Source organism: Phyllopteryx taeniolatus, chromosome 16 (assembly GCF_024500385.1).
Source record: "Phyllopteryx taeniolatus isolate TA_2022b chromosome 16, UOR_Ptae_1.2, whole genome shotgun sequence".
In the NCBI taxonomy this organism is placed as follows: Eukaryota; Metazoa; Chordata; class Actinopteri; order Syngnathiformes; family Syngnathidae; genus Phyllopteryx; species Phyllopteryx taeniolatus.
Window position 1 is genome coordinate 15,790,768 of NC_084517.1, and position 528,158 is coordinate 16,318,925.

The following is a 528,158-nucleotide window of genomic DNA, read 5'->3' on the forward strand; positions in this document are numbered from 1 at the left end:
CATACACTTAAACACTTGAAAGTGTATAAAGAAAATTATATAAAAATGCAGAATTTTTCTTAAATATTCTGCACTACAAAAACAAGTACTAGAAAATGATAGAATAAAAACGAAAAATGACCAAATGAAAATATTAATATAATGTAAAAATGCATTGTAATAATTAGGTAAAACTTTGAATAATACAAACTAACTGAAAATAATAAAATAAATTAATTAAATAAACTATAAAATAAAATCTTTGAGGTTTTTCAAAAACTAATCAAAATAAAACAATTACAAACAACAACAAAATAATGACAATGGAAGCAATAGAAAACAGGATAACGTATGACTTGCATCACAGTTTTTTCAAAAACAAGATTCATTGTACATTTCTTATGTGGTTTATCAAAAACTGAAATTCCTTAGAATTAGTGGTACATCAAAAAAAAAAAAAGCAATTACAATAAGGTTAAGGAACAGGGGCCTTAAGGGAAATAAGCCAATGAAAAGCATCTCAATGTAAAAGCCAACATATAGCACGATATTACTTTGACACTTTTGATGGATACAGCAGCTTTTAAATGATGTGTACTCCACAATCATTATATGACTTTCATATGCTATCACTGCATCTCTAATGTGCTTGTGTATTACAGCCCGGCTCATTGAACACACATTTAACACCATTAGGAGTCGCTGAAGAAATCACAACTAATTGATCCCATTGGCATCATCAACCATGAAGTGCAAATGATAGAAAACAACATTCTTTTTTTTGATACAGCACACAGGCTGGTGGGGAAAAAAAACAAAAAAACATGATTCCACCACGCCTGACTTGGTGGGGAGGAGGCGGAAACCGGTATGATTGACTGTGATCCGACTCAGCGTCTCTAATCAACGCTGATTATTTCCTTTTGCACATACAGAGCACGCTGATTGCAATTAGACACCTCTGTGTGTTTATGTCTGTGTGTGTGTGTGTGTGTGTGTGTGTGTCTGCGTGCATGCATGCATGTAGGCAGGCAGTGCCAGTCATGCATTCATGTTCATGCATGTATCCAGGAAACCCTGCCCCTGCCCTACCCGACTTCTATAAGTCTAGACGCTATTTTCCCCCTTTGCTAAATAATAAAAATACTGTATAAATAGTCTCTTGATGATTTCCTCAATTGCTAAAACACATTTCTTGAAACCTCCACCCATTTTCTCAACACCTTAAACACAAATCCCAAAAATTCAAGCTACATTTCCTAAAGCCCTGATTTTTCCTGCAAAACTAAACTATTGCCTCAAAACACACCCCGAGTCAATCATAATGAAAAACACCACTGAACAGTCATTACACACAATATACAAAAAAAGGAAAACACAACGAAACTGTGGAAATCATCTTTATTGTTCATAAAACAAAAAACAAATCCTGTTTAGCATTTCAAGTAAAGAATATAGGCATGGATGGAAAAATGATGGATTGAAACAGCTTTTTGTGTACAAGGTATAGTCTTACTGTAAACGTGTACGTCATGAAAAGGCAATTAGGCCTACTTGTTCACGTCTCTGGATCTTGGGACTATGGTGAACTCATTGTATCTGCTTAGGTCATGCCGCATTCCCGCTTTCCTCATTGTCAAACCAAAGACAAGAACACAGTCTATGAAAGTTGCCCGTATTTCATCTAAAATACATACAGTGGGTACGGAAAGTTTTCACTCTTTGTTATATTGCATCCATTTGCTAAAATCATTTAAGTTCATTTTTTCCTCATTAATGTACACACAGCAACCCATATTGACAGAAAAAAAAATTCATTGTTGAAATTTTTGCAGATTTATTAAAAAAGAAAAACTGAAATATCACACTGCCAGAAGTATTCAGACCCTTTGCTGTGACAATTTTGAGTTGCTGTGTTTATGTTGAGATGCGATGCCCGAGCTTTAATTGAGTTTCACTTTTGCTAGCTGCGCATCAGATTGCGAAATGTGTATTAGTGGGTGAAAATATTTGTGTAAGTTGTGTCTTATTAGGCGAAGTGCTTAAGATTCCAGCAAAAGAGTGATCAATTCAAAAAGTGGGTTTAGGGCACTTAGCGTTTGGTTCAGACAATAGGGTTTTGTGTTTTAGCAATTGAGAAATACTGTAACTGTGCAGGCAATGACTCAAGTCGCATTTAAGATTTTTTAATAAATTATTTCTGTCTCACTATTTTGCATAGTGTTATTAGTTTTCAACACTAACACTGTATTATGTTTCATCTCACTATTATGCATCGTGTACGTAGTACTCATTTTCAAGACCAACACTATATGCTGTTCCGTCTCATTATTTTGCATTGCCTGCTTATTCATTTTCAACACTATACTGGTAACTCTTTATTGTGCTCTGTCTCACTATTTCACATCACGGTCTTATTCATTTTTCAAGGACTTCCCTCTGTCCTCTCAAATGGAAACATTTTAAGGTAAAAGCTTAGAAACTGATTTATTATACTGTGTGTGTGTATGTATATATATATGTGTGTGTGTGTATTGTGTGTTTGTATGTTTATTTTGTTCTCAAATGCTTTTGGCACGGCATGCCGTCGTCTGGCACAGTGGCAGGAAATTGAAGGGCAAGCAGAGAGTGCCGTGGCGCGAGGACTTGGCGAGCAGGCGGAAATGAGCGAGGCTGGCGTGACCTTACGTTATATTGACTGAACGCAACCACGTCACAAAAGTTCATGCCGGGAGAAAACACTTTTTCAGGGAAACAAACGTGGAAGACAAATTCAATGCAAACCAAAAATTGCACTTCAATGCTCTCAGCTTTCATTTTTATATATTTTTCATGATAATAACTGAATGATAATTTCTAATGAAAAAAAAACCTTAACGTAATTTAAAAAATTATATAATTTGAAATATTTTTAAAAATAATTTATGATCTGAGAAGCCAGTTGGATTAATTAAGGGCCATTGTGTGTAAGTCAGAAAAGGCATGCTTTGCTGGCTGTGTGCACTCCGCGGTCCACTCAAATCTGCCAGGTACGCACTCTGGGTGGAGCAACGCTAAAATGTAGGCGTTCTCTGCCAAACTGCACAGCATGCGTGGATTCTCCTGTGGATTTAAGGAGGTTTCCTCCCCCGCACTCCAGAGGCTTGTAAATCTAGCGCCCCGTGAAGGCGAAACATCACATTGCACATTTGATTCGGTTAACTGGCCCCGACAGCCCTGTGACGGCTGACCGGTGCTGATGTTGAGGGACACATCTGGCCCACAACGCTCACCTTCGCTGACCTGACTGCCCGACGACCGTAATGTGACCGTACATTACGGCGATGGCTGAATGTCGACATATTATATCATATTAATTGGCGGAAAATATCGACACCAGTGAACTTCTTTTCACCTGCAAGGAGCTTTTCAGCTTCAGGTACACTGCAGGTAGCTTTTCCGTTTCAAATGAACTGCTGGCAGTTTGGAGTTTTTTTCCCCACTAGTTGTATGGTGCAATGGGGAGTTAGATTTTGAATTATTTGTTTTTATTTGATCAATGTTGGTCATAAAATACGTTTAAGTGACTCACCCGCCGTCTGTGCTGCCAGCTGGTTGCAGAGCCTGGCTGATAAAGACCGGCAGGCACAATCGCATTTCTATTGAGTGACCTACAAATGTACATTCAGTCATATGCACAGTATTCTGATTACTTTTATTGGATTTATTTCATACAGAATACAAAAACACATGCTAATACAAGTGTAGTGTGTTAGACAAGTGGTGCGCACGTCTCATTGATGTTGACATATCCACTGCGGAAGTTAATTTCATTTAAGGCATGCTATATTTTCCAAATGGATTTCTATGGCATTTACAAGTCTCAGGAGAACTCGATACTCCATAATTTACAGCCAGCCTCAGACTTCAATGAATTATGCCTCTTTGGTGGGTGAGTACACATTGCTCGATTACGCACAGCGTGTGGGCCAGTAGTCTGGATAGGAGAATACGTGTCGCTGGAACATGCACAAGCAAAAAAGAACGGGATCGGGCATGAACGGACTCGAATTGACTATGTAACTAACTAACTGCGATATTGGTGTTGGTTTGTTCGCTAACAAATGACTTCCGTGTAGCTGGAACATGCACAAGGAAAAAAGAACTGGACAGGCTCTAACTAACTAACTAACTAACGACAAAGCGCTGTCGATTTGTTAGCTAGCATGCAACTTCCTAGTCTGTAAAAGATGACAAGACAATAACGGTAACAAAAAGATGGACAGTCACATATTTAACTAACTAGCTAACTGACTGACTAACTAATTAACTAACCACCTAACTGTACATTAAGTGCCCTGTATGTGTGAGTTTTTGTAAGCTAGCGGGTGCTTACTTGCAAGCCGTGTGATTCAAAGGTACTCAGCCTAATGTTTCCCTTGTGTGTCTTTTCAGTTAAAATCCACACGGAGGATGACGACGGCAGTTCATGACATCACAATGATCACGAGAGAGTGCCATGATGCCCTGCAGGCGGTCGCAATGGTGTAGCGCGCTGAAGTATGCGCGACCTAGCGGCCGGGGTCACAGTAGGGGAAAGTGGGTTTGATCTGGAGGGAAATGTCTATTTACGTGTCTGATAATGAAGCGGGGCCTTTGTGACATTTTCACAGGCCCGAAGACACGAGTAACCTTCAGCCGCCGACAGGAACATTAAAGTATAGTAAAGATGATATGTTAATATAACATAAGAGCAATACAATACGCTTGTGCTAATTTTCTACGGTGTTGGTTGATATTACAAGGAGCCTAGACAGGAAGTGGTGCGCAAAGATGAAAGGAGGCTCTCTGGCTGAGGTAATTATTGGCTCTCACATAATAACTGTCTTATCTTTGATCATGACAAGTCTCATTTCCTCACCAATGAACTTTACGAAACTACCAGCAATATTATTATCATTATTATATCTTTATCTCATTCTATAATAATAATAATAATGTTATTTAATCAAAGACGTCCATTCAAATGCTTTGTGTCACATACATATTCAGACAATTTTGAAGTGAGCCCACGACTGTACTAGTCTTCTTTTATTATTATGATTATTGTGCCTCCAGACATTTCTCTAGGTCTCACAGTTATACAATATATTTATTTTGGATTTTGACGAACTCAATAACTGAAGTTAAAAGCATGAACCCACTTGCACTGTTCCTCACTGCTTTTCTTATACATCACATAAATCTATTTATCAACTACCACATTTGGCTTTTACATAAAACATGATAAACATAACATAAAATTGTGTGCCGGCACGGTGGGGTGCCTCACAGTTCTGAGGACTGGGGTTAGAATCCCGGCCCCGCCTGTGTGGAGTTTGCATGTTCTCCCCGTCCCTGTGTGGGTTTTCTCCGGACACTCCGGTTTCCTCCCACATCCCCAAAATATGCGTGGTAGGTAGATTGAAGACTCTAAATTGTCCGTAGGTGTGAATGTGAGTGCGGATGGTTGTTTGTTTCTATGTGCCCTGCGATTGGCTTGCGACCGGTTCAGGGTGTACACCGCCTGAAGATAGCTGGGATAGGCTCCAGTAGCCTGCGACCCTAGTGAGCATAAGTGCGAAAGAAAATGGATGGATGGATTAAATTGCGTTTTTAAATGGTGATTTTATTTGTTAAGGGAAAAAAAACTCATAAAAGCTACCTAGCCCTGTGTGAAAAGGTCATGTGCCACCCCCCTTGGCTATTCACATTTTTGGGTTCATTTTCACTGACCACACCCAAGCCTGATTACCTCCCGCCCTGTTCAACCAACCAACCAACAAACCAACCAACCAACCAACCAACCAACCAACCAGCATGTTGTCTGCCATTTTGTCTTTCTTCCCACACACCTGCCACCTGTCTGCACTCACACTTTTAAAGTTAATAAACTCCTTCAGTGAGTGGTTGCTCACAGATGGCTTTTTCAGTCTCAGACGCAATATGCTGTGGTGGGCGCTCCGGTTGCCGTGGCGACCAGGTTGATGCAATACAGGTTGTTGAGAGCGGCGCGAGTGGGAGGAGGGCTGAGGACACTTTATGTGCCCGCTAATGCGGGTAACAACACAGTACACAGGTCCCTCAGAAATCTATCCCGCAAAACCAATTGAGTTTTTGCTCAGACCGTGCATAAAGCATCAATTTGCAATCAACTTGCAGTAAAGGAAACATGTTTTACTAAAGATAAATAACCATGTAAAAATGTTTTTTAAATACTGGCTTCACAGTACCAGTATCAGTTACCTCTAGGATCTGGTCCCATTTAAAATGAATAGCGATCTTGCTTTACTGTAGATAACTTCAGTTACATCTACTGTGTTGAAAATCATTGAAAACCCAAAGTGTTCGTGCTTGACTATAGACTCCACGATGCTAGAGGAGAATTGTCTCAAATATATGACAAGTAGGTAAATTGAAATATTGCCTTATTTGATAAGGAAATCCCTCTTAACACACACACCCCACACCGCAAGATAATTAATCAGGATAATCTTGAGAGAAATCCGTTAACTGGACCTTTGCTGACTTTGATTGAAAAAGGGGAAAAATGCTTAACTTATGCCTGAATGTCTGTGTGTGGTTAAAGATTTACAATCATAAATCTTGAACAGGTTTAACGTTTTTTCAATTGTCGGCCCTGATCGTTTTCTGAGTAGATCGGGAAAGGAAAATCATTCTTAACACAACTCACACCAAAGGATGAACAATCCTGATCATCGTTAGAGGTGTCCTATAATCAGGCCTTTGTTGCTTTTCATTGAAAGGGAGGAACAGTTCTCAAATTTGTCCCAATTGTCAGTATGCGTGTACCCTGCTTTAAATATTGAACAGGTTTATCATTTACGAGTGTTGTCACCGACCGTTTTTCGGAGCAGATCGGTGTGGAAAAAAATCACTTTCATACCACAAGATAATCAATCAGGATAATCTGCTTGATCTCGTCATGACGGGTGATGTGCACTGTGTTGTCTTGGCGTCTATAAGCAGAGCTGTCAGCACCCAAAGGGCACCCAGAGAACCCGACAGCAGACAGGTGCACCCGGCCTCAGAAACTGGACCTCCTGCCAGGCTTGAACTTCCTGACCTTTAGTCACGCCACTTGAAACGAGCATGTTAATAAAATAACACATAAATACAAGCTTGTTAGTATGTTAACAACAACACTGATTATTTTAAGATGTTTAAGGCGGTTCGGAAGGTTGGGGGGAAGTGTTATGCTTCAGGACCCCACATTCTATTTTTACGGGGCTTTCTTGTCAGAAGGCCAGTGCATTTTGCACCAAGGAGGATGAGAGCGAGGCCAAAAAGTAGTCATCGCCCTTCGTGGGTGACAATGTCCTCCATGTATACCTCTCGTGGTGGGTGGGGGGGTTAGGGTCACCCCACTCTATATTCAGGTCTGTTTGGCTTTCCTGTTTATCGCAACACATGCTGTGGCCAAACAACAAGACCAGTATCACGGTATCACAGCATCTGTATCACAATTCTACATGATCAGCATTAAATTTGTGTGTGTTTTCTGAAATTCTGGCCAAGGATAAGAGAGAGAGAGAGAAAAAAAACTATAATGGTCCTCGCAGGGCACACCGAGGAACGCCTTAACTCATTTTGGTGCTGACAAAATCCATCCATCCATTTTCTACCGCTCATCCGAGGTCGGGTCGCGGAGGCAGTAGCTTTAGCAGGGATGCCCAGACTTCCCTCTCCCCAGCCACTTCGTGCAGCTCTTCCGGGGGGATCCTGAGGCGTTCCCAGGCCAGCTGAACGACGTAGTCTCTCCAGCATGTCCTGGGTCGTCCCCGGGGTCTCCTCCCGGTGGGACGTGCCCAGAACACCTCACCAGGGAGGCGTCCGGGAGGCATGCCTCAGCCACCTCATCTGGCTCCTCTCGATGTGGAGGAGCAGCGGCTCTGCTCTGTGATCCTCCCGGATGACTGAGCTTCTCACCCTATATCTAAGGGAGGAAACTCATTTCGGCCGCTTGTATCCGGGATCTTGTTCTTTCAGTCATGACCTACAGCTCGTGACCATAGGTGAGGGTAGGAACATAGATCGACCGGTAATTTGAGAGCTTCGCCTTTCGGCTTAGCTCCTTCTTTACCACAACGGACCGATACAAAGTCCGCATCACTGCAGACGCTGCACCGATCCGCCTGTCGATCTCCCGTTCCATTCTTCCCTCACTCGTGAACAAGACCCCAAGATACTTGAACTCCTCCACTTGGGCAGGATCTCATCCCCGACCTGGAGAGGGCATGCCACCCTTTTCCGACTGAGGACCATGGTCTCAGATTTGGAGGTGCTGATTCTCCTCCCAGCTGCTTCACACTTGGCTGCGAACTGCTCCAGTGAGAGTTGGAGATCACGGCTTGATGAAGCCAACAGAACCACATCATCTGCAAAAAGCAGAGATGCAATACTGAGGCCACCAAACCGGATCCCCTCTATGCCTTGGCTGCGCCTTGAAATTCTGTCCATAAAAGTTATGAACAGAATCGGTGACAAAGGGCAGCCTTGGCGGAGTCCAACTCTCACCGGAAATGAGTCCGACTTACTGCCGGATATGCGGACCAAACTCTGACTCCAGTTGTACAGGGACTGAACAGCCCGTATCAGGTGGTTCGGTACCCCGTAGTCCCGAAGCACCCCCCACAGGACCCCCCCGAGGCACACAATCGAACGCCTTCTCCAAGTCCACAAAACACATGTAGACTGGTTGGGCGAACTCCCATGCACCCTCGAGGATCCTGCCGAGGTTGTAGAGCTGGTCCACTGTTCCATGGCCAGGACAAAAACCACACTGCTCCTCCTGGATCTGAGATTCGACTTCCCGACGGACCCTCCAGCACGTCTGAATAGACCTTCCCAGGGAGGCTGAGGAGTGTGATCCCCCTGTAGTTGGAACACATCCTCCGGTCCCCCTTCTTAAAAAGGGGGCCCACCACCCCAGTCTGCCAATCCAGAGGCACTGTCCCTGATGTCAATGCGACGTTGCAGAGCCGTGTCAACCAGGACAGCCCCACAACATCCAGAGCATTTAGGAAGTCCGGGCGAATCTCATCCAACCCCGGGGCCTTGCCACCAAGGAGGTTTTTAACCACCTCGGTGACCTCAACCCCAGAGAAAGGAGAGCCTGCCTCAAAGAACCCAGACCCTGCTTCTTCATGGGAAGGCGTGTCGGTCAGAATGAGGAAGTCTTCGAAGTATTCTCCCTACCGACTCACAACGTCCCGAGTCGAGGTCAGTAGCGCCCCATCCCCACTATACACAGTGTTGGTGGTGCACTGCTTTCCCCTCCTGAGACGCCGGATGGTGGACCAGAATTTCCTCGACCACCTAAGCTGCATTCCGCTTGGCCAGCCGGTACCCATCAGCTGCCTCAGGAGTCCCACAGGGCAAAAAGGCCTGATAGGACGTTCCCAGCAGACCCTCACAATACGTTTGGGCCTGCCACGACGGACCGGCATCTTTCCCCACCGTCAGAGCCAACTCACCACCAGGTGGTGATCAGTTGACACCTCCGCCCCTCTCTTCGTGCTTTGTCTGGTCCCTCACCTCGGACCTGTTTGCCATGGGTGTGAAGCCCAGACAACTTAGCTCCTAGGATCATTGGGACACACAAACCCCTCCACCATGATAAGGTGACGGCTTCCAGGAGGGATGGATATATTATATATGTAATAACCTTTTAAAGTTAAAATGAAGAAAGTGGCCTGTCACTGTGGGTAGTTGAAACATGAAATAAGTAAATAAATACTAATGACAACGTTATCATGAAACCCAAGTAAAAAAAAACCGAACTGGTATGATCGTCATTATCATGATTTAATTTATTTTAAAAGGGATACTAAAGTAAAAAAAAAAAAAAAAAAAAATCTTTTAAACACCAAGAATTTTCTGGAGTTTAAACTGGATGTAATATTTGCAGTATTCAACATATTAATATAACAACCACAAAACATATCTACAAATATACTGACGTAAGAAAAATGACAATAATATTCTAGCATTTAAATTGGATGTAATACATTTTTAATAATATATTTGATATATTAACATACTAATAATTACAGGTATTTTGAAATGTTTAAGAAAACATAAAAAAGGACAATTATTTTTTGTAGTTTAGAACATTGAACATATTTTTTTTACTAATAATTCATTTAATATAGTAATATAAATACAGTACACATTGAGGTTATTAATTGAGTGCCAGACAGTTACTGTACTTGAAAATGTATCCATTTGCCATTCAAAGCCTGGCAACACGCAGATCCGGATAAACGTTTCAAGATAAAACAGTTCATAAGGCAGCTGTATTGGAAACATCTATATCAATGCTGCGTAAACCACACCTTCATGTCAAATCAAATGTTGAAATGATAATACAGGCGAGCAAATACGGAGTATGAAGCACATATCCTTGCCCAAGAACATTTCCAAACGTCTGACTGACGATTAATGCCTACATTTTGAAACACAGTTTCCGGTACAATCTCGCCGGCGTCCATCCTTGTGCAAGCTTGACCACAGTGCACGCGCACACTCTTGGCGGCATCGGATGGTTCAGTTTGCTTCTCTTCGGGCGGTCAGTGGTTCTTGATAAACTTTGACCGCCGCTTGCTTAGCATCACCGACGAGCACCGGACCGGGGAGGAATAACACAGAACCGGGCCCCCGGTTTGACAAGTCGCCCCGTGTCCGTTTTGCCGGTTCGCCTGTTGCTGGGCGAGAGCTTCAGGTGCGGACACCTGGAACGTGTTGGTAAGTTTTAATGGAGTTTGTCGTCCAGGAAGTGAAACTTGGTGCCAAATTGTGAGAGAAAGTGACTAAAAAAGATGTCGGAAAGTATTTGTGAATGAACATTGTGTAAATTTGAGCGAGCGAGGATGCTTCATTTATGTTCAGGGGTTGTAAATGTAGGCGGGTGACGACATATGAAAAAAAAAATATTGGATGGCACTTGCCACAACACAATTCATATTAACCATTATAACGCCATTAAGGTGGACTCAACATTTCCTCCATTTTGTGTCCAACAGAATGAAGTTTCAGTGCTACAGTCTATAAATATTCTCCTAATATATTGTAATTTCACTGCTTATTGTGCATCAACAGCAATTATAGTGGTTATTCATACAAACATAAGGTGAATTAATGTCAATTGTAGTCACTAATATGATTTGAGCCTACTGTTTTCACTATTAATCCGTTTAAAAAAGCCAAATGACTCAGTTTAGGAAGCATTTAAACCCTATTTATTGTTGGATCAGTGTGTAATGTGCTGTATTTGTGCAGTAATTATTGCAGTAGAGAAATATACCTATTAGTATGTTTTGTGACACAGTACATATGTGTGTGATTTTGTATATTGTAATCAGAACTATAGTGAAATGAAATTCGAATGACTTACTTCACAGAAAAAGGGTTTGTGAATTAAGTTTAACAAGTTTGAGGATGCTTTACTGGCGCTCAGGGGTTTCAAATTTAGGCGGTTGATGACAGATTAACGGGATGCTCGATGGCACGAGCCAAAAAAACAACACTTGATAGATGTCAATGGCAACATTGCCTCCATTTACCATCCTAAACATTCAAAGTTCTAATCGCATATTCAATAAATTGCCCTCCAAAATCTTGCTACTGTATTCTGCGCAACAACGGTAATTACTGTGTAGGGGCAGTTGATACGCAAGATGGTATCAATGTCCATTTCAGTCACTAATATGACTTGAGCCAAGTATTTTCACTGATAATCAGTGAAAAACAGACAATTGACTCATTTCCGGATGAATTTAAACACTGTTCATCGTTGGATTACTCTGGAATATGTAAGGATGCGCCAGTATCGGTATGGTATTGGTGCCGAAACTGTACATCAGTTCAGTACTGATTTGTAAAAATGCACCGAAACTACACACCGATACCACTTTACCAGCCTGCCATATACCTTCCGGCGAGGAACCCTGTTAGCTGTATGGAGATACTTTTGTGTGACGAAACTCTTAGCTGCCTGCAAATTATGGTTCACTCGGGCGGTGGCGGAGGAGAGCACTGAAAAGTAAGCAATGGTTTAATAAAGTATCACTTCAGTTGTCCATTCTATAACTTGTGGTATTCTCAAGAAGCGGTCTTGTATTTCTATTTTACTCACTTTATTTTGTTGTTAACACACAGCGGTAACATGGCGTCTTATGTTTATATCCACCAGACTCTACATTCTTCTTCATCTTTTATGTATGTTCACCATTTACATAGCGCGCCCTAGTGTTTGGACTGATTTTTCATAATAGCATAAACGGGCTATTATTTTGACCATGAATGTATTATCATTTAGTTATTAGTTTGGTCTGCGACATGTCAGAGAATAGGCAAAAATGTTGATCATTGTTTCCCAAAGTAAAAGCAGATGTTTCCAAATGCCTTAATGTGCTTAAACACAAAGATAATAAGTCTGCTTTCATGGAAGACTACAGAAATCACAGAATATTTACTGTTGAGAGGCTGAAATCAGAGGATTCGTTAGTTAAACGATGACTCTAAATGATGCATTGATTATCAAAATGGTTATCGATTCATTTGATAATCGATTAATTGTTACACATCTACAAATGTAAGTACGTGTACTCATACTCGGTCAAAAAACAAAGTGTCATCATTGCATCCCTAGTAACATACTCTATTTGTGCAGTAATTATTGCATTAGTGGTCTTAAAGTGGTGATTTTGAAAAGTCAGAAATATAACTGAATGACATTTTACAACAAAATGACTCATTTTTAATTATGTCCAGGGGACGTCACCTTTGCTATCAAGTAGTCATGTAAACATGAGTTTACGATAGCGTCGTGAATACAGACTAATTGTATATTGATCATAGCGTTGTGAATACGGACTAATTGTAGATTGATCATAGATTTTTCTTTTCTGATTTATACATTGATCACTTAATAATTGTATCATCATACTACCAAAATACCACTATTGCATTGTGATTCTCACCCCTATTGCTGTTGTACTGCTTTTTGTGCAGCGACAGCAATTGTAGTGGCAGTTAGTACAAACATGAGGGGAAATAATGTCAATTCAGTTACTAATATGACTTCAGCCTCGCCGATGATCAATGCGAAAAACACAAACAAGTGACTCAATAACTGCTTTCGACCTATTTAAACTGTATTTATTGTTATATTATTGTGCAATATACTGTATTTTGCAGTAAAACTGGTGCAATAGTGGCCTTAAAGTGGTGAAATACACTTGCCATGTGCACTCCTACTATGACACTAATGATGAACGTTGTGTGTGTGTGTGTGTCTGATTGAGCAATGCAGCATTGACATTTTTTCATACAGTGACATTCAAATGATATAATTTACCCCAAATATTCACTTTTAATCAGATCTATTGGGACTGACAGCCAATATCTCGCACGCATGGAAATAATCGTAGCAATTTTTCACTGCTAATGAGAGAAAATAAAGCAGGGAGTGTGCTTCATAATATAAAATATTTGCTGGATGCTCTGTAAGTCTTTTGTGTTGTTATGCCGGACTGTGCATTGTGATATTTAATTTCATTTAGTGTCCGGGTGGTCGTTTGAGTGTTTCTGTGAGGTGTCTTAATGGTGTGCATTGTGTACTGTCGGATGTCACCTTTGCTGCCAAGTATTCACGTAAACATATGGGTGTAATAGCGTGGCGAACACAGGCTAATGCAGGGGTGTCAAACATACGGAACGCGGGCCAAATCCGGCCCGGTAGGGGCTACAATCTGGCCCGAGGAGGAATTTAAAAGTGAAGAAACATATGCTGTGGTGGTGGGGACAAAGGGTAATTTTGAGAATTATTCTTATTATTAGGTAGAAAATGGAATTATAGTCATTCCTAGTCTTCATAAGTGCAATACTATATTTTACCTGTGACTTAAACTTTGGTTGTTTTTTAAAATAATAAAACATGGCATTAAAGTTAAAGATTTTACTAATGTACTTGTTTTGTTTTGCATTAAAACAAAGGGGAAAACCGTGTTGTTATTTAATATTATATGAAGTATCTCCAGCACGCCCGTGACCCTAGTGAGGATAAGCGGTACAGAAAATGGATGGATGGATGGATGAAGTATGGTATAATTTTAGTGGTCTGGCCCCTTTGACATCAAATTAGGCTGTATGTGGCCCCTGAACTTCAATGAGTTTGACAACCCTTGTCTAATGTATTTTCTCTCTTAAATATGGTCTGAACCAAGCTGTAGTGCAATATACATCATGTCATTTGCAGGGTCTAATGTAGTCTAGATATTTAACTCATTCACTGCCAGTCATTTTCCAAGCAGAGGTCTCCATATTGCCGTTTTAGTGCATTTTGACTGATCTTTCAAGACCCACAGAATATTGTGTTCTGTGACATTATAAGCACCGAACTTCCCAAAAGAAAGAGGAGACTCTTCTTCTCCTTCTTTAGTACTCGGCAGTAGAACATGGGTTGGTTTAACCCAAAACGCCGGTGACCCAAAAAGTGGAGAAAACGAGCTTTCTGTTGAAAGAATCGTCAAGCAGAACAGTGACTTTGACGCTAACACTTTTTTGTTTTGTGACACCTCAAAGTATAGTAATATAGTACAGTAAATAGTTATTAACACATAAAACTAAGAAACTCACCAAATCATATTAAATCAGGGGGCTGAAAATGTGCAATTGTCAGTTTTCAAATGTAGTAATTTGTAATCCAGTACGTTTTTTCCCGTTTTTCATATGATATGTGGAAAACCGTGGGAGCTCGTGCATTACATGCATAAATAATGATCGTAAAAAAGAAGCTTATCTCAGCACGCCACATAATATTTTTCCGTGACAGTTTTAAATCAATTTTACTAAAATCTGGTGTGAATAGGCTCGGATGTGTTACTGACTGTATTGGATCACAACGAGCATTCATATAATATTACAAGCTTTCTATGATAGTTGAGATATTAAAACCTGATTTCTTCTTATGTGGTCTTTTTCCTCTTTCATGGTGAAACGATCCTCCAAGCTGCTATCTCACCTCACTATCTCCTGCCGTGCCCGCCACCCATTTTGTTTTGTCCTTCCGTCAGTTTCCATACGGCCGCTGTCTTTGCTCGCGTCACCCGCTGAGCCAGGGTGACCGCCAAACGCCGAAGCTTTAAGCCCGCACACACCGTGACGATCCAAACGTCAGCTGACCTTTCTTGAAAAATCATTAGCAACCTTCGCTTAGATTCCACGAAAAGTTCAAAGCGATGGCCGCAGCTATGACGTCGCTCGCGGCTTGTTGACCTGCCAGTGCAAACACACACTTAATTCCCAATTAACTGGGGGACAACGCGGTGCACCAACTTGTATATTTAGTTTGGAGCTTTAATGAAATGTATTATGGGAACAATAGAAAGTGTGTTAAAGGTTGGACTGAATAAGTCACTGAGCTGTCTAGATTCATTGCTTCATGAGCACACATGACTTCAACAGGCTTAATTAATGACGAACACAATTTCCACTCAAGGTGGGAGAAAATACAGTATTGATATTGTGATGTGCGGCGTTGGTATCACCTGTGGTACGCCAACATCCAATATTGATAGTGTCGCTCTGCAACAAGAAGCCCACAGTGTTTCCCAACCTTTATTGAGGCTAGCCACATATTTTACATACAAAAATCTCTCAGGACACCACCAAATAAAAATGTCATAAAAAGTGAATATACAGGTTAATTCCCATATTTTATAGACATATCTATAGTATATATATCTGTATCATCACGGGCACACCCCCGCAGGCTCACGCTGCCCTGTTACTTTGTTGCCTTTCAAAAGTACCTTATGTGTAATGTTACGGGTCTGAGGTTTTATTTTCTTTGAGGCTGCAGGGGGTGTGCCCGCGAATGTGTGACAAGTGATTGACACCGCATAAATCGAGCCTTCTGTCTCTAATTGGCTGTTTTTCCTTTGGCATTTCTTGTATATCAAATTAGAGGTTCAAGATGGAGCTAGGGACGGCACATTTATTTATTTATTTATTTTTTAACAGATGATATTTATCATGTACTAATATAAAAGTCATACTGACCGTTTTAACAAATATGACAAAAAGTGATTTTGTTTAGAAAATTGCAATCTCCCCTTTAAGAGGCACCGTTTTATCAGTCATTTGGTATTGGTTTGGGTTTGCAGCGTCAGACAATGAGCAACATTGCAGACTTTTTCTTCTTATTCAAGGGGGGGGGGGGAGCGATTAAAATCAGAAATCAAATTTTTTGGGGGGAAAAAAAATCTGTGATTTTAATTGAAGGCCATATCCCCCAACTGGAGCTGGTACTAAGACACATCCAGATTTTTCCATTCCCTCTTCGTGCCCAAGTCCCCTCCACTGGCCTGTGTCGTTGCCTCATGTTAGACTGGATGTAGGAAGATGGGGGTGGAACCAAAAACTGGGGGAAGTGCAAAAACAGAATCTGACAGCTGCACGAAGCCTGCCTCAGGGCCCTCTCTACCACCACGGCAAGCGCCCCCCTGCCTAGTTGACCGGCATGCCCAGAGGGAAGCTCTCCTCCCGGGGAAAGACCCAACAGAAGCTGCCACACTTGTCAGTTGGGAGCTGCATCAGTGATACAGCTTGCCCTGGGGCAGCCCATGCTCAGCTTTAACTTTTTTTCCCTCTTGTAGTTTCAAAAAATGGTACATTTGTACTTAGAATTCTAATATAACGATACATTGACAAACAATAAAAGTTGCCTGCACTTGAACGCATCAAGAAACACTGAGGTTAAATGGCCCAGCATCAAACCTGAAACCTGCTTGCAGTGGCGTTACAGTACCAAACACTAGACCACCTTGCTAATGAATTGGAATTAAAAGAAAGATTTGTCCCTGAAGCCAGTTTCACTTTAACATTTCACGCATAACATTTGAGAAGCTTCTATATCATGAGTAAACTTATAAAAAAGTCTCATGCTTGAAAAAACACACAAAGTCAGCCATTCTGATCTCTGAGAGATCATTTCCAGGGCGCCTTCCAGGACCAACTTGTCCTATTGATTTTGTCGAATAGCTACCAAATTTGAGCGTCATATACCAGACAGATGGATTGCGCACAATGGCAAAACACTGGAGGTTTTGCAGTGGCGTGTGGACATAGCTCAGCGACGAAGTTCGAGGCCTCGCCAGACAAAACAATTGTTTGCATTTTCCAGCCTATAAAACGCTATTGTTGCATAAACAAACCACCCCAAAACACATCACATTCTTCACCTGCCATAGGGGCTCCATCAACGCTCCGTCCCTTGTGTTTGGCTTCAACAAAGTCATTCTCAACGGCGGACCTCGCTACCTGCACATACACAGTGGCCTCAGTGTGTACGCTTAAGCAAACACACTCACAGTGAAGCGTTTATGCTGCCGAGCGTTTAACACAGCTTCAGTGTGCTGCAGCAACGACAACACGCACTAAAAATAAATAGAAGGCTGTTACAAAGTTCACAAATCCACTCTTACACTTGTGAAACCAGATTTATCATTTTAGTCTCGTGAATCGGAGTCACAGTGATCGTTTCCAAGGTGCTTCAAAGTATTAAAAGAAGATTGAGTGATAGGCTGCTTTCATTATTAATCAAGGCTTTGTGGAATAGGGCTACTGTGACCGATTAATTTTTTTATCTCCACGTGGCAAACGTCTCATCCTGCCACCACGGTAATGGATGTGGCTATTAGAGTCAGTACAGGGGGTGGGAGGTAATGTCGAAACGCCTCCAACTGCCCGCCACCCGCCGTCTGCCGCCTCCGTGGCCGCATTGATCGGCCTAGAATGACTTCCAAACCGCGGCGAGGACATGGCGTCGTCTTAGCTGGTTATCGAATGGGCTGCACGACGTGGAGGCTGGGTATTGACGGCAGTGGTAACATCCATCACAGCCTCAGCTAGCCCGCTAGCTCGTATTCCCCCCCGCCCCAGAACAAAAGTGCGTCTTTTGCGCGGTTGCACGCCTTTTATCGCCTTCTTCACACTGAAAGCGCGCAAAGGAAGAATGAGAGCTTTATTAGCTTAGCCTCACAACTCTTTAGCAATCTGTCGACGGCACTTTAAAAGTTTAGCCAAACTATGTTGCTCATATTGACTGGTAAGTAACAAAACAATCTCTGATTCAGTTGCAGTGTTTAATGCTGCTCTCAAAACGGCTGAAATATCCTGCTTGCGCTTACAAGGTCCAATCCATTCAAACAAAATGAAAGAAGACGAGCCTGCGATCAGGTAGTAGGTCTAGCCCATCCGCTAATAATCCATACGGTGATAATCCACACTATAGAGAAACCATATGAAAACCTTTTCTTTGTTTGAGCCTTAAAATACCCCTCCAAAATTTCAAACAGATTTAATAGTATTATAACACACTTTTTAAACACATTGTAAACATATTAGGCAAAAAATTACATTGCGATTTTTTTTAAAACCCTGCAATAAATATTGCGATATGAAAACAATACAGACTTGTGATGTGAAAATTTTCTCTCTTTTTCTCTCTGTATACAGTATTAGTTTCACTGGAAAAGGAAGTAGGCTATGCTCAGTATAGCACAAAGGAATACTGTGGAATTTTTATAAAATAGAGACTATAGTCAAAAAACTGCGAGTAACTGACACCCTTTAAAAATGTTTATACTGTACTGAAATTGTCTCTCGGGAGATGGGTCACTTCAACATAGTTCCTTGGCGGGAAGACAGGTCTTTTGGCACATTTTATGGCATCTTTGTGCCAATAGATAGGGCTTCAGTGCCAATTTATGGCATTTTAGGGCGTAATTAGGAATCCCACTCGCAATTCTGGCCCTACTCCAATATTACTGGCTCTAGGACACGCACCGCTGCACTATGATTGGCTGCTGTATCGCGGTAGAACACGCCTTACTGCTTCCAGACAGGAAAGTTAAGTATGTGACTTAAGTGTGGCGGTGTTAATGTGAGTCCCACTTACTGTAATCGTAACTATAACCCATCCTAAACCGTTTTAGCCCCAACCCTAGCCTTAATCCTAACCATAACAAACTTATTTTGTATTGTATTATTATTTTTTATATATTTGCAGGAGCCAATCATGTTGCAGTCTTGCAAGGATTGCAAGTGGGATTCCTTATAATGTGTTTTAGAGAGCCCATAATCAGTGTTAAGGCGAGTATTTCAGCAAATAAGAGGGTGGATTGGAAAAAAAACAACAACAGAGCAGCGAATCGCGAATTGGTGGGGGAACAACGTATCCTGGTTTTCTTCTTTAGTTATATAAAGGGGTTGAATGATTAGAAAAGTTACAATTATTACCATTTAATCATGATAATAGCAGGTATATGATGTGTAATAGTAGAGAAGAGGAAGTGGATTGGTTTTCAACCTTGCATTCATAAATGGACCTCACCGTTTTGGTGTTGAAGCGACCGCCCTTGGCACAACATTAGTTAGCGTGTTGACTTGATCCCCCCCGAGCTTCAGCGCAGTCATCACAAGCTCATGGCGGCCTGACATGCGGCGTAATTGAACCATAAATTGTTGTCCCCCCAGTAAAGAGACTATCCTTCACTGTTTTTTGTTTGGTTTTTTTGGCTTCCCGTGGCTTTTTCTGCTGACAAAACAGCCGAGGATGAGGTTAACAGCAGTATTAGTGTCGCTTTCACAGTGAGAGCGTGCACAAAAGATGAAACGGATGCAACTGCTGTCCTGAGGAGACACAATTTGTCCACACAAACCTCAGAAAAGTAAAAAAAAAAATCAAGAGGCTTCAGCAAACATCTCTTATTTGAAAATGCAAATACATTGTGGTCCTTGGTAATCATTTCACTTTGTTTGATTTTACAGCATGTTATCTATAAGGGAATTGAACAGGAGTGGGCAAATGTTTGTTCTAAAGGGCCATATTTGATTTGACCAAATCATAGGTAAAAAATGGGATAGCAAAAAATAAGTTAGAATGTGTATGTAAAATAGTGTAATAATAAAAGTCATGCAAATTTTTTTTTTATATTCGTCAACTGGAATCCAACTGTTTACTGCCATCGATGTATGTATATATTCATTTAGTTTGTTTTTCAACTGGTAGGCGTGGAAGAGGGTCTCGCCCAGCTTGTTGTGAAATTCAGGATTTTAGACCACTGTAATGACTAACAGATTCCTGTAGATTGCATTGCATCACTTTTGGTTTGGTTTGGTCAGCACAACTTTTAGTAGAAGGTAAAGATTAGGCGGTGAATCTCGACTTGTCATGTCTGTTATGAGGGTGAGCAATGCCAACACGTTGCAAGTCGGATTCTCTTTTTGCACTTTTGTATTTTATGAAAAATATTTAATTTCAACAATAAAATAATCTGTTATGCTCATGTTAAAAAATTCTTATATATAATTCATTTAATTATAATTAATGAACCAATTAATACAATGAAACTGGTTTATTTTACTAATGTGTACTTAAAATAAATTAAAATAAAATAAATAAAATCAATTATTGAATGAGAGCTGAATAATACATTTTGCTGTAATGTGTAAATGCTCTTTAAGTCGTGCTTTCCTGCACAGTCTGACTGTACCAGCCTTAGCTTGTGTTCCAGGGACTGCTGATGCACCATTGGACGAAATCAATCATTTTAAGTTTTCTAAGTCTGTGTGTTCATGTTAGGCCGGAAATGAATGTAAAATCAATGTTTTTTATTTTTTATTTTTTTAGTTTATCTAGGACCAGTACAGAATTACGATTAGTTTGATAAGATGCATCTTCTGGAAGAATCATATCTGATTTTAGCCACATATAAAATATTGAATTCAGTGCGATCTTTCTCAGCTTTTCTGCTCATATCCAAATTTGGTCACTTAAACCAATGGAGTCACAACATTTTGGCTTCTTCTTCTGTCACATTAGTTCCGCCCTTAAAAATATATCACAAACTTAACTAAACTACAAACATAATTAAATGTTAAACGTTTCAAACTACGGGCTATACTTTCCCACCCCTGGATAGAAAGTTGATCCTTCACCAATTTCAAATATTTTACTTTAATTTCTTTTTCCTTTAACACTGCGCTTACTCAAGGCTCAACAAGCTGACCACTTCACAGGCTGCTCATCCCCAGACCGATGGTCTCTGCGGTCCCTGAACGTTCCGCCCACCTTCCAAAACACACAGAGGGCCGCCCTGTGGCCCCCACGAGGCACAGTACTGCCTTGAAGGCCGTACATTGGAGCTCTGTGTGTTGCTGTTTAACTTCCTCCTCCTCCGCCCCGCATTTACAACGCCCACCCTCCCATATGTGCCCCCTTACATACACACACTCACCTTTGATTCCTCGAGTCGCTGTGTAGAGTCTGATTTAGAATGCCTCCTGTTTTCTTGCCTGTGGAGTGTGATCTCAGAGGACCGGGTCGATCCAGAATCCTCTGAACACGAGAACATTTCAAACCGTCAGATTTAAACAAAATGTTGTTTTGGAGCCCGAAAACACAAAAATGGGGAAAAGGGGTCTCGTTTTTGAAAATGACATCATTCTGTTTTTGATTAATCTTATCTTGAAGAGCAACTGGTTAGAGCGACTGGCTAGAGCATCTGCCTCACAGTTCTGAGGACCGGGGTTCAATCCCCGGCCCCGCCCGCCTTTGTGGAGTTTGCATGTTCTCCCCGGCCTGCGTGGGTTTTCTCCAGGCACTCCGGTTTCCTCCCACATCCTAAAAACATGCATGCGAGGTTAATTGACAACTCTAAATTGCCCGTAGGTGTGAATGTGAATGTGAGTGCGAGTGGTTGTTTGTTTGTGTGTGCCCTGCGATTGGCTGGCAACCAGTTCGGGGTGTACCCCGCCTCCTGCCCGATGATAGCTGGGATCGGCTCCAGCATGCCCACGACCCTAGTGAGGAGAAGCGGCTCAGAAAATGGATGGATGGATGTCTTGAAGAGATGGATGCAAATTGGTGTGCTCTGAGGCGCTGTTGATTTTCTCTTAAATACTATAGTTTACCGTCTAAAGAACGGGATCGCTAAAATGGCCTGCTTAGCGACGGTAATATAAAACAACTTACATGTCACATATACCTGTGCATTGGCATTTTGGGTCGTTCTCTACAAAGTGACATCAGTTAATGGCCTGGCATGCTCTATTACAGCGTTTTCAGTTGTTTTCATCAATAAGCGGACATCAAAAACACACTAGATGCTTGTTTTGTAAATGTACTGCCATAATGGTGTCATTTTTGTTGTTGTTTTTTTGGTTATACTATATTGTAAGAAGTGCGCTGAGGCATTTTACCAGGCTGCGTAATGAGCGCTGAGGGGACGTGCACCCTGCCTCTCCTCCACACCCGGGAGACTTGTTACATAAACGACTACACATCCTTGACGGCCACTTCTTGCCGCGCTTAAAAGCCTCCTCCCAGGTTGGCGTTTATGCTAATGCCCGTGGAGTGCCGGTGCGACGCCAAGCGCCGCCTGCAAATGAAGCGCCGCTTGTGACCTTGGCCCACTTCACCGGAGCGTTCTGGTTTCCCTCTAATAGACATGCGGCATTCTCCCGCCACACGAGCTTGGAATAGCAGTGATGTGGGCCCATTAAGTGACGTTTTTAATTGTTAGCGTGCTCGGCGTGTGTCCTTGGCACACATCAGTGACTTCGTTGACACGTCAATCCCAATTAAAAGGAAAGTGTACAACATTTTTAAAGGGCACTCACGGTACAAGACTTGTTTTACTTTTTGTGACTTTTTTAAAATTATTTTATCTAGCCCATCACCAGGGAAATTCTTCAAATTCAGCATAATAGAATATGTACATGATGAAACAAAGCATAAAAAAATGCCCCAAAACATTCTCCTAATTCCAAAATAATAAAATGTAACAGAAACAGTTAGTTGAACTAATATTTGAAATTATGAATTTTAGATCACCGCAGTATTTTTTCATTGCATTTAATTCAATATACGGTACATTTCTATTTCTATTGTATTGATATGTCTATGTATATGATAAGTATTACTTATGATTTTCCAAAATCAAGGCTTTAAGAAGTCGCATCAATAAATAGCATTGCTGTTTCCTACATTGTAAAGAATTTAATTTTAATTAGTCCAAAAAATACATATCTGGAGGCTATATGCTGCTTTGTGATCCATGTAACTGTAGGTGATCCTCCTAAATGTGACTGTCTCTGTGGTGAAATTGTTTAGTGCATTTGTCATCTTAACTGAAAGGTTGATGGTTTGAGCCCAGCCAAGGGTGGCAAAATTAAGGTGTTTTCCATGTACTTTGGTGGACCACAAATGGGTGTCGTGTGTGTTCCTTACGATAAATAGTTTGCTCACCCTTTACATGACATGTATGTCATATTGTAAACCCACATAAGGGCAACGGTTTTACATTTTAATTGTTAATACTGTATTTAGAGTCTCAGAGAGTAAACCTCTGTATTCTGTGTAGAGTATTCTCAATATGGGGTCTCTGGAGGACATCCATGAGTCTTAGCTTGGCGGGGGGTCCACAAAATAATTTACAATCAATTATTATGTCATATAGTTTAGAAAAGTACACACATACAAAGATACAAAAATAGATGATTAAAAAAAATGCACCAGACGTTTGCATGTATATGTACAAGACTCGCTGTAACTACCACGAGCAACCCCGACTAAATTTAGTTCCTCGCCAACATACAAAGCTTGTCTCTAAGTCGAGATGTATCACTTCAACATACTGTACATCCTTGTCACCAATTTCTATTTAGACAGGGCTTTGGTGGCATCTTTGAATGTTTCCGAAATTAGCTAGAAAAAAGTAATGTGTTTTTTAAGGAATAGCTGGGAACAGGTCCCACAGATAAAAACGCGAAAAAGTGAATTTGTGAATTGTAAATGTGCCTAGCATTACTATATCGTGACACTGGTAACCATGCTAATTCTATTATCGTGATATTGACATATTGACGCTCGCGCGGCCGGCAACGCCCGCATTGAATCACGTGACCGACGCATTGGCCCGCTCGGCCCCTCTCGTCACTTGACGCGCACACGGCAAAAATTGTTGCTGTGCGTAGAATGCCGTGGAGATAATCTCTCGTGATTGGTCCGTTTTAGTCACATGCTGTGATGACGTACTCAGTGTGCCCCTTGGATCTACATACCACCTACGCCGCCGCCTTCTTGATCGATTTTGCAGCATAATTAAATGTATCATCTGGTCATCTAGGTCCATTTGTTCTAACAGACACTGTTCCACGGTCGTCATTGTTGTTGCTTTGTTCCTTGTTACGGAAAGGAAAGTAAAAAAGGCTACCGGAAATGGCCAAAAAATGCAGAGGAAACTCCACCCTGTGGTGTCCTAGCCAATACCAGCCGTAGTGACACCCTCGACTTGGAGGTAAACTGCAGCGCATTTTCAAAACTGCGCGCATGGGTTGCGCTCGACTATCAAGGCAAACTGCGCGCGGGATAGCCGCAGTGACGTCAGCGCAGTCACTGCCTGCGCAAGTATAAAGAAGCCTTAAGAGCCTCAGTTGGTGTGCCTCTATGAACTGACATCGCCTCCTACTGTCCTGGCATGGGTATTACAGTGTTTTCTGTGGTTTTTACAGGTCCATCTCCTGTGACACCAACTTTTTTGTTTTGCCTAGTGTGTGGTGGTCATATGTACAGTATTGTCAGCAAGTGAAAATCTGTCACTGTTGTCATGGCGATGACGTGTGGGCTCTTGATTGCTACCCACCAGTGAAAACGCACACACAAACACACAAGTACAAATGCAGGAGTAGCAAATTGCATGAGTCAAAAGAGGAGGAGGTTGATGTAGCTGCGGTGACTCACAACAGCGCTGCTTCACTTTTAAACAACACACTTTGGACACACAAATAACTCACTTGTGCTAACACGCACCACTTACTATTTTAATGCTAAAGCGTTCCATGTCAAAACACACACACAAACACACACGCTCCATTTGATCACATCCTCCTTACTCATCTTGTCTTCCATTAGAAGAGGAAATAAGGTGAACGAGGGAGTGATGGAGGATGAGGTGCAAGTTGATTGATTAAATGTAAAACATGGTTGCTGCTGGGTTCATTACCATGCGGAAAAAGACATTGGAACCTGCTTGTTTTGTTAAACCTATATACTATCATAAACAATGATAGGGTACCTGTTGATACACATTACGAGCAATTTTTTCACACCTTCGATCGCATCAGCGTTTATCCGGCACAATTGTGATGTGCAGTTAGCTCGCTAGCTCATCCTGCACCTGTAAAATGCATCTTTCCTTTGGATAGTCCGCTGGTGTGCTCGCTTTAGAGCGCCTTGTTGTCAGCTGTGAGTGCGCGCATGTCTTTGAAAGTGGAAGAGCGAGGTAAATAATATGTTTTTTAAGTCAGACGTGACAGCCAGCATGTGGACAGGGGCTTCACGCTGCCCGGACCTGTATCAAGTGCCTCGTTGTTGCAGCAATGAAAAGCCCCACAATGACCTGGTGGGATAGATTCCAGCCACGGGAGGCTATAAGTGGATATATTTTTGTGGCTCAAATATAGTTATGCGAAGACATAAGAAAAACGCTCGATGAAGTAACATCCATTTTTTTCAGGTCATAGAAGTGGTATTTGATTGACAGTTGACACATTCAGTGGACACTGCCAAAGCGTTTGAGAGGGACGGGAATGGCTTGATTTTTCACGATTTTGAAGCCTCATTTTACATAATTTGTTATCTATGATTTTTTTTAAATCTTTCAAATTTGGCAGGGTTGTTAACAACACTTCTGTGATGTCTCAAATTTAAAATATTCATTTTCACTGTACAGGGACTTTAACATTTTGATAAATTTTTTTCCACTTCGCTTACAGAAAAAAACTTTGGAACGTGCATCAATTTTCACAGAAAAAAAATGCAGGTTTTTCCCTATAGATAATGTTAAATTGCATGTGTTATCTTGAAAAAAATGTCCCATTTGCCAAAGCATGTATTGAAACATGATAGTTAATAAATTCATCCATCCATCCATTTTCTGAGCCGCTTCTCCTCACTAGGGTCGCGGGGGTGCTGGAGCCTATCCCAGCTGTCATCGGGCAGGAGGCGGGGTACACCCTGAACTGGTTGCCAGCCAATCGCAGGGCACATAGGAACAAACAACCATTCGCACTCACAGTCATGCCTACGGGCAATTTAGAGTCTCCAATTCATGCATGTTTTTGGGATGTGGGAGGAAACCGGAGTGCCCGGAGAAAACCCACGCAGGCACGGGGAGAACATCCAAACTCCACACAGGCGGGGACGGGGATTGAACCCCGCACCTCAGAACTGTGAGGCTGACGCTCTAACCAGTCGGCCACCGTGCCGCCAGTTAATAAATTCATATTTGAAATATTCAACATGTTAACATCATAAAATGGGCCATCACACTGGACTGCACACTTAGTTGTACAGATCAGGCAAGGGGACCTTGGCCAAATATTTGTGGCTTGGGAGCACATACCTCAGTCAAAAGTTTCCAACAGGGATAAATCACTGCTTTTTCAGTGCACAAATGGCCACCATGTCCTTAGCAGTGTTTAGCACCATTAACTCCGTGACTGCCTTCCCGGGTTCCTTTCTTGTCACTGGGAAAACAATGTGGAAATGGTTGCGCTTGTGTGGTCAGTTACTTAGAGAGTATAAAACTCGCTGGTTGTTTTTTTGAAAAAAAGTCACGACAGGGTTCGGAAAGCTTGTAAAGTTAGTAACATTGACTGTGCTTTTGTAAACTAGCTCCTCTCTGTTCGAAGCCATGCTTTCCGTGTTAGCAGCGCATGTCGGCTTTGAACAAATATATACTACAGACAGTCTCCTAAACCATGATAGGTTGTGAACCGTTGGCTAATTTTTAGCTCAATTGAATTAAAGACAAGCTGCTCCAGGTGAGGCTTGAACTCACAACCTCAGCATCACTCTGCAGTTACTGTCATATAAGTACTGCGCGCTAACCAATTGCGCCACTGGAGCTGTGAATGTCAGCTTAACTTTTATTTTTCATGAGCGTGTCTTTGTCAAATTCGTGCAAATGTGGCAGCTTATTAAACAAGTCAACCTTTAAATTACAGCAGACCGGCCTGGCATGCATGGATGAAGCTAAAAAAAACAAGAGCAAATGGGAGGGGTGGATACTGTCCCTCATGTCCACTCTCGTATATTGACCTCATCTAATGCTAATTTTTCTCTTTTTTTCGTTTTCTTTTTCTTTTTTTTACTTGATGTTAATGACTATTATCATATGTGCATGGGTCTGTGTGATGGCATTAAAAGGAGGGTAATGAAGCTAAATGAGGACATCTGTCGCACAGTTTTTGTTTTTTCCCTCGCTGATTGCATTTGAAGTTGAGCTAATGTTTTTGAGAGGGTTTGTGTGAGGGGAAAGTTGTTATACAAAATTAAACTTAATCTACTACATACTCAGTTGTGACACTGATGCAAAATGTTCAAGCGAATAAGCAGGCTAGCATTTCCTTGGTTTCTACAATGTGGGGTTGACGCCTCCATTTTGTCATAATATGTTTGCGACTCCTTTTTAGTGTGTGTGGATGTCAAATACTGTGGTGCCTTGAGACCCGATTTCCGAGTTTTTCCGAGATATGAGCCGTCTATGGGGCGATTTTTGTGTTTTGACTTGTGAGCACAAACTTGAGATATGAATGCTGTATGGCGGCAGGTGACTCAACTCACTTTACAACAAGCGCCAGTTTGCCAGATATACTTAGTAAATAGTTTAAAAAAAAGAGGCTTCAAGCTGTTTAGTGCCACTCAGCACTCAAACTAAACATAAAAAGAATTACACGTGTATTTAAAACAACCACATAGTCACTCCTACCTTGATGCTTACATACAAATGGGAAACTCAATAGGCACATGGACTAACAATTAGCATTTATGTGGCGGTGTTGTTACCCTTTAAGTAATGGATCTCTGAACACAAACGGTGCTGCAACACATGTAGACAGACAATATAACAATACTTACAGGCATATAGTCGTCATCCTCTGTCAAGAAGGACTAATGTTACAGCTGTACGGAGAAGCAGAAAGAGGTACAGTATATCCGTATGTCAGTCTTCTACTGCCCCGAGGTGTCCAATGCGGGCAACCACAATGAACAGCACAATGTGTATTGCGAATAAAGTCTGACAAAAACTGTTTACTTCTATTTATGTCATTACTGTATGCTTTTTTTTTTTTTTTGATAAAGTATCATATTATAGAGGGCGGCACGGTGGACGACTGGTTATAGCGTCAGCCTCACAGTTCTGAGGACCCGGGTTCAATCCCCGGCCCCGCCTGTGTGGAGTTTGCATGTTCTCCCCGTGCCTGTGTGGGTTTTCTCCGGGCACTCCGGTTTCCTCCCACATCCCAAAAACATGCATGAATTGGAGACTCTAAATTGCCCATAAGTGTGACTGTGAGTGCGACTGGTTGTTTGTTTGTATGTGCCCTGCGATTGGCTGGCAACCAGTTCAGGGTGTACCCCGCCTCCTGGCCGATGACAGCTGGGATAGGCTCCAGCACGCCCGCGACCCTAGTGAGGAGAAGCGGCTCAGAAAATGGATGGATGGATCATATTATAGAGTGCTGTTTTTCTCATTAAAAAATATATATTTTTAATTTTTTGGGGGGAATGAAGGAATAGATTGATAGCATTTCCATTCATTTCAGCAGGGAAAGATGATTTGAGGTACGAGTATTTTGAATTACAGGCGTGGTCAAGGTTGCATACATCGCATACCCTCCAAATCCCAGCCTTATTGCGGCTTATTTGTCTTCTGACCTTTATTATTGTCTCAATCTCAGTTTGTGTGAACGCCTGTTAGCTGTCTGAGGTCTTTTAACCCCCTTTAAACTGCAGCCCTAAGCCTCCGCTGTGAAGATGAAACGCTAGCTTAGCGCACAGGGCTGCTCCATTATGTATAGATAGAGAGTCATTTCGTATAATAGCGTCCTAAAAATACAGTGCCACTCATCGAGGAATGTCTGTTTGTTGATTTTATCTGATTCTGCCACATTGTCAGACGGTAATAATGACGAAAATCGTAGCGGTCTTATTTAATCTCCTGAGTGTGTGTGTGTCTACAATGTAGTGTGCCGGTGTGTCAAAAAATAGTAGAAGACACAAACTTCCCAAGAATAAGGGACCATTCTTTGCAGACTTTCTGGGTATTGAATGATCTGTCATGCCAAAACGATGACATGCACCAGGGGTCCGTGCCCATCCCCCTCCTTTGACTGGCATGTTAATCACTCATGGAAAATGCTTTGAATTACACGCTAAGCCCGTACTTCCCACTAATCCACCGCCCTTCGCTCGGAGAAAGTCATTGACTAGATAAATGTGTATAACCCTTGCAATATATCTGTGTTGATAGACTCTTCATCCTCATCTTTTTTTTTCTTGATTGACAGCACACAGATTTACTCGCAATACATCTCAAGGTTGGTTAACCAATGTTTCTTTTTTACAGTGTGCCCCCAGGTACTCATTGACCCCCTGCTAGCTGGTGGAAGTAACATTATATTGTAAACACATTAACTGATGCTAAATGATCTGCTTAGACACACCGTGTATTCTATTAAATTCTGAACCAAACACAGGTCAATTGAATTAAGTTTGAATCAAGGTCCATCAGGTTTGAGGTTGCTCATTCTGTAATGAATTTACACATTTAACACTATATGGTTATGTATTGGCGGCACGGTGGACGACTGGTTAGATTGTCTGCCTCACAGTTCTGAGGACCAGGTTTCAATCCCCGGCCCAACCTGTGTGGAGTTTGCATGTTCTCCCCGTGCCTGCGTGGGTTTTCTCTGGGCACACCGGTTTCCTTCCACATCCCATAAACACGCGTGGTAGGTTGATTGAAGACTCTAAATTGCCCGTAGGTGTGAATGTGAGTGTGAATGGTTGTTTGTTTAAATGTGCCCTGCGATTGGCTGGCAACCAGTTCAGGGTGTACCCCGCCTCCTGCCCGTTGATAGCTGGGATAGGCTCTAGCACTCTCGCGACCCTAGTGAGGATAAGCGGCTCAGAAAATGGATGGATGGTTATGTATTGATTGTGTACCAGACATAGTTTATTGATGAAGTATGTAGCTGTAGACTAACAGCAGTTCAAGTTATAGTGAGCCACAAAGACTGATTCACTCATCCACTGCCAGCCAGCCCTTTTAGAGCATTTTGACTGATCTTTCAAGACCCCAGAATATTGTTCTGTGACATCATGCATTACTGACCCTACCAAAAGAAAGAGTAGAGTCTCCTTAGCATGATTGCGACCATGTCCAAAGCTGCCGGGATTATTTGCGCCTCTGCTATGATGTGAGGTTTTTTTTGCACCTTGCGATGTGCTGGGCAACTGTATGAGGATAACAGGTCTTTTTTCATTTAATGATGCCACACTAACAAAATGATAGGGTAGTTGGCGATACACAAGTTTAAGATGAAAAAAGTCCAAAAGCTGAGTGACATAACTGGGGTGGGAGTTCTCCAAGTGCCATCTTAATTTGTTTGGTCTTATGCTGTCCGCTACTAGAGTTTTTAGGTTTAAGCACACATAGGTCTTTCCTCATTTCCTACCATATTCATGGTAAACCCAAGGGCTATATAGGCTTCGTTGTATTTCCTGGTCGGTTACCGTCACTAGTACCGTAATTTCTCGTGTATAATGCGCACCCATGTATAATGCGCACCCCCAAAGTTGACCTAAAAATTCTGGAAAACCCTTCTACCTATGTATAATGGATTTTTACAATGCATGATTTTGATCAAAATATAAAGTATTTTTTCAAAGAATTTTTCTGAAGTTAAGCACTTTATTTGAACATGTAATAGTTTTTTTATTTACTTGCTCTTATTTTGAAATTCACAGCCGTACTTTTATTTAGTAAATGAGAAAACCCACAGTTGTCATATGTTTGATTACCCAGGAAGAATTTGTAAGATGGGTACAATTCTTTAAAGAAAACATGAAGGGCTAGGCGAAACACATTTAATTTTATTTTGCATTTCAGAAAAGCATTATCATTAAACAAAACATAACCATAAAGAAATGAATGATGGTTGTTGTTCAGTCATATTTAAAGAAAAACGATATTTCACAAATTCTGCCAGGGTATGTAAACTTATGAGCACAACTGTACATACAGTCTATGCAGTCATACGTACATTCCCCTGTCATATTGGAATGAAAGTGTAGGCTACATCTTTTTTATAGCCTCAAGGTGGCGGCATATTAGAATTAAAGTTTACAGCTTTTTCACAACCTCTAGATGGCGGCATGCATTTATAAAATGTGAAAGTTTTTATTTTATTTTCTCCTATACCTATGTATAATGCACACTATTGACTTTTGACATTTTTTGGGGGGAAAATGCGTGTTATACACAAGAAATTACGGTATTTCTTGCCACAAACATCTCTCTTTTTCTTTTCACTCCTGTCAGAAAACATTTCCATCTCTCCTCCTCCATCACTGTCAGCTCTATAAAATCAGGAACGTTGATTATTTCGAGCACTGTTACCACCTAGTGACTGGAGTCTTGTTTCTCATTTAAGCATGAATAAAGAGACTAATTATCAAAGTTAATTTCTTCTCATTTGAAAAGTAATGGCGAACAGCTGAAAGCAAAATTGCACCAGGTGAGGTTTGAACTCACAACCTCGGCATCACTCTGCTGGTTACTGTCTTATAAGTACCACGCGCTAACCGATTGCGCCACTGGAGCATATTATGCATCTTTACTGTTTGGGCAGTTGTAGATGGCTTCCATCTGTTCTGTGCCAGCCAACCAGAACATGCATCAAAAGAATCATTTCCATCTGTTTTTTTCTGCCGTAGCATCTCCCTGTCACGGATCGGTCAGAGTCACTCCTGAATGTAGATGACACTCCCTTTGACATGCGGGAAACAGAACGCAGCCTACCTCTGCCGTTGTTATCAAGTGTTGTTCAAAATAGGTCGTAATGGCCGTTCCCCTACCCGGGATGATTATTGAGTGAGATGATGGATAATGGGATGATAATGGCGGTTGCTGGCTGAAGGTTTTTGTATTGTATTGTGTTGGAGGGTGAAAACACGTTACATCTTTCTACGCAATTTGCTGTCCTTTTCGGCTGCCATTTTCTTTGCCATCCCATTTGTCATCACTGTTTTAGCGATGACTCTGAACTGCCCTGATCATAATGACTTATCGGGAATAAATGATTCATAATAGGCAATTATTTCACTTATGTTTGGAAGCCACAGGTGTTTGTTTTATATTTTGTCCCATGCAAATTTGACAAGATAAAGTTGTTCCAATAAAGGATCGAAATCACAACATCAGCAATTTACTTTCTTATAAGTACCGCATGGGTAACCAATTGTGTAAATGGAACTGTTGCTATCATTCCTTTATTCCAAATTCCAATTGTCAAATCCATGATTGTCATCTTCAGTATCCACCTTTAGGAATGACACCTGATACACGCTGTACATCTAAGTATAGTCCCGATATGATGCCCGGTGACACTCTCGTTTGTCACCGCTGTCCACTTAGAGTATCCGTGACACTATTTTAGGAGTTGGCCACAACAACTACAACACGAGCCGCTCATTGTGTAACACACTGACCCACTGAAGTGTTCATCTGCTTGACTGCCAGTTCGAAGACACTAAGCTCAAGATAGACTTGCGGCCAACCCTCTAACATGCAGTCATGACTGAAACAACCCCCAATTCAAAAAACTATATATGGCAAAAAATACGACCCTAATGAGCAATATAGAAAATGAATGGATGGATAACAAGAATAAAGTTTTGAATAACAAACGTTTTTCCGATTAGTCTAATTCCGATTTCACTTGTCTTTTTCTCTTTGAGTCGCTCACTGTAATTTGAACAAATCAGTCAGCAACTCACACCCTTCACCTGGCGATTCACATTTGCACACATACTGACTCGCTGCAACGGAAAAGCTGTGACCCCAGGTGTTCTTACCGGGAAAAAGTTTTGAATACTGTACTGTATTTTTTTTTTTATTGAACCACATGCAATAAGGCGCAATTGTCAAGGAAAAAGCAGATTGCCATGGTCGCTCAAGCTATATTATAATGACACAAAGAGAGGAAACTGATGAGAAATAAATGAGAATTCAGTTACAACTTCATTTTGGTGGTTGTAAAGGAAACAAAACACAATGTGCAAAATCCACACACATGCATGTGCACACACACGCACACTCACACACATACACACACACAGCACACGTTGCATGCTCTCTTACCCTTGTGTGTGTTAATAGTGTGCTACATAATTAGCCTAGTTTAACTCTGCTAATAGGTTTATTCTCCATCTCTTCGGGGTGCTGACAGAAAATGGGAAGCTGGGCAAGCGTTTGTGGCAAGCAGTGTGACACACACACACACGGGGACAGGCACACACACACGCACAAACACGTGGAAGTCCAAGTCACACTTGTATCAGTGTTGTGTCTGTGCATGTGAAAGCGAGTGCGGGTTGTGATTTTTTTCTAACAGGTTTCAAACAGGGCGTCAGGTGTGTGAGCGCACAAGCGTGTGTGCATGTGTTCGTGTGTGTGTGTGTAACTACAGTCCATCCATCACTGAGCGACCCACGGTGACTCGCGAGATGCCGCTCGTGACCCAGATAGCGCACATCAGCAAGCGGAGTTATGACATCATGCATGTGTGATTTATGACTATTCATCAAATTTTACCATAAAAAAGTGTAATTTCTTTTTGGACTTATTCATTTCCATCCTCCGCCTCCTCCTTCAGGCTCAGCAGAGTGCAGGTCTGCTCAGATTGCAAAGTCGATGGCATTGAGGGAAGCTCACACACGAGCCTCGACCTGATTTGAATAGTTTTCTCATATTTATGCTGAAAATATGTCAGAAAGATCAGCAATATTTTATTTTTTAAAGTTTTTTTGTTCCTCCTTCCCTGTCTGCGTCATTCTGCTAACTGCTGCTAATATATATATATATATATATATATATATGTACTTGTCTTGGTAAAACATTAAAAACAATATGGAATAATTTAATTAAGATAACATACACTTTTTTTTGTAGCCACTGTGATCGCAGACAATTGTAGTGTAGGACAAACCTAATGTACAGTATGTCTTAATGTAAGAGAGAATCTTCAGCGGTGCCTCCCTGTGCTAATTATTTTTATTGGCTGTAGTTTGTGGAGTATCTTGGCAACATGAAAAACAAGTGTTGGCACTGGGAATGACGGATGCGCTGACAGATTATAGCAAAGGGCAGCTCGTCCAATACGGACACTACTGCTAATCCCGGGATAATAATACTGTGGCTATCTCCCCCCCCCCCCCAACCAACCCCCCACCCCCTCATAGTGGAATTACACCTGTACTGAATGCTGAACCAGCGTTTAGGCATCCCTCTATATCTACTTTTTTTGGGACAGTCGTGCCATTGAGACTCCTCGCTGCCAATAAAATGGAATTTTACTGTGTCAGCACGCACAGAGCAGCTGTGCTAAAGTGGTTGAATGTGTGGTTGGTAACCTAAGGGTCCCAAGTTAGATTTTTAAGACTTGAGCAAGGCACCTACCTCTAAAAAGAAGCTCCCCGGGTATTGGACGTGCCCACTGTTTCACTGCATTTCTCATGCTCATTTCAGATGAGCGTAATGATTGCTCATTAATTTCGCCACGACAGAGTTTTCAATTAACAAATATAACTTTTTTTTAAAAGTTTGGGATATGCTGCAGCACAACCGCGACCCCAGTGAGGATAAGTGGGACAGAGAATGGATGGACTGAACTTTAATAAACCTAACATGTATTTTTCCTAAACATTGAATACCATTTTGAGTCTTTAACATGCCTTTTTGTAAACTTTAGAGACAATTTGGGGACAATTTTATCAGTTCTAAAGCATCTTCTTTTTGCCACTGACTGTCTTCTGATCCTTCGCCTGCTATTGCTTTTTGCGCTTCTCTGTTTTGTCAAACAGTTGAGACGTCGCATTTTGACGTATAGGTCGGATGAGCGCGACCTGATGGTCCATACTGCAGTCGCATCAGATACATATCCGTTTTATATCCGCATACAAAAGAGGCGTAATCCGGATTTGAAAAAAGAATTATACTGTTCACATTGACCTAAAAAAAAAATAAAAATCAGACACGTCACTTTTAGGCAAAAAAATCGGAATTGAACTGCAGTATGACCATAGCCTTAGAGTTGCTGCCATGACGCGTATACAAATTGTGCCTCTCAGGAAGAAAAAATTTGGACGTCCAGTCTCAAGCGAACTCGTGAAGACGATTCTGTCCATGCCATGTTAACAGGTCTCTTTAGACTTCTTGATGTGCGAGAATGCTGACAACAAACACTCTGATGTCTCTGATTCACTCAGGCGTGTTTGAGTTATTGACCTGCAACCATCTCAAAACATCATGTTGTCGGTTCACTGCGTAAAAGGCTAAATGGCTTTGAGTATGTTTAGAGAAACAGGCTGTAAAATAAGAGTTAATGGTAGGCTCGCGCTTGTCACTCCGCATTACCGCGACTGCACCTCAGGCTTCTCCGTGTTGACGCCACCCGTGGCAGATGTCCTTCACGCCGCGTCTGGAAGGGAATACTTCAAGCGTACGCCAAAAAAAACCACTGGCGTGACTTTGAAAACCGCCGGCATTTCGGCTAGCTCTTTGCCAGGGATGAATAATAATTGGATGTTAAGCATCTCTTAGTCACAAGAGTTGTTTGGACAAGATCGGTTGTGCCAGGTGCTTGCACAATCAACCTAAGAATGGGCCCAAAGAATAGAAAATAAACTTCAATGCGTGGTCATCTTGGGGGTTTGCCCCAGTCTAAATATATCCAGTCTTGGACGGAACCCCTCCCTGTATATCTGTGGTTACTCCTCATGGGCAGTTCCCCAGTAAGACTTTGTGGTTCCATGTGAACATGCTCTGTTTTCCTGCTAACTTTAGCTAAAGGCAAGAATGTTTGACGAATGAGAGAACTGGATGGCTTCATTTTTTATTTTTTTGCAAAAATGAATAAGTGGTGAACTGGAAAGTGGTGAACTGGAAAAGGATGGGCGCGGCGGTATGCCAGTTATGAAAGTGAGGTCACTTTACAAGGCACGCTGGAGGGTGGGGTCATAATATCCATCCATCCATCCATCCATTTTCTGAGCCGCTTCTCCTCACTAGGGTCTCGGGCGTGCTGGAGCCTATCCCAGCTGTCATCGGGCAGGAGGCGGGGTACACCCTGAACTGGTTGCCAGCCAATTGCAGGGCACAGAGGAACAAACAACCATTCGCACTCACAGTCATGCCTACGGGTAATTTAGAGTCTCCAATTCATGCATGTTTTTTGAGATGTGGGAGGAAACCGGAGTGCCCGGAGAAAACCCACGCAGGCACGGGGAGAACATGCAAACTCCACACAGGCGGGGCCGGGGATTGAACCCGGGTCCTCAGAACTGTGAGGCTGACGCTCTAACCAGTCGTCCACCGTGCCGCTTATTGGGGGGGGGGGGGTCATAATATTCGCTCTTAATTCATCCATCTTCTGAGCCGCTTCTCACTAGGGTCGCGGGCGTGCTGGAGCCTATCCCAACTATCATCGGGCAGGAGGCGGGGTACACCCTGAACTGGTTGCCAGCCAATCGCAGGGCACACACAAACAAACAACCACTCGCACTCACATTCACATTCACACCTACGGGCAATTTAGAGTTGTCAATTAACCTCGCATGCATGTTTTTAGGATGTGGGAGGAAACCGGAGTGCCTGGAGAAAACCCACGCAGGCACGGGGAGAACATGCAAACTCCACACAGGCGGGGCCGGGGATTGAACCCGGGTCCTCAGAACTGTGAGGCTGACGCTCTAACCAGTCGTCCACCGTGCCGCTTATTGGGGGGGGGGGGGGTCATAATATTCGCTCTTAATTCATCCATCTTCTGAGCCGCTTCTCACTAGGGTCGCGGGCGTGCTGGAGCCTATCCCAACTATCATCGGGCAGGAGGCGGGGTACACCCTGAACTGGTTGCCAGCCAATCACAGGGCACATATAAACAAACAACCATTTGCACTCACATTCACACCTACGGGCAATTTAGAGTTGTCACTTAACCTACCATGCATGTTTTTGGGATGTGGGAGGAAACTGGAGTGCCCGGAGAAAACCCACACAGGCACAGGGAGAACACGGGGATTGAACCCCGGTCCTCAGAACTGTGAGGCAGACGCTCGAACCAGTTGATCACCGTGCCGCCGCTCTAAATTCAGTAGTTTTCAACTATTTGTCAATTGCACATTTCTACATTGAGGCCAACCAATGTTTAACAAGAAAACATTTCAATAACTCAGCACTCTTCACTCATGTAGGACCGTTGTGTTGCATTTTGTGAAATCTTCAAATTAGACTTTAAGAAGAAAAAGTAAACTCAAGTATGTTTTTTCAAATAATACATCTGTAGATCAGGGGTGTCAAACTCATTTTTGTCACGGGCCACATAGCAGTTATGGTTTCCCTCAGAGGGTCGTTTTAACTGTGCAACCATATAAATGTTTAGAGGCCTCATCATATTTTTACATATACACAACAAACTGATGGAGAACTAGTTTTGAAATCAGAAGTCAAGGATGAAAGTTTGTTCAACTGTTGTTGAAGTTACTGTGAAAAGGGGTTTGGTAACAAAATAATGCTTGCAATATCACCAAGTTATTACTAATTCCGTGTGACACTTTAAGATTTTGGTACAGATTTTAGCAAGAATCATGGAAGTTGACGCATGACTTGCTTTCGCGGGCCACATAAAATGATGTGCCGGGCCACATCTGGCCCACAGGCCTTGAGTTTGACCCCTGTGCTCTCCAGGATCAAACTAAATTCATTATTAACTGTATGTATGACAGTGACTACTCTAAATGAGTTTTCCATGTTTACGTTAGATTCCCAGTCATCCGGGTCATGCCAATCCACAAAAGTTGAACCGAGGAAATTGGACTCTTCTTGGTTGATGAACAGCAAGACCAACAAGTGTCTAATTGAAGAGGAACAAGAACGACAAGAGTACAGTTGCTTTGATGACTCTAAATTGACTTTGATGTTTACGAAAACACGCGTTCGGTTCAGTAAAGACTTATTCTTTCCCTATTTACAAAATGCTTACTTTAGGATTGTTGGAGACAATTGAAAACGGTCATTGATGTTTAAAAGAACACATATGTTAGCTTTGTTGAAGACTTTAAGTTGTCTTTGATGTTTACAAGACTAGTTACGTTCAATTATAAGGAACTGAACTAATTTTACACCAAAATGCTTACGTTCGGCTTGTTGAAGACTTAATTGTCTTTGGTGTTTACGAAAGCCTGTGTTAGGTTTTCAAGTAGATTTAAATTTTTTTGTTGATGAGTAAGGCCCGCCACCCACTGCGCGATGCGGTTTCATATTCAAATTACAGCTGAAAGTCTGCAGTTAAAGCACATCTTGTTCATTTCATTTCAAATCTATGGTGGTGGTGATAAGAGCCCAAAAGATGGGAATTGTGCCCACGTCCCAATATTTAAGGATTTGACTGTATATTATACAGTATATTGTATTATCATTTTATATATAGTATTTATATTGTTGTCATACACTTGTATGGCAGTAAATCACGTTAAGATGTGATTTTGAAGGACATAGGCATAGAAATAGGAGTACAGAACATTCTGGCAGATCAAGAATGTTAAATGAGTCATGCTCTTTTATTGTTTTTATGTTTTGCTATTGCTTAACTTGTTTTTACACTTGGATGGCAGTTATGCATGGTAAAATGTGACTTTGAGGGACACAAGGAAGCAGGAGTCAAGAACATTCTGGGAGTTGATCCCATCCAATTAAAAAGTCGTTGATCATGTGTTCAGATTGGAGTGATTTAGGGGGGACCCTTTGTCCGCTGTGCGAAGTGTGGGCGCAGTAGATGGGCGGGGGTGCTGTTCAAGGTGGGCTTGTGGTTACAGCTGCTCGGAGCCGGCGAGGATTGGGTGTAAGTTCGGGTGTATTTTCGGATGTGGTCGCCGCAGACGCTGTATCGCAAATGTTTTTTTTTTATTGCTCGGCTTTGCTGAGTCATTGACGGCTGCCATGTTGGCCATCGTGCAGGCGAGCATCAAAGGATTTAGAGAGAGGGTTAAAAAGACCACAAGAATAATGACAAATACTTATGTACATTATTATCACAAAGGAGTGTAAGGGTCACACTGAAAAGGAAAACAATTACGCTGTCATATGAGAATTAAGTTGTACTTTTCAAGCATCAAGTTCTATTTTTTTGTAGAATAAAACATCTATCCATCCATCCATCCATTTTCTGAGCCACTTATCCTCACAAGGGTTGCGGGAGTGCCGGAGCCTATCCCAGCTATCATCGGGCAGGAGGCGGGGTACACCCTGAACTGGTTGCCAGAAAATCGCAGGGCACATATAAACAAACAACCATTCACACTCACAGTCACACCTACAGGCAATTTAGAGTCCTCAATTAACCTACCATCCATATTTTTGGGATGTGGGAGGAAACCGGAGTGCCCGGAGAAAACTCATGCAGGCACGGGGAGAACATGCAAACTCCACACAGGCGGGCCCGGGGATTGAACCCCAGTCCTCAGAACTGTGAGGCAGACAATCTAACCAGTCGTCCACCGTGCCGCCGAGATTAAAAACGTGTTTTTCAAAATAGATAAAAGTTGCATTTTGTCGGGATAAATTCTTCATAGTCTTTACGCTTAGTATTTTTTCAAGCTAGAAGTTGGATTTTTCAGCATTTTTGTAATATTATGAGAAAAAAGTCATGTTTTGTTTTTAATAAGAAGTTTAAATATTATGACAACAAAATTGTATTTTTAAAAATAAGTTGTAATATTATGTGAATAAAGTGGTAGTTTTTTAAGATAAGGTCATATTTTAATTAGATAAAAAGTTATAAAATTATGAGACAAAAGTCCTATTTTGTAGATTAAAAACTTATATTATGAGAATAAAGGTGTATTTTTTTAAGATAAACAGTTATATATTTCAGTATAAAAAGTATTTTTGTAATATTATGAGGAAAAAGGTCGTATTTTGTTTTAAATAAGAGGTTGAAATATGAGAACAAAATTGTTTTTTCAAATAAGTTGAAATATTATGTGAATAAAATGGTAGTGTTTTTTTAGATAAAGATAAAGTCATATTTTAATTACAGTAGATAAAAAGTATAATATGAGAATAAAGTAATATTTTTTAGATAAAAAAGTTGAAATATTACAAGAATAAAAAAATATATATATTATTTTACCATTTAAAAACATTTCTTTCAGAGAAAAAGTCAGAATTATGAGAATAAACAAATATTTTATTTTATATTAAAACATTTTAAAATAAATGTTCACGAAAAATGTTGTTGGCTAATATGAGAATAAAGTCATTTTTATAAAAAAATATTAAAAGAACAAAGTTGTATTTTCTTTTAATAAATAAATGTAGTACTTGAGAATTAAGTCATATTTTTTTTGATAAAAAGTCATTAAATGAGTTGAGTTTTTTTAAACAATAATAAAAAAATTGATTCAAAAGTTTTATTTTTTCATCATGTCTTTTTGTCTTTTATCATTTGTAATATTTTTTTTTTTACACTTTTATGACTGTTAAGGTACTGTTAGGTTTTATGATGGGAGATTGGAAACATTTTTCAAAATCCGATCACAGTTTGAATCAGCACAAACTTGGACACCTCCTCTCAGTGTTATTATTTTCAGATGAACACAATTATCCTTACAGTCTATTTATATAGAGTAGCTATCAAATGAAATGATAGCCCCCTAGTAGGCATAAAATGCATGCTAGATTGTAGATTTTTATACAGTATGTTAATAGAATGGTTTCAGTATTCCGCTGTATATTATATTCTTTACGTCTATGAAGGCTTTTCCCTCCAACAACCACTGTAATTCCGGGGCATCTGGCCGAGTGGCCGTCGGCGTATGCGTAGGTTTGCGGAATTGAACACCACAGAGATGTTGTTATACGATGCCAGGGTGCAACTTCGCACAAAACATCTGATGGGGCCTCTTGAGTGCTCCCACATTGGCAACATGAATCGTAGCTTTTCATGGACGCCGCCTGCCGTGATGTCTTTTTCAGTGCGCGCGTGTGTTTGTGTGTGTGTGTCTTAGTGTGTGTGAGTGGTTGTGGTATTTACGTAAATAACTCAGAAATGCAGAAGCGGGTTTTATTTCAGGGACTTTTTTTTTCCCCCTTCGCCGGGCCAACCTTTCTCATTTATTTATTTCTAGTGACAGTAGCTGCATATGAAACAAACATCTCTTTTTTTTCCTCCTACCCGGAGAGTCTTCATCTCAGGCCAGACAACCTCCTGCTGGGGTTTACGTTTACATTTTTTCTCCCCACCAAATAAAATGTCCGAATATTACAAGAAATAGGTTATTGTTTTTCAAAACTGAAATTCACATTTTTTCGAGAAAAAGAAGACATCATACTATGAGAATAAAGTCATGTTTTTTTTAGACAAAAAGTAAGAGGTCACAGTATCATGAGTAATTTACCAGTAATTTTACCAGTTTTTCAGATTATTGGAGGAAAAGAGATGCACTATTATGACAATAAAGTCATATTTTATCAAGACAAAAGGCAACATTTTTTCAAGATAAAAAATACTTTTTTTCAGAATGAAAAGCTGTAATATTACAAGAATAAAGTAGGATTTTTTTCAAAATTATTTTTCCCATTTATTTAAAGAAATTATTTTTTTCATGGTTCAAAAAGTCCTATTATTACAACAGTAGTTGTATTTTTTGTTGTAAAAGTAGTATTTTTCGAGAGAAAAAATTCATGCTATTACGTGAATAAAGTCAGATTTTTTTCGAGAGAAAACATCAGAATTTTTTTAAGATAAAGTTGTTATCTACCAGAACAATGTGTTTTTCGAGAAAAGACAATATGAGTAGTCATATTTTTTTGAGACAAAAAGTCGATTTTCTTTAACCTAAAAAGTAGATTTTCTTATGGATGAAAAGCTGTAATATTTCGAGACTAAATCTGTATTTTTCGAGAAAATATATATATTTTTTATTTTATTTATTTTTATTTTTTAGAAAAAGGTCATACCATTTCATGAAATAAGATTTTTCTTTCGAGAAAATATATATTTTTTCCATTAAAGAAATATATTCATATTATTATGAGGATATTTGTATTCATGGTTATAAAAACGCACGGTGTTCCGGGGTTCAAATCCCAGCACCGCCTGTGTGGAGTTTGCATGTTCTCCCCGTGCCTGCGTGGGTTTTCTCCGGGCACTCCGGTTTCCTCCCACATCCCAAAAACATGCGTGGTAGGTTGATTGAAGACTCTAAATTACCCATCGGTGTGAATGTGAGTGCGAATGGTTGTTTGTTTCTATGTGTGCCCTGGGATTGGCTGGCGAGCGGTTCAGGGTGTACCTGCCTCTCGCCCGAAGATAGCTGGGGTAGGCTCCAACAGCCCGCGACGCTAGTGAGGACAAGCGGTAAAGAAGATGGATGTCAATCAACCTACCATGCATGTCTTTGGGATGTGGGAGGAAACCGGAGTGCCCTGAGAAAACCCACGCAGGCACGGGGAGAACATGCAAACTGCACACAGGCGGGGCTGGGGATTGAACCCCGGACCTCAGAACTGTGAGGCAGATGCTCTTAACCAGTCATTCACCGTGCCTCCCAAGCTTCTCATAATTTACCAAAATAAGCTATTTTGTCAAAAAAAAGTCGCAAATAAACTAGTAATTTTATTTATTTTTGTTGTTAGGAAAAATGTAATATTATGAAGATAGTTGTTTTTCATTATGAAAAGTCGTACTTTTAGAGAAAAAAATGTCAGGCTTTTATGTGAACTAAGTTAAATGATTGTTTCAAGATAAAAATGGAGATCTTTTAAGATAAAAAAAATATTTCTTCAATATTAAAGTCATATTATTACGACAACAGATAAAGCATCATATCAATTCAAGATAATCACATTCTTACAAGATAACAAGTCAGAACTATGACAATAAACTTTTTTTTGATAAAAAGTAGTAATATAATGAGAATAAAATTGTATTTTTGGAGAACAATTTTCATAACATTCTGTTTTTAAAGTTGAAAATTAAAAAGGAAAAAAATACAACTTTTATCCTGGAAAAGAATATGACTCTTCTCATAAGATTACGACTTTATTTCTCATTGTTTTTCTTTTCAGTGTGTCCCTAATACACATTTTTGTAAATGATGAACACTTACAGTGTAAACTAAATTCCCCCAGTCGCAATGTCATTTTAATTTTGCCCCACATTTGTCCAGATTCAGAATAATTTTGGGCCTATCTGTCTAAATACAAAAGCATTTACCCTTTAATTAATGTATTAATTAATCAGAGGTTGACCTTTAGCCCTTAGTCCCAATACTCTTGTGTATTGTGTTGTGTTTGGTTCAAGGGACAAAGAGGGATCGGGTCGCACCAGACCAGACCTCACTGAATCACACTGAAGCTCTCTGTCTCCCCCCTGTGGTGCATCCCAAGTGCACTGCCACTACATGTGGTCCATGTTTGTTTTGCTTGTGTGTTTGCTGATGAGCATGCACCATCTTGGGGTATCAGCGCTCTTTCAGCTCAGATATCAGCTTTTCACACAGGGATTCAGTATCATGTTCAGTGTCAAAACATAATATATCCTTGTCTGTTTCCATTTTAAATGAGTCAATCGACTTCAGCCTCAAATATTCATAAGCTATATTAATGATATTTTTTAGTCATTTTAACTATTTATTATTGAATAGGTTTATAATGCAGCGTGGAAGAGAATATGGACATGAAATATATGCAATTTGTGTCACAGAAAACATTTTTTAATTATTGCTGCATGCTTTAAATGAGGAAAAAGTACGCCCATCTGGTGGAAATTTTCTTTAAAGCCCATATAATTCATTATTTTGTGTACCCCTAGAAAAGGTCATAATCTTTTAGATAAAATGGACGTTTTTTTTTGTTTTGTTTTAGAGAGAAATAACGTCATCATATTACGGTGGTAAAGCTGAAATTTAAAGAGGAAAAGATAAAACTTCAATCTCATAAGATTCGGACTTTTCCCTCGAAAAAATACAATTTCATAAGCTCAATAGCAGCACACATTTATCATTTCAGTAGCAAGGCATTATCGCAGAAAACAATTAAATGTGTGACATTCTGCTGCATGCTTTGAATGGGGGAAAGTAGTGCCGTCTGGTGGACAAACATAGAAATAAAGAACTGAAAGCCCTAATCCACACTGAAATTAACTGTAAAATGATTGCATTTTTTTTTGTTTATGTGCTTTGAGGAAAGAGCTATAATCTTATGAGAGTAGTATTATATTTTTTGGGGGGGACAAAATGCTGATATGATGAATTAACATTTTTTCAAGATTTAAGTCATACTTTTAATTTTTAGAGAAATAAAATGGTACTATCACAAAGTTAAAGTGGAAATTCCACATGGAAAAAATACAACTTTATTCTTACAAGATTCTGACATTCACCTCAATTTGCTTCTCATCAAATTACAACTTTTTTCACAAAAATATGACTTTCTTTTTAAATGCACACCTTTATCCTTCAATACCGACACATAATTATCATTTGAAGGCGTGAAATATTGGCGCATGCTTTGAATGGCGGGAAGTAGCTCCTTCTTGTGGATGAACAGTAATACACATTACATAAAGGATTGCATTATTAGTTGGTGCAAATTTAAAAATTCAAGATTTTTAAGATAAAAATTTATTTTGAGAAATAAAGTTGTGTTCACATAAAATACATATACAATACATAGGCAATAGTAATAGTTTTAAAGTTGACGTGATGAGGAAAACGTACAGCGTATAGTCTTGAAAAAAATACAGCAACGCTTGTAAGATTACCACCAGAGCGTCACACGCATATGTATCATTTCAGTAGCAAGGAAGCCTTTCGGAAAACAGTAAACCGTGTCCACACAATACTGTGCATGCTTTGAATGGGGGGGAAAAGTCGAGCCATCTGGTGTTGTAATTGCTGTTTTGTGCCTTTTTTGCTTAGCTATGAAGCGTCCCTGCAACCAATCAGCCCTGCCGAGCTCCGAGGCGGACCGGTCCGACTTGCCCACGGACGGCGGGGACTGCGGCCAGGCGGCAGTGGCGGACAGGCGGCCGCCTTTGGGGGGCGCTCACAGGCCCAAGAGGGAACGCAAACAGCGCAGCTACACTATGTGCGACATTTGCAACATCCAGCTCAACTCGGCGGCGCAGGCTCAGATTCACTACAATGGCAAGTCGCACCAGAAGAGGCTCAAGAAGAACTGTCATGCAGGCAAGGCGGCAAACAACAAAGGTGGGCTGTCCTGGCGGGTGGGTGTCATCCAGCACATGTTTTTTTGCGGGGTGGGCAAAATATAATTTTTAAAGCTGAATGTTGAATAGCTCACTCGCATTGCTCGCCCAACAGAGATGAAATTGGATCATGTTTGCCGTAGGCACATACACTCGTTATACATGAGAGGGTGAGAGAAGCTAATTAAAGTGAAGCCAATCTTCAATGGTTGTGTTCCTGCCAAGTGAACATTTAATGCAGGTGGAAATTTGGTAAGAATCACGGAAATTAGCTTGGTAGCACCCACAAGTGTTTTGACAATTTTACTTCGCAACATGAAATTTGGTAATCATGTTTGTCATGGGATTGGCTGGCAACCAGTTCAGGGTGGTTGCTGGGATGGGCTCCAGTACTCCCCCGACCCTAGTGAGGATAAGCGGCTCAGAAAATGGATGGATGGATGTTTGTGATGGGTAGATCCATTAAAACTCTCAAGATGGCATGCCCGAAAAGACGCAGGAAGTCAGCCATTTTGGTTTGAAATGGCCATTTGAGGCTCATTTTGGCCTTTTTTCTTTTTAATGACAAACTTGATTGAGAGTTTTTTTCTGATGGTTACCAAATTTTAACCACATATACCAGACAGCTGGATGACAGTAAATTGTGAGAAACCTACTTTGTGTGTGGGCGGACTATGCAGGTGACATTTTGGTCACTCGCCATTGGTTCAGAAGTGCACCGCAGACCTTTTGGAAAATTTCGCCTTTGAAGCCTGTTTCACTTAGAAACATGGAATTCGGTATGCAAGTGTAGCATGAGCAAATCCACAAAAAAGTCTCATAAACCCATGCCTGAAGATACACAGGAAGTCTTCCATTTTGGTTTGAAGCAGCCATTTTAGGGTCAATTTGGTCATTTCCAGGGGACTCTCAAAGACAAACTCGACCTTGAGATTCTGTCCAATTGTTTGCAATTTAGAATCACGTATACAAGATGGATGAGCGACTCTAAAATGACAGATATTTTTGAATTTTCGTCATTTGTGTGTGGGCGGACTACGTTAGCCAAGTTTGCCGACTCGCCGTCAAACGCATTCTTTTGTCTTATGGTGTTAAATATTAAAACAGTGGATTGACGCGGAGTTGTCTGGTCCGGGCGTACCGTCGGCGGCAGTAGTGTTTCAGGTGATGTAAATGTGCATGTGGTGCGATGTAGCCGTGCTGAACTGATGCTGTGTGCAGATTCTCTCTGACACGCAGTCACAATCGCAGAGCCTTATCTCCACTCACCTTCTGCTGACTCCCTCAGGCTGCACGCCGCCCTGCTGTGTCCTCAGCTCCTCTGCCCCTCTGCTTATGTGTATGTGTCTCCTTTGGCTATTTTTAGAATGTTAAAGTCCTCTGTGGAAATAGTAAGTAAATAAGTGTTTTTGTCAGCCCACACACTTGCAGATATGTTTATATATTCATAAATTCCGCCCCTCCAAAAAGTTTTTGTCTTTAAAATGTGTGTTTCTTTGAATACGTCGCTGTGTGTTGTCCTCCCGCTCTGCCTCACTGAGCTGACAGTAGGTCTGGGTTCTTTTTAAAAAAAATTTTTTTTTATATAACCTCCCCCTTGTTCCTTCTGGCGTTGATGCTGGACATGTGCGGAAGCCAAATGCACTAAAACACGTGCATGGCGAAACTGTCCGTTGTTTTTTCACATCCACTAATGTTCATCATTGGTTGTGAACGTCAGGTAATACGAACAAAGTAAATAAAATAACCGCAGACCCTTTGAAGCAGAGCTTTTTTTTTTTCATTCTTGTTGCGTGGCGAATCATCAAACACATCTTTCGCTGTGAGCTATAATCCTTTGCAATTTATCACGGCCCAGCCATCGAGTCTCCCCGATTCCGTTTGACGCTCATTTGGCTCTGAGATTTTGTTTTAATTCTGACCCTTTGAATTGGCCAAAAATGGTTAAACTTCACCGCCATCTTTTGATGATGAAAACCCTGTTAAGTGTACGTTTTGGAAATTTGGTAGCAGTCAGACAAAATGTCTAGAAGTTCGTCTATGCAATACCCTTGAAAATGGCCTAAATGGCTGCTTTAAATCAAATGGTTGACTTTATTTTCAGGCAGATCTTGAGACTTAATTACAGGAGTACAACAAATGTTGTGGTGCTAAGTGAAATTGACTTCACTGGCTGATTAAAAAAACACCCCAAAAAAACTACAGTTTCCATTGCCGCTGTGCTCCCCCACACACAATGGCAAAAACTCAAATCCCTCAAAACATAACATCATCCATCTATTTAGTGTATGTTTTTTTAAATTTCGTAGCAGTCGGACAGAATCTCTGAGACGAGTTTGTTTGTGAAGAACACCTGTAAATGACTAAAATCAACCTAAAATGGCCGCTTCAAAGCAAAACTGCTGACTTGCTTTTCATTTTAAGGCAAGGGTCTTGTCATGAGAGAAAATACTATCAAATTGATGAAGCTTGTGGCAGCGGCTGATATATTTCACGGGTCACTACTGAGTAGCTTTGTGTTTTCAAATGAAGTTGCTTAAAGTGTGAATTGGGGGAAGAAAAAGTCTTGCGATGTAATAATGAAGTGATTATATTGCGGGCGGTAGAAGGTCAGAGTTGACCAAAATGTCACATTGTCTGAGTCACTTATTAAAGCTTTTTCTTTCGCCCTGAGAGTCGCCTCTCAGGCAATATGAAGGCAGCTTTTTCCCACTGGATGTTCTGACCTTGAAGATCTCCACTAGCTTTTGGTCACGTGTCGTTTTAGGAGTTACAGAAGTCCTTTTCCACTGCACTACTTGGCTTGATAAGGCTCCACTCGCTACTAATGCTTTTCCATTGGCAAAAGCAGGTACTATTTCTAGCACCTGGTCATTCCGGGCTTCCAAACTTGTTAAACTGATATCCTATGGTTGGCTAAAACCATTGCTTGTGAGTGAACAAGCATTTGAAGGATCATTTGAGGCTTGGAATGACCCAAAACACAAGCTAATGTTATCTTGTCTCATTGCTAATCCACAGTCTCCACTTTGCTGCAGCGCTCTGTTTTCTTGCTGCTCTCAGTCTCCTCTTAGTTAAAATTGCTCAATTTATGGTGTTTAAATGTTAGAAGCAATTACAGGACGAGACCCTCATTCTCCTCAGATATTTTCTAGCATGTCCCTTTTCGACTGATGCATTTAAAGTGACGTGTATTTCGCAGGTTTCCAGGTTACCATTAGTCGTAGTTCTTTGTAACGCTTGGGGATACGTGATTAGAAATGACGCAAAACGTTATCTTACCCTGTTGCAGTGCCTTAGTTTGGAATGCTGCCGTATTATACACCACAGTCGCAAATTGACACTTTGCTGTAGCACACAGTTTTCCAGATGGCCTCAGTCTCCTCTCGGATAGAATTGGTTTCCATACTGTTTACAAATCTGAGAAGTAAATTCGGAGAGTCTTGTTCTCCTTTGTCGCTTGTTGAGCTCAATGCGGCAAGTGTTTTGCAGTTTCCTCACTGTTGGTCATTCATTGTAACGCTTGTGGACATCTGACAACAAATGCCATTGCTGTGACACTGCAGTAATAGACTCCATAGCCTCCACTTGGCTGCAGCGCTGCATTTACTTCTCTGCCCTCTGTGTCATTGTGAAACAAATGTTTTGTCTCTCCTTCGTGCACAACTGGAGACCCTTGTCTTTCAGACATGCAATTATCCTGCTCCTCCTCAGTTACGCTGATAATGTGCTTTGATGTAAATGTTGCACATGTGCAATGTTAAAAAAAGATGACGTGTTTTTGACCAAATGTATTCGCCTGCTTTGACTCCAATAGAAGTAGGTCATGACTCATTGACCATGGCAAAAGCGGGATCCCAAGTCGAGCCCCCTCGAGAGCCCCAGTTCCAACAGTTCTTACCATCCTAGTTGTAAATGTCTGCAGATGAAGTCAAGCCCTTCAGCAGGACACACAGAGGACTTATTTATTTTTGATTAGTGCTGTCAGGAACGTTGCAATAAGACCCCCGTGTGGCGTACAGAATGGGGCCGGCGCACTTGTTCATATCTCGTGTGGACGGAAGCCTCGGCAAGCAGCTGATGACATGATGATGGGAGAGAGGCCTGATTTGACCCAGTAAAGTGAACACACACGCGTTATGTGTGTGTATGTATGTGTGTGTTTAGTGTCGTCGAGATACCGCCAAACCAAAACGAGAGGAGGAGGAGGAGGAGAAGGAATTAGCATTTTTTTCACGCTCCTCCATATCTCATTTTCCTCTGATGTGTGCACTTTTTTTTTGGGCTTTTAAATTTGCCGTGCGTGTTAGGCGAGCGCTCGCCATCATGGCCGCCCGTCTGATGCCATCTCCTCTGCCGCGCCGCTGCTTTAATAAAGCGTGACGGATTGGATTAAAGGCTAGGATTTTCTGCATGAATGCATTTGCGCATCTGTGTTTTATTTTTGCGTCGCCTCATGCCATTTTCCCATTTTTTTCCTCTTCGACAAATGGAAATTACTTCTCTCGAACCCCCCACTCCACCCTGTCCACCCCCCACCCCCATGTCCCTCACCCTGACACCTCTGAAACACCTATGACCACCAGGTGGGTGTGTGAGCTCTAGCATTTTATGTCGCTTCATTGGGAGAAATGTTCATGTAGTTGCTGGTTTGATGTCCTTTGTATTGGATGTATGTATGTATGTATCTATGGATGGATGTATTTATTAATGTATGTGTTTATTTATTTATGTATCCGTCATTTATCCAGGTAAGGCTAGTGGGAACTGATTCTCATTTGCAATGAGAATCTGACACTTTTCTATCCGTGAAATCCGAAGTCCGTTGTTTCCGGGTCCGTTAAATCGAGGTTCCACTGTATTTGGATGTGATCGAAAATTGATATTAGCGAAAGGACAGAAAATGAGGCTTTCTCATGCTCTAGCCACGCTTTTACGCAATAAACAAACGTCATGGCTAGTGATATGCCATTGGTGTTTTTATAGCATAATAATTCAGACCGTCACGCAAACTGTTACTGTTGCACCTTTCGTCCATTTCCTATAAAGAAAACAAAGTGTTGATGTTGCACTTTCCTAAAGAGAAATAATTTAAGCTCTTACTGTATAGCCATCCATTTTCTATAGTGCTGCGCTGGAGCTTAATGCTAATGCTAACACATAATGGGAAATGCATATAAAACCCTTTAAGCAACTGCTATTTAAACAAGAATGGTGCAACAACACATTTGGACAATCAATATAACAGTACTCACAGTCATATGTTCTTTATCCTCTGCAAGGAGCTGAGAGGAGCTTAGGCATCTATACTGTACAGACGTGCATGGACAATACTTTATATCTGTCGAGCTGTCTTATACTGCCTCAAGGTGGCGAAGGTGGGCAGCAGCACAATGGCCATTCAATTGATGCAAAGAGTTACAAAAATGGTTTTATTCTTTTAAATTCTATTTGATTATGTCATTACTGTATCTTTTTTATAAAGTACAATATTATAGAGTTATATTTCCCGTATTAAAAAACCTAATTTTTTTTAGAGTGGCGAGGGGTTCTAGAACAGATTAATGGCATTTACATTCATTTCAAGTCGGAAAGATGATTTGAGATACAAGTGATTTGAGTGTCGAGCACGGTCACAGAAAATTAAACTCGTCTCTCAAGACACCACAGTATTAGAGAATTTACTGCTATCAGTTTTTTTAATGTTTCATTTTAAATGTCATTAAATCTGCTCCTGTTTACACAAAGGAAAAGCACTTCCTGTACCCAATGTGAACCTAACTCTTACCTTTAAACCAACGTACACGACGAACCGTCATTTTTGGAATACCATTACACCCCTATTCAAAACTCAGTAGGACCACATGTAAACAAAAAAATGTTAAAGCCTCTGACATCTCTTCAAATGTGACGTGGCTAGCGAATCCTGCTCTTTGCGCCCGACCCACTCGCTCTCCTTCTCCCCTCGTCTTCTCTGCTCTGACCCGCGGTGTGCCCTCTCCATGACGGCGGGTTCAAACTCTGGGAAAAGGTCAGCGGGCACGCGAGGGCGGCGTACAGGAGATGCGCCGATGCGAGAAACGTGGCGGGAGCAAGCCAAGGTGGGGGAAGGGCTCGTCGCTGCGCATTTTCCCGGGTCCAGCGCATTTGTCTGCAGAGAAGCTCTTGAACGTGTTCAATGAACTGTATGCTTTGCCAGTTTGCTAAATGTCAGAAAATATCAATTCTGGTGAAGCGCTATGCGATCAAATCAGGACCCAGGTGAAAAGATCAGCGTTTTTTGTGTGTCAAAGTCTAATAGAAAAATAAACACCTCCTTCAGATAACAGCCTTCCACCAGGAAAAAACTTAGACATTTTTCAATCATCTCAGTTCACATGGACATTTTCAAGAGACTGCTGAGCCAATTTGAACTACCTGAACCTGTGCCCCAGTTAGTCGCTAGGAGTGCCATCTAGACACCTCTCTCCCATAGCATCCATGATGATACTTATATATTGTACTGTATATATTGTACATAGAAACTACAAAGGAACAACATTGCCTGCTGAGCCTTTCACTCACTCGCTCTCGTCTGGACAATTCCCCCTTCTTGTCCATCCAAGTGGTCGCCATTAAAAGCCACATGAAAGGTTCTCTCATTCAGGGCAGGTGAAATGATAGGACCCCCCCCCCACACTGCCTCCTCCATAACCCCCCATCCCTCACCCTCATCTCGCCTTCACCTCAGCCATCCTCTGAGCACGATGATTGCCCATCTTCAGAGGGGCAAAATTACACCAGAGTGACTTATTACAACCCAGACACAGAGGAGGTTGGCAGGAATAAAAGCATGATGGGGGACCTCGGATGGAGTCTCCAAGACGGGACCAGACCTTTTTTTTTCACCACCATACATTCAAGGTTCAATGACAGACATTGGAATTTATTTTTTTCACAAATCAAAACCTGAGATTATGGATAGAAACACAAAAAGGTGGTGATAAAGTCAAGAAATCCTAAAGACGGTACGGTACATATTTTTTTAGTTTTTCAATTCAAAGGTCTCAAAATATAGGATTCATACCGCGTGAACTATTACTTTTGTGCCTGCTTTTCATAATAATTCCGTAATCAAGCACAATATGTGCTGTACATGGTATCAATTTGGCGTATAGATTTGGACTGTACTGACCAATTGTGACAACACTTGATGATGTTGTCATCCCTGCTTTCCCCGCTGCTCGGGAACTTCCGTGGCAATGCTAGGTGCTACGCTATCTTGCACTGCACCAGCTAGCTACGACCTGTGGCTTGATATTGTAGCTAGCGCGACTAAACTGTCCTTCCACGGGGTATAGCCGCTCCTCTGAGTCACTAATCCTTGCCTCCATGGCGGCAAGCAACAGTTCTGACAAGTATCGTTATCACAGGATGAGGAGTAATTAACAGAAGACGGAGAATTGTCGTCCTCAAACACCAGAATAAGTGCTCCGGCAATAGAGTAAACCTCTCACAGATATCTGACTGGAACTTCCGAGAGAACTGAAGAGAGTAACCAACTATAAACAGCAAGTTAGCAGGTAAATTAATAAGTGTCTAGAAAGAGAAAAAAATATATACATTTTACACGTGATACACATTTTTTTTGTCATTTCTTTTGTGAAGGGTCCCAAAATATCCAACCTTTATTGCCCCACTTTTCCAAATTATTGGACCTTTTACGCAAGATCAAAAGCAATGACGTTCTGACAAACCTTTGTTTCCGCCAAGCAGTACGGTTTGGTTTAGTTCGGTACGGTATGCGTTCTGCCATTTCCATTGTGAAGGGTTTGAAAATTTAGATTTTTTTTCTGCAAGATCATGAAAACAGTTTCGTCCTGTACAGTTCCACTTTTACACACGCTTTTATTGGGGTACGTTACGACACACTAGTGTAGGGTGGCGCGATTCATGTGCTTGTCCCATTGGTTGGTCGAGAATGGCCATGTGTTTGTAAAAAAATTTTTAATAAAATACCATGGACTACCATGGAAATCTGAATTTACACCATTTTGTATCACTCGCTTACAGTTTATTTATTTTTCCCAAATGTGTCACTTTAACCAACTTCCCACCCTGCCTTAAGCTACTGTATGTACTGTAGTATATGTACTCAAAGCCTCTGTGATATGACAAATAAAACAAATATTTATGCACTGTCAGTATGTCACTTCTTTATGCAAATAAACTCCCATGAGTATAACCAGAAGAGACAACACACACACACACACACATATCAACATTTAGAGCGGATGATTTTCATTGTTATTCATGTATTAATTTATTCGCTGGTGGCAGGCGCCAAACGGGGGCTGGAATATGCAGATGCCGGTTTGTTCCTCCATAAGAATTTTCCGGCCCACCGCCTCAAGCCGATAATAAAGACAGGCAAGGAAGGAGGAGGAGGCTTGGAGTCCACTTGGTGTGCTCCAGTTGTGATGGAATGGTGACCTTGACACCAGGTTGAGCGTGTAGCGCTCTCCTCCTTCGCTTGTCGACAACCCGGCTGCCCGAGTACCCGCGAGGTGACTTTTTGCCTTTGTCTCACTCCTCGCCCCACAAAGAATCTTGGACAGAACTAACACACGGAGGACTGGCTGGCGTGTAACCCCCGCTACAACCCCCGTCCCCCTCACGGTGGGTCAAGTCAACCTTAAATGTCAACACTTGACAACACTTGTATTTGCACCATCGGGCTTCAACGTCAAACTCCACAGATGCATTTATGCAAAACTTCTAAGGCTTAAATCAGAGGTCCTCAGATGGAAAATAGATGATTACACATCATTGTGTATACACCCTAAAATACATTTTACATTAGAGATGTATAGATCATTAAATATGTACATAGTACTTGAGAATTGTATAGCATATAGTATTAGATAATAAATATGGCATAATGTAAATGTGTTACATTAGAGTTTTATACAACATAAAATGTAAATACGGTTCATTACTGTTGTATAGAACATTTAATATGGTATAAATATGTTAGCTTATAGGTATATAGACATAATATATGATGTAAATCGTACACTAGCGGTATATAGAACAACAAATATTTAAATATGTTACATTAGAGTTGTATAGAAACTTGAATATGGAAATAGAACATTTAATATGGTGTTGATATGTTCCACTATAATTATATGGGCATTCTATGTATATATAGACATTATAATGAGGTGTATACATGGTACCGTAGAGTTGGAAAACAGATTGAATACAATACACTAGAAGGTGTTTATACATGAACTGTAATGATATACTTGTGGTGCATACATGAAATATGATGTAAATAATGTGCTTTGGACTTGTATAGAATATTAAATATGGGAAGATAGTACATTAGAGTTGTACAGAACATTAGATATAGAGTAAATATGGTCAATTCAAGGTGTATAGTGCTTTAAATATATAAATACAGTACATTCAATTCAACTACAGCAGTAAATATAATGTAAATATGGTACATTAGCAATGCTTACGTTAAATACGGTGTAGATATTGTCAATGGACTCGTATAGTATGTTAAATATGATTTCAATATGCTACATTAAAGGTCCATGCATTAAATATGAGAATTTAGTACACATATGATGTGAATATTGTACATTACAGATGTATAGAAATATGTTACGTTATAGTTGTATAGCGCATTAAATATGTAAATACGTTATAGTCAAGTTAAATAGAGCATTAAATATAATATAAGTATGGCACATATATAGTTCATTAGACTTTTATGTAATGTTAAATATCTCAGGATGCTACATTAAAGGTCAATGCATTAAATATGTGAATATAGTACAAATAGGATGTGAATACTGTACATTATTTGTATCGAGCATTAAATGTTACTTTACTTGTATAGAACAATTATGTAAATATGTTATATTAGAGTTGTGTATGGCGTTGAATGTGATGTAAATATGATGCATTCATAGTGCATACATTTAATATGATATAAATATGGCGCCTTACAGTTGTACCGTACATTAAATTGGATGTAAATATAATACAATCCTGTTGTATAGGACATTAAACATTATGCAAATATGGTACATTTAATGTCCATCTTTCTGTCCTGCACAAGAAAAAAAAGTGAATTATAGAGTATATCCAATCCGTGAGGATGAGTTCTCAGCTCATAAATAAAACCAATGCATCAGCGGTCCGACTCTAACACACACCAACCAGGCTTTATTGAGACGCTTATTGAGAGTAGCGCAATGGCAGCGGCGGTAAAAAAATAAGCAGTTGGGCAAAAATGGCTGTGTCACGCGTGGAGAGACGTAAAAGCAAACAACTGCGAGATGGCCAAAAGGCTGTTGGCTGTTTGTTTTTTGACCCCCGTGTGTTATTGCCAGCTCCCTGCAGGGAGGGTTACGAGCACGCCGAAAGGAAGTCAGGATGTCAACGACAAGAGGCTAACAGGTCAACAAGGAAATGCTTGATTTTTAAGAGAAGTTGAGAATTTACATAAGAATAGACCAAGGTCAGAACTAACATATTATTAGGCTTTATGGATTTAAGTATGTTGGTAACTGAGATCTCTTAAACAAGGGGTTCTCAAACCTTTTACACCTAAAAAACATTTAGCACTCCAAGTAACACCATCGTGACTAATATTAAAATACCGTAACAAAAAAACAAACAGAGGTTTTAGCCCTAAAACATAAATTTAACTTATTTTAAGTCACTGTAACATTATGCAAAGGTATCATACTTAAAAGTTAAGTACAACTGAACTGTGCTTAGGCATGATTTTTTTTTCCACGTACCACTAGAATGGGAGCTGACACCAAATATATATTTTTTTATAAGGTACAGTATTAGTGTAGAGTTGGATTCATTTAAAAAATATTTTTTTTTTTTTGTATGTATTCTAACTGGCACGGTGAAAGATTGGTTAGCACATCCGCCTCATAGTTCTGTGGACCGGGGTTCAAATCCCAGCCCCGCCTGTGTGGAGTTTGCATGTTCTCCCTGTGCCTGGGTGGGTTTTCTCCGGGCACTCCGGTTTCCTCCCACATAACAAAAACATGCGTGGTCGGTTGATTGAAGACTCTAAATTGCCCGTAGGTGTGAATGTGAGTGCGAATGGCTGTTTGTTTCTATGTGCCCTGCGATTGGCTGGCGACCGGTTCAGGGTGTACCCCGACTCCCCCCCGAAGTTTGCTGGGATAGGCTCCAGCAGCCTACGACCCTAGTGAGGATAAGCGGTAAAAGAAAATGGATGGATGGATGTATTCTAATACAAGTTCACAAAATGTGACAACTATACCCCAATTAAAAAACAAGACATAAATACCATAGATAAAACACTAGCTCATGTCATCCATCCATCCATTTTCTGAGCCGCTTATCCTCACAAGGGACACGGGAGTGCTGAAGCCTATCCCAGCTATCTTCGGGCAGGAGGCGGGGTACACCCTGAACTGGTAGCCAGCCAATCGCAGGGCACAGATAAACAAACAACCATTCGCACTCACATTCACACCTACGGGCAATTTAGAGTCTTCAATCACCCTGTCGTGCATTTTTTTGGGATGTGGGAGGAAACCGGAGTGCCCAGAGAAAACCCACGCAGGCACAGGGAGAACATGCAAACTCCACACAGGCGAGGACGGGGATTGAACCTCGGTCCTCAGAACTGTGAGGCGGACGCTCTAACCAGTCGGTCACCGTGCCGCCTGTCTCATGTCAACTAAACTCAAATATCCTCTTTTTCAGTATTAAGGTATTAAAAAATTCTATTTTGCATTTTAAATTGTTTCATTTCTTGATACAAGTTTTAAAAAGATATCTCATCAGTAAAACAGGACAAATGAATTCCAATCTTTCTCTCACTATTAAATTTAACTTCATTATTTTGATTTGTTTATCTCCTATAAGTTTAAAAAAGAAATATAATTAATCAGCTAAACTGGGAGAAAGGTTGAAACTCATATCCTATTTTTCATTTGTATGTGTTTTATAGGTATGAAATTATTAAATGTAAAAAAATGTCTTTTAACTTAACTTAAAACAGTAGGAGAGAGTTTTAAAAGAATTACATTTTTAAATTTCTTTGTATAAACATGATATATATTTTTAATATATAAACGTGTTTTTAATATGAATATATAATAACAACTGCCAGCTGAATTCAACTTATGGAAAAATGTCCATCTTGTAGTGCACCCCATTTAAATTTGGGGCTGCACTATTGCATTGAATGTCTATATTTTACATGATACTAGGTCACAAACGACATATGCGGTGACATGGCTACAAACCTCCTAGCATCCTTGTGTTGTTCCCTTGCGATGTTCCGCAAAGGAGAGAGAGGACACGCATGACGCCCCGCGGGTGCGCGTCCAGTCCAGAGTCAGGGGCCGCGTGTCAAATCAGCAGAGTCTGTGTGCACCCGAGGCCCTATTTGTAGCGTATAATTAGCTTTTAATCAGCACCCTCGTTGGGGCGAGCGGCCAAGATTAAGCCTGGCTCTGCCTAAAATAAGCATTCAGAAATTGCCTTTGTAAGCCTGTGACCCATAGCGTCCAATCACACACACACACACACACACATTTGTACGCACACACGCGCATACCCACACACACATTCATACACACACATTGTGACGTTGCTTGTTTATTCTTTCCTTATTCTTTGTTCTTTTCACAAGAATATGTTATCATTTTCCGCGGATGCTGGGCTATTTTTCATTATTTTGCATACAAGCATGATCATGGTTCACATAATCCGATAGTTTGCGAAGAGGGTCTTTTATCTATTTATATTTATTTATATATAAAAAATATGTGTGCGTGTGTATATATGTATGTATAATATGGCATCGGCTAATCCACGCTGGTCTCTGCCGCGTTTATGCCACCAGATGAAAGGCTTTTTTTTAATGGGATTTGCTTCAGCTGGGATGTAGAGCAAAAACTCATGGAGAGGCGGGAGAAAAGCCAACCCAGCCACATGTAGCCTTCTGCCGCTAACATACTGTGAAGTTGTAGTCATTGACATGTAAGGTGGATTGAATTTTTCACAACAGAATGGACAAAAACACCCAACTGAAATTGAATTTTAACCATGGTGTTCCTCTCTGATCCTGTAGGTGGCAGTAATTTGCATTAAAAACCAACTGCCATACACGGCAAGTTATTTTTTCCCACCATCGCACCACCTGAGGGATCTTGTGGGTTACTGCCCCACTTGGACCCAATGCAAGTGGAAACTGGAAATCATTTCCTTAATCTGCACTTTTGTCCAGATCTTCACCAAAGTCTAACCCTGCAAACTAACGAATCAACCAAGAAATGAAAAACGAGTGATGAAAAATGTATTTCTATCTGGTGGGTCGCTGCCCCACTTGCCCCCTCTTGTCGACCACCCAATTTCCATCTCTGTTCTGAGCCGGGTAGCCAAAATGCTCCCATACTGCTGATCTAAATGAGTTTAGAGCGTCCGTAATTTCAGGGTTGTTCGTAGTACTCAAGTTTCTTCCTCTCCTCCAGTCTGCTCTCCTCACGTAGTTGAACAGAACTAGCATCAGCCACAGTTTTGTTCACTATAGTCAGATGACTGTCACTGGAAAAAGTAGTCACATGACACACATTTGGCAGAGAAATTTACCTTCAATCTAGGCTTATGTTTTTTTTTAGTTTTTTTTTTAATTACCATAAAAGTCATCCATCCATTCTCTGTACCGCTTCTCCTCTCTGGGGGCACGATTGTGCTGGAGCCTATTCCAGCTGACTCTGGACGAGAGGCGGGGTACACTCTGAACTTGTCGCCAGCCAATCGCAGGGTACAAACCACCATTCACGTTCACACCTATAGACGATTTAGAGTTTTCACTTAACCTACCATGCATGTTTTTGGAAAATGGGAGGAAACCAGAGTACCTGCTGAAAACCCACACAGGCAAAGAATATGCAAACTCCACAAAGGAAGGCCAGATTTGATCCCGCGACCTCAGAACTGTGAGTTGGCTGTGCTAACCAATCGGCCACCGTGCCGCTTTAACAGAAAATAATAATATTAATTATACTAAGTTTGAAAGGGGGATGTCCTGCCATTTAAAGCTGAACCAGGTCTGAGGCTTCACGATACTGTATTGTTACAGGTTTAGTTGATGACTGAATGTACAGTACTTTGTACTTTTGCATGGCCACACACAAAGGAAGGTACGGTGGCCTTGATGGAACAAAAAGACAATGTTTGCGTTGTAAAAGCCATCAGTCATCATGAATAAGTCACATAAACTTGGTCCATTTAGTTAGTCATGAGTAACAATGTATTCATATCGACTACTTGAAACAATTTCAATGTATTCCATTGAGTGTCCTATAAAAGGTTTGTGTTTTTTGTTAGTCCTAAAGTGGAAGGAATGTGTCAGGTTAGACAAATATGTCAAAAAGAAAATAAACACTAGCTGTCTGACACCTCTTTTCAAAGTGGTTTATTTTTAGATCTCCTGTTCTCCACAGCCATGATACCCCATTTGGGCGTCCGTAGCATTAATTGTGAATATATTTCTCTATGTCATTGTTCGCAGCGTTTGGTGGAAGGATGCTTGTTTGAAGCTGTGGTGTGTATTTAGTGTGTCTGGACTGTATTATTTTTTAGCATTCCTGAGGTCAGTCCCCCCGCACCGCATCTATACTCCGTTAGCTTTCCCTCTACACACTGTGACTGCGCTCCACGGAGCAGAATGGGATTTGAATAGCGGGAAACAAATGAGTGTGAAGAGTCATCTTTTGGCTCATGACCTCCTCTGTGGGGTGGGGGTGCTGCCGCTTATTGTTCTGTCAACAGCATCTGCTGGGCCTGATAACAGGATTAGAGCCCCCCCCCCCATAGGCCCACCGGGATTAACCAGCGAAGGACCTTTTTTTCCTAACATAAGAGACTATATTTGTATGTGGATGTAATTTGAACTCCAAGTCATTCCCATCTAGCACCGTCAGTATGCACACACAAGCCTAATTTCTATCCCCGTTCTATTTTTTTCCAATTATAAGATGCCACTCTCTCCCAGAGACAATGTGGCCACCGCAAGGACGGACATTTGTAATAGGGCCGCGTGCTCTGAAGTGCATGAGTAAATCAAACGCCATTATCCCCGTCTGATAGATTGGAGGTCAAGTCAAGGTCCGGCGGGGTGTGTGTGTGTCAACGTACTGTAGTGTTTCGAGCTCTACCCAGGGCTCGAGACCGCGACCAAAATGGTCGCCTATGTGACCTTTTTTTCACCGTGTGCGAGTAAGAATTTCATCTGGTTGCGTTCGTGCGAGTGTATACATTTGAATGCTCCCTCCAACACAGGTAATGTATTCAGTGTTTCCCACATTTATTTTGGCTGCCATTCATACCATTTTCATGCTACCAGTCAATATGTATCCAAAGCACTTTCTTGTGTGCGTCTGCTATTCTATACCACATCTTTTGTTTCTGATACAATACTGCAACTAGAGTACCACAAATAACTGAAGTATCAAATCTATCAATATCTATCTATCAATATTTAAATTTCAGAGTTGATTTTCTAGGATCTGGTATCAGAGACATTGACATTTCAGACTGTGTCCATCCACACGGTACTTCAGCAATCTTAATGGCAATGTCGTTACAGCACACTTGGTGCCATTTTTTGTTCTATTTTTGTGTATTTTCGCTTGGAAATACCACTCAATTTTGGGCAAAGGTTATGTACAGTCGTCAGGACCTTCTTAGTTTAGGATAACACTGCGAAAACACTATTACGGAAAGCGAACCAAACCTGGAAGCGGCGTACCTTTTCTACGCCACGCAAATTTTAGAGAGCGTAACTCTGTTAACTCCAGTCCAGAATTACAGTTTTATTGTTGCATGAATTAAATTTTCTTTGTGAAACAAATAAAAATGCATATTGCAACTGAAAAGTCCTATTTCCATCATTAATATAAGCCTATTTTACAACGTCAGCGTCCCACTTCACTTCATATTGCCATGCGGGTTTTAACGGGACTGATAAATTCAGTTCTTCATTAAGATCAATTTGAAAAGGTTCCAACTATAGTATTTAGTTGTAATCTCATGTATTGCATGTTTTGAAAGCAGCTACATTGTTACTAAAAATCAACTTCTACTAGTTTGTTAACAAATAAATGTTTTATATTCAAATCATGCTCCCTGTTGTTATGCTTTGCATGCTTTTGGAAATGTTTTCGTTGTCTTTTAAAATTATACAAAAGAAATGACTTGTTTTGTCAGCCACAAAATATGGTCTCCAAATCAGTAAGTACAGGTATCCATTTTTCTCCCACTTCCTCCCAATCAATAATCCATATCAGTGAATAATTGCACCTCTCTGCAGTGTTGACGGGCTCGGCAATGGCCGAAAAGTTCTTGAATCTGTCCTGTACGTCCGTAACGGAGCTTGTGAGGGTAGACCGATTCGTTCGAGAAGCTCATTTGTCAAAAAAAATCAACACAAAGAAAGAGAGAGCAGCGGCTCCTCTCAGGCTGACAGAAGTGGCCGATCTGTCTATTGCGTCGCCGCTGCATTGACTCCCTGTCACTGCCTCTATCTTTTATTCTATCTCGTGTCTGTCAGCCCCGCGGCGGCGTTAGCTCGCTTCTGTCAAGCTGTTTGTCAGTCCTTGTCTTCACGCCGCTTTCCTTCTCTTCTTTTTAACTGGGTTATTGCATCAATCTATTTTCTACCAAATGTGCTTCCAATTTGGGTCTTTGTGTGTTTTCGTCCCGTCCCGTTAACTCTGTTGTGCCATGAGAATGACTGTTCTCTGTCAACCAATCAACGTACTTTAGTGTTAGTGACTTAGTGACTTTTAGTGTGACTTTGTTTCCTACCACAAGGCTTGGAAACTGGGGTATCGAACCAAATTTGGTTCCAAATTGGGTCTTCTACCCATTCAGTTCCTGGTTTTGTCGCATGGGAATGAGCATTCTCCATTGACCAGTCAACAGACTTCAGTCTTTGTAGCGCTACTCTCTACCTCGTCTGTTCCATCCATCTATTTTCTGTACCGCTTATCCTCACTAGGGTCGCGGGCATGCTGGAGCCTATCCCAGGTATCTTCGGGCGAGAGGTAGACCCTGAACTGGTCACCAGCCAATTGCAGGGCACCTCGTATGTTGTTACCCCAATATATGGTCGCACAAAGTGGTGTGAAGAAATCAAATTTGAATCTAATATGGGTCTTCTTGTGTCTTCTTTTCGTGTCCTACCACTGAGATTGCTACCTTGATGGACTTGGGGCAGAAAGTAAGCTTTACACGATCAGGAATTTTGTGGCCGATCACCGTTCAGCGAGTTGAAAAAAAACAATAACCGATCCGATCACAAGATGGAGGAATGTGTCTAGATGGCAGGAAGTACATACAGTAATTAATGTATCCACTTTCTGTGACATTTTTGTTTGTTGGTGTTCCGTGAGATTTTTTAATTGTAAAATAAGTTCCTTGGCTCCATAAAGGTTGGAAATCATTGCTCTAGTCAGATCGTGTATTCTAATCAGTCAGGTCAAACCGACATTACATGACAGAAATAATGGGTGATAACTTACTGTAATTAAATTACTTTATTTTTAATTAAATTACTTCACCCACACCGAAGCTTTAGAGCATGATTCGACAGAATGGCGGCATGTTTACGTCAGACTGTTCGTGGTACCACTAGCTTGCTAGGCTACAGAACGTTTTGTTGCCTCCATGCGAGCCGTATCGTATTCAAAGTATGTGAACATACCTCAAGCAAGCCTTAAACGAACGTCCTCTCCTGTCCTAAGCACCGGTGACCACCAACACACGTTTTTCCCCATTTTGTCCTTCTAATACAAAGTTGGCGCGTTCCACTCTTGTTGTCGTCGCCACGGTAACGAGTGTATCTGGTCGCATTTGAGTTGACAAGGTAAAGCCCAACGATCGTAAAAAACGGGATGCGGTGGTATCGGAATACAAGATTTTATTGCAGTAGTCTGACATAGTGCAATCGTGAAAGAGCAAATTTGTCTTGTAGTCTGATCCGGGCATTATGTGTTGTCTGTCTCAGACGCGTTGTCTGTTCCACACCGCCAACGTGTTTTTGTTTGTTTGTTTTTTCTAGTAACTTTATTGGCCGTCAGATATTTCCAAGACTACGTCAAAAGACGCGCGAAAAGGCTACAAATAAACTAGCTTTTGGATTCAAATATACTGTGCACAATGGCGACGCAGAGTAAATGTCTTTTGCGGAGCCGATCAATGACGTCATTGATCGGATCGGCGAATTATGACATTAAAGCCGATTAGCCGATCAGCATGAAATGCTAAATATCGGCCAATACCGATCAGGTATAAATCGGTGTAAAGTCTAGCAGAAAGTGCTACAGAGGACCCAAATTTGTTTCAAATTTAGGTCTTCATGTGTCTTCTTTCCATTCCGTTTCCTCTGTGGGCACACCGGAATGACCATTCTCTGTCAACCAGTCAACAGACTTCAATCTTTGGAGCGCCACCCGACCACCGAGGTTGTTATCCGGATGGTAGGGGTTTGGAAAGGAGTGCACTTATTACATAAATGTAACGCGACAACATCAAAGCCTCCTGACTCATGTTTGTGCCGAAGTGACACAGTTGCGCATGCATAACGCTACACACACAAACAATGCGTTGGTGTACACTCGTGGGTTTGTTTATTTGCGCACATGTGTTTGCCCGCACTGGCACATTTGGCTCGCTCGGCTAGACTCCTCCCAGTCAGAGCGCAGGCTGTCGCTGCTCGTCAACGTTAAAGCCAACCCAATGCCCTCATGCGGTCTGACAGGCAGGCGGCCTGCGGGAAGCAATGTGATGCGGGAACAGCCCCACAGCGCTCATGTAACCAGGATAAAAAAAACATTTTGTTTACATAAAAGATGATAAAGCATACGTTTAATCATACCCAGCAATGACATTTGAAATCCTTTATTATTCTTCTTCTTTCATGACCTTTTGAGAATACATTTGTCATCCGTGCTGAGTTTGGTGTTTGGCTGAGGATCCGATGTGGCCTAGTTTTACAGCTAGCGCGTCTTCCAAGACCCAAACCTTATCGCCTTTGATGTCCGTGGACTGTTTTTCACAGATGTTTCAGGGCCTAACGTGAGGCCCCTCATTTTCCCAGAGTTGAGCCACATTTCTGTGTTTCCATTGGACCATCCGTACCTCTCCAGACCTTTATTTTCCCTCCAGTATCTTCCATGATGGTGGCAACGATTGGACTACAAGTACTGAATTACCAGCACCAACTTATGTCAAAACACGTGATTCCCATAAACAGAACTGATATACACTGGTGTCTTGAAATACGAGTTTAATTCGTTCCGTGACCATGCTCGGAACAGACAACACTTCACTTCCCAAATCATCTTTTCTCATTGAAATGAATTGAAATGCCATTAATCTGTTCCAGCATTCCCCCCCTCCCCCCCAAAAAATACAACAAGAATTGTTGTAATGTGTATTTTAATGAGGAAAACTAGCACTCTGTAATATTGTACACATAAACATACAGTAATAACATGATTAAATAGAATTAAAAATAATTAAAGTTTTTTTGTCACACTGCATCAATTGCATCAATGCCATTGTGATGCTCCTTCTGGTGTGCCCGCCTTGGCCACCTGGGGGCAGTATGAGACAGACAAACAAATATACTGTTCATTCTCTCATCCCATCAGTACGGCATTAATATTTGTCGGTCTTCACAATCAAGAAAACATCTGTGAATATTGTCATTGTCTGTCTACATGTATTGCTGCACCCTTTGTGTTCAGTCTGTTGCTTAAAGGGTTAAAGATGCTATTTATCAATAGCACTAAGCTAGTGGACTGAAAAGCTAAGCTTTGTGGATGTTTTAAATACACAAAGTGTAATTGTCTTTGTTTTATCTGTAGTGTAACTGTAAACTTCCACTGGGATGGGCAATAAACAACTTGAAGCCATTTTTTAAAGACTTGTTGCGCTGGCAAGTCAAAGCAAAAAAATTATTCGAACAACAGCTCATATCTTGAAAAACATAACTCGAGTCACTCGTATCGCAAGGCACCATTGTACTGTATTTCTTCAAATTGTGTCTGGTGGCATTTGTTTGATCAAAGCATTTATTTGAATTTCAGTTCTCATGGTTGCTGGGTACATAATTTGTTTGAGAATTGCACTGAAGTTTGCACTTGCTGCACAGCCTTAAAACCATGCAGAATGTAGTTTTCAAAGTTCAATTGCAGGTTTAGAAAAAAATCTCACCTTTGGCTCGCCTCAGTAGTGACTTTTACTCCACCACCTTATTCTCCGCATCCACTCATGAACCCCAGTTGACAAAACTCATTGATGCTTTATTGATGTGAGGGAACCCAGCAGCGCTCTTGCTCTCTCTCTCTCTGTCTCTCTTTCTCTCACACACACAGTCTCATGTATGGCAGTGATACTGAATTTTCTTTACTTTTCACCTCCTGTCCCAATACTGTATACTATGCTAAATGTGGAGGTGCGGATGTGACTAATGTCTGACATATATTTCCATTCACAGAAGAATCTTCCAGGTTTATATTAGGAACAGTTGGCTGCACTCGCCCACCACGTTGGGGCTCTTATGTAAACAGGGCAAGTCTTTCTGCAGCAACACATTATGTCGGAGAAGCCAGCCCGGCTGCCAGCCCCTGAATCATTTCACTTATTTACTTAGGTGCCATCTTCATCCAGCGCTGTCATACATTATCTCCACAACAAAAACAAACTATCGCAGCCAAAATGGCTTCATTAGCAGCTTATCACTGATGGATTACCAGAGCTGGAATTCAATTGCGTTATTAAGTTGCGAATGGATAAACATGTGCAGAACAACATATTAGATGTACATGAAAGAACATTTTTGTATTGTCAGCAAGAAAAGAAAATTGCATGGCATTTATTAATAAAATGGACAATTAATGGACGAAATCATAGCCTTTTGTCCTAGCCTTGCATTGTAGTGAAGTTTGTGGGCCTTACTTCTTAGCCTTGTGTCTTAGCATTATGTCTTAGCATTATGTCTTAGCATTATGTCATAGCGTATGTTTTAGATGAATAGATAGCTAGTGAGATTAGATAGCTAGATAGATAGCTAGCGAGATTAGATAGCTACATAGCTAGCGAGATAGATAGCTAGCGAGATCGATAGATAGATAGATAGATAGATAGATAGATAGATAGATAGATAGATAGATAGATAGATAGATAGATAGATAGATAGATAGATAGATAGATAGATAGATAGATAGATAGATGGATGGATGGATGGATGGATGGATGGATGGATGGATAGATAGATAGATAGATAGATAGATAGATAGATAGATAGATAGATAGATAGATAGATACATACATACATACATACATACATACATACATACTTCATTCATCCATAAGAGAAATTCACAATAGCATAGGTAGCGTTGCTTCATAGCGGCGCATCAATAGTGTATGCAGTGTTGTGTTGTATGATAAGTCGTAGCATCTGTTGTAGATCAATAGCTAGCTAGATAGATGCTTTATTCATCTACAAGGGACAATCACAAGGATGTATGCGTTGCGTTGTTTCACGTTGTAGCATTCCGTCTGTGACTAATGAACTTACTAGACAACACCAGGTGCCCAAGTACCAAACACCCTGAGATACAAATGACATTCATTGCAAACAGAAGTGGAATCCTTCAAGCTAACGTTTACACTGGCTTTTAAAGAGAAAGCAAAAGCTGCTCAAGATTTCAAGCTCAAAGGAAAACAAAGGAGATCTATCCTTCCATGTGGGCAGAGGCCTGAACTACTCATTAACATACATCTTAGATGCCTGGTACTCTCTGCAGTTAAGTAAATAAACGCCCTCCACCCCACCCCCACCCCCCGGCCTCTATATATCCGAGAAAATAACGTATATATCGATTTCATGCACAAGAAATTGTCAGTAATGAAAGGAAAACAATAGTGTGAGTGTTGCGTTCAGGTGCCATCTGTCTCCCATTAGCGTCTGTTACTCTTGGGTTTACTTTGGCCTGCTCTCAGTGCTCATGCAAGCCGTTGTGTCTTGCTGTCACTTATTTAGTTAGTCAGTTCTGATGTGCTGAGGTTCCAATGCTTTTCAATGTAGATGTTTTTTAGGTTGATGGTCCACATTTTGAAAATAAAATGCTGGCTATTTACTCACCTTTTAAGATGCTGTCAATCTTTACCTGGCCGTGTCTCGACGGCAGGTTGGCGGGGCAAAACTGAGGCGGCCAGATAGGAACCGCCAGAACTCCCTAAATGAACCTGTCAATCACAATGTGGTCGGAATCATGACAAATTTTCGAAATTGTCAAGCTTATGGTTGTGTTAACTGTGTGTAAAGGCCCTAAAACATTGGAAGTGTACAGTATGTGCTGTGGATTCACTACTAATGTGCTACCCAGACAGGCTGCAACGATGAGTCCCTAGTTTGGCAACTAAAAGGCATCCAATACGATTCACTCCGGTAACACTCTTTGTCACATCTGTTGCATACTGCAAAGCAAACACCAACGAGACTTCCTGGGGTGTGTGTTGTTTGTTAATGACCAGCAGAGAGGTGCAAGGGGAGTTTGTGACTTTGTAGGGGAGCCAAAGCTTTAAAGATGTCTCTGTATTACACACGGTGCCCTTCAATTCGGATGATCTCGCTACCACAGCCTAAAATAGCTTAAAATTCACCAAAGAAAACTAAACTAAAACACCGCAGCTAATTGATCATAAAAAATAAACAAATAATTCACAGTAGTCAATCAAGGAAATTTTGCCAAATTCCCATCCTTAAGTCAGATACTTTGGGACCCTCTACAAGGAAAACGGTACAAAATGCATATTCATCTTTTGACCAACCCACCAAGCATGCAGTTCAGGCACATTTCCCTCAAGCAGTGCAGTTAATTTCAGTCCACTAAGGAGGACTAGAAGAGAGACCAAGGTCTGCCCATTCCTCACCTTTTATAATGGAAACTGAAAAATGTGTACCATACCAAACTGAAACAGGTAAACAATTAGTATGGTGTTTCTTGTGTTCTTTATCAAAGGGCCAGCAGCAGGAAATTTCCTCAGTCCCACTCAACAAATAAACACAAAAACCTTCAAAATGCGTCTGATGAGGGGTGCGACGCTGACTCATGAAAACAGTAAAGTTATACATGCGCATGGGATGCTTTGTGTGGGGATCAGTTCCAGGAAATAAGTGGCTGTGTCAAGTTATGTCAAACGCTGATAGTGGATTCCCAGAGAAAACAAACGCAACCAAGTCGTATTAACAGTATTTATTTAAACCAAAAGAGCATGACATCAGCAAAAGGTCAATGTGGAAACGCTAGAGTAAACACAGAACAACCAAAAAGAGGTGGACCGAGTACAATGGAAGGAAGACTACAGTTACCAAACAAAACACCAAATCAAAAACCTACACAAGGCAGAAAATGAGAAACAGAAAATCATAGTAGTACTTACGAAGAACTGACTGATAGTAGGGAACTACTGGCAGGATGCGTCAAACAAGAAACAAGCACGAGAGGAACACAATGCTTGCTGCAATGGTGATGAGCAGTGAACAATAACTCTGCATCTTCCTTCCGTTTCTCTTGCATCTAAATACCCCACGAATGAAAACTCCCAGCAGGTGCGACACAGGAGTACAACCACCACCACACTCCATGGAGACTGCAAACAAGTAATGCGGGTAGGCAGATGAGTTGGATACGAACCATTTTCAACTGTGCGAAAAGGGAGCGGATGTACAAAAACTGGGACAAAATTATAACAAAAACAAAACATTTTAAACAGAATAATACGATAATTGGGGCATAGGAAAAATGAGGTTCTCCTCTAACAGAAGATTTACTATAGTGAGGCAGGAATCTCCTGGAACTAATGAACTTGTTGAGGGGGGTGTGACAGCTTGACCTTCTCCACACACCATAGATAGTTGCTCTCGGCAACCCAACCGGCTGAATACTCAGTGTTAACAGCCAAAGACGCCCTTTATTTGCTCTGCTGAGCTGTTGTTTCTCATAGCCGTGAAACAAGATGACGGGCGGACGCTGGGATGATTGGATTTTCTTTGTACTTCAGTTGTGATTCACTCCAGCGATGGCAACATAATGGACGTCAGCGCTTCAGTGCTTTTTACTGAGCCAAAAGGGGGAATACACCGCTGCTCGAGGGAAGATGAGGCCTTGTGGTGAAAGTTAAGGGGGTGAAGGCTGGCTCAGAAGATGGAATCAATCTCATAAACATAATGCATGCTATACGATAGCTTTTGATCACATGTGATGTGCATCTCAGCAAAAAAAGACAACCAGTTGGTGGCTAGACACCAATGTACATCTTTATTCAGTGCTACCTCTTGTCAAACAGCGCCACAGATGCACCACAGCAGTCACAGAAGATCTGCATCCAGGTTGTGTTTTTGCTTGCAAGTACTACCAGGCTGGCTGGATAGCTAGATAGCATGAGGAGATACTTTGTCACTATGTCACTCAGTTCTCCCTGTCGAACAGCACAAACGGATGGTTTCAAATGCACCCCTCTCCTCATAGAAGTTTCCTTGTTTACAGGAATAAGTGAGAAGCTGGCTGTAGATAGCCAACTAACTTGGCTGTCTACATCCTCACTCAGTTCGTCACTCTTTGTTCAATCGTAATAACGGCAAAGACATTCAAATGTTCCGACACTTTCACAAATACGTACAGATGTATTCATATCTCTAAGAAAACACCATTTATTTTACTATCTGCTGTTGTGTAAATGCAAAATGGCTGCCTCATCCTGGTGTGTTTCAACAACATAATGAGGCTCTCTCCAGTGGCATTAACAGTAAAGACAGCTTGAATGACAAACACAAAGACAAAGGACAAAAACATGATGCAAATCATAAAGCTTCATTTGGTACACCTAACAATAAAGACATTTTAGCATTTGAAAAGTATTACTTTGCTTTTTTTCCTCTTAGAAACAATTAGGACCTTTTGATGGATAACAACTGTCAACAATTCAAATAGTCAGATCAGTAAAATTAATAGATTTTCAAGAGGAAACTCAGTGGGGCATGCCTTTACCGTTGAATAAATAAATAATGATAAAACATTTACAAATGACCCATATATTGATGACAACGCCTGGATACGATGGTAATAGGTGACAAATCCAGATTGTTATTTCTGGATGTTGGGAACAGCCCAGACACATTTTTGCCACGGCCGACGGAAAAAGGAAAAAAATAGATACAAGACGAAGAGTGAGATGGATGTACAGCACACTTGGAGCAGACAAAGCTGGAGAGAAGAGGAAGGCAGCGCATTGAGAGGCGGGAGGGAGACATTTAAGGCTGTAATTAAGTTCCTGATAGCACCGGCGCTGTCCTGGCGTGGCTCCATGACAGCTCAGCAATGCACCAAGCCTCTTCAACAATAACGCACACACCCTCATAAACACACATGAACACACAAAGCATAAGAACAAACAGAAATCAAACACTCCTTGAATGTGTGTCATGGAGTGATGCATCTTAAAAGAGGCTCCTCTTTTAAGCTGAAGTTGAGAGGTGATGGCGGCGATGGAGAGGAATTGTCCCTCATATTCGCTCTCCCTGCAGACGCCTTTCACGTGCGCAGATACACACACACACACACACATACACGATGCTGCTGCTTTGATGTTAATAAAGGTCCGAACGCGGTACTTATTCCCGCGTGTTTTACGATCGTCCCTGTTTTTGCTTTCCCGCTAATCACAGTTGGTAAGAAATCTGATTCCGGCGTGAAATCGTAGACAGACATCATAGAGTTATATCGTAGCACAACATCCCGGCAGCGCAACATTGTAGCATGACATCGCAGGGTGACATCGAAGGGCGGCTTTGAAGATATGATGTGACACTGTACCACGGCATCGTTGAATGATGTCGTTGCTAGGGCTGTCACTATCGAATATTTTCAGAATTGACTATTCTTTCGATTATTCCATCGATTAATCAAATAAAAAAATATTTTGGATTAAAGTTTTATATTTCAATATTTATTCATTTATTTGTGTATTTATTTATCTATTTGGCGGCTGGCTCGACTGCTACTTTACGAGTGGAGGCTGGCTTGACCGCAGTCGAAAACTGCACCTAGGAAGAGACACGCTTACGAAACACAGTTTAAACTGCAAGCTATCAGTTACGCGGAGGAACATGGGAATCGAGCAGCCGCGGGGGAATTCAACATCAACGAATCCATGGTTCGCAAGTGGAGGAAGCAGGAAAACGAGCTTAGCCAAGTCAAGAAGACGAAGCCGCGGAAACAAGGCGAGGTGGCCCGAATTGGAAGACCAACTCGAGCAATGGATTAATGAACTCCAACCGCCGGACATCGGTGTAAACAGGGAGTTCAAAGTGAAGTTGCGAGTGGTGTGGTAGCCATGGATAACAGATGGCGAACACATCTTTACTAAGACTAGGAGGCAGCGCCGGGCGAGTTACGCCACAATTTGTGAATGGTTTGTGGATGCTTGGGCTAACGTGTCTGCTTGCATTGTTGTTCGAGCTTTCGTAAAAGCCGGCATCATTTCTGAGGAGCCGCATGGCAACGACACTGACTCCGACAATGACGAGAGGGAACCTGGCGTGATTGATGGAGAACTTGCCCAGCCTGTTCATTTCGGATACAGAAACTGAGGACTTTGATGGATTTGTGGATGAGGATTGATCAAAAAAATAACATGAGTACATTGTTAAATACTTCAATAAAGTACAACCAAACTCAGTTTTGCTCCCGCTGCCTTTTTAAAAACATTGTTTTGCATGCTACCGTATGTTTTACCATGCCTGCGCCCAATAATACGGTGCGCCTTGTGGTCGTGAAAATACGGTACACTTTAAGCTGCTTTCGGTTTAACTACATGTCAATTCCAGGTTATTCTTACTATGGCTGCAAATTATTATTTTTACAATAGATTAAACTGACTATTACTTTTTCCATAAATTGAATATGATTCAGTTACTGGTTTGGTCGGTAACAAGTCAGAAAATAGGGAAATACAGTATGTTGATCGTTATTTTCCAAAGTAAAAGCAGATGTTTGTAAATGTCCTTTTTTGATTAAACAACAAGATAGTCGATCTCCTTTCATGAAGCACTATAGAAATCTGAATATTTACTGTTGAGAGGCTAATTGATAACCGATTAGTTGTAGATGAATGAGTTAATTGTTGCACCTCTAGTCGTAGCATGATGTCGTACCAGACATTGTAGCGTTGTCGTAGCAAGACATTGCAGCGTTACATTGTAGCGTTACATTGTAGCGTTACATTGTAGCGTTACATCGTAGCGTTACATCGTAGCGTTACATCGTAGCGTTACATTTTAGCTCTAACATTGTAGTGTTACATTGTAGCGCTACATCGTCGCCCAACATTTTAGCTTTACACTGTAGTGTTACATCATAGCGTTACATTGTAGCAAAGCAAAGAAAATGTATTTGTATAGCGCATTTCATACACAAGATAACTCAATATGCTTTACATTATTAAAAGTATTTCAAAACAGAAAAAAACAGCGTATAAACATTTAAAACAAAGAGAAAAATAAAAATACAATTAACAGTGTACAGGGCAAGAAAGATTATTTAAAAGTGGAAATGCTGTTTTTCTCGTTTTCTACTTCGACTTAAAAACATTCACACTTGGGGCGTACATCACTTCTGTTGGCAACTTATTTCATTTCTGGGCAACATAAGAGCTAAATGCTGCTTCACCATGTTTGCTTTAAACTCTGTGCTCCACTATTTGACCTGAGTCTAGATCTCAGAGCCCTACTGGGTTTATATTCCGTTAGCATTTCTTTCATGTATTCAGCCATTTAGTGATTTATAGACCATTATCAGAACTTTAAAATCTATTCTAAAGCTCAGTGGGAGCCAGTGTAGAGACTTTAGAATTGGAGTAATATGTTCTGACCTCTTTGTTATGGTCAGAACTCGAGCAGCAGCATTCTGAATGAGCTGCAGCTGTTTTATGCTCTTTTGGGGGAGTCCAGTCAGAAGGCCATTGCAATAGTCAAGCCTCCTTGACATAAAAGCATGGATGAGTTTCTCCTGGTTTACTTGGCTCATGCAAGCCTCCACTCTGGATATGTTCTTCAGCTGGTAGAAGGCTGTTTTAGTAATTGATTTGATATGACAGTTGAAAGTTAGGTCAGAATCTATCAGTACACCAAGGTTCCAGACTTGGTCTTTGGTTTTTAAACAGAGTGACTCCAGGTATTTACTAACATCAATTCTCTTTTCTTTACTGCCAAAAACAGTTATCTCAGTTTTGTTGTGGTTTAAGTGAAAAACGTTGTAGCATTACATCACACATACATCATCATCATCATCGTAGCATTAAATTGCACCGCCAGATCAGTGTTAAATCGTGGCGTTACATTGTAATGTTAATTGGTAGCTCTATATCAAAGTGTTACATGGTAGCGTTACATCATAGCTCAACATTGTGGCGTTACATTGTAACATTACGTAGCTGTTAGACCATAGCTCTAAATTGTAGCTTTACACTGTGGCATTACAAACACTTAACATACACTATGGTAGTGTTACATCGCAGTACTACGTCGTAGCTCTATATTGTAGTGTCACATTGTGGAATTGCATCGTGGTTCTACATTGTAGCGTCACATTAAAGTGTGCAATCTTAATGTGACATCACAGCGTCCTAACACTGCAGTTAGGGTACTGAAAAGTGGTAATCGTAAATGTTTTGGTCCCCTTTCACAACATTTGGCAATAAACAAACTCAAAATAGGTGATCCAACCCCAATCACAGGGCACCAAATGATGGTACAGTACGAATTGGTTATTTTGGTACCGGCACAACATTTTAAAGAATAATGAATAAACTGTACGACTTTGTTAACTACTGCAACTTTTTGTTTCCCATTCCCGATGTCACATGGAAGTGACCACTCGGTACCCTACCCATGTCGTCAGGACTCAAATGGAAGGTTACCAATAAGTCATCTTGGTACTCTTCACCTCTTTTGACTGTGGAACTGGTGGAAATATTATGTCAGGACATAATATTGACATCAGCCATCTGTAGTGCTGTCCAGGTAGAGCGAGAGAGAAAGAGAGAGAGAGAGAGAGAGAGAGAGGCTGGGCTGTTCCGCTCTTTTCGTCTCTTCCACCTCATTCATTCCTCGCCTCCGTCAAGCCGAGACGAGCAGCGAGCGACGGCGGGGGAGATTTTAACTGAGGGTACGGCACGGAATTCCCGGGGATTAGACAGGGGGGACGGGGTGGCGGTTGTCACTGCACGGATACATCAAACCCGGGAGAGGACCTTCTTGAACGCTTCCGTGCTCACCTGTGCTCCCTGTGGAGGCGGTGAAGTACATGCGAGTGACATACGAACACGCTGCCGCCATGCTTGTCGGTGAGTCCTCTGCTCCTAATTATTAAACACCAACAAAAGTCCCCTGAATGTATTTTCATGAATGAACGGTTGTTTAAACTGGGATGTATTCATTGCGATGTTAAAGAGAGCGCACAGCATCCACCTCCTCCTCTTCAGCCACGGCAAGAACTTTATCCTCCATTTCGATAGAAAATAACATATGAAGTATATAAAATATTTAATATGTTACATGCAGTTTATCGTGTTATGTTGTAAAAAATAATAAATAAAAGTCACTTTCCCTTAAAAAAATTACTCACCACTTAGCTCTATTTTTAAAAATAGAAATAAATGCACAACATTATTTTTGAGTTATTATATGGAATGTGCAATCAGTTAATTAACACAAAATATATAATATTTTAATAAAGCTGTATAAGCATTATAATCCACTATCACTTGCCCTTAAAAATATCACCCATGATTTGAACATATTTTTTTTCACATGGAAAAAATTGTACGAAATGTTCTTATGGTAAGGAATGTGCAATCAGTTAATTAATAAAAATATACTATTTACTGGGTATTTTAAAAATATTTTTAGGCTTACTTGAGCATTGAGCAAAAAAAATATTGTGCTTCAAAATTAAAAATACGGTTTTAATTCATTTGTCACTGAATCAAATTAAATCTTATTTGTTTATGTTTTTTTTGAAGATGGAAAATTGCACTGTTTAAAATAAAATTATATGTAAATGGCTCAAAATGTGAAACATGAACCAGACATATTAAGTAGATTTTTCTTATAATTGCAACCCAAGGTAGATTCGCAATATTTCTTTTTCTTTTAATTGACACAAGGTGACCCCTGAGACAACAAAGATGGACATTTGCCACTCTGACTTTTTCTTCTTTATCTGATCCCGCTACAAAAGCAAAAAATCGTGCAATATCCGCAGAAGGACAGTTTTGTTTTGCTCCTCTCAACGTGACAAATTCCTTCGGAAGGCGGCTGTCAATTTTCAGGTCTTCGTCGGGCCTGCGATGCTCTCAAATGGACGCCGCCACAACAGACACGAGCAGTCGAACGAGAGCAGTTGATTTTGCGTTGTTATGTCCTTTTTGGGGGACCCGTCAAGCAAACAATGTTTTTTATTTTTTATTTTGGGGTGGGGCTGGAGGGGTTTCAGCGACGAGCCCCCCTGCCCCCCTTCAGGCAGGCATCAGAGGTCTTGAGCAGGCCTGATTACAGGCCTGTCCCTCAGGGAGTGGGTGCCATTCTCCATCTTTTTGTTGAACGGGGAGGGTAATCTGCACTAAACAGGGGTCCTGGGCTCAATCAGAGCTAATTACTCATCCGGGGTGGGTGGGTTGGTGTTTGGTGAGGGGGGGTTAGCGTTACAAGCAGGCCTGCGAGAGAGCTTAGTAGCAAAAAAGCAGACTTACAGTGTAAGCTGACGTATTCCTTGACTCACTGATCTTTTTTTCACGATTAACACGTCTAGACGCTGATTTAGACCAGTAGAAAAACTCGCACTCCATAGAGCCTATAATGGCCACCATGCTTTTGAAGTGGTTGTCGCTTTGCACGGAACGTGAATGGAAAAGGTTTTTTTTTTTACAGTTTTTATCTTCCCCACCCAGAGTTACAAGCAGCCCCTCGGTCGATTTTTTTGCTTTGTGTTTGCGACGCTTTAGATGCTCAGCCGTTTGAGTGAAGTGAGAACAAAAATGTAGAAAATAAATAAATAATACCCTCGTGTGCGGGCAAGGAGAGCCGCCTTCACCGATGCACTTGAACAGGACAAACAGTCAAACACACAAATACAAAATGAGAACACTCACAAGGAGCTGCTGTAGGCCACACCTCACGCCCAGGTGCTCACACCCAGACTCACTAGGCCACGCCTCTTAAAAGAGACACACCCAACATATGAATACTACAGTACGTACAGTCATTTAACTGTATAAAACCAGTTAATTTTCAGTAATCCCTTGGCACATCATGCTTCACCTTTTGTGCCTTCCCCTGTATTGCAGATTTTTTTTATCGTACATATGCCTTTTTTTAATCACAGATTTTTTGTTATATTGCTGGATTTTGCTGTGATTATTTTTCCACACAGACTGTTACTGCAGAGCAATAAGCATGACGCAGGAGGAAAGAGTACGTTAAAGACAGACAATGTCCAAATTTTGGGATCATCTCACACTTAATAGAAGAAGTTAAAGTGCAATATACCTATTTCAAAGTACAACTGTCTTAAATTACACAACTGCAGGTCTACAGTAAACATCGTTAGCTAATGCAGTATATGTGCAATCTAGTTCCGCATTCACCAAAACAGGTTGAAGCATTTCCTTCCGGCTCGGGTAAATGGTGGAGCCCTATCAAGCAACGCAGCGTGGGGGGAAGAAAAAAAAAAGTCAAATGGACTCGAACTCTGGACAACACCGTCCATATAGCTGGGACAATGAGAAAGTTAGACTAAGCATGTCATTAACAGCATTTATTAAAGTAATTTAATTGCAATAAAGTAATTTAATTGCAGTAAGTTATCACCCATTATTTCTGTCATGTAATGTTGATTTGACCTAAATTTATGTCTGTGGCCAATCCTTGACTGCCCCCTAGAGGTCATTGGTGTTTTAACTTTTGTCTAAAATGCTAGAGAATAATTTGAGCTGGGACAGACGGCTCCAGCACGCCCGCAACCCTTGTGAGGATAAGCTGTATAGAAAATGGATGGATGGATGGATACAGTACACAGTGCAGAAGTATATACAGTAAATGAACAAGTCATATAAATAGACACATTGCTCCCTCTTGTGATCGGATATCGTTTTTTTTACACTTGCTGATCGGTGATCGGTCCCAAAAATCCTGATCGTGTAAAGCCTAATGAGAAGGCAGCGACCTTCCTTCCGCCGCCTTTCAACTCGGCTAAATGCCCGTTTCTCTCTAGTTCACACAGATCAGCTCTGCAGGGAACACCTGTGTGTGAGCGTGTTCCATCTTTACATTCATTACGTACATAAAAGCGTAACGCTTGACATCACAATTCCACTTTGTGTGTGCGTCTTCTTATCTTCCTGTCTGTATGTAGTACATCTCTTTGACAACAATTTCTTAGTGTGTGTAAGTACATGTTCTTGTCTTCATATTTTTGTGGTAAAATCTTTGAAAACCCACTCTTGGTGTGTGTATTCTTTTTTTCTATCTTCATGTGGCACAACCCTTGACATCCATCTGTTATATGTGTAGTATGTGTGTCCTTGTCTTTCTATTTTTGTGTGGCACAACCCACAATTTGTGTATCTATGCATGCGCTTGTCTATCTAACTGTATGTAGCACAACCTTTGACAACCCACTTTTTTAATGGCGGTGTCATTTTTCTTTGTGGGTACATTTTGGCTGGAAATGTGACTGCGTTCGTGTGTGTGTGTGTGAGAGAGAGAGTGTGTAGCAAAAAGCACACACTCACATTCAGATGCGATGCTGGTTGATGGATGAACCTACCGAGCCTCGGCGTTCATCGTCGTCGGGCCTGAGGCGTGAAGGTGGCTGCTCGCGTGCGCACGCACACACACACATACACACACGCACGCAGTTTTATTAGCCCGACAAACAGCTCTGCAGTCAAATTGTGTTAGCTTTCGTTGTGTCATCTCTGCAGTGTTTGCAGCATCTATCAAAACCTAAATATGCAGCATCATAATAAGAAAACGCATGTTTTATTATTTTCACCCAAACTGAAGTGTTGTACGCCAAACACATTCTTTTCTTTTCCTATGTCTTAATGTATTTATTTGAATGCTGGACGTGATGCTATATTGTCACACGGCTTTGTGATGTGGTTTGATGGTTTCGCGCATCCCCTGCAGGTGTTGGCAGTTTTTTTGTGGAAACTCATCAGCAGCCTCTGATCTTTTACCAGCTCTTTGTGGGAGACGTCACTTGCAATGCAAGCCGTTCTAACACCGTATGCTTTTGTTTGGCGCCACTTGATAATTAGTATGTCTTTATGTAGATTAAATCCAACATAGTGGTCACGCGGGGCTGTAAAATGATGGCTCATTTCTGGACAATTTAGCTGAGGAATGGTGTGAATGTTAAAAATGTTACATTCTGCTTACTAATAAATGGAAATGAATGGAATTCACACTCACATTCACACCTACGGGCAATTTAGTCAACCTACCATGCATGTTTTTGTCATGTGGGAGGAAACCGGAGTCCCCGGAGAAAACCCACGCAGGCACGGGGAGAACAACTCCACACAAGACAGGACCCGGGTCCTCAGAACTATGAGCCAGCTGTGCTAACCAGTCTGTCACGGTGCCGCCTATTATTAAAATCATAATTGATCAGAATAAATGTTGACTAAATGATGTTCAACATTTAAAGCAGTTTTCAATTGAGTTTATATTCAAATGAAAATACGTACATTTCTAATGTTTTTTTTAAGTGTTGTTTTAATTGCAATTATTTATAAATTACATGATGATAATAATATCCTGAATGCTGAATAAAATAATTGTTTTAACATGTTATGTTTTAGGCCGGCACGGTGACCGACCGGTTCGCAGATCTGCCTCACAGTTCTGGGGACCGGGGTTCAAATCCCGGCCCCGCCTGTGTGGAGTTTGCATGTTCTCCCCGTGCCTACGTGGGTTTTCTCCAGGCACTCTGGTTTCCTCCCACATCCCAAAAACATGCATGGTAGGTTAATTGGAAACTCTAAATTGTGAATGCGTGCTTGAATGGTTGTTTGTTTATATGTGCCCTGCGATTGGCTGGCGACCAGTTCGGGGTGTACCCCGCCTCTCGCCCGAGGATAGCTGGGATAGGCTCCAGCACGCCTGCGACCCTTGTGAGGATAAAGCGGTACAGAAAATGGATGGATGGATAAACAAACATAAAAATTGAGCTGTGTGTGGAGGCAGAATGCAATGTATGTAATTCCATTAGATTTGCATAAAATTTGGTTATTTTAACCATTACAACCACTATAGAATCTCAGGTTATTCCCATTCACGCCTGTAAATATATTCCTATTCATTCTCCTTTCACAGCGCCAACTACTGACAAATTATTATAGTTGCTATTTTTTTTATGTTAAATGTCCCCATTGCTGTTCTGCTGGGTTGCAGTGCAATATTGTCAATACATACGCTCGCTATTAATATGTTTGCATGCATTCTTCATATGTGACCCTCGGTAGCCTTTTTGGTGTCCCCTCCACCTACCAACCCCCCTTTTTTGGTGAGAAAATGGCGGCTGCGAGTGACAGTTATAGTCATTGGTCTGAAGTGACGTCTTGCCTTTGATTGGCCCGTGTGCTGCTGAAGTGACGGCTTCTGGATGCCACGAGGTGTATGCGCGTATGAGCGATGGCTCTGACAACATGAGTAATGGTCTTGTGTTGTGCCCCCCAACACACACACGCACGCACACACGCACACACATACACACACACACACACACACACACGCACACAGAGTCACTTATCCTCTGGTGCTAAGGCTAAAGACGCAGGCCTTGAAGGCAAATTGGGGCAACATATAACGTTTCCCGATGTTCCCGAACACATTGTGCGTGCGTGCGTGCGTGTGTGTGGGTGCGCGTGCGAGTGTATTTCCCGATCCATGTCTTTGAACTTTAAATGGGCAACGATTCCTTGGCTCAAACCTCCGACCTTGAGTTCAACAAACGAGAGATACTTGAGGGAGAACGAGTGAAAGGATGTGAAAAGATGGAGGAAGCCATCGACGAATAAATAAGGCAAGAAACGCTCCAAACAAATAGGCGCCTCTCTTTTCCCATTTACAAAAAATGGATCAAAATTGTGTAATTATCTCAGTTCGTAAATGTTATTGTAACGACACAGAGATAAAAGAGTTAACTGCGCTGTTGCTGACCAAAACTGCAGCACCTATCAAGGCACATAAACCTGGGGGCCATTACTCTTTACAGTAACACAGACACAAACGAAGAAGAGTCACCACTACACTCAGTGAATTGCAATAATATTGGATGTTTTTTGCAGAGGCTAAAGAATATATGCCTGTGAGTATTGTTACATTGTCTGTCTACATGTGTTGATGCATCGTTTGTCTGTTGCTTAAAGGGTTATAACATCGCAACTGTCGTTGCTAATCCTTAGCCCGTTTATGGCATTTTTCATTATGTGTTAGCATTAAGCTAGCGGGTGCATTCGTAAGACACAGTTGTTTTGTTGTTTTAAATACATGTGTAATTCTCTTTCTTTTATGTTAACTTTGAGAGTAAACTTTAACTGAGATTGGCAATAAACAGCTTGAAGCCTCTTTTTTGAAGAGATGTTCACTATCTGCCAAACTGTCTCAAAAAACTTGTAATTCGTGTCACTCGTATCTCAGGGAACTACTGCAACAGCAAGCCGGAGTGTAACATTCTGGCCCCTTTCTGCATTTCAGTGTCGTTGTTTGTGTGAAAGGTACTGAGATGGAATGAGGGGGGTGAAGATCGATCTGCATTTTTCCCAGCTTCAGATGAAGCATCAGAGGTGAAACGGAGGTGGGACGGTGTATGAGGGCAAAGGAAAACTGGAGAACGTCAAAAGGGGTAGACCTTTTTTCGCCGTGTAATTGTTCCGTATGCAAGGTGCTGGCACAGAATGGTGGTTTGAAGTCGACAGGTGGATTTTACAGCTTCAGACGTCCGATCAAAGCCGTAACAGAGACGAAAGGGTGCCTATGTCAACGTTTCACTTCTTTAACACCTTTATAACCCTGTTCCATTTTTTGTGCGAATCCCTTTCACACACGATATTCTACCTCTATTACGCTTCTGATACTACATTGGACGCTGGAAAATTCACAGGTCAACTTCGAATGGCCTGTCCCTGTTAACTATCTGTACCTTTCACACAGAAGGGCTATCGTTCAGTCAGTCTCCTCTCTCCATTCCCTCGGCATGCCAGCTCCAGTCTGAAGGCTTAGCTTAGCTACCGTCTCTCAGTGGGCTTATCTTCCTCTTTCAACGGAGCCAGCGCCTTCATTCCGTGCAGAAGCTGATAAGGTTGTCTTTTTATCCACGGCTGCACATCCCCCCCCACTCGACTAACGCTGTGCTACTGCGGAGTGTTTATAGGAGAATAGCATCTGATTCCCATGTTGAAAATGTCCTGCATTGATGGCCTACAATGACGCGGGATGACGTTGCAAGTGCTGCTAATAAGGAGCGATTAAGCGGGACGAGCTAATCACGTAGGAGAGGTTGTGTCACTCATGTTAGAATTTGAATCTTTTCAAATCTTGATTGTGATTGCATAGTGCACAACGAAGGCAGTGACATTACTGGAATTCTATTTTGAAAGCCTTTTTTAAATCCCTAATCTTGGTTTGAAAACCTACTTTGAAATCCTAACCCTGGTCAAGAACCCTCATTTCTAAACCTGTCTTGAAACCCTAACCCTATCTTGAAACCTTGCTTTGAACCCAAACTTAATACTTTAACCATGAAACCACACCCTTGGCTTCAAACGCTAATTTGAAACAATAACCTTTGTTTGATTCGCTAACCCAGTCTAAAACCCTACTTTGACATCCTAAACATGTCTACAAACTCAAACTAGAAACTCTAACCTTGACTTCAAAGCATAATTTAAAACCCTAACATTTGTTTGAAATGTGTCTTGAAACCCTAAAAGCAGCCTTGATTTGAATCTCTAACCCTTGTTTGACACCCTGACTTGAAACCTTAACAGTCTTGAAACCCTGCTTTGATACCCCAACTCTCTATTGAAACCCTAACCCACTCTTGAAGCCCTACTTTGATACCTTAACCTCGTCTTAAAAACCCTAACTTGGAACACTATTCAAGTCCTTACACCCTACAATGTCACCCTAACCCTGTCTTGAAACCCTAACCTCGGCTTGAAACCCCTGTTTGAAACACCAACCCAAGTTTCAAACACTAACTTAGCCCCCTAACCCAGTTTTGAAACCCTACTTTGACACCCAAACCCAGGCTTGCAACTCTAATTTAAGAAGAAGATGACGTTATTGATACCACAGTTCGGAAATTCACTTAACCCTAAAACCTTAACCTTGGCTTGAAACACTACATTAAAGATTTTAAGCAAACGGCATAGCACTTTAACACTGCGTAGTGCATTTGTACTGTTGAGTGGTTTCGGAATTTGTCTTCCCGGTGACGGTGGACGCATGCGGCAGGCGGTAAAGGCGGCGTCACGCTGTGCCGCTTTGATCCCGAAGCTTTTCCATCCCCATCATATCCTAGACCAGAGCAGCTCAATTTGTCTCTAGCTGTGCATTTACCCTCTTCTTGCTTTCGGGGGACGTATGAAACAGATTAGTAAAAGCTATGAGAGGTAAGGGCGTTGAAATACTCCCTGATGTTCTGCGACGAGCCCCGACCTAGCCGACGTGTTCGCCTGAGGCAGACGCTGGCGAGCACACTGGGAAGGATGATTTAGCAGCTCTGAGCCCTTTACGACAGCTGATTGCCTTTATTTAGTGGCTCATTGGACATCACTGATCATCACTCAGCATCATTGAGCGACATTTTTGGATTTGCATGTGCAAAGCTGGCCCGGGCAACAAATGACCTGTGAAACTTGAAACCCAAACCATAATTTGAAACACTAACTTCAAACCTAAAACAAAATTCTAGTCTTAATTTGGAACTTCAAGCCTGGCTTGGAACTCAAATTTTTTTTAACAATGCACTTGGCTTCAGACCCTAATTTGAGCCAGGTCCAAGCTTAAACCCTAATAAGAAACCCTATTCTAGGTTTGAAACCCAAATTTAAAACGCCTACCCTGACTCGAAACCCTGATTTGAGACCTGAAACCTTAATTTGAAAGTGTAATGTTGTTTTCAAAAAGCCCTACACTTGTTTTAAAACCCTGACATTAAAAATAGAACTAGGCTTGAAACCCTTACCTGAACCCCTAACCCTGGATTGAAACCCAAACTTGAAACCCGAACCTTTGCTTCAAACCCTTGTTTGAAACCCGAACCCTGTTTTGAAACCTTAATTTGAAGTTGTAACCCTGTCTCAAAACCCTAACTCTGGCTTCAAACCCTTACATTGAAAATCAAACTAGGCTTCAAACCCTAAGCCTCATTTGAAACGGTAACTTGAAACAGTAACCTTAACTTGAAACCTTAAAGTTGAAAACCTAACCTTGTCTTTAAACCTTAATTTGAAACTGTGACTCTTGCTCGAAACACTAATTTGAAACTCTAACCATTGTTTGAAACCTTAACTAAGGCACCTAACCATAATTTCAAACACCCAGTTTCAAGACCTTAGCCCTACTTTAAACCTCTAACTTAAAACTCTAACTCAGTCTCGAAACCCTACTATTTAAACCTTCACCTTGGCTTCAGTCCCTAATTTGAAATCCGAACCCTGGTTTGAAACCCCAACCCTGGCTTGAAATCCTATTTTGAAACTCTCACTTTGGCTTTAAACACTAATTCAAAACCCTACTCTGGCTTGAAACCCTAATTTGAAACCAGTAGCATTTATTAAAAAGTGCAGTTCCCTGATATAAAGTCAGTGAGCAGTTTTTTTGGATGATTTGTTTGTTAGCAAATCTTTTGTTCAAGTGTAATCGAGTATAATGTATCGAGACTTTGGCTGTCCTCCAGTCATCAAAATGGAACTGATCAGAGGTAATTGTCACCGCTGTGGTGCTCTCTGTGTCTTGATTAGTGCTGTTGTCTGGAGTGTTGTGATCCCCCGCTGTAGTTAAAGCCAGATTAACATCCAATCCTCTTTTTCTCAGCGGGCAGGCACACCCAACCATGCTAACGCCGTATTGGCGTATATGTCAGCCCAAGGTCAGCACAGCGTTTTGTTATCTTGCACGTCACAATAGACAAGTCGCTTCATTTTTACATCAGAATCATCTTTATTTGCCAAGTATGTCCAAAACACACAAGGAATTTGTCTACATCATACATACATCAGTCTGGATTTTTTTAATGATAACACTTCTTCCAAGAATGTTCCAAATACATTTTAATGATAATGTACATGTTGATGACCTTCCAAATGGAATTGTTCACATTTACAAAAATCCCTGCCATTTTCTAAAATTTGAAATGTCCAAACAAATGGCTAAGTTTTTTTTAAAGCGGGCATCCAAACTGATGACATCCAAAATAAATCCTCATGGTTTTTTTAAATAGCAAAATAAAATTTAGAAAAAACTACCTTTTTTCAAATGATAAAATGTAAACCAAGAAAGAGTATATTTCATTTAGTTTTATTTTATTGAAAAAAAAGGCAAAATATAAATTGTATTTTTGTATAAGTCCTTAACATTTTTAAAATGTTAGAAAAATAGAAAATAGTTTTAAATATCTACCTTTTTAATGGTGACTTGTTGCAAAATAAAAAAAAACATTTACATAACTCCTACCGTTTTTAAAATGGTGAATCGTAAAAAAAAAAGTTTTCTACAAAACCCTACTGTTTTTTTAATAGGGAAAATAAAAACAATCCTTACATTATTTAAATGTGAGACATAAAATAATAATAATAATAATTTTAAAACAAATATTCTAAAATGTTGAAAGGGTCACAAAAATCCACTCAATTTCTTTTAAAATGATGAACCATTTAAGTCTATTTTTTTTAGAACATCTGGTACTGTTTATTTGTGTTATCCCTACTGTTTTTATAAATACAATATATATTTTTTAAATTACAAATTGTATTGTCAAATTTTTCAAAGTTCTATCCCTGTCAAAGCAATGCTTGCCTTGTAACACATGGATCATCCATTAATCCCATAACAATACTTTATACTTCTAAAATACAGATGAGGGTTCAAACCTTTCCATTCGTCAGCTCCAATGTCACTTTAATATTCCTCAGGCATTAATCGCCATAATGGTGTCTTGCGCTAGTGTACTTCAGAAGCTGGTATTTTCTCATATGGTGGTTTGTTGTGTGTCTTCTACTGCCACATAGTGTCATGTACAGGAAAAGTACGCTTTACTGATTAGCATGGGTGTAACAGATACCCCGACGCTCAAGATTCAATCAAGATTTTAAATAATAACGATTTAATTGAGGGTGCGGCCCCTTTCAAAAAAGATGGCCAGCCTGTGGCTGTTCATCAATCCCACTGCAGTGCATCCTGACTGTCATTATATCGAGGAGCCTTCAGCAACTTCCCATCAGGATTAATCCGTTTTGGGGATCTGCCAAGGTCTCCAGGGGCTTTTTAGGAGGAGTGAGGGCACGCGAAGAGACGTGCCATTTGTCGCCGCCATCCCCAAGACGCACGCTTCAGCCAGAGGCGACAGTTCGCTTTGTCGTCTGTCAGGCTGAAGGGGGGGAGAAGATGTTAGTTTTATTCCTCGCTCGTCGCCCGCATTCTCTCAGCGGAATCACGTTTGAGGAAACCTGTTGAGAATCTGAGATTTGGCTTCCTAATCTCTATTTCCTAACTTCCACTTCCTATCCTCCTCTTCGTAACCTGCACTTTCTAACTTCCATTTCCTATCCTCAATTTGCGTATCTCCACTCCACTCCACTCCTACCTCTGACCCTTCACTTCTGAATCTTTTTTCCATCCATCCATTTTCTCTACCCCTTCCCCTTATCGTGTTTAGGGTTATTGGAGAGCTGAAGCCTATCCCAGCTAACTTACGGCAATGCGAAGGTTGGGAAGTGGAGATAAGGAAATGGATGTTAGGCAAGGTACACACATAAGGATTTTTTTTAAATCTTAAAATATGGTTTATCTGTGAAAGACCCCGCATACAAAATAAGGCATTTCACAGTTTTAATCATACTGTGTGTGGCATGCTCTGATTATCTCAACACAGAACACCACACATATAAAGATTCTGTTCTGCCACCGATCTAGAATCTAGTCCTCCAAGACAGATGTCATGCGTGATCAAATGTGCTCTAATAAAAACGAAGAAGAAACCACGGGGGAAAAAAAGAAAAACATGGAAGAGGACACATGAGAGGAGGCAATGAGGATGGTCTTGGGATACATTTTTATGGAAAAAAAATTTAATTAAAAAAAAAGCCTTCTGAAGTCCGAGCGAGAGGTGCATTCTCAAATGAAGCTAATGGCTGGTGTTATTATCGTCGCTTCTTGATTGGCTACATTCCGTTCCACGTCACAATTTACGGCCCATCGGTCGGCTCAGTGGTAGGTACCTAAAAGGCGGAGCTAGCCACTACTTGCTCTTACACCTTAAACTTCATTGCTGCGCGATGATGTCACTATTTACTATTTGCCCCTGTAGCCGTTGTGGAAGTTGTGAATTCCCCCTCGAAAGCTCTCTAACATGACACGGGAGCGATAATGCAGGTGGAAACAACAACCAAGGTGACTGGTCGACGCGGCAAAACGCGGCCTCCAGTTCCTCAGATATAGACTATTATCAGAGGTCGTGCAGGCGTTTGCTGGAGCTGAGACATAACAGGATCTTTATGAACTGGCGGGATTTCACCTGGCCAGAAGAGAGCGGGAAACGAGTGGCTGGGGGATGAAGGCGTAAAGAAGTCTAGCTCTGTGTTGTGTGTGTATGTGTGTGTGTGGCTCGAGTGTAATAATTGTGAGAAGTACACCTTCTGGTGCGGCGATAAGAAGCTGGGAAAAGCAATCACTTCAGGTACCCTACAGACCCAACTGGCATCTTCCCGCCTCTTCACCTGCAACTTCCCGTATGCCACTGCGGATGTAGCAAGGCGAGTAAGTGTGTGGGTGTTGTCAAAACCTTGCTCCGAACTAGTTGGCCCATATTCTTCAAATGCAAAAGGGTGCGCAAATGGGGTTTTTGGGCGGGTCTGGGTGCAGGCGGATACAGTAACAGGCATCATGGATCGCAATTAATATTAGTAGTAAAATAACAGCAATTAAATTAAGAATAAAAAATGTTTTGTCATTTTGTTTTGGTCATCTTTTTTGGTGCCACGGACCAGCTTTATGTACAGTAAAAAAATCAAATCAAATTACAGGACAGCATAGATCGAGACTAGACTGTTATTACAGTTTTTACTCAATTTATATATATATGTATATATATGTTATACAGTATCTTTTTGTAGAATATTTTTATCATTGCTCTTGCTCTTGTGTTTTGAAAGACCTTTAAAAAATGTAAGTGCTGTAAATGCTATTAAGAATATGCCTAGGGTGTATTTAAATAGGGTATTTTTATATCGCGGATTTCAGTTATTGCGGGGGTGGTCTGGAACCTAACCCCAGAGATGGATGGAGATTACTGTATTAATGATCCAATTTACCATTACACTGAATGTAGCCATTGTAATTAATGTGAGCCCTGTGCTTGTTTTCTTCAGCGAGCCGGTCCCATCTTGGGGTAATGGGAAACAATGACACCCCATTTGTGTTACTTATGTCTAGTCAACGAAATTTTGTTTGGTGGAGGTCATTGCAGAAAATCCCGCTTAACGAAGATAGGCTGTCGATAGCTATCGTCAGAATGAAGTAAGCAGTATGTTGTTCTTTGATCTGTTGTGATTCGAATGCGAAAATTATGATTTGGCGTTTGTTTTTTTTGTTTCATTCGCGAGTGTATTCACCTCAGCAGTGACTCGTTCGCAGCCCTTGGTAATTTTAGTCCTTTCTACATGTGTTGTTCCACTGTTTGTGTTCAAATATCCCTTGAAGGCACCATCTCAGCGAGAGCGCGACTGGTGATTTTTGGAAAACCAGGAAGTTATAGATATCAATATCAAAGCAGCATGGAAAAATAAACCCAGTTTGAAGTTTTCTCATGTCGCTGATGCACGTTGCTTCAAATGCCCATCTGCAAAATCTCAAGGACTTTCAGACTCTCATTAGCTGGCAAGGAAGATTCTCAGGATGCTGAATTATTCATTTCCTGTTTACAGCGGGCGACAGGTAAGCAACCGCTCTGATGAGTGCCCGCGAGTGTGAGAGGCCCTTTCACGCTGCCCGTCAAAGCTAGTCTTTTCCCTGTGTCGCTGTGCTGTGTAAAAAGTACAGATGGAGGCTTGGAAGTTGAGTCAACTTCCTAACCTCCACCTGCTTACCCGTACTTCCTGTCCTCCATTTCCCATCCTCAACTTCCTCGTGTCCACTTCTTATCTTCCATGTCCTAATTTAATGCTCACGGCAAATAACATCTAGGTTGCAGTGGTATAACAGTTTTAGCATTGGATTGAACACAAATAATGTGGCAACACATGTGGTCAGACAACACAGCAGTACTCACAGTCAAATATTCTTAATATAATATTAGTGCCATACTGATGAACTTCGAGGAGTTGTGACGTCTCATTGAACAGTAGATCTGTGTGTCTGTCTTATACTGTCCCCAGGTGGCCAAGGAGTGCACACCAGAAAGAGCAGCACATTTTTTTATAAAGTACAATATTATGGACTGCTATTTTTCCTTATTGTGTCAAATACAAATTACAATAATTTTGTTGTTTTTTGGAGGAAGGCTGGAATGGATACATGATTGGCATTTCCATTCATTTCAATGAGAAAAGAGATGTGTTTTGAGTTACGAGCATGGCCACAGAACAAATTTAACTCGTATCTCAAGGCACCACTGTAATACACTGCTAACATTGTTTATTTTTTTTCCCAAAAATGCTTTCAAATTCCCTCCTAATAAAATCCAACATCACGCGTCTCCCGACATTCGGCCGGCATTATGTCGCCTTTGTCGAGCTGCGTACTCCGCTCGCGATTGAAAAACAAAATAGAACCCGTGAGGCGTGACTCCGGGAGGCGTACACAAAGTCCCGCAGATGTTCTCCTCCAGCTCAATGTACTCTTCTAACCACGGCGAGGAGCCTGATTTGAGACAATTACTGTGGAGGTCGGAATGAATTAGCTCGTCGCTACTCCCGAGACCGCAAGTAATGGAAATGTAGCGGAAAATAAGCAGCCAAGTCCTAATTGTTTTTCAGCATCAAACCAAACTTTATTCCAATTATTTTTGAGTATTTTTGGGGGGTTTCATATTCCTATGTATTGTTTTCTCAAGTCTAATTTATGCATTACACTGTCTAAACTTTTGTTAGCTGAAGGGCTTTTATTGCCAATCATTTAATTTTCATGTAAGTGAATTTCTCCATGCTGTGGAATGTGTGTGTGTGTGTGTGTGTGTATATATATATATATATATATATATATATATATATATATATATATATATATATATATATATATATATATATATATATATAAACTTGTCTGCACGTAGAAAATCAGATCACATGCAAACATAACGGCTTAGATAGCATCTCAATTTGTCACCAAAAATTATTTATGCTTCCTTGGTCAAGCAGCTTATCATGTACTGTCTTGACGAAAGAGCATTTCCATACTCACCTCAATGTGTCTATCCACGCGTTGAACAGCCAGTGTCAGCGTCTTTTACTTTGCGATGCATCACAGCAAGCAGCATATCATGCCCTGTCCTAACTAACAAATCTCGTTTCAATAAGAGCAATATATATTAATCCACATCCACATGTTGAGCATGTAGTGTCAAAGTCTTCTTCTCGAGTTCAGTGAGATGTAGCGGCAAGCAGCATATCATGCACTGTCTTGACTATAGGTTATTTCTATGACAGCGACATGAAAGTATCACTGTAAACACATCAAGGAACCACTGACAACATCTTGCTTAATAAAAAGCAGCATATCATGCAGAGTCCTGACGTGAGAATCATATTTTCATTAGGTCAAAGTACAACGAGCCAAAGATCACGACTGTAGTGTCAATGTTGTCATTTTTCTAATTCCTGAGTTAAGCGAGGCATAACAGCAAGCAGCATATCTGGCACTGTCTTGACGAAAGATGATTTCCGTGATGACACCAAAGTACGACAACCCCCACGTTGATCACGTAGTGTCGGCAAATTCTTCCTGAATTCAATGAGGCATTGAGGTGAGCCGCAGAGCATGCACTGTCTTAAATTAAAAAATCTTGAGTGTAATCTCATCAACAAAGCAGTGTCAGTCTTCTTTCTTTTCGTCTTTCTTAGTTCATTATGTAGCAAGCGGAATATCATGCACTGTCTTGACTAAACATTTCCGTGACGACATCCAAGTCCACTTGTCGAGCATAACGTGTCAATGTTTCTTCTTCCTGAGATCACTGAGGGATAGTCACAAGCAGCATATCATAGCCTATCTTTTGACTAATAATGATTAAGATATCAAAGTACAGCTAGCCACACAATAAATATGTTTCATTAGCGACATCGGGATTTAGCTCCACATCCTTCAGCGACTTCATTTTCATTGCTTGTATTTGTCACGGCCTCGTTAGCCACCTGCATCTTTGACAACCATCTAACCACTTCAAATTAGACCAGCTAGTGCTTTCTCTCGCCACTTCCTGTGTCTAATCAGTCCGCAAATGAGTCGTCACAGTCGATGATCGGTCGGCCGATGCGCGCGGACGACCACGTCGTGCTTAACGCCGCTTCTGTAAATGACTCAATTTCCAGAGGAAATGAGCCTCGTCGGAGCTTCTGTCAATCTTACCAATGAATTATTTTATGTAGTACAATTTGAGATGAGATGAAGATCGTGTGGTGTCGCAACTAATGCTAATGATGATGCCAAGCTTCATTTAAACAGACGCTTTGAACCGTTTGTCACAATTTCCCTCATGTCACACAATTATTTGCGCTTTTCTGGAAAAGATGTCATGCCAGTTTGCTCCGCTATCCCTGTGCATTCGATGTTTTTATCGAATTGGAGGGATACGTTGATTGAAATGTATGTGTAACAGTGCTCGAGACCTCAAAAAAAAATCTTTATATTTTAGTTTTATTTATTTTTTATGTGTAGTAGTATTTCCTTGATTTTTTTTAATGATCCATTACAGCCATGCCTTTTCATGTTCTTGACTAACGTCACTTTATGATCAGTCTATAAATATAATTCCCCTTTTCCACCATTGTGCATTGGTTATTCTAGTGTTGCTTCGTCTTGCCCTTGACAGCCTTTGAATGTGTTTTCTTCCTGTGGACCGAGACTGAGACCTTTTATTTAGAAGTAGATTAGAAGTATCTGTCTGGATGTGGACATCAGGCCTCAGGCTCGAAAGCGAAAGTTCCTTCACTTTCACAATCACTAGCCGCCCATTGTTGTGTTGGAATGTCCTGTCTGGTTTGTCTCCCCGTGTAACATCAGGAGTTTAGCGCCCGCAGCCAAGTCGCCTGGCGGGGCTTCACGGCGGGGAAGCGGAGCAATTTGTTTGCGCATGGCTCAGAGCTTATTGTCTCAGCTTGACAGATGGGCCCCGCACTCGCGCTCAGGTTGGCTTCGGTGGCGAAAGGCGTACTCGCCGCTCGCCTGACAAAACTCATTATTTATATCCACCCCGCACCGTCTGTCACCACGCCAACCACAGCACACCAAAGTAAACATTATCATGCTCTTTGATGGAGGAACACATGCACACTCATGAAATCCTCACCTCGTTTAATCAGTGACACCATGATAACATGATTCATGAGAATATTACATCATGAAAACATAACATTAGGACATGACGTTATGAGAACATGACACCTTGAAAACATGACATGAGAACGTGAGACCAAGAGAACATAACACCATGAGACCATTACATCATGAGAACATGACAACATGAGAGCATGAAAACATAAGTGAGCTCATGAGACCAAGAGAACATGACATCATGAGAACATGACACTATGAAACAAGAGCTCATGAGAAAATGAAGCTTTGAGACCATGACATCATAAGGATGTCACATGAGATCATGAGAAAATTACATCATGTATGGCATCATGAGAACAGTAGATTTTTTCCATGAAAAAGTCCAAAAAAAGATGAAACTCTCCAAGTCAATGTTCTTTTATGTATTCAAGTGTAACTATGACTCTAACCCTTTCAAAATCTCTGACAAACCACCAGGTGGCGCTTCAAGGTCAGATTTGGAAAATTATGTCATGTTTGAGACTACAGCAGAATGGCACATGACCAGACAGAGCCAATCAACAGCATTGGCTTTAGGAGGAAGAGATGTAAAAAAAAACTAAAATTGTAATAATGGAAATTTCCCAAAGCAACTGTAATTAAAATACACGTTCTCCCAGTAATGTAATGGATTACAATTACATACATTTTGTAATTAAATTATGTAATCTCATTACATGTGATTAGTTCGTCCCAGCGGCACGGTGTACGACTGGTTAGAGCGTCTGCCTGGTTAGAGCGTCTGCCTCACAGTTCTGAGGACCAGGGTTCAATCCCCGGCCCCGCCTGTGTGGAGTTTGCATGTTCTCCCCGTGCCTGTGTGGGTTTTCGCCGGGCACTCCGGTTTCCTCCCACATCCCAAAAACATGCATGTTAGGTTAATTGACACCTCTAAATTGCCCGTTGGTGTGAATGTGAGTGCGAATGGTTGTTTGTTTGTTTGTGCCCTGCAATTGGTTGGCAACCAGTTCAGGGTGTACCCCGCCTCCTGCCCGATGATAGCTGGGATAGTTAGTCCCAACACTGAATCCATGGCACCATGAAAACATTAGCCCAAGAAAACATGACACCATGTATTGTCAAGTACAATCAAATGTGTGAGAATTTACTAGTAGAAGAACTCGGGCCCTCTCTAGTTGAATCTCTCAGGCTGAACACAATCCTCACTGTGCTTCAATTTTGTATCCAGTGGTACAGTCTCAGTTTCCCCAGCACAGCATGTACTTAGCACACATACACTTGTAAATGCATCTGGAGAACCAAAGCAGACTTGAAGTGTGCATGCGTGATGAGCACACACACCTGTAGATGTAGCTCACATCGTGCCAGTTATCAGTGTGAGCTTCCTGCCTCGTTATCAGCGCGTTCACATCCAACCTTGAGGTCCGGCGGTTATTATGAGAGCGGAGAGTGGGGCGGAAAGCGTCTGTCTTTAATTAAAAGTGACGGCGTGGCTAATGTCGTCCAACTAAAATGGCTCCCAGGGTGACTCGGCGCCTCCGTGCACCATCGTTTTCCGCTCACCGTCACTTTGTGGCTGTCTCGCAGTCAAATTAAATGTTCCCGTCCTTTTTCACGACTCACTTGGACAGTTTGTCAGATGCACAAAGCGCAGCTCTCACTTTGTTCAAGTCGACGGCTAAAAGAAGCGGAGGCTGTTGGACTTTGGAAGCGCCGATGCTTTTTTTTCCATACTCTTATGATGTAATGTTCTCATGATGCCAGGGTCTCATGGTTTCATTATTTCATGGTCTAAAGATGTCATCTACTCATGATGTCATTTTCTCATGATACCACACGATCGACAAAATTCGTTCCACTAATCAATTAATCGTGTCTATCCCTCATTGGAATCCATGATTGTGTCCCACGCACAGGTATTAACATGACTCACACGCACACACACAGAGACACGCACGTATGCGCACACGCACGCACACACATCCAACAGATGCGGCGTGACACTGGCTGTTGCGTAACCAAACGCAGTGACTCACCATCGCTTATGTCCATGACCAAGAAGAAGAAGAAGAAGTCGGACATTTTGCTTTGGGGCCTGGACTCAGGCGGACTTTGGACAAACACAAACGCAGCGTGGAATGAACAGACAATGTCACGTCGTGATAGAAAGAGGTTGTCCACGGCTGCGGGCTGCAATAAGCCAGCACACACGCACAGAACCACTGCAAACTTACCTTTGGGCAACTATCTCTATTTGCTGTGTGTCACACCCGTCTAGTGGCACGCACACACACACACACACGCAGGTGCTGATTTAATAAGCTGCCTGGGGAGTCGCTGAGCTTTATCGGCTGATAACTGTCTTCCCTGCAAGTCCACAAAAGAGCTGCTGGGTGCTGCGCTCTGTAAAAACCATCGCGCAGATTCTCTGAGAGTTGCCATATTGGTATAGTATCCAAGCATAGCCGTCACGTCCAACGCCGCTGACTGTTCTTACGACTTTGTCTTCACATTCACATCTGCATATATAGTATATCCTATGTACGAGTGATGCACCAAAATGAAAGTTCTTGATCGAAGCTGAAAACCGAAACTCAAAAGCCCGGGCGCTGAAAGCTGAAATGCCGGACGAAATTATTGATCAACCTTTATTTGTATTTCTTTTCAAACAAAAAATGCAACACAGAGCGCTTTACATTAATTAAAATATAAGAATAAATATTTCCCATCAATTATTAATTACAAAAGTATGCCAATTATTAGTAAAATTTTGTAATTATGGTTGTGACTGCCGAGCTGCCAACCTATAGAAATTCACTTTCAGAACAATTTGTCTGAATTTCCATATTTTTAAAATTATGTCAAGAACATTACCGTGAGACAGCTATTGCAGTATATTATGTAATAGGATGAAAAAAAAGTCTGCATATTTTTCAATTTCACAATGTAATCATTACTCAATAATCGTAATTGTTAATAAATTATGGCTTCAATATTTGCTCAAGTATTTCTTGCATCGACCTGGTGAACGCATTTTTAGCCATATGTCTCCTCTTGCATGCTAATTTTGTATTTTCTGTATCCACAATGGCTGCTGGAATGATGCAGATTTCCCCATTGTGGGACTAATAAAGGTTATATTATAAGGATGTATTATATTAATGAACTTTTAAATTATAGGTTCATTTTCTCAAGTGACGTAGCAGCGGTGACGGACTAATTTTTTTCCGGTTTCTGGTCCCTGTGTTTATGTAGCTAGCGTTAGAGTAGTTTCCTCTATAAAGACATACTAATTTGCCTGCTATTTTGCTCTTGAAAGTTGGCCAATCTCCACTATGACACGGTTCCAGCCAGACCAATGTGACAAGTGTACTGTACCACACAATCACTTATTTTGGTGTTTTGCGACTTCATGTGATAGCTTCGCGATTAACATCTCCGTATGTCTCATCTTATCCTCCATACTTCATTATTACAATAGTTGTCTAAAAGTGTAGTTTATTTGCTGTCATGGAGGCGATGATTAGTGACTTATGCTGTGTTGACAACAGACATGAGGCGCACGTTCACCTCCGGGGCTCGGCATCGTATTTGCCCACGTTAGCTCTATCTCGTAGGTAGCTGGGGGCGGCTGCCTTAAAATAGCATGCAGCAAGGATTCCACCCCCGAACAGCGGAAAGCAGCATGGTTGGGTGACAACAGGGACGCTCAGTTTGGGCTAGTAGCCGCTAGCATGATGACGAAAACGCAGTTTCCATAATTCATTGCGACATGCAAATTGTAATTATTACGGTAATAAAGCCATTCATCTTCATTATTAGTTTGTGTTTATGTTCCTAATAGTTTGTTAAATATATGTTAGTTCACATTGATGCGTATTTCACGTTTATGGTTGATTGTTGACACTTATGGTTAATAGTAAAGGATTTTTTTGCTCTGATGTGTACGCACTCGCGCACTGGTCATCAGTGATCAACATGTGACATTATTATATTATATAGACGTTATTTCGGTAGTTTTACTTAGGTGGAAAAAGTATTTCGGTCAGAAACCGAAAATGCACCTTTTGTCTATTTTCGGCCGAAATATTCCGGCGGCCAAAATTTTGGTGTATCACTAGTATATACTGTATAGTGTAGTTTGTGTTTTATAGTTGTCACTCCACATTAACACTGCTGATGTTCTCATGTATTGCTACATACGTACAATGTTGCTGCTGCATTGTTGCTGCCGTTCATATTGACTTCTATATACATACTATTCGTTCACATAGTGTTTGCCATTCACTACGGCATATATATAGTGTTTATTATTCTTATTTATTATTATATTGTTTCATACAATGCTACTGATTGTTCCTGGTGCTCTTTTCGTTCACTTCTGTGTATGTAGTATGTATTTGTCATGTAGTGTTTCCCATTTGCCTCCACTTACTGTACATAGTCCTTAACATTCATTTATTACAATGCTGCTGACTGCCACCACATATTGTATCTATTCATGTGTGCCATTCACACCTGCTTATATGTGTAGTATATATTACTCATGCACAGTTGCCACAGACAATGCTGCTGATTATTCTTGGTGCCCTTTACATTCACTTTCAGGTGCTACATAAACTGCTGCTACTCAGTCTGATTGCCTAATGTGGTGAATACTCTATGTCCATAGTGTGATCAGATAATGTCTATGGCCTAAGACTTGGTGAAGCAGCGTGTGGATCATTGTCCAAGCAAGGTTATTTTTCTCTGTTTCTAGTAAAATTCTTATGGTAGGAATAAAACAAACGGGTGTTTCCCAGCATTTATGACAGCAAAATGTAATATTTTTACTCTGATCTTGGCAGAGAGTTTTGTAGGTTGTCTGCGGGTGTCAGACAGTCTCCAGTAGGGACTTCCATCATATCTGCCAATCCACAAAAACCCCAGAGGAAACTGCTAAGATCCTAAAGCGGTGCTGAAAATACTGACAATATAAAAAGAAGCAGTGGTAAAACAGTTGTGTATTTTGAATTTATTGACTTGTGTAGGCTGGAATATTTTCAGATTTCACCGCACATTTCTCCTAGGATTCCTTCCCCCCGAGGTGTCCTCCATTTATCAAAAAAATAAATAAAAGAGCATTCATGTCAACAGCATGTCGCCGTTTCATTAAGTTATCGGGGCTGTGAACACGTTCACCTCAAATTTAATTCAGGAAACTTTATTGGTCTCCAGAGTAAGTTTAAGACGCACCAGATTCCACAAACTAGTAAAAAAGCACACAATAAAATACAACACGGCGCCCTAAATGTGAGTAAATATGCAATAAGAAAATTCTAATATTAGTATTTTCAGTGAGGAGGTTCTCTAGACTAGGCCGTTTTTTCTTCTTCTTTTTTTTTTTACGAAAGAAAATTTGTAATTGTCTTATGTAAACTGAAATTGTTCTGTTATGTGCTATTCAGGAGATTGGCTTAGCAGCTAAAAAAATAAAATAGCGTGCAAGTGTATTCAAATACAACACAGAGCACTCAATGCGGGTAAATAAATCTTAAAAAATGTATCCATTTAACCAGTTCTCAATTTCTGTCATTTACCTGAGACATTCGAAATCAAAATTGGTCAAAAAAGTACATTTTTGGTTACTGTATTGATTTTGTTGTCTTGCGTTTTCCTTGTATTGTATTCTCCAAAATGTATCTCAAAGTGGACTTTTCTTGAAGCAAACAAAAGGTGTTCCTATTGATTTTTGAGGCTTTCAAATGGTTATGCAGAAGGCCGCATTTATCTGGGTTAATTTACAGTTTTAGGAACCAAAAAAATAAATTAGTCTTCAATCGTCTCAGTTTTACACATCGTGATATCATAATAAAAGAAAATGTGTATTTATTTTCTATAAATAATGTGTCTTCATTCATCTATCTATACCAGCGACGTATAGTAACTGGCAGAACAATAAAAAGCTTTCAGATGGCAGAAGGTTCAATTAACCATGTGTCCACCTGTTGCCATTCATACAACAGAAAAATAGCTTTGTGTTCAACCAACCAGGCGCATATTTCAACCCAAGTACATTTTTGAGAGTAAGATCATCATCGTTTCAGTATACAGTGAACCCGCCGTTTATTGCAGAGGATACTTTCCAAACCTACGATGGGTGAAAATCCACAATCTCGAAAGGCCATATGAGTTTTTTTTATAGTTATAACTACACTCTTAACTACATTTAAACATATTAAAAACACTTTTTAAGCATGTAACCATATTTTAACACAAAAAAAAATTGGAAGCATAAACTGTTTAGAAAATACTGTACGTATTGGAGAGTCTGTTGACATGCAATACGTACACCACCCCACCAGGTGGGGCCTGGTGGGGTGGTGTGTGACATCAGCGACTCGTCATGTGAGTGTCTGTCTTACTTTAATGAGGATCCCTCACTGTAGCTTGGCCACAGGTAGAATGGTCTGTTATGCGCTGGTCGTGGGAGCCATAAATCCTCACTGACTAGATCAGACTGCCGCCTTTCTAGCTAGACTACTTGCTACCGAGCCTCTGTAGCTTCATGGCACGATGCGTGGGATCAACATTCTCCCATTAAATCTCCCACCGCGGTCGCCTCCTCCAACGAATAGCGATGACCTCATTTCCGCTTACATTGTATCCATGCAAGTCATTGGACAGGCTAACAGCATCTTTTTTTTCCCCCCTTTTTTTTTTAAACAAACTTTACGGCGCTCTCAGTGAATCCACAATGCGTACATGCACAGAATCGATGCGCAGTAAGTGGCGCCGGAAGTAAGCAATGACATTGCAGCGTTTGTCAGAATAAAAAAAGTACATGGAGTCGTTTTCATTCGAATGCAAAAATTCTGATTCAGCATTCGGTTTTACTTTTTTTACTTGAGAATTGACTTTCCTTACGACCCACTCGTGGTTGCACTAATATTTAGCTTAACGTCTTTTGTCACACACGCCAAGTGACAATGCTCCAGTCACGCACGGTTCACTCTCTCCATGCGAGACCGTCATTGCACCTCAAACAATGGAATGAATGACCTTAACCGCGTAAATTGGCGCCGAATTAAGTCTGCTGCGTTCACACCCACCCACACAGACAGTCCCTTTTGTTAAATATGCTGCATGCGCGCATCTACGAAGTTATGACAACCCGGTATAACCCGCCCCCTCACGCCTTACGCCGCGCCAAATTTGTGCTAGTCACGAAAATAGAGCCCATCAACTGTATGCAGAGCTTTGAAAAAAAAGAGAGAAAAAGTGTTTCGACCAGATTGTTCCCGAGTATCCTTTGATGGTGCATTTTGCCCCGCCTTCGCCTCTTATTGTGAGGTCACTGATTGCTGTTTTTTTGTCTGTGCTGTAACTTATCACCTACCGATGCAAACCCCCTTTTCCGCTGACCCGGGGCTGACACCGATGATTGATCCTGCCGCTTGTGTAAATGCCTGCGCGCCGCCATAGCGCACCGGCGCACTGAAATGCAACCAAGCGGAAAATTAGAAATCTCTTCATCCCAGCTCCATTTAAAATCTGATACCCCCCGCCCCTCCTTCCGCCCACCTCCACACCCCCTCGCTGCTTTGCGTCGGTAATGAAATGATGCGTTTTTGTGTATGTACATGAAGGGCGGTGGGGGTGCACTCCCACCTGAGCCATTGTATTGGAGCTGGAGGTGCAGCAGAGCTTCATACGCTGCGAAAAATAAAACCTAACCAAGATTAAATATCTTAAATCAAGGCAAAATGTACTTGTTCTTTGTCTGCCAAGATATTTCTTCTTACTAGGCAGTTTTTGTGCTAGAGTATTTCACTTGTTTCACACATTTATTTCCTTAAAAATCTTAACATATTGGCACTGGTTATTAGTAAGTTTAGCCTAAAATAAGATTATTCTATAAGTGTAGTATAAATACACAAATATATTGGTGTTTTCTTTAGGCTAGCTATGGTAACTTGTTTTTAAGAAATCTTGCCATTGTCCATTTTTTCTTTTCTTTTCTTTTCAATCTTGATTTACATTTTTGCAATTACGTTTTGCAATGTTTTTTTGGTTTTTTTGCAAAAAAAACATAAAACACTTTTTAATTGAGATGGAGCTGGTTCTGAGAAGAAGAAAATAAAATATGTTACATCTCTCATGTTGTTTAAGAGCGAGCTAGCGTTAGCTGGACTTTTATGCTATCAGAACAATGTGTTCCCATACCTTTGTTATGTTGTGAACGGAATAACCAAACGTGTCAAATTAGTTAATAATAATTCTTGTAACCGACAATATTGACCAATTCTCTTAAATAAGGACATGGATGGAGAATATCTTTCTTCTCCGAATCTGTTACATTATCATCATTAATGTTCTGTTTTTTCCAGTTTACAAGTCTCCAAGCTGTCAATCGATGGAGTTGATTTTTCCTCTCTCTATTTATGTCGTTTTTACGTTTTGTCTTTTCATCTTTGGTGTCCAGGTACGTCGGGGCAGGGCGGGCCGCTTCTGGCCTCGCTGCCCGTGGCGCGACAGCCGCTGCAGCCTCAGCTGGACCTCAAGCACCTGCTGCCGTTCCGGCTCAACGGGTCCTCGCCGCTCAGCCTCTTCCCCAACTTCAACACGGTGAGTGACGTCACGCCACGTCCGTTTTATCACCTTTTACTCTCCATTCATCCAGGAGTAGGTCTATGTTGATCTGATTTGTCAAGTCAAAATTCAATGGGCAACAAACCTTATCGACGAGTCAAATTATAGGCTCCAAGAGGTGCTTTGTAACACTGTATGTATTATCTTAATATGTCCTAACACATGGACACTATTGCTCAATAATGTCTTAAATCTCCACTTGAGATTAAAGTCCTTGAATGCTCTTAATATGTTTTGGCTGTATGACATGACATAAAGATGGTTCATGCTGACTGAATGATTTCACAGGTGACAAAGACGTGGTGGAGGTCTGCGTTCTCTGAGTGCTCTGGCTTGAATAATTCAGGTTTTAAAGTTGGTATAGTGTCCAGGTGTGGCCTCTGTATTCTGTGTGTGTCTGTGCATGTGTGTGTGTGTGTGTGTGTGTGTGTGTTCTCCTCTGCTATCATTCTCTGAGCATCCATCTGCAGCTAAATGAAACATAAACTACTTTGCACCCTCACAGCCACAGAAAGCAAGGCAGACTACATAGTGTGAGTGTGTGTACGTCTGCATGTGTGTGGATGACACACAGAAATGCATGCATGAAAAGTGTCCAGCTCTATTGTTTTGTTGGCCGCCGCCCACGCCTTCCAACGCTTTCAGCTCCCTGGCATCGCCTTCATGGCGTTACGGAGAAACCGGCACGTGTGGTGAAAGAAAGGCCGCACGAAATACACAATGGCCTTGTGTGTTCAATGTCGGCGGCAGAGTTGTTTTGTCTCAGGAGGCAGTGGGAAGACCGAAATTGCCTCAAACACGAAGGGAGAAATGTAAAAGTAGAACAATGTTACTGTCTTACACGGTAGACAAATGGTACGGTGTCGGTCTAATAAAGATCACGCGTTCAACTCGTCTGTGCCTTTGGAGAAATGAACCTGAAGTTGAATGCTTGGTGCTGCCTAAAGAATGGTTACGTTAGAAATTCGATGCTAAAGTACCTGCAAATTTGCCAGCTTCTGAGGCAGTATCAGCTCTAACAAGCGTATTTCGTGATCATGTTTAATGTGATACCGCCCAAAAAATAGCAATAAACATAGTGTAAGTGGTTGAAGATTTGAAAGAATTTTACTGTCATACAAAAACACATTTACACATGATATGGCACAAAGTTTAATACCGGAGGACCCAGATTAACCCAATAAGTCCCAAGATGTGAAAATATAAATAGGACTTTAAGATAAAATATGAGATTTTTAAAAATGTTTATGTAATAATGCAGATGCAGCAAGGATGTGGATACAACAGAAAAGTGTCAGTGAAATGTCAGTCATGGTTTTGAACCCTGTCCGTGCCTTTGATGAGGAGATCTCCTGAAGGCCAAAAATTCTGAGGTTCACCAAACTACCCAAATTTTTGGGGTCTTTTTCTTTGGCTTTTTGGGGGGTTCCATGTTACTTTCGGACAAAGCGAACATGGAGATAAAGTATACAACAGTGTAATATAGTAAGTATTCTTTGTTATACCTGTATTCTGGTGCCAGAATTAGTGTAAGGCATCGGTCTTGCAAACTGAAGATCACGTGTTCAGCTCGTCTTTGGACAAAGAAACTTGATGTTGAATGAATTGGATTTCAACCAAAAGGGGGGTTTCTGCTGTTTTGCTTAGCAACAGTAATTGCATTCACAGCTGCCTAAAGAAGGGTAAGGGAATGCAATTTAACAATCCAGACCTTGTCATTGCTAATACCAAGGTTATGGTCTAATGCAGTTCTCCCCTGCGTTGGTGGTATAGTGGTTAGCATGGATGCCTTCCAAGCAGTTGACCTGGGTTTGATTCCTAGCCAATGCAGCTTTTCGATATTTCAATGAAGTGTTTGTAAACTGGGACATTCCATATGTTTGTGTTTTTGTGCAATCGTTCATTTAAAGTCAGTAGCCACGTTTGTAAATTACATAGCTAAGTTTTACTTACGTGAACTTATTTGTGATCATCGTTGCATCATTCGTGTTTCAATCATTGAAGGTTAGCTACAGAAAGAAGAAACAAAGCTAAACTCTTGAATCTTAGATTGGCGCCCTCGGCAAGCAGAATGAGGTAACTTCTTTTGCACTTTTAAAAGAGAGTCGTATGCTTCACTGTAATTTGTCTTGATCTCAGAAACTGATATTGTGTTCATTTATAGATGCTTTTTACTGTGTTGAATGACTGCGACTGGCGTATGATGATATCAATCTGCAAATAAAGTGAAAGACCCATCTTGAAACACCTCTCCTGCTGATTGAGCTGAATGACAAATACATTATCAAAACAAAATGGCCGAACTGTGCAAATGTCACCAACGCGGGTGTCACCTCAGTTCCCGGAGGAGATAATAAATCTCCGTGGTGGCGGGTGCAGCTCTGACATCAATCACATGCTCCGTTCAGCTGCTTTTCTCATGTCCTGGATGTTTGCGAAGGGGAGAAAGGGAAGGCAGGCCGATAGATGCAACTGTCTCTACAGCTAAACACCATCCCTAGCGTCCCTCCCTTCTGAAACCTCATCACGCTGGGCAGGATGCGCAGGTCTGTCTGCGGCAGAGTGGAGAAAACAAAAGAGGCATTTAGAGCAGAGGGCGCTCAGGATGTCTGCGGACACACAATGGGAACATTCCTAAAACAAATATGTACCCACAAGCTGCTTTTGAACGATGGACGTGGAAGAAGAAAGTTACTTTCACCCTCAGGTGACAATAATGTTAAAATACAGTCGTTAATTGTTTTACATTCTCTTTTATTCTTTTTATATTCAGATTCTGCTATACAGTGGTATTTATTTTCTGTACAAACACAAAACAAAATAAATGGTGTTTTTTGTTGTCTGGAACAGATTATTGCCATTTCTATGTGAAAAATGTATTTGATACACAAGTAAAATGAGTTTCGAGCTTGGTCACGGAACGAATTAAACTCTTAAGGTACTGCTGCAAAAACTCTGATTTGCCACTTTTCTGGAACCTATGTGTGAATGTTGCTACTGGCTAATCAACCAGTGGATTTTTCCGTACCAATACTGAAAGGGGGGGATAAAGTTGTTGCTATCACCAAATAATAATTAAAAAAACAACAACTGTGTTTTCAGGTGTAGTGAGTAACTGGAAAGCTGTTGGTCTTGTGAACTGAGGATCACTGGTCCAAATCCTGTCCATGCCTTTGAACTTGGCCTGAATTTGAGTACTTTGGAATTCCACCAAAAAATTTTAAATGTTCTCATCATTTTGTACGAAACTTCAGCAAATCTCTCCTGCAAGAAACTGTTACGCGGTGGTCTCGGCACCTCAAGATCATACGTCCAAACCACATTCTGACAAAGTTTTTGTAGTCCCCCATCCCGAATCCACGTCATGATTTTACGCAAGACCTCAGTAAACTTCTCCTACAAATGGATAGCTGCGGTAGACAGATGGTAAGGCGTGGGTCTGGTAAACCAAACATCAAGAGATTTGAACCCTCTCTGTGCCAATCGAAAAGTGAACCTGAACTTGTGTACACTGGAATTCAACTGAAGACTTTTAGCCATTTCAATCCACATCATGATTTCATGGGAGACCTCAGCAAATCTCACTAGGTACTGACAGGCGTGGTGGGCAAGTAATAAGGTGTCTTTACAGTAAACTGAAGATTATACTGTAGGTCCAAATCCAGTCTGTTCCTTTGGATAAACATACCGGAAGTTGTATGATTTGGAATTTAACCCCAAAATCTGGTAGGCTTGGTGGCCAAGTGGTAAAACGTTGATCTTGTTAGTCGAGTATCATGGGTCTGGACACCGTCTTTTCCTTTGCGTGAAACAACCTTAACTTGTGCAGTTGGGGGTCCTGATTTCGTGACCTCAGCAAATCTTGCCTCTTAATTTTCAATCTCCTAACCTGAAGAGCCAATCTGTTACTTTAGCTAAGCAAACCTGAACTTGTTAGAATTCAGCCAAATTTTGCTCAGTCCACATGATGATTTTACGCGAGACCTCGGCAAATCTCTCTATTTTACGTGGGGTGAATAAGTGAGAAGGCATTGGTCGCGTAAACCAAAGATCATGGCTCTAAGCCCTCTTAGTGCCTTTGTCAAACAAAGCTGATCTTGGTTTGGAATTCAGTTTTGGGGAATTCTCAATCCTCATCAAGATTACATGCAATACTTCACCAAATCTCTTGTGCTACTGAAAGGTGCAGTGCACAAAGAGTAAGCCAAATTGAAGGTCACGGGTCTGAACTCTGTCCCTCCATTTGCTTAAGCACTTGTACTTGTAAAATTTTTAGTTTTAATATGTTTGGAGGGCGGCACGGTGGCCGACTGGTTAGAGCGTCAGCCTCACAGTTCTGAGGTCCGGGGTTCAATCCCCGGGCCCCGCCTGTATGGAGTTTGCATGTTCTCCCCGTGCCTGCGTGGGTTTTCTCCGGGCACTCCGGTTTCCTCCCACATCCCAAAAACATGCATTAATTGGAGACTCTAAATTGCCCGTAGGTGTGAATGTGAATGCGAATGGTTGTTAGTTTGTATGTGCCTTGCGATTGGCTGGCAACCAGTTCAGGGTGTACCCCGCCTCCTGCCCGATGATAGCTGGGACAGGCTCCAGCACGCCCGCGACGCTTGTGAGGATAAACGGCTCAGATAATGGATGGATGGGTGGATGTTTGGAGGTTTCAATTCACGCAAGACCTTAGCAAATCTCACTTGTTACTGACAGTTGCGATGACTGCGATTCTGTGGCATTCTTAAGTAGTAATGTACCTGTTTCTTCCTCAAAGTTTTGACATGTTCACAGCCACTTTAGGCAGCCAATTACATGAGCCTCTCTTGTATAGATAGTGTATTGATTATGGATTTTTCTCTTTCAGATGGACCCCGTGCAGAAGGCAGTGATCAATCACACCTTTGGCGTCCCGCAGCCCTTCAAGAAGAAGCAGATCATCTCCTGCAACATTTGCCACCTGCGCTTTAACTCCACGGTAAGAAAAAATGTAATTTCAGTTGTGTTTGCGGTTGGACGGCGAGAACAAATCAACCTTTAACACATGAAAGCTGAATCACCCTGCCACAGGGAACCACACTTGTTTGTTTTTCTTCCTCCGAGCAGTCCACAACTTGCACTGTGACTTCTTGTAAATATAAAAACTGTGTGTTTTATCAGACCTTTTTTTTTTTTTTTTTTTTTTTTTCGGCACAAGGGATTAGACAGCAGGGAGAGCCTCCGTTTATCAGCCACAAGCAGAAACAATCAGCAGGCTCAGCAGGAAGCATTCACACACATACACACGCGCGCGCACACACATTCACACACACCGGGAGTGAGTCACATGGCTCAGGTCGTTTCATGCATATGCACATAAACAAACTGGCAGACATCAGTGATAAAGCCTTCAGAAGTGGAAGAAGGTGCAACATTTTCTGCTGGTTCAACTCCCAAATCCCCTTCAGGCCCTTGAAGAAGATACTGAGTACTTTTGATGCTGTTTGTGTGTAGTGTAGGTATGTAAAGTCTGATGGACCCTGTTACCAGTTCTAGCTGTGTATCGCAAATAGATGTATGTAAAATGCTTAGGAAACAGCTTGAAGCTACTCTATTAACGTTATTGTAATATAAGCAAGAACATTTGGTTGTCTTCACATAGTGGACAAGCGGTGAGGCATTGTTTTTGTAAACCAGAGAGCCATCCCTCTGTTGAAATTACCCTCACCACACTGTGAAACCTCACTCCATTTATCTTCCAGGTCTTGAAGCCATTTCTCGTTATTGCAAGGAACAATCTGCAACTAAACATTGCTGTCAGGCTTGGTGGGAAAAATTGGTAAGGCGTTGCTTTCATAAACTGAAAATCAAGGGTTCTACCCCAGTCTGTGACTTCGTGTCTCTGTTGAAATTACCCGCATCACCCCGTGTAAACTAAAATTCATGGTGTTGACCCCATCAGTGCCTTTATTTTCCTCTGTTTATTTGTTAGCATGCAAGTTTTGAGGAATTTGATTGTCATTTTTGCATAATCCTGCTAACCAACAGCGACCGAGACAATACTCACTAGTAACCAGAGTTGACACGATATGCTAACTTCACTCCTGCACCATTGATCCCAGGGTCGACACCTGTCTGTGCCTTTCTTTTTCCATCCAATTGGTAGTTAGCAGACTACTGAGAAATTGCCTGTCTCATTTTTGTGCAATCCCACTAGCCCTTCCATTCAACATTTTTGCAATATCACAAATAAAGAACCTCTTGGCATAAGTAGCCTTACTGGGTCCGGCAGATGCCTACCACAAATACCTGAATGCAAAAAGCAAACTGGGTTTCAAACCGCATCTGAGCCTTTGTCAAGTGATAACCTGGCAATCAAAACTAGACTGCCGCAAGCTTCCAAAATTATGCGAGTACACATATTGCTGCGCTAACCTTACCTGCCTGGTAAACCTCAGTTCCACCCGCTCAAGCCATCAGCGTTATGTTTGTCTGTTAGTTAACCGTTCACTTGTAACATTAGCCTGGGAAGCACACGCCATTCATTTTTCCATTCTTGCGGTAAATAAGATTTTGAAATTGAACTCAAATCAAAGGCACAAACCGGTGTTGAAACCTTGATGTTCAGTTTGCTAGACCAATGCTTTGCCACTTGCCACTAGTCCCACTTTCTAACAGACATTACGGTAATATGATTGAGCTTCTTCGGAAAGTCAAATCTTTTTACCACCTTTCCTTAACCTTTGCGCAAAACGTCATTGGGTCAAGGCGAGATGAATAGTTCCTTCCTTTCGAACATAGGAAAAGACAGCACTTCTTAAAATTAATTCAACTTAACTTTTCCTAACCGACAACAAGTATTGATGACATAAGTTTCTAGCCTGATTTCTTTTACTTTTTCTGTCCTTTTTCTCTCTCACGCAGTTTCATCACTCACACGTTTCTATCTTACCTGATATTTCATATTTACAGCTGTATTTTTCTGTATGTTTTGTAATGTTAGCCTTAATGAAACTATTTATTCACGTTCATATTCGCTACTCTTCTGTAAAACTATTTTGTCTGTACTTTTTTTTATCAAAATAAATGTAACATTTTTTAAGACTACCGTGAAACTTCAGGTTATTTACATAGAGTTTTGCGCGTCACCTTCTACTTTAAAGATCGTACAGTATAATGTGTAACATATCTCCTTTCCTTTCTTAAATGTTGGCCAGTAGTAGCCTATATGGGTTAAAGGTTGCATCGAGGGACCTTTCCCAAGCATTTTTAGAATTTCAACATTTCCTCAAAGTACTTCTGGGTCATGTTGCTTGGAAGGAAAAGAAGGTTCCCAAGCAAAAAACGAGAATCCAAAGAGGCCAATAGATAATCTGCAACTATGAACATCATATGACAGTTGTCCAAAAGTGAATAGATGACTTTATAAGCCATGATTCTGACATGGTCTTTTCACACAATGCATCTGTTCCCCCAGGCTTTTTAACGTACATCTCATTGCATCCGTTTTTTTGCCTCAGGACATAATCAGGCTGAGGTTATTTATAGCAACAAAGAGTGGCCATCAAAATAAAAATGCACAGTGCTTGTGAAATCAAGCCAAGTAGCATTGTTTCATGTTTTGGCGGGAGACAATCAGTGTCAGTGTTTAGGGAGAAAGTGTCACCGGTTACGTGGAGACTCAGCTGGCGGCGGAATTGGTCGCATCACAGCAATGTTTGAAGCCTTTTCACAGCACATTAGTCACAGCATGCTCAGCCGTGACAGCCACTGTATTTATAGGCCTCTTCATCATGCAAAGCATACGCGTTATTACATCCTACAAACACTGCTGCTGCTGATGTTGCCGTAGAATTCCAAATCATTCTAAGGCCCAGATAAGGGCTCCAAATCTTTGGCTTCTGAGACTGATGCCGTATCACTTGCATCACTTCCAATTCAATCAAAGTGATTTATGTGGGTCGAACCCATAGGATTAATTTTAAGAGACGTACACTTTACCACTTTTCAATCACACCTGTTTAAAGGAATCGGGATTCGCTGAGATCTCGCATAAAGATGCTCGAAAGCTGTTGGATTCCGAATGTTTTAAAAAAACACATCGAAATATACATATGGTTTTTCCAGACAAATGCCTTATGATGTGGCCACTGCATCTATGAATAAAATCGGAGATTTGCTTTGGTCGTGGATTAAATCAGGTCAAGTCTCCAATGAATAAAATCTGATATTTGCTTTGGTTGTGGATTAAATCAGGTCAAGGATCCCACAAAGACCAAACCCATTGAACTCTAAATCACCAATCCAAGGTACAGATGGGGGTTGAACCCATGACATTCAGGTTACAAGACTGACTCTTTACCACTTGGCCACTCTTCCTGTCAGCTACAGCTGAGCTTTGCCAAAGTCTCTTGTTACATAAAGAGCAGCCAGGTTCCAAATTGCTGCAACTCATTCAAGGGCACATGGGGTATGACACCAAAATATCTGGTTTACTAAAATGCCACCTTACCAGTTGGCCACTCTTTCAAACAATTGAGGTTTGCTGAGTTTTCGTGTGACGTCTTCATGAGGCTCAAAAACATTTGTTGAACTTCAAACTGTTACACCTTTGTCAAAGGTACAGATGGGGGTTGAACCTATGCTCTTCAGTTTACAAAATCAACGCCTTACCACTTGGCCACTGCAACGGCCAACTAGTTCAGCTTTGCCGAGGTCTCTCGTAACATAAACCTTGGCCTGGAACAAAAATAGTTTCGTACCAAATTGCTGTAACTCATTCAAGGGTACAACACCATACTCTCTGGTTTACTAAAGTACCACCATCTCACTTGGCCACTCTTTCAAATAACAGTTCTTGTGTGACATCTTCACGAGGATCAGAAACACCTACTGAACAAACTGTGACCCCTTTTACAAAGGTACAGATGGGGGTCGAACCCATGATCTTCGGTTTACGAGACCGACGCCTTACCACTTGGCCACTGCACCTGTCAATTATAGTGCAATTTTGCCGAGGTCTCTCGCAACGTAAAGACCAGCCTGGAACAAGTTCCAAATTGCTGCAAGTCATTCAAGGGCACAAATGGGTTATGACACAATAATCTCTGGTTTACTAAAGTACCACCATCTCACTTGGCCATTCTTTCAAGTAACTGAGTTCTTGTGTGACATCTTCACGAGGATCAGAAACACCTATTGAACAAACTGTTACACCTTTTACAAAGGTACAGATGGGGGTCGAACCCATGATCTTCGGTTTACGAGACCGACGCCTTACCACTTGGCCACTGCACCTGTCAATTACAGTTAAAATTTGCCGAGGTCTCTCGTAACATAAAGACCAGCCTGGCACAAGTTCCAAATTGCTGCAAGTCATCTTCACGAGGATCAGAAACACCTATTGAACAAACTGTTACACCTTTTACAAAGGTACAGATGGGGGTCGAACCCATGATCTTCGGTTTACGAGACCGACGCCTCACCACTTGTCCACTACACCTGCCAATTTGTGTTGCGCGTTGCTGAGGTCTCTCGTAACAAAGACCAGTCTTCCAAATTGCAGCAAGTCATTCAAGGGCACAAATGGGGTATGACACAATAATCTCTGCTTTACTAAAACACCACCTTACCACTTGGACACTCTTTCAAGCAATCAAGGTTCGCTGTGGTCTCGTGTGACATCTTCATGAGGATCAGAAATATCTGTTGAAATTCAAATTGTTACACATTTTTCTAAAGGTACAGATGGGGGTTGAACCCATGATCTTCGGTTTACAAGACCGACGCCTTACCACTTGGCCACTACACCTGCCAATTTAGGTTGCGCGTAGCTAAGGTCTCTCTTAATATAACGACCGACCAAACCATTTCCAAATAGCTGCAACTCATTCAAGGGCACAGATGGGGTATGACACCATAATCTCTGGTTTACTAAAATGCCACCTTCCACGTTGGCCACTCTTTCAAGCAATCGAGGTTTGCTGAGGTCTCATGTGACATCTTCATGAGGATCAGAAATACTTATTGAACTTCAAACTGTTAGACCTTTTTCTAAAGGTACAGATGGGGGTCGAACCCATGATCTTCAGTTTAAGAGACCGACGCCTTACCACTTTTCCACTGCACCTGTCAATTACAGCTCAAATTTGCCGAGGTCTCTCGTAACATAAAGACCAGCCTGGAACAAGTTCCAAAATGCTGCAACTCATTCAAGGGCACAAATGGGTTATGACACAATAATCTCTGCTTTACTAAAACGCCACCTTACCACTTGGCCACTCTTTCAAGCAATCGAGGTTCGCTGTGGTCTCGTGTGACATCTTCATGAGGCTCAAAAATATCTGTTCAACTTCAAATTGTTAGACCTTTTTCTAAAGGTACAGATGGGAGTCGAACCCATGATCTTCGGTTTACGAGACCGACGCCTTACCACTCGCCCACTACACTTGGCAATTTATGTTCCGCGTTGATGAGGTCGCTCTCAATATAAAGACCGGCCGAACCATTCCAAATAGCAACTCATTCAAGGGCACAGATGGGGTATGACACCATAATCTCTGGTTTACTAAAGTACCACCATCTCACTTGGCCATTCTTTCAAGTAACTGAGTTCTTGTGTGACATCTTCACGAGGATCAGAAACACCTATTGAACAAACTGTTACACCTTTTACAAAGGTACAGATGGGGGTCGAACCCATGATCTTCGGTTTACGAGACCGACACCTTACCACTTGGCCTCTGCACCTGTCAATTACAGTTCAAATTTGCCGAGGTCTCTCGTAACATAAAGACCAGCCTTGAACAAGTTCCAAATTGCTGCAAGTCATCTTCACAAGGATCAGAAACACCTATTGAACAAACTGTTACACCTTTTACAAAGGTACAGATGGGGGTCGAACCCATGATCTTCGGTTTACGAGACCGACGCCTTACCACTTGGCCACTGCACCTGTCAATTACAGTTCAAATTTGCAGAGGTCTCTCGTAACATAAAGACCAACCTTGAACAAGTTCCAAATTGCTGTAAGTCATTCAAGGGCACAAATGGGGTATGACACAATAATCTCTGCTTCACTAAAACGCCACTTTACCACTTGGCCACTCTTTCAAGCAATCAAGGTTCGCTGTGGTCTCGTGTGACATCATGAGGCTCAAAAATATCTGTTGAAATTCAAATTGTTACACCTTTTTCAAAAGGTACAGATGGGGGTTGAACCAATGATCTTCAGTTTACAAGACCGACACCTTACCACTTGGCCACTACACCTGGTTATTTGTGATGCGCGTAGCTAAGGTCTCTCGTAATATAACGACCGGCCATTTCCAAATAGCTGCAACTCATTCAAGGGCACAGATGGGGTATGACACCATAATCTCTGGTTTACTAAAATGCCACCTTCCAAGTTGGCCACTCTTTCAAGCAATCAAGGTTTGCTGAAGTCTCATGTCACATCTTCATGAGGATCAGAAATACCTGTTGAACTTCAAACTGTTACACCTTTGTCAAAGGTACAGATGGGGGTCGAACCCATGATCTTCGGTTTACGAGACCGACGCCTTACCACTTTTCCACTGCACCTGTCAATTACAGCTTAAATTTGCCGAGGTCTCTCGTAACATAAAGTCCAGCCTGGAACAAGTTCCAAAATGCAAGTCATTTAAGGGCACAAATGGGTTATGACACAATAATCTCTGCTTTACTAAAACGCCACCTTACCACTTGGCCACTCTTTCAAGCAATCGAGGTTCGCTGTGGTCTCGTGTGACATCTTCATGAGGCTCAAAAACATCTGTTTAACTTCAAATTGTTACACCTTTTTCTAAAGGTACAGATGGGGGTCGAACCCATGATCTTCGGTTTACGAGACCGACGCCTTACCACTTGGCCACTACACCTGCCAATTTATGTTGCGCGTTGATGAGGTCTCTCTCAATATAAAGACCGGCTGAACCATTCCAAATAGCAACTCATTCAAGGGCACAGATGGGGTATGACACCATAATCTCTGGTTTACTAAAATGCCACCTTAAAAGTTGGCCACTCTTTCAAACAATCGAGGTTTGCTGAGGTCTCATGTGCCATCTTCATGAGGATCAGAAATACCTATTCAACTTCAAACTGTTACACCTTTGTCAAAGGTACAGATGGGGGTCGAACCCATGATCTTCGGTTTACGAGACCGACGCCTTACCACTTGGCCACTGCACCTGTGAATTACTGCTCAAATTTGCCGAGGTCTCTCGTAACATAAAGACCAGCCTGGAACGTTCCAAAATGCTGCAACTCATTCAAGGGCACAAATGGGTTATGACACAATAATCTCTGCTTTACTAAAACGCCACCTTACCACTTGGCCACTCTTTCAAGCAATCGAGGTTCGCTGTGGTCTCGTGTGACATCTTCATGAGGCTCAAAAATATCTGTTCAACTTCAAATTGTTACACCTTTTTCTAAAGGTACAGATGGGAGTCGAACCCATGATCTTCGGTTTACGAGACCGACGCCTTACCACTTGGCCACTACACCTGCCAGTGTATGTTGCGCGTTGATGAGGTCTCTCTCAATATAAAGACCGGCTGAACCATTCCAAATAGCAACTCATTCAAGGGCACAGATGGGGTATGACACAATAATCTCTGGTTTACTAAAATGCCACCTTAAAAGTTGGCCACTCTTTCAAGCAATCGAGGTTTGCTGAGGTCTCATGTGACATCTTCATGAGGATCAGAAATACCTATTGAACTTCAAACTGTTACACCTTTGTCAAAGGTACAGATGGGGGTCAAAGCCATGATCCTCGGTTTACAAAATGAACGCCTTACCACTTGGCCACTGCAACGGCCAACTAGTTCAGCTTTGCCGAGGTCTCTCGTAACATAAACCTTGGCCTGGAACAAAAATAGTTGAGTACCAAATTGCTTTAACTCATTCAAGGGTACCACACCATTCTCTCTGATTTACTAAAGTACCACCATCTCACTTGGCCATTCTTTCAAGTAACTGAGTTCTTGTGTGACATCTTCACAAGGATCAGAAACACCTATTGAACAAACTGTTACACCTTTTACAAAGGTACAGATGGGGGTCGAACCCATGATCTTCGGTTTACGAGACCGACACCTTACCACTTGGCCACTGCACCTGTCAATTACAGTTCAAATTTTCCAAGGTCTCTCGTAAAATAAAGACCAGCATGGAACAAGTTCCAAATTGCTGCAAGTCATCTTCACGAGGATCAGAAACACCTATTGAACAAACTGTTACACCTTTTACAAAGGTACAGATGGGGGTCGAACCCATGATCTTCGGTTTACGAGACCGACGCCTTACCACTTGGCCACTGCACCTGTCAATTACAGTTCAAATTTGCAGAGGTCTCTCGTAACATAAAGACCAACCTTGAACAAGTTCCAAATTGCTGTAAGTCATTCAGGGGCACAAATGGGGTATGACACAATAATCTCTGCTTCACTAAAACGCCACTTTACCACTTGGCCACTCTTTCAAGCAATCAAGGTTCGCTGTGGTCTCGTGTGACATCATGAGGCTCAAAAATATCTGTTGAAATTCAAATTGTTACACCTTTTTCAAAAGGTACAGATGGGGGTTGAACCAATGATCTTCGGTTTACAAGACCGACACCTTACCACTTGGCCACTACACCTGGCTATTTGTGTTGCGCGTAGCTAAGGTCTCTCGTAATATAACGACCGGCCATTTCCAAATAGCTGCAACTCATTCAAGGGCACAGATGGGGTATGACACCATAATCTCTGGTTTACTAAAATGCCACCTTCCAAGTTGGCCACTCTTTCAAGCAATCAAGGTTTGCTGAAGTCTCATGTCACATCTTCATGAGGATCAGAAATACCTATTGAACTTCAAACTGTTACACCTTTTTCTAAAGGTACAGATGGGGGTCGAACCCATGATCTTCGGTTTACGAGACCGACGCCTTACCACTTGGCCACTGCACCTGTCAATTACTGCTCAAATTTGCCGAGGTCTCTCGTAACATAAAGACCAGCCTGGAACGTTCCAAAATGCTGCAACTCATTCAAGGGCACAAATGGGTTATGACACAATAATCTCTGCTTTACTAAAACGGCACCTTAACACTTGGACACTCTTTCAAGCAATCGAGGTTCGCTGTGGTCTCGTGTGACATCTTCATGAGGCTCAAAAACATCTGTTTAACTTCAAATTGTTACACCTTTTTCTAAAGGTACAGATGGGGGTCGAACCCATGATCTTCGGTTTACGAGACCGACACCTTACCACTTGGCCACTACACCTGCCAATTTATGTTGCGCGTTGATGAGGTCTCTCTCAATATAAAGACCGGCTGAACCATTCCAAATAGCAACTCATTCAAGGGCACAGATGGGGTATGACACAATAATCTCTGGTTTACTAAAATGCCACCTTAAAAGTTGGCCACTCTTTCAAGCAATCGAGGTTTGCTGAGGTCTCATGTGACATCTTCATGAGGATCAGAAATACCTATTCAACTTCAAACTGGTACACCTTTGTCAAAGGTACAGATGGGGGTCGAACCCATGATCTTCGGTTTACGAGACCGACGCCTTACCACTTGGCCACTGCAACGGCCAACTAGTTCAGCTTTGCCGAGGTCTCTCGTAACATAAACCTTGGCCTGGAACAAAAATAGTTGAGTACCAAATTGCTTTAACTCATTCAAGGGTACCACACCATTCTCTCTGATTTACTAAAGTACCACCATCTCACTTGGCCATTCTTTCAAGTAACTGAGTTCTTGTGTGACATCTTCACAAGGATCAGAAACACCTATTGAACAAACTGTTACACCTTTTACAAAGGTACAGATGGGGGTCGAACCCATGATCTTCGGTTTACGAGACCGACACCTTACCACTTGGCCACTGCACCTGTCAATTACAGTTCAAATTTTCCAAGGTCTCTCGTAAAATAAAGACCAGCATGGAACAAGTTCCAAATTGCTGCAAGTCATCTTCACGAGGATCAGAAACACCTATTGAACAAACTGTTACACCTTTTACAAAGGTACAGATGGGCGTCAAACCCATGATCTTCGGTTTACGAGACCGACGCCTTACCACTTGGCCACTGCACCTGTCAATTACAGTTCAAATTTGCCGAGGTCTCTCGTAACATAAAGACCAGCCTTGAACAAGTTCCAAATTGCTGTAAGTCATTCAAGGGCACAAATGGGGTATGACACAATAATCTCTGCTTCACTAAAACGCCACTTTACCACTTGGCCACTCTTTCAAGCAATCAAGGTTCGCTGTGGTCTCGTGTGACATCATGAGGCTCAAAAATATCTGTTGAAATTCAAATTGTTACACCTTTTTCTAAAGGTACAGATGGGGGTTGAACCCATGATCTTCGGTTTACGAGACCGACGCCTTACCACTTGGCCACTACACCTGGATATTTGTGTTGCGCGTAGCTAAGGTCTCTCGTAATATAACGACCGGCCGAACCATTTCCAAATAGCTGCAACTCATTCAAGGGCACAGATGGGGTATGAGACAATAATCTCTGCTTTACTAAAACGCCACCTTACCACTTGGCCACTCTTTCAAGCAATCGAGGTTCGCTGTGGTCTCGTGTGACATCTTCATGAGGCTCAAAAATATCTGTTCAACTTCAAATTGTTACACCTTTTTCTAAAGGTACAGATGGGGGTCAAACCCATGACCTTCAGTTTACAAGACCGACGCCTTACCACTCGGCCACTACACTTGGCAATTTATGTTCCGCGTTGATGAGGTCGCTCTCAATATAAAGACCGGCCGAACCATTCCGAATAGCAACTCATTCAAGGGCACAGATGGGGTATGACACCATAATCTCTGGTTTACTAAAATGCCACCTTAAAAGTTGGCCACTCTTTCAAGCAATCGAGGTTTGCTGAGGTCTCATGTGACATCTTCATGAGGATCAGAAATACCTGTTGAACTTCAAACTGTTACACCTTCGTCAAAGGTACAGATGGGGGTCAAAGCCATGATCTTCGGTTTACAAAATCAACACCTTACCACTTGGCCACTGCAACGGCCAACTAGTTGAGCTTTGCCGAGGTCTCTCGTAACATAAACCTTGGCCTGGAACAAAAATAGTTGAGTACCAAATTGCTGTAACTCATTCAAGGGCAGAAACACTTATTGAACAAACGTTTACACCTTTTACAAAGGTACAGATGGGGATCGTGTGTCATTATTACCTGTAAAGATAGTTAACACATGGTGACGATCAAAACATTTGTTGTATTCCAACTATTTCAAAGGCACAGATGGGAGTTAAGCCCATGAGCTTCAGTTTACAAGCTTTACAAGCCAACAGTTGTTGAATTAAAAAACATGGATGGTATGTTCATTGAGGACTGTCCTCGTGCATGTGTTTGTGCCCTGGCTGGTGATCAGTTCTAGGGTGTACCCCGCCTCTCACCCCGTGTCAGTTTGGATTGGCTCCAGCACACCTGCAATACTAGTGCAGCTAAGTAGCACAGAGAAGCTGGATGTAAACTGAAAAAAATTACTCCAAAAAATACATTCAATTAATAAGAATGAAATTTGAAAATAATTAACGTTCAATTAGAAAGTTTTTTTCCAGCTTCCACATTGTAATCTCTTATCAATTTCTTCCGATTGGACTACTTGGTGTGCTTTGCTCTCCGATTAAGATGTGAGCAGTCACAGTGTACTTCAGTGCGTGTGTGTGTGTGTGTGTGTGGTGGTGGGGGGGGAGGGTCGCCATTAGCTTGTGCGGTGTGTGTGTCTTGTGTTGAGAGGCGGCCCTCACTGTGCACATTGACAGGCTATAGTTGTGTGCTCTTGTTGCGTATTTCACACACAATTATACCTCTGACATCCCGGCGTGCCGCCGCCGTTATCAGGCTGGACCAGACTCACTCAAACAATGTACATTTTTAACATGCCGCTTGCTTTTTTTTCCCCGAAAATCTATTACACCGATTAAAATTCCGGCTAACCTGTTCTCTCTCTCTCTCTCTCTCTCTCTCTCTCTTGTTCTCTCTGGCTGTGCTGCAGAACCAGGCGGAGGCTCACTACAAGGGCCACAAGCACGCGCGCAAGCTCAAAGCCATCGAGGCTCAGAAGAACAGACAGCGGCGGGCCGGCCAGGCCTCGTCCGGCGGGAGGGTGCGTGACAGAGAGCGGGACAAGACTAAGACGTCGGAGGTGGTGGCGCCACCGTCTGTCGTGGACTCCAGCTCAGAGGAAGCAACAAGTACGTGAGATGTGTCTGGAAAACATGTATATAATTGCCTATATTAATAGTTTAACCCATAAATATACCACAAACTATAATCCCAAAACTCATTTTACAACATTACCCGTAAAAATAGATGGCTTACAGATGATTTGATTTCGAGAGAAAAATGCACTGTGGTGAACACTCAGCGTAACTTCCTCTAATATATTTATTTACCCGAGTGTCGAAACTCTCTGTTTCGATAGCTCAAGGAGCCTGTCTAGGCAGCCGACTAGTCGGGCTTAAATGAATTGCACCCTCTTCTGCTCGGTTCCAGATATAACTGGTTCTCTTTGATCAAGCAGGAACATCAGAGAGGAAATGATGTGAAGGTAAAACAGAAGGCATGAGTCTCCTTGAGGAAGGACAAGGTGGAAAAGATAACATCTCAAGTTAATATTTGGGGCGCACTGGGAAAAACAAATGAAGGCTGAATTGAAAGCGATGATGGAGAAGCAAAGCGCCAGAGAGGAAGTCGATAAGATAGTTGTTATGCTCTTATGACGACGATAATTGCATGATTGGCCCAACGTGAAATTGAAATGCAGCAGTGCGAGCCGCTGCCAGCCAGCCAGCGCCATCCTGCCAGACTGTAATGAACACCAGGAGCCAATAACACACCTGCTCCTCTAAACAACTCCACGGACGTCGGGCGCTTCATCATCCAAGTGACGTTACCTGCTAATTGACGACAGACCGAGCTTCTTCGCATTTGGATCCCATCCGCATCACTTCAGTTCTCTTTGCTATTAAATCCCTGTTGGCAGGCAAGCACCTTCTCCGATGATGCTGCTTTTCAGGTTGTCCGTCAGAGGTACCTCAAAGGAAATTAGCTGCTCATTTCCAAAAACTAGGTGTCGGTGGGATTCCGTATCTGACCAAAATAGTTTTGAGAAAATACACATTTGTATTGTGAAAATCAAATTAAAAATAAAATACATTTTAAAAATCAAAAAGAAATGTTATTTCATGTTTAAAAAAAAACATTACAAAAACAGAGAAAAAAAATACCTGAATAATTTTTTTTCCCCAGATTTTCAAATTTCAACCAGATGTCATCAATATTACACGTCTGGAAAAACAAAAACAACCAAAAAACATTGTTTTTATAGAATATAATTACATGATGTTTTTAATTTAATTTGAAAACTTAAAAATTCAAATCAAATTTAGAAATTAAAACAGATTACAAACATATTTATTTTTTAAAAATAAAAATAAATACACTTACATTTAGAATTAATCCAAATTAAGAAAAAAATATATTAACGTTTCCACCAAAATGCCATCCCATCACGTTATGTGTTGATGCCTATACATTTAGGACAGGGTTGTGGAGTTTTAACACCCGACACTCTTTTACAGGTAGCACCAACCACTCAGGTACTGTACATACCAGAGAATAGACTTTTTACATGTATTCTTTATTATTAAAAGGAAAGATTTTTCTGAGCAAGCAGATGTAGCAACATTGACAAATAGATCGATTCTTCCTAACAGTCGTGTGAGTCACTTGTTGCCTGGCATTATTCACCGTACCAGTGAGCCCAACAAGAACAGAGAGATCACATGCCAGTCAACCTTTTTATGTTTTGTCTTTGGCAACGGGGATGTAATACTAAACTAAAAGAAACGTATAATTCTCTGTCTCGACTTGGACTCAACCCATGCAAGTTTCAGTCTCAACTCAGACCCGATATTGCAAGTCAGAGGTCAAATTAAGCAGTCATCAAAGTCTAAAATGTATTGATGGAGACAGACATGCACTCATGTGATTCAAGTCTTCATGTCACCATTTAAGGGACAATATCAAAGATGACAAAGTGTTGGCAGTCGAGTGAGCGACGGCGGGGGTGGGTGGGACGGAGGCGTTGCACCCGGAGACGGCGAGCCTGCGTTGATGACAAGCATCAATCACAGTCATCTCTGATTGACTCGTGGCAGGAAGTCTACACTCATGATGATTAGCTGTAACGCCGTGAGCTCGTCCACTCCTCGGATCGCTACCTCTGGTGTACATAATGATGCCCAACATCGACCGGATCAATCCACTACATTTTCACTATCAAACAGTGTGCCATTTAATTGAACTGTTCAAGCGTGGATTCATTTTTGTGTTGCTTTAGAGAAAAAAAGGGAAGATCGCCGGTGCAACATTGATCCAAAGATCCATAAATGAGCGGCGAGTGTTTGCCCTCCTCCGAGGGCCCGCCGGCGCTTGCCAATCGTCTGCTCTCCGCGCTGACAGTTCGCCAAACTGGCCAGCGTGTCTGCGACCCATTGCCAAGCCCTGGGACACGCTGGCACTCAAAATATTTTTATTTAGCAGCACCAAAACTTCCCACAGATTTTTCCCTTGCAGCTGAGGATCTCTGTCACCATCGATGGGTACGAAGCTTTATCGATCAGTCAGGAGACTGTTTTGGATTAGTGATTCCCAGTCGGGATACCGTGGCACACTAGTGTGCCATGACAGATCATCAGGGGTGTCGCAGGAAATTATCCAAATTGATTTAATTTGTTTGAAAATTATTAAACTACAAATATATACAGATATTTGTTCATCTGTCTATGGCAGCGATATACTGAATAGTGACAGTCAGAACAATGCACTTCCACTCGATGGCATAAAGTACAATAAACCCGTGTAGCCACCTGTTGCCATTCATACAGCAGAATAAATCATGGGTTCCGGCTAGTATATCAGCTTTGTGTTCAATTGAAAAGCCCCAGATTTCCCACAGAGTTAGTACATTTATGAATAAATTGAGACAGTATTTCTTCTGTGAATTTTTTTTTTTTGTAAAATGGGTGCCTTGGCTCAATAAATGTTGGGAAACACTGTTTTTGGGGGTCTTGGAATTGTCGTGTCTCTGACTCAGACACAGTGGATTTGGGATTTAATCTCAAAACCAGTGAAGAACAAAACTACAGTTCCATCAGTGCTTTGACGAGAAAATGCACAATTGCAATTACCTTTAATTTTTCATTAATTTCTACCTATGTTATTACACGAGCCATAACTTAGTTTTAGTGTTGACTCAGTCTCAACCCAACAATGTCTTGTTTTTTACTCTCTTATCAACTCATCCTAGTCTTGACCTCGATTAATAACTTGTCTTGAATTGGTCTTGACTTGGTTTTAAGCATTCCAAGTAGTGGTCATGAATCGATCTCAACCCGTCAAAATCTTGCTTGACTCGGTCACAGTCCGTCAAAGTCTTGGTCTTGACTCAGTCTCAATCCATCATTGTCTTGGATTTGGCTCAGTCCGAACCCATTGAAATCTCGGTCTTGAATTGGTCTTGGATAATGTGTACCAAGCAGTTCGATTCCCAATTTTCTGAGCTGACATTGTGAAAAGTTGTGATGGCAGAGTAACAGATCCAAAGTCCATCACTTTTTGGCACTCCTCAGTAAGAATACCAAGAATTATCCTTGTTCATTAGTCTTTAGTCAATCAATGTAGTCAAATGCCTGTCTCTATTCCAGATTTATTATGAGATTTCTCATTAGCTCTTTTCTAGGACTTGGGGAAGGTTTGCGGCCTGGTTTCAGTTTGATTGTCTGGGGATTTGTACAACTTAGAAGTACCTATTTTTCATCCAACACCTGAAACTTAGCAAATTTCTCTGCGGAATTAATTCCCTTCAGCACTTGGAGTCCCACTTGCTTAATCCATGGATCGCTATCACTCCCGCTTAGGAGGCTTCTCCAGTTGCGATCCCACAGAGAAGCTTGAATCCTTCCGGTGGGGGGGGGGGGCATTCTCATTACGCTATAATCTCACTCGTCTATAGGTTCATTTTCTGTGGCAGGAACACCGCTTATCTCCAATGTTGAATTTACTCAGGGTTAGAGAAGGGAAAATCAATGGTGGGAAAGGAGGAAGAGCGGCAAATGAAATGGAGGTATTCAGTGACAGTTGGACTCAGTCGTCCAGGGTAAAGTGTGCCAATTCCCCAGGGGATGAAGACGTGCTGTGTAATGGAACTCGGATGACTATCAGCCAGGTTTGCAGTCGATATGTTTGTTTATATCGAGTCAGACTGGACCACTAGAATACAGACATGAGGGCCCTTGAACATTTGGCCCCCAAAGCCAGTATAACTCAGTAACTTGAACTTTGGCAGTCATGTCAATCATAGAGTAAGTAGAGCCACAAAAAAAGTCTTAATAACCCATGCCCACAAAGATACAGGAGGTTGTCCATTTTAGTTTGAAGCAGCCATTTTAGAGCCCTGCTGCTCATTTTCAGGGGTCCTTCAAAAACAAGTAGTAATAGTAGTAGTAGTAGTTGTAAAAAAAAAATCCAATTATTACTACATTTTGATGTTGAAGTCGGGCCTCAACTTGCCAAAAAACAGGAAACTCGAATAAGTTGAGTTAAAAAGAATTCTGCCTCCATAGCCAGTTTCACTTGGCAAAATAAAATTTTGTAGCTGCATCTCTCGCGAGTCAACCCAGTGAGTTTTTCACAAGAACCCATGCCTGAATAGACAGGAGGTCTGCTATTTTTGTTTGAAGCGGTCATTTTAGGTGAATCTTGTCCTTTTCCAGGGGTCCTTCAAAGATGACTTGCCCGAGAGATTTTGTCCAGGTGGTACTAAATATTAGCCACATATATTGTACTTAATAGATGAGCAATGCTAAATTACAAGAAATTAGATGTTTCATCATTGTGTGTGGAAGTCTTGGTCTTGACTTTGTCTCACCTCGTCGAAGTCTCAGTCTCGACTCGGTCTCAGACCATCCAAGTCGAGGTCTTGATTCGGTCTCAACACACCAAAATATCGGTCTCAACCCATCCAAGTCTTGGTCTTGAATTAGTCTCAACCTGTCTTAATCTCAGCTGCGTCTCAATTCATCAAAGTCTTGTTCTTGACTCAGTCATCCAAGTCCTGGTATCGACTTGGTGTCAACCCATCCAAATCTTGGTCTTGATTTGGTCTTACCCATCCATATCTTGGTCTTGACTCTGTCTCAACCCGTCAACGTCTCAGTATCGACTTGATGTCAACCCATTACAAGTCTCAGTCTTGACTCTGTCTTAACCCATACAAGTCTTGGTCTTCACTTGTTCTCAACCTCGAATTGTTGCTCTCCACTCGGTCTCAACCCATCAAAGTATGTTTCTTGACTCGGTCTACTCGGTCTCGACTCAGTCTTAACCCATTCAAGTCTTGTTCTTCTCAAAGTCTTGTGTGTTGTCAATGTAAATGGTCCACTTCTGTGTATGTTCCTGCAGGACTTCAGTCAGACCTGGAAGCGTCCGCCCTGGACGTCAAGATGGCGGAAAGTCCCAGGAGCTCAGTCATGCTGACGCCGGTGTCTGACGTGTCGGCCAGTGAGCTGGCGGCGCTCTCCCCGCCGCAGATCTCGCTGTCCTCGCGGCTGTCCGAGACGGCTTCTGACTCCGGGAACCCGGAGGCATCGGATGCCGCCGAAGTCTCTCTGGAGGTCGGAGACTTGGGCGGCCGGGCGGACACGTCCGATGCCGGCGTGGAGGCGCAGGCGGACGAGGACGGCAAAAAGAGCAAAGCACACCTCCATTGTCCTGTCTGCAAAGTGACGATGAACTCCACATCCCAGCTAGAAGCCCACAACAGCGGTACAGATGTGAAATAATGATAATGATATTTTCTTTCCAATTAATGTCGCTCAAGCCCTCTGGTTGTGTCTGTCTGGTTGTGCCCATCTGCTTGTGTCCGTCTCCTTTGGTCCGTGTGGTCCGGTTGTGATTGTGTGGTGTGCTTGTGTCCCTCTGGTTGTATCTTTCTGGTTGTTATCCATCATGTTGTTGGTGCCTGTCAGGTACGAAGCACAAGCTGATGCTGGAGGGTCAGAGCGTGCTGCCCCGCCGCCGTGGCAAGATGGCGGCGGCTCGTGCCAACTGTAAGAGCAAGAGGCTGGCTAGCAAAGGCAGCCTGGGCGTGTCCAGCAAGAGCTTTCAGTGCGAATTGTGCGAGATCTTTGTCAACTCAGAGATGCAACTCAGCCAGGTGAGCAGTGCCACTGCTAGACTTAATGGCGCCCTGTGCAATTTAATCTTTAAAACGTTTTGTTTTTAAACTTTTATTTTGGTAAAAACTATTATTTAACCTTTATGTGCAATACATTTTAATTAAATCATTATCTAAGACCAGTTGTTTTATTTTCCTATATGTAAGCGCAATGTTAATGTTCAAACTGTGCATAATGTTAGTGAGGCTTACTATAATATTAAACATACTTTATACTAGGAATAAAACATGATAGAGGTACATGGAGTGTATTTTTAGGGCATACTTGGTGTGAAGTAAAGTAAGAACCAGTTGTAGAGAAAATAAAAAAGGACTCCAGCAGATGTGTCAGCTGCTGTACAAACAGTGGCCTATAATTAGCTCACCTTTGCACTCTTCAGCATCATCAGGATGACGATTAGGATGCCGCAGGCGGAATAATGAAAACAAAACTGTGTGCTAATAGTTTGCAAAGCAATCATTAATAATCATTTAAAAACCTACCTTGAAACCCTAACCCTGTCTTTAAACCCTAATAGTGGTTTGAAACCCTACTTGGAAATCATAACTTCATCTTGAAATTCTAACTCTTGTTTGAAATGCTAACCCAAGGCTTCAACCTGTAACTCAAAACCCTAAACCTAATTTTAAACCCTAACCAAGGCTTTAAACCCTAATTTGAATCATGCCTGGAAATATTAAACCCTCACATGAAATCTGCTTTAAACCCTAACCCTGTCTCGAAACCAAAATTTACTCCTAACCTTCTTGGAACCCTAACTTGAAATCCCTAATCTTAAACAGATTTAAACCCTAATTTGAGAGACCCTAACCCCAAGATTGAAACCCTAACCCTTGTTTAAAACCCTAACGTCAAACCACGGGCCTGGTTCGAAACCCTAATCCTGGTTTATTAGCCCATGTGGCCCATTCCTAATGGACATGTTTAATAAACAGGCGGTGTTAAATTTGATCAAAGTAGTCTTCGAAAGTCTGGTATTTGGTTTCCTGAAACCTTAGTGTATTTTTTCATCATGTCATAGCGTATATTGAATATTGTCATGTTTTGTGTATTTTCAATATGCAGATTGTCTCCTTCAGCTCCACAGATATGATGATGTTCTGAAGATGTTTTCTTACAATAGAGAATTGCTGAGTCACTGTGTGGTTATATTGCGATCACATTCTTACATTTCCACCGTGATCCCACGAAAGCGTTCCTCCCAGGAGAGGACGGCAAGAAAGTTAATCGGGTAGAAAGCGGCAGGATTTGTATACGCTTCAGTCACCGCTCTGCATTGTTTGTACGGAAGATGAAGATGACGATGGTAGTCGAGCAGATGCTGATGATGCTCATGGGTTGTTGTTGTTGTTTTTGTTGTTGTTGTTATTGTTTTCAGCACATGAACAGCAGACGGCACAAGGATCGAGTGGCTGGAAAACCTCCCAAGCCCAAATTTACCCCACACAGCAAGAGCCAGCAGACCAGCTTAGCAGTGAGTGTGTGTGTGTGTGTGTGTGTGTGCGTGTGTGCGTGCGTGTGTGTGTGTGTGTGTGTGCATGCATGTGTGTGATTAACTAATACTTTTTTAATGAACTTATTTAAGGAAGGGAGGGAGGAAATATGGAAGAAAGGAAGGATCGAATTGTTGGAAAGGAAGGATGGATGGAACCAAGGATGTATTCAAGGATGGAAGGAAGGAAGCAAATAAGGATGTATGAAAAGGAGCAGGGATGAAGGGGAGGGGAGGCAAGATGGTTCGAAAAGAAGGACAGAAGGAAAAAAAGGAAGGAAGGGTGTTAGAAGGAAGGATGAATGATGGAGGGAAAGAAGAAGGAAATTATGTATGAAAGGATGGAACAGGCGAAGGATGTAGGAAAGGATGAAATAAGGAAGGAAACAAGGATGTCTGAAAGGAAAAGGCTGGAAGGCAAGAGAGAAGAGAAGAAGGAAGGAATGAAGGAAAGAGGAAGGAAGGAATGAAGGAAAAGAGGATGTACAATATGAAAGGAAAGGAAAGAAAGAAGGATATAAGGGTGGTATGGTAGGATGGGAGCGAGGATGGAGGGAAGGGAGGAAACAAGGGTAGTCTGAAATGAAGGAGGGGAGGAAGGAGAGAGGGAAGGTATGAAGGAAGGATGTGTTCAATGTCTTTAATCAATGTAATTGTTCGAAGTAAGTGTAACTGTATTGAAACGAAAACCAATGGTAAAGTACGTAGTTGTTGTCCAATGCAGGCTGTGGTTGTGTTTCAAGTATTGCGAGGTGTGTCTGTCTCTACTGACCAGCAGCGTGCCCCCACAGAGCATGCGATGGAGCGGCTGTGCAGGCGCGGCTGTGTCGGCCATGAAGAAAGCTTTGGGCCAGTACAGGCTCACCTCAATCTCCTCGCAGGTCAGTGAGCCGGCCCGGTTGAGGGCGGGAGGGGCTCTCGCGGGACCGACCGCATGAGCGTGTTTCGGATAAGAACATAAAAGTTTACTTGGCTTGGTGATGCGTGGAGACGTTATTACGCTCTGCACTTGACAAATTCAATACAGTTTTTGCATAGGAAATGCCAGGAGCTATAAAATAATCTGGCATGAAACGTTTGTTAACTGTACAGAAAATAGGCACATTTGTTTTGAAATTTCACATTTCAAGAAGAATGTGGCATTCATCAAAGTTCCCTTCGTGCACGACGGCTGTATTTGTTTTGAATAATCTACAAAAATATAAAAATCGATAATGGAGATGTGAGCGAAGAACGTAGTTATGAAACATTTCAACGTTTGGATATTTACCTATACCAAACGCAAAGGTGAGAGGTGTTGTTTTGATTGCTTGCTATTAGTTGGCAAGCTTCAAAATACAGTTGTCATAGAAACAAAAAAACAAAACAACTGTTTTTATCCATTAGGAGTTAAAAACAATGTCATGGAAACAAGCCATACAGGATGTCACCACGCATCCGTTAAATGACACCATTGTGCCTTCAACAATGATGACATTGATTTGAAGAGTCCATTCATGTTTTTACTGAATGAGGATAACATACATACAGTATGTGGATGTATGTTTCAGCATTAACTTGTTTCTCTCTGCTAATGAGTGTCAATGCATTGAGCGCTCAGATGATGTGTGTGTGTGTATGTGTGTCATGAAGCAATGCATCAATGCTCATCCTTGTCTGGTCAGCACCAAGGGATATAGGGACACCAAAAAGAACACAAAGGGAAAAAAATCATAATTACGCTACCAGAAAACCAGTAGAAAATGTCAATGTAACCTTACAAAAATAGTACCTCATTTTTCAAGAAAAGATGAAACATTTTTGTTAAGATTAGAGATGGCAAAAATATATTCTTCTTTTATTTCCAAAATGTTTTTTCCTTAAAAAAATTATTTTCCTGAAAATATACAACTTTTTTTCTTAAATATCAAACAAAGAGAATTACATGTTGTGTATTTAAAACAACAGCACAACTTTACCTCCTGCTTTTTCCGGATTAATGGTATTTCTATGTATTTCAATGGGGAAAGATGATTTGTGAAACGAGTGCTTTGAGTTCAGAGCGTTGTCACAGAACGAATTAAACTAAATCTCAAGTCACCACTGTAGAATTTTTATTTTTTCGTAATATTTCGACTAATCTGGTAGTGCAATTATTCTTTTGAGTGTGTCCCTAGTGCTGGTTGGCAGGTGAGTCGTTGAGTCGGGGCCGCATGTTTACGGAGTAAAACATGTCCTCTGTGTGTTGCTCTTGTGTCTTCTCCAGACCAAACTGGCCTTGCAGAAGCAGCTGACCAAGAGCTTCACTGCGGGCTTCCTGCCCGGCCCCCTCACGCCGCCCACCCTGTGCACGGTGGCCGCCAACCCGCTGGCACTGCGCCACCCGTTGGCCGCCGCCTCCGCCGCCTTCATGCAGACACCCTTCCTGGGGCCTGCGTTTTTCCGGCCCGCGCCGGGGCCTCTGCGGGCCGCGCACGCGCCCATCATCTTCTCCCCATACTAATTCCCCGCTAGGTGTCCCCCCTCTCTGTGTGACCAAACTATGCAGTCAGCCTGACTTAAGGAAAGAGTGGCAGGACCCCCACAACACGCCTTCTTACCGTTCCAGTAGTCACCAGTGAGGAAGCGGGGGCCGCATTGATAGCCATTACATGGGTGAGGGGTGCTCGGGGGACATTACGGCTGTTACCGTGTCGTTTCGTAGACCAGTCTAGCTGTACGTTTAAGGTAATCTCCCTTTACTTCAGCGCTTTCCAAAGTGTGAGCCAGAGAACCTCAGGAGCTTGGCAAAAAAAAATAAGACAATGTAGAGTCAGCTATGACTATATGGACAAAAGTATTTCTGAGGCAAGGATTTCTAAGTAGCAGGTGTGGCAGCTTGAGAAAAATGAGGGGAAAAACAGCAACCTTTTTAAAAATACGCTACGCTAACCAGTTAGCAGTTAGTTACTTCAGCAGCTTGACAAAAACAAAGAACGATGTTGACAAAAGTATTAGACAGACGGGGGACTACAGCAGATTGAGAAAAACAGCAACTTTTTTAAAATGTTAACTTCAGCTTGAACTACTTAGACAAAAGTATCTGTGAGGCAGAGGACTTCACAGAAAGGGAGAAAAAAAACGTTTTATTTCTGCTAAGCTAACTTCAGCTACAACGCCATACGCACTGTGAGTCACAAGAATTCAAAGTAGGTGGTGACGCAGCTTGAAATAAAAGGATTCTGCTTTTTAAAATGTTATAAGCTAACTTTAGCCGCTTTGACGCTATTGACAGTAGGTATTTGCGAGGCAGAGGAACCCAATGGAAGAGGAACAGCAGCATAATAAAAATAATGAAAAAACAAGCTTTGCTTTAAATGAGCTAAGATAACTTCAGCTACAGAAGTTTTTGTGAGGCAAGGGACTTCAGCATTTTGAGAAAAATCAAGAAGAAGCATTGATTTATTTTCAAATGTGCTAAGCTAACTTCAGCGACAACTACTTGGACAAAAGTGTCAGTAAGGGAGAACACTTCAAAAGCAAGATGTCAGGACAGGTTGAGGAAAAATAAAAGAAAACAGATTTTTCTTTTTAAATAGACTAACTTCTGCTTGAACTACATGGGTGAAAGGAAATCAGGTAAAGGACTTCAGCATCTTAAGGAAAAAGCATTTATTTATTTCAGATTTGCTAAGCTAACCAGCTATATGGAGTTAAAGGGGCATGGGATGGCAGCTTGAGAAAAATAGACATTTTTAATGATAGAATGGGTTTTTTTTAATGTGCAAAGGTAACTTTAGCTACAACTATATGGACAAAAATATATGTGAGGCAGAAAGAGTAGCTTGGATAAAAATAAAGAAAATGCTTTGTTTTTCAAAATGTGCTAAGCTAACTGCAGCTTAGCTAACTTTAGCTAAGCTAACTTCAGCCACAAAGGCTGACAAAGGCATTGGTGACAAAAAAAAGTGTGCCAATAGGTGAGTGTGCGAATGGCGAATAAAAAACGTGGGGAACGTTGTAAACACAAAAGGACATATTTGTGAGACAGGATTTCAAAGGAGAAGGCATGGCAGCTTGAGAACATTTCCCTAACAAAGGACGTTTTTTTTATTTTTTATCATTTTTACATGCTAAGCTAATTCATCGGCAAAACGGCTCGTTTTTTAGCTCCTGTGTTTTGTTGCTGTTTTTTTTTCTTGGAGGAGGCTCACTGTCCCACACTTTGAAAAGTCCTGCTTCACGTGATGCCCTTTTTTTAAAATGTCTTACCGAGACATTCATAGGTCCACAAGTTGATCCCCCACGTGTCCATTTGGCACCACCCGAACCACCAGAACACTTCACACGTTGACAAACGGACAACCGACGAAGAGGAGGAGGAGGAGGGTTTGACTGACAGCCGCTGCACAGTGTGTGGGAGGGAACAAAAGCACAGTGTAACCATAGCAACCACCCAAAAAAAAAAAAGCACCTTAAAATTGCTTTGTACACACCAACAAACAAATCAGGTGATCGCAAGGTTGACATTTATAAGCAATAGCTTCCAGTCTCCTCACGCCATGCAGATCTGTCCGTCAATCACGAGGCGGGGACTCCTCCTCTCAGTGACGGACTGAAGCACGTCCTATGCATTTCTCTCTCATTGTGCAATATGTATAGTTGTGTGTGTGTGTGTGTGTGCGTTTGCGTCATCTGTCGTGACAAAGCCAGTCTCCGCCATCTCCCGCCTCTCCGTAACAAAAGCAGCCAGCCTCTCTCTCTGTCTTGTGGAGGTTCCGTGTAGAAACAAACCCCATAGAGGACGTATAGAGCTTTTATCAGAGTTAATATTGTTATGTGTACCATAGAGGAAGACTAGCTCATGTTATTGTTTATTATTTACTTCTTCTTTTTTAAGTGCAAGGCCTTCTTTTCAAAAGGGGAAATGAGAAAAAAAAGTGTTCCAGGCCTTCTCAGGGGTGACCGGGTTGTGACCAATCCATCCACGTTCAGGGTATGGCTCGGCCCATCGTCACAGCGACGACAAGCGCGGCAAGACGTGAAGAGAGCTTGTACCCCATGAATTTTTTTGGGAAAATAAAAAAAAGCTTTTAGAACTTCTTAAATGCTCCACATGTTTTTTTGTGTGGGTTAGTGTGTCTCTTTAGTGTCACTATCTGTCTTATGAAGTCTGGTGGTGCCTTCATATAGGGGCTAAAATCCTAGTATTTGACACAACAATCGAGGGATTGAAGTGTCTTTAAATGTTTAAATTTCACACAACAATTGGGATTGTTTATAATGTCCATATTTCATCTGTCTTTATAGCCAGCCGGGTTTTGCCTTCAGGGATAGTCGAAAATCATAGTTTTCTTTATGCAACAGCCTTAGATGTGATTAAAATTGGTGTTGCCTTCAGGGACAGTGTGAAATCACAGGTTTCTTCACACAACAACTAAGCGATTGTTTCAAATGCCTGTCAGGGGTGTAACGATTCATTCATTATGTCAATATATCGATTTATATTCCTACGATCCAATTGAATCGGTCTGTCCTCGGCCAGTTAGCCTTCGTGAATAAAAAGATCTTAATCGTTTGGAAAGGTAAACAATCAATTGTATCGATTTATGGATGTATGGATTTAAGCATTGCAGATTTTATATGGATGTGCGTGTGTCCTTTTTTTTTTAGTACTTTTTCTGATAGACGTTTAGCAACGCGATTAAGATTACCTGTCTCTGCCGTCGCAAGGGGTCATGGTAGTATCAAACTGTAGTTTTTTTTCTGGCACTATTGACCAATCTGATAGGCAAATCGCATCTCCCATGAACTCTTGCAAAGTGCGCAGGGGCTCATGGGAGATGCGCAGTGCAGGAAATATTACGACGCAACTTAACTAGAACTTCCTGCGAAGCTTAAATCAGAAATATGAACGCATTTTGGTTTTGTAGTCATCGAAAACGATCTAGGATAAAGCATGACGAACATGCAAAAAAAAATGTTTAAAAAATGCTGACCGCGGTCGTCTACGAACCGGGGGACACAAGTACTATGAGAACTTCAAGCAACTTTTGATGTACAAACACCGGGAACCAAGACGCAAGCGAGGCGAACATGTCGTGAGACATGTCAAGCAAGTTTCCCTCATCACAGCACAGGCAGAAAGGTTGGTGAAAGCGCTTGAGCAAAGGTACAACATCCCATCACGGACATACGGCAGCATATAACACAAGCGACTCGGTACGGTGGCCGACAGGGGCAAATGCACGAAAGACTCAAAACAAAAAATACATTAGCACATTAAAAACGCTAAATAATAATAATAAAGCTGCATTTAAAAAATGCTGCAATCGTGAAAACAAACAAATAAACAGACACACAAATTCCCAAACAACTGCAAGAGAGAATTGGTGCGCGTTCACGCGACACAACGGAAATCTTCTCGGCCAGTAGGGGGCGCGACCTCCGGGACGGACCAGATTTGTGAGACCAGATAGGCGGCCGTATTGGGGAGGGCGTCGTTCCCATAGAAGGAAACGCATGGACACTGAAATTAGTTGTAGCCTGCTCCCGCAACATTTGATAAAAAGCACCCAAAAAAATTATATGTGAAACGAACTCCCAGTTCCCTTGTCATAATTGTACGGCGTTCAACCGTAATGCAGCACAATGTGCCGGCATCCTTGGTCGTTTGGTTTTCTCACTGTCCACACGTGGAATGCGCTAACGACTTTGACCTCCCTAGTTTAGCGTCACCGTTGGCATGGAGCTAAAACTGGGCGTGTCGTATCTACCTTTGCTTACGTGTGATGCCTCTGGTCTCACAGGACTGGTCCGTCCTGGAGGTTGCGCCCCCTAGTGGCCTGGCGAACTTCCGTTGTATGACGTGATCTTGCAGCATTCTCGCTCGCAGTTGTTTTGGGATTTGTGTGTTTTGTTGTGTTTGCAGCATTTTTCTTTTGCGGTTGTTTTGGGGGATTGCAGCATTTTTATTTTATCGTATATTACCTTTCCTGTTGTTTTTTTGTGTTTGCAGCATTTTTTTTAAATCTTGCAGCATGTTTCTTTTGCTGTTGTTTTCTGTGATTGCAGCATTTATTTATTTTCATTTTAGAGCATTTTTCTTTTGCAGTCACTTTTATGTTTTTTGTCTTGCGTTATTCCTGCTATGCAGCTAATGGCCGTTTGCAGCGCATTTGCCCCTGTCGGCCACCGTAACTCAGCTATGTAACCACTACTGGGTCGTAATAAACATGATTAGAACGTTTGAGCATTACATATTTTGTGTTCAATTAGAATATGTGTGTTTATTCTTAACATATTTAATTTCTGTGTTGAAAAACAGATAAAAAAGCAGATAAACCTACGCTTAATCCAACCTGAAGACATGCACTTTATTCAAATCAAGTGTGAAGGCATTTTTTTGCCATTGTTTGTCTATTGTAAATCCGTAATTAATATCACCTGATACCTTTACAAGAAACAAAAGGAATTTAGGAAATTTCACCTCCACTGTCCATTATCCAGGTATTTATTTCACAGTCACACTGGTTGAATTTCTGGCTAAAAAGTAACTGAATCCATTTCAGTCCACTGAATCGTTTCGTATCGTATCACTCTAACTGAACCAATATCATCCTTGAATTGGATCAGCAACCACAAATTGTGATTTAATTGAATCGTTGTTAAAACGAATTGTTACACCCCTACTAACATATTAAATATATATTATACTAAATATTAAATCCGGTGTTGCCTTCATTGACCGTCTGAAATCATAGGGCGAAACCAATGATTTCATACTGTCCCTGAAGGCAGCACCAGAGATAGAAAGACTAAATAGTTTGTTTAATTCGAAACAATCGCTCAGATGTTATGTGATTATATTCAAGGTTGTTGTGTGAGGAACAGTATGATTTCAGACTGTCCCTGAAGGCAACAACTGACTTCAATGTAAAGTAATTTGAAACAACTGTTTAGTTGTTATGTGGTTGCTATTATTTTTGATTGTCCCTGAAGGCAACACCCAATTTAATTACTTTAGTGTGTGCATGTGTGTGTGTGCGTGCATGTGTGTGTGTGCAGCCTTCCAGCAAGGACCAACATTGAGGACATCTTGATGCCCTTACCAGGCTGTATGGATCAATCGTGTTATCTTCCTTATCTTCAGCGCTTTCTACTCATCAGGCAGCCTTTGCCTTTCACATGGAATGTAGCAAAATGAGGATATTAAGCGCATCTCCCATTCTGCATCTGTTACCGCTCTGATACAACCTATTTTATTGCACAACAGTGTCTTTGACACACACACAAAAAAAACATGTTGATGACGTAAGCTTACTTACTGAATCGCCGCTCACGTCAGAGCCGTAACAGAAAGACATTTATCAACCTTATGCTTTCACATAAAACCCAGAAAAAATGGGATACTTCTGCAACCGTGTGCACTTTCACATGGCATCCAGCCATTAGATAAGCATCTGGGGTGACGTATAAAAGGCTTTACTGATACTTGTTGCGGCAATATCCTGCCTTTTCTGGCTTCCGTGTAAAAAAAGTGAATTATGATAATAGATTTTGCAGGATGTCTGTGTGTGAAAGAGTGCAAATGAATTTCTTGGCATTCCACCTGCACTCGAGAACTTCGGGAAGTAGGAAGAGTCCCACTTTAGAAGTTTTCCAGTCAAACATTAAAAAAAAACTGTACAGCGGTGCCTTGAGATACAAGTGACCTAACTCATGACTTTTTTGACATACAAACCATCATTTGGCCTTTTTTTTTTTTTTTTTTTTTGCTCTGATTTGTGAGTGCAAACTTGAGATACGAGCACTGTATGGTAGCAATAAACTCAACTCACTTCACAATAAGCAACAGTTTGTCAAATAGTGTACATGCCACTCCCGGATAAAGTTTACTGTTAAAACTAAACCTAAAACAAAGAGACTTACACTTTGTTTATTTAAAAAAACAAAAACAGTAACAGTAACAGATTGACTACAAACAAATGAATAGTGTGAGGAATGTGCTCATGACTCTACAGTATAACTAGGCATGAAAAGAAATGATTTTAAGTTCATGTCTGGCTGGACTATTACTCAATACTACAGTGAATTTAAATATAGGTGGACTTCATATAAATAAATTTCCAATCGTTGCTAAAGCGAATCGTTACAACCCTAATGTCTATATATATAATATATAACATATATATATCATCATCATCAGCCATTATCTATCCACTGCAGGATGAAGGCCTCTTCTTCACGTTTCCAACTACTACGACATTTTCCAATTTGTTGCCAGTGTATTCCGATGCGTTTAATGATTTCATCCATCCATCAGTACATTGATCGAAAACTTTTCTTTACAAGCAAATGGGTAGATTGTTCTTGAATATAACACTAAGCCTTCCATAAGCTTCCATATATATAGCTTGATATCAGCACGGCTGTGTCCCTAGTGAGGAGAAGCGGTACGGAAAATGGATGGATTGATTATTTCAGATTACTGATTCACTGAGAGTAGTGGTTAGTTTTACTCGTTTGGGTCTATATGAACGTCCTTTACTGCCCCTCGGTGGCCAAATCATGCACACCACAAGGACCAGCACCAGGAATTGAAATGAAGCATTAAGTCATAATGTTTAATTCTTTACATTCTATTTAATTCTAGTATTACACTGTTTTTATAAAGTACAATATTGTATGCTGTTATTTTCCCTATTAAAAATCAGACGATAAAAATAATTTTTTTGGGAGGGTGGATTAATGGCATCTCCATTCATTTCAATGCAGAAAGATGATTTGAGAGGGCACCACCACTGTATTTTCTTTGAATTGAATACTTTTTTTTTTAACATTTCTTTGAATTGAATACTTTTTTTTTTAACATTTCTTTGAATTTAATATTATTATTTTTTTTTACATTTGTGCCTAAAAACAGCAAAGTTGAAACACAAATTATATAAATGTGACTTTATTCAGTCAAAGCACAAAGCGTGAAATGACCTCCATTAAAAAAAAGAACATGATGGGAATGGGACATATGAGATGCAATCACCCGCGGGGGGCGACTGCGCCGTGTGTAATAATATAACGCTTCATAAATGTTCCACTTGAGGTTTTCTCCTCATCTGGTATTATTAACCTTTACAGGCAGCGAGCGCGACTGCGGAACGAGCGCGTCATTTTTCACTGCGTTAACATCTGTGACCTTGTGTAACGCTCTCATCGTCCCCGCGCGCCCTGAAATGGCTCCCAGATATCATCATTCATGTTTGCTTTTGACAGGTATGTGTTCAAATTGTTTGTATTCGTCAATCAGTTAAATTGAACAATTTCCTGACACTAGAAATTCCAGGTTGAACTTGAACCAGCAGGGACGCTGGACGGAGAACTTCAATGTTGGAGCGCTCTCTGGTGGCCAATTTACGCAATGACACTAACGATAACCAATTGACTATAGCGGGTCTGGTTGTTGCCTTCAATCTCAATTTGCGTCGAACAACAACAGAGCGACTTAATTTTGACTTTTGTAGGTACCGTCTATTACCACCATAATAATCAATTTTAAAATACAGTAGTGTAGTTGGCCCAAGTGTTCAGCAAAAACAAGGCAGAGGTTTTATTCCTAAAATGTGTATTTAACAATTTTCTAATCCACTGTAACATCAAGCCCATTTTGAACATGAACACTGCCCTTGAATATAGGAAAATAAGAACTGTATTTAAATATGGATTCAATTAAAATGTATTAAATGTAAAAGCTAAATACAAATTGTACCTAAAATGATTCAAAACAATTCTAAAAGATTGATTTTCATTTAATCTTTTTGATTATACTTAAAGTTAAATAGAACTGACCTGCGCTCTACAAGTGTACTTGAAGCCACAGTAGCTTTATGAACAGTTGTGAATGTTTAATTCAGTGATTGTTTTGCGTACCACTAGAGGGAGCCCGCGTACATCTAGTGGTACTCTTGCACGCTTTGAGAACCGCTGGTCTGTTGAATTCTTACACATTTATCCATCAGCCAACTAATCAAATCAGTTGTTGCCTTCAGGGACTGTTTGAAATTCCGATAACCAAACGACCACTATGAATATCCTCAAATATTAGTACTGTATTGCATATTTATCCATCTAATTAAGCAGGGTGATGCCTCCAGGGACAGTCTGGAATTGCAGCTTTCTTTGCACAACAACCGCAATTGTCTGAACTTGCCTGGAAGTTTTCATCTGACTTCTATGTCGTGATCTATCTAGCTATGTAGTGTTGCCTTCAGGTTCAGGAGACAGTCTGTGTGATTTCAGACTGTTCCTGTGTTCCTCACACAACAACCTAAGATTGTCAAATTAAGATGGCTGTTTCCTTCAGGGTCAGTGTCTAATTGTAGGTTGCCATTTTCAAATGTCCACAAATACGTGATACTATAAAATTAAGTTGAGCGTTGCCTTCAAGGACAGTTTGAACATTCATTTCTCTCCTCACACAGCATCGGAGGGATTTGAAACCATCGCTCAGTTGGTATTTATGGAAACTTATGATTGTACACTGTCCCTGAAGATAACACCTGACTTAATTATGCTTTAAAGTTGTATGAGAATGCTCTGCATTCAGTCTGTACGTGAAGACAACAACCAGAGAGATGATGGATATTAATTTTTCTCTAAGTCGTCAAGTGTTGCCTTGAAGGACAGTCTGACATCATAGCTGTGCTTTACATACGACAACAATACAAGACAATTTAGGCACAAATACTTTATTGAATTTCCGAACAAATACCATTTATATTAACACACACTCAATTTTCAAGGTGGGACTATTTTCAACAACAAAAACACATTTCAAGCAAACAATTGATCCCTGAAAAAAAGCTGCCCAATTGAGCCGATAGACATGGATACACGTGTACAGGGCCATACGAAGGTGTAATGACAATGTTATTCTACATGGTCCTTCGGAAGTATGCGCTGGCCTTCTTATTTAACATTGTTACTCCTTTAGCTTTTGTGAATTGTCCATAATGATTGAGTCATTTAACAGTAAATGAAGATAAGCAGTGTAACAAATCTCCCCGACGACATTTACCGTACAGGCACACACCATCAACAGCACGTGTGCTACGATGGCTCGAAAATGAAGAATGGCCGTTAAAGGGACATGATTAACAGTCTGAACGCTAACGCAAATATAGTGACGTGAAAAACATTTGGGCCCCTTCTTGACTTCAATTTTTTTTTTTTTCCTGCACAGTTATCATAAATCACCACTTTCACATCGCAGTTACCATCAATAATATAAAAAAAACAATAAAACAGCCTGCAACGGTGCCACGTACATCAATCTGGAGCATTTCACAATCAATATTAATTTAAAAAATGTAACAAAAATTACATAAAAACCAGAAATGCTGATTATCAAATGTATTGACGTGTGCAGATCGCTACTGACGTTTTTTTGCGAGTCAAAGTTGGCTGGAAAAGATTTTGCTGTGATCAACCAATCAGAGCACGGAAAAATTCTGATGTCATCGAGGACCACGCATTTTAAAATGTGATTGGCTAAAGAAACTGTCCAATAGCAAATACAGTGGTACCTTGACTTAAAACGTTTAATTTGTTCCACATAAAAAAAAAGAGAATATGAAGAAATAAACCAGTTTTATAAATTGCAATTAAGTCTCACAAACACACACTGCCGCACTACATTGGTGTTGTGTGCCTTTAAGGGGCGTGTCCTAGTGAGTGATGGCAGTAGCTGTCATCATGGGGCTTGTGTCTGAAGCTGGAAAAACTCACAATTTGGGGCACTTGTAAATCAAGGTACCACTGTTTCGTTTCACCCAGCACGACTGATTCTGAAGGCCATGGGCAGACTAGATTGACATGGCAACAGATAGATGCTAAAATCTCATTGGACCAAAAAAAAAATCTAACATTTACTGAAAGCAGTGCAGCCAAGAGAAATGCTACGAAATGAAGAGTATGGACTATTGGGAAGAAATAATACAATGTCAAGGCACAAATGAAGGTTGTAAAAGTAGCTTAGGGCTTCTGATAGTGCTTCGATCATCAGATAAATTCCCAACACAGATATTTACAGGTACATCTCAAACTTGAATATGGTAGAAAGGTTTATGTATTTCAGTACTCATACATAATATAGAGTCATTAAACAATAATTTTTCAGGGGGCAAATTCCTACCTAATTTCTACTACATAAAAAAAAAAACATTTTCATTGGTTCTTGAATGTTTATTACATATTCTAGTTTTTAGAGAGGGTGAATTTACGTGTGTGCAGTGCATGTCTGAGTTTGACTTTTTGAATGGAACTACTTCACTAAATTAGTCTTTTGACACTTCTAACTTATTGAGCTGGACCTGGTAGATTTTTAAATTAGCCTGACGATCCGAAACATTTGCTTCAAGTGTGATAAATATCCGAAAAAAAGAAGAAGAGGGGAAATCTTTTCTCCGCCCCGGACTGCGTACGTTGCGTTTTTGCCCGTGGGTGCTTCAGCCGTCCGTGGGTCCGCTGCCCTTGTTCTTGTTGCGGCTGAGCGGGAAGGTGGACTTGCTCTGCGGCTGCGTCATTTTGCTGGCCAGGTACACGAAGGGCTCGATGAGCGTGCGGCGGTCGGCCACAGACAGCTCCCACAGGCGCACCTTCTCGTTCTTGGCCCAGTTCTGCGCCATGTTGGCGTCCACGCGCCGTTCCTCCTGCTTGTCCAGCTTGTTCCCCAGGACCACGATGGTCACCTGCGCCGCGGCACAGCATTTTTAAGCAGAGTGTGAAAATCAATTCTTGTATCCGCATCTTGACTGCTTCTTCTCATTTAAGGCGACCTGGAGTAATATGAAGTAAAATTCCTTCATGATACTTTTATTTGGAGTTCCCCTCAAATTTAACAGGTTTGCCCTTGGGCTACGCCCCAGCAATCCATAAATGATCAATTAATTTTGACGTTATCAATTAAAATGTCATTTTAAAGGTAGACTACAGTAAGTCAAAAAAATTCCAGTCACATTTAATTCCAGATGTGTGCAAAAGTTTTAACGGGTTCTTTCTTGGCCCATGTGTCAGCCCTCCAAAAGTTGTGGAAATTGGTGGTGCAGTTTTTATGCTTTTTCTTAGTTTTTATTCTTGAAAATCAATTCCTCGATTCACACTTTTATCCGCATTAGCGCTCGAATTGAGAGACAACGCCATAGTTTTGTCATCTCATTTTTAACATTATTCTGCTAACATACAAAAAAACTAATGCTTTGTTAGCAAAAGTGGTTAAATATTGTAACGTGCCCTTTATTATTCAACAAACTACTTCCTGATTCTTGTAGGATGATGTAACCTTACCAATTGGTGACAGGGTTGTTTAAGGTAGACCGACATAAACCTGCTAACCAACAAATGGAAAAAAAAAAAACTTGCAAATGACAAATGTCACTCATCATTTGCTAGTTAAAGTAGGGGAAAAAAATATGGTAGGACGCCAGATTTGTTAGTTGTCCATCCGTTTGTTACGTTAGCAGGCTACTTCCCGGTTCCCATCGGATGTCGTCGACAGCGTCGTTTTAAGGTGAACTGGAATATTTGAAAAGTCATTTACCTCCTTCTTATCTCTGTGCCGGTCGATGTCCTTCTTGAGGGCCTCCATGCGCTTGAAGGACTCCTTGCTGTCGATGCTGTAGACCAGCACGAAGCCGTCGGCGAAGCTGTAGTAGTGGCGGGAGAACTCCATGCCGTCGCGGAGTCCCCGGGTGTCGTAGAAGCGCACCTGCTCGCGAGTACCCCGGTCGGTCTCGATGGAGCCGATGTAGATGTCCTCCAGGGTCTCCATGGGCTCGGAACCTGGTGTTGGAAGACACAGGCTCTTCATCCATCACTCCATTTTCTATGGCGCTTATCCTCGCTAGGGTCGCGGGTGTGATGGAGCCTTTCCCAGCTGATTTTGGGTATTTGAATAAACCTGTTACACGCTGATAATGTAGCTAATTTAATTTAATAAGAGAGTTTTATGAAATTTACAAATACCAACCTATCTATAAAAGGGAATTGTAAAGCTGTGCTCGATATATAGTCCATGTTTTGAAACGTGTAGTAAGTAAACAGTGAGTTAATGTTCAGATTTCCTTGTTCGTACTGTATTTCAATGTTAATTAACCAAATTATTGTTTATGTTGAGGGATAAAAACATTTATTTACATTAAACTTTGAATGAGTTAATTGGACTGCATTTTTATATCGCCATGTTCACATACACTTATTTTGGTTATAAAAACTATAATTTTCGTTTTTATTAAATTTTTTGAATCTTAAGTCTCACATGTTGATATTTTTGTAGGCTTCAGTGGATTTTTAAAATTTTTTGGGGTATTTCAAATAGGGCTCCATCACTCAAAGTTTGAAAATGACTGGTTTAGTGTTAGTGATTCCAAACATGTCAAATATGTTGATCAGTCTAAGGATGTCTTATTTTAAACCCACAGACAATTTTTCTGCTCTGACAGAGAAAATGAGATTTGAGAGACTGAAACCAAAGGATTTTGACTTTTGAAAATAATATTTTAGAAATTGTTGAAAACTTTTTATGTCTTTTCCATTTTGTGTGCAAAAAGTTTGCTGGCTAGAACGATGCTTTACTAAATTGTATAGTTTAGTAATGCCGTTGAACATTTAATGATTTGGTGACTTGTACTTTAGCATCACTGTGTTTTGAGTCAACAAAAGTTCAACAGTTTGGTTATTTAGTTTTTTGGCCACAACAGAGAGGAGCAGTTGAATGGGAGCCCCCGACTGTTTGCCATACGTTGCCCAGCCCAGATATAAGCTCTCAATTTAAAAAAATAAAATAATCGAGCAACGAGTAATCGATGGGCTTGTCAGCAAGTGACAGTGAGTGAATACCTGCTACATGATTGGCGTACAGCAGCTGCTCCAACACGGCAGTTTTACCAACTGCAGCCTGGCCGCATACCACCACTTTGCAGCTTTTGCCCATGATGACGTCCCCCTTTCTGCTCCCGGACGAGTTAAAAAAAAAAAAGAAAAAAAAGGGGGGGATAAATATTCCACGACGTCGTTTTGGCGTTTCCTCCTTCGTTCGGCTCCTCGATCTGTTTAAAAACAAACTAGCTTAGCTTGAGCTACAAACCAGCTGTGGCAGAGCGAATCGCTAAGGTCGCGAAACCAACAACTCATAACAAAGCGTGTATTTAAAAGCAAACGCGCCGATGTGCGCGAGTTGTGGTCAAACATATGTATTCCATCAAAATATTATATTTGAATGCGCAGTATTGTGTGTTTACGCTTACCTCCGAGTCCGGAAGTGGGAGTCGTAGTGACGTAACCTAGGGGCACGTAAATGGGCACTCTTTGAACTCACCGCACTGCTCCGCATTGGTTAAATTTACATCACATGGTTTATGGACGCCATGGCATTGCCTCGGACAGTTTTTTGCCTTTTTAAGAAGATTTCGGACGATTTTTGAGGGGCAAAACGGTTGGTTGTGTGGCTCGAGGCGATACCATTCATCCCGGGCAAGTCGTGCGGATGCATTGTTTCCCGAAGAAAACCCAAACTACGACGAATCGTACACATTTACTCACAAATCCCAAGCCCTGTCAAATATAAATGAATAAGAAATCCGATAAAATAAGACAAGATAAAATAAAATTTATCTACAGTTTTTATTCAAACAAAATTTAGTAGCATTACTTTAAAGAAAGAAATGATGATTTGTGTGTGTGTGTGTGTGTCAAAAATAATATCCTAAAACGGTGCGCTCACCCGTGCATGCCTCGCCCCCTTCTGACGTTCTTGGGTAAAAAAAAAAAGAAGCTTACGTTGTTTTAATAATCTTGGCCTATTTCTTTTACAGTTCACCGACTCGCCATGATGGTAATTTCATAATAACATAAAATATATATTTTGTGAGGCGTCTGCAGAAAATAATCCTTACACATTGAAATTTTGTAACTGTCCAGCTAATAAACATTTTAACAAATTAAATATCGAAATGTCAAACTTTTCTAAATACATAAAACATCATCGATGTCGCCCAGAAAAATAGATGACGGTTTTTTATTTTTTTCTTAAAAATTGAACCTGACAAGAGGAACGACTTCATGTTTATGATGACGTCACGACGACTGCAGCATTTGTCCCCGCCCCCTCCACTTTCACGTCAAAATGGCGGCGGAGAGATGCGATTCTGTGAACATGGACCACGACATCGAACTCCTCAGCGACGAGGAACTGGAACGGTAGGACGTGCTGACAGCGGCCAAAACGGAAACCCGGCGACGCCTTCGAGTTCTATTTAAAACCCGCAACGCCTCCGAGTTGTGTCATCGCGTCACGAAGCTACCAAAGCTAGCCGCTATTTGCCTACATGGAGGCGTTTATATTATTGTCCTCCTCTCACTCGCCGACATCCTCCATGCGCCTGATAGTAACGTGCTAAAGTTGTCGGTTGCGTTATTTATTTATTTTAAATAAATTTGAAATGTATTTTTTTTTCATGACTTTTGTGAGAAGGCCATTCTCGAAAGTTCCTAGGGGTCGTGACGTTACAGGCAATCAATGACAGGCTTCCCCCCCAAAAAAAGTCATGTGCTTGGTGTCATATGTTCCTTGGCTCCTTTCTATGTTTAGCAAACGAGTATACTCAAACTTGGACAGTGTTGCTGTCCTTTCACAGCCTTACACTTAGTTTCATTTTCCACTCCAGTTGTCAGCTGACTTTGACTTTCAAAGTCCACTCGGTGTTGGTTTTTGATTGATTTATTGATTGAGTGATTGATTTTATTTGTTGATAGCACAGAAAAGAGTATCATCACCAAGGATAAAAACAAAGCCTGAGGGCTTCTTTCCGTTTTGGTCCTCAGAACTTAACTACACCATACAACATAAAACAAAGACATGAAAGTGCAACATCAAATCAGCAGCAATTTAACAGGTATAAGAACAATAAAATTCAAACATGAAATGATAAAAGCTATGTACAGCAGTACATAATGATCACCGAAATTTGCTATTCTTTCTTTCTCTGAAGGTGCATTAACTCATTCACTGCCAGTCCTCTATGTTGACATGGATATTCGAATTCAACAGCTGTCACTGGCAGTGAAATTAATTTAAACAGCAAGGTAACGGCAGCAGCAGGGCAATATAGCTATACAAGTAAATGCATATTAAAAAAAAAAAAAAAATTAGAAATTTGCTTAAAAAAACAAATATATAACTACATTTGTTTGTGTATTTTGTAGCTACTTTTTAAGGGCTCTTTTGAACGTAGTCAGTGATTGTTTTTATTTCCTTTGACAATTTGTTCCATTGCAATGCTGCGCTGTACATGAAACTGTTATTACCCAAAAGGCTTTTATATTTGCAAGGGACAAAATCAGTTGAACTGCCCTGGTTCCAATACTAGTCTTACAAGTGAAAAGTAATTTAGCGGATACTTTGGGACTTTGTTTGAAATATAAATTGTGCGTGTCTGTACAGAGAAACTGAAAACTAACCCAAAATGTGGAAATGGATACATTTTATTTGACAGCGACAATACATAGTAAACAATTTGGCGTTCCGCCAGGTTACATATTATGCGCTATTGCCACAACGGTTCCTGCTATCGCTCGTGTGCACTGTCCTGTGTTGTGCTCTTTAAAGATAAGCGCCTTAAGATCACTTTTATTTGTTTCCTTTATGAATAAAATGTAGATTAAATGCGCATTTGTGTCCACTGTAGGGAAGCAGATTGCTACAAAGAGCAAGGCAACGCTTTCTACATCCAGAAGGATTACGCTGAAGCCTTAAATTATTACACTAAGGCCATCGGTACATATTAACGATATTTCCTATTAGTTTTGTGGTGGAGATCAATTCATTTTTACTCTTTTTTTGATTGTTTGTTTTTTATTGCACATGCAGACATGTGTCCAAAGAACGCCAGTTACTATGGCAACCGAGCAGCCACGTTGATGATGCTGTGTCGGTACCGCGAGGCTTTGGAGGATTCCCAGCAAGCAGTGCGTCTGGATAACTCCTTCATGAAGGTGCGTTAAGAAAATGTATTACGAACGTCCCGTGTGTTATTTTGTCGTACAAATAAAGTTGCGTGGCTCTCAGGGCCACCTGCGAGAGGGCAAGTGTCACCTGTCCCTCGGGAATGCCATGGCAGCCTCGCGCTGTTTCCAGAAGGTTCTGGAGCTGGAGGCCGACAACAGCCAAGCACAGCAGGAGGTCAGCTGGTTCTGGTGTCTGATTGAATGGAATTGATTAGAATTTTCCTCATTAGAGTTCAATCTGCTCAAATTTCAAAATGGAACAGTCAGCCTATCTCGCAATCGCAGTGAAATGTTTGTCAAGTAATTTTGATCATCAAGGTTTATCCATTTTGAGAAGTGGAAAAACTACTAATTGTTTTTATACCCCAGTTTAATAACAATAATTTATACAGAAGAATGTGCTCAAATTTCAAAATAAAACACTGAGCCTTTCTCCCAGTCATGTTGAAAGCTCGTCAAGGGTCATCCTGTTGAAGTGACAAACTGCTAATTGTTAGATTTGACTTAACAAAAATCCCATGTCTGTAACATTAAGTCAGACAGAAGGAATCTGGTTACATTTCAAAATAATACACACAGCCGTTCTGCAAATTGTTTTTTTATTTTTTATTTTTGTTTTTTTGCAATTTTTATTCTTAGTTCATTCTACTGTAATGAAAAAAGTTAGACACGACCTTAAAAAATCTGCAAAAATTGCTAAATAAAACACCCCTTCCTTCTCCCGATCATGTTGAAATGTGTGATTTTTATTACAAATGTTAATCCTGTATAAGTGAAAAATACAATAATTGTTAGACTTTTACATATTTAAAAAATGTCATTTCTTAAGATATTTAACCTCAGGTTAATAACAATGATTTAAACATAAGAATCTGCTAAAATTTTAATTTAGCCTTTCTCCCAGTTGCATTGAAATATTTTTGTGGAGTTTTGATCATGTTCTCCCTGTAGAAGTGGGAAAAACTACTAATTATTAGACAGAACAGCGGCACAGTATCTGGTCTAATTTCAGAATGAAATACTTGGCCTTTGTCCCAATTGTAGGGTGACACACTGCAGCGTCAAAACTTTTGGTTTTTAATCTTATAGATGTTAAACAGGTCAATGCTAATAATAGTAGGGTGGTATTATAACAATTTCCAAATAAACGGCACCTCCCTGAAATGACGTTTTCAGCTGAAGAGTGCCGAGTCCATCCTGGAGTACGAGCGGATGGCAGAGATCGGCTTCGACAAGCGAGACTACCGCATGGTAAGTTTTAAGACCCTCGGCGAGGCTCCGTGACATTATGTCACCGCGTGTGTGTCTGTGTGTCTCCAGGTGGTCTTCTGCATGGACAGAGCCCTGCAGTCGGCCTCGGCCTGCCATCGCTTCAAGATACTCAAAGCTGAGTGCTTGGCTTTGCTGGGACGCTACCCGGAGGCTCAGTCCGTGGCCAGGTCTCTTGACGCTGCACTGTTGTACACTACTGTATTGTTAAATAAACAGCACTTTTCAAATGTGGAGTAAAGTTGCCTGAAATATACAATAAATAATGATGTAAAGTAAAAACAGGCGAAAATTCTACTTGCATACAATAGCAAAGTAGTTGTCCTCCGTTTCGTTACAACAATGAATATACATTATCACTCTCATGATTTGACAATACCTGGTTGTATACTTTGCAACAGTTTAAAAGTATGCATGTATCTAATGCTGTTTTTACACTCTTAGTGACATTTTAAGAATGGACTCCACCAACGCAGATGCGCTGTATGTGCGCGGCCTTTGTCTGTATTACGAGGACTGCATCGACAAGGCGGTCCAGTTCTTCGTGCAGGCCCTCCGCATGGCTCCGGACCATGAGAAAGCGCGGCTTGCTTGTAGAGTCAGTATTATAGAGTCTTCTTATGGAGGGTTCAAGACTTGTTCTGTACCTTTTTAACACACAACCCTGTGTTATGTTCAGAACGCCAAGGCACTGAAGGCCAAGAAGGAGGAAGGCAACAAGGCGTTCAAGGAGGGCAGCTTCGATGCCGCCTACATCCTCTACTCTGAGGCGCTGACAATAGACCCCAACAACATCAAGACCAACGCCAAGCTGTACTGTAACAGAGCCACTGTGGGCGCCAAAGTAGGCACGCTGCTGATTGTTCGTATGTGGCTGATTACAATTGGTCGTGAACTTCACATCTCACCATGCATCTAAAGTTTTTGATTTGCGCTATGACCCCATCCGTTTCGGAGCATTTCAATAAGAGCAGTTTTTTAAAGAAGGGAGCGCACAGTTTGTCCGTGTCAGTTGAACACAATCAGACCAGCGCATCTCTGTTTCTTGTCTTTTAGTTGAAGAAAGTAGAACAGGCCATCGAAGACTGCACAAAGGCCGTTAAGCTGGATGAGACCTACATCAAGGCCTATTTGCGGCGAGCGCAATGGTACCAAAATACTTCACAGTGTGTACGCAGATACATTTATTTCACGTGACACCGTTGTATAACGTCCTGTCCGTTTTTGACCCTGCAGCTACATGGACACGGAGCAGTACGAAGAGGCGGTTCACGACTACGACAAAGTCTACCAGACAGAGAAGACCAAAGGTAAGAAGCAGACTTCGCTGGGCTGTCAAAACACTGAGTCATGTTCGAAATCATTCACTCATTCCCTAATGATTGTGGAAGACTTCCCAAACCACTATACATGGATTTTTATATCTTTGTGACTATTACTTATAGTGTATTTTACACCACATGTCTCCGTTGATACAGCACTAATATATATACAAACAAAATGACCCTTTATACAGTTACATACAAACACGCGTATAAAAACAATAATAATTCCTGAAAACACCCGTTAGCCTTGTATTGCGACATTATCATTTGTTTGAACCCTGTTTTGAATTGATTAATATCTGGACAATGCTTAAGCTTTATTCCCAATCCATTGACCCCACATATAGATACACGCAAACTTTTCCTGGTTGTTCTTACTGCTTGGTCTTTAAAGTTCCTACACCCCCTCAAGTTGTAGCCCCGTCCCTCTCTTTAAGTAGTTTTTGGATATTACCTGGTAATAATGTTTTCATTGGCTTTATACAGGAATTGTGCAGTATAAAAGTTTGCTACATCAAAAAGTTTTAATATTCTTGACTGCAAAAATAATGTATTTGTGTGACAAAAATATCCAACCTTGTGTATGTTTTTGTAAGTTAAAGAGTGGATGAAGAGAAGGTTTGTAATTTTTACCCCACACTTCTATACAATAGTTCAAATATGGCAAGACCAGTGTACAATAAAGTATATATATATATATATATATATAGAGCATTGTAGTCCAAGACATGTTTTGCTTTGTTAATGATTGAAGTAATTTTGGATGTTTTAGTTTGTATGTACCATATGTCTGGCTTCCAGCGAAGTTTACTGTCAATTCCTAAAAATTTGTGCAAAAATGCGCAACAAGCACTTTACACAAAATGTCATCAAGCCATTCCAAAAAAAACCAAAAATGTATTTTTTTAATAAAGTAAAATGCCACTCTATAATATTGTACTTTATAAAACAAAGTAATAACATAATTAAATTGAATGTAAAGAATTAAACAGTTTGTGCATCATGATTTTATGCTGCACTTTAATTCTTTGTGCCCACCTTAACCCCTTGTAGTATAATACAGTCATGCAGGCGCAAACTAAGAATAGGACTTCTATTACTATGTTACTCAATAAGTTGCTGTAATAGTTGATTTTTTTTGTAGATGATAAACAATGCGTGCTGGTTAAAATTGTTATATTACCTGTCCATGCGGTGTTGCTCCACAGTTTGTCTTCAAATACCCGTTGCTTGAAAGATTCTAAAACCGCAACTATTGAAGCTAACCACTAGTATGTCAATGGCATTTTCCATTGTATGTTAGCATTAAGATAGCAGGCTATTCTTAAGGCAACGTTGTTTGGTTATTTTAAATACACGTGTAATTTTCTTTGTTTTATGTTTAGTTTGGCAGTAATCTTTCACGACTTTACCTGACATTAAACAGCTTGAAACATCTTTTTTTTTGAGATGAATTCCTCACTATTTGCCAAACTGCTGCTTATCGTGAAGTGAGTTGAATTGAGATCAGTGCCACCGTACAGAACTTGTTTCTCAAGGTTACGCTCGCAAGTCAAAGCAGGATAGGATTCATTGAAGGCACGCTTGAGCACAAAACGGCAAGCTCACAATATAGGGCACTATGTAGCGAATAGGGAGTGATTCCACACAGCTTGAGCCTCTTATTGCTTCTTTCGTGTCATAGAGCACAAGCAGCTGCTCAAACACGCTCAGCTGGAGCTGAAGAAAAGCAAGAGAAAAGACTATTACAAGGTGCTCGGCGTGGAGAAGAACGCCACCGATGAGGTGATCAAGAAGGCGTACCGCAAACGGGCGCTCTTGCATCACCCAGGTGTGTCACTCAAATTACCGCCCACCACCCGCCCCCTCAATTTCTACCCTGACTGACCGCTACTTCTTTTCAGATCGCCACAGCGGCGCCAGCACAGAGGTGCAAAAGGAGGAAGAGAAGAAGTTCAAGGAGGTGGGCGAGGCCTTCAGCGTGCTTTCGGATCCCAAGATGAAGTCACGCTACGACAGCGGACAGGACCTGGAGGACGAGGGCATGAACATGGGCGGTGAGCGCGGCCCGAGGAGCTCCGGTCATCGCACGGTGCCCTGCAGTCCTTTTGTGCAAACTCACGTTTTGTCTCTCCCACCAGATTTCGACGCCAACAATATTTTCAAGGCGTTCTTTGGCGGTCCAGGAGGTTTTAGTTTTGAAGGTAAGCTCATGATGTGATAGAATCAGGTTATATTTTAAAATAAAACACCCTGCCTGTATCCTATTTCTGTTAAAATCATCAATAGTGCAAGTTCATAAAGAAGCTGCAAAAGGAAATAGAATTTGTTTTTTGTCTGCCATTAAGTATCTTTCAATCACAGTGAAGGGAAGCATTAATTAACGCTTCTCAAATTTCAAAATAAAAGACCTAGCTGCTCTCCCAGTCATCATGTAGGTTCAGTATAATACTAATTGGACTTTGAATTCAGTAGGTTTGCATCACTAACCCAGAAAGAGAGCATAGAAAGGGCTTACATTTCAAAATAAAAAAACTATTGTGTTGAAATGGTATGCATGTTGTGCACTTTTGTGTGAAGTGTGACAAACATGCAAAAAATAAGAAATCAGGAAGTGGGCAAACAGTTTTTCACACCACTCTATAATGTTACAGTGGCTTAAACTTTTTAAATCCAGTACATTACATTTGTAAAGTACATCCATCCATTTTCCGAGCTGCTTCTCCTCACTAGGGTCGCGGGCGTGCTGGAGCCTATTCCAGCTATCTTCCGGCAGGAGGCGGGGTACACCCTGAACTGGTTGCCAGCCGATCGCAGGTCACATATAAACAAACAACCATTCACACTCACATTCACACCTATGGGCAATTTAGAGTCGCCAATTCATGCATGTTTTTGGGATGTGGGAAGAAACCGGAGTGCCCGGAGAAAACCCACGCAGGCACGGGTAGAACATGCAAATTCCACACAGGCGGGGCCAGGGATTGAACCCGGGTCCTCAGAACTGTGAGTCTGACGCTCTAACCAGTCGTACACCGTGCCGCCTTGTAAAGTACAGTTCAGTAATATTTAAGTTTTAAATGCATAACAATTGCATTTAATCTTGTAGAACTGTTAGTTTTCAAGCATTCATTTAGGTAGTTTTTTATTTATGTACAATACATCTTGAGTGAATCATTATTTTATTACAGATTTTTAATTTCCCTATAATTAAGCACAGTGATAATATTAAAACAGCAAAATGTTACAGTGGCTTACGATAATTTTTAAATGTTTTTTTGGAATAAAGCCTCTGCCTCATTTTTCGTGATTCTTTGAGCCTACTATGCTACTGTATTTTAATGTCCGTCATGATTTGTTTTTAGGTTAGACCCAGTTGTAGTCGATACTGTACTGTACTTTATTGTTGTTGTTTTTCTTTTAATAAACGTGACTTTAATGGTGTCCACCTCAAGCAGGCTGTCACTGGTCTGACTTTGTGTTTACCTTTCAGCCTCCGGACCAGGAAATTTCTTCTTCCAGTTCGGTTAACCGGTCTGCTTTCCCGCTGGTCCGGCACTATGTCAGGACTTGTCGATGCGCGCCGCCCCTCCACCCACCCCGACCCGCCGTCTGTATCCTTGAGCAGATGCGGATCCTCGTCATCTACGCCACTGACGCAATGCAACCACACATACAGACACAGGCACCATCCAAACACAGAAAAGCCGTACATGGAAGACATTTGAAGTGAACATCGTGCAGCTACTTTTTTTGTTTTGTTTTTTTTTTTTTGTTAGGGGCGCCATGTGGGAAGTCAAGACTGCTTCCCCCTCTGCATGAAACCACAACCGCCATTTTCTTATTTAAAGTATCTCATCGGGACGGTCGCTGAACGGTGTCCTCGCCAGCGTCCATTGTGTGTATGGAATCCCACTTTTTATATTTGACATCTACAGATTGTGGAGTTGCACATGTGACTGGAATGTATTATGTTTTTTTTTAATTATTTGTTTATTTTATTTTTTGGGGGGGGTCATCATTTTTCAATATTTATTGTAGTTTTATTTTATTTATTTTTTTCTTCCCCCCACAGCGCCAGTCACAGCTTCTTATCCAAGAAACAAATCACAAGGAAGATATCATTTTCCAAGCATTAAAATGCAACACAACTAATGGATGGGAGGATATTTAGAATGTTGCGTAAAAAAAAAAAAATCGGGTCCAGACGTACTTCCTGATGACGTTAATAAGGTGGGAAAAATAGGGGCGTCCTCACCTTTGTTCTCATTGTCATTTTGGTGAAACCTTCCTGTTTTTATCAACCATGTCAATAAAATAGAGGCCTCACCTGCCTTTTCTTTACATGTTATTACAACAAAATAGATAAAACAACAACAATGCAAATACTAGATTGTTGGTTTTTTTTGGGTCTGTGTGAATTATTGGGATTTTTATGTGAAACGGCACAATGTCATTCTCTGTGTAGAAAAGATATTTTGCCTTTGCGACGGTATGGTAATTTAACAAATATCAAAATTAATTATAAATGTTTAATCTTAAGCAGGAATGAAATGAGCTTTTATTATTCCTGTTTTGTAGAAGTTTCAGTTTTTAGAGCAGGAAAATAGTGACATTACAAGCTCACAAATGAACACTTAGCAATGGGAATCTCATAGTAATGTAATAAATGCCAATGTGCATAACATCTTTACGTACAGGTGCATCTTAACAATATATCTTAAAAAACAATTTTTTCAGTAGTTCAACTTAGAAACTGAAATCCCTAAATTTAAAGATTTAGTACATCCATCCATCCATTTTCTGAGCCGCTTCTCCTCACTAGGGTCGCGGGCGTGCTGGAGCCTATCCCATCTGTCAGCGGGCAGGAGGCGGGGTACACCCTGAACTGGTTGCCAGCCAATCGCAGGGCACGTACAAACAAACAACCATTCGCACTCAGTCATGCCTACGGGCAATTTAGAGTCTCCAATTAACGCATGTTTTTGGGATGTGGGAGGAAACCCACGCAGGCCCGGGGAGAACATGCAAACTCCACACAGGTGGGGCCGGGGGTTGAACCCTGGTCCTCAGAACTGTGAGGCTGACGCTCTAACCAGTCGTCCACCGTGCCGCCAGATTTAGTACATACTAACTAAAAAGATTTCATGATTTTGTATTGTGATTGTTATAGGGATTTTTTTTATTTATTTATTTTTTATTGAACAGGTCGGGCTTGGGTGTGGTCAGTGAATATCAACTCAGCTAAGATAATTGACGATTTAACAAGGGAGGCAGTTACTTTTCAACACAGCACCTTAATAAATCATTTATAAACGCCGTTTTGTGTTAACTTGTGTTACCTTTGACAAATATTTACATTTGTTTGATGATCTTAAAGTGGAGAAGTGATGCGAACAAATTTTGAGAATGGTGGCAAATATTTTTTTCACGGCAGTGTATAAATACATGTAAGATGTTTGATTCAAGTCAAAGCTCTGAAGCTGGTTCTCATTGAGTAAGTGTACCTAAAGTCTTGTCTGGTGGAAATTCTGCATGTCCGCACATTGTACAGCCGGGGGCGCTATTGGGTCTGTTTGTTAGCGCGGTTGCCGGGTTACCGAGCCACAGAAGTGCCTCTTCGGCTGCGTTTGTTTGTTTGTTTTTTTCTTTTTCTTTTTATGCTCTTATAGACTAAATTCCCAGTGGAAAATGTCCGAAACGGAGTCTGAGTGCAAAACTGTGAAGGCCAAGGGTGTTTTCTCCACTTCAATGGCAGAAGGCGACTGGTTGCTGCTCAGGGGCCAGTGTGAGAAGGCGGCGGAGAGTTATAGCACGGTGAGCGCTCACATGATCCACAACTTTCTCACACTCCAAAAGTTGGCATCAATAATTTTTTTTTTTTTTAATAAAACACTGCCTTTTCCCTAATCCCCAACCCTGTTCATAGTGAAAAAAAATATTTTCAATTTGGCTTGGAAATGCATTGTTTCTTTCTGTTTAGATTATTATTATTATCATAAAGTAACTGGAAAAATGTTTGTCTTGAAAGCTACGCAAATCTGAAAACACCCCATTTTATACCCATCATCTGACATGATAATGTCTCAATGGTGGGGGGTCAGTTTCACAGTTGTGAGGTCCTGGCTTCGAATCTCCTGTGAAGAGTTTGCATGTATGTTCTCCTCGTGCTTGTGTGAGTTTTCTCCAACATTCCAAGGTGTGAATGCTTCACCGTTTTAAATGTTTGACAATTTAGCATCGGTAAATTATCAAAAGTATTCCCTTTGGGAAGTTACACCACCTGTAAGTAATCCGGTAAAAAAAATGATAGCCTGTGAATGATGGGAATAAAGATCGGTGGAGTGCATAATGCATAGGTGCGTCAGCAGGTTACGGCAGCCACTCGGGGCACTAAGAGTGTTGGGGCACACAAAAAAACTAGAACTCATGAGTTTTTGTGCTCAGCTCAGCCATGTCTAATTTAAAAATATTGCTTTGGCGCTATCTGGTGGCATCTTGTTGCCTCATGCTATGTCGAACTGAGGAGAGGAGCTTCATTTAAGTCAGGTCACAACTTTGTCTAATAGGAAAGAATGGTCCATCTTGTGGCATCTGTGGGCAATTACAAATCTTTTTGTGCTGAGTTTCGCTATTTGCTGCAGGGCTCAGTCACTATCCCCCATGAATAGCAGGGATTCACACTGTATTAAGTATGTATAGTATTATATATCATATAACAGGCTCTGACACTAAAACCAAAGGACAAGTACTGCTTTGTGGGCCGCTCTAAGTGCTACCTAAGGATGGGTCAGTACGAAAAAGCCCTGAGGGACGCCGAAGCTTCACTTCAAGAAGACGAGTCCTTTTTTAAAGTATGTTTTTTTTTTCCAACAACATCACAGTATACCATTGCATGGAATAAATGATAAATATTATGTATTTTTTACGCAAGGGGTTGTACCAGAAGGCCGAGGCTTTGTATTGCATGGGGGAGTTTGAATTCGCGCTTGTGTTTTACCACCGGGGACTGAAGCTGCGTCCACAAGTTCAAGACTTCCAGCTGGGCATCCAGAAAGCGCAGGAGGCCATCGAGAACGTCATCACAGGTATGCTGCTTCCTCCAAAGATGGAAGCATACAATTTTCCAAAATGTCCTGCTAAGATCATCAATGAAGAACTACCATTGATGATCTTCGCAGGACCAACTACCAACAACTACCTAACAACCCCTGATTATGAGGACTGTCTCAATACTTTTGTCCATATGATCATCCATATGTGTTCCCACTCAGTCCCTGCTGCCGTCAGACAGAGGCATAAAGGAGACACTTTGCAAAAAGATGAGCAGGTAGTCACACATCAACATTTTACCGTAATTTCTCGTGTATAATGCGTACTTTTCCCCCAAAAACATTGTCAAAAGTCAATAGTGCGCATTATACATAGGTATAGGGTAAAATGAAAAAGCTTTCACATTTTATAAATGTATGCTGCCATCTAGAGGTTATGAAAAAGCTGAACACTTTCATTTCAATGTCACCGCCACCTAAAGGTTATGAGAGGTATACACTTTCATTCTAATATGCCGCCACCTAGAGGTTATGAAAAAGGTGTAGCCTACACTTTCATTCCAATATGGCAGGGGTACGTATGACTGCATAGACTGTATGTACAGTTGTGCTCATAAGTTTACATACCCTGGCAGAATTTGTGAAATATAGTTTTGTTTTTGTTTTTTTAATATGACTGAACAACGGCGGCACGGTGGACGACTGGTTAGAGCATCAGGCTCACAGTTCTGAGGACCCGGGTTCAATCCCCGGCCCCGCCTGTGTGGAGTTTGCATGTTCTCCCCGTGCCTGCGTGGATTTTCTCCGGGCACTCCAGTTTCCTCCACATCCCAAAAACATGCATTAATTGGAGACTCTAAATTGCCCGTTGGTGTGACTGTGAGTGCGGATGGTTGTTTGTTTGTATGTGCCCTGCGATTGGCTGGCAACCAGTTCAGGGTGTACCCCGCCTCCTGCCCGATGACAGCTGGGATAGGCTCCAGCACGCCCGCGACCTTAGTGAGGAGAAGCGGCTCGGAAAATGGATGGATGGGATGGATGACTGAACAACAACCATCATTCATTTGTTTATGGTTATGTTTTGTTTAATGATAATGCTTTTCTGAAATGCTTCACAGTTTAATTTGAATCCCATTAAAATAAAATTAAATGTGTTTCGCCTAGCCCTTCATGTTAAAGAATTGTACCCATCTTGCAAATTCTGCCTGGTTAATCAAACATATGAGCACAACTATATGTTTTCTCATTTACTAAATAAAAGTAAGGCTGTGAATTTAAAAATAAGAGCAAGTAAATAAAAAAGTATTACATGTTCAAATAAAGTGCTTAACTTCAGAATAATTCTTTGAAAAAAGACTTAGTTTTGATCATGTGGGTAGAAGTAAAATCATGCATTGTAAATTCATTATACATGGGTAGCAGAGTTTTCCAGAATTTTTAGGTCAATTTTGGGGGTGCGCACTATACACGACAAATTACGGTATCTTTACGTATTGCTATGATTAACACAAACAGTTTCACCCAGCAGATGACAACATACAAGAAGCCTCAAGCCTCCGAGACAGAGAAGAAGTCCAAGAAATTTCTGGGGGAGTTTTACGAGGATAGGAAATATCTAGAGAACCTTTTGAAGGATGAAGGTATGTTTGTTTCTCGTCATTGTTTTCACCATTTTTTTGTATGTATTAAAAGCACAGCGCAACATATTTTGTTGTTTTTCAGATTTAAAAAAAACTATTACGGTAATATCTCTGTCATCATCTAATCATGTTCGGATTCATGCTGATCTACAGCCTTGGTGAAAAGCAGGACGAGAAACGGTGAGCAACTGCAGGACCTCATCCAGGGCTGCCTTACGTACTTGGACTACTGCGCTGACTTCTGGAACCAGCAGAAGCCCCCGCGTCCTCCACCCAAAGACCCTCGACGGCAGCGAAGCAAGCGGGGCAAGGCGCCCGCCCGTGCCCCCTCGGAACCTGCACACTTTTTACTAAAGAGCCTGGAGGACATTGACGCAGGTCAGTCAAGAGGACATTTTAAAGCATTACATTTCTCTTAAAGACCCTTTTATACAGCCTGTTGAAGCCGGGATTTACCGTATCCGCCTTATTCTCTGAAGGGGGTACTACGGTAACTCAATTTTCAACCCTTCGGCAGGGGTATCAGAAGTCCCTTTCAAACAGAGATCCCGCAGAACAAACAAATTGATTCCAAATTATTATTATTGAATGGTAGAAAAACCAAAGCAATGACATTCGCTCCATCTAGGTCAACTGCCTCTTTCACCTCTAATCCCACCCTTGATTGTACTCATATTGAGTTTATTGAGACAGACAAATACCTCAGCATCTGGTTGGACAAAAATCTAGATTTTTTTAGAAATGTCAAATCTAGCACCTGGGTGTGTTTTCAAGTGCTATCCTTGCAAACTGAGGCCAGTAAGAGAAGCGTGCAGTATTTTACCTTGGCCCTTGGTCCTGGAATGACCTTCAGAGTCAACTTAAACTGACCTCATTAGTATCTTTTTATAGTTTTAATCTAAAAGTTGCAGAATTTCTTGATACCACTGGGTCCCGCTCTGACGTGTAACCCTTTTCTGTGCGCATTAACTTTGTAAATCTTCCTCATGGTGTTGTGATATGCTAGACTGCTGTTGTTTTGTTGTGCTTGCATTATACACATTTGTTCATTTGTTCAGTAAAGAGACCTCGGTCTCTGTGGGTTTTATTTTCTGATAAAATAAAGGTTTTGATTGATTGACTTTACGACTGCACAATGACGATTATAGCTTGAAGTCGATTAACTGTTTTAACTGTGGGGAGTGGTGGTAGATTTGGCGTCAGGAAAGAGCAACAGCAGTTCGAAGAAGGCTCAGGGGGTTCTGCAAATGGTGCAGGGATGGTCGGAGAAGGACGTGCCGGATGAGAAGCACGATTTGGGAAGCACGCACAGCTTCACTGGGAACGCTTTGGTGGACCTCGGGGAGATGGACAAAGCGAGGGAGTACCACCTCAAGGACTTGGACTTGGCTGAAAAATGGTGAGAAGATGTAAGATATGATATTATAGTTAAGGTTTCAACATGTTAAAGTCTTCCTCAAGTTGCAGTCACCTCACTTCTCAAAAAGTGCGAAGGTTTCTGACTGAAAGTGGACGTATGCGCAAAAGATGAAAATGCCGTACAATAAAAAAAAAAAAAAAAAAGAAATCAAACTGTGCGTACAAACACCTGTAGGAAATGTTCCCTTGATAAGTCACAGCCTCTTCGAAAAGTGTGCTGGCATAATGTCGCTGATGGAGGGAGACATAAACGTGGCTGACAAACCCGGAAAAGCAGTGGTCAATCTTTTATTTTAACAAAGCACCACTTGTGAAAAAGCAATAATAAAATAAAACAAGTGTTCTAATGAGTCCTTTGTTTTTTTCCCTCTAGAGTTGGGAGCAGTAGGTGGCGAGAAGATATCCAGTGATGCGCCCCCCCACACCCCACATCAGTCTGTCGCTGACCGCCGGGTTCCTGCGGTCACAAAGGGACACAAAGGGACGCCATCGTTGCAATCGCTGCAATATCCGAGCAACGCTGAATAATGACCGCAGTGATGCGCAATGTATAGTAAATGTACAGCGGCCGAGACCGATCACAATGGAAATGCAAACGCCACAACACATTAAAACTGGCCGGATCTGGTTGCACTGGTTTGCACAATCTCTCGAGTTTTATTTGAAGAGTCTAGACGTGCAAAGTCCCTAAACTTACTCTAGATGAGTATGTGAATCTCTTCTCTATCTTGTGAATGTTTTTCTTACTCGCCACAATAATTTCAGAATACAGCTGTTAAGATACTGTCATGTGCAATGTAACTGCCAAGGGTTCAATACACACTGTGTTGTAATTTCAAAGTGTGTAATTTCTTTGTTAATGAGCCATTACTGATTAAAGGCTGTTTTGCAGTTTGTCTGTGTCCCTGATATTTCATTGTTGCTGAACTAAACTTGTGCTGTCAGATTAGTAGTAACACAGAAGGTTGACAATCTTGCACTTAATGAGCTTGTTACCTTAGGTGCAAGAAACTGATTTTGACATTGAAAGTGTTTTTGATATTTCCAATGCTGTCTGATTTTTAAACAATGTAGATCTTATTTTATAGATGCCTATTATACAGTCCTGCATTTTATAGATGCATATTATACAGTCCTGCTCACCATTATTGGCACCCATGAAGTTCAAGTACTAAATGTGGAATATCTCCTGAATATATAATATTTTTCTATAGCGAAATTGTGTTTGATGCAAAAGAGCAAATGATAATCAACATTTTATGGACAGGTGCAACAAAAATCGAGCTTTTTGGCAATGCAAACAAACAGTATGTTTACAGACTGCGACATGAAGTCTTTAAGGAAAAGAAAACCCTGCCAACAGTCAAGGAGGATCCCTAATATTGTGGGGCTGCTTTACTCAATGTGGTATACTGGAGGCCTTGACTATATCACAGGTATCATGAAATCAGAAAATTATTAAAATTTCAGAGCAAAATCTCTTCCCCGGTGTAAGAAAACTTGGTTTGAGGTGAAGATCATGGCCAAAGCACACATCCAAAAGCACCCAGGAATGGTTCAAAAGGGAAAAAAACGGACTGTTTTAACACGGCCAGCAATGAGTCCTCGTCAGTTTTTTTTCTTCTTCTTCTTCTTTGAAATGACAATATCTAAGTTGAAAAAAACCCCAACAACAACAATGTCCTTTGTTAAACTACTTTGGACCTCCAAATAAAAGACCCTGATGATATGTTTGGTACATTTCCATCTATTTCTGAAGATATTATACAGGTTATGCAAACAGATGAAGGCGTGCCAATAATGGTGAGCAGGACTGTATACACATTAAGATACACATTCTCCTCACTAGGGTCACGGCCGTGCTGGAGCCTATCCCAGCTGTCATCGGGCAGGAGGGGGGGTACACCCTGAACTGGTTGCCAGCCAATCGCAGGGCACATAGAAACAAACAACCATTCGCACTCACAGTCATGCCGACGGGTAATTTAGAGTCTCCAATTAATGCATGTTTTTGGGATGTGGGAAGAAAACCGGAGTGCCCGGAGAAAACCCACGCAGGCACGGGGAGAACATGCAAACTCCACACAGGCAGGGCCGGGGATTGAACCCCGCTCCTCATAACTGTGAGGCTGACGCTCTAACCAATCGTCCACCGTGCCGCCTGGCTTCATCTCACCAACACTAATATCTTGTGTTCTGTGGCCCATTTGAAATTAACGTAGAAAATGCTCAATAGCTTAACATATTAACATCGTCGTTATTATTATTATTATTAGTAGTAGTAGTAGTAGTAGTAGTATTGTATTGCGTCAGTAAAACAAATATAACTAGAAGGTGCAATTCCTGGTGAAATTGCGTGTGATTGAAATCATGCGCTTGAATGAGCTGAACGCGTAGAAGTTGGATCGGTGGGAATCGGTTGAGAAATAAGGAAACTGTAGCTAAAAATGTAGAATTTGTTATTGTGGCTAAAATGCGGGTATTTTAGTGTTGCGCAGTGCAGAATGTGGAAAACGTGTAGTACGTGGAATGGTTTGAATTATTGAAGAAATGTGGAAGCAGGGGCGAACAAGGCAGAATAGAGTGGAATGGGGGAGAATGTGGGTGTTTTAACATAATAAAATGTGAAATGTGGGTGTAAAATGTGGAATGTGGGGAATACAGGAATGTGTTTTGAAGAAGTTCTGAATGAGCTGAATGTTTTAAAAGTGAAAGAGAATAATGTGAAAATATTTTGTTGAAAGTGTCATTGGGAATGAATGGGAATTATTTAGGTGTAAAATGTGGAATTGTGGGTAATGTGAAAATGTTGCGGCTTAGATGAGTAATAGCACGCGTCGCGTGAATTTTTTGAGAATGTCGAAGTTGGAACGGAGTGAATCGGATGTAAAATGGCGAAGGAGAAGCCCGTCAAAAAACGCGGCGCAATAATAAAAATAAAGTTAGAATAACATGTGTTGCCCAATAAAGAATAATAAATATCAGTTTATCAGTCGTCAGTTTTCATTTCCTCGCAGTTTCATTTTACCCACACTTCCGGTTTCTGAAGGGCGTGTCCGTGGTCCCGGTTCAACGTGCGCGTCCCCGCCGCTGTGCGTGCGTGCACTTGTGCCTTGAAGAAGGGTGTCGCGCGGGCGTGGGTGTGCCTGGCTAGCTTGTCATTGTACACCGACGAGCGCGTGGTGGTAAGTTGGCACACCGAACAAAAAAAAAATAATAATAATAAAATTAAAAAAAACGAAACATATTTACCACGGTTTTTCTTGGCATGTTTTGACAGTGTGGCGTAAACTGAACTATTGAATTAGCGACGTCGACTTTGTACTCCGCACAAAGACGAGAATGATAGCCAGTTGTACTCCGTTTGACTTGCATGCTAATAGTTTGTGCGTTTGTGTTGTGTTAAATTCCAGCGTCGCTCTCGCTTTGTTTTTTTTTTAAATAAATAAACTACGCACACTTTAAACGAGTTGGCTTACTGTAACGGCACATTAGTTTTCAACCGTATGTGCCGCCCCCCCAGTTTAAGCACAACGCGTGTTCAGTTTATCCATTGCATCACCCACACAACAGCTGTTGGTATCGATGTGTTAACTTAAAAAGGAAAATATTTGGTTTCTTTTCGCCTTTGGTAAACTACCTGCGTAGTTATCAACGTGACCTAACAATTTGTCATGTTTTTGTTGTTTGTTTTTTTACTGTTTGGGGAAGCATCCCGGTTCCCGTCTCATGACACGTTAGCACATCTGGTAAAGGAAACACAGATATGGGTATAAAATCGAAATGGTTGCCTCTCGTTCGATAGATGGCGCTTTTCAGGCTGACTCCAGAGGCTCAAATGATCTTTTTCTTGTATGTGCTTTTTTTTTTTGTTTGTTTGTTTTTTTGTTGTAAACTTCTGTTTGCTCGGTCTTTGTTTCCACTTGTTTCTAGTTTGTGTAGTAACACTTGGTATTATTACAGGACAGGGTGTGTATTTGGGAGCCATTTTATGTTGACCCCCTTCTTAATTTAAAATGTACTGCAACCGTTCGGTACAGTTGCCCAATCCTTAAATTAAAATAAGAGGAACAAATCAATTTGCTTAAGTCTTCAGTATCATTGCCAGAGTCGTTAGTCATGCGTTCAGGGCATTCAAGTTACTTTATTGTACTTCGAGGTAAATGAGTGGTGTAAAGTATTTAATTTGTGTAACATACTGGTATTTATTGGGCTTTTTTATCCAGTCTTAATCTAAAAAATACCAATACATACCAGTAAGAATCCCTCAAAGTAGCACAGGATTAATAATTTCTAAAATGCCATATTTTTAAAATTACTATTGCTACATATTTTTGTTTCCACTATTTTTATTTGTTTACTAGTTTATCTACCTTTTTTATTTGAGTTTTGTTTCTGCAAATTTTGGTTCATTTTTCTATTTAATTATTTTTATTTCCAATTTGCAATAGTTTAATTGTTTTGTTTCAAGTTTTTCTTTTATGTTGAAATTTGTTAATTAGTATTTTTAAGTATTTTGTTTAATCTTTAAAATGTAAGTTTTGACTTTTCATATTTGCTGTTATAAGAGTTTTAGGTACATGAAAGCTTCAAAATATCAAACGGGGGTCTAGTTATCTCTATTGTCAATCAAGTGATTTAAAAATGTTTTATTGTATTGTATCATCGACTTAACGACATATTTTTAGATGTACTGGATCTCGTTAGATGGTGCAGATGTACCTAATGTTGTAACTGGTGAGTGTCAGGTCGCTCAGACTGCCTGTATAAAGGATGCAACTACAAAAAGGGCTGGTGATTTAATCTGGCTGACATGTTTTCTTCTGTGTTGCATATTAAGGTATTTGTTAACTTGAAGTGGTGAACCTCTCAAGCCAAAAATGGACCCTGAAAACAACGGTGAGGTTTCCGAGATGTTGGAGAGTCCACAACAGGAGGTAGAGGTGGCAGTGGCGACGCAGCTGGAGGAGTCCGCAGAGCCTGAGAAGCCAGCAGCTGCCGAGAAGCTCCTTCTGGCAGTGAATGGCAGCGGCACTGCGGCCACAAATGACACCGTGCCCGTCGAAGATGACTCACCTCGTGAAACTCCTGAAGCTGAGCCACTGGTGTCTGTTGCTGCACCAGAAGAACCAGATAAAGCGCCAGAGCCTGAGAAGGAAGAGCTGGAGCCCGAAAAAGAAAATGAGCCAGTGTCTGAGCCGGTCCCAGAAGCCGAGCCAGAGCCAGTGTCTGAGCCGGTCCCAGAAGCCGAGCCAGTGCCGCAGACAACCCAGGAAGAGGGTGTGCCCCAGCAGCCAGGAGAACCACAGCCTCCCACCCCGGAGAAAGTAGAGGCTATAGTTGAAGCACAAGAAGTTGTCAAAAAGGCTCTGACACAAAATGATGGCAAGAAAACTGAAGTGTCTGAGGAGAAGCCAGGTGAAGCCACCGTGCAGGGGGAGGAGGTGAAACAGGCTGAAGTGGTGCCCCCTGTAGTGCCCAAGAAGGAAGGCACGCTGGAAAAAAGTGCCAAGTCAGCAGATCCAACAGGCGCCGAGGCGAGTGACGCTGCAACTGTTCCCTCTGCCGACTCCCTGTCGTTCCCTCTGCTTAAACACGAGAAGACCAAAGACGCTCTGCGCAGCTCTCGCACCCTGGTCGTCATCAGGGGCCTCCCGGGAAGCGGGAAGACCTTCTTGTCCCGCGCCCTGGCCGATGCCTACAAGGAAAATTGCTCCGTCTTCTGCGCCGATGACTATGCAGAGAGTGCTGACTCCGGCGCGGACACTCACAAGGCCCTTGATGAGGCGGTGGTGGCCTGCTGCACCGACACCCCTTCGGTGCTAGTGGTGGTGGACGACACCAACCACACCCAGGAGCGGCTGGCCCACCTGGGCGAGTTGGCCCGGGAGCAGCGGATGGTCGTGGTCTTCCTGGAGCCGCGCACTGAATGGAGCACGGACGCGGTGCAGCTCACCAAGCTGACCGGACGCAAACCGGCCACCATCACCGCTATGAAACGCCAACTGGAGGAGGTGCGCCTGCCGCTCTTCTTTGGCTGGTTCCTGCTGCCCCTCGTGCAGGATCAGCTCAGGTCCACAAGCAGCGACTTCCTGACCGCACTGGATGACTTCAAGAAGAACGCGGTTGGCTGTGAGTGAACCGGCTTGTGCCCTCTTGAATTTTTGCCGCCACTGACCAGCGGTGGCAAAAGTGCTCACCTACTGTAAGAGAAGTTTGCATTAAAAAAAAATTTACTTTTTGTCATATTTGTTCAGTCATTATGACTTGACAGTAGTACATGATAAATAGGATCTGCGGATAAAAATCTGCAGTCTCTGGCCGCCTTCTAATTTCATAAAAGAAAGCGCCTAGAGGAAAACAACCAATCTGAGATACAACATCTGCCTTAACAGTGTGTCAATCGTTTGTTGCGCACCAACTTGTTTCCCCAGAAAAGCATTTTATTTGTAATTGAGTGTTACTATAACAGTAAATATCGGTTTTATTTTTTATTTTTTGTGAGCTGCAGGGGTGCGCCTGCTATAAGTATGCCTGCTAATGCACAACAAATGATTGACGCCTCGTAAGTCACAACTTCTGTCTCTGATTGGTTGTTTTCCTCTCAGCAGCTAGTAGTTGCAAACCAAATTAGAGGCACAAGATGGTGAGTTTATTTATTCCACAGATCAAATTTCTTTTGTCATCATATTGACAGTTTTAAGAAATATGACAAGTATTTTTTTGGGAGGGGATTATAAACTCCCTTTAAGTGGAGTACAGTTAAAACAGACTGGTATAAGTACTGATTCAACACCTTTAAGTCAAAAATTAGTTTATATCGTGATGGTATGTATCCTTAAAATTATAAAATGGTAACTTTTTCATCTTTTCATTTATTTACAAAACTGATTTTATATAGTAAATGCAAAATTAAAATATAATCGAATGAAACTCGTTCAGTGGACAAATGCCAAAATATCTAGTAGTGCAATCGATTGTCAAGGAATGCAATAAAGTGAATAATTAAACTACATGTAGCGTTCAAGTACAATTGTTTTTAGTTGGAAAATTTGCCACAATTCATTCGTGTAGCCGTTTGCATCTTTTTTCTAACATTGTGATGCTATCATTTGGGAAGGGTGAAAACTTAAGTCTGTTTTGACGAAGTATTTGAAAGTACAGGTCTGTAAAAGTGGTAAAGATTCCTCAGTTCGATACACAAGTAAAGGACAAATATGGGGGGGGAAAGTGCAGTAATTTCCTTCCCTCCCACAACTGCTTTTGACTCATCTCTCCTCGTCTTTGCAGCGTCCGTGAAAGAAGGCCAGGAGGTGCCTCTGGAGCAGTACTACAAAGCCAAAGGAAGCCTCCACTGTACCACCAAATTCAGTGACTACGGGAAGGCAGAGGGAGCCAAAGAATATGCAGAGAAACCAGTAAGGCACCATTGTTGGCTTAGTTTTACACACAAAATTATCGGCACACGTGTCCCTCAGTTATGACTGTCCCAACATGATGAGAAGGCACCCAAAGTTCCCACCCTACATTTTGCTTTATGGTTTTGGCTTAATTCTTTTTCATAGAAATATTTACTGTAATTATGATTTTGCTATTGCGGTAGTGTAGTTAAGTGACAGACTGCGGCACATTCTGACTTGTGTACTGTGTGACTGGAACCCATTCGTAAATGGAAGACCTGCTCCCTTGAACGGAGCACAGTGTTGTGAAACGTACGAGGCTCTTTTAAGCTTTGAGTTCTTATGCTGCATCTGGCACAGGTTGTTTTGAAATCTGTGCCAGGGTACAATGAGCAGAAATTGATTGCCTGAGTTTTCAGTAATGCACAATCAGTTTCAATGTTAGAATGTTACCTCCTCCCATTTATTTTTGATGGCCAAAAATGTCAGCAAAAGACCCAGATCCAGCGTTTTCCTGCATTTACTATCGACAATGAATTCGGCTCGAGAGCCACTGCTGCTTGCCACTCATTTAGGCAACCATTTTGATTTAGAAATTTCTCTTTTGAGTCTAAACAAATGGTCCGTGAAAGAAACAAAGGCAGTCAGTCCTGAGCCAGTTGGTGGTGGTGGCTATTGGAGTTACGGTATGCCAAAAAAGTCAGTTTGGCATGTACCTTAGTTTTAGCGTCACTGTTAGGTTTACATTGGTACAGTAAGGGAACACAATGCTCGGTGTTGTTGTTTGTAACAACAGTAACAGTCTGAATTATGCTAGAAAAACAACAATGGCATTTAGTGCTTTGCCATGATGTCCGCTAACCAGAGGCTGAGCTGCACTGTTTGAAGAAGATGGACTTACACTTCTATCCCATACCTAATGGTCCATGTGGGAACCCAGTACCGTATAAAGAAAAAGGACTGCTGTGGCGCTTTGAGATAAGAGTTCAATTGGTTCTGTGGTCACTCGTAGCTCAAAACACACGTATGTCAAATTAGCCGTCTAATTGAAATGAATTTATGAAAACCTATAATAAAATCATTCAGTAGACTCAAAAAGACAACAGTTTGTCGCTTTACCTATCAATGCACATTGTGGTGCTCATTCTGCTGTGTGCGCCTTCGCCACCTGGAAGACAGTAGAACACCGACATGAATATATTCACGACTTGACGCCTTTCTGCTTCTTGGCATAGCAATATTAGTTATTTGCAGAGTATATATAATATATGGCTGTGAGTATTGTAAATTATCTATCGAGATGTCTTGCCTACACTGTTTGTGTTCATATTTGTTGGTTAATGTGTAATACATTTTTAGCCTATGTGCCTAATGGTGTTTCCCATTGTATGTTAGCCTTAAGCTAGCAGGTGCTATGTAATTTGTATGTGGGGCACACTTACACTTAAACCTCTTTAATATGAAAGATCTTGACACTGATGGGTTTTATTTCCTTTTCAGGCGGTCTCAGAATTATACGGCTCCGTGTTCGATCTAACTGTGAGCGCTCTTTTCGTCACACCTCGTACCTTCGGCGCCCGCGTCAGCCTCACCGAGGAGCAGCTCGTGCTGTGGCCGGCTGATGCCGAAAAGGAGGCGGAGTCCTCCGTCCCCGGCGCCGCCTCCTTGCCGATGGGGAGCCGCGCCCACATCACCCTGGGCTGCGTGGAGGGCGTGGATCCGGTTCAAACGGGTCTGGACCTGCTGGAGATCCTGGTTTTACAGCAGGTGGAACCAGTCACCGACTTGGAGCTCGGCTCGCTGCGCTTTTATGGTGAAGGCAGGTGGATGCTGGAGCTCAAGGAGCCCGTGTGCGCGGCGGCGTGTTTCTCCAGCTTCTACAAGCGCAGGGGGCCATCCCACGACCAGGGCAAAAAGGAACCCAAGAAGAAGAAGAACTGCGCCATCTTGTGAAGACATGAGGCGGAGGCTTGGCATGGGTTGGCTGGTTGATTCCAATGTAGTAGAGTGTGTTTTGTGCAGTGTTAAGGGCTTCAAATGTAGCTAGCTGGAATCTTGAAGCCGTGTGCCTCCCGCCCTTTTGCACTACTTAAAATGCCTTCAGTCTAGTTCATATAGCTCCCTATGCCTTCAGCGTAGTTCACTACGCTTTCAGTCTAGTTCATATAGTTCACTTAAGCTGCTCACACATATCAGTAGCAGACTTTCAGGACCTTTTTAGGCTAGCATCCTAGCTGCCCTGTGCACAAGTAGAAATCATGTTACTTCCTTTGCACGCATCCCAATACCAGACTTGCATCGTAGTCAACATTCCAAACTGCTTTAAAGCTACCTTGTTGTGTCTTACTCAAACAGACTAACTAGTCATTGAGAGTGATTGTTACACTAGCAAATAGGCCAAAGCTGTGCGTCTTGTCTTCGTGACTTATGCGTTAGAGATGCCTCCTTACGCGTTTGCACTGTTGTTTTGAAAGGGAGATGGATGAATTTGGCATTACCCCCTCAGCTGCTTGCACCTAAAATGAATGCTTGTAAATCCAAATCTTGTCGCACTTTTTTTTCTTAAAGCCACTTTGAGCAATTAATTTACATTTCAATGTGTAACTTTTTTTTTTGTTTGTTTGTTTGGAAGGCCAACTTTGTGTAGCTCTTATGAATGACTATTTTTGCACTTGTTTTGTACACTTAATAATAAAAACCAAGATCATGTGTTGCTACAGCAATGTTGCGACCCGTCTGTTTATTAATGACAGCACAAAAGTGTTCTAAGTGCGATAGTTTTGTGTGATGCGTTCATGACCAGCAGATGTCAGTCACCACTTGAGTGCTGTTAGAAATTCTTACCCACTTCAATACAAAACTGTACGTTATTTCCCCCAAAATGGTGTGCTGGTACATTTTCGATTAGGAAAAAACTCGCAGGACACAACCCAAAAAATACCAAAAAGTAAATTTTAAATCTGGGCCTGTCAAGTTGAACACAGACGTTCTGTTGTATGAATGACAGGTGGATATTGGATACACAGGTTAATTCTACCTTCTGCCATCGAGTGGAAGAGCATTTAATTGTTCTGTCGTTGGCATATATGAACAAAGATGAATTTATTTGTAATAAACATTTTTTGGAGCAATTGCGTGAATTTACTAATATATATACTAATTTGCCACTGAGGCCAAGGGCATTAACAGAATTAGACATTTGTGCAGTCCGCAGTGTAATCTCAACAGAAATGGGTCAAATGTGTATTGGCGCTGTTGAACAAACCTGTTGCTTGGTCACTCTATAAAGATAAGCCAGTCAACCAATAATTTTCCTATGGGGAGAGATTTGTGTGAGCAATGAGAATCTTGTGAGACGTTCAATAATCCCTGAGGTTCCCAAAATTCTAACACACGAAACTCCTCCAAACGCAACTATATTACGAAGTCAATTTCCTCTTGATTTGAGCTTTATAAGGATTTAGTACATATATTCGTTTTGCTTGAAGTATACCAAATGGCTTATTTTTCATGTGCTCAAATCCTTGTTCCACGAACGACATTTTTCCTTTCCCTACAGTCATTGAATGCGTCAATAGAGCATGGTGCGGACGAGCCAATCAGAGATGAGGAAATATCAGCTTGTCCCTCGGCAGATGCGAGGCGGAAGACAAAACTCAGGCCGAGTTCCTCCTCTCCGGTCGATGCAAAAGCGGAGACGCGGAAAGACTGACACACTCCCCCGGTTGAAACCTCTCCGGAACCCCATTTGAGGACTACATTATAACACGAGGTTCGTACCTTTACGTAAAGTTTATTAAAAAAATTTTTGGTGTTGACTAAAGATGAAACGATAGAAAACAAGTTTAACTGCTATGACGTCACCAGCAGTCGTCAAATATTAAATTAGAAAGTTTAAATCATCAACTTCCCTTGACTGGTGTTTTTGATTTGACTAATTAGACTTTTTTTTTTTCTAGAATGAATGGAGACGGCTAGCATTCTTGATAACTGCCAAATTTGTATGAATACAGTATTAGACATTTTTGGGGGGTTAAATTCCTGTTTCATTTAGTGTGTGTGTATATATATATATATATATATATATATATATATATATATATATATATATATAATTTCATTTAGTATATACCTGGTCGTCCATCATGCCGTTTTCAAACAATATTCATGATCTCACAGTGACATCACCAGCAGCCCAACACCTTTTTAATCCATGTGAATAATGTATTGCTGCTGTTCTAGGACAAACTGTTTCCATCTGTCCTGGTACAGTATTATTGGCGGAGTGATGAATCCAGTCTAGTGGTCATCAATAGTGTAGTTCCATTATATTTTCTTTCAATTAAATTTTATTTACCCATGAAAACCTCAGTGAGATTAAAAATCTTTTGCAAGAGTGTCCTGGTCAAGACTGGCAGGGAACACCTGAAGCAGGTTTTCCTGTTAAGAAATAGTGGGCCTTCCAGTCAAACGATGTGGAGCAGATGCTCTATCCTGGCGATAAAAGGTAGTTGTCAGTTTTGAAATAAATAATAATAGGTCGCTTGCTGTTGAATATTAGGTCAAACGTGCCATTTTCAAACAAATGTGCACCTTCCGAGGGAGAGGCTAGGGAAATGTTGGCATAACTACCATAAGCAATGTTAAGTGTAAAGGTCACCCTTAGTAATAAAATATGTAGCCTCTATTACACACAATTGAATTCTTGTGCTTGTATGATATCGCATAGATACTGTACAGTGGAACGTTACAATGTGAATGTCTTAAATGCTGTATGATTTGTGCAACTGTCCTCAAAATTCACACAAAAACTTGGCATGGTTGTCATAATGAGTGACTTAAGATCAGTGAGCATCGACAGTGTTAAGTCATTTGTGTGTTTTACTTTTTCTTTTGCTCTTTTTCAGTTTTAAATTTTTAATTTTTTTTTATTTTGGGCCACAGAAGGTACTATTGATGGCAAAAAGGGACAAACGCAATGATAACCACAAAAAAGGAAGTGAAACTCATTGCAACCTAGTGCTGGCGTAGTCGTGGAAGCGGTACAGGTGTCTTTCTTGGCTGGCCAGTCAAATATGTCAGCAATAGTTGTATGGTCAGTTTGACCCTGGAACAGATAATTTCCATTTCCATTATTCCATATTGGGAAAAGTGTAAAGACAACCATAGAACAGGAAATTTAACTTTTTGAGGCATAGTGTCAAAAGTAGTACACACATCTCAGTCCTGGCTGCTCAGGACAATATGTCAGTAATAATAATGTTTGTTTTTAATTTTTTAAAGAACAGAATATACACTCAGTTCTGAATGTATCATCAAAGAGAGAGGTAACACTGTTTACTTTTAACAGTTACTGACTTATTCTTAACAACCATTTGAGAATGTAACTAAAACATTGCCCGCACATCTGTAGTTTATGTATAATTTTTTTTTACACTGAAATAATATATTATCATTGCCAACTATTGTTAGAAATTGTAATATGTGTTCTTTATTTATTTCAATATCCATTATTTCTTATGGGAAAATTTTGAAAAGGAACAAAATGGAGGTTAACTAATGTACCTCAGAGCTTCCAATATACTTGTTACTCTGCTCGCGTCCTACTCCTACGACAGGACAATAACCTGAGTGATTAATAATGGCCTCTTATGTTATTACTGCAGAGAAGCTGTGGCTGATTACATTTAGTCTGCTACCCTCACAAAACCTGCCTTGTAGTCATCCGTCTCATCACTCCCTGTCCCGTGTAGACGCCATGTCCGCCAAAGCCATCTCGGAGCAGACGAGCAAGGAGTTCCTCTACAAGCACATCTGCACCTCGGCAACGGTTCAGAACCGGTTCCGCTATGCCAACGTCACTCCTGACACCGACCTGGACCGGCTGGCAGTGGAGCACCCATGGCTGCTCACAGAGGTTTGGATGATTAGTTGCCTTCGTAAGTGGAAGATGTTGCAATCGTTTTTTTTTATTTTTATTTTTTTTTCTATTTTATTTTTTTTCTTTCTCTCTTTCATGAAGACAATGAGGTCACGGGACTTCCGTAAAGCAAACATTCATTACAATTGGGAAACATGATTTGAGAGACACATGTTTTGAGTTACAAGCATGGCCACGGAACGAATTAAACTCAAATCTCGAGGCACCACTTAACTGTATACTGTGTCGCCTGACAACACTTCAATAATCATTGGAAAATTGTGTCCCAACAGTTTGGTCCATGTAGTTTTATGTACTGAATATAGTAATCGCGTTCATGGAGGATGGATGGATTAAGCAAGTTGTTTGTGGTGCTCTGGTGTAGCATTCCTAGCAGTAGCTACAATCGCTTTAATGGACCTTCAATTGAATCAGACTGCGGGTTTTCCAGGTACGATCCCGATGCAGAGGGCAGATATGGAAAGGGAGAGTGAGCGATGTGCTGCGCTAGCATTGATGAGGAAACTGCATTAACTTTCACCGTCGGTCATGTCTTACCCTCCTCTTCTTCCTCTTTCTTCCCCTCTTCTTTTTCATCATTGGCGAGGGCCCAGACAGTAATGGCTGCACTGTCATCAGTCATTCGCTGGCTAGCGGGAGGACGCGCGTCTCCCTCTCTTTTTCAGTGGGGGATGGCAGAATTCTGCTTAAGTGAATGAGGAACACGCTTGTTTTGGGTTAGGAACGTAGATGGGCGGGTATGATTGAGTGATTTTACGATGAAATTAGAATTTGCTCCATTTGAAATCAATGGGTTTATGTTGCGTACATGGTGAAGCAATGTAGGCTTAACAGGTTACACCTCAAACTCATTCTAGTCCAGGGGCTGAATAAAGCACAATTTGATGTCAAGTTGGCCGGACCAGTAAAAATATAGCGTTATTGAATATAATTATTATTTTTTTTTTTACCCCTTTGTGTAAATGCAAAAATTACATTAGGAAAATCAGTATATTTAATGTTATTCCATTTTACTAAGGCAGTAGTGTATTTGAACTTTAAATTTTGGCTCACAGTACATCACGATCAGTCAAAAGTCCACGAGCATATCTGTTCCTTTTTTTCCCCAATTGAAGGTTGGTTTACTAAAACTAGGGAGTAGTTTTTTTCTCTGCTTTCTTTGCTGTTGTGAAATTTTAAATGGCAGCTATCCAGGAAATGACACGTCTTCCTGATTGCGCAATGCTAACCCCCCTTTTTATTTGTGAATAGACACCAGACCCTCTGGATATTTGTTGCGCGTTGGTCTTATTTGCACTCTTAGTGTTGATTTAGTCTGATTACTCACCCACACATGGTGACTACATTTGTAAAGGACAACACCCACCCTTTATACCCAGGCAAATTATGTTTTGGATTATTTTTAAATTGAAAAAAAAACCCAATAGAATTACTCATTAAAGCAATTTAATTGTATTCAACTCCCGCAAACATAAGAACTACTGCTTTTTCCCCACATAGTGACCTGTTACACTCAGCGGTTATTTACTCAAACACTTATTTACATAATATGAGACATTTATGAGAGACGCATATGGAGAATAATACTGATATGAATATAGTTTTGATCATTTTTTCCCCCAAACACAAAACTTACTATAATATGCAGACTATGAGGCATTTACTAGAGGCATTTGTCACATAATTGTTTTTATTACTTTTAGTGTAATTTTATTTTATTTCATTAGGGAGGAATATTTTATTTGTGCATATTTATTCATTCATTTACAATATTTATGTATTTATTTATCCATCCATTTTCTACCGCTTATCCGAGGTCGGGTCACAGGGGCAGTAGCTTTAGCAAGGACACCCAGACTACCCTCTCCTCAGCCACTTTCTCCAGCTCTTCTGGGGGGATCCCGAGGCGTTCCCAGGCCAGCCGGAGGATGTAGTCTCTCCACCGTGTCCTGGGTCGTCCCCGGAGTCTCCTCTCGGTGGGACGTGTCCGGAACACCTCACCAGGGAGGTGTCCGGGAGGCATCCGAATCAGATGCCCCAGCCACCTCATCTGGCTCCTCTCGATGTGGAGGAGCAGCGGCTCTGCTCTGAGATCCTCCCGGATGACCGAGCTTCTCACCCTATCTCTAAGGGAGAGCTCGGACACCCTGCGGAGGAAACTCATTTCGCCCGCTTGTATCCGGCATCTTGTTCTTTCGGTCGCGACCCACAGCTCGTGTGACCATAGGTGAGGGTAGGAACGTAGATCGACCGGTAAATCGAGAGCTTCGCCTTTCGGCTTAGCTCCTTCTTCACCACAACGGACCGATACAAAGTCCGTATCACTGCAGACACTGCACCGATCCGCCTGTCGATCTCCCATTCCATTCTTCCCTCACTCGTGAACAAGACCCCAAGACACTTGAACTCCTCCACTTGGGGCAGGATCTCATCCCCGAACCCGGAGAGGGCGCGCCAACCTTTTCCGACTGAGGACCATGGTCTCAGATTTGGAGGTGCTGATTCTCATCCCTGCCGCTTCAGCCTCGGCTGCGAACTGCTTCAGTGAGAGTAGTAGATCACGGCTTGATGAAGCCAACAGAACCACATCATCTGCAAAAAGCAGAGATGCAATACTGAGGCCACCAAACCGGACCCCCTCTACGCCTCGGCTGCGCCTAGAAATTCTATCCATAAAAGTTATGAACAGAATCGGTGACAAAGTTCAACCCTCACCGGAAACGGGTCCGACTTACTGCCGGCATTGCGGACCAAACTCAGACACCGGTCGTACAGGGACCGAACAGCCCGTATCAGGGGGTTCGGTAGCCCATACTCCCGAAGCACCCCCCACAGGACTCCCCGAGGGACACGGTCGAACGCCTTCTCCAAGTCCACAAAACACATGTAGACTGGTTGGGTGAACTCCTATGCACCCTTGAGGACCCTGCCGAGGGTGTAGATCAGGTCCATTGTTCCACGGCCAGGACGAAAACCACACTGCTCCTCCTGGATCTGAGATTAGACTTCCCGACGGACCCTCCTCTCCAGCACCCCTGAATAGACCTTACCAGGGTGGCTGAGGAGTGTGATTCCCCCTGTAGTTGGAACACACCCTCCGGTCCCCCTTCTTAAAAAGGGGGACCACCACCCGAGTCTGCCAATCCAGAGGCACTGTCCCCGATGTCAACGCGATGTTGCAGAGGCTTGTCAACCAGGACAGCCCCACAACATCCAGAGCCTTTAGGAACCCCGGCGACTCTCATCCACCCACGGGGCCTTGCCACTGAGGAGCTTTTAAACCACCTCGGTGAACTCAACCCCAGAGAGAGGAGAGCCCGCCTCAGAGACCCCAGACTCTGCTTCCTCATATTCATTCCTTTATTTATTATTATTATTATTTTTTTTTTTATTTCCACAAATGCATAATATACCAACTTCCAGCAGCTTATATTATGTGAGACATTATAAATATTATTACGATTATTACTATTGTTGTTGTTGTTAGTAATAGTAGTAGTAGTATGTCATTGTATTTTTTTTTATCATGAAGAGGGTTTAATTTGTTCACATACATTGTGAGAATAATGTTTGCCAATATTATACATTTGGTATATTTCTTTCCACAGATAATGTTGCCACAAATATGTTACCTATTAATATTAACATAATATAGAAAATATTAATATGTATTCTCAACTGAATTTTCTTATCGTATCATATTTTAAAAAAGGCAGAAAAGGAGGCATTTATTTGAGGTGAGGCGTTCATGTGTTCAAGTGCACCCCACACCCCTAATAAATCAATGTCTCAGCTTCAATTTGAGGCGTTGAATGATATTTCTCTTGCTCTAAAGCTTCCTTTTGTTGCCTCGCCGCCTTCTGCAGAGGTTGGTGGTGAAGCCGGACCAGCTGATCAAGAGGCGGGGCAAACTGGGTCTGGTGGGTGTCAATCTGGACCTGAACGGCGTCAGAGAGTGGCTGAAGACCCGCCTCATGAAGGAGACGACGGTACGTCATCCATCGAGTTTACTTAGGCCAATAACTGTTTATCGCTATCATCCCGCTGCCCTCCCCTTCACCCACCTTCCTCCAATTTGTTCATTTTGTATCCAACTGCTACGTTTAGTTTGAACAAGCTGCATACCGCTGCCATCCAGTAGTCAATCAGCGCAGTCAGCATAGCCTACATCACAGCATCCATCACTGTGATGCTGTCTTGCCTCATAAACCAAGAAGACGCTTCTTCAAGCTCCCAGGCTCCAGAAACCAGCCACGAAGAGAGAGTGTATGGGTGTGGGTATTTCATCACTTCTGACATAACAAGTGTGAGGCCATTAACCAAGATAAATAAAGGTGCCACGTTCCAGCTTATTGACTTCTATAAATAAGCTTAACATATCGCATTGGATTCGGGCAATTATTGCACAGGAGCTCTTAATGTTTGAGGACAATTATGCTAACACTTCACAGCAAAGATAACGAGTCACTGTCACTGTGTAAAACACAGGCCTCCACGAAGGCCGACCGATCCTAATCGTCACAACGTACTGTGCGATGCTGTTCCACTCCAGGCCTGTAGGGGGGCAGTTTTCTCACTCGAGCTCCATCAGCTGGATCTGATGGGTTTTGGTTTGTTTTTTTCTGATGGGTGTTATTTGGGGTTAATCGTAGACACTCTAACTGGTGGCAAGGATGTCCTGACTCGCATTTAATGAGTTTGATTGTGATTAGTTTATTCTTAACACAGCCACGTCCCAGTTGTACGAGGGTGTGCACACATGTGCAACCACATTATCTCAGTGGTTTGTTTTTTTATTTTTTATTTTTTTATATCCTTTGCATATACGAATGTCCCTGTGTCTGTTACATGTAACCAGTCAGACAGTTGGCCTTTGATGGAGGTAATAATGTTCAGGTTTTCGTGACAGTGTCAGTTTATTAATTCTGTCCTTTAATGGATTTGGAGTTTGCTGTGGTGTATAGTTGCGCGCGCACAGCTGACTTAGCCAAGCAAAATTCCCAACTGTATTCCCAACCTTCCTTTATTCTGCTCTTCTCAAAATGGCAACCCCTCTAATTGTTCTATTTTCCCTCCGGTTGGCTGCTCTCCGCCGGTCCCTGGTCATAAGCGCTGCCTGCGCCTGTTGGCCTTTTAACACAAGACTGGTGACAGCGCCATCAAATGAGCTGCCGTTTCTCTGTTTCTGTCAGGAGCGAGAAACAACGACATTTCCCCCCAGACAATTATAGCGCTATTCTTCTTAAAAGTCTTGTTTTCCTTGCCTTGTTTCAGTCATGAGCAGAATTATGCCTTTAAGGAATGAGGAGGGAGTACCTCATAAAATACTGGTGCAATCCAGATGACATGGAACCAGTATGACATGGTATTTTCACACATTTTCCTCAACTTCTCACAATGTAATTCATGAATGACAAAACTGAGGTACATCAAGGAGGTGGGTCTCTAAGAAGGTGTACCATTTGATGCCACAAATATCCCCCAAATCAACTGTAAAAAGTGTGTTAACGTGGCTTGTACTAGACATGTTATGCATCCTGCATTGTGTTTGCCATGTGTGTGTAACAACTGATTCCCGGTTCATCTTCAGGTGGGAAAAGCCAAAGGCGTTCTCAAGAACTTCCTCATTGAACCCTTTGTACCTCACAAGCAGGTAAGTCATTTGTTGCACCAAAACACTTGGTTTCATTATTGGAGGTGTAACCATACGCCAGTACGGTTTAGTAGGTATAGTATATTGCTGTTAAAGTCATGGTAAGGTAGCAAAGTGCCATATAAAGCAGTACTTATTTCTGTAAACAGCAATGTATTTAATGGCATTTCAAATAAAACTGCTTACAGTAGATTCTCCAATAAATGAAAGTTTCTCAAATGAACAAAATGCTGTATGCAGTAAAAATGATATGTGTTATGAACCGAACGGGACACATGCGAACCGAACCGAACTGAAACAGTCGAACTGAACGTTTAGGACGTTTTTCATAAACCGTTCCAGCCCTAGTCACATCACATGCAATTAGAGTAGGCTTGCTAAAGAAATTTATCGTCAATATAGGCTTACATTTTTTAAAGTTAAATTAGTAATTATTGCTATATTAAGTTTGGTACCACTGTGCGCTCATATGGTTGTATCTAGATTGGAGGTACAAAGTCTGGGAGTTGGAAGGAGCATGTCGCGGTTCCGCCATTTCATGAGCGATACAGGTTCATGTTTTAGGAGTATCGTGATTTTCGGTATCGATAGTATATTACAGGCTTAATTATTGTGTGCTGGCCAGAGGCCGAGCTGCACTGTGTGTGTTTACGAAGTAGACAAGGCGAGGTACTTTTTTTGATATGCTCCGTATTGGAACTGGATACAATGCACAATACGAATACATGTTTCAATTCAATTCATGTTTCAGTACAATTACACCTCTGTTCATTTTTATTAGGAATTATTTTTAGATTAATTTAATGTTGCCAAAGTCCCTCATCAATGCCGTTTTTTTGCATCTAGGAGGAGGAGTTCTACGTGTGCATCTACGCCACCCGCGAGGGTGACCACGTGCTGTTCCACCACGAGGGCGGTGTGGACGTGGGCGACGTGGACGCCAAGGCCAAGAAGCTGCTGGTCGGCGTGGACGAGAAGATCAGCGAGGGCTCAGTGTGCAAGCAGCTGCTTGCTCACGTCCCCAACGACAAGAGGCTGTGAGTGATCGCGTCATTCTTTAAATATGACAGCTCAGTTGAAACTATTATATATAACGTTGCGCCACGCCAAAAATCTAATTTGATCGCAAATTTAATTTATTATGCAGTCATTGGTAGCACCGGGAGCCACCCGTCCCCATCAAAGTGTGTGCTCACACTGACCCCCAACCAGACAAAAAGCCTTTTATACTTCACAAAACCAAACGACTCGTTACATAATTTTCCCAAACTCTGTTTGAAACGTCTTCGAGTCACGAGTGATGCAATCGATAAAACGATGAGCTGAATAAGCAGTTTACTAGGCGGAAATGAATCTATATGTAACTTGTCTTTGTGGTTGATCGCGTCCTTCGGCACCAAAATATTACAACCTTCCATTTTTACGAGGCTCACTCTTGTATCTAACCTAACTCTTTTCACTTGTTATTGACTAAATGCATACAGACGTTCAATCTTGAGGCAATATAATGCCGCATGGTTTCTGCAAAGTGAGGAAAGAGGGAGGAGTTTTATGACACTGCTCAGACAATTTGAGAGTTAAACAGATTTGCATAAAAATGACAGACGACATGGGGACACATAAATGGTATCGACTTAAAAATAAAAAATATGAAATTGACCATATGTGAAGGTATGGGATTTCTGGGATTTTGAAAGACGCACAAGTTAACATTTTTTAAAAGGATTGTGTTATGGTCCATCTTGAAACACTGATGAATGACAAAATGAATGAGGTGCACAAACGTAAGTACGTCACATTTTGTCCATAAATAACAGCGCTGAACACCCAGTGTCTAATTGAATGGCTACTGTCTGCGTTTGCAGCCCATGTTAAAAAGGCTGTTTTCCACTCACACACTTTTATTGCTGCTCTGTATTTCTACTTCAACAAAATGGAGGCCAAGAAGACTGACAACAACATCCAGGCTGTCCTCACCAGCTACTCAGGTGGACAAACCTCCAGTTTCCTCGTATTCGTAATACTGTACTCCAGTATTCGTGCCTTCAGCTTGCTCATAGAAGCAGTACTGTCACGTTGGAGAGAGCATGGTGGGAGAGGGGCGGGGCTGCAAGTGGTTTCCATTAGCCAAATGACAAACACTCTCCTTTGCTTTTTATTCCCCATCTGACTCCACCCCAAGCCTCCCTTCAAGGCTGCAGCGCATTCACAGCACATCCATTTATTTTGATGGCTGCGATACAGTGAGTCACCCCACCACCATCACGCCCACCCTTCTTGTCCGTCTGTCCGGCAGCGCTCTCATTATCCCTGCGATTCAATGTCTTGGCTGACATTGACGGAGCGCACACACACACACGTATACACGTACGCACGCACGCACACCCTCACCCTATAAACCCCTCCACCACTCCTTTTCACTCGCATAGTCTTTTTCCATTCCAAGCACACTTGGGAAGCTGAGTCACTTTGGCTCGCTCCCCGTGGGTCAGACGAGGTTTTGACGAGCTGACACAGTTACTTCCCCTGACAGGCGAAAGATACGACACATGCACGCGCGCACATACAAACACCTTCAACTCTGCTCTTTTCTGACATCTGAAGCAAAAAAAAAGTTTGCTTCCCGCATTATTAGATATTTATTTTGGTGTTCAAACTGGGTGGCACGGTGGATGACTGGTTAGCACGTCTGCCTCACAGTTCTGAGGAGCTGGGTTCAAATCCGCGGCCTCGCCTGTGTGGAGTTTGCATGTTCTCCCCACGCCTGCGTGGGTTTTCTCCGGGTCGTCCGGTTTCCTCCCACATCCTAAAAACATGCATGGTAGGTTAATTGAAGACTCTAAATTGCCCGTAGGTGTGAATGTGAATGCAAATAGTGGTTCGTTTATGCAGATTGTGCCCTGCGATTGGCTGGCGACCAGTTCAGGGTGTACCCCGCCTCTCGCCCGAAGATAGCTGGGATAGGCTCCGGCACACCCGCGTCCCTAGGAAATAGGACTTGGCTCCCTGACATATTTCATGTATCAGAAGTGATTCTTTTCATTTCTGTTCTTTTGATTCATGTGGCATATCTTTGTAATGTTTATATGTTGGCAGGGTCCTAGCCCAATTCATTGTCGGGCTTTTCAACCTGTATGAAGACCTGTTCTTCACATACCTGGAAATCAACCCACTCGGTAGGTTTTACATGAATTTTATTTATATTTTAGTAAATTAACTAAACTGCGCATGACTGTATGACCCTTTTGAATTGAGGACAGGTTCGGTATTAGACATCCAAAAATGCTCGTGCCAACCAGTGAAATCATGGTGTTTGCAAAACATCCATAAATATGTTATTAAGTTATGAAAGAAGACAACATTGTGACATTAGATTCTGCCATCACAAGTTGATTCTGCCACATTTAAACCCAAAGGAAGGGATGTTGTAAATAATTGATACGCTTGCTGTTTGATGATGTTGGTAATTGGTTGCAGAGAACATGTCCCCTTCCTGCTTTGCTGCTGTACACAAGCAATATGCAGGGGGCTTCTCTGGTTAACACAGTTTGTAAGTCAGTAGGTGGGTGTGTCACCTTTTCTCTTCCCCTGCAGTGGTCACTAAAGATGGCGTCTACGTGCTGGATATGGCGGCGAAGATCGACGCCACGGCGGATTACATCTGCAAGGCCAGGTGGGGGGATGTGGAGTTCCCGCCGCCCTTTGGCAGGGAGGCCTACCCTGAGGTAATTTCAACTGATGACACTAGTCTTTTTTTAAATTATAGTTTGGAAACGTGTAAATGAAATAACACATTTTTTTAAAAAGGTATTCATTTTGTGAGCTCCCTGATTTTTTTTCATTTTATTTTAATCTAAAAAGAAATGTACAGATTTTTTCTACTATAGGATTTGTATTTTCTAAAAATATACATTTGTAGTATTAATAGATGTATAGCTGTTTTTATTGTAAGATTTATAATCATATGTATGTATAGATTTTTTTTATTACAGGATTTTGTTTTTTTAATGATATGAACAAACCTATATAAATAAACTTGCAGATTTTATTTTATTCTAGGATTTTTACTATAAAGATATAGTATTAATAAATGTATATATTTTTTCTTAGGGTTTAAAATTCTACCTCATTGCATTTTTTTAGATTGTATAATTAAATATGAAGATGATTGTATGACAGGATTTATCTTTTTTTAATCTTATTTAAATACACTTTCAAATAATTGTTTCTAGATTTTTTTTCTAAAAATACTTAAAGTAATATAATACAACTACATCTACAGACTTTAAATAAAAGATATGAAGAATTGTGTTTGCTTTTTTAAAAACTTGTATTATTTTTTTATTATTTCATTATTTGTTACTTTTTTATATTTTACAGTTGCAGCTTAGAAAATTAAAAGCTGCATTCATGGACTGATTTTTAAAAAAAATTCTAAAATAGATAAATGTACTGCATTAAAAAGCTGTAATCTACTGAAAAAATAGGTAAGGAATATACTTTAGAAATAAAGCTAGAATTATTGAATTGATTGTTTTTTTTATAATTCTTATAGCTAAAATTGCATAGTATATATTTTTTTTAAATAGTATACTGTACAAATAGCACATGTATAATTAATTATATGCTTCGATTCCATTTGATCAAGTTAGTATAAATAATAACTGTGCGAATAAATTACACACCAACACCTGTATGAACACTAATAATAATTAACTAATGATAATTATTGTATTAAATGTACAGTAACATACTGTATTCTGTAGCGTTGACTAGTACTTGCACTTGACTACTACTTGCACTAGCACCTCTAGTGTAAATACTCAGCTCTGTTATGGTGTGTCAGGCTGGTCTCCGACAGACTCACCGCGCAGCAGCAGACGGACGCTCTAATTGGCTTGAGGGGGGCTAAGGGCGGCAGCAGGCGCCTTTTGATTGGAAGCGTTTTCCTCCGAGTCGCCAGATGTGTGTGTGTGTTTGTGTCTGTGTCTTTCTGTGTTTTTGTGCGCCTGCCTGTCGAAATCAAGCACGAATGTTCCACACAGCCCCACAATCACTCCTCAATGCACTCTCACCGGCCACTTCATTAGTCACACCTGCACAATCCAATACTCTTAATAATCTTTTTTTTTTTTTGCAGGAGGCCTACATCGCCGACCTGGACGCCAAGAGCGGCGCCAGCCTCAAACTGACCCTGCTCAACCCGCAGGGCAGAATCTGGACGATGGTGGCGGGCGGCGGAGCCTCAGTCGTGTACAGGTAGTCAATCACATGCATCTACTAGGGCCGTCAAAGTGTTTGTTGTTTTTGCAGTGCTACAGTGAGGATTTTTTATTTTTATTTTTTTCAGTATACACTCCAAAAACACACAAAATGGATTCATTCAAGGATATGTGCCCAGTGGAATGCATTGTGGTTGTCTATGGCCTTGCATGTCTAGTTATAGCGTGTTAAAATGTGTCGGTAAAATACGGAAAATAAAGTAGTTTAGTTCAGTAGTAAAATAATCATTCATACTCATTAGTTAATTCAATTATTTGTAATTGACTTGATTAAAACCAATTAATTTTTTTAAAATTCAATGTTTACGGTATGTAAAATTGTTCATTTTACTTTGTTTATTTGTAGTTTGTTGTTGTTATTTACAATGAATCAATTAACAAATTATTTATGCTGTTTTTTACATTGATTTATTTACAGTTAATTGAATTATAATTACTAAATCAATTATTTGATCAAAATGAATGTTAATTGTGTGTGTAAAATTGTTTATTTTACTGTTTTGTCATTTACGATAAATCAATTAAATATTTTGTGCATTGCATTATTTGCAATTAATTGAATTACTAAACCGATTATTTGATAAAAAATAATGTTCATTGTATGTGTAAAATTTTTATTTTGCTAATATTTGTATTATTTACAATAAATACATTTACAAATTATTTAATAAATAAAGGAATAAAATATTTTTGAAAATGGAAAACCAAGATGTACATTTAATTTTGTTTTGAATGAATTATTATAATTAATTATTTATTAAGTAATAATGAATAATTGAATAAATACAATTGTATTAACCTTTTTTTTGTTTGACAAAAAACTAATGTAACAAACATGAGACGACTTGATAATGTTAATACTCGTTGGGCCGGCTTAAAGAAAAGAGTGGGCCGTACGTATGTAGCCCACAGGCCACGCTTTGGGCACCCCTCAGTCATTGGTAACGCCTGCATCATTCCGAAATCTGTTTTTTTTTATCTTAGAATTATTGCTGTGAAAAAGGGATGAATGTATTCTGAATCTGAAGGTAAATAAAATAAGGAAACGACAAGGTAAAGCTTTATCTCCTACCATTTGGAAGACTTTGCACGAATGATCAGCATCTTGCCACCTTCTCCATCTGTTTGGGGATGGAAGATGTCCCATGCAGACTCCTCAACCATGACTAATAAATCCCTCCGTGCCTCTTTTATTTTTACTTGCTCTACCTATTTTATGGTGTACTATCAAGAAAGAGTTATTTCTCCCTTACAATGATGTGCCTCCGATCTCACAGCGACACCATCTGCGACCTGGGCGGCGTGGATGAGCTGGCCAACTACGGCGAGTATTCGGGGGCGCCGAGCGAGCAGCAGACATACGACTACGCCAAGACCATCCTCTCGCTCATGACCAGGGAGAAGCACTCTGACGGTACGTCCAACGTGTGCCCGTCTTCCTTCTTATGAAAGTAACAGTTTGGACCATTCTGGTGGTTTCCCAGGCAAAGTGTTGATCATTGGGGGAAGCATTGCCAACTTCACAAATGTGGCTGCGACGTTCAAGGTAATAACAGAGGTGCCTGGTGTCCTGCTAAATAGCAACTTGCTAACATTACCTCCTTGTCTCCTTGTATAGGGAATTGTTCGAGCAATCCGAGACTACCAGGTCCCTCTCAAGGAACACGAAGTGACCATTTTCGTCAGGCGCGGGGGTCCAAATTACCAGGAAGGTCTCCGGGTAATGGGAGAAGTTGGTAAGTTGATATAGTGCTGAAAAGAAAAATGAATATCCTGATCATGTGACAATATGTTGGGGGGTTTTCAGGATTATGCCAAATATTTATATTTACTGAGCCCCTAATCTGAAGGCCGTATTCAGCCAATCAGATGCGTGAAGAAAGTCATTTCCACAAAAGTCACCAATAATGACAATGTCAAAAAGGAGGACTCATACATCTGGACTGGACTGGAGTTCATCCCCAATATTAAACTTAAATATTGAGATATAAGATAATCAGTTAATGATCCCCAGAGGAGAAATAGAATTTAAATATTTTATTTGTCCATTTAGTACACATTTTAAAAATATATAGTTTATAATAATAATAAATCGGTTTATTTAAGCTCTGCAGTGCGAACAGCCACAAAAACAAATTCAATCAAAATAAACAACAAATATCATTCATAGACAAATAAAATTATATATCGTGTGGTACCTACAACATTAAAGAAAATTCAAGATCCTCACCCTTGTTGTTGTTCTCGTACCTTAATTAACTCCGAAAGAGAAGACAAAAACACAATAAAAAATATAATTTGAAAAATTATGATATAAATGTATAAATTAATCAAATTTAAAAATATGTACTTTTTATTTTGAGATTTGTATTTTTTGAATTATATCATATAAATAAATCTGTATATTTGTATTAACGTTTTTTGTAAATATTTAAAAATACACCTGGCTTTTTATAACTATAGGATTTTCGTTTGCTATGTATAAATATATACTTTTATTTATTTATTTGACCCAATTTGATACTCAATCCCCTCCTCCTCTCACAGGCAAGACCACAGGGATCCCCATTCACGTCTTTGGCACCGAGACCCACATGACCGCCATTGTGGGTATGGCGCTGGGTCACCGGCCCATCCCCAACCAGCCTCCCGTTGCCGCCCACACTGCCAACTTCCTGCTCAACTCCAGTGGAAGCACATCGGTATGACGCTTGGTGACAAACAGGCCGCCGTGTCATGTGGCACGGCGGTTGTAACGGCAGAGCGCTTTGTCCTCCTTTTAGAGTCCCTGCGGCTCTTTTGTCTGAGAGCTTTTCACAGTGATGTCATCTAACTCAAATTGTTATGGCCGCTCTCACAAACGCTCCCAGTTTGCCCGGAAGCTTCCACTTAGACTGTGTGTGCAAAAGTATTGAGACATTCCACATCGTGGAAATGCTAAAATGAAAGCAAAGTTGTGTAACCGATTACAGTAAACACACCCAGACACTCATGGACAGAAGTATTGGGACATGTGGCCACAACACCTCGCAGTGTTTCTCAAACGTTTTACATCAAGCACCACCTCAAAAAATACTTAGCGTTCCAAGTAGCACCATTATGACCAGCAATGAATTACTGTAGCGCAGTAGGCCCAAGTGTTCATCACAAACAAGGCAGAGGCTTTATTCCCAAGATGTATATTTATTATTATTGGAACTCAATGTACTATTATGCACAGTTTGAATATTAACACTGGACATACAATTAAAAAAATGTACTTAAATCCATCCATCCATCTTGTAGGCTGCTTATCCTCCTTAGGGTCACAGGTAAGCTAGTGCCTATCTAAACTGACTTTGGGCAAGAAGTAGGGTATACCTTGGACTGGTCGATAGCCAATCGAAGGGCACAAATAGAAAAACAACAATTCTCACTCACCTGTACTTAAATATGAATCCAATTAAAATGTATTGTAAATAACTGTCAAATAAAGATTGTACCTAAATACATCTTTGAAAATCAACAGTTCTGAAGGATACATTGCAAAGGTATTGAACTTAAAAGTTAAATACAATTGAACTTTACTTAACAAATGTACTGTACTAGATTTTGAAAAAAAAAAGTTTAAGCAACTGTATCGTTATGCAGTTCGAACATTTACACTATGCCTAAATATATGAAAATAAAAAAACTAATAGCGATTTAATTCAAATTTATTAAATGCAAATGTGTTGCACTTAAAAGTTAAATACAACTGTACTGTACTGGAGTAACGCAAAGTTTAAGCCACTCCTACATATAATGTAGCATATGCACAGTTTGAATATTTTAATTCAGTGATTCTTTTGCCTACCACTAGAGGGAAGCTGTGTACCAGTAGTCGTACCACACGTTATGAGAATCACTGACTGAAGAGATATATGGATATTTACACAACCATCCTTGAGTATCTATTGTGTGCGAAATTATATATTTTTTTTATCCATCCTACATCATTTAAAGCACATCAGACCATTTGTCATGCCAGCACCGGCCTCTTTAGCGCACATTTTAAAAATGTTTGAGGCTGCGACACGAACAACATTTTTTCCACTTTCAGACTCCGGCATCCACCCGCACAGCCTCCTTCTCCGAGAACAGCGGCAAAGCTAAGGGCTCGCCAGCCAAGAAAGCCAAAAGCTCAGCTCCTGTTGGTGAGAAAATACACTCATACTGCATCATATATTGTACATACGGTACATAGGCACTTGTGAACGTTAGTCTGCATAATAGGAATTTGGTCAAAGGTGTTTTAGCTCCCTCTTCAGACACTTAAACGGCTTTGCAGTCCTCACTCACACTGGAACGGGACTATCTGTCCATCCATTATCAGTGGCGTTTGTCCTCATTAGACTCGCGGGTGAGCTTGAGCCTATCCCATTTGACTTTAGGCCAAGAGGCGGGCGGGGTACACCCTGGACTGGTCACCAGCCAGTTGGGCACAGATAGACAAACAAGCACGTGTATGGGAAATGTAGGGTCTTCCATGTTGCTAACGTGGATGTTTTTGGTTTGTGGGAGGAAGCCAGAGTAATCAGAGAAAGCCCATGAAATCAAGGGAAAAAACATGAGAGATTGGAACCCAGAACCTCTGAAGTGTGAGGCAGACATGCTAACCACTACTCCCACGTTTTTCCAATGTGTAAATGAAGGTAATAAAAATAATAGGATTAGGTAAGTGTAGCACCAAATCTCTGCACAAAAATACAAATATAATATAAAAATATGTATTTAGAAGCAAACAAATTACCATTAAAATGTGCCATTAGGTTTAGCATTTTGAAAAATATATTTATTTATATATTTAAAAAAATAGGATAAAATAAAAGGGAACTTGTAAAAATAAGATCAAATGAAAGGGAAATTGTAGAAATGCTATGGTTAACATAGCATTCAAATAATGTGCAAAAATAAAGTGTGAGGTTAGAAATAATTCCAATCATACATAATAACAATACAGCCTGAAAAGCAGCCCCCCAAAAACATAATTTTGCTGACTGACTATTGTGCTTTTACCTTAAAAATATAGTAGTAGTTTGAAATGAGTATAACAATTGCATTAAATCATATTCTTCTTAACTTCCATTATTATTATTATTATTATTATTATTATTATTATTATTGGACTTAATGCAAGTTTACTTATATGTATACCACAGTATGGTAGAAAATGGCTTATGAGTTGACATCATCACAGTGATGATGATGGCAATGATGTAAGATGTCTCCCTTACAGTCAAGGCGACCATGCTGTTCAGCAAGAAGACCAAGTCCATCGTGTGGGGCATGCAGACACGGGCCGTGCAGGGCATGCTGGACTTTGACTACGTCTGCTCCAGAGACGAGCCTTCCGTGGCGGCCATGGTCTATCCCTTCACGTAAGCACACTTCAGTGAACCCCCTCTATACGCGGGTATAGGTGCTGAGCCGTGCTAGCAAATAGCAAAAGTCTGTGATGAAGGGATGCCCACCCAAAAAAGTTGGAAATTGCCTATAGATAACAGAAAATGGCAGCAAAGCAAACCAAGGCTGTGGTTTTAATAGATGAACCTCCTCCTCTCACTTCCACATAGTTACTTGGTCACACAAGTTGGCGCCAAAGCATCTTTTTTATATTAGACAAGGCTTTGGCCGAAGCACAAAAACAGTGAATAGGTGAGTTTTTCAGCAAACTTACACAGGACTGCAACACAGTATGACAGGAATGATGGTGAAAGTCTCTTTCAGCTATTTGCATTCTCGGACATTGATCACTTTGCATTCCTCGTTGCTCTGACTGACTCTATTAACAAAATATTTTATCTTATCTATGGTTATATGACGAAATAAAATCAATTTAATATTATGACTGTGTTATTGTATTGTGTTTTAACTAAAGTATTCTATAATAATGATTTTCCTAGTAATCCATTTTCAAAATTATGTATTACAAAAGGACCAAAGAAGATATTGACTCCTATTTCCAGAGTGTCCCTGAACGCACCCCGCACACTTGCAGCCGTGACGTGACTGCCTAATGTAAACATGAACGGCGGCCACATTGAACCGCTTACCAAAAATATTAAGCTGTTTATCCCCTGAAATACAGTGGTGATTTTTTTTTTTGCAGATTTTTCACACTTTTCCCATCATCCATCAAATTTAAATATTAGTAATTTAAAAAAAAAACAAAGTAAACACAAAATAAATTTTCTAAATGAAGGTTTTTATTATTAAGGATGAAAAAAAATACAAACCTACATGGCCCTGTGTAAAAAAGTGATTGTCCCGTAAACCTAATAACTGGAGGGGGCCCCCCTTAGCAGCAAAGACTACAATCAAGCATTTGTGATAACTTGCAAGGAGTCTCTTAAAGTGCTGTGGAGGAATCTTGTCCCACTCATCTTTGCAGAATTGTTGTAATTCAGCCACATTGGAGGGATTTCGAGCATGAACCGCCTTTTTAAAGTCACGCCACAACATCTCAATAGGACTCAGGTCAGGACTTTGACTAGGGTACTCCAAAGTCTTTATTTTGTTTTTTTTCAGCCATTCAGAGGCGATAAGTGTTTTGAGTTACGAGCGTGGCCACGGAACGAAATAAACTTGTATCTCAAGACACCACTGTATAGTACACACCAGACTCATAGGAGTCCTGCTTCCCTTCCAGCGGAGACCACAAGCAGAAGTTCTACTGGGGCCACAAAGAGATCCTTCTGCCGGTGTACAAGAACATGGGCGATGCCATGAAGAAGCATCTGGACGTGGACGTGCTCATCAGCTTTGCGTCCCTGCGCTCAGCCTTCGACAGCACCATGGAGACCATGCAGCATCCGCAGGTGTATATTTATCCCACCCCCCAGCCACCCAACAAAATTGAGTTAATGTCACTCACATTTCTTTGCAACTTAATTGTTCAGATTCACACCATCGCCATCATAGCGGAGGGAATCCCCGAAGCCCACACCAGGAAAATCATTAAGACAGCCGATGAGAAGGGCATCACCATTATCGGACCAGCAACTGTGAGTCCCAATTTCTCCATTGATTAGAATGTAACTTCATCACTTTTCTGAAACCACAAATCTCTTGTGACTGAAGAGAATATTTTTGAAAATATATTTTGTACATTTGGTACAATTCGGTGCAAATGTTGGTCTTGCTCTTCGAAACAAATAGACAATAGTTAAGAATATTTCAATCAAACAATAAACAATCAGTTAATGTGGTAAACTATGCAAATATATAAAGTTGCTCAAATTGCCGTGCAAATGCCAGCCTGGCTTTCTTAAACAAAGAAAGAAGACAAACATATCAATTTAACTCTAAAAAATTTATTCAATATTTTTTGAAAACTAAAATGTATGGTGCAGATTTTGGCCTTGTTGTCTTCATACAACCCAAATTCCAATGAAGTTGGTACGTTGTGTTAAACATAAATAAAAACAGAATACAATGATTTGCAAATCATGTTCAACCTATATTTAATTGAATACACTACAAAGACAAGATATTTAATGTTCAAACTGATAAACTTGATTGTTTTTTGCAAATAATAATTAACTTAAAATTTTATGGCTGCAATACGTTCCAAAAAAGCTGGGACAGGTGGCAAAAAAGACTGAGAAAGTTGAGGAATGACTTCAAACACTTGTTTGGAACATCCCATAGGTGAACAGGCTAATTGGGAACAGGTGGGTGCCATGATTGGGTATAAAAGGAGCTTCCCTGAATTCCTCAGTCATTCACAAGCAAAGATGGGGCGAGGTTCACCTCTTTGTGAACAAGTGCGTGAGAAAATAGTCGAACAGTTTAAGGACAATGTTCCTCAACGTACAATTGCAAGGAATTTAGGGATTTCATCATCTACGGTCCATAATATCATCAAAAGGTTCAGAAAATCTGGAGAAATCACTGCATGTAAGCGACAAGGCTGAAAACCAACGTTGAATGCCCATGACCTTCGATCCCTCAGGCGGCACTGCATCAAAAACCGACATCAATGTGTAAAGGATATCACCACATGGGCTCAGGAACATTTCAGGAAACCAATGTCAGTAAATACAGTTCGGCGCTACATCTGTAAGTGCAACTTGAAACTCTACTATGCAAAGCAAAAGCCATTTATCAACAACACCCAGAAACGCTGCCGGCTTCCCTGGGCCCGAGCTCATCTAAGATGGACTGATGAAAAGTGGAAAAGTGTTCTGTGGTCCGACGAGAACGCATTTCAAATTGTTTTTGGAAATTGTGGACGTCGTGTCCTCTGGGCCAAAGAGGAAAAGAACCGTCCATACTGTAATGGACGCAAAGTTCAAAAGCCAGCATCTGTGATGGTATGGGGCTGTGTTAGTGTCAATAGCATGGGTAACTTACACATCTGTGAAGGCACCATTAATGCTGAAAGGTACATCCAGGTTTTGGAGAAACATATGCTGCCATCCAAGCAACTTCTTTTTCATGGACGCAACTGCTTATTTCAGTAAGACAATGCCAAACCACATTCTGCACGTGTTACAACAGCGTGGCTTCGTAGTAAAAGACTTCGGGTACTAGACTGGCCTGCCTGCAGTCCAGACCTGTCTCCCATTGAAAATGTGTGGCGCATTATGAAGCGTAAAATATGACAACGGAAACCCCGGGCTGTTGAACAACTGAGTCTGTACATCAAGCAAGAATGGGAAAGAATTCCACCTACAAAGCTTCAACAATTAGTGTCCTCAGATCCCAAACGTTTATTGAATGTTGTTAAAAGAAAAGGTGAAGTAACACAGTGGTAAACATGACCCTGTCCCAGCTTTTTCGGAACGTGTTGCAGCCATGAAATTCTAAGTTAATGATTATTTGCTAAAAACAATCAAGTTTATCAGTTTGATCTTTAAATATCTTGTCTTTGTAGTGTATTCAATTAAGTACAGGTCGAACATGATTTGCAAATCATTGTATCCTGTTTTTGTTTGTTTAGCACGTCCCAACCTCATTGGAATTGGGGTTGTAAAATAATCACATTAAAGTAAAAAGAGATTTGTTCAATAACATTTCCATAAATACAATAAATAAAATGCTAGAAATACACTATTACTGGTTTTAAAATATATTATTTAAGTGTAAAAATCTATAAAACGAATAAATAGCAAAGAAAAGTTAAATCCATATGGTAGAAAATGGCATATTACACTATAAAATGAAAACTATAAAATGAAAAGAAAAGATTGCAATGGATCAACTAAGATATGTAGCGTAAATGGCAGTACGGTGCAAATTGCTGGTATGGTTGTCCGTCCACAGGTGGGCGGCATCAAGCCGGGCTGCTTCAAGATCGGCAACACGGGTGGCATGCTGGACAACATCCTTGCCTCCAAGCTGTACCGGCCGGGCAGCGTGGCTTACGTGTCGCGCTCAGGCGGCATGTCCAACGAGCTTAACAACATCATTTCGCGCACCACCGATGGCGTATTTGAAGGCGTGGCCATTGGTGGGGACAGGTAGGTGAAAATATAGCTTTCAAGTCCACAAACCCACGTAGCGGTACTGAATGTGGACTGTGTGACAGGTACCCAGGCTCCGTTTTCACAGACCACGTGTTGCGCTACCAGGACAGCCCCGGAGTGAAAATGATCGTCATGCTGGGCGAGGTGAGGCGTCTAGTGAGTGGACTTTCTATAAATGTCATCGAAGGAGTGTCCTGATTGGCTGTTGTGCTGTAGATTGGCGGCACGGAGGAGTACAAGATCTGCCAGGCCATCAAAGAAGGCAGGATCACAAAGCCCGTGGTGTGTTGGTGCATCGGAACCTGCGCTACTATGTTCGCCTCAGAGGTAAAAGGTTGCTCGTGCAGCTGCTGATAAGATAGTAAGCAAGATAGTAATTTGTGTCGTATTTGTACGCATCAGGTCCAGTTTGGCCACGCAGGAGCGTGCGCTAACCAGGCTTCAGAGACTGCGGTGGCCAAGAACAAAGCTCTGAAGGAGGCCGGCGCTTTTGTGCCAAAGAGCTTTGACGAGCTGGGAGAGATCATTAAGTCAGTGGAAGTGCCGCCCCCGACAGAGTGCCGCCCATATCAGAAACCGCCCCTGCATTTTGCCGAAGTTGCCAACACTCGGTCTACTCCGGCGGGGAAAACTTTCTTGTTTATTTTGCTGCTAGGCTGCTACGTCAGCAATTCCAAATTTGGGCACGCTGACCTGGGCGCAGTGGTCGTTGCTGCTGTGTCACGCGGTCCTTTCACATTGAGCAAGTGCAGTGTGAAAAAGCTTTTAGTCTGTTAACAGCCAGCCGCTAACCTGAGCCAACAACAGCCAACTTCACTCTCATTTGCTGACACATACGTCACTCACCAGGCCAGGCTCTGCCTTTTAAAGCCACACACACGTACAAGTCACAGATACTACTATGTAGAACTTGATTATGGTAACCTCAAGTGGACCTCACATGCACTTTATTATGTATTGGTTTTGTTGTTTAAGAATGCAGAATCAATTTTCATCCGCTTACTTGATTCATCGATGGGATGATCGGAAGATCCGTCCTTAAAATATTTGATAACTGCAGCCCTAATATTTACCCAGCTTGCCTTTGTAATTTCATACTTAATGAGTGGGCAGGCACTCCAGAGACTCGACTATTTGTTTACAAACATTAAAAAGTCAACATTCCATCCATGCAGGTGTGTATATGACGACCTGGTGGACAAAGGAGTCATCCAACCAGCGCCAGAGCTGCCCCCTCCCACTGTTCCGATGGATTACTCCTGGGCACGAGTCAGTGACATATATACTTTTTAAACTTCCATTTTCAATTACTTTATCTTTCCTTATAATAAATGATTCCATGTGGTGTGTGTTTGCCCTGCAGGAGCTGGGTCTGATTCGCAAACCGGCGTCCTTCATGACCAGCATCTGCGACGAGAGGGGGCAGGAGCTCATTTACGCCGGCATGCCCATCACGGAGGTCTTTAAGTCGGAAATTGGCCTGGGGGGCACTCTGGGGCTTCTGTGGTTCCAGAGGAGGTCTGTTTCCTCATCCAACTATTGAGATGATTTCCGAAGACAACGATGTGCGATCCAGTATGTTTTCTCCAGGCTGCCCAGATACGCCTGCCAATTCATCGAGATGTGTCTCATGGTGACAGCCGATCACGGTCCAGCAGTATCCGGCGCCCACAACACCATTGTGTGTGCCCGAGCCGGCAAAGATCTGATCTCAAGTCTCACCTCTGGCCTGCTCACCATCGTAAGACACGCTAACTGTACGCTTACTGACATGATGTGATATATAACACGAGAGCTGCGTCTGAAAAATTATAATGGTCAGTTTGGAGCGACACGCACACGCTGGCAAATTTGACCTACAGTATATTCAGTCAACAAATGGCTAGAAAGTTAAAAAACATGGTGTTGTGGCTCATTTCTTTCCCCAGGGTGACCGCTTCGGAGGCGCTCTGGACGCCGCGGCCAAGCAGTTCAGCAAGGCCTTCGACAGCGGCATGCTGCCCATGGAGTTCGTCAACAAGATGAAGAAGGACGGCAAGCTCATCATGGGCATCGGCCACAGGGTCAAATCCGTGAGTAAAAAGCCGCACCTCAGACCACTGGAGCTCGCACCGCTTCCTGTGCCATATATTTTGAGTTTTTTTTGTTTGTTTTCCCCCTCTCAGATTAACAATCCTGACATGCGAGTCCAGATCTTGAAAGACTTTGTGAAGCAGCACTTCCCCTCCACGCAGCTGCTGGATTACGCTCTGGATGTGGAGAAGATCACCACTTCAAAAGTAGGATCCCTTTCCTTCGTCATTGTCTCTTATAGCCCATAACACACAGTTTTTGTTTTTTTTTACACACCGTTTCCTCTTCTGTTTGTGTTAGAAGCCCAACTTGATCCTGAATGTGGACGGCTTCATCGGTGTGGCCTTTGTGGACCTACTCAGAACCTGCGGTGGATTTACCAGGTAGACGGTTACCTCCAGCAAGGTGGCCAAACAATTGTAATTTGGATATGCAGCACCAAATTATTGCATAATAATAATCACCTTCTTGTTGAGCAATTTTGTGCAAATGTTTGTTAAAAAGAATAGCCTACACAAATTAAAAATCTATAAAAACATGTTTATTCTCCCAAATGAATGTTGTTGTTTTTTTAAGGGATGAAGCAGACGAGTTTGTGGAAATTGGCGCTCTGAACGGCATCTTTGTCCTGGGTCGGAGCATGGGATTCATTGGTACGTGAAGTAAAGTACGTAGAAAATAGAATTCTAACAAATAATATGAATAACAAAATCGTCTTCTCAGGACACTACCTGGATCAGAAGAGACTAAGGCAGGGTCTGTATCGCCACCCATGGGACGACATCTCCTACGTGCTCCCGGAGCACATGTCCATGTAGGACCCTCTCCGGCCACCTAAGCTTAAAGACTGAAGATATGGCATATTTCATCAATATGTTACTGTTCAGATCACATATATTGCTTGAAATTGTTGCTGATTTAAATTGTCAGTATTGGACACTGAGAAAATCCTCTCAGACATGACCAAGGCCTGACGTGACAAAGGTTTAAATCGTCCATCATGTTCTCACGTCTCCGTGCAGCTCTATTCTGTGTGCCATTCCACTAGCATCGTCGTCATCTTGAGCTTCTTACACAGGGTAATTGTGTAGTGCAATATTAGTGTGAAACCATACTGTAGATGATAGCTTTATTAATGTATTCTGTAGGTGTATTCATCAAAAAGATGTTTTAATTGTCCATATCTTGTCTCAGCCGTTGTTGCAAAAGAGAACATTTATTTATGTCATTCCTAGGTAATGACTAAAAATAACTGCACCAAAATAATACTGTACTAGAATACTGTGATTACAGCACTACAAATTATTGGTTATCATTAACATAATGACTCGTTATAGAAGGCACTAGATTATGTATTTGGGATAATTTGATAATGACCTCACTGCTGTTGTGGCAATGTTTGTGTGTGAACTGAATGTGCCTCTATATTGACTGTTCTGTGTTTGTCAACATCTGTGCAATTTAAAGTAAAAATGTGTACTGTGTACCAGTAAAGAGGCGTTTTCCTTGGCTGTTGTTTTTTTTCTTCTTCGAAATCTTTACTGAAAGTCTTAACATATGTAATACAATAATATGTGGCCAATGTAACATTGTTTTCTCAGTAAAGTACAAAAACAAAACTAACAAACGCTCAAGAAACAAAAACAAACAAAAAGGACAAAAGATATAAAGCACAGTATATTCCTTTTCATTTATGGTCTATTAATAAGTCACCACCTTGGGCACGTTGTTTTTGTTTAAATGAAATGTTACATTTCAACGACGTCATTATAATGGCGTAAACGATTGTATGCTGACGGCACAAACGCGCTTGGCATCGTTCAGGTCCAACGTTTTGAAAACTTTTTTTTTTCGCTAGAAAACAATTCACATACAATTATCAATGATATAACACAGCTGTGATAATTGCAATCAAGTAAATTTACTTGTGATATAAATCGCTACAGTTAAAGAATAGCAATCGGAATTTCCGGGTCGAACAAAAAAAACTTTATTTAAACACGTACGTCACATATATATCAAACAATGACATAACAAATACAATTGCTCAATGATTTGGAATTAGTTTGCAATAGATGTAAAATAAACGGTTGGATTAGGGGGGGGGGGGGGGGGAATGCAAAAAGGAATTCCCGGGTCCAATTTACTAGGCGGTAATCCGCCCCGACGTCACACGCGATGACGCCAATCTCCCACTGCGCAAGTCACTTTCTGTCAGCAGCAGCAGCAGGGGCAGCTAATGCTCACACTGAGTGAGGCGGCGCCCAATTTACGGTTATGCTCGTGAACGTTCAATGGCTGACAAGAAATATTAGTACTGTTCCTAAGGTATAGTTCGCGCGCATAATACGGGGTCGAACAATTACATGGGGTGATTTTAGAGCTAGTCAAGCAAGTGTGAGCTAGCTTCGTAGTGTCCCCGCTGTGGCCGACTTCCGCAGATGGAAGAGCGAGTGCTTCAATGTGGCGCCTCGGTTGTGACTCCTTAACGTGTGTCTGAAGTCGCCCGATTTGACCACTTGCCTCCCTTTGTGCTTGTCCCCTTCCTCTGCTTACCGTAGAGCAGAATGGCAGCGGCGGCCCCCAACCCGGAGGACTCGGCCCGGAGTAGTAGTAGTAGTGGTGGTAATAGCAGCAGCAGCGGCGGCAGTGGTGGGAGTAGCGGCGGCGGCGTTTGCGGCACCCCGAGCTCACTGGCCGCGGACGGCGACGCGGAAGAGGCCGAGGACTTCGCGTCGTCCTCCCACTGCTCGGAGCTGTCGCGGCGGCAGAACGAGCAGCGCAAGCAAGGCATGTTCTGCGACGTCACGCTCGCCTTCAGCAGCGGCGCCGCGGCCGGCGGCGTTCAGACGTGCGAGTTCGCGGCCCACCGCTCGGTGCTGGCAGCCGCCACGGACTACTTCACGCCGCTGCTGGGCGGACAGTTCTCCGAGTCGCTGTCCGGCCGCGTTGACATGAAGGAGTGGAGCTCGGAGATGGGACCCGATCCCGAGACGGTGGAGAGCGTCATCCAATACATGTACACCGGGGAGATTCGTGTCAGCACCTGCAATGTGCATGAAGTCCTGGAGCTGGCTGACAGGTACTATTTTGTGCACATCTATTCACTATATTGCCAAAGTATTTGCTCACCCATACAAAGAATTGGAAATCAGGTGTTCCAATAACTGTAAAAGAAGAGAAGAAGAGATACGAGAAGTACCCTGCCCATGACCTCCTGCCTCTTTAATTTTCAGGTTCCTACTGGTGCAGTTGAAGGACTTCTGCGGCGAGTTCCTGAAGAAGAAGCTGAGCCTGACCAACTGCGTGGCGGTGCACAGCCTGGCGCACATGTACACGCTGGACCAGCTGGCCCTGCGGGCGGCTGACATGATCCGCCGCAACTTCCACAAGGTGATCCAGGACGAAGAGTTCTACACGCTGCCCTTCCATCTGGTGCGCAACTGGCTGTCGGACGCCGAGATCACGGTGGACTCCGAGGAGGTGCTCTTTGAGGCGGTGGTCAAGTGGGTGCAGAAGCTTCCCGAGGAGCGCGGCGGCTACTTCGAGGAGCTCTTCCGCCTGCTCAGGCTGCCCCAGATTAAGCCCACCTACCTGACGCGGGTGGTGAAGAACGAGCGGATGGTGGCGGCCAACGAGGCGTGCATGCGGCTGGTGTCGGAGGCAGTGGAGGGTTACGCCATCCGCTTTGAGAACTTCAAGTTGGCCGACCTGGAGCTGTGGTCCTCGTACGTGGTGTCTTTCCAGCCGCGCTTCGGCCAGAACATGGACGTCATCATGGTGGTGGGTGGCGTGTCGGAGGGCGGGGACTACTTGAGCGAGTGCGTGGGCTACTTCATCTATGAGGACCGCTGGGTCAACCTGCCGCACATCCACAACCACCTGGACGGCCACGCGATCGCCGCCACCGACTCGCACGTCTATGTGGCCGGCTCTATGGAGCCGGGCTTCGCCAAGACGGTGGAGCGCTACAACCCCAACTGCAACACCTGGGAGCAGGTGAGCAACCTGACCACCCGCAAGCACTCCTTCGGTCTCACCTGCATCAAGGACATCCTGTACAGCATCGGCGGCCACGGCAACTTCAGCCCAGGCTTCAAGGATGTCAGTGTGTACGAGCCCGAGCAGGACAAATGGCACAACCTGGAGTCGGCGCCCAAGATCCTGCGCGACGTGAAGGCGGTGAGCGTGGAAGACCGCTACGTGTACGTGACGGCGCGCACGCCCGTCGACACGGACAAAGACGACGGGCTGAAGACGGTGACCACCCGCTACGACACGGACAGCCACCAGTGGCAGGACGTGGACTCGCTACCCCTCATCGACAACTACTGCGTCTTCCAGATGGCCGTGGCCGCCACCAACTTCTACCACACGGCCTCTTGCTGCCCCAAGAGCTACAGCGTGCGGGATGAGGTGGCCCGGCAGAAGATCAGCGCCCGTGTCCCCGACGAGATCCTGGAGAGTCTGCCGCCCGAGGTGACCAGCATCGAGGGCGCCGCCATCTGCCACTTCGACGACGACGTCTTCATCATCGGCGGCTGGAAGAATAGCGACGACGTGGACAAGCAGTACCGCAAGGAGGCGTACCGCTACTGCGCCGAGCGCAGGCGCTGGATGCTGCTGCCGCCCATGCCGCAGCCGCGGTGCCGCGCTACCGCCTGCCACGTGCGCGTGCCCTACCGCTTCCTGTACGGCTGCCAGCGCTACCCCATGCCGCAGAACCTGGCGCGCCAACGAGACCGCATGCAGCAGATGCAGCAGCTGCACCGCCGCACGCTCACCCTGCGCCGGCAGCTGCAGTCACAGATCGAGTGCTGAGCTCTCGATCGTCTGCGGACTCGTTCCAACTGCGTTTCCACCAAGTGGTGCGGTTCAGATTGGTTTCCATTAGTTGGTTTGCATTCCGTTGAATAAGTTTATCAATATGTGAAAAGGACAGAATATTGCATTTCATAATTGTAACACACAAGTGACTCATTCCAACCACTTTTCCACCAAACGGGACGGTTCGGATCCGTAATTCATTTCCTGTGCGTTTCCATTTGTTAAATGGCTCTCCTCGCATTCGATGGATTTTTTTATTTTTTTTTTTATTTAGGAGTTTTTCTTCTTTATGTAGACTGGAAAGGCAGTGTTACACTCTGGTAGGACCACGCAGGACGGGACAAGACTGGACAGAATAGTACGGTAAAGTTTGTGATAGGAGAATATTGCCGCAAAACGTAATGCTGGAAAGGGTAGGCCCAGGAAAGGGTATTGAAAAGTTAGGCAAATATTTTGTTTGTTTGTTTTTTTTACAGTGGAAACGCTGAAACCGGACCGAAGCGTACTGCGCGGTGGAAATGCGGCTTTATTAAAATTCTGCTTCTGAAGTCGTCTTGTGAGCTCGCCCGCATGGAACAGTCTCTATCCTTAAATCACCAGCCAGGACTGCGCCATCCATTTATTCATTTCATTCATTCGTAACATGCTGCAGTGGACCAACGCCTTGTTCTGACCAAACTGAACGCTGAGCTGTGTTGTGGTGTCGGCCACTTCTTTTCGTAAGCCATGAATCGTATGTATGTATGTGTTTTGTGAAGAGATGCACCGAATGTATGTTAATTAGAGCGGCAACAACGAAATAATATCCTGATGAGATGTTTATGTGTCTGTATATAAATAACATAAAGCTGTTTATATAGATATATATTTGACTGCTCTGTAGCTTTGTTCCATTTGTAAACACTGTGACAATCCCTGTTCATGCAAGTGTGTCAACTCTTCGAGTGCCATAACCGCTTCTGTGCAGCCTCCACTATAACAGATGCACTAATGAGACATCGTTCATTCCCCACCTGAGACAAACTCGGCAATGTACTCGCTGTATTTGTTAATTTCCCTGAAAGATGCAATGAAGGCATTCCAGTTATCTTTCTGTCTTACAAAGCCAGTCATTCCTTTTGCGCCAAAAGAGCACTTTTGTTCCCATCATTTGTTAGTCTTAAGGGGTTTTAAGTTGCCGCTGCATTTTGTTTGGTTTCTGAAATATGGTTCCACTTGAAATAAAATACAGCAAATTGCAAACTCAAGTTTTCGTTCCTCCTCTGCTGATTTTTCAGTGCTTTGTGTGTGCTTCCCTCCAGAGATTTGAAAAAAAATAGCAAAGTTTATATGACGATCTCTCAGAAAGCCAATAAATGTCAATTGCTTTCTGGTATGTGCAATAAGTGCGACTGGGGTGACGTTTCTGGCGCCCGCCCCATGAAAAATGCTACATGAAATGTTTTATTATCATTACCTGCACATCGTTGGTGTTTGTATGGGGCATTTGCGCCCCCTTGTGGAGACGCTAAGATCTTTCGATGTCACCGAAATATGACATTTTCGTTATTCGAAGATCTCTGTATTTGGGGTAGGAGCTAAGATTAGCAACGTTGTTGGAAGAAAGTGACAGTGTCATGGCTGCATGTGTGTTTTCCTGTTTAGTCAAGTTGAATTTATAAAACACAAGCTAACCAGTAAAGGAGGTCTTGTTATTGCTTGACTTACTCCAGCAAACACAATTCATATGCTACTCTTAGAAACATGTTGGTGGTAATGTGTAGGTCTATTAAAAGGTTGAAAGTAAAAGTCCTCACTGTACATGTAAATGGGCCCTCTATTTGACTTGTTTATTGATACTATTCCCGCATTGATAGTTGAATTAATAACAGCCAACATCATGTTAATTGACAAAGGGTGCCAGAGCACATCCAAACTCCGCTCCTTTTGGATAGCTGCTGCCATAATTTGGAAGAAACGGAAACCTATGACGTGTTGTTTCCCATAGCAGCGGCGCACACATGGGGTTACGCAAGTAGCCGTGCTGCTTTCAGGGGCAGCTCACGGGCTCGTAAATCCTCGCATCTGAGCTCCATCGTCAGACATGTCGTCAAAAGCAACGTTTTATCAGGCAACCAGTCAGTATTGACAAAACCCCTTTCACTCACTGTTTTTGTGTCATGTGATATAGCATCTCATTTTACATTCGCAAAAGTGAACTGGCGTACGAAGCGTCAACATTACTACACTGTATAGAATTCTCGAAGGCAACTCAAGTCGCCCTGACAGTGGACAATATAACAGCCGAGGAAAAACTATTCCACACGTTCTATTTCAATAAACCGTGTCGGTCGTCGACACATCATTTTGTGGAATGGTAATTTAATCCCAAAATGTTTTACGGGGTGACCCTTTGGCGCCCGGAAAGAATGTGGCTCCCGCACTCGAGCTAGCCTCGCGTCGTAAGCTAGCCTCGAGCTAATTGCTTGTCGTAAGGCTAAAACGCGATTTAACGTGTCACTGTAGGACCGAACACTTCATTCCGATAGTTCTCGAAGGAATTGTTTTATTCCTATCGCTTTATCCTGTGAGATAACACTGTAACATTGTGTTTATTTGGCCACGAACTAACTCACGTCCAGTTCGGCCGAGTTTGTCGTTTGGATGAGGAAGTAACCGTTTTCTGTCGCCAGTAATCCCCCCCAAAATTGTATTTATTGTTTTCCTCTTCAGATTTCCGAGCTGTCCAATCCCTCGGTGTGTATGAGGGACCCCCAGAGAGTCCAGGAGATTCTGCAGTCCATGCTGAAGGCGGGTTCAAACACGTTACAGGTCAGACAGCAGCACCGGACACAACATTAGGTACACCTGTCAATCAAATCTGATGCCATCCAATACAATTCGGACCTCGACCGAAGTTTGGAGGGTTTTTTTCCCTCATGTCTTGCTTACTATTAAAAACACACACACAAAATAGTCCAATCACAATAAGGACCATTGTTAAAGGAATACAAAATGGATAGGCAGCACAATACTGCCCTGAGGATGTTTCAAATGTGGGCTCCGGCCTTCCTGTGTGGCGTTTGTATGTTTTCTCCTGGTACGCTTGCCTCCTCGCACATAGCAAAAGCAAGTCTGTTAGCTTCACTGCAGACTCGGAGGACAAAAATTCAAACCTGGATCTCCTGACTGTGAGGTAGAAGTGCTCGCCACAATTTCCACCGCGCTGCTATTCGTGCCACAAAGCCGAATTTGACAAGAACTGGCATATGCGCGTCACTCGCTACGATGCTTTCGTGTCAGCTTGGTGCAAAGGGTTCAGATGTCACACGCAGTTGAGAATGGACATGGAGAGACTGCGGAAATTAATTTAAAAAAACTCCATAAATAGTATCTATATTTAGTTATACACATTTCTATCAATAGTATGCACTAAACCAAGTATATGTATTATTGTTACGTCACTATAAAAATATGCACAGTTTGAATGTACACTGAGCATATAAAGTTTCATAGTTCATAAAGTGAATGAAGAACGGCATGTAAAGAGGCCACTGACGTTCAACTCAAACCATGTGTCGAGTCGGCGTCGTTCACGGCTTGTTTCTTCGTTGTATATCTCTAAATATATTCGGATTTTGCCATCAAAAGTCCTTGCTCCGTCTTGTTTTTGTTGATTTATATTGTGAGGTGTCAAATGCAATTCATTGTACTTAAAAATTAAACACAACTGAATTGCACTTAAAAAAAAATACTGTACTGAAATTTCTAAAAAAAATGTTTTAACAGAGTGTATGCCTAACTACAATCTTCAGTCTAATGTTTGATTGTATTCCATCTTTTAAATGTAAATTGAATTTGTATTTAATTCCGTGATTCTTTCTTTCTTTTCCCCGCAATATTCCGCTGCTGACGCAACGTGCGTTAACTGTCTTTTTTTTTATAGGTTATCTCGGACTTTGACATGACTCTCACGAGATTTGCGTTTAATGGCAAACGATGCCCCACCTGTCACAGTAAGTATACATGTTACAGATATATGAAAGCTAAATGTTGATGAGCTGCGTAATAATGTGTTTCATTCATTTGTGCGCAGATATTCTCGACAACAGCAAGCTAATCTCTCAAGAATGCAAAGGACAGGTGTGTAGAAAGCCAACTTTAAATTCGCACATAGTTAAAAGTTATACATATTGCATATAAAATACAGAATCACATTTTACAGTTAATGCAAGAAAAAAATAAAACTGTTAACTGTCAACAAGTCTAAAAATAAGGTAACTGCTGTTAATCGTAAAATGCCAAAGTGATATTATGACTTTTATGCATCTCCCTTTTTTTTTTTTTGGAACATTCCTAACTGTCACGCAAGTGTAAAAAGATGTTCAGCAGTGTTACTATGGCTTCAGTTGAAGGATCTGTTGAACACGTACTACCCCATCGAGATCGACTCGTCGCGCTCCATCGCCGAGAAGCTGCCACTCATGGTGGAGTGGTGAGCCGCTCGCTCCTCCGCAAAATGTCCGCGCGGAGTTTTCATGTGGCGAAAATGCGCTCATGTCGCGTCCGTGTGTTTGTGACCAAAAGGTGGACCAAAGCGCACGAGCTGCTGGTGCAGCAGAACATCAGGAAGGACCTGCTGGCCGCGGTGGTGCGCGAGTCCGATGCCAAGCTCAGGTCACACGCACGCTTACACCTGCCACATATTCCTTTTTAACCACATTTATTAGATATCCATTTTATTGTACATATTTGTATTATATGATTCAAATAATTTTATCATCAACTGGTTTAAACAATATGTATATTATTTAAAAGTATGTTAATTTATTTATTTGACATGTAATTGTTTGCAATTTCAGTTGTGCTGTCATCAACATTAGTAGATGCTAATATATATTTTAATGTCATTTAGTATAGAGGAAGCTTTTTTTTTTTCCTTTAAAATAAAATTTGATTTAAAAAAACAAATATTCTTTCCATTCAATCTTTGAAAATTGGTTTTTATTTTATTATTTTATTTGATTATTCACTTTTATTTAAAAATCTTGATTGTTTTTTTTATACAATATTTTTTAATAACAAAATCAGTAACAGCAGGTTGAGAGAAATCATATGGTGTCCATTTTGATTCGTGTTACCAAATATGGTTATTTCCTTGTCGTTTTGAGCAAAAAAACAAAGTCAGTGATGCCTTGATTTATGAGTTTAATTCGTTTCGGGACTGTGCTCGTAACTCAAAATACCGGTATCTCAAATCGTCTTTCCCCACCGAAATGAACGGAAATTGCCATTAATCCGTTCCAGCCCCGCACCTTGGCTACATTCAGACATCAACGAAGAAGAGTTTCAGAATTAAGCGACTCAGTAAGCTGTGGTAATATTAATAATTTTTGCACAGGGGCTAAAGAATATATGGAGTATTATTTTCTGTCTGCGTGTGTTGTTGCACCGTTTGCTTTTGAAATGAAGCGTTATAACGTCGCCACATAGATGCTATTCGTTAGCCCATCTATGGTGTTTTCCATTATTTGTTAGTATTAAGCTAGTGGACATTCAAAGTGATGTGGTTGTTTTAAGTACATAAGTTGCAATGCAGTTTGTTTTATCATCAGTTTGACAGTAAAGTTCAACTCGGAGTGGCATTAAACAGCTCGAAGCACCCATTTGCGCACGTGTCAAGTATTCTCAGGGTTTCCGAAAATGTTTGACGCTAAGTCGGCGTGGCTGACGCGAATGTGGTCCACCGTTGCAGGGAGGGCTACCAGCTGTTCTTTTCGCAGCTGCACCAGCACAGCATCCCGCTGCTCATCTTCTCCGCCGGCATCGGAGACATCCTGGAGGAGGTCATCCGCCAGGCCGGAGTCTTCCACCCCAACGTCAAGGTCTTCTCCAACTACATGGACTTTGACCAGTCCGTGAGTATGGCATTTCTCTCCTTCAGAGGTGATGACGACGATGTCACGTACACTTCCAGGCAGGTGTGGCGGACTCGGACTCACACGTATGAAAGACTCGACTTGACTTGGAATCACGTTACGTTACATTCAGTCTTGTGTTTACAGCCGGTGTTGCAATTGTTTCGTTCTTGAGAGAAAACATTTTTTGTAATATAAAACTATGTAGGTTTTTAATATGGTCACCACAGCATATGAAACCTTTCATGTCATAATAAAGACGACAATTGTCATTTTTTTCTCACTATAAACCGAGTTAGTGGTTCTTAAATGGACCATCCGAATGAGTGATTGGGTTAAAGTAAAGAGGGCTAAGACGGAATGGAGATTTTTGCCATAAGTCTTTGAAGGTGGCCAGATTTTGATGTCATGGATAATGTTTACTACTCACTTTAATATTCCATTAGTTGAATACATTTTGTAATACAAGTCACTGTTGTATATTCATTGAATTTCATACTCTCTGTTTGTTATTTCCAACTTTTATTGGTGTAAATATACTTTTGTGTGTGTTATGATGAGTCCAAATGTCACTCCAATATGGGTCATTTTCATATCATTTGATCAATAACGGTAAAGACGCTGACATGGGCAAATGTCTTCCATACTGAAACAGCCACGCTTGAAGTCCTATTTTCAAAAAGGTATTGATGATTTAAAATTGTAGGCATTCATAGTAAAGGCAATCCTTATTGATAGAGTGAACAGTAGTTGCCCACTGCAATATACTACTTGTATATCGGCAAAGACATGAACAGCTTCATAAAAATCATGTGATTTTCACAATTTACTTGCGCTGTCATTCAAACGCTGCAGATACAAGTGTATACATCATCCTAACTACTCATTTAACTGATTATGCTCTTGACTATACAATGGTAGTAAGGGTAAAAAAATTAAATTACAAAAAAAATAAAATTCACAATTTCATCCATTGTCATTCATATCTCAGAAATAATGCCGTTTATTTTTCAGTCAATGCAATATGGCTGCCTCATCGTGGCACTTCAGCTCACAGATCCCTGTGGTGTATTGCAACAACATAACGAGACTCTCCAGAAGCTTTAACAGCGAATACAGCTTGAGTGACAAACACCATTTGTACGAGTACCAAACAAAAGGAACTCTGAAGACACTAAGATTCATTTGCGTTGTCATAAAGAAAAAAAAAAAGAAAAAATCCTTAATTAAATTTGTTGCAAACCATGAAACTACATTTGGGACAAATAACAGTAAAGACATTTTGGCATTAAAAATATAAACATTTAGTACTTGTTAAATAATTACAACTGCCAATAATTCAAATTCATGTTCTGAAGGAAATACAGTGTGGTATGTCTTTACCGTTATTGATGAAATTCTATGAGAATAAACCATATTTGTTGTGACAGAGCAAGATTGTATGACTCGTGATGACTTGACTCGACTTGAAATTTGTCACAGTAACTTGGGACTTGTTTGAAACTTGAAGGTTCAGACTGAGACCTACATTTGGCTTCCTCCCTCCTACCTGTGCTCCCAGGGGGTGCTGAGGGCCTTCAAGGGCGAGCTGATCCACATCTACAACAAACGGGAGGGCGCCCTGCTCAACACGGGTCACTTCCAGGAGCTGCGAGCCCGACCCAACGTGCTCCTGCTGGGAGACTCCCTCGGCGACCTGACCATGGCCGACGGCGTGCACGACATGGAGAACGTCCTCAAGATCGGCTTCCTCAACGACAAGGTGGTGCCAGAGAGAAAAAAAATCTCATTGCGAAATCTGCTTTTAGTGAACCGCCCAGAATCAGGCACGTATTCATCACAAGGCCTTTATTTTATTTCAATTTTATTTATTCAGGTAAGGCAATTAAGGAGATTTGGATCCAAAACTTTTATTTGGACCACTGCATTTTTAGTATCAAATACCACTATATCTCTATCTGTTATTGTTTTAATTGTCGGTTTGTACTTTTCTTCACACTACTCAAAATGTTTATAATGACTATATAAAACAAATTATATCAACAATGTGCAAAAAAAAAAGGCATACATCAAATTATTTTTTTTATAAATATATATTTTATTTATCCATTAAAATTTGTTGAGTGAAAATTTTATTTAAAAAAAAAATATTTAAAATGGACATCAGCTTTACAGATGCCATGTTGCCAAAATATACTTGTTATACAGTATTTCAATATATCTTTAAAATCATATCTAACTTTGGCATGTCTGTTGTAACAGCTTCAAAATGTTTACTTTTTACGGCCCCCAAAATTGGATAGAAATCTTTTTAAAAATCCACACATTTTGTTTGGAATTTACTAAGAGAAACTTATTTTAAAAAGTTAATACCCATTTTTTAAATTATCTAATCTGATTTAAAAAGATTGTAAACCAAGAACATTTTGAAAACAATTATCTGTTTTATTTTAAAAATTAGGTTAAAAAAACTGTACCTCCTAACCAAAAAATCTCCGCAAAAATGTCATTTTTTTCCCATAAAATAAAAAGAACCAAAAGTAGCTCTGAATTATTATTTTTTGAGCCAAATAAAAAAAAAATCATATGGAAAAAACTTGTATCGCCATTTTTTTCTAATCCAAGAAAACAAAATCCTTATTGTTTCATTTATGATTTTTCTCCACACAAAATAATCAATAAAACTATTTTCACAGTTTAAAAAAAAATATTTATGCAAGAAAATCAATGGCTAATTAAAAAAAAACACTCACTAAAAATTAAGTCAGCAAATTTGAAGATCCTTATCTTTTGTTTTTGACCGCGACAAATTGAATGAAGGCCTGGATCACTAACTGAGGCATAGCACATCAGCTTTACAGATGCCGCATCTCAATTAATACTAGTATTAATGAAAAAGTTCACCACAAATGTGTGATCTTTGTGAACTTACTGCTTTTATTTTGCGGGGTGGTATCGTGTTTGTTTGTTAACTGTTGGTGTGTAGGTGGAGGAGAGGAAGCAGTCCTACTTGGACTCGTACGATATCGTGCTGTTGAAGGACGAGACCCTGGACGTGGCCAACGCTGTGCTGCTCTACCTCACTGGGAACAAGTGACCCCACTTTATATTTAGGCACACATTGGACACTCCTTTTTTTTTTTTTTTTTTACTAAAAGTCATAATGTCCACACGCTCCTTCCTTTTTGTTAACACACGATACACTTCATAAGCGCTAATATGGCGCTACTTAAGAGAAAATGCCAGGCACATTTTGTTGTTTTCTGCTTTGTAAGGAGGTCTCTCCTATTCGTTTCAGTTCTGTACTGTACACAGTGTTACCAACCTCAAATAAAATGTGCTGTCATTTTGTCACCTCTGTACAGAGAACACATCTTTGTTTAAAAAATATTATTTCTCACAAAATACTCTCTCTGGACACGTCATTAAGTATAACATCCCATGAGATCCAAAATAAGAATGATGAAAGAGAATTAATTAGGGCCCAGGCGATATGGATTTTTTTTTTTAGACACGTTCTGATATTTGGCAAAGTACATTTTTGATGGCCGATTAGAAAATATATAATGAATAAAAGAACTTTTTTGTGGTCCCTAAATCCAACAATGATGATACGAATTGCAGGCAGAACATTTGAATCTTCTACAATGCTTTCTCCTTTAGTATTGAACAGAAAAATCAGCCAATTATTATTTTTTTTGTTTGATTGATTGTAACTTAGTATCTTTGTCTAGTCAAGTTTAAGCCCTTAATCACAAATGAGACAACTCGCTACTCGTCTTATGTTGTAATGTGTTAAAAAAAAAATCTGCCGATTTGAAAAGGGCTAATATTGGCCGATTAAATCACCTGGCATGTTAATCAATCGGACCCCAGTATTAGTTCGACATGTCTTCTAATACAGTGGTGGCTTGAGAGACGAATTGGTTTGGCTCAGCGACCATGCTTGTGACTAAAAAAATTACTATCTCAACTCAATCAGGGTTTCTACGAAAGTATGAAAAGGACGGAAAAGTACGGAATTTGATTTAATATATTTCCAAGTCTGGAAAAGAATGGAAAATATTGTACGAAAAAAATATTCATATTTCCAAGACTGTTAAGACAGCTCTATTTTCTAAAACAAAATATGAATATCTAAAAAAAATATAATAATAATGAAAAAAATCAATCAGTTTTTTTTTTTTTTTTTTAAGGCACTGAGACGTGCAGCTACGTTTGTGTGAGAGCACAGTATTTATACCAAGGTTTTAGCGAATACTCGATTCTGAATAGCTCAGGAAATTCCATTCCCAGATTTTCTTATAAGTCAAAACTTCAAGTACTTAGGGTACAATTTTTACAGTGCCGTCCAATCAACAAAGACCAACGGAGAGTTTAAAGCAGTGCCTCCCTAACATTGGACTTCAATTAGAGTTTTTTAGTCTGGAAATTAGGATCTGGAAAAAGTATTTTCAAATGTGTAGAAACTCAGAATCATCTTTCCCCAGTGAAATGAAAGGAGCACCATTAATCCGTTCCGGCCTACCTAATAATTCCAACAAAAAATGTAATGGGTTTGTCAGGAAGGAAAATAGCACTCTATATTATTGTACTTCATAAACAGAAACAACATAATAGAATTTGAATATGAAGAAAGCATCAGTGTCTCATGATTTCATGCATTGTGCTGCTCCTTGTGTACCAGTTTTGGCCAACAGGAAGCAGGATACAATGGTTCCACACACAAACGAAGAGTCACCTCTACTTTCTGTGACTCAGTAAGGTGAAATAATATTGGACAAAGACTATATGCCTGTATGAATTATCGGTCTATGTGTTGCTCAACAGCTTGTGTTCAAATAGTCATTGCTTAATGGGTTATAACCGCGCGACACCGATGCTATTCCTTAGCCCATCTATGACGTTTCCCATTGTGCATTAGCACAAAGCTAGCAGGCGCAAGGCAGTTGTTTGGTTGTTTGAAATATACAAAGTGTAATTCTCTTTGTTTTATGTTTTAGTTTGACAGTAAACAGTTTGAAGCCTCTTTTTTGAAGACTTTGCTGGTAGGTTAGGGTTAGCCTAACCCTAACTATCTCAAGGCACCACTGTATTTTGCATTTGAGGGTCCAAAAACAGGCAACATGGTGAAATACAAACATGCCTGTTAGGTTCATGGAAGACAGAGATTCAAACCTGGATTTCCTGACTGCGAGGCAGACGTGCTCTCCTTTACTCACCGGGCATCTTATTTGTCCCAGAAAATCCAATTTTACAAAAATTGGCATATGCACCTCACTCACTATTGTGTTTTTCTTGTCAACTTTGGGATGAGAATGGACAAGGAGAGACAGACGGAAGATCATCAGAATAAATATACATACTCCCGCCTATTTTGTAAATAGAGCATTATACACATTTTAATCAATACTATGCACTAAATATGACATATTTGAAAGAGTGCTGGCAGCACAGCAGAGTGGTGGCTAGCAGATCTGCCTCACAGTTGGAAGGTTCCAGTTTTGACTCTTGACTGGGTCGGTTTTAATGTTCCCCGTTTTAACGGCTGTTCGACTATGGAGGTGTACCTAATGTTGTGTCCAGTGAGTGAAACAAATACGTAGTGGCTTGTAGACATGACAATGTGCAAGTTTGCTCCTTTTACAACTCGTCCCGGTCGTCCACCCGTAACGTCACCTCCCGGACGACGATCTTCCCGTCCTTGTCGAGGTCCTGACTGTCGAACATGTCCCGGATGATGTCGTCGGGCGGCATGCCGGGCCTCAGGCGCCCGTTGCCCCTCTGCACCTGCAGCGCGATGAAGTCCGAGAACTACCAGGAGGAGGAGGAGGAAGAGGAGGAGGAGTTTGGGTTGGAAGATTCAGATTTACAGACTTGATTAAATCAGGGCTGGGCAACATATGGCCCATCGAGCGTTGACAAGATCAAGACTCCTGGAATCTTGGTCACTTTCATTTTGCGATTTTTCCTAAAATTGGTTCCTTAAAATTTTTTGAGAATTTGCTTTTACTTTTGTACTCATCTAGGTCATTAAAATTTTTATTTCATTTAATCGTAAACTATTTTACATTTAACATTTCATTTTTTTCAGATAACTGGCAAATGAATGAAAAAATAATGAATGCATTATTGTATTACGGGATTCAAATGATGAGTTATAATTTGTTACTTGATTTCCTGTAAATCCAACAAAAACAATTGTACAAATACATTTAACTGTCTTTATTTCATCAGAAAATTGGAAAAGTCTCTTAAAAAAAATAAAAACTTGCATTTATTATTGTATTACTGTTTTATTCATCTAATGAAAAAACTGAATGGTTTTATTGTAAATAATAGTTACACAGTGTTAGTAAAATAATATTACAAATACATGTAACTTTTTATTTTGGAAATAATTGGAAAATTTAGGACCATGAACTATTATTTTCTTACTAAAATTATTGTATTCCTTGTTTAGAGACTTATTGTAAATGATAAATTATTAAGAATTTAACAAATGCATTTAACTATTTTTTAATTGGTAAATAAGTAATGAGCATTAATTAGTTTATTATTAAAGTTACCTTGTCATTTGTTATTAAATGTGTTAAATCAATTTACAAATTGTATAACAATTTAACATTTTATAATCGTGAATAATTAGGGTGAATTTTTGTTGTCATTCAAATACATTTTACATACACTTTTTTTCGTACTTTCTATAAGTACTCAAATACATTTTTATATTTAACATGGGTTTTCTCCAGGCACTCCGGTTTCCTCCCACATCCCAAAAACATGCATGGTAGGTTAATTGAAGTCTCTAAGTTGTCCGTAGGTGTGAATGTGAGTGCGAATGGTTGTTTGTTTATGTGTGCCCTGCGATTGGCTGGCAACCAGTTCAGGGTGTACCACGCCTCCTGCCCGATGATAGCTGGGATAGGCTCCGGCATTCGCGCGACCCTTGTGAGGATAAGCGGCTCAGAAAATGGATGGATGGATGATTTTAATATTGAGGATAAGAGGTACAGAAAATGGATAGATGGATATTAAAATAAACTACTGTAAACTTTAACTTGCTGGCCCACGTGTCCGTTTGGCCACGCCCTGAACGGGTCGGAGGAGGGACGAGGGTTACCTCCTGCAGGGGCACCTGGCGGTCGCCGTCCAGGTCCATGGCGGGGAAGAGGGGCTCGGGGACGTCGCCCAGCCACACGAACATGAAGCCTTTGGGGACGCCTTTCTGCAGCTCCAGCAGCTCCAGCTGGAAGAAGAGCACCGCGCTAGCCGGAACCACGCCAGCTGTGCACAAGCCACCCAAACACGGGACACTTCATTAGGTACGCCTCGGCCACCTAATGAACACACTCAATACAGTACACTTGCTCGACTTCCAACTTGTTCTCATTTCAAATACTCCTATAGAAATGAAAGGACATAGAACTTTACTAACTAACTCGGAAATGTTTACTTGTCACATTTTGACATTCCGAACGGTGTAAAGAGTTTGAGAACCACTGATGAAAGAAACATACTTGCTCAGGTCGGGCCCGAGTTTGACACCTGTGATTGTAACGGTGAAAATATTCAGAATGCTTTGCCCTACCTCCGTTTTCCCCGTGACCCCAGTGCGGCGGGACCACCACCTCCCTGGTCTCGCCCACGCACATGCCCATCAAACCCTGCTCCAGACCCGGAATCACCTCATTGGCTCCCAGCGTGGTGACAGATGGAGAGTTGTACTGGTCCCTACGCGCACACACACATACACATGCGTACACACACATTTGACAATGAAGCTACTCTTCCTTTAAAAAATAAAAAACAAAGAAAGTCCACTCTGGGTGTGTTTGGAAACCTTGATGCCATGCGGGCATTACGTGCTGTTGTCACGGAAACGTTAAGAGTAGCAGAGTGAGTCCATGCAGGGAGTGAACAGCGGGTGGCGCTCACGAGGAGTACAGCAGCGTGCCGTCCATGAGCGAGCAGTTGTAGCGGTAGCGGAGCCAGTCGTCCTCCCGGCTTCCCGGCCCGCACTCCTCGGGCCGGCGGACCACTTTCACCTCCACCGCGTCGTCGGGCTTGTGGAAGTCCAGCACGTGGATGTGGAACACCAGCACGGCCGAGCCGGGGATCAGCTCGCCTGAGACGTTCGATCCAGGGAGGCGTTTGGAAACGGAAAATAATAACAATTTTAACATTAGTAACCTTGTGGGGTCTATGCTGGCCATTTTCCTCCACCTTGCCTCCTTTTATTATTTTTTTTAAAACATTCTAACTGGATTATTGCAAATTTCATGAAACTTCCCTGTGAGTATTGTTGTATGCTATGTTTTTGTGTGTGTTGCTCCATGTACACTTAAGTAGCAGTGGTTTGAAGGTTTTGATATTACTGTAACATGCATGGTAAGTTCCGTTAGCTCATCTATGGGATTTCACATTATATGTTAGCATAAAGCTAGGGAACTTTCGTTAGACAAAATGATAAGGTTTGGTTGAACATGATGTTTAAATATACAATGTTTAATTCTCTTCGGTTTTCTGTGGCATTTCTACAGTAAACTTCAACTAGGAGCGACAAATAAGCAGCTAGAAGCAAGCACACTGTGCCCCTTATTTGGGAAACTGCGAGCAGGTTTTCTTGTTTGTGTTTCCTCAAAGTAATGTTATACGATCATGTTCTATTTCTTGACAGTGACCATTAGAGAAAAAAAAAGCTCAGGAATACTTTAAAAAAAAGTATGTTTCATAAGTTGAAGTATGATTTGCTAAGTTGTGCATAAAGTGTGTGGGAGGGGCAAAACTATATCAAGTTTCATATATGGATACATATAAAACCATATACCTACTTTTTTTTCCCCTTTACAATAGCTCTCGAAATCGCGGGTTTTCAGCTAACGTGGGTCTGGAATGTATCCTCTCTTTTCAGCCAATTTTTTAATGCAGTGAGAACAGTAAAATACAGAGGGCACACTCACCCAGAAGCTGCTGTCGGCCGCAGCTCACACCCAGACACTCACACACACATAGACTCGCCGACATCACACACCACACCCCGCCTCTTAAAGGCAAATTAATGTAAACAGACGCTACATCCGTACATTATTTTCTATACATTTTGTGTGTATGTTCGAAAAGTAAGTTCTAGTAAGTTTAAGTATGTTTGAATAAATTTGTTGTTGATTGTTCTCTACAACAATTTTATGGGTGGGTCTGGAACTTAACCCTCGCGATGAATGGGGGTTTTAATGTAAAATGAGATGAGAACAGCTTTGAAGTTTTGTGCTGCGCACTTACCGACGCCCTCTCCTCCGTACGCCAGGTGAGGCGGCACCACCACCTTCCTCTTCTCGCCCATGCACAGACCCTCCAGGGCTCGGTCTATGCCTGCGATGACGTAGCCTCGGCCCACGTACGTGTTGTACGTACTGTTCCTCTTGTAGCTGACACGCACACAAAAAACACGTCATGCTCTAAACGTCATTGTGGAGTAGTGAAGTCGACAAATCCACTAGTCTGTACAACCCGTAATATACAGTCCCTCGCCATCTTCATCAGCCCACGGCCGTTCACCTGGAGTCGAAGGCGGTCCCATCCTGGAAGGTGCCGTTGTAGTGGTAGCGGATGAAGTCCCCCACGGCACTCCTCCGCTCGCAGCCTTCCGGGACCTCCTGGACTTCAACCACGAGGTCGTCTTTGGGGTTGAACACGTCCACCATCAGAACGTCAAACACCAGCGTGGCCTGAGGGGGCACAACACTTCCTGTTCGGGGGACACGCGCCATCTTTCTAAAATCAGCTAAGATACTCTACGAGCATGGGTGCAATTTCAATAACGTGTAACAATATCACATGAAATCCAAACAATAAAAAGGATTTTTAATACCTATATAATATCAATCAATCTTTCATTTATATGCTGCACTTCATACTTTTAAAATAAATATAACATACCATTGAATATTTCATAACTAGTCAATGTTACAATATAATAAAAAATTAAAAGTGATATCATTTGTAATAATAAATATTTTAAATGTTATAACATATTGAAATAAGTATAAAATATGAGAATACAAAAAATACTGTGTAATAATGGAATAAAAAAATGACATTTGTCTAAAAAAATATACCAATAAAATAATATCTTAAAAAAATAAATATGAAATATGATTTTTTTTTTCCTATTACTGGGTCACAAAGGAATCCTGATGTGTATGCGGAAGGTTTCACAGCTCTCCCTGACCTCAAACATTTTTTTTTACTTTTGCACTAATAATAATGTAATAAAAAAAAGATTTTTTTTAAAATGTAAAAAAAACAGCTAAAATACATTACATATTAAAAATATTCTAAAAACAAAATTAAAAAACAATTATATCATAATCGTAACAAATAAATCTATATTTAAAATAAAATGTAAAAAACTAAAAAATGTCAAAATAATAATAGTATGATAACGTTAAATAATACAGGGAACAATTGAAATAAATGTGGATTAAACTTAAATGACATCACCAAAATATTTGTAGCAGAGATAGCTTTACTATAATAATTATTATTATTATCATAAAAATTATGAATTACGTCAAATACCAAATCAATTCTGTGATGGCATCAATGTGTCGCTCATCCCAAAAACAATCCAGCATACGTCTAAATATGTCAACAGGAAGTTGCGCATAAACAAACGTGGCTGTAAGAAAACGGAGGCTGTTCTGACATATTAGTTCCGTACCGTGTCCTTTCTCTCCGTACGCCAGGAACGGCGGGACGATGACGATGCGTCTTTCTGCGACGCACATTCCCAGCAGGCCTTCCTCCATGCCCGCGATTAGGTCGCCTTGCCCCAAGTACGTGTCGTAGGTCGCGTTCTTAGCATGGCTGAAACACGTACACGCGCGCGTTGTTGTTTAAAAACACACACAAAAGGAAGAAAAACACACACAATCACCTGGAGAGAAAGGTCTTCCCGGAGAGCAGGGTGCCGTTGTAGTGGTAGCGCACAAAGTCGGAGGCGGCGGCGGCGCGTGCGCATCGCTCAGGTTTGCTTAGACTGCGGATTTGGATTTTGTCCTGGGAGTTCCAAATGTCCAGCAACAGTACGTCGTAAACCAAGATGGCGTCCGGCGGGATCACGCCACCTGCGAAACGGGCGGATCACGTGACACACATTTGAAAAGGATAGCATGGCTTCCTGGGGGAAACGGTGCTAAAGACTGACATGCGCGCAAGTATAAAAGTTGTTGACTTTCGGCTTGTCCCGTCAGGGCTCACAACAGCGAGTTGAAAGTGAAAATGATTTTTTATGATCAATTCTATACAATACCCAAGATAATAACTTGATACACTAAGCCAAGAATTAGCTAGCATTGGCTCAAGCTTTTATGCTATCAACAAATTGCCCCCATAACTCTGCTAACACTGTGAACTGACAAACCAAAAATGCTAAATTAGCTAATAACCACCGAAAAACTTAATTAGTTTAATTAGTTCTGTAACCGCGCTCGTAACTCAAAACACATGCACAGTAACTCCAATCATCTTTCGCTATTGAAATAAAAGGAAACATCAAAAAACCTCCCCCTCAAAAAAAAAACATTTTTAGTAAGGAAAATATTGTTTTTATAATATTTGACTTTCTCAAAAAAAACATAGTAATAACATAATTAAATAGAATGTAAAATAAATAAATAAACTGTTTGTGCATGATCATTTTCCCAAGCAAAATACAACACACCAAAGTGGCTAGTGGAAATGACTGTGTTACCTGCCACTCCTAAAATTCACATTTGGCAGGTTGGCGGGTGTTAATGTCAAGCCTTGGTCACTAGAATCTCATTATGTTGTTTCAGATTAGACTGAGAATTCTGGTGTTTTTTTTTTTTTTTAGTCCGGCACAGGACACAAACGCATTCGCCACAAATAATTCACACACAACATTAAACCACTCTTGCTTCTCTTATACTGTTGCCGTCAATGTTAATGTTCCCAGGCTCACGTTCATCCATGCCGCTGCTATCCTCAAGATCTCAGTCCAACAATCAAGATCTTGTGGTGGACTTGATCTCTCTCTATTTAACGTGGGGGGGGAAAAAAGTTGATTTTGACCAAGTAATGAGTAGAAAGTACAGATTTCAAATACAGGGAGTAAAAAGTGAAGCGTGGTCAGACAAATGAATACTCAAGTAGAGTACAGATACCTGAAAAATTTACTTATGTACGGTAACAAAGTATTTGTACTTGGTTACTTCTAACCGCTGAAGGAGCGTTACCTGTTCCTACGCTCCCGTAGGCCAGGTGCGGCGGGACGGTGATCCTACGGCGCTCGTTGACACAGGTACCCAGCAGGCCGCGGTCCATTCCGTGGATGAGGCGGCCCACTCCCACCTGACTGACATATTCCTTACCTCGGACATGACTGCACATAAGCACAAACATTACTACTTTTACTGTGACTCTACTACACGTGACATCTGTAAAGCTGAATTTCACAGCGCAGTGTGGAGGGAAAGTGCTCCATTTGGGAGCAAAAGTTGTAAAACTGTAATCTTGATATTGACAATTATGTTGTCGCAGTGATTTCTTCAATATTTATCTGACAAATCATTTCTTCTTTGTGTTTTGGATTTTGTTTTATTTATTGAATTCCCCCTTGAGGAATTAAAATTAGAACAAATAAATGTAAAAACCTTTTAAATTAAATTTGCTGGATAGAGACCATCTAAAATTACTTTTGTCTGACTTTTCTGGTTAAGGTTAAAAATATATATTTTTAAAATGTAGCATTTTTAAAAGTTGAATTTCCCCTTAAGGCTTTAAAATTAAATCATGAAATAAAAATATCTTTAAAATTATTTTGGGATGTACAGAGGCAATACAAAATTGGATATTAACCTGGAAACATTTTCCGATTGTGTTTAAGGTGATTTTTTCCCAAATCATGCGTTTTTGTGTTTATTTATTTACTTATGTATTTATTTATTCACTGTGGGATATTTACTTCGGTTCAGTAAAGAAAATCCACTGCATTTGTTGGACGTAACAATAGAAAATTATATACTTTCTTTCTAAAAGTAATTTTTGGCGATCACACAATTTTTTTTTAATTTTTCATGCTTTTTTTTCACCCTCAGGGATTCAGATAAATACAAAAAATTACTTTTAAAATGCAATTCAATTTGTTGGGCAGAAAACACAAGAATAACTAATATTTTTCTTTGCATTTTAGGTACATTAGAAAAATAACAATAAAATTAGGGAATATTATTACTATTAATATCAATTGACCGCGATAGCAAATCAGGCTAACAACAGGGCTAAACTCTTTGTTTGATCCAGGCATAAGTTGAGGTACAACTTTGAAAATAAATTCTGTTATTAAAATTTGAACAATTAAAAGACCATATATATGTAATACATTTATACGTTGTGTATAATTTGTAGTGAAATATTGTTTACCTGTGGAAAAGTGCACAATGTAGAATAATGCCGTACCCCAAAACTCGGTCATTAGGGGCCATTACCACAAAATAATTAATAATTACAAATACAATTAATTAGTTAATTTGCATACATGAGTTTAAATCAATTAATGTAAATGTTTTAGCCCCTTATGCTAACATTTTCAACGTTGCTAGTTAACTTCGACCCAGACGCGCATGCGCATCTCACACCTTGGCGGTTAAACGCTAACCATTTAAAAGTGACGTAAACAAAAAAAGTTCACCTGGAGTCGAACGTCTTGCCGTTCGACTGGAAGGTTCCGTTGAAGTGATACCGAACAAAGTCCTCCGTTTGGACTTCGCGAGGGCAACGTTTGGGCATGTGGTACCGGTCTACCTCGACGTCCAGCAGCTCGGCGCTACATTTCAGGGCGACGACGTGGAGGAAAAGCAGCAGAGGAAACATCCCGAGTTTAGGAGGAAGCCCAGTCTGCCTGCCGATGCAGAACCGAACCAGCACTACATCTTTGTGATTCTAGAGAAACCTACACAAACACAAACCTACTTCAGATGACGAGTTTCAAAATAACATCAGGCTTGTAAAACTTGGACAGCTTTGAGCTGGACGGTGTTTGAATTAACCCCAAAAGACCGACCATACCGATTTATCTGATTGACATACACACAATATATTGATTAAAGTACACTGATTTGAAAGTTACCAAGATGTTTCTTATCGAGTGAGCTATCCTTATTTTTTATTTTGAAAGAAACTGACGGAGCGTACGTTTTCCGTGCTGTCTGCCTTGACTCATCCTCGTCGTGCCTGCTGGATGGAACAGGAGGAGGAGGGAGGAGTGGCCCCTAATGGGAATGTGCAAACGTGTAACTCATCCTGGACGAGACAACTAGTTTAGTTGGGAAAAAAAATAAAATGATAGGAATATGATATGATGTGGTGACGAAAGCCACAACTGTTTTTCCACACGTCCATCAGTCCATATGAGCCTGCCATGAATGTCCCTTTGGTGTCTGTGAGCTGACGTCAAATTGATGCCCCACCCACCCCCCTCAAAAAAAGTAGTACATTTGAAGTTTTTCTTTTAAATACAACAAAATTAAGTTTTCAAGAACTTCTGTCTCCGCGTGTCTTAACTTATATTGGTTGGAATGGGTGTTAACACACACTGGAAGAAAAGTTCATCGTTTTTAACTGCAATAAATTACGTTTTTCAATATTATATTGCGGTTCATGGGTTTTAAATTTTTACTCCAAGCATGCTTCGTCAAACTCATGTCAAACTATACATCATTTTGCTAAATAAATAGTATATACCGTTAGCCTAATTGCATAATTGCCTAAGTCGTGTTTGAACTTTTTCTGGCAAAAGAAGAAAAAACATTGCAAATGCTACAAACAAAAAAAGAGTCCTGTTGCCCGGATTTCACTTTTGCTGATTCGTGACCTGAGAATCTACACAAAGTAAAAAAACAAAAAAACAAAACAATGTTACGCAAGCATATTGTTAATTCAATTGACAGTAAGTTAGTTAGTTTGGCAATGGTGCTATTGGATGGACGATACATAAATCTATTTTAAATATACTGTTTATATATATTTTTTAAAAGCCAAATAATTTCTGTCTCCACGTGTGTCCGCTTGTCAGGTTGGTTGGAAAAAAGGTAGAAAGCAAACACAAAGTGGCAGAAATGTTTTTGTTTCTTTTTACATTATCCACACCTAAACCTTTTTAAATATTTAGTGACTTTTTTTTTTTTTTTTAAAGACACACCTTACTATATTCTGAGTCATGGTATTAAAATTCTATTACACGTCTGTTTTGTCAAACTGACAGAAATATATGCTAAAAGCAGTGTGTTTCTGCAAAATAGGTAGTTAAATGGAAAAAAAACCAAAAACAACTTTAACGTAAAATTTATTTTTGCAAAAGAATTTGGGGCTCCACGTGTCTCAATTTGTCAGTTTGGTTGGATTGGTGTGATCTACTCACAAACTGTTTAAGATATTCATTATTTGAGAGAAAATATTTCCATGTTATATATTCCGGTTCACGGGGTTCCAAAAAAAAATGTTTTAAATGTGTATTCTAGCCATGTGAAAAGATTTGGTCGCGCTGATATAGCGCGAGTCAAACGGGAAACAACTACAAGTCTTCGAAGTAGAGGCTTACCAAAAAGACATTTTGTGAATTTTTGCCAATCCTGTTACCACAGCTGCCCATTCAAACGCGATATATGTAGAACACGTACCTTTTGGGCCACGTGCGATTATTTGTAACGTGGGATCCGTGTCGTTAGGAGGCGGATTTGCATTTATTTTGAAGGCCCGCGCCGGATGTGGTCTCCTCCGAGCCTCTAGCTCGACGCGTCTCTGGCTGTCTACGCGCAGCAGGCAAGTTTCCACAAGTCCTTTTCCTGCGTCCGGGTCCCGGGAGCGAGAGACGGCGGGCGACGATGCTCCCTCGCGGCCTGGCGACGGCGTTGGTTTTCCTGGGCTCGGGCCTGCTCTCGGCTCGGGCCCAGTACGAGAAATACAGCTTCCGAAGCTTCCCCGCGGGCGATCTGATGCCGCTGGACTCTACGTACGAGTACGCGCTGCAGCAGTACGGCGCGCGCAACTGGGCCGAGACCGTCAAGTACCTGGAGCACAGCCTGAGGCTCCGCCGGCTGCTGCGGGACAGCGACGCCTTCTGCGGCCGCAACTGCAGCGCCGTGAGCCGGGGAGGGGGCGGCGAGGACGACGGGCACCTCCGCGTCCTGCGCCACATCCTCGTGAGGGCGGCGTGCCTGAAGAAGTGCAAGGCCGGCTTTCCCGTGTTTAAGCTCGCGCACCCGAGCCGGCAGCTCCTGGAGAGCTTCGAGAAACGGACGCCCTATCGATACATACAGTACGCCTACTTCCAGGTGAGAACACAAAGGTTGTCTGGGGAAAGTTCGAGTCAGCTTTCGGGGGGCGAGCTCGTGCCACGTCTCCTCCAAACAATCCCACCCACCCCCTCCTGCGGTGGGCTGATGTGGCAAACCCCGCCGGCCACAACATTAGGCACACCTGCACATTTGACATTGGAACAACCTCAAGGCGCACTACCAAACAAAAATGCCACACAAAGTTCCTACACAGGTTAATTGGCGTCGAGTGGGACAGCATTTAAAGGGCTCGTATTTTGGAGAGGTAGGCGGAGATCTTCACTAGTGACGTAGATAAGCTCGAGAAATTCCAATCACCTGATTTCAGGCCTCTGGGCTAAAAAACATCTGGGACTCAGGAATGCGCGGACGATTTTAATTCATATTTCACATGTTTACTGAGGCACCATAGAGACAATATTGCATCCCAAATACTAGACAAAGTGGGTTTGGTAAAATATGGCACTTTTAAAGTCCATATAAAGTTTTATAAACTTGACACACAACAACTAGCAAGCTAACAAGCCTGCCAAATTTGAATGAAAACAGTCACCGAGTACATAAAAGGAGGCTTGAAAATCGTGAGGGGGAAAAAAAAAAAGAAATCAACTCTTAATTCAAGTGTCAACTGTATATCAGTTTCCTTATCTAGATTAAAAGGGCAAAATATTAGGAACAGCTCCAGTCAGTGTAAACTACAAGCACAATCACAAAACAGTGCTAAGTGAATATCTCTTGACTGTCAATCAAAACTGAGTCTCCTTCGATGGTGTGGGTGTACCTAATAAAATGGCTGGTACATACTCTACTACGTTACTGCACCGAGAAGCAGAACTGCAGCCATGTTTCTGATCTTCTACCCCCTTCCTCAGCTGAACAATTTGGCGAAGACCGTGTCGGCGGCTCACACCTACCTGAAGAAGAACCCTAAAGACCCCCCGGTGACCAAGAACATGAACTACTACAAGACGCTGGTGGACGTGGACCCCTATCTCATCGACCAGGAGGAGCAGCCATATGAGGTTCTGCCACGACACGTCATAATTGCGATTAATCCAAGTCTAAGTGGCAGTAATAATAAAAAAAAAAAGTTGTGTGTAATGCGTTTAGAGTGTGTTTGTGAAGAGCGTGACGCTGTACAACAGCGGCGACTTCAGCGGCAGCGCTCGGCACATGGAGCAGGCCGTCACCTCCTACTTGGACGTGTACGCCGACTGCGTGGCCGCCTGCGACGGATCGTACGAGATCCTCGAGTTCAAGGACTTTTATCCAACGTTGGCCGGTGAGTGCACAGCCGCAACATATTAATATTGTTAAAATCCTTGTTAAAGTGAAAATAAACGTCTTGTAAATGTGACACAGCGCAGGGAAGAGTGTTGTTAACGACCTGTGGCGGCTGGTCAATAGAGGGCGCTGGGGCGCCGCCCCACCACTGACCGCCGTCACCCCGTAACTGTCCTTGAAGAAAAAAAATCAATAAAAATAACCCGGCATAAAACAACATTTCACACTGGAGCATGTCGGATATTTGAAAAAAAAAACTTTTGAAAAGTGATTCAATTTGACAATAAGCTGTATGTTAACACTTCATCAGGCTGTTGAAATGCCTACAAAACTATTTAAAATCAATTAATGAAATATTTATTTTATTATTTTACAATTTAAGAACTACTAATAATAGCATTACATTTGCAAAATTACATATTTATTTTAATAATTGTTTAAACAGAATATCTAAATGTGTTTTTTGTTTTATTTCCTAATTCGTCCAAATATGAATAATGTAGTAATATATGTGTATTCTATAAGTAGATACTGTAAATCATCTTTTGGTGTCTTAAAAAGTTAAAACACACAATTGTGAAATATTATATTATACGATATGTACATTTTTGAAACGATTCTTAATTTGAATTGAAAAAGTTTTATTTTTCAAAATAAACCGTCAAATTTATGATGTTACACTACATAGTGTGATGTCATTTTGAATTGATTGAAAGCAATGTTATGGTGTTGATCATATGGTGCTTGGTTGTTGGTTGTGTTCAGATTTGTACTTGGAGGCGCTGCGATGTAAGGTGGGCTGCGAACAGCAGTTGACCCCCAGCGTGGGGGGCTTCTTTGTGGACAAGTTTGTGGCCACCATGTACCACTACCTCCAGTTCTCATATTATAAACGTAAGACTCTTTTCTCTCTCTCTGATGTGCGTGATGCACATCTGCGATTGGACTGACGATTGTCCGCCTCGCCTCCAGTGAACGACGTAAAGAGCGCCGCCCCGTGCGCCGCCAGCTACGTGCTGTTCGACCCCGGCGACAAGGTGATGCGTCAGAACGTGGACTACTATCGCTTCTACCGGGAACAGTGGGGTCTCGCCGACGACGGTTTCCAGCCGCGGCCCGTGAGTCCCGGAAGCTCGGGTGACAGCGGCGTTAATGCCGCGCCGGCGCGCTAATTAGAGAGCCGCGCTCCTTTTCGCCAGCTGCAACGTCGCCTAAAAGGTCGCTCTGCGCATTTTATGTGGCCCGTGGAGCCAGCTGTAAAGAAAACGCCACATTTGTCGCTTGCTCTAGTCAAAATAAAAAAACACATTTGGTCGATCTTTGCGCCTTTTGTCTCCTTCTGCAGGAGGCCTTCATTGCTGTTATTGTTATAGTTTGGTCTTAATTAGAACAAAAGCCGATAGACGTTTGTTTTTTACACTCATTGGCAATTTTTCAATTAACCATTTTTCCACATTAGTCATTAAAATATGCCAACAATTGTTTTTCAATTTTACATCATGTTCCTGCTAGATAATTTATTGGCATTTTCTCACTGTATGTATATATTTTTTCATTTAAAAACTCTTTAAAAATATTTTTATAGTTTTATTTTAATTATAAATATATTAACATTAAATTACAGTAGTGTAGTAAGCCTAAGTGCTAATAAAAATGTGGCATAGCCTTTATTCCTAAAAAGTACATTTAATAAATTTGTAAGCCATTGTAACACTATGCACAGTTTTAATATTACATTGCTCTTAAATATAGGAATATAAATAACTACTTGTATAATGATTCTATTACTATTGCACATATGTACTGCATACGAGTTAAATCAAAATTGCAACTAAATAAATGTTTGAAAAGAAACTGTTTTAAAAGATTAAATACAACTGTGTTGTACTTGAAAGTTAAATACAACTGAACTGTACTTAAATGTACTGTACTGGATAAACAAAACAAACCAAAAAAAACAACATTGTGACATGATGCACAGTTTATGTTGCGAACCAAAATGTGAGGTATGAGCTTCCTTCAAATACTGCACACATCCCACTTCTCACTTACATTCTGAGATGCGAGTAAATTGAGTTCTGAACTCAGTCACATAACAAATTAAACTCCTAAGTCAATGCACCACTGTATTTTACATTTTAATTTTAGAAAACTTCCCAAATTTTTTAAGTTGATATATTTGAGAGAACTTCTATTTTATTATTAAATATGTATAAAATAATTTAATATTTATTTTTCATTTTTTAAATTATTTTTCATTTTTACTTTTTTGCGTTTTTATATTATTTTTATTCTAAACATTGCATACACTATTTTGTATTTTATACAGTAATTTAGAGTGTTTATATTGTTTTTAATAACTAAGAAAATACAAAAAAAACAACGGTTTAAGAAAATGATCCAGTGTAATTATTTTCTCATTCCGTCTCTTTGTGCAGGAGGCCTCCAGATACTTCAACCAGACCACCAAGCAGAAGGAAATGCTGCAGTTTGCACTCAACTACCTACAAACAGAGGACGAGGTACATAGGGCACATTGAGGAAAATGCCATCATTTTACAGTATAACGCGTTGAAAGAATAACACAGTACAGTTTCAAAACATACATTGGAGAATGTCAGCAAAAGCAAACAAACACAAATAATAATGTAGTTAAAATAATAGAAATCATCAACACAAACATAGGTAATAAGTCACGTGCGCACACATAATCGTCCTGAGATGAGTGGGCATGTAGCAACCATAAAGTGGGCAGGTACTTGAAAATTCATTGACAAAACTACGGCACGACCACGGCCAATGCAAATCCATCCGTTTTGCGAGTGGTTTGGTGTTCAAAGGCTATTGCCATTCATCGACAAACCGCATAGACGTCAAACTTAAATCAGGTCAGAGACTCATTTTGACCTATGTTATGCATAAAAAAGGAAAAAAAAAATGGATTTTCACAGAAGGGAACTTCTAAACACAGTCAAATAATTTTTTTTCCCCAAAGTGACTATAGTTGTACCACATAAATTTACCTTATCTACACTAAACAAAATGAAAAATTGACTTAAATTCTCATTTTTCAAGTCAGTTGGACAACAGCATGGTATTTTTAAGACCTTTAAACGGTGATAAGTGTCATATCGTTTTCTTGGTTTTTAGTTAAACATCACTGCAAAGTGAATTCAGATTTGTTTCTAAATATACTGTACATGTTTGAAGATAATGGCTTAAAACATGCAAAGACTGACAACTACTATATTTAGTACTCAATTGAAAGCCGTAAACACTTTTTCACCATTTCAGTTTTCCAGATTTTTTTTTGTGGCGTGGCGACAACGGGGTCCACCAAAGTACTCGGGCCCCGGCATGAGTCGCCCTCACCACGCTATATAAGAACTTGAGCGCCTTTGTTCGGATCGGCGGTTATCCAGCACAACTGCGACGTGCAGTTAGCTCCGTAGCTATGCCCACACCCGAAAACGCATCTTCCCTTCCGATAGTCTGCCGGCATTGGCCACTTTAGAGCGCCTCGTTGTCGCGGTGTGGAAATTCCCCGCGACAACCCGGTGAGATATATTCCTGCCACCGGGAGGCTTCAAGCGGATATATTTTCTCGGTATAAGAAAGATGATAGACAAAGTAGCATTCATTTTTCCAGGTCGTAGTTGAAGTACAGTACTTGATTGACATCTGAGTGGGGCGTGGTTTCAGCGCATCCTCTTATTATAAGCTAAAATATATTACCTTAGCAATTTTATTCATGCAAACCACTAAAATCGACCTCATCTACAATCAACAAAACAACCTAAATTGCGTTTTTGTTTTTTTTTGGTCAGTTTCTCAACATTTTTAAGGCTAATTAAGGACTTCCGTCTGTGACAAAAATAGCATGCAAAAAAAATGCATTTCTACTATAAAATTTTAAGTGCTGATTTAAGGAGCACTTGTGGTGTTCGGCCTATAAAAGGAGAGATGATATAAAAAAGTGGCGAGTAGCCTGGACGGGCCGGATGTGGGGGGTGGAAAGTGAGGTTCTTTTCCCTCAGCGGTGTGTGGTATGTGGTCAGGAGGTGTGGACCGCAAGATGCCATAACTCTCCATCCTCACAGAGAGGACGCCCAGCATTTCAGGCTGACACTTTGACTGAGAAGGAACCAGGAAGGTTCTATAAAATGTCTGCTTACTGTCTGTTCTGTGCGACTTTCCCAAGGGCAACGTGAGTCCGGAGGCAGCGGCCGCCTCCCGGCGTTCCGAGCGCCCCGACGCCGAGTTCGAGGGGGTCGGCGACTACGAGGAGTCCTTCCTGTCCGAGTGGTGGCAGGACCCCAAGACCAAGTGGGACACCGGCGAGGTGCCGGAGTGAACTTTGAACATGAAGACGAAAGGAGGAACTCATCATGTTGATCGAGATGAAAGATTAACATGTTCGCTCTTTGGCTGTCATCAGCCTTTATTATTATATACATATATTTTTTTCTAGTTAAGTCTTTGCCACACCCTCACAGGTTTTATTGGAACAAAAGCAACAAATTAAGTCCTTTTTTTTTTCCACCCGGAATTGCCTCACTACGACAAAATGATAATAGTTTTTGCTGTATTGTTGATGTTCATTATGTGTAATTTATTGTTGATTTTGTCTGATAAGAAAGATCCTATAATACCCTGTAGTTTCTCCATTGTCTTTTTCTGCCTTTGTCATTTCTTATACTTATTTTTAAATTGAAAAATTATAAGAAAATATAATTTATTTCATGCTTTTCTTTTCTTAAAACTATCAAATATCTTGAAATATTGTATTTTGTACATAAATGTGTACTTATTTTTTATATCTACAAGAGTATACTTTTTTAAATTAGAAAAAGTTTGTATTTTATATTATACTAATATTTTTTTTAATCAGAAGTGTTTTTAATTTGAATTATCTTAATGTATTTTCATGTATTATATTCTCCATAGTATTTATAGTTTTTCTTGGGAAAAAAGTATATATCTTTTTATTGTTAAAGATTATTTTAGAGCATCAACAGTATATTCTCTGTTTTATCTATATTTAGAGTATACTTTATAAATTATAAAACAATTTTGCATTTTATATATATATATATTTCAAATCAGGAGAGTATTTTTAATTTGAATTATCTAACAATAATATTTTCATGCATTATATTCTCCATATTATTTATAGTCTTTCTTGAGGAAAAAAGTATATATTTTTTTATTGCTAAACATTATTTTAGAGTATCTATATTCTCTTTTTTAAAGTATTTTTTTTTCATTTTACAAGTTAGTACACAGTGTGTATATTTATTTTTAATGAATGAATACGAAGTCATAAAATACCGTATATTTTTATATATTTAGTCTTTCATTAATATGCTCTAAATGTATAACAAATACAATCATTTGATTATTATTATTATACCACCACACATTGGGGGCATTGGTATATTATAGTTAATATACAGCAAAATATCTGTCACAGTGTAATGGAAAAAGGAAGCTGTTTCAACACTAACATTGAAAATATTGATATATTCTTAGTTTATGATTCATACCAGCTCAAAATATCCCATAACAGCAAGAAAAGAAGCAAGGAGAGTTGTTTCTTTTATTTCATTTCCTCTTCACTTAACTCTATCCACAAGGCCTTTTTCTTTTCTTAATTTTTTTATTTTGTCTATATTAAAAAAGTGTCTAAAAATATGGTCTTTTTTTTCTCTCTTTTCAAATGATGATTGATAGCAGCTCTGCACATAATATTACACACGCACTCTGTATTCCTAACATATATTGCGGTGCTAGTGCATCCCGCACAGTGCAAAGCTCAAATACCCCCGACCCCTCGAAAAAACTCAAAATAAAAACAACAACAACAACAAAAAAGTGTGTTAAAAAACAAATTGCCATTGAAATTACTCCCTTTCAACCATACGGTGGATTTTAACATTCAGCATAGCTTGCACATATTTACATAAACAGATCATTGTATTGTGATCTCGACACTCCATGAAGTGGTGTGTTCAGGGTCACAAAATGGCAGCGTTCTTGCAAAAAATTTAGTAGGAAATCACACAGAAAAAGTGAAGCACTTTTGCACGGTAACTGGACTTCTTCCAGTGGGGAAAAAAGACATATACATGACACCATGTGAAACCTTAGTGTCCCTCACTCATCACACATTTGGCATTTTTTAGTTAACACTAAATATTTTAAGTATTTGTCTAAATATTAAGAGAGGTTAACTTCTTTTCACACTCATAGGGCAGTAAATAATTTGAAAATGTTACTAAAAACATTGCCTGCACAGTTAATTAAGGCTTTAGTGCCTTGAGATACACCTTTAATTTGTTCCGTGACCATGCTCATAACTCAAATAATCGTTTTCCATTGAAATGAATGGAAATGTCATGAATCAATTCCAGCCTTGCCCCCAAGAAACAACAGAAACTGTGTATTTTGCAGAGGAAAAATAGCACTCCGCGTTATTGTACTATATAAGTCATACAGTCATGATATAATTAAATACAATTTAAAATAATTAAATGATGGATAAACAGTTTTTGTCAAAGTGCATCAATTAAATGCTGCTCCTTCTAGTGTGCCCACCTTGGCCACCTGGGGGCAGTATAAGACAGACAGAGAGACAGAGATGCTGTTCATTTAGGTGTTATCATGAGTCCCACTGTTTCTAGGCAGTCCTCGCCTCTTCGCAGCAGCCAATCATACTGCAGCGGGGCGTGTCATGCCGAGAACTCAGTGGGATTTATAAAGACACCTTAACTCCTCTCTGAGCTCATCAGTACGGCACTAACACTGTGTGAGGATCGAGCATATGAATGTGAGTACTGTTATATTTTCTGCGTATATGTTATTGCTGGACCATTTGTGCTTCGTTTGACATTTTTAGTTCGATAATAAACTTTAACTGGGAGTGGCAATAAACCGTTTGACGTTCATTGCTACCATACAGCGCTCATATCTCAAGGTTTCGCTCGCCCGAATGACAGATAGTACCTCGGAAAACACGTACGTTGGGTCACTCGTATCTCAAGGCACCGCTGCATATCGGAACATTTGGTTTAAAACCATGGTTCCACTGTGTTAAAAAAAATCTGTTGTTTCATGTAACCTTAAAATTTAACTACAGGTGGCACGGTAGTCGAGTGGTTAGCACATCCGCCTCAGGTCTACAGTTGGGGGTTTGAATCCAGACTCTGGCTTTCCTGTGTGGCGCTCACATGCTCTCCCCGTGGATGGGTTTTCGCCCAGTATTCCGGTTTCCTCCTACATTCCAGAAACATGCATGTTAGATTCATCAAAGACTCTAAATTGTCCTTAGTGAACGTGAGTGTGAATGCTTGTTTGCCAATGAGTGGCCTGGGATTGGCTGGTGACCAGTGCAAGGTATACCCAGCCTCTTGCATGAAGTCAGCACAACCCTATTGAGGCTAAGCGATACTGAAAGTAGTTGGATATTAACTTCCAGTGAAAGACTTTTTGTATGAAATCCTACTAATTTGTCACAACAAGTTCCTATCAGGAAGAAGAGCTTTTTCCCCCACATCAGACGTGATGACCCGGTTAACGTGACGCTGGGAGCTAACTGTTAACGAAGCAAAATGGATTCAATTGAACTTCCACGAACATAAACAAGGTGACATTCTTCCTCATGTCGTTATTACATTGAAAAGGTCGTGAAGGTCTCCGGAGTGACGTGCACATTCTTCTTCTGTTCTTTTAAAAAAAAAAACAAGCGTTCGGGTACAATGTCCAGAGAGTAAAAAGGTAGCGAGCGAATACTAGAGTCAGTAAAATATACAGTCTGGCATTGACAACGAGATATGTGCTGGTCATGTCAAGTGATAAAAAAAAAATCCCTCAATTCTTCAGTCTTCCTGAAACTGGTCAACTCAGACCAGTTGGTTGGCAGTTGGGATAAAAACAGTTGGTCCTCCAGGTTCATCTTTGGAAAACATGCTTGGATTTTTCACTGTCATGGCGAGGTTGCACATCCATTCCAAAGATGTTGCAGATCCTGTCTAGATCATATCCAGGTCCAGCTCTGTTCCAGATCCAATCCCATTCCAGTCCAGATCGAATCCAGAGCAGTCTGGATCTATTTTAGATCACGTTCAGACAAGGCATGGGCCAGTTGCCGGTTTCAAGGTTTTTAAAAAGTCACAGTTTCAAAAACACTTTACATCAGCGCTATGAGCCGTTTTTTATTTGTATCTTTTTTTTGGGGGGCGGGGGTCAAGTTTGTCAGTGCAACTAAACTGGCATGAACCCTCTCCCTCCCGGTGTTGGCTTGGTAGAAGAAGAACTATTGCTGCAGTCGGACTGAAACCTTCTATGTTCAAATTTGGTCCATGTCATATATATATATATATATATATATATATATATATATATATATATATATATATATATATATATATATTTACAAATCTATACTATTGCTCAAGCAGGGACAGTTATTTAATTTATTTTTACAAATTATTGACGAAAATGTTGACAATGACTTGCTCTCTTTGACGATACAATATTAATGGCTCAACAAACATGGCATTTTTGCCATCATTCTTTGACAAATTCAAGGTTACGTTAAGCTATCAATATAACGCAGTCTTCAAATTGAACATTTGCAACCAGCTACAAGAGCTAGCGTGTCTACAATTGGTGAAATTAATTAATAATTCGACTTTTTACCGAGGCAGATAACAAAGCTAACTAGCATGGCTAACATTAGCTTGTTTCCGCTCTGCCGTTACTTAACAAAGCAGCAAAAAAAAAAAAAAAAAAGCAGAGAAGTACAGTAGCTACTCAATTTCCGAGAAATAAGTACTTTTATTGTTATACTATATTTTAATTTTATTTAGAAAAATTCCATTGTTTATTTTCTTTTTACGTTTACTAATGTACCTACGGAGTGCGTTCAATGGAAAAAAAGTTATTTACCCAAACATTTTAAAACCCTAACCCTAACCCTAGAACAGATCAGGCCCAGATTCATTCAGGTCCAGTCCAGGGCTGGTAAAATGGAGATCTAGTCTAAATGTAATCCTGATCCAGTCCAAATTTGGTCCGGCGCAGTATAGCTATGGTCACAGTCCAACCCAAGTCTAGTACAGATCCTGTCCAGATTCCTTTAGGTTCAGTTTAGACCCAATCACAATTTAGTCCAGATTCAGTACACATCTGTTCCTTTTACAGTCCAGGTCTAGTCCAGATCTCATCCAGACTCAGTCCAGCGCAAGAACAGGTCTAGTCCAGTTCCAGTCCAGATCCGGTTCAAGTCTAGTCCAGATTTGTTCCATGTCTGTTCGACATTCAGAGCTAGTCAATATCAGCCCAGATCCAGTCCTGCTCCATCCAACTCTAGTCTAGTTCTGGTCCAGATCCAGTACAGATCTGTTCCTTGTACAGTCCAGATCTGGCTCAGACTCAGTTCAGAGCAAGAACAGGTCCAGTCTAGTCAAAATCTTACCCTGATCTGGTTCAAATCCATTTCAGGTCCAAATCCAGTGCAAATCTAGTCCAGTCCAGATAGGGTTCAGAATGAGTCCAGATCTGGTCCAGACCTGATCCAGATCTGTTGCAGGTGCATTCCTATTCTAGATTCATCCATCCAGATGCAGTTTCGATCCAGTCCAGATATGAACCAGAGCGAGTCCAGATCTGGTCCAGATATGATCCAGTCCATGCTCTTAGAGTGGAGGACATGTGCTTGAGCTCTTGAGGCTGTGGCAGGGAATGAACCTCTTTAGCTTACTTCAAACATCAGGCAAGTAAAAATTAGATGAGAAGTCTGTGGTCCAGGCAGGCAGTAGACTTCTTGGCTGATTTGCTCTTCGTCCCGCAATTGGGGGAAGACTCTGGTGTATTTTACGGTGAAGAGGACAGTTACAGTGAAAAGTGGACTGGAGAGACGGGAACAGGAGTGGAAGACATTTTGTTCTTGTTGTTCCCTTTTTTTCTCTCTAATGTGGACCATGACACTGTGCAACCAAGAAGAAGAAGAAGAAGAAGAAGAAGAAGAAGAAGAAGAAGAAGACAGGACGTGGGCAGGACACAGAGACAGATGATGGTCGTCTTATCCTCCACCAGATCTGAAAGATACATGCAAACATTATTATTATTTTTAACGAAAGGGGACAAAATGTTCTGGAAAAGTCATACCTTCCTCTCCGTATGTTTCTGCATCCACAAAGCGTTTGCCAAGGAGAAAAGAGGAAAAGTATCAGTGACAATAACTGACGTAAACGGGAGCATTCCTGCAGGCGGAATACAAAGTGACAGGACACCTTCATGCAGGAGAATGAGGCAACAATTCATATACTGTTACTTGCATAGCACAGTTGATACTTATTATCTACATTAGATTATTACAGTAGATCCTAGTCTAAAGTAAAAGGAAAATCCACCTCGAAAGTCACACAAAACTTGAGTTCAGCCGCCGTTAAAGAAAAGTTTTGCTTTTGTTGCGACGCCTGTTCTAAAATAAGGAGCAGCCTCAAAACATTGGCTGTCAAGTATATGGTTTACAAAGTGTAGGTAGGTAGGTAGGTAGGTAGGTAGGTAGGTAGGTAGGTAGGTAGGTAGATAGGTAGATAGGTAGATAGGTAGATAGGTAGATAGATAGATAGATAGATAGATAGATAGATAGATAGATAGATAGATACGGTCTTCATCCCGCAAGGGAAATTAAATTGGCACAGCAACAGTATTCCCAACTTTACCCTTGAATTAATAATATAGAAACAACCAACAAAGTAGAAATAAAATACAAAATAAGCTTTTGGGAGGAATTAAAAGTGATTTAATTCTAATCGAGGCAGGAAGAGAAGATTAAGGTGTTGCCTGTTGATGTCTGGTAATTAGCAAATATAGTCTAATTATGCTACTTATTTACTTATACTTATTGTATTTATACAATTAGGGCAAAAGAAGAAATCTAATATTGGAGGCATAAAATATGGATGATGATAACAATAATCATCACCCATGAACTGAGAATTTCTTTTTCCTTTATTTCCCATGTGAAAATGTGCTTCCGAATGCAAACAAATCAGAGTTTAAACAGCTTGTGTTTGACTTTAGAGGTTCCACTGTTGTCGTCACATGACATGCACGGCAACAAGTAGATCGTATAACAACCCACCGTGCTGCACGGCTCATGCACACATGCACAAACTACGTACACTTACCTCTGACCCTAAAAGGATTCCTTCAATTGTGTTTCTGATTCTTTTTAACCAATCGGGCTGCTGTAAATGTTCAAGGGAGTCAGTCCTTTTAGGCCAGAGTGTCAACGGAGACGAGAAGCGAGAAGCATGCACAGATGAGGAGAGCATGTGGCCTAAGCCAAGGGGTAGTGCTGCGATGGTCCCTGGCAGACTAGAATAACCTTGAACCATACGAGTGTGTATGTTCTCCCCAGAATGAGCCGGGCAAGCTTGCTGAGCAGCGTGGAAGCAGACAGGAAGGACAAACGCATGCCAGAACTCTTACTTAAATCCCCATCCTGTCCCCCCTAGGACTATAGCTGCCAGGAGAATAGCACCTGCGATGGAGCCTATTATGATATTGGTGCCACTGGGACCTGTGCAGAGGAAGGAGGAGGGGGGAAGGAGGAGGAAACACAACAACACCACTATATAAAATAAAAAAAACACACAGCAGCAACACATCAACTGGAGAGAGAGAGAGAAGGAGAGCGAGTGAGAGAGAGATGATGGCAAAGAAAGAGGTGCAGGTTCACGGGACGACCACAAGAACTAGGACACTTTCAACTCCTTATAAAGTGAAATTAAATATGTCTTCTAAATTTGACACACCACAGAGAAGAGTGTTGTTAACAACCCTGCCAGAAAACATCTGGTGGGATATGCTGCACTGGTCTACGACCGTTTCGTTTTCTCGTTAGAAGAATTTTTAGATACAGCTCTCTTTGGATTGTGAAGGTGTACCTAATGTTGTAGCCTGTGAGTTTATGTTCTGTTGAATACACATACGCACACTGTTTTATCTCAATATGTAATGACTGCCTCAGTACACAGTGAAAATGACGACAACTTTTTTACTATGACGTCACATGTACCTCTGGATGTCAGAAATGCCGATGGCACCATTAGTAAACAAACCCTTCCATGTCATTTGACCAAGGCAGAGATTGAAAAAACCGGGTAAATGGCCTGAATGAGTATTTGAGCCATTTTCTCTCCTGACAACAGTTTGAATGTGTGAAGTGTCAGTACAAAAGATGCTGGAACCTTTTGTTGCTCAAGTTAATGGCGGAGATGTGCTTTTTTGATGATGAAATATATAGCGCACTGTAGAGTTAATGTTGACCAAACATTTTTAATGGCAATGAATTGTTTGAAATGGTACAAACTAATATATGTGGTGAAATTCTAGAGGTTGAAAAAACTAGGAAAAATTACCCAAAACTGAAAAATAAGAGAATTATACCAAAAGGCACAGTTGCTAGACTTCAATTTTAAACTGGACAAAAGAGTGGAAGCAGGTCAATAATTTTCTGCTATCCGGAAGTACCCTGGCGACTATTGTTTACAAACACTGCGAAAAGGTCGATGAGCGGGCTGGTGATGTGAAGGGAGGACAGAGAAGAGGAGGAAAAGATAGAGACGCTGTGCACCTTTTTTTCCCAGGCCCGTCGGGACGGTGGGCTCGGGTATGGGATCAAAGACGCTGCAGTCCTTGCCCGTGTAGTCCCTGTCGCAGATGCACTTCACCTCGTTGCTGCACGTCTGCAAAAGCAGGAGAAGGAAGATCATCATCTGTATCGACAACTTGTGTCTGCTCAGTGTAGGCTGCTCTACCCCGTGGTCGGAGCAGATGCGTCCCCAGTTGGACCCCGCGCAGCTGCTGAGGTTGAAGGCCGCCACCGGGAGGCAGCGTCGCTCCAAGCACATCATGTTGGGCCCACAGGGGGCGCCGTCCTCCACGTAGCCCAGGTCCGAACCGTCCTCCAGCACAGCGTGGCCGCCCCTGAAAGAAGCGCATGGCATACGTTTCCCGTACTTGTCTTCACTATCCAGATCAGAATCCCCTTGAGCGACACACACCGACAGTCCAGGTACTTGTTCTGGTGGTAGAGGGTGAAGCTGGTCACCTCGCCTTGAAGGTCCCCAAATTTGGGCTTTGTGCTGATGTTGGCGCAGAACAAGAAGCCACACAAAACGTCCCTAAACGTAGCAAAAACATACATCATCAAAATGGAGACAATACAGTGAAACCCCACATCTTTGCGACGCAGCGTGCGCCAATTGACCTAAATGCCTTTTTTTTTTTCTTTTTTTTTTTTTTGGTTAGGTTAGGTCACTCATAAATTCCTGTAGACCAATATAGTAAGTGGCAAGTAAAGCTATAGAGAGCTATGAAGAGCATTTGATTCTTAGTGGTAAAAGTAGCGAGTCTTTTCAAGTCAATGGGCTCAAGTCCGAGTGACGAGTCAATGCTGTTCAAGTCCAAGCCGAGTTGCAAGTCTTGTATCATTTTGTCGAGTCCGAAGTCATCAAATTCATGACTCGAGTGTGACTCGAATCCAAGTCATGTGACACCTTTTCTTTTTGGCAAACTGCTGCTTATTGTAAAGTGTGTTGAGTTCTTTGCCACCGTATATCAAGGCACCACTGTATTACTTTTCTTTTTTTTTTGTTATTTGTAATAGAGATTGTTGTATATTGCTATGATGTAGCTGACCAAAGTTGTTGGTACCCCATTATTTTGTACCCCAAAATGAGGAATTTGTAGGTTTTCTCTATAACCATAATGGCCATCACTTACGGCTTGTTGCACTGAAGCCAGCCTTGGCCGCCGGGGCCCCGACCGCAGTTGCCTTTGTCCGTCCCTTCGGCGTTAAGCTTCTCGTAACAAAACCTGTCTGCCGAGTCTTGGCAGATAAAATGAAAATAACATCAGGATGATACACCAGGATGAATAAGTTTACCACAAACACGAAGTACACACACACACACAACTGTAATACTTACTAAAACCCCAGAGTCCCCGACACTGTCCATCTCGAGTGCGACATCGTCCGCCATAACAGCGGCCCTGAAGGGACAAATTTAAGCGTCTATAGAAAAACAAGCAGAGTTTGCATTTGCACAAAGGCAGCGCTTACTTGATTAGTTTCACACGTGTAGCCATCCAGCTTGTGGACGTTATGAGGACACTGCAGGAGGGACGCACAACCACTGTTATACACTTCAAAAGTATTGGAACACAACAATTTCTACAAGAAATGGATATGAATGGGTGTACCCCGCCTCTCGCCTGAAGATAGCTGGGATAGGCTCCAGCACGCCCGCGATCCTTGTGAGGATAAAGGGGTACATAAAATGGATGGATGGATATGAATGGAAAGCGTTTAGCATGACGTTTTATTTAAAATAAGGTATATGCACAACCAACTTCGGCATTGGGCAAAACAGGTTGAAGTACTTCCTCCAGGCTCGAGTGAATGGCGAAGGGGACTGTGACAAAGCACCCATAGGAACTTTAAACAACAATCTACAATATCTTTTGTTTACCACAAGATGTCACCACAGAACCACCAAAGATGACAATATCTGATGTTTAGGCCTCCTTCGTGTTTACATACTGTTATCATATCATATTTCTATAAATAATGATATACATGTATTTAACTTTTGCCTCCGGAATTGTATCTACTTATTTCACCAGGAACTCTTCATGGATAGAAGACATAACCTCACATACTCCCCCCTTCAAGTTCTTCCTAAGTCTTTGGTTTGCTAAACTAGACTCATTTTACCAATCCCAAAGAAAAAATTTATTGGTGATAAATCAGTACTCCTGCTGGCCACTCATATGGACCACGCCGACCCATTCATGTCCCAGGGAAGGGGGCAAAATCAGGAACTCACAAACCACAATAGCAAAACATGTAAGGGCCCCCATCTTGCATGAAAATCAAATCTACAGCATTCTTCCGAGAACTGATTACAGGTGAGATTTCATTTACCTTTTGGCATTCACGGTATAAAGAAGAATGAAATGACCTACAATCTTGTCTGTCATCCCACACCGCACTTTCACTTAAATTATCATACATTAAAGAACAAACAATCTAAATTGTGAAAAAAATAATAATTGTACAAGTGATTAAATCACCCTTTATATCTGGATCTGTTACACAACCCCCCCGTTGTTTCATATGACCAAAAGTATCGGAACATGTTATTACTACTGATACTAGTTAGAAGGTGTAACCAACATGAAAACCATAGTTGCCTATGTGTGAATAAATAAGTAAGCAATTCTAAAGCCAAGAGGAGATGGAACAATAATACCTTTACTAATCGAAACGTGGTATTTATAAAGTAGGGTTAACACTGATGATGAGGCCAAATTTGAACATTTCTCCCAATTCCAATCAAAGAGGGTCGACACCAATATACGGTACACGTAGACGTCACAACTAAGATCAATAAGCCACAGTAAAATAAGTAGTTCTTTGCAGAGGATAAAGAAAATATGCCTATGAGTATTGTTGCATAATCTGTCTACATGTGTCGCTCCACCGATGGTGTTGAAATATCCATTGCTTTGAGAGTTATAAAAACACGACACCGATGCGAGTCGTTAGCCCGTCTTTATTTTGCATTGGTTGTTTGCATTCAGATGTTGACCTCTTGTCTTATGTCCATCTGTTCATGTCAAACCCAAATGTTTTCAGTCCACAGCAAAAAATAAAGTTGGCCTCACTGTTCCAATACTTTTGGAAGGTAGTGTATGTACATTCACCTGGAACACCTTGACAGTCTAATACAAAAATGATGTGCAGCTCTCTGTAAAATACATATTGAAGTACCTGGCTAGAGTCTCCAGTGCAGGTCTCTGCGATGTCGCAGTCACTGACCGCCTCTCGACAAACCACGCCTCTCAGCTCGTACTGGAACCACAAATCAACTTAATGATCGCGTCTTGACCCTTCCCATAAATATCTGTAGTACACACCTTGCAGCCACTGCAGCACAGTCCATTGCTGCACATAGCGTCGTGGGTGAGTGTGCATTTTTTACAGCAGGCTCCTCCGCTGCGGACGCACTCCTGCAACCACGTACACACACACAGACAATGGAGCTCGACTGCCTGCCGGCAAAGGCGGGACACGAAATGGCGTTGCATACGGAGATATATACTCACCACCTGGGATCCACAATCACACTCTTCGCCAGGTTCCACAAAGCCATTGCCGCATTCTGGAGGGTCCAACAACTGAGGGACGAACAAAGGAGCGTACTTTCAAGCAATGAACAACTAAAGCTCATTCAGCATACGCCTTTTAGAATGTAAACCAAGACAACGGAGCAGATTAATACCGTCCTAAAGTATACAAATATCTCACCGATGTGGTCACAGATTAGAAACTGAGAACAATTAGAATGATTTGATTCAGGCCAGTTAATTGAGCCCAGCTTTCTAACGTAGCAAGGTGAAGCAGAATTAAATTGTCCAAAAACATACCAAAAAATATTAACTGTGCTACAGAGCAAAAAATAGGGAGGTCTCCACCACTTTTACACTTGTTGCCAATTGCGGCACAATCTTAGATCATGCGCACCACACCCAACAACGACGCGCGCAATCTGTTCGCGTGAACATGCAATTTAGCGCCTGCAATTTGGGATCTTAGTAAATCAGGCTCCATATAAAAAGTGCCTTTAGATAACTTGATAGATTCGGCCCTCTCACCTTGTTGGGTTTGTTGAAGAGGCAGCTGCCGCCCCCCTGGAGCAAGAACTGGATGTACTCGTCCACGCTGCAGCGGGAGAACTTTCTGGGCAGATAGTATCTGCATTAGAAAGCACACAACAGATAGAAAAATCAACGGCATTGTAAAAAGAAAAAAAAAAACAGTGCAAAGATAACATGGTAGGTGTTAATGGCGTTATGTTACAATGTGACAGAAATGGAACCAACTGTAGTACAAATGTTACTCAAATGAATCAAACTGTATTTTATACCATCTGGTGCAATGCGCCAAACTCCTCCTTTAATTCACAAAGTGACATTTTCTGCTCTGCACAAACTGCTTGTACACAAATGTCTCTTTCACACATGCATTTAAAGGTGGCAACAGGTGACGTCACAGTGTTATAACTCTCTAAGCAAAGGATATTTGAACACAAACATAATATAACAATACACACAGCCATATATTCATTTTCCTTTGCGAAGAACAACTAAGATTACTGCAGTTTACTGAGGAGCTGTGACCATCTCCATTTATATCCGTATTTCTGTATTATACTGCCCTCAGAGAGCACAAGCGCACACATCAGAAGAAACAGCACAATGTCCATTGAACTGAAGGAAAAAAATGTGGACAAAACTGTTTAATTCTTTACATTATATTTAATTATGTGATTACTGTGTTTTTATTAAGTACAACATTAAGGAGTGCTATTTTTTTTTAAAGCACATTACAAAGATGTTTGGTGTGTTTTGCGGGGCTGGAACTGATTAATGGCATTTCCATTCATTTCAGTGGAGAAAGACAATTTGTGATACAAGTGTTCGTATAACACGTGTGATCACAGAACGAATTAAACTTGTATCTCAAGGCACCACTGTATTGTTGTAAGTAAACCCGGCATTAATCGTTTGCCTTATACAAACCAAGCAAAAGGGGGTATTATGTATCCTACCCAGTGTCCTCCATAATGCAGCCCAGCCAGGTGTCAGGACACCTGCAGTCTCCTGTGGAACAAAAAAAGCAAGAGAAGTTCAGGCCCATGTGATTTAAACACATGGAGCTCAGCATTTAAAAGAAACGTTCCAGCAGGACAAGGAGTTAAGACTTAGTTCAGTGGCAGCAGTGTTCCAAATGCAGGTGATAAAACACCTGAGGTCTGATATCAAAAGTGCTGTTGCAGGGGTGTTCCTTCCTCCCAAAAACGACTCCTCTATTTTACTGTCTATGCACTATGAATAGAAGGCCGCCCTTACGCCACATCATACCTGCAGAGTTGCGTGCATTGTTCCACCTCATCCCAATGTTCTGGCCCAGGCTTTGGCACAAAGTGATGGCCATGGCGCCGACACTGCCAAACTGAAACAACAAAAACGACATAGTTATATCACGGTTCACGCTTCGCGGTCCCCCTATTTCACGTTTTTTTTTTTTTTGTGTTGCCTTTTATTAATTCATCGCACCCCCGTGAGAGGGTAGGTGTGACGTTAATTTCCCCTCGACGGTTGCAAACCCGGAAGCAAACATTGTCTTCTCACAACAGGTTCACAGACTCCCTGTGTAGTTTACGGTTGCAGACATGATAGTTTGAACTTGCAAAAAGTAAAAAAATAAAGACAGAGCCACGGCTCTTGACTTGAAAAATTTGTAAATCGGGGCACTCATAAGTGCATTGTTAAATTAACACCTTTCTGACAGTGTCATCAAAACTGAGCCTTATATCTTTTCCGGAGGCAATATTGGACCTTATTAGGCAGGTGTTTAGGCATGCTGTGACCAAAAATGCACCTTTTTTTGGACGTAAAATCGAGCGAAAAAAATACCCACACTTTGTGGGGGCTGGGCTAGGCCAGCATAACTGTCCCAGCCAAGGCCTCTTTTGGCTGGGCAACGAGCCCTAGCAAGCTTGGGTCCTTTACCAGGATCTCTTGATCGGTGTGGACAAACCAAAAGTGAAAAAAGTCTGATAGATATAAACAAAGCTCCCTCACCTCATTGATTCCCCCTCCCCTCGTCGGTGAACACACTCCTCCCGTGTACGCCGTGCCGCTGCGGCCGCTCTGAAACGTGCGTCCTCTAGAGGCACACAGGAGAAACACCGTGAGACCGGAACTACGTGGCGGTGCCTGCGGCACATTCAAAGTGGATCTACTCACGAGAAAAGTTGGACAACGTCACTCTGCTCCCGGATGTTGTCCCGCTTGTACTTCATGAAGTTCTGCAGCGTGGTCAATGGGTCCTCCACCACCGGCACCATGTTTTTTGAGGTCCACGTCTCCATGGCGACCAGCACGATCCTCGTGTTCAGTTGCTCCCGGAAGATCTGCAATACCCGCCCGCCACCCCCCCCCCCCCAAAAAAAATGCCCTTTGGTTATGAACATCTAACATCTATTTGGGATCTTAGTAAATCAGGCCCCTTGTATGTGCGCGTGTATCTACAGTGCATGCTAATACAAACAACGTACCGCGTCCGCCATGTTGACCACAGCTTTGGCAAAGTTTTTTGTTTGGCTGCCGGAGCGTCGCAGCTGTACAATCTGTGAGGAGACAAAACATGCACAGATGGATGGCATGTCATTCACACATGCACAAAAACACACACATACACACAAACACCCATTTATTGTATAAAAGATGTAGCTGCGGCTAGAAAAACGCCACCTGTGAGTGCTGCACTCCTCTTTGGGAGGCATGAATTTATTATTTGTATTCCATATATCCATTTTCTACAGCGCTTGTCCTCATTAGGGTGGCGGGTGAGCTGGAGCCTACACCAGCTGACTACAGGCGGGTTATGCCCTTGACTGGTCACCAGTCAATCCCACGTCACGTATACACACACAAAAAAAAAAACATTCACACTCACATTCGCACCTCCAGACAATTTCGAGTCTTCAATGAAACTAAAATGCATTTTTTTTTTTTTTTAAATGTGGGATGAAGTCTGAGTGCCCAAAGAAAACACACGCAAACACGGGAAGAACATGCAAACTCCACACTGGAAGTTCCGGAGCAGAGATTCAAACCCAGAACTTCAAAACTGTTAGGCAGAACTTATACCCACAATCCCAACATATGATTCCACATTGATAAAGACTCAAATTTAGTCATTAAAGTTGCGGAAACTTGAGTTTTCTCATGGGAGTAATCATTTTTGTATACTCTCACTGTCAGCTACCTTACAGAATGTAGCTTGAAAACACGATTGAAACATCACAGAACAGCCAATAAGTCCAATGACAAAAATAGAAAACTACATGAAGGCTCCGAAGTTCTTATAATAGTGGGGGAGGGGAGACTCATGCCTGAGCATGACAGTCAAAAACCGTCAGGCTAAAAATGTCGTAAATTTGTCAAAATGATTGAATCCCAATGGTATGTAAATATGTCATTAAAACCATGCATGTCAGACAACGCCGCAAATAGACACATCCACAGGCTTAAAACATTCACCATGTCGTTGTCGTTGACCACCATCAACTCGATATATTTGGTCTCGGTGTGCACGGAGGGTCTGCGAACAAACCGCTTGGATCGCCTCAGCGCCCCTGACGCCTCCTCCTGCTGCTGCAGCGTCCCGCTTTGGTCTTTGCCACCTCCTCTGCTATCCCACTCGCTGTCGTCCTCTGCGCAGTCTTGGCGTGCACACACACACACAAACATTGCAGTTCATTTTCAAAGCCATAAAGAAAGTAATTATCCCCATATCTGCATTATTTGCAAAAATTCTGGGTGACAAGCCAAATAGGTTTTATATATGCAGCAATGGCGACAAGGAAGATTAAAATACATTATAGGCAACAGGTGACGTCACAGTGTTATAACTCTCTAAGCAAAGGATATTTGAACACAAACATAATATAACAATACACACAGCCATATATTCATTTCCCTTTGCGAAGAACAACTAAGATTACTGCAGTTTATATCCTTATTTCTGTATTATACTGCCCTCAGAAAGCACAAGCGCACACATCAGAAGAAACAGCACAATGTCCATTGAACTGAAGAAAAAAACATAAGGTTATTACGGATGTCGTCAAATCAAGTGAACTATAAACGCCTACCCGCGCAATGGGGGAAGAGCCTGAAATCTGACATCCTGTGGATCAAGTGGGCGCCATTTTCCTAAAACACAATACAGTCACAATACAATCACGTTACATTACAAACTTCCCCGCAAAATGTAAATGCATATACAGTACATGGATGGGCTAAAAGTGGGTACAGTGGACCCTTGCTATTTGTAGGGAATAGGGATTGGACCGGACCACGAATAGCAAAAATATGCAGATAATTGATGCCCTCCCCCCAAAAATTTTTTAAAAAGATTATATACATTGTATGTCTGTATTATACTGCCCCTAGGTGGCTGAAGCGCACACACCAGAAGGAGCAGCACAATGTCCACTGAATTAAAACAAAAAGTGTGACAAACTAAATCTTTAAAGACTCATTTCTCATTAAGCCGCACTGTTATACGTTCTTTGCAGAGGAGAAGTTTTGTGACTATTGTCATATTATCTGTCTGCATGTGTTGCTTCACCATTTGTGTTAAAACTTACACTGCTTAAAGGGTCACACCACCACCAAATATAGTAGATGCTAATTGTTAGCCCGGCTGCCTATGGAGTTTTTCATTGTATGTTAGCATTAAGGCAGCGGAGGCTATGTGGTTGTTTTCAATACACAACGAGTAATTCTTTTTGTTATTTGTTTAATTTGACAGTAAACTTTAACTGGCAGTAGCAATAGACAGCTTGAAGCTTCTTCTTTTTTTTTTGCTCAAATCATGAAAAACTCATAAATCGGATCACTCGTATCTCCAGGCACTACTGCAATATACAGTATACTTTTGTCCCACCCTGTATAAAACCTTCTATTTACCTCATTGCTGTCATTGTGAAAAGGCTCAATCCCATAAGAGAAGACGCCGTCTGAGAACATCCCACTTTAAGAAAAAAAAAAAAAAAAAAAAAAAGGGCCACACTCAAGATGAATATGTAATAAAGTGGATAAAAGGTCAAAGTGGGGCAACGGTGGGGGAGCTCACCAGAGGCCGTGGCAGGTGGAGAGAGCCGCCCACGACTCCGGCACACCTCTTAACCTTCCCTGGTAGTAGCAGAGCTCCCCTCCCTGCGGACACACACAAACATGGAGGAGGTTTCACGCAACCTGTGACACACACACACAGCTACTTCACAGCTTGTCGTGATAGGTCAGCTGCGAGGTAAAAAAGAAAAAAAAAGAAAAACATCTCCCACTGCGGAAGCGTTTGTGACCTACTTGTGTCCCGTAGTCGTCTCCGAATGACAAGTGAGGTGGAAGTCGAGCCTTCCTGGAAGGAACTCTTCAATAAATCAACACAGGAAGTCATTTGGTACTTGAAGTAACGCCAGCGCATCACTAGTTGTCTTACCCGTGTCCAAAAAGTGTGAACCGAGCGTAACGTCTTTTTAGTTACTTAAATGTATTATTTTTATTATTATTAAACAAATTATTTACACAAGGAAGTGCAAAATGCATCTTGAAATAACAGCTGACATGACGTAATAAATGTATCAATATCAGTCTTTTTTTATTTTCATGTCACATGGTGAAATGAAAGTAATGGTATTCATAAAGTGAACATAATTTAAACATAAATGGGTTTATCCACTAACAGATTACATAGAGAGCAATAAAGTAAGAGTTAAAGAGGTTTTGGACAATTTACAAAAGGTAAACTACATAGCATACAAGATGTATTCTTCCCAATTGTTAGCTTAATAGACAAAATGCCACGCCTTTTTTAAGTTACTGTCACAATATCAATTAGAAAGACAAAAACAACAACTGTGTAGAACCTCAGTCATCCAGGCTGTGATGATCCGCAAAATTTGCATTAAGTCAACTGGACTGAATTTGTTGTTTGATGAATTTGTTGTTTTTTCTCTCTTAAAACATTCAAAAATGACTATAATATACTAAAAATGACGATAAGCTCACTCTTTCAATCGAAATTTTTATTAATTTGGAGCAGTTCATCCGAGTTGAACGAGGCCGTCGTCGTGTTCCTCAAACGGAGGTGTGCTATTTCAAAAGAAAGGCCCAATTCGGTGACGCACGTCCCCGAACGCATCACGCCTCCCACGTCCCGCCGCGTCACGTGATGCCTCCGTCAAGCGGCGCCACAATCTGGCCTCCACGCAGGACCCCATCTCCCTCCATCCTTCCTTCCCTGCCTCCAGCCTCTCGGAGCACAACGGGAACGCTTTCGACTCCCATTTTCCCTCTTCTCTCCCTCCGCCCTCGTCTCTCATTCTCTCCGCTGCCAAGAACTTAATGACGCTGATGCGCTAACTGGTTGCCATGGAGACAGGCTCGCACATTGGTCAGGAGGATGGAGGCAGAGCGGTCGGGTGGCTCGTTGGGCAGCAAAGCGAAACATTAGCATCCCTTCTGGCTAGTAGAAGGCACTTGAAATCCTTTGTGGACAATCATTTCACCGTTATTTCTAGAAGAAGATGATGTCTCAGAGCAGGTGTTTTTTTTTTTTTTTTTTTGCTTTTCAAGCATACGTATGAGTGCAACAGGAACATCCAAAAGTACAAAATGGTTGGGTGGTAGACTATTTCTGAAGCGCTTTCCTAAAAATAGGACAAACTGACAATTAAAACCATCAATAATACATAAAAATAGCCTAAAAGCAAACATGTGGATTGGCGGAGACTAAAATAGACTGAGCAGCCGGTTCATTAGATACACCTGCACAGATGTAAGCAAACAAATATGACATTGTAGAGCAAAAAAACCTGCCCAACCATCCAGTCAGATTGCTCCTCTGTCCTCGCTGCACACTGCGGTTGACCAATGAAAAGCAGGCAAGTTTTGTGACTCAAAACTCCAGATATAATGATCATTTGTTAAGTTAAAAAAAAAAAACTGCAAAATTTTGATGCTTTTCGTTGGACAAGAAATAATTTCGCCGCTGTCGGGCAGAAACCCCATATGTCCAAACAAGGTAAATGTAATATTTTTTCACAAATCGATACTAATGGTCAATCATTGCGTGGCCTGTTACTGTTCCAAATTTTTAAGTGTTAAAAATAGCTTGAGAGCAAATCTATCAACTCTCTTGGACACTTCAACTGTCGGAGAAGTGTCATAAAACTTAACCTATTCCTCACTCTGCGGGAGCCTCACGGCATTATGTTGCCTCAAAATTGAAAGTCTGTATGATTTTTAGACAAAAACACGTGAAAATAGTTAGGTTTGATGCATTTCCGGAGGCCATTTTTGTTAAAAATGTATAACTGCAATGCTTTGTTGCAGAAGGATCCCGTCAGCCACAAAGGTAAATTTGTGTGCAGATATATTTGCGGCTATTACACTGTCTAGTTACCTCATCGTTCTTTTTTCTTTTTTCTTTAATTGCATCACTCATGGCTCTTTAAACTTTGAAATAGATTTTGAGAAGATGACAGTAACCACAATTGTTAGCTTTTGATAAGTATTAAAGCCTTTTCTTTTGTTGGGGTCTCGGGAACCAGTGCAGTCTTTTAAGGGCTAGGCTGGGCTAGAGAGTCTACTTCCTGACTACTGTCAAGGTGTCCTCGAGCAAGGCCGACATTCCATATTTCTGATTCTTACCAGTGACTGCAAGGGTCGGCTCTCCGGTGTAAAATGGCGCTCTACGTAGTCCGAGGACAGCAGGTGACTGAAAAGAGAGGACACATGAGCCACTCTGCGTGTGTTTAAGTGTGTGTACGAGCGCTAATGTGAAACATCTGCAGCAATTAAAGCGGTGACGTGTCCATACAACCAAGCTGAGCAGGCAGTACTAACTGGTTTAGTTCCAGGTCCAGCGTGAAGGTACGTCCAAAGGCTTCCACCTGGAAACAGCTCTGCGCCAAGTGAACGTCCTGCAAAATGTACATTTTAAAAAAAATCAATCAATCAATGACGAGACAGTGTGCTGATATATCAAAGTACAATAAAAAAATAAATATATATATATATATATATATATTTGAGTGAGCGGCAGTTGTGAAGCACCATGAATAATGCGAGAGAATCAATAGCGCTTTGAACGCATCTCGCCACATAAACTGCTATGATGGATCATGGCGGAACTTCTCACACTGGATGCTGCCCAGCATGGCAAGCGGGGAGGTGAGGGGGCAGCGAGAGAGCTCAGCAGAGAGAGAAATGAGGTGCAGACTAAACGGAGAGGATCCGACTGCTCCACGGGAGCTTTTGACGGAGGCTGCAATGAGTCGCTCGGCTTTTATAATAATAATAATTTTTTTTTTTTTTTTAAACCGCAGCCTGCATACATGTAGCCCAATAAATGTAAGGAAACAACAATGATACACTGAAAAAATATATATAACAAAGCTGTCACGTTTAATTCATTTTTTTTTTTTTTATTCTAATTGTTGAAAACATTTTGTTTGTGATTTACTGTCATTTAAATTGGCACCAAACTGGATTTTTTTCATTTTGACCAAAGGGATTAATTTAATTGAATGTGATTTGTGCATACGTTGCAGACTTGGACGACAGGAGCGACATGGACATTGATAAGAAAAATGAACAAACTTTGCATTTTTGTAATGTTACAGTTAGTTTCAAGTCATTTATGTTTTTAAACATGTATCTGTTCTTGACTGGATGTAATACAAAGCCCTAGAATCTGACGCATTATTGTCCGGAGAGTGCCGCCCAAGTCGCCTACTGGGGAGGGGAAGAGCTGCTGCTTAAATGTTTATATTTCTCTGAGATGAACCAGAAAGACGCCACAAAACTTTGTGAAGCTTGTTTGTGAATGACTTTGCTGTTGTGCTTTTAAACTAAGCTAATTTAGTTAAGTTTTGGCTAACACTGGTAATATTTGTTCCAACATTCAAACATGGTTTACAGGAAATAAAAATGTTAAAGTTACACTTTCAGGATATGCTAAATTAATCATTGTCATTTAATCAAAGCTAAAATATTATTTGTGATGAATTACTTACTTTTTTTTTTAAAGTTATGCAGTTTTAATTTTTTTACAAAACCAGACAACTTCAAGAAAATAATTTTCTTCAAAAACAGATAACATACACACAACTAGTAAAGTTTGTGAATGGAAAATGAATAATAGGGGAGAGTGCTACAACTAGCAAGATCCGGTCAACCCACTTGATTGCAACCAACATCTGCGAAGTTTTCCTCGTCGAGTCTGCGGATGTGATCACTAACACCCATCTCACCAATGAGTTTCATAACATAATCTCTCTTGGACTGTTTCACGCAAATAGCCATAGCCAATGAAGTTTTATGCTCACTTTCAAGCACAATCGAAGCTTGGCAGCGAGTCGACGAGAAATCATGGGCGCAGGACATACGTGACAAGTACGTGATGATGGAAATATGTATGGACTTGTGGTTGCTTGAAAGGAGATGACGCTAGCTGCAGTAAAACCCAAACGGCACTCGCCAGTTTCTTAAATAAAACCTTTTGTTTATAACGAATTTTACATGGGATTTGGTTTTGCAGGGTTAGGAAATGCAACATCGAACGATGCCGTGATACGCAGTCTGTCATGGTCTGTGTTTTGGGTTTGGGTTCTGTTTAGTTTTGTTCCATGTTTTCCTGTGTTCCATGTTTGTCGTGTGCTCATTAGGTTGTTGTGTCCACCTGTTCTCGTCTATTTTGTGTCGACCAATCAGCTCTCTCCAGCCACTCGTGTCTTGTCCAGGTGTTCCTCGTTGTCTCGTCAATTTGTTTGTATTTAGTTCCCTGGGTTCTTTCAGTCCTTGTCGGTTCATTGTTGTTGTCACATGTCTTGCCATGTCATAGTCGCCAGTTGTTTTTGTCATAGTCGCCTGTTGTTTTATCATTGTGATTAAATATTATTATTATTTTGAGATTCCCGCACTCCTGCCTTGCCTCCCTGCTTCCCTGCAATTGGGTCCACCATATTCTTGCCTTGCGTTCCTCGCCGTCGCCCTAACCATGTTCATGACAGAATGAACCGACCCAGCGGGAAGAACATGGCGTCACCCTGGACGCCACCAAACTGCCTCCCACCGTCCTCAGCCTGCCATCCATACCTACCCTCCTCCAGTAAGCCCTATCATTAAGTCTTTTCTGTCCTTTTCCTCGGGTCCCCCCACTTGTCCTAGTTATTCACCATGCCCTACTATTGTACATCCACATGTTTCTTTAGATTCAGATTTTTCTGATTGTGAAGATGGCCCTGATTTAGTTAACCTCCTATCTGATTCTGACTCTGACACAGATTTAGATTTTTCTGGTTCCTTCCCTAGTTTATCCCGTCCTCGTCCGTTTTTGTCACGTCTCCCCGTTTCCAACCCCAGTGAGTCCAAATCCTTTCCCTCTGACCTTTTCTTGGGCACCCGTTTGGCCATCTACCCGGGACCGCCGCGTGGTGGCCAACGGAGGCGCCCAAGTAAAGGTCAAATTTTGCCCCCTTGTTTTTTCCCCCCTGTTCACAAATCACTTGATTTTTCACCTGTTCCCACACGTTGTTCCACGGCTCCAATTAAGTCACGTCTAGTCAAACCTGCCCCCAAGCCATGTTCAGTACCAGCCATTTTTCCTAGTTCACCTTCCCGAGACCTTGTGCACTCTTCCACTCCCGTACCCTCTACTCCCACACCTCAATGGCGGCAGGCTGAGGAAGCGACTGCAGCTCCCGTTCCGGCTAATCGGCAGCTGCGCCAGGCTCCCGTTCCGGCTCCTCGGCAGCTGCGCCAGGCTCCCGCACCGGCGGCGCTCGTCCAGCGGCCGCCACCCGTCCTTGCTCCGGCGGCGCTCGTCCAGCGGCCGCCACCCGTCCTTGCTCCGGCGGCGCTCGTCCAGCGGCCGCCACCCGACCCTGCTCCGGCGGCGCTCGTCCAGCGGCCGCCACCCGACCCTGCTCCGGCGGCGCTCGTCCAGCGGCCGCCACCCGTCCTTGCTCCGGCGGCGCTCGTCCAGCGGCCGCCACCCGTCCTTGCTCCGGCGGCGCTCGTCCAGCGGCCGCCACCCGTCCTTGCTCCGGCGGCGCTCGTCCAGCGGCCGCCACCCGTCCTTGCTCCGGCGGCGCTCGTCCAGCGGCCGCCACCCGTCCTTGCTCCGGCGGCGCTCGTCCAGCGGCCGCCACCCGTCCTTGCTCCGGCGGCGCTCGTCCAGCGGCCGCCACCCGTCCACGCTCCGGCGGCGCTCGTCCAGCAGCCGCCACCCAACCCTATTGCCTGGCCCCTGCATTACCATTGGGTTCGGCACCGTGGCCGTCCACCTGAATGGCCCTGTAAAGACCCTGGTGCTTGGCAACCTGGACGACCTCCTGAACCGCTCAGCCAAGCACCTCACCTCGGGTGGCCTGGATGGCCACCAGACTGACCTGAGGGGTGGACTCTGTACCCTTCTCCAGGCCCCCTTCCGCCCACCCTGGGTTGATGACTTTTTGGTTGTTGTTTGGGGAACGTCTGGGATCCGTTCCTTTAGAGGGGGGGTACTGTCATGGTCTGTGGTTTGGGTTGTGTTTAGTTTTGTTCCATGTTTTCCTGTGTTCCATGTTTGTCGTGTGCTCATTAGGTTGTTGTGTCCACCTGTTCTCGTCTATTTTGTGTCGACCAATCAGCTCTCTCCAGCCACTCGTGTCTTGTCCAAGTGTTCCTCGTTGTCTCGTCAATTTGTTTGTATTTAGTTCCCTGGGTTCTTTCAGTCCTTGTCGATTCATTGTCGTTGTCACATGTCTTGCCATGTCATAGTCGCCTGTTGTTTTATCATTGTGATTAAATATTATTATTTTGAGATTCCTTGCTTCCCTGCAATTGGGTCCACCATGTTCTTGCCTTGCGTTCCTCGCCGTCGCCCTAACCATGTTCATGACACAGTCTGCTAGTAGGCGTGACTATATTTTGGCCTAAATAGCGCTTGTCGACTTTTCCATTGAGTCAACTAGTCATTTACTTATTTGCAACAAAAAATCCATGTAATAGCTTTGTGTGGTAATTTGATGCAAATAAATCATGGTTCAACATTCACAAATTCACCTTTTTGATGATTTTTTTGGGGGGTAAACTGTCCTTTATTAGCTAAAAATCTCATCTATTAACTGTATTTGATCTCAGCCTAAACCATGTCTAATATAGAAATACTGCATTGGCACAATCTTGTGGCATCTTGGGGCCAAGGACCCATTTTGAAGTGAGGCAGGAGCTTCATGTACACATGCCATAGCCTTGTCTAATACAAAACATGTTTTTTGGGACCATTTTGTGGCATCTATAGGATATACAAACCTTTATGTAGTGGGTGCTAATTACTCGCAGATGTTAGCTATTTGCGGCAGGACTTGGTCCTTATTCCCGACAAATAGCGGGAATTCACTGTATTCACGAATTTAACACATTCACTGCCAGCCTTCCCAGTTAACATGAATATTTGACTTCTAAAGCCATCAATGGCAGTGAATGTGTTAAAACACATCTATCAAAAATCCAAAATTTTTCTTGGCTGGGGTCATAAAAAAAACCATAACGACCATCTATTGGGTCATGTAGCTACATAAACTAATCAAAATATCGAAAATGTATTTCATCTGACAAATTCAGACCGTCACAAAGCTTTTCCACCAGGACCGCATCATGTTACATACTACAGCGTCCCATCATGTGACAGGTAGTAGCTGACAGTCGAGCAGATCCTTCTGACGAGTCTCGTGCCTCACTGTTCGCGCGGACCCTCTCCATAATTAATGGGGACATACTTCAACACACCACTGAATAAATGAAGCTGCCGGGAGCCCCTGTAGGGCGGCCCCGCGGATGATGCGATGAGACGGCAAACAAAAGCCCGGCATACACGCAAAATCACGCAAACGCGAGGAGAGGAAGCCTGTGTGCAACCGAGCTCACGCACAAAGCAGGTCAGGCAGCGCGAGTGAAGGCGGTGAGGCGAGCCGCGTCGACATTCCGGGGGATTCTCGCCAACTAAGTGGGTCAAAAAGCACATGCGAACGCTGCATATACGCCACTTTGTGCCGTTGAGCATAGTCGGGTAGCTGCAGAGAGATGTTCGACGCAACGAGAGGGAGACCGACATGCTGTCGTCTTGCGCCCACACGCGTCAAGACAGACATCCTCGCAAAAGCGCGCCTGTCTTAGACATTCTCAGAATAAAAATCCTCTAAACTGCTGGCCAGAGTGTAAAACATCAGCCGCCTGATTATGAATCCTATGATTTAATCTCAAATACATGCACAGTCTATTGGAAATGTTGTCCCAAGACAGTTGGAGACATTTTAGAGAGCCATAGGTGAAGACATAGCTGAGACACCGACAAATGAGAATTGAGACATGCCATAGGTTGTGCATAGACATACTGTAGATAGATACATACGTGCTGACAGAAAGACGTACAATATGTAGAGACAAGTGTGACATTGGTGGAATTATTAGCAAGACATACTGCATGATAAAGACACTGGTAGAAAAGGGTGTGACAGGTGGAGAGCGACATTTCACGACACAGCGTAGGGGAGTGTTAGCAGGTGAGACACGGCAGGCTAAGATGTGACAAAGGTGGATTTGAAAGTAAGACGCAGTTGATGCAGATGAACAATGAGATGTAGTTGGGGGCATTTGTTGAGACAGCACAGGCGTGTTATTGCAGGCTACAGACGGGACACAATAAGACGTTGACAAAGGTGGACATGGTTGATGCAGACATACAGCGAGAGATAGAGGTGACGAAGTAGCGGAGACAGTAGTTGAGGAATAATTGAAACGTAGTCTTTTAAATGTCACATGGGTAGCGACACAAGTTGAAAACTGTGACATAGGTGGTGGACGGAAAGGGTGAGAGTTGGAGATTTATTATCGTAGGTGAGCTATAGACAGATGAACACGAGTGAGACAAACATGCATGTTGACATGGGTGGGGACTTTTAAGTTGAGACGCAATTGAGAAATTCACAGTTAGGTGACACGGGTGGAGACATACAGAAACTGAGACATGTTGAGTCGTGTGTGACTTAAGTGATACAGATGGAGTTGAGACACAGAAAGTAAGAGATGGCGTCATGTAAGCTGTGGATAACACAGGCGATAGTTGAGAGACATTCGTAGAGACACGGTGATACACAGGTGAGACAGAGCTATAACACTTACATAGGTGAAGAACGTAAGCGACATACAGTAGATGGAAATCAAATCAAAGCTATGACATAGGTGGATAGACACGTAAAAACGTTGTGTGTGTGATGTAGGTGGCAACACGGGAGACATACTGTAGGTATTACACTGGCGTGTAAGGAATTGGTATGACACGTGAGAAACATCGGTGGATTGAAAGGTGAGACACAAGACAAACACTGATAGAGATACACGTCTGTCATAGGTGGGGATAGAAAAGAAGACATGAAAATGAGATATTTACACGCGAAATTAGTGTGACCTGTAGAAGGAGACAATAGTTGAGTTGGAGGTTTTTTCACTAGTACATAAGCCAAGACAGACACTCTTGGACATACAGCAGTGACATGAGTGGAAACACAGGAGGACATGTAGTAGACATGGGAGGACAAACACTGGGTAGAAAAAGTCTCCACACCCACGTTCAAATGACTGGTTTTTTTTTGTGATAAAATAAAATGAGAAGATAAATCATTTCCAAACTGAGAAGGGACATAATGTGGTTGCGCAAGTAAGCCCACCCTCTTACAACTGGGGATGTGGCTGTGTTCAGAATTAAGCAATCACATTTGAACACATGTACGCACTTGCCACCATTTCAAGTGTCTCTGATCAACCCCAAATAAAGTTAAGAAGCTGTTCTAGGATGCTTTTCATGACATTTTGTTGTCATATTACAGCACAAGCCATTGTCCGCTTTAAGCAACCGCAGCTTCAGAGGGATCTCATTCTTCAACGGTAACAGTCAGGAGAAGGCTCCAAAAGAATTTCCAAGGCAGTGAATATACCATGAAGCAAAAGTGAAGACACAGTCGTCAAGACACAACAGTGACATTACCAAGAACCGGATGTCCCTCCAAAGTTGATCAATTCTGAACTCAGCTCCATCCCCGGTTACAAGAGGGTGAGAACCGAATAAGAACCTAGCACTTGTGCAATCATCCATATCCATCCATTTTCAACACCGCTTATCTTGGTTAGGGTCGCGGGGCGCCGGAGCCTATCCCAGCTGACTTCGGACGAAAGGCGGACCACACCCCGAACTAGCCGCCAGTCTGCGGCAGGGCACATATAGACACGGACAACCATTCGCACTCGCATTCACAGCGTCGCTGAGTGGGAACTGATCCCACGCTGCCCGCACCAAAGTCAGGCGAGTGCACCACTACACCATCAGTGACCTTTGTGCAATCACATTATCTTTATCCTGGGTTCGAACTCACCGAGGTGTGTCCCGTGTTATTTTTCACCCGGGTGTCCAGGTGCTCGTGAGCCATTTCCTGTTCCGACTCAGTCCTCTGCACCAGACGCTTGGGATAGGTCACCTGGGCCTCTGTGTCGCTGCCCTCTGTCCTCTGTCCGGACCGGGAGGACCAATCCCAGGTGGCTCCATCCTGACCTGGGCTCCTGTTTAAACCTGATAGGCAAACAGAACCGACAATTAAGAGTCTACGTATGTGGTTTTCACAAATTCGGAGTCACCCAAGTAGTAAACTTATATGTTTTATGTTTTAGTAAAATAACACAACTCAAAGACAATTCAGCAGTTAATGATGTGTTTTTGTCCAAATTGAAGACAAATTTGAGTGCGGAACAAACCTAACGCATGTGTTTTTATGAAAAATAGAGATATACTTTGCAGTTTTTTGTTGACATGGAAGACAAGAAACTTCAAAGAACCTGCAATATACAATGTAGACAATTTAGTTTAACCTAACATACTTAAATATGACAATTTATTCTTTAATCTCAAGCAAACCTGTTTTTAGTCTTCAAATTCATGTTTTCATTAACACTGAGCGAAGACACGTTTTTGCTGACACTGACGACAATCTGGCGTCTTCAACAAACCAATAAGATAAATGTTTTTTTAATCAACTTTAAAGACAATAAATCAAACATACGTTTTTCAGGGTTTTCAATTGTATAAAAACTGATTGGATACACATGTTTTTGTTGACATTGAAGACAATTTCACATCTTCCACAAGTCCTACAATCCTACATGCTTCTATACACGTTGAGGAGAGTTTTGTCTTTAATTCAAGTCTTCAAAAAATAAAAATAAAAATCTAACATCATACAATCCATGTTTTCATAAACATTGTAGACGTACAGCACGTTTTTGTCAACAATTTAGTCTTCAATTGACATCACATTTGTGTTTTTGTAGACATTGAGCACAATTTAGTCTTCCGTGGACCTAACACCCGTGATTTGGACCGTGGGTGGATGCTGGACTACCTGGAGAGAACCCACGCAAAATGAGTGAATACATGCCAAGTCCAACTATTCAAACAGAACCTTTTTGCCTGCCAGGCTTCTGTGCTAACCCTCCACCTACTACGCTCACAAGTATAGTCCTCATGTAGCTCAGTAGTGCCATCTCTGTAGAGCTAAACAGGGCTTATAATAAAAAGCATTTAGCAGTCGTGTTGCACAAGTTGTGGCGGTGCATCCTCATTGGCTTAAAAACAAGGAGTTGCATGCACGTGAGGGGGGCTGCAGTAGAAATTTGCCTATGCAGCAAAAAGGCCACGCCGTGCAGACCACATAGCACAATGTTGCTATACTGCAAGTGGAGGCAAAGAGGGCGACCATAGACAAGTGTGCATGCACCGATCCCCCCCTACTCCCCTAGCAGCAAAATTGGATTCCCCCCCCCGCGCACATCATTCGCCTGCCAATCGTCGTGTCTCCGCTTACCTGACACCGCCAGCCGCTCGCCCACTGCAGCAAAGAGCAAGAAGCACCGCACCGCCAGCATGGCCGTCACACATTCCCGCCGGTCACCGCATGCAGGCCCGCAAAAAATACAATAAAAAATAAAAAAACGTCACAGAAGCGGACAGAAAAAGGAAAAAAAAAAACGTTAAAAAAATAATAAAACAAGGACGAAAACAGATTGAAAGTAGGTGCTATGGTGCGTCGGCTGCCATCATCTCCCCTCCTCCTTCTCGTACGCAGACAACATTTACATACAAAGATGACATTGAACCACTTTCCCCCCCCCCCCCCCCCTTTATGGCGGCGGGGATCGATACGAAGGAGCAGAACGACGATCAGTGAGGAAGAGGTGCGGAGCGAGAGGAGAACGCGCAGCACCGCGGATGCATCGCTCCGCAGCGTGCGTGCGTGCGCGCGCGTGCATGCGGTATGCGGAAGAGGGGGCAGCGGTGTGCCGGGTCACGTGGGCAAACCGAGGCCTCCGCCCACTCCTGCTCCAATTATTCCTTTTTCTTTTTCAATTATTTACAGTGGCGCCTTGAGATGCGAGTGAAAGGCGTTCTATGGCCACGCTCGTATTTCAAACCATCCTTTCCCATTGTAAAGAATTGAAATGCAATTAATCCATCGCACCCTCCTAAAAAAAATAATAATAAATAAAAATTATTTTAACGAGGAAAAATGGGACTCTATAATATACGCTATTCAAACACACAAAGACATAAACTGAATTTAAAATAACTAAACAGTTTTTGTCACATTTGTTCTTAAATTCAATGCACATTGTGCTGCTTATTCTGGTGTGCACGCCTTAGCCACCCGGGGGCAGTATAAAACAAACTTACAAGTATACATGGAGACACAGGAGATGTCACAACTCCTCAGCAGGCATATTAGTCATTCTTCGCGACGTGCAGTTTACTAAATAGCTAGCCAGCTATGCAAACATCACAAAATGTATCTTTCCTTCAGACAGTCCACTGGTGTGGCCACTTTAGAGTGCCTCGTTGTTAGCCATGAGCGCACACAAGTCACGCAGAGAAAGGCACAATGAAGTGGGGACGTTGAGTATCACGTAAATAAAAACAGAATACAATGATTTGGACAAACTTTTCAACCTCTATTCAATTGAATACACTACAAAGACTAGATATTTAATGTTCAAAGTGAAGAACTGTATTTCTTTTTGTGTGTGCAAATAATCTCTCATTTTGCATTTGATGCCTGCAACACAACCAAAAAAGGCCAGGGCCAACAAAACTGAATTCTGTTTTTGTTTACATTTTACATAACGACCCAACTTGTTTGTTTGTACTGTATATATACTATTTTAGCTGGCATAAATACGTTATGTGTCAAAACAATCGGACCCAATAACCCTTTAAATTTTTAAATGTTTAACTGCAGCAGAAATGATCATAATTAGCTCAGAGAAATTAATTACAACTTAATTGTGGTTATTTATCACCGGCGACCATTGTGTGCCAACTAATTACTGTATTATAATTGTTTTTCATCCAGATAATAATGCTCAGTTTAGAATAATTGATCAGTATGTTTCATATTGTGGTTGTGGAGAACAATTATTGTGCTACACAATATGTACACATTGTAAGTGGCATAAATGTATTCTATGTGTCCAAACAAGCAGATGTAAAAACAGTTTGTTTACTCACATGGAACACAAATGATCACATTTTGCTTTTTGTAAATTAATTTCCACATCAATATATTTGCGCACTGTATTTAACTATCAGCAATCATTGTGTGCATACCAACAAGAGAACTGTATTGAAAAATGTTTTAGAAAGGTAATCATGCTCAGTTAATTCATTCATTGAACACTAATATCTCGGTGACCATATTCACAGTCAACCTCATCCAATTTAGAATGCATGTGACGTAAACTGAATATATACAAACAGTATCTCTGTTGAGTCAATCAAAACTGAACATGATTACATCAGATCTTATTCTGATGTTGCCTGAGGACACTTTCATAACCGCAAGTGCCGCAAGGCGCATAGAGAAACCCTCGCAAATCAGTTCAAGCGGTCCAGCAGAATTCCTGTTAATGGCGATACATTAAGAATATTTCATGTGCCTCCTTTGGGGACAACAGTGTAAGCATAATCAACATGCGCCAAACGCACACAGCCCTTCATTCGGTGCAGCTGCACAGCATAATGTGCTTGAAAATGAACTAAAATGTAATTTGTAGTGTATTGTGCTACTTACAGAGATATGTATCAGTCAGGTAGTCATTCGGATCTCAGAAATTTTCTGTGAAGTCAAAATAAGCAACCACATTTTTAAATCACCTAGAGATGTATTTTTTTTTTTTTTTTACCAGATATTGTATTTTAGAACTTGCCCATCACTCATGTAATGGGGAGGAAGAGGAGTATGTACAGTACTGCAGTACACTCAAAGTAACTCCAGAGCCACAGCACTCTCTGCTGTGCGAAGAGCTGCATTACATTAAAAACCCGTCCACTGTTAAGTGATCTGTATGTATATGTATTAGAAATGTTATATAGAACAACTTCTTTGTATTGTTTTTTGTTTTAATATGAGATAAAGTGTGATGTGATTTTTATAATATTAGCAGAATAAAAAGAGGAAAACTACAAAAATGAAAGTTGAAAATGTTATCAAATAATATTTTGTTTTGGTCATAAATGTCAAGTTTCTTAACTCATATTTACAAGTACATATGTACTGTACTCTATTTACTAGTCTTAATTAAATTAGCTTCATTGACTTCAGCCTTATTCCTAAACGAGCACAATGACGTCACAGCGAGAGGCCGTCGCCTGCTGCCAATTAAGCAATTAAGAGACTATAAGACAGGCTAGTAAATGGGACACTGGGTTCATTTATGAGAGGTAAAAGTGTCAAAAGAAAATAATAATAATAAATATGAACGGTGATCGTGAAGATAAACCTGGAGCTGGTTGTCTAAAGGTCAAGCAGCAGTTCAAGTGTCCCCACGCAGCTTGTGGGGCAACTTTCTCCAAGCAGAGCAGGCTGCAGGAGCACGAAGCGACCCACACCGGAAATGTAAGCAAGCAAACAAACATAAAAACAAGTTATTATTATTATTATTATTATTATTATTGAAATGACTAATGACTCTATATGCTAATGTTCATCATACCCAGCGTCCGTGGCGGTGCACCGTGAGCGGCTGCAATGGTCGCTTCTTCCGGAAGTCTCGTCTCAGCCGCCACGTGAGGCAACACGATGGCGTCAAGCAATTCAAGTAAGTCACATTATACAACACAATTAGTAAACATTTGCTGTGGAACATTTGCCAAGTCGTTAAAGTCCTGGAATAGTACGCTAGCATTAGCTAGTTAGCCTTCGTGAAACACCGTCTGCTAACGTTCAGAAAAGAAAAAATGAAAAGAATACAATTTGTCACGTAACATATTAGTTTAAAATGTTTGCTTTGGCGCTGGTTCGTTTAATAAGCTGAAAAGGCTGAAACGTCGTTTAAAGGAGACATTAAATCTTACCACCAGGTGCATTCTGGGGCTTGTAGTCATTTGACTCGCAAACTAGTTTGCCCCATCTGATGCATTTTTAATTGGGTGAGGGAAAAAAAGACAAAGCACTTGTAGGCTTAGTTACACAAGGAAATTGCTACAAAAACGGCAATGTAAGTATAGTCATATTTTTAACTTTCTTCACCACGCAGGTGCAAGTTTGCCACCTGCACTGCGAGTTTCTTCCAGGCAGACAAGCTAAAGAGACACATGTGCTACGCCCACGGCGAGAAAGAAACGTACTTCAAGGTAATCTCCTGCAGATGGCGCCAAAAGGCCTCAATTTATACACATTGCCAAGAAATCAACAGTTAGGTCCTGCAGGTCAACTTTCTTTGCCTGCAGTGCACTCAGGCTGGCTGCTCATTGACATTCAAGAAGAGCTTTCGCTTCAAGGTGCACCTGCAACAACACTGCCTGGTCGCCAAGTTCAAGTAAGTTTTGAGTTAAAATGACAAAGAACGCTCATTGATGCAATCTGTCAATTAGAAGGCAGTTTTTAACACGAGTCTCAGCATACCTCTTACCTCAGATGAAACGAGTATAAAAAATATAAAATATTTACAATAAAGGGTCAACCTACTACTGTTATGTGAGTGAAGCAGCATTAAAAGCCTAAACATCAATGAAGTCCATTTACTTTGTCTCACGCAGGTGTTCAAAGGAGGAATGCGGTGCCGTGTTTGATTCCCGCATGGCCCGTAAAGCCCACGAGAAGAAGCACGCAGGTTGTCTCCTTGAAGTGCAGCCTCGTACGTGCAAAACTAAGACAAGTCTGATAGGACTTCTCTTTTTGTAGGTTACCGCTGTCTGGATGCAAACTGCCAGGTGGTTGCCTCCACTTGGAGCATGCTTCAGGAGCACATGGTCAAACACCGATGTAGGTACAAAGTTACAATAAAAATGTAAAAATATATATTTAGTGTGTATGTGTGTCTAGATGTATATATTAATTTTAATATTTTTTTTAAGCGACATTTACATGCCAAACCTGCAAAAAAGTGTTCAAGCGGACCAACACACTGCGGCGTCACAAGCGGGTGCACGCCTCGCACAAGCCAGTGTTGGTGTGCCCGCGTGACAACTGCCAGGCCTACTTCTCCACCACCTTCAACCTGCAGCATCACATCCGCAAGGTTCACTTGGAGCTCCTCAAGTACAAGTGCTCCTTCCCAGACTGCCCGCGCACCTTCGCCATGCGGGTATGGAACTTTTCCACCCAGTCCTGTTAGATGGGAAAATACACGGTTGCTTTAATTTCCCTCAAGTGCTTTTATGGTGTTGCTTTAAGATTTTAAAGGGCTGTGCGCATTCCACAGGAGAGCATGGTCAGACATCTGCTTCGACATGATCCCAGCGTAGTCAGAAAGAAGGTAAATGAGTGCTGTTACTAAAATCAAATGTATAAAGTAAGAAAAGAAGTCTCATTGCGTAATCTTCCGCTCTTGGACAGAATCGCCCACGTCCCCGGAAATGGTGGCAGAAGCGCTTGGACGGCCGTCAGCTCCCCCTGGTGGAGGACAACCTGAACCGTCTGTTCGCGCTGCGCATGCGCATCTCCCGCCGAGCCAAGTTGGAGGTGAACCTGGCGGGGCTGTTCAACGAGCGCAAGATCCCGCACTACGTCGACCCAGAGGTCAACCTGCGCGAACTGTTCAGCATCAAGAGGCCGGCCGTCATCAGCGTGGTGGCGCCGTTGAAGGGCTAAATTGAGGCTGATATTTCTGGTGGAAATTGGGTCTCTTTTTGTTGTTGATTCAAGGTAGCTGAGATTATTTTAATTTCATGGTTACAATGTCATTAAGAATGGAATGTTTTGTTTGCAATGTACACAAAGTTTTGACCCAATAAAAAATGAGTTACATTTTTGCTTGGAAGTGCTGCTTATGTTTCAAATCAATCCTCCTCCTGTGCTTTGAGGCACATTTCTGCTTATTAAATATGAATAACAAAGAAGTGCACATGACTAAGTGCTGAGTCACAAAGCCAATCTCGCGCTCTGGGGGTGGCTGACACTTCTGACGAAGTAAATTCTAAGCTGTCGGCAACTTGAAGTACTCCAAAACATTTGGGAACCCAGTTGGAAATAAAACTTGCTTCAATTTGTCTCCATGTTTGTGCTTCATAGCATCTGAGATGCAAAAATGGCAAGTGAAAGGAAACTCAATAAAATATCTAAAATGGTTATTGAAGATGTCTGTGTATACATGACTGTCACTCATAATAAAATATCTAAAATGGTTATTGAAGATGTCTGTGTATACATGACTGTCAACATGGGAATTAGTGTCAAGTGATGCTATATCCACTCTGCGGGGAATAATTTGGTAAAGTGTATCAGCATAATTTAGGCCTTCAGTAAAATGTGGACAATTCTCATGAGAAGTGCATTTGTTGGAATTCCTAGTCAAGGGAATGTCATTTTAAAGACTATAAAAGCAGTTTTACTGTTTCTTGGTTATGCTAGATCAGAATATATCACACGACCGCATGAAGTAACTTTTTAATTCAGTGAACTTGAAAGATTGGATTTAATAGCATATCTGACAGTTTCAGCAGAAGCAATGGACCACAGATGCTAAGCAGCACTGTTGATGTCAGCCATGTGTTTTGTATACTTTATACTGGAAACCTTTGTCAGTTTTCATTATTTGTATTTCCATGAATATTTCAAGTGACGTGATTTCTAAATTGCATGTCAGAAACTCCACAAGCGTCAACAACAGTGACATCACTCAAGTTAAAAAAAAATCACATAATGTAAATGTTACATGATGTTTCGTTGGCCTGGGCTGACTCTTTCCTCCAGGGGTGTCAATAGGTGTTAAGCCCCCAGTAGTGTGGCACCCTGGGGGGTTGCTCATCAATATTTTCATCCTTGAAAAACAGTATATTGAGTGAACCCGCAGCCCCCTACCCCCCCCCCCCCCCCCCACGACCCCCTTCCCCTATAATTGGCTTAGTGACGCCACTGCTCGCCTCCATTTATTTGAATGAGAGCAAGCACCACATTACTCCACTGTTCACCAACAACTATTTTGCTTATTTAATGATGGAAACATCTCCAATTTACCCTAATTAATTGGCAAAGCATTTTCTTCAGTTCAGATTGACCTTTTTAAAAAGATTTGTAAACATTTTTGTATTTTGGCAGACGAGGGTGTCACTAATGAGCGTAATTCGATATTAAGCTGGAATTGACATAGTACTGTATTAAATCTGATCTGTGCGCTCACGCTGCACTTGCACTGGCACTTCTCCGATATTGGATATTGGATGTTTATCCACATTTGGAAGAGGCCTATTTAAAGATATCCGACTGGGTGCATTTCTCTGTTTACGTAAATAAAAGCAAAATTGTCTCACTTGAACCATGCTGTTTAAATCCAGCGTTTTTGTTGTGCTACATGACTACTGTAGGCTCTAAGTACATAAACTATTTAGCAGCATCACACAAAATTAAAGTTGGGTCAGTGTGAGAGCTGCGTTTAGTGAAACAAGGCGAGGGAAGGGTGGATGCTTTTGGGTCATCTATTCTGGAGGACACAGTCTAATTCAGGCCGTGACGCCTTTATGCTTAACCTACTTCAGTTGCGTTCCTACTGGTGCGTTAAATAAAGCAACATTTGGCTGGTTTTAACCCGACCTCCGCGACCCTGGGCCGCATCATGTCTCTGGTGGGAGTTGGGAGAAGTGATCCAAAACAATTCCCCTGCCGGCGCGCTCAGTCAACAAGGATCATCTAATCATGTCGCTTTTTGTTCCGCCACATGCAGTCCTTCTTTGTGACAACCCGCGCAGCGTTTAAAGGCTATAAGCTGTTGCCATGGCAACAAAAGTCTAGCTTTGCAGCAAAGACTCTTGTGCGACATTGATGGGTTTAAGCACCCTTTGTGAGGGACCGTGGTGAGTTGATGGTGATGACCATGTCAATTCCAGCTTAATATCGAATTACACTCATGAGTGACACCCTCGTCTGCCCAAATACAAAAATGTTAAAAAAAAAAAAAAGTCAATCTGAACTGAAGAAAATGCCTTGCCAAATAATTATGGTAAATTAGAGATGTTTCCATCGTTAAATAAGCAAAATAGTTATTGGTGACCAGGTAGCAGGCGGAAACAGACGCAATCAACTGGAGTGGATTACAGTTTGAGACACCCACAGAGGATGACAAGCCCAAAAGTCCCATTCATGATGATAAGAATACTATCTGCAACCAACTCGAAGCTTTTTCAAAGGCCTCATTGTCTCATCCAGGAGGTCACAAGGAACTCAGGACAACATCTAAAGAACTGCAGGCCTCCCTTTACCCAGTTACGGTCAGCATTCATGACTCAACAACCAGGAAGAGACGGGGCAAAGATGGCATCCATGGCAGGGTTCCTCGGTGAAAACCACGGCATCTGGGTGCCAAGTAACTGCTGAAGTGAGTGGAGGAGCTTCACTTAGACAAAAGTAGTCTTTCGCCGACAGCTTGCGGCATATACGGGCAATTACAGTACAGTAGGAACCTCTTTAGTGGGAGCGTCGATTACGCGCGCATTTTCTGATCCTTATCTATCTAGATTCACTGTACTGCAATCCACGTGCTCTATGCAACCTTCCTCTAGGGATACAATAGAAAAGATGAGTCTTTAGGGTTGTTTCCCAGCGTTTATTAGCATAATAACACCACAGATTAGCCCTGAAGTTTGTATGTCAGCCTATGAATAAAACAAGTCCTAAATTGAAGGCATTCATTCGCCAATGTACATAAACAACGAGTGGCTCCCGTAAACGCAAACGTGACGTCACACGGACTCTCAAGCAAGACAATCATGAGTCACTAGAGCGCATGCTAATTGAATTGTTTCTCATTACTGACCATCAGACAGATGTAGGAGTGTGTGTGTGTGCGTGCGGTTGTGCGCGTGTTGTGTGCTGCAGAGCCACAAATAAAGTAAAGTGAATTACTGACTCAAGACCGACAGAAGTCTTTCGCTCTCATTTAAGACGAGATGAAGTCGTGCTTCTTGTCTAAAACGAACACTTAGGAAGTCTTTTCTTCCAACTGTGGACCGAGTGAAGGTTGAACGATAAGAAGAGACGCGTGCGCTCGTGTGCATGTGTGTGTGTGCGCGTGCGTGCGTGTGTGTGGGATGCAGGATCAGAAGTGAGATTAATTACAGGGAAAACAGATTGAACAAATGTTGGCCAACCACTGACTCACGGACTCATTAGGTGTTATTTTACCTGTAATTAGTGCCAAAGGGAAATAGACTCCCCGAGTCTGAACTTAATGGAGAATTTTCTCTATAAAGAGGAGCTAGCAAGTTATGCTGAACGGATATACCGAGATATATATATATATATATTTCGGAATCAGGCATCTTTGAAATGAGGATGCAAGTCTGAGTATTTGGGCCACACTGAGAAAAATATAATATACAGTGGGAGGAAAAAGTAAGTGAACACTTTGGAATTTCTTACGTTTCTGCAAGAATAAACTTAATCTAATACCACACAAACAATTATGTTTTGATAGCACATAACGTAATAATTAATAGGACAGGTAGGAAAAAAATTAAGTTGTATTCTTACCAAGAAAAAAAAGTCTTTTAGGAAAATAAAGTTTTTTAGCGAAACAAAATCCGTAGTATTCCTAAAATAAAGCAAAATGAAAATATATTTTTCAGAATATTAGTCAGAATATTACAAAAATAGCTTCTTTTTACAAAAAAGTAATATGATGAGAATAAAGTCAGAGTTGTGCAAAGGGAATGTAAGGAAAGGTAATTGTTTACTGCTTGAACGATGGCATTACTCGTGTGTGTGTGTGTGTGTGTGTGTGGGTGAGCTTGAAAGACTAATGAAAGGTTTTTCCTTTATGCCTCTGTCAACTGCTATGACTGACACCTCCGTGTGTGTGTGTGTGTGTGTGTAAACTATGATTACCTAAACCACTAATCTTTTTCTCAGCTCTATTTTTGCATCTAAATTTATACAACAGTCGCATTTTGTCATGTTGGCAATTGTTTCTGGCTGCGCAAAAAGAACATTGCACACAAGGATTCGTGCGTGTATTTCTTTTGAGGAAATGAGGACAAAATTGTCACATTGCAAATCAACAACAGAATGGCTTCAGAAGAACATACACGTGTTGTTTTTGCAAGGTAGAAGCTGACGTCACTGCTTCAGGGCTCATCAAATCAGTTGACATCATTTCATTTTTTTCTGCAAATGGAAACTAGAATCCAGCAATTGGCTGACTACCAGTTCGGGGTGTATCGTGTTTCTCGCCCAAAATCAGCTGGGATAAGCTCCAGCTTACCTGGCTGTGACCCTAGTGAGGAGACGCAGAATAGAAAATGGATAGATGGTTGTAAACTAGAATAACACCCAGTAGTGAGTCATAAGTCATCATTTCCAAAAACAAGTTTTTTCAAAAAAAGTGTGTATATATATATATATATATATATCTACCGCTTATCGGAGGTCGGGTCGCAGGGGCAGTAGCTTTAGCAGGGACGCCCAGACTTCCCTCTCCCCAGCCACTTCATCCAGCTCTTCCGGGGGGGTTGGAGATCACGGCTTGATGAAGCCAACGCCTCGGCTGCGCCTTGAACTTCTGTCCATAAAAGTTATGAACAGAATCGGTGACAAAGGGCAGCCTTGGCGGAGCCCAACCCTCACCGGGAACAAGTCCGACATACTGCCGGACTCCCCGAGGGACACGGTCGAGCGCCTTCTCCAAGTCCACAAAACACATGTAGACTGGTTGGGCGAACTCCCATGCACCCTCGAGGACCCTGCCGAGGGTGTAGAGCTGGTCCACTGTTCCACGGCCAGGACGAAAACACACCGGGACCACCACCCCAGTCTGCCAATCCAGAGGCACTGTCCCCGATGTCAACGAGATTTTGCAGAGGCGTGTCAACCAGGACAGCCCCACAACATCCAGAGCCTTTAGGAACTCCGGGTGAATCTCATCTACCCTCGGGGCCTTGCCATCGAGAAGCTTTTTAACCCCGTTGTGACCTCAACCCCAGAGATAGGAGAGCCTGCCTCAATTGAGGAGATCTTTTCCCCACTGACTCACAACGTCCCGAGTCGAGGTCAGCAGCGCATATATATACTGTATTAATCATTATAAAATAAAAAGGTACAAAGTCATTAAAAAATAATATGGTACAAAGTTGATAACTGAGTACCCAACAAGCTGGATGTGACGTTTAAGTATTTTTTTTTTAATGCACCGAAGCCAAAATGAAGCTCCAGAATGTTTGTATCTTTGTATTGTGAACACAAGAGAAAAACTAACATCATGTTGAAGTGTATTTCAATGTCATTGTGTGTGTTTTAGTTTTAACTGTTGGGAAAAAAAAAAAACCCACTAATGATTGTGTTGCATGCAAATGAAAGGCCCTGGGCACATTTTTTTTTTTTACTACAGCGAGCAGGAAGCTGTGAGCACGCCGCATACTGGAGTGCTAAAGTGCTGCCAGCTATGATTGACAAAATGTATGAGAGCGTAATTATGTGAGAAGTAAAAGCACTGCAACGCTACAACATTTGGGGCGTTTTATCATCAAGTCTACTACACTCAATGTTAACCTTTAGGATGAAAACACCTTCACGGCATGATAATTATATCACACTCACTTTTACGATGCTTTTACTACTGCAATATTTATCCAGGAACGTTCCACCTGTAGGATGTCGAGCAAAAGTGTGATGCTAACCACAGAACAGGAAATGGAACTTATCACGACAGGAAAGGATGAACTTTTCTTTGGGATGTCACAAAACCAGGAAATGCAACAGATGCACGTGTCACAAATTATTATTTATTGTATTAAATGCGCTTGCGCCCAAAACCAAAAGTGGTCATACAATGTTACAACAAAGATAAAAATAAACAGCCAATCGGCGTCGCAAATATACTGCATCACGCACAATTTCCTGATGTTATTGAGCAGAACTATTGAGAATAAATTGATCGTCGCTGTTTGTGGGCACCTGGGACCTTTTCATAACTCCTGCTACCAATACTGGGACCGTACGAAAAAATTAGCAGGGCTGGCGTATGGTGAGTGAAGAAGTGGGCATACTGTATCTGCTAAGCACCTCTGTGAATCAAGCTATCAATAGCATTTGTCACACATTACACACACACACACACACACTCTCTCTCTCACATACACAAAACTTCCTCTATTATGAAAAAGAATCGATAACAGACAGATATAGCGTAGTACCAATCAGAGAAAAGCTGCTTTCCATATTTAAATTACAGAGAACAGTGATCCAATCAGATCAAAGCTGATTTAAATATCAAATATTAATGAGAAATCCAGCCGTCTCATCTGCTATGTGTTTTGGATCGGCTACAATAGCTTGAAAAAGGTCATTCTGGGCATTTCCAACTCATCTTGTAAAACCAAATAAAGGATAGCAAAGGTTATTTGAAAAAAATGGGTGTGGCATGGGAATTTATTTGGTTCCACTGTACATTACACAGGGTTAGTCAACTGCAACAGATAAAATTGCCTTACATTATTTCCCATGGGGGGGAGGGGGGATAAGAAAAGCACCATGGAGAAAGTTTTAAAAGACATTTTATTGAGGGACGTGAAGAAAAAATGACAAAACAGTTGTGTTTCCAATGCTAGTGTTTACAAGCGGGGCTAAATCCAGTTGTGTTCATGTCTTCACAGTACATTGGAATATAACAATCAGCACGTATAAGGGGAAAAAGCTCGCCAAGCCATGCTGAGGATGAAAGGATCTCTGCTTCGAGAGGAGGCGTCACTCTGCGGCGGCCTCACGCAGGGACGGAAGCGAGGTGTCCTTTACGGGGGGGGGGGGGGGACCGGCGAGCCAGACAGGAGGTGACTTTGGATCAGTGGTGACTCAGAGGGTCGGCACACACGCCGTCTGACCGTACGCTTCAACACACACGTCACTCCTCTTTACTAGTCTTCTTCAGCTCATACAAATACCAATGCAACGCGCACTGTTTCATCCTTTGCATGGAAATATTGGACTAAATGGCTTTTTGCCTGAACAACTCCCTCAAAAGTCTAACTTTATCCCTATAAATTAGGTTTTACACGATCAGGATTTTTGGAGCCGATCAGCGAGTTTAAAAAAACGATAACTGATCCGATCACAAGATGGAGGAATGTGTCTATTTAAATGACCTGTTCATTTACTGTATATACTTGGGTACTTTATTGCTCAAAAAATTATATTTACAATAAATGTAAATGTATCTTTGTTCCTCTATTTATGCCAGCGAGGCATCGTGACAGACAGAACAAATGAATGGTCTTCTATTAGATGCCAGCAAGTAAATACAGTAATTAATGTATCCACTTTTTGTGACATTTTGTTGGTTGGTCTGCCGTGAGCTTTTTCAATTGTAAAATGTGTTCCTCGGCTCCATAAAGGTTGGAAATCACTGCTCCAGTCAGATCGTGTATTCTAATCAGTCAGGTCAAACCGACATTACATGCCAGAAATAATGGGTGCTAACTTCCTGTAATTACTATATATTTAATTAAATGACGTGAGCATACCTCAAGCAAGCCTTAAACAAACGTCCTCTCCTGTCCTGAGCACCGGTGACCACCAACACACATTTTTCCCCATTTTGTCCTTACAATACCGTCGGTGCGCTCCACTCTCGTTGCTATCGCATCGGTAACGAGTGTATCCGGTCGCATTTGAATTGACAAGCCCAATGATCGTAAAAAACGGGATGCGGTGGTATCGGAATACAAGATTTTATTGCAGTGGTCTGACAGTGCAATCGTGAAAGAGCAAATTTGTCTTGTAGTCTGATCCGGGCATTACGTGTTGTCTGTTCCACACCGCCGACATGTTTTTTTTTTTTTTAAATAACTTTATTGGCTGTCAGATATTTCCAATACTACGTCAAAAGACACGCAACAAGGCTAAAAATAAACTAGCTTTTGGATTAAAATATACTGCATACGCGGCTACGCGTAGTAAAGGTCTTTTGCGGAGGATCGGATCGGCGAATTATGACATTAAAGCCGATCATCATAAAATGCTAAATATCGGCCGATACCGATCAGCCCGATAAAATTGGTGTAAAGTCTACTATCAATATATATTAATATTAGGACCCGACCCATTTGCCAATTTTTTGCTCCGTTATAAAGTTATATTTTTTTAACTTTATAACGGAGCAAAAAATTGGCAAATGGGTCGGGTCCTAATATTAATATATATTGATAGTAGACTTTACACCAATTTTATCGGGCTGATCGGGCAAAGAATTGTAAAACAGTCAAATGTTCTGCTTGTAATTCGTAGCTGTATTGTTGTAAGCGTTAAGGGAGGAAAAAAAGAAGTGATTTTATTCATGGTATATCTTTAAATTAATCGGTTGAATAATCGGGCCCTAACTAATACTGTATAATACGAGCTGCAAGAAGCGATGAACAGGCTGTCGCGTGTCCTTTTCCATGAACCTCAACATGATTGACAAAATTTGATGTCAAGGACAATGATTCTCAAGTGCGGTGCCACGAGTGATACGAGGGCTCCCAACTATGTCAAAGAATCACTTGCTAACCACAGTTCAGTTGTATTTAACTTTTAACTTCAATACATTTGGGATTTAATCTTGAGGGAACTGTTTGCTTTTAACATTTCTTTCTATTTCATTTGAATGTGCAATACATTTGAATTGAATCATTATATAAGTACATTTATCAGTGAAGCGCAGTGTTTGTTTAAACTGTGCACAATGTAACAGTAGCTGGAAATAATATTGAACGCACTTTTTAAGACTGAAACCTATTTCATTATAATGTTAATCATCATGGTGGTACTTGGAGAGCTCAGTTTTTTTTTCGGTGGTACTCGGTGTAAACTGGTCTATAGGATATTTGCCTCCGATTGAGGCTCATTTGGACCCAGAATTGCTGCTTCAAAGCGAAATGTCCGACTTCCTGTTCAATTTTTCACATGTAGGAAAGTGGAAGAAGGAAGCGTGTCTTCCAAATGTAAACAAACAAAAGTCAATTTTGTTATCCGTAAAGACTGACAGTGAGGAGACTCGGCTAATAGTTTTTCACAGTCCGCTTCATCTGTTTAGTGCAGAATGAAGAAGAAGAAGACAGGAGAAGGTCACGACAATGTCGGCGAGGCTCAGATCTCCTCGATGGAATGTGCGGGAACCAGGCCTCGCTTCTTGCCGCTGCTCAGCTTCACCAAGGTGTCGCCGTCCTCACGCTTGCCCACGCAGATCTGACAAAAGACACTTCATTAGGTACACCTCACACATCAAACAAGTGTCAAAAACTCATAACAATCAGCAAACCTTTGATTGACATGCTCTATTTTCGTCACCGGCGTGGCAGTGGGTTAGACCTGGTGTTAATTTCGCAGACAGGACTAAACCGGCGTATTTAAAAAGGGAGGTCTGTGCAACTGTGGGGGCGTGAACACAGCCGACTAACGGGACAAGCCGAAAGGAAAAGAAGGAAGATTGATATGAAAAAAAATTTTGCAATGAAATCCACAGTAGGTGACACTACATCCATGTCTGGAAAATAAAAAAAATGTCCATCCCTAACTTGCTAACAACAGGACATAAGACTAGCAAACAGAAGCAGCGTGAAGGGACCTCAGGCAGCTGAGAAGATTCAGATGCGATGCTGATTAGCAACATTTCTGCTCGACCGGTACGTTTATCACCTCTTTTTTGTTTTTAATTGAAGTTTTATTTTTGGCGAAGGTCGGCTTGTTTACAGTGCTCAAGCTATCTTAGTATTGCTAGCGCTGCTAATTCTGTTGAAGCTGAACAGCATTCAAATCTTGTTCGGTTTTAAAACGGCTTTAAAGAGCGACAATAACGGAGCATTTTTGCGTTATTTGATTGCGCGGGTGCAGCTCAGGATGCAGTACTTCAAAACGTCGTCACTCGGTTGCCATGGTTATGATGACACAAGGGGGGCTCGTGAAACGCCACGTGAAGTTGAAGCTGCGGGGCGGGTACCTGCGCCTCCTTGACCACCATGTGTCCTCTCTCCCGGCTGCCGGCGGTCGTTCCCCGGATGACGCGCCACACTCTCTCGCCGGGACGCACCCGCTGCACGAAGTTGGCCGGGAAAAAGCCCACCCTGTCGCCGCTCTTGCCCTGGGGGAGGTCGACACAACAGAACCACAGTTAAGCTATGAGTCATTGAATACCTCAGGTAAAGAACGATGACTTATTATTAGTGCGACACACCAAGGTTACTGACCGCTTCAAGGTGGAAAACCAACCAGTTGCTCTATCTATATTCTGATCATTTTTCAATATTTTCCAGTATTTATCACCGTATAATATAGCAATCTGCATTACGTAGATGCAGAAGGGGTGTAACTATGAGGGTGTACGATTTGAGCAAAAAAATATGTATTTGGATGTGGTGGAGGTTCAGTCGTTATTTATCACATTCATTTTTGTATGTATTTGTACAAACTATGTATTTTAGGGGCCCCAAACACAACCCCCCCAAAACGTAACCAAACTCCTGCTACCAGCTCCACCGATCGACACAAAATGGTCTCAAAAGACCCATGCCCGTTATTTAACGGGAAGCTGGCAGTTTTCGTTGAAAGCAGCCATTTTGGAGGAATTCCCTCAGTTGTGCCCCAACGCTAGTTCCACCGATAAGACTCCATATTTGGTGTCGATGATAACAGGACACACAAAAAAAGTGTCAAGTACCCATGCCCGAAATTGAACAGTAAATCAGCCATTTTGGATTGAATCAGTTCATTCATCTGAATTCAAAAGACTCCTGCTAGGGAATTTACCCAAATAAACCACTAATTTTTAAAAATCAACACAAAATTGGGTGGACGTCTATCATAATAGGATGCACCAAAGTCTAATTAGAACAGGAGGTCAGCCATTTTGGTTAAATGCAGCCATTTTGAGCAAATTCCAGCATTATGATGGCCACAAAGCCACTTTACAATTTTAAGACTTTATTCCAAAAGTAATAGCTGACATATGGAAATCGGACTGATTATATGTAGTCGGTGGTTATCAATGTTTATAATTTGTGCATTTCAGGTACCCCGTTGATGAAATTGACTGTTAAATTAAAATGAAAATGGCCGATCCTGAAGAAAAGGCATCATGTGTATCGTGGTCTATTGTGATAAAAATCGACGATGCAGACGTAGACAAATTACAGAGTTAAGTATGGAAGACATCACATCTGCTGTCACATCTGTCAATTCGTAAAAAAAAAAAAATTATAATTTATGGATGGGAGGAGTGGATGACAAAATGTTTAAAAAAAAAAAAAAAAAAAAAGAAGACAGACCTCATTTTGTAATAATTTCCAGATATGTCTATGAATTTGCTTTAGTCAACATCTAAAGAGACTTTATGGACACACTTTACTTTAATGATCACAAAAATCACAAAATCCCAAGCACGTATGCTTGATTTATTATTCCTTGTATTTATTTTTGTTGATAGCAAGATTTTAATTTATAGTGTGTGACAGTGGCCGATTGGAAAACCAGAGGCGATAATCACTCCCGACAAGCTGAAATTGTTTTCAGTACATTTGCATAAGCAGCTGAAACATTCTGTGCATCCATTTTTCATACATTATTATTTTTTTGCCATCACATATTTTATAGCTTGTGAGGGGCAGAGTTCAGTGTAAATCATGAGCACGTGCTCACAACAATCACGGATGATTGAAGATGCTGGACTTGATGGAGGCCTTCAAAGGCTGCGTACGTCTTAAGACGCACACACACACACACACACACACACGTACGTTTTCTACACTCTTTTAAGACTAGTCTGGGGAAATGACAGCATTTGTGCCTGAGCAGGTGCGCTTGATATAAACACCTCCATATGCACCACACACACACATGATAATACATACGATGATAAATAATTTATTCTTATCACTCACCTTCCACCACTCCTCGTTGGAGTCATCTGTGACTTGTACCCGATCACCGGGGCTAAAAGAGATAAGACAAAAGGATAAAAAAAAAAAAGGAAAGAAAGGACGGTAGAGAGTCGAGAGTGATAGGTACATAAAAGCAGTCGAGCGTATACGCAACTGTCACCGTCGGATTCGTGACGCGCGTATGTTAGTGAATCCGAATTCATTCTATATGACAACCTCATACCCGCGACCTTAAAGTCAAGAAGGAGAAAAAATAAATTGATCAAATAAAACAATAAAAAAAACCTGGCAAGAAATGTCTCCAAAACATGAAGAACTTTCTTAATATTCATCCTATTTCCTGTTTTAATCATTTTATCATTGGAAAGCTTGCTAAACACAGAAACCGACAACATAATACTCATGTGAATCATTTTTTAATTCCTTCCGATGTTAAATTAGAGAATGTGGCAAAAAACAGACAAATTAAATTTAAGAGCCAAGAATGAACAAACACTGCAGACGCTATTAATAGACTGTACATGGTAAGGAATTAATATAGCACAGTAAAGAGGCATTTGTAGTTGACAAAATTCATGAAATTAGGATTGGAAGCGAAAGAAAATATATGAGCCACATGCCGGTCAGATGGGAGTACGTCACAATTCAACAATGCCAGCAGGCGGTGTGTGCAAATCGATCAAGTTGCAATCAATCATATTTGCACACGCAGAAGCACAGAAAATATATATAATTCAGATTATTGTAGGGATTAGAAAGGAAACTGAAACCTTGGAAAAACTAGGAAATGCGAGCGGTCCGATCGCACTAACTGCTCTTTGAGGGAGAATGTGCAGACAGCTAGTTTAGTTTAGTTCTTTGTTCAAGTTAACCAATACCGACAATATCACAATGTTTAGCGTTCTTCCACATTATCAAAGACACACAGTCAATATTCAAATCAATTCCGCGCATGCCTCATTTTATCATGCCGTCCTTGCTTTTTCCTTCCTTATCGCTCGTCTTCGTCGGTGCTTTCAAAATTGGACTTTGAAAATACTCCCCACCAATGTCATCATTTCAGCCTGACAATTTAAAAACAGCAAACACCCCCGCACCTCAGTATCTCTCATCTACTTTCATCCACTAAGTGGGTACGGTGACAAGCTGGGAGTGCGTAATTAGTCATCCTAGGAGGCCCTGAAAATGTCCTCTGAGGACGCCACGATGAAGTAGGTGGGACATTTTTTTAAATCAAAACAATAGGATGCGTGTTGACTCACTGTAGTTCCAGATCGTTGTGTTCCTGAGGCAGAAAGCTGTAGAGCGCCACATAAGTGTGGATAGGGTGGACCTCGATGCGTTTGGGGGGCACCTGGACACAGGAACCACAGCGTGAGACACGGACGCACATGCACGCACGAACGAACAAACGCACACACACCTCAGCGGGCGTCTCAGCTTGGCCGCCACTCTCGTCATCCTCGTCGTTCTCCACCTCATTGTCAGCGGCAACAGAATCTGGAACGGAACACGTGTGGACATGAAACATGCCAGAAAACACGCACTGACTAGTATCAACACATGTATTGAATACACACTGTACCTGTACATACATGTAAACACAGTAACACATAAATGAATGCATGTACACATGCAATATGTGGAAATACATGAAAAACACACTTAACACCGGTAAATACATGCATTTAAAAACTAGGGCTGTCATTGATTAATTCCTTTTATCAGATTAATCACACTTTTGAATTTTGATGAATCACAATTAATCACAGGCGCCAAATAGTACCACATTTTGCTTTGAGATAGTATTTTAAACTTGTTGTCCTTCAATGGGGGAAAAATAAAAAATAAAAAATAAAAAAAAAAAAAAAAAAAAAAAGAAAGTGCAGAGTTCACTATAGGCTATAACCTATATATATATAACTATATAACTATATATAACTATATATATATATATATATATATATATATATATATATATATATAGTTATAACTATAACCTTAGTTTTTTAAATTTATTTTTCCCCCCCCCCCAAACATCTCATCGGGGTGACTTTTGAAGCAAAATTTTCCGAGCACGCCAACTGGAGTCTCTTCACTAATTTCTGCACCGCCGTAAGCATTCACCTGATCACTGACCTTCGAACAACCAGCAACACATTTCAGAAATCCATCCGCGGTTAAAGTAAAGGAGCGTGTGGTCAAAATAAATGGTGCAATTAATCTGAGTTAATACATGATCAATCCGCAAATTTTTTTTTTTGTGATTAATAATGAGGTAACGCTTCAACTTTGACAGCGCTAGTAAAAACACACACATGTACACAACAAACCTCCTGTCTCCTGAGGGACATCTTCCTCCATGCTGCACTGTCTCCCCTGCCTCTCCTCACACGCCTCACCCTTTGATCAACGACAGTACACACCACATGCTAATTGAGGCCTTTGATGGCACAACATGTATGCAAAATTGAAGCAACTCAAGCTTATATATGAGATGGATTTTTATTTATTTTTCATTTTCATATGATTGTTTTCAATACTGTACAGCAGTAATACATAAAAGGAGGCACTGCCTTTACTGCTAAAGAATTATTGCCTCAGTTTTATTTAACTTATAAGATGGATACATTTACATTCAAACCTTGAGAACTGTGTTATTTAGGTACAATTTAACTTTCATGTGCAATACATTTTAAATGAGTCATTATATATTAGTAGTTTTTTTTATTTTCCTATATTTAAGCGCAGTGTTAACATTCAAACTATGTATAATGTTAGTGGTTTACAATAAAATTATACTTTTTTTTAGAAATAAAACCATATCTTTTTTTAATTTAACACTTAGGCCTACTACACTACTGTACTTTAATGTTGGTCATGATGATGGTACTTGGAAAGCTAATTATTCTTTAGGTGATATGATGTAAAATGTTCGGTAACCACTGCTGTACAGTACAGTATTTAACATAAAATAGCTGTAAAAACCTATGAAAAAATGCAGGGAGGTGCGTTCCAGGGAAATAAAACAAACAAAAAAAACATCATATAGCTGTGCCATGAACGTCAAACCATGCTATAGCGGGGGTTCATTATAAAGACGAAATTGGGATGCGTTGGTGGTGCATGGCTGCCATGGAAACTTTATCTCAATCACACAGCACACACACATGCATCCTCGCAGGGCCTGGGTCGTACCGGGCTGTGCGTCGGCGACTCCGACATGCTGCCGAAACTGGAGCGGCTCATCTGCGCCAGCGACGTCCCGTAGCGCAAGGCGGCGTACACCGGGTCCGTACGTGCCCGCACCGCCTCTGAAAGCACACACACACACACACACAATATGCTCAGACATAGGGAGTATTGTGCCTATTTGTCGACATGGGGAAAGAATGGGGTGGGGAGTCTAAATTTAACTGGAGTGACCCACTTTAGTGTGTGAGAGAGGAGCCAAAAGTTGAGGCATCAAGACATGCCAACACGCTTTCATTGAAGCGGACAGTTTTATGAAAAACTGTCAACAAATGATATGATACTTTTTAATGCGATACTTTTCCTGCAAAAATGTGTTGCTGTTCCCAATAAAAAGTTTGTATGTGTCAACAAGTTAACAAAACAAAAGTTAGCATTGGAAATGTTGCTTTTGGGACAAGTGCGACAGTGCCCCAGATGACACTGTGGTAATAATAAACTGTAAACTTTGGCTCCCAATAAGGATTTGTCCTGAGTCAACAGGCTAATATAGCACAAACATGTCGATTAGCACTGGAAATGTTGCATTAGGGGCAAGTGAAACAGTGCCCAACCAGATCCAGGAAATGGCACTGTGGTAACAAAAAAACAAAAGAAAATTGTAAACTTTGGCTCCCAATAAGGATTTTTCCTGAGTCAACAGGCTAATATAGCACAAACATGTAGATTAGCACTGGAAATGTTGCATTAGGGGCAAGTGAAACAGTGCCCAACCAGATCCAGGAAATGGCACTGTGGTAACAAAAAACAAAAGAAAATTGTAAACTTTGGTTCCCAATTAGAATTTGTCTTGAGTCAACAAGCTAATTTAGCAAAAAGATGTGGATTAGAACTGGAAAATTTGCATGAGGGGCAAGTGGAACAGTGCCCAACCAGATCCAGCACATGGCACTGTGGTAACAACAATAATAATTTAAAAAAAGGTAAACTTTGGTGCCCGGGGTAGTTTAGTTTCCTCCCACATTCCAAAAACGTGCACAGTTGGTTAATTTAAGATTCTAAATTGCACCTAGGTGTGAATGTGAGTGTTAATGATTGTTAATCTGTGCCCTGCGACTGGCTGGTGACCAGTTTAGGGTGTACCCCGCCTCTCGCCCGGAATCAGCTGGGATAGGCGCCAGGCATGCCTGCGACCCTAGTGAGGATAAGCAGTACGGACAATGGATGGATTATTATTATTATTATTATATTAAAATAAGTATATTAGTTTGACACTTTAGTGTTTTTCTTATTTTTTTTGTATTTCTGTGCCTTCCAATGATGTTGTAGGTTAATTGTGGCCCTTATTCACGGACGCTAAAAGGAAGTGACAGCACGAGGCGCTAAAGCCTGATACAGAGCGACATATGCAACCCATGTGTTGACCTATCGTACAGTACGCCGGCCTCTTTAAGGACAAGTCAGCTGCTTTTAATGTCATTGTGTACTGATATATGGTATCTGCAGCCATCTTTGTTGATACTTTGTCTCCATAATAACGTTCTAATGGCAATGGCCTGATCTTGGGTCCTTGTTGCTGCACTTGGAAACACTGTTTAGCTTTATTATTTGCAAATAATTAGCCTACTTTGTGAATGTGGCCATTACTGTATTGTAATGTACGGAACACGGATGTAATATATTGCAAACTGTGCAAAAATATGCGTGCACTTCACTTGGCATTGTATGCAGCAACGTTGTTTATAACAACATGCTCCATCAGTCAGACCTGTCGCGATCAAGATTGTGGGTGACATTGAAAATGCTAGTTTTGGCTTATTTTTACTCTAGTAGAAAGTTACAAAAGTTAAAAATGTAAAAGCATTTTTTTTGTTTTGTGAATTGACTAAAATTTTTTTTTTTTTTTATTGTTCCAGGTATTTTTTTATTTGAGGCCTCATGTGATAGGCTACCGTTCTAAAATTGCCAAATTTATCTTCCCATGCAAATTTACTGGAAAATGACCAGAAAATATCTTTCCCCTTTGCTCCCGCACTCAGGAGGCAGGAAATGACTACACACACATGCGTACACATGCACCCGCGCGCACACACGTACACACACTCACCTTGATTAGTCTGTACTTCCTTGACGACGGCCAGTTGTTCGCTGACGAGCATGGGGGAGCTGAAGTTTCGCTTGAAGGCGCCCGACTAAAGAAGGAGAACACAGAGCGTAATGATTTTTGTTCAGCTTCCATTAGTCCCATCTTCAAGACCGCCATTACGGTAGACTTCAAACCAGTCATTTTCAGAGATTCGACCGAATGGAAAACACACTGGCGGGAAGGAACATCTCACTCGACTGGAGCGGGGACTTTCAACACGTGGCTTTCCAACACCAAGCCGTCATTTCACACTGAATTAAGCACAATCAGTGTCGCCGCCTCGGTTTGCAAAAAAGCCACTCTGTTACATTATGCGGAGGGAACTCATTCGCGAGGTAATCAGCAGTTTCCCTTTGTTCCCGCAGAGATGTTCGAGCCGTCATACCCGTCTCTCGCCGGCCTCTCCATTTCTCTTGGACGACTCAAGATACGTTTTGCTCTTAAAAAGGGCTCCATGCTAATATGCTAAATCCTATACGGGAGGACGAACACTCAAAATCGGGCTTACAGGTGGACAAAAGTAATGGGACACACCGATATCGAGGCCAGAATGCCTCACTTGTGAAGTCTACGTCTGATCCAGACATTTGGAGCCAGGTTTACAAAACGTTTGTGCATGCAAAAAAACGGGCGCAAACTTGATTCCCTCTGCCAAACACGCAAAATTAACGCAGAGTTCATTTTGCACGTTCTGACAAATAACTTAGCACGTGCAAAGTGATTTAACAAACTTGAGACAAATTGCGATGGCTGACTTTGAATCTTTAACTCATTTACTCTCAGATGTGTAGAAAATGAGCTTTTGGTGCAAAACTTGCGGCCCGGGGGGCCAGATCCGGCCGGCCACATCATTTTATGCGACCCGTGCAAATCAGTGCCTCTACTTCATGTTTCTCACTAAAATCTGTTCCAAAATTGCAAATGTTCTTCACTTTTTATCACATTGAGAGATTAAAAGTATTTTTTTGTTACCAAACCACTTTTTTTTGAATAAATTGAACAATAGTCGAACAAATTGTTTCTTTGACTTCGCATTTCAAAACTAGTCAATTTTTTTGTGTACAAGTAATAATACGAAGAGGCGATTACCGTAATTTCTTGTGTATAATGCGCATCTCCCCGCCCCCCCCAAAAATTGTCAATAGTGCGCATTATAAATGGGTATAGGGGAAAATGAAAAAGACTTTCCCATTTTATAAATGTATGTCACCATCAAGAGGTTATGAAAAAGTTGTACACTTTCATTCTAATATACCACCGCCACCTAGTGATTATAAAAAAGGTGTAGCCTACACTTTAATTCCAATATTACAGGGGTACAATTGACTGCATATATGTACAATTGTGCTCATAAGTTTAGATACTCAGGCAGAATTTTTTATTTTTATTTTTTATTTTTATTTTTTTAAATATGACTGATGTCTAAACAACAACCATGTTTTGATTAATGATAATGCTTTCATGAAATGCTTGACAGTTTAATTTTGATGGGAAAATGGTAATTTATTTACACATATACAACTATGAAACACATCGAGAGCGACGCTGACTCACCGCATGACTCAAGGTGAACATGAGTGGCTTTTTTGTATGACGTTTATCATTTACTCCATGAACTGCGTTTTCTCTCACAATCGTAACACACTTTCTACTACCTACCGTGACACACAGTCTGTTTATACCATACATACGCTATTCGAGTATGAGGTGCCTAAACTTGTCCAACTTCCAACATGCTGGCATTTCTCTCTGCTATGATCAACATGACAAGCTGAGATTCACCGCCTAATCTTCATCTTCCACTCAAAAGCTGTGCTGATCTCAAAGTCGAAGCGATGCGATGCCTGCATCTTCAGATATCGGTTTATTTTAGCGATGTGTGATTGGTGTAAAACAAGGTAAGTGAGAGATAAGAAGAAACTGTCCAAATGCCTCCCGTATTGTAGTTTAGACACCCCTGACATAGTAAATATGTTCTCTGTGTGTGTTTTGTCGCACCTTCCCGTGACACGGCTGCTGCGAGAGTTCCGAGGTGCACCACAGGTGAGCCGCCAGTTTGCACGTTTTACACCGCAGAGCCTGTTTGGAGTTTCCTGTTCAGGAAAGAAGATGAAAATAATTGGTCATGGTGCCATCACAGTGTTAATAGCACTCAGACGTGACGATCCTGGCCGTTTTGAATGATTTATGAGCGCTTCCCTATCCTATCCCAGTGGCTTCAAAATTAGACGAGCGCTTTTTTGACTTCTCTGATGTGTTGATTAAAGCTGCACAGGGGAGGAGGTGAATGCCGGAGGCTGCAGGGGAGCCAGATGATGCATCACATAATAATAATGAAGCTACAATACTTGCTGGGAAACAAAAAATTACAGCGCATGAGGAGACGTTTGTGGTCGGTAATCCATCAACGTGATGGGAATGGGCAAAAAGAGCAGCAAAAGAGTGAAAAATAAAAGCACACTCACGCACAAGCTTATACACACATGTTGCGCTAATCTAAATTCAAAATGATAAACACAGTGAGGGAAACATTAGCGTCCAAGCCACATTGAACTTCAAGTACAACCCAAATTCCAATGAAGTTGGGACGTTGTGTTAAACAAATAAAAACAGAATACAATGATTTGCAAATCATGTTCAACCTATATTTAATTGAATACACAAAAGATATTTAATGTTCAAACTGATCAACTTGATTGTTTTTAGCAAATAATCATTAACTTAGAATTTTATGGCTGGAACACGTTCCCAAAAAGCTGGGACAGTTGGCAAAAAAGACTGAGAAAGTTGAGGAATGCTCATCAAACACTTGTTTGGAACATCTCACAGGTGAACAGGCTAATTGGGAACAGATGGGTGCCATGATTGGGTATAAAAGGAGCTTCCCTTAATTGCTGTCATTTACAAGCAAAGATAGGGCAAGGTTCACCTCTTTGTGAACAAGTGCGTGAGAAAATAGTCGAACAGTTTAAGGACAATGTTCCTCAACGTACAATTGCAAGGAATTTAGGGATTTCATCATCTACTTTCCATTATATCATCAAAAGTTTCAGAGAATCTGGAGAAATCCCTGCATGTAAGCGGCAAGGCCGAAAACCAACATTGAATGCCCGTGACCTTTGATCCTCAGGGGGCACTGCAACAAAAAAACGACATCAATGTGTAAAGGATATCACCACATGGGCTCAGGAACACTTCAGAAAACCAATGTCAGTAAATACAGTTCGGCGCTACATCCCTAAGTGCAACTTGAAACGCTACTATGCAAAGCAAAAGCCATTTATCCACAACACCCAGAAACGCTGAAACGAAATGGACTGATGCAAAGTGGAAAATTGTTTTGTGGTCCGACGAGTCCACATTTCAAATTGTTTTGGAAATGGTGGACGTCGTGTCCTCCGTGCCAAAGAGGAAAAGACCCATCCGGACGGTTATGGACGTAAAGTTCCAAAGCCAGCATCTGTGATGGTATGGGACTGTGTTAGTGCCAATGGCGTGGGTAACTTACACATCTGTGAAGGCACCATTAATGCTGAAAGGTACATAGAGGTTTTAGAGGTTACGTCGCCATTTGTGTCCTGCCGCGAATGCGCCGTTTACGAAAATAGAACCCTACCAGCCAAAGGTTCGGACTAACTTTTAGATGCAATTGAGAAAGCGTGTCCAAAATTTTTATTGGTAGTGTATTTTAGTATAATCCTGACAAAAACAACCAGTACAGTGTTGCGTTGATATACAAGTGCAATTTACGGATTTACGGAAGGTGTGGTTTGGTTGACGTTTTTGCTTTGTGTTGCAAGCCAAAATTGGAATTACGAGTTTATCTTTGGATGTGCCGTTGTTTGAGTGAAGTGAAAAAAATGGAGCAATTCTACCTTAATGCCCCCACGTGTGCAAAGAGAGCGCTATCTATTTTGCTTATGACAAAACAAAATGTTTATATTTGCTTAAATATGATACATTTTCATTAAAGTAGCTTCAATCCCGGCGGGCGACTGATTAGAGCGTCTGCCTCACAGTTCTGAGGACCCGGGTTCAATCCCCAGCCCCGCCTGTGTGGAGTTTGCATGTTGTCACCGTGCCTGCGTGGGTTTTCTCCGGGCACTCCGGTTTCCTCCCACATCCCAAAAACATGCATTAATTGGAGACTCTAAATTGCCTGTAGGCATGACTGTGAGTGCGAATGGTTGTTTGTTTCTATGTGCCCTGCGATTGGCTGGCAACCAGTTCAGGGTGTACTCCGCCTCCTGATGATAGCTGGGATTGGGTACAGCACTCCCGCGCCCCCTTGCGGCTTTTCTAAGCGGCTTAGAAAATGGATGGATGGATAGCTTCAATCTCCAGAAACTTTCCAATCTGGAATATTTCCAAAATTCCTTAGTTTAACTTCCTACGTAAATTTACAGGAAACTTTCGAGAAATTTTGCTGAAATTTTCGAACCTCTTGCAGCTCTATACAGTAAGTCACTAAGAGTGACTAAGTGTGAGTATAAAAGTAGGTACTGTATGTAATGGTGGTCTTACCTAGGATCATGTGCTTGCAGAGCTGGCAGTTGGTGGGCTTGCGAAAGACGTGGTTGTGGAAGCAGTGTGTGATATGGGGGGGCTTGGGGGGCAGCGACGGGGACAGTCTGAGCGAGGGCGAGTGGGAGGCGACGGAAGGGTTGGGGCTGACGGACGGCGACAGCGATGGCGAGAGCTGCGAGCCCGCGACAGGTGAGCCCGCCGGCACCAGCTCCAGGGGCGGCGGCGACGGCGGCGCGGGCTCAGTGATGAACTCCGGGGGTAGGCGGGCGTCGCTGTCGGATCGCTGGAAGAAGTTCTCCACGCTCTTACTGCGCATGAACGACAGCGAGCGCTTCAGCCTCTGCAGCTTAACACACAAACACACACACACAATGTAGCAAACAGTGAACATCTGGGATTCGCTTTTTTTTTAACCTATCCTCCATTATCTGCTGAAAAGAAATCTGCATTTTGTTGCAAAGGAATCAATTTGAAATGAAGGGAGAAACTACATTTAGTCAGGCCAGAGCTGTGTCTAAAGGTGTGTATCTACTGTAAGTAAAATGGTATGCAAGTATTTTCCAATACTAAACCAACGGTTGGGCATCATTTCACACCCTCAAAAAATGCAAAGAAAAAGAAAAAAGGTTAAACATGCAAAATGCCTGATGCTGATTGCACAATTTTGCTCTCTCTTTTGCCAGACAGGAACCAAAGTTGTTTCCGAAGCAATTGTATCCACACAAAAGGCAATAATGCTGCACATTTTGGAACCAAGTCCAATGGGCCTTCAGGGAGGGGAAGGGAACAATTTAACGGCTTCATTCTGCTGTGATACGAGCACTGCGGGCGGGGGAGAACATGATTAGTTCTAGATAAAATAACACCTCAAAGAAACGGCAAGCTCGGCTACAGGCTATGGACAAAGGTATCGGGACGCAGAGGTTGGACGAGACCCAGCGATTTTCCAAAGCGCTCGTCCTCATTGGGGTCATGGGTAGGGATGGGAATTGATAAGAATTTAGCGATTCCATTACATTAATCAATACCGCTTATAAATCCGATTTGTTCACGATTCTCCTTTGGTGAAGGAATGTAACAATATAATGAAATAATAATGGGTTCGCTTGCTTGAACTCTTGAATATCTTTAAATTTGGAGAGAATATACATCATATCCAAGACTCACTGATGATATGTAATGTATTGTTAGGAACAAAAAAAAGTAGCGGTGACTTACTCCTTAAAGTATGTCAAGAGACCAAAAAGCTTAATGCAGTTTGTGCGCACCTTACAACATAGAGTGCCTTAGAAAATTGTCCAGTTCCACTCTTACTGGTCCAAAGAAAAATAAATATTTGGGCTTTTAATCCCAACTGATACAACTTTAAACACTGAGACTTAGAACAGTCAAAGGAGAGCTTCTAAATGTCATCATTCCTGCCAGGATATCGACTCTCTTTTAATCCACCAAGTACAGATTTTTTGTGGCTCCTTCTGATCTGTGTGACGTGGCGCTGTAATACAGTCATGCAGACAAACGAAGAAGAGTTTACTAAACTACTGTAAGGAGCTCAGTAATTGTTTTATGCAGCGGACACAAAATATATGCCTGTGAGTATTGTTATATTGTCAAAGCTAAGACACTAAACGCAAGCTTGAGTGAGTTTGGTGTGGAAGAACAAGCCCACAGACAGATTTCCAAAGTCCCTCTGGAAGAGTGGAAGATGTTGCAAATCTGGTGCACATTCTCCTTTATTTTCACTTCCTGGAGGTGTCACAACCACACTCCATTTTAAAGCCAGTGTTGTTGCAAACAGGGTAAAACCAGACAAGCCCCTTGGAGAACATCTTCACACATGGTGGGGTTGGAGCGGGGGTCATGAGTGTAAATGGAATTTTCTTGAGGGCGCTGGGGCCATTGTTATCAAACGGGCCTTATCGCCTCTCAACAGCCCGTCCCAGGCTCGTAATGTGATGCGAGACAGTGTGAAGCGGCATCAAAATGCAACCTGTGTCACGCGTATTGACAAAAAGGAGCCCCGATTGCCACGAGGGGTCTCGGATGATGGATTTTGTAGAAATCACACGAGAGAGGCCCCAACAGGTTGCTTCGATCCGGCAAGATAAGCGCATCGCGCGCACGCTTCAAGGCATTTGGTGATGATGCTACTTTACGAGAATATGGCCGGGCACAACCAGTTAAGCGCCAAACGTAATCACATGCTGTTGACGGCGTGGTGAACAAAACAAGGCAGCTTTATTACGAATCACTTTACGTGCATGCAAACAAACCTGTGGAGTGGACACACGCATTAATTAATAGCGGAACATCATTCTGCATCACATCCTCAGTAAAAAGGCTTCATTACATACAACTTGCACAAACAGGGTAAATAGAAACAGGTGGAAAAGTTAATTTATTTCAGTAGCTCAATTCCAAAAGTGAAAAATCCTTAGATAGAAAAACAGAGTAAAAACATTTCATAATTTTGATGATTATAGCTCACAACCAATGAAAAATGTTTCTAATATTTTGAGCATAGCCAAATAAGGTACGGTGCTCTCGGTCAGTATAATCCATGGTGCTTTTAAAGGCATCATGTTTGTGTCTGTCGATTAGGACAAATGACTAGAGAACTGGCGCGCACGTCTCAATTACAATTAATCGAATTGTCGGCGTGCCGGAGAGAGAATAGCCTTCCTCTGGGCTTCTATTTCACCATTATCTCCATCAGTGGAGGTCATCTCACATGAACGGTGAATGCGACCGCTCAGATGAAATGTATTAGCTCCTTAATGTTGGGCGCTGAGTACCCCCCCGTGCACTGCCACACAAGGTGCACGGTGATGTCAATCAATACGCGGGCTATCCTCACGACAAAAGGCTCAGCAGACCTGTAAAAAGCCGATTATTCTCACACACACGTAGCCAATCAATGCGTCACACAGCAAATATAACTCACTGTTAAAGCTCCTGCGTACGGCTCTCTGCCTGAAATATGATACAATGTACAATAGAAAGCACGACACATGGCGATTCATCAAATGATATGCTCCGCCCACGTGCAACGATGTAACTCAAATGTTTGTCAATTTAGTGTCTAGTATAGACGCTTCAAATCTGGTAGCAATTGGACCAAATCTCTGAAAAATGGCAGACTTGCTATGTGTTTTTGGTCATGGCTTCTTGAGACTTTTTTTGTGGCTCTACTCATGATTTCATGTTGCTAAGTGAATGTGGCTTCTCGGGCTGCCGTTAAAAAATAAAGAATACAATTCAGATGTGGGGACTACCAATGGAAAGTTGATTAAAATACTGTAAAATTCCTGAAAAAGTCAAAAACTGAAAATTGAAAGAAAATAACCAACGTCCTGTTTGTTTTCTGGCAAGGCCTCTTTTGAATTTCTGTGGGTCTGCTCATGATAGACATGCTAACCAAATTTCAAGTTAAGTGAATCTGGGTTCTAGGACTGAAACCTCCAAAAATTCAGAGGGGGTGCTATTGAAGAAAACCCCTGGAATGTCAAAAATAGACCGCTTCAAAGCAAAATAACAATTTGACTGTTTTGAGGCATGGTCTCTTGAAACTTATCAATTTAAATGATCAACTTTTCAGATACTGGCTCTTCTTCCAATATGTCGATTATCCTCACCGTACCATGATGGTGATAGCATCGCACAGTGAGCCTCGCTTCCCCTTCCTATTCCACTTCAAGGACCTGAAAAAAACTTCAAAGGCGTTCAAGGAACAAGAGCGCGGTGTAATTTTGGGATACAATCTTTCACGCTTTAACTAGGCCGTCTCATCTCTGACACTTTTGCGGTCTCAAGGAGGAGCTTTGTGTTCATTTTCATGATAACGCACAGCCGCCATCCCAAATCAAACACTTTCCCCCCCAGGCCTTGTTTTATACCGTATCCAGTAGGTTCCTGGCCATTAAAAAAAAAAGCCATTACTATTATTATGTAGGTGATGATCAAGTTTAGTTTCTAACCACAAATTAATACAGATCAAGTGTTTCTTTGATTAATGAGGCTCACTTGAGACATCCCCTTTTTGACAACCTCTTCAGTGAAGTGGCAGTGGATGGACTGTGTGCTTTTCAAAAGGACTGACTTAAACTTAAGTGAGGGGAACCGTCAGGAGAGCATCCTGGTGCATCATAAGATGCTAGAATCTTCTGCGGAACATTCACTGACTGCAAAGCAACACTGTGTTCCTTTTGTAATCACAGAGGATGAACAAGAATTGCAGCAGGACCCTGATTTATGAGTTGAATTCGTTGGGTTACCAAGACCGTAACTCAAAACTTACTGTAAATCTAATCCATTTTTCCCGTTGGAATGAATTGAAATTACATCAGTCCATTCCGGCCACCCCAACAAATATCACTTGTTTAACAAAAAAAAAAAAAAAAAAAAAGTGTATTGAATAAAAACATAATGTAATAAAACACCTAGTTAAATACTTACTTTTTGTATCCAAAATATTTTATTGTTCTACATTACATCAATGTTCATTATTCTTAGAATTAGAAGTGAATTGTTCTTAAAAATAATGTACTTCAATTATTATTCTCTAATACCATTATATCACTGTCATAATAAAAACATCAATGATACTATCGTTTTGTCGTGATAGTTTTTGGGAAAATATATCGTCCCACAAAATTTCATGACAGGCGTGAATACAAATAATTTACCGAGAGAGAACAAGAACAATGGATAACACAAAAAGTGCAAATTTTAATAAAATGGCTAATAAGAAAGTAGCAATTGGTATTTTCTACAGGTTTTGAAGCAGCAACTAACACGCCAACATCTGCTCGTTCGGGTGCTTTTTTTTTTTTAAACAAATAAAATCATCTGTAAGCCATTTTCTTTTTAAGGGTAATGTTGTAAGATGACTGAAATGATATTAAAGTGCTTTGGGGTCATAGACTGGGGTGTAACTATTCATTTATTAATAAATGAAATTATAAATACAATATGTGTAAACAGTAATCTATTAAGTCTCAAACTTTTGCAAATTGGTCCCTAATGTCCACAAATAGCGTTTTGCTTTTTCTTGAGCTATTTGTCCCCATCCAATGAGCGAGCGACACAAAAGATCATGCACACAGGCACACCGGTTGAAGAGGAGCACAGGGCTATAAACAGCAGCGTGAGTCGCTCCCATTGTATTCCAACAATTAACTAAAATAACAACAATGAGCGATCGGTCGCTAGCGTCTGCCAGCCTTGGCAACGTACCCGCAGCAGGAGAGAGAGAGAGAAAATGAGAAAAGCCAGTCTGGTTAATCCTCCGCCTCCTCTTGACGCCTGATAGTCATCTACAAAAACGTGTCAACTGCACGGCGGGGGGATTTTAGCGAGCGATTGTGATCGCAGCGACATTCCCCGTCATCCTGACACAGCATACTGTACATACCCATACAATGCTTGGATGAAAGCGTGGCAAATATATTCAAACGTACTCTGGAACGTCTACAGTCACACAATTTGGAATTCAACTGAAATCTGACAAAAATAGGTGCATTATAATTGTGTTCCAGTCTTGTAAATCAAATTTACACCGACAGCAATCCCACACACATTTGCGGTTCCAAATACGCATATAGTGACTCTGACTCACAATTTTCCAGGAACCTGAAAAACTCACCTAATTAGTGCTTTCTTTGCTCCTTCTAAAACACCAACCCTGTTTAAATAGGAAATTAGTAAAGCAAGGGTGTCAAGCAAATACAGTGGTGCATTGAGATACAACATATGAGATTTTTGTGTTATTAACCATCGTTTGCCATTGTTTTTTTGTTTGTTTGTTTGTTTTACTTGCGAGGAAAAATTTGAGAAACAAGCGCTGTATGGCGAACTCAACTCAACTCAGATAATTTCACATTGTGGATGTAAACCAACCACATACTATAACTTTGCCTTAGAAAAGTCAGTTTTGTTAATGATTAAAAATCAAAAACAACATAGACGGGCTAACGAATTGCATTGCTGTTTCGGTGCTATAACCCTTTAAACACAAACATTGGAGCACAAATGTAGACCGACATAATACTCAGAGGTTTATATTCTTTATCCGCTGCGACGAACGACTAATAATAGTATGGCTCATTGAGGACTGACCGGCTTCATGTATATCCATGTCTGTATTATACTGCCCCCAGGTGTCCAAGGCATGCACACCAGAAGGAGCACCACAATGTTCATTGAATTGAAGCAAAAAATGTTGCAAAAAAGTTTAATTCTTTACATTCAATTTCATTGTCTTTATTTTGTTTTTATAAACTACAATATTGTATGTCGCTATTTATCTTATTGTAAAACGCATGATAACATTTTTGTAGTTTTTTGGGGGGGAGGCTGGAATGGATTTTGGCATTTTTATTCATTTCAGTGGGAAAAGATGATCTGCGATGCGAGTGTTTTGACTTACGAGCGTGGTCAATGACCAAATTAAATTTGTATCTGAAAAGGAACACTGCATGTTGAAGTGATAAATTCAATTCAATCAAATCACCTGTGAACCGTTTATTTTTAAAGTAATGTTGTAAGATGAGTTTGGAATTATATTAAAATGTTTTTAGATTATAGTTTACATTTGAAATTAGCAATATGGGAAATTAGAAATACTTTGGGGGATGTCAATTACGGTTTTTCGTTATTCACAGCATTCCCTTGCGAATAGCGGCCAATTATTGTAGCTTTATCATTTTATTTTTGGGGAAAGTTCCAGGTTTTGATTGCCTGTTTGTTCCCCACCAGTGCTTTCCAAACTTCCCGTCGCCGTGTCCCTCGCCCAGCCTGCCTCCACGTTGTCACAAGTCTCTCTTCTCCCGATATATTAAACAAAACATCCACGCTCACCATACAGCTGTTCGCTTCTGGGTCCACATCTGCAGCACTAAAGACACCCGTAACACAGCGAGTTGTGTGAGTGGTTTGTCAGTGAATATCAGCAAACAGCAGCAGATGGTGTGCAACAAAGATGGATTGAGTCACTTGGAACGATGGAGACATTTGTGCTAATCACAACTAATACGTTACTAATATGCTCCCAATATACTGTAGAGTGATAGGCAGAGTTGGTTTTCTTTTTCTGGTTTTTGAATCAATCTTAAGCAGGGGACAAATTAGAGCATTTCCCACTCCTTCTGATCAAAGTTAGCAAAGGCTCCATTGTTTATGTCTCTGAAAGACCATCCTGAGGGATTATTCTGTGGTGTGAGGATGTGTCAAGAAATATTTTTTCCCTCTTTTGATCAAAAGCAGGAAAGGCCCGATTATCAGATGGCTCTAAAGTATTATCCTGAGGGATCATCATGCAGTGAGGGAGTTTGTTAAGAATGATTTTTTTTCCCTTTTTACTTTACAATCTGATGATGATTTTACACTTAAAAATCAAAATCAGCAAATGCTCAATGATCAGATGTATCTAAAAGATGATCCTGAGTGATTATTCTAGGGCGTGGGATTTGTTAAGAATGGTTTTCCCCCCATACTATCAAGATCAGAGGTCCAGGTTATCGGATGTATCGAAAAGGTTATTCTGAGAGATTATCCTGTGGTGTGGAGTGTTTTTTTTTTCCTTTCTTCAATATGCTCAAAAAATTGTGGGCAATCATAAATGTGAAACCTGTTAAAAACTTATGATCACAAATCTTTAGGGTGGGTACACAAAGAATTGGGCCTAACAAACATGTTTCCACCTTCCCCATCACAGTTATCAAAGTTATGAATGTCTCTAAAAGATTATCCTGATGGATTATCCAGCGGTGTGGGGTGTGTTAAGGGTTATTTTTCCTCCTTGGTATCCTCAGAAAATTGTTGCTAATCATAAATGTATGTATAAATGTAAACCTGTTCATTATTTATGATCACAGATCTATAAGTGGGGTACACACAGACCAACAATTGGGCCAAAACTAAGCATTTTTTGTACCCTTCCGATCAAACTAAGCAAAGGCCTGACTCTTGGATGGATCTGAAAGGTTATTATGAGTGATTATCCTATGGTGTGGGATATGTTAAAAATGATTCACCCCCTCCCTCACTATCAAAAAAGGAGAGGCCCAATTATCAGCTGTACAGTATCTAAAATTTTACGCTGAGCAAATACCCTGGTGCGTGTTGTATGCTAAGAGTGACTTTTCCTCACTGATCTGCTCAGAAAATGTTTGACAATCGTAAATGTTAAACCTTTTCAATAACTACGATCACAAATCCTTCAGCAGAGTCCACTCATACTGACATGAGCTCACTTCGATCAAAATCACCAAAGTCCCGATTCTCTTGTGTCTCTGTAAGAGACAGAGTTTAGAGGGATTCTTCCTCTGTGATGTCCTCAGAAAAAAAGGGTCGGGCCAGCAAATGTAAATGTTCAGGTAACAGATAGCCTAGCTCCTCCTATTTTTTCCTCTAGTACTACTACTACTACTACTACTTTCCTGGAGTACGCCCAATGTTTATAAGTCCAACTAAACAAAGAAAAAAATCAATGACGTCATAATTATAACACTAGGAAAGGAAGACGATCAGGCAGGCATTTGCAGAACAGTAGAGGGTCTCACCAAGAACACTTATAGCCTATGGTAATGGAAATAACAACCTAATTAGTTTTATAAAACCTATAAAAAGTTCAAGTATGAGCACGACGTACCACATGGTATCCTATAAAGCAGCCTTCAAGAACGCTCATTAAAATGGATTAATTCCGTCACAGTTCAATGAAACGCATACGTCTCCAAATTTAGATCGTATCCAAAAAACAACGAAAACTAAATTTTGTTCCAGATTTGAAAAAAATACAGTTCACACGATAGTGCCAATATGCATAAATGTAAAGCATCTGAACATATAATTAATCTTGTTTTTTTATAATCCAAAACCCAACAAAAAACAAACTTTCTTCATATTTCCAATAAAAAAAAGGGGAAAAAAATCTAGCAAAATGTGGCAATAAAAGCTTTGTATTGGGCAGTGCCGATTTGCTTAAATGAAAAGCACGCATCTCTAAATTTTAATAATTTGGGGGGGATTTCATCCAAAACTCATCAAAAACTAATGTTCTTGATTTGGATTACAAAAAAAAAAGTAGAGAATGTTGCATTTCATTGGACAGTGTCGTGAACATTTACATAAATTAACATTAAATATGTCGTTTTTCTGTTTACATCCCAGATGCAACCAAGTTATTTTATTCATATTTTGGTAAAAAAAAAAAAAAGTCAATATGTGGGAGTACATGATTGAACAGCGACAATTTGCATGACGAGCCTCGCAATAAGACACGCATCTCCAAATTTTTAGCACTTTTTTTTTTTTTATACAAAAATACAACAAAAACTATTTCATTTGTGTTTTGGAGATAAATGTTGGCTCAGGAAAAAAAAAAAAAAAAACTCGAAATTTGCTACATGCTTTTCATTAGACAGCAACGGAAAGACGTTACTGTCCAATGGTCCTTCACTTATACACATTTTCAAGCCCATACTCAAAACACACAAGCACAGGTTACAGTGTGTGCGCGCGCGCACGTGTGTAATGACGCCACATCTCATTTATAAATGTAACACCTAGATTTGTGACGTCATCAGTGACCTCTTACATATTTGAGAGACAGGTGGAAGAACACAGCAGGTAAAAATAATACAAGATAACTACTCAAGACTTATGCCACTAACATTGATTCCACTATTAAGTGCGTACCAGGCTGTGACACTTATGACAAGTTTGGGTATATGTAAACATTTCTTGTTGCTCGTGTAAAATAGTTATCGGTCCAAAATTAGCTCTCGGTTAGTGTCAATAGGAAATAAGTCGTTGCTTTGTGTGTGTGTGTGTGCGTACCTTGGAAGGCAGGGGCTGGCTGGTGAGTTGAAGCTGAGAGTCGCTCGCCATCTCATTGATCTCTGTCATAACGGCCGACTTGATTGGAAGAAGAATCACCGAAAGAAAAATAAATGAAAAAACACAACCCTTCAAAGTCCACGTTGAGGTGAGTAAAGTGTGATCCACGCGGGAATTTCACGCCAAGCGTGGACGACACGTCGAGTCACGCATTGCGCGGCACGCCCACCTTCCCCCCTAAAAAAACCAAATAAAATAAAATTAAAATCTGCAAAATGTCACTTGCGTGCGTTGTTGAAAAATACAGTGGTGTCTCGTGTTGTACCGTGATGCGGTGAGCCTTTTTTGGTAGCACGTACGGCGCGCGTAAAAAAGCTGTGCCAGTCGACGCGAGCCACGCCCACTCGTGCGTGCGAGACGCCCGATTGGCCAAGGATCTTACAACCGCGCAACGAAACACGTCCACACACAAACAAAAAAAAAGAAACGCGTCCACTCACGCACCCACGCAGCACCAAAAATAGAAACTCATACACGACACACTCACCTTCTAGTGAACTCCACTTGCTTCCTAATTTTAAATACACATCAATTAGCACATGTAACATTCATTTGACTGTAAAATTGCATGTAGCATTACATGTAACTTATTCCGTCTTAAATCCAGATTAGCTCCTTCTTTAGCCTTTTGTTTCCATTTGTTATGATATTCCACGACAAAAGGATAAAAATTGTAGAAAATGTGACTGAAACTGAAGGCAATTAGTGGGGCACGACTTATGAATTTTCCCAGATACGACCCTTCATTCGGCAGATTCCCCCCCCCCCCCCTTGAGTTAAGAGTAATGTCTGGTGGCAGCGTGAACTCAAGCCAACTCACTTCACAATAAGGAGCAGTTAGGCAGATGAACAATTCTTAAAAAAAAAAAAAAAAGGCTCCAAGCGTTTGAACGCCACACCCAGTTCCAAGTCTTTTGTCAAACTAAACATAAAACAAAATCAATTACATACTAATTACATGTCGTGTATTTAAAACCAAACTTCGCCTTAAGAATGCCTACGCTACCTTAATGCTAACACATAATGGAAAATGCCATTGTGGATAGGAACATTAATTTTTGTGGAAACCCGCGAGTAATTGTCTCCTCCCCATTTAAGGGTTTTGTATTTGCCTATAGATGCCACAAGTTGGTGGCAAAGAACTACTTTTGTCCAAATGAATTTCAGCAACTCACTTCAATTTGTTTCCTTGGCAACAAGCTGCCACCAGATTGCTCCAATACTTTTATTGCTAGGGTCTGAGCACAAAAAAGTAAATAGGGTTAGGTTCCCCCAAAATCTGCAAATAGGCAAATTTGCTAATACCGTACCACGACTACTGCACTGTAGTGCACATATTATTTTAAACATACTTAAAAGAGGATATTAAGCATACGTACGTGTAAATGTACACATTATCTGTTACTTCAATTATGAATAGAGGCATCAAAATGAGCCAACTTTGAAAGAAGCTGCAGTCTTTTTGTAAATGGGTGGATTTTTAAACAATGAAAACAGTCTTTAGAAAAAATGGACTAAGTGGGAAGTGTAAGTTTACAACGTGCTAACGTGTCCAACTGGATTGCACTACTTACGTTACGTTCTAAAAACATCGACGTGTTGAAATGTACGTTTTTGATAGGGTGCGAGAGAATAGTCATGCATTGTTTCGCTACAAAATTATGTTGCCCTCTATTGGTCTGGCATGCGCACTACATTATTTTTCATAATTCTTCCTAAGTTGTTGCTGTGGAACGTGTCCTTAAAAGCACTGCATGTAAAGTACGTGCAAAGTCAAACAAGTGCTGTCAAGAATATAGGAAACAAACACCTCGTGAGCTCATCAGATCCTCCTGTGTGCTTAAAAAAAAATATATTATGCCACATATTTCAAGATATGACTTAACCTAGTGGTAAAAATGTGATCGTGACGCTTTTAAAATTACCTCACTTCAATCCATGATGGGTTGATATGTTGGACCTGCCAAAAACATGTAAAACACACCAATATAGAGTCATGGGCCACAACAATAGGTACAGCATGTACCAGAAATAATGGAAAAACATTTTGTTGTTGTCATTTGCGTACAAACAGTCATTCTCAGACTTAGTTTGCAGTGGTGTACAAGTGTGCTGTAGCATACTGAGGTCTGTTTCTAGTACTTTGACCGACTCAAAACTAAATAAGGCAACCAAAACCATTTTTTTTAAAAACCTGCACCACTGCAGACTACATCCTCAATAAAATAACAATAACCAAAAATAAGCATTCCAGTGCATAAATACAACATAAACACACATGGGAGCTTTAAAGTTGAAATATGTATAAACTGTTTTCGTACAAATAATAGCAATGATTTTTACTCGCAAATACTCAATTACTTGTAGAGCACACAAATCCCCACACAAGCTCAATGCTCCCATCTAGTGGTTCTAGGAGGCAATACAACAACCCAAGTACACTTTGAGAAAACTAGGCCAGCCTTAATAATATAGGTATATATTTATTCATACGTACATATTCATTTATATCGGTTAATTGTACAAAAAAAAAAAGAAATAAAGGAAAAGATTTACAGTAATTGTATGAACTACAGTCATTGTCAATTTTAAATATCGCCCATATGTCAATGAACGTTCTGTTTGGGGGTGCAACCGGGTGGGTGCGTTCACCTCTTGGGTTCTATCTCCAGTGCTTTTGTGTTCTTAAATGTAAGGGGAACAGGGAGTTTTGCTTTCTGGTGATGTTGACACACGCCGACTCCTTAATGCTTTCCTACCGGTAAATTCAAAGTGAGCGTTGACACATGGGCCAATGGACTAATCGTTAGCGTTGACACATGGGCCAGCAGACTCCTCCATGTTATTCAACCTGTATATTAATGTTAGCGTTGACACGCATTGGTCCAACGGGCTCCTCGGCACTTTCCGATCAGTATATTCAGAGCTAGCGTTGACATATGGTCTGGCGAATTGCGCTACGCTTTTCACCCATGTTGACACATGGGTCAGCGGACTCATTCATGCTTTACTACTGGTAAATTCAGAAATAACCGTAAAAAATGGGCGAGAACACTCCTTCGCGCATTTCAGCGTTAGCAACACCGGGCCCATTAGATTCCTTTATACTTGTCCTACCGGTAAAAAGTGCACGTTGACGCATGGGCCAACAGACTAGCAGAGTTAACAGTGACACATGGGCCGGCAAACCCCTTCGTGCTTTTCTACCAATATATTCAGAGTTAGCATTGACACATTGACCAGCAAGTTGACACAAGGTCCCTTCTGCATTTTCCTACTGGCATATTTAGATTTAGCCTTGACAAATAGGCCAGAAAACTCCTTTGTGGTTTTCAGCATTAGCGTTGACACATGGGCCAGCGGACTCCGTCACACATTCCTTCTGGTATATTCAGTTAGCGCTGACACAAGGGCCACCGGACTACTTCCAGTTTTTCAGAGTTAGCATTGAAACATGGGTCAGTCAGCTTCTTAACGCTTTCCTCCAGTATTGACACATGGGCCAGCAAGCTCCTTTATGCGTTCCTTCCTCCGGAGTACACGGCTGCCATTTTGACACGTTCCCTAATCCCACATGTAAAACCCCGCTCAAACAAAACGGCTCAAGCGGGATTACACAGGGCTCATTCCATCTCGCATTATCCCACAAAAATTATTATAATCTTGACTCAAGGTTTTTTCGCCTCCAATCCATCTTGGGCACATTTAGGATGCTTTAACATTCCACGTTTCAGTCTCGTTTGAGTAATTTAGTGCAGGATAATAGGAGAAAGGAGGGCAACGTATACAAATGAATTAAAATCTTTCTCAAGTGGCAGGTCATGCCTGAAGAGATGTCTCACTCAGGGACATTCGAGAAGTAATATCAGGGGGAGAGAGACAGGGAGAAAGAAAAAAATGAAAATAAATCCTACTTACAATTGCACCTAGCCTGGACATTTGTGACGACAGAAACACAAAATCTTAGAGGAGACACTGAATGCAGAACGAGGCAGGTGCAATCGGAGCCACGCCAAAAGAAATTAAAAAGGCAAAGAAAGGGGAGTTGAATACAGAATGAAGTGACACCTAGATGGGGGGGGGGGGGGGTGGGATGGGTCAAAGAAAAAAGCAGGTAGTGGGAGGTTTCAATACTTCATGGGTCATTCACAATCACAACCCCTTCTGGCCCCCAGGAGTCAACGAAGGAGTATTAGGGCCACACTTGATGGGGGGGCGGGGAATGAGGGTAAAGTCAAAATATTACCCCAAAAATCCTCATTATTTCACAAAATCAAAATGGTCATTTTTACAACGATAAAGTTTCAACGTAAGGGGAAGTAAAATTTTAGTTTTTCTGAATAATGCTGGTATATTAAGATGGGATGTAATTGAATTAGACTTAAGTTGTAAATCACAGGAGTTGTAATGTATGAAAATAAGGTCGTAATATTAGATGTCAAGAGTATTACGACAAAAATGCTGATGATTACAAATAAAAAAGGTATAATTTTACGAGAATAAAGTTGCAATGAGTAGAAAAATGCACCAATTTAACGTGAATAAAACTGTCAATATTACGGGAAAATGTAATACGATTATGAGAATTGGCAGAATATCAAAACATTTGGGAAAACAAAACCTAGTATTCCGTAAAAGGTAATAAAATTATGAGAATTGCCAGAATATTACAAAATTTGGAAAAAAAACAAAAACATTTTACAGGAATAGTTTGTTATTTTTGGGAGAAAAAAACCTGCCCTAATTTAATGTAAATAAAAGCATGATGAGTATTCACAAGAATAAAGGTGGAACATCAAAAAGATTGAAATGGGAAACGTCATTATCACAAGAAAAAGTTGTAATGTTGGATGACAGTTGACATATTCCAAATTTAAAATATTTAAAATGTCAAATAAAAAAATCATATTACCAGAAATGTTTCTGAATGAAGTTAAAATGTTACACTGAATAAAGTAGTAATATGAAAATACATTTTTAATTTATGAAAATAAAGTCCTAATTTTATGAGTAAAAAGCTGCAATTTATGAAAATAAAGTAATATTACAAGCAAAAATGATATCAATTTTAGAGAATAATTGTAAGAGACTCAAATTGACACTTTTTTTTGGTCCCTTTAAAGAAATTTTAACAAATATGAATTTATGACAGGTTTGTAGAGAGCGGAAGTGGCTCATGAAGCATTTAGGAATTGTGACACTCACTCATAAAAATAATATTCTAGCAATATTACAAATTTATTTTTGTAACATGACTAAAACGTAAACTATGCTATGGAAAATATGTTCATCTTTTCAGTGTGGCCCTACTACTCTTTCACACAAGTCGATGAAATCAAAGCAGAACATGGTTGGCTTTTTCTTCCTGTTGATCTACAAGTAATCATCTTTTTTTTTTCTTCCTGTTGTCATCTTCTTTTTCTTCCAATTGGTTCGTCCATCAACCCAAGACTCCCACAGTCCTCACTTATGTACATTTGCGTTTTTTTTTGTTTTTTTAAAGAACGAAAAATAGGTGTCACATGCAACATTTGGCATCTTCTGCAGTCCCCAAATGTGTGCCGCTTTTCATTTTAGAAAAATAGTTTGTCTTTTCTTCCCGCCCCTCGCCAATGAAGCACATAGAGACAAGAGAGACAGGGGAGGGGTACCAACCTTGGTGTGTGTGTGTGTCCAGCGAGTGGGGCACATTGTTAGTACAAACCTAATATGTTTTGAAATGTTCTTCTTTGTAAACAGTCTGGATGTTGTTTCGATAAGGTGCAAAAAGCAGACAGCTTGCTGTGTTTTTTTTGTTTTTTGTTTTTTTTAAATACATTTTTTGCTGCAGTTCTCCGGTTGTGTCACTTCTTTTGAGGGGAGAGGGGGATGGGGGACTAGGCGCTGACTCTGGACCTTTTCCAACAGTACAGGACGTGAGATAAAAAGCTGTTTTCTCCCCATCAAGATTGTTTTTAAATGTCCTTTGCATTGCTTTTTTTCATTGTATACATTCAAGCAAAGCCTACTTTGACCCCAGTGTGGGTGTTTCATTTTGAAAGCTCATCCAGGGGCCATATTGAGTGGTCCAATCATAAATGTACATTCTGATGGCAATTAATACGATTGGATGTTGAGAGAAAATCAGAGGTATTGTGAGGCCAATGGGGTTGTTGTTACCGTTTTCTCCATTCATTTTACACTAGTCATAACATTAATCCATTCTGCCATTTCTATACCACTTAACTTCTGGAGCCTATCCCAGCTGTCTTTGGGGCGAGAGGCGGGGTACACGCTGGACTAGTTGTTTGCCAATCCCAGTGCACACTTTAACCCACTGAGAATTAGAGTGGGCCAACTCCAGTTTTGTCCTTTTGCAGAGGAGTGATTTAAAGTTCCATGGTTGGTTGAAAAATCTGGGGGATTGTTATCTTTGTCATTTATATGAAAATGATTACTACTTCGAGTCACTGATGGTGTAGTGGTACACTCACCTGACTTTGGTGCGGGCAGCGTGGGTTCAGTTCCCACTCCGTGACGGTGTGAATGTGAGTGTGAATGGTTGTCCGTGTCTATACGTGCCCTGCGACTGCCTGGCGACCAGTTCAGGGTGTAGTCTGCCTTTCGCCCGATGTCGGCAGGGTTAGGCTCCAGCGCCCCTAACCGTGATTACTACTTCTCGATACAGTAGTTAGTTTTACAGAAATAGTGGTTTACCTCAAAGTTTTGTTCATTCCGAATATCTGTCAAATCTATAACTAGTTCCTGAACAATGAACCTTATACTAACATGAGCTAAGAGCACTACCTACTTTTTGACTCTTCTTTCAATCTCTGAACCTCACTTTCTTTCTGGGATGGTTTTGCAAAAGGTGAAATCTGGTTTCATGGGCCCGAAAATGGAAGCTGGCCCAGCTGTTGCGCTGATGAATCAGGAGAAGTGATGACTATAATAATGGACTTCACCCTATTGGTCAAAATTGGAACTAAACCTTGATTTAGATCAGTATTCATCTGAATGACATGCCTTTTCTCAATTCATTTATGCACTTAGCTAGACATAAATGGAGTTAGCCCACTTTAGTTCTCAAAGTCTGATGTATACACACAAGTATTCACACTCAAATTCACAACCATGGGCAATTTAGAGTCTTCAATGAACCCAACATGCATGTTTTTGGAATGTGGGAGGAACGTGTAGTACCTGAAAAAAAACCTCGCAAGCACAGGGAGAACATGCAAACTCCACACAGGAAGGCCGGAGATGAGATTCAAACCCCGTACCTCAGAAGTGTGAGGCAAACCTGTGAAACACTATTGCGCCGTGCTGCCATTGACATTTGTGTGAAATAAAACGAAATTAAGAGTGTGGCGTGTGTGTTACCCTGCACTGTTTTGGTCTCTCTGCAGCTTCAAAAGGGGGACACAGCAAGAATGTACTGCTTGACCAGGGGAGGGCAGGGATCTAGGAAGGAAGCTTGTATAGGAGAGACTCCGGGACACAGGGGTGGTGGGAGGGAGGGGGGGGAAGACCGATGTCGATGTCTTTTGCATCATAGCAGGACGCAGCAGCGGCAAAACCTCTGGCGGCTGCCACCCACGGAAGGCGGAGGAGTCACGGGGGCAAAGTATGCGTGTACTTTAATGTTAGGCAGGTGGGTCTGCGGAAGCACAAGAAGATACGAAAATGTGTTACCCGACTCCTCTGCTACTCGTACATGTAACATTATTCCGCTGTGCCTTACTGTTATTTAATCCCAGTTGACGTACTTTTACTCTTGTCTTAGTCAAGTTTAATTATCTGAGCCACGAGTGTGAGAGAGTATGTGTGTGAGCTGAATATATTGCAGAATGTGAGTGTGAATGTCACGATAAGGCGTTTTTTTTCCCATTTAGTATAATGCGTTGTCAAGATGGTGTTGTGTGGGGAAAAAAAGTGAATTGACCGTAATTTCTCGTGGGGTATTTTTTTCCCTAAAAAAAAAATAAATAAATAAAATAAAAAAAAAATAAAAATAAAAAATCAAAAATCGATAGAGGATATTACACATTAGTGTAAGGAAAATTTGTTTCCCCCCCACATTGTATGGAGAGATAATAGGCAAATAAACATCAGTTTAAATCATAAAATAGCTTGTCTTTTAAGTGTATTCAATTTAAAATAGGTTGAAAAGGATTTACATATTATATCATTGTATTCTGTTTTTACTTACATTTTCAAAACATCCCAACTTCATTCGAACTGGGATTTGTAATTCAATTGTAATCCCCCCCCCCCCCAATAGGAATGAATCAACATCTTAAGTTTCCACTATATTTGCGCCTTAACTCCTTTAGCTACTGAAAGACAATGAAATACATAATTAATATATGAATTAATTAATAATTTCAAAAATATCAATTGAATAACATAAAATATATTGATCAGTCCTTAGATACATTATTAAATATCCATCCATCCATTTTCTGAGCCGCTTCTTCTCACTAGGGTCGCGGGCGTGCTGGAGCCTATCCCAGCTATCATCGGGCAGGAGGCGGGGTACACCCTGAACTGGTTGCCAGCCAATCGCAGGGCACATACAAACAAACAACCATTCGCACTCACATTCACACCTACGGGCAATTTAGAGTTGTCAATTAACCTACCATGAATGTTTTTGGGATGTGGGAGGAAACCGGAGTGCCCGGAGAAAACCCACGCAGGCACGGGGAGAACATGCAAACTCCACACAGGCGGGGCCGGGGATTGAACCCCAGTCCTCAGAACTGTGAGGCAGACGCTCTAACCGTCCACCGTGCCACCCTTATTAAATATGGTCAATGTAATTATTAAATATATATCACAATTTAAAAAAATTACAACCCTTGACCTCGATTAGCTTATGTTGTTAGCATGCCTTTTCCAGAAATGGCTTTCGTCAGGCTTCTGCTTGGCTGTAGGTGACTTGTGGTTCGGGGTAAGTGCCTAACCTGTTGTTTTGGCATGAACTTTCATCCATTTGAGACCCTCGATGTTGTCAGCAAAACTCACTCACTCTTAGCCTCTTGATGCCGGCGCGGGTGATCTGTTGGCAGTCATAGAGCTCGATGCGATCCAGACTGTGGCAGCTCTTCAGGTGCTCCAGCGAGGCGTCCGTGATTAGCGGGCAGTTGTCCAGCTCGATCACCTCCAGTCGGTCGTGGGCGCACGGCCCGCTGCCCAGGTGGCGGATGCCGTCGTCGGTGATGAGCTCGCAGTGGGATAGACTCTACGGGGAGAAGGCAGTGGAAGGGTTGAATAACTTGGTGACTGCAGCATGGCCATGATGTGCTTGCTGTGAGACAGCAAAATGATGCGCACAACACTCACTAGAACCTGCAGCCGAGGGCAGTAGATAGAAAGCTGTATGAGAGTTCCATCTGTAATCTGAATTAAAAGGGGAAAAAAAATCATAATTGCAAACTGATGTTAATTGAAAATTATCTTATATTCTTCAATATGGAAAAGCTTGCACCAAGGTGCTGTCGTCCCTGCGCCGTCCTGTTTCTTACCCCACGGTGAATACCATGAAAACCAAGTGAAGAGTGAAAAGCGCATAAGGCCTTGTAATGTCACACACAAAGAAACTACTGATTCGTAATATTTAGGAAAAGTGTTCAGTTTTATCTAGAGCCATAAACTACATTTATAACCACAAGGAAATGATAGCCCAGCTTTATTCTGATCCATTAGTCACACAGCACACTGAGTAGTAATGTCATTGCTACAGAGAAAACAATGGTGCCAGTAACACTGTGTTCTACACTTAATTAACGTTCACAGAAAATGCCAGGTGTGCTTCTAAATAATAAAAATGCAGTTACATTTATAAAGGGTATACAGTGAACCCCAGCTTCTCGTGGGGATACATTCCATTGAAATGTGAATATTGGGGTAACACTGTACTGTTGTTTACTTACTTGCACACATTCTTCTAAATCCATCTTCTCAAGCTCGTGACAATTCTAGAAAGAAATTAAATAGATTATAGTGCCATTTACTGCAAATTTGTATTATTGAACTTCTACAAATGTGCCAAATTGTGCTTCTACAGATCAATAGCTAGTGAACATTTGCATTTATTAGTCTGATTACACTCACCCTTGCTAATGTCGTGAAACCCACGTCTGTAAGTTGAGAGCAGCGGGCCACTTCTAATATTCTAAAAAAAAGAAAAAAAGAAGAAAAAAAAAAAGAGAGACAGCATTGTGTAACAAAATAATAGCATCGCTCATTGTCAGTCTCAAGAGACTCTGCATAACAGAATAAGAAGCAGTTTTTTTTTTGCACACACATTTGATCATAACAATATTAAAGTGTTACCTTAGGCGGGGGCAGTTCTGTCCAAGTGCATGCAAGATGGCGTCCGTGATGTTGGCGCAGCCTGACACACACAGGGACTGAAGACGGTGACAGCCTCGACAAATGGTGATGAGGCCGTCGTCTGTGATTTGCTACTCGTAAAGACAGGAAGTGTGTTTTGATGCAGGAGAAAGTAAGAGAAAAAATTCACAACTAATGAATGCCCCGTAAAACATTTTTTTTAATTGGCTAAATTAATAATTTAAACTAAATATACCTCAAACTCTTATCCCAAAATGTTTTAAAACTGGCATTGCCCTTAAAATAAATGACTTAGATGATTTGATTTGGGGAAAAAAATGCACCCTAAGTCTGATGATGACGTTGTGTGTATCGCCGCTTTGCAAGCCGTACAAATACCACGTTACCGCTAACATTCGAGGTAAGGTAGAATTTAATTGTAAAATTACCAACCAACGTTACCGCTAACGATTCTAGCTTCACTTCCAATGTTAGCGTTAAGGAAGACCACAATTAGTTTCAGGCGTGTCTGAGGTCCAATGTTAGCTTCTGACATTAGTTTTAACATGAGCTTATCATTAGCATCCAATGTTAGATTGGACAGTTACCAACAAACATTATCACTAACGTTACCTTCCCCAAGTTAGATTTCGATATCCGCTTTCAATGTTAGCTTCTGAAATTAGCTTCAAACATTACCTCAAATGTTAGCGCTAAGGAAGACCAACGTCAGCTTCCAATGTTAGCTTCCAAATTTACAATCCGGCGTTATCGTTGGCTTCCAAAGTTAGCTTTCAATGTTAGCTTCTGAAGTTAGCCTCCAACATTAACTTTCAATGTTAACTTTTGATGTTAGCTTCCACTGTTACTCCTTAACATTAGAGCTATGGAAGACCAATGTTAGCTTCCAAAATGAGCTCCCATGTTAGATTCCAAAGTTGCTTCAACATTAGCTTTATCGGAAGTCAACTGGAATCTGCCAAAGCTGACCGGTTATCAACTGGTGGCTGACGCTGGCCACTCCTCTGCTAACATGGTGCCTTAGAAGAGCAATTCATTTGGGTGGCATCTCAAGGATTTACAGAAAGAGTACAACAAATATGCGGTGAGGGGCGCATAGGTGTGTTTTTCAGCCAGATGGATAGATAAGATGGGTTTTGCCAAAAGCCAGTCACGAATTGGCAAGGGTTCACTGTACTTCCACTTTAAGATGCTTTCATATTGACTGCACTTACCGAGCATGTTTGCAAGTTGAGCGTGACCAACTCGGGACAGTTCGTGCCAATATGCTTCAGTGCCTCATCTTCTAGCTAAAAAAGGAAAAACTGAAATTCTACAACATCACAAGTGAAACTCAGCCTAAAACATGACAAAAGTCAAAGCGCACCTGTGTGCAGCCTTTCAGGAAAAGCCCCCTGAGCCCCGGACAGGATCGGACTAGGGCCTGGATGCCGTCCTTAGTGACCTGATCACACCAGGAGATGTTGAGTTGCTCCAGCAGGGGACAGCCCTCACTTCAGTGGCAGAGAAAAACAAAAAGAAGTGAGATAAAAAAGTGAAAGCCGTTTTGTAAACTCGGGCCTTGTTTACACGCGCAGGATCAGTGTGTTTACTGATCCTGAAGCTATAGTGTCCACACTGTCAAATGTTCAGCTCTAAATTTGTGTGTCCACAGTCCACACATCGGGTCACTCTGAAATCCAGTTTGAGCAACCGGAGGGCCTACTGTTCTGATGTCATTAAATTAATTTAAAAAAATAAATAAATCTAGATCCAATCTGGATACGGACCTGGCTGTGTGAACGAGGCCTGAGGAAAATTATGGAACTGCAATATCCCTTCCCCTTTGAGTGCCTATTGCCGAACCAATTTATAAATTGACAACTATTAAATCATAAAAAGCCATATGGATCCAATCTGGATTTGGGTCTGGCAGTGTGAACGATGCCTCAAGAAAATTATGAAACTACAACACCCCTTCCTCTGAGAGAGGCTGTTGCTGAGCCAAAAAATATACAAATTGTTGAATATTATACCATAAAAATCTTTCTGGCTCCAACCTGGATTTGTGTCTGGCAGTGTAAATGAGGCCTTATGATAATAATGAACAGCAACCCCTTGCCCTCCTCGTGTGAATTCTGAGGGAGGCTGTGGCTGGCCCATGAAAAAGCATTTAAGACCCTGAAAAGTCCTTTCTGTGTTTTTTTTTTCTAAATACATTAAATATGTTGGAAGTGTTGAAAACATGCAAAGACTGGGAAGAATTTAGTCCTGAATTGCTGAGATAAAGTGTAAAACAACTTCTCAGTTGACCAGATTTCTTGGCCGTGGCTAAAAACGGACGTACACTGACACAACCAAGGAACAGCACGAGTCGCCCTCTCCCAATATATAAGTATCGAGCGCCTTCAGTGGCTATTCACTGCAATTGACAGTTCCTAATTGATAATAACTTGGCCCATTTTTACCATTACAGTATGCAGTCGGCCATCAAGCTATGCCTACAACCCCCCCCCCCCCCCCCCCCCCCCCTCCCCAAAAAAAGCATCTTCTCTGAAATGTTATGTGTTTTTTGGTATAAAGTGTCACGACCGTGTGCCCTCACGCACGACGCTCAGAGCAACGTCCCAGCAAACCCGGACAGCTCAGCGGCCCGACGCACAAGCCAACCCAGCAGCGGCTAGTTAAGTAGCCGCCCGGGTTGGGTGTTGGGACCCGCCTAACTTGCAACAGCCGCGCCCGCGCAGGCTGTGTGAGGCACATACTCTCTGTGTGACAGACACATACTTGATTGACAGCTGAAGGGGAGCATTCAGTGACATGCCCACACAGTCCTACAGCTCGAGGGCAGGCTTTATTTTTTATGATTTGGGAAGCCTTGTGTTATATAATTAGTCATTTTTTAAAAATCATTCAAATTTGGCAGATTTGTTAACAACACTTCTATGTGGTGTGTCAAAATTGTTTGGTCCTTTTACAGGGTCTTCAAAAATAACTATTTCATAATGAAAAGATTTCTGGATCCAATGTGGATTCAGGGCTAGCAGTGTGGATCAGAACTATTTGATTGGACACATGCCAAGTGCTGATTTTTTATGGTTAGACTTTTTTGTACAGTCCAGTGTTATGTTAGTGTGCTACTCGTGGGACATACCTGAGGGCTTTGAGCGACAAGTTGGTGATTGAGGTACATGATGCAAGGTCCAGGTGCTTCAACTTTGGGCAGAACTTGCTCAGGCTGCTACATGTACTGTAAAGACAAGAAGATCAAGACAAAGGCAGCTTAAATGTAACGTATACATCAGAGCCTGCGAATTTGAATGTTGTATGATTCTGAATTTGGGAAAAGATTTTGGGAAACTCCAATAAAATTCAAACTATTCTTTGTATTTTTGTGACACTTTTATCCCAAAATAAGGAGAAACCTCCACAAGGGCTGTTAAGAAGGACAGTGACTATAGGATCACCATAGGCATTGTCACTTGTTGTCAAAGGTCTGGCAGAATGTCTTGTTGTTTACAGAGAGGTTAACTTTTTTTAACATGTAGTCACACAAGTAAGAATGTCACAAAATCAGACACATAATGCACATGTGTGACGCGACCAATTCCTCGCATTATTTTGCTATTAGGGGTAGGTCTCGATCCACATTATATCCACACCTGTCAGTGATCTTGGTGCAGCCATTCAAACTGAGCAGCTCGATGTTCCTGCAGTTCTGTGAGAAAGTCCTACAAACACACACACACACACGCACGCACGCACGCACACGCACACACACACACACACACACACACACACACACACACACAAAGAATTGACATTAGACTTGACGGCATCAGAATTTCAATCCATCACTCTCACTTCTCACCTCAGGGCGCTGTCGCCCACGCCGAGGCATCCCCGCAGGCTCAGCTTCCTCAAGAACCCTCCGCATCGCTTTGAGATGTTCTCGACCACTCGGCCCTGCAAAAGAGAGAGAGAAAAAAAAAAAACACGCACAGTCTCCTCATGCAACTTGATATGAGCACACATGCGATGAGATGCGAAATAAACCATAGCCCACCTCGATGTCCCGCTGAAAGTCAAAGAGGTCAATCCGCTGCCAGTTGCTTCCATCCAGAGCCAGAACATTCCAGGACTGACGGCATATGCAAATCGTTGTCATTGGACACAATATATAAACTAAAAGTACGATTATGTGCACACTCACTCACCCGTGAGACCTGGGCACAGCGACACAGCGTTACCACATCCAGGAAGGAGAAGATTCTACAAGATAGACAAGGGCAGCTTAGAGCAGAGGTACCCAATAGGACAAAACTGGTAGTAATGTAGACACAAAGGAAATACGCAGACCTATCAAGTGTATTGCAACGCCTCCTGATCAAATGCTTTATTCGGAGCAACTTTTGCACGTGGAGCAAGTGGGTGGGTGTGAGGTATACAAGCGCTGAGCGGAGGTTCAGTGTTAAGGGATAATGTTGCGGTTTGAAACAAGAAAACATCAAAGAGAAGTTTCCTTTGTTAATACAGTTTAGTAAGTTTAGATTGTGTATGTTTCAAAAAAATGCAGCAATTGAAAATGGTAAGTATTTCTTATACTTGGTTTATTTTTCCCATTTTCAGGCACTTTAGGATGAGTTGTGCTTTAATTTTTAATTGAAGAACAGTTTTATTAATCTTTCCAGTTCAACACATATTGTTGGAAAACCATCTACATCAGGGCTGGGCAAAGTATGGCCACGTACGGGCCACAATAATTGTTAAATTGAATAAAGAGTGACTTATACAGTTTTAACATTTTAATTTTATTGAATACTTGATTAGGTATAACTAAATTCATTCTAAACAATAACATTGACCTGGCCTATCTTTCCGTTTTGAAAGTCAAATGCGGACCTTGAGCACAAAAGTTTGCCCATCAATGATCTACAAATTAGCAATACTAGTACCATGTGGTCACTGGAGGATGTGTTAGTTCTGGAAATACGTACTACAGTCCATCTCATTTTGGGGGAAAAAGACACGCAAGATAAAAGACCATCAAAGTAGTTCATATTTTTAATACCGTCCCTGAAAAGTGAAATCATGTTTGTTTTAAATGCTTCATACATGTTTGAAGATAATTGCTGCAAATGTGAAAAGACTGGGAACTATGAAGCACTGAATTGTGGGGCTATAGGGTTAAATACTTTTTTTTTCTGCATTTTGGGGGACGGGGGAGAGGGTGCGGCTAAAGTGGCACCCAAATGACACACTTGGGCATCCGGCATGAGTGGCCCCTGGCCCACTAAATAAGAACTTCAGCTGCCCAGTGATGTAGTTGGGCGATCGTTCGGCAGTCACATGATGTCCCCACATATGAGTGTCATTTGGCTTGTGCTCTTATTTTATGATTATAATCCATAACTAACAGGATTTTACATCGTGTAAGATACCATCGTTTTCATAGAACACGTATACCCTGATATCTACGGTAGTGGTATGTGATTGACAGTCAACAGTTGAGCGGGGTGTGGTCTCAGCACATTTAGTAGACACACCCACAGCGTTCCAGTTTTCGCAATTTTCAAGCCTCATTTTGTTGTTTGTTGTAAAAACACTCATTTCTGTGGTGTGTCAAATTCACAAGACATTTATTTTTACTTTACAGTCTTTAAGATACTAAGACTCCAGGGTAGTTAACAACCACAAAAAATCCCAATTGACATTCTCCAATTATTTATGATGCTGGAAAAGATTTTTGGACCATGCTGATGTTATTTTAGCACATGCGTGTCAGTCAGCTGCTCATACTTTTTCTACACAATGTGGATCAGATGGGCCCAACCAATCAGGCATTACCTCCTCCCATATCGAGGTCACCTTCAAGCCCAACAACTTCACGAGCTGCTCACAGCACTATAGGATGCTGTGAGCTAGTGAAGAGTGTAATAGTCTGGAGGTATCGAAGCAGTGAAAGTACGTATGGGCGCACGAGACAGAGGCATGAGTTACGGGCTTCATTTTGCTAAGAGGCTTATGTACTCCCCCCCCCGAGTCTGAGAACAATTTGAATGTTGTATAACCTAAAGGCGTCTGTTTTTAATTAAGCATCCAGGGAGCATTTGGGACTAAGGCGAAATGTGCATCCTGCTGTTTGGTTGATATCATCGCCAGAGGGCATGTATGCATTCTGTGTTTGTTTTTGTTAGAAGACGGAGGAGGCCAGTTGTGTCTTTTCAGTATGAGATTCAGATCTGTCTAGTCTGCATGGAGTTAAAAAGGTGACTGGACAGATTACGAAAAATTTACTTTTTAATTGCTTGTATACAAATAGTTGGGTCTGCCTGCCCACCCATCAAGTGTGACATTAAACTATCAATATCCATCCTTTTTTTTCCTTTTTTTTTTTTTTTTTAAAAGCACTTATCATTAGGGTCGCTGGGAACTAGAGCCTATTCCATCTTAATTTGGGGAGAGAGGCAGGGTACACCCAGGACTCGTCGCCTGCGGATTGTAGGGCACATAATACAGTGCCATGAAAAAGTGTTGGTCCCCTTCTGAAATTCTTATATTTTTTTCAAAAGTTACCCCAAGAGCATAGCGACGACTCATCCATGAGGTCACAAAGCAAACCAAACCAACCTCTAAAGCACTGCAGGCCTGCCTTGCCTCAGCTAATGTCAGTATTCATATAATAAGGAAGAGACTGGGCAAAATGTTATCCATGGCAGAGTTTCAAGACGAAAACCTGCTCACCAAAAAGACGAAAACCTGCTCACCAAAAAGAACATAAAGACGCGTCTTCCATCCATCCATTTTCCGTAACGCCTATCCCAGCTGACTCTGGGAGAGAGGCCGGTACAGCCTGAACTGTTCGCCAGCCAATCGCAGGGCACATATGAACAAAAAAACCATTCGCACTCACATTCACACCTGCGGGCAATTTAGAGTCTTCAATCAACCTACCATGCATGCGTTTGGGATGTGGGAGAAAACCGGAGTACCCAGAGAAAACCCACGCAGCCACAATTCAAACAATTCTGCAAGTAAGAGTGGGCCAAAATATCTCCACAGAGATGTGAAAGACTCATTGCCAGTGATAAAAAAAAAACACTTGATTTCAGTTGTTGCTGCTCAGGATGGCCCAACCAGTTATTAGGTTTAGGGGGCCATTACTTTTTCACACAGGGCCAGGTAGCTTTGAACAGTTTTTTGTTCTTAATAAATAAAATCACAATTTAACAATTGCATTTTAGGTTTACTTGGGTTATCTTAGTCTGATATTTACATTTGTTTGGTGATCTTAAACACAATTGGGTTTTGTGAGCTGCCTGCTTCCAAAATCGTATATATGTGATCGAGCCCATCTGAATTTTGCCCAATTGTGACAGTCACAATGTGTCCTCTGCATTTTCCACATGCACGAATCTGTGCATTAATTGACAAGTGAAATCCAGCAGCTTTGTGATGAAGGGCTGCCTCTATAAGCGAAAATACAATCCACAATACAATTTTACTGTCTTTATGGGCTTTAGTGTTTTCTTCACATTCTCGGCTAGTTATAGCTGCTAGCCTTGTCGCAAACCCCCTAGCTCCGTCTCCGGTTGTCATGGTAATTAAAAGCCCCACAGTAGGCAGGCAGATTGAGCAGTGGCTCATCAGAATCAGAATCACAATCATCTTTATTGGCCAAGTTTGTTGCAAGACACGCAAGGACTATGTCTCCGGTAGTTGGAGCCACTCTAGTATACAACAAACTGCCACGATGACAAAATATATATTTAGGACACAAAAAACACGAGTGTGGAGCGCAATGAAAGAGAACCATTAGTGTGGTGATACTGATATAACTGGAATTGTACAAATGATGGAGAGTTCTCAAGCAATTTAGACCAGTTTAAAGTGACTAATAGTGCAATGATCTCCTACAGTGACGACTGTGCAAATGGTACAGAGAGTTCTCAAACACAAGTGGGCAGTAGTAATCAATGACAGTAAGCAAACAGTGCACCGAGATAAAACGGTGAGAGCACGAATAATGTAGAAGTGTCCCGACAGACACCGAGTCACGGTACCAAAAAGCATACGTAATTGAAATTGGTCCCACAGAAGAGGGGCAGGATGAGCAGTGGCTATTTTGCATTACACAGGACTGCCGCACAAAAAAAGGGTGCAATGTGAGCTATAATCCTTGATCCTTGGGGTATTTTGATGAAAGTCTTGTCACAAACATGAAGACAGGCGGGAACTGTTTTCAATTTTGAAAAATATGCATTATACATATACAGTACTTTCAATTTTGCATTTGCTATATGCCAAAAATAAAATAAAAATCAGAACGCCACTCACCGCAGCAACAGCTCCTTGGGTAGCTTCTTATTGATGACTGCCTCATCACTGTTCGTGAACATCTGGAAGAGGCGCCAGAGAGATGTCAGCAAAAGACCACTCAAATTCACTCAAGGGTAACTGATGATAATGTAATCTCGTCAGCAGAGATAGCTTTTAATGTCATGGAGAGGACGGGGGCGGTGAGCAGGTGATAAAGAAGCAAAAAGGCAAAATAAATTATATCAGGAGAGAACTTTGAACGGTTGAGTGTAATGTGAAAGCATTGTTTTTTACTAACGTTCTATGATCTTGGGGTTTTCAAATTGATCACAACTGAGCTGTTCTGGTTGTCTTAGAAGATCTCATCTGCGCAGGCTTCATCAGTTAATTTGCATAGGCTAGATAGGACAGCTCTAGCTTGAATTAGTGATATGTCCCATTCACGCATTGTATCACTCTTTTGCGATGCAAAAGGTTAGTCTTTAAGATGCATTGGATGCCGGCCTCTGCCTGCCAATAACAGTCATTTGGGTGGGGACCCCCCCTCATGAAGATTGAATTCAGTTGTAACAAGACTTTACACCGATTTTATCGGGCTTATCGGTATCAGCCGATATTTAGCATTTTATGCTGATCGGCTTTAATGTCATAATTTTGCCGATCCAATCAATGACACAAAAGACGTTTACTCCACGTTGCCATCGTGCACAGTATATTTGAATCAAAAAGTTGGTGTATTTTTAGCCTTGTCGCGCGTCTTTTGACGTAGTATTGGAAATATCTGACGGCCAATAAAATTATTTTAAAAAACAAAAAAACACGTCGGCGGTGTGGAACAGACAACACGGAATGCCTGGATCAGACTACAAGAAATATTATGCTCTTTCACGATTACACTATGTCAGACTACTGCAATAAAATCTTGTATTCCGATACCACCGCATCCCGTTTTCTACGATCATTGGGTTTTATCTTGGCAACTCAAATGTGACTGGATACGCTCATTACCGTGGCGACGACAACAAGAGTAGAGCGCGCCGACTTTGTATTATAAGGACAAAATGGGGAAAAACGTGTGTTGGTGGTCACCGGTGCTCAGGACAGGAGAGGATGTTCGTTTAAGGCTTGCTTGAGTTATGTTCCCGTACTTTTAATACAATACGGCTCGCAACCAGGCAACAAAACATAATGTAGCCTAGCAAGCTAGTGGTACCACGAACGGTTGGACATAAACATGCAAGCGTTCTGTCGAATCATGCTCTAAAGCTTCAGTGTGGGTGAAGTAATGTAATTAAAAATAAAGTAATTTCATTACAGTAAGTTAGCACCCATTATTTCTGTCATGTAATGTCGGTTTGACCTGACTGATTAGAATACACGATCTGACTCGAGCAGTGATTTCCAACCTTTATGGAGCCAAGGAACATATTTTCCAATTGAAAAATCTCACGGAACACCAACAAACAATAATATCACAAAAAGTGGATGCATTAATTACTGTATGTACTTCCTGCCATCTAATAAAAGACCATTTATCATTTGTTCTCTCTGTCACTATGCCTCACTGGCATGAATAGATGATACATTATTTATTGTAAATATAATTTTTAGAGCAATTAAGTACACAAGTATATACAGTAAATGAACAGGTCATTTAAATAGACATTCCTCCATCTTGTGATCGGATCGGTGATCGGTTATCGTTTTTTTCAACTCGCTGAACAGTGATCGGCCCCAAAAATCCTGATCGTGTAAAGCCTAGTTGTAACCACAGTCGTAGTAAAGGCAGCTGAAAGCCAAAAGTGGCTGTGTTGTTATTTGTTAGATGCTTGTCTCTTTCAAAGGAATGAAAGGATGGCATTGTATGTGTGAGATAGGCGGTGTCATAAGCCTTCTCCTCTTTTTACGGATAGTTGGGTTTCCACACCAACACTCAGACTAGAGCTGTCCTAGCTACCATATGTGCATGAAATGATGAAGCCTGCTCGGATGAGAGGTGAAAGGTCTTTTACGATCGATTTGATTTGCGATTTACTCCATACCTGATAATGAAATGACCTGGATGAATGAGAGCATTCACAGGCATCTTCCAATGATCTGTGCATAGGAGCATTAGGGCCACAAAATAGTTGCCGGATAACTGCTTTCAACACAACAGCACAGGAGAGATGAGAGTAAAGTCAGATGTCCGTGTTCTCGTCTACGGGAGGTGAAAATGTTTGAGAAACAACTGTGGAGTAAAAGGCTTGTTCAGTAAAACTAATTAAGTTTTTTGTTTTAATGGTTTAAAGCTATTATCCCCAACTATTTTTTGTTAAAAAAAATCATTATAACCACCCAAGCCACTACAACAGTAGATGACATGATGCTGATAAAGTGCGTCAGCTTCTGATACATTTTTTTATATTTAGGCACTATCCTATACATCCCCACGCTGGATCACTTGGTGGCGCTCTAAAATGACATAGCGGAAATGATGTATTTACCTACGAATGGGCAGGCCCATATATGGACAGCGCGCAGGTCGACTGAGCTATAGAGAAAGGAGGAAACATGCGGGGTTGGAAGGAGGAGGAGGAGGAAGCAGGACAAGCATTTAGCCTACGTCATATCGAAGCGATAAAGGCTTTGTTGTAATGTCAAATTCCAGAGCTAGGGGGCGCCAGATATCACATATTATAGCTTTAATGATGTCTAGGGTTTATAACGGTACCGATGTAAGACGTTTCGACTCACTGTTATTCATTTGATTGTTTTATATTTATGGCCTAAGTGTTTTTATACAGTACAAATATTTCCTATAATTATGATTTTACTGAGTCAGCTTGGATAGGCTCCAGCACCCCCGCGACCCTAGTGAGGATAAGCAGAATGGAAAATGGATGGATGGATGATTTTACTACTGCAGTAGCATAGGTTTGTGATAGATCATGGTACATTCCAACAAATCTGGGTTCGGTTGTGGCCATAGGACCGGCTCGCCATCGAAAAACCGAGTACCACATGTATTCCGTTTGTGAAAGACTTCCACACAAGACCAACGACATAGGGGAAAAAGCGTGATTTGACGGACAGTATGAAAAAGGGCTGTGATGTGATGTGTCTTTAAATAAAAACACAAAGGTCACAGAACTATTAATCTGGTTGTATAAAAAGAGCAGTTAAAAATACATGGGATCTAGGTCAAAGCCAGCCTGTGTCCTTGTATGAGTACAACATAAACACACACACACACATATATATATATACATATATATCGAGAGAGAGATACACACACAGACACACAAACAATTGCTATGAGGAGAGGGGACATATTTGTTATTTAGATTTCGGACAAATTGACTCTGACAACTCGCCTAGTGCTCTCTGGCCAAATAATCCAGAGCTCTTTCGAGGGTCGACGGGCATACATTGTCTCCCCCTCCCCGCCCACTCTTTTGTAATCCAACATAAAATGAACCCGATGCCGCGTGAATGTGGGTGTTATGCGTTCTCCAGCGGGCCATCTGAGGTCACGGAATAAAGCGGTCTTAAAAGCTGCCGGAGTCGTAACCTCCAGCAAGCCATCATTTTGCTGTAGAACCGTATAAAGCAACAAATTACTACCACATACACAGTAAACTGATTTTAAATCAAATTGAAATATGCGGTGACTATGCTCACCCTGCGTGCCATTGTGTTAACCTGTGACATATATAGCATACAAGATTGCATGGCAGACTTCCATGCCAATACATGTCCCACTCCCTTAAATTGGATAACATCTGACGTGATATAACAGAACACAGCCAGCTATGCCTTTCAAAAAAAAAAAAAAGGAAAATCCAGAACTAAAAGAATTTGTGTGCCATTTGTTATGAAAAAAAGATAATAGTACATTTAACAGTATAATGTAGCATTAAATTAGTAATTAAACAATCAAGCAATGCACAGCACTCTATGCATTTACTTATATGCAATGGGAAATTACCCAATTTCACTCAGATTGTCTGAAAATTATTTATTCACTACAAATAATGTATCTTCGTTCGTCTATCTATCCCAATGACATATAGTGACAGGCTGAACAATTAAAAACTCTTCTACTACAGGTATGTAGAAAAAAATTGGAATATCGAGGGAATGTCCATTTATTTGAATAAGTTGTTTCAAAAAGTGAAGCTTGTATGTTATATTAGTTCACCACACACAAAGTGCAAGATTTCCAGCCTTTATTTGTTTCAATTTTGTTGATTATGGCAGAAAGACAGAAAAATAAACAAATCCAGTATTTCCCAAAATTGGAATATCATGACAAAGTGCAACATTGTAAGCTCTCTGTGTCACTATCTTGTCAGCTAATTAAAGCAAAACACCTGCAGAGGTTTTCCTCCGAGTCTGGCTCAGTAGGCTTCAGAATCATGGGGGAGACTGTTGACTTGATGGTTGTGCAGAAAACCATAATTCACACCCGCCATAAGAAGAAAAGGTCTAAAAAGAAATTGCAAAAGAAGCTGGACGCTCAAAGAGTGCTGTATCAAAGTACATTAACAGAGTGTTAAGAGGAAGGGGAAAATGTGGCCGGAAAAGGTGCACAAGTGACATGGATGACCGCAGCCTTGAGGGGATTGTCAAGCAACAGCGATTCAGAAATCTGGGGGAGCTTCATAAGGAGTGGACTGAGGTTGGTGTCAGTGCATCAAGAGCCACCGCATACAGACGTCTGCATGACATGGGCTACAGCTGTAGAATTCCATGTGTCAAGCCACTCCTGAACCAAAAACAACATCAGAAGTGTCTGTGCTAGACTAAGGAGAAAAAGTACTGGTCTGTTGCCCAGTGGTCTCAAGTCCTCTTTTCAGATGAAAGTAAATTTTGCGTTTCATTTGGAAATCAAGGTCCCAGAGTCTGGAGGAAAACTGGAGAAGCACAAAAGTTAAGCTGCTTAAAGTCCAGAGTGACGTTTCCAACAGTCAGTAATGATTTACGGTGCCATGTCATTTGCTGATGTGGGTCCATTGTCTTTTATCAAGTCCACAGTCAACCCAGCTGTCTAACAGGAAATTTTAGAGCACTTCATGCTTCCCGCTGCCAATTATCTTTTAGGAGACAATCATGAGGGAACAAAAACCCCTAAATCCTGTCAATCTGAAGGCCAATATCAAAGGAACTTGGGGTACAATAACACCTGAACTGTGCCAAAGGCTGATCACCTCCATGCCATGCCACCTTGATGATGTAATTAATGCAAAAGGAGGCCCAACAAAGTACTGACGGCATATTACTTTAATACACTTTTCAGTATCTGTTTCAGATCTGTTTTGGGACCATAGTTTGTGGTATATTCACGGCACTTTAAAATTCTAATATAAGAAATTATAAAAAAAAATTTAGGTGGAGCGTCAATTACTTTTACCTACGTTTTTCGCTATTCATGGCAATGCTTAGTCCTCTTCCCTCACGAAAATCTAGGGATTACTGCAGTCTATAATTTATTGTTCTATTGAACTCCTCACATGCCACCACTTTGACCTTGCAAAGCCCTATGTTGCATGATTTGTACAGCTGCTACATAACCTTACAACTCAAGTGTATTACTGTAATAGCTTTATGTTCAACTAAACAGACTGAGATGTATACTCAGTGGGTAATTTTGTCAGTAAATTGAAGCAAGATCATCTAGTCCAGTATATAGCATATAGTCTTTATGACATTTTTGTTTAGTGGTGTGCTGTTTGATTTTTTTTCTACAGTAAAATATGGGTCAAAGGTTGGGAAACACTGATCTAGTGTAACAGGAAATAACAGAAAAGCAGCACAAACCGGAAATCCACCTTCCAAAACACACATAAACTCCTTTACTTTGAAGGCAGACAAGGACCTGTTCCTGTTTTAGTCTGCTGTCTGCAGCTAACTTGCTTTAGCAGCTCGACTGCAGCTGTTAAGACTTGGCAGGAGGATGTAGCGGCCTGAATCTTTTGCTGTTGCACCGTAAAAAAATAATAAAAAAAGATTAAATACATTTAAAAAAACAAAACGTATTGACAAATTCCATCTCACTTGGGGATTAAACGCAAGATTAAGTGGCCGGTGTCGCCGAGTTTTCAGTGAACATATCTTCCCCCCAAAATACACAACAAGCACTTCTCTACCGCAAGTAGAAAATAAAGTTAACGTTATTCAACGACCGCAAGGCCTCGACTGGCGTTTCACGAACAGTTGGTGGGCTCTGTGGTTAGTTAAGTGCCATTGTGGAGAAGGTTCAGGGCCTGCGGTCGGCTGTCAATCTGTAGCTAGCGACAAACCAAGACAGCACAACAAACCCGCTAACAAAAAGAGCAATATAAGCTACACACCCAAATACGAACTTAAATTGTGGGCTAAAAGCGGCTACGCAGCTATGAACTTTGATTTTACAGTCCGCCTTTGGTTTACATCCTGTAGCTTCGCTGTGTTTTGTTTTGATGGCGCATGATAAAACATCTAGGGACCTTTAACGCACCACGCGACGATAACAACATGAGCCGACATTTATACCGCTTTGTGTCCTCCTCGTCGATATGATAAGTCAGCCGGGGCCTTGTTGTTGTTGTTGTTAGCACAGAGCAACACAGCTAATCCCAAACGGTGCTCGAGCCGCGTCAATGTCGCCGCCGTTCATAGTATTATTTTGGTCCATGAATGTAATAATGGTGGTCCAAAGCGAGGCCCTGTGACGTGTTTAAACTGCGTGTCAAAGGTTTCGGGAGGGGGCCAGGTGAACTTACCTCAAAGCGGCTCCGCGAGACGCCGTTTACCTCTTTACCCATGTTGGACGCCACCGCTTGCCTACTCGGCGGTGGCTTCGGGTGCGGGCGCAGTCGGAATGCAGCAGACGGGGACGCTCTTCCTGCCGATTGCCATCCACGGCTATCATGCTACCGTCCTACCCCGGGTTGGGTAGCGGGATTTTGGACGCCACGGACTGGAGCTACAACACAAATGCCAGCTTCTTGCTTGCCATAAATAAAAAATAATCGCACTGTGTGTGCGGACAGTAGCCAGCCAATAGGCCCTTATTGGCGTTGGTTCGCCCTCCCTCTCCCTTCCTCACTCGCTCCCTCCCATCCACGCACACAATGGCCCGATACATCACGTATAAAAATACAGAGAATTTTAAAGTGGACGTCCAAATGTAAAGTAACTACTATTCCTCAAATCATGCCATTGTTTATTTTACACCACAATAGATGAAGACGTTCATTTCATGCGCACGACTCATACATTTAAAATGAAGACCAAATTATCCTTTTTCCACCACCATGACAGGAATTTTAAAAGGTAATTTTTTTATTTGTACTGACACAAATCGCATTCATGCTTGCTCACTTGATTCTAACAAGTTTATTTCTCACTAAGCGTTCTTTGGAACTTTTGTTATTGTCGTGGGAGATGGCACTTCCTTGTCTGTACGAGACCACGCCCCATTGTGAAAGCAGAGCCAATCAACATGGAACTTGTCATATAGCGTCATTCGTCCTTCTTCGCTGTTTTTTTCACAATTAAAAACGGTTAGCTTTTCTCATAAATGACGTATTTATGTATTGAATTTACGAATCCGTTTTTTTCTTGTTTTAACCAGGTAATATTTTACTGCCATACATTTATGAGGCTATCGGGACACGTTAGTTCTATTGTGGTGTCAATCTTTACGATATAGTTTCCTGACTACATATTATTGCTTACTTTAATAAAAATATATATAACACCTTAACCCTTTTTTAATCACAGTTTCTGTGTTTTATCTTATTTTCGATTCCGATTCCAAAATTACTTCATCAAACTTGTCACACGTCCTGGAAACGTAGGCGGTCGGATTAACTAGTCGCCAGCCAATTGCATCGTATACCTACAATTCATAAAAACATGGTAATGTTTATCTTACACCAAGTCAGAATCCGTTCAATTCATACACTCAAGAATAGTGCACGTCCCATAAATGCATACTTTTTCACCGTGACAAACAATACAAATGTTTGCTTTGCTCTGCCATACAAATCACCTACATTTTCCTTAATTCTAACAACTTTATTTCCCTCCAATGTAAGATTTTAGACCAAAAAAAACTGCAATAACAAATTAATAAGGACTACCATTACTGCAATTTGCTTTCCATCACCCTTAAAGAGAAAATTCATACTTAATAATTATACCAAAAATGTCAGAATTAAGAACTAAGTAATCTCCTTTCCATCTTCCAAAGGCTAAAGAAATTAATTTCAAAATATTGAGATTTATCCATGTAAGGATTTTCTAAATATAAGGTTTAAGATAGATATAAACATGTGTACGTTTGGTAATTAAGACATTGGAACATTAGAGTATCTCCCCCCCAACGCCATTGTACCATAACTGGAGCCTTCTGGGACTCTTTCCATTGCTGGGTAAATTATAATGATCTAAGTATTCCAAGATTAACTTCAACGTATTAAGGTTGGTCTTCAAATGAGAATGGAGATAATGGAATTCGTGAAAAATACTAAGATTTTATTTGCCAAGTACTTCATTCACAAATGTCGTTTTATGAAAGCCACCCCAGTCTTTGCGGCGTATCTTAAATGAAGTGGTTTTATGTCGGAATTTGTAAGATACTGTCACCTTTCTAAAGCCACATGCATATATGAATATTATGTTACCTAATTCCTAAGTGATCACGTGTTTAAAGCTGTTTTCTTTTGTTAATATTGAGATGGTGTCCTTTAAGTCCTTTTTTAAATTTTATTTTGTAAAATGGCTTTTCTTCTGAATGTACAATGTATATTTTTGATTGCATAATTAAAAAACATGTTCTGGGGAAACTTTGTCACTTCCTTATTTCTCCAAGGACACGCCTGATCGTGATATCATAGCCAATCAGCATTCAGTTAGTTTTACGCTTAATTTGTCGCTTATCGATGACGTAGTCTCGTATTTAATTTAATAATTATGTTTATATTCTCAACGGTTGCATGTTTGTTGATTTTATTTTAACTACTTATTTCCCCCTCTAACTTCTTTGGAACTTTTTGTTATTGGCGTAGGAGACGTCACTTCCTCGTTTTTCCTCGACCACGCCTCACCGTGACTGCATCCGCTTCGTCACTATCGTCACTCGTCCTATTCGGGATGTGATATGTTTTTTAATTCCCCCCCCACAATTAAACACTCTTAGATTCTCGCTCATCGATAACGTACCTACCTATCTAAATAATAATGTTTGTTTTAACCGCTAAGTAGTTTATGCCATAAATGTATGAGGATTAATGTACACGTGCGTTCTATCGTGGATATTACATTGCGATTTTTCGATTAAACTTTCATTAAAATATACATGAACAACACATTTTTCATTTACAGTTTCTCCGTGTCATCTTATATTTTCGATACCACTTCCAAAAATGGCTTTCTTAAAACTGTCACTCGTCCCGGAAAATTGGGCGGGTCGTTAGAAATGATTGGCTGTCGCTGGGATACGCCCTTGATTGACACCATGTCGAGTTCCGGTCCAATCCGTTGTGCGCAGAAGTTGCTAGTCACAGGAGCCACAATGGCGTTTGTAGTCTCCTGCTGCTAGGGCTGTGGATGTTATTAAATCCATTAGCATCGCCCTAAATACAGGCCTGGTTGATTTCCAGAGCCATTGATAGTAAACTGGAACATCTACTACACACGAAAAAACTATGATTTCGTATAAATATTGAATTTAGAAAGGGATAAAGCTTACATTAAAGGGAATATGTAAACAGCACCAACCGGGTCAAGTTTTCATTTTGTTCGAGAGGCGAGCGTCTTTTTAAGTGAAGGCATTTGCTCGCTTGTGAACGCTAAAACCGTAATTCTGTGGAATAAAATCACCTTTTCCATAACTTGGCACCGGACAAGGACAGCTTTGACAAAGGGGACCTTTTCTTTTTCCACGGCTCAACTCGCTAGCTTGACCAGCGTTAGCTAGCGGTGCTAGCTAAGTTGAGACGGCGAGACGACAACGGCACAATGCTCCAACATTTGGTAGGAAAACATTATTGACGGACTCGTTGAAAGTGAATATTGTGCTTCCCCGGACAACAACGGTGGGATATTTCTCATTATTGACGAGTTTGGACGACACTACGAGTGGAATGAATCGGCCTTGAGGAGGCGGAAGGGACCATCGCGGCCTAGTGTGTTGATTTCTGTTTATTCTTGTTTGCTTAGGAACACTTGAGTATTTGTACTTGAATCGGCGGTTAATGAGTTGCTTGGACCGCCAAGGCCCAGCCGCTGGTGAGGTGGTACCGACGGCGGCTTGAGGGATGCCTGGGTCGGACCGACACCATGGGACCAAGAGGAAGCCGGAGTCAAGCATCGGCGCCTTGGCCCACGCCGCCCTCCACACAGCTGCGGGAGACATGACCAGCAAAGACGGCAAGTTGCACTTCAAATCTTTAATGGCCTCTTCCAAGCGTAAACGACATAAATCGGCCAAAGTTCGGGAATCGCCCGCGGCACAACCGATGAATCCCGAATATATATCCCTGGGCCGCACAGCGCCTCCTAGCGTCCACTTGGTGAAGCCTCTGGTAGAGTATGACGATATCAGCTCGGACTCTGATACCTTCTCTGATCCACCGACTGTCAGACTGCCCGACAGAGTGGTGGTGATGGAGCGACTCGAGCCCTTGCCCGACGGCATCGGGGAAGACCCCAGTCGCGAGAGCAAGGGCCATAGACACTCTCGGAAAAAGTCCAAGGACCCCAACAAAGTTCGAGACCCCGGTAATGGGGAACGTGGCAACAAGAAGAAGAGCAGCAAGGACCGTGACAAAAGCGCCTCTGGTGTCAGCAAGGAGAAATCGGCGTCCTCCGGACCGTCCAAGCGCCACATCCAGCAGGAGGTTGACTTCAAGAGAGTAGATCCCATGTTCTCCCCAATGCACCCCACGGTTAGCGTAGGTAGCGCTACGTCCTCGACGTCTTCATCCCGCAGCAAGGAGAGCGGCCGCTCGGGCAAGTCCCGCAAAGACAAGCAACAGAGGCGGGATGCCCGGATAGAAGGCGCCCACGGTGACTCCCAAAGAGTCCGTGGAGACCGGAGCCACCGCAAGTCCTCAAAGAGCAACAAGTCCAGCCCCAAAGGCAAGTCGAGTCGAGGTAGCCCTCGCAGGAAAGCCGCCAGCGCCGCCCTGTCGCCCAGTCCCAGGAGGGGAGAGAGTCCGCTGGGCGGCCAAATGACAGACGATGGCTACTCCAGGCGCAAGGCATCCCAGCAATCCTTGAGTCCCTACGGGGACATTAGCCGGCGCAGCAGGCAGAGGTCGGACAGCCCTTACGGCAGCAGGCACAGGTCGTCCAGCTTCGAGCGGGACAGCAGTCCCTACTCCAGGAGGCGTTCCATCAGCCCTTACACTGCGCGACGCTCATCCAGCACCAGCCCCAGTCCTGTGTCTCGGTGAGTAAGTCTCCAGTTATTCTATCGAACACAGGTTTTGTTTTGTTTAGCCAATGATTTCAATCCTTTTCTATTGATGCTTATGCTCACTTGGGTCGCATGTGAGCTGGAGTATATCCCAGCTGACCTTGGGGGAGAGGCGGGGTTCACCCCGAACTGGTCGCCAGCCGGCGTAAGGCAGAAACCTGTTCTAGGCAGAAGTTCCGCCTCCACATCCTCAATCATCCAATTATAAATCTAATAGCGTTCGTGTTTGACATGGTAAAAAAAAGTCTGGAAAGCATTTTATTTTCGTCAAAAAAATAGTATTTTTCAGTATGTTATTTATTGAATTGTTGCATCCCTTTAATTAAGACAACAAACTGTTAATGTCGGTGTAATCAAGTCAAAATAGCTATCCAAATAGAAACTGTATGGGCGCTAGCTACACCAGTGCGCTGTAGCAACCCGGCTAACAACGTGGCTACGTGGCAGCTATGTTGGCAGTGGTGACGTTCCCATAGAAGGCAATTCAAGGACATTGAAATTAAGTCGTAACTTGCTAAGTTTGCAACCGATTTTCACGAGCGTTACTGTTTTGTCATCAAAACTAACTCACTACAGAACATATGAAAATTGACTATCAAAAAATAATTGTTGTAAAAAACGTGTAGGAAATTGACCAGCAGAGCAGTTCATCTTTCAAATGACATTGTGAAGTTCCATTTTCTGATTTTAATCTTAATTATATCAATAATTGCATTACAGTAAACCCTCCTCCATGGCAGGGGTTACGTTGAAGACCCCCCCCCCCCACACACACACACCCCCACCCCCCGATAAGTGAAAATCCACAATATAGAAATACCTGTATAAATCAGAAAAATATATTTAAAAAAGTTTTTTTTTTTTTTAACTCGTTTTAGGGTCTTCAAACACTTAAAACAATACACACACATTTAAACACAGAATATATTGAGAGAGTGCAAGAGCAATGGATTAAAAAAGGAAAAAATAATTTCTCCTCCAAACACGACAAGTTGAGTTTTTACCAAAAAGTTTTATTTTGGTTTCATATGACATTCTCCCAGTGCTTTTCTGGATCATCCTAATGCTCTCTAGCAAACTTCAGACGGGCCTGGACATGTACTGGCTTAAGCAGGGGGACACGTCTAGCACTGTAGGATTTGAGTCCCCGGTGGCGTAGTGTGTTACTGATGGTAGCCTTTGTTACTTTGGTCCCAGCTCTCTGCAGGTCATTCACTAGGTCCCCCCGTGAGGTTCTGGGAGTTTTGCTCAGCGTTCTTGGTATCATGACCCCACGGGGTGAGATCTTGTGTGGAGCCCCAGATCGAGGGAGATTATCAGTGGTCTTGTGTGTCTTCCATTTTCTAATAATTTCTAATAATAATAGTTTATTTCTTCACACGAACCTGCTTACATATTGCAGATTCAGTTTTCACAGCCTGGTGCAGGTCTACAATTTTGTTTCTGGTGTCCTTTGACAGCTCTTTTGTCTTGGCCATAGTGGAGTTTGGAGTGTTTGAGGTTGTGGACAGGTGTCTTTTATACTGATAACGAGTTCAAACAGGTGCCATTAATACAGGGAATGAGTGGAGGACAGAGGAGCCTCTTAAAGAAGTTACAGGTCTGTGAGAGCCAGAAATCTTGCTTGTTTGTAGGTGACCAAATACTTATTTCCCATCATAATTTGCTAATAAATTCTTTAAAAATCAGACAATGTGATTTTCCGGATCCCCCAGGTGAGGTATACCTATGATGAAAATTACAGGCCTCGCTCATCTTTTTAAGTGGGAGAACTTGCACAATTGGTGGCTGACTAAATCCTTTTTTTGACCCACTGTAGGTACATTTGAATGTAAAAAGAAAATCTAAAATCTTTCTCCATAAGATCCAAATCGCTTTTTCTTTGCTTTGTAATGTCAGAGCGAAAATGAACTGATGTTAGCCATGCTAGTTTGCCAGTTAGCTACCATCCATCCATCCATTTTCTGTACAGCTTATCCTCACAAGGGTTGTGGGCGTGCATTTTACACGAAAGTTAAAACACCAATGTCCTCTAGGGCGCATTCAAGGATTGGTCACTGACATAAGTTTAGGTCAAATCAACATAACTAACAGAAATAATGGGTGCTAACTTAGTATAATTCAATTACTTTATTGCAATTAAATTACTTTAATAAAATACTGTTAATGACATGCTTACTCTAACTTTCTCACTGTCCCGATATGGACGGGTGTTGTCCAGAGTTTGAGTCCGTTTGGCACTTTCCCCCACCCCCCACGCTGCGTTGCTTGAACGCGGCATGCTCCTCGTGTACATTCTTCAGGTGCTCGATCAAATTTGTTGTTTTGAAGCATTTGGATGTCGTTCCCTACGACGTACTTCAGTTGTGCACAAACTGCAAATAACTTACGTGTTGTTTGTCTGAGACACAGCAAAATAGTCCCACACCGACGACGTCTTTTTTCACCGACAAGATTGAAAAAACTTTATTGGCCGTCAGATAGTTACAGTACTGCGCAACAAGACAATTGACAAGGCTAAAAATAAACTACCTTTTGGATTCATACACGACGAAGACGCGGAGTTAAATATCTTGTGCGGAGGCGATCGATGACGTCATTGATCGGATCGGCGATTTATGACATGAAAGCCGATCAGCATAAAATGCTAATTATCGGGCAATCCCGATAATGCCGATCAGATCGGTGTAAAGTCTAATTCCAAGACAGCATTATATTAATATACTCACATTACCTTGAATTTGGAAAATAGTTTTTCCTATTAGCTTGAATTTGGAAAATAGTTTTTCGGGATACGAGCCGTCGATCGCCCGAGTTTTTGCTTTGACTTGCGATCCCAAACTTGAGGTACGAGTGCTGTACGGTGGCAAGTGGCTCCACTTACTTTACAACAAGAACCAGTTTCACTGATATAACTACTAAATATTCTTCAAAAAAGAGAGACTTCAAGCTGTTGATTGCCACTACCAGTTGGAGGTTACTGTCAAACTAACCATAAAACAAAGTGAATTACACGTGTATTTGAAACAACCACATAGCCTCCATCAAGCATACAATGAAAACCACCACAGTCACATGGGTTAACATTACACCAGCCAAGGGTGTTGTAAAACAATATTAAGCTGTGGACAAGATATCCATTATGCCGGAGAAGTTATGGAGATACGGTGACGGAGAGAATATACTGCAGAAGACCCGAGCCATTCACGCGAATGGAATTTGGAGGTTACACAAAAGAAGATTAGCTTTACATTATTTATGAAGAACTGCAGGTGATGTACGGATGCAAGTGTTTGTACACAATACAGTATTGTTGATTGTACCTTTAAAAAAAAAAAAAAAAAAAAAAATTAAAAAAATATACCATTAAAAAACAAAAGTTTAAGGAACGTAACCGCTAACGAGAGACATGGACACAGAGCTTGCTCACTGCAAGGAGCACACGAGTGGCGGGTTGGATAGGGCGAATGTGGGAGAGAGAGACAGCACATTTAAAGGCACAGCACGCGAATGTACTACTGTGTGTGTGTGTGTGTGTGTGTGTGTGTGTGTGTGAGAGAGAGAGAGAGAGAGAGAGACTTCATAAAACAGTGTTTCCCACAGGACTAGAATCTGTGGTGGTGGGTATCTGGCGGCTGGCTGGGTTTTGAGGTGGTGGGATGGGTGTTAAAGTCAAACATTTACAGAATATCTTAAAATAAATTAAAATATTGCAATGAAAAACATACAATCGCTTCAATATATACATTTATCAAATGTAAATTCAAACACTTTTTCCATTAGTAGCACTGGCCCATGCATGATGTGTGTAGTCTGACGTAATTGGCATACCGTAGCTTTGTATATAATAACGATTGACTGTGACCCGAGTTATATCTGCAAAAATATTTTACTGTGAATATGAAGTTTGTCTGCAGCAAGCAGTGGCTGACTAAACGGGTAATTTCTTTTATGAAATATAATTAACCTTATTCTGTTAGTTTTTTTTTTAATATTCATAAGTGCTGTACTTAAATTAGCGTAACAGCAACATAACTTTAACCTAATCCGCATACATGAGGGTTTTGGGGGAAAAAATTGTGCAATTTGAATATAAAATGTTTATTTGTTAAAAAAATTAGAACTTTTGATAGTTTTGGTAACAATGTAGTTGATTTCAAAACATGCAGTACTGTACATATAATTACAACTAAACACTTTTATTGGAACTTTTTCAAAATTATTTTAATGGAGTACTAGTGGGTTTACAGTATGAGTTCCGTGGCAGTATGAAGTGAAGTGGGTCTTATAGTAATGGTGGGCAGGAGACTTAACAGTTGCATATATATGCTTATTTGTTTCACATAGATCATCTACATAACTTTACAACTATAATTGTAGATAAAGGAGTCAACTACGTCAGATTACGTGTGCCCGGTGCTGCAGTTTTGGTTTGCTTCCGGTAATAGTCTTCGCTGCGTAATCCTAAACGCAAAAGGTCCTGAAGATTGTACATGCTTTTCCCAATATTGAGTGGCGTTTCCAAGCGAAAATACATACGAATACAAACAAAAACACCACTGAGTATGTGACGAGATGCCATTGTACACCAGACCAGCATCACTGGCGGGAGGAATGATTGATACGGTCTAAAATGTCAATGGTGCTGATACCAGAAGATTTATTCTCAAAATGAAATATCGATGTTTTTGATATTTCAGTCATTTGAGGGACTGTATTTTCAGTATCATATCAGGAAAGAAATCAGTAGTATGGATCATTAGCTGAAACAAAAGGAGCACATCAAAGCCAAAATCTATCTGTGGCAGCCAAAAATTATTGCGGCGGCCCGCCACAAATAAATGTATACCTGGGAAACCCTATAAAACCAGTTTTTACTTTGTTCATTTCATATTTAACCCTAAACCTTCCTTTTAGACGCTCTGGCCGCTCCAGGAGTCGATCCCCAATGCTCTACCCGTCGTCCTCTCGTCGCTCTTCGTCCCGTTCCCGTGGCAAGCGGCACGGCCCCTCGGCCGGGGCGTCAGGTGTCTGCTCCTACAGCAGCCGGCCCGCGAGCCGCTCACCTCCTGCCACTCGCCTGCCGCTCAACTCCAGCCTTGGCGCCGAGCTCAGCCGCAGGAAGAAGGAACGACAGGCTGCCGAGGCGGCTGCTCGCGCCTGTGGTAGCGGCGCCGCCTCCCCCGCCGTACAGAAACCCGCAGCCCCCTCTTCGTCATCCTTGTCTTCCTCTTCTTCACGGCCTAAAGTGGAGGAGCCGCAACAAGAAAAAGACTCGAGAGAAACAGAATCTCAGCCTCCACCCTCTGTGCAGTCACCCCAGGAAACAGCCACCCTGGAAGAACCAGTTGCTGACCCCTTACCCTCCGCCTCTGCCACCTTCTCACCCGCTGCTCCCCCTGAACCATCACCCCCTGAGCCCCCCGGACCAACCTCCTCAGCTCCACCTCCGCCGCCACCACCCCAGCAGGCCATCCCCAACGTTCTGGCTCCCGTGCCCTCGGCCGTGGCCAAATCACCCGCTCCTGTCCCTGCACGGAGTCCTGCCCGACAGACGCCTCTCCACAAGACATCCACTCTGCCTCCTCTGCCTTTGCCCCCCATGTTGCTGGGGAACTCTCAGGACAGGTGAGGAGCAACCAGAACAGACATGAATACACTAAATTGGTGTTGTAGCAAACATACAGGCAGGATGATGTCATAGTTTGTTAGATCATTAGGTAGTTAAAAATATTCACCACACTCGACAGGGTAATGCAACCATTGATGATAATGCAGTGAGCTACTTCGTGCCATAGCCCAGAGTATACCAAACATTCGGTTAAGATCCAAAATGACATTCAGATCAGGTTTTTATTCAATGTCCCAGTTGATTGGCTGGCATATCAAACTGGCACACAAATTCTTGTTAATTAGCTTCATGGTTCATGTTTTTTTGTAATTTTAAAACAACAGCTGTAATTATCCTTAATAATGACAGTTAATCTTTCAATATGCTATTCAACGATCTAAAAAATATCACATTGTAGTCTGATAGGCAAGGAACAGCAGCTTAGAGTGAATTTTGTTGAGTTGGGTAGATTTAGGTTGTTGGCGTTAATAAATGCTGGTACCTGAGATCATCTAATCTATCGTCAGAAACCTTGCCATAGACTATATGGCTTGTCAGTACTATAAATTGGTATGTTGTAATGTTTCACAGTGATGTAGATGGCTGCAAGTTCTTCTTACACCTCGCCAAAATGGTGCTTTTCTGTTTCCTTTCTCAGCCCAAAGAGGTCCACTTATCCTCAGCGAGGGTCCAGGAGGGAGAAGGAAACCCGGAGCCGGCCGTCAATCATCGACCTCCCGCTACCGCCCACCCTGCCTGGGGGTGACACCTCGCCCCTCCAGTTGGCCGCTCATCAGGGATTGTCGCTCCCCCTACCGGCCCTTAAAAAGAGACCAAAGTCAGTTTCTTTTATGAGATTTATATATTCACATATATCCTCTTATAAAGTTATTTTCTCTTTTTCCAGTCACTGACACCCTCTGTGTTGGCGTCACCAAAAAGCTGTAAGCCGAAGATAAAGTAGAAAAACCTTTAGATACTGGTTGAAGTTTCACGTGATGTTACATACGACAATCTCACTCAGACAATTTTTGGTCTGTTTCTGTTCAATTGTATGACCTGTGGGGCTTTTTAATTTTTATGGTCCACTTTATTTTAATTTAATTAAATTTTAATTTAATTTATTTCCCTATTATAATGAGCAGCCAGGACACGAGACGCGAGTACCACATCGCAAAAAGTTCTGTTTCCTGTTCTGTGGTTGTCATCAAACTGTCCTTTATAGCCGTCGCTGGCACCCTTCACCCAAAAATCTATAAAGCCAAAGAAAAAGCAAAACACTTTTCAGTACCGATTGCGCTGATGTCTCGGTAGTTTTGCTGAAATTTTACGTGATGTTACAAATGCCGAGTGCAAACTTTGAGGCAAATTATGGTCGGTTTGTGTTAGATTGTATTAGCACTTTAAATTTTATTTCATATTAGACTGATTGGCAAGGATTTTCTCAAACCACATCATTTGTTTTTTTTCCCAATACCCACAGGATTTGTTGCCCTCGCTACGGTGAGCGTAAACACACCAAGAGTGACTGGGGCAAACGATGCGTCGATAAGTTTGACATCATCGGCATCATTGGAGAGGGCACCTATGGCCAAGTGTACAAGGCGAAGGACAAAGACACGGGTAAGACCGTCGTCGTCGCCTACGCTCACAACAAAACACACTGAGTCGTGACTGTTACACGTGCTTGTCGCCAGGTGAGCTGGTAGCCCTGAAGAAAGTACGCTTAGACAATGAGAAGGAGGGCTTCCCCATCACGGCCATAAGGGAGATCAAGATCCTGCGGCAGCTCAAACACTGCAGTGTCGTCAATATGAAGGAGATTGTCACCGACAAGCAGGATGCACTTGACTTTAAAAAGGACAAAGGTAAGCAGCTACAAAACTGCTGCGTCACTTGCCCTTTCAGTGTTTTTGATTCATAGACTTTGAGGTTTCTGTCAAAGATAAGATCAGTTTGCTGAGTGTTTTGGTATCCAAAGGTCAGGATCAGTTAGTGAACAAGAGTGAATAGTTGACTTTTAGCTAAAAAAAAAAAAAGGTCAGGAAAAAAAATACCCACATCATGTGTAGTGCTAAACAAGTTTATTGTTAAGCAGGGGGGGGGGGGAATGTTTTGTTCATGTTTTTACTTATTTATTTTACTTCTAACATGCATTTTTTTCTCATGTATGATGGATTGACTTCTATCCTTAAACTGCATATGTTGGTATTGAGTGTATGGTATAAATTCTGTGTATAGAATTTGAGACAATGCCAACGGTTTGCAATCGTGATTAACATTAGCGCGCTAGCAATTACCATTTTAGGTCACAAAAACACTAACTACCATTCAGGTCACTCATACTTCATGTTAACAGTGTCTTAAAAATTACTTACAGATGCTCCTCTGTCGTTAAACATAGACAGTAACCAAACATAGTTCCAGGTGGCGCAAATTGGTTCCGAGCAGCGGAATATACTTTTGTCATTTTTTTATTGCCTCAAGACAGAAATTTTTGCGTCGACCAATGTTTATGGTTGATTTAGCTGATGATTTAATTTTTTTTTCCCCCAGCTCTAATTATGATTCTTTCAACAAAGGTTTTGTGGGACCTTATCAACATGGTTGAAAGCTCACCACTTGTTTCAATTGCTTGTAGAATATTTGTACTTTAGGGGATGTAGCATTCCTTGTCACTTTCCTACTATCTTCCATGTGGGAACTGAGTACACTTCTGTACTTAATGGGAAAAAAAAAACAGGATAGCAATACCTCACTTTTTTCACTAGCTCTGTCTGCGGCCCACTCAAAACGATTCCATGACCCACTTCTGGGTTCCGGTCCACCAGTTGAGAAGCACTGATTTCGAGGCTTCAACAAACCTAACATGCATGTTTTTAGAATGGTGGAGGAAGCCGAAATGCCTGGAGAAAGCCTACGCATGCACAGGGAGAAAATGCAAGGCCGCAGCGGAGATTTTAACCCAGAGCCTCAGAGCTGTGAAGCAGTAGTGTTAACCACTACGTGTTAACCTTTTTATTTATTTATTTAAAAAAAAAAACATTTAAGGAGCGTTCTACCTGGTCTTTGAGTACATGGACCACGACCTCATGGGCCTGCTGGAGTCGGGCCTGGTCCAGTTCTCGCACGAGCACATCCGTAGCTTCATGCGCCAGCTGATGGAAGGCCTGGACTACTGCCACAAGAACAATTTCCTGCACCGTGACATCAAGTGCTCTAACATACTGCTCAACAACAGGTAATGCTCCCAGAAGGAGCTGTTTTGGTGTGGAAAAGGAGTTTTGTCACATTTTTAATCTGTGCTCATGTTTCTTTTAGAGGTCAGATTAAACTGGCTGACTTTGGCTTGGCTCGCCTTTATAATTCAGAAGAGAGGTAATAAGCTTCTTCATGACCTTGGAAGTTTTCCCCTTTAGTAGGATAAACTTGCCACTAGATGCCACTGTTGCTCTTTTTGACACTGTCTACGCTTTCAGTCGGCCATACACGAACAAAGTCATCACGCTGTGGTATCGCCCCCCTGAGCTGCTGCTGGGCGAGGAGAGGTACTCTCCAGCAATCGACGTGTGGAGCTGTGGGTGAGTGTAAAGTCTACAAAATAATCCTCATGGAGGGCTTATCTTCGTGTATAACTCATTTTCAGTTCTGACTGACTTTAACTCTGCCTGTCGTGTCTCAGGTGCATTCTGGGAGAGTTGTTCACGAAGAAGCCCATTTTTCAAGCTAATCAGGAGCTCCTGCAGCTGGAGCTTATCAGGTGGGTCATCAGTAGAAATGAATAGATCTTTTATTAAACTTAAGGATGTCATAAATTCACTAAGATAGGACTAGATTATCACTATAGTCTAGTACCTTTTGACCATTATATACTTATCCTGCGATGGAAAGACAGGCTGTAATTACCACTGTGTTTGTAGTTGTATTTATCAGTTTTTGTTAGGAGCATTACATTTTAAAAAGCAACAATGTAAATGTTTTGTAAAAGATTTTCCTTAAAATCAAGTATATTTTTGACCACCTTCTCCATAATATAATAATGCAAATGTAAACATAGTGGAACCTGAAATTAACAGATTTCGGATTTAATGGACATAAAATCGTGTCCAAAAATAAGTTTCCAGTTGTCACTTAAGTCTGGTAGTTCCAGAATTGGCTGCTGTTGTTTACTGGCGCCGTGGTGCAATCAATAGGGAGAGACTGGGACACGTGTTTCTGGGTTCTGCCACTTTTGTCACATACAGTTTGAAGACTAGATCTGGTGACCGGATGTGCCTATCAGGTGGCCATGTTGGATGTGCCACATTCCATCAAAGGCATTGCATGGGAATTAGCTTAGCCTCGCCGTAGGTACGCACCTCACTTATCTACGTATTCACATCTATGGCTGTTGTTTACTTGAGCGAGTGCTTGTATTGTAGTTACAGTACGCTCAACAACTTCTCACGTCTCTGGAGCATGCTATTTTTTGGTACGGTATACTTTGTGTTTTAGCTTCCATCAACCAAGCAAGAGAATGGCCTCTGGAAATTGCTCTCTATTGTTGTTATTGTGACAAATTAATCACTTATTGGGGGGCCTCAACATGCCTGAAAACTCACAATTTCTTTTGCAGCCTGCTGAAAATGCATGGATTTTAGGGGTGGCGAACACGACCCCTCAAAACTCAAACTGTAGCTGTTGCTTGAAAGTAAAAAAAAAAAGGAAAAAAAAAGAGCCCTGCCACCAGTTTCACCCAATGGAATTGATTTTGGTGGACCTAACAGATCTCACAAGAAAGTCTCAAGGACCCATTCCCCCAGTGGAACGTGAAATCGGCCATTTTGTTTAAAGCAGCCATTTTGGGCTCATTTGCACAACCATTGTCCCAGATTATCGCACTACTCGTCACTTTAAACCGCATACACTCCTTGAAGTCTCAGCGCCCTTTGCACAATGGTCATTGCACCGGACTATTGCAATATTAGTCATTCGAACTGCTCTAAGTGCTAGAGGACTCTGCATCTTTTTGCACAATTGTTTTTTGTCAATGTCTTTATGTCTCCAAAGTGTTCTGTAAATTGACTGTCTGTTGTACTAGAGCGGCTCCAACTACCGGAGACAAATTCCTTGTGTGTTTTGGACATACTTGGCAAATAAAGATGATTCTGATTCTGATTCAAGCCCAAATGATCCCTATGGGCAACGCTACACAGCAAAGCTTTTTTTGCCTGTGTAATGTGGTGATTTTGGTGAAGTGTGGTATTAGGCTTTCCTCTAATGGTATGTGAAATAATTACTGCCTAAGTTCAGTTATATTTAACTTCTTTTGAACACTGAGGCCTACCGTAGTATTGTATTTTAATGTTGGCCATGATGGTGGTACTTAAAGAGCAAAATATTTTTGGGGTGTAAAATGTTTGAGAAACACTGGTTTGTGGATGACATTGGAAATTCTACTCAGTGCTGAGTCTTACATAGAGTCCACCAAATTTCCATTTTTGGCCAACACGTTTATATTTGTTTGGTAACTAATGACATCTGTGTCTTTTTTTGTGCCCCACAGTCGCCTGTGTGGCTCCCCTTGTCCTGCCGTCTGGCCTGACGTTATCAAGCTGCCCCTCTTCAACACCATGAAACCCAAGAAGCAGTACCGGCGACGACTGCGGGAGGAGTTTGCCTTGTACGTCCTTCTCCAAAGTCGCCATAAACGCGATTTGTCGTCTTTTGCGTAGCTGAAAGACACTGCCTCGTCTTTTACAGCTTGCCAACCCCCGCCCTGGACCTGCTGGACCGAATGCTGACCCTGGACCCTTTGCGGCGCTGTACGTCGGAGGGGGCACTCAACAGCGACTTCCTGTGCGACGTGGATCCGAACAACATGCCGCCACCAGAGTCAGTAGGCTTGAATAACTGTTATCTTTCAGTTGAGCACTTCACTGCTGTAACGGCGTTGCCCCCCCAACTTTCTAGTCTTCCTCATCATCAAGACTGCCACGAACTGTGGAGCAAGAAGCGCCGGCGTGCACGTCAGAGCGGGCAGCCCGAGGACGTCCCTAAAGCCCCCCGGAAGGAGATATCAAGCTCTTTGAGTGGGGAGAACAGTCGTCCGCAAACAAGCCCAGCTGGAGCATTGCCACCCCCGCCGCCGCTGCCTCCTCCTCCTCCGCCGGTAAAGCCACCCTCGGCCACAGTCCCGGACAATGATTTGTCAGGTAAATATTTACAATACGAAAAGATGTGGTCCAGTGTCACACTATTACATTGGAAAATATTCAGTATACAGGCAATGTTTTAAAGACCCCTTAAAGTAAATGCAGACATTTGTTTCTCAATACATTATAAATTTTTGAAGATAATTGTTGAAAACGTGCAAAGAATGACAACTATCTAGTACTCCATTGTTAAGATATAACAAAATGTTTTTCACAATTTCAGTTTTCCTGATTTTTATTTTTTTTTAGGGGATGTGGCTAAAACAGGGCCAGAACATCTAATTTAACTTAATTGATCCAAAAATGTACTATAAATAATATGCTAGCAACATATAGTGACAGGCACAACCATCTTTTGTTATTTAAAATGTGCTTTGGCTCAATAAAGGTTGGGAAACACTAGCCTAAAATAAGTCAATTTTCAGCAGGATACACAAAACCATTTGAATTTTGGGGACTTTCGAGGGCCCAAAAAATTCTGTTGCCCATCTGTTCAAATTGGGAGTCATTTGTTGGAATTCTCAGGAGTTTGCCAAAGAAACCCAAAATGGCTGCTTCAACCAAACTGTCTGACTTCATGTTCAATTTCAAGCATGGGTCCCTTGAGATGTTTTCCTGCATCTTGTTATGATAGATATGTCCACCCAATTTTTTTGTTGATTGGAACTGCTGTCATGAGCTGATTTATTTTTTTGCTCTTCCAGTTTTGGATGAAAATGACGTTATACCTTTTGAGTGTTTGTTTATTGTGGCTCTCCTGATGTGTGCGTCCAGCGTTGGGAGCGGCCGCCGAGCAGCTGAACCAGACAGAGATGGCCCTGCTGCTCAACCTCCTCCAAGGCCAGACGGACCTCTCCATTCCGCAGGTCTCCCAGCTCCTCAACCTGTCCAACGCAGAGACGCTCAGCCAGTCGCTTTCGGCGCTCAGTGAGGCCTCTGACCACCACCAACAGGGTGGGGCGCCGGCCGCCGAACCGCCAGAGCTGTCACCTGCCTCCGGGGACGCGGCGCCCCTTCCGGAGGAGCAGGCCAACCTGCTGGCACTCATCTTGGGCCACATCATGAAGCCGCAGGGCGAGGAGCAGGCCGACGAGAGCAGCAACGGTGTCCAGTCGGGGGAGGCCCTAACGCGCGCTTCGTCCGCCTCCACTACTGAGCGCAAGGGCAAGTCTGGCTTTAGTCTGTAGGAGGTGACACGGGGGAGATGTCGTCACTGGGGACTGCAGTAGGACAAAGAAAAGTATTGTTACTTTAGATTTCTATCCACAGCATTTTCATACAGTAATCTCCCGCTATTCGTGGGGGATAGGGACCGCGTACTGCTTTGATTTCGCGCTCTCCCTTACAATGTTTATAACTGATTAAGTGTTTAAACTGTAAATACACCAGAATCTATGATCTCAAATCTCTTGAATATCATTTCAGAGACATCTGACATTACTCTTAAATAGCTTACAGATGACTTGATTTCAGCAGCGCAAAAAGTTGAAGAGTCTCTGAAACTTCCATTAACAACGCGGGCTGAACATAGCTCCTCCCCCTTTAACAGTCGAGATATGTCAGTGACGTACAGTACTTCCTTGACAGCAATTACCACTTTTCTATTATCCAGTGCTTTGGCGCCATCTTCTGACATGACCCAACACAACTGCAGTTTGTGGGGCTCTGCAACTAGTTTTCATAAAGTGACCGACTGTTTTGCTGAGAGTTGAAATTTGAATTCCAGGTGAACGGCCTTGCCACGTCAAAGAGTAATGACAATTGTATGTAGCAGTGGCTCAAAAGTGAAACGTGGAGAGTGTCTGTCACTGAAAATGCACCAGTGCAACAGCCTAAAAAATATCCACACCCCACTCTTTAATTTCTCACGTGTGCTCTCTTTGTATTATTCTAATATAGCTACAGTGGCTGTGGCAATGTTCCTTGACAATCACACCATGTTGTTTGTGGTTTTTATAAAAAAATAATGTAGTGTATGTGGAGGCACAAATGTTTATTACTGATAACACTAGGGGTCACAGTTTTTCCCATTGCAGCTCGCCGGGAGTCACCGCCTGTAATTGGTTCGCGATTGTCCGGTAGTGTGTCCGGTCACGTCGCTCGGAGTACAGAAGCCCTTAGTGTTATTGACCCAGCACAAAATACGCCCAAAAGCTGCAAGTAGGTGTATGTGAAAAACAGAGTATAGGTTTCACAAAAAAACGTGGCAAGGTGAATTCAGAAAATGGTAAACCACAACAATGCGGGGGATTACTGTATTTAGTGATGATATTAGCGGGATAATTGTTACTTTTAATTGGGCAAATGATTTATTCCCATTTTAACTCCCTCGAAATTAAATTTTTTTTTGTCCCCAAATGTATAAAAAAAAAAAAGTGTCTTCATGTTACCAGGGTGACGGTTTGCCGCATGTGGATGTGGTCGGCTGGTGTACACAATAAAAGCACCACAAAGTCGAGTGTCATTCATTTGAAGAAAGCTTACAAAAAAAAGTCACCTTTTCCCCTCCCTGTCCTCCTCACATTTTCCCACTTTTCCTTGTTTCTCCACACTCATTGGTTTTGTATCACGTTTTTTTTTCTTTCCACCAGAAGCTTCAAACTGTCATGTCCACCTTTTTACACGCTCATAAGTTATCAAGTGGAAATAAATATTTTCAATCTTTAGACCTTACTTGCATGTGCTTCTTTTTAACTTCTACACACCATTTATATATATATATATATATATATATATATATATATATATATATTTTTTTTTTAATCGCAACGCTGATTCAACAAGTCCTAGAATGTGGATAATGTGGTTAGCCGTTTGAATGAATGGCCAATCATTTAATGACAGCAGTAACGGTTTTATTTGGTCTTGAGGCCCACTGCAACTTCCGTGCATTTGCAGTCACCCTGTCCATGCCAATCCCACTGTTTCTCACTCATTACTCACTGTGCTGCATAATTTTTTTTTTTTGACAACTTAATGCATACTTTCAAAATGGTTCTCTTTAAAAACAGAGCACGTCTCTCTTACATTAACATGAATATAGGAAGAAATTTCAATCTAACAAGTTGTAATGCATGTTTAAATGCGTTTGATGGCTCCCTCTAGTGGTCAAGGTAGGAGGTACAGCGTGTTCCCTTGCATCCTTAAAAAAAAAAGAAAACAAAAAAAAACATGATTGGTGGCTAATGTGTGATGTCCTCTCCAGATGTACCCAAAAGGAAGCCCTTCAACACCTGCCCCGCTCCACCACCCGGTGACCAGCGTCCACCCTCTCCTCCAGGCCTGCCTCCCGCCGGCGGCACCCCTTGCCTGAGCCAGGACATCAGCACATCCGCAGTGGCGGCCGCTCTCCTCCAGCTCATCTCGGACGCCGGGGCCTCTTCGGATGGAGAGGAGCCATCGCCCGACACGGCGGGCCCAGTCAAGTGTCCGCCTCCCACAGTGGAGGCGACAACAGCTGTTGAAGGTGATTCCTCGAACACAGTAAAGTTCCCCAAGGATCAGGACCTCCGGTTTTCCCACGGAACGACCCGCTGAGCCCCTACTTAAGCTAACCTGGGCCTCGAAGCCCCGCCCCATAATTCACACCTGAACGAGGACCCACAGGAAGTAAATGTAGTAAATCATCTGGGAAAAGGGACTGGTGGGATTGTAATGTGATGAAAGTGTTTTGGTTCTACTTGGTTCTTTGATTTATTAAAAGAAATGATTGTCACGCTGGCCTTCAAGGAGGTTCTGTGTTTGTTCGCCACTGGAAGTAAGGAAAAGTTTCACGGTGAACATGCTTTGCTTCTGCCTGAATGCTGGAAAGTGCTAAGTGCAAGACTGGATTTTTGTTTGTTTTTTGTTGGGTTTTTTTTCTCTCTCGAATGCTGCTCCATACTTGCCATCAACTACAAAAAAAAAAAACGGCAGCAGTAAACTCGATGTTGTGACAAGCCTTATTAATTTAGCCCATTGCGCCCATCTTCTACTCTTTAAAACATGAAATCGGTCGCTCAGCAACATGCATTTCTGCTTGGTGAAATATGAAGTTTAGTCGCACAAAACAGACCTTAAATGCTTTTCCTGGAGGGCATCCAAAGCCACTCTTTGCCTCACTGTGTGTGTGTGTGTGTGTGTGTGTATATGCAAAGATTCTTTTTCTCTTTTTTTGGGGGTGCAATTATTTTCTTAAAGAAAATAATACACTTGGAAGAAAATCATTCTAATGATGGTCCATCGTTCTCTTCAAATGAGTATGTTTCATGTGTCAAAGAGGAAAACAAATATTTTGTAATATATGTTTTGTTTGAGTTTATTAAAGGAAGTTATGCGACAAGTTGAAGTGTATGTTGTTTGGAACATAAACTGAACAAAGCGCTTCGGTTGTGGATCACCTCCAAAATAATATAGTTATTCTTTAAAATGTTTGAATTTAAGATTAGATAACTGAATATTTTGCATAAGGAAAACAAATTGCTGTGACCCAAAGACCATTAACTAAATTATTCCTTTACAAAAACTGTGAAAATCCTTTTTTTGTTATTAGTGAAATATTTTAAGTGGTCAATAATTATGACTATAGCACATATTACCAATTAATAATAACACAAAAAAAAAAAAAAAAAAAGGTTTTTGGCCACGTGAGTTTGGACCAATCAGCGTCCAACAGGAAGTAAAGCCGGAAGCTCGGGGCCAGGTTATAGAAAAGAACTGCTGGGCTCTGAAGAGAGTCTCTGTTTTAAGAACACTTTAAGTGTTTTATTTTATTTTTTTTACTTGAAAGGGGCAATATGTCTGGATTTTATGACAATTAAGGCATTCAATTCCATATTTTTGGTTGTCACTCCTTTTGTTTGACTTTGACAATGTGAGCAACATTTGTCCGATCACCTTCTCGGTTCTTCGTAACTAGAAACAATCCATCTGACACGGTAACTTATGTTTATTAACTAATATTAATATCAAACTTTAGAACATTTCAGAATTTGTCAATGGCATTGTTTGTTATTGTTGTTCTAGCATGAAATAGCGTTGTCTCTGAATGCCAACCCAGGTTTGATCTCTTTATGGAGCTGCAGACAAGCATCATAAACTGCAGATTGGCAAACCTGCCAGCTGCATGCACTCTGGCTGTGTGTGTGTGTTTGTCTGCCTGTGTGTAAGTGTGCCTGTGCGTGTGTGTGTCTGTGTGGATTGGCCTCACACACACCCGAACCAGCTCCTCACTTGGCAGGGTAACAGAGACGCTTAGCCTTCTTGGCCCAAAGCGTGCAGCTGAGGCCTCTGGGTGAAAGATGCATTCATTGAGTGGCTCACCTGCCCTCCAGCACCAGCCCACTGTGTGTGTGTGTGTGTGTGTGTGTCTGTGGATGTGTGAGTGCATGTGACACGAGACAGTGTGTGTGTGTGTGTGTGTGCAGCTGTGCACGCGTGCATTTCGCTTGTGTTTGTTTCTGTCTGATGCCTTCACCCGCCGGGACTTGAAATAATAGTGAATATGCCCGTAGGGAGGAGTGGGCACCACCACTGCCAAGTCACAGAGAGCGGGCGAATAAATCAGCAGGGCGAGGAGAAGGAGGCGTGTGCTATCAATCAGAAGGGCACCTTATGGGGAGGGGGGGTGCCCATAAATGTGCCATGCTTGCCAGGCTGGAGCATGTTGTTGCCATTCCGCAGACAGGCAACATGGTAATGGAACGCGGCCTCTGTTTTGACTGATTGTCGGGGGGCTTGACAAACAATAGGTGCGGGCTGTCAGGTGTCTCGCTTTCAATGGGATCAACTCCCTCGTTGGCCCAAATGTGTTCCCCACCTAAGATGATTGCCGCGATACGTTAAAAGCTGACGCAGAACAAAAGCTAATGGCTAAAGCTATGGATGGCGTTTAGCGGCAATCTCCGCGGTCATTCTTCATGTTGCCATGGCAAACAACGCAAGGTCGGACAGAGAGTGCATTTCATTTGGCGGCAAACTCGCTCAGGATGGTAGAGGAGCGAAGGTGATTTATAACAGCCCAAACAAAACATGGTGTTGTAGACAAGATGGCTGATTGATGCTCAACCTTGACATTTACATTTGATCAAGGTCAAAGTTTAGATCCATCTTCTTTCCGTCTGTATGTTTGTATGTCATCCGTTCTTTGATAAATCTCTCCATATATCTGTCTGTCTGTGTCTCGATCATTATGTTCAAAGTTAGACACTATGTGATCTATCCCCCTTCAAAATGTCTGCCATGATTCCCAGCAGTGAAATATTCTTTACTGCGAGTCACACAGTGTGTTTTATAGACGCTGTAACTGCGTCTCACTTTGCTCCTCACTTTATAGTTTTGCATGCGAGCGCGCGCGCACACACACTCACACACACACACGTTATTATTTCGCCATTGCGCCACGGCAGCGAGGCCACACTGGGAGTTTTTAGGAGGTGCAGATGTGCGCTGATGTCATAGAGACGACCAGCATAATCCGGGATAACGGCGCACTGCTTTTTGGAATAAATCCAAGTCTGGCTGAGATGTGACAGATTTGCCATCCAAAAAGTTCCATACTGTGAGCTGTTGATAATATTTTGGTTATCTTATTGAGCTACATGATTCTAAAAAGGTCACAGGCACAGTCGCTGTCTATGATATTAGCAGTATCAGCAAAATATCAGGGTAATATTGTATTGTGAGTTACTCTAACATATTGATAAAGTTGCAGGTTTGCTGGCAATCCCATGAGGCATTGCACCGTTTTTCTAAAAAGCGTCTCCCTTCAGTTAGCGATTGTCGCGAATTTGTGATATTATCGGTATTGCTGGCAAAATATTGTGATAGTCTCTTACGGCGAGTTACTGTACCTTTTGGCCAAGATGCACTTTTGCTGGAAAAATATGGGGATAATATCATATGCATTGCACTGCTTGTCTGCTTGATTTTCCCCTCACAATCGCACATTGGCCATATTGGGTTTGTATCGTGATATCATATTGTGAATTACTCTACCGTTTTGGCAAATACAGTATGCACTCTAGCTAGAAATCCCAGGATGCATCGCGTTACGACTTGCTTGTTCTTTTTCTTAAATGATAAATGGCCAGTGATTTATTTTCTCTCCTTCCGACATTTCCAGAGTAACAGTCTCGGCATGAAGCAGCGATTCCACGAGGCCTTTTCGCCTTCTCATCTACTTCCCGTGCGGACGCTGTCGCTTTAAGGCAGAGGGGCTGCTGGGAAAGCAGTCAGCCAGGAGGGTGGTGTTGGCGAGTCTGCGGCTGCGTGAATAAGTGTGTATGCGTGTGTGTGTGTGTCTGTGTGGGGGGGAGGGGGGGTCGACGGGCCCTGCAGGACCATTTGTGCCGAACCTCATTTGCGCAGCGACACTTAATTGGCTACAACAATTAATTAATGTGTTGGAAAGTTGGCACAAAAAGTTAATTTAAGAGGGTTTTAATAAGCAATTAGAGGAAAAGCAGCGAAGAGGGGGGAATTAGCGGGCGCGAACGTCTGGCACATCCGACTGTAAGCGAGCGCACTGCTTTTATTGTCTTCCTCGCTGACCTCTCACTTTTTTGAGGGGCTGATGAATGACCAGGCCGCCATTGGAACTCCATTATGCTGCCTTTAAGGGGCTCTTGCCGCGTTCTTCGAGGTGCCTTCAAAGCCACGGTGACCTTATATTGTATATGCGTCACCCTCCTCCGCCCCCCGGCGCCGTGGCCCCTCCCAGCGCCACCTCTTGTCCCGCCGCCCAGTGTAAACCATCGCATGACTAATGAGCGGAGCAGGTTGGAATCCTGGGGAAGATGTCCTTGGAAGACGAATGCATTTTGCGGTGGAATAATTAACTTAATTAACAAATTCTGCATGCATATTCATCAGCCTATTAATGTCTGCGCTGCGCGCTGCTTGATGAGCGACGCAATAATAAACGCTTCATTTGCATACGTGTGTTCACACTTAAGCCCCGTTCCCCCCTTAAAAAAATCTAAAACAAAAAAAAGTTGCGCGCGCACACACACACACACAAATTGATATGGCAAAGTATCCATCAATTCATCCATTTTCCTTTTTAGACCCTGGACTGGTCGCCAGTCAAACATAGGGCACATATAGAGACAGACAACCATTCCCAGTCTTTTTTAAAACATTTTTTTATTGTGATGGAGTTGATACCCGGGCCACTAAGTGTCAATATTATTTGAATGCAGTGGAGTCTTGCGTGACCTGACGTGAGAATTTTTTGAGATGCAAGCTGTCGTTCGGACAATTTTTTTGCTTTGACTTGCGAGCAAAATTTGAGCTCTCCTTCAGCTCAATTGACTTCACAACAGGCAGCAGTTTGGAAGACAGTGTACAGTTCTTCAGAAAAAGAGGCTTCAAGCTGTTTATTGCCACTCCCACTTAACGTTTATTGTCGAACTGAACATAAAACAGAAAATTACACAGTATGTATTTCAAACAATCACATAGCTTTGCCCTACCACAGTCCGTTTAGCTTAATGCTAACACACAATACAAAACACCATAAAAGGGCAAATGAATAGGAGCGTTGTCGCGGTGTTGTAACCCTTCAAGTGACAATGCCCATTAAATTGAAGCAAAAAAAATGAGTCAAAAACTGTTTAATTTCTTTACATTCTATTTAATTTGTCATGACTTTATGTTTTTTTTATATAAAAAACAATATTATAGAGTTCCATTTTTCTAATTAAAAACACATTACACAAATTTGCGTTAGTTTTTTTTGGAAGCCTGGAACGGATTAATGGCATTTCCATTCATTTCTATGGGGAAAGATGATTTGAGATACAAATGTGGCAGTTCAAGCCTGGTCTTACAAATTAAACTACTATCTTAAGGCACCACTGTAGGGTGGCACCTGATAGGGATAGCTGGCTAGTTAATATGACTCAAGAAAATGTACCAAACAAATAGGTAATATTTGTAAAAATATTATGAATCAAAACTGTACTTTTGTAGTGGGAATGTATTTTTTGCTAAATTTTATATTTTAGAATACACATTTACAGTCCCTTTATGTCGGTGAAAAATTAAACACATTTCTCCAAATTTTGTAAGGTGTTTGTGTTTTTATCGATTAAAAAACAATGAAGTATTTGAAAACTTGCAATAGTTAACCAAAACAGTGTTATCTCAGTGTTATGGGCACTTTACAATCTGTCTTTTTAAAAAAAATTTTTTACAGTGTATAGTACAGACTAAAATTTGAGTTTTTATTGTGTACAATAAAATTCAGGTACTGTCCCACATTAGTGCAAAAGATACATACATTTTTTTTTTTAACATATCTAATACACTGGGGAACACAATTTGTGTTGAGTTAGGTCTGACAGCTGTTTTGAACTAATTTTTGGGTACGGAAACCAAAACTGATCTCAGTTTCTCTCTATCACGTCAAGTTTATGAACTATAGATCCCTGTTTTCTTAAAGAAATATAAAAATACTGTACTTAACAGATATGTGCTAGTATTACAAAACTTTTCAAATATTGATATACAATGCAATATGAAAGAAACGGGCATGACCGCAATGTTTATTTAACACTATTATGTTTTACAAAGGATATGGCACAAATCCTCTTAAATCCTACCCTACTCGTCGCTGTTTTGTGCACAGGCCATAGGACTGTCTAACCTAAAAGTGTTGCTTTGGTGCCATCAGGAACTATGTTGACGTGAGGAAAGGAGCTTCATTTAGTCAGGCCATAGCCTTGTCTGTACACACTGTACATGCACATGCCTCTATCTTTACTGCTGGATATCAGATGAAGCTAAATGAGATGGAAAGTGTGTGTGCGTGTAGTGTGTGAGATACTAGCAGACTGCCTTTCCTGCTTCCTGTTTCCTGTTTGCTTCCCTCGTGTTATTTATTCATCCCCCATCAGACTTGTCCTTAACTTATTTATCCCTCGCTTTTGAAGTCGGGCTGATGAAGTGAGTGTGTGCGTGTGAATCGAGTGAGAGCTCCCCTCTGATGACAGGTGCTTTATTCTAAAAGGAACGCTCAGGCTGGAAGGGACGGCAATGAACCAATAGCGTATTTTTATCTCCTTGATTTGTGTTTACGCTTGAAGGGCTTGTCGAGCGCATTTGTGTTTGCTTCCACGCTGGATTTGTATGCCAAGTCGCAGGGACGCTCTGTGTGTGTGTTTTTGCGTGTGTTGCGCATTTCCTGGGAGGCGACGAGCATCGTTTCATCTGGCTGCGTGTGTGTGTGTATTTGCGCTCGTCTCTTTGAGTTCCACTTGTACCTTCTCATTGCCGTGTGTGTTTAACCGCTTCTCCTGCCACATTTGAGACACACACGCATACACAAACGGCGCACTGGGCCCGGACGTGGGACGAATACGTGGGCTGTCTTCTTTCGTGGCGTCTCTTTTCGAGGAGATGACGAGGGGAAGGGGAGGGCGTGCGCGCGCCAGTGCATTGGTGAACACTGTCTGTGTGTGCGTGTGTACGTGATGCCAGCTTGCCTTCAGACAGCAGCAGTTTTCCGAGTGAGAATTAAAAGTAGGGAGAGATGCCAAGCAAGTCCCCCGAGACACATAGAAGGGACAGAAGAGGGAGTCAAAAAACAAAAAAGGGGGATTTTTAACACACACACGTATATCTTGTCACCATAAACAGTATTTGATGAAGTATTGGGACGCCCAGCTTAATCAATAAATCAATCAAGCGTTGAATCACGGCAGTGGTGAGCAGGTCTTCGTCACAGTTCTGAAATTCTGAGTTTGAATCCCATCTCTGGCCTTCCTGTGTGGCGTTCGCGTGTTCTGTACCGTGCGTGCGTGGGTTTTCTTCCCACATTCCAAAAACCTGCAGATAACGCTCCAGAGTGATTGCAAATGGTGGTCAGAACAATTGTATCTCAAATCATCTTTCTCCATTGAAATGAATGGACATGCCCTTAATCCGTTGCAGCAGCCGCCGCACAAAAATCACAAACAAAATGTTTTGTTTATTAATGAGAAAAATAGTACTCTATAAAATGGTACTTTATTAAAAAATAACATACAGTAATGACATAAATAAGTAGAATTTCACCATTTTTTTGTCACAATTTCTCCTTCAATACACATTGTGTTGTTCATTGTGGTGTGTGCGCCTTGGCCACCTGGGGACAGTCGAACGGATATACAGTACTGTACTGGGGACTCGGCTCCTCTCTCGGCTTCACAATACGGCAGTAATGTTAGTCGTTCTTCACAGAGGATAAAGAATATATGCCTGTGAGTATTGTTACATTGCTGCATCGTTTGTGTTTCATAAATCCCTAGCTTAAAGGGTAACAACACCGCCACATACATGCTAATTGTTAGCCTGTGTGCCCGTGGAGTTTCCCATTGTATGTTAGCATTTGCTGAGGCTATGTGCGTGTTTTAAACACACACAGCGAGTAATTACCTTTGTTTTATGATTAGTTTGACAGTAACCTTCAGCTGAGAGTGGAACTAAACCATTGGAACTTCTTTTTTTTTAAAGTATAGTTCCAAACCAAAACTGCTTCTTGTTGTGAAGTGGTTTGAGTTCAAAGCAAGAAAAAAATCCGCTGATCAACAGCTCGAAAAACGTGGGTCACTTGTATCTCAAGGCACCACCGTAGTGTGTCTTGTGATTGGCTGGCAACCAGTCCAGGGCGCACCCTCCCTCTCGCCCCAAAGTCAGCCGGGGTAGTCTCCAGCTCACCCACCTCGCTAATGAGGACAAGCGGCATCAAAAATGGACCCATGCGTTCCCAATTGTTCATCTTATCATCTTGTTTAGACATCTTTTGGCCAAGATTATGCTCTAAAATTTGCCGGAAGTTTCAGGGAAGTTGCCTTTTTTTTTTTCTTCCCCCCCCCCATTCTACTGGGATGAGTAAAAGAACAAAGCCGTTAAAAGCTCACCATTGTACTAACAAGCCCACAGACACGGCGCAGCATCTCGTAGAAGCCGCCATAGCTGCAACCAACTCCATTTTGTCCTCCGTGGTCCTGTACGTGGAAAGGCCACATGTCCCAATAGTTTTGTCCATTTTAGTGGCGCACCAAGATGGCTGCCGTCCTCGATTCCCTCCCTCCTCCTCGCCTCCCTTTCTGTCTGTCTAGGTCTCGGTGGTCCCGAGCGAGGTGACACCCAGTGTGCCGTCATGAGACACCGAGCTGTCACCTCCCACTTCCCCCGCATCACACCTCTTCCCCTGCTGGGCCGGACCCGCCAGCACACACACACACACACACACACGGCCTGACACCTCCTCTTCCTCTGTGGGAGGCGAACATCACTTTGGAATTCTTCATTGGCTCAACTTTTCCATGTAGAATTTGGTCTTCATACGCTTATCCTGGACAAATATTGATATTCTGTTGATTATTATTTTAATTTTGCCAGGATAAAGTTAGACTGCATAGGTGTGACCTCTTCCCCAACATCAGCGTCCGAATGTAGCGTGTAGTAAAGCCAATGTGGAAAGTCATGAAATAAATGAATGAGTGCCCTATAGAAAATATTTCGAAGAAATAAATAATATACAAGCATTTTATATATGTAGATATTTAAATTCAATACATAAGAGAATATTAGAATAAATAATGTACGTATTTCTATTAAATCATTAAATCTATATGAAATATAAATATAAATGATAAAATTTGTATCTAATAGGAAATATTTAAATAACAAATTATGGGCAATTTTTAAAGTAGCTATTGAAATATAGACTATATTTCAATCAAATAAATTATTAGTTATAGATAATATTTACAATGAAATCTATATTAATGGCATAAAAGATGTAAAAAATGAATTATAAAATCTAGATATTCTAAATTAAATCAATATTATTAAAGAACAAAAATGGACAAATCTTTCAAATATTTAAATTAAATATAGGCAATATTTACACTAGTAATGCGATAGAGAAAATGAAACAAGTAATGAAATAGAGATCATGTTTTAATTAAATCAAAATATTTATCAAATGTAGAAAATGTTTAAATGAATGTAGGTAATATTTATGCTAAATATATATTGATACAATTGTGAAACTAAATAAATGATTAAATATGGTTAATAGTTAAATATAGAGCACATTTCTATTAAATAAGGGGTTACATGGGTCATATTTAAATCTAGGTATGAAATTGAGAAAATACAGTATGAACGTCCAATGAGTAGTGAAATACATATTTCAATTCAATAATTGTAATGAACTATAGAACATAATTGAATTCAATAAAAGTGTGAAATTCCACAGTCGCGGCGGTATTGGCTGGGTTCTGTGTAAAAGGCTGGATCTATAATCATGGTTCCAATGCGGCAATTTTGCAGGATCGCTGTGTGGAATACTAGCGCCAAAGCTGGGAAAATCGCGGGTCAAGCCCCCCTTTGTGTCTGGTGCCGTTCACACCAAACAGCAACATGGATAAAAGCCAGCTTTGAAGGGCTTTGTGAAAGGGTCTAGTACCAAGGGCTCGACATTAACAGCCGCCAACCCGCCAAATGTGGGTACATTTCAGCAGTGGCGGGTCGCTCCGCCACTCCCACTCGCCACTTTGGCGGGTTGGATTTCTCTCGGGGAAAAAGTTCAACCGCCCCAAGCCACTGACGAATGTATTTCGATAGGGAACAAGTCTCCTCCCCCAAGTTGACAAATGTATTTCTGTAGCATACAATTGTGGCTGGTTAAAATTCCCGGAAATCACTAACCACAGTTGCTAGTGACCAAAAAGGTTGACGTAAAGCCCTGCTAGTACCATTCATACAGCACAGCGACCCAGATAAAATGGAGATGCGGGCATTATTGAACCCAAGGGAACATTTCTAAACATTCTGGACTAGAAATCAAACATCTTGCCAAAGGTGACAGGAAGTGAGGTGGCGAATAAATCAGGCGTGGACGTTTCCAAGAAGTTGGCAGGCGGCGCCCCCTCGTGAGGCGTCGCGCGTGTGACACGTCGGGCTCGCTCGGACGAGAGCGGGCCCTCGGACGGCCGTGGCCTCCGCCGCCGTGGCCGCTGCCCGCTGCCCGCTGCCCGCCTCGTCTGTGGCGATTGAGATATTTTGCATTAGTTGGTGTCAGGAGTAAATTAGCGGCCAGATCTGTTTTCTAATCAGAGCACAAGCAGCGTGTTAGAGGAATTAGGGCGACAGCTGCCGGGAGCTTTTTATTCCTCTCTGCCTCAGCCAGAGACAGGCGGACCCCAGCTCAGGGACCACCTCTTTACCACAGCCACCTGTCAACACCGCCATGCGTGTGCCCGTGTGTGTGTGTGTTTGTTCCCTCCCTCCCCCATAGACACCCTCACATACGTGCGAGTCCATCGCCGCTCGCTCGCACGTGCCGTCTGCCGCACTGACCCGCCGCCATTTCGCAAATTCAACTGCAGCGTTTGCGCCGGTGTGAACGGCTCTGACGATGAGCTATCAAACCGGAGTCAGGCCGGCCTCGCATGTGTTTACGATCGCGCCGCGTATTCGGTGAAAGGACCACAATGAAAATTTTGAATACTACTCGCTTATCATGTCTATCGGAGAGTGAGACCCAACAAGCTGTAAATATCCTTGCATATGTTTGAATTTTGTCGTCACAGTCTACGAAATAAAAAACATTTATAATTTCCTATATTCTGAAAAATAATGCACTAGTAGCTCATTGCGTGTTTGTCGCCTTCACAACCTGTAGAAATAATTGTCAAGCAATAACGGCACCCCTGTCGTTTTGTAGCCGCTCAACAGAGCAAAAACAGGATTCTCCGTAATTTCCGCGAACAACCCGAGCCAAACTTAGCTCATACAAAGATTTTAGAACAGTCGAGTTGTATTAATTGCACACAACTTCCTTGATACCAATTCTAGCAAAGCCAGGGCTTTGGCACATCTCGTGGCACATTTGGCCATTAGAGAAAATAGAAGATAAAAACGGAAAAGGCAGGGTTTGCAGTAAATAGCCGAGGATTGTTTCCACAGAACAAAATGCAAATAGGTGAATTTTTGAATCGGTCGACATCGTAGACCTCTGCCACGGTCCCAAAACTTGTAAGCCTACCACCTCCATATGTTGGAATTTTGTCATTAAGTCATGAAATATATAAATTATAGTCAGAAAATTGGCCGATACTTGCTTTAGATACAGTTAAAATACATTTTCATTCAAGAATGACCTTTATAGAAATTTGTACCATACTCTCAGTCCCAACATATGCAGTTTAAGGATTGAAGTCCATCCCTTATAAATAAGAATAAATGCATGTTACTAGTTAAAAAGAAGAAGAAGAAGAAGAATAGTGGGGGTAATAATCAATAGTAGCATCAATTCTTAATAAAAAGTCGATAATGACAGACCTAATTCATAACGTGTCCCATGCAAAGCATGTGTATCCAAATTATGAAGGCTGTTGTTTTTAATTGAATTGAATTTGTTTCATATTATACACTTGTTCGCTGAGGAATTCAGGAAACTGTGCTGTAGCTCTGTTTGTAATAATAATTTTAAAAAAAACGTAGACACATGCTTTTTAATAAATGCTTTTTATTGGACAGAATAGGTTGAAAGTTTTTTTTATTAAAATTCATGCATTAGTCACAGAAATCAAGCAAAATGTGTAATCGTGTGCATTGCGCTTTTGGTTTGGATCTTTGACCACACCCCACCTCTCCATAAAATGTTATGAAAATGCACTTCAAAAAAATGAATGAATATAACCAAGTCGTTCCTTCTGCCATTCCACTTTTAAACATGACCTGTAAGTCAATTTAAAAGCAACTGGGGATCAATTTGGTTGTGAGGTTGGCTTATTGAAAGACGTCAAGGACAATCACATGCGAAAATTAAAAAAATATATATTTTGGACAGACTCCAAAGGCATTGGTGTTCGTTTTGTGCGCTCTGACGCTAAAAGAGGATGATGATGGACGATTTCCAGGAAGATGGATGATGAAAACGTGAGCCGCTCGGCGCTGATGATGATGTCTCTGGTTGGCTGGACTGTAAGAGGGTGAGAGGTGTGGGACGCGGCATGGTAACACACACTCACACACACACACACACGCTTCCAAAATGTCACCTCTCTCTTTAAAAAAACAAAATAAATCCATAACAGAACATTTCTTGAAGGACTTTCAGGTGGGGCATTGATTTTTCGCCGTAATTATTTTCCCCCCATTCCACATATTTGAGCACTTTTGTTGAGAAGGTGGTTTACATGTTTTATTCATTTTTAATTCATTAAGCCTTTTTGTTTTTGGTTTTCTTATATACTTGTCCTCTAAGATAACTCAATGTATACGGTGCTGATATTTATTAGCTTTTAGGTTTTTTGGGAGGAGTAAAAATCTTCCATATTTTCTTGTTATTCCATGCATGAGCAAAATGTTATTATTTCAATAAAACCTCCAATATATATTGTTTTATTATTTTCCTAGAAGGAAAACAACTATTAAAGGTGTGAGCTCCCATTTTTCTATGAGCAGATTTTCTGCTTTATTTTTTTAAATGATCATTTTAAAATCTAAAGTGGATCTTTTACTATTTTAAATGAATTGACATTTAAATGATATGATTAATTGTTTTTCAATTTCCCTATGCTTTTTGATTATATCCATACCAAAAAAAAAAAGTGTGAAGACAACTTGTTATAAGCAGCATATTATGTTTTGTTTTAAAAGTGTGAATAAAACAACATTGCACCTACATTGCACCAGAAATAACCTGGTAGCAGCGAGCTATTAATACCATTTTAATTTGGAATTTGGCAATGGCCACGCAACGCTCACACAAACCCACTTGTGTGAACATTAAGCTAAATGACGCAGTATAGCGTGACCCATCTGGACCAGGAAGACGAAAAGCCTCCGTCGTCCTCTTTGAACTTCCATTTCCGTCTCGTGGCCACCGATGCTAATTTCCTACACATAGGGTGCGCATATACATACACACACGGAGCATCATAAATAGAGCGAGAGTGGCGACGGTGGGCCTGGACACGGGCCAGCTCTGCACCAGCCCACTGGTTAAATTATTAACACCGACTGAGTGTGTGGAGGGTGGGGGTGGGGGGGGGGGGACGACAAAGACTAGATTTTTTTACGAACAGAGCGGGAGAATTTGGGATGAGTGCAGGAAATAAAGCCCTGGATGGCGGCGGCATACTAATGCTGTTGGTGTGTGTGTGTGTTTAGCAGAGCGAGGGGCGGGGAAGAGCGATGGCGAGAGATCTGGGAACGTTGGTTTGGATCCAGAGAGTTAATGTTGCGTTCATTGATGGATAGAATGCCAGCGAGGAGGCTCCACACAAAAGATGGATAGAGAGTACGTCGACTGCCTCTCCCGGCGCTTCTGTTACCGTCGCCCGTAACCGTACATCGATAGCGTGTGATTGCTAGTGACACTGGGCGGGACAGACTATCAATATTGTCGTATCGTTATAGTACGATACGGCATCAAATATCAATATTGTCACTTTTTCTCTGTAACTGAATATAAAGATAATATAAATAAAACAATCATAGTTTTCCTGCATTCGATGAAGTTGGTTTCAATATCAAGATGCATCATATCTGTGTCATCTGTTTCCGATTCGGTGTCAATACAACAGATGCGCCGATGGTCATTGTCATATTTTACGGTTGTTTGTTTATCGTGTGTCTTGTTTTTATGTGTTTGCATTTAAAGGTTGAGCTTTTAATCTCGTCCTCTTGTGCAGTGACAAATACAGGTGCGGCGATAAATCCATTAATGGATAACTATTTCTAGGATTGATTCATCGTTTAGAGACCTTGTTTCACTTAGAATTGTCCAAATCCTCTGAGTTCAGCGCCTCCGTGAAAGCAGACTGTTTAACTTTGTGTTTCATCAAAATAAGGCATTTACTTTTACTCTAGCTGAATCTTAAATGATTTATTTTTGTGTATTTTATGCACTTTCAATTTGAAATGTCCTGTTTTTGAATAAAGGGATGAAAATTCCCCCCCAAAAATTCTTATCTGGTTCGCCGATTAATCGAAAAAAAATAATCGACAGTTCAATCGATTAATAAAATAGCCCTTAGATGCAGGTCTCATGACAAATTCTGATTCTGAGAAATTGGATTATGAGATATATTGATACGAGTATAGTAATTTGTTCTTGTTCGTTCGTGGTCTGAAGAACAACTAACATTTAATGTATTGAGTTTCCCATAGTTGATGAATACCATATCGATATCGCTGTGTATCTTTATCTTCAGTTACCAATATAGTATCCATATACCACGATCATATATCAATATCTTCATTCTTGTTCTTTTGTGGTCTGACGAAGAAGCGTGACGCCAGCTATGCTAGCAGCGAGCATTTAATGAAGTGATTTCCCCTTTGTTGATGAATTCAATATCAATATTGGCGTGTACTGTCGCTTTATCGTCTGTTCCTGATACAGAAATGATACACCATGATATATGAATATTGTCATTTTTGTTTTGTGGTCTGTTTATTGGACGGGACAAACAATTAAACACACAAATAAAAAAATTAGAACACTCGTTAGGACTCCAGCCGACTCCAGCTCCTAACATCGCTCACTACGCCACGCCCCTTAAAGGCACACCAACACCACACCACACCCAACACAGGAATACGACAGCGTATTCTTTAAATCCCCCAACTTTTAAAATGTGTTTTAATACAGTGTTATTATTCTTTATTTAAAACGTAACAATAAAATTGTGATTTTTGAGAGGCTGGAACGGATTAATGGCCTTTTGATTTCTTTCAATGAGGAAAATTGATTTGATCTACAAATTGAATTAAACTCAGTTAGTCAAGGTCCTTTATTTGATTATCCAATTTTACCTAATTGGTCTGAAAATTCTTTATTTACCACAATTAATGTACCTTCATCTATCTATCTATCTATCTATCTATGCCAGCGACTTATAGTGACAGGCAGAACAATTAAATGCTCCTCCACTAGATGGCAGAAGGTACATAATTAACATGTGTCCACATTTTTGTGCCATTTTTGTTTAGTGGTGTGCCGTGAGATTTTTTTCTCGTGTAAAATATGTGCCTTGGCTCAATAAAGGTTGAAAAGCCCTGCACTAGACAGCCATATGATACAGAATTTTAGAATTTAGTCCCTGCTCTGGTGAACTAAAGGGAGCATTAAACTACTAATGGAACCAAAAATAGTGGCATATTTTGTACGGGTTCTATTTTATTTTTGTCTTTTTTTTTGCCCAAGAGGCGGCCACCACACACACCCAAACACACACACTTTCCCCATCTTCCTCCTCTTCGGCGGGGGCATTGGAGGGGTGAAGTGATCTGTGCGAAAGCCTCCTGTTCGATGCGCTGCGGCAGAGGAGGATTGTGGGTAGCGGCTGTCTGCAGGGGTTGGGGGGTGCGGCGGCGGTGTAGTAGAGTCAGCGAAGAAGGGGAGGGGCGGGATGGGTTGCCGGGGCGGGCGGCAGCAGATGGCGTGCCACACTGCGAGGGCCGTCGGCTGGCATCCAGAAGAGGAGGAGGAGGGAGCGAAGGGATTGGAGGGGCACCGCTCCCAAAGTGCCAGCAGGCATCAGGGGAAGGAGAGCGGGCAGAGGCAGAGGTGAGGGGCTTCTGTGGGAGACGGGGCTGCTAGACATTGTCAGATTAGAGCTCATAAATGGGATTGTGCCGCGAAGAACAACGACGACCGACGCCCGTTTGTCTTTCAAGTCCAAGTCGCAAGCCGCCGTTGACTTTCCATGCGGTGTCTGAAGATGGCCTCCTACCGTAGCGTGACGCTGGCGTCGCGTTGGCATACAGCACGCACTGTGACAAGCTGCTCCGATGTGACACACGTCTGGCAGGCTTGGCGTCAAGGTGGCGCAAGATTGGCACGGGGTTAGCGAGATCATTGTTGTCTACGATGGCGTCCAAACTTTTTCTTCCAAAGGCCGCGTACAGAAAAATAGAAAGATTAAAGAGCCACTAACATTCTTCAACTTGTATTTATTTACAGCACGCGAAAAGCAATCCATCAGTGTAGGTAACGATATGCTCGCCAAATATTGTTTTTATATATCGTCGCTGTCGGGCAGAATCGCCACGTCACCAAAATCACAACTTTTCAGGAAATTGAAAGAAACAACTGCTCCGATCAGACAAAAACTGATTAAAAACTTCACCAAAAAATGACTTTGGTTACATCATCGTCCCTAAGTTTTATTCAAAGATCTAAGAGCCATGAGCCAAAGATGTTAAAAGTTAAAAGATAGAAATGAATCTGCACGCAAACTGACCTTCGTGGCTTGTGCGTCCTTCTGCACCGAAGCATTACACCGATCCATTTTAAGTAGCGTGACCTAATTAATAAACGTAATTTCGGTAAACACCATAGAAGAGCGACGTGACGGAACACGGCATCAAAAGGCTCGCGCAGCTGCCGTACCGGTTTGTTTTTTTCGCCTCGAAAACTCCAGTCATGCTCACTCCAGAGACGGGGCGTAAATATTTCATCTCCCGTTGTCATTTCGCATTCACACGTGCACGTGGGATGCTAATGCTAACCCACATCTTCCAATCTGTGCTAGAATACACACAGAAAAACTCTCAAGTGTATGCGTGTAGAGCTAGGCCACACTCCTGGGCCATTAATTTGACCTAGTTGTCATTAAAACGCACGTTTGACACTTTTCTGAGAGATTGGTTGCAGCTTTTTTTAAGGTGATTTCACCTTTTTTGCATTCGGGTGCGGGCGCTTGGCATCACCTGCAAGTATTGCAGAAAATGAGCCCGCGTCTCATTAAGGAACACCTTCAGCCGAGCGTGCACACACGCAGAGGCACAAAAACATCGCAACCTAAGAAGGCTTGAACAGATGTTGAGGAATTTAAGATGCAAAAGGGAAGTGGGACTCTCTCCTGCCGCCGCCCCCGACACTCACCCGCCCTATGCTCCCCCCCCCCCCCCACCCCCCACCCCCCCACACACAATCCATCAAACTTTTTACTGTATTTTCAAGGGCCATATTTAATTTTAAAAAGGACAGTTGGGTCAGGTCTTACATAGATTTTTTTAATTTATTAACAGATTATTTAATAAAATTCATTTGTAAGACAATAAAGTTTGTTTTTAAATAATATGTCTGTGTAGATTTTCAGTCATCCAGATCATCCACAAAGATTGCATCACAGCAACTGGACTTGTTGTTTGTTGAAGATGTTTCACCTTAGATGCAAAAGTCTTCTTCTGTTTTTTTTTAGGTGTGGAGCCTCCCTATTTATTCCTTGGTGGGTGTGTCACCTGGACGTGTTCAACAATAGGGTGTTGTTGTTGTTGCCCGGTGTGGTTAGTGAAAACGAGCGACCACGACACACACAAACCCACTAACACCCTCAAACAAAAACTGCTTCACCCCCAAGGACAAAATCCAGAGAAGGTAACTCAGAAATGTTGTTTACACGGGGCAATACAGTGAGGATTGCAATGACCTCCATATTGGAGAGACTGAGCAGCAGCTGCACAGGCGCATGGCGCAACATCGCCGGGCGGCTTCTTCGGGTCCAGAATTAGCAGTTCATTTGTATCTCAAGAAGAACGGCCATTCCTTCACCTATCGTCTTCCCATAACAACGTCCTAACATCTCTCCCCCTAATGATCGCCTCATTGAATGGCGAAAGTGGCTCCAAACACCTGTTTTACTTTAAAATAGACTTTTAGATTGTTTATATTAGAATTTATGTCATTATATTATTTACAATCACTAGTTTCAAAGAGCTAAATGAATACAAAATGAATCGTTACATTTTAATTACCCAATTCTAGGAATAAAATGGCAAAATTAATGCAACAATAAATATTACCAGACTTGATAATGTAAATGTTCGATAGGCCGGATTTAATAGTGGTGCCTGCTGTAGGTGGCACGCATCCATACTTTGCCCACCCCCGCTCCACATGCATTTCCATGTATTACACTGCAAAGGTGCATCTTCCCCATATACAGTAGATGTACATTACTGTGCACACACATATACACAGTACCCCCGTCCCTCTTCACCCTCCAGGGCTCTCCCCCCACTCCACCTCATAAGGGGGCACCATGTGGCACTTTATTCCCCCTGGCACGAGGCAGCCCCCCTGCCAGCTCCGCATTGTCCGCTGCCCGCTGGAGAACACGTGCCCGAAACGTACCCCCGCCTTTGCACGCTTGCTTTCATCGTGTTTACCGTACATTGAGACAGATGCCCGCGTTTTGGGTCTCCAAAGTGCAAACCTGAGATGAATGGGGTGATCGCGAAGGTGACGCGCCATTGGGAAATTGTCTTTCCCACATTTGTTACCTTTTGAGCTGAGCCAAAATTTCCACGCCTGCCGTGTGAGTAAACGGTCAGTGGGGCCGCTCCCCAAAGCAGCGCCATCACTTTTCACTTTCACGTTGCTCCATTTTGGTTTTTTTGCCTTGCATAATCAATCACAGGTAGTTCTGAGCATCCCAGACAGAGAGAGAGTCGTGATTGGTGCAGATTGTAACGGACATGTTGGTGAAGGAAATAGGGGTGATGAAGAAGTGATGGGTAAGTACGGCAATCACAATCACAGGCTAAAAACAAGAACGTTCACATTCACACGTTGCTTCAAATTAGGGATATCAGATACCACTTTTTTTCAGACCGATACCGGTATGAGTATAGTTGACCCCGGCATACTTGAGGTTCAACACCCGCGGATTCATCTATTTGTGGATTTTTTTTTTTACATTTTCTGTTATTTTTAAAATTTAATTTCATTTAATTTAATTTTTTTTTTTTGGGGGGGGGGCAACCCCGAAAAAACTTTGGGGGGGTTAACAAAAATTACATGAATTAATGATAGATAGATAGAGATTTTTTTCGATCAAACAGGATCTAAAATCTCCAATATTAGCACTTATAAAAGGAGTCCATTCCATGCTCCGCTCCAGCACTTCTATCCAGCAGCGGCCGGACGGCATGCAGATCCCACGTGATCACAGCAACAGCTTGCTAAGGTGCTAACATAGTAGCAAGGCGTAAGTAAGTTGCTTGCTTAAAGTCGTTTATTGACACTTCAGTTTCAGTTCACTGTAAAACTAAACTCACATAACAAAAGAATTAATTAGAATTAATATTCAAATGCATCACAGACTTTGTTTCTTTCTTTGTTTTTGTTCACAAAATTCGTTAGCTCAAAGCTAACACACAATGAATGAAAGACACGAGCTAACGAAAATTAGCATTGAACTTGCGGCACTTGTATCTCTCAAAATTATGAATATTGGTACACAGACGCAGTACAACCACATAAAAACAGGAAAAATACCAATGCACTCTGGAATATATTCTTCAAACTGTGAAAAAAAGAGTTATAATAACAATATTCGATCGTGACTTCTACTTTGTTACTACACGCATGTATCTTATTGCGTGTATCACACTGCCCCTCAGAGGTCAAGACCTGCACAGCAACAACAGCGATTGTCAATAAAACTAAACCGCAGTTGCACCAAGAAGTTCAAAAGTGTATTGGCGCACATGAGGAGAAAGCAAATGATGTTCCCACCATATACTGACAGTTTAAAGCGAAATAACTGAATTGAACTTTATTAGGGCAGGCACCTACCTCCGTGCACTGGTTATCACATCTGCCTCACAGTTCTGAGGACCCGTGTTCAAATCCGGCCTTGCCTGTGTGGAGTTTGCATGTTCTCCCCGTGCCTCTGTGGGTTTTCTCCCGGTACTTCGGTTTCCTCCCACATCCCAAAAACATGCATGGTAGGTTAATTGAAGACTAAATTGCCTGTGGGTAATTTAGTCACATAGATTGCCTTATGTGTCAAACTGTCGCAGTGTAGCGCCAACCACTGGTGAGGAAGACTTGATGACAGATTTTTTTACGTATTTTTTTAAGTATCGGTGGCTGGTATTGGCAGCCTTCACGAGTACCCAGTACCTTGAAATAAGGCCGGTATTGGCCTGATACAATATGTGGTATCTGTATTCCCCCATCCCTACAATTGATTTCTTGGTTCAGCAAAAAAACTCTTATACTACATTTGCTGGTCTCTGCACTGGATAATCTTTTTCACAATAACTGAATAAAATATCCCAGAGTGTTTTTTTCTAACCTCTATCTATGTATTTTGAGACCTCACAAAACAAAATCAAATATGACAACTAACAAGTGTTTTACATTCATCTCTTAAACCTTGAACACCCCAGCCCACATGGACTGACCCTGCAGGAACCTTTACGAAAGGAAAGGTGATATATTACCCACAATCCTTTACGGCAGCAATATTTAGAGCAAAAGACCACCGGCAAAATTTAAAGACCCCGCGAAGACTTTAAAAATGATGATAAAAAATTGTACAGAACAGTATAAACAAACGTGTCAATATTACAGTCTTACAGAACAATATTATTGTGAACATATAAATTTGCCTCAAAAATTGGAAGACTAACATTACTATCCACACAGAAAAAAACGGGTGTAAACACAAAGTCTATAAAATACAGGAACGCGTGACTAAAAGTTGGAGCGAGAGAGACAAAGGATGGGGGGGGGGAAAAGAAAGCAAGTCACAGAACCTACATCATCAATATTTGCCGTCACGCGATGACATCGGTAAGGAAAAGTGGAATCAAATAAAAAAAATTTAAGAGTGCTGTCCTTTCATACGTTCGAAAGGAAGCACCTTTTTGTCGCTCCTTGACTCGATGTATTCCAGTAAAGGTTAAGGGAAGCTGGCATAAAGGTTAGGCGAGTTGACTTACTGAAGGGACACTTTATGTACCCTTGAGAGGTATTTATTGTAGATTTTACCTTAAAAAATGGAAATGGACCTATGTTGTATTTTAAATGCTGAACTATCATTTCATATGTAAAGCTAATGGAACTTTATTTCTCATCAGGAAAGCTGTTTGTCCAAGATGGTGGACAAAATGGCGATGCAGGATTTTGGCAATGAGGTGAGTGAGGCCAGCAAATTTTAGCCAGCCCTCCCAGTTAATATGGATATTTGACTTCTAAAGCTGTCAATGGCAGTGAATGTGTTTGAATTGAATGAATTACAATATTCACAGCCAAGTAAGAAACTAGTTTAATGTGTTTTACTCGAAGCTAATGCCAAATCTACACCTAGTCCTTCTTTCCTTAAATTGATAGACATACCAACTCTCTTAGGCTATGGCGCACCCTGTTGTTTTGGAGGACTAACAGCAAGCTTGTTTGGCCCAAAAAAACACTTTTTTTCAATAAATTATACAGTTTGTAATCATTAGTACTTTGTGTAGCATTTTGTGTCATTATAATGGACTCTCCCATGCTGGAGGCAATCTCATTATCACCAAGCATGGTGTAAATATATCTTTTTTTTGTCCTCATTCTAAGCCGAGACCACAAAAAAAGGAGCTTAATTTAATTACATTTGTCAGAAACCAATCAAATTACTATGTAACAGAATGGGCAACAGCTCGTGTCAACAACAAATACAGCTGAGGGAATTAAATAAAAGAAACAAATTGAGAAGGAAATGGACATAAATACATAAAGCAAAGATTTGTTGAAGTGCGCAACATTGAATTTGAATGAAGATAATATATAACAGAAAGATTAAAAGTAGAAGTGAAGGAAAGTTTGCTCTGTAAACTTTGAACGCATTTGTTCTAATAGACTAAAACACCAAGCGCCACGGCACAGCTGCTCCGCGGGGCCCGACGGGGCCTCGTGGCTGCGGGGCTCTCGTCAGTCTGGTCTCACTCCTCTGTGTGCTCGGGTGAGAATTAGCTGGCTTTAGCGCTCGCCTCGCCTGCTAATCCCTTAATCTGCGGTGGTGGAGGAGGAAGAAGGCTTTGCAGGAGCGATGCGTGCTGTCAATCCATGTCTTTACTTCCTCTTGGCACCGCAGCAACAAACACAACAATCAAACAACAGGAAGAAAAGTTTTGATTCAACCGTATTTCTGGAGTGAAGGACCACATTTAATTTGCAGTCAGTTGCTTCCTGGTTTTACTTCATTTTCTTGATTTCCGTTTTAATGGTAGGCTGTTTTTAAGACTTATGGGTTGGGTTTTCACCTCATGCAACAAGCTGGTTAAGATGGATTTCGATCAGGGGTGTCCAAAGTCCATCCCGGGGCCCTCTCCATATATTATACTGGCCCACCACATATTCTAATAATACAATTCAAGACCCTATAAAGTGAATACAAAGATTTGTTTCTAAACACATTATACATGTTTGAAGATAATTGCTTAAAACATGCTCAAAGACTGATAACTAAGTAGTATTTTATTGTGGCGATATAGTGTTTCACTGTTTTTCACCATCTCAGTTTTCATACTTACTAGTTATTATAATTAGCCTGTTAGCTTACAAGCTAGCTTGTGGCAAACGCCTCTCATCGCTGCATAGAAATTACCCGATGGGATATATTCCAGTCAACAGAGACTTTGAGCGGATATATTTTGACTGCTAAAACATGTAGGGGTGTGTAGCCATAAACAAGATGCTGCACACAGTAGCATCCATTTTCCTGTGGGGTGTGGCTTCAGTGCGTTCAGTGGACATGTCCACAGAGAGCGGAGACAATGGCTTGATTTTTCATGCTTTTGATCCTTTATATAATTAGCAATTGTTTTCAATTCTGAAAATTTGGCAGGGTTGTTAACGACATACTTGTTTGTGGTGTGTGACGTTTATTTGTTTAGTTTTGTTTTGTTATCCACGTTTTTGGTTTATACAAGTCCTCTTTGTTATCTTCAGCCTGGTACACACATAATGACATGATTTTCCAAATATTGATAGATGTTTCCAAATATTTAGATTATTTTTGTTTTTGTTTGTGTCGTCTGTTACAGACCCCACACATGAAGATAAAAAAAAGTCAGGCTTGTAAGAGTTTTGGTAGTTGTGTGGTGTGCTCCAATAATCGCAACACAGAACAAACACCACACTCATTGTGTTCCACCATCGATCCCAAATCTAGTCCAACAAGACTGAAATCTCGTATGATCAAATGTGAGCTAACAAAAACGAAGAAGAAGAAGAAGAAACATAGCATTGCAACGTCAAAGAAGACACAGGAGAAGAGGAAATGATGGTGGTCTTATCTTATTGGCTAATCTTGTAAAATGTAAGCTAGTCTGGCATTTATCGTCCTTGCTGGGAAGGGGCAAAATAAATAACCCGATTATCTTTGTGTATACTAGGCTTTCATTTAACTTGACTAAGCAGTTTAAGTCAAGTTTTAGGCAAGTTAAGTTTGGTCTAGTTGACTGTAATTTAGCTTAGCCAAATCAAGTATGGTTCACATTTGTTTCCTCAAATAGTTTAGTTGAGCATATTTTAGTTTAGTTGAGTTTATTTAAGTCTGGTTTAGCGTGGTTTAAGTCAAGTTTACTTCAAGTTCAGTTTCAATTAAATAGAAGACAATTGGAATCAGGTCAGTGTTAGAAACAAAGCGTTGGTATGGCATGGCATGAGGGAGGAGGTGGGTTCGAGCCTGGCACCGCGAGTGCGAGCGCACACTAATGAATATCTAATGTGCGGCTGCACAGGAGCTCTTAATACCCCCCTAATTCCCCCCAGCTCCGAGTGTCCTGAGCCCGTTAATCACAACCCTTTAAACCTTTAATCTGCCGCACTCCAACGCGCCGACCTGCCAGCGCCCCACTGCACCACCCCGAAACCCGTAATCGGGCTCCTCCCCTCCTCTACCCTCCCGACGCAGACACATGTGACATATTGAGCGCCTGCAGCCAGATTCTTCCCCATGAGCGGCATTCCAGAGCAGGCCGTCCCACGGGAACGTCAGTAGTGGGGGCCGGCTTGTTAATGCTTAAGTGTGCTGGGTCATGATGATTGGATTTATTCTCCGCTGCTACGTAAATTGGGGGGCAGAAAAGTACCCCCAATAATGAAAGGATAATATTTCATAAATTTTGACTAAAATACAAAGTCATGGTGTGATTTTCTCGTTTGCTACCTAATGTTTTTATATGCGTGCAACATTGAAAGTGTAACATAACAGGGCTTCATCTGACGTGTTGTACATGGACAAAATAACGATTTTGGGACCGAAATTATGCACTGGGTGAACGAAAATAGTAAAGGGGTAGGCAAATATGTAAATATAGTACCAAAAAAGTGCGTTTTCACTATGATTTAGTAATGTTTTTGGTTTTTTTTTTTACAAAAAGTGGGATTGGTAGAAAACTGTCGCCATGTTCGATAACTCGGAAAAACATTTATTTATGAAATATGATTGCATATTATGGAATTTTTGTAACAGCCATTTGTTTTCTGTGTAGTCTAGTTGTTGGACAAAATACAGTATAGTCTTTAATTTATTGTCTGAGTTCATACTATTTTTTTGCTGTTTGCATCACAAAACATATTGTATGATTTCCTACTATTTGTTTTTTTTTGCAATATGCATCCCAGACCAAAATGAGATGTCATAAAATATTGTTTTAAAATCTATGGTAGGTTTCTGTCCAGTCTAGTTATGGACAAATTATAGACTTTAATTTATCGTATGACCTCCTACTATAACGAGCATGTCAATGTAGCTCTGCAGAGCACTTCCTCTCGTGGATTTTGTAGTATTTAGTGGGGAAAAAAAACACTTTAAATGACTAATTGGTAGAAAACGTTCACAATGTTCGGTTAGTGGGAAAAGCTTCATTTCTGTGCATACACTTTCATATCTGTCATATTTGTGCGAAAATACAACACTTTTGTAACTACCGTACGTCTTTTTTGTTTTTTTGTTTTTTGTCTGTAGTGTAGATTAGGAAGAAATAATCCAGTAATTTTCTAATTATGGCCAAAATATTGTCCTTAATTTATGAGTACTTTCGTACTACTTTCTTTCAATTTGCATTTCAAACCACAAAGAGATTTGTCCAAAGACAATATTTTGAGTGAAAATCACCATTCCAATATTAAATACAGATATATGAATATATTGGAAATTAACACATGAAATATCAACATAAAAAACCCGTTCACTTGAACTTTTTGTTGTTGTTGCTATATTAATGTTTTTTTTCTATAATTTAAACACAACATTGTATCACTTTCAGCACAATCTTTAATCAAGATGAAATTGTTATGTTTATTTTCCAATTGTTTGTTTCCTTTTTGGTTTTTGTTACACTAGAATGGAGAATTTGCATGTGTCAATTGTAACACTGCATGCGTGCGCCTTTTCTACCCATATCTTTTTTTTATCCTCTATTTTTCTGTCTTTGTCCTCTCCTGGCTTTTATTTCTTCTTCTTTTTCTTCCTCCCCTTCTGCCTGCTGGTGAATATTTCATTGGCAGTGTGGGGCTGGTACATTAACCAGCGATGCCAGTCGAGCTCGCTGCTTGTGGCTGTATAAAAATAAACACACTCTAGTTGTAATGAACAGATGTCACAGAATTTAAACATCCCCCCTCTACCACTCCAGCCCCCATCACCACCACCCTTCATCACACACACACTTGAACCTCCTCTCCTGTCTCTCCTCCTCATCATCCTCGCTCACGCGTAAGGAAGGGCGCACACGCATGCAGGTTCAAGGCTGGAATAAAATACCGTGGAACCACTGCAGTAAAGTCCGATAATTTTTCCACGTAGGAAATAATGGAAAATCATATTGAATCTACTCCGTTAATCTGTCTAATGTAAAACTGTTCACTGTACAGGCTAAGGATGAAAATATTTTTTTTTTTACACTGCAGTATACCGTACTGTATACTGTGTCTGAATTTAGCATTGTGTGCTTTCATTGTAGTACCATGTTGTACCACAACGTGCAGGGGCAGCACTGAGCTCTATTGGATGTAGATGCAGCATAATTAATAGCAAGAAGAGGCAAAGAAGGTCCCCAACTACTGTAAACTCCAGTTATTGTCGTTGCTCTTGCGTCACTTTGTGTTGCTCCTGTGTGTGTGTTAAAGTAGCACTTATTTGAAGGTTTATGATTACCATAAACATCTATGCTAATTTATGTTAGCTGGTCTATGATGTTTCACATTATATGTTAGCATTACGGTAGCCGATTGTTTTTGAACAAAGTTTCAGTGGTGTCTTGAGATGCAAGTTGAATTTGTTCCATGACCACATTCGGAACTCAAAACAGTTGTATCTCAAATCATCTCTATTGAAATAAATGGAAATGCCTTTAATCTGTTCCATTTGTTCTGTTTATCTATCTAATATTTTAGTATTTACAATCAATCATTTAACTAATTATTTGGGATAATTAATAAAAAAGGAGTGAATACATTATAATAATTTTTTAGGGAAAAAATATGAATGTAACAAATATTACAGGACTCTTGATGATGTCAATAATCTGTCTGGTTTAAAGAAGTACTTTTAACTAAATAATTACTTTGCTCACCCTTTGCTTCCAATGCTCACTTCACTAAAATCTCGAGCAATATCACCCATTTTTTTGGTTATAATTTATAACACTGCCATCAATTTTTTTACGACTGACTTTCATGACATCCCACAATCCTCCTTGCTACCAGCAGTGCCCATTTTGATGCCACACGTGTCTACATAAATGCGTGTGTCCATCCATCGCCCTTGTCACCAACCCGCTCTTTTTCTTTTCCTTTTTCTTTTTTCCACACCGCCATTGAGTGTGTGCCAGCGTGGTGTGTTTGCTGGCTGACAGCAGCCAAGGAGAGACCATTGTTCTCCTCGTACCCGGAGACCCTCCCCTGCCAAGTCTGAGATGAGAGGCGCTCTCCAGTGCTAACTCCCTCGCAGTCGGGCATCACACAGCAAAACACAAACACACACACACACACACATGCGCACCAGGTGGGAGGGTGATAGCACGATAAAACTTGGTCAAATACGTAGAGAGAGGTCTCCTTGGTACTCACGCTGTAAAAAAATAAATATTAATAATAATAAGTCGTCTCACAAGAGGCCTGAAAGTATTTGTTATATTGGGAAACCATGCAGGGATACAGCTATTTTTATTATTATGTGTCAATATTATTAATGTTAATTGGTCATAAAATTGTGTCAAAATAGTCCATGTGGTTCACAGCCTAATGTTTTATAGTGTCTGGCCATCCCAAACAATTTGATCCAATCAATAAGTGCTGCTCGAATCAGGAAGTAATGGTTGGACCAGGAAGTGATGGATGAAGCAGGAAGTGATGGTCAGAGTAAGGATTAATGGACAAAGCAGGATGATGGTTTTTAAAATTAAACAATTTCTCATTTACAGTGCTGACAAGACTGCAGACAGCAGGGCAAAATACAATCAAGTACAAATAAATATCCATCCATCCATCCATCCATTTTCTGAGCCGCTTCTCCTCACTAGGGTCGCGGGCGTGCTGGAGCCTATCCCAGCTATCATCGGGCAGGAGGCGGAGTACACCCTGAACTGGTTGCCAGCGAATCGCAGGGCACATACAAACAAACAACCATTCGCACTCACAGTCACACCTACGGGCAATTTAGAGTCTTCAATTAATGCATGTTTTTGGGATGTGGGAGAAAACCGGAGTGCCCGGAGAAAACCCACGCAGGCACGGGGAGAACATGCAAACTCCACACAGGTGGGGCCGGGGACTGAACCCGGGTCCTCAGAACTGTGAGGCTAACGCTCTAACCAGTCGTCCACTGTGCTGTGCACAAATAAATATAATAAAAACAAATGCGTAACAAACTACAATGCGATTGTTACCTGTTTACACCTGTTTACCAGTTACATAATACATTCCAGTACCTTATAGCATATGTTGAATAAAAGGTTCATAAGAGGCTAAAAACAAGCGCAGTGATCATGTACAACATCCCTCACTAACGTTTTAAACGATGATATTGGGATGAATGAGCAGGAAGTGATGAACAAGCCGGGCTAACCGACGTGACTACGTAGCGGCCATGTTGGTGGGGGCAGCGTTCCCATCCAAGGAGATGCATAGGCATTGAAATTAATTCAGAATTTGCTCATCTCCAGATTTTCATCAGGTTTACTTTTTATCATTATTACATATTATATTTGTAAGCGTGAAAGGTTATTCCCTTCCCTTGTTGTGAATATACTGCGTTGTTTGCAACCGTATGCAGCATAATGTGCAGCGGAGACTGAAGGTGACCTATGACCCTTGCAGTCATGAAGTGGGGAGAAGTGTGTGTGCGTTGGGGGGGGGGGTAGGATTTGTGTGGAGGGTTGCACGGGGGTGATCAGTGGGGTATGCTCAATGCCATGTGACAGGTCCAGCTGGGAGGGTGCCCCCACCCCCTCGCTCCCCTAGCGCAGCAAACTGGTCAATATGGAGGCCAATTACTGCTGCCCATGTGACCATGAGGGCATCATCCAAGCCTATCGTTACACTCGCACACGCCATCTGCGCAGACCAGCAACCAAAGCCCCCCTGCACCCAGCTCTCTCATGCAGTTGTGTCTCCGCGCACGCGCCTACTTAACCTCCTAAACCAAGGCCAGGCACGCCCCCCCACAACATTGACCACCCCCCACCCCACGTCACACTCACATGCCGTGAGGATGATGATGATGATGATGATGAGCAAGGTGCTTGTTTAAGGGGGCATCAGGAAAAAGAAAAAGACAATTCTTTCTCCTCATGAATCTGCCAGATGTTGCCCCCCTCCGACATTCCTGGACACCCGCCAAAAAGACCCCCTTCACCCCCTCCTCTTCCGGGGTCTCTCCCTCGAGCAGGACCCACAGCTCTTCATCTTCTTCACTTGTGTGTGCAAACAAGCAGATGTTGTGGAATTTCATCATCATCAGTTTGCACACTTTTTTTGTTTTTACAATTGCAATTTTTTCACGTTTTTTGTGGGTGATTTTATTTTTTATCCCTAACAAATTGCCAATTTGCACATGTCCAGTGGTGCCTTAAGAAACACCAAGATGTTAAATGGCACAAAATTTCATACCCAAGGTCCCAGATTAGCCTAATGATTCTCAAGACTTCTGAAATATGAATAGAATAAGAACATTTAAAAAAATGCTTATTTGTAGTTGTAAATGTGTACAAAGGTGCACAAGCAGAACATATTTGGATGCAGCAGAAATACAAATGCCAGAGGCTTGAATTCCAGATAATATTTACTGATGTTGGTGCTAAAGAACACTGTTCGAGTTTAATAGTCTAACAGCTTCCGGAAAATAGCTGTTCCTCAGCCAGGTGGTCCTGCACCGGATGCTCCGTAGCCTCCGGCTTGATGGGAGCGGATGGAAGAGAGGGTGTGCGGGGTTTGTTGCCACACCCAGTTGAATGTTTCTGTCAAACTCGGCAAACCACAAAGAGAATTATACACCTTGTATATTTCAAACAACCTATAGCTTAGCCTTTCATTTAGCTAGTTTGATGCTAAAGCTAAATAACATTTACGTTGCGGTGCTATAACTTTTTAAGCAAAGGATGGAACAGTGCAGCAACATGTAGACAAACAATATTAAAATACTGTCATACATTCTTTATCCTATGTGTAGATTGACTAATATTAGTGCTGTACTGATGATCTGGGAGGGGTGAGACGGCTCAAAAAACACGATAAAGGTGTGTCTTTCATGTACTGCCCTCAGGTGGCCAATGCAGGCACACCAGAAAGAGCAGCACAATGGCCATTCAATTGATGCAGTGTCTATTTTTCGTCATTAACTTACACATTACAACTTTTTTGGGGGGGGGTAGACTGGACCATGTTACTGGCATTTCCATTCCTTTAAGGGGGAAAAAGGATGATTTGAGAACGAACGTGTTCATGGAACGAATTCAACTTGTACCTCAAGGCACCACTGTATTTTCATTTTAAGTGTATTTACATCCTTAAAATGAAACTTGATGTTTTTAGAAGAATATTACAGAGAAATACACACACACACACACACACACACACATTATTGTATGTATTTATTTAATAATTACTGGGTCTTCTGGTGGCTAATTGGACTTCACACCATTGTACTTGTGACATTTTGCTCATGGTCGTGTCGGACACACACACACACGCACACACACACACACACGCACACACTTTCAAGTTTGAGTGAGAAAAAGAGTGGGCCGGCCGCACGGTACATGATAATTTAAACAGCGAGATCACTCACACACGCACACAGTGTCACTGCAAGTTTAAGCAAGACTTTTTTCACACACACACAAAAAATGCAGAAAAATAAAAATGGGAAAAATACTTGAGGTGGAAACAAAGTAGAAGAAGTAGAAAGAATTAATTGTGCCGTATGAAAATTGAGCAATTTCTAAATACTGCATGTGAGTTTTCTGTTCGATAATGAAAAGAGGCTGAATTTAAAAAAACACAAACAACAACAAAAAAACAGCAAGTAGACATGGATGATGGACGCCCCTCCCAGCACTCCCACTTTGGCCCGGCGAACCGCACATTAAGATACTTGGCTCAGTGTACTGCCTAGATCTCTCTCTCACACACACACACACACACACACACACACACACACGCACACGCACACACACACGCACACGCACACACATACGCTGGACTGTGGAGGCTGCACTTCTCCGCACAAATACGGCGTGGACGCGCACAGAGCAGGAATAAATGCACTTGAACTCCAAAATTAGACTTTTCTTGACTTTATTAAAACAAACAAAAACTATATTTTATTCATATCCACCCACCGACCCCCAATTTGACAGCGGCCAGGAAAAGGCTGCGTTGAAGTGTGTGATGCCTCCCAGCTGATCAACCCCCAAAAAGGTAGTCATCAATAGAAACTGTTATAACTATATTGCTTTAACATTAATATAAATATAAATGCATATATATAATTTTTTTTTAAATGGGGGAAGGCCTTGTATTATAATGACATTTTCCGGGGTTAAAATGAAATGCTTGAAGGCAATAATGACCAAAAAACGGACTAAAAATACATAAATTAAAACAATAAAAATAGAGAATTTTGAGGGTTTTATCGAAAAATACCTCAAATCGGAGCTATTTGTAGAACTGTCAAAGGTGAAAATGTTGCGTTCAAGGGACCGCAGCGGGCCTTTAAAAGGCCGTGATCCTCCATCCAATTCTCGGGTGATCACTATGCAACGGGCATAGTTGTTTTTTGTTTTTTTTAAATTGAGGGGTGGGGTGGGGTGGGTGACATATGGGTCCTAGGCCACCTTGGACCCAGTCGAAGTGGAAGCGGATGACACACACCGGTGTGTATTTTATATTAATTTTCTTATCTTATTCCTTCTATTGGAACTAAATTCAAATTCACAACTGAAGTTATATTTAGGAAACGTGACGACGCTGGTTCGTTTTAATGATTTAAGCTTCTGATTTGTTATTGTTGAAATTGAATCATACCATAAAGAGTTGAGGGGAGGGGAGTCGGCGTACACAAAATGGCGGAAATGTGCAAATGCATTCGCTCTAACGGCATAATCTTAAAACGTATTTATTGTGTAAATGCATTTCCAAACTAAATTGTTCCTGTGAGAAATATCCGGGCGTTTTCCAAATGACCGAGTTGACCTTGAACGCCACACTGACCACTGATTGTGATCCTCGTTATAAACCGTTCACAATATTTTTGACGTGAAATAGGACGCACGTGACGCGCGCACTCTCCGTTTTTAAACGAATCGTTTGTCAAATATGAAGATATTTGGCACACGTGACGCTCTCATTCACGTTTGGCGCCAAATTACCTCGCGCAGGGAGGAGGGGAAAAAATGCCGGAAGGTCTCCTGCTCGAATTATCAATCTGATTCAAATAAATGAAGGAAAATATATTATGAGTGAGAAATAATGGAAATCAAGTTGCACAGTTTCATCGTTTATTGTCACTTTATTGTCATTTTTTTTTCTTATACGACACAGTTTGGTTGAATACAAAGTTGAAAGACTGGATGGGAAAATGAATAAATAAGCACACGGGGGATCCCTTCGTGTCCATTGACTATTCACATTGATTACAGGGGGGAAAACACAATAATAAATAGACGTGCAGCAGCAGCAATAGTAGATAATTCAATGAATTAAAATGTGTGTGTGTGGGGGGGGTGGGGGGGGGGGGGGGTGGAGTGTAATGGGTCAGTTAAAGGAGGACAGAATAAATAGGAAAAAGGATTTTTTTTTAAGTGTCTGCTTTTGCATAGATGCCAAACGACAGATTTCAGAGAAGAAAAGGAAATACAGCCCCTAATACTGCTCGATAATTCAAATAAATAGAAATATAAGGAAAATGAATGAAAAAAAATCACACAGAACCTCTGAAAATGTTCATATAGTGTACATTTTTACTCTGACTCTCCAGTGGTGAAGCGCTAAATAAACAAGATAAGTCACCAACACAAATTCATTGTACATCTATTTTTTTAATTAAATGAAAATAAAAGTAGAAGTGCTTTTTATTTGCCCTAAATGTATATTTTGTCATAGTGTATCGTTTGCTTGCTAGATTGGCACCAACTGGAGACAAATCCCTTGTGTGTTTTTAACATACTTAATTGGCCAATGAAGATATTTGATTAATTGACAAGTAATCGATTATGAAATTAATTGATGACAATTATTTTGATGATTGAGTAATCATTTAGAGACACCAACTTAATATTGTCCAAATCTTCTCACTTTTAATTCAATTCCCTCAACAGTAAGTAAACACTTTTTATTCTTATATTTCTGTAGTCCTCCATAAAAGCAGACTGATTATCTTTGTTTTTAATCAAAATAAGACATTTGCAAACATCTGCTTTTACTTTGGAAAACAATGCTCAATATACATATATATATATATATATATATATTTTTTTTTTACAAACCAAACCACTAATTGAATAATCAATCAATCAAATTTTGTTGGTGTAGTTTCTCCAGTGTCAATTTGAAATGTAGTTTTTCAGTAAACGGATGGAAATAAAAAAAAAAAAAAATCGTTCCCTCAAATAATCGAAAAAATAATCGAAGATTAATCGATTTGTAAAAAAAAGCCCTGAATAAAAGTTGAAAATCCAAATCTCTCTGTGCAGGGTGCTGGCGCAGAATGTTTTCATGTGCCTCGGCTCTCGTTTCCCTGCCGATTGCAAACAATAAGAACTCAAAAAGTGAAAGAAATGAAAAGTAAGTAAGATTGTGGCCAGCAAGGCGGCGGCACCCCTTCTTGTTTCAGTTGTGGAAAAATGCGTTGAGTTCCTCGTAGGCGGGTGCGCGCTCATGGTGCAAGTGCACGTCATGGTAAGGCAGGACGTTTTCCGAGTGAATGCCGCCGCGGGTCCCCGAGGAGCCGAACACCAGGTTGTGGGCCCCGCCGCCGGGCCTGGAGCCGGGCAGCCCCGAGTAGTGCATAGAGTAGTGGTACGCCTTGTCGTGGTCTGGCGACGCCGCGCCTTGGTGCTTCAGGGCAAAGTTCCCGTTGACGCACAGCGGCGGGCTGAGGGGCCCCTCGTACTCAGGGCTGTTGTACTCCGGGGAGCCGCCGCCGCCGCCGTAAGCCGAGTCGTACGTGGCGCAGTAGCCGTGCGAGCCCAGCGGGTGCGAGTTCGAGCCCTGGCGGCAGTGCGGGCTGGACAGCCGAGCGCTCTGGTACGGGTACGAGTGCATGGCGAGGGAGCCCGAGCCGTAGCGCGCCCCCTCGGGACACTGCGTCTCCGTCAGGAAGTTGCGCGAGTTGAGCTGCAGGCAGCCGGCCACCAAGTTGGTGGTGGGCTGCGAGAGACCCTTGCACAGGGTCTGCACGTAGGACACCAGGTCCGGGCGCTTCCCCGAGCGCAGGATCTCTGACAGGGCCCAGATGTAGTTCTTGGCCAGGCGCAGCGTCTCGATTTTGGAGAGTTTCTGCGTCTTGGAGTAGCAGGGCACCACCTTGCGCAGGTTGTCCAGCGCCGAGTTCAGGTCGTGCATGCGGGTGCGCTCGCGGGCGTTGGCCTTCATGCGTCGCATCTTGGAGCGCTCGATGCGGGCCTGCGTCATCTTGCGCTTCTTGGGGCCCCGCTTCTTGGGGCGCTCGCCCTCCGCGTCCTCGCCGTCGCAGTCGTCGTCCTCCGCGCCGTCGTCTTCGTCGTCGTCGTCGTCCTCGCCGGCGTGCTCCGAGTGCGTCCGGCTGCCGGCCCGCAGCTCGGAGGAGGCGTCCATGTTGTCCCGCGTGTCGCCGTCCTCGTCTTTCATCTTGTCGTCGTCGTCGTCGTCGTCGCTGTCGTCTGCCCAGCCCGAATATTTCTGCACATCGGGGAGCAGCGAGGGGTCATTGAAAAGCCTCGTCAACATTTTGCCTGTGGGAGGGAGGGGAAAAAAAGGAACCTGAATTTACACGTCACCTTGAACACATCAGACATTTTGTTAAAGGGGAACTAAACCCAGAATACGTACAGTATGTGGCAGCATTCGTCTACACATTGTATTCTGATTCATATTGCGTTTGTAGAATAAGAATTAAACAGATAAATTCATCAATTTTCATCAATCTCAGGGGGCCGCCATGTTTGGCAATATCGCCCTCTACTGTTGACTGAAGTTAACGTCACAACTGCTCTTGCGTTGTGAACGTCATGGGGCCAAACCCGGAAAAGAGGTTAGTGGACTCCCCGTGCATGCTCCGATAACTAGCATAACTACGGTGTTGCTGACATGATGGTTTGAACCTAAACTTGCTAAAATATTGTTTTTACTTGCCCTTTAATGATGGTTCACGGAAGTATGTTCAAGCAGTACATCTAGACCGAGAGACAATCTTTGTATGTCGGGGAGGAGCTACGTTTTGCCTGGGTTGTTAGAGTTTTTGCCGCATGTATGCGTGCATTTAGGGTGCTTTTTGTTTTATTTTTTTCTAAATCAATAATCTGTAAGCCATTTATGATTTCAACTATTAATATACACAATTAGATTTTTTTTTTTAGGAGGGGTGCTAATTACTTTGTTTTTTTACAAAAAAAAAAATGTACTCACTCTTTGACTGCCCATTACTCTTTTTTTGTTTTTAAGCGCAGATAACCCAAAATAATGGCAAATGTACAATTAACTTATGAAGAAAGAAAACATTAAATGAAAAGATGAAGAACAGAAGACAATGTAGAAGAGCCTTTCACATGGATCCGCCAATGCGACACGCCAATTTGCTCTCATGGTGATAGTGTAAGTTTGAAGCCGATGGAACTGCAGTTCGAGACATCCGTGAGCAACGTTCCGGAACATCTCCGAAATCCGCCAGCCCCACAAGAGAAGAGCAATTGGTGGCAAGGACTCCATACGACAATTGGGTGGTGAGATGATGAAACCGGTTTGAACATTTACCAAATTGCAGGAATGAGTCGACGACTTGGGGGAGAAGACTCTTTTCTTTTATGCCATTACATTCAATTCACTATAGACTGTCAAAATATATGAATTATGGCCAGTAAATGAGTGAGTACATTTTTTGGAGGACACACATTTAACCTGTGCCGGAAAAGACTCTCTAGCATGCTTCACATTTTAGGAAATTGTAAGTATTATATATATATTTTTTTTTTATCACAATGTCCTCTGGCAGGGGTGGGGGCACACTCCAGGTCCCATGAGGGGGGTGATAAAGGGAGGATGGGGTGGGGGCATCCACTCCTGGCTGCATTCCAACACTATTCATCCCCGACACATCTTGTCACAGGACGACAGAAGGCTTTTCTCCCCAATTTTTTTCCCCCGACTCTAATTGGATGTATTGGCTCCTGTAAAGTCACTCTAAATATTACATTTATGCTGCAATATTACATTATTGAATATAAATAGATAAGAAAACAAAAATCAAGCGTAATGTAACAATAATGTCAATATTTTTTAAGCCTACTCTTATGTTTCTTTGGTACACGTTTTGTGAATATTGAACAATCCCAGGTGTAAAATCAATGGGTTTTATAGAACATTTTAGTTTTTTAAAATTGTGACAATGTTGGCAACAAAAACATATCAGTGAGACATTGTTACAAATTTTAATGCCCCTTTAACATACAAAGTAAATGGAAATATTTAATAAATGGAAAAGATCAAGTCCATCCTGTTTTTTTGTTTTTTTGTTTTTTTTACATTAATTTTTTTTTTTCTAGCATTTCAAATTTGAAGGAAATGGACCCCCAACATAGCAGAAAATGCTAAAAATAAAAATAAACGTGAAAATGGAGCAGTTTCACCGTTACCACTTAATTAATTGACAAAAAATATCTATTTTCCATTTCTGCAATAATGTTGGACCAAACACCTTATGGTAATTATCCCTAGATGTGTGTGTGTGTGTGTGTGTTTGTGTGTGTGTGTCTGTGTGCGCGCGCACGCCAGGGGCAAAATCTACTTTTTAAACCCACACACTCGCGTCTTCTTTCGTCGCAGCAATTAGAAGCGAAAACAATTAACAGGCCAAGCATGCAAAAACATGAAATTGATTTCGCACGTGCAATCCGCGATGCACGCATGCGTGCGCGTTTCCAGATGGACATACGTACTGTAGCTTGTAGGGCTTTTAGAGCTCGTTAAATATATACAAGTGGGCCGTGGGCTGTAATTTAACGAAGAGACGTGTGTATTTAATTTTTAAGGGGGGCGTGAGTGTGATGCAAATACATTTTTTGCAGGAAAAAAATCCGTCATTTTAGAAGCAAAACATGCGTTGCCATGCACGTTAATGAGATTTGCTGACGGTATAGAAAAAGTGGCTTAATTTGTTTGCAATGGCAGATTTAGACAGCATCCGTCCGAACGAAAACACGCCGCACGCTGATTTGTGCCACCCAGAATCTTGAATTTTATAAAGTATATAATTAACGACGTTGAAAAGGGTCGATTGTTATGATAGAAATTGGCGGGTTGAGCATTACGAACACAACACGCGCTGGGCGTTGATTCCTGCCAATTCAGCAGGAAATATTGCTTACCCGTCTACACCAATTCGATTCGATGACGTTACAGAAAAGTGCAGCTTCGGATTGTATCCATTCCCGCAAAACGCGCGCTGCACGCACCTTGGGTCCTTCCAATTATCCCCCAAAAGGTGCGTTCGTGAGCATCCGTAAATCGCATTTTTATCTTATCTCCGCGTTCGCTTGCAAACTCACCTGCGCTCGAGCTCTTCTCGTGGGATGGGAGGGGGGTTCCAGGAGCCAAGGAAAAAAAGGGGTGTCCTTTTTTTTTTTTTTTTTTTTTTTTCCTCTTCTCCTCTCCCCCTCAGACCACCATCTTTAGGGACCGACGCGCCATCGTCGCTCCGTGTCGGCGTGCAGGTGCGTACGACGCGCGGGCTCTTCCTTCACTGGGCGCCTCTCCCCCTCCGCCCCTTCTGCGAGATAGGGTGAGCACGAAAAAAAGAGAGAGAGAGGTTACATCCCAGCTATAAGGCTGCGATGCCCGCGCCCATATGGCTGCACGTCACCGGCAAGAGCCATCACATGAGGGGCCGCTGATTGACATGCGCCCGCATTCGGAGGGATCTGGCCTCCCTGGAGGGGTGGAGCGAGAGGGATGGAGAGAGAGAGATGGAGAGCTATAGCGAGGGAGGAGGAGGTGGAGGAGGGCTTCGCCATCTGTCGCCACACTAGTGCGCACAAAGGCAGCAAAAAAAGAAAGAAAGAAAGAAAAAACGACCAAAAAACAGACAAGCAAATAAAATGGTGGTAGACAAAAAAAAAATTGTTGGATCCAAACCTTCTTAAAATAATATTTACAAAAATATATTCTTATAATAGGAGTCGTGTTTATTATTATAAATAGTATGCATTGCATGGCTAACTGCATTAAACAGATCACCCGCTATTAAATCATATTAACACAAGCGATTAATCAGTTTAGCGTCCACATAAGACTGTAGGCGGCTTATCCTACAATTACATCAATTAAGTGGAGAAGGTGCAGCTTGCATGCCTGCCACACTGCGGCTACTGGTGGGGGTGGGGGTGGGGGGGCATTAGCAGAGCATTAAGGCCGCCCTAGCAGAAGGCATATTGTTTATTTATTTACCTAATTGGATCCAGTGATGCTATGCCGACCACCGAGGCCTCAGTCGGGCGTTTTGTTCCGATGACCCACTTGACAAAAAAAGCGGTGGGGGGGACGGGCAAAAGTGTTGGGACAAGCGACCTTACGCCGTAGTAAACACTAGAGCCCAACCGATATGGATTTTTTTGATGCCGATACCGAAATTCGTCAGAATAATATTTCGATAACCGATTACTCGGCCGATTCATTTAAATATAAAAAATATATAATGAATCAAATTACTTCTTTTTTGCTCCCTTAACAAAACAAGTGTGAATTACAGGCAGAGCATTTGACTGTTTTACAATACTTGGTCCTTTACGATTTGTTAACATTACTACAAAGAGAAAAATTGGCCAATTTTTTCGTTTTTTTTTTAATGTCATATTTGTCTTATGTTGTCATGTGTTAATGTGTAAAAATCAGCCAATTTTTTTTTGGAAAAGGGCTAATATTGGCCGATTAAATCAGCCTGGCCAGAGTAAAAAAAGATTCGGAGTGAGTCATTCCTCCATTTTGCGCTCTTCTGGTAAGAGTTGATTTTTTTGGGGGGGTGGGGCTCCCCGGAACATAAACGCAGATGTGCTCAACATTGTGGAGCGACTGCGTAATTGACGTCACCACATAACGTAATATCACATTTAATACTGTGCAGGAGGTCCACACTTTGTCACCTGAGTGACTTTGACGTTACTGCTGTTTTGGTGAGCGAACACTTTAATTCATCTGAGTGACTCAGTAGGTTTTGCTGTTTGGGTTAGCAACACAAACGACAACTCCACTTGAGCGCGTATTGTCATTAACAACACAGTGTTCACGTAATGCAAGAGCATTTCTAATACTATGTGGGGAAGTCATTTACAACATTCTCCAAGACTCCACACTTAAGACTCGGGTGGTGCTGCTGTTTTGCTTTGCAACGCAGACAATATTGTGGAAAGGCCACAAGTCTACTCTAACTCTAAATGCCATGAAGGATGCTGTAGCCACGTAATGTAAGATTGTCTTTAATTCTCGTTTACAATATGAAAAACTCCACGCGTTTGTGGATCTGAGAGGCTTGATAGGTGCTGCTGTTTTAGTTAGCAACGCACAAAACATTGGCCACACAACAGCAGCGGCCCGTGAGTCTCAGGGTCTAAGACTCTACAAACGAAACTTGCTAGGTGCTGCTGGTTTTGGTTGTCGCAAGGGCTGAAGATGACAACACGAGACGCAGGTGTGCCAACAATGAAGAAAGAGGGGGAAGTCTCCATGTGAGGTTGGGAGAGTGGGGGGGGTTGGCACGACTGCTTCTTGCAGATCTGCTTTTTCTCCGTCCCTGCACTGAGATCTCTATTTAGTTCACATTAGTGCAGTTAATGCGGGAGAAATGAGCTCCATGAGCGCCGCGTCCAATTTGGCTGGCGGAGAGTGTCGCCACGCCGAGGGAGGCGGTGACGTGGCGGCGATACGAGCTTGTCGCCTCCTAGTCCGGGTCGCTCGTGTGTGTGTGTGTGTGTGTGTGTGTGTGTAAGCAGAGGGATTTTTTGTGATGATGCTTGTTCACTAATGTGTTCAGCCCTAATGGGATGCAGGGATGTTAACCTGGAAGCACACCAGTTTACGTGTGTGTGCGCGTGTGTTTGTATTCATGACATTTTGGGGACATAGATCTGTTTCCACAATCACTTATGCCGACCTTTTGCGGTATGGAGACCAAACAAGCTGGGGGGACTTCTTGCAGTATGGGACACCATACCGGAACCAAGTGTGCATTAGGAAACATTTGTACCATTTCAAAGATGCGATTCATAACAGGTGTAATGTGTACAGTCCCCTCCAAAAGTATTGGAACGGCAAGGTCAATGCCTTTTTTGTTGTATACTGAAGACATTTAGGTTTCAGATTAAAAAAAAAAAAATGCGACAAAAGTTCACTATTCCGGCTTTTATTTCATGGTATTTACATGTACATGTGTTAAACAACTCAGGACAGAGCACCTTTTGTTTGAACCCACCCACTTTACAAGTGAGCTTGCCATACTTTTGATCTGAAACCCAAATGTCTTCAGTATACAACAAAAACAAAGGAATTGACCTTGGCCATTCCAAAACATTTGGAGGGGACTATATGCTCGCAAAGGCTACACAAACATTTTTGAAAGAATAAACAGTGACACACAAGGTAAGCACCCATCATTGGAACATATGCAGTGGGTACAGAAAGTATTCAGACCCTCTTAAAATGTTCACTCCATTTTATATTGCAGCCATTTGCTAAAATCATTTAAGTTCATTTTTTACAACATTAACGTACACACAGCACTCCATATTGACAAAAAAAAAACTTAATTGTTGAAAGTTTTGCAGATTTATTAAAAAAAGAAAAACTGAAATATCACGTAACCATAAGTATTCAGACCCTTTGCTCAGTATTTAGTAGAAGCACCCTTTTGAGCAAATACAGCCATGAGTTTTTTTTGGGAACGATACAACAAGTTTTTCACACCTGGATTTGGGGATCATCTGCCATTCCTCCTTGCAGATCCTCTCCAGTTCTGTCAGGTTGGATGGTGAATGTAGTTGGGCAGCCATTTTCAGGTCTTTCCAGAGATACTCAATTGGGTTTAAGTCAGGGATCTGACTGGGCCATTCAAAAACAGTCACGGAGTTGTTCTGAAGCCACTCCTTCGGTATTTTAGCTGTGTGCTTAGAGTCATTGTCTTTGAATGAACCTTTGGCCCAATCTGAGGTTCTGAGTCTTTGGAGAAGGTTTTCATCCAGGATATCCCTGTACTTGAACGCATTCGTCTTTTCTTCGATTGCAACCAGTCTCCCTGTCCCTGCAGCTGAAAAACACCCCCACAGCATGATACTGCCAGCACCATGCTTCACTGTTGGGACTGTATTGGACAGGTGATGAGCAGTGCCTGGTTTTCTCCACACATACCGCTTAGAATTAAGGCCCAAAAGTTCTATCTTGGTCTCATTAGACCAGAGAATCTTATTTCTCACCATCTTGGAGTCCTTCAGGTGTTTTTTAGCAAACTCCATGCGGACTTTCATGTGTCTTGCACTGAGGAGAGGCTTCCATCGGGCCACTGTGCCATAAAGCCCCGACTGGTGGAGGGCTGCAGTGACGGTTGACTTTCTAGAACTTTCTCCCATCTCCTGACTGCATCTCTGGAGCTCAGCCACAGTGATCTTTGGGTTCTTCTTTACCTCTCTCACTATAGCTCTTCTCCCCCGATTGCTCAGTTTGGCCGGACGGCCAGCTCTAGGAAGGGTTCCATTTCATTTCAGGATTAAGGAGGCCACTGTGCTCTTAGGAACCTTAAGTGCAGCAGAATTGTTTTTGTAACCCTGGTCATATCTGTGAGTTGTCACAATTCTGTCTCTAAGCTCTTCAGGCAGTTCCTTTTGACCTCATGATTCTCATTTGCTCTGACATGCACTGTGAGCTGTAAGGTCTTATATAGACATGGGTGTGGCTTTCCTAATCAGATCCAATCAGTATAATCAAACCGCTGGACTCCAATGAAGGTGTCGAACCATTTTAAAGGATGATCAGAAGAAATGGACAGCACCCGAGTTTTAAATATGAGTGTCACAGCAAAGGGTCTGAATACTTATGGGTGTGAGATATTTCAGTTTTGCTTTTTTAATAAATCAGCAAAAATGTCAACAATTGCTTTTTTTCTCTGTCAATATGGGGTGCATTAATGAGGAAAAATGAACTTAAATGATTTTAACAAATGGCGGAAATATAACAAAGAGTGAAAAATTTAAGGGGGTCTGAAAACTTTCCGTACCCACTGTATTTGAATTTAGTACTAGCGAGATGCAACGTGCATTCATTTTCTACCTGGTCAAGTGATTTATTTTCCCTTTTCAGATGACCGATGATTCTTCCCAGTCGCATAATTCAACCACATCCCGAGTCGAACAGAGTTCAAATGGCCATCTAGTTGTTCGTGCAAATCCAAAAAGAAGCACTAAAAGAATGTACTGCAAAACATATTATTTTTTTAATTGCTCTACGCCTTATGCAACACCAAGAATGTGCACATCAGGATAAATGTGATGTCAGCCAAGCCCGGTGGGGGGTGGGAGCCGCTAGATTACAACAGGGAAAATACTGTTGTGGAGTCAGGAGAGGGCAAACTGGTGCCAGGTAAGTAACCACCGAAAGCTGTGCGAGGACACTTCATGCAGTGTGTTTACTGTCAAGGCCTTGTTACAAAAAAAAAAAAAGAAAAGGTCCTGTGGCGGCGTGCACGGTTGTGGGCTTAAACTGAGCGCAGTCCCCCAAAAGCCAAGACAGAACCAGGTTCAGTCAATGTGTAGAAGCAGTGCATAATGCCTTCCCACGTCAGGCAACTTTGGGGTGTCATCAGTGCCACAAATCCACAGAAGTACAAGGAGAAGCCAAAGCTGCGAAGTAGACAGTGAGGCAGGCCGGTTCATTATTAACAAGCCAGCAAACTTGGGCATGCCCTGGTTAAAGCAAGCAAGCGAGCACACTATTAAATAATAGTTACGTCTGTGCCAGCCAAGCGGTGCCAAGCCGAGGATTGGCAGGAGGACGTCCCGGACAACCTTCAAGTGACCTTGCCAAAATGGATGCTAAATGTCAACAGCTCCACTTTAGCCAACGCCTGGTTGCGGGCGAGCCAAACAAACCGTGGAGGCAGAGCTGAGAGGCCAGTGCTGAAATGCTAAATGCTAATAATGTGTGGAATAGCATTACATGTAGCCTCCTAGCATCGTCACGTAAGGAAGGCAACAATGTCATGTACAGAAATTGCGCTGATCCTTTGTCATCTAAGGACTGACTCCCAGGTGTATGATACTCTTATGTTATGATGCATTATTACCATTGTTACATTTTAGCAGTATTTGAGGATTGCTATTATATGTGTTATGTATTGTCCTGCAATGTAGTACTCAATTTTTTTTTTTTTTTGGAGTTTACGGTCTGAGGGAATCTTTGGTGAAGCGTTCCATTTGGATTGCTCCAAGGTGGGAAATTTGTTGTCAAGGACGTATTGATCAGTGTTATTGACCTGGACTTATTATTTTTACGTTCAGACGGAATTTCTAGTTAGCGTTCCAGTCAGATTGCTCGGAGTTGGGAAATTTGCTTATTAGCTGATGATCATTTCTATGATATACTATGGTCCTCAAATCATGTTTTCTTTGGCATTTGGCGTCTGGGACATCTCTCAGCATCCGCACGCAATTTGCCACCATACTCTCAGTGACTTTGTTTTTGTACTTAGATCGGTCGCAAATGGGGAGGCCACCTGCTGTTACTTTTGCTAAGCTAATCCAAATGATAAAAAAATAAATGAAAAATAAAATATTTTTTTATACATCTTCTTTTTCCGTTGCATGCCATCGAGTAGACAGTCAAAGTCATCAAGCCACACCTTCTTAGTGTTCCTCCTCAATCCTCCATCAGACGTGCGAGGTGATGACCTGCACTTCTCTTGTCTTTCTGGACCTATTATGAACATGCGCGCGCACACACACACACACACACACACACACACACCAGCCAGCATCCCGGACACCATCTGCACTCTCCTTTCTCCAACCCGCTAATTGCATATGCACAAATGCAAATGCCTATTAATTAATTACTCGACTAATTAGTGCAGTGGTATTTTAGAGCGATAAATCAAGTGGAGATGGGGCAGAGGACGTCTGGAGGAGGGTGGGTTTGAGGGGTGGGGGGTGTCAATGGAGGAAGAGCCGAGACGACGTGCGGCGTCGACAAAGAAGCGTTGGTCTGAAAGTCGAGGTGCGAAAGGTAGAGGCGGATTAAATTTAGGCTGCACGTGACCGCCCCCCTACACCGTGCTCTGCCAGCTGTGTCGCTTGCTGGCGGGCGGCCAAGCGGCGGGCACCTACTACGCCCACAAAAGGAGCTTGGATGCATATTTATATACAGTGGGTACGGAAAGAGACGCCTAAAAATTCAATTAAAATACCATCTTTAGTCCCATGTAAATAAATTAAAACACAATAAACGTTCTCACCATCAAACTAATACAGTACAAATATTTCCCCATATGATATAATATAACGTGAATCAATTAGTTCCTAACGTCATAAAACCTTTATTAACTGTACAGACAATGTCACTCAAAAATATGTAGCCAGATAATATAACAATACTCACAGGATATATTCTCGATAGCGGAATTTTACCGTCAAAATAAACATAAAACAAAGAGCATTACATGTGTATTAAAACAACCACATGGCTCAGCGTTAGGAAAGTCTGCCTAGCCTAAAGCTAACAAACAGTGCAAAACACCATTGACATGCTAACGATTAGCATCGATAGTCACAGTTTTAGAAACTATGGTGATTTGAATACAAACAGTGGAGCAACACATGTAGACAGATAATATAACTACTCACAGGCATATGTTTATTCTCTACGAAAAATGACTAATGACAGCATTTTACTGAGTCGTAATAGAAGAAGAAGTATATTCTTCTTCTACGTCTGGGTGACATACTAGGGCTGGGCGATTATGAAAAAAATAATAAAATGAAAAATAATAATTCTAATTCTTTATTTCATTACATTCTATTTAATTGTTGTGACCATGTTTCTATAAAGTACAATATTCTAGAGTGCATCGTTGTTTGCACAGGGTAGCTGATGTAATTTTATTGTTTTTCTTTTTTTGTATTTTTCAAATTGTGGCATCTTGAATGATTCTGCAAGCCTTTACTAAGATCCGTCAGTGTGTGTACGTGTGTGTAGGTGTGCCTGCCCCCCACCGTGAGCTCCGGACTGAAATATTCATTCTCGTTAGCTGGCCGGCAGACAACGAATTTCTTAATTGCAGCATCAGTAGGCTCCACCTCCTCCTCTTCTTCTCCTCCTCCTCACTTGCTCGTTTTGGCTCAGCTGCAACAGAGGCAAACCTCGTCAAGCGCAGTCAGTGAGTTTTGTCGTCATCTTCATCCACCCACCGTCTTCGCGGCGAAGTGATGCGAGCCATCCGTTTGGACGTTGAAGTCCACATCGTTCGGTCCGTGCGCCAGACAGACTTTTTCTCATCAGTTCCTTTGCCAAGCCCTACCATCTTGTGGGATTTTTTGCCTTTTAATTATAGTAAGAGAGGATTAATTATGGCAGTAGAAACAAGGGGAACATGCATTATTGATGCTATGAGTGAAGGGCTGGAGGGGGTAGAGGGTGCTAATTAAATCACTGCCCCATTGCCACGTGCGCCATATCTCCCACCTGCTACATCTCTGAGACCCCACCCTGGGCTTTTTTTTTTTGTTTGTTCTCCATTTCAAACATGCATACACAAATACAAAAAAAAAAAAACACTTATTTCTTTATAACCTAATAATCATCTCAGTTACTAGGCAACCACAACCAATCCTACCCAAAATATGCAACACGAGTTCAAAGTAGCCACCTGTCAGTCAAAAAACGGGGAAAACATGTATGATACAAGTACGTCGCCCTCTAGTGCAATTTATCTGCAACCGGCGCGCTACTGACGCTTCAAACAACCATAATTTAAGTCTGGCCATCACTAACCCAGAAACCAATTAAAGTACAGTAGTTTGTAAACTGGTGACGAAGCCATTAATTATTATTTATATACTTATTACTTAACCCCAAGTTATCACACATTTAACGACATAGCAGGTTATTTTTCAGATGACGTTCCAGTACCAGTAGCTTGTAACAGCGGAAACTGTTCCGGCATGTGACATTTGCACCGGAAATGCTTAATGAGTTGCCGTGCACAAGGTCTATTAATCTACAGTGCTGCAGTTTGTAAATTGGTCTCAAAGAACCAATTCAATATAAAATACATTAATTTAGGCCGAAGACGTGCTTAAATATAAAACTGAATACTACAAATACGTAAATAATAGTATTTCTCATACGTGATTTCGTATCTCCCAAGGTAAAAGAAAATGGTGGCGGCAGGTTGAGGAAATATCAAGTTCACCTTTATTTTTCTTTGAATGGTTCACCTCACATTCTGCTAACGTGCTGTAAGTTTTATGTTACTGGTTAAAAAACAACAACATTTTGTGTCAGAAAGTGGTGTAACTTCACTTTTAGCTTTAGTTCGCTAAAATGGCGACGTCACACGCATTCCCTGTCACGCTAATCAACGGGAAGACTCAACTTACGTGGACGCTGACGTCATCACGCAGGTACGTCGCAAATTTGGGTTCATGTATCTTGTCAATAGCAAGTGAAGGTTGTGTGCGTGTGTGTGGTGTACCTAATGTAGTGGGCGGTGTGTGCAATCTTCCACCCAATGAGGTTGTAGTTACCCGACAGGCCACCAGGTGGCAATGCAACATCGTTTTCTGACCATATTAAGAGCTACAGTGCAGTGGTACCTTGACTTGAGTTTACCTGTTATTCGTTCTGTAACCAAGTTTGGAGGTTTGAATTGAAATACTATTAATACATTCCAGCCTCCCAAAAACGCCACATTTTTTGTTACATGTAGACAACTAGCGCCGTATTGTAGGGGAAAAAAATATAATACTGAATGGGAAAAAAAACTGTTTTCATAAAGTGTAATTAAACCACAAGTCATACACACTGTAGCATGCGTGCGTTGATGCGTGCCTTTAAAAGGCGTGGCTAGTTAGTGATGTCAGGAGCTCAGACTCCAGCTCGGATTGGTCATTTACCACACGGTTATATAGGAGTGCATGTCTTCTCCATGCTCCTTGCAAGTGTTTTCATTTCATTTTGTATTTCTGTGTTTTGACTGTTTGTGCCGTTTGAAAAAGTTTAATCGGTACAAAGTGAATTTAATTTTTTTTTATTTTTTACTTCGCTTGAAGCGGCGGCATATCTGAAGCTCGCTTGTAATTCTAATTTTGTCTCCCAACACAATAATATTTGACATAACGTTCCTTATCACAAGAATTGCTCAAAATACAGCTCCTGTTCTGTATCGCAATGTGCAGGTGTACCTAATGATGTCTGCGGTTATGGTCGTGGATACAAAAAAAGCATTATATCAGGAAGGCGAGGGCGCACAGTGAGGCTTTGTAAAAGCTAAAGCAGGTGTCCCATTGCTTCATTGCAGGGGGGCACTAGCTGTCAATCAGCACCCCACTCTAGCTCCTACCCCATCACAATTATCCTTTTACCTAAAAAACAACCTGAGTGTCAGCTGAAGATTGACAGACATCATTGGCACATGCCAAAATCACTGTTGACAAATCTACCACACTAACACATGAATGGGGTTCATGGGACAAAACCAGCGAGGAAGCCATTGCTGTCTATAAAAAACATTGCTGCTTGTTTGAAGTTTGTGAAAGAGCGCGTGGATATTCTGTGAACAGATGGAACCAAAGTTGAACGGTTCATAAGGAAGACACACTATGTGTCGAGGAAAAATGTGAAATCACACCAACATCAGAATCTTATCCCAGTTGTGAAGAATGGTGGCGGGAGCATCATGGTATGGTTTATTGAAGGGACAAACTTCAGGTGTATACAATGTGTTTTGCTTAAAGTATAGCACTCAAATATACTGTAGACATACTAATGCTGTATGTTAAAACATAGGTGTAAAATAACAGATTGATTATAAACAAAATAAATAGTGTTAGAAATGTGCTAATGACTCTACATTATAACTGGGGATGAAAATAAATGATTTTAACTTCATGTCTGGCTGGACTATTGGTCAATATTACCGTGCATTTAAATATCGGTAGACTTAATACAAATAACTATACTTTTGTGCTCTACTTGGTATAGTTTTTCTAGAGAGGGAAAAAGAGACGTGTGCTGGTTTTCACGTTACCTGTATGGTATCTTGTTTGTTTTTTAACATTGCAATATATATCGCAGGGTTAAAGAAAATCGCAATGTCGTTTCAAACTGAGCACAAAAATAGCGAATAAGCAAGTTTTTCAGCAGATAATGGAGGATAGGTTAAAAAAATCAGCGAATAGGCAAATTCACGAGTTTCTATTAGCATTATTTCCTATGGGAAGAATCAGATTGTGTTAGGATCTTGGAGGCTGTCACAAAGTGTGTTTGTACAAAATGACCCAGCAATCACCCACAGAACTGCAAAGCAGATGGCACAGAGTCTCCTGGGAGTAAAACATATCGGGATTTGTCCCCAAAAAACAAAACCAAAAAACAAACAGAACCTGTCATCTGAATTAAGAATGGGGGGGAAAAAAGCAGATTTACTGGTGCCCTCAATCTGATTTCCTGCTGGCGTAATCCACGCAGACATTATGCACGCTGCACTCAAAGAGCATTCTCATCATTTACTTAGTGCCAGTTCAAAGTTAGTCAAAGTCTGCAGTTGTGGCCTTCAGGGTTGAATGTTCTCTCTGAGATTTATGCTCCAGCTCCCTTTTAAGGACCACTTCTCAATAAATGCAAACAATCTGGGATCATATTTCTACTTTTGATGGATTTAAATGGAGTTCACCAAGTGCAATTCATAGCCAAAGGATACTTTGGAGTGAGATTAATCGTCTCGTCATACTCCTGGAGCCTCTGATGAGACTCCTTTGTGTCTGTATTTCATCAGATATGCGCCTCTGCTCCAGTAGACACCAATTAATCACTGGTTGTATCGTATGCTTGGGGAAAAAAATGCTGCATCTCAAATAGACAACAAAATTACAGCAAATTGAATAGAGGGATATTCTACTCATCCCGTGAGGGAAAAGAAATTGACACAGCAGCAAAATCCACACAAAAACTCTTAACGCTTTCACAGCGGATGTTTATATTCGTCAACTGGCATCCAATCATACACCGCCACAAACGTATATACTCAAGTATGTCGGATCACTGTAGATGGTGGCTTTGGATTTGAGATGAACACAGCTTTTGAGTAGAAGATAAAGATTAGGCGGGGAATCTCAAATTATGTCAAGTATGACGGAGCTAAACGCCTAGCTGAGGGCAGCAAAATAGACTTAGATGAGGAAATATGTAACCTGATGTCATATACAGTACTCAGTAATTGATTGGTTAAAAACATCCAAACATTTTCATGCCCTTGGTGCAGGGTCACATTCGTTGAGCTAATGGCCTCATCGGCTTTTGACTTTGCTTTGTTTGGTTTCATGTTGCGCATATTTGCGCAGCGCTCAAGTGACTAAGTAGTTAATTTGCATCCTGTGTGTTTAGATGCCCCTGTGCTCCACTTCATTGCAATTATACATTCAGTTGAAAGCGCGTTATCCGACAAAGAAGTGACAACCTGACGTGTTGCCTGCAACTCTGTGGCCTCGACGGTCTATAATACATTCCTCATGATTTTATTTTATTCCCCCCCCCCCCCCCCCCCCCCCCCAGAATGTCTGCCAAACTCACAGCGAGTTATGCAACAACGTTGGCACAAATTCAAAAAGAGCAGTTTAAACTCCCCAGAATATTCCGACAGCTGCTTGCTTGTTGAGCTTCCATCTTCCATCCATCAAAAATGATGAGTGACGGACTACCTGCGGGAATGGTTGGGGGTGGGGGGAGGTTGTCCAGGACTGGAGGAGCTTTGTAGAAAAGTAAGGGGGGGAAAAAAAAAAGTTTCAAATTCAGCCTCTCCACCCTGACTCCGTCTTCCGTCCACACACACAAAGAATCAGTGACTCCCCTCCAGTGGGATGCATTTTTAATTTCACCAAGCTATTTAAGGAGTATTGGATGTGACAAGTATACGTGACTGTTCAAAGTAAGCAAAAAGTAAGCAGCATTACTTCAATAATCAGAAAGTTGCCATCACTTTTCCATGTGTGGACACTTTTAATATTTATCCTTGGAACTCATAGGAAAAACTTGCACATTAGAAAAACAAGTCGTAGGTAGATAATTATTGCAAGTACTGTATTGCATTTTTTTTTTTACTAGTGTGACTTATTCAAATCTGTATTACATTTTTAATTTTTTATAATGTTTAAATTTATTTTTGTAATGGTGTGATTTTTTTCAAATTTTAATTATTTAAATAAAAATAGATTTGAAGCTTTTTCTAACTCGTGGCATTCCTTCAAAATGTTTTAAAAAATCTTTTAAATTGTCTTAATTTTGATTTTTTGTTTTACATATCAAATTTTGGCCAGGATCCTTACATTGATAGTCATACATTTCATTAAAAAAAAAAAATCCTTGGTAGATAATAATGGAGTATATTGCATAGTTTTTTTTTTTTTAAATGTGAGCAATTAATTTTCACAATTTATTTTAAGATCATTTGGCAATATATTTTCATTAATTTTGCAATTTCCTTGTTTTTCCAAGATATTTGAAATTTAAATTTAAAAAAATATATTGTTTGGAACACTAAAATTCAAAAAAAATTAAAATAAAAGAATTCCCCCAAACATTTATTTAGGTGCATTTTTATTTAACTTTTATATGCAATACATTATCATTGAATCATTATTGAAGTACACTTTTGTAAATTTTCTTATATTGAAGTGAAGTGTTCAAACTGTGCTTCATGTTACAGTGGCTTACAATGATATTAAATATACCTTTTAGGAATGAAACAAATGGTCCCACTAGGCATATTTTGAGGTGGAACTTGGTGTCAAAACTTTGAGAACCACAGTCATTTTTCATTTTTGGGGGAGTCATACTGAGGACACATTTTTAGAAAGTCACCAAAAGACATGCATCTGTATGTGAATGTTCCGCATGGAGGCATTGACTGTTCACAAACTGAAGCATTGGTCGTGACCCGAAGCAATACTTGAACGAAAATTGTGATCATTAATGAGGGGTGTTTGTAAACTGAGGTTCCTCTATATGACAGGTGTCAAACTGGTGGCCCGGGGGCCAGATCCGGCCGCCACGTCATTTTATGTGGCCCCCAGAGTGTGCATCGATTTTGTGTTTCTTGCTAAAATACCAAATTGTCTCCACTTTTAAAAATATTGAGATATTGCAAGCATTTTTTGTTACCTACCCCACTTAAAATAAAATTGATTCATACAGTAGTTGAACAGTGTTTACTGGCTTTTGATTTCAAAAATAATTATCCATTAATTTGTGTAAAGAAGAAGAAGAATCTGGAGATGTCAGTCTCCCCTCCGTGTTCCCTTCACTTGTTTAGCCCCCCCACCTTCAGCTCAAATCTCTCATTCACAAAGAGAGGCCAAAACAGGCTCAAGTGACGTGATGAGATTATTCCCCCCCATTGCTCTCTGATCACAAATCCACTTCAGCTCAGATAGAAAGAAAAACTGGTCTATCCTCTCTCTCACTAACTCTCTGTAATTTTCTCCTCCCCCTTGTAGGCCTCCCCTTGGTCCCTCCTTCCCTCCGCATTCAGCCTCATGTGAGGACGGAGTGCTGCTGTTTCTGCTTCTGCTGCTGCTGCACAGATTGAGCGGACAGCAGGAACCACAGCGGACTTTTGAGGAACTGGTGGCGTTCTCTCGTCTGCACGCTTTGCTCTAGGGAGGCGATTCTTGAGGATCAGCAGGGCCTCCGGGAAGGTTGCACTGATCCCGTTTTGCGGCCCCATGACCCAGGAGCAGGGAGCCATGGAGCCTTCCGTGTCAACCGAGGTGGAGCCAAAAGAGCGGCGGAAAATCCAGTTCGCCGTCCCGGCCTCGGCGGCCACCAACCTGGACCCCCGGCAAGTTGAGATGGTGAGTGAGTGGCGTTGTTAGAAAAACTTCTTAAAATATCTCACAGGAGTTTCTAAGACCTCAACAACTTTCTGTCTGCTTTCATTTTGGTTTGTCGTTGTTGAGAAACGATGGTGACATTTCCCTCTCTCTCCTTCCTCATGAGATTAGTGTCTCATTTTGACCTGTTTTTTTTCCCCCTTTTACATCACCGACATCATAATCTGCACCAATGCACTCGACCCTGAACGTTTTGCACACGCCGTTAATGATCATTTCTTCTACTTTGATCTTGTGCTATGTCCTCACATCCCCAAAAAGTCAGTGGCTGTCAAGTGCAGTCCAAAGCAACAGGTGGTGCAGTTGCACTTAACTTCAACTCATTCACTGCCAGCATTTTTTTAAAGTAGAGTTCCCCTTATTGCCAGCCATTTAAGAACATTTTGACTGATCTTTCAAGACCCACAGAATATTGTATTCTGTGACAATATGAGCACCAACCTACCAAAAGAAAGAGTATACTGTCTTCTTTAACCCCCAAAATAATTTGTTTCTAGTTTTAGCTAGTTTATACTCATCAGAATTAGAACGAGTCGGTTTCATCAATGACCAGATAATAATACATGGTGGTAGTGGAACTCATGGTTGGACGTCGGCAATGCCCGACTTCTCCACCTTTCGCAAATGAGATCTTCCAGACCGGTCGCCATGGAGACGGGCCGGACAACAATGTCGCTCCGAGCTTCCCTCTTGGCGGACATCTGAAAAGGTTGACTCTAATGGACGGCTCATTTGTTTGCGCCAGACCTCTCGCCTGTTTGTACATAACACCGAACATTTGATTAGGAACACTTGCACAAAATAATGCTCACTTTTGTTTGATAGGGAGGTGTTTGTGTCGATGAGCTGCTGATCAGGGACAAAATACTTGGAACAGCTCTCAGTGCAATGAACAAAAATTTTACAACATTTTCACGAGAACAAGAGATACTTCAAGGACAAGGAGCGAATTGGCCGGAAGCAACTCACCTGAACAATAGCAAAAAAAAAAAAAAGAGAGAAAAACGCAAAAAACATTGTCGGCGCCTCTTTGCTGCACACCAAACGACTGAGTACTGCACATCTACTGATGTGCTGCAATGGAAAAACTGCAACCCTGTATTGTGTTTTAAGCTCCATGTACAATATTCTGTACTGAATTATTTTCTGATTAAACCACAAAAACATGGCATGATTGTCAAGGAAGAAGCCGATTGCCACAAAGACAGGAAACAGGCAAGAATAAAAGACTAAGAAGTGTATTTTTGATGAAAGCTTATGTGTACGTTTGATTGGCTGTGATGTGCAACATTGCAATGCCTTTCACTGGCGCTGAAATTTTTTAATCATAACAAAACCAGCGGTTGGCCGCTGATGAAACTAATTGCCAATCCCTGCACACCGTGCGGCAGAGCAATCTGTTTTTGGTCACGTTGCACAGCATGCGGCAGGCCTAACATGTCCGAGGTTTTCGCTGCCCACCCACTGTTCCCTTTTTCTGGGTTGAACGTCAAGCAGCGACCTTTGAGACGAGCCGTGTTTGTGGGTAAACACGAGAGGTCTGGTGGACTGTCAACACACACACACCTGCACACGCCACATGTTGATGGGTGGCGCAAAGCATGCTGGGAGAGAGGCGCCTGATGCTCTGCTGGAACATCACCATCAGTGAAGCAATTTTTTTATTTTTTATTTTATTTTATTTTATTATTGTTTTTTTTAAGTTTAATGAGTTTTGGAGTTCATAAAAGTGAAGTAAAAATACTTATGTCCTATGTGTCACAAATGGTGTAGTGGTACATCTGCATGACTTTAGTGCAGGCGGTGTGGGTTCAGTTCCCCCTAAGTAAGTGTGAATGGTTTTCTGTGTCTATACGTGCTTTGTAATTGACTGGCAAACAGTCCATAGTGTACAGTAGTCCGCCTTTTGCTCAAAGTCAGCTTGGATAGGCTCCAACTCCTCGCGACCCTGAGAAGGACGACCGGGATAGAAGATGGATGGTTATTGTATTTTACAGTTTTACATACAACATAACATAATCAACCGAGCTTCATCTTTTGTACATACCCCCAACAAGGAATTAGTTTTTGGTTGTGCATGTTTCTACAGTATGTTTGTGGATTTTGCAAAAAGTAAAAAGCCAATTTGGAAGACACAAAAGCACACAAAATGTTGATGGAGAGTCATTTAATGATGTAGCCCAATTTTGAGAAATATTACAAAATCACCAAGGAACAATTTTTTTATAGTGGTTTTTCTTTTTTTTTTTTGGTTCATTTGGCGGCACGATTACGTAAAAAAAACGAGGGCTTTCACGATCAAATGTTTTTAGAATCAATTATCCCATAGATATTTCGAGTACTTGAATAATCGCCCTCACCTCAAAAAAAATAAATAAATAAATAAATGTTTAAACTACTAACGTATTTTATTCTGAATTCTGAGGGGTGGCGGCACGTTGGACGACTGGTTAAAGCGTCAGCCTCACAGTTCTGCGGAACCGGGTTCAATCCCGGCCCCGCCTGTGTGGAGTTTGCATGTTCTCCCCGTGCCTGAGTGGGTTTTCTCCAGGCACTCCGGTTTCCTCCCACATCCCAAAAACATGCATGAATTGGAGACTCTAAATTGCCCGTAGGCATGACTGTGCGTGCGAATGGTTGTTTGTTCCTATGTGTGCCCTGCGATTGGCTGGCAACCAGTTCAGGGTGTACCCCGCCTTCTGCCCGATGACAGCTGGGATAGGCTCCAGCACGCCCGCGACCCTAGTGAGGAGAAGCGGTTCAGAAAATGGATGGATGGATGGATGGATTCTGAGGGGTGTACTTCTATTCTTAAACTACATACGTTGGTACTGAGTGTATGGTATAAACTGTACAGAATTTGAGGCAACCACATTAGCCTTTACTAAATGGTTAGCATTCGAGATTAGCATTAACATGCTAGTGATTACCATTTTAGGAAGAAAAAAAAAACGCTAACTACCATTCAGCTCACTCATACATAGTTTAGATTACACATCTAATACTCATAAAAATCACTTACACTTACTTCGCTCCTCTGTCTGTTGCAAAAATTGTTGTTGTTTTTTTGGGGGTCCCGGCGAAGCTTAGAGGGTGAAATTCTGCATCGAACTATTTTTGAAGTCGATTTAGCCAAATTTTGTATTTTATTTTTTTCCCCCCAGCCCTCAAAAACACCAATTCAGATTTGGTGGAACTGAATTGAATTCCATGTTATTTTGGTGCAAATCCGGACAAGAGTGCAGGTCCACAATTTTCCAACATTTTCCTTGTCAACAATTTTTCATGTGTTGCGCTGATGAGAATCTACACGGGGTCCGACGGTTTACGACGGAGTTCTGTTCCTACGGCGGTGATGTAACCCAAATTTGTATGCACATCGGAACACTAACCTACGCTAACGCAGTAGTGAAGTCATAATTCACAGTAAATGTTTGGATGAAAAACTCTTCTAGGCCATAAATACAAACAATGAAATGAAAAACTTTAAGTAGGACGGTAACTCAACGTGCCTTTTTGTGCCCCGTGACCACATATTCTAATGTTGCCGAGCAAACAAGTTCATTGTGCATCGAAGACAAATGCACAGTGATCCAAATTGGATTTTTCGGTCTTAGTGGAGGTCTGCGCTTGGCCTTTTACAATATATCTTGAAAATTCACTAAATGGACTTCGTGCTAATCTAAATGGAGTTGCTAATGCAGCTGGTGTGTGATTAGAAACGTGTGTAAGGTGTAAACAATGTAAAAACATCAATATTGAATGTGTATTACATGCTGTTGATAGTGTACACAAACTTGTTGAGTATATGCACGGTAACCAATGAGGCCTGGAACGCCTGCGATGTTCTTCGCGTGTCGCTTCCCGCTCAGTGGCTCACTAGATCGGAATTCATCAAGGCCCTAATGCTCGTCCATCCGTCGGAGTCGTCGTACATGACGAGAACAACGGCGGCAGCCATGACGGTCATGGGTGGGGAGGGATTAATTCAGGCATGCCGGATCAAGCCCGGGCAACATCTGGAGATGACTTGTCACAGAAGGTCATCGCACTCGGGGCCTTTGTCGCAGATCTGTCTGCTGGATCTCCACCTACGGCAACCAGTCCGCTCTGCTCGCGTCCTTCGGGATGAGCGCGCCGAGGCGTGATTGACAAACAAATGGGATTGATCATCATCTCCCCTCCCCCGCCATCAAAACATGACACACGCATTGTAATCTCTAATTCTCCTAGATTTGTATTTCCCCCCCCCCCCCCCCCCCCCCACGCGCACTTGTTCACACGCAACCTCACACACCCGGCTTTTGCAAGCACTTTCACCGGCCGCTTCATTAGGTACACCTGTTCCTATCTCAAATTATAGTGATACTAATGCTCAGTTTTGAGGTATTCATTTAACAAAGGATTTTTATAGCACTTAGCATTTTTCTTGCTTACAGTTGTTGTTTTTTTGTATTGTAATACGTTTAGTGTGTTTAAAAAGTATGTTTTAATAGGTTTATGTGCGTTTTCTTTTAAATATGGTCTCTCTAGATGGCAGATTTTCACAGATTGCTGGTGGGTCTGGAACATATTCCCTCTGATAAACAGGGGGTTACTGTATTTACCCCTATTGTATCACATAAGGAGCTGTTTGTAATATAAATTAGACAACCACAAAATTAGAAAAAGCGCTCAGTATGATGCAGTGCAGTTCTACACCTCTGTAAAGGGTTGCATTTGAAAACTTTCCCAGGAATTAAAGGGAAAATCTTTAGGATGTTACATTGATAAAATGGGATTAAAGTGGAATTTTATAACATTCCAGGCTAGTCTATCAAAGGGAGATTAAATGTAGTTGGAAAAATATGTCTGAACATCAGCACGATGCTGTTTTAAAAAATCAGAATAAACTGTCCAAAGCCATAGGTGGTTGCATAGAAGCAGATCGGGGTCCTGAATAAATTAATTAGTAGAAAATAGATCTTACATGAACGGATAATAAACTGACGTAATGGCCTTTTGGAAAGTCTTTCGACCGTCAACAGTCTTTTGTGGTGTCGTTGTGATGACGCCGTCCTTTGTTTGTACCCGGAGCAAACCCTTTACAATACAGCTGTTTATCTTTGGCTCTACACTGCAAATGAGAGAGAACAAGAGAATAACATCATGCTGTGACGTGAAACTGCTTTCCCTTCATCCCGTTGTTACCTGCATCCTATTACAAGTGCGCTGGACGGTGCTTGTATGAGCTCATTGTGCCACTGGGTCTAAATAGAGTCTATTCAGGGAGGGGGGGGGGGGGGGGGTCATTGGAGAGACCCTCCAGATGCTGTAGTGCATGGCCAATCTGTTTGTTCATTTGGCTGTGAGTGGGGCCAAAGGTCACCCGAGCCGCGAGACCCTCGACATAATGAGCGATACTGTTTATTTGAATCAAAATGAATGCTCAGGCAACACAGCAACAGTTGTGCTTGTAATTAGCGTCGTCACGACCTTGAACACCGCCGCGGCTGGCTCGATACATCATCTACCCTAGCTCACTGTCCGTGCTCACGGAACCGTTTTGTCTGAGCTTTGTTTTGCAGGCTTAATCCTGAAAATCCTCTGCTGTCACAATGAATATGTTTCCCAGTCTGACCAACAGACATGAGCCTCCTTTCCAACAAGCTGTGGAAAACCTTTCCAACTGCTGTTTTGTGTTTTCCTTTGTCAAAAGTTGTGAAGGTTACTGCCATAACCAAGGTTGCCACAGTTACCTTGAAAAAGAGATTACTGATTACTTTAAAAGTAAACAAGTTAGATTACAAGTTACTTTGTTACATTCAGCAGCTGCATAAGGCTCATTAACTAGGATATAACATACTTATCAGACAGAATTTAAAGATCGACATAACACAATATGAACAGATATACGGATATAAATCATAGCACTCGCTAAGCTAACAGAGCACTGAACTTTGCATAGTATGCTAATTTAGCACATAACGGGTAGGTATGACACACTTCAACAACTGAATGGTAAAATTGTTTACACACGAAATGGTGGCATGAACTTATTGCTCATGGACACACACTCCGGGAGAGGATAACTATATTAGGTAATGCTGTATGTGAAATACTGCTAGCTTTGTAACTTTAATAACTGCATCACTCACAATATCGTAACTTATCGCTCTCAAACCGCTCTCTCTTTTTCCCGTCGTTCAAGCTACAGAGCAGCCACGGAAGTAGCACCTGTATTCCCCTGCCAAAAAAAAAAGCATAAACAAGAGACACACTCACAGTCTTGAATGACAAAAAGACAAATGATGCCTTTTCTCAAAGAAAAATCCAGGGTCCCAAAATAACTAATTCTCCACCAAACAATGGAAAGTGTAACACAATTTGAGTTTTTTTAACTTGATATAGTCAAACGTTGAATTACATTGGCACCCTTTCTTTGGGGTACCAATCCCAGAAGTAAAAATATCTAAAGGGTGGAGCCAGACACTGCCATTTGTTGTTTGGGAAGGGGTAATAAGAGTGTGGGGAGGATCATAAAGCTTTAAAATATAAAGAAATAATAAAATAAATATCTGGTCACTACTTCACAAATTGCCGTCTATTGCAGGGGTTCTGGAACATACCCTCGCAATAAATGAAGGACTACTGTACCGTAAAAACCCATAAAAAGTGATTCCTTGAAAAATGCAAAATTGGGGCGGTGCGAACAATGAACCGCGATATAGCGGGCGAACGCTCCACATAGAGAAAGGTGGCAATTTGATGGCTTTTTATTCTACACCACACCAAACTTTTCCAAGCGTCCCTTAAGGACCTCAACTAAAGGGTGTGTCCCAAGATTTTTGGCCGTCTCTTAAAGATTTTCTCCAAGATTCTATCGTTTGATGTGTCCCCCCCGAGACCTTATGTGATCTAGTTTACACTGTCCTCGTGACGGTGCTTTTTATAGGCCTGCCGTCCCCTCGCTTGGGGAGCAGGCCCACATCGGCCCAGTACCTCAGCGTGTTCAGTTTCGAAGCGTCAGACCAGGGGGTCGGTCATATTGGAGGATAGAAGGGAGAGGGGGAAGTGGTGGGGGCGCGGAGGGATAATGTGTAGTAATCTCCGCACCACCACCGCTGGCGCAAATGAAGTCACATACGATTATTACGTAAGCGGGGTTGAGCGGGCCGGTTTTTAAGACCAGTGAATTACTAGAGTGTGTTTGTGTCGTGCGGCTGTGTCACTGTATGGCTGCCATCATAGTCACCGTTACGTCATACCAATCATACAGCATCACATGTATTTTGGATTCATGTTTGATGCTTGTACGTAAGCAAGGTTTTGCGCTGAGATATGCATAATAATCATCGTCGTCATCATCTTAATAATAATACACAGTATAGTGGAACAATTCTAATGCAATATTACTATCAAGATAAAGTGTTAGACAAAAATGAATTAAATATAGATAAATAAGCAAACTAAACATAATTTGATGTAATGCATCATAGCTTAAATATCCAACAGTTTTGGGGAATTGCATTTTTTATTTCTTGCTTTTGTTTTATTTTTGTTTATAAATGTTTAAACGTCGGCACGGTGGCCGACTGGTTAGAGCGTCAGCCTCACAGTTCTGAGGTGCGGGATTCAATCGCGTCCCCGCCTGTGTGGAGTTTGCATGTTCTCCCCGTGCCTGCGTGGGTTTTCTCCGGGCACTCCGGTTTCCTCCCACATCCCAAAAACATGCATTAATTGGAGACTCTAAATTGCCTGTAGGCATGACTGTGAGTGCGAATGGTTGTTTGTTTCTATGTGCCCTGCGATTGGCTGGCAACCAGTTCAGGGTGTACCCCGCCTCCTGCCCGATGACAGCTGGGATAGGCCCCAGCATGCCCGCGACCCTAGTGAGGAGAAGCGGCTCAGAAAATGGATGGATGGACGAATGGATGTTTACACGTATATCTTTTACATTTTTACAATTTGTTTCCTGTACTGAGACAGCACTACAGCTAATCGATTATCAAATTAATGGACAACTATTTTGATATTTCGATTAATCTTTTAGAGACCTTGTTTCACTTAAAATTGTCAAAATCCTCAGAATTTCAGACTATAATAATATTTTCCCAAATTTCTCTAGTCTTCCATTCAAGCAGACTGACTCTCTTTGTGTTTAATCAAAATAAGACATTTGCAAACTAAAATCTACTTTTATTTTGGAAAACCGTAATCAACATTTTTGGCAATTTTCTGACATGTTATGGAGCAAACCAGTAACTAAATCATAATCAGTATGTGTGTGGATTTTCTGCACTGTCAATTTGAAATAATATCCTGTCTTTGAATAAAGGGATCAAATTTTAAAAAATTCTGATTCACTAATTAAGCGAAAAAAAAATAATTGACAGATGAATCAGTTATTAAAAAAATTCATGAGTTGCAGCCCTAAATTTATTTGTAAAGTTTTAAATTATTTATTTCTACTTATGTATTTATTTTCAAATCTTTTTATTATAATTAGTGTCCTATAAAGGGGGCAATATCTGGCATCTGCCCGCTCCCACGAGCCTCTGTGTGAACCACCCCGGGCTGCCCTGGAAGGCTGGTAGCAGGTGTGGTCGCCACGAGGCCCCTTGGCCGGCTCACCTTGCCGGGGGATGGATATGACAATGGGGTGGGTGGGAGGGGGCTTGCTTTGGAGCGGGCGTGGTCGGAAGGAAGCCCTTTTGATTATCCCTGGCCGTGAGGGGAAAAAGGACAGGAAACACACACACACGTGTTAATATAATCAGCGGTGTCGCACTCCAATGATGGACGGGAAGGAGATCCAGGGATGAAATATGGGATGGTAAACAGGAAGTTGGAGGTCATAGGGTTGCGTGTGGCGTCACTAATGAGGGAGGAATCCACACCAGATTGTGTTTTGCTGCTGTTTTTGCTGCTGTTGTTGTGTGGCACATTTCCACCGTGCGGCCTCTGCTTTGGCAACACGCACACACCACTTCCCCTCCCCTTGGCTCTCTTCGCGTCATGAGGTGCATGCACACAGGTTCATGTCATGGCCAAGGTTGGTTAGCTGGCTCGCTCTCCGCTGAGCCGTGCCTGCTCGCCATCTCACTAAATCCAACATGTTTCCTGGAGGTTGCCACCTCAGTCGTCCAGAGGGAGGGAATGCGAAGCTATGCTATCTGACAAATCCACACGTTACTTCCAAAGTGGAAAATTGATATAGACCCTGTAAAGTCAATTCAGAGATTTGTTTCGCAATTCGTTATACATGTTTGAAGATAATTGCTGAAAATGTGCAAAGAATTAAAACTATGTAGTACTAAATTGTGGAGATACAGCGTTGAACTGTTTTTCACCATTTCAAGTTTTCCAGATTATTATTTTTTTGTTTGTTTGTATTCCTAGCTAAATTGGTGCCCAGTGATGCACTTTGGAGCCCCTCCCCCACTGTTTAAGAACTTGTGCACCTTTGTTGGCATCAGCGGTTGTCCGGCACAATTGCGACATGCAGTTAGCTAGCTAGCTACGCCTACACCCCGAAAATGCATCTTCCCTTCGGATAGTTCACTGACTTGTCCACTTTAGAGCGCCTCGTTTTCAGCCGTGACTGGGCGCATGTCACACAGAGAAAGGCGGAAGTGTGGGGAGGACGGATTTCTTTTTTTTTTCTCTCTCTCTCAAGTCTAACTTGGCACCCAGGGAGTGGACCGGGACTTTGGGCTGGCTTGGTCGCTTTAGGGTGCATCGTTGCCGTGATGTGGAAAAGCCACGCAACAAACCGTTGGGATTTCGTCCAACCACCAGAGACTGTAAGCAGATATAGTTTCACGGCGCAAACATGTAGAGTCGGCATTAGAAAGATGCCAGACGTAATAGCATCCATTTTTCCTGGTCGTGGTAGTGGTGTTTGGTTGACAGTTGAGCGGGCGCGGTTTCAGCACATTCAGCGGACACGCCCCACAGCGTTTGACAGCAGAGAGAATACTTTGATTTTTTTTTTTCTGATTTTGAAGCCCTTTTTTTTTAATATATTTGGTGATTTATTTTTTTTTAACATTGAAATTTGGCTGGGTTCTTAAGAACACCCTTGTCTGTGGTGTGTTAAATTTAGAAGACATTTATTTTCACTGTTCAGGGGCTTTAAACTATGGCTGCAACTAACAATTATTTTAATAATCGATTAGTCTGTCGATTTTTTTTTGATTAATCGATGAATCTGTTTTAAAAACTTAAAATGTTCATCCCTTTATTAAAAAACAAGACATTATTTCAAATTTCAATTTCAAATGTCAGAAAATAAGCAAAAATGTTAATAATTGATTTCCAAAATAAAATGAGTCTCAATCTTATTTTTTTGAAACAGAAACATAACCAGTCTGCTCTGATATTATAATAAATATTAATATTTACTGTTTTATTGTTATAATAAATATCATTATTAAAATGCGCTGTTGAGATGCTGAAATTCCGACAATTTTGACAATTTTAAGTTAAGATCGCTAAACGCTCACTCGATAATCAAAAATCGTTATCAGTTAATTTGATAACCGTTGCACTTCTACTTGAAACTCATGCCAAGCAAGTGCCAGATAGGCTCATGATTCACTCTTAATTGCCTAAATTGAAAAAGTCAACAAGTTATTCAAAATAATAGTAATAAAGGCAGACTTTTTTGGGGGGGGCTACAAAGCCCTCTGACGCGGAATTTATTTGTTTAATGCTTGTGTGTGCGTGCGTGCGCACACGTGTGTCTGCATTGTTTGCAGATTCGGCGAAGGAGGCCGACGCCCGCCACCCTCTTCAGAGTAGCCGACCAGGCGTCGCCCGAGGACGACCAGTCCAGCCATCAGGTAAAGGTGAAGTCGACCCCTTTTCATACTATTGCTCATTTGTGTGTTGCTGTTACTCATCTTCTCAGAATTTCTTCATTGTTTTATCTTATTAATTACATTGGTGTCACATGGTTGAATTCAAATTGTATTTATAATATATATAATATATAATTTTGTATAATCCAAAAAGGGAACTGCTTTGTCGGCTTATTTTCTTTTCTTCTATTTTCATTCTATTTCTCTCTTTCAAACTCAACACTGTGACTCGCTGCGTCTCAATTATGCTTTTTTAATTTTTTTTAATTTTATTTTTTTTCCCCCCAATCCTCGCCTCTTCTTCTCCCCACTGACATATACTATCCCCATACTGAGGGTGGTGACAAAACACCCAAAAACAAAGAAAATAATGGACACCATATGAAAATGTGTAGTGTGCAAACAAATGTTTTATTTAATTATAATTATTCAACTATGATATTACTATTACTTTTTTATTTTTTTAACTATGATATTTTACTTTAATTGTATGCTCGTGTCAAGCACCAATTATTGCTGATTTGTTGCTTTAATTGACATCTTTAAGCTATATATCAAATAAAACATACAGGGAATGGGCTGTACAATAAGTTTGTCTCCTTTTCGCGCAGTGGGTCGTCGGGGAGAACGGCGTCCTCAAACCAAAGCGAGTTAATCCAAATGTGTACCAGCCGCCATCACTCAAAGGTCAGTGTGAGTGTGGTTCCCTCTGTGTGTTTGTGTGTGTGTATCAACCTTATGTTTTTATTCCTTTTATTTGTTTTCTGCCACGCTTCACAATGCATACAAGCAAGGCCTTAAAATGTTTCATTGTATTATACAAGGTATTAACTTACTCCAGGACAGAAGGGAGGAAGGGCGGCAGGGAGGGAAGGAGGAAGGAAAGATGGTATGAAAAGAAGGAAGGAACCAAGGATGGTATAAGGGAAAGGAGGAAGGATGGAACATAAGATGGAAGGATGAAGACATATTAGAAGATAAATAGAAGGATGGAAGGAAGTTAGGACAGATGGATGGAAGAAAGGCGGGTAACATGGATGGTATGAAAGGAAGGAATGGTGGAAGGGTGGAAGGAAGGAAACAGATGTATGAAAGGAAGGAAGTACAAAGGAATCCAAGAAAGATAAGCTAACAAGGAAGGTATGTAAGGAAAGAAGAAAGGGAGTAAGGATGGACAGAGGGAAGGATGAACTTTAGGATAGAAGGGCAGATAGAAAGAAGAAAGGATGGAAGGAATCTTGGATGTGTGAAAGGGAGCAAGGAATGTGGGAAGGAAACATGGATGTATGAACAGAAGGGAGGGAGGGAGGAAGGAAGGAAAGAGAGAAGGGTTGAAGGAAGGAAGTAAGGAAGGCTACTACTGCACTACTCTCCACCAGCTCAACACACACAAACCCACAGCCATACTTAAAGCCCTAACACTGGGTTTGAAACCCTAATTTGAAATCATAACCCTTGTTTCACACCCTTACCCTCACTTGAAACCACGATTTGAAACCCTAACTACAAACCCTTAACCCAGGCTAGTGTAAATGTAATAAATTGGAGTGTAGAGCTACTTTTGGCCCACCTTTTATGTAGTAAATTGTTTTTAGTGTAAACATGACAGCAGGTTGTGTATGTTTGTTTGACGGGAAAGGGGGCGGGGATTAGACCAGGACAGCTGTGAGTGTGGATCATCCAGGATTACAGTCAGTTGTGTGTACAGCTGTGCAACACACACACACACTCACACTCACACACACACTCACACACAAACACCCTGCAAATGCATACATTAACACAAAGACCCTTTTGTGCTCTTATCCATGAGGCGTCCAGAGTGCGCACCGATGTTCTATATCGAGAAGATATCTCACGCCTGCATCTGCGCCTTTGAGAGCGCACGGCCGCGTGTCATGCGAAGGTTGCATAAGCGGCCTTCTACCAGAATAGGTGACCCAACGCGGCGCCCGGGTGTGCGTCCCACGCGGTGCGAAGCGAGGTGACCCAGAGGAAGAGAGCGAGGCGATGTTACGAAAGAGAGGAGGGTGAATCAGCGTGGCAAAGAAAGTCGAGTAGAGACGCAACAAACGTTTCGACGGTAAACATTAGTGTGAGGTAATTAGGATGAAGGGGCGGGAAGTACTCATGATACTGGAATTGTGCGATATATACATCACAATATCGATAAGTGAACTAAAAATTAAGTATCTCCATATTATATAAAAATTAAATATGTCCATATTTTAAGACAAGAAAAACCCTGAGCCTTGTACTTGAAAATAATAGTGTTCATCGTGCAGGAATGGATAGTCATAGGGGAGGAGCCTGTTGTCAGGGCTACAGAGCACTGTTCAAGTTTAATCATCGAACAGCGACCACAAAGATGTTCCTCACCCTGGTGGTCCTGCATCAGATGCTCCGTAGCCTTCCTGCCTTACAGGAGCGGATGGAAGAGAGGGTGTGCGGGATGTGTTTTCTTACCTTCATTACGATTGGATGCCATCGTGAAGGCCTTGACCAAAAAACAACTGTATACTCTACCAAAATAAGTATAGCATGTTCAAGAGACATGTACACGACGAGCACCTCATGTAAACAACAGCGTCTCTTCCCGAAAATACGCTGATTTTGCCAATGTGGCGCCAGTAAACAACAGCGTCCAATTCTGGAACTAACGGACTTGTCTGTTACAAGGGAGCGATTTGAGTTCCAATCGGCTAACACCATTCTGTCCGTTAAATCCAAAGTCGGTTGTGTCCAAGTCCGTTAAATCGAGGTTCTACTGTACATAAGGTACAGTCGTGTTTTGTGCTTGCATTTTCCGTCTTTACAGCTTATGTGGAGAGCAACTGTTATTACTGTGCTCTTTTAACAGTACAATACTAGTGAGGGCAATTTTTGTTGCGGGAAAAAAAAATGTTAAAAACTAATTTGGGTGGGGCTGGAACAGAATTGCATTTCCATTCATTTCAATGGGGGGAAATGATTTGAGATACACGTGTTTTGAGATATAAGCATGGTTACAGAACAAATTTAACTTGTAACTCAAGGCGCCATTGTATGACCCTCCCCTTAGCTAACTTTAAAAGTAAATAATAGATCAACTTAATAATATTGAAAGACAAATAAAAGGTGCTGTATGCTAACGTGCCATTATGCGTGGCGGTGGTTCTAATTTGTGGCATGTTTTTCTCAAATATTTTTCTCTAATTCTGACTTTGGCCACTTCAGGGGTTTAAGTTTGACTACAGAGGTTGTGCTCTGATGCAAAAACACAACAGAAACATCAGTTTTCTGACAAATGTTTGATAGTGTTACTGTAAGACAAAACAACCATACAGTAATATTTTGTTATGAGGAAACAGAGCGAGCTGAAGCGTGGTCAAAACAAAATACCATACCCCTCTTATCCTTGTGTCCTTGTGTTTGTGTACCGTCATCTCCCCGTGTGTTTGTGTCTGTTCGTGTGTGTGTGTGTACGTAGCTGTGCAGAAGATGGCCGAGGCACACATGCAGAACTTCGGCGTCCGCCCTCCTCTGGAGGACCCTCACGAGGGCGAGGAGGATGACGACCTCGAAAAAGCTGCTGGTGAGGAGGAGGCTCTCGTTCCACCGTCAAACTGGGCCGCCAGCGACTGTGCTGCACACATTCTTGTTTCTAGTTTCTATAAAAGGAAGAATACACCCAGTAGAACTGCTCGCACAAGTGAATACCTCGTATTTGATACTGCAGGCCTCTTGGGGGCAGTATACTATTCATCTTTCTGTTCATTTTAAGGTTAAAAAAAAACTAAAATAAGTAAGCATATAATGAGATAATGCCTCATAGTTGATACTCCAGGCCAATCAGAGGAAGAATACTACTTCTATTTGAATTTGTTTTAAAGAAAAAAAAACTACTACTCAAAATGTGATCCATTGAAAAGAAAGACGCATCTAATACGCTTTGAAGCTACAATAAATAATAGCACGAGAGAGTGCTACGTATTTTGCATTCCAGTCCATGAGAGGGCAGCATACTGTCCCTGTTTGTTTGTTTGTTTTAAAGGGGGGGGGGGGGGGGAAGCATCAACTAGCCCTTTAAAGCTACTACAGTGATGAGATATTAGTTTTTCATTCCGTGGCTGCGCTTGTAAATCAAAACACTTGTATCTCTAATCAACTTCGCCCATTGAAATGAATGGAAATGCCAATAACCCGTTCCAACCTTTGAGAACCCCCCCCCCCCCCCCCCCCCCCCCCAAAAAAAAAAATGATTTTGTTTTTAATAAGGAAAATAGCTCTCTGTTTTACATAATAAATATAGTAGTAACATAAATAAATAGAAGGTAAATAATTAAACAGTTTGTACTTCATGATTAATTCACTGCAGCTTCTTCTGGTATGCGTTACTTGGCCACCAAGTTGCACTATAATACAGTCATAAAGACAAACAAATAAGACTTCACAACCACTGTAAGTGACTCAGTCAACTGCAGCAATATTAGTCATTTTTCACAGGGATAAAGAATATATGCCTGTGAGTAAGTGTTATATTAGCTGTCTACATGTGTTGTGTTCAAATATCATTTTCTTAAGGTGTTATAACACCGCCACATTGATGGTATTCGTTAGCCTGTCGACGGCATTTTGCATTGTTTGTTAGCATTAAGCTAAGTGGACTTTGCTAATGCAAAGTATGCGGTTGTTTTAAACGTCTTTGTTTTATGTTTAGTATGACAGTAAACTTTAACTGGGTGTGGAATTAAATAGTTTGAAGTCTTTTTTGGATGAGTTTTTTTTACTATCTACCAAAGTACCGCTTTTTGTGAATTGAGTCGAGTTCACTTATTTGTCACTTGCTTTCAATTTAAACGACGTCACATATCTCGAAAAACTCCAAAGTAGGGTCACTGGTGTCTCAAGACGCCACTGTATCTGTACGTTAAGCACTAGCAAATGCCTCATATTAGACACTGCAGGCCTTTTGGGGGTCGTTTACCAAAGTTTTTTCATTTGAAAGAAAGAAGCTTCTGACAGCCCAAAAACTACAATAAGTAAGAATAGCACAAGTGAGTGCCATATATTTGACACTCCGGGTCTTTAGGGGCCACTATAGTCCTCATGTTTCTATTATTTTAAAGAAAAACAAACACCTGCACCAATAGCTATTTAAAGCTACAAAAAGTAAGAATAGCACAAGCCAAAGACTAATATTAGACACTGCAGCCCATTAAGGGGTGAAAAAAAAATCACCTAACAGCTACTGCATGCAAGTCCAGCACGAGGTAAAAGTATTAACCGATAGGGTGTATTCTTTCTTTGGGTTTGTGTTTATTCTCCCTCTTCCGGATCATTTTGTGTCACTCCCCCCCGACCGTCAATCCATCTCCGGGACCATCCTAAAACAAAAAAAAAAGTAAAAGTACTTCCTCTCCATGCTCAGACCACCAGGAGATGGGGACCAGCGACCCGTCAGAAGTGGCTCCCGGCGCTCAGGAGACGGATAAGCTGATCCAAGCATTGCACGTGGAGGAGGAAGAGGAGGAGGGGGAGGTGGGTGAAGGTAGAGAAGGCCAGGGGACGACGGAGGAGAACAAATCGCTGGGGAGTAACTGAGGAAATACACATTTGATATCAACTAACAGGACTGCACAGTTCACTTGCCTCCCTTTTGCTTCTGAAACCGAGGCCAGTGTGACTTCATGAAGAGCAGTCTAAACACTAACCTTTTAGCTACCAACACTAAAGTCACATCCTTGCACAGAAACAAAGCTGTTAAATATGCGCTGGGATGTCCCATTGCAAAACGACACCGGTTTTGAGTACTGTGGAACCTCTAACATAATCTATACGTGTGGTTTTTGAAACCGTCTTTCCCCATTGTAAGTAAAGAAAACGGAATTCATATGTTCCAAGGGTCATACTCATTCATGCATCATTCGTTCTTTCCACGTTAAGTTGGCAATCGAAATAGAAAAACAATTATTTATAAAAAAATATTTTTTAATTCATTCCCTGCTGTGGACATTTATATTTGTCAATTGGAATCCAAACGTTTACTGCCACCGGCATATATTCGTCAAGTACGTTTTTCAATGGGTTGGTATGGAAGATCTCGCCCTGTGTAAACAACTGTAAAGAATAACAGATCCGTGTAGATGGCGGTGTTGCATTGCTTTGAATTTGAGATCAGCACTGCTTTTGAGTAGAAGACAAAGATTAGACGGTGAATCACAAAATGCCAACATGGAAGTCGGACAAGTTTAGGCACCTCACACTCGAACAGAGTACGTGTGGTATACACAGAGTATGTGCCACGGTTGGTATTAGAAAGTGTGTGTCGCGATCGTGAGCAAGGATAGCACAGTTAATGGAGTCAATGACAAATATAGATATAGTACAGACAGTTCCTGGCTTATTATACAATGGTTGAAAAAGGAAAGAAAATTTCAGTGATTTGCCCCAAGTAGTCCACACGTTGTGTTCCGTGTAAACAGGAATGAGTTCATACCTATGCCATTGAACAGACAAACTGTTGGCGAAAGCAATTGTCTTGTCTTCCTGTTTTGCATTTTTGATGTAATCCTAAAATTTTAATTAGATAAAAAAAAAAAAAGAAAATAATGACAATTTTATTTACATTTTTGATTTTCAATTGCCAATTGAAAATAGAAACGACTGATACGCAGATTCTGAGTGTCACCACCAGGAAGTGTTTTAAGTCACATTTTAGCATCTTAACAGTCATACAAGTATCCCCCCCCCCCCCCCCCCCCCCCCCCTGGCTAATTTGGACATATTCTAAACTCTCGCAAGGTTTGTTGCCTATAGAGGTTCCACTGTACAGTATTTTAAAGCATGGCCTTTTCCACCACTTAATATGCATATACCACCATCTAGTGGCTACCAGTAATGACAAATTATCAGCTGCAATTGTCTCCTTTCTTATTTTTAATGAAAAAATTTCAAACAAAGAAAAATGTCAAACAAAAGAAACACTGTGTTTTCAGTAACACACCAAAAATGTGTAACATTAGCACGGCGAGTGTTCAGTTGTTTGGTTTTTGGTAATGGACCTTTAAAGGGCGAAGCTACCTCGCATGTTCTCCAAGCCGATATCACGTCACCAAATCTTTTGGTTCCTTTTCTACTCATCTTTTTAACGCCACCAGACAGGTTTGTGATTGAACGGATCATAGAAACAGTCACCATGGGTACCATTTGACTGAGATTTTCAACAAAACTCCCCTTCACACTTTTGCGCTGCTGTTTGTAAAAAACAAATAATAATAAAAAAAACAAAAAACTTTTGAACAATCTAATGACTGGATGATGAGGAACTCATGTATTTAGACTTTGATTTCCTCCTACTTACTTTCTCCTCATCCTCCCCTTCCTCTTCCTTTCTCGCCGGTCCAAGGGATGCCTGAGGTCACCACTCTTTATTTTGATTGTTTTCCATTGACTTGTTTTTAAATGTGATTGCTGGTGGTTGTTTTTAAGTGACCAACTGTAAAAAACAATGTCAGAGTAAAAAACTTTTTCCCTTACTGGTGTTGTCTTCTTTACTATGTCTGAAACACATAATACACATTATAACAATGTCCCTTGAGTCTGGACACATGCACATTTTCAAGAAATGAAATTTTCAAATAAATTGTATTCCAATGGAATATTTAACAAATAGCACATCCAGTATGATTTCCTTCGTTTTTGATGCAAAGGTTGATGCCCTTGGCACAATTCACATGAACTTGATGCAATAACTCCACTTGCCATCAATAGACTATGTTTCCAGTCTTTACGAACACTGTATAATAATATAATAAAGGTAATCTAAATTACTTAATTTATTTTGGGCGGGACGTGACTGAACTCGATCGAACTGGCGTGCAGTGTGTCTTATAAACTTTGCTCTTCGTCCTAGCAGAGTCTCTTCTGTCACATAACACAACTGACTTTCCTCCACCCGTTCCACCCTGTTTGGATTGGTTTCATTTCTTCGCCTCCTTACCACACTCACCATTGTTCTGCACTTGTTGATCCCAAGTATTTAAGGTCCTCAATCCTTCTCTTCTCCCTGTAGCGTCACTCTTTCCCCTCTACTCCTCTCATTCATACACATTTTGTTTTGCTTCTGCTAATCTTCATTTTGCTCATTTCCAGTGCATGCCTCCACCTTTCTAAATGTTCCTGCACCTGCTCCTTGGTTTCACTGCAGATCACAATGTCATCTGCAAACATCATGGTCCACGGGGATTCCAGTCTAACCTCATCCGTCAGCCTTGCCATCACTATTGCAAAAGAAGAAGGGGCTCAGAGCGGATCCCTGATGCAGTCCCACCTCCACCCTAAACTCCAACGTCACATCTACAGGACACCCCATGACTGTTCTGCTGCCCTCATACATGTCCTGCTGTATTATTCTAACATACTTATTTGCCACTCCTGACTTCCTCATGCAGTACTACAGTTCCTCTGTGGATACCCTGTCATAGGCTTACTCTAGATCTAAAAAGACACACCGCGGCTCCTTCTGACCTTCTCTGTAAGTCTCCATCAACACCCTCAAGCCAAATAATGCATTTAAAAAAACGGCTAATAACAGTAAAAACCCATAATCAGAACTGTACGCAGTTCAGTTAGCGTTACTGTATGCCACCGAAACAGGAAGTTCAGTCAGTGCACCTCTTGGTAAAGTGTTTTCCCACGACGGCAGTGGTCACCTGATCTTTGGATATCAATTTTCGGTTGCGTTTCGTCACTTCAAGTGTCAAGTATACAGTTGCGTTTTGAAACGCTGGTGACATCTTCAAGACTTTTCCATGAATGTGTTTAGTTTAATCTTTAATCGAGTTAACTTTCGCGCTGCCTCGAAATTAGGTTAAATATATACTTTGTGTATCTGCACTTAAACAAATGTGACCCCGCTGTTGACAAATAACCCCCCAAACACCTGAACAAAACAAAACATTCTGTCTTGTTTGAGGAAAACATTTCAGGAAATAACGGCGATCCAAATCCGCGCACGCGCAAACGGTCGACGTGATGACGCGATTGGGCGACAGGCGATTACAATGACTGGATTTCTCTTTCGTTGTCATTTGTCGTCTTCGGAAGGTCGTAAGACTGGCAGGAAAACTTGGCAGTGCGATGATGAAGCGGTAAAACAAGTAAGTAAAAAAACAACAACAAAGAAATGTTGTCATTGTAATGAAGACATGAGTCAAAAGTGATTGTAAACAACGGTTTCTCGCGAATTAAGAGTGTGGAACATTCCACGCACAGCTAGCAAAGGGAGGAAGGTAAATTAGCCATTTTTGTGAGCTAACTGGGGCAGCTAGCAGCAGTAAGATAGCAACAATATCACATGCTCGCTTATTTATAAACGATTGATAAATGATTATGTATTAGCCTCTGACTGTTATGTTGTATTTTGTTGTTAGGAGTCTGTTAGCTTTCTTGGTTACCTGACATCTTGACTCGTAACTTATAACCAGCGTAGTTCACAGATTTTTGTTTTTGTCCCTGATGTGGTACAAATAGGCTTTCTTTTACACGTAAAGTAATATAATAACTAATATAAGGTGTCATGTATTTTAATTGTCAACTGTGGAGAGATGACTAATGGGAGAGACTTTTTGTTTACCTCAAGATAATTGAAACTTGAGAGGTTGTGATTCACTGTTGGTGATGCTCTTCATTAGTGTAAAAAAAAAAAAAAAAAACATTAACATCGTTGATATGCCGTTAAAATTCACCATTATGAATTTATGGTATTACCATTAATTGTTTATTTGCAATATTTGTATTAAATAACATTTTTCTACGATTTGAAGGCAAAAACATACTATTTATTAGCTGACATGATACTCATCCTAATGTAGAGGAAACAAAAGTATCGGGACACGGGGCTGCCCTTCTGGGAAGACTTCGTGTTCATTTTGTGCCTTTTCTGTTATTGAGCTTCCACACCAAACCCATCCAAGCACAACTTTTATCGAGCTTGCTTGGGAACAGAAAAGGGAACATGCCACAAACTGTTCCCACGAAGGCAGAAGTGTACAATTCATTTCAAGGACAGTAATTGTCATACCAACACACATTTACACATGATATGGCATACAATTTGATATCCAAGGTCTCAGATTAGATTTATGTATTTATTATTTTGATTGCCTTTCAAATTACTGAATTGGCCACTATGTAAATGTGTAATATGTATAACTCTTTGAGTTGCATGCCATTGTATGAAAAGTGCTCTATAAATAAAGTGGGATTGATTGATTGATTGATTGAACAAAAAAAAAACCTTCAAAGTGCAAATCTCAAAATTTTCATATGCATGAGATGGAAATGCCCAATAATAAAAAAAAAAAAACTAGGCAAATATGTAGGAAAGTACATACAAAAAGAGGATTCAAGGCAACTAAATGCGAAACCTCATTTACTGCCCAACCCCAGATTAATTAATTACTTAATGACTTAAAAAGATGTCTTAATGTACAACCCCAATTCCAATGAAGTTGGGATGTTGTGTTAAACATAAATAAAAACAGAATACAATGATTTGCAAATAATGTTCAACTGATATTTAATTGAATACAATACAAAGACATCCATTCCTCCATCCATCCATTTTCTGAGCCGCTTCCCTTCGCGGGCGTCCTGGAGCCTATCCCAGCTATCTTCGGGCGGGAGGCGGGGTATACCCTGAACCGCTCGCCAGCCAATCGCAGTGCACAGAGAAATAAACAACCATTCGCACTCACATTCACACCTACGGGCAATTTAGAGTCTTCAATCAACCTATCACGCATGTTTTTGGGATGTGAGAGGAAACTGGAGTGCCCGAAGAAAACCCACGCAGGCACGGGGAGAATATGCAAACTCCACACAGGCAGGGCCGGGATTTGAACCCCAGTCCCCAGAACTGTGAGGCAGACGCTCTAACCAGTCGACCACCATGCCGCCACAATACAAAGACAAGATATTTCATGTTCAAACTGATAAACTTTGTTTTTAGCAAATAATCATTAACTTAGAAGTTTATGGCTGCAACACGTTCCAAAAAAAGCGGAAAAAAGAAGGCAGTGAACAGAGTGCTACAAATAGAAAAAAAAAATCACAAATAATTGGTTTGTAATTGCGTACAGATGTCAGAAAATGGCGGCAAAGCTGTGGCCTTACTAAATGAAGCTCCTCTCCTCATTTCCTTACTGGTGCTTGGCTACACGTATTGAACAGTTTATGAAAATATAGGCTTCAAGCTGTTTCATGCCTGTCCCAGTTGAAGTTTACTGTCAAACTATACATGAAGCAAAGAAAATTAGACTGTGTATTTAAAACAAACACATAGCCTTTAGTCTGCTAGCTTAATGCTAACACATAATGGTGAAAAACTTAACCCTTTAAGTAGCTGATATTTCAACGCAAGTGGTGCAGCAACACATATAAAAATTCAATATAACAGTACTCACAGCCATATATTCTTTATCCTCGGGGAGGTGCTATGACGCCTACTGTACGCCTGTGTACAATACACCTGTCTGTCTGTCCTGTACTGCCCCCAGGTGGCCAAAGTGGCCAGCAGCACAATGGCCATTCAGTTGACTGCAAAGTGTGACAAAAACTGTTTAATTCTGTTTAATTGTATTTAATAATGACATTACTGTATGCTTTTATTAGGAACAATATCACAGAGTGCTATTTTTCCCATTAATAAAAACACATTACCACAAGTTTTGTTGTTATGGGAGTCTGGAACGGAATAATGGCATTTCCATTCATTTCAATGGGGAGATATGATTTGAGATACAAGTGACTTGAGTTATGTGTGTTGTGACAGAACGAGCTAAACTTGTATCTCAAGGCACCTCCCTCCAATATATAATTAAAAAGATACATTGAAATTTGCTATTATTTTTGTGCTCAATACAGCACTTGACGACAGTAGTTCAGAACATTTATCCCAGTTGCCTGCGTGTTGGTTTTGAGGTCGCGCGGGGAAAATGTCGAGCCCGGAGTACGGGGAGCTCGGGGGCAGCCTGCCCGCCATCGCCTCGCTGAACGCGTCGTACTCCACCTCGCTGTCGCTGCCGTCCCCGTACCTGCTGCTGCCGCCGCCCGGCGAGCGCAAGCTCATCTCGGACGCGCGCCGTACATTCTGCCTTTTCGTCACCTTCGACCTGCTCTTCATCTCGCTGCTGTGGATCATCGAGCTCAACGTGAGCGTCCTCGGTGTTTGTTTTTGTCTATTTTTTTCTTTTTGGGCCATGTACAGTGTAAAGTTTGAATAATGTTTGCGTCCGCGTGGACTTTGTCTCCATGCAGATCTCCAGCACCATCTGGGACCGCTTGGAAAAGGAAGTCATCCGCTACAACTTTAGGTCTTCCTTCTTTGACATCTTTGTAAGTAGGCTGAATTTATTATGACAGTAAACCTCCATTTTGTTGCTCCGAGAGTCATCTGGTGGATCTAGAGCAGTGGTTCTCAAACTTTCTATGCCAAATATTCTATGTTCATCAAAAACAAGGCAAAGGTTGCAATTGTTTGTTTCTATGTGCCCTGCGATTGGCTGGCGACCAGTTCAGGGTGTACCCCGCCTCTCGCCCGAAGTCGGCTGGGATAGGCTCCAGCGCGCCCGTGACCTTAGTGAGGATAAGCAGAATGAAAAATGGATGGATGGAAAAGTACGTTTCATATTATTCTATTCTAATAAATACAATGGTAGCTTCGGATACAGGTTATCAATCCAAAAGTCTCTCTCTCTCTCACACACACAAACACAGTAATATTACATTTGAGTGCTGTGCCTTTAAATTCTCTCTCTCGCTCTCATTTGATCTCTCACCCACACACTCGGTTTACCCTGTCGTGCAGCAAGAAGGCTCTGTGTCGCTCATAAAAAAATCCACCATACAGTGAGACAGCGATTGGCAAGGGACGACTGTACTCGTGCATACCCCAATACCAAAGCACTTGCTGAGCGTTCAGTCACCGAGCTCAGATTGTACACTGTTTGCAGCCGCACATTTGTGTTGTTTCTGGGGTTGCTATGATATGCTGTGAGATGTATCTGAGGGCAGTTTTAATAAGTAACTTTTCCTCTTCCTGTTCTCAGCTCCTGGCGCTGTTCCGCTTCCTGTGCCTGCAGGTGGGTTACGCCGCCTTCCGGCTGAGGCACTGGTGGGTGATCGCGGTGAGTCGCCTTGGAATATTTTGATGAAATTCCACCTACCTCAAAAATGTCCCAAACACGAGGATGTAAAACAAACAAAAAAAAAAACACCCTACAGGTCACCACCCTCGTGACGAGTGTCTTCCTCGTCGTGAAGGTCATCGTTTCTAACGTAAGTGCTGCTACTACTTCTTCTTCCTTCTTCTGTGTGTGTGTGTGTGTGTGTGTGTGTGTAATAAAGGCTTATCACTTTTGACCTCAAAACGTTTTCACTTCTGCATGAGTGCCGCTAAAGTGACTGAAAACGCTCCAAACGACAGGAGCGCTTTCATTTCGCATTTCCCTGCGAGCCGGGTTTTGCTCGCAATGAGGGAGTCTCGTTGCTTTTCACCTCGTGACGACCCATGGACAGACATACATAGTCGCCGCCATATTGGATGTGGAAATGTGGAGCGATTTGAGTGGCTTCTGGACAACTCTGTGAATGTCCTTGAGCCCAGACTTGACTCTGGAAATGTCTGCGCACCAGAGCTCCCCATCCAACCTGTTGGAGCTTGAAAGGTGCTGCAAAGAGGAAGAGGCAAAAATGGCCAAAGATAGAGCTGCCAAGCTTGTGGCATCATATTATTAATTATAATAATTATGTTCTATTGCTATTTTAACACGCAAAACAATTGCTAATTTATTACACGGTCATCGATTAAAAGGACTGCGCCAGCCGTCCACATCAGTCTGCGCTCACGCTGACTACCAACCAGACAAAAATCCTTGAATATAAAAGCAAACGACTGTGATCATTATCCAAAACTCTTTTTCAAAGACCTAAGAGCTACGAGTAACGCAATAAATAAAACGATGAGCTGTCTCAGCAGTGTAATAGGTGGAAATGAATACTAGAAACAAATTTACCTTTATGGCTAACCGTTTCCTTCTGCACCAAAACATTAAAGCAATCAATTTTTATCTATTTTCACTCATTGTCAAAAAAAACATCAAGCCTCTCAATCTTGAGAAAACATCAGAGATATGCGTACGTTGGTTTGTTGATTTACCGACACTACATCCTAAACATATAATGAGTGAACCGTTCTAATTATGACAATCAAAGTTACATTTACTTTTGGCGCACGTCCCATTAACTGTATGCTAGGTTGTCGCTTTATAAAGTTCAGTCTATTGACTTGCATTAGTTCACAGACGGATCTGCCACATTCAGTATGGCAGATGCAGTGATGTATCGCAGCTGCATGCATTGGCATACACACTCCCGTATAGCGGCAATGAGGTGTTTACGTATAACAATACGCCTGTGGTGACCACCCTGTTTTGTGTCGGTTCAGCTTCTTTCCCAGAATGCATTTGGCTATGTGCTGCCTATCACCTCCTTTGTGGTGGCCTGGCTGGAGACCTGGTTCTTGGACTTCAAGGTGCTCACACAGGAGGCGGACGACGAGCGAGGTGGGAGACGGCCATCAAGTTCAAAACGTAACAAATGAAAAAAGGTTTTTGAAGTTTTCATCTTTTTTTGTCCTCAGCTTACCTGGCAGCGGTTAACGCCGCTTGTGAGCGCGCCCCCATCATGTACCCTCGTGCCATGTCTGATGGACAATTCTATTCTCCACCCGAATCGGTTGCAGGTATTTTTTGGGTGGCAACGCAACCCAAGCTCGTATCTCTCTCCCTGTATTTGCTGACTCTCTTCCCTCACACCCCGCAGGCTCTGAGGAAGATCTCGACGAGGAGGGTCTCGGCCGGCGCGCCGTCACCGCTCAGGTACCCCAAATTAGATCCCGTCTCACCGTTGACATGAGATTTCTCTTCTCAGACTTTCGGTGCATCTTCTCGCTGCAGGAGAAGGAGTTTGTGCGACAAGGACGTGAGGCCATGACCATCTTGGAGCAGATCCTCGCCCAGGAGGAGAACTGGAAGTTTGAGAAAAACAACGTGAGCACCTCTTGTCTGTTGGACTGCTTCAAAAGCCATTTTCTATAGAGCTTGCCCTTAATGCGGTCACAGGTAATTACAGTCTTTCCCAGCTGACTTTGGGGGAGAAGGGGGTTACACCGTGGGCTGGTCACTAGCCAATCGGAGGGCACATACACCTGAAACAAACCAGCATTCATGCTCACATTCACAATTTAACATATGAAGTGGAGCTAACATGCATGTTTTTGGAAAGTGGGAAGATGCTGGAGTAGTCAAGAAAATCCACACAGGCACAAACAGAACATGCAAACACACAGGAGTGCCGAAGCGTGGATTTGAACCCTCTGAACTGTGAGGCGGATGTGCTAACCAGTAGTACACCATGCCGCGAGAAAACCCATGCAAGCGTGTGCCTGACCTGAGGTTCAAACCCAGACACTCAGAACTGGGAGGCAGACACTACTTTGACATGCTGCTGACAATTGAAAATATGTTGTTGCTTTTGCTTAGGACCAACACAAAAAAAGAACATGGGGATTTGAAGACATTTCCTTTAATAATTAAATGACAACTCGTCACCAAATTACTTTTTAGTCTTTTTCATATTTAATAAACATTTACATTCTGTTTTGGCAGTCTAATTTTTCAAGCTGAAGTCTGTATTCTGGTCAGAAATAGTAAAAAGTACCTTGTTTAAATGACAACAAAAAAGCAAAACAGCCAACCACAATGTGTTGTTTTCCATGATTAAATGTTGATTCCGCATGTCTGTCTCACAGTCAAGATGCTCTGGATTCAAATCGCAGCTTTCAACTTTCTGTGTGGAGTTTGTTCTCTCTGCGCTTCCTCCCGCATTCCAAAAACATGCATGTTCGCTTCACTTAAGATTCTAATTTGTCCACAGCTTTGAATGTAAGTGAATGTTTTTTTTGCCTGTCTCACCTCTTGCTCAAAGTCAGCTGCGATAAGTTCTAGTGCAAGTGCTGTAGGAAATTAATTGACGGATATAACATGAACTTCCTTCCATCCATCCATTTTCTTTACCGCTTCTCCTCACTAGGGTCGCGGGCTGCTGGAGCCTATCCCAACTATCTTCGGGCGGGAGGCGGGGTACACCCTGAACCATTCGCGCACACATTCACACCTACGGGCAATTCAAAGTATTCAGTCAACCTACTGGCACGGTGGACGACTGGTTAGCACATCTGCCTCACAGTTCTGAGGACCGGGGTTCAAATCCCGGCCCCACCTGTGTGGCGTCTGCATGTTCTCCCCGTGCCTGGGTGGGTTTTCTCCGGGCACTCCGGTTTCCTCCCACATCCCAAAAACATGTATGGTATGGTATGAACTGCCTTATCTAAGCAAAAAAAAAAAAAAAGACAAAATGGGGTCAAACTTTAACATACTGTACTTCCTGATACATGTAAGCATACAGTAGTAAAAGAGGTTGCGCCAGTCATACTTTGAAAACAGTGAACCACATAGGCACGCTTAATTTGGAGTACACCTTTTGTCCGTAACTTCCTGTTTCAAGTTGTACATAACATAACTCGAGTAACATGCGGAACCTCTCTCTGTTCATGTTCCACCAGTCTATTTTGTATATTTAGTCCTAATCATATGCTAAATTGTGCTAAGCTACCTACTCACAGCTGGATTTTTTTTTCCCTCCGAAGAGCATATTTTTCATAACCACTCTCACACAAAACTGTGGAAAAGAAATTTCACGTCACATTTCTTTTTTCCCACACTGGTAAACAGAGAAATCAGCACATCGAGTGATGATGGATGTCTTCACTATACTTCTTTCTATACTACTTGTATTTCGTGTGTTGTTTCAGGACATGGGTGACTCCGTCCACACCCTGGAGATTCCATTCCACGGCAAGACGTTCATCCTCAAGGTGAGGGTGCAGCGGTTGCCGTGGCGATGTCATCCTCACTAGCGATACACATCCTGTTGACATCATTCCAGTTTTGTTTGTCTCTGTTTGCATTGACGGTGCTTGTATAGGTATTTCAAAACATATGACTCCGTTATCATCATTGGTTATTATCGCCTCATTCTCAGGGTTAAAAATGTCACTGTTACCAAAGCGGTTACATATTTTCTGCTTCAATCAATTAGCCGTGCCGGCAACTACACTGAAGCTTTGAAATAGTTTCAGACATTTTGTTCAGGCTACAGAATGCGGTCAACAGAGGACACCAGCAGGCGTTGGTCATATCGTGCTGCACGGTACCCAAGGCGCTGTAACCGCCAACAAACGCCGTAGTTGCCCTGCATTGCTGAGCAGCATCATGTGAAGAAGAGGCACTTCGATTTATACAAACTGATTTTGTTCCTATTAATAGTGATGATGTTGAACTTAAAAACTAAACTTGATATGTAGATTGCAAAAAGGACCTCACAAGCTCCCAAGGAAATGTCGAACAACAATAATAATAATGTAGTAGAACAACTTAACAATTTATTCCAAAATCCCTGAGTTGGACAGGAAATTTCAAGGAAAAATGTTATATTTCCAATTTTTCATTTTCCCAATTGCAGGATAAATTCAATTATTAAACCGCTTCACAGTGTTAACGTTCTATAAATCACCCAATGAAATACCTTTAAACTATAATAGTATATTACAAGACAATTTGACATTCGACGTTCTGGCATGCTGGGTAACGTTGCTGTTGTTTTGTGCCCCGTCAGGCCTTCATGCAGTGTCCTGCTGAGCTGGTGTACCAGGAAGTCATTTTGCAGCCCGAGAAGATGGTCCTGTGGAACAGAACCGTGTCTGCCTGCCAGGTGAGCTTTGACCAGTACTCGCTTGATTAACTCTTAAGCTAGATTTCTAGAATACATTTCACAATGAAGTCACACTTTCTCCTGGGTACCAAAAGCCAAAGCACTCTCTGATAGCAATAAATACACCTTAAACTTGGTCATGGTCGATATTGCCTAAAGGCGAGCATGCTGCCATTCATCCTTTTTCTTTACCGCTTGTCCTCATTAGCGTCAGTAGGGTAGGTGTGCTGGAGCGCATTCCAGCTGGCTTTGGGCGAGAGGAGGGATACACGCTGGAATGGTTGCCAGCCAATCGCTGGGCACATGTAGACAAGCAGTCACACTCACATCGACACCAACAGGAAGGACAATTTACAGCAGGGGTCACCAACCTTTTTGAAAGGGAGAGATAATTCTTGGGTATTGATTAATGCTACTAGTTTGATACTCACTTCTGCACATATGATATTATTAATAATTCATGATATTCGTCTAGGGGAGGACACTGATCATGTTAATGATTTTTCACGGTAATTACCTACAGTGATTTAACAAGGTCGGAAACAGATAAATACCTGACTTGAGACTCTCATAGACTCTGGTAGACCATCTGTTTCGGTTATCGAACTAAGAATGCGTCACTGACGGTGTAAGGAATGATGGAGGTTTGGTTCCCAGTCCCTTCGAAGTGGCTACTCTGCCACTAGGCAGTCTTGCTATCTTCTTTGTACAACTATTTACAAAGTCCACTCGCCTTATCCTCCTTGTTCTGTTTTTGTTTTCCCTCAGACAAAATCATTAAAAATCCTAAACGTTTTGGGGTATATCCCGGAACAGAGCACTTTTTTTTGTCATCAATTTCAGTCCAAGTCAACGATAGTGAATCACTTTCTGGCATCCTGAAATATCCTTTGAATTGTTATTTACAAACGTTCTAAATTGGTCTATAGTTGAGGTGTTTGTTTTCCCCCGCCTCCTCAGATCCTGCAGCGGGTTGACGACAACACGCTGGTGACGTATGACGTCTCGGCCGGGGCGGCCGGAGGAGTGGTGTCCGCCCGGTACCTAGCCGCCGTCTTGGCTCGCTACGCCTTAGCGTCTCTGTGTTTTACCATTCCTGTGTTTCATTCACACAGGGACTTTGTAAATGTCCGGCGGGTGGAACGTAAACGTGACTGCTACCTGTCTGCCGGTATAGCCACCGATCACGACGCCAAGGCGCCCAGTGGACGTTACGTCAGGTCGGATAACAAACACCAATATCTGTTTTTCTTTTTGGGAGAAGTGAGATTCTGACATTCTTGTGTGCCTTTTTCCACAACAGGGGAGAGAATGGTCCTGGCGGATTTGTGGTGCTCAAATCCAGCAGCAACCCGTCCGTCTGCACGTTCATCTGGATCCTCAACACGGACCTGAAGGTGAGGAGAACTGAATGAGGCAAACAACTGGGAAGTGTTATTTGGACACTGTATGAACAAAAGTACTGGAATATTCCTTTTGATTGTTAATCAGTTATTAAAAAGGGGTTAGACTAGAGCAGGGTTTTATTTTAAGATTTTGAGTGTCATACAGAGGATACGCAGTATAAATATATGTAAGGAATAGCGCACTTCACGCGCACTCAAAATATAGACGAGTGAAGACGAAGGTTTCGTGTGTTCATTATGATTTGCGGTCATGACGAGTGGAAAAGAGTGTGAACACGAGAAGATGAGCCAGCAGCATTATACAGTACCTAAAATGCACTTTGGCTACTGTCAGCTAGTTCGTGGTGTGGACGAACAAGCAAAAATGGTCTTAAATTCAGTCAGACACACTTTAAAATGTTGTAGAAAGTCGTCCCAGAAGAGTGGAATGAGGAAGGGCCCATGTGTCCCAATACATTTGTCCGCATAAAATCAAACATTTGTGAAAAACTACAGTAAATGGACGATTGTTTTTTCCTCTCAGGGTCGATTACCACGTTACCTTATCCACCAGAGTCTGGCTGCCACCATGTTTGAGTTCATGTCCCACCTTCGCCAGCGCGTTGCCGAACTGGGGCCCGCCATGCGCTGCCACCGCCAACACCACGCGTGCTAGGACCATGACCACGACAAAGACGGGAAGGAGGCGTCCCTGCGACTCGGGCAGACGTGACACACGTGAGCACGCGTTGGCCACACTTTGGCAAACAATGCGGCCATTAAGACAGAACTTTTTTCTGAGCCTTCTTCTGCTTTCTTTGGTCTGTTCTTTCACTTCGTCTGGTGCGTTCTCGCTAAACACTTACTCTACTTGACCACAAGAGGGAGACAGCACCAGCCGAAGCTGATCTCCTTGCCTTTGGATGCCAAAAAAATAAATTTAAATAAAAGGCTGCTAAATTGGGTTGCAAAGTTGTGGAAAGTTTCCAGTAAATTTCCATGGTTATTTAAGATGGGGGGTGTAAATAATCGCAATTGGAAACTTTCCAAAGGATTTAACTGGGAAATGAGGGTAATTTAATGGAAATGTAAAATATTCTAGCATAATATAATAATTTTGTATTGTCATAAGCAGACATCCATGCAAAATAAATAGCTCTCCTTGACCACATGCAAAGGGGATTACAGTACCTTAATTCCTCTATTCATTTATTTTATTTTATTATTATTTTTTTTTTTTTACTTCACTCAAGCAGCAGTGTATCTGAAGCTTGCTCGTGCCTCCACTTTGGCCTCGCAACACAAAGCAAAAAATCTACCAGACGACGACTCCTAACTGGAAAAACTTGTCCGTTGGGGCTCCTGTAAATCTAGATACCACTGTACTTGCATGAAATCTAGTTGTTTTAGTCTGGATTATGCTAAAATATATTTCCCCCACCTATATTTAAATTCCCTATTTAGAGCCAACCTTCAATTTGGTAAATTGATGGTTTATTCCCCTTCATTCACATTAATTCCCATACAATCCTGTTAATTCCCAGGAAAAGTTTACAACTTGGAAAATTCCCAGAACTTTGCAACTCTAGTACCAATCGCCATTTGTAGTTCAATAACAGGACATAGCTACAATATCCAAGAGCCTGAGTTCACATCAATAATTCATCTGAAGCTATTTGATTGTTCTATAAAAAAAAAAAATAGAAAATGTAAGCCACGCTCCACCTTCTTTAACATCCCCGCAGGCATAGTGGACCTCCTATACACACTCTTCAAAAAAGTCGGTTTGTGTAGTTATGCAAATATTTGAATTTAAATACAAAAATAATATAAATTAAAGCTAGGAGCTGTGAGGAATGGGCCATCAGTAAAGCCCCCCCCCCGGATTGTCATCAACACCCAGTACCCCAGGAATGGGCACCCAAGTTTGGGGAAAAAAAACCTATAAATGTATATGCTTTTCATTCGGGGGCATTTCAGTCCTCTGTGGTCCATACTAAATTAATGAAAAATATCATGCAGCGATGGAACAAATGTTAATTATTACATATTACGAGCATTTGTGAGGATGGCCAGGGCTAGTTTAGCACAAGTATAAACACTTAACAATCAGTCTTTTAAGATGTTAGTTTTGTGGAAAACCACAGAAACATTGTTTTGGGAGGTTTTTTTTTTTCTGATAAAAGCAGCATATCATGATAACATGTGATGATCCTGGCCAAAGGGAACTGATTGTTCCACGCTCACATTCACCAGCAGCATGTGAGTGTGGAAAATGTCAAAAATTGTGTAATGATCCGTGGCAGCATTTTCAGTGCCTTCAATGCAATCTTTGCTTTGTGTCTTAATGAACACGCACTGTTTTAACACTGTCTCTCACACACATACATTATTATACTGTACTTGTGTTTACACAAACGTATTCATTTGAAGTCGTCACGACAAACTGACCAACTGTTTATTTTTTTAGCGAGTGTCTAATAAATTGATGATTTCATGTTACAAAGCCCTTATCTTTCTCTATGGGCATTCTGCTTCACATGCTTTTAACTTAACTCTTGATTTTGGATGATAAGGATGAGGTCAAAATGACACAAAAAAAAAATCACAATACGATGCTTGACACACACACCACAATTTTCGACCATCTGGCAACCTTCTGGGATTTTTTTTATTTTGTTTTGAATGATAGCAAGACCCAAGATGGTTGAAGAAGTCAAAAGACCATTTAAAATGTGTTGCTTCTCACGTATTGGCCAATTTTCAACCATCCATCCATTTTCCGTACTGCGTTATCCTCACAGGGGTCGTGGGCGTGCTGGAGCCTATCCCATCTATCTTCGGGCGAGAGGCGGGTTACACCCTGAACTGGTCGCCAGCCAATCGCAGGGCACATAGAAACAAACAACCAAATCAATTCTGAACCCGGCCTCTTTCGTATGTGGCTATAAATCAGATATGTATCCGATGCGAGAGCAGTCTGAACGTTGCAGTCGCACTCATCCAACCTTCATCATCAAAAGGTGAAAACAGTTACAATAGTTTGACAAAATATACAAAACAACGGCAGACCAACAGAAAGCAGTCAGTGGCGAAAAGAGGATGCTTTACAACTGATGAATATATGGGGGAACCAGTCAGCTCCACCAGAAAATCCTTGAAATTGCCAGAAATGCGTTATGAGAGGAACACATGGGACCATATTTACTTCCGTGAACAAAATCACAATTTTCATCCATTCATCTTTCAAGGCAAGAACCCCATTGGTTTTGAATGCAATCTGGACACGGTGATGGCCATTGTAGTTTGGTTCAAAAGCGAAATCGAAACATGTTTGTCTTCACCTCTCCAACCAGTCATCAATTTGTAACCTTCGGGTATTGTTGTGCTACATCAGAGCAAGAACCCGATTGGTTATGACTAATAACTGCCAAAAAGATGGCACAAGTACTTCAGTAAAAAGGGAACTTTGCAAATGTTGTTGTCACCTTTCAACTGGTCAAACTTAATTGTGTTCACACTCTCAGGAATTGCCGTTTTTTTTAACTGAGCAAGAATAATATTGGTTTTGCATTTTAAGTAGTTTTGATTTTGTTTTTAGTAAAAATATGACAACGTACTTGTGTATTTGTACATGTATCCGATTTCCGTATGCGTTGTCCAGTCAAGATTACCTACTTATCGGGGTTGTTGCTCTATATCGTAAAAATAATCCTATTGGTTTTGTGTGTTGACTGGAGCAAAGATGGTTGACCCAGTTTTTGTCAAAAGTGAATCGACAGTTCTTATCTGAATTTCATTTCTCATTTGAGCGACACGTCGTCATCTGTCCTTTAACGTGTGCCAATTGTTCATTGGCAGAACTGATACGTACACATAGATCCGAGGCGTGGAGTCCATCTCTGACCCATTTATGAGGAGTTTGTGAGACTCGGATGACCAATGAGAAGAATGTTCTCAGAAGAAACATCCGCATACGTTCTGTGAAGGCGTGCGTTTGTGTATGCATTCTTCATGGGACAAAATGCTTACTGTACGGTGTTTCAATCTCCTTTTTGAGAAAAGCAGCTGATCTAAAGCACTGCTGTTATCCCCAATAAAGCCACGTGAGCTGCCCATGTAAGTCACATGCAAACTCGGGGCCCCCGGGGGCCAAATCGTGCCTGTTTCAGGACGATTTTATAGCGACCGAGGCACAGTGGAAGTGTGTCACCGGGCCCCTGATGAAGATGATGAAAAGAGGTGTTGTCCTTCGACTAAGGCGGGGGGGGGGGGGGGGGGGGGGGGTTCCCGTTCACATGACATGGCTGTGACCATGTGCCGGGGCGATGGCTGTTTGTGGAGTATGTGCGAGTTGACTGCCGGACTGTTCGAGAGGCAGCAGACCTTCTCTGGGTCCACCGCAGCATCCTGGATGATGGGAAACTGAATATGAGGTGATAAAAACAGCGGTCCTGCTCGGCACTGACTTTTCACACATTTACTCACTTGTTTTTTTTGTTTTGTTTTTCAACCTGCCAGGATGTGAGAGCGAGTGTGAGGTGAAAGGGATCCCCAGACGTTCAAAACAAGAATTTGCTGGGATTATCCGGCGTTGATCCTCCATGGGCTCGTGGTTCTCCAAGTTCTGCATGCAGTGTTTCTGCTGCTGCTGTCCTGCCGACGATGACGGAGACGACAGCGAGAAGCAGCCCTTAGTGGGGTAAAAACACTTTTTCAATACCCTGGTGGTTTTTGTAAAGGCCAAATGAAGACCTGACCTCTGGATGAGGCGTTACGAATGCGATCTGAGACTAAAACGGATATGTATACCTTACGTTTTAATGAAATATAAACATTTACTAACCCATTATGGTGCCACTTTTTTACAATAACAGAATTAGTTGTGATGTTTTGCCCAGTTTTTTGTAATAGTGTATTAAAGTTTTACATTTTATCATTTCAACAATTCTAAACTTAAAACCAGCATTTGTAAAATGTAAAATATTTGTCTGCAGTTTATGGATTGTTTTAACATTTTTTATTTTCCATATTTCCATCCATCCATCCATTTTCTTTTACAGCTTATCCTCACTGGAATAATTTAAATATGTTTAAACAATTCACATTTTAGGACATATTTGTAATTGTAGTATTTTTACAAATGTGATATGTAAAATGATGGTGACATGATAGAGAGAAAATATATATATATATATATATATATATATATATATATATATATATATATATATATACATATACATATACATATATATATCCATCCATCCATTTTCTGAGCCGCTTCTCCTCACTCGGGTCGCGGGCGTGCTGGAGCCTATCCCAGCTGTCATCGGGCAGGAGGCGGGGTACACCCTGAACTGGTTGCCAGCCAATCGCAGGGCACATAGAAACTAACAACCATTCGCACTCACAGTCATGCCTACGGGCAATTTAGAGTCTCCAATTAATGCATGTTTTTGGGATGTGGGAGGAAACCGGAGTCCCCGGAGAAAACCCACGCAGGCACGGGGAGAACATGCAAACTCCACACAGGCGGGGACGGGGATTGAACCCCGCACCTCAGAACTGTGAGGCTGACGCTCTAACCAGTCGTCCACCGTGCCGTATACAATTACATATATATATATATATATATATACGTATACATATATATATATATATATACGTATACATATATATATATACGTATACATATATATATATATATATATATATATATATATACGTGTATATGTATATATATGTGTATATATATATATATCTATGTGTATATGTATATATGTGTATATGTATATATATGTGTATATGTGTATATGTATATGTATATATATATATATATGTGTATATGTGTATATGTATATATATATATATATATATATATATATATATATATATATATATATATATATATATATATGTATATGTATATATATATATGTATGTATATATATATATGTATATATATATATATATGTATATGTATATATATATATATATGTATATGTATATATATGTATATGTATATATATATATATATGTATATGTATATATATATATATATGTATATGTATATATATGTATATGTATATATATATATATATGTATATGTATATATATATATATATATATATATATATATATATATATATATATGTATATATATATATATATATATATGTATATATATGTATATGTATATACACCTTCACCTCACTAGGGTCGCGGGCGTGCTGGAGCCTATCCCAGCTATCCTCGGGCAACAGGCGGAGTACACCCTGAATTGGTCGCCAGCCAATCGCAGGGCACATATAAACAAACAACCATTCGCGCACACATTCACACCTACGGGCAATTTAGAGTCCTCAATCAACCTACCACACATGTTTTTGGGATGTTGGAGGAAACCGGAGTGCCCAGAGAAAACCCACGCAGGCACGGGGAGCACATGCAAACTCCACACAGGTGGGGCCGGGATTTGAACCCCGGTCCTCAGAACTGTGAGGTGTGTATATATCTAGTCTTAAATAGCATTTTGAGTGATTGTTTTTTTTCTCTTCTTTGCTCTCTGCCCTCTCAATGTCGGCTTACACTGCCAAGGACTCCGGATCCGTTGGAGTATTTCAACCGCGAGGTGCAGAAGCGCCGCGACGAGGAGGCCAACCTGTGGAGCGAGCCGGGGGACCCCAGCCACACGGAGCGGGATGACGACCGGACGCTTCACGTACTGCTGCAGGCCCGCAACAAGACCCGCATGGGTTCCACGGTACGTCCCCCCCAAAAAAATAAATAAATAATGGAGAGAGGTGGAATGAAGGAGCTTTGTAGTCTTGTGGTTTTATAGGGCTACCGCCGGTTGAGCGTGGACATTGAGGCCATGCGAGACACCCGTAGGGAAGTCCGGGATAAGTGGAAAACCATCTTGGAGAACCTCGGTGAGCACCATGTTTCATCCTAAGAACCGCACGTAGAAGTAAACCAGTCTTGTATAAAGTACATGAAAGAAAATATTTCGTAAAAATACAAGTATTTCAATAGAAAATACCTTTGGTCAAAATATGAAGAGTCGCAAATCAATGAATTGCAAAATTCATGAAATGAAATAGAAATGAATGGAAATGCCATCAATCCATTCCAGCCTGTCAAAAAACTACATTTTGTGATTTTTATTTTTTTTTATTTTATTTTATTTTTATAATTTTTTTTATTTTTTTTTAATATCAAAACATACCACACATTTTACTTTTTGTTTCAATTCAATTGACATTGTGCTACTCCTTGTGGTGCCCTGACCACCAAGGGGCAGTATAACAGACATATACAGTGCGTACGGAAAGTATTCAGACCCCCTTAAATTTTTCACTTTTTATATTGCAGCCATTTGCTAAAATCATTTAAGTTCATTTATTTTCTGCATTAATGTACACACATATTGACAAAAAAAACGGAATTGTTGCAATTTTTGCAGATTTATTAATAAAGGAAAACTGAAATATCACACAGCCATAAGTATTCAGACCCTTTGCTCAGTATTTAGTAGAAGCACCCTTTTGAGGTGATACAGCCATGAGTCTTTTTGGGAATGAAAGTTTTTCACACCTGGATTTGGGGATATAGACAGGGGTGTGGCTTTCCTAATCAAGTCCAATCAGTATAATCAAACACAGCTGGCCTCCAATGAAGGTGTCGAACCATTTTAAGGATGATCAGAAGAAATGGACAGCACCTGAGTTAAATATGTGTGTCACAGCAAAAGGTCTGAATAATTATGGCTGTGTGATATTTCAGTTTTTCTTTTTTAATAAATTAGCAAAAATTTCAACAATTAAGTTTTTTTTCTGTCAATATGGGGTGCTGTGTGTACATTAATGAGGAAATAAATGAACTTAAATTATTTTAACAAATGGCTGCAATATAACAAAGAGTGAAAAATTTAAGGGGGTCTGAAAACTTTCCGTATCCACTGTAGATATACATGGAGATGTGACAATTCCTCAACAGTAATATGTCATTCTTTACAAAGGATAAATAATATTTGCTTGTGAGTATTGTTATATTAGCTGTGTACATGTGTTGCTTCACTGTGTGTTCAGGCGTATATTGCTTAAACCGCTGCGACACCGATGCTGTCTACGGCGATTTGCATTGTTTTTTTAGCATTTGTTAGCTTTCCTAAGGCAAAGCCTGTGTGATTGTTTTAAATACACAACCTATTAGTTTAATGTTTAGTGTGACAGTAAACTTCAACTTTGAGGGACAAGAAAAAGTGTTGAAGCCTCTTCTTTTGGAGTTGTTTACGAACTGTGAAACTGCAGCTTTTTGTGAAGTGAGTTGAGTTGATGCAGTGCTCGAATCTCAAATTTTTGCTCGCAAGTCAAAAGCAAAAAAAGAAAAATCAGCTCAACGACGGCGCCTATCTTGAGAAACTAATGAGTCGGGTCACTTGTATTTCAGAGCACCACTGTATTTCTACTCCGTTATGTAACACGATCGAAGTTAACCCTCGACCCTGTCTCCTAGGCTTCATGGCTGAGGCCGACTCGCTTCTGACCGTGTCGGCCGGCGCCTCGCTGGACCGCATGCGCAACGCTGCCGCCGCGCGCTCTCTGCTGCAGACGCTCCACTCCGAGACGTCGCTCTTCAGCAGCAGGGAACCGCCGCCGGAGAGATATCTCTTCATCCTGGTGAGAACCTCGGAACCTGTCCACCATGTATAATTTGGTGTTGTTCATCACACTGTGACGGTGTCAAAATAACCTACCCCACCACCAGTTCGCCCCAGTTTTCGTCTTTGCTAGTAACTTCAACGTTGTTGTTACTTAGGAGACAATTTATCTGAGACTGAAGGCTGCTGCAGCAAAGTAGAGATTGTGGAGTATACAGTAGGGCCCGACCGATTAGCCCTTTTCAAATCAGCTAAAATTGGGTGAATTTTTTTTTCCCACATTAACATTACAACATAAGACAAAGATAATGACATTCAAACAAATCAAAATACTTTTTTTTTTTTTTGCAGACTCTGTTGCAGACTCTGTTGTAAAGTTTAACAAATACTAAAGGACAAAACAAAAAAACAGGCATGTTCTGCCTGTAATTATTTTTTATTTTTGTAAGCGTTAAGGGACCAAAAATAAGTTATTCATTATGTATTTTTCTTAATAATATGCATTTTATGCTGACAAATATCGGCATCACCATAGGCTTCAAAAAATCAATATCGGTCGGGCCCTAGTATACAGTGTGAACATCCGCATATTTGCGGTTTGGATTCACAAATTCACGTATTTCAGGATGAAAAAAACAAAAGACCTGTTTTGTGTTTTTGTGTTGAGGCCAAATCAATAACAGCTTTTGTCACAAACTGGGGCACCTTGGTGCCAAGAAACAGTTTGAAGCCCGTTGAGGAGCTTCATTTTGACAAAAGTTGTTGGCATCTGTAGGCAATTGCAAACCCTTTTGCGGGGGCGTCAATTACACACCTACTGTATTTTCACTATCAGCGGCATGGCTGAGGCTTAGCGTTTACTACCAATATTAAGTGTTCCTTGTCTCAGTTTAAGAAACGGTACAGTAAATTTCATCCATGCTATAGAGCGTATAATGCCATGAAAATGAAAACAAAACAAAAAAAATCTGACATTTCTTTTTTTTTTTGGGCATGTCAATCACAAATGTAACTTCCACTTGTAACGGTTTCAGTCAGCTCCTCCTCTCAAAATTTCCCACCCTGCTTCCTGTGCTGGAAAGACCTCACCTTTTGTCCCTAATGGCCAGGATCGCTTGCTGTACCTGGACATCGCCGAAGACTTTGTGTCCAAGGCCAAGCGCTTCTACCCGCCTCGGGACGACTCTGACGAGGACGGCCCATTATGCGCCATCAACCTGCCTCTGCTGCTGGCCCGCGTGGACGCCATGAACGGCTGCCCCGACGACAATAGCGTGGAGAGTGTAGAGAAGCCTTGAACGGCTGCAGTAGCTCCAGACTCCCGGCTGGGGCCGGCAGACGTCAAGGTTAGCTGTTCTCCGCAAGGTTGTTGAGAAGCTTGAACGTGTCCTATGAGTGTCACACATCACATGACTAGACAACAAGTTGCCTATCCAGACTGCTGACTCACTTAAGTATGTTTGGAGAATAGCAAGCGGTCAAGTGTTTGTCCCAACCCCCTTTTCCAATCCCCCTTCAGTCACGCTTCTCTCTGTATGTATCCTGTCGACAATGATAACGAATAAAGTTGCAAGCCTGCGGACTCAATCATGAGTCTGTGTCACATGTTGTCAGCGGGTTATTTGGAGTCCAGCTGAGTGATTTAAAGAAGATTTTCTGGTGTGGGACACAGTGTGCTTGTGCACATGGCTCCAGCTGGCGGGTACACGCCATTCCGCGAGGCATGCTACAAATCCGGGGGCCTGGCGTGGGGCACCGTCCGGGGTCTGGTAGTCTCGCCAGGGAAATGGACGCTGTTTTGGTGCTCAGCTGCTGCTGCTTCTTGTTGTTGTTAAGTTAGAGAGACAGATATTTGCTCAAGGTCATGTTTGTGCGACACAAGAGACGATTATGACTTTTTCTACAAAGACAGCTTTCATTATGAGGAACTTAAAAACCTTGTGGACAAGTGTTTGTTGTCTTGGTGATTACTTTTATTACCTCAGCAAAGCATAACGCTAGCCAGGTTTACAGGCAGGCTTTTTTGTTATCCTGATTAAATTCATTCCGATGGAAGATCTCTGGTCCACTGTTTACATGTGGTGTGATCTATTCCGATCGGGTGTGTACATGTGCACTACATTTAATCGGAACAGCCGTGTGACATGCGCACATCGACGTAAACGTCAGGTCATTTATCAAGTTGGTCTCGTCTTTTTTTTTTTAATTAGCCAAAGCTCTGGCCTTACGACTGTGGTGCCTTGACTTGACAAGATGCTTTCAAAGTGGTCGCGCGCCCCGCTTTATTTACCAACTCTTGATAGGCTTGTGCTTCACCGCCCTCCATTCCTCCCTCGCTCCCCATCTCCAGCGCGTTGACAGCTCATCCTAATGTCACCTCCCGACAGCTGTGACAGTACATCGGTTTTGCAACACAGCTCTTCTGCCTGGCAGGACCTACTAGCACCCCCACCGCAACTCCACCCCGCCTCGGTGTGGGCGTGGTTCATCCCTAATGCATGACTCCCCACCAAAATCATCTTAAAAGGTGAACGGCAGCGCGCAGCAGCACTCTTGTCACGTTGTGATGTGATACACTGGCTTTTGCCATGGTATCATAACATGACTTCAATGGCACGATGTTGTTCTTGTTCTCAGACGGCGTATTAGCCCGTGAACCCAAACACTGAATCCTCATAGTCTACAGCTAAACAACACCTTAAAACCCTAATATCTCAACCTTAACCCCTACTATTAACACTAAAACCCGAACCCTTAACCAAACAGTCAATGGTTGCAAGTATTTGAGTAGAAGTCTAGTCTTGGGTCTTTGAAGCATTGAGTCGTTAAGACTCTAAATTCAGTAGTTGAGGGCCAAAACCTCTTTTACAATGTCCATTTTTCCAGACCATTTTTTTTGCCCCTTTCCGACCAAGGATGTCAAACACCAGACTTTCTTATGTCTTGTAAAATTATCCTATAAGATGAACCTAAGGTTTTTGAGGTGTGTTAAGAGTGGCCTCATCCTGATAATAAGGTCCAAAACCGGTCAGAGCTGTATATTAAATGCGTTCAATAGTTAGGAGCAAAAATCTTCATGTATAGGTGGGAAAAGCCGACTACTTCCGTGAATAATGACTCTGGGAATTGTGCGGTGGAATGGAATCTAGCCAATCAAAGAAGCGCCCTGACTCAGAAACATGGAAACGACTGTAAACAAAAACAAACGTCTTACCTGACGTTTTTTTGTTTTTTTAATGTGGAAGTGGGTTCCCCAGACGAGAAGAATTATTTTCCAAAGCAAGTCTTTTTGATGACATCGCCAGTCTACAGCGCGCTTTTTGTGCAGCCGCCATTGTGTCTCTGATACCACCTCGAAAGCTGGGAAGTTTGCGGGTGGGCTTCAAAACTCCATTCCGTCTTGCTGCATTTCCACGCAGAACAACACGGGAAATGCTGGATTTGAAGGGCGCTGTTGTTACTGACTAGCCTAAATATCTTCTGTTATAGCTACAGCATTGTTTTACTAGTTGTTAGATCATTAGAACTTTCTAAAAAAAAAAAAAGGGGCCGGCTCTTAGATCACTTTGAATCTCTAGTGGCTCAGGTTTAACATGAACAACAGCTGATTATGCCATCATAACCATTGTGTGTTATTGTGTGTGACTGTCTACGTTATATCATTACCCAATGCGGATGAGTGAGTCACTTGAGTAACATCACACCAGCAGACAACTTTTCCAGAGGCGAGCGCTTCCCAGGCGGTGTAACCCGAGCGCGGAGCGTGCCGCTCTGTCGCTGAGGTGATGAATCAGTGGATGCGGCGACCGTGAGGCAACGGACCGTAACGAGGAGGTTTGATGATGTCACGACACAGCGCTGCGCTAGCACAAAAAGAAAAAGTCCTTCTCAAGAAAAGTTGGAAGTTGGAATGTTTAGGCAGCCTACCTGTCGGGACCAAGCCTAGCAGTCTCATGATTTTGAAGCTGTTGAGTGAAGATGAGTCAAACTTTTAAAGCCCAAGTCCAAGTAACTGATGCCCCCCTAACAAAGCTTCATAATTGCCTTCAGCAGAGGTCAAGATGATTCGTGACAAGGCGTCACAACAACAACGCTCTCAACCTTTTGGTGTCATCAAATCGGAGAAAGCCTTTGAGAAACTCAAACCGTTTGTTACAATGTATCTTTGCGAGGCTTTTCAAGGATGGTAGACAACAACAAAAAAATGAAGGAAAGAAACACACTTTGATACGTAAATGGTGTGAGTGGCACTTGCCAAGGTTAAGCCGCGCATTCCTGAATTTATTTCTGTAAGGCAACAGCAAAATTCACCTTGATTTGAAATATCCATAGTTATGTTTTTGTGTTTTGTGTGAAATTCATTTTGTGCACTAATGTAATCGTGTATATAGGCTTGTTTTGAATAAAAAATAAAAAAAATCACCTTTTATGTATTTTTACAATTACTAAGGCTTCGGTGAATGCATGTATGAAACCTTGCGGGGTTCAGTCCCTCCCAACAGGCCTAAGAACCACTGGCCTAAATGTATCTCCTCAACTCACTTCAATATAGTCCGTGGCACCAAGATAGCGGGAAAGCAATATTAGTTACAAAAACAACAAAAAGGTGTGTTTTTCAGTAAATAACTGAGGATGGCTTCCAAAATGACATCTGAGACAATGTGAATTCACGAATGCCAAACTCTCAATCTGCAGGGTTCACTGTATTCAGTATTTGAAGCTCAAGTTCCAGAAGGCCCTAGAGCAGCAGTTCATTAAGTTCGGACGTTAAAAGTCAAGTTTGTGTCCAAATGGAGTCTTAAAAGCTGGAGTCACATCTTAAAGGCTCAAAAGCTTAAAAGGTGGCATTGTGAATGAAAAGCAGCTAGTTTCCACATTAGCCATGGCTCACTCGATGTACATTAAGACCAAATTCATATCAACATTCTTATCTGTCCACGCTTTTTGTGTTTGTGGTTACATAATCCTTACACAGTGTGTAATGCACAGCCGATGTGGAAAGTGTTGGTCTGACAACCCTTTGGGAGGGATTTTCATCCCCATTAGCCTTCGCAGCAGCTCCCAGAACACTTGCCGACTTGGTGTCCGGTGACAACACGTGTCCAAAATAGCAACAGCGCGTCCATAAATGCGACGCTGAGAGTTCAGCCCTGACACACCGGGACCAAGGCACAGAGAGGAGGCCAGCTGGAGCATCGCCACACCTCATTTAAAGTGCATCGCAGTTGATCTGAGATTCAAGATGCCGGTGTGTACCATCGTGGAGAAGTGTAACGGCGCGGTGGCAGGAGCGGAGCTGTCCTGTAGCGTCCGGGAGGAGAACAAGGCCCAGAGGGAGAGCTACTGCGCCGACTGGAGGAGCATCAGCCTCAAGACTCAGCCTGAGGAACGGTGAGAGCTTTGGACGTTTCCTTGCTTTTTTTTGTTGTTTTGGGGTCAAATAAGACCACATTTTGAGGGCTTGTCCATACTCAAAAATAGGGTTGCAAAAACGATGGAACATTCACAGGAAGTTTCCAGTAAATTTCCATGGCAGGTTAAGGTGACAGATTTTACAAATGATAAGAATGAATATAAACGTTTTGTACATCTCATTGTTTTAGTCAGGATTATGGTAAAAATATATTTTCCCCAACTTTATTTAAGAGCCAACCTTCAATTTTTTAAATATTATTCCCATAAATTGTCATGAATTCCCATGGAAATTTTCCATCTTTGATCATTCCTGAAATTTTTCAACCTTGTTAAAAAAAACTCTCAGAATGAAATTGGCTTGGTAATGTTGCTAAAATGTCTGGAAAAGACAGCAGTCTTCGTCAAAGTTTGATCAATATTTCAAGGATTCTCAAAGGTTTTTGAAAAATAAGCCACCCGGCATCAGTTTCCATTGGGTGGATATGTCTTTCAATAACAGGAGGCACAAATAAGAGCAGGTCAGCCATTTTGGGTGAATTCAAGGGCTTTGACTAACTCCTCGAGAATTCGCCCAAATGAGCCCCATGCAGAAGCAGGTATCCAAGACTGATAAACTACAGATCAAATAATAACATCAATTGCCAGTCCTTTTTTTTGCCCTCCACCATCAGATATTTTAGTTTGAGGCTTCGCCAGGTGAGGGCCCCTTCGTTGAACTTTTGATTGATGCCCCCAGGAAGACGGTGAACATGAACGACGCCTACCGAAAGGAGACCCTCAGCCGGCAGTGGAAGACCTCCCCTCTTACTCAGTCCTGCCCGTCCGGCGTCCTGCGCGTGGGCACCGTGGAGCGTGGCGTGAGGGAGCACCAGCTGCTGCCCAAGCGACACACCCTGCCCTTGCCCATCTTCACCCCGGCCGAGCTGGGCGTCCGGCTGGGCCGCGGCGCCCCCCACGCTCCCGAGGACTTGCGGCCCTTCCCGACGGTGGACGGCGCCTGCCCTGACAAGAGGAGCGTGGACGACATCACGCGGGACCTGCCGCCCGTCAAGCCCACACTCATGGAGTTCTCCAAAGCGCCCAAAGCCCTGGGGCGCTCCATGTCCCAGGAGGCCCAGCGAGGGTGAAACAAATATGGACGACAGGGTGGATGATGAACGTGCATGCACTTTTGACATCCTGAGCCCTCTTGTTTTTTTTTTGTTTTTTTCCCTGATTTGTAGCACTGGCTGTTGTAAGCCAGCACGGCAAACAAAGACATGTTTGTGTTCTTCATGGGACAGAGGGTAATAATTCTAAGTATCGACTGCACTTTAGTGATAGGCACAATGACACAACAAGTGACAAAAAGCATAGGAAGGAAGCGTCAAACCGAGCACACATTTGACATTTTTACAAAACCAAAAAGTCACATATTCAGTAGAGAAGCAATGATGTGTGGTGGTAGTGGAGGAACATTTCAGGAACTATTCTGTCTTTCACTATATGTTGCTGGCTGAGATGGATGGACATACAATTAGAATATTTCGAGCAAATAAGCATTTTCGATGCAATTAGACACGGTTGTGCTCTTAGTGGGACGGAAAAACTTCGGTAGTCAGCATCAAGTGAAAGATGGACGGAAGAGTAAGTGGTTCTGAGAACATTCGTGCGTGATATAGTGTACATACAGTACTTTTGTGTCTTGTTTGTGTGTCCTTAGACTGAGGGGATGTTATTTAAGATTAGCTGTGATTAGAAATGTACATGTTTGAAATTGTGTTTTTAATAATAAAATCCGAGCTGGACATTCTGGTATTCGCTCTTTACTCGCAGTGTCGTGACTATAAATGGTCGAATTAACTCTGCAAGTCGCCTCATACACAGCAAACACAGCACAAAATGCACAACACAATCTTTCAAAAACAAAGGGCATAACAATTGGACGATTTCACATATTTCCGTATACACCGCACATCCGTAGACTCGGCTTGACTTTGACTTAAACGACACGTGACTTGGCAAGTCATCGTTCCGGTTTACGAGAGCTTCAGTTAGCTACACGACATTACCACTATGATTTATTTGAAAATAAATGAAGTTAACTGCAGACTTTCAGCTTTAATTTTAGGGTATTTTACATCCAAATCAAGTAAAAAGGTGTACAAATTATAACAGTTTGTATATATGCATCCCACTTTTTAAGGGACCCAACGGTACCGTCTGTTAAATTAAGTCTTTCGTGCCGTGCCCGTGGCGATGGTAACTAGGTGACGTGGTTGTGGAGATGTTGCAGGAACTCCCCGCCGCTGGTGGTTGTGTGTCCAGGAAAAACGGCTGGGCAAAAGTCGCACACGTGAGATTGCAGCGTCACGTCGGACATCAGCAATCTGCCTGGAAGACTCGGGAGGTCAAAGCCAAGGAACAGGCGATCTGCAAACACAACACATTTTTACAGGTAAATATGGGAAACAATGTGTTGGTGCAAATAAATGCTGTCCCCTGATGTGGTTCATTTACCCTCCTTGAGATCTCAGGCGAACAAACTCCTGGTAAAGTTCTCTGTATGCTGCCTCCATCTTACATCATCAGTCTGCAGCTGTGGAAAAATTAATTAGATGAGGGTTTTAACACATGTATTTATGTCACCACAGTCCATGGACAGAGCTACATTTAGACATAATAACACGTGAACAAACATATGCCTAATATGTGACAAACATATTGGCATAGCTGGTCACACCTACAGGAAGTGAAAACTAATTAAAATATAGATCTTGTTCCTCATTTGCTGGACTATACGAGTTTCCACTATTGTAAGACTTTTAATAAGTTTATAGTGTAGCATTTAACATAACATAACAGTGCTCAAATGCATGCTGGGATGAGGTTGTCATCAAACACCGTTGAGATGAACCAGAACAGAGTACAGTAGTTAAGAAGTCTATGAAAAGATAATGCTCTTCTAGATTAATGTGCTTCAACATGGTATGCATTGAGTGAAATTGTGCTACACTGGAAGTTTATTTTTTTTAAACTTTACTTTTATTGACAACACTTATTTTTTTATTCTTATATGATATACTGTAATTTCTCGTGTATAATGCGCACCCCAAAGTTGACCTCAAAATTCTGGAAAACCCTTCTACCTATGTATGTATAATGCATTTTTACAATGCATGATTTTGCATCAAAGTATTTTTTCAAAGAATTATTCTGAAGTTAAGCACTTTATTTGAACATGTAATACTTGAAACAGCGTCCCTTCCAAATAAGTATGTGTGGTCCAAACAGTGACAGTTTGCTGTTGTGTGATACAAATGATTCAAAATCACAAATTATGATTTAATGGGTTTTGTTTTATTGATTCAGAATTGAAATTATGATGAAACAAAATATTGACATTTTCTCAACTGGCACGCTGCCACAAGTTCTCATCCTGTTCGCCAGGACCGAGCGTTCAAAACATTTGACAGACATTACTTCATTTTTCTGCCTCTGTATAATTATTGAGTGTAAATTTTTCATTATCAGACTAATGAAATGTATTCAAATTATCAAGAGTTCAAATTAAAATTTTCTCATTCCAATCCGTGACTCAACATTTAAATAACCTTTATCAGATTTGGCAGTTGAGCAACATACTTTCCCAAAGATGCTGAGCTTTTTCCCCAAAATGTACAAAATGTTACATTTCTCTTGCCTGAGTGGGAGCTCAGCAGCCTAAACCTCCGATCCAACTTTTATCTTTGAAGCATTCACATGCAAGTCTCCAAGTGAAGTGATATTTTTAGTTTTAACAGGATAAATCAAGCCGATTGTATTCAACTGAGCCAAGTGAGCCTTTTGTCAGTTTGAGCTGAATGGAAACATTGAAGCTTTTTTATTTTAAGAGGCGGGCGCGATAATGGAACAGAAACAAATACGGCGCCTACACTTTATTTGGATGGCGACATATTGTAGCGTGAAGATGGCCTCCGCCCACGGAAGTGTTTTTCTGAAAAATTGGTGTTAACGAATCGGCAAGAGAGCCTCTTCCCTTTGCATGGCTGCCACTCTCCTCGCTCTCTGTGATATTAATAAACTAAACGCCGGCATGGCATCGGCGTGTTCTTCCCCTTTGAGCTCTTAATCCCTGCTGTGTTATCAGGGGTCTCAATGTGCTCGCCCCTCTTGAAATGAAGCCCGGCCAGCACACACCGACGCCTGCCGCCGTGCTGCCGACTGCTCCCAGTGGATAGCAGGCCACATGGAGAGGACGATGATGGTGATAGTGATCATCGTAACGCAAAACACCCTTATCTCAAATCATCTTTCCCCATTGAAATGAAAAGAAATGCCATGAAAATGTTTTTTTTTTTGTAAATGGGAAATTTATATGTGCTCTGCGATTGGCTGGCGACTAGTTCAGGGTGTACCGAGATAGCTGGGATAGGCTCCAGCACGCCCGCCACCCTCGTGAGGAGAAGCGGTACAGAAAATGGATGGATGGAAAAAGACACTATAATATGATACTTCATTAAAACATAAGTAGTGCTGACCAAAGTGACACTTTCTTTCATCATTCTGGTGTGCACTCCTTGACCACGAGGGGGCAGTATAAGACAGACATTTGGATATACAGGAAGTCCTCGAATTACGACCCACTCGACCTACGACGTTTCGACTTTACGACGCCCGTGCCTCGTCCGCCATTTTGTCTCCAGCACCATAGTGTTTCTGCTTAGCTAGTGCATAGTGCTTGTCTGTGTTGTTGCCCCAGGAGTATTTTTGCCTTTTCCGCCCTCCTTTTTTCACACTCTCAGCAGTAATGGTAAGTACAGCATCTTATTTGTTTTATTTTAACGTATTTTAGTTTCTTTATACGAAGTGTTAACCTTTCCTGCTACGGTCGCCTGACCGTGGTCGGGAGACGCAGGGGTTAACTCCCTTCTCACGTTGCGCAGCTGAGCTGGGTGGCGGCAACAATCCAAGCACGAAGCACCGATTTGCCGCTTTAATGGCTTTATTAGCTCCTCTGCGCATTCAACGTCAACGGCTCCTCCGCTAATCGCTACTCTTCCCCGGTCGCCGTCACTACACTTGCCACTGTACACACTCGCACCTGCGCGCACTCCTTCCTCCTTCACAGTCCCGCCTCACTCACACATCGACGCACACTGAGCTTGCTGTCACAATCACGTGGGACAATACCCGTAACAGAAGTATTTCGACGTAAATTTCGACTCTCACGGTGAAATCCGACTTACGCGGAAATTCGGGTTACGTCGCAAGCGTAGGAACGGAACTCGTTCGTAAATCGAGGACTTCCTGTATACATAACATGTATGGCAACAGAAGATGTCACGACTCTTCAGCAGTCGTATTAGTCTTTATTCGCAGAGGGCAAAGAATGTTATTTTGCCCCTCTACATGTGCTGCTGCATCGTTCATGTTCAAATAGCCGTTGTTTAAAGGGTTAACACAGCCGCCTAGATGCTAATCGTTAGCCCGTGACTACGTTGTTTCCTATTATGTTAGCATGAAGATTAAGCAAGCGGACTAAAGGCTAAACTATGTGGTTGTTTTAAATACATGACGTTTAACTCCTTGAAGTCTCGGCGCCCTTTGCACAATGCTCATTGCACCGGACTATTGCGAGATGAGTCATTCGAACTGCTCTTAAGTGCTAGAGGACTCTGCATCTTTTTGCACAATTGTCAAAAAACAAATCAATTGTACCGGCATTACCAGATAACTAGCAACCCTTTATTGCTCGGTGACTGTTTTTCTCAATTGTCTTTATGTCTCAAAAGTGTTCTCTGTCAATTGACTCTCTGTTGTCGTACTAGAGACAATTTCTTCCCCATAAATAATTTAAAGAGATAAATGTATTATTTATAATTACTTTAATTATAATTAGTTAACCCAATATTTAATAAAACATCCTACATTTATGGGAAATTGTTTTACCTTGTTGAATTTACAATTAAATTTTACTTATTTAATTAGAAATGTTAAATTAATATTTTTTTATTTTTATGAATTTTCTCTTCATTTGATCATTTTCAAATATATGAATTACTCACAGACATGAAATAATTAAAAAAATATAAAACATACTTTTGTAACCAACCAATTTGAAGGGAAAAAAGGCAAAATTGATGCAACAAATTTTAGAGGACTCCTGATCATTGGTTTAAAATCTCGCGGGCCACAATATTAGGTACACAGTACACCTAATGAGATTGTAGATTCAATAATAAAAGTCCCTTTTGATAGATATTCTGAGATTATATAGCTATATATATACCGTACATCTTTATATTGCTGCCCTCTACTGGTCAATTGGGGGTAGCGCACAGTGGCGCTTCTATGATGTAATGTTCAAGAACATATTCTTGTTATTAGAGATACACCGCATTTTCTCAAATGATGTCCATCCCTCAAAGAAAGATATTCAAATGAACACGTAAAATACGTAAACTTTCCCATCAGAAAAAAAAGGTCGTAGAAACGTAAAGTGTTGACTGGTTAGCATGTTTGAAACTCTGTTGTCACACATCCCGACAACTGAGACAAATTTGAACATTTGTTTCCCCATCTGAGCCGATCCAAGTCAACAAAGGCCTGATTATCGGATGTCTCGGATTATCCAGTGGTGTGGGGTGTGTTTGAGGGATTTTTTTTCCCTCTCCCTCTATGCTCTATTTGGAAAATGGGGTGAGCAGAAAGTCGTAAATGTTAATCTTACACATTATTCGGGTCAAACATGAGAACGGTCAGGAAAAGCCTCCTAGAACATCTGAACTTTGTTGCATTTGAAAGGGCGGCAGGTGTGTGCTGACTCCCATTTAACATGAGTTTCCATGTGATTGGTTAATTGTGAACACAACCGCATCTCCTGTCATAGGAGGGTGTGCACACTTGTGCAACCGCACCATTTTAGTTGTTTATTTTTACTTCCCCCTTCAAAATGATTTGTTCTTATTTCAATTGAGTTGTACACCTTATATCTCACACTATTGGTGGGAAAAGTTTGGAAATCATTTATCTTGGTCTCATTTTAAAGATAAGATTTTAAAAATGACCACATGTATTTTTACCTCATTTGAAATGATTCTATGACGTTCAATTAATCAATCAGGAATATGTAGTCTATCAAAAGTCCATGATTGTCTATTGCTACAGTCAAATCAATAATGGCCATCTTGCTTCATAAAACATTCAATTCTTCAATTGCGTCTGATAAGCTGCCACCATTCATAATCTTCATCCTGTCAACACTCCTTCCGTCAAATCAGGCCTCTTGTGATGGCGTCCGCCATCTTTAGCGCCATTGTCAAAAGGCGGCGGTGACATCACAGGTAGTCGAGGCTGTTAATTGGCCGTTAATTGCTGTGTGCGTGCGTTGATCCTCCTGATCTCACTGGATTTTTCTTTCTTTTGTGTAGCGCTGCAATATTTAGATTTCTATTGTTTTTTTGTGCGTCTATGTGCCCGTGTGTGACTTTAAAAAGCTAAATTCAGAATCTATTCCAATTGTTTATTTCTATTGCGCTTAGTGGCGATTATCATGATAAAATTATGACCTTCATTATGCGGGGCATTTTTTTTTCATGCTGCGTTGGTTTGATATTGATAAATATCTCCCATGTTGAAACAGTCAAGCTTAAAGTCCAATGACTAATGGTCGATTTCCGTGCTCTGTTTTTTGTTATTACGTTTTACGTTTTAACAGAATGCTCAAAATGTCAGTTTGACCCCAGGCCATCTTACAGTATTTCAATCTCCCTTATTTCCAATGAGAAAACTTTTTAAATGAGCTAAAGTCACATTTCTATAATACAAAGACTTTTTAATGTGAACTGACAAAACTATTTCCTCTAAATGTCTCAAAAAGGCTCCTGCAGTTTCTTTAAAAAGGAAAAACAAAATCCAAAACAAATTTCTTACTGGTGTCACGAGAAACCCATAAAAAGAATAAAACATTTGCAGGTAATGTGACGGGCAGCTCACAGTGTTATGTGAGAAGCTTTTTTTCTGGGTTTGTGTGCAGTGACAGTCGGCCGTTGCCTCCTTGACATGACCGCCGGGACTAATAGGGAGGTTTGTGTGGTGGGGGGATTGCGGCACAGCGAGAAGTCAACGTGGGCGCTGTTGCCGAGGAAGAGATGGGCCTGTAATGAGGCGGTATGCCTGGAGGCTCCGTGGCTCCGAATAAAGTCTCGCTACCTATACTGGAGAGAAGCATCCACTTTGCAGGAGGGGCTGGGGCGTGGGGTGGGGGGGGCACTGGGGGGGGGGGTGGCGTGTCGGGGAGGTCGTTATCTTCTTGTCACGGAACCCAATGCCGCAAAAGACAGGATGCTGTGTAAAACCCAGACAGCAATGATTCGCTATCATTCCTCGGCGGAATTCCACAGACACGCAAAGTGTGCTCTTTTCCTGATTGAGGCTTCGTAAGAAGCTGCAAAAGACACAATTCAAATGTCGCAATGTGCACGCTGATGACGATAAGATGTGTTAACGCTCTCAAGGCTCTAAAGTTGTTTAAGATGGCCTAAGGTGGTTTAAGGCATTTTAAAGTGGTAAGCTAGGATAAAGTGGCCTAATACAGTTTAAGGTGGCCAGTGGCGGTCCTATCTTTAATGGCGCCCTGTGCAAGACCTCCATTTGCCCCCCCCCCCCCCCCCCCCCCTACCAACACACGCACATTGCAGTGAAAAACATTGGAGTGGACCTTATATTTTCTTTCAAATGTATTCAGCTATAAACCAGTGAGAATACAGCAACAACAAATATTATAAAAAGTACTTAAATGATTCTATTAAAATTTATTGCTTGTACAAATTAAATCAAAATTGCACCTAAATAAAATATTACAAATAAACATTTGTTAATGATTAAACAGAAATGTATTGTGCTAAAAAGTTAAATATAACTGAACTTTACTTCAGCAGTCATTCTTTCGTGTACCACTAGAGGAGGGCGCCCAAAAAATTGGGTAAAAATTCATATTCAACCTACAGTAATTATAGTAAAACGAATTATTACCATTAACTCTTGATTTCAAGTCGAAATGTTTTATAGAAATGTGAAACAAGTTCATCCTAGGCTGGTTTAATCTTGAATCTAATTCACATGCTAAGGCCATTAATGCCCCTTGGCCAGTGACAAACGGATAAAGAATGAAAAGCTTTTGATGAACTGTCAAACTGAATTACCGAATGCCAAAATAAAAGGAGGAAAAAACAAAAAACAAAAAAGGTGCATTGTTATTGAGTGAAATCCAGATGATGAAATTAAAAACTATTTTTTTGTGGCAGCAATACGCTTCTGTAGTGGCCAGTAATTGGTCGTCACTCACTTTTCTGCCACATCGATTGTTTACAAACATTTCAAAATGGTCTTTTATGATCTTTTTTATTTTTTTTCCCGACGTTGGGCTGATCGCTTGTAATTGTAGCCCATCTGCTGAGGCGAGAGGTGAGCACAGGTGACAAAAAAAAACCCCAAAAAGTCTGCAATGCGCATATGCATCACACCCACGCACCCACCCAACACGCAACACTCACCCACACGCCAAACGGCCACGCACACACACTCACTCAGTATCTACACACATATTTACAATAGATAAAGTAAAGATATTGTCCTACAGCTTATGTATGTTGGGGTGCTTTGAACGCTTATACGGTAATGAAAGTTTTTAATCGTTTGTGTGTGTGTGTGACCGTATTTTGGTGGTGAGAACATCATAGAAGGCTTCCAGGTGAGCGCTCACTCGCTTTTTTATTCCTTCTGAGAATCACAACGCTATCTTCCCACGGGGGAGGTTTTCAACCTTCGTGTAACTGTGTTTCCAGGTGTGTGTGTTTGCTCCAAATGTGACATGGCTAACAACACATGTATAATAGACAGCTCCAGCTCAGGAGCTCTGCTGTGGCTAACAACACTAATTAGCGCTGTGTTTACATTCCCTGCACTGAGGCTAAATGCCGCAATACCTTTATTGCTCCGGCCCAAACCTGCACAGTAATTTACCATTTTTTTGTGTTGGCTGTCATCTAATGTCTTAATACACACGCTCACAAAGGACAGGAACATAACACGTTGGCCTCCAAGATGGCGACCGAGGCCGTGTCCAGAGGTGTGCGACGTCAAGGGAAAACTATGATAAATGATACGGGGGCCAGAAAACTGGAATGATGGCTCGCCGCGAGTGTGCGTCTGCGTGTGTGTGTGTGCGCCTGCGTCCAGCTCCGTCTAGGATGAGGAACAAACAAGCAAAGTCAATTTAATAGACAGTACAGCACAGGAGATAATTCCTGTTCTGTTCTCCAGCGCAGCCCACGCAGCACACATCAAGGCCTTTGCAATAACGCACGCTTCTTTTTATAGAACACACGCACATGATGCGATTGCGATTTGCGTCACGTCCAGGAATTTGTCTTAAGTTGACCGTCTAAAGTTGTTCAAAGTGGTCTACAGTGACTTAGTCCCTGTAAAGTGAACATGGTAATGTTGAATACATTTGACAAAGAGAAGTGTAATAAGCGTGCCAAATCTGAATGACTGAAAATAATCGGCGAGCGTATAAAATAAGGCTTCAAAATGATGACAAATCGAGACTTCCTCTCAGCTTTCAGACGCTGTGGGCTGAAAACACGCCCCCGCTCAACTTTCATCTATCAATCAAATACTTTTTGTACGTCTAGCATCTTTCCTACCTAAACATCCTTCTATGTTTGAGACGCAAAAATATATCTGCTGAGAATAATATATATCCCACCAAGTCGTGGAGGGGCTTTTCCATGCCGCAACGAGAGGCGCTAGCCACTGCTAGCTTCATGCAAATGCTAGCACATGATGAGAAAGGCACAAATAACCCTTTAAGCAACTGATATTTGAACACAAATGGTGCAGCAACAAATTTTGACATTCCATCTAACAGATCTCACAGTCATATATTCTTTTTCCTCTCCGATGAGCTGAGACGTCCGTCCTGTACAGAGGTCCATTTACAGTATGTCCCTCCGTCTGTCTTGTACTGCCCCCAGGTGGCCAAGTTGGGCAGCAGCACAAAGGCCATTCAATTGTTACAAAAACAATTCTGTTTAATTATGTAATTACTGTATGTTTTTATAAAGTACAATTTTATACCGTTACAAAGTTGTTGTTGTTTCTGGGAACATGTACAGTATACAGTAGGCACAGGAGGCTGCTGAGAAGTGTATAGTCCCACTTCTCTTATATTTCACGGCAGTCACATGCACTCACTATTGGTCATCATGACGGCTAAAGGCTTAGCACGTAGCATTAGCGATCACTTATTTTCATATGGCCTGAGGGGGCAGAGGGGGCGGCCATTACTGGGATGTGCTGCATAGCAAAACAAATATTAAGTTGGCATGCCCCCCCCCCCCCCCCCCTCCCACCCACACACACACACACACACACGCCCCCTCACCTGCACCTGGCCGTTACCGCGTTGCCATGGCAACAGCAGCCCCACAGGCCTCCTGTATGGAAGGAAAGATGACTTTTTAAAAAACGTCATCTTCATGATGATGATGATGATGATGATGATGGATGGTCGCCATTTTGTCACTTGTCACCCTCACAACTATATAAAAAAAAAAAAAAAAAACAGGATCATGTTGAAATACAGCCAGAGAGGCAATAAGCAAAGTATCAATAAAGTGAAGCTTGTTTATCACGGTGCATTTTTCTTCCAGACCCACCCGCAATCGGTGACAATTTTGCGATGTAGAGAAAAGGAGACCATATAAAAAACATCACACATTTAAATCCATTTAAACACACAAACCTGAACGCTATCACTTATTTGTGGCGGTCTAATATGGCCTTAAACTTGCCTATGGGGACCTAAATTTGTTTAAAATGGCCTAATGCCTGGATCAGACAACACGATTCTTGCCCTGTTATTGGCCCGATTTGCTATCGTGAACGATTCTCAAGATCGGGCCCGACATATTTTGTCGGGAACGACAAAACTCCTTGTAGTGTGACATAATCCACAATCAACAATTTGGCGTCGGAGAAGCCCTAATAAGACCAAAATGTAAACTCGAGCATGTTTGATTTTGGGGATATCGTCTGTGTAGCTAACGCTTGGCAGCTAGCACCGTATTCTACCATTTAACCAGTGGCGGTTTAAAAAAATTACTTTTTTTTTTTTATTTATTTTTTACGCGTATTAAATTCATGATTGAACATGATTTCAGGATGGTGTTGTGATAATGTTGGAGGCAACAGTATATGATGGTAATGTAAACTGCGGTCAGGACAGCCGCCACAACGATTGTTCCAAGTACGACGGCCAACTTCAAAATAAAAGCCGTTAATGTCCAATGTATTATTTTTGAGGTTTTTGTAGTGGTCTCTGAGATGACTTAAGGTGGTCATCTAAATTAAAGGTGCCCTAATGTGGTTTAAGGTTGTCGAAGATGTTTTCAAGTTGTTTAGGGTATAGTTCAAAGTTGTTTAAGGTGATTTGTGATGGTCAAAGACATCTGAAGGTGGCCTCAGGTGGTTTAGGGTGGTCTAAGATTGTTGAAGGGGATTTGTGGTGATTGAAGTTGTCCTAAGGTGCCCCTAGGTTGTCTAAGGTGATTTGTAGCGCTCTATTACGTGTCTTAAAGGTGGTCCTCTAAAGTTGTCTAATGTGGCCTAAGGAGGTCTAAGGTCGTTTAAGGTTGTTTGTGGTGGTCTAAGGCATCCTGAAGTGGCCTATAGTTGTCTCAGGTCTTCTAAGGTTGCCTGAAGTAGTCCAAATTTGCGTAAGTGGTGGATAGCGATGGTTTGAAGTGGTTTAAGGTGGCCTCTTTCATGTCATACTGGAAGTTCATTGTGGTTTATGGCCTCCACACCAGGCCCCGTTATTGTTAATAAAAGCCTCAGAGACGTACATCATTCTCCATCTTGATACCTTGCCCTGAAGCTTTATACTTTTTTTTTTTTCTCCAATAGGATCATGGAAGGAGGCACGGCGGAAGACTGGTTAGCACATCTGGCTCACAGTTCTGGGGACCGGGGTTCAAATCCCGGTTTTCTCCGGGCACTCCGGTTTCCTCCCACATCCCAAAAACATGCATAGTAGGTTAATTGAAGACTCAAAATTGCCCGTAGGTGTGAATGTCAGTGCAAATGGTTGTTTGTTTCTATGTGCCCTCCGATTGGCTGGCGACCGGTTCAGGGTGGATCATGGAAGGAGTGTTGCATTTTGTATTTATTACTCACTCTCCGGTGGCCTAAGGCTGTCAAAACAATGTCTGCTGAAGAAAGTCCGCTGTGTCGTCCTTGGTCGGCCTGTGGAACACAGTGGAGGTGCTGTGAGTAAGGGGAAAATGCTAACACCCCCCACCCCACCCCACCTGCCCCCCCTCTCCGCCCCCGCCTCTTGCTCTTTTGGCAACTAGCAGAACAAGCTTCTGCGCCAGAAGAAGAAGAAGGCACAGGGCTGAATGTCCTTTTCCTCCCTGTCAAGGTGTACAATTTCAAACTGCTCCACTACAATATGCTCTCTTGTTCTTTGTTTTAGTACTTAGTCACGATGTACTGTAACAGTGCTTTCTTTACATTTTACTGAGGAGTAGACTACTTTTTTATCTTCTAAATTATTATTTTTTAAATATAAATGATGTAAGACAACATTTTGTGGCAAATGATGCTAAATTTAGTGTCAAAATATTGCATTTTTGTGGTTAAACATTTTTTTTCACTTTTTGTAGTACAAAACAGCATTTTTGTGGCACACTATTGTGTTTTAATGGCACAATATAGCATTTTGTGGAAAATATAGTTGTTGTTTTTTTGCCGCAAAATCTTGTGTTTTCATGGCCACAATAACGCATTTTGGAGCAAAAATATATAAAAAATGTGTGAAAAATATATTGACGAAATATTGTAGTTTCATGGTACAATACTGTATTGAACTTTATGGCAAAACAAGCCATTTTGTGGGCAACTATTGTGTTTTCAAGGCACAATATTGCTTTTTGTGCCAACATATAGCATTATTGTGGTGAAATATTGTGTTTTCATGGCAGCATAGAGTTTTGTGACGAAATATAAAAAACAACAACAATTAGAGGCATAATATTACACTATGATATTGCAGTTTCATGGCAATATTATGTTTTCATGGCACAATATAGCAAAATAGTTTTATAACGTGATAGAGCATTTTGTGGAAAAACAGCATTTTTGCTGCACAATATAGCATTTTCTGGCAAATTACAGCATTTATATGCCACAATATTACATTTTCCTGGCACTATAAATGAATTTGTGACAATATGGGGTGTCAAACTAATTTTTGTCGCGGGCCACATTGTTGGTTCGGTTTCCTTCAGAGGGCTGGTATGACTGTGGAACCATATACATGTTTAATCACCTCATCATATTACATATACACAACAAATTGATCGATAACTAGTTTTGAAGTCAGAAGTCAAGGATAATAGTTTGTTCAACTATTGTTCAAGTTACTGAAAAAGGGGGTTTGGTAACCGAAAAATACTTGCAATATCTCAATGTTATTATTTATTAAATATGACTATTGCCCTTGTGAGGATAAGTGGTACGGAAGATGAATGAATGAATGAAAACATTAATGAAATTTTTAGCAAGAATCAGGGAAGTTGATGCACGTGATTTTCTTTCGTGGCCCACATAAAATGATGTGGTGGACCAGAGCTGGCCCCCGGGCCCTGTGTTGGACACCTGTAACGTAGCATAACACATTACGCACAATACATGATGCTGTGCTCAAGATACCATTTTGTAACACACGATGAAGCATTTTGTGTGAAAATGTTGCCTTTTCCTGACAAAATATAGTTTTCGCAGCATTTGGTGGCAAATGTAGCATTTTAAGCGGCAGGATAATAAACAAAAGTCAAATGAAGTAAAACTACTCGTGCTTTGAGAAGGTGTGACAGACACTGAAATACAGCTCTTTTGCAATGTATCATGTTGGGAGAATACAACAATAAATGGCAATTTCTCAATGTTGTTGCTTTAAAGAAACGATTAAGATTGAGCTGGATTCATGAGATGTGTGTGTGTGTGTGTCATTCATGAGATGTGTGTGTGTGTGTGTGTGTGTGTCATGAGATAACCCCTGTCAGGTTTTGGCGACGTCTGAATACAAAGTCACTGAGATGAAAAGAAAGGCCTCACCTGCAGATAGTGTTTGAGCGGCGAGCATTGTTGAGGCTGAATGGGCCCGAGAAAGGCCACTCGGTCCTGGAGGGAACCGCGTCCACACCCGGAACGAACCATTTTGTGTGTCCGGCCTGCCTGTCAAAAAACACAGGAGGGAATTAAAAGCAGTTTTTCAAGGGAAAAAAGGCCCGTAGGGGTTCTTGAACTGCTTTTCAGTCATCCCGTTTGAATGCCAGTGCTGCTTTAATGCTGCTATTCTTGACACCATTATTACACCTGCGCGAAAGGTCAGCGGTGAACCTTCTTGACAAGCAAATGTACTTGCAAGCACAGTTTGTGTGTATGTTTTTTGTTGTTGTTGTGCAAAACACTCCATGTCCTCTTCTTGCCCTTATCATAATTAATAACAACACATCAACCTTTTGTGGCCCGCTCGGAGTCATGGGAAGATAAAGAATATTTTTTTCCCAATACACTCTAATTAATGCACTTTGAAACGTCTGTGTGTGTCTGTGAGTGCGTATGTGGTTTCTGGATGGGCCTGTTCCCTTTGGAAATTAACTCATTCACTGCCAACCTTCCCAGTTAACATGGATATTTGACTTCTAAAGCCGTCAATGGCAGTGAATGAGTTAAAGGCAAATGTATTGTTTGGCGTAATACTGTGTTTTTTTCTCATGGCACGATATAGCATTTTCTGGCAGAATATCATCATATTCATGGCAGCATTTTAAGTGTAGCATTTTGAGGGAGAAATTGCATTTTGTGCTGAAATCTGATTGGTTTTTGTGGTGAAATATGGTGTCCCCTAGGAATAATGTAGCATTTGTGTGGCAGAATATTGTGCTTCTGTGGCAGAGTGTCATGCATGTTACACTGTAGCATTTCGATGCAGAATTTTGAATAGCACAATGGAACATTCTCATGTGGAATATTGCATTTTTATAGAGACATATTCTATTTCTCTGGGTAGATATCACATTTTCATGGCATACTTAAGTGTTTTGTGGCAAAATATAACAGTTTGGGGGAGATATTGCATGGAGACCAAATTTGCTGCATAGACAAAGGACAAGGGAATGTACTACTGTATTGTATATAATATAATATATCATCCATCCATCCATTTTCTGTGCCGCTTATCCTCACAAGGGTCGTGGGAGTGCTGGAGCATATCCCTGCTGTCATCGGGCAAGAGGCGGGGTACACCTTGAACTGGTTTCCAGCCAATCACAGGGCACATAGAAACAAACAACTATTCACACTCACATTCAGACCTACAGGCAATTTAGAGACTTCAATTAACCTACCAAAATGCAAAACACCGGGCCATTGCTTGAGTTTCCAAACACTGCTTTGTACATGTGATGTACCGCTGCACACTCACATCAGCATGGCAGCACCCCAAAAATATGTTCAATCACTAATTGAATATGCAAATTCATAACTGATTAAAATGGAAAGAACACCATCAAAGTCCGCCGTGGTCACACGGCGACAAAAAGCCTTTAACGTCAAAAAAGCAATCGTCTGTGTTACGTCATCTTCCCAAACTCTTTTTCAAAGCCATGAGCGACGCAAACAATACAACAATGAGCTGATTAAACCCGTGTATCTATAGGCGGAAATGAATCTGCACGCACTTACCTCATATGTGCCATGCGGCTGTCTTCCTGCTGCAACGAAGCATTACAGCGATGGATTTGAACTAAACAAGCCTACTCAAATTCACTCACTATTTTCAGTTATTATTGTCAAAAACAAAAATCCACTCTTTCAATATAAGCCACAATGACGTTGCAGGCTTGCTTGTGAAGGAACCAAGAACAGGTAATAGTATAAGGGAATGTGTTCGTCTTGTGTTGCTGACGTCACCAGACTCACACAGGCTTCGACCGAAATATGGGCGGCCCAAAATCTGGCTGAAATTAAAATATGTCATCAGAAAACGAACTTATAATTACTACTAAATCTATTTTGGGTGGAATATTTTCTGCAGACCTCGTTTTTAAAGTACAGAACTATGGAATAAGTGCCAATGTTCGCAGCATTAGAGAGGTCTTATAGGGAATGAGAAGAGCCACTCTGATTGGACATGATTGAACTCAGCTGTGTTCACGCCCACAGCGCCGCAGACCTCCGTCTTTCAAATACGCTGGCTTGTGTTCGTCTGCAAAACTACCAAAACCCGGTCTATTCTGCCTCTGAGTAGATTTTCACCGAATAAAGCCCTCCATGGTCGAATATTACACTGTGTGATATAGTGTTGTGTTTGCATAGCACGACGCAGAATTTTATGGTAGAATAATGCATTTTTGGCACGATCAATAACTTTGTTGCATATTATTGTGTTTTGATGGGACAATATATCGTTTTTGCAGCACAGTATAAACATTTTTTTTGGCATTGCATTGTGTTTTCATGGCAGGATATAGTCTTTTGTGTCAAAATATAGCGTTTTAGGGAAAATATTTTAGGGAAAAATACTGCATTTTCTTGGCATGATGTTGTGTATTGGGGGCACAGTATAGCATTTTGATACAAAATGTGGTATTTTTGTAGCATAACATTGTGTTTTCATGGCACGATACAGCATTTTTTTGTGGCATAATATTGCATGATGTGGTATAATGTGGCATTGCAAGACACAACTATTGTGTGGCTCAATATTGTCTTCCTGTGTTGCATTTTGTGGGCAAATCCTGCATTTTTGTGGGAAAATATAAAGTTTTCATGGTACGATACAGCATTTTTGTGTCTTTTGAGGTAAATGTTGCGCTCAAAATTTTTGTCCGACTTTAGTATTGTGTATTGTTTTTTTTTAGACTACAAGTTCCACAGTAGATTGTTGCCACGCAAAGGTATCTATCCACAGAACAAGTTAATCATCACGTTTAATGTTATTTGAGTGCTGCCTGGAAATGTCCTCAGCTGCTGACGTCTAATTATCCGCTGCGTTTTTATTTATTCATGCCGTTTCTCCGGGCTAGAGGTGCTCGTGAGCGTTTGCCGCTCTGTTGCACCTCGGCGTGCGACGTGCGCATCCTGTGTGAACGCACGGGCGTGTTCGCGAGAACGGCGGCCGCCCGGATCCTCTGGCGCGTGATAAAATAATCATGAGGACTGCGCCCAGGAGGCCTCGGTGGCCAGCGTCGACGTCCGTAAGTCGCCTTGGTGTTAAGATAGGCTCCGATGTCAGCTCAATCTATAGTTGCACCTACTGATGTGATAATGGCGCTTCAAGTGGCCTGAGTGTTGGACACTCTTGAGTGGGATCCGGTTAAGTGCTGGAAGTGATGAGCTCTAACATTTGTTTTGTTTTGCATTTCTATGCTAAAATAAAGCACAAAAATTGTTTTAAAGCAGAAATGAAATATTTTCTGGGGAAATGTATAACAATTTTTACTTTTTGTAGCGAAATATAACATTTCTATGGTGATGTTTTTGCATTTCTCTCCAAACATAACCCTATTCCTTGCAAAATCTAGTGTTTTGTTACTTTTACGGCCAAACGTGTATTTTGTGGTATTATGTTGTGTTTTCATGGCGTTTGTTGCAAAATATTGCATTTTTGTGGCGTCATATTGTGTTTTTCTAGCACAATATAGCATTTTCCGGCAAAATACAGATTTTCTTTGGGAACTTCCATCCTTACCATTGCAACGTTTTATGGACGATTGATGACAACCCCCCACAAACACACGGGTGTTTGCTCGGGGCCAACGCAACCCCCACGCCCCACGCCCCCCTTTTTTGCACGCCACTGTGGCAGAATTTCATGTTTTAATGACAAAATGGACCGTTTTCATTGCAAAGTATAGGATATTACAGTTAATTATATGATTTTTTTTTGGGGGGGGGGGGGTAAACCGTTATACTTTGTGGCATGATGTAACCTTTAAACCTTTAAAAATATGTATTATGAGGAAATTACATCTCATAGTGTGGCATAATACATTTAAAAGGTCACGTGTCAGCAATTGTGTGTCCAAACGATGCACTTTTCATGACAAAATCAGGGTTTTGTCGTAAAATGTAGTATTTCCATCCCCTTAATCACACATTAATCCATTAGACAAAGTTGAATGTGTGTTTTTTTTAATGTTTGCAGTCTCCTTTGGTACAAAAAAAACCCGACTTCATGCAGCATTTGTATTGTTTCCAATAAAGTGCAAAACAGACCCAGAATGACTTGATACACACCAAGCAGTGAGCCTGCCAAACATGGGGAACAGCAGCAACACTCCATAAAGCTGTCAAAAACGAGTGTCTGCTTCAAAACACGCAAAACTTGCCCCATTTCCCCTTCTATTTGCGCAAATAACTGGAGAAAAATACTTTTTTTTAAGCACACATCCGTTACGCGCAATGAAGAGAGAGCACACTGCAAAAAAAAAAAAAACCAAAAAAAAAAAAACAAACAAACAAACATTCACAATCATGCCGTTTACATTTATTAAAATACAATTACCGGAAAATACAAAAGCGAAACAAACGTGAGGTCACAGCTTGTAAACATTTTTCGTCCGTTTTTGTTCGAGTTGGCAACGTTTAAACTCACTTCCGCCATCCGCGCGTCAACAGTTGGCTGCACAAAGTTTACGCACAAAAGGTTGCTCCCACATACGTTTGGAGTCAATTGGAAGCAGACGTGACCGTGTTGCATATCTAATCCTCACTAAGTGACGTGTGTGGGAGACGGGAGAAACTTGTATTAAGTTCATGCAGATAAGCCCTGGGCTCAGTTTCCCCTAGGTGAGTCCGATCATGCCGGTCTCCACGTCCTTGGAGGGCCGGCGCTCCTTCACCAGGAAGTTGATCATGCTCTCGGACTTGATCATCAGGTTGCATCCCAGGAAGAAGACCCCGAAGACCACCGTGAGCGACAGCACGCACAGCACGGCGATCTGCACCACGCGCATCACCAGCAGTTTGCGCTCCTCCTGAAGGAGGACCAGGGAGCCTCCGTCGGCTCCCGCGCCTCCGCCGCCGCCGCCGCCGCCGCCGCCGCCGCCAGCGGCACTACCGTGCCCGGTCACCGCTTGCTCGCTGCCGTTGCCGGAGTAGGTGGCCAGCGTCCCCGCCAGGGTCCGGCTGCCGTTGAGTAGCGCGTCGTGCGTGGCGTCGAGGAAGGACGAGGCGTTCATGGCGCCTAAAAAAATAATAATAATTAAAAATATATATATAATAATAATTATATATATATATATATATATATATATATATATAATAGCTAAAAACTTGGTGTGATGGAATTGAAAGAAAGAAACAGATGTGGATCTCCTCTCGTCTCTGCAGTTTGGTGCGTAATGGTCACACGGAACAACCCAAGTGAGCTGAACACTCGCAATCACGATAAAGTGCTGGGATTGTGGAGCGACCACGTCCTGGTGGCTTCTTTCCGTGGGTCTTAAAAGAGTCCGCAAGGCGTAATAAGAGACTGTGCGTGTGCCAACCCACGCCCTTCTCTCTCTCCAGCGCTCCTTTTGTGCCGATGCTCTGGTGCGTTTAAGTGATGATGAGCTCCCCACGAACCTGCAGTCAGTGCCTCTGGGATGAACCAGTCAGTCACTTGCCAACCTAACAAAAAATGCTATTTTATCACGAGAAGTATAAAATATACTTTTTAATAATGGGGTCAAGCTTTTTGGAGTGTGCTGCTGTCCCACAAGGAACTCATTTGTACACTTCAATAGAGACCATAGGCCTCAACCAAGTATGGATTCAGAATGCAGTGGTGCCTTGCGATACGAGTGCAAGTTTTTCAAGAAATGAGTCGTCGTGGAGCTGTTTTTGTTTTGCCTTGACTTGAGAGTAAACATTTGAGATACAAGTGCTGTGTGGTGTCAGTGAACTCAACTCGACAGTTTGGTAGAAAGTGACCAATCCTTCAAAAAAGCGCCTTCGAGCTCTTTATTGTCACTCTTGATTGAACTTTACCGTAAACTAAACATAAAACTACATTTTGTGGCCAAATCTTGTCCATGTGACATAATAACATATTTTGGGAACAGTTTTGTGTTTTGGTGGTCCGATATAGCACTGTGAAAAAAAATACATAATTTTTATTTTATTTTATTTTATGTTATTTTATTCAAAAGGGACAATGCACATTAATGAACACCAGTCCAATAATTGTGTAACTATGCCAAAGTTAGCGTACAGATAATTTACATCCATTGTCTCGTGGCAGATGACTTCAAACATACACAAGACATATCAACAAGTACATTAAATCACTCCATAAATCACAATTTCACATTAAAACAGGGTCTGAAATAGTGAAAAACTGCTTTCAGTACATTTAAAGTGCTACAGTTTCTAGAAGTAATTTATAAATAAGTCATTTAAAATGGAAATTGCAGGTTGGGCCTTTCCTGCTGCTTAGGCGTGACTAAGACGTAAGGAACCGTCAAGTGCTGAAGGTGGTGGCATAATATTGTGTTTTCAAGGCACAATACAACGGTGGCAGAATATAGCATTTTGTGGCAAAATGTTGTTGTTCCGTGTTGCAATATAGCTTTGTTTGTGGACAAATATTGTTTTCATGGCACAATATTGTCTTTTTGAGGCGCACTATTGCATTTTGCAGTATTTTTGTGGGGAAATATTGTTTATGCAGGAAGTATGGGTTGAGCCATACTTTAACTCCCTTGAAAAGTTATTTAAATCAGGATCCAGACAGAATTTCTGATACAGTTCTTGTGGGGGCGGATGGTCCTAATGAAGGGGCTGGTGAGTTTTAACGCCGGTTGCCATGGAAACGGCCACCACCACTTGGGAGCCGTCTGACCCGGCGAGTTATCACTCAGAAATGAAGACATGAATTAATAAAATCTGTTTGAGCCGTGGCAAATATTTATTGTGCTTATTGGCTGGGCTTTTTTTTTTCTCCCCCCCCACCACACCTGCCACTTTTTACGCCAAGGTGGGGCACAAAATAAGTGCACATTTATTAAAATGAGAAAAAGACCAACTTTAAATATCATGTGATAGGTGTGAACAACTGCAGTAGAGATAAAGTAGAAGAAAAAGCTGATCTGTCCCGAATTGTGAGTTACTGAAGAGTGAGTAAAACAACGTCTTTGTGTGTTTTTAAGTCGTTAGTCGTGGTGAAAAACGACTCCTCCTCCGACTCGTGCTGATATTTTCGTGACACGTTACAGCATTTTGCGGCCGAATTTTTTTATGATTATTTTGTTGATAACACAATATACAATTTTAGGAGCAATCCATTGTTTGCCTCGAACAACACAGCATTGTGTGGCAAAATGTAAAAAAACATTTGTGGGCGAATAGTATAGTAATAGTACATTGTGTTGAAAAACTTTGTCTTTGCGTGGCAAAATGTTGCATTTTTGTTGCATTGTATTTTGTTTATTCATGGCACAATATAGTAATTTGTGGCAAAGTACATGTTTATCTGGCTGAATATCACATCTTTTGTTTAAAACCTTCACATTTCCATGGCAGACTGTATCAGTTTTGGGGTGTAACATCCACATTGTCGTCTTTTTAAAGGCTGTAGCCTGACAGCAGCTCAACGACTTTTATGGGTTAATTCAAAAGTCAATAAATAAAGGAGTCGGTGTCATGGTAATCAGCAATGTTTTGTTTTGCTTTTACGCGAAGGAAATCAGATTAGTTGGCGGATTTGCCTGCAGCTAATTAATTTTCAAATTAACAAGGTGCATTTGTGTGTCTGTTTATAAATCCTAGTGTGTTTACGAAAGGTAACACGTACTTCAGGTAAATCCCCTTTTGAGCTGATCTGCGAGCAAAATTGAGCCATTGACAAGGGAGTAAACTGTTTTGAAGTGTTTTAACTCAGTATGGCGTGGTTGAAGAAACAATAGAAAAAGAATAATGTCACCCTAATGTTTTAGTGGCACAATATAGCATTTTGTAGCAAAATACAGCATTTTTGTGGCAGAATATTGTATATATTGTGTTTTGTGCAAAATATTGTGTGTTGTCATGTCACAATGTGGAAACAAGTAGTAAAATATTGTGTTTCTATTGCAGAATATTGCAGTTCAAGGAACCCAACTCCTCCAGGACCTCATCAGCGACCATAAGTACAACCTTTTGTTTAACAGAAACGGATGACTTTTCCTAACTGAATAACTCCACGCCCCCTGGGTTTATTTACAACCCCAATTCCAAGGAAGTTGGGACGTTGTGTTAAACATAAATAAAAACAGAATACAATGATTTGCAAATCATGTTCAACCTATATTTAATTGAATACACTTCAAAGACAAGATATTTAATGTTCAAACTGATAAACTTTATTGTTTTTAGCAAATAATCATTAACTTAGAATTTGATGCCTGCAACACGTTCCAAAAAAGCTGGGACAGGGTCATGTTTCCCACGCTTTTACATCACCTTTTCTTTGGGAACGTTTGGGAACTGAGGACACTAATTGTTGAAGCTTTGTAGGTGAAATTCTTTCCCATTCTTGCTTGATGTACAGCTTCAGCTGTTCAACAGTCCGGGGTCTCTGTTGTCGTATTTTACGCTTCATAATGCGCCACACATTTTCAATGGGAGACAGGTCTGGACTGCAGGCAGGCCAGTCTAGTCCCCGCACTCTTTTACTACGAAGCCACGCTGTTGTAACACATGCAGAATGTGGTTTGGCATTGTCTTGCTGAAATAAGCAGGGGCGTACATGAAAAAAGACGTTGCTTGGATGGCAGCATATGTTTCTTCCAAACCTGTATGTACCTTTCAGCATTAATGGTGCCTTCATAGATGTGTAAGTTACCCACGCTATTGGCACGAACGAACACAGCCCAATACCATCACAGATGCTGGCTTTTGAACTTTGCGTCCATAACAGTCCAGATAGTTCTTTTCCTCTTTGGCCCGGAGGACACGACGTCCACAATTTCCAAAAACAATTTGAAATGTGGACTCGTCGGACCACAGAACACTTTTCCACTTTGCATCAGTCCATCTTAGATGAGCTCGGGCCCAGGGAAGCCGGCTGGCTGTTGTTGATAAATGGCTTTTGCTTTGCATAGTAGAGTTTTAAGTTGCACTTACAGATGTAGCACCAAACTGTATTTACTGACATTGGTTTTCTGAAGTGTTCCTGAGCCCATGTGGTGATAACCTTTACACGTTGATGTCAGTTTTTGATGCAGTGCCACCTGAGGGATCGAAGGTCACGGGCATTCAATGTTGGTTTTCGGCCTTGCTGCTTACATGCAGTGATTACTCCAGATTCTCTGTTCCCAATTAGCCTGTTCACCTGTGGGATGTTCCAAACAGATGTTTGATGAGCATTCCTCAACTTTCTCAGTCTTTTTTGCCACCTGTCCCAGCTTTTTTGGAACATCTAGCAGCCATAAAATTCTAAGATAATGATTATTTGCTAAAAGGTTTATCAGTTTGAACATTAAATAGCTTGTCTTTGTAGTGTCTTCAATTAAATATAGGTTTAACATGATTTGCTGTTTTTTATTTATGTTTAACACAACATCCCAACTTCATTGGAATTGGGGTTGTATTTTTTGTCAACCCTGTGCGATTGGACATTTTTGTGGCATAATGTTGAATTTTGGTGGAACACTACTGCTTTTTGTGCCATAATAGGGTGTTTTCCTGGTGCAATATAGCCCTTTTTTGTGCAATAATTAGCCTTTTTGTGCAGAATATTGCATTTAGTGGTGCAATGTTGTGTTTTCCTTCAACAACTGCATTTTATGGTCAAATGTAGCCTTTCTTTTGCAGAATTGTATACTTTATGGCATAATATTATGTTTGCATGGCACAACGTTATTTTGTGGCAAAATGTTTCTGTGGCACAAAGTAACATTTTGTGAAAGAACAAAAAAATGGTGGCATAATATTGTGTATTTGTGGCACAATCTACTATTTTAGGGGCACAATAGGATGTTTATGTGGTAGAGTATTACATTCTGTAGCATAATGTTGTTTTTGTACGCATTGGACAATGAAATAATCTCATTAGTTGGCGGCTTAACTTGCAGATAATTAATTTGCCGCATGCAAATCAACGAGATCTAATTGTGTGTCTATTAATAATCACAAGGTGCTTACGGAAAGCAGCGTGTACTTCATGTAAATCCGCCTTTTGAGCTTCAAATTAAGCGACACATTATTCATTAAGTCCTTTTTAATGAAAATGATCCGGAACATTCAAGCGCTCCTGGACCTGTTGCTCAAACTTTCCACACTGAGTCCAAACTTCATGAAGACTTTTTATTCTTAAAGACATATTGCGGCTGCATCTAGGCGAGGATGTGAGACTTGTTTCTAAGCAACAGCGGACCTGGGAGCTCGGTGACAGATGGTTGGTGAAGTTATTTTGAGACTGAGGCGGAGGGAGGGCTGGTGTTGCGGGGAAGGGGGCCAACAGAGGTGCTCGGGCACTTAACGGGAGGGACTTGGCAGCCTAGCAACACAAATTAGGCAAATACATTCTTAGCAACGAGCTTGTCACGTCACTTTAGGTGGTACAGGTGATAGGCGCTAATTCATTAGGAGGGTCGTGTCAGAGGTGGGATGCAGTCTATGTGAAAGGGGATAATTGGAACAGGGGTGTGTTTAACACTCAATGCTCGCTTCTCGGTTGTGTTGAAAGCAGTTGTCGCTGTCCGCCTGACGGAGTTAGGGTTACACGTGGGACTTAGTCTTTGTGAACGGGAACTGGGTTATGAAATTGACCACCCTACACTCACTTCTCCTGCACTGTTGTGTTGAAAGTACTTATTACCGTCAAGCACGGAATGGGGGAATGAAGTCTCTAATTTCCCGGATTTTGTGGTGGTATCAGAGCTGTGTCAGAGGGTGGGACGGCAGCTGTGTTAAAGGGAATAGGGTCGCAAAATTTAACACCTAACTCACTTTCCCGCTGCGTTGTGTCAAAGGCAATTGTTGCTGTCGAAAGGCGTATTACAAATCCCAGCAGACGTGCACATCAGGCATCTAATTATGTGATTGTGGGATGAAGACTTGCCGTATGAAAGGCTCACATCAATATAAACGTCTCCCACATTATTTTCATGAAAAAGACAGACTTGGTAGTACCGTAATTTCTCGTGTATAACGTGCACCCATGTATAATACGCACCCCCAAAGTTGACCTCAAAATTCTGGAAAACCCTTCAACCCATATATAATGCATTTTTACAATGCATGATTTTGCTTCTACCCATATGATCAAAACATGAAGTGTTATCTGTATTTTGTTAGGATTTGTTTCAAAGAATTATTCTGAAGTTAAGTGCTTTATTTGAACACGTAATCCTTTTTTTTTATTTACTTGCTCTTATTTTGAAATTCAAAGCCCTACTTTTATTTAGTAAATTAGAAAACACACAGATGTGCTCATATGTTTGATTACCCAGGCAGAATTTGTAAAATGGTTAAAATTCTTTAAAGAAAACATGAAGAACCAGGCGAAAAACATAAAATTTTATTTTAATGGGATTCAAATTAAACGGTCAAGCATTTCAGAAAAGCATTATCATTAAAATGCTGGGGGGGGGGGGGGAATGCGCATTATACACGAGAAATTACGGTGATCTCATGGGATTGTGTACCTAATGAAGTGACCAGCGACCGGTGTCCTTGGTGGTAGGCGTGTGCTTCATTCCCAAGGAGGTTAGAGTTCAACGCAAATACACGCTGCCGAACCGGGGGGTGTCTCGGGGGGTACACATTTCATCAACGACACCTCTACTTGAACCCCCTTCCTCGTTTTGCTCCCCACCTGTGATCTGATGAAAACTTTGCCTTTATGGCAATGATTGCCTCTGAGCTTAAAGGCCTCTGCGGAGATATATAGCACACAGGGCGAGACCCCCACACTTCCTGTCTGTCGCCAAACACACACACACACACACACACACTTTTTTTCCCCCTCCACTTTTCTTGTTCAGTCTTAATTGGCTGCCATCTGACCCAGTCTGGCTCCTTCATTCAATGCTGTGCTCTTCCGGAAAGGCCACTCATCTGTGGGCGAGGCGGCCAACAAAAGGGTGCCGATACATCCAGACCTTTCAATACACACACACACACACACACACACAGAGTGAATGCAATCACAACTATTATGTCTCCTTGTCAACTTACTCCTATTTCTGTCGTCTCTTCTTTTTTCCAGGCGGCGGTAGCTTAGCAACCATTCGGAAAGCATGAGAGGGGGGTCGAGAGTAGGGAGGGGGGTGGGGTCGGGTCGCATTAAAGATTCAATATATGGACAGCCAAGAATCATCTGTGTGTGTGTGTGTGTGTGTGTCTGTGTATTTGTGTTTGGACAGCATGTTTAAATGCCAACCCGGAGACATTCTGTTTTCCTTCTAAATGTAACGCAAACAAGTGCTAAGCAGATTTTAAAGCATGCATTTGTTTATTTTGCAAGTCATTGCACTCCTAATTGACAGATTCCAATACAGTCTCATTGAAGCTGTCGCCTGTGTTTATCGATCTCGCCACTAGGGGTGGCTCTACCACAACTTCTAAATGCAAACAGTGAGCAGACAAAGTAACGTTCAAAGTTGATAATACTGTACTGTACTCTATATGAACAGTGTAGAGCAGTGCTTCCCAACCTTTATTTTTTTAAATATTTATTTTTATTCGTTCAACCTTTATTTTTCCAGACAAGGCAATTGAGAACAGATTTTCATTTGCAATGTCGACTCTAAACTACGAATCTAATAAATGATCTTATATGTACCGTGTATGTGTGTGTGTGTATGTATGTATGTATGTATGTATATATATATATATATATATATATATATATATATATATATATATATATATACACCTTACTCCTGTATCATGAATACAGTACTGTGAGAGGATACCTTATAATGTAGGATTGTCTCTTGACATAACTTTAATGTCGGCGACTACATGCTGAAAAAAGCATCCCAACTGTATCTCCTTATAAGGTATTGTTTACTTGACGCAGACACCACACCCTCCCACCCCCACCCCACCCCCACGGTATTTACTCGGGTCTATGGCTTGTTATAAATTAGATTGACTAAATGTTTATACGTGTTTATAAGGTGAGTGAGTCGAAAAGAGGGCGTAGACAGTTGGGTGATGAGTAGGTGAGGACGGTGCAAGTGGACGTGGTGTGGAAGGAAAATCTTGTGGGTGTGCAGAATAAGGAAAAGTTTGTAACAGTGAGTGAACAGCACTCACCATGAGGACGCTGCTGCCTGTTTTGTGCCTCCTTCTCACGTCCACGTCCTCACTTGATGGTAAGTTTTGATCACTTCTTTTCTGCCTTTTCAAAGATAATGATGTTCAGTTTTATTTACCAGTCGAGTGGACCCCCGTTTCTCAGGAGGGATACGTTCTAGACTAACCCGCAATAGGTGAAATTCCACAATATAGAGAGCCCATATCATTTGAAACAAATACATTTAACCCTCCCACATGCTTTAAACACACTTCAACTTATAACTAACTTAAATTATTGAAACACTTTAAAAACACATTGTAAACAAAAGCATACGAAAGTAAAAATGTGAATTTGGTAGTATAGTGTTCTCCCACTCTATCGTAATTAATTGTTATTTTGCAGTTTTTTTTTTTTGTTTGTTTCCATTTTTCTGGGATTTTACCGTATTTTTACTTATACTTCCAGTGTAGTTTTGTAATGCCCTCGCATGTGGGAAAGGAGAGCCAGTTGTCTCCAATGGGCATTGTTTATTGAATGCAAAACACAAACACACTGAGCACACACACGCAGGAGCTGCTGTCGGCCACAGCTCACGCCCAGGCATTCGCACTGCAGATTTGCCATTATCACGCGCCACTCCACTCGGTGCCGCCTCTGAAAGGCACATGCATGCACACACAGACGCTACAATACGTACAGTATTTTCTATATGTTTTATGCTTGCGATTTTTATTGAGTTCAACTACATTTCCATTGTGTTTCAAAAGTGTTTCGATAACTTGAAATGTGTTTAAAGTGTGTGAAAGGCGTAAAACTACATACAAAATTATATTGTCTCTATGTTGCCGATTTTCACCTTTTGCACGTGGCTTTGGAACGTATCCCCCACTAGAAACAGTTCACTGTATTTTGTTCAACTAAACAGTGTTTCACTCTTATGACAGTTACAAATGTTCAAATGTTAATTGAAATGTTGCCTCTTTGCCTCTGTCCTGAATAAAGGCTTTTATAATAACCACTGAATGACTTTTTGCAAAACCGAAAAAGTCCATGCTGCCGTCATACAGGTCGTTCTAGTGCGTGAGGGTCCATTAGTCATCCCTCCGTGGGGATGTTTGCTCAGTCCGCTCCTGAAATGGCAGCTTGTGCGTAACGAGTGCTATCTTGCTCACACACGCTCTTGGGGGCTGACTCATTGAGGAAATGTGATTGCTACTCTGCTATGGGAAATGCACCGGAACATGTGTCACTGTTTTTTTGATTGTCCCGACAGGGTCCAATGTGTGCACGTCGCGAGGAGTCACGACATGTCAGCAGTGTTTGACAGTTCACCCCAGCTGTGGGTGGTGCTTCCAAAAGGTACTGTGCTGCAAAGCAGCGATTCCCAATTGCTCTGCCCAAATTGTCCAATTTCACTTCATTGGTTCGAAAATTATTTATTTACTACAAATAATGGACAGCAATCCCTGCATATTAACAGTTTACGCTCCACAAATTCAATATTTGTGGTTATTTTTTTCTAAAACACCTTAAGATGCCACAAGATGTTGATATGTTGAAGTGATAAATCTCGCTAGGTTTAGCCTGGGTTGTTAGTGGAAGTTACGGAGAGTCTTTGTGCATGTGCAGGTACACGCACGCGTCTGATGATGTAATTATTATTATTTTTTTTTCAATCAAAACATCAGCAAGACTGGGCATGACACTTAACCCACATTGCCGATGAGAATGCGGTTGGGTGTTTGGTGGTGGTCGGAGGGGCCGTAAAATTTGGGAGAGACAAAAACGTCTCAAAAAGCCAAGCCTGAAAAAACACAGAACGTCTGCTATTTTTGTGTCCTTCAAAGATGAAATCATTCTACATATTTTGTCCTATTGCTACCAAATCCGAAGTACGTATACTAGATGGATGGGTGACATTTTGCAAATATAGCAAAAAAAAGAGTTCTGGTCATTGCTTGTGTTTGGAGGATGACAGCGAACTTTGATAATTCGCCATAGTGGACGCAACTCTAATAACTGAACCCCACAAGTTTAGGGCTTGACCAAATGTCTTACATTCCAGACTTTTGGGATGGGAGGGTCCGGCGTTTCTCGCTGCGACCTGAAGCAGAACCTGCTGGACGGGGGCTGCTCTGAGGCGGCTCTGGAGTCGCCTACGAGCACGTTGGCGGTGCTGGAGGACAAGGAACTCAGCAACAAGGCCTCGGGCGCGGCGGATGCCGTCACCCAGATACAGCCCCAGAAGATCCGCATGGTGCTCAGGCCAGGTGGACCAAACGCGACCAAAGTCTAGATCCTTGAACCGCGTTTCCTTCTGTTCTAAAACCCTGCTTCTTTGCAGGTGATTCCAAGAAGTTCACTGTCAGTGTGAAACAAGTGGAGGACTACCCTGTGGATCTCTACTACCTGATGGATCTTTCCTTCTCCATGAAGGATGACTTGGATCGCCTGCGTACTCTGGGTAATGAGCTGGCTGAGACCATGGGCAAGACCACCAGTAACCTGCGCATGGGCTTCGGAGCCTTTGTAGACAAGACAGTGTCGCCTTACATGTACTTGGCTCCTCCGGAGACTATCGAGAACCCTTGTGTTGGGTAAGTGACAGCAAAAGTCTGTTGATGCGAAAGTAAGAGGCTTTTTCTGTTAGTCGATGACCTCACTGCCAAATCCCAAAGGATTCACGAGGAATGTCAGGCCCAGTTCGGCTTCAAGCATGTGCTTTCCCTCACGGATAAGGTGGCTCGCTTCACCGAGGAAGTGGAGAAGCAGCAGGTGTCTCGAAACAGAGACGCCCCGGAGGGTGGATTTGATGCCGTCATGCAGGCAGTAGTATGCAAGGTAGGATTCGAAATGGCACACTTCCATCATTGCTTGTCTTACCTCTCTCGACCGTCTTTAAGGACAACATCGGTTGGCGTCCGGACGCTTCGCACCTTCTGGTGTTCACCACTGACGCCAAAATGCATATCGCCCTCGACGGACGCATCGCCGGCATCGTGCAGCCCAATGACGGACAGTGTCACCTGGGTAGTGACAATGCCTACAACAAATCCACTGTGCTGGTAAAGAAACTTCTGTTGTTTATTTACTGTTGTTTTTTTTTTTTATTTCAAATTTTTTTTTTACAAACAGCCCATCTGGTTACATTGGGCGCATCTCTGTGTGATAGAGGTACAGGTGGGGATCTTCGGTTTACGAGACCGACGCCTTACCACTTGGTCACTGCACCTGCTTTTGTTTGTCCATGTCGTAGGTATCAGTCATTTATTTTGTCCTTTCTGTTCTGGCTGTCATGTTTTCCAGGACTATCCCTCTTTGGCGCTTCTGACTGAGAAAATGTCAGAAAACAACATTAATCTGATTTTCGCCGTGACGAATTATGTGTTGCCGCTCTACAAGGTAAAAAGCGCCGTTTGACTTTGAAAGCACAAGCACTCGGTCACCGTGTCCATGATCTCGTTTCCCAGGAGTACAGTCAGCTCATTCCAGGCACCACCGTGGGAAAGTTGTCTGGTGACTCTGGGAATGTTATTGAGCTCATCGAAGCAGCATACACGGTAAGGACTTCCCGGAGCGTTCTCTGAAATCAGCCAAATTGTGCTTCATGATCATTTGGGTGCAGAAAATCCGCTCTAAAGTGGAGCTAGAGCTTCTGGGGGTTCCGGAGGAGTTGAATCTGTCCTTCAACGCCACTTGCCTGAATGGTGAAGTCATCCCCGGCCTCAAGTCTTGCTCCGGCCTCAAGATCGGAGACACGGCATGTTGAAATGCTAATATCAATAGCGATGTTTATCATGGCGTCCCCCCTAAAAACAACTCTCCTCTTCAGGTGTCTTTCAGTGTGGAGGCCCAACTGCGAGTCTGCCCGAAGGAGAGGACCCGGACGTTCACCGTCAAACCTCGAGGATTCAAGGACTCTCTAGAGGTCACAATGGTTTTTGCGTGCGGGTGTGACTGTGAGGCGGATGCCGAGGCCGACAGCCCATTCTGCAGCAACGGCAACGGCACTTACGAGTGCGGCGTGTGCCAGTGCCATGCCGGGCGACTGGGCCCTCACTGCGAGTGCTCCCTGGAGGACTACACCCCCTCTGACGACGCCAAGTGCATCCCCCAGCCCGGAAGCCCAGTCTGCAATGGGCGTGGCGACTGCTTGTGCGGACAGTGCTCGTGTCACAACAGCGACTTCGGCCAAGTGTGGGGCAAACACTGCGAGTGCGACGACTTCAACTGCCTGCACTTCAAGGGGGCGCTGTGCTCAAGTAAGTGCGTGCGCTAGTGCGCGGAAGCTGATGGTAAGCAAGGAAACGAATCATTGCAGCGAAGTGGAGACTGTGGAGTGTAATAAATCAGTGTCCAGAGTTAAGCAGTAGCTGTGGAAGCTAGCTTTAGCGTGTTTGTTTTTGTCATTTTCTTACTAAAACACACTGGGGGTTTTTTTTCCCAATGGAAATAAATAAATAAGTAAGAACCGTGGGAGCAGTAGATGCTTTTCCACCATCAAAACCAAGTACTCCAAGGTTCCTCTTCTGTTTCTCTGGGGGGGTACCAAACGTGCTTAGCCGACATCATATGCTGCTCACGTTACTAATTGGTAAAACTAATGTGCTGTGCCTCAGTCTCATGTCGAATAAAGGCTGTCTCCTTACCAACAGCCACCCTGGAGCCTCGTTCTCCTGCGTTGTAGTTGCTTGCTAACGCGTTGCATTCAATGTGGTGTGGTTTTTGCAGTTTCCCTGATTCTTGTACACACACTCATGCCAAGGCTGTCAGGAAAGGAGCCTCTTCCTCTTCCTGACCATGAAACTTTCTGCACCTGCCACACTTTTGTCGACACACCTAAAACTGCCATATTATCAAGATTCTTTTTCCATATTAATACATTTTATGTGGCCCTCGGAGGAACATCTAAGTGCTTCTTTTGTGCAACGATAGGTGTGAAGGCAGCCAAGACATTTTCCTTTCCTGCAGTTGTGTGTTTTTGTGGGGTTGTATGAGTGACAAGCAGCAAGAGCCTGCAAGCCTGTCCTCAGGGCCCATTAATGTGAAGCGGAGAGAACGGGAAGGTTTGCATTCTTTCGCAGGAAAAGAGCGCAAACCCTCCTTGTGCTCCCTCCTCCCACTCTTGTTTTCTTAATGTCCTATTATCTCCTTTTGTCGACCTCCTCTCGAGACCGCTCGCCAGTTTTATGAGCCGGATGTGGAATGAAATGATGTCAAGCTAAAATCTCCCTCTTAACGTTTGTCTTCACTCTTGCCAGGTCCACACTAGAGGAAATGTGCACTGTGTCATTAGTCGTTAAGTAGTTGGGGAATGAGCGACCTTTCGCCGTTCTGTGATGTGTTTTGGGCGAGCCTGATCTAAATGGGCTGTTGCTGCTTCGTCATTTGTTGCCAAATCCAGACTCAACTTCTTGTACCTTGTACCTTTTCCAAGGCCCAAAACGTAGACATGTTACCACACGGCAAAAATTCAGCTTTCATGGATGTGCACTAAAACGACAAAAAGTATTAGAAGGATGGATTATTTCAATGTATTTATTCTGCAAGGTGACTGTCACCATGAATAACCGTCAAAATGAGTGATCAGATTAAACATATGACACAAACATTGTGCATGCACATGTGCCCGTGGACTTTTCTAACTTAGTGGATTACTTTGCGTCGTTGTGCTTCTTTCTGTTGCGCAAGGGGAGTTTTTCATGAACAACTGGCATAGAACAATTGCGCAAGAGTAATTACGTATAAGTCATGTCTGCATTACATGAGAGGATGTACAACTTAGGGCGATGGACTTTTTAGATTATTTCTAGTCATTCTGTGTATATGTTGTGCAAGGTGGGAGTTCGTGTGAATAACTGGTAGTATGAGGGATTGCATTAATGATATGACGCGTACTGTACATTGCACGTCCGTTGTGTGACCGTGTGTGTTGAGGCCTTTATTTATGGATAATGTCCAGTCGTTGTATATATTTCTATTGTGCAATTTGGTCATTCATTTAAAAAACTAGTGAGAGTATTAATTGTATGACACGTACAGTGAATCACGAATGGGCAGATTAAGATGTTGCATGTTGGTATATGGTAAGTAAAAAACATGGTCGCATTATGCTACAGTAATATTTGTGGAATGCATGCAAAGTGGGAAGTATAGTAGTGACAGTGACTTAAAATGATATAATAATGAATTATACCACACACAATAATTACAGTCTATGAAACTGTCGATATGCATATGATGTATAATATTGCACATTTAAAATTGTATTTGAACAGTGAGTACAAAATGAGATGTACAGTTATGGGGAATAATGTCAAAAAATGTGCAAATATGTGTCCTGTATTGGCTCGTGTTGGATCTGAGCGGTTGCGCCACTGTCCCTTCTTCCTTGAAGCTCACTTGAGTGGCATTTCAGGAAATGTTGTCATACGTGCCTGCCGTCCAACAAGCAGCAGTATAATTGACAATGGATGGTTAACACTTTCTTCACAGTTAATGAATAACACATTAGTCCTCGTCCTCTACAGTGGTAACAAAAGTCTGCAGGTACACTCCCCGAGCATGCTTCAGCGTTTCAAAGAACACACGCGGCCGACAAAAACAAGAGCAGGCGTGGCTTGAAAGGCCTTAGCTGCTCGTTTTATTAAATTAAATCGGAACGTCCTCACGGTTGACCTCAAATGAGGTGTCGAAACATTTAAGCAGCAAGGCGAGCCAACACTGATAGTACAAATAATAAAACACTCTTTCCACACACACCAGCGCACACCTCCCCCCAAACACACACATGTACACACAAGGATAATGAGTCTGTGGTGACTCCAGCGGAAATGAACGCTATCTCCACTTTTTGCTACACTAAATGTTCACAACTTGGATTGCATTTAATGCTATATCAGGAATGAAAACACGTTGAATCATCTGACTAAATGGAACCGACAATCAATTTGAAAGTGATCATTTTTAACCTTGACTGAGCTTCAAGGTGTTCAGTTATTTGTGTTTATTTTGTCTTTTTTTTGGACCACATATGACTGTGTTGTGCTGGCCCACTGCTGGGTTAGCAACATTAGCATTTCTGCCCCTGACCCCTGACCCTAATCCTGACCAACTCCTAATGTTAATCCTAACGATAGATAGATAGATAGATAGATAGATAGATAGATAGATAGATAGATAGATAGATAGATAGATAGATAGATAGATAGATAGATAGATAGATAGATAGATAGATAGATAGATAGATAGATAGATAGATAGATAGATAGATAGATAGATAGATAGATAGATAGATAGATAGATAGATAGATAGATAGATAGATAGATAGATAGATAGATAGATAGATAGATAGATAGATAGATAGATAGATAGATAGATAGATAGATAGATAGATAGATAGATAGATAGATAGATAGATAGATAGATAGATAGATAGATAGATAGATAGATAGATAGATAGATAGATAGATAGATAGATAGATAGATAGATAGATAGATAGATAGATAGATAGATAGATAGATAGATAGAACTAAGACTGTGTTGGGCAGCCATCTGCCTCAACCAGGGATACGTGCACTAAAGGACCTAACATGAATCCACGGCTTGATTGTGTCAGCGTCGGGATGCGAATGGCTAAACGCGATGTTTGTCTCGCTCAGGCCACGGCAAGTGCAGCTGCGGCTTCTGCCAGTGCGACGCCGGCTGGGTGGGCGACAACTGCAACTGCAGCACTCGCATCGACACGTGCATGTCCGGCATCGGCCTGCTGTGCAGCGGCCGCGGCAGCTGCGAGTGCGGCGTGTGCCAGTGCACGCAGCCCGGGGCCTACGGCGCCACCTGCGAAAAGTGTCCTACCTGCCCCAACTCGTGCACCATCAAAGAGTAATGAATGAAGCCCACAGACATACTTAATATATTACGATACTTGATACCACATGATAGGTTTTCGTACAACCCCCTAAGATCATTGTATTATGGATAAATGCATGCTTTTTGTTGAACACTGATTATACTGTACAAATGTCATTTTTAATGCTGTTTGACATTTTAATAATTTTTATGAATTTTTTCTGAAACTGTAGGAAGAATTATCTAGACTGAAGTCAAGCAAAAGCCATGTTTCATCTTGCACATTATTGTGATTGCGATTATAATTGTTTTTATTATACGATCACTCTTTTTTAACAGTTGTTATTATTGTTCTAATAATAATGGTAATATTATTGTAATTAAATTCAAAATAGCACTTATATTGCGCTCTTCAAGGCACTTAAAGACGCTTCACAGTTGCACATATTATTCATTCACTCCACAGTCACATCTGGCGGTGGTAAGTTACTTGTGTAGCCACAGCTGCCCTGGGGCAGTCTGACGGAATATAATAATACATTGCTGTTATAATTGTTTCATTATTATGATGATGATTATTTTTATGTTGTGTCTCACAGCGGAGAAATCTACGATTACACTATACTGTCATTTACTATTACTAGTGCTAATACTACCAGATAATAATAATGATAACATAATTGTATTGAATTAATTGCATATTTTATTTTTTGACCATATTAATTTTTGGTAAAATAATAATATGATTTTTTATAACCCTATATAACCCTAACCCCATATAATTGATAGTACATTACAAACCTTTGACTACTAATTGTTTCATTATCATTTTATCATTTTTTAAAACTATATACAATAGAACCTTGATTTAACGCACTAATAGAGGAGAGGGGTCATCCGTTCAATCTGATTGTCTGTTAAATTGAAACACTTTTTTCATCCAAACTTACCTCGCCGGAGCATGAGAGGGGTGATTTTCTGTCTGTTAAATCAGAAGTCCGTTAAATCGGGGTCAGTTAAATCGAGGTGTCACTGTACTAGCATATCTTTATATTTTATCATACGTTTGTATCATTGTTTGTCCGATTGGTTTCTCTGTGCTTAGTGTGCTTCACAGTGTCACCCCTTATGTAACAAGAACACCTTTTATTAGTACACACTCACACACACACACAGACAGACACACATACATACATGTGATGTGGTATATATCGAGTAGAATAGTGGATTATGGATACGGCGCTTCCCCCTGGATTCCTCTGCCGTGGTGCATTCAGGCGGCACGTGTAAATGAGGAGATTTTTTTTCATCTTCTTGCAGGGCGTGTGTGGAGTGTCAACACTTTGAGAGAGGCCAGTACATTGACGACAAGAGCTGCAGTCGCATCTGCAAAGACGAAATTAGAGTGGTGACGCAACTCGGTGAGAACGCCAGCATCTTGAATGTTTTGCTTCACGAACGCCTTTCTGACAGGGTCAGTCCTCACCTGTTTGTCACGTAGAGTTCCTCTCAAACAATGCTGTGAACTGCTCGTACAAGGACGAGAACGACTGTGTGGAGCACTTCCAGTATTATGAAGACGAAAGTGGTAAATCCATCTTGTTCGTGATGGAGGAGCCAGGTAACTGTCACACTTTTATGACATCGCACAGTATGAATTATATGTTTAAAGGTGACATATTATGGAAAATTGACTTTTTGTATACAAATTGTTGGGTCTCTCGAGTGTCTGCCAGCCCGTTAAGTGTAAAATTACACAACCAAGTAACTCTTTTGTCAGCTGCCTTTTACTGAAAATGTGCATTACACTGCAGCTTGAAGATGAAGTGCTGCTTCCACGAGTGAAATGCAATCAAATCTGCATGTCGCTTGCTTAATGGTGGCTTTCCACAAATGCCATTCATTTGCAGTCTGGACGCAGAGGAGCTCGTGCTCTAGAGTCCCACGATCTCCACAAGTCTCCAATAACGCCACAAAAAGTTACGGCTAGATTTAGATTTGTGACAGACTGGAACAGACCAGTGTGTTGTCGCTAGAGTTTATAATAGCTGAACTCACACATGCAGTATATATTGTGTGTTGCTCAGAATGTCCTCGGGGCCCCGACACCCTGGTGGTGCTGTCGGCCGTGGCAGGAGCCATCCTGCTCCTGGGCCTGGTGGCGCTGCTCATCTGGAAGCTGCTGATCACTATCCACGACCGGAGGGAATACGACAGATTTGAGAAGGAGCGAGCCAAAGCCAGGTGGAACACGGTGAGGATAGAAGTAATCAAACCATCGGCATCATGAAGTGTACAGCTTTATTTGCTAACCAGATTGGATATATGGACGCCCTGAACGAGGAGCTTGGCTAGGCGATTGCATATATACAGCATATTGTACTTTTATCACATTTATTATATTGTATATTTACCCCCGGAGGGGTGGGGGAGACAGGACCGTTGGCACAGCCTACGTCATCTCGAAGCGACAGCTGTTGTTGTAATACTCAATTACCACCCTAGGGGGCGACATAATTTGCATATTATAGTTTTAAAGAAGAATTGTGGGCAGCTATTGGAGAGTTAAAAGGATATATAGTACAGTATAGTGTTGCCTAAAAATACAGTTCCCATACTCGCTTCAATTTGTTTACGTGGACCCCCAGCAAACCACCAGATGTTGCACAAAAACACAGAATAGCTGAGTTATTCAGCAGATAACGGAAGATAGGTTCCAACAAAAATACCAACTGCAAATATGACAGGGTTCACTGTGCCATGCTTTTCTTGCCAAAAGTCAATTTAGATTAATTGAAGACGAAGTTTTTTTTGAGGAGTTTAAAGCCGCCTCTTGTTTCTCAGGCCAACAATCCACTGTACAAAGGAGCGACGTCCACCTTCACCAACGTGGCGTACAGAGGCGCCTCGTCCAGCTGAACGCAGCACTCAGGGTTCAATCGCACACGCCAAATGTACTCGCCCTCCAGGGAACGAGCCAGAGTTACAGACACGTGACCAGCCACTGCAGCCACTTCATATTTATTGCCGTGTTTTTAACTTATAGTGTTGCAAAATGAAAAAAAATCCCTTTCATAGCTTTTTTTAATTTTTTTATTATTCAATTCATGTCACGTCTGCTGTATGTGTTTAAAGTTTGCTCTCTTTTGTTTACAAAAGTGTTGTTTTTTTCCATTGATGGCCGCTTATGCATCAGCCGTGTTTGTTTTTTGAAGACCTGTCTGAAAACTAGTAGATGGTTTTAATAAATACATTTACTGTAAGTAATCACAATCACTGAGGCTCAAGGTTTATTTTGTTAGCTGTAAATGCAGTGCTAAATGATGTTTTAAAAAAAAAAAATAAAGTTGTTGGAAAAATGTCAATAAATTATTGATAATGCACATTAATTTTTACAGTTTTGTGAGTACTTCTATAGAAATCTGATGCATATTGTTGGCCATATTTTGTATTTATGGCATAATAACATGCATAATTAACGTCCCTGTAAAGTGAAAAATAATGTATTTTAAATTTGACCTACCACAGAGAAGAGTGTTAACAACCCTGCTAAATGTGAATGATTGATTGAAAAAAAAGTATATGAAATAAGGCTTCAAAATCATGAAAAAAATCAAACGTTCACTCTCAAACGCTGTGGGCTTGCCAGGTAAATGCGCTGAAACCACACTCCAACTGTCAACCAAATACCACTAATAAGACCTGACAAATCGATGCTATATTGTCTAGCATCTTAAAGCCTCCGGTCGGCGCTAGCCAGCAGCTAGGTCGTGAGCTAACAGGCTTGGGCCTGGCAATAATAACTACAAACTAACTCGCAATTGCGCCTGATAACTGCTGATGTGAACAAAGGCACAAGTTCTTTTTTGGGACAGGGGACTCAACCAGATGGTACCCAGTGCATCACTGGGCACCATTTTAGCCACACACCGCTAAAAGAAATTTCAGGAAAAATGCTATACTGTTGCTCCACAATTCAATACTATATAGTTCTCAGTGTTTGCACATTTTCAGCAAGTATCTTAAAATGTGTGGAGTATATTTTTGAAACAAATCTCCGAATTCACGTTAGAATGTCTTTTTTCATTACAGTTTACTGTAATCACTTGTGGAAAATGTCTCCCTCTACTGGATACATTGCAAACTTGTGCCTAATTGTCTGTGCAAGTCGTGATAAACTCGAGTCGAGTAGAAAACATGCTAAAAATTTCCAAGGTTGCTTGAGCGGATGTTTGAGGGATTTAATTAAGTGAAGGAAACTCTCCTAGTAGTCAGTTATCAAGTTTTGCATTGCGTAATATCACATCAGGGGCTATTATAAAACAATTATCAATCCGTAAAAAGGCTTTGTATTAGTATTTGCGCAACGTATTTTGTGGTACATTTACGAAATACTGTACTGTACAGTAAGATTGCTTCTTCAATTTCGGATAGTCTCTGAAAGCCTCACGCATTCACATCCGGGTGCGTCGTTTTCCAACATGGCGGCGCCCTACACGGCCGGTGATGGTGTCCACGAATCCACTTGCATTCTGTCACAATCATCCGCCGCGCACGAAAAGCGGCCTCAGTTCGGGACTCGTTTCCTGACGGACCCCCGACAGGTCTTCCAGCACAACGCGTGGTGGGTGAATTGTACCTGGAGAGTGAAGAACCGCCGGTGGCTTAAGATGCTGCTGCACCACCAATTATTATTAATAAACAGAAACGTCATCAAATACGATTTGAAGACCGTTAATGTGTCAACAGGGACAACGTGGAATGGACTGAGGAGCAAGAAGCAGCTGCAAAGAGCAAAGTACAAGAGAATAGTCAGCCGCTGCCTCCAGAGAAACAAGGTTGAACTTTGAATTTCAGTTTAGTTCATTCACGTGTTGGTCCCAACATTAGTGACACCTGGACCGTTCAATAGCTGTCAAAAAAAAAACAAAAAACGGTCAGGGGGATGTTTTTGTTTTGACAAAATATTAGGCAAACCACTCGTAATGATGTTATGTCAGTTATTTACCTTTGATAATAAATATTAATGGTGATATAGTAGTTGGCGGTGGTTGCACAACTTCACAATATTTTTAAACTTGATAGTCACTGCGTGATGAAATTGGAGTCGATGTTGACCGGTAGCTGATAATACTGTCATTTAAAATAATCACAGGAGGAGGCGTTGCGATAATCAAGATTCATATACAATCAACATCACATATATGGAATTTACACAGGACGTACACTACATGAAGTGTCTCAAACAGGCTGTTTGAGAGACGTAACCCCGCCTCTCACCTCGTCCCCCCTAGAGGACTTTGACAGCCGAGCGAACGAGTACTGGAATGACTTCTACACCATCCATGAGAACCGCTTCTTCAAAGACCGCCACTGGCTCTTCACCGAGTTCCCCGAACTGGCGCCAGCGTGCCTCCACGACCGACGTCCCTATCCCGATCGCCGTCACAGTCCTCAGTCCAGTTTGGTTCCAAGTGGCGATGTCGCCGCCTTCGAGGCGACCGACTTCCCGGGTTCTTCCGCCTCGTATCGTATTCTCGAGGTGAGCTGTGAGCTTTGGATGTGTTAACGTTGAAATGTCTCCATTCATTTCCTTAATTAGCCTGTAATTAATATGGATGGAATATACCTGGGAAATTGTGTTATTTAATATATAATAATCATATACAGTGTTCCCTCGCCACTTCGTGCTCGACGTTTTACGGCTTCAGTGCTTCGCGGGTTTTTCCAAAATATTCACCAAAAAATAAAAATGAAAAAATACAGCCATATCGGCAGCCATATTGCGGAAAGATGTGCAGGAGAGGTTTTCCTGCATGCCAAACCAAGAGATGAGTTGACTCAGAGGCTTTGTGAATGCGTGTACTGTACTGTACTGTGCATGCCACGGGCACTCATACAAGGCGCGTGATTGCTTCCCGGCGCGACATCGACCAATGAGAGCACGAGTGGATTCATCAGCAGACATAAGGACATGAGGATTTATTTTTAATAGATTTGTCACCTGAAAAGGGCCTCCCCTTTTAAGGTCCTTCTCCTGATGGACTGTGCAGGAGGCCATGCAACGGACCTGCAACATGACAGGGTGCAGATAGAGTTTCTGCCCCCGAACACCACATCTCTAATTCAGCCGATGGATCAAGGTGTCATTCGTGCCTTTACGGCACTCTACACTCGCTCCACGATGGAGGGCCTCATCTCGGCAGTTGACGACGACAATGAAGAATTCACCTTGAAAGCGTACTGGGGTCGTTACGACATTGCCTCATGTTTGTCTAATATCCAGCAAGCATTAAAGGACATGAAAAGTGAGACCATAAATTCTAGCTGGAAGAAATTGGTGGTGCACGACTATCCAGGCTTCACTCCTGACGAAGTTCATCACTCAGCGGTGGATATGGCGCTGAGGCTGGCTCGCATCATAAGGGATGAAAGATTTGTCGACATGACGGAAGAAGACGTCAGCGCCCTTATCGATTGCCACTCGGCCCCACTGACAAATGAAGACCTCCTTGAGATGACAAAGTCTGCAAGTGAGGAACAAAACGAAGAGGAAGACGAAGAAGAAACTGAAAAGCGTGACCTTACCTTGGGGAACCTGCAACAATTGTGCAACATGGCAAGGGCAATGCAACGCTTTGGACAATACTTTGACGACAATATGGTTCGAGCTGTCGAGTTTAGCAATCCCGTTGACGGGGTTATGTCCTTGTACAGGGGAATTTTGAAGCAAAAGAAAAAACAAAGACAACAACTACCCATCACCATGTTTTTCTCCAAGGTAAAAACCCCAGCTACACCGTCAGAAGAGTCTCCGAGTGAACCTAAAGCCTCTACGAGTCAATTGAGCGCATCTTCTCCACCACCAACACAAGCGTCTTCGCCTCTCTCAGAAGGCAATGTTGATGAATGTTAATTACTGTATAATAAATGTTAATTACTGTATAAGGTTTTATAATTACAGATTTAAGTAAATACATGTACTGTTGTAATCTTTGTCTCAAATATGTCAAGTATAAATACTGTTTACATATTTTAAACATTCTGGTACCCACATACACATACACGAAAATTCACCTTTCGCGGGGGGTTCTGGTCCCCATTAACTGCGAAAAACGAGGGATCACTGTACTACAATTTATGTTATTGTCTTATTTTTCATTAAATTATTCGAACATAAGGATTTATTTGTATTCACATGAATAAATACTAAAATCATATGACCAAATACAAATGTAAAGTTATTCATACATTTGATTAATATTAGTCCTTCATTAGTTTTTATTTTTGTAATTTATATTACCAGGTGTACCAAATGTAGTGGCCTGATTGTGTGGCGCTTAACACAAGCGAGGCTCTGTTTTGACAGGTCGGCTGTGGTGTTGGCAACACGGTTTTTCCCATCCTGAAGACCAACAAGTGAGAGTGGACGATATATAGTGCTACCTTGACTTGAATTCGGTCCGTGACCAATCCTGTAACTGAATTTATGGCGGCGTGTCAAATTTTAACTCGCAGCACTCAGCAAAAAAAAAAAAAAAAAAAAGACCAAGCGACAGCTCGTAACATGAAAAGAAATAGTTGGGGCACTCATAAGTCAAGGTACCACTCTATTTACATGTACAATTATTATATTTGCACTTTATTTTTGGTGAACCTTTTTTTATTTTTTGTGCCAGCAACCCAGGACTTTTTGTGTACTGCTGCGACTTCTCCAGCACCGCCGTGGACCTCGTCAAGGTGAGAGCGTGTCAATAAAATTGAATATCGAGTAAAAAAAACGTCAATCTCTCTCCTTCGAGGCTAACCCGGAGTACGACGCCGGACGCTGCTTGGCCTTCGTGTGCGACTTGAGCGACGACTGCGCGACCTACCCCGTGCCGGACGGAAGCCTTGACGTGGTGGTGCTCATCTTCGTGCTGTCGGCGTTGCATCCCGACAAGTATGGACGTCTTCCTTTTAGTCCAGGGCCCAGCAAAGTCTGGCCTGCGGGCCACTTACGGCCCGCTCCGTTCTTTAATCCAGCTCACCATGCATTTTCATTATCAATATTTCTGTAATAGTTGTTACATTCATTTAGCCATTTTTTCTTACATTTGGGTAATACAAATGTATTTATACATGTTTTTGTTTTTAATTGAATAATTGGTGAATTGATTTATTGTAAATGATCAAATATAATTTTAATTCCTTTTATGAAATAATCAGCCGATGGTTTAATATTCAAATTATATCATACTTCTAAATGAGTGAATTATTTTACTTTTTATTTGACTAATTTGTGTCGTTTAAATGTACATTTAAATGTTATTTGATTTGATTGCCCATCCATCCATCCATTTTCTTCTGCTGACCCTGGTTCAGGTCAGTAGGGCAGCAACCTAAGCAGAGAAGCCCAGACTTCCCTCTCCCCAGCCTTTTGGTTCAACTCTTCCAGGAGGAGCCTGAGGTGTTCCCATGCCAGTCAAGAGACATAACCTCTTTAGCGTGTCCAGGGGTCAGGAAAACCTCAACAGGGAGGCGTTCGAGAGTCATCCTAACCAGCTGCCCAAGACACTTCATCTGGTTCTTCTCTATGTAGAGGAGAAACGGCTCGACTCTGACCCTCCCCAAACGACCGAGCTTCTCACCCTGTCTTCAAGGGAGAGCCCGGACACCCTGCGGAGGAACCTCATTTCGGCCGCTTGCATCTGCAACCTCGTTCTTTCATTCACGACCCACAGCTCGTGACCATAGGTGAGGGTGGGAGTGTAGATTGACCAATAAATCGAGAGCTTTTTGCCCATTGGCTCAGCTCCTTCTTCACCGCGAAAGACGGGTGCAGAGTCTGCAGCACTGCTGATGCTGCACCGATCCGCCTGTCGATCGCAAGTCCAATTACAAGACCGCGAAGTTGATAATCAAACTGCAACTTTGGGTGTCCTGGCTGCCAAGTGCACATATGCACACCGTTATGCTTGAACATGGTGTTTGTCATGGACAATCCGTGACAAGCACAGAAGTCCAATAACGGACTCACTGTCGTTGCCCACATAAGCACTGAAGTCATCGCGCAGAACGAGGGGAGTCCCCAGCTGGAGTGCTCTCCAGCACCTCCTCCAAGGACTGCAAAAAAAGGTGGCTACTCCGAGCTGCTGTTTGGTGCAAAGGCACAAACAACACTCAGGACCCGTTGGGTTTCTCCTGACCCTTGCGTAGGTTTTTTTAAAAATGTTTATGGGTACTCTGGCTTCCTCCAACCTCCCCAAAACATGCATGTGTTCACTGAAGACTCTAAATTGTCCTTAAATGTTTTATCACTACATGCCCACATAACCTTAATGAGGCGAAGCGGTATAGGTGCATAGTCATGAATTATTTTACATTCATTAATTTGACTGTTTTGCGTATTTTTCATGCACATTTAAAATTTTCATTTTATTGTTTTTGGCTCGTCTGCAGATGACCAAGTCCATTTATCCATTAAAAATCAAATGTGCCCTTTGAGCACAAAAAGTTTGTCCCTTTATAGTCGTTTCGTAGGAAATGAATGTACTTGCTGCCTCTTTGTCTCAGGATGCGGGCATCCGTGAGCAGATTGGCACGGTTGCTAAAGCCCGGCGGGGTGATGCTGCTGCGGGACTACGGACGCTACGATATGGCACAGCTGCGCTTCAAAAAAGGTGAGCTACCATGATTCTGCGTATCAGGTAACTAGGAAATTTTAAACTTCACACATGCGACTGGCGGTTCTATCTGCCAACATCCCGTTTGAAGGCTCGTAGTGGCGAGGTACTCTTGAGCAGTTGTTGGAGTCGTCTTAGTGTCATTATGGACGTGCAATCAAAGGTTGAAAAAAGGTCAAATTGATTTGGGATTTAGTGTACAGTATTGCACTTGTGTGACAGTTAAACATGTTACTACAAACATTGCCTGTTCAGCTAAAAATAATGAAATAAAAATTAAAATAAATGTGATTATTTAATTTCAATGTTTTTATTTTCGTTTGTTCAAATGTAATTCTAAATTTGCAGAATATGGTGCGCTTGTAACATTAAAATTAAAACGTTTGAAATTTTTGGGGCGCTCAACATATGCGTCACACGTGACGCCTAGATTTATTGAGCTATTCGGTCTGCGGTAGGTAAACCATGGATAAAGCCAAGTCAAGAAAAGTTCCTGAAGAATGCAGAACGTTTAACGCCACATGAACTATATTAAAAAAAAAACATCACTCACACCTCACAGATGACAGCTCACAATTGTGTGTGAAAATGAAGGTGACTTCTACAACCCTGATGTGCTGACGCTATACACTGAGGTTCAGGAAAAATAAAATCACATTAACCAGGCAAAATAAATATTTTAATTGGCTCTTATTTTTGCCAATATATATTTTACATTGTTATGTGAAATGGACATTTTTAATTCAAGGTGACAACTGACTGCATGCTCCACATGTGATAAAATGATAGAACACTGAAGCAGATGACATTTTTGGTTTGCACTTTGATAATGACAAAGTCCTTGAATTATCAATAGATCATGTGTTTTATGATTTATTTATTTTTCCTCCCCAGGAAGGTGTCTGTCAGATAACTTTTACGTCCGTGGTGATGGAACCAGGGTGTACTTCTTTACGCAAGGTAACCCTTCCAGCTGTTGTGGTTGCAACTTTTGGCTTGTCCAATCAGGGGTTGCCACCGCAAATAAATGCATTTTTAATTTAATCTCCATACAATATATGATTACATTACATTGATGCGTTTCTTTGTTCTAGACGAGCTGCATGACTTATTCACTGAGGCCAGGCTGGAGAAGGTGCAGAACCTGGTGGACCGGAGGCTTCAGGTGAACCGCGGCAAGCAGCTCACTATGTACAGGGTGTGGATTCAGTGCAAATACCGACGGAACCCAGAGGAGAAACCCAACTCAGCTTGATACTAAGCCATTACTGCATTAACTGCCATCATGTGTCATTCTTTGCTATACACACCTGAGAAGTGTTTCTTGCCACCTGGATGCGTTTTTTTTAAGCAATATTTTGGAATATAAGGGCCTGATTTTAACCTTTTTGTACATGCAAAATGAATAAAATGGTCAATAAATTGTTTTTTTTTGTTCCTAATGGCATCAGTAAAAAACGTATTATGAGAGGAACGGCAACTTTTACATCACTATATCCACTGATCCTGTGCTTTGATTGCACTGTGTGCAGGTATGCTATTGGTGCACACGAGATTTGCAGGCGCAACAACTCAGTACTTGACACAATCTCACGAGACATTATGAGGTTTGGGTGATTATTGTTTACATTGCACACAAAAAAAAAAAAGAAACGCCATGAGAACAGAACCGAATCGATCCGGATTCAAGTGAAACGGCAACTTTTCAGGAGAGCAATTTTGGATTCTATACGAGGAAGGAAAACGACGTGCGGAGCCCAACTTTGTTTTGATCGTACTGGACCCGAAAAGCATCCCCGCCACAGGGGGAGGAAAAAAAAGTAGGGGTGAAGTGACGCCAGCTTTAAAGACATCATTTATACCTGGTGGAGAGCGGGGTGAAGTAATTCCAGGGTCGCCATCGTGTGGACGGGGAGTCGCGGTATCGCAACAGTTATGGTGCTCGGCGACGGGGACGTGAAGGGGATCCCCGCCTAAGGAGTGCTCAAAGGCGGGTCCGGGATACCCTCAGCTGCCGAGGCCTCCCGAGCGGAGGGGGCGGGGGGAGGGAATCCTTCGTCGGAATCCGGCCGTCATCCTTACCCCGAGTTTACCGCGCGACCCTCGCTTACAAGCGTCACGCGAGGCCCGAGGCTTTGGATGCGGCCTACCCCGGGAGGGACTGACGAGCACCGGGGGAAACAACGGGGACGCCACCCGGGGATTAACAGCAGGCTCGGAGGAGCAAGGAAAAGCTCGAGTGCAGTGAGTATCTCGCCCGGGGTTGTGGAGTGAAAGAAGAGAGGTGAAAGATGCTACATTGAGTTGAGCGTCGTGGCAGCAACATCTTGACAGCACTTGAGAGATGCTTCTTTTATGACACACGAGCTAACGCTAGCCGGCTGCCTTCATCTCGTCTCTCGCATTTCCATTAAACATTTTCACGGATATATTCACACACTGGCTCTTTATTACCTCTGTTTGCCTCGCTTGTTGGTATGCAACGCCGTAAAAAACTAAAATTTTAATGCAATTCATAATTCGTGTTAGCGTCAGTGTTGCTATGCTAACGGGGGGTGAGGGGGGGTCGTTTGTCAAGCTGGCTAACTATCTTGCTAGTCATTCCCAATCGTCAACATTACTCTATTATTTAGTCACTTTCCGAGTTACTTTATCTCCTCTGAGAATTAAATTCCCCCACGAATATACCTGTGTGCTTACTGTTGCACGAACATATGCAAGCCATAGGTGAGTGTATGTCAGATAATAGTGATACTACACAGTAGTCTTCATCTTTATCGTCGTGATACTGTGTCCTTTAAATATATATATATATATATATATATATATATATATATATATATATATATATACACATATGCACTTCAACTTCTGTACATTAGCCTGGCAGCTGTCCTCTGCCTGTATGACCTTTGATATGTAGCTTCAGCTGTATGTAACCTCGGCCTCCAATTTTAATGTCAGGCAGTTATCACGTGATGATGCCATTTCTCCCTCTTTTTAAATAATAATTCCAAAAGCAGTGCTTCCACACATCAGGCCTCCAACGGTGATGCATACCCTGTATATTTAAGAGTCAGTACAGAATAGATGGAAATATTTTGGGGTGACTCAGATGAACGATTATTATCCACAGCTGTGACTCATCGCAACCTGTGTTGCGAAATAATGATCTTGCCGCTTGATCGTATGGGACCCCGGCGACGGCGCCCCCTTCATCATTTGTGCTCTCTTGTCTCTGCAGCCATGATGGAAGAACTGCACAGCCTGGACCCCCGGCGGCAGGAGCTGCTGGAGGCTCGCTTCACCGGGGTCGGTGTGGCTAAGGTCGGTGGAAGCCTCTTGCTACTTAGGATTTTTGCCATGACATATCTCAGAGGTGTTGCTTTTTGTGGAGCGCTTCATATGTTTTTTTTTTGTTTGTTTGGGCTGCCGTGACATGACGTCTCCCCCCTCACTCATGATGTAGTGCTTGCATATGCAAGTGGCGGTGGCTGCCAAGAAGACCACAGACAGGATGGGAGTGCAAAGGGGGGAGGGAAGTACGGATGAAGTCCGAGGAGAAAGGCTGAAATAGTTGTACACCTGGTGCGATTGAGGCGGCCGTGGCGGTGTTGTTGACCCGTCTTCGCGGAAGGTGATTTTGGAACTGTTTCGTGCCAGCAGCGGGCTGCATGCCAACCGTAGGCAGAGCTTCAGCCCGGAGCGTGGCATGGCTGCCGGCGCCGCAGAGAAAATGGCGGCCTGTTGCCACCCTGCTTAACTATAGGTGCCGCATGTGATAATCAGGTGTATACTAATCAAAAGGAATAAGCCTTTTTGTGTTCTTTCCAAAAACGTGTTGATGTCACAATAAGCCTTATTTCTTGACCTTGATCTTCTTCACGTGGTTGGTCATGAAAGACATACATTTGAAGTTTTGTGTGGTTTAAATGCTGAGCAGTGAGCACTTTTTCCTGTCAAAAGAAGTCTGATGAAATGCCCAATAATTCCTAGCAAAAATGGCTAACAATTTTGTTTTTAAAGGTGACCGTGTAATACATCCTTGGCAGCATGCCTAATGTTGAGGGAGCCATTTTAGGGAGGGTTCAGTGAGAGAGCGCTCGTGTGCTCTGAATGGCAAAGTCGATCTCTCCCCACATTGGGCAGCGCCTGCGGAATTCTGATGTGATTCGTTTGAGCGACAAGCTGGCCGGGGAAGAGCAGAGGCATCACCCGGTCGCCCATAGCAACAAGGCAGCCTCAGCTTTTTACTTCCCACCAGTTTTTGCTCACAGCATCCAATTACAATGTGTTACATTCAAATGAACACAAGTCAGAGTGATAAAATGACTTCTCTTCCCAGGGCTCGGGCCAAAGTCAGAATGAGTCGTCCAACCAGAGTCTGTGCAGCGTCGGCTCACTCAGCGACAAAGAGCTTGAGGTTAGTAAGTCGTTCCTTCTGTTCTCTTGTTACTGGTATGGATACATTGAACACACACATTTAATGGACTCCCTTCACTCCCACCAGACACCAGAGAAAAAGGCAAATGACCAGAGGGTCCGGAAACGGAAAGCGGACCATTTTGATGGCAGCCAAGGTGAGGCTTCGTATTCCATCACACGAAAAATGAACACACCCCTGATACTGTTGCAGCTTTGTCTGATGTCAACCCAATAAATCAGTTCTAACTTACAATTAAATGGGAAAAAAAAAGAAAATCTATTAGTAGCAACTTGACAAGAGTTTCCAATAATTGCAGTCTATCAAAATGTTGATTCTGCTCTCATTTTCTGGCTGTGAAGCTGTGCTGAAAAGTCTTGGCTTTTGGTCCATAAACACTGGCGTATCCCAATTGTGCGTTAGACTCGGGACGCTGTACGGCTGTTGTGGCGTTCCCTGACGCCATTTTGCGGCGGTGTAACTGAATCTTGTTCATACTTTTAATTTTGGCTCGCAACACAAAGCAAAGAAACCACCGAGCGACAGTATGTAACTCAGAAAACTTGGAATCTGTGCACTCGTAAGTCAAGGTACCACTGTTTAAGATCACCTTGTTTATATTTACTCACAAATTTAGTGTGAAATCTGGGCCTGTTTAGTTCAACACAATGCCTATACAGTATTGTTTCAGGAATTGCAGAAAGACACACAGAGAATGTAAATAATTCTTTTCAGCGCGTGACGGCTGATGGTTGGAAATCACTGTTCTAGACAACGTGAACTGTCTCCTAACCATCTGAATCTTTCTTCTCAGGCAAAGCAGGAACAAGGGGACATAAAATTAGTGATTATTTTGAGGTGAGTGTCAAAAACCTCTCCTGTTGGGTTTACCAGGTTTCAACCTTTTCCCCCTCAAACACTTTCCTGTCCCTCTTCTTCTCTTTTCCTTCTCGCTGTCAAGTTTGCGGGAGGCAGCGGTCCCGGTACGAGCCCTGCCAGGGGGATCCCACCAGTGGTCCGCTCTTCCCCGCAGCACTCCCTCTCCAACCCGCCGGTCACGGTGAGCGTCGGTGCACTGTCCAACGCTTTCCATTCTGACCTGCCGTTTCTATTCTTCCACACTAACCATGAGGTCTCACATTGGGTTCTTTTGACATTTTTCCTACTATAGTTGCATGATAGTAGATCAACATTTCAACCCTTCCACTAAAACAAACGAGGTGCGTTCGAAGTGACAATAATGTGTCCTGCAATTTGCATTAGTTGTCGCCACTGTTTGCATTTTTATTGGGCGATGAACGTACACTTACTTATGTAAACAGTTACAGCATAGGCATTACCGCCACATTGAACGGCACATTTCCGTTACGTGGGCGACTGAGTGTATTACTTGTGACATTGTCACATGGGTTACGCAGCCAATCAGGTGCTTAAGTACCATAACAAGTGAAGTGAGCGCTATAGCAGCCTGATTATTATTATTTTTTAATTATTCTATTTTATTATATATTTTTATTTAATTTGTTACTTATTGTAGTGCCTTGACCAATGTCAGCTGCCGGACCAGGTATATTTGGCGGCGGGACAACAATGGTCCGCGGGTCGCTAGTTGCCGACCTCTGACGTATGGTGAAGCGGGGATGTTACTGCTGGAATAAGCACCACAAAAAAGCCGAATAAAGAGTGTGTTTTTTCTGTTTCCAAGGTACAGCAGGGAAGCCCGTCGTCGGTAGGCTCGGCCAACACGGAGCACTCGTCATGCTCTCTGAAACCCGTCGCCCTTTACCTGCTGCACAAAGCCACACAGGTACTGCCTAAGACCCTCACATTAATTAACATCCTACTACTTGATTCTCCTCTATTAACAAAGCACCCGTGGTTTTTTTTTTTTTCCCTCTAATGTAGTCTGACCTTACTATAGAGAGGCTAATCGCGATGGAGAACAACAAGAACTCCGATCTGGAGAAGAAGGAGGGACGCATCGACGATTTGCTGCGGGTACTAATCATTTTATCACGTCGTATCCCGCCCACTGGAAATGACTCGCACGTTCCTTTATAAACTTCAGCTTCGGCTTTCTTGTGTGCTCCAGGCTAACTGTGACCTGCGAAGACAGATCGACGAGCAGCAGAGGATGCTCGAGCGATATAAGGAGCGCTTGAATAAGTGTGTGACCATGTCCAAGAAGCTGCTGATTGAAAAAGTACATATCTGCTTATCTAAACCACTCGCTTCCTTCCCTCCGTGGCTTCCCACTGGGGATTTGTGATTGATTGCTCTGTGTTTGTTTCCTGTCGCAGTCCAAGCAGGAGAAGATGGCGTGCCGCGACAAAAGCATGCAGGACCGGCTACGGCTGGGTCACTTCACCACTGTCCGACACGGAGCGTCTTTCACCGAGCAGTGGACGGACGGCTACGCCTTCCAGAACCTCATCAAGTAAGCAACACTATGCGATTAGAACCACGCTAGGCTAATGTGTGAGAAGAGTATCATTAAGGGACGTCCAGCTCAATGTTCACAATAAACACACAAATGTGCTGAATGGAAGTCGTACACGAGTACACAACCTGAAAAACTGGGCCTAAGTTTGCTTCGTTTAATAACTTAAATAAATTCTGGTATGCAGTAGCAGGTAGAAAGACCTTCAAACACATCAAAACAAGCACACTGTCTATATGTACAGTCACTGGTCAGAGGAAATAGTTAAGACAATTAGGTCTTGCTAAGAATTAGGAATGCACTGATGCCACTTCTTTTGGACCGAGTACAAGCGCTTACATTTGTACGCCTATGCCGACTACCGATACTTGATAATGCCATTACGCCTTGCGATTGTGATGAAAATGTTTTATTTCAATCAGATTTTGTTCAAAACCGATCTTTTCTTGAACATAGCATGTTTAAAGGCCTCTTTATACTCCCGCGCGGCCGACAACGCCCGCATTGCAACACGTGACCGACGAATTGGCCCGCGCGGCCCGTCTGCGTAGCTTGTCGCGCACATGGCAAAAATTGTTGTTGCGCGTAGAACGCCGCTGAGATCATCTTTCGTGATTGGTCTGTTTTAGTCACATGCTGTGATGACGTACTCGGCGTGCCCCTTGGTTCTACATACCATCTATGCTGCCGCCTTCTTGATCAATTTTGCATCATAATTACACTGTTCTACGGTCGCCATTGTTGTATGTTAACTAAAGCATTCCACTGAAAATTACTTTATAATACTCGTATATATCTAAATGACTAGTGAAAAAACATTTCATTACTACAATATATGCTGTGACTGTCCAAGTTTGTATGACTGGGGACTTCCTTAACCCAAGTGATGACTTGCCTGAAACTTGAAGGTTAAAATTCGAGACTTGAGCCTGCCGCACACCGAGCGATGCCGTATAGCCTGACTGTCGCGCAGTTTGCGGGGTTCGGCAACTAGTTTTCACGAGTGGCTAACCATCCGCCACCAGTTTTGCTGCGATTGAAAATTGGAATTGCTGTTGCACAGTGTCACAACATAGCAGCTATAAGAGCCAATCAAAAATGTCACCCTTGTTTTTGTTTTTTTTTTGTTTGGTTTTTTTTGGCCTCGCTTCTCCATGACATGCGCGTACTCACGGCTGATCACGGGAAAGCCAGTAGACTAGCTGAAGGGAAAAAAGCACAAATGGACAAACGGTCCTTTTTCCATAATATATGCCATTTACGGTCTGTGTCTCTCTCTCCTTCCCAGACAACAGGAGCGCATCAACTCGCAGCGAGAAGACATCGAGAGACAACGCAAGTTGCTGGCCAAGCGGAAGCCGCCTTCCATGGCCCAGACGCCGCCGCCCAACCTGGAGCAGAACAAACGCAAGAGCAAAGCCAATGGCACAGAGAATGAAGCGTAAGAAAATGCTGTTCTTTTTTTAAAATAAATGGATGGATCTTCCCTTTTTTTATTTCAACTTTTTCTGGCTCTTGTTTGGTTCTTACAGGTTATCACAGGCAGAGTACCACGAGCAAGAGGAAATCTTCAAGTTAAGATTGGGGCATCTAAAGAAGGTAATGCTCAACTCGTGTTACATTCTAGTTATGCAAGCTGGCATGGGCGAGGGCACGCTGATGCCTCTTTTTGTCGTTTTTTTTCGCAGGAGGAGGCCGAGATCCAGGCGGAACTGGAGAGATTGGAGCGAGTCCGCAACCTGCACATTCGCGAGCTGAAAAGAATCCATAACGAGGATAACTCCCAGTAGGATTCTTCAGCGTGATGTCCTTTTTTTAAAAAAAAATTAAAATAATAATTTATTTATTTATTTATTTATATTAGCCTTGTCTGTTGCTACAATACTCACCTTCCTTTTGTGGTTACAGATTCAAAGATCACCCAACGCTAAACGACCGATACTTGCTTCTCCATTTACTCGGACGCGGGGGTTTCAGCGAAGTTTACAAGGTGAGCGAGCGTGTCATTAAGATGATGAGTTTGTACTTGAGACTTTGTGGAATCTGTCAACCACTAGACCACCACACCTCCGTCTCCAAAGCAGGAAGGGAAGCAAATTAAAAATAAAGTGGACCCCACATAATCGTGGTTCTGCTGAATTGTTTGTCTCCCCGCCATTTTTTTGTGTTTATTCTTTTGGGGGGAGACCAACCCCAAAAACACTTTTTGATGGTTTATCTTTATTAACTGAATTCTTATGAGGTACGACATAAGGTAACCATTGATGTCTCATGCAACTCTTGAATTCGGTTGAATATTTTTATTTTTGGACTTAAAAAAAGATTCCATCGTACGAGTTGTTCTCAGAACCCCTCCTTATTAAAGTATAAATGAGGACCTGGGTCTCAACTAAAAGTTTCTCCTAACTAAACTTCCTCTTTCAGGCCTTTGATTTAACAGAGCAAAGGTACGTGGCGGTCAAAATCCACCAGCTCAACAAAAACTGGAGGGACGAGAAAAAGGAAAACTACCACAAGTGAGTGATGCGCAACCACCACTCATTCCACCAACCACATGCCTCCATGTGTATCATGTGACCCGTCATGTGTCTGTTTGTTGCAGACACGCATGCAGAGAATATAGAATCCACAAAGAGCTTGACCACCCGCGAATAGTTAAACTCTACGACTACTTCTCGCTCGACACGGACTCGTGAGTCACTCCTTTTGCTTCCAAAGATGCAATTGTTAATTTTGAGGAGTTTTATCTTTATCCGGCCCATTTGCTGGCAGGTTTTGCACAGTTCTGGAGTACTGCGAGGGCAACGACCTGGACTTCTACTTGAAACAGCACAAGCTGATGTCCGAGAAGGAGGGTCGCTCTATCATCATGCAGATTGTTAACGCCCTCAAGTACCTCAACGAGATCCGGCCGCCCATCATCCACTACGACCTTAAACCCGGTGGGCGTTACTCAATGTTCTCATCAGTGCCATTAGTGTAGCTACTGTTTTTTGTTTGTTTGCTTTTATGTCCAAGGAAGCAGCATCACAGATTTCATCAGGGGCAGAGTTCCCCCACCAATAGATGCTGCTTGAGGGTTTTTTTGTTTTTTTTGTATTGTTTTTTCTTCCTCTTCTCCCCCCCCCCCCCCCCCCCCCCCCCCCAGGTAAGCAGCATCACAGATTTTAGTAGGGAGGGAAATCTCTCCCAACTAAAATCTCTGATACTGCGTGAGGATTTTTTTTTTATGTCAATGAAATTAGCATTACAGATTTTGGTGGGGAGAGAGTTCCAGAGATTGGGGAACTGCCTTACTACTAAAATCTGTGATGCTACTTGAGTTTTTTTTTTTTTTTTTTGCGCAAAATGTCCCGGGAAGCAATGTTATTTGGGAAGAGTTCCCCCACATCTGGATGCTGCTTGATGAGTTTAAAAAAAAAAAAACTGTTGCGTGCACCTTGGCCTCTGAGGAGTAGTGTGGTGCATGAATGGAGATATACTCAGATTAAGAAAAAAGTAAGAAGAAAAATACAGTTTAACACGATGTATGTCTGTCGTGGTTAGGTTTGGCAAGACTTGTAAACAACACATTTAGCTATTCCTCGATAGTCATTTTTTTTGAAGCGGACAAGACAGAGCCGTATTTCTGGCAACGCGGAAGATGACGTGCAAACTAAAGACCCCATTATCCCTTGAAATTCTGTTAAGCTTCATTGGGTCCAATTAAAGGTGAAATCTAAATTATGTAATCGAATTTATTATTATAGTTGGTGTTATAATTAGCGTTTAAATGTCAAATAATCCCATTCAGGCAATATCCTGCTTGTGAACGGCACGGCGTGCGGCGAGATCAAGATCACGGACTTCGGCCTGTCCAAGATTATGGATGACGACAGCTACAACTCTGTCGACGGCATGGAGCTCACCTCGCAGGGAGCCGGCACATACTGGTGAGGTGACGGCTCAAGGGCATGAAAATGGGCTTTTCTTTCTTTCTTTTTATTCTGTTCTCATGCCGTCGTCACCTTCAGGTACCTGCCGCCCGAGTGTTTTGTAGTCGGAAAAGAGCCGCCCAAAATCTCCAACAAGGTGGATGTGTGGTCCGTGGGAGTAATTTTCTACCAGTGCTTGTATGGCCGCAAGGTAAGGAACACAATTCAACACGAAACTTCAGTTTTCAAATGAAGTTTGTTATGATTAGTGCAAATCTGTCATATCGCTGGTAAAATATTGCAGTATCCTATCATGGGATATACTGTGGTTTCCTCCCTTTGAAAGGAAATTGTAGTACTTCATCATTACAAGCCTAAATTATATTTAGTCGATTATTCCCATTTGGCCAGGTCTAAACAGTAGTAGCGAAGCTCCCTTTTGGCTAGTTATAATTTTAAATGTATTTTTGGGCCCATTTAAAAGGCTCGCGAGGCACCCTCTGGCTCGTCATAGACGTGCAGCAAGGCTGCCTTTGGGCCAGTCATAAACGTAGTGCCGCTCCCTTTCGCCCAGTCATGAATGGCAGCAACTCATGGTGACAACAAGATTGGCAATTTAACACCAAGACTGACGTTTAACGGAACGGCTTTCCAAATAGTGAGACCACGCTTTTCCTTTTCTTTTCTGTGAAGCCTTTCGGCCACAACCAGTCTCAGCAGGACATCCTGCAGGAGAACACTATCCTGAAGGCCACAGATGTGCAGTTCCCGCCCAAACCAGTTGTCACGCCGGAAGCCAAGGTAAGGAAGATTTCCTCTCCTGGCTTTTCGTTTTCGTTTTTATCTTCACATTTTGGCACTTGTGCTCCGGCAGGCATTCATCCGGCGCTGTTTAGTGTACCGGAAGGAGGACCGCATCGACGTGCACCAACTATCCAACGACCCTTTCCTCATGCCGCACATCCGCAAGTCTGTGGCATCCTCTGGCAACTCTGCCATGGCGGTGGCCTCCACGTCTAGCTCCTCCAACAGCAGCGCCTCCAACTGAGACCCCCACCCCACCATCACCACGACACAGCCTCCTTCTCATAGCATCCATCTTGAGGAGGAAAAGACAACTTGTCCTCACCTGTCCACTGCTGGTGGTAGGCGTCAAAGCCCACCTTCGCTCCTGGGCTTTGGCGTTTCGGGGTTTTCTGCTGAAAAAACAAAACAAAAAAAAGTATCCTAATGCTTCAGCTTGGCCATAAGGACGAGACTGTTTTGTCCACTCCCTTACTCGCAAACCCATGCTTGAGCCCTCTCTGGTGGACGTTTTTTGCATTACAAGTCAGCCCCCCCCCCCACCGGCACAGCATAGAAGTCCCAGAATTTGTGTGTGTTTGTGTATGCGCGATGAGAGGAGGCCATTACACACACGCCTTCTCTCTGCCATCCCCCCGTCAGCCCTGTGACCAAAGCTTTTAACCAGATGGTGGCGCTGTTCCTCCTCGGTTCTCCACAGAAATGCTTGACATGGAGTGGAAGCACTGAGGAACGCCCCCCGCCCACCTCCACGCGACCCTCATCTCCTTTGACATTTTTGGGAAGAGCAAAACCATTTTTAAGGAGAAAACGTTTTTTGTTTTTCCTCAAGTTGCCTTTAATTAGAGCTTACTGTTTTGTTGACCTGCTCTACTTCTACCCCCCCATTCTCTTCCCCTTCACGAACACACATATTTATTTAGTTATGTTTGAATTCAATTTCTGGCCATTTTAAAATGAAAGGAACTTATTGACCTTCCAGTACTTTTCTTGCGGAGGGCGTGGGGGGGGGGGTTGAGCCTGACCCGGACGTTGCATAAACCATTAAAAACTATTGTTTCAAACATGTGCTGCAACTTTATTAATTTATTAGTCTGACTTAAACAAAACAGTGTTTACCCTAATATAACGACAAGATGCTTGTGAAATGCTGTATTTAAATGTGTTTATTGAGTTTTACATATGCAGGAAGAAGTTGGGGGGGGGGGGGGGCGGGGGTGAGTGGTAAGATTGGGAATAATATTAATGAGTGATATGTCGCCTTCCTAAGAGGATCTGTGCAAATGTTGCTTAGTAGGTGGTATCCGGGTAATCCGGCCATGTCTGTTTTGCTCTAGCTATCCTGATGTCGCCTTCGAGGACAGTCTGAAATCAGCTTTCCTCGCAAATCGACTGAGTGATAGCTCCAAATGTCCTCACACGTTTGTTGGGCGGGGGGTGTCCACTGTAATACTAGTGCCGCTTATTCAGTCACACTTAGTCATGGAATGAATTAAACTCGTATCTCAAGGCACCACTCTACTGCAGTACTTTTAAAAGACTTTTTTTTATTTTAAGGAAAACGTAGCAGTATGAGAATTGTGTAGTTTTTTTTTTATTTTATTTTTTTTACATTATATCACATTTTATTACAATATAATATTGCAAAAAATATAGTAACGATGTTGTACGACCATAAAGTGATATGTTTGTTTGTTTTTCCAGAAAAAAAATACTTTTTCAGAGAAAAGTCATTTATTTAGGAAAATTGTCTGTCTGTCTACAGGCACCTCCGTTAACATCAATGATGGGACCAGTCTACATCCGGGACGAGACCAGTCGGTCAGATAATTAGAAACGGCTCTCACGGTGAGGTACAATGCAACCCTCCTACAAAACACAACTACAATAATCGTACCAGAAATGAACATTGCTATATAACGGCAGAGTCGTTCGAAGATTGTCACGAAAACGCTGCGCGCAGGTTCCGAGTTAGGAAGTGTCCGGCGAGTTGCGGCTTCTCACGGCGGCCGCTGGGGGTCCTCAGGCATTATTTTGGGAGCCACGCAAACGCGCACACACAAAATTGATGCAACTCCATTCATTTGCTCGCGTGAGAGAAGCAGACGACCCAAACTCTTTCTGAGCGGAACATTTGTGTCACTTTTTCACACACACCCCACAAGCCCCCACCCCCCCTCCCACTCTGTGTGTGTGTTTGCACCCCCCGACCATTCCTTTTGCATGCGTGCGCGCGCGCGTGCGCGTGGGCTGCAGCTGAGAGCATGCACGGCGACGACGGCGAGCGGCACCGAGACTCAACCACGACGGGGGCAAAATGGACCGCTCGGCACCATTTACTCCACCGATGCACTTTGTGTTCACTGCTGCTGCTGCTGCTGCTCGGCGTGGACGTGACGTGGAGCGCCACGGGTGAGCCTTGCACTTCGTGTATTTGCTCTACGTGTCATTCGTATCTTGAAGATTAAGCGCACTAAGGGGGTTTTATTGGTTGGATTTAAAAATTATTATTATTTTTTAGTGTTTTATTGTGGATTCGCTGCTTTTTGCTTTGCCACGAACCAAAAAAGTCCGAGAGTGAGTGGAACCAGATGTGCAAGAAAGAAAGGAGAGAGAGAAAAAAAAAAGAAAAGAAACGAGGTGTGTGTGTGCGTGTGTGTGTGTGTGGGCGTGCGTGATCTTAGTTGGCGTGTTTTGCTGCGCTATGGGCAAAATATGGCCCGTGGGCCACATACGGCCCGCACTGTTCTTTGAGCCTCCGAGCATTTACAGTTAAACTCATAAATGTACACACCCTGGCAGAATTTGTGTAATATTGTCACTTTTGGGGCACTGACAACTGAACGGGAGAATATCTCATTATTTTCTTCTGTTTAATGATCGTGCTATTCCGAAACGCTTTATAGTGGAATTTGAATCCCATGAAACTAAAAGTTTGTTTTGCCTGATCACTAATGTTTTCTTTAAAGAAACTAACACATCGTACAAATTCTGCCGTGGTGTGTAAACTTGTGAGAACAACAGTACATTATCAAAAGTCCTGTCATATTTGTTGTGTAACTGAACTCCCCCCTAAAATTGCCTATTTAAAATGTATTTATTCATGTTTTAATTTTATTTGTACTCATTCATCTAATTCGCTGCTTATTATCACAAATAATCAAATAAAATGATACTGTAATCCCTCATTTATTGCGGGGGTTATATTCCAGACCATCCCCGCAATAGACAAAATCCAAGTAGTGAGCAAGTATTTATTTTATGATTTATAAACAGTAGATTTTAAAGCTTCAAGCATTTACAGTAATACAAACATACAGTATAAGCATGTGAGTTGTGGTCATTTTTTGTCCACATGGGGTCACCATCCTCACATGCCATACTGTAGTATCTGTAACATTGAATGTGTACCTGCCTTTAAAAGGTGGGCCTGGTTTGTTGAGTGACATGGAAGGGAGCGAATGACGTTGTACAGCTGGCTAGCTGTTAACTGGCTAAAGCGCTAGCCACTACACGCATTGAGTGACGGCGTCATCGGCAACTCCTGTAAGAATGTGCTTGTGTTTACGATATTTTGTGACTGTTCAAATTATGCGATTGAGAGCGCACCAGTGGTGTTTCCATTCTCCCTCTATCCTAACCACCTGTTACAGATTACAATACGTTCTAAACTGGCAGTGGTAGGCTATATTCAATTAGCCAAGGATGTTTCCATTACCATACAAATGATCGCGAACTTTGGACATTCTCTGTGTTTTTACACTCTTTCGTCCTGGCTCGCGCTTATTGCTACGTGAGTCTGCAGTAACAGTCCGTGTGGAAAAATAATCACTGCAAAATCCTGCGTTACAGTGAATAATCCGCAATATAAGTATGATGAAAATAATCTGGATGCACTGCTTTTTTGTGGGGGTTGATTTGAGAGCGACGTGGTGGAGTGACTCGTCATTTCCAGTCGCGACCCCCCCCCCCCCTCCAACGCCCCTGCGGCCAGATGTGACCTTCCGCTTACATTAACAGCCCGCTCATGTGTGATCGGCGGCTTTATTGGGGCACGAAATCAATAATTTCATTAACACTTTACAGGGCGCAAACTCAAAATGACTATAGTATTGTATTGTGCAGCATAGTGTGGAGTGGTTAGTACATCGGCCTCACAGTCCAGAGGTTCTGGGTTCGAATCCGGGCTCCGACCTTCCTGTGTGGAATTGATTAGATTAATTGAAGGCTGAAAATTGTCCGTAGGTGTGAATGTGATTGTGAATAGTTGTGTATCCATGTGGGAGAGATGGGTCACTTTGGATGTTCGCTGAGCCCTCTGCCGTTGGGATTGTTCTGATTGTCAGTGTGGCTGCAAAATGCAAATCAGCAACCCACCCCACCTCTATTCTCTCCTCTCGGGCTGCCGGGATGAGGTCGAAAAATTCAGGGCGCTCTGGATTGCCTCCGAGGCGAGACCACCGTAAAACACACAACAACGCACACGCAGCAGGCTGGAATTTCCTGTCTGTTTGTTGTCGGTCACTCCGTCACATACACGACGAAATGATAAGTTAGGCTCGCATTGACAATGGACAAAAAGACTACTACAATAAACTCCTCATCTTACTACAAAGACAGTTGATGTTGATTAACGTTGTTTATTTCAAGAAAAAAAGTTGTAATTTTATTTTCCAAGAAACTCTGAATAATATGAAATTAAATTTGTAGTTTTCCATTAAAAAGTTGTAATATTGTGAGAATAAAGTTGAGCCAATGTCATACTATTGCAATATTAACGTTAGAAAATGGTTGTAATATTATGGTATTTAAGTCAAATTCTTGTTAAAGGGAGAAATGAGAAAAATGTCAGTTCCATTTGTTCTTCAAAACAGCACATTCGTCTCATGAGATTACAACTTTTTATTGAAATAACTGATGAAGATATCTAAAGATAAAAAGACATTATTGTCAAAATATTTCATTTTGTAAAATTACGACTTTCATTTTGTAAAATTATGACTTTATTCTTGCAATAATAGTACTACATTTACCCCAAAAATGCAAGTTTAATCTATTTTCACATAAGATTATTCTTGAAATATGATTTTTATATATTTTTTTAAGAAAAAGATAGAATTTTATTCTCAGAATGTTACTTTTTTCGAGGGAAAAAAGACTTTAATCTCTTAATACCCTGACTTTTATTTTCTCCTTAGAATGAGACTTCATTCTTGTAACATTACACCTTTAGCTGTGTTATACAACTTCTTTCTTGGAAAAACTGTCTTTAATCTCCTAAAATATTAACTTTTCTCAGAAGAAAACTTATTTTTCTCCTTAAGACTTTGTTCTTGTAATATTATGACTCTTTTTTTCTGTAATATAATACAACTATTCTCTAATTATTTTGAATTCTTTCTTATAGAAAAAAAATTCTGACTTTTTCTTGGAAAAATGACTATTCTCCAATCAACTTTATTCTTCCAAAAAAAAATCTACTAAGACTAGTTTTTATTTTCTCTAAAGAAATGTGACTACTTTCACCATATTATAACTTTGAAAAAAAACAACTATAATCTCAACTTCTTTTCGTAAAAAGATTTTTTTTCTTGTACTGTGTTTTTGTCCAAAGAAATAAAATGTTATGCTTTCAAGCTTATGAATACTTTCCTTGACAAAAATACTCTCCTAATATACTTCTTTCAACAACTTCTTATTTGAAAAATTATTTTTTCTTGTAAAATTATGAATTTATTCTTATGTGGCTACTTCCTTGGAAAAAAAAAACTTTATTCTCCTTCTATATCTTTTTTTTTTTTTTTTACTTATTTCAGAAGACCAAGATTTTATGCTTGTACATTTATAACTTTGTTTTGGGTAAAAAAATACTACTTAATCCTGGCAATATTTCCACTTCCCTCATATACAAAATGACTGTATTCTCCTAATATATCAGATTTTTCTTTTTTCCTGAAAAAAGGGCTTTTAATAATAAATGTTGTTCTTGTAAAAAAAAAAAAAAATCCAACTTTATTCTCTCAATCTTCTTCTTGAAAAGAAGAAACAATCTCCTAATATATCAACTTTTGGGGGAAACAGTACACCATTTTTTTCTCCTAAGATTCTTACTGTGTTTTTTTAAATGAATTTTTGTGGCAAAGTTTAATCCCTAAAATATTTTTTTAACAATTGAAAAAAAAAAACTTTTCTCTCATAATCTTATAACTTTAATTTAGTAATATTTAGCCATTTTATGTAAAACTTTAATTACCTTACACTACTGTTGGTATCCCAACCTAAGGGTACCAAAAAGTGACATGCTCGAGATGAACTGTTTTGGTATCCTTCGTAAATGTTGACAATGGGGGGGGGGGGGGGGAAACCACCCCCAAAAAACCCTGTGCGGGGTCATAAAGTGAAGCGATGTGTTCTTGTGGCTGAAAGGAGGCTTAAAATCAGAATGCTAATTGTCACTGGGAGTTAAAACCACAGGCGCTGCACTAAATCACATGCCATCCTCACAATAGGACTGGTCCTTTTCGGGCTCCGCCGGTGCCTGCGGGAACGCTTTCACACCGCAGTCGTCGCGGGGAGGCTCGGGAATGACACGGCGTGCGGAATTCACCGGACGAACCCCGTCGCTACATCTGCGTTCGCAGTACGTGAAGCGCGACGCGGTGCGATGCTGACGTCGGAGGCGGCCAGTGGGGTTGGGGCGCGTCGCCATTCTGCCCTGGAAGCAGGTGGAGGTGGGAGGGGCAAGTCCTGATGAACTTTGAGCCGCGGAAGTGAGCGTGGGCCAAACATTCGCCCCGTCGCCATTCCTTCCCGGAAGCCTAGGAGACGTTTGGGTGACAACATTTTAGATGTTGTGTAATAAATGGGACTCGCGCCGCTTTGGTGGCGCCGCGTGGCGTGACTCATTGCAGCTGCTTTCCGTAATTCTCCAATAACTAACAAGACTTTTTTTTTTCTTCCCCTTTTTCATCTGCACACCCTGTCCAAAAGATGACAACATGGCTTTGTTCTGCACTCACAATAAAAAGCTTAACATAAGATGACAAGAATACTTACATGGGAAGGTCTTCCCGAAAAATATGAGAGGCACTATTGAAAATATATACTTTTTAAATTATACTACAATAAGTGTTTTGTATAGAAAAAAAAATCAGATTTGTATTGTGAATTTTTTTGCAAATAGAGTCATATTTTATCAAGAAAACAAACAATGTTTAATATTATGTGTATAGTTGTGTGTGTTTTTTTTTTTTTTTTTTTTAAGAAAAGTTTTTTTTTTTATACAAATAATATATATTTTTGGTATTGTTTTTTTTATTTTAGTGGGAAAAAAATAGTAATGTTAAGAGAATAAAGTCAGAAGGCCATAATATTATTAAAATAAAGACCTATTTATTTTAGAATTAAAAAGTTTTCAAAAAGTGCAGTATTGATATAAATTTATATATTTTATATAAAGCTGTATTTTTCAACAAAATATCTGTATTTTGCCTGAAAAAAAAGCAGTAATATTACTTTTTTTTTAAAGAAAAAAAATCATACCATTATTAAAATCGTCATATTTTAGAAAAAAAGTAGGTTTTGTAAAAATGAAATTACAGTTATTTTGTTGAGGGAAAATTAATTGTGTAATATTTTGTTTGTTCATTTATTTAGTTTCACTTGGATGGGATTTAAATCTCGTTTTTTTCTGTAAAAAAAAATAAAAATTGTACAGAAATAAAGATTTATTTTTCAACAAGATACGTTTCTGTGGACAACTTCATTGATGCGTTGCAATACCCCGCCCCAAATCAAAAATAATCAAATATAACAGGAAAATTTTAGTCTGGTCTCATGTCAGACAGTCAAGAAAAAAAAGCGTACACTGGCGACGTTTTTGAACACGACTGTACATTTGCAATAAAGAGGTATTGTTTTGAAAAAAAGTTATGACATTACATTTTAGTTTGGGGGGAGAGAAAATGTTTGACTTTTAGGAAAATCATGTATTTGTATGAGGACAAATGTGTAATATAAGAATAAAGCATCATAAGCAGTCATTAGACATTTTGAACGGGTACTGTTAAAGTTTTGAAATAAGGCTTTGGTTAGCTCTTATTTGGTTGCTCTGTATTTCATCATCTGTTTGAGTTTTTTTATTGCTTTCCTCCTGTCACCCCCCCTCAAATCCCCCCCAGCTTGTCGGCCAGCGCTCAGAGGAGCCGTCCCAAACTTCTGCCATTGAAGAATTTCAAAAGCTTATTGGGCTCTCGGGAGATCTTTGCAATTATATATTATTTTCTTTCTTGTAACCTTTCCACATTGCTGTCTCTTGAAGTTTTTTGCTCTGAATTGCTTTTTGTCAGCTGCGGCTCCTTCTTTTGACAAGCGTTTGCCTGTCCCGGTTATCGCCGGTCCATTGAACACGACACAGGTACGCCCAAATTGTATCTTGGAAAATATTAGCACCCGCCACCAGCGAGTCTGATTGACACAAACATCGGGATGCAGGTGACAGAATGCATGAAAATCAATAAACATCACGCTGTGAATGGACAGCGAGTCAGCCATCAGCGAGTTTTCAGAATTCTGCCGTAGAAAATTCACCCCATTGCCAGCAAATGTTCATTGTTCATTCTACTAAACACATTGGTGACGCATCATTGTGAAAGTTGTGAGATGACAAAGTTTGACAATTCGCTATAAAACACAGATAGTATTAGAAAATACAGTGGTGCCTTGACTTATGAAACTCAACTTCGTAACTCAATTTACCCGTACTATATATGTATATATATATAAATTTAGTTTTTTATTTCCCCATAGTACGGGTAAATTGATTTTTTTTTATTTCCCCCATTGAAATGACATGAAATCCCATTAAGCTGTCCCAGACCCACAAAAAACAGCATTTTTCAAATACATTTTTTAAAGTCTATTTACTGTATGTACTGTAGTATCGGTGTGTTGGATGTGGGCCTTTAAGGGGTGTGACCTAATGAGTGACATCACACAGTCTGTGTGTGAGCGTCTGGGCGGGAGTTGTGGTCTACAGCAGCTCCTTAAGGTTGAAGATTGGGCTTTGCTTTTGACTGTCAAACTGTAATTAAATCTCCGCACAGATGAACACATCTCCGACGAAATCGGTGTAACCAGCTAAAATGCGAGCCTGAACCCACTGGTGGGTGGGCATCCCATTTAGGCCACGCCCTAAAATGATTTGCCTTTGAAAAACAAAATTCAAATAAACTACAAAAGATGAAAGGAAAGTGGGACTAGCAGACCTTGCGTGTTGGTCGTTTCCCGCAGAGATTGCAGGCTGCCTTTATGGTGCGACTTTATTGTCTCAAGAGGAGGCTAATTGGGGGGCTTCAGAGGGGCTTCAGAGGGGTATGTGTTACAAGCAAGTAAGTGGCGAAGCGGTGATGGTTCCCATGCCTCCCCACTTCCTGGCCTCTCGCAGGAGCCTGCTGGGTCGGAATGCCGAGGGTCACACTTTGGCTTCTTTTCTGCGGCACCTCTCGCACACTGCATTTGTGCGTATATTGGAATATGTGTATGATAGTTTAGCATTTGAAACCCTTTTTCTTTTTTGTCTTGTCTGTGCTGCCCACACAAACACACAGCCGTGTAGTCACGGTGCCCTCGAGTCTGCGAAAACCAAATTGGAAATGAAAAAAAATGAGGGGGGGGGGAAATACATAAACATTGTTTAGAGCCAGCATAAAACAAAGGGTATTCAGTTCAACTCGTGTATTCTGGCCAATGGCCTGTAGGAGGAGCCATTACGATAGTGGGGCATATTTTTGCCTTCGGAGGATCGGCTGTAAAAATGATATATTTTAAAATTATATCTCCGTCGTCATATTAGAACAGAATAATTATTGTTTTTACAGATTAAATATTTAGGAATATATAATGGAAAATAAATACAGTTTTAAAGTATGTACATTGTTCTGTATTTTATTTTATTTGCATTTTCATTTAATTTATTCTTTCTTTGTACAATTACAATTTCTAGTATTTATTCTAACTACGAATTTTAACTAAAATATTTGGTTGTGCCTTGACGTAGGCCTTAACAAGTAAAAAAAATATATATTAAAATATATATTAGATGCAGGGGCATGCAGAGAATTTTGGAGGCGCAGGTGCTCAAAGTAAAGGGGCACATGGAAAATGTTTTTTTTTTTTAATTGTGGAAACTATGTAAATATAACGTGGGCACAAAATGCTAATTCATGGCTATGCAATACAATTTTGTAGCAACTCACTGAACAGCTGGGTAAAGTTGTCAAAGATGTCAAAGTTGATCATGATCATGATCATATTTTTTTACCTGCTTTTGTGCACGCCTTTGGTGAGGCATTCAAGAGCAGTTCGGTAATGCGTATAACGACGTGGGATCCTAACCCTAACGTCGCCCCCGCCACACTCTGAGGTGATGTAGTTGAATAACTTTTTCTGATGTTGATAAACAAAGTGAAATTCCAGGCCAAGCTAAAGTGAAATAAATTAACATGTGCATTCACTTGACACTTGATCATAGTGTCAGCAGAGGTCGCAAAACTACCCACACACTGTACTTAAGTAGAAGTGAAAAAGAAGTACCGATTCTGAAATGTACAGAAAAACTACAAGAATGTTTTGTCACATTGAAAAAAAAAACTGCATGAAAATCTCTTTCATGAACTTAAATAGTGCTCGTACTGAGAAGAAGGAAAATGATGTTGTTGTTTAACAGCTAGCTTGCGTTGGCTCAATTTTTATGCTATCGAAACGTGTTCCCATAGCTTTGCTAACGTTGTCAATGAAGGACCCCGTAAAGTAAATTCAAAGATTTGTTTCTAAATACATTAGACATGTTTGACGACAATTGCAGAAATCATATTCAAAGACAGAACTATGTAGTGCTCAATTGTGGAGAAATAACGTTAAACTGATTTTCACCATTTCAGTTTCCCAGATTTTGGCTAATACGGGGCCCAGTGGCACATTTGGGTCTGGCATTAGTCCCCCCCTTCCCCAACTACCTGTATATAAAAACTTCAGCGCCTTCGCCCATTTCTACCACTAGAACATGTAGCTAGCTAGCTAGCCAAACATACACTGAAAACGCATTGTCCCTGGATGCTACAATTTACAGAACAGCTCAGTGTCGTTGATTAAATTCCCAAACGAGGATGTGATGCAGCAGATGAGCCCGCTGCCCGGGTTTGGGTGGGCATTAAACCCACCCTAGTATTTGTATTTTGTTACTTCCCATAACTGCATGTCAGCGGCTATGTTTCATTTCTTCTATTTTTTTAATGGTGCCTACATTCCACTCGTTTGTCCTGTGTCCAATATTGATCCTTCCGGCAGCTCACATGGCACGTTCTCATCCACCGTATTGACTTGTCGCTTCCCTCCGCAGAGCCGCTGGCCTCCGATGACTTTGCCTTCTTCCACGAGGGCAGCCAATGGTGCCTGGGGGTGCACGTGCGCTCCATGGTCCTGTCCACCTCCTGCCGAGAGGCCGGCCAGCGCTGGAAGTGGGTGACCCATGGTCGCCTCTTCAACCTGGGCTCCTCGCTTTGCCTCGGCGTGACCACCGGCAACGACACCGTCTCCGGGCCGGGACGCATCCCTCTGAGCGTGTACACGTGCTACCGCCAGCCCCCCAAGGTGCGCTGGACGTGGAGCTGCGGCCAGGTGCTGGAGGACCTTAACAACTACTTGCCCTGGCCTTCGTTCTCCAACGTGACCACGCCCACCACGTCCAGCTCCAAATGGAGCGTGCATGGCGGCGAGCAGGACCTGTGCGCCAAAACATACCGAGGTCAGTATGCTACAACCTCCAAGGTGCAACACAAAACTGCTTTCTTCTCATTTGCTTACATTCATTAACTAATTTTGAGTAGGGAATAATCTATTGCAGGATTAGTCAAGTCTTTGACTGTTGGAGGAATGTTTGAAGCGACAGTCTTAACACTGGTCGACCCAGGGATGGGAATCGATGGGAATTTAGCTATTCCGATTCTATTATCGATACTGCTTATCGAGCTTTCATCATTTCTGCCGGGATATCAGCACTCTTTTAGTCCGCCAGGTATTGAATTTCTTCACGGGATAAATTTCCCAATAGAGTTTTGCCTTGAGTTACGACTGCCTTGATTTACAAGGTTTTCGAGTTACAAGCCTTTGCTTGGCCCATTTTTTTGTCTTGAGATAAAACCCAAATTTCCGATTCGAGTGCACCTCAGACCCACACTGCTAGATGGCGTCAGCAAACTTCACAACTTCTGGCCGTTATCAATTCACATTGGTTTCCTTGCTGTTGAAAAATAAAATCAGTTAGTGGCGCTAATGCACCATTAAGCTGGTTTGCCAACCGCCAATATACCCCAAAGAAGAATAAGGTAGATTGACTTTCCCTTTTTTTTTTTTTTTTTTTTTGTTTCAAAACAAATTTTCCCCATAGGAAATAATAAAAATATTAATTGGATTATGAAATGAATTAATAATTTTAAAAAAAAAATCCACAACGCAAAATTGACTTTTGTTGCTATATAACACTGGTTACACCTGCAGAGTCAAGTGGAGACTCTACTGCATATCCTAAAGTTAAACAGTGGAGTGGAGCTTTCAATTTAAACCACATGTGCGCGTGCTCCTTTCCTCCGTGTTTGCGGAGACGATTTGAAGTGTCGGGGGATGTTCGTCAGACGAGGAAGAACGCCGGTCAGCGTGGCAGCCCAGAGGAAATCTTTGCTCCCGCTCGCTAAATATGTCTGCCCTACTTTTCTGTCTTTCAAGTGTGTTCTCCCTCTCGTGCCCTTTTCCTCACACTGCGCTGAAAAATGCATGTGCACGGAAAAAGTCTGGAAATGCTGGATTCATTACAGTCATGGCCGCAGGTTTTAGTTCAGCATTTTTGTGATTGACATCGCTCGTTGAATTCAATCATTTTCCATTTTCATGTATATTTATATTCTGTAATTGATAATATAAATGTATCTAATTAATATGAATTTATTATTATTATTTCAATGTTCGTGGTTAAAATAACGTAAAAAATTAACATTAAATTAAATTAGTTGTAATGTTTTAAAAATAATTTATTATTATTATTATTAATGAATTTTACTTTCATATTAAAAGTCAAACTTTTTTAAATTAAAGTTGATTTTTTTTTACTATGCATTCTTTTCCCAGTAAGGTTTTTGATTTACAAATGGCATCATTTTCGGTTTTATGTAATATAATAATGTAATATTAAATTTTCAATTATTATAATTATTTAATATGTCATGAATGAAATGTAATTTTAACCAATTTGTATGAATTTATTGTTATTCCCATAAATTTGTGATTAAAATAATGTAAGATAACATAAATAACATTCAAATAAAATTTTCTGCGCTATATATATTTTAAAAAAATGCTTTCTTAGTATGTGCTGTATAATCACTCTAATTATCATGTTTGAAATTCACATTGATAATTTAAATTCCATGTTAATTTTAATTTCATATGAAATTTCATTTTATTTGTTTTAATATTTTCAGTTATGTTTGTGCCAGCGGCTATGTTTCATTTCTTCTATTTTTTAGTGGCACCTACATTCCAGTATTAAAGTATTTCATATTAATACATTTTTCAATTTAATTTGATATGATTTAATTTAATGTTTCAAATTTGTGTCAGTTATTTTTGTGATTCACATTTGAATTATATCAAATGAAACTATTTAACATTTTTCAGGATAATGAGATGGAATTCAACGTAATGCCATTTGATTTCATTCCCACAAACTGAGCGAATTTCAAAAATTCTGAGGAAAGGCACCAAAATATTGGAAACATCTCTTCAGTACGACGCTTCTTCTGTTGATGTTTGATGGGTTTCTTGTTTTTGCACCAAACTCTTCCGAGCTCGTCTCGCTTTGCACACTGGGAACGAAACAAAGAACTCCCCAAACAATTCAGATCCGGGGTTCTTCCGACCTCTGACGCTGACATTCAACCGCATGCCTTGTTTCCTGCTGATGTGTTTGTTTCCTCTCAAACGGCGACATCTTCTGATTCACTCCGCCAGCTCGGTCGTTAATTTAACAGACCTCCTGTCCTCTTGACCGTGCGCTCCTCAGAAATCTACACCATCCAGGGCAACTCCAAAGGCCAGCCGTGCTACCTGCCCTTCCTGTACGACGGGCAGTGGTTTCACAATTGCACCAGCATCGGGCGCAAGGACGGCCACCTGTGGTGCGCCACCACCTACGACTACACCCAAGACGAGCTCTGGGGCTTCTGTCCCGTCAACAGTGAGAGCTTCTTCTTCTATTTCAGGGGTGGGCAAAAAGTGGCCCGCTTTGTTCTTCAACTAAGAGAAAACCCATTTAAGGCAAACAAAGGAAGAATAATTGAAATGAGGGATCGTCCTTCCAGCATGACAAGGCTGCAATGGATGCCAAGTGGGCAACATTTGTGACATATGATATGATATAAAGTTAGTTTAGACAACATGAGAGCCCATTTAATGAAACGTAGGGCCGCAGGTAGACTCCAATGTGGAAGCGGTTCTCTTCTGCAACCGGTCTCGGTTGATGCAGAATCGTAACAGCAACAGCCTCGCTTGGATCATGACTGCCTGGTCCCCTCTCTGAGCAGAAGAGGAGAAGCGGCAGTAAAACAGGCAAAAATATAGGTTGATGATAATGAAATTAATTAATACGTAAGTGACAGTTACAATTTCATTATTCAAATAAACAACCTTACTATTTTAAATATTTTATACTGTAATAAATGTATTTATTTTTTCATTTTATTTATTTATCTCATTTTAAAAATTGGTAAATTTATTTCATGTGAATAATAGAATTTTAGAAATATGTTTTAAATAAAAATACATTTATAGTGGCTATATAAGGTCTACAGAGCCTTGCTCAAATGGCAAATTTTTTTGTGATGTAAAAAAAAAAAGATGACCAAGAGAAATCTTTCTTTTTAATTCCACCATTAATTTCACCCGCTGTATAACTTGTGCAACCCAATTAAAAAAGGAAAACCTTTCAAGGAAGAAAGTCAAATTAAACTGCGATGTGGTTGCACAAGTGTGCACACCCTCTTCTAACCGGGGATATGGCTAAAATGAAAATAAATTATGTGAAATATTTTGCATACACATTTGGAACTTTTTGGGGCCCGGCCCATCTGTCCATTTAAAATCAAATCTAACGTAGCCCTTTCAGCACCAAAGTTTGCCCGCCCCTATTTTTTCTCCATCTTGTCTGCATTTCCGATTGGCTTAATTCACCTGTTTTGACTGGTCAGGCGGCGGCTGCGAGACCTTCTGGGACACGGACCCGCTGACGCACAGCTGCTACCAGTTCAACTTTCACGCCTCGCTGTCGTGGAGCGAGGCCCGCATCAGTTGCCAGCAGCAGGGCGCCGACCTGCTCAGCGTCACCAAGCTGCATGAGCAGACCTACATCAACGGTTTGTTTACAAGCTTCGACTCTTTGACGCACAAATGATATGAAGGAAATGTGCCCCCATCCCCGCCTCCTGCTGAGGTCACTCAAATGACTCAGAGTCTCCAGACCTGCAACCATTTATGACAGATTTAATAACCACCAGTGAAATTCCAGCAACCCACAGTCTACGGGCATTAATGTTTTATTTAATTTAATTTTTAGACAAAAGTATTCATGATATAAATTTTTAATTATTTTAAGTAGACCACTATTATATATATATATATATATCTCCTTTGTTTCAAAATCCATTTTAATTATTTAATCAACCAACCAAAAAAAATAACTAATTAAATCCAAAATATGGGAAAAATATTTTCTTTCATTTACAGATAATGAATAATGATGTGTGTTAAAGAATGTATGTGGGGAAAAAATGTAAATAAATATGTAAGTGAAATAAATAATGTGAAAATGACAAATAAATAACTGTGTACTAAATTAAAATAAAATAGAATATGGAGGGGAGGGGCGGAATTACATTTTAGTCACATACATGTATTTGTGGTACCGGTCTGCCGGATTCGGTACCGGGGTCTGTCAGGTCAGAACAAAAAAAAAGGAACCCAATTATGCCCCATAAAGTGCTATGGATTCCAGCATCCATTTTGTTTTGGCAACTCATTCAAAATAGTATTCATTTAAATCAGGGTTAGGGGTCACCAACCTTTTTGAAACAAAAAGCTAATTCTACGGTACTGATTTAAGCGAAGGGCTATCAATTTGATACATACTTTTGAAATCACACATTTGCTAAAATTCCCTTTAATGATGCAATTATAAATAATACTGATATTCATCTATGTGAAGACACTGACCATGTTAATCATTTCTCACAACAGTTAATCAACAAGGTAGGGAACAAATATCAATATGCAACACTATTTCGATAAAATTGTTTACATTTTCAAATGATCACATTCCTTGGAAATCACAACGTCCGATGACTGTTGAGCAATTTTAAGAACAGCTCTACGGCTACTCATGGGCTCCTTGGTGGCTACGCTGGCACCATGTTGGTGACCTGATTTAAGGACGACCTAAAGCTGTTCTGCTGTTTTTTTTTTTAATTTATTTTTTTTTTTTTAAAAAAAAGGCCTGTTGACCGGCTACAGCGCTACCTTGTGGATCGGCCTCAATGACTTGGACATCAACGGCGGCTGGCAGTGGCCTGACTCATCGCCACTCAATTACCTCAACTGGGAGCAAGGTTAGCCTGTTGAAATGCATATACCTTGTCTGTAAACAATAGACATCAGGATACTTATGGGTGGCAGAGAGTGAGTGACGAACGCTGATCTCAACTGCAAATGATGAGAAAAACTTTTTGTGTTGCACTGCCAGATAGCTCCCAAAAGTTTTTTTTTAAATTTCGTTAAAAATATAAATATCAAGAGTAATGCAGATTGACAGTCACTAATGACGAGCAAATAATTGTTCAACAAATGAAAAATTTAATTTGATTATTTAAAACCATCTAAAAAGATCTATTTTTTTTTGGGGGGGGGGGTTGCAGATTTTCTCAACACCAGACAAGACAATACGCTGACACATTTGAAAACGGCTTACTTTAACCTGGATCCCTCACCGCATTGCTGCCGTGGTCTGTTTCGCGACGGTCTTGGTGCCGTAAAATGCGTAAATCCTCATGGCAATTTCTTTTTCTACTAAGCCAGCTAGTTAGCTTAGCTGCTAGTTAGCAAGATGTGTTGAACGAATCTTGCGTAACTTTATCCCCCGTCGCAGTCTGCCATGAACATACGTGCAGCTCCTCGGGCACGGCCCTCGGACGCCTCGTTTTGCGGACATTCTCGTCTCAGGCGAGTGTACGGCTCTGCGATCCATGTAATCGCTACAGTAGCTACTGTACAACTGCACATATGCGCATGCGCAGTAAGTCAAAATGCCGGCGAACATAAAGGAAGTTATGCGGCTTCACAGCATTGCAGATCTTCCATTTTCCATCCATTTTCAACACCGCTTATCCTGGTTAGGGTCGCGGGACGCTGGAGCCTATCCCAGCTGACTTCGGGCGAAAGGCGGACTACACCCTGAACTGGTTGCCAGTCAGTCGCAGGGCACATATAGACACGGACAACCATTCGCACTCACATTCACACCGTCACTGAGTGGGAACTGAACCCACGCTGCCTGCACCAAAGTCAGGCGAGTGTACTACTACACCATCAGTGACTCATTGCAGATCTTGTTAGAATAAAATATGTAATGTGTTATACAAGGTGGTATAGAGAAGAAGGCTAAAGTCATCATTCAAGCTATTTACCTGGTTTACCTATTTAGCTGTTTTTTCAATCACTCACAATGATTTGTTTACCAGTGATGCTATTGCCACCCTGAAATACATGTGATGGTGTGTATCCCAAAAGTCCAATCTGCGTTAGCATCGTCTTCTCGTTCTGCAGACCAACCGAACCATGAATACGAGGAGAACTGCGTGGTGATCAGGACAGAGTCGTCGGGTCGTTGGCAAAACCACGATTGTTCCGAAACTCTTCCTTACGTCTGCAAGAAGAGGCCCAACGCAACTCTGGACCCTTTCACTACCGGTCAGACCACCGGCAGATCCACTTTAACGAGCTCCGGAACCCGAATGACGTCACGTCTCTGGTGTCCCAGCAGACTCGTGGGCGGACGATGAGAAGTACGAGTGCGAAGTAGGATGGCAGGCCTTCCAAGCGGGCTGCTACAAGCTCGCGCCGGAAAAAGGCGACTGGGACGCAGGGCTGAGGACGTGCCAGAAGATGGACGCCAACCTGGTCAGCATTCACACGTTGCCCGAGATGGAGTTCATCCTGCGCAACATCAAGAAAGGTCATTTGCTCTCCACCATCCGTCTTTTTTCCAGCTTTCCAATGCACAGTAAAAAGTTGTTCTAATGTCATTTTCCCCTTAGGAACTAATATAAATGAATGTGTTCCTCAAACCTTTACTATCACAACGTTCAGGGAATGTTTTGAATCAAAGTCAATGGATAGATATAAAATAGATTTTCCTGATTAAACGTAGTGACCCATGTAAAGGCCAGATTGGAATAGATTGCGCCCCAAGTAAACAGTTGACCAGAGATCTTCAGGTGGAATGACAAAAAAGTCTGCATGTAAATCCAGCTATTAATCATGTATTTAATGTAGCCGAATTTAATTTATTGGAATTCATTGTATTTAAGTACTCCATTTTGAAAACGAGCTTTAAGCCCTTGGAGATTTTTTGTTTATGTTTTCAATGGATCTAAATCAATCAAGACATTTTTTTAGACAGATGTATTTCCGCCAGCGCTCAGCGGGACATTATTGTCGTTGTTTAAGTGTCACTCGGGAATGTTGGTCATTCCCTCCGCTGGTTGCCGCGGTAACCGCGCATCCCACGTTTCCCACTCATCCTCCCTTCGCTCTCTCTTTGAACTCAAGACGAATCTTCCGTCCAAACTTTCCGCGTTTCATTAACATTCCCTCCGAGCGCTACATCGCTGTTCCCATGTGTGTTCCTAACTGATTTGTGCATGCGCGCGCAGACACGGAGCAGCTGTGGCTCGGCCTCCACGACACGGCCATGCAGATGGACTTCCATTGGAGCGACCACACGCCCGTCATCTTCACCCACTGGCACCCCTTCGAACCCAACAACTTTCGCAACACTCAGGAAGACTGTGTGTCCATGTGGGGAGCCGTGAGTGACCCCTCGCGCCATCACAATCCGGACCTTACGGGTGCATGGGTGCGTGCGTGTGTGTGTTTGCATACACTTAGCAGCTAGTGTGTGTCACTTCCACGCACAGGATGGCCGCTGGGACGACAGCCCGTGTAACCTTACTCTGCCCGCCATCTGCAAGAAGGCCGCCACCAAGAACGAAGGCAAACCTCAGCGTCAAGACTGCAAACAAGTACAATACTCTTTTCAACTTCCTCTTTAAAAACCATTTTAGGACAAGTGACCATATTTGGTAACTCTCACTTGTATCTAGTAAAGATGCATCTCAAGAAATTATAATATTACAAAAAAAACTTTTGAGTTTTTTTTTTTTTTTGTAAGATAAGCCATTGTTCTGCAGATTTTTTTGCCTTGACTTGTGGCATCAAACTCAACTCAACTCACTTCCTAAAAATCAACAGTTTGGCAGATTGTGAACAATTCTTCCAAAAATAGGCTTCAAGCTGTTTAATGCAACTCCTAGATGATGTTTTCTGTCAAACAAAACATGAAACAACCATATAGCTTTGCTTTAGGAAAGTCCACTTAGCTTAATGCTAACAAACTATGCAAAAGGCCATAGATGCGCTAATGAATAGCATTTATGTGCCGGTGTTATAACTCTTTTAAGTAATGGATATTTGAACACAAACGGTGCATCACCACATGTAGACAGACAATATAACAATACTCACAGGCATATATTCTTGTAACCAACCACTCATGTTTACTGGGTCACTAACCATGGTTGTGAAACTCTTCTCCCTTTGTGTCTGCATGACTGTATTTATAAACACTGCCCCCGGTGCACACCAGGAGCCACAATAAATTCACCATGATCCACAAACTGTTTAATACATTGTACTTAATTATGGTATTACTGCAGTATATGTTTGCATAAAGTACAATATTATTGAGTGGTATTTTCCTTATTTAAAAACACATTTAAAAAAAAAAAACAACATTTTGGGCGGGAAGGTTAAAAAGGATAAATGGGTAAAGAAGTGTGCTCACGGAACAAATGAAATGTGTATCTCAAGGTGCCTCTGTATACAGTATTTATTTAAACATCCCTGTGTCCATGCCTGTTAAATCCAAATTGAGCCTTTTATTGCCGTCTGCAGCTACTGACAGTCTTGCAGGCCCGTTGGGAGCCTGAATATTGCTATGCATGAGCCAGCTGTTCATTCATCTTGGACCCCCAAACGCTCGCCATGAGCCCCCACCCCAGCCCCCTCTAACTGTTATGTACAACGCTTCGGAAGTGACCCTTACACACAGTCAGTGAGGACAGCGTGAATACAGATTAAATCCCACGTGGAGTGGTGTGTTGGGGTGGGAGAGGGGGGGGGGGCTTCACAGACATCTGTCTTTGATTTAGCATCCCCGTAATCATGTCCACATGTGCGGCCCATACATAACGCTGCGCTTGCATACAGACAAGAGTGTGATGGGTTTTATTCACTTTATTCACTCACTCCGCAGTGTTCGAAGGGCCGCACATGTAAATTGTGCAACTCAAACGATTTTTATGAAGCTATTTATGTCTGTACCGTTATATAGTAGTTTATTACAATGGGCCACAACCATTTGCTGGCAAAAAAAATGATGAATTAGAATTTTTTATTTTAGTGTCTTTACCGTTATTGATGCAATTATATATAAATGAGCTCTTAACAAGTTTTTAACCTTATCTGTGAACGAACTGGCCCATCTGTCCATTTTTAAAATGAAATATGGCACTTGTTTTTTTTTCCACCCCTGGTTTCAACGATGAAGAGCATTTGTTTTGACGGTGGTGGGACGGGTGGTCATGTGACAGGGGTTCACCCCCGAGGCCTAGTTAGTCTCCAGCTGAGCTCAACATGTGAAACAACAAGTGAAAGCGCCACGTGATGGCTAAGCTAACAAAACGGTCTTCGGTGTTTGTTGCTGTTCAGTGGACCTGCTGGAGTAACATGACACACAAATAGGGCGTATCAGTCCTTCAAACGTGATAAAAATGAAGTACAAGTAATGAAAAATGAAAGTATAACAATGCATTATCATAGCATACAGACACCATCCCTGGAGAGGCTGGATTGAACTCTTGAGGTCTTTTTCCGCAGTGCATTTGGTTGCCAAAAGGTGGCGCAGTGATTGCATTAGCAGAACCATACACTTCCTGTCGCAAATAAAGCGTCGTTTTTCAGACACCCGAAGAGAAGTTAAAGAGTTGATGACTTTTCCAGACGCGTCCATCATGCGGAGTGAACGCGATTTGTTTTGTCTGCAACAAACATTTGTAATTTGAAAAAAAAAATATTTGTAGGACTTCCTGTTGGATTACTGGACTATCACCTTATAAAAGTATCAGTTTATTCAGGAAAGTTAAATTCTAATCCTAAATTTAGTCTATAAATATTTGTGAAGTAGTAGTCATTCTTATCTTAGATTTTAATGTTTACTTTTACTTTGTACTATTTTACTATCATTAATGTAATGAAATGAAAATCTCACAACAACATAAAATAACATAACAACACTGGACCTTTTCTGGTATTTTAACCGTTTTTCATTTTCTGCTCATAAATGCTCAGAATTTGTACCACATTTGGAGTTTAGGAGTTATGTTATCTTTTTTTTTTTTTTTTATTTATTACCGAAGCTCACGAAGGAGTTCTGACCAGATCCATGTACAGTATATCTGTATATCTACATTATACTGCGCCCAGGTGGCCAAGGCACACAGACCAGAAGGAGCAGCACAATGTCCATCGGATTGAATCAAAAAGTGTGACAATAACGGTTGAATTCTTTACATTCTATTTAATCATGTCATTACTGTATGTTTTTATAAAATACTATACTGTGTTATAGACTCCTATTTTTCATATTAAAAACTTTTTTTTTTTTAATTGGGGGGTGTAATGGATTAATGGCATTTCCATTCATTTCGATGGAGAAAGATGATTTGAGATAAGTGTTTTGAGTTATGAGCGTGATCACAAAACCAATTTAAATTGTATCGCAACGGACCACTATTTATAAGAAATTCACAGTTTTGCAGTGGTCTTACTATTTATATTTAGTTGATCAGTTTATTAAAAATTAAATATACATTTACATTACATCTTTAGTTTAAAAAAAGTACGCTTGAATAAACTTTTTTTTTTTTCTTCCGAGAGTTGATCGTTTCTTTTCACTGTTACATTGATTTAAAGTTGGAAATGCATTTTCAGTTCTACAGCTACTGGTGTGGCCTGACATTCATTTAGCTGGTGGTGGAAGCAGGTGTAACATTTAACCGAACCCGTCGAAGCCTAAAGTGCGAGCGGCATGAAAAATGCATCGTCACAGCTTGAAGCGTTCGAGGTTTGCGTGCAGATGCTAAAACGAGGTAGTGGTGGCAGTGGTTTTTGCTTTTTTGGCTTTTTTTTTGTGCTCGCGTGTAGAAGAGTCGTCTGTCTCACCCCCGATGACCTCCTGATGGTTGACCGACATGAATAGGCACTCTTTCGTCCATCTTTTTTTTTTTTTTTGTGGGGCGGCATGACAATTCATATTATTTTACATTCCATAAAGGAGAGCTTTATTTCTGCTCACTTTTGTTTGCTGTTGTATTTTACAGCGGTGGTAATACTTGTTTTACCTTATATAGCTAAAGGAGAGTGACTCAGCGTGTGATGCAGTAGTCAATTAAAAAAAAAAAAAACTTCCAGTTTTTTATGATGTTTCTGGATGTACAAATACATACTACATTGTTATGATTTTGTAATGAATACATAAATTATGTGAAAATATTAAATGTATTTTGAAAATATAAATAAATGAAAAATGAATGAATGATTACATTATATTATATTAGTAGTCACACAGTTGTCTTTTTTAAATTATTGCTACATATAGTATTTTGGGGGATTGCAGCCATTTTAAATGCAGTCCCTACTTAGAGGCCTTGATGTTTTATAGGGTCAAAAATAATTCAATCAAAAGAAATGTGGTGGTAAAAAAAGTTTCATTAAGTTTTGCAGTCCCGCCCTGTTGTACCCAGGTTGGTTATGGTTATTCCAAAATGTATGTCTCTTAGCCCCCCTAAAATTGGTCTTAATTGGTCTCCCCTATTTTAGAATTTTATTATTATTATTTATTTATTTTTTGAATTTGATCAATTTGGTCGTTCGCAAGATCCCACCCCCACCGTGCCAACAAAATGTAGCAGTGACACTATATTGTGCGGATGGTTGTGTATGGACAGATGGAAAATGTCAGTCAGCACCCCAATCCGTTAAACGTAGTGACGCCCCTGCTGTATAACACATCCAAATCATATCAGACTGATGCTTTGAGAATGTGGAATGTCTGTCTTCCCCCGAAGGGCTGGAAGTGGCACAGTCCATCTTGCTACTGGGTGTCAGAGGATCTCTTGACATTCAACGAGGCCAGGAAGTCGTGCGAGGAAAACAAGGCGTCCCTCCTAACCATAACCAACAGGTACCGGCCACAAAATTATCAGTGAATTCCCCCTGAATCTCCCACTAAAGTGTCTTTACATTCCCCTCGCAAGGTTTGAACAGGCCTTCGCCAACAGCTTGGTGTTTGGTCGTTCCGATGATTCCTTCTGGATCGGTCTTCACGACCAGGGCAGCCCCGGCTCGTTCCACTGGCAGATCGGGGACCGAGTGTCCTACACCAATTGGAACCGAGACCAGCCAGGTGAGTCACACGTGGGCGGGGCAGGCCTCGGATACACCTTTTACGGGATACCGCTCACTCTCTTCCAGTCAGCGTCCAAGGAGGCTGTGTCTCCATGGCGACCGGCTCGACAACCGGCCTGTGGGAGGTGAGGGAGTGCGCGTCGTCGAAGGCCAAATACATCTGCCGCCAGAACCAGGACGCCACGCTGAGCCCCGAGCCCCCTGCCCTTGCCCCCCAGCCCACGCCCAGCCTCAGTGGTTCCTGCCCCAATGGCTGGAAAAGCAACAGCAACCTGCGCTACTGTTACAAGGTACCGAATTGATCGAAGGGTGTAATTTGTCTGTCTGTGCCTTAACATGGCCAGCAGCCCAACATATGGCAATGCCCCAGCATAGCCAATTTCCCACCATGAGCCAAAATGCCCAACACTGCCAAATATCCAATGCCCCAACATGGCCAACTCCGCAACAAACACTTCATCCTCCACTCTGTGATAAGCGATGCTGTTGTGTGTGCAGGTGTTTCACTGGTCGCAACTGGATCAGAAGCTGAGCTGGCTGCAGGCTCACTTGTTCTGCCGCAAACACGGCGCCAACCTGCTGAGTATCGGCAGCTCCGACGAGGAGCACTTTATTCTCCAAGTGCTGCACGAGGCCTTTGGGTGGGTGAACCATGATGATGATGATGATGATGATGATGATGATGGCGTTAGTGATGATGCTGTGACCCACAGGGAGTCTGAGGACCACGAGCAGCACTGGTTTTGGATCGGTCTGAACCGCAGGAACCCGATGGATAATGGCAGCTGGAAGTGGAGTGACGGACTAGCTGTGAGTGCTGGTGCTTATAAATAAATAAAAATAAAAACACAAAACATGCTGAAACCTGTTTACTAGGTCACTTACCAGAACTTTGGCCGGTACTACTACAACGTCAGGCAGTGCGCTGCAGCAGACTTGGGTTCCATGACCTGGCTGGCCATGCACTGTGACTCTCAACTGGACTGGATCTGCAAGATCCCTCGAGGTACAAAGACACATTTATGTACAGTGGTACCTTGACTTACAAGTTTCATTTGTTCCGCGACCAAACCACCACTTTTGTAATGCGCATTACAGCCACCTAAAGGACTAGAAGGGGGAGGAGCATCTGGCAGCACATCATGATTTCTTGTGGATTGTGGCACAGTTCAAGAAATAATTTTTGACATTCCGTCATTACAGTCCACTGGCATTGGGGCCAAGACGGGGCAGTGACCCACCAGATCTAGCTGTAGTGAGATAAGGCTTGCTACTGTATATGTGACTCCTGCTTTTTTAAATTCATATTATCGCCACCTACAGGACTGGAGTAGAACAGGATAACCCATGACATCATAATTTTCTAGGATTGTTTAGCACATTTTTAGGACTGTTTAGACCGCTACTATAAAACAAATAGTCCTAACGTACCAAACTGTATCAAACTGCTTGGTGAAGTAGCAAATTATAATTCTTCTTTGTTTTTCCATGGTTTTAGGAAGCATTGAAAAGGAACCAGAAGCCGCTGAAGGTCGGTTGTATTGTATTAGCTTTTATTTGACCTCGAAGCACATGAAAGTCATCAGTCTGATAATATAACACGGTCTGAAATACATGTTAGGAACCACGTCGCCAGAATGGATCGGCTTTCAGGAGGCCGAGTACAAGTTTTTCGACCACCGCACCACGTGGGACCAGGCCCAGAGAATTTGCTCCTGGTTTGATTCCTCGCTGGCCTCCGTCCACTCGGCGAAGGAGGAGAAATTCCTGGCTGGCACACTAAACCAGGCAAAGAAAACTACTAAAAAGGTCATTGGGAGTGTCATAACATCACAAAATGATGTTGTTGTTTTTTTTACATACTCTAGATGGTAAAGGTGGAGGGCGATAACTGGTGGCTGGGACTTCACACTTACGACAACGATGGACGCTTCCGCTGGTCCGACCGCTCTGTGCTCAATTACATTTCCTGGGCCGCCGGCAGGCCACGCCCCCTCAGTCGTGACCGCAGATGTGTGCACTTGACTGCCAGCAAAGGTGACAGGCCCACTCGCAGGGCCTTGTATTATTATGTACAGTGAGTGAACCCCAGTGGTGGGGGACTCGAGTCAACTTATGGAAGGCTCAAATTGACTTTGACTTGGTCTCCGTGAGACTTTACTTGACTTAGACTTGAACTACATGACTTGACAAGTTTACATGTGAAAATCTGCATTGTCAAGGTAGTGTGCCATTTGTTTTGTTTTTGAAAGAAAAGTTATTTTTTGTGTCGTGTGCGTGAACCTGGCAAGCACCAGTAGGCTTAACAGCAACGATGTGTGATTTACTCCCATATTATTATTAGGTCAAACCAGTGATTCTCCACTGGTGGGTCGGGACACAAAAACGGGTTGCGGACCCATTTTGGGTGGGTCGCAGGCAGCTAATAAAAGAAATACACACATTCTTCAGATTTTTTTTTTTTTTTTTTTTAGTACAGAACAGAGGTGTACGAAGTTCCCACACGGAACATATCAGGAAAGTGACTATAGCCACTGGTTTAATCTGTAAACAAATATAGTGCAGACTTTGGTGATACAGTAAGCTCATTTGAAACAGCATTTAAAAATGTAATATACTGTACATATGTTTTTGGAGGATATTTTCAAACCCCCAAAAATCTTTATTGTTCTTAACTTCTATCAATGTGGTTTGCTTTTGCAACAAAAGGAAAATGCTGGCCCCAGTGTGACAACAGTTGAGAACCACGGCTTTAAACGCTAAATATACTCCAAACTATAATACCAAAACACGTTATCATGTCAAACTCATTTTAGCACATTACTCTTAAAAATAAAAGGCGAAAAGATGATTTGATTCGGTAAAAATACCGCTTGGGTGTACCAAAAATACCAATTACTAGGTATTATTGTAATTACTACTTTTCTATCAGCCATGTTACAATTTTTTTTACCACTCTCATTTTTTAAAATACTTACATTGCAACCAATTCTTTATCTTAAGTTGCCGTTACCAACCTGATCAGCTGTTAATTTCCACCAAGGATTGTTCAACTATTGTTCAAGTTACCATAAAAAGAGGTTCGGTAATCAAAAAAATGCTTGCAATATCTCAACATTATCTTTTAAATAGCACAATTCAAGACTGTGTTCCAGATTTTAGCAAGAATCATGATTTGCTTTCCCGGGCCCCATAAAATGATGTGGCGGACCAGATCTGGCCCCCGGACCTTAAGTTTGACACCCGTGCAGTCGCGGGTGCAAGGCATTTTAGGACGTTACAGAAAGAGCACAAAAATACGCGAATTGGTGCGTGCGTTTTCCAGCGAATACTTGTAGTGTCAGTTGTTAGGCTTTGGAATTTGTGTGGAGGCGACTTTGGCGAGTGTTTACTGTGCTGTATATAAGAAGTTGTATTTGTGGTTGTTCAACAGCAGAGTGGGCTGAGCAGAAGTGCCACTCTGACCTGCCGTACATCTGCAAGAGGGTGAACGTCACTGGCACCGCCCCCCCGACACCGGCGTCCCCCCACCCACCGTCAGGCTGCCCCGAAGGTTGGGCCTCGTATCAGCGCAAGGTACACAAGAGGCTTTCATCGCTGGAGGATTTTGCACTTATTTGCAAGCTTCTTGTTGTTTAGTAGGATTTTGTACAAAAACAAATCCTGTACTGTAGTTAATAGAATACATACCTACATTTGAGTCAAATTGGATTCAATTAAATTAATTCAATGAAATTAAATGCGCTATATCCTCTTTAGAATTTTGCAGGATTTTATAAAGAATATTTCATTAGTTCTAAAAATATATATACTGTAATATATAAATACAATTCCAGACTACCTATTCACTTTAACATTTCCTGGATAATTTGCCATTCGAATTGATGTTTTATGTTCTGTTATTTTTATTATCGTGCTTGATTTCTTTTAACTGTGTTTGTACGCTGACCTTGAATGGCTTTACAGGCACCTTTAAATAAAATAAAGTATTATTATTATTATTATTAGATTAAAATGACAAGCGCAATGGTTTATTATTAATTGATATTTTATTTTCTATGAACAAAAACTGGAAAATAGACTAATTTGGAGGAAATAAGTCACACATTAACACATGATTTTCTACTAAGTTTTTGTTTGCTGGTACGAGTTAGTTTAGCTTTCAAAACAGTTGGGTTTACTAAACATGTACTGTATGTGTGAAACGAATGTTCTTTCGTGGCCTCGCTAGTGTTTTAGAGTGTTTGAGCTGCAGTCACAGAGGGCCACGTGGTCTGCGGCCAAAATCAAATGCGAACTGCAAGGAGGCGTCCTGGCCGTGGTGTCCAATCATCTGGAGCAAGGTAATGCAGCTTTATTATTCTTTCATTTTACAGCCGTGTGTCATGTAATCACGCCGTGTGCTCTCCTCCTCGCAGCGTTCGTCACCACCCTGCTGTCCAACGGCACCGTCGACCTGTGGCTCGGCCTCAGCTCTGACGCCAAAGGTCACTTCCAGTGGGCGCAGCCGGGCCTGCTGAGCTACACCAACTGGGCTCCGGGACAGCCGGTCGACAACAACGGGCCGCACCACGACAAGAACCCGGTACGGGCAGCGCCGGATGCGCTTGTTCTCCCCTGTTGTTCTTTCCAGGTTTTGATGGTCTCGCTGCGTCCTAACAGGGAAACTGCGTGGGCACGATTCACGGCAACCCGCAGAAGAACAAGGGCATGTGGGCCTCGCGGGCCTGCGAGACGGAAAGCATCGGCTACCTCTGTCAGAGGCAACAAGGTTTCCAAATTCCTTTGACTTACGAGTGTCCCGACTTTTCTCGAGTTACGAGCCCCTCGCCCCTTTCAATTTTTTGCTTCGTGTTACGAGCTATAATTTGAAACTTCAGAGACGCCGCCGCTCGAGTGAAGTTCGAAAAACGGAGACTCACCGTCATCGATACGCCGTAGGGCACACACATTTCTTTGTGATTTTCGTTTTCGGTGCATTCTTCGGGGTCAGAGCACTAGGCATCGAAACTGGAAACCGAAATTGAAACATTTTAAAGATTCCATAAGAATCGTAACGTTAGTCCCGACTCTTGATACTCTGTGGCCAACCCTAATCATGGCGCTCAGCTGACCGTGACCTTGATGTGCTGGGCTGGACTTCGAAATGCACTAATGGTCATCGCGATGTGTTGGTATCATTTTAATCAATGACTGTGTAGTAAATTAGCAATTTTTTTAGCATATTAAATAAGCAATTGAACATAGTTTTGGTGTGCTTGCTGTTGTTCATGTGAGAGTGCAATGGTATATGATAGCTAAGGGATAATACTAACTTGAACAAAGCGATAGTTGGAAACTCAGGCAAGCTGTCTTTTTTTTTAATTTCCTAAAAAGTTGTCATTTTGGTGGTGGGGGAGATTCCACCCAACAGCGACATCATATACAATATGACTAAATACTGCCACTTTACAGTTTAGCCCAAAAAGTTTTGCGCACCGGCTATGCATTAAATTTGGTCTCCACTTCTCCCGCTGACGTCACACCAAGACATGGGGGTGTTGATTTTGCCAATCAAAAGGGAATTATTTATTGACTAATTGCTCCCAAAGTAATTTATATTATTGGAAATGACTGCCAGTTTCTTTTTCCTGGAAAAAAAAAACATAAAATCAGTTTTCCTTATTAACAAACAGACAGTTTTTTTGTTTTTGGGAGGGGCTGAAATGGATTAAAGGGTTTTCCCTTCATTTAGACAAGCAAAGATGATTTGTTTTGAGTGTTTTGATTGACGAGCGTGTTCACGGGACAAATCAAACTCATATCTCAAGGCACCACTGCACGAGTAAATTGAATTAGAAACGTGTTCGTCAAGCTACCACTGTACACGGCATGTCCGTGACGTGACGCCGACCCTTGTTCAGATCCAGGTATGCCCGCGGCACCTGCCCTGATTCCCGCCACCCTGTCCAAGCGCCTGGAGCTGGGTGGCGTCACGTACCAGGTGGTGCAGAAGCGACTGGACTGGACGGGCGCCCTGCACCTGTGTAACTCTTTGAACGGGACCTTGGCGGCGCCCAAAGATCCCGTCCAGCAGGCGTACCTGACGTTGCTCATCAACAGCTTGCGGCGGCCGGCGTGGATAGCACTTTACAACTACGGGGTGAGTCCACTGACTCTCTACTAGTTCTCATGAGAGTCTTGCAAGATTTTGTAAAAAAAAAAATAATAAAAATCCGTCATTGTAATTACAGTAGTAGAATATGCACTCAAATGTTGGTCATTTTTAATAATGTTAGTAATTAAAATTAAAAAATTAAATGAAATAAAATATTTCTGGTCTCATGAGACTTTTGCAGGATTTTGTATAAACATGTAAAATATGCACCAAAATTGTGGTCCATTGTTTTTCTTTTTTTTTTTTTTTTTTTTTTTAAATAAAGAAAATGACAAGCGAAAGTACGGTTGCCGTGATGGGTTGCTTCTATACACTGTTAGTGTACATCCTCAGGGGCGGAGCTTCACCTGGCTGGGCGAGGAAGACTTGCCCTATTCCAACTGGGTGGACGGGCAGCCCAATCAGCTGTCGGGCTGCGGTCACATGACCACCACCGGCCTGTGGACCATGACCCCCTGCGATGCCAAACTCGATGCTGCCATCTGTCAAATTAGCGGTAGGTACCAATATCACCATGTATGGTACATTTTTGATTAGGAAGGTTAATTAGATAATGTAGTCCTAATTGGTAACAAGATTAAGTTCAATGTAAACTGTAAGGGGAAAAGGCATTGCCAAAATGACATAACTATGATATTGAAAGGTTTGGCATTATTTGCATTCTATGCACTTAACTCCTTCACTACCATGGACGTTAATGTTTGTCAACTGGAATCCAACCGTTTATTGCCACCGGCGTAAAGTATATATTCATCAAGTGCATTTTTCGATGGGTAGTAAAATGTGTTTCGTGACCGTAAGAAAAGATGACGCCGTTCAAAGTCACTTTTCTGCTTGACATGTTTCTTTTTCGGAGAGCTAATCTTCTCCTCTTTTTGGTCAGAAACTGGTGTTTTTGGTGAAACCAACCCATGTTCACTGCTGATTAATAAAGAATGGGGAAAAACTGAAAACTTTTTTTTAGGGGAAAAACGAGAGGGTAGTCTTTCTTTTGGTAGGTTTGGTGCTTATAATGTCACAGAAGACAATATTCTGTGGGTCTTGAAATGTCACAATGCTTTAAAATGGTCGGCAATATGCGCAACTCTGCTTTGAAAGCGACTGGCAATGGACGAGTTTGTATACATTTACAGCCACTTCATTAGGTACACCTACACAATCTAATCAGATCCAATATAAGATCCAAGATAAGTAGAAACATGAATTTCTGCTGTTTCTGCCAAGCAGGTGCCGCAGTGAGTCACCAGTGGATCTACCCGGGAAGTTGCCCCCGCTCGTTGGGCGACTGGGCGTGGGTGTCCTTCAGGAACCACTGTTACGCCTTCAACCTGCAAAGACTCAAACTGCAGCAGGACGCACGCTCGTCCTGCGAAAAAGGTATTGTTCACACTTTTTGTCAGGAACTTAATACGGCCGTGACGTATTCTCTACTTTTTTTTTTTTTCCCCTAGTCGGAGCTGAGCTTCTCTCCATCTTGGACGAGACGGAGAACGCGTTTGTGTGGGAGCACATCCAGAGCTCGGCCGAGCAGGCCCACGGAGCTTGGCTGGGAGTCAGCGTCAAAGGTCCCAAATCTATTTTCCCCCTTTTTCTTCCTCTAGCCCGCTCCGGATCAGTGTGACTCTGCTTTCATTACAGTTGTCTTACATAACCATGAAACCAGATGTCGGTGAAGTTAATGTAAAGAAATAATCATTCCAGCATTTGCTCACTGATTTTGAACCAGGGGGTTTAAAAATCATTTTTGGACAAACATTTATATGTACAGCGGACCCCTGAATATTCACGGTCCGGCACCTGCGAATTCACCTATTCACTGATTTTTTATTTTATTTTTCATTTTAATTTTTTTCCGATATTTTGGGAGAGGAACCGACCCCGAAAATGCTTATTGGCGGTATAACTAATAATTCTCAAGCGTATCCCTGTTGTTTTGATTGCGCGTGCGTGCATCTTAGGCCGAGGTCTGGTGTGGAGCGAGGAGACGGAGATGTCGTACACCAACTGGGAGTCTCACGACGTGGCCTTTTCCGTGCTGTCGCCCAACTCCTGCTTCTGGATCCAGAGCAATAGCGGCCTTTGGAAGCCCGGATCGTGTCAGAATCGAACGCACGGCGTCATCTGCAAGCGGCCGAGAGGTAAGCCTCGATCTCTGATTATCTGTTTTCTACAAGGAATGCACACAAATGAATAATAATAACTGGGATTGGATTGGTGGATTGAATGGATTAAATGTACTGAGTAAATACATAAATACGTGCATAAATACAAGTTTTATTTGTTATAATAATCAAAAAGAAAAATAAACCCCTCCAAAAATGTTAGCGTTTTTTCCCCCAAGTAACTGACTACAGTATATATTTATTTTATGATTAATGCAGAATAGTTATTCAATTGCAGAATTCATGTATACAAATAAAACACTTTCACTTTCTTTGTTTAAATATCCGTTCTTTAAAGCGTTATAACACTGCCACATTGATGCTATTAGCCCGTCTATGGCATTTCCCATTACGGGTTAGCAATAAACCAGCGGACTTTAAGGCAAATTTATGTAACATATAATTCTCTTTGTTTTACGTTTGATTTGACATGTTCATACATTGACATAATCAAACATTTATTTGCTTTTTGCAGTTATCGAGTCCTCCACCGAGTTGCTGAGCGGCGACCACCTGCCCACACTGATCGTGGTCCTGGTGACGGGAGTGGTGCTCGTGGTTCTGATCGTGGGCATCATCTACCTGTACCGGCGGCGCGGCGGGGTGGGCGCGCGTGGGTCCTACGACGGCGCCCGCTACAGCCGCACACATTCGGGCCAGGGCGAGCAGGTGGAGAAGAACATCCTTGTGTCGGACATGGAGCTCAACGAGCAGCCCGAGTAGAACCTTCCGAACTGGGCCAGACTGGACCGGAACCTTTATTTTGCAAAGCCAAAAATAAGAATGAGAAAAAGAACCCCCTAAAAAGTGAAAGGCTGTGTAGAGCGCAGCAGCATCTCAATTTAAAGGAGTCATATTATGCATGTTCCCCGCCCCACACAATTTAAAACCTTCCCAAGTTTTTTAATAACATGTCTGTGACATGCTTTCCTCAAAATACCACAACGGTTAACAATTACAGCACAATTTTTACAGAACAAAGGAAATAATCCAGTTTTGTCATGCAAGAGAGCCACTGCTAACGCCCGCCCCTTCTACTGCAGGGCCAAGCTGAACACGGCTTTCGTTACTGTGACAGAGCTAGGGGGTTGCGACGAGGCGAGTGGCTACAAAAAGAAGAAAAGAGAAAGATTCAATTGTAGTTTCATTCATGGGGCAGCACTTCATCGCCAAGTCGACCAATTAATCCAGGCCCCCATACTAAACCCACAAAAGATTTACTTTGTTGAATTTCATTCCTATACAGTGCTGCCTTGAGATACGAGTGCCTTGACGTGAGTTTTTCGAGAGCCGTATTGTCTTGAGGTAGGAGCTAAAGCGGCAACTCACTTCACAGCATCTGGCCACCATCAAATGACATTGGTTTCCTTGCAGTGGAAGGAAAATGTCAGTAGGTGGCGGTAATGCGCCGTTACCTTGTTTGCCAACTGCCAATAGAGCCCAAGGAAGAACAACAAGGAAGGAAAATATTATATGCATTTTTTGAGACCGATGCTGATTCCAATATTTGGTAGAATAAAATTATGACATCCGATTAATCGACCGATTCATTTGAAAAATGTATAATGAATAAAATAACTTCTTTTTAGTCCATTAACACTTAACAACAATAAAGACATGAATTGCAGGCAGAACATTTGACTTTTTTTTTAACAATACTTTGTCATTTAGTATTTGATGAATTTTACAACACGGAGAAAAATCGGCAAAAATCGTCCGATTGTTTTGCAGATTTTTTCAATGTTTATTTCCATGTCATTATCTTTGTCTTCTGCTGTAATGTGCTAATGTATGGTAAAATATAATTTGCCGATTTTGAAAGGGCTAATATTGGCCAATTAATCGGTCGAGCCCTAGAAAATACATTAGTTAGTTGTTGTTTAGTGCTCATATTTTGCAGGTTATTTGGAGAGCAGATTTTCTTGTAAAAAGAAAAAAAAAACTATTTTGCTGTTTTTGGGGAAGGCTGGAACAGATTAATTGGCTTTCCATTCATTTCAATGGGGAAGGATGATTTGAGATAAGTGTGTGGTCACGGAATGAATTCAACTGGTCTCTCAAAGCGCCACTGTACAGGAAAGATTTTCCATAATACGTCCCCTTGAAGTCTTTAAGAAATAAATGACTCCGGAGCTTTTCTCGCCAAGGAAGCCGCTCGCTCTTCTGCTGCCAAATTCAGTTTTTCTTCTCGCTTAAAAACCAAGACAACACCAGCACAACCCTGACTTATTTGATGTCATCATCCCGACCCCGCCCCTTTCCCTTCGGACACGTCAGCATCTGAAGACGAGGAAGAGGATGAAGGAGGAGGAGGTGTCCACATTTCCAGTGACGTGAGCTCCTGAGCTCCTGCTCCTGCTCTGTTCTTGCACTTTTCTTTGCCTCCACCTGGAGCTGAGTCAGCAAATTTTCCTCCCTTGTATTTACACACGTCTTCACATCTATTTATGTTTTGGTCAACGTATTTGCTTCTCTTCCTTTGTAGCTTGGTTCAACAGATTAGAAGAGTTTCTTCATGCTTCTTTTTTGAGTTTGTTTTGGAACATTTGCAAACTATACCCCCCCTCCACCCCAGCCCCTGACACGCAATACAAGACTGTCGTTTTCACCCCACTAAAGGATTTTGAACGATTTCCTAATCCAAAGAACATATATACATATCCATATAACGGGTTATGGGAATTATATTCTCACAAATATCGGAATTTGCATCGGCCTCAAAAAGTCTTTATACGTCAGGCCCTACTTAAAACCTTCATTCGAAACTCCATTTTGAAAGCCGTACCCAGGCTTTCTGACCCTAATTTGAAACCCTGACGCAATCTCGAAACCATAATTTGTGACCCGAAAATGTTTTTGATTGAAATTCTATCCCGGTCTTGTGCAGACTTGAAACTTGAGACTTGAGACTTTGAAACCCTAACCCTGACTCGGAGCCCTGCTTTCAAAGTCCTTATTTGAAATCCGTCTTTGAATCCCTAACTCAGACTTCAAACCCTGACTTGAAACCCAACTTTGAAACCCTAACCCTTTGTTTGAAACCCTATGACTTGAATTTGTTGTTTGTCAACATGTTCCCTCTCTTTCTTTCTTTGTTTCTTTCTTTGTCTCATCAAGATATTTGGAGACTTTTCCAGCTTCTCTTTTTTTCCCCAGGTTTGTTTCTTTTGGAAAGTTTGCCAACAACCGAGATCCCTCCTCCCGACACCAATGTAAATACCAGATTGTTGTTTTTACCCCCCAAAAAGCAGATTTAGGATCATTTCCCTGTCTTTCCCCCGCCTGCAGGAATGTTTTTGTGTGTGTGTGCTGCTGCATGGATTTCGACTGAGATGGAAGGGGGGGAGGAAGAAAAGGTGTGTGTGTGTGCGTGCGTGCGTGCGCGTGCGTGCGTGCGTGTGCGCGCGTGTGTGTGTGTGTGTGTGCTGTCTCCAGCTGTGGAATGTTGAGTCGGCAAGAAGAGCCCAGTGGCACGTCTGGAACCAATCGGAGAAGAGAAAGAGTGAAGAGTGGGTGGTTTTGGGTGTGGGTGGGGGGTTTGGAGCTCAGGGACGTGAGGGGAGCGGGTGAAAAGGGGGGGGGAAGCAGTGGAGGTGAAGAAGGGATCAAGCGTGGATGAAGGAGAGGAGGGAGGTGAGGAGGAGTCCAGGATGTAGGAAGAGGTCGTCCGCCCTCTGGTGGCTGTTGGCTGTACTGCAGCCTCAATGTGAGCCGTCAATCAAACTTTGAACGTGTGCGGTGTGTGCGTGTGACAATCCTTTTCCCGCCATTAAATCTGTCAATCCGGCCACGTGTTGCTCCTGTGAATATGACCGCAAGTCCCGATTTGGGCAAAAGTGTTGTCCTTTTTTTTTATATATATATATATATATGAAATGAGGAATTAAAATATATATATGTTCTCTGCGCTTTTGCTTCTGTTATTGATCATTTTTCGAATTAGCTTGCGCTTCATTGACATTTATAAACAGATTTAATAGCAAAATGTGAAATAGAAACTGTAATGTTGGTAATTTGGCAGTAGAGGGCGTAGCTCGCCTGTCCCATACCTCTTCTAATTTGAAACCTTATGTCTTGAAACTCTAACCCTGACTTCAAACGCTTACACGGGTTTAAACCTTAATATGAAACCCTAACATTTGTTTGAAACCCTAACTTTTGTTTAAAATCCTAACCCAGGCTTCAACCCAATTTTAAACCCCCAACTTGTTTAAAACTCTACTATGAAACCCTAACTTTG

General features: G+C 41.6%; 25 protein-coding genes, 2 long non-coding RNA genes and 22 other non-coding genes across 79 annotated transcripts; 18 read left to right on the forward strand and 31 right to left on the reverse strand.

Moving 5' to 3' along the window:
- Positions 1–10,580: 10,580 nt before the first annotated feature.
- On the forward strand, positions 10,581–129,138 carry znf385c (zinc finger protein 385C). Of its 2 annotated transcripts, XM_061749817.1 has the most exons (10): positions 10,581–10,764; positions 45,137–45,427; positions 100,812–100,954; positions 105,834–105,944; positions 118,009–118,207; positions 123,480–123,842; positions 124,046–124,233; positions 125,634–125,729; positions 126,539–126,628; positions 127,993–129,138. In XM_061749817.1, exons 2-10 carry the CDS (start codon positions 45,139–45,141, stop codon positions 128,227–128,229), a joined length of 1,716 nt encoding a protein of 571 aa, XP_061605801.1. In that variant the 5' UTR covers positions 10,581–10,764; positions 45,137–45,138; the 3' UTR covers positions 128,230–129,138. The 2 variants fall into 2 exon arrangements, with proteins under 2 accessions (XP_061605801.1, XP_061605803.1); XM_061749819.1 differs by lacking the exons at positions 10,581–10,764; positions 45,137–45,427 and adding an exon at positions 74,684–74,910.
- On the reverse strand, positions 26,906–26,998 carry trnai-uau (transfer RNA isoleucine (anticodon UAU)). The gene is given in 2 exon segments: positions 26,906–26,941; positions 26,961–26,998. It is a non-coding gene; the product is annotated as a tRNA-Ile (tRNA).
- Positions 31,667–31,760, reverse strand: trnai-uau (transfer RNA isoleucine (anticodon UAU)). Its single transcript has 2 exons — positions 31,723–31,760; positions 31,667–31,702 (listed from the first exon to the last, which is right to left on the reverse strand). It is a non-coding gene; the product is annotated as a tRNA-Ile (tRNA).
- Positions 109,865–109,936, reverse strand: trnat-cgu (transfer RNA threonine (anticodon CGU)). The gene has a single exon. It is a non-coding gene; the product is annotated as a tRNA-Thr (tRNA).
- Positions 110,171–110,242, reverse strand: trnat-cgu (transfer RNA threonine (anticodon CGU)). Its single transcript has one exon. It is a non-coding gene; the product is annotated as a tRNA-Thr (tRNA).
- trnat-ugu (transfer RNA threonine (anticodon UGU)) lies at positions 110,685–110,756 on the reverse strand. Its single transcript has one exon. It is a non-coding gene; the product is annotated as a tRNA-Thr (tRNA).
- Positions 111,323–111,394, reverse strand: trnat-cgu (transfer RNA threonine (anticodon CGU)). The gene has a single exon. It is a non-coding gene; the product is annotated as a tRNA-Thr (tRNA).
- trnat-cgu (transfer RNA threonine (anticodon CGU)) lies at positions 111,623–111,694 on the reverse strand. The gene has a single exon. It is a non-coding gene; the product is annotated as a tRNA-Thr (tRNA).
- On the reverse strand, positions 111,828–111,899 carry trnat-cgu (transfer RNA threonine (anticodon CGU)). The gene has a single exon. It is a non-coding gene; the product is annotated as a tRNA-Thr (tRNA).
- trnat-cgu (transfer RNA threonine (anticodon CGU)) lies at positions 112,457–112,528 on the reverse strand. The gene has a single exon. It is a non-coding gene; the product is annotated as a tRNA-Thr (tRNA).
- trnat-cgu (transfer RNA threonine (anticodon CGU)) lies at positions 112,774–112,845 on the reverse strand. Its single transcript has one exon. It is a non-coding gene; the product is annotated as a tRNA-Thr (tRNA).
- On the reverse strand, positions 113,087–113,158 carry trnat-cgu (transfer RNA threonine (anticodon CGU)). The gene has a single exon. It is a non-coding gene; the product is annotated as a tRNA-Thr (tRNA).
- On the reverse strand, positions 113,405–113,476 carry trnat-cgu (transfer RNA threonine (anticodon CGU)). Its single transcript has one exon. It is a non-coding gene; the product is annotated as a tRNA-Thr (tRNA).
- On the reverse strand, positions 114,021–114,092 carry trnat-cgu (transfer RNA threonine (anticodon CGU)). Its single transcript has one exon. It is a non-coding gene; the product is annotated as a tRNA-Thr (tRNA).
- trnat-cgu (transfer RNA threonine (anticodon CGU)) lies at positions 114,226–114,297 on the reverse strand. Its single transcript has one exon. It is a non-coding gene; the product is annotated as a tRNA-Thr (tRNA).
- On the reverse strand, positions 114,543–114,614 carry trnat-ugu (transfer RNA threonine (anticodon UGU)). Its single transcript has one exon. It is a non-coding gene; the product is annotated as a tRNA-Thr (tRNA).
- trnat-cgu (transfer RNA threonine (anticodon CGU)) lies at positions 114,856–114,927 on the reverse strand. The gene has a single exon. It is a non-coding gene; the product is annotated as a tRNA-Thr (tRNA).
- trnat-cgu (transfer RNA threonine (anticodon CGU)) lies at positions 115,174–115,245 on the reverse strand. Its single transcript has one exon. It is a non-coding gene; the product is annotated as a tRNA-Thr (tRNA).
- trnat-cgu (transfer RNA threonine (anticodon CGU)) lies at positions 115,487–115,558 on the reverse strand. Its single transcript has one exon. It is a non-coding gene; the product is annotated as a tRNA-Thr (tRNA).
- trnat-cgu (transfer RNA threonine (anticodon CGU)) lies at positions 115,790–115,861 on the reverse strand. The gene has a single exon. It is a non-coding gene; the product is annotated as a tRNA-Thr (tRNA).
- On the reverse strand, positions 115,995–116,066 carry trnat-cgu (transfer RNA threonine (anticodon CGU)). Its single transcript has one exon. It is a non-coding gene; the product is annotated as a tRNA-Thr (tRNA).
- trnat-cgu (transfer RNA threonine (anticodon CGU)) lies at positions 116,312–116,383 on the reverse strand. Its single transcript has one exon. It is a non-coding gene; the product is annotated as a tRNA-Thr (tRNA).
- trnat-ugu (transfer RNA threonine (anticodon UGU)) lies at positions 116,630–116,701 on the reverse strand. The gene has a single exon. It is a non-coding gene; the product is annotated as a tRNA-Thr (tRNA).
- An 8,295-nt stretch (positions 129,139–137,433) lies between the features above and the next one.
- nkiras2 (NFKB inhibitor interacting Ras-like 2) lies at positions 137,434–142,122 on the reverse strand. Its single transcript, XM_061748859.1, has 4 exons — positions 142,004–142,122; positions 141,597–141,805; positions 140,299–140,540; positions 137,434–139,450 (listed from the first exon to the last, which is right to left on the reverse strand). Exons 1-4 carry the CDS (start codon positions 142,087–142,089, stop codon positions 139,208–139,210), a joined length of 780 nt encoding a protein of 259 aa, XP_061604843.1. The 5' UTR covers positions 142,090–142,122; the 3' UTR covers positions 137,434–139,207.
- A 678-nt stretch (positions 142,123–142,800) lies between these two features.
- On the forward strand, positions 142,801–151,689 carry dnajc7 (DnaJ (Hsp40) homolog, subfamily C, member 7). The gene is made up of 14 exons (XM_061748852.1): positions 142,801–142,955; positions 144,443–144,531; positions 144,625–144,749; positions 144,823–144,936; positions 145,938–146,012; positions 146,082–146,200; positions 146,475–146,628; positions 146,710–146,874; positions 147,087–147,178; positions 147,267–147,340; positions 149,040–149,186; positions 149,260–149,412; positions 149,497–149,559; positions 150,849–151,689. The coding sequence occupies exons 1-14, from the start codon at positions 142,882–142,884 to the stop codon at positions 150,884–150,886; spliced, it is 1,482 nt and encodes a 493-aa protein (XP_061604836.1). The 5' UTR covers positions 142,801–142,881; the 3' UTR covers positions 150,887–151,689.
- A 147-nt stretch (positions 151,690–151,836) lies between these two features.
- Positions 151,837–158,360, forward strand: odad4 (outer dynein arm docking complex subunit 4). 6 transcript variants are annotated; one of them, XM_061748854.1, is made up of 8 exons: positions 151,837–153,172; positions 154,078–154,209; positions 154,290–154,443; positions 154,537–154,685; positions 155,933–156,047; positions 156,201–156,425; positions 157,239–157,446; positions 157,840–158,360. In XM_061748854.1, coding segments are annotated over exons 1-8 (1,110 nt in total). In that variant the 5' UTR covers positions 151,837–153,046; the 3' UTR covers positions 157,841–158,360. The 6 variants fall into 6 exon arrangements, with proteins under 6 accessions (XP_061604838.1, XP_061604837.1, XP_061604839.1 ...); XM_061748853.1 differs by lacking the exon at positions 157,840–158,360 and having other exon boundaries at positions 157,239–157,450; XM_061748855.1 differs by lacking the exon at positions 157,840–158,360 and having other exon boundaries at positions 155,936–156,047; positions 157,239–157,450.
- A 2,160-nt stretch (positions 158,361–160,520) lies between these two features.
- cnp (2',3'-cyclic nucleotide 3' phosphodiesterase) lies at positions 160,521–167,585 on the forward strand. Its single transcript, XM_061749963.1, has 4 exons — positions 160,521–160,651; positions 162,307–163,598; positions 164,757–164,884; positions 166,367–167,585. Exons 2-4 carry the CDS (start codon positions 162,347–162,349, stop codon positions 166,817–166,819), a joined length of 1,833 nt encoding a protein of 610 aa, XP_061605947.1. The 5' UTR covers positions 160,521–160,651; positions 162,307–162,346; the 3' UTR covers positions 166,820–167,585.
- Positions 167,586–168,478: 893 nt separating this feature from the next.
- On the forward strand, positions 168,479–194,815 carry aclya (ATP citrate lyase a). Its single transcript, XM_061749961.1, has 28 exons — positions 168,479–168,638; positions 170,620–170,783; positions 174,674–174,796; positions 176,398–176,460; positions 177,307–177,497; positions 179,557–179,636; positions 180,055–180,185; positions 181,601–181,719; positions 183,020–183,156; positions 183,227–183,288; positions 183,361–183,478; positions 184,290–184,444; positions 185,824–185,917; positions 187,000–187,141; positions 188,413–188,581; positions 188,663–188,767; positions 191,031–191,227; positions 191,296–191,377; positions 191,450–191,560; positions 191,636–191,763; positions 192,409–192,502; positions 192,597–192,751; positions 192,824–192,974; positions 193,162–193,305; positions 193,399–193,512; positions 193,607–193,689; positions 193,883–193,959; positions 194,030–194,815. The coding sequence occupies exons 2-28, from the start codon at positions 170,625–170,627 to the stop codon at positions 194,122–194,124; spliced, it is 3,279 nt and encodes a 1,092-aa protein (XP_061605945.1). The 5' UTR covers positions 168,479–168,638; positions 170,620–170,624; the 3' UTR covers positions 194,125–194,815.
- Positions 194,816–195,404: 589 nt separating this feature from the next.
- On the forward strand, positions 195,405–199,380 carry klhl11 (kelch-like family member 11). The gene is made up of 3 exons (XM_061749962.1): positions 195,405–195,634; positions 195,868–196,388; positions 196,543–199,380. The coding sequence occupies exons 1-3, from the start codon at positions 195,584–195,586 to the stop codon at positions 198,125–198,127; spliced, it is 2,157 nt and encodes a 718-aa protein (XP_061605946.1). The 5' UTR covers positions 195,405–195,583; the 3' UTR covers positions 198,128–199,380.
- Positions 199,381–200,120: 740 nt separating this feature from the next.
- Positions 200,121–207,384, forward strand: LOC133466362 (cytosolic 5'-nucleotidase 3-like). Of its 4 annotated transcripts, none has more exons than XM_061749969.1 (9): positions 200,121–200,250; positions 200,846–200,944; positions 202,059–202,128; positions 202,209–202,255; positions 202,522–202,607; positions 202,700–202,789; positions 203,868–204,030; positions 205,592–205,856; positions 207,017–207,384. In XM_061749969.1, exons 2-9 carry the CDS (start codon positions 200,876–200,878, stop codon positions 207,142–207,144), a joined length of 918 nt encoding a protein of 305 aa, XP_061605953.1. In that variant the 5' UTR covers positions 200,121–200,250; positions 200,846–200,875; the 3' UTR covers positions 207,145–207,384. The 4 variants fall into 4 exon arrangements, with proteins under 4 accessions (XP_061605953.1, XP_061605952.1, XP_061605954.1 ...); XM_061749968.1 differs by lacking the exon at positions 200,121–200,250 and adding an exon at positions 200,330–200,489; XM_061749970.1 differs by lacking the exon at positions 200,121–200,250 and adding an exon at positions 200,330–200,489 and having other exon boundaries at positions 205,592–205,792.
- A 135-nt stretch (positions 207,385–207,519) lies between these two features.
- fkbp10a (FKBP prolyl isomerase 10a) lies at positions 207,520–219,842 on the reverse strand. Of its 2 annotated transcripts, XM_061749966.1 has the most exons (11): positions 219,732–219,842; positions 217,745–217,879; positions 216,291–216,436; positions 214,970–215,159; positions 214,754–214,899; positions 213,589–213,778; positions 213,313–213,458; positions 211,969–212,158; positions 211,622–211,764; positions 211,154–211,317; positions 207,520–209,844 (listed from the first exon to the last, which is right to left on the reverse strand). In XM_061749966.1, exons 2-11 carry the CDS (start codon positions 217,840–217,842, stop codon positions 209,674–209,676), a joined length of 1,584 nt encoding a protein of 527 aa, XP_061605950.1. In that variant the 5' UTR covers positions 217,843–217,879; positions 219,732–219,842; the 3' UTR covers positions 207,520–209,673. The 2 variants fall into 2 exon arrangements, with proteins under 2 accessions (XP_061605950.1, XP_061605948.1); XM_061749964.1 differs by lacking the exon at positions 219,732–219,842 and having other exon boundaries at positions 217,745–218,001.
- Positions 219,817–226,330, forward strand: p3h4 (prolyl 3-hydroxylase family member 4 (inactive)). Its single transcript, XM_061749967.1, has 7 exons — positions 219,817–220,385; positions 221,261–221,410; positions 221,499–221,670; positions 222,438–222,566; positions 222,645–222,790; positions 224,111–224,194; positions 225,874–226,330. Exons 1-7 carry the CDS (start codon positions 219,936–219,938, stop codon positions 226,024–226,026), a joined length of 1,284 nt encoding a protein of 427 aa, XP_061605951.1. The 5' UTR covers positions 219,817–219,935; the 3' UTR covers positions 226,027–226,330.
- Positions 226,331–227,257: 927 nt separating this feature from the next.
- Positions 227,258–255,768, reverse strand: LOC133466088 (disintegrin and metalloproteinase domain-containing protein 11-like). 2 transcript variants are annotated; one of them, XM_061749438.1, is made up of 26 exons: positions 255,290–255,767; positions 253,808–254,001; positions 246,240–246,316; positions 246,045–246,111; positions 243,466–243,548; positions 243,300–243,363; positions 242,480–242,540; positions 241,866–242,047; positions 240,878–240,949; positions 240,567–240,733; positions 240,402–240,486; positions 239,679–239,769; positions 239,366–239,417; positions 238,410–238,509; positions 237,861–237,932; positions 237,672–237,764; positions 237,526–237,606; positions 235,813–235,863; positions 235,679–235,742; positions 235,473–235,578; positions 234,752–234,871; positions 234,506–234,674; positions 234,322–234,433; positions 233,175–233,265; positions 231,843–231,860; positions 231,618–231,772 (listed from the first exon to the last, which is right to left on the reverse strand). In XM_061749438.1, the coding sequence occupies exons 1-26, from the start codon at positions 255,348–255,350 to the stop codon at positions 231,757–231,759; spliced, it is 2,349 nt and encodes a 782-aa protein (XP_061605422.1). In that variant the 5' UTR covers positions 255,351–255,767; the 3' UTR covers positions 231,618–231,756. The 2 variants fall into 2 exon arrangements, with proteins under 2 accessions (XP_061605421.1, XP_061605422.1); XM_061749437.1 differs by lacking the exon at positions 233,175–233,265 and having other exon boundaries at positions 227,258–231,772; positions 255,290–255,768.
- A 2,403-nt stretch (positions 255,769–258,171) lies between these two features.
- Positions 258,172–260,738, forward strand: 42sp43 (P43 5S RNA-binding protein). Of its 2 annotated transcripts, none has more exons than XM_061749001.1 (9): positions 258,172–258,373; positions 258,475–258,575; positions 259,014–259,110; positions 259,186–259,295; positions 259,516–259,589; positions 259,661–259,741; positions 259,834–260,063; positions 260,181–260,234; positions 260,315–260,738. In XM_061749001.1, the coding sequence occupies exons 1-9, from the start codon at positions 258,233–258,235 to the stop codon at positions 260,567–260,569; spliced, it is 1,143 nt and encodes a 380-aa protein (XP_061604985.1). In that variant the 5' UTR covers positions 258,172–258,232; the 3' UTR covers positions 260,570–260,738. The 2 variants fall into 2 exon arrangements, with proteins under 2 accessions (XP_061604985.1, XP_061604986.1); XM_061749002.1 differs by having other exon boundaries at positions 259,207–259,295.
- An 8,294-nt stretch (positions 260,739–269,032) lies between these two features.
- Positions 269,033–294,885, reverse strand: LOC133465663 (SH3 and cysteine-rich domain-containing protein 2-like). Of its 3 annotated transcripts, none has more exons than XM_061748681.1 (11): positions 294,502–294,885; positions 292,517–292,594; positions 282,674–283,022; positions 280,148–280,242; positions 278,111–278,195; positions 276,010–276,125; positions 275,145–275,214; positions 274,074–274,311; positions 272,812–272,863; positions 270,876–271,016; positions 269,033–270,124 (listed from the first exon to the last, which is right to left on the reverse strand). In XM_061748681.1, exons 2-11 carry the CDS (start codon positions 292,583–292,585, stop codon positions 270,026–270,028), a joined length of 1,314 nt encoding a protein of 437 aa, XP_061604665.1. In that variant the 5' UTR covers positions 292,586–292,594; positions 294,502–294,885; the 3' UTR covers positions 269,033–270,025. The 3 variants fall into 3 exon arrangements, with proteins under 3 accessions (XP_061604665.1, XP_061604666.1, XP_061604664.1); XM_061748682.1 differs by having other exon boundaries at positions 274,074–274,165; positions 274,235–274,311; positions 292,517–294,885; XM_061748680.1 differs by having other exon boundaries at positions 292,517–294,885.
- Positions 294,886–295,039: 154 nt separating this feature from the next.
- Positions 295,040–318,291, reverse strand: fbxl20 (F-box and leucine-rich repeat protein 20). Of its 2 annotated transcripts, none has more exons than XM_061748683.1 (15): positions 317,962–318,291; positions 311,234–311,295; positions 307,114–307,168; positions 306,963–307,037; positions 306,768–306,862; positions 306,559–306,627; positions 306,051–306,146; positions 304,284–304,410; positions 304,132–304,206; positions 302,897–303,027; positions 302,675–302,735; positions 302,494–302,538; positions 301,904–301,960; positions 301,590–301,802; positions 295,040–300,215 (listed from the first exon to the last, which is right to left on the reverse strand). In XM_061748683.1, exons 1-15 carry the CDS (start codon positions 318,001–318,003, stop codon positions 300,108–300,110), a joined length of 1,311 nt encoding a protein of 436 aa, XP_061604667.1. In that variant the 5' UTR covers positions 318,004–318,291; the 3' UTR covers positions 295,040–300,107. The 2 variants fall into 2 exon arrangements, with proteins under 2 accessions (XP_061604667.1, XP_061604668.1); XM_061748684.1 differs by having other exon boundaries at positions 301,586–301,802.
- Positions 318,292–320,701: 2,410 nt separating this feature from the next.
- On the forward strand, positions 320,702–338,793 carry cdk12 (cyclin dependent kinase 12). 2 transcript variants are annotated; one of them, XM_061749033.1, is made up of 15 exons: positions 320,702–321,220; positions 321,407–322,640; positions 327,585–328,295; positions 328,937–329,116; positions 329,762–329,901; positions 329,976–330,146; positions 331,330–331,519; positions 331,600–331,656; positions 331,758–331,859; positions 331,961–332,038; positions 333,824–333,940; positions 334,021–334,152; positions 334,231–334,472; positions 335,247–335,636; positions 337,678–338,793. In XM_061749033.1, the coding sequence occupies exons 2-15, from the start codon at positions 321,505–321,507 to the stop codon at positions 338,007–338,009; spliced, it is 3,978 nt and encodes a 1,325-aa protein (XP_061605017.1). In that variant the 5' UTR covers positions 320,702–321,220; positions 321,407–321,504; the 3' UTR covers positions 338,010–338,793. The 2 variants fall into 2 exon arrangements, 1 of the variants encoding a protein (XP_061605017.1); XR_009784773.1 differs by having other exon boundaries at positions 320,702–322,640; positions 335,247–335,712; positions 337,678–337,814.
- A 31,437-nt stretch (positions 338,794–370,230) lies between these two features.
- On the reverse strand, positions 370,231–375,876 carry neurod2 (neuronal differentiation 2). The gene is made up of 2 exons (XM_061750289.1): positions 375,489–375,876; positions 370,231–372,680 (listed from the first exon to the last, which is right to left on the reverse strand). The coding sequence occupies exon 2, from the start codon at positions 372,673–372,675 to the stop codon at positions 371,578–371,580; it is 1,098 nt and encodes a 365-aa protein (XP_061606273.1). The 5' UTR covers positions 372,676–372,680; positions 375,489–375,876; the 3' UTR covers positions 370,231–371,577.
- A 6,618-nt stretch (positions 375,877–382,494) lies between these two features.
- Positions 382,495–384,689, reverse strand: LOC133466079 (uncharacterized). 3 transcript variants are annotated; one of them, XR_009784837.1, is made up of 3 exons: positions 384,573–384,689; positions 383,382–383,511; positions 382,495–383,316 (listed from the first exon to the last, which is right to left on the reverse strand). It is a non-coding gene; the product is annotated as an uncharacterized LOC133466079 (long non-coding RNA). The 3 variants fall into 3 exon arrangements; XR_009784836.1 differs by having other exon boundaries at positions 384,386–384,683; XR_009784835.1 differs by lacking the exon at positions 384,573–384,689 and adding an exon at positions 384,103–384,137.
- On the forward strand, positions 384,251–408,441 carry LOC133466077 (protein phosphatase 1 regulatory subunit 1B-like). 4 transcript variants are annotated; one of them, XM_061749417.1, is made up of 6 exons: positions 384,251–384,596; positions 389,685–390,041; positions 400,823–400,912; positions 401,536–401,611; positions 404,394–404,498; positions 406,335–408,441. In XM_061749417.1, the coding sequence occupies exons 2-6, from the start codon at positions 389,913–389,915 to the stop codon at positions 406,505–406,507; spliced, it is 573 nt and encodes a 190-aa protein (XP_061605401.1). In that variant the 5' UTR covers positions 384,251–384,596; positions 389,685–389,912; the 3' UTR covers positions 406,508–408,441. The 4 variants fall into 4 exon arrangements, with proteins under 4 accessions (XP_061605401.1, XP_061605402.1, XP_061605403.1 ...); XM_061749418.1 differs by having other exon boundaries at positions 400,823–400,906; XM_061749419.1 differs by lacking the exon at positions 404,394–404,498.
- Positions 408,442–409,905: 1,464 nt separating this feature from the next.
- stard3 (StAR related lipid transfer domain containing 3) lies at positions 409,906–422,696 on the forward strand. 3 transcript variants are annotated; one of them, XM_061748392.1, is made up of 15 exons: positions 409,906–410,064; positions 412,889–413,118; positions 413,225–413,302; positions 414,016–414,093; positions 414,191–414,244; positions 415,413–415,530; positions 415,608–415,709; positions 415,790–415,845; positions 415,924–416,016; positions 417,840–417,902; positions 418,703–418,798; positions 419,759–419,838; positions 419,914–420,018; positions 420,102–420,195; positions 420,728–422,696. In XM_061748392.1, the coding sequence occupies exons 2-15, from the start codon at positions 412,903–412,905 to the stop codon at positions 420,857–420,859; spliced, it is 1,365 nt and encodes a 454-aa protein (XP_061604376.1). In that variant the 5' UTR covers positions 409,906–410,064; positions 412,889–412,902; the 3' UTR covers positions 420,860–422,696. The 3 variants fall into 3 exon arrangements, with proteins under 3 accessions (XP_061604376.1, XP_061604378.1, XP_061604377.1); XM_061748393.1 differs by having other exon boundaries at positions 409,998–410,064; positions 412,881–413,118; XM_061748394.1 differs by lacking the exons at positions 412,889–413,118; positions 413,225–413,302 and having other exon boundaries at positions 409,954–410,064.
- mreg (melanoregulin) lies at positions 420,796–430,435 on the forward strand. 2 transcript variants are annotated; one of them, XM_061748397.1, is made up of 6 exons: positions 420,796–420,921; positions 424,705–424,885; positions 426,784–426,949; positions 427,028–427,118; positions 428,704–428,867; positions 429,958–430,435. In XM_061748397.1, the coding sequence occupies exons 2-6, from the start codon at positions 424,788–424,790 to the stop codon at positions 430,144–430,146; spliced, it is 708 nt and encodes a 235-aa protein (XP_061604381.1). In that variant the 5' UTR covers positions 420,796–420,921; positions 424,705–424,787; the 3' UTR covers positions 430,147–430,435. The 2 variants fall into 2 exon arrangements, with proteins under 2 accessions (XP_061604381.1, XP_061604380.1); XM_061748396.1 differs by lacking the exon at positions 420,796–420,921 and adding an exon at positions 422,850–424,619.
- Positions 430,436–433,992: 3,557 nt separating this feature from the next.
- Positions 433,993–436,050, forward strand: tcap (titin-cap (telethonin)). The gene is made up of 2 exons (XM_061748398.1): positions 433,993–434,239; positions 435,000–436,050. Exons 1-2 carry the CDS (start codon positions 434,091–434,093, stop codon positions 435,388–435,390), a joined length of 540 nt encoding a protein of 179 aa, XP_061604382.1. The 5' UTR covers positions 433,993–434,090; the 3' UTR covers positions 435,391–436,050.
- LOC133465509 (uncharacterized) lies at positions 435,716–451,538 on the reverse strand. The gene is made up of 6 exons (XR_009784645.1): positions 451,064–451,538; positions 449,432–449,551; positions 447,488–447,556; positions 445,695–445,850; positions 436,763–436,841; positions 435,716–436,675 (listed from the first exon to the last, which is right to left on the reverse strand). It is a non-coding gene; the product is annotated as an uncharacterized LOC133465509 (long non-coding RNA).
- Positions 451,539–453,847: 2,309 nt separating this feature from the next.
- On the reverse strand, positions 453,848–456,899 carry rprml (reprimo-like). The gene has a single exon (XM_061749136.1). It carries the CDS (start codon positions 454,561–454,563, stop codon positions 454,168–454,170), a length of 396 nt encoding a protein of 131 aa, XP_061605120.1. The 5' UTR covers positions 454,564–456,899; the 3' UTR covers positions 453,848–454,167.
- A 5,517-nt stretch (positions 456,900–462,416) lies between these two features.
- Positions 462,417–473,838, forward strand: LOC133465897 (integrin beta-3-like). 2 transcript variants are annotated; one of them, XM_061749062.1, is made up of 15 exons: positions 462,417–462,672; positions 463,870–463,955; positions 464,662–464,866; positions 464,941–465,193; positions 465,275–465,437; positions 465,500–465,661; positions 465,903–465,998; positions 466,067–466,156; positions 466,222–466,356; positions 466,429–466,858; positions 470,260–470,482; positions 471,770–471,870; positions 471,951–472,070; positions 472,537–472,703; positions 473,294–473,838. In XM_061749062.1, exons 1-15 carry the CDS (start codon positions 462,615–462,617, stop codon positions 473,366–473,368), a joined length of 2,364 nt encoding a protein of 787 aa, XP_061605046.1. In that variant the 5' UTR covers positions 462,417–462,614; the 3' UTR covers positions 473,369–473,838. The 2 variants fall into 2 exon arrangements, with proteins under 2 accessions (XP_061605046.1, XP_061605047.1); XM_061749063.1 differs by lacking the exons at positions 462,417–462,672; positions 463,870–463,955 and having other exon boundaries at positions 464,671–464,866; positions 465,033–465,193.
- Positions 473,839–474,892: 1,054 nt separating this feature from the next.
- Positions 474,893–481,541, forward strand: mettl2a (methyltransferase 2A, methylcytidine). Its single transcript, XM_061748287.1, has 9 exons — positions 474,893–475,073; positions 475,199–475,287; positions 475,744–475,991; positions 477,819–477,868; positions 478,129–478,189; positions 478,252–478,391; positions 480,005–480,111; positions 481,009–481,074; positions 481,209–481,541. Exons 1-9 carry the CDS (start codon positions 474,931–474,933, stop codon positions 481,367–481,369), a joined length of 1,065 nt encoding a protein of 354 aa, XP_061604271.1. The 5' UTR covers positions 474,893–474,930; the 3' UTR covers positions 481,370–481,541.
- Positions 481,542–481,686: 145 nt separating this feature from the next.
- On the forward strand, positions 481,687–493,597 carry tlk2 (tousled-like kinase 2). Of its 5 annotated transcripts, XR_009784633.1 has the most exons (22): positions 481,687–482,358; positions 483,359–483,441; positions 484,460–484,537; positions 484,625–484,694; positions 485,352–485,395; positions 485,499–485,597; positions 486,243–486,344; positions 486,443–486,535; positions 486,630–486,740; positions 486,838–486,974; positions 488,266–488,418; positions 488,510–488,576; positions 488,666–488,763; positions 488,886–488,967; positions 489,402–489,493; positions 489,580–489,669; positions 489,750–489,919; positions 490,771–490,909; positions 490,991–491,102; positions 491,585–491,692; positions 491,766–492,036; positions 493,461–493,597. XR_009784633.1 is itself a non-coding variant. In XM_061748282.1 (21 exons), exons 2-21 carry the CDS (start codon positions 483,361–483,363, stop codon positions 491,937–491,939), a joined length of 2,100 nt encoding a protein of 699 aa, XP_061604266.1. In that variant the 5' UTR covers positions 481,687–482,358; positions 483,359–483,360; the 3' UTR covers positions 491,940–492,759. The 5 variants fall into 5 exon arrangements, 4 of the variants coding, with proteins under 4 accessions (XP_061604266.1, XP_061604267.1, XP_061604268.1 ...); XM_061748282.1 differs by lacking the exon at positions 493,461–493,597 and having other exon boundaries at positions 491,766–492,759; XM_061748283.1 differs by lacking the exon at positions 493,461–493,597 and having other exon boundaries at positions 486,249–486,344; positions 491,766–492,759.
- Positions 493,598–493,816: 219 nt separating this feature from the next.
- Positions 493,817–527,820, forward strand: mrc2 (mannose receptor, C type 2). Of its 2 annotated transcripts, none has more exons than XM_061748280.1 (28): positions 493,817–494,107; positions 503,094–503,498; positions 505,809–505,982; positions 506,992–507,156; positions 508,291–508,404; positions 509,618–509,761; positions 509,835–510,026; positions 510,727–510,881; positions 510,991–511,095; positions 515,260–515,375; positions 515,449–515,597; positions 515,666–515,889; positions 516,098–516,240; positions 516,313–516,409; positions 516,476–516,605; positions 517,098–517,130; positions 517,221–517,387; positions 517,468–517,636; positions 519,033–519,175; positions 519,831–519,942; positions 520,018–520,184; positions 520,262–520,370; positions 521,503–521,741; positions 522,090–522,252; positions 522,984–523,133; positions 523,208–523,321; positions 523,715–523,894; positions 524,394–527,820. In XM_061748280.1, exons 1-28 carry the CDS (start codon positions 493,960–493,962, stop codon positions 524,639–524,641), a joined length of 4,455 nt encoding a protein of 1,484 aa, XP_061604264.1. In that variant the 5' UTR covers positions 493,817–493,959; the 3' UTR covers positions 524,642–527,820. The 2 variants fall into 2 exon arrangements, with proteins under 2 accessions (XP_061604264.1, XP_061604265.1); XM_061748281.1 differs by having other exon boundaries at positions 519,036–519,175.
- Positions 527,821–528,158: the final 338 nt, after the last annotated feature.

Coding starts and splice junctions, on each gene's coding strand:
- odad4 (XM_061748853.1), top strand. CDS start 153,047: ATGTCCGAAACGGAGTCTGAGTGCAAAACTGTGAAGGCCAAGGGTGTT. Junction 154,444..154,536: donor CATCGAGAACGTCATCACAG/GTATGCTGCTTC, acceptor TGATCTTCGCAG/GACCAACTACCAACAACTAC. Junction 154,686..155,932: donor CTTTGCAAAAAGATGAGCAG/GTAGTCACACAT, acceptor AGTTTCACCCAG/CAGATGACAACATACAAGAA.
- LOC133465663 (XM_061748681.1), bottom strand. CDS start 292,585: ATGACAGAGATCAATGAGATGGCGAGCGACTCTCAGCTTCAACTCACC. Junction 283,023..292,516: donor GCCAGCCCCTGCCTTCCAAG/GTACGCACACAC, acceptor TTGTGTGTTAAG/CTGCAGAGGCTGAAGCGCTC. Junction 278,196..280,147: donor AGCAGCCGTGTCACGGGAAG/GTGCGACAAAAC, acceptor CTCCTTCTTTAG/TCGGGCGCCTTCAAGCGAAA.
- cnp (XM_061749963.1), top strand. CDS start 162,347: ATGGACCCTGAAAACAACGGTGAGGTTTCCGAGATGTTGGAGAGTCCA. Junction 163,599..164,756: donor CAAGAAGAACGCGGTTGGCT/GTGAGTGAACCG, acceptor TCGTCTTTGCAG/CGTCCGTGAAAGAAGGCCAG. Junction 164,885..166,366: donor AAGAATATGCAGAGAAACCA/GTAAGGCACCAT, acceptor TTTCCTTTTCAG/GCGGTCTCAGAATTATACGG.
- LOC133466077 (XM_061749417.1), top strand. CDS start 389,913: ATGACCCAGGAGCAGGGAGCCATGGAGCCTTCCGTGTCAACCGAGGTG. Junction 401,612..404,393: donor CCAGCCGCCATCACTCAAAG/GTCAGTGTGAGT, acceptor GTGTGTACGTAG/CTGTGCAGAAGATGGCCGAG. Junction 404,499..406,334: donor CGACCTCGAAAAAGCTGCTG/GTGAGGAGGAGG, acceptor CTCCATGCTCAG/ACCACCAGGAGATGGGGACC.
- mreg (XM_061748397.1), top strand. CDS start 424,788: ATGGGCTCGTGGTTCTCCAAGTTCTGCATGCAGTGTTTCTGCTGCTGC. Junction 426,950..427,027: donor AGACCCGCATGGGTTCCACG/GTACGTCCCCCC, acceptor GTGGTTTTATAG/GGCTACCGCCGGTTGAGCGT. Junction 428,868..429,957: donor AGAGATATCTCTTCATCCTG/GTGAGAACCTCG, acceptor CCTAATGGCCAG/GATCGCTTGCTGTACCTGGA.
- aclya (XM_061749961.1), top strand. CDS start 170,625: ATGTCCGCCAAAGCCATCTCGGAGCAGACGAGCAAGGAGTTCCTCTAC. Junction 183,289..183,360: donor ATGTGGCTGCGACGTTCAAG/GTAATAACAGAG, acceptor CTCCTTGTATAG/GGAATTGTTCGAGCAATCCG. Junction 191,228..191,295: donor GTGGCCATTGGTGGGGACAG/GTAGGTGAAAAT, acceptor ACTGTGTGACAG/GTACCCAGGCTCCGTTTTCA.
- p3h4 (XM_061749967.1), top strand. CDS start 219,936: ATGCTCCCTCGCGGCCTGGCGACGGCGTTGGTTTTCCTGGGCTCGGGC. Junction 220,386..221,260: donor TACAGTACGCCTACTTCCAG/GTGAGAACACAA, acceptor CCCCTTCCTCAG/CTGAACAATTTGGCGAAGAC. Junction 222,791..224,110: donor ACGGTTTCCAGCCGCGGCCC/GTGAGTCCCGGA, acceptor CTCTTTGTGCAG/GAGGCCTCCAGATACTTCAA.
- mettl2a (XM_061748287.1), top strand. CDS start 474,931: ATGGCGGCGCCCTACACGGCCGGTGATGGTGTCCACGAATCCACTTGC. Junction 478,190..478,251: donor CCGCCGTGGACCTCGTCAAG/GTGAGAGCGTGT, acceptor CTCTCCTTCGAG/GCTAACCCGGAGTACGACGC. Junction 478,392..480,004: donor TCGGCGTTGCATCCCGACAA/GTATGGACGTCT, acceptor TCTTTGTCTCAG/GATGCGGGCATCCGTGAGCA.
- neurod2 (XM_061750289.1), bottom strand. CDS start 372,675: ATGTTGACGAGGCTTTTCAATGACCCCTCGCTGCTCCCCGATGTGCAG.
- LOC133465897 (XM_061749062.1), top strand. CDS start 462,615: ATGAGGACGCTGCTGCCTGTTTTGTGCCTCCTTCTCACGTCCACGTCC. Junction 466,357..466,428: donor GCCTCAAGATCGGAGACACG/GCATGTTGAAAT, acceptor TCTCCTCTTCAG/GTGTCTTTCAGTGTGGAGGC. Junction 472,071..472,536: donor GTTCGTGATGGAGGAGCCAG/GTAACTGTCACA, acceptor TGTGTTGCTCAG/AATGTCCTCGGGGCCCCGAC.
- fbxl20 (XM_061748683.1), bottom strand. CDS start 318,003: ATGGGTAAAGAGGTAAACGGCGTCTCGCGGAGCCGCTTTGAG. Junction 301,961..302,493: donor ATTTAGAAGAATGTGTGCAA/GTAAGTAAACAA, acceptor CTTTTAATTCAG/ATTACAGATGGAACTCTCAT. Junction 300,216..301,589: donor CCGGCATCAAGAGGCTAAGA/GTGAGTGAGTTT, acceptor GTGCTTCCGCAG/ACCCACCTGCCTAACATTAA.
- klhl11 (XM_061749962.1), top strand. CDS start 195,584: ATGCTCGTGAACGTTCAATGGCTGACAAGAAATATTAGTACTGTTCCT. Junction 195,635..195,867: donor ATATTAGTACTGTTCCTAAG/GTATAGTTCGCG, acceptor TGCTTACCGTAG/AGCAGAATGGCAGCGGCGGC. Junction 196,389..196,542: donor GTCCTGGAGCTGGCTGACAG/GTACTATTTTGT, acceptor TTTAATTTTCAG/GTTCCTACTGGTGCAGTTGA.
- tcap (XM_061748398.1), top strand. CDS start 434,091: ATGCCGGTGTGTACCATCGTGGAGAAGTGTAACGGCGCGGTGGCAGGA. Junction 434,240..434,999: donor AAGACTCAGCCTGAGGAACG/GTGAGAGCTTTG, acceptor TGATGCCCCCAG/GAAGACGGTGAACATGAACG.
- fkbp10a (XM_061749964.1), bottom strand. CDS start 217,926: ATGTTTCCTCTGCTGCTTTTCCTCCACGTCGTCGCCCTGAAATGTAGC. Junction 215,160..216,290: donor CTACGGGAGCGTAGGAACAG/GTAACGCTCCTT, acceptor CCCGTTTCGCAG/GTGGCGTGATCCCGCCGGAC. Junction 214,900..214,969: donor GGGAAGACCTTTCTCTCCAG/GTGATTGTGTGT, acceptor TACGTGTTTCAG/CCATGCTAAGAACGCGACCT.
- znf385c (XM_061749817.1), top strand. CDS start 45,139: ATGAAGCGTCCCTGCAACCAATCAGCCCTGCCGAGCTCCGAGGCGGAC. Junction 125,730..126,538: donor GCCAGCAGACCAGCTTAGCA/GTGAGTGTGTGT, acceptor GTGCCCCCACAG/AGCATGCGATGGAGCGGCTG. Junction 126,629..127,992: donor TCACCTCAATCTCCTCGCAG/GTCAGTGAGCCG, acceptor TGTCTTCTCCAG/ACCAAACTGGCCTTGCAGAA.
- stard3 (XM_061748392.1), top strand. CDS start 412,903: ATGTCGAGCCCGGAGTACGGGGAGCTCGGGGGCAGCCTGCCCGCCATC. Junction 414,094..414,190: donor GGCACTGGTGGGTGATCGCG/GTGAGTCGCCTT, acceptor AACACCCTACAG/GTCACCACCCTCGTGACGAG. Junction 420,196..420,727: donor TCCTCAACACGGACCTGAAG/GTGAGGAGAACT, acceptor TTTTCCTCTCAG/GGTCGATTACCACGTTACCT.
- LOC133466362 (XM_061749968.1), top strand. Junction 202,256..202,521: donor CTCAAGAATGCAAAGGACAG/GTGTGTAGAAAG, acceptor CTATGGCTTCAG/TTGAAGGATCTGTTGAACAC. Junction 204,031..205,591: donor ACATGGACTTTGACCAGTCC/GTGAGTATGGCA, acceptor CTGTGCTCCCAG/GGGGTGCTGAGGGCCTTCAA.
- dnajc7 (XM_061748852.1), top strand. CDS start 142,882: ATGGCGGCGGAGAGATGCGATTCTGTGAACATGGACCACGACATCGAA. Junction 147,341..149,039: donor CCAGACAGAGAAGACCAAAG/GTAAGAAGCAGA, acceptor TTCGTGTCATAG/AGCACAAGCAGCTGCTCAAA. Junction 149,560..150,848: donor AGGAGGTTTTAGTTTTGAAG/GTAAGCTCATGA, acceptor TTTACCTTTCAG/CCTCCGGACCAGGAAATTTC.
- LOC133466088 (XM_061749437.1), bottom strand. CDS start 255,350: ATGCTGGCGGTGCGGTGCTTCTTGCTCTTTGCTGCAGTGGGCGAGCGG. Junction 243,364..243,465: donor TCCACCTGCCACGGCCTCTG/GTGAGCTCCCCC, acceptor TTTTTCTTAAAG/TGGGATGTTCTCAGACGGCG. Junction 234,872..235,472: donor TGGCTTCAGTGCAACAAGCC/GTAAGTGATGGC, acceptor TGCTACGTTTAG/GGACGTTTTGTGTGGCTTCT.
- 42sp43 (XM_061749001.1), top strand. CDS start 258,233: ATGAACGGTGATCGTGAAGATAAACCTGGAGCTGGTTGTCTAAAGGTC. Junction 259,742..259,833: donor GCACATGGTCAAACACCGAT/GTAGGTACAAAG, acceptor ATTTTTTTTAAG/CGACATTTACATGCCAAACC. Junction 260,064..260,180: donor CGCGCACCTTCGCCATGCGG/GTATGGAACTTT, acceptor CGCATTCCACAG/GAGAGCATGGTCAGACATCT.
- rprml (XM_061749136.1), bottom strand. CDS start 454,563: ATGAACGCCTCGTCCTTCCTCGACGCCACGCACGACGCGCTACTCAAC.
- cdk12 (XM_061749033.1), top strand. CDS start 321,505: ATGCCTGGGTCGGACCGACACCATGGGACCAAGAGGAAGCCGGAGTCA. Junction 329,902..329,975: donor GGCGAAGGACAAAGACACGG/GTAAGACCGTCG, acceptor GCTTGTCGCCAG/GTGAGCTGGTAGCCCTGAAG. Junction 335,637..337,677: donor CTCCACTACTGAGCGCAAGG/GCAAGTCTGGCT, acceptor TGTCCTCTCCAG/ATGTACCCAAAAGGAAGCCC.
- nkiras2 (XM_061748859.1), bottom strand. CDS start 142,089: ATGCGGAGCAGTGCGGTGAGTTCAAAGAGTGCCCATTTACGTGCCCCT. Junction 141,806..142,003: donor TCCCACTTCCGGACTCGGAG/GTAAGCGTAAAC, acceptor GTTTTTAAACAG/ATCGAGGAGCCGAACGAAGG. Junction 139,451..140,298: donor GGCACAGAGATAAGAAGGAG/GTAAATGACTTT, acceptor GCCGCGGCGCAG/GTGACCATCGTGGTCCTGGG.
- mrc2 (XM_061748280.1), top strand. CDS start 493,960: ATGCACGGCGACGACGGCGAGCGGCACCGAGACTCAACCACGACGGGG. Junction 510,027..510,726: donor CCTGCGCAACATCAAGAAAG/GTCATTTGCTCT, acceptor ATGCGCGCGCAG/ACACGGAGCAGCTGTGGCTC. Junction 517,131..517,220: donor GGAACCAGAAGCCGCTGAAG/GTCGGTTGTATT, acceptor AATACATGTTAG/GAACCACGTCGCCAGAATGG.
- tlk2 (XM_061748282.1), top strand. CDS start 483,361: ATGATGGAAGAACTGCACAGCCTGGACCCCCGGCGGCAGGAGCTGCTG. Junction 484,695..485,351: donor CCATTTTGATGGCAGCCAAG/GTGAGGCTTCGT, acceptor CTTTCTTCTCAG/GCAAAGCAGGAACAAGGGGA. Junction 489,670..489,749: donor TTCTCGCTCGACACGGACTC/GTGAGTCACTCC, acceptor ATTTGCTGGCAG/GTTTTGCACAGTTCTGGAGT.